The sequence below is a fragment of the Dermochelys coriacea genome, chromosome 1 (assembly GCF_009764565.3).
Source record: "Dermochelys coriacea isolate rDerCor1 chromosome 1, rDerCor1.pri.v4, whole genome shotgun sequence".
In the NCBI taxonomy this organism is placed as follows: domain Eukaryota; kingdom Metazoa; phylum Chordata; order Testudines; family Dermochelyidae; genus Dermochelys; species Dermochelys coriacea.
Window position 1 is genome coordinate 245,281,404 of NC_050068.2, and position 556,774 is coordinate 245,838,177.

A 556,774-nucleotide genomic window follows, 5' to 3' on the forward strand; every position below is an offset into this window, starting at 1 on the left:
CTAAGTAATGAGGCTGGTGGATTACTTTTGTTATTGCATTCAGAGAAGAATTGCCATTCCCTCTCTTGTTGAAACCACTTGGATCATTAAACAATGCCATCCAGGCATCTGCTATAACAGTAGCAGATCTTTGTCCAGCAATAGAAGCTACATTTGGATTAATCAGAGAGCTATCCATTGAAAAAGTACATTGGAAGAGAAAAGTCTTCAGTCCAGAAGTTGACTAATGAAGGCATTTATATTGAATCCTTAAGTGAAGAGGACAAGAAGTGTTTGTTAAGACAACTGAAAAAGTACACAGACTTGATTCTTAAAAATCTACAAAGCGACTTCTAGATTCTACTCAACCTCTACGTAGCTTTTACAGATCACTGTCTTATAAAACATTGACAGTTGAGTGGAATGAGGCACTACCAGCAATGGGGTTGCCATGTGCTCAGGACAGAATAGAGAATTTGAACACAGAGTGGAATATCATATGACGAATGAATGAAAATTTGACTTCAACTTCTTTTTTTATCATCACTAGTGGCTGGACCCAATCTTTATGCTATGTTTCCCGGGCTGAAAGCAGTAGGAATTCATCTCTTGCTACTCCCAGTCACAACAGCTACAGTTGAGTGTTCTTTTTCATCATTGAATAGAATTTTGTGTTTTGAAAGAAGTCACCTTCTGCCTCATCATGTGAATGAACTAATGAGCATATCAATTGAAGGAATGGAAGAATTGGACACACGAGAAGCTACCAAAGATGAATGCATTGCATTCAAGAAGTTCATTAACAGAGTTGTGCAAAATTATAACAAGAAACCAAGAAGGATGTAGATGTAGTGCTTCATAGAAGGCTTGAGTAGCCAACTTTAATTTGTGTGATGATTTTAAAATCTAATAAAATGGTCATGAAACATTTTTCAGTTTTTACTGTGATGCCATACAGCCCAACTTCACCCTCACGGTCTCAGCCCTCATTGGCCCTGACCCCGCCCTGTACATTTGAAGACCCCTCCCCCACATCAATTCCTGGGGAAAACACTGATTCTGCAGCACTTTGAGAAACCTCTCCCCCTTGATGGGAGGGAAAGACAACTCATGAGGCTTTCACCTTCTAGAAGTTACCAGTTAACTCTGTTCCCTTCTCATGGGTTTCACATAAGACAAGGAGCTCAGGCCCACTGGTAGTATCGGGTTCAGCCTTTTTAGGGAGAAAAAAAACATATTGTTGTTGTTTCCCTGCTAGATGCATTTAGTTAGGACTTACGAAGCTATCACAGTGACACAAGTCTTTCTACACTTGCTCATAGTGGCCTTCTTGTTTTAAAATAGTCTCCTTCCCAAATCCATCCATTCCTTTCCATGATAGTCTAAGCATTCAGTCAAATGCTCTGAACTATAAACCTTGTGCTGCCAAATCTTGTGCTTTTGATCATAAATCTCATGATGTTGTTTTACTTAAAGTCCTAGATCCTGGAGATAAGTGATTGTGAGATTTTCTGCTTTCATTGAAAAGAAGTAAGTGTTTAGACCTCATGGTTGCAGGGAAAAGCTTGAAATTGTGACCTAGGTGTATCCTGAAGGCTCAAAAACAAGAAGACAAATTAAAACAACCCAAAATGTATTAGTTTGGCTAAACATCATGAACAAAATGTAATCTCCTGATATTATGGGGTCTGATTTTTTTATCCTCGGGGGTTGACAGAAATTGAAACCACATGAAATAGGTTTATGAAATATAGGTTTCATCTTTCTGGGCTCTTTCTATGAGTGTTGAATAATGTTGTTCATTGTTCATTTACCGTTGTTGTGTAAACCAGAGTTCAAAGTAAAAAAAATAAACAAATCTGCCAGGTTTGTGATTCTCTGCAGTATATTAGATCATCCGTTAGGCCCCAGTCCTGCAAAGACTCGGGCATGTGCTTAACTCTGACACTTGACTTCCATGGGACTACTCATGTATGTAAAGTTAACCACTTGTGTCAGTCTTTGCAAGATTGGGGTCATAATCTTCCAAAGGGGTCAGTGGCATCCTTCTTTACTGAGGAAAATATGTGCTATATGGGCCCACATGCTTTCCGTGTAAGCCCTCATGTTGTTTTGTAAATATCGAAACAAACACCACAAGTTTTGTACTGAATGTTAGGACAAAAATCGAACAAGCCAGAAGTTTAAGGGATAATACCCATAAATCTTGCACCTGTCCTAAACACTAAATTCACTTAATTTAAACATAATATAATTTTCTTTATTATGTGTGTCCTGCATCCATTATAATAATGTTTGTTTAGCAGGCTGCATTTGAAAGAATCCTACAATTAAGCTAGATGCTTATGTTAGCTTATTTCTGTCTAAAAAAATCAGCTACAATTGTGCCTCATTTATTAACCAAATTAGTTTCTTGTGAAAATCTCCATTTTTCTCTATCACTAATTGCTGCCTTTAAAGGTTTTAAAAATACAGATGTTTAATTTATAATTGTGATAACTGTTAGTCAAGCAAATACTAAATTATATAGAAAAATAATGTTTTGATGTAGGCATGCTACAGATTCTGGATTTTTGGCTTAGACTTAAAGAAACTGATTAAACGCCAATCCAAATTTTTCAATAAGTAGTTATTAAAAGGTGGGGAGAGGAGGCTGATAAATTGAAGAAGGTAATGCTCCTTTTGAAGGGATATTAAATGCAATTTATTTTCTCTTTCTTAGATTCATAGATCTTTAAGGCCAGAAGGGAGCTATTAGCTCATCTAATCATGCTTCTTTTCCTGGTCATGTGTAGCAATGCAAGAAGTAGTAAATGTTCTGTCCTGCAAATGAATTCTGTATGTCTGCTTGCTCCAAAGACATTGACTGGCTAAAAGCTAAGTACTGGATGCTGAATTTATTGGTCTGCAATAAATGTCATCCCTCTCACCTCTTCCTGATGGTAAACCAGTTCAGGAAAAGTGGGTCCATGCTAACGTTCTAAAAGTTTTAGATGAAATGGTTTAAAAACTTTAAAAAATTAGAAATTAGTTAGAAAATTTCTCCCACGAAGACAGGCCCTAAGACTTTAAAATAGTAATGAATATTTAAGAATCCTTTCTGATCCTCTTTGCTGCCTTGGGCTCTTCCTGTATTCTAGGGTTCTTTGTAGAACATGGAAGTTGTTCCTAGCCAAGGGCCTGATCTTTTGACCACTGAAGTCAATGAAAAGACTTCAGCTGACTTCAGAGGATCTGTGTCTGGCCTCATGAGCACAAAGCTTGTGGAAAACAACGTTTAAAACTGAGGCATTAGTTTAGTTAAATGTTAAATATCTGTCAGATTCTTTATTATTATTATTATTATTATATATTTTTTCCTACATCAGGCATCACCTTTATTCTTGCTGCTTTTTGTCTGTAATTATCACTGTACTATTTTTTGCCTTGCAATTTTTTTCTTAAAATAATGTGTGACAGAGTCAGGCCAGATGGCTATAGGAGAGTAATAGAAGGCAGATATATAAACCCCAGGCTAAGTAGGACCCTTTTCCCTGGGTAAGGTTACAGGCAAGGTTCCACAACAATCAGGAACCTTCTGGAGACAATTAAGACAGGCTGATTAGAACACCTGCAGCCAATCAAGAAGCTGCTAGAATCAATTAAGGCAGGCTAATGGGGCACCTGGGTTTTAAAAAGGAAATCACTTCAGTTTGTGGTGTGCGTGTGAGGAGCTGGGAGCAAGAGGCATTAGGGGCTGAGAGTGAGAACGCATGTTGGAGGACTGAGGTGGACAAGCATTATCAGACACCAGGAGGAAGGTCCAATGGTGAGGATAAAGAAGGTGTTGGGAGGAGGCCATGGGGAAGTAGCTCAGGGAGTTGTAGCTGTCGCACAACTTTTCCAGGCAACACTCTAGACAGCTGCATTCCACAGGGCCCTGGGCTGGAACCCGGAGTAGAGGGCAGGCCCGGGTTCCCCCCAAATCCTCCCAACTCCTGGTCAGGAGGAGTCGACCTGGACTGTGAATTCAGAAAAACGGCCAAGCTGAGGGCTGCCGTGAAGCTCCAAGGTGAGCAAATCCACCAATAAGCGCAAGACCCACCAAGGTAGAGCAGGAACTTTGTCACAAATGTTAATGATGCCCCCCCCATTACATCTGAATTTTCTTGGCTTTTCTATGTGCTCTTCTTTTCCATAGTTTCCCACTAACCTCCTCAGTTTTATCCTGTTCTTTCCTTTTTGCCATTTTATATTCTGTCACAAGAGCTATGCTCATCAGTAAATATAATTTCCCTTTTATTAATTTTTGTCTAAAGCTTCCCTTAACATTCCCTAGAAATATTTTTACTTAATGTTCTATGGCTCCTTTTACTACACGACACTTTTCAAACATGTTCTTGAATTATATTTTCTCCCCAGTGCCTGCTTTTTACATAGACTAGGAACTTAGGGCATGCTGCAAGAGCATGTTGTGTACATGTAATGCTCCAGGAAGGTGCAGGCTTGTCAACTAGGGAGTATGAAGTCACTTGTTTATTCACTTGTTTAGCACAGGCCATGGTAGTGGCTGTTTCCTCCATTGGCCTGCAGCCTGTTTCAATTTCGATCTGCAGGGAACCACATCTCTTGGTGAGAGGACTGTTTAGTCCCCATACCTAGTCATTCTTTGGCCAATATGCTGAGCCTGCTACAAAGGATGCCCAATAGCAGATGTGGCCCTGATCCTCCAAGAGGTTCTATACAGACCCCTGTACCTGGCAAACGAATGGGACTCAATGCAGGCACACAGATGTGCCCATCTGGAACAGTTTGCAGAATCGGGGCCTTTATGACTTGCCTACACTGCAATGACCACTAAGATGTGGACTAAAACTGATTGCTCATTTCACACAGGCCACTGAGTACCCTCTGGATGGTAATGACTTTTGATAGTACTGACCTGAGCTGGATTTGAATTATATCCTATTACCAGTCCTTGAATGCTTGGCTGCCTCAAAAATCTGCACTTCATTGCATGATCTATTGTTTCTAGCACAGAAAGTAACAGTGCCATTTTCAAGGCATCTAAAGAGCAACTTCTGTATATAAAATGGATATGATAATACTTGCCTCATGGGAGGTTATTTAATATCAATAAAGTGCTTTGAGATCCTCCTATAAGAGGTAATATTCAACCCACTATTAGTACTAACTATTACTGTTCAAGCCTTCTACAGGGTGACTGGCTGAAATCATTACACAAGAGGAAACTAACTCTAAAGAATAAAAGTGAAGAAGAAATAATAACACAGTTAAATCAGATCTGCCAACTCTTAATAAGATGCAGGCACACGGGTTCTGAGCTGTCAAAGACAGAAAGCATAAAGAGAGATCTGGGCAGGGTATAAAAGCCCATGAGATAACTTATGTTTGTGCAATGAAATTATTTAAAATAGTCACAGTATGCTTAAGGCTGTGCACTTTGACTATTAAGTAAATACCTGATAGACCCAGAACTGTGGCCTAGAACCAGGGCTTCATTTGCACCTCCATGCAGCCGCCTTAATTTTTATTTTTCATGGGAAATAAGGATGGGGTGAGGGGGATCTCAGCCAAGGGGGATCCAGTTGAGTGGATTTCCAGAAAAGATTAGACAAATCCAGAGTGTGAGTACCTTTAGCTCACACTGCAACACCTTCTTTAATAAAGCCATCATCAGCAGAATGCCATTTATAGCATCAGGTGCCCTACTGTGATGCTTCTCATGGCAGTCAGGGCTGAGACTCCCCTTGTTACCACTTGCATCCAGTATGGAGGAGTCTTGCCTATGCCAGTTGGGTGTTAGTTCCATAATAAGTCATGCAGGCTTTCTTCGCTGGGCCATATCAGCCCTGCCTTTGCCCTGCAGATTGACAATAGATGCACCCTTGAGTCCCTTCAAATTGTCCCTCTGTGGTGTCCAGCCTCTCTGATCACTGGATACCCACATATATCCCAGATTCTCTGTTCCCAAAAAGAAAAGGAGGACTTGTGGCACCTTAGAGACTAACAAATTTATTTGAGCATAAGCTTTTGTGAGCTACAGCTCACTTCACCAGATGCATTCAGTGGAAAATACAATGGGGAGATTTATATACATAGAGAACATGAAACAATGGGTGTTACCATACACACTGTAACGAGAGTGATTACTTAAGGTGAACTATTACCAGGAGGAGAGAGGGAGGCGGGAAAAACCTTTTGTAGTGATAATCAAGGTGGCCAGTTCCAGCAGTTGACAAGAACGTCTGAGGAACAGGGTGTGTGTGTGTGTGTGGGGGGGAATAAACATGGGGAAATAGTTTTACTTTGTGTAATGACACATCCACTCCCAGTCTTTATTCAAGCCTAAATTAATTGTATCCAGTTTGCAAATTAATTCCAATTCAGCAGTCTCTCTTTGGAGTCTGTTTTTGAAGTTTTTTTGTTGAAGAATTGCAACTTTTAGGTCTGTAATCGAGTGACCAAAGAGATTGAAGTGGTCTCCGACTGGTTTTTGAATGTTATAATTCTTGACGTCTGATTTGTGTCCATTTATTCTTTTACGTAGAGACTGTCCAGTTTGACCAATGTATATGGCAGAGGGGCATTGCTGGCACATGATGGCATATATCACAGAACCACTAACCCAGGAACCTATCCTTGCAACAAAGCCCGTTGCCAACTGTGTCCATATATCTATTCAGGGGACACCATCATAGGGCCTAATCGCATCAGCCACGCTATCAGAGGCTCGTTCACCTGCACATCTACCAATGTGATATATGCCATCATGTGCCAGCAATGACCCTCTGCCATGTACATTGGTCAAACTGGACAGTCTCTATGTAAAAGAATAAATGGATACATGTTTATACTCCTCCCCCCCACTGTTCCTCAGACGTTCTTGTCTACTGCTGGAAATGGCCCACCTTGATTATCACTACAAAAGGTCCCCCCCCCCCCACACACACTCTCCTGCTGGTAATAACTCGCCTTAAGTGATCACTCTGGTTACAGTGTGTATGGTAACACCCATTGTTTCATGTTCTCTATGTATATAAATCTCTCCACTGTATTTTCCACTACATGCATCCGATGAAGTGAGCTGTAGCTCACGAAAGCTTATGCTCAAATAAATTTGTTAGTTTCTAAGGTGCCACAAGTCCTCCTTTTCTTTTTGTGAATACAGCCTAACAGGGCTGCTCCTCTGAAATCTGTTCCCAAAGGAACAGTGTATCCCAGTTTACCAGTTTTACCTCTTAGACCATCGGTCCTGTATATCACACAACATGTGAGTTCAATTATGGCAAAACAATAGGAAATTTATTTACGAAAGAATAGAGATTTAGACAGAAACAAGTGTGAGTGATGGAAACAATTGGTTTCATAAAAAACAAAATCCTAAACAAGAAGTTACCTTTCCTATTTAATAAAGTAGATTCCCATCCCTAAGTTCAGTTTTTGCAGTGCTTGCTAGCCTCACTGAGGTATTATCAGTCTTTCATGAAGTATCCCTGCTCATCAAGGTCCCTCCTCAGTGAATGGCCCCCTAGTGTCTTTCTCTATCATGTGATATACTGAATCAGTCTTTTGTCTTTATTCACAGAGAGAGCAATCCCTTGCTATCATTTCTTTTCACTCCCAAGTGGTTTTGATGTTTGTTTCTTTGACGGGTTTCCATTGACTTTTCTGGATTGGTGCAAAGGTGGACACTGAGCAATGCATTATATAATTGGCTAGCCAGAGAAGGTAGCAACTCCCTCCCATCTGAATAGGTCATCACCAGAAATATGATTCCCTAGTGCAGTGGTTCCCAAACTTGTTCTGCCGCTTGTGCAGGGAAAGCCCCTGGTGGGCCGGGCCAGTTTGTTTACCTGCCGTGTTTGCTGGTTTGGCCGAGCGCGGCTCCCCGTGGCTGCGGTTCGCTGCTCTAGGCCAATGGGAGCTGCTGGATGCGACGGCGAGTACATCCCTTGGCCTGCGCCTTTCTCACTGCTTAGATAAATTTTACTTCAGCAGATTTCACTTCAAAGGACTATAAAAGAAAGGAGTAGAGAATCATAGACTATCAGGGGTGGTAGGGCTCTCAGGAGGTCATTTAGTCCAACCCCCTGCTCAAAGCAGGACCAATCCCTAGTTTTTGCCCTAGATCTCTAAATGGCCCCTTCAAGGATTGAGCTCACAACCTTGGGTTTAGCAGGCCAATGCTCAAACCACTGAGCTATCCCTCCCCCCTAGAACCACAAGTGATCTGCTTCACCAAAGGAGACAAAGGACCCAGCATCTTTACGTCTCTGGGAGAGATCCTGACTGAGGTGAGGGTCAGTCGTCTTGCTGGAAAACTGTAGTTGAGAAAGACCATCTAGAATAAAGCCTTGAACCAAAACTTGCTAGATTAAGTTTTCGATTTGTAGATGTGTGTTTTCACTTTTATTTTCTGGGAACTATTTTCTAACTTTCATTCTTATACTGGAATTCACTTAAAAGCCTATCTTCTTTTGTTAATAAACTTGTTTTATTTTTAATCTAAACCAAGCCTGTGCTGAGTTTGAACGGAACTGTTTGGTATCGTGAGTTAAAATAATAAACTGTTGAATATTGACTCCTTAAAGAGCCAATGAATCTTAATATCCCTCTGATTGTTCCAGGACAGGGCTAGACATTTCAGAACTCACATTTTGGGGAAAACTCAGGGCTGGGGAGAGTGTGAAGTCACCATTCCAGTTGTTAACCAAGGCTGATGGAAACCAGTGGAAATCTGTGGTATTGCACACAGGGTCCAAGCACTGGACCAGGGCTGCCCAATACATACACAGAGTGCATGCTTGTTGCTGACTTTATGTCCCAGACAGAGAGCCACAGGGACAAGGCATTGTGTGGGTTACAGGGTAAGAGGTGACACAACTCTTCATGGGTCTGGATTGCACCCCAGAATGGGACACTATGCTGCAACTGCTAGGAAACACGGGAGGCACAGCCCAGGAGAGTGAAGAGATAATGGTGGCAAATGATGGGCAATAAGGGGAGGGCATGGAATAGCCCCCAGCATAATTAGAGCTGCCGTAGGAGTTATTCTCCGTTAGGACAACTTTCCCCCAACTGCCAGGGCGCTGCTCCACAGTCCAGAACAGCTGGAGTTCACTCCATCTCCCACTCGTGGCTTCACTGTATTCTCCCAACTCCGCTTCCAAAAATCAAGGACCCTGTGGGGAAGGGGCAGCGTAAGTCTCCCTACTTTGCCTCTGTCAACCCTGTGCTAGGAATCTCAGTTAAAAAAAAAATTCTCACTTGCCTACTGTGTGGAAATATGGCAGCAAGATGCCAAAATGTAATCAGTCAGGCCCCTCATCTTTTCCTGTGCCCAGACTGGGTTTGTGCATGTGGCGAGGCGAGGCGGTGCTTGCGTATGAGACAATGAGCAAACTGATTTCAGTGGAGTTAGACCAAGGCTGGAGTAGCCCTGTACATCCAGTTGCATCCATCGATTTCCATACAGATCTTTGTCATGAGCAACCATGTATTTTTTAGCTCTGAACTTAAACAGTTTGTTTTTCAATCTATTGTTGAACAATTATTCATGTAAGCTTTGCTTCTAAAGTAGCATGAGTAGAAAGTTCGAGAGAACAGCAACCCAGCACTTTCAAACCCTATCAAGTCAAGGAAAATACATGCTCCCTTCCCTCCCCCAACCCATTTTATTGTTGGTTTCTTGTATCTTTCATCCTGTTTTAGGAAAAAATGTTGCTGGATGAAGCAAGCATGGAGTAACTGGCTTTTTGGCCTTGTTTTGACGTTTAATCACTTGCAGAAGCCTGTCACTGCTTTGTCTGCTTTGCTGTGAATATTCACTTTTATTTCTCAACTACGCTTTGTTAGAAGCTTCCATATTTGCTTAAAAGCTACTCTCCAACTACAACTAGAATAATGTAGCAAAGTTTGTTTGGTGTTTTAAAAAAATAATTGCTTTCTTTCTTTATCTCATTTTTGTCTTCAAGGCAGCAGGAAAGAAACACAATTTTAGTATTTTAAGCAGATGGACCATGTTGGAATAATAACATTGAACTCTAATATGTCTAGTAACAAATCTCAAAGTACCTTACACAAGAAAAAAAGTATCATTATCTCTTTTTACAAATGGAGAAACTGAGGCACAGAGATGACATAACTTGTCCAAAGTCACACAGCAGGTCAGTGGCAGCGCTGTGATTAGAATGCAACTCTCCTGACTCCTAGTACAGTGCTCTGTCCACTGGACTATATTATCCCTCGTTTTAAAGACATCATTTAAATTATAATTAGTCTTTCTCAGACAAATCACATTCTAGTTAGTAAATCTAATTTTCCTAATATTTTGAAAACAGAAGATTTTCAGGAAAACCTGATGAAATAGGGTTTAGTAAGGATTAGGACTCCGTTCTTAGTTTTCAACATTGACTTTATATGAAAATTAGAGCCACAATCCAAATTCTGTTCCATGTACGTGTTTCCCCAGTGAAGGACCCGTCAGTGATTCCATAACAAGCCTGTGAAAGCTACAGGCTGTGCTCTTGTCCATGTAATGGACTGGAGTGAATCTCAGCTTCTATTTTTAACAGCACAGTCAGTATTGTGACCATCAGAGAAACATGCTCAAAAAGCAAAAGGGCTAGTCCTTAAGAGATTTAATGAATATGTACAGGCAAGACTTCAGAACTACAGTGGCTGATCTTACTAAACATGCAGCATCTTAGAAATACAAACACAGGACTTAGTCCTCTAAGACTGCATGTATGATGTGCACAACACACAGGTCAGTTTGTATCCATAATACACTCTGTGTGTATTATAATAATCTCCCTGATTTTTCAATTTATTAGACAATGAAGTGGAGAATTCCAAACCTTGGGGCAGCACTGTCACAAGATCGGGATTGTGTAGGCAGGGTGGCAGGCTCTGTTCCTTTCTTGCAAGGAAGAGGAAGAGAAAAAGGGCGCTTTCTTCTCAGTGGCTAAATTATTCAGACTAATGAGTGTTTCCATTCACATAAACGCACTTCCCAAGGTTCAGTATGCTTAGGACAGAGTTGTATTGAGGCAGCATGGGGAGATTGACATCTCCCATAGGATATAGGATTTGCCATACTGACTCATACCCAAAGTCCAACTAGTCCGGTATAATATCTCTGACAGTGGCCAACACTAGATTCCTCAAAGGAAGGTATAAGAATCCTAGGTTTCAGAGTAGCAGCCGTGTTAGTCTGTATTCGCAAAAAGAAAAGGAGTACTTGTGGCACCTTAGAGACTAACAAATTTATTAGAGCATAAGCTTTCGTGAGCTACAGCTCACTTCATCGGATGCATTTGGTGGAAAAAACAGAGGAGAGATTTATATACACAGCAGCCTGGATTTCTACATAGACTGCTTCCGCCGACGTGCATGAGCTGAAATTGTGGAAAAGCAGCATCGCTTACCCCATAACCTCAGCCATGCAGAACACAGTGCCATCCACAGCCTCAGGAACAACTCTGACATCATAATCAAAAAGGCTGACAAAGGAGGTGCTGTCGTCATCATGAATAGGTCGGAGTATGAACAAGAGGCTACTAGGCAGCTCTCCAACACCTCTTTCTACAAGCCATTACCCTCTGATCCCACTGAGAGTTACCAAAAGAAACTACAGCATTTGCTCAAGAAACTCCCTGAAAAAACACAAGAACAAATCCGCACAGACACACCCCTGGAGCCCCGACCTGGGGTATTCTATCTGCTACCCAAGATCCATAAACCTGGAAATCCTGGACGCCCCATCATCTCAGGCATTGGCACCCTGACAGCAGGATTGTCTGGCTATGTAGACTCCCTCCTCAGGCCCTTCGTTACCAGCACTCCCAGCTATCTTCAAGACACCACCGATTTCCTGAGGAAACTACAGTCCATTGGTGATCTTCCTAAAAACACCATCCTAGCCACTATGGATGTAGAAGCCCTCTACACCAACATTCCACACAAAGATGGACTACAAGCCGTCAGGAACAGTATCCCCGATACTGTCACGGCTAACCTGGTGGCAGAACTTTGTGACTTTGTCCTGACCCATAACTATTTCACATTTGGTGACAATGTATACCTTCAAATCAGCGGCACTGCGATGGGTACCCGCATGGCCCCACAGTATGCCAACATTTTTATGGCTGACTTAGAACAACGCTTCCTCAGCTCTCGTCCCCTAATGCCCCTACTCTACTTGCGCTACATTGATGACATCTTCATCATCTGGACCCATGGAAAAGAAGCTCTTGAGGAATTCCACCATGATTTCAACAATTTCCATCCCACCATCAACCTCAGCCTGGACCAGTCCACACAAGAGATCCACTTCCTGGACACTACGGTGCTAATAAGCGATGGTCACATAAACACCACCCTATATCGGAAACCTACTGACCGCTATTCCTACCTACATGCCTCTAGCTTTCATCCAGATCATACCACTCGATCCATTGTCTACAGCCAAGCGCTACGATATAACCGCATTTGCTCCAACCCTTCAGACAGAGACAAACACCTACAAGATCTCTATCATGCATTCCTACAACTACAATACCCACCTGCTGAAGTGAAGAAACAGATTGATAGAGCCAGAAGAGTACCCAGAAGTCACCTACTACAGGACAGGCCCAACAAAGAAAATAACAGAACGCCACTAGCCATCACCTTCAGCCCCCAACTAAAACCTCTCCAACGCATCATCAAGGATCTACAACCTATCCTGAAGGACGAGCCATCGCTCTCTCAGATCTTGGGAGACAGACCAGTCCTTGCTTACAGACAGCCCCCCAATCTGAAGCAAATACTCACCAGCAACCACACACCACACAACAGAACCACTAACCCAGGAACCTATCCTTGCAACAAAGCCCGTTGCCAACTCTGTCCACGTATCTATTCAGGGGATACCATCATAGGGCCTAATCACATCAGCCACACTATCAGAGGCTCGTTCACCTGCGCATCTACCAATGTGATATATGCCATCATGTGCCAGCAATGCCCCTCTGCCATGTACATTGGCCAAACTGGACAGTCTCTACGGAAAAGAATGAATGGACACAAATCAGACGTCAAGAATTATAACATTCAAAAACCAGTTGGAGAACACTTCAATCTCTCTGGTCACTCGATCACAGACCTAAGAGTCGCTATACTTCAACAAAAAAGCTTCAAAAACAGACTCCAACGAGAGACTGCTGAATTGGAATTAATTTGCAAACTGGATACAATTAACTTAGGCTTGAATAGAGACTGGGAATGGATGAGTCATTACACAAAGTAAAACTATTTCCCCATGGTATTTCTCCCTCCCACCCCACCCCCCACTGTTCCTCTGATATTCTTGTTAACTGCTGGAATTAGCCTACCTGCTTGTCACCATGAAAGGTTTTCCTCCTTTCCCCCCCCTGCTGCTGGTGATGGCTTATCTTAAGTGATCACTCTCCTTACAGTGTGTATGATAAACCCATTGTTTCATGTTCTCTGTGTGTGTGTATATAAATCTCTCCTCTGTTTTTTCCACCAAATGCATCCGATGAAGTGAGCTGTAGCTCACGAAAGCTTATGCTCTAATAAATTTGTTAGTCTCTAAGGTGCCACAAGTACTCCTTTTCTTTATAAGAATCCTGGCTTCCATGAAGATTTCAGCCTAATCCCAGTGAGGGTGGGAGCTGGGATGTGTTTGTGTGTTCTAGGGGAGGAGGATGAATGGCTTTGGGGTACAGACTTTGGGTATGTGTGTACTGAGGGGGGGGGTGTTGCCTTAGAGTGAGTTTTTAGGGGGTCTGAGCTGTCCCCCCTCTGATATCCTCTTTGCAACGCTCTGTTTGCAAGAGTGGAGATGCATTGACAGGAAGTAGATGAGGATTGTTTCCTGCTCTTCTCCTTTTGCAAACCTACCAGAGAATAACCTGGTGGGCGACTGGGTGGGATTTCTGGGCTGGGGGTGGGAGGGAGAGAGAGAGAGAGAGAGAGAGAGATTTATACATCTGAACAAACCTCTGTGGAGGCAGCCACAAACCCTCCTGCCCTCGGGCCGGGGCGGGAGAGAGGCGACATCACTGCTGCTTTCCCATCTCTCCTCCTTTCCTTCTTCCTTTCTGCCTCTCCTTCCTCCTGGCCGCTGGGGGAGAGGTGGCTGGCTGGGGAGGTGGCCACAGTCTCTCTCTTGCTGTGCTATGGTAATAATTGTCCCTTCCCGCCCCCCCGCCCAGCCTTCCTCCCCATCTGCTTTCTCCTCCTCCCGTTTGGTTCCAGGCCGGCAGCAGACCGACTGCATCATTTTTTGCACAGGCTGCCGCAGCAGCACCAGCAGCGGGGAGAGCGGGAGCAGGGGGAGAGTCCAGAGCCTGCAGTGAAGCTGCCCTCGAGACATGGCGGATCGGTGCCTCTGAGGAAGCAAAAAACTCCCCAAGCCGCCTCCGCTCCCAGCCCCGGTTCGCCGGGCTGCGGCTGACCGGGCCAAGGAGAAGGAGCGGAGCGGCCCGAGGACAAATGGTGCTGCAGCCTTTGCTTTGATTTCCTCCCCTTCTTCTCCATGTTGCGCCTCTCTTCGGCGCTTCAGGCCGCGTAGCCGCTGCTGCTAGCAGGAGCATCCAGGGACAGTGCCAGGCAGCCCTCCCTGCCCCCCCCCCACCCCCTCTCCATCTGTCTGTCCGGCCAGCCGGCCACAGGGGCTATGGCTGCGGAAGAGGTATTGCAGGCAGTGGATCACTACCAGACCGAGATCGAAAGGCTGACTAAGGAGCTCACCGAAACAACCCGCGAAAAGATCCAGGCCGCTGAATATGGGCTGGTGGTGCTGGAGGAAAAACTCACCCTGAAGCAGCAGTATGACGAGCTGGAGGCTGACTACGATTGCCTTAAACAGGAGCTGGAGCAGCTGAGGGAGGTGAGTTAGCCGATGCTCTTCTCTCCCCTTCCTCTTCTCCCTCCCGAATAAACCCCATGCACTAAACAAAACGAAATAAGGAAAGGTGCCCAAGGAGCTCTTCTTACTGATGCCCTCTGATAATCTACCTGAGCCCCTTGATCAGACATGGAAGCAAAAATGGCCTTGTGGAGAATGTGTGTAAAGAACCCTAGAGGCATGAATTGATGAGATGGGGAGGAGTGATTTATTTCGGGGCCCAAGAGTCAGCAATGACTGTAGAGTTTAAGAGTGGATTATATGACGTTTGAAACTACTTAAGATGCCAGTGATACGTAGGCATTGCCCTAACCTGTGTGGCAAGATAACAATTGGGAACCACAACTTCTAATAGCAGACATTTGCAGCACTGGGAAATACTTCAGCCACACATGAATGTTTGGCCCTTATTTAAAGAGAAACACTTGATGAAACCTGGACAATCTCAGTATATAATATTTTGGGTGTTATGTGTACAGAATATTGTAATATGTGGAAAGAGAGACACCTTCTCGGGGTTACTTATATACATTTAGGGGGCAGCCTCTCATTCAGCAGGGGCAAAGCAGCCAGAAGATAGTTATGAGATCACGCTAATCAGTGAAAGTTAAACTTCTAGCTCATCCTTAAAGGATGAAGTATTTGATCTGACACATATTTTTGGAGTGTCTTTCAGCTGAGTTTGTATAACATGGAGAGTATAATTATGAGTGTTACACATAACCTTTTATCATGTAACCTTTTATTTATTCCTCACCTTTGGATGTCATCCTGCAACCAATATTTATCATTAAGAGAAGTAACAAAGATTCATACAATGAGCATACAGTCCATCCACGGTAGCATGTGTTTGCATATCCAGTATTATCCTACCTAATCTCTAAATTTTAAAATGGTCTCATCTTTGTTTATAAAGACAGAGCAAATTAATTCACACACAAAAATTACATTGATGTAATTAAGTAAACCTTTGGAGAAGAGGAGGAAACGTATAAGAATGATCTTTTCTGAACATTTAAAGTAATGTTTTTCTTCTATAAAATTATATTGCCATTTATAATCAAATATAGGGAAGATCTATTCAGGGAGAAACAATGAACTAAATATTTCTCATTGAGAACAGTAATTTGTTGACCATGCTTATAAATAACATATCTACATATGTGTTCAGACACTAAGCTGTATGCACTTTTAGAAATATTTGTTTATACATGCAAAGGTTTTGTTTTACCTCCTGATAAATGTGATATGTTAAATACTTTGTTCCAGTGACCAGGATAGTTTTTAGAAATAATATTTTTGTAACAGAGTTATCTGATTTGCTGTGCTGCTCACACTCACGCTTTTATCAAGCTCATAAATAAAAGGTAGAGCTGAGGTTTTCCTCCAAAACTCGCTGGTCCAGTGCAGTGGGCTCAGGATTTGAAACCAATGACCTCAGCTTCCTGGATGGGGATGGGTAATTTGTACTGTCATGAGGGCTGAACTGGTAAAAGTGGTCCAGTAGTAAAAGGGAACTATAATGAAGGTGCAATTATAAAATGTAATTGATAGGGAAAAAGGAGATATAAGTAACAGCATCTGGCTGTGATCTTCTCAAAGCAGTCTACATCAGTGCTGATCAGGAACTACTGAGGACACAGGGTTGGCTGTTACCACAGGGGCAATGATTAATGCAAGAAATTAAATTAAATGTGAAAAAATTAAGCTTGAACAATTATTCAGCATCTGATGTCTGTGTTGACAAGATTTGCAGACATTAGAAAACCTATAGGTATAAATTCTGTTCTGATTTATACCCCACTTAAGTCTATGGGATTGCACGGGGTGCCTTTTAGCACAGAATTGAGCCCACAGAATCAAATTCTTGTCTCTGGACCCACAGGCTGTGCATAGGAAATAACCATTGAGGGAGGAAGGGGAAGAATCCTTTTGCTCCCTGGACATGAAATGGCAGTGAAACCATTCCACAGCTGCTAATTGAGTTCCAGGATCCTGGCCCTCTCTGGCCTATATATCAATTCTGGAGAGGAGGGCAACTCCCCTGAGCTGTACATCGTGGTGTACAGGGCATTTAAACCCTCTCAACAGGCTCCCAGAATTCTGTTCTTCCTCCCGCTCCATGCAGAAGAGCCATTGATTCTGTTACATATAAGTAGAGCCTTGCATGGATACAAAATTTATATTCACATCTGATCCGCGATCTACAAACATGGTCCATGGATATCCGCATATGCAGAAGTAAAGCGGGTATCCACATCCACAGAAGTAAAGCGGGTATCCCATCCGCAGAAATAAAGCGAGTCTCCATAGTGAATAGAATTGTTGAGGAACTGGCTGGAACCTGCTGAAAGCGATTCCATATCAATGCAGAATCGCAACGAGACAATAGAAATCCCCAATGACTTAAACATTGACATCTAGGAAACCACAACCAAGTCCCCAACTCAGGAACAAAAACTGAGATGTGACCTGCAGAGGATAGAGTGTGGGCTTCTGGTTCTGGGGGGAGCGTGGCTGCTCTTTCCTGTAACTGACTAAGGTGGTCAGAGAGAGAAAGAGGCTGAAATGGAGTTCTCTACAGCTTGGCTGGTGAATTGCTCTGGCTTGACCAGAATGGACTGTGTTTTAACCTTTCTATTTCTCTACACTGACCTAAGGACTTCCAGTGCTGTGTTCCAGTGGGCTAACAAATTCCACTGTGTTTTGACAATGCTGCTTGGCTGTCCCTGCAAATACTTGCCTTAGTCTCTGAAGAGTGTTTAAGTCTTTAGCAGAAGGCTACCTCAGTTGGATTTCCACCAGCACTGGGCAGAGGACAGCAGATGCTCAGTCTAGGATGTGGTGAGGCTGTGTGGCCTGCCCTGGCCTGAAGGAAGAGTAGGACTCCTTGGGGGTCTGCCACACTAAAGGGATTCCTCTAAGAGACTGATTAAAAACTGGAGCATAGCACAGATCCTGTGGATCTGTAACACATGCAATGGAAACAAGTCAGTAAAACTGAAAGAAGAATGCTGTCAGACTTGCATTAGGTGCATCCTGATTGTGGCCCAGAATGTGAACCCTTATTTCATTAGTGATCAGTTACTGACGTGTACAATACAATGAAAACTTAAAAAGGAGGAAGGTGTCCCATACTGTTGTGTTAAACCAGTCTGTTCCTATGCAGCAATATGCACAGACAGGATAGTGTTGGGGAGCTAAAGTCAGTTGCCCCAATTCAGGCTCCCTCCAAAACCTATGAAAAACGGCCTCTGTGTGTTTTCTGAAATATGCACTGCAGAGGGTATTCTGGGGTGTGGGCTGCACATGTAGGCAACTAAGACCTTTGACTAAGCAATGGTAGAAGGCAGTGGCAGATTTAGAGTTAGTGGGGCCCTGTGTGCAGTTTCATTTTCAGGCCTCCCCCCCCGGGGACCCAGCCAAGAAAAGGAACATTTTCTCTTTTCTCCTCCCCATTTTTCATTCTTTTTTTTTCATCCTCCTCCTATATTATAAGTAATGCGAAGTAAATGAAAATAAAGTGAGGTACCTTGATTGGGGCAGGGGGTTGGGATGCAGAAGCGGGTGTGGGGGCTGGACTCTGTGAGGGAGTTTGGGTGCGGGGTGCGGGCTCTGGGCTGGGGGTTGGGATACGGGAGGGGGGGAGGAGGTGGTGCTTACCTTGGGCAACGTGGCTCCTAAAGCGACCGGCACACACACCCCTCTGGCAGCAGCTCGTAGGTGGGGGTGGGGTCAGGGGGTCTCCGTGTGCTTCTGCCCTCAGGTGCTGCCCCTGCAGCTCCCATTGGCCTGCCAGTGGGAGCTGTGGAGTCAGTGCTCAGGGCGGGGCAGCACGTGGAGACATGCTGGCCACTTCTGGGAGCATCGTGGCACGGAGGGAGGGAGGCAGAGCGGGCAGGAAGCCGCCTTAGCCCTGCAGCTGTCATGTTTCTGCGCCCCCCCCCCCTTGGGGGGAGTGGGGCAGCAGGTTTCCATGTTTGTTTCATGGTAAATCCACTCCTGGTAGAGGTGGAACTCCCAAGACAGATTATTTTGCTTCTACAAGAGTTATCTGTGTGTGTATGTGTGTGGTTTGTGCATGGGGGAAAGGGCTGGTTTCAAGCTATTTTCACTGTATATTTGCCACGTTCTGAAGTCATTTGCACACTGGGATAGAAGTTGGGTCTAGATTTGTACTGAAACAAGTATTCATTCAATTAATGAATTATTTCATTATTATACCTTTACATTCTGCTATTAGCAACTCTTTGCACGTTATCACTGATCAGACAGACCTGTCACTTTAACCTTTGCCTCCCTAGTGGATGTGCCCCATTGGATGCAAGAAACATACCATGAAGCTCAATTCCTACCGTCCTTACACTTTCAAAACTCCCATCACTTCAAAGGGACTTTTCTATAAGGACTGCAGTAGGAAGCCTCAAATTTGAAAGAATGAAATATTTTTCAGTATTATGGGTCAGTGAGATGGGAAAGTAAATCCACTGTAGGGAGTAGCAGTGTAATCACTTGTAATGCATTGCATTAAATATTAATTTCTGTACATATGATTTATGCTGTGCCACCATTAAAATACAAATTGCTGTGGTGGCCCATGAAATTTCTTGTACCGGCCATATTTTAAACAAAGAGTTTGGTGTTTTGAGGTGTCATGATGTTACATGATACAAAAGATGTGAGGCTGTAATCAATGAGCTAATAACAAACTTGACTTCCAGTAAGTGAAGTAGTTATTACATTAAGTCTGCCGTCCAGGTTTAAGAGCATTTAGTGGGAAGAAATGAGGAATCAATCAGCTATTATCTTTGTTTTCGAAGAGTTGAAGCAATTAGTAGGAAGGTGAAAAGAGAGATGCTGCTTTGCTGAGTTTACCGCTTTCAAGGTTGTAACATGGAGTTCTAATAGCTGTAGGTTTTAAGGGAGGACTGGCAGAATAGTGTAACAGTATGCCAAATGTCCATGAATTTTATCATTTTAAAAGCTCTTTTAGTTCTGTTGATTTTTTTCTCCCATCTTATAAATAAGGTTTCTGTTCATCACTAAAAAGAAAAGGAGTACTTGTGGCACCTTAGAGACTAACAAATTTCATCACTAGTTTACATTTCAAGTATAAAAACTGAATTTTAGGCTTGTAGTGGCAATGTCTTGCTTTTAGGCACCAAGTCAGCAAGGTACTTAAGCACATGTGTACCTGTAATCACATGAGTAGGGATTCAGTAGGACTATTTAAATGCTTAAAGTTATGCATGTGCTTAAAATATCTTGTTAAACTGGGGGCTTAACTGCCTACATTTAATTGTTTTCTGGAAGCTATTCTGTTTTTTTTTATAGAGTTTGTGTTTTTTGCATTTCACATATTAGCACTTGCAGTGCAAATTCCTGCAATAAGAATAATTTTTGCAATTACTTTTTCACTAAAATCACTTTTTCACTAAAAAGTTAACGGGCACTAGAGACCTTAGTTAAAACACCAGGTTGCAGCTAGAGAGTGGGCCAGGCCCAACGGAAGAAGAAGCCCAGCTGTGGGAGGAGCTCAGGTGATAAGCCTGACGGGAGGGAGCTGCAGGAAGATAGCTAGGGAAAGATCTCTGCAATACCTCTGTGGTTGCTAGAGAGTGAAAGAAGGGCTAGAGAGAGGCAGAGGTACAGTAAGACCGGGGACTGGGAGGGTCATGGAAAAGGGCCTGAAGGAAGGCCAAGGTAGGAGGAAGTCTCCTACAGGGTTCCTAGACTGGAACCCAGAATGGAGGGAGGGTCTGGGTTTCCCTTCCAGTCTGCCAGAAAATGCAAAGGGGACAAGAACTATTGAGTTCGGACCTTACCACCAAGGAGGGAGAAAGCCCTGAGAGGCGTTGCTCTGCACAAGAGTGGGAGGACAACTTTACAGAGGCTGGAAACGGGTGAGGAGTCTGGAGGAATGACCCCAGGTAGGAGTGAAGCAATCAATGCCCTGAGAGAGGGGCTGTGAATGGGAGACATTTCCCCTTAACGCCTAGTGCCAGGGACAAGAAGAGCAAGGGAGGGAAGGGGCAGCTTCAAACAAGAAGGGAGAATGTGGGGCACTAATAAAAGTTGTTGTCTAAGCGTGTGCCAGCCCTTCAATAGCTGGGCCAGAGTCCCCATCCTGTAACTTCCCAAACCCCACATCCCTTCACTGCTCCAATCTTCCCCGCTCCCAACATTCCCTCTTCTGATACAAAGCACAGCTTTGCCAGTGATAGTAAAACCACGTCCCTGCGAGTGAAGCGTGTTATACCAGTAAAAGCACAGCTTTGCCTGTATAGCTGCATCTACACGAGGGACTTCTGCTGGCACAGTAATGTTGGTCAGGGATCACACATAATTTGTGGCCCAGGTGTGCTCAGAAAAAGGTAGAAGTAGGTGATTTTGTAAACAGCTGATTTTAGGGGGACCTCCTGCTCAAATCTGAACCATTAGCTCTACCCCATGAGCCACAGCAAATTTCAAAACAAGCCAAATAAACATGTGTATTTTAACACTTACAATAGTGGACCTTTAAACAGAAAGCAGCGACGCTTAGCCTGATAGTGGAGATGCACTCTGCTGTACTAAATCCAGCTGGAGTATGACTTGTTTCCCTTTTCCTTAATTAAGCCATTTTTGCCTTTCTCCGTTCCCTCTGAGAAATACTGTTAATTTAGGGGATCCTGACGACACAAATGGTCAGATTTTAACTCCTAAACTATTAAGAATGGGAACTTGTGCCATATGTTATTTGAAGGTTAATTTTCCATAGATTTTCAATAAAATCTTTTATTAGTACAAAATCTGAAATGATTGATAAAGGTGTTAATGGGTGAAACATGCATTATTATTGTTAAGTTAAATATTTCCTGTTTAAATTTGGGAATTAAGGTTACGGATGACAGAATAGTTTTAAGTCTAAGGGTCTTAATCTGTGTGGAATTAGGCCCTTGGTATTAGAGTTGTTTTATATAATTTGGCTGCCGTCCTTTCTTTGAGTCTGTTATGAAAAAATAATCTTCTGCCTCACAGCTTTTCAGCAGTTTTGCCCTCTTGAGGGCATGGCATGTGCAATCTGGATATTTGTTGGACTTGGTGCTGAACATGGAGCTCTCTTGCAAGTGTGATTGGGGCGAGACCGTGGTGGGGAAAAGGAAGTTCTGGCCGATGGTAACCATTTGTGTAAATTATCAGAGTAAGATTAGGAAAATTCTCAAAGTCAGATATACAGGTTAAATCAGCACCTGGGTAGCTTTTATTTACACTGTGCCACTGGCATTTGAAGGAAAATATTTTCAAGGTCACATTGGGTATGTCTACACTGCAGTTAGACACCCACAGCTGACCTGTGCCAGCTGAGTCGGGTTTGCGAGGCTCAGGCTAAGAGGTAGTTTAGTTGTGGAGTAGACACTTGGGCTCGGGCTGCAGCCTGAGCTCCAGGGCTGTCCCACCACGAGGCCCTAAAGGCCTTGAAACAGACTAGGCTTGTGTTTTTCCATATTGTGCGCAGATACAACGATGACTGGAGTGGGGACTCTAAGTGCTAGATATGTTCTCGATTCTTTCAGTTGGCCTGCCAGAGGCTGAGAGTAAACCTATGTAGGTTTTTGGCTGCTTCGTTCTGTGGCAGTATCACCATCATGATCCTCCTTTGTGGGATAGTCCCTTATGGCAGTGGTTCTCAAAGCCGGTCTGCCGCTTTTCAGGGAAAGCCTCTGGCATGCAGGATAGGTTTGTTTACCTGCTGCGTCCGCAGGTTCGGCCTATCACGGCTCCCACTGGCCACGGTTTGCTGCTCCAGGCCAATGGGAGCTGCGGGAAGGGCGGCCAGCACGTCCCTTGGCCCGCTCCGCTTCCCGCAGCCCCCATTGGCCTGGAGCGGTGAACCGCGGCCAGTGGGAGCCACAATCGGCTGAACCTGTGGACGCGGCAGGTAAACAAACCGGTCCGGTGCACCAGGGGCTTTCCCTGAACAAGCGGTGGACCGGCTTTGAGAACCACTGCCTTACGGGATTTGTAAAATTCGGTTGGATGAGGGGGAGAGCACAGGGAAAATACATTTAGCCACATTTTCCTATTAAACAGGCAAGTTTTATTACCCTTTTTTACATATGGAGAAACTGAGGCAGAAAGCGGTTAAGTAACATAGGGCTTCTCTACATGAACAATTTAATTTGTGAGAAACTGGGATGTGAATGTGCCCTGAACTAGCCTGCTGCAGACTAATTGTTTGTGTAGACCCTGTTGACCTGTGATAACAATTTAATGGGTTTTCCTCCCTCCCCCCCCGCTGCTGGTGATGGCTCATCTTAAGTGATCACTCTCCTTACAGTACTTGTGGCACCTTAGAGACTAACAAATTTATTAGAGCATAAGCTTTCGTGAGTTACAGCTCACTTCATTGTAACTCACGAAAGCTTATGCTCTAATAAATTTGTTAGTCTCTAAGGTGCCACAAGTACTCCTTTTCTTTTTGCGAATACAGACTAACACGGCTGCTACTCTGAAACCTCTCCTTACAGTGTGTATGATAAAACCCATTGTTTCATGTTCTCTGTGTGTGTATATCAATCTCCCCTCTGTATTTTCCACCAAATGCATCCGATGAAGTGAGCTGTAGCTCACGAAAGCTTATGCTTGGATAAATTTGTTAGTCTCTAAGGTGCCACAAGTACTCCTTTTCTTTTTGCGAATACAGACTAACACGGCTGCTACTCTGAAACAATTTAATATGCGTTGATCTACTCCTGTTTCAAAGAAGACTAGATCAAAGCTCATTAACAAACTGTTAATGCACACATCAGGTTCCACATGGACTGTCTGCAGCAGGCTACATTCACACCCCAGCTTCCCCAAAACTAATTGATTGTGTAGACAAGCCCCATGTCACTTAACCTCTCTTGCATTCACACTTCAGCTTGCCTCCAAGTAATGGTTATAGATAAACCTCAGGTGAAAGCTTTGTAGTAATTCGCTGGCTGATCTGGGAATAGAACCCAGTGAACTCTGGCTCCCAGTCTCATGCTTAATCTGGGATGCTTAAATCTCATGCCCAGTTTGAGCCCTGTGACTTGTTTTATTCATTTATTAAAAATTCAAAGTAGTCACTGAATTATAATTTGTATCATTGATATCTTGGATAAATAAAGACAAGAATTTTTCTTTTGCACATTGAAGGTTTCTCAGTGTTTTACAAAGCAGTAAAGAATTATATTGTTCTGAGTAAACCTGAAAGGTTTGTGCCCTGAGCAATAACAGGTGTACACAGTTTTGGATTTAAACCTTGATGTTGAGAGAACATATGGGTCAGGAATTTGGGTTATCTTTTAATCTTTCTGAAGATGTAGTGGGATAGAGACATACAGAAAAGATTTCATTTTAACACCTCACCTGAAGAATGGCCTCTCTAACAATGTACCATCCTTTCAGTACTGCACATAAGATGTGGGATGAAATCCTGAACCCATTGAAAGTCAATGGCAAAACACCTATTGACTTCAATGGGGCCAGGATTCTTACCGCAGTGGCTGAACTTGTGACCAGCACCCTACTGGCTGAAAGCACTCTCAGCAGAACATGACTGCTATACATTGTGACTTTTGGTTCCTTCCCACCAAAAAACAAACAAAGAAAAAAACAGAGTAGGGGTAACAAAGATCCCACGGTTGAGCACCTCACTGTCATGGGTAACAAAGATATGGCTCCAGTCTTCCTGACTCTTTGTATAATATATAATAAGGACAGTTATTTCACACAGGAATAGTCTGATGGGTTAGTCCTCAAACAGCACTGACTGCCTTTAGGACTGATGCTGCCAAGTGCTGAGGGCCCTCTAATTTCACTGACTTCCTGGGGAGGTGAAAGCACTGTGCAACTCTTGGGAGGAGTTCAGCGCTTTGAAGGTTTGCATTCATCAGGGGTTAGATAATTTCTTATCTTCTCTAAAATTTAGAGGCTGGTGGTTGTCCATTTGGTTAAAAAAATCATAATTTTAAAACTTTTCCTTTGCTTCACTCAATACAGAGCCAAATACTATTCTCAGTTGCATACTGTAGGTGTAAATCTGGAGTAACATCACTTAGGATGTTGGTATTACTCCAGATGTACACCTGTGCAACTGAAACTGGCTGGATTTGATGTTAAATGGTGATCTTTGGAATTTCCAGAACATACAATGAAGTCCCTGTTAAAGTTTTAGGCCAAAAATGTTCAAATTTTGGTGCCTAAAAGTGAGGTACATAAAATCTGTCTTTAATCATCTACACAGAAGCTGCTGTTTTTGTTTTGTTAGAGGTGCTGAGCAATCCCAGCTCCCATTGACATCAATGTGACCTTCATTTGCTCACCCACTTTGGAATATAGGTCACTTCTATGTGGATGCCTAGAAGTAGGTTTAAGAGCACAACTTTAAGGCACCTAAATAACACTGCATCTGAAGAAGTGGGTTTTTTACCCACGAAAGATTATGCCCAAATAAATCTGTTAGTCTTTAACGTGCCACTGGACTCCTTGTTCTTTTTCTAAATAACACTGTTTTTCATGAAAGGATACAGTGGGTATGTGTAGTACTGAATAGAATTTGTGGTGTAGTACTGTAGATCAGTGGCTATCAATCGTTCCAGACTACTGTACCCCTTTCAGGACTTTGATTTGTCTTGCGTACCCCGCAAGTCACCCCTCACTTAAAATCTACTTGCTTACAAAATCAGACATAAAAATACCAAATTTTCATAGCACACTATTACTGAAAAATTGCTTACATTATCATTTTTACCATATCATTATAAAATAAATCAATTGGAATATAAATATTGTACTTACATGTCAGTGTACAGTATATAGAGCCATATAAACAAGTCATTGTATGAAAGTTTAGTTTGTACTGACTTGGCTAGTGCTTTTTATATAGCCTGTTGTAAAACTAGGCAAATATCTAGATGAGTTGATACACCCCCTGGAAGACCTCTGCGTATCCCCAGGGGTACACGTATCCACTGCTGTAGATCATGACAGGTTCAAAGTACTCATAACTTTTATTCCTTTCTTCTCTGCAGTAGAGTGGCTCAATATACAAAAGGGCAGAAATGAAATGCCATCCATAACAGACCATTGGCACTCAGTGTTTGAAAAATACTTTTCAATCATACTCTGGGCTATGACTGGTTAGCTTTACAGCCATTCCTATACTTTGTTGCTTTTTTGATGTGCATTTGTAGTAGATATTAACCTCAGGTGAACCTCCTGCCCCCAATCTCTTAGCAAGTAAAACGAGGAGGTGGGCCTTGCTGGGGAGTTGGTGCATCATTTATCTATGTTTAACAGGAAAAGCTAATGTTGCATGACTTTTTGTGTGTGAAGCCCTCACTGAAGGGATCATAGGGATTGCAGTGGACAAGATGGACCTTGGCAGTAAGACATCCCTCTGGAATTGAAATGCCAGGAGAATAAGGTGTCCCAGAGCAAGCACAGGGCATACCTTCCGATGACATTTGCTTTTTTGCTGCTTCCCTGGGATCTGCTTGTTTTCCTGCTCAATCCACTCAGAAGTTGTTGTGGGGGGGAGGCGGTCCGGGGGGCGGGAGGGGGAAGTGGGACGGTCCCTGCACCCTCCCCCAAAATGATTTATGGGAAATCCACAAGGAGATCTTTTGTGGGGATTTTCTCCCCCTGGCCTTTACTCTGGTATTTCCGTGGAGTATTGTCTTATTCAAAATAAGAAATGTCTACTTCAAGTGGTTTATCAGCCTTCCTTAGTGGAAAGTAATCACATTTTTATCTGTAATTACTTGGAAAACAGTCAGAAATCTGATACATAGAACCTTTAAGAAACTGCAATTCAATTTGTGCCCTCTGTAAAGAATGGAATTGCAGCTTTGAAGTGACAGGAAGATTATGAATACCCAAGTGTCTAGGGTAGGAGGGGCCTTGGATGCAGAGGAAAAGCCAGAGGGAGTGAGTCAGCATGACCTTGGTTGCTGCCAGAGCAATGGTTAATGCACACAGCCTGAACAATGGTTGCCATTGGTAGGGTGCTTTAGCAGGAAGTGCCTGCTGTGATATAAAACACACTGGACTAAGCCCTGATGAAAAAGCATGCTATGTATATGACCGGTGAAAGGGACAAAGAGGACTACACTGGTAGTGAGAAACTACCTCAGCATAATACTGAAGTCTGTCATTTGTAACACTGTCTTTTACTTGTAGTAGCTACAATGATTTCACTGTTTTAAAAACCAAGCCAAAGTACTGTATGGATCGCCAAATTTCATTCCACCTTCTGAGCTGTCAGCAATGTCGGCTGTACTTATTGTGTATTCATATTTACTTGTATTAAAATAGAACCTAGAGGCACTGACAGTCTACAGTGCCTAGCATAATATGTCCCAAACAAATGAGAGACAGTCCCTGCCCCAATGAGGTTTCAATCTAAATTGACAAGACAGGCAAAGGAAATAGTATTATCCCCATTTTACAGATGGGGAACGGAGGCACAGGGAAGTCAAACAGTTTAGCCAAGGTCACACAGGAAGTGTGTGCAGGAGTCAGGAATTGAACACTCTTGACCCCTAGTCCAGTGCCTTAATCACAAGACCCACCCCCTCCATTCCTCCACTGTAAAAACTTAATGAAGTATCAGGGTGAAAAAACCGGCTGAACGAAAATTTCCCTTGCAAAAGAAGATTTTTAGTTTCTTGATCCATTGTCTCAACATTTGTGTGTTAGAACTGTCAGCGCAGTCATGAAAAACTTTCATTGATTCGCCATCTATGTCTATAGCTACTGTAGAATTACTTTCCTCTTCCAAAAGGCCTTTTGTTGTCATTCACCCATCTCCCTTTGTGATCTCATCTCTCTCTTCCCCCATTTGCACCTTCTGCTCTGCCACTTCTGCTCTTCATTCTGTCTTCTTTTTTCCATTAGAGGTTGACCCTTTCCTGCTGCCATTCCAGGCTTTTGTAGCATCTCCTTCCTTCTTACATTCTCTGGATCTCTTTCCAAAACAGAGCTCCAAACCCTCCTCCTCTTTGCTATGAATGGTAACCTCACATTGGCATTTGCTATTAATTAGGGCTGGGTGCAGTTTTTCCACTGAAATTGGTTTTCAATGGAAAATTGAGGGTGGGGGGAGCCGTCTAATTTTTTTATGTATTTTTTTTTTATTTTTATTTTTTATTTTGCAGAAACTGTGTGCTTTCTACAGAAAAATTGGACTTTTGGCCAAAAAACATTTGGGCCAAAATCTTTAGGTGGTGTGTTTGTTTTTTTTTTTTTTTTGACAAACTCTATGTTATTCCGTGGGGGAAAATATATTCCAACCAACTCTCCTATTGACAAGGCTTCATGCCTCTCCTCGTCTGCTGTCGCCATCTAATATCATACTCACTCCCACAACAAAGTTTTCATTATTGTAACACTGTGTGTTTAAAAAAGTTAGCTTGCAATTGTTTATTGTGTGGAGTTCTGAAATGTGGGATGCTCTTTGTAGTTGTGGTATTTGAGAAATGTACATTTAATCTCCGATCCCGCAAGATGCGAGCCTCTGCAGTTCCAATATCTCACAAGAGGCTTTCAACACCATCCAGGATCGGGTCCTTGTTGTGGAGCTGTTCACAATGGTTAGGGTTACAGTGGAACATGGAAGAGAGCCTTTGAGAAGCAGTGGATAGGGCATTGGGCTGGGAATCAGGAGCTCTGTCACTGACCTGCTGTTTGACCTTGGGCAAGTCACTTCCTCTATTTGGTTATGTCTGTACTGCAATGACAGGGTGTGATTGCTGTTTGTGTAGACATGCCAGAGCTAGCTTTAATGGAGCTAGCTCAGGTACTGAAGCAGTGATGCTGCAGCAGCACACACTTGAGCACTGGCTAACTGCTTAAGTATCCAGATTTCCAGGTGGGTGCAGACAACCCATGCTGAAGCCTTTGCTGTAGTGTGCTTCATCCTCCCCCCCCCCCCGCCCCAGGATTGCAACAGACCTTAACCTGAGAGCAGTATACCCATACCATTTGACCTCCCACCCTTTGTATGTCTTGTCTATTTAAATGGTAAAGTCTTTGGGACACAGGACTGTCCATTACTAAATATTTGTACTAAAGCTAGCACAGGGAGGCTGCCACCATGATTGGGACCTTTAGGCACTATTGCAAAGATTTTGACAATCAGGGGTTGGGAATATTGAACACATTAAATTGCTACTCAGAAGGAACAATTACATTTTTGATTGCTTCATATCTGTGAGGTTTTATGAGATGACAATTGATGTATGTTAAAACCTTTTAAACATAATGCAAAATATTGATTCTAATCTCTTCATATTTGTATTGCACGGCTGCATGTAATGGTCTGGAGAGGCATAGATTCTAAGGACAGAAGAGATCATTGTGATCATCTAATCTAATTGTTTAACACAGTACATAGAACTTCCCTGAATTAATTCCTGTATGAACTAGAGCATATCTTTTAGAAAAATAATCTAATTTTGATTTAAAAATGGCAAGTGATGGGGAATATATCACCACCCCTGGTAAACTGTTCTAATGAATAATTTACCTTCACAATTAAAAATTTGCACCTTATTTATAGCCTGAATTTGTCTAGCTTCAGCTTTCAGCCACTAGATCTTATGATACCTTTTTGTCTGCTAGATTCTATTATCAAATAGTTGTTCCCCATGTAAACAGTTGTTAACTGTGATCAAGTCACCTCTTAACCTTTTCTTAAGCTAAAGAGAGTGAGTTCCTGGAGTCTGTTCCTGTAAGGCAAGTTTTCCAATCCTTTAATCATTCTCGAGGCTTTTCTCTGAACCCTCTCCAATTTATCACTATCCTTCTTGAATTGTGGACACCAGAACTGGACACAGTATCCCAGTAGTGGTTGCACCAGTGCCAAACCCAGAGGTATCTATACATAGGATCACATTAGTCCTTTTGGCCACTGCGTTGCACTGGAAGAGATGTTCAACTGATTATCCACCACAACCTCCAAATCTTTTTCAGTTACTGCTTCCCAGGACAGAATCCCCCATCCTGTAAGTATGGCCTACATTATTCATTCCTAGATACTGTATATACTCGTTCATAAGCCAAATTTTTTTAGTAAAAAAGGGAAGCATCAGAGAACGGGGTTGGCTTATGAATGGGTATAGAGATGGGGGGAGGTGAGACACAGCCTCCTCCCCACTCCCAACAGAGGGGGCAAGGAGAGGCAGCACAGCCAGCAGAGCCAGAAGGGAAGAGGTGGGGCCAGAATCTCTCCGCTTCTGGCCATGCTCCTCTCCCCCCAACCTCTGAAGCAGCTGCAGCTCCGGGGCTGGCAGGCTGCAGCTGCGCCACCCAGCCTGCCAGAGCAGCTCTGGCCAGGCCAGAGACATCTAACCCTGGCCCGCCCCAGGTAAGGTGGGAAGGGATGGGATGGGGAGATGTGGGGGTCCGGGCTAAGGGTAGGGTCATGTGGGGGGTGGTCACAGGGGTTATTCCCCTGACCCCCGGCTTCTCCTCCCCCCAAAAATTTCCCCACCACTTGCTATCCTGGCCCGTCAGGGTAAGGAGCTGGCAGGCTGGGACACTTTGTTTAATTAGGTTTACCTCTGCGCCTGCAGATGCTCGAGGTAAACAAACCGTCTTGGCCTGCCAGCAGCTTATCCTGATGGCCCGGGAGCCAAAGTTTGCCAACCCCTGAATTATAGCGTCAGCTTATGAATGAGTCATACAAATTTTCCATTTTTACTTATCCATCTTGGGGGGGTTGGCTTATAATCGAGTATATATGGTAAATACATTTACATTTAGTCGTATTAAAATGCATATTGCTTGCTTGCACCCAGTTTATCAAGTGATCCAGATTGCTGATCCAGATTAATGATTTTTAAAAAATCAGATTTTTGTAAAAAAAAAAAAAAAAAAAAATTCTAATTTAAATTAAATACCGGTTTATTGTTTAAAAATAAAACTATTCAAAATTAAATTTTATAAAGAAACTCAAAACACCAAACTGGTGGAAGTCACTGGCCAAGCACCTGGAACCAGAGTCTGTTGATGTGCTAACCCAGCTTTTGGCAGCTTCTTCTGCAGGTTCAGACAGAATTTTTTTTTCCATTTAACTGATTCAGCTCAGTGACCACTTCATTCAAAGTTAAGATACTTAATGGAAGTTGAAAAAGCAGGAAAGCTTGCTTTTCCCCTTGCCATTCTATAATAAAATCTAGGTGTGGGAGGATGGGATCTACTAAAATCTTGAAGGCCATGTTGACCAGAAACAGTCAGTTCAATGCATTAACTATAGATTGTGCTTCCTTTGTTTTATTAATCAGTTCATTTTAAAAGCAAAATATATTTTGATCACTTTTTTTTTTAGGTATCTAGCACATTTAAGGTAACTTAATTAAAAATGCTTGGTTTTGCACTTTTAATTGATTTTGAATTTGTATCCAAATAGAGCTGGAGACAAATTACAAGTAAAAAAATTAATCGTCACCTATCAGTAACCATTTTCTAACAGAATCAAAATTTTAAAAATTAAGAATCTGAATAAATGTTAAGCTGCATAACTCCCTAAATAAATGGGTATAGATCCAGTGTCAGCAAAAAGAAACACCAAATTTAGTGTAAAGGCTATATTTAGTTGCAACTCAACATGTTAATAGTTGCCAGTCTTTCTTTAAGAAAATAACTAAAAAGTACAAATGCAAAACACAATTAAAATCTATTGTTTTAATCAAAGTTTCTAGCTTGCTGATTTAAATGACGATTAAAATCTATGATTAAAATTGCTTTGATTTAAATCAATCCTCTCTCGATCGCTCTGAATCAGTGACTTGTCCTCTTCATTATTTATCACTCCTGCAGTCTTTGTCATGGGTGGCACATGATTCCTGTATTTGGGGAGGCTGGGTGTGCACCAAAGGGAGGTGCGTTACATCCTGTTTGGGGAAGCTTAGCCTCCCCTGCCCTCTTTTGTACCCGCTGCCCATGGTCTTTGTCATCTGTGAACTTTAACTGTGATGACTTTGTTTTCTTCCAAGTTATTGATAAAAGTATGAAATAACATTGCACCAAGAACCAATCCCTGTGCGATCCCACCCATTTGATGATGATTCCTCACTTACAATTACATTTTGAGACCTGTCAGTGAGCCAGTTTTTAATCCACTTGATGTGTGTGCTGTTAATTTTGTATAGTTCTACTTCTTTAATCAAAATGTCATGCAGTACCAAGTTGTATGTCTTACAGAAGTCTAAATATATTACATCAACATTATTAATTTAATCAATCAAACTTGTAATCTCTTCAAAAAAAGATAGAAGGATACTTTGACAGGATCTATTTTCCATAAAAGCATGTTGATTGGCCTTAATTATATTACCTTCTCTTAATCATTTTTTGCTTTACAAAAAATACAGTAGACTGCAGTGGACATGGGATTGCAGCATTACTTTTACTAACGCAGTTATTCCCAGACTTTATTGGTTCATGTACCGCTTTCTTAGAATATTGATGTATGAAGTACCACATGCTAATTTCTCCTTGTTGAAAAATGCTGATTTGTAGAAACTGAAACTTTTCATGGAAAAGTACTAGTTTCAGCTGAACTTTCATCGGGAAATGTTTCCGAGGTCTAGACTGGAATTTCTGGTCAAAACCAGAGCGAGACCCACCCCAGAATAACCTGATGGTCAGGACACTCACTTGGGCTGTGGGAGACACAGGTTCAAGTTCCTGCACCAGTTAATATTTAACTTGTTCAAAGTGGAACAGCTTCAACAGGAAATATTAAGAGAGACATCCTAGAATAGCCAGTTGCCTCTGGTCAGGGCATTCACCTGGGATTTGGGATACATTAGTTCATGTCCCCACTTGTCTGATTCAGAGCAGGTACTTGAACCTGGGTCTTCCACATCCCTAGGGAATGTCCTAACCACCATACTATTGGCTATTCTGAGTTGGGTAGGTTTCTCTTAGTTTTTTTTGTGAAAAACTTCAAAAGGTCTCCGTTTTGCCCTGATGTAGAATGGGGCAATTTTTCAAATCACAAAATTTCACAAACCTGGGAAACCTGTTTTCTGCCCAGCTCTAATAAGATTAGACTGAGGAAAGGAGTTTGAGCTGGAGCATGTGGGGGCTGTGTGTGTGTAAAAGGTTGGGAAGGGGTAAAGAGGTGGGGGAGTCTTGGCTTCAAGTGTGTGTGTGGGGGGGGGGGGAGGTTATCAGGGCAACAGGCAGCCTCAGTTTCAGTTCACCCAGTTTCCCGGTTCCCACTGCAGCTCCTGTCCTCTCTGGTGAGTCTGTCTCTCAGGTCTCCTACTGCTCTGGTCTCACAACTCCTTCCACTTGATTAAGGAATTCCACACCTCTCCTTCCTGGGGCCGTACCATGACCAAGGTTAAGATTTTGTCATAGTTATTTTCATAGGTGACTGGTAGGTCACTGATAAGTCAGGTTGGCGGCACAGCAGGGGCCCGGGGCCAAGGCCCCTAGCGCTGCACAGCTCTCAGAAGTGGCCACCAGGTCCCTGAAGTCCCTAAGCGCATGAGCAGCTAGGGAGGCTCTGTGCGCTGCCCCCTCCCGAGTGCTTGCTCCGCAGCTCCCATTGGCCAGGAACCGCGACCAATGGGAGCTGCGGGGGCGGCACCTGCGGGTGTGAGGGCAGCGTGCAGAGCCACCTGGCCACACCTCCGCTCGGGGCTGTAGGGACCTGGTGGCCACTTCCTGGGAGCCGCAGTAAGCGCTGCTGGGACCCCACATCCCCTCCTGCACTCCAACCCCCTGTCGCAGCCCGGAGTCCCCTCCTGAACCCAAACTTCCTCCTGGAGCCCACACTCCCTACCCTCTCTACACCCCAACCCTATGTCCCAGGCCTAAGCCTGCTCCTGCATCCCAAACAGCTCATCCCTGTCCCCACCTCAGAGCCCACACCTCCAGCCAGAGCCCGCACTCCCTTCCACACCCCTAACCCCCTGCCCTAGCCCTGAGCCCGCACCTGCACCCCAAACCCCTCATCTCTGGCCCTACCCCAGAGCCCAACCCCCAGCCAGAACCCTCATTGTCCTGCACCCCAACCCCCTGCTCCAGCTCATTGTCCCCTCCTGCACCCAAATTCCCTCCCAGTGCCTGCATCCTGAATCTCCCAACCTCCTTCCCAGCCTGAAGCCCCCCCTAAACCCTCATACCTGGCCCCACCCCACCTCTCCTGCACCACAACCCCCTGTCCCAGTCAGGTGAAATTGAATGAGGGTGGGGGAGAGCAAGCGACAGAGGGAGGGGAGATGGAGCGAGCAGGGGGTGGGGCCTCAAGAAGGGATGGGGCGGGGCAAAGCCTCAGTTTTCTGTTTTGTGTGATTAGAAAGTTGGCAACCCTATGCAGCTGCCAGCCACCAAGGAAGGGATGCGACTCAGCGGGCTTTAGGGTGACCAGATAGCAAATGTGAAAAATTGGGACAGGGGTCGGGGGGGGTAATAGGAGCCCATATATTAAAAAAAAAAGCCCCAAATATTGGGACTGTCCCGATAAAATCGGGACATCTGGTCACCCTAGCAGGCTTCTCCATGCCCTCTCTGGCAGAGAGCTGTGCTGCCAGCTGCATCTCGCTTCCCTGCTCCGGGCGCCACCTAGTGGGGCTCAGCAGGAGTGCTTGCTGCTGGTGCCTTTCCCAGGCACATCCCTTCAGCTGCGCTCAGCCCGACTCCCAAGCTGGCCGAAATTGTAGGGGAGCACGTCGTTGGGATGGTGCTGAATTATTCTGAATTACTGTGGTTGATGAGAGTCTGGTAAAGCTTGGTAGGTCTGAATTTGCTAGAGGATTCTGGGAGCACGGTTCTCTGAGCATCAGACAGGTTGTATGGAAATTTAAGGAGAGTGCTGAAATTGCACTTGGACGCTGACACTGCACTGTGAACATTTAACCGGGGCTCTGTGTGTATTTGTGCTAATCTGGAAGAACCATGGTCATGGTCAGTCAGGTTCACCAATAAAACATGCAGAAAACATGTAAAAAGAAAAGGAGGACTTGCGGCACCTTAGAGATTGACAAATTTGTTAGTCTCTAAGGTGCCACAAGTCCTCCTTTTCTTTTTGCGAATACAGACTAACATGGCTGCTACTCTGAAAGAAAACATATAGGTGCTGAACTTGGAACTAACTGACCTAACTTACCTGACCCTTTAAGACAGTACAACAGTGAGAGCTCAGGTGAATGATTAATGAGAAAGTAAATGTCAGCTGGCCTTCGGTCTGTCTCTGTTGTCCCTTCCAAAAATGGTAATCAGGAAAACAAGTTATGAAACGCCAGCAGGGCATATTTTGGGGACATGTGACTCCTTTGCGAAAAGGGTATAAGTACTGCAGAACATCATGTGCTCTGGCTTCACCCCACTTAACATCTAAAGAGGCTTGTATTGCCGTCAGACAAAAAGCCCAGGGTAGCCAACCCCCTGCGACGAGGGATTTTTGAGCCCAAAGGTTGCAGGGTAGCCAACCCTCTGCCCCAGGAAATATTTGACAGACCAAGTGCTCGAGAAGAAGAAAAAGAAATAGAAGCCTTCATCTAGGACTGGTAGCTATATCTGCTTTGTTTGCCAATCAGGATACTGTGTAGGGCCAACATAGTTACGGAGGGTTTATGCCTGAGGAACTGGGGCTTGTTAGGAAGAAGTGTCGTTTCACCTTTTGCCGCCTGTCTCTGATTCTTGCAAATAAATAGCGGTGCATTGAAATAAACAGAGTCTGGGTTTTAACTGGTACTAATACTGTAAATTCTTCCCAGCAGTGGGCCAATAAAGGACCCAGCTCTTCACATGTGACCCTGTGTCATGTCCCCTCCACCCCCCCCCCCCCAATGCATCGGCTATGGTTATTTTTAGTAAAAGTCAGGGACGGATCTTGGACAATAAACAAAAATTTAGGGAGCTCTGACCTGTCCTGACTTTTACTAAAAATAATGGGGGGCAGCGGAGAGGGCTGGGGAGGGAGTAATGCTGGAACTCCTTGGGGAGGACCGACAGCCTAAGACCCACGACCATGGGAGGGGGGCACAGGCCTGGCTCCAGCCCTAGCTGAAGCCGCGGGGTGGTAGCACAAAGCAGCAGCTCTGGCACCCGTCGAAGTTGCAGGGTATGGGGTGGGAGGGAGGGACACACAGTCCCGGCTCTGGCTGCAGCTACGGGGGACGGCAGGGAGTAGCACAGCCCTGGCTCTGGCCCCGACTGAAGGTGTGTGTGCACACAGCTCAGGCTCCTGCTGCAGGTGCGAGAGGGGTGCATAGCCTGGCGCTGGCTGAAACTGCAGGTCAGGAGTGCACAACGCCAGCTCCAGCCCTGGCCATGGGAGTTGTGGGGGCACCACAGCTCCAGCTCCTGCTGCAGCTGCAAGGAGGGCACACAGCCCTGGCTCTGGCCAAAGCCATAGATCAGGGACGCACAGTCCCGGCTCCACCCTTGCTGACAGCTGAAGTCACGGAGTTCTGGTAAAGTCCTGGAATCCATGACTAAATTGTATCCTGAGGTATGACTAAAGATTCCCCAGGCCACCGGTAGCTCTGTCAACACTGTGGGTTAGGTTGGTTTAACTACACCACTCTGGGCTGTGAATTTGTCACACCCCTGAGCGGTGTAGTTAAGCCAACTTAATTTTCTAGTGTAGACCAGGCCTACCTCACTTTGGTACAGTAAGTCCAGATCCTCAGCTTTAATGGAGCTATGACAATTGACAACAGCTGAGGATCTGGTCTTACATGGTTTGGCACTTTGGGCAATGGAACAAAAATCAGCTTGTTAATTCTTCTCCAGCATAGCAGTTTCCAACATGTGATGTAGCTGTGCCGCTGTAGCATTTCAAGTGTAGAGAAACCCGTGGTCTTTAAGTGTACACTACAATTAGACACCCGTGGCTGGCCTGTGCCATCTGATTTCAGCTCACGGGGTTCAGGCTAAGGGGCTGTTTAACTGCACTGTAGACATTTGGGCTCAGACTGCAGCCTGAACTCTGGGATCCTCCTGCCTCACAAGGTCCTAAAGCCTAGGCTCTAGGTCTACAGTGCAATTAAACAGCCCCTTAGCTTGAGCCCCAGGAGCCTGAGCCATCTGACACAGGCCAGCTGTGGGTATTTAATTGCAGTATAGACACATCCTAACTGGCCCTCTCTTAATCAGAGATCTGAAAAAATAAATTGCAGTAAGAAGTAACTTGTATTTACATTGCACATTTCATCCTGGATGGAGCCCAAAGTGTTTTAAAAACTTTATTTATTGGGGGAGTGGGACGTTATCTGATAAGAATATAACCAGATAGATCATTGTTGCAACCACTGTTATATATTTTCAGCAAATATTGTAGAAAGGTGAGTGTGTGCCTATGAAAAGGTTATGATTTGCTGGTTATGATTATGCTATATGTATGCATGTATCATTTTTGTATATGAAGTTATAAGTGTTGGCTCTATACTTGGATTTCAAATGTTTGCTCCTGGGGTAACGCACACAAAGTAATTAGCCACCACATCTTGGAGGGACTATTCAAATGGAGTGGCCCATCAAAAGAACATTTAATGGACAATGGACCATGGGAGATGCCCATCTACACTGAATGGAATTTCCTGCTGTGACTAGGCGAAATGCATGGACATGGGACTTGCCCATGTGACTCCAAACTCCATCTTGTTGCTGTAATTTTTCTCAGGAAGAACAATGGGATGCCCTTCACATGGCAAAAGCTATAAAAGGCCCCGGAAACACCTCCATTTTGTCTTCACTCCTGCTTCTTACCTCGGGAGGAATTTTTGCTACAAACTGAAGCTCTAAACAATGGACTGAATGACCCATAAAAGCTGTGGATGTACCCCAGAGACTTGACTTAGGTCAGCAATTATTCCATCACTGCCACAAGCTGAACCAAGAATTTTGCCATTACTGTATATAATTGATTCCTTTAACCAATTTTAACTCCCACCTTTTTTTCTTTTTATAAATAAACCTTTAGATTTTAAATACTAAAGGATTGGCATCAGTGTGATTTTTGGTTAAGATCTAAGTTATATATTGACTTGGGTGTGTGGCTGGTCCTTTGGGATCAGAAGAACCTATTATTTGATAAGACTGGCTGTAAAGAACTACTCATCTCTGAATCCAATGTTTTTGGTGGTGATATAAGAACTGGAATGCCTGAGGAAACTACCTTTATATTTTCAATGTGGTGAAACAGGAGTTGTGTTTGCCCTGTTTCTCAGCAGTTTGTCCTGAATTTGGCACCCTCAGTTGTGACCCACTAAGGCACAGTTACAGGGAGTATTTCAAAGCTCATATAAAAGATTCCAGATTGAATTAGTGCCTCCTATGTCCCCTCCCAAACATATTTCCAGTATCTTGTTCAGATCCTTGTGATGTGTTCATTTGTAGGTTTGATGTTTTATCTATTTCTTTTGTTAAGTGGCTGAGATTATATTCCAACTTTTTCCCTCTCTGAAGCCTTTATATTTCCTCCTGATAATGATTTACTGCAGTGTTGCCACCTCTCCTGGCTTCATTGCCACAAACAGGATCAGTACTCTACCCTATGCCTTTGGTTGACCTCACTTAGTTTACTTTGGGATAAAACTAAAGTGCTCTGCCTCTACTGTGAGGCAATATCTTTTATTGGATCAACTTCTGTTGGTGAGAGAGACAAGCTTTTGAGTTTACACAGATCTCGTCTTCAAGTATGGGAAACATAATGTACTCAGTCACAGCTAGATATAAGGTGGAACAGGTTGTTTAGCATAAGTATTTAACACATATTTCAAGGTGAAGTGGCCTGTTAATACCCCTCCAGTTATAGAAGACACCTCTTTTTGGCTGAATACAGTGTGTAGGCTATTTCCTTTGGGAGTGGATTCTTTTAAAAACTTTGCTCATCAGCTGCTGCCTGTGGTGGTGTTGTCATCTCTGAGGTGTTCATCAGCTACTGGCAGGTGCTGAGCAGTTTGATCAGGAGTCACTTTCCCCAGAACAGGTTTTGGAGTAGCAGCCGTGTTAGTCTGTATTCGCAAAAAAGAAAAGGAGGACTCGTGGCACCTTAGAGACTAACAAATTTATTTGAGCATAAGCTTTCATGAGCGACAGCTCACTTCATCGAATGATTCCGATGAAGTGAACTGTAGCTCACTAAAGCTTATGCTCAAATAAATTTGTTAGTCTCTAAGGTGCCACGAGTACTCCTTTTCTTTTTTCCCCAGAACTGATCACATCACCACTCAATGTGTTTGACTGCTCACTGGAGTGGATGACATAGTTGCTCTGACCAGTACATTGACTGACTGTAAGGGCAGCATAGCCAATTTTCCTGCATCTCCATGACTGAGCATTTTATTGCTCTAATATGTGTAATTACCTCCTGAAATAGAGACCATAGGAACGGCATATCGAGTGGGGTCCCGCAGGGATCAGTTCTGGGGCTGGTTCTGTTCAATATCTTCATCAATGATTTAGATAATGGCATAGAGAGTACTCGTACAAAGTTTGCGGATGATACCAAGCTGGGAGGGGTTGCGAGTGCTTTGGCCGAGAGGATTAAAATTCAAAATGACCTGGACAAATTGGAGAAATGGTCTGAATTAAATAGGATGAAATTCAATAAGGACAAATGCAAAATACTCCACTTAGGAAGGAACAATCAGTTGCATACATACATAATGGAAAATGACTGCCTAGGAAGAAGTACTGCAGAAAGGGATCTGGGGGTCAGAGTGGATCACAAGCTAAATATGAGTCAATTGTTGCAAAAAAAGCAAACATCATTCTGGGATGTATTAGCAGGATGTTTGTAAGCAAGACACAAGAAGTAAATCTTCTGCTCTACTCTGTGCTGATTAGGCCTCAACTGGAATATTGTGGCTAGTTTTGAGTGCCATATTTCAGGAAAGATGTGGACAAATTGGAGAAAGTCCAGAGAAGAGCAACAAAGATGATTAAAGGTCTAAAATACATGACCTATGAAGGAAGATTTGAAAAAATTGGTTTTGTTTAGTTTGGAGAAGTTTTCAAGTACATAAAAGGTTGTTACAAGGAGGAGGGAGAAAAAGTTGTTTTCCTTAACCTCTGAGGATAGGACAAGAAACAATGGGCTTAAATTGCAGCAAGAGTGGTTTAAGCTGGACATTACGAAAACTTGCTAACTGTCAAGGTGGTTAAGAACTGGAATAAATTGCTGAGGGAGGTTGTGGAATCTGCATCACTGGAGATTTTTAAGAGTAGGTTAGAGAAACACCTGTGGGATGGTCTAGATAATACTTAGTCCTGCCATGAGTGCAGGGGACTGGACTAGATGACCTCTCAAGGTTCCCTTCCAGTCTTATGATTGAATGGGTAGGTTTAATTTTCACAGTGATTTTTTCATAAATTCTACTTGTCGCTGGCCATAAGGAACCTCCATATCTTGACATTCCCTAGGCAGCTGCAGGTCACAGTTGTAGTTTGCTGCCCCAAAATGCATCTTCATCCTGTCAAAGAGGCACTTGACTCTGTGGGGGGGTGTGTGTGTGTGTGTGTGTGTGTTAGATTTCAAAACTTTTCCAATTTTGCATCAAGATGAAATGGAGACCTTTCAAAGTTTTTCAGTGAAAGAGAGAAAAAGACCCTCCTACATTGCTCCCCAGAATAGTCAATAGCTATGGTCTGTTGTAGGCCTGGCTTGACATGAGTAATTAAACATAGGAGAACCTCATTTCTTGGAAGACAGGATTAGGGAGGTAAACAGATCATTAGGCTGAAAACAGAATGTGGGTGCTAACTAAGATAGGTAAATGGGTCAGTGAGCTGAGATTCAGAATGTCTGAACTGGCTAAGATAAGGGGAGGGAACACTCAGAGAACCATTTACAGCGAACAAAAAACAATGGACAAGATAAGTTGAGAATGTAAAGATGAGGTAAAGAGTAGATCAAACATGGACAACCTATGAGGAATGTGGATTGGTTCCTGCAAAGTAACCAAGCCAATCCCAAAATGTGTGATTCAATGTTTATAATAAATGCAATGAGGTGTGTAAATGTATATAAAGAGAGAGGAGTTCTTCTGTGTAACTTTGTGTCTGTGATGTACCCTGCTCAACTCAGTATAGCATTGCTGTATGCCATGTAAAGATACCTGAGTGACAAAGTCTGGAGTTGAATTTAGTTCTTGGGAAGCAGAGGGGAAAAAGGTCTTGGAGGGAATTCTAAACAGTGGTCAGGGCACTCATGAGAGACACCCAGGTTCAAGCCCATGCCGTGCTTAATTCAGACCTTGATTTGAACTTGTATCTCCCACATCCCAGTGAGAGCCCAAACCAGCCGGCTAGTCTCTCTCAAGGCTCCTATGAGAACTGTTCCAAGTTGTATAAATAATTAAATATTTACTGTAGCAAGAATTTGAACGCAGGTCTTCCACATCCCCAGTGAATGTCATAACCTCTGGGATAGAGTCAGTCTCTATCTTTCTCTCTGGCTCGATGAATAATTAATTACTTTTACAGAGTGGAACTGCTCCAACAAGAGAGACTTAGGCTTGGTCTATAGTAGCAAGTTGTGTCTATATAACTGCTTCCCTCGGGGTGTGAAAACCCACATCCCTCAGCAACACACTTATATTGACTTAACCCCTGGTGTAGACAGTTTCTCCTGTCAACATAGCTACTGCCTCTTGGGGAGGTGGATTACCTATGCCAACAGGAGAAGCCCCCCGTCCGTACAGGTAGCACCTTCACTGAAGTGTTACAGTGGTGCAGCTGAGCACTTTACTTTTAAGTGTAAACAAGCCCTGTCTCTATACCAGTGGTTCCCGAACTTGTTCCGCCACTAGTGCAGGGAAAGCCCCTGCTGGGCCGGGCCAGTTTGTTTACCTGCCACGTTGGCAGGTTCAGCCGATCGCGGCTCCCACTGCCTGCGGTTCGCTGTTCCAGGCCAATGGGAACTGCTGGAAATGGCAGCCAGTACGTCCCTCAGCCTGTGCCACTTCCAGCAAATCCCATTGGCCTGGAGCAGCGAACCAAGGCCAGTGGGAGCCGCAATCGGCTGAACCTGCCGATGCGGCAGATAAACAAACTGGCCCGGCCCGGCAGGGGCTTTCCCCACACAAGCGGCAGAACAAGTTTGGGAACCACTGATCTATACGTTAGTGACTAGGTCAGTCACCTGGGTTGTGGTGGACCCATGTTCAAGTCCCTGCTCTGGATCAGGGACTTTAATATGGGTCTCCCATATTCTAGGTGAGTGCCTGGCTGCTCTTACGGGGAGCTGTGTGTATTGTGGGTTCTTGCTGACCAGAAATTCCATCCTGGATCTGAGAAACCTTTCCTCTTGAAAACTATTGCACATTCCTGTGAAATGTTTGGATTTTGACAAATGTGCAATTTCCAACAAAAAAATTTCATCAAATATTTCCCAAACAGCTCCAAGAATTATTTGTCTAGATAGAAGGTGAGTTTTGAAGCATGCTCTGAAGATGAGCAGGCTTTTTGGTTGAATCTTACCTCCTCTGGTATTTAGGTGCCTTTAACTAAGAAGAGTGCTTTAGCTCCATCCCTCCAGCTAAGGAGAACGGTACAGAATTTATTGGTCAGTGCCATTTCTTAATTAACTGCGGTGATAACGGTAGTGCTGCATGAGGAAATTCCTCTCCCCAGGGACTGCATTGCCCTCAGTGATTCCACACCTTGCTGAGCCTGCAGTAATCTGATTTCACTTTCCAATGATAACTGGCCTGGTGTACCTATATGAAGTAGGAAGGCTAAAGCTTCAGTTTTAACTGATCCCTTTATTGGCCTAAGATAGATCAATTGAGTTCCATGGAGTTTAATGTCACTCAAATGAGACCTTAATATTGAGGTCCTGTCAGATCTGCACAGATATCAAAAATTCATTGATACTCTATAAGAATTGGGGCATACACCAGTGTCCTTGATTAAAATTAACATCGTGACCTCACTTGGTATGTCTAATATTCGTATACTCTTTGTTTACGTGGAAAAATAGTTATTTTTTAAGCATACAGAGCCTTGTCCCCCAGGCCTTGCCCATTCCCATTAGCTTCAGTGGCTGTTTTGCCTGAGTGAGGAATGTATCAGTTCAATACTTACTGATTAAAAGCGGCAAAGAGTCCTGTGGCACCGAGGTGTGAACACCAAGGGAGGAGAAACTGCTTTTGTCATTGGCTAGCCATTCACAGTCTGTTTAATTCTGAGCTGATGGTGTTAAATTTGCCTCATCCTCCCTGATTGAACTAGCCTGATTCTTGCTTGCATATAAATAAATAAATAAATAAATATATATATATATATACACCTGCCTCTGGAAATTTCCACTACATGCATCCGACGAAGTGGGTATTCACCCACGAAATGCTCCAATACGTCTGTTAGTCTATAAGGTGCCACAGGACACTCTGCTGCTTTTACAGATCCAGACTAACATGGCTACCCCTCTGATACTTGATACTTACTGATGATCTCCTCCATCCCGTAATGCTGCAGAAGGGATGAGTAACCACTTCTTCAGTGTAAGATAAATCACAAGGGCAAATGCACCAAAGTGGACTGGAAGATCTGGCCTAAATTCATGATACAGAGAAATAAATCTGCATATTGATATATAGTATGAATGGGATGAAAGCTGCCAAGAGCTTTGCCAGTGCACCATGGCCGCTGAAAGATTTATGCTGGTTGGGGGAGGGCAAAGGAGCCGTGCCAGCAGAGAATGATTTTTAGGCTGTCTATTTCCATAGATCCCCAGTTTCCTTGCTATTGGGAGGTTTCTCTCTTTACCTATCACTCGAGAAGCTCACCTGGAAACTTTGCCTAGTTAGCCTCCCAGAGCCTTCAGCCCCCGTCTCTGTCTAGTGGAGGGGCCCTATGTGACTAAGGCCATGTCTACACTACAGAGTTTAATTGACTTAAGTTGACAATCATAAGATGCTTTAAATTACATTGGTTGTGCATGTCCACACAACGCTCCTTGTGTCAGCAGAGCGCATCCACTGTCATTGCTCTTCCATCGACAAAGAGAGCATTGCATTGTGGGTAGCTAACCCACATTGCAACTCGCCACTCTGTCACCCTCTGCTGCTGGAAGCTCTGGGAACAGATCTTGGTGCATCATGGGGATGTGCTTGCCATCCCATGATGCAGTTCTTTCTGTCCCATCATTCCATGGGCTATCGACTTTGTTTTGCACTGCTATTTTTCAACAGCTCTTGTAAACTGTGCGCCCACCTTCTCTGCCTGACAGCATGGATTCTGAACTGCTGACCAGTCTGGTGTTGAGCGTTATGAACACAACGTGGCTGGTCCTGCAGTACTTCATGAGCTGCAAAACAGAGTGAATTGGTGGTGCCTGCCCTGCGATTGCTGTGTGGAAGCTGGCAACTCCAGTCTGCTACTGGTCAGTTGCAAATCCGTTTGGAGTTGGACAGTCCACTGTGGGGGTTGCGGTGATGCAAGTGTGTAGAGCCATTAATTGCCTCCTGCTGCTGCTACTTAGCGTATGCGCAATGTGCCTGTTACCAGGATTCATCACTGAATTTGGTCTGCTGGTTGGATCATTAGCTTCCCTGGCTTGGGCTGGGTACTGACAGGGAGTGTGACATGAACACTGAAGAACTGTGACTCTTAGTAATGTGCTGCATACAAGGAGGAATGCAGAAATAATCTTGTTGTTTCTAGCACAGACAAAATATATTTTATATGTAGCCAGACATTTAGGCTATTTAGGAACAATCTGATGAGAATGAACATTTGAAAGAGTGATGATTAATTTAGGCTAACCACATTGCCCATCTGAAAATTGCTGTTTAGTGCACTTAAATGTCAATATTATCTGCTTGAAATGTTTAGCATTTTCTCCTCTTAACAATGCAGCATTTCTAGAATACCAGTAAGGCAGCTCCAGGGAGAGGGCAGAGGGCATTTGAAAATCTCAGCTGCAGCTTGTGTTTTGTTTTTCACCTAGTGTGATTTATTCCATAACCGTTGTCATGGAAAATTACAATGTGTTCACGTCTTTGGTGCTTGTTTCCCTAGTTTTGGGTTGCTATGTTGTTTTTTTTACTATTTAAAGTGTCTTTAAACTACAGAAGCAGAGAGAAGAATCTTTGAAATTTAAAAACGTCTCGGATGATCCGATTTGTAACACTTTCATTTGTTGGAAAAGGACATTTATATTCAATACTAAGAGTATATAATTAAATACGGTATCTCGACTGCACTTACAGTAGATGTGTTCATTTAATTAAATCTTTTCCAAGTTCTCACTGAAATATTAACACTAATTTTATTTTACATTTTAAAATTATGAAACAAAGATATTAACATGCAGCTATTTTCAGAAACATGATTGCCTAAAGGTCTATTTGCACCTGCAAGCAACTGTAATTCTGAGCACACAGAGCCAGATTCTTAAAAGTATTTAGATGCCTAAAGATGCAGACAGGGACTTAGTGGGATTTGAAAAATAACCTAGGTTCTTCTTTAAAACCCAATAAGGGCCTTTCTGCATCTTTAGCCACCTAAACACTTTGAAAATCTGCCCTCAAATAATTAGTGCTTGGCCTCAAAATTATGTTCAAATGGATGAAAATAAGAATGCATGTTTAAAACTATCCAGTGTCACTTTGAAATGAGCAATATCTGTTTGATTGTAATGACCCAGTTCAATTTTAGTCTGACAGGAGTCCGTATCACCTGCTGAAGAGTGACATCTGAGGAGGAGCAAAGATTTAAAATCTGAAATGTTTCCATACAGATTTCTCTTGTTGTGAAGGTGCAAGCTTAATGTTCCTGTCTTTTCCCCAACTACATTAAAATAGATATTAACACCTGGTATGGTGTGACAGGGTACACTGCTGTATCAGGGGAATCTGGGCTCACCCAGGCAGAGGTAACCTATAGCACCTCGTCTTTGCTCTGTGGAAGTGCAGGGAGGAAAGGGTGAAGAAACTAAGAGGCAAGAACACCTAGAGCCCATCAGGTATTTGGGGTCAGTTGCCTTACAATGCCAGAAAAAGAGGCAGTGGGGTTGAGGAGAAGGTGGCTTTGAACTTAGAGGGAGAATGCTCTGTACTGTTTTACAGCACAGATCTTGCTGTATGAATAAACCTGTTTCTGACTGTGAAGGCAAAGCTTTATTTTTGGTCTCCTGTTTTTACCCCAGATGGGAAAGATGCATTTGGATGGGCTTTGTGCGCAAGAAGGAAGAGTGCTTATAAGTGGGCTGGAGCCTACCCTGTGACACAAGTCGATATGGGACCATGCTGGCCCTGAGGAGGGATGATCCTTTGTTTTTGTTAGGTCCTGTTGGGCAAAAAGCATGACCAATGCCCATTATTAAGCTTAATCAATTTTAAAGCGTTACTGAGAAAAATGTAGGACAATATATCACAAGCGTAATCAAACATAAAAGAGAGCTGGGTAGGCTAGTGATCAGTTCCCCAGGCCTGAGGCACAGGTAGGATGTTTAGGTCCGTCATGGTTTGGCTGTGTAGATCCTGCAGTGCTTCCCCGCACATGGTTAATAACTAGCGCTCTGTCACAGGGGAGCTGAGCCTAGTTCTATTCACAGAGACCAGCTCTCCTGTGTCAGAGCAGATGAGCCCTAGCCAGCCAATTAAAGGGGACTGGGCTACACCTGGGCCTGTAAAGGGCTGCCAGAGGGCAGGAAATGAGGAGGTGGAAGAGAGAATGATTGGGCCAGGCTGTGCCTGGGGAAGAATGTGACTGTGGAGTGGAGTTATCTCCTGTGTGGAGTCCCTAGAGCAAGGGGCCAGGTGCTCAGGGAAGCAGCCCTGGGGCTAAAGTTGATTGAAATGGGGAGCAAGAGTGCTAGAGACCTTGAAGTGTAAGAGAAAGGAGTGAGTTAAAATTGTTTTCTGTTTATTTACCTGCCTGTGTTAAGAGAATTAACCTTCTTAAAGGGGCCTGGATACGGCAGCGAGTGTTTGGAAGCTGTGGAGCAATGCTGCCCTGTGACACTCTCCTTCTCTGCCTGATACATGTACCTAACCCGTACATTACGTGTGCACCATCCTTGCTCTTGCCAGTGTTGCCTAACTGATAACTTATCACCCTTATCTGAATATTCCATACTATACATATGCTGCATTTTCACACAATACTCTTTTCCTGATTGGGACACATCTTCTTAGCATGCCTTGGTCATACATCCCGCCACTCATATTGTTATCTATATGGCTTACTTCTTTGGCCTTTGTTTGTAGTGTAGTTGTAGCTGTGTTGCCCCCAGGATACTAGAGAGATGGGTGGCCTAAGCATTTTCCTGTTTTTGTTGTGTTTTTAAAAAAATTGTCTTTGTAGGCTTATTCATTCGACTGTCACCCTGACTCACTTGTTCTTTCCCATACTGTTTGTGACATTACCCGATTAAAATATGACCACATAGATCATTGTTGCAACCACTGTTATATATTTGCAAAAAATATTGTACAAAATGTGGCTTGTAAGATGTCTGTGAAAAGGTTATGGTTTGCTCGTTATGTTCATGCTATTTATGCATGTATCATATTTGTATTTGAAGTTGAATCTTGTCTCTATACCTGGATTTCAAATGTTTGCTCCTGGGGTAACGCACACAAAGTAGTTAGCCAGCATATCTTGGAGGGACTATTCAAATTGAGTGGCCCATCAAAAGGACACTTACCTCACAATGGACCATGGGAGATGCCCATCTACACTGAATGGACATTTCTGTGAACCTTCCATCTAAAGGTAATGGCTTTCTGCAATGACTGAGCAAAATCGGGCATGGACATGTGACTTGCCCATGTGACTCTGAACTCCCATCTTTTACCTTTAATTTTCCACTAGCTGAGCTGAGGGCTTTGTTTGAAACAATGGATTTTGATTCACATAGCAGAAGCCCTGGAAGCAACCTCCATTTTGCCTCTATCCTGCTCCAGCCTCTTTCCTGCTCAAACCTCTGGACTATGGATTTATACTAATGGGAGCATTCTAACCAACGGACTGAGGTCCTTCCAATGATTTGGAAGCAACCAGAGACTTGACTTAAGCCAGCCGTTTATTCCATCACTGCTATAAGCCTGATCCAAGAACTTTGCATTTATTGTATGTATTTGATTCCTTTAACCAATTTTAACTCTCACCTTTTTCTTTCTTTTTATAAATAAATATTTAGATTTTAGATACTAAAGGATTGGCAACAATGCGATTTTTAGGTAAGATCTGAGTTTTTTTTATTGACCTGGGTGTGTGGCTGGTCCTTTGGGATCAGATGAGCCTGGTTTTAAAGAACCACTCACCTAATAAGTTCTGTTAGCCCTCTGGCTGTCCCCTTACATTGTGAGCCTGAACTGTCCCATTCAGCTGGTAATAAAGAATGAGCACTTACAAAAAAATCCAGTGTTTTTCGTGGTGATGCAAGGATTGGAATATCTAAGGAAACTGATTACCTGACTTATTTTTAGCCAGTATGGTGAGACAGAAGTTTACTTGTGTTGCTGGTTTCGTATATCTTATGGAGGAATAACCACCAGTATGGGGGTGTCTGCCCTATTTCTCAGCAGTTTGTCCAGAATTTGGTATTCTAAGTTGTGACTCACTGGGCACGATTACACTGTTACCTATACTTAGCAGGTTACTCGCACAACTTCTGCTTACCTGGTTTCTTACATGACCCTCTGATACTTGGTTTCTCTCAGACTGTGTGAGTGCCTGTTATTATATTAAACTGATTGGGGAATGAATTTCTGGAGCTCATTCCTGCTTGCTCATTTTCTGGTGGAGACTGATTGACCCCATTTTGCTGGGCATGGAGGAAGAATGCTGCATTGGTAGTTGTCTCTGTGTAGCTGGCTGCACAAATTGTTGATCAAAACCATTGACCGGTAGTGGTCATAGGACAGGGTGTAATGATTCCAAACCCTCCCTTATGTCAGAGATTGCCTTACTATCTGGTGTTTTTGGAGGCATAATTCCTGGTAATTAACTTTTAGTAGGGGAGGAGAATTGGAGAAAGTGATTAACCATTAAGAATTTATCTCCTCCACAAAAAAACCCATAATCCTAGATATTTAGAATCCCAGCTAGATTATAAGAGGTTTTAAGGCAAATCTAATTCTGAGACTAGGTGCCAATTATCTCTGCCTGTACTGACTGTTCCTTGTGTGTCTATTAGCCTGACATCTGGGTCCAAATAGACATTTAGACATCTAAGTGCCCTTGATTTTTCCTATAGCGGGATTTTTTTTTATAAGCAAGGAAAAAATTGTCCATCTGAAGGTTGAGTTGAAAATTTGGCCCTAAATCTACCTGACAGTGTCTTTAAATAGAGCTTCCTGGAACTGTTTACCAGAATCATTAGCTCTGGTGAAAGAGGCTGGAAAGACTTGTTAAGCTTCTGGTCCTCTGCCTAATAAGTTCTGTTAGCCCTCTGGCTGTCCCCTTACATTGTGAGCCTGAACTGTCCCATTCAGCTGGTAATAAAGAATGAGCACTTACAAATAAATAAACAACCAGAGCAAATCCTTACAACCTGTTCTCTAAAACTTTGTAGACAGTGTCTCTGCTGACTCACAAGGGCATTTTCCGAACACTCTGCATCATGATCTCATTCTGAATAGGGGTTTTGTGTGTACACAGTATGTGAGGTGAACCTGAGGCCAGAGAGTGCTGGGTGACTAATCACAGATGTGTAGTGGTGAGGAGATGGTGAAATGTAGATTGAGACCCCAAAGAGCATTTTAATTGCATTGTTCTAATTTGCATGTCAATCTCCATTGCTAGGAGGCAGACTGTCAACTGGAAGAGTACTCTCATGTCTGAGCAACAAAAATACACTGTACAGCCACTGCAGAAACTCGCTGTGCAGATACACGTAGCAGTTCCAAAACTTAGCGTTTTCTTCTGCATTGTTTTGCAGTTAGGATTGGGGAAAGTTTTGCTGCTTGCAGCTTTAGTACCGTCGTTGGTTTGTAACTACAGTCAAGAAACTGAAAGGATGGAGAAAAGAGGGTGAAAGGGTTCTTTTTATGGATTGATGGGTGATTTTTAGTGAATTAGAGAACAAAATTCCAATAGGAACTTTATCATGGAATTAACTGGCAGTGAAACCTCCAATAGGCAGGGCCCTACCAAATTTATGGCCATGAAAAATGCATCACAGACCGTGAAATCTGGTTTCCTGCCATGAAATCTGGTCTTCTGTGTGCTTTTACACTATATTACACAGATTTCAAGGGAGAGATGAAGGTTTCTCAAATTGGGAGTCCTGACCAAAAAGGGAGTTTCAGGGGGGTCGCAAGATTATTTTAGGGGGCTCGTGCTATTGCTTCTTACTTCTGTGCTGCCTTCAGAGTTGGGCAGCCAGAGAGCGGCAGCTGTTTGGCGAGCATCCAGCTCTGAAGGCAGCCCCCCACCAGCAGCAGTAAGGGTGGCAATACCACATAATGCCATGCTTGCTTCTGTGCTGCTGCCTTCAGAGCTGGGTGACCAGAGAGTGGCGGCTGCTGACTTGAAGGCCCAGCTCTGCAGGCAGCAGCGTAGAAGTAAGGGTGGCAATACCACACCATGCCATCCTTCCTTCTGTGCTGCTGCAGGAGGTGGCTCTGCCTTCATAGGTGCTCTCCAGCTGCATAGTTCTGAAGGCAGCACCTCTGCCAGCAGCAGCGCAGAAGTAAGGGTAGCAGTACTGCAACCCTCCACCCCCCACACACACTAATAACCTTGCAAAACCCCCACCCTCCCCCTCCAACTCCTTTTTGGGGCAGGACCCCTACAATTACAACACTGACATTTCAGATTTAAGAGTAGCCGCCGTGTTAGTCTGTATTCACAAAAAGAAAAGGAGGACTTGTGGCACCTTAGAGACTAACAAATTTATCCAAGCATAAGCTTTCGTGAGCTACAGATCACTTCATCGGATGCATTCAGTGGAAAATACAGTGGGGAGATTTATATACATAGAGAACATGAAACAATAGGTGTTACCATACACACTGTAACCAGAGTGATCATTTAAGGTGAACTATTACCAGCAGGAGAGCGGGGGGAGGGGCAGCAATACCCCTCTGTCATGTACATTGGTCAAACTGGACAGTCTCTACGTAAAAGAATAAATGGACACATTCAAAAACCAGTTGGAGAACACTTCAATCTCTCTGGTCACTCGATTACAGATCTAAAAGTTGCAATTCTTCAACAAAAAAACTTCAGAAACAGACTCCAGTGAGAGACTGCTGAATTGGAATTAATTTGCAAACTGGATACAATTAATTTAGGCTTGAATAGAGATTGGGAGCGGATGGGTCATTACACAAAGTAAAACTATTTGCCCATGTTTATTCCCCGCCCCCTTCCTCAGACGTTCTTGTCAACTGCTGGAAATGGCCCACCTTGATTATCACTACAAAAGGTTTCCCCCACTTCCCCCCTGCCCCGCTCTCCTGCTGGTAATAGCTCATCTTAAATGATCACTCTGGTTACAGTGTGTATGGTAACACCCATTGTTTCATGTTCTCTATGTATATAAATCTCCTCACTGTATTTTCCACTGAATGAATCCGATGAAGTGAGCTGTAGCTCACGAAAGCTTATGCTCAAATAAATTTGTTAGTCTCTAAGGTGCCACAAGTACTCCTTTTCTTATTTCAGATTTAAATAGCTGAAATCATGAAACTTATGATTTTTAAAATCCTATGACTGTGAAATTGACCAAAATGGACCGTGAATTTGGTAGGACCCTACCAAATTCATGATCTCTTCTCTAAGTAACAACTTGAAAATAGCTCCAACGTCTTCAGTACAATTTTGTTCTACATTTAGTTAAACATCAACCTCTGCTAGACAACCATTTATGCTTACCCCCTTGTGGACAAGGTGGGTGAGGCAATTTTTTTTATGGGACCAACTTCTGTTGGGATGTGTAAATGGCCCTGTCAGGGTTCCCTCCCTACTCTGAACTCTAGGGTACAGATGTGGGGAGCCGCATGAAAGACCCCCTAAACTTATTTCTACCAGCTTAGGTTAAAACTTCCCCAAGGCACAAATTCTTTGCCCTTGGAGGTACGCTGCCACCACCAAGTGATTTAACAAAGAATCAGGGAAAGGACCACTTAGAGTTCCTTTACCCCCAAAATATCCCTCCAAGCCTTTACACCCCCTTTCCTGGGGAGGCTTGAGAATAATATCCTAACCAATTGGTTACAAAGTGATCACAGACCCAAACTCCTGGGTCTTAGGACAATAGAGAAATCACTCAGGTTCTTAAAAGAAGGATTTTATTTAAAAAAAAAAAGGTAAAAATCACCTTTGTAAAATCAGGATGGAAAATAACTTTACAGGATAACAAAAGATTCAAAAACACAGCAGAACTTCCTCTAGGCTTAGTTTCAAAGTTACAAAAACCCAGGAATAAACCTCCCTCCAGCAAAGGAAAAATTCACAAGCAGAACAAAAGATAATCTAACGTGCCTTGCCTGGATTACTTGCCTTACTTACAAATTTTGTAATATGAGAGACTTTTAGGATGGTTTATAGGAGAAGGAGTTTTCTGACCTGATGCTTCTCTGCTTCCCAAGAGAACCTACACAACAAAGCCTCCCCCAACCCAGATCTGAAAGTATCTTCTTTCCCCATTGGTCCTTTTGGTCAGGTGCCAACCAGGTTATTTGAGCTACTTAACCCCTTACAGGTAAGGAGGAATTCTAGGCTACCCTTAGCTGTATGGTTATGACAGGCCAACTCCACTTTATATATGTTAACTACTGATGCTAAGCTATCTGTTCCACCCTGTGTTTTAGCTGTGACACTCTGATTAAGGCCTTGTCTTCACTATAGAGTTTTGTTGACAAAAGTCATGTTGACACTCAAAAAGCGCTATAATAAAAATAGGTATTGCATGTTCACACTCGCTCCCTCTGTTGGCAGAGCACATCCACAGTTGGGGCACTATCATCGATCATGTGAGCAATGCACTGTAGGTACCTATCCCACAGTCCAGCTTGACACCTTTTGCTGCTAGTTGTAGTGGGAAGGTGGAGTGGATTGCGGTGCATCTTGGGACCGGGCTTAATGTCCAATGATGCACTGTTTTTGGTCCCAGCATTCCATGGGCTTCCGGCTTTCTTTTGTGGCATTTTTTAATGGCCCTTGTTTGCTGTGCACCCCAGCTTCTTTGTGAGAAGGGATGGATCCCACACTGGTCTCCTATGCTCTGATAACTGTCATTAAGACATTGCGGATGGCAGTACAGTTAATCATGAAGTTCCTAACTGAAGAATCACAGGTTTCAGAGTAGCAGCCGTGTTAGTCTGTATTCGCAAAAAGAAAAGGAGTACTTGTGGCATCTTAGAGACTAACAAATTTATTAGAGCATAAGCTTTCGTGAGCTACAGTGAGCTGTAGCTCACGAAAGCTTATGCTCTAATAAATTTGTTAGTCTCTAAGGTGCCACAAGTACTCCTTTTCTTCTAACTGAAGACTTCCAGTTGCCTGACATGCTGTAGGATATGGATAGGAGCAACTTTAAATTGCTTTTGGCATTCTCGGAACAGCTGAAGAGGGTGTTGCTTTTGGGCTCAGGGAAACAAGCACTGAATGGTGGGATCGTATCATCATGCAGGTCTGCGATGATGAGCAGTGGCTACAGAACATTTGGATGCGGAAAGCCACCTTCCTGGAACTGTGTGTGGAGTTTGCCTCAGCATTGTGGCGCAAGGGCACTAGAATGAGAGCTGCCCTATCGGTAGAGAAGCGTGTGGAAGCTGGCAAGTCCAGGCTACTGGTTGGTCACGAATCAATTTGGAATCAGGAAGTCGACCATGGGGCTACGTTAATGCAAGTGTGCATGCCAATTATTTGCATCATGCTATGAAGGACTGTGACTCTGGGAAGTGTGTGTGTGTGTGTGTGTGTGTGTGATGAAATATTGGATGTCTTTGTAGAAATGGGTTTCCCTGACGGTGGAGGGGCGATAGATGGCACACATTCCAATTTTGGCACCAGACCACTTTGGAATGGAGTACATCAATAGGAAGGGATACTTATCCATGGTGTTACAGGCACTTGTGGATCACTGTGGGAGTTTCAGTAACATCAACGTGGGGTGGTCTGGGAAGATGCCTGATGTGCGCATCTTCAGGAACACTGGCCTGTATAGAAAGCTACAAGCGGGGACTTTCTTTCCAGACCAGAAGATTACAGTGGGGGATACTGAAATGCCCACAGTGATCCTGGAAAACCCCGTGTACCCCTTACAGCCATGGCTCGTGAAACCTTACATGGGAAACCTGGATAGCAGTGAGGAGTAGTTCAACAACAGGCTGAGTAGGTGCCCGATGACAGTGGAATGTGTCTTTGGCAGATTAAAGGTGCGCTGGTGATGCCTTTGTAGCTGGTTAGACCTCAATGAGAATAATATTCCCATGGTCATAGACACGTGCTGTATGTTACATAATCTCTGTGAAGCTAAGGGTGAAAGGTTTGCTCAGGAGTGGAGTGCTGAGGCAGGCTGCTTGGCTGCTGATTTTGAGCAGGGCAGTGGAGTTCAAACTGCTGACCAGAGCGGTCAGGATGGGTGCTGTGGGATACCTTCTGGAGGCCAATAAAAGTGATATTAAAATCAAGCATGGTGTCTACACTGGCAGTTTATCAACAAATTTTGTGCAAAAAGCCTTATGTTTCTCGCCGGGGTGGTTTTATTTTGTCACCAAAACAGGGCATTTTTGCTGCCAAAAGTTGCATTGCAGTATATATGCATTCACTTTTGTTGACAAAAGCTGCCTTTTGTTGACAAAACTCTGTAGTGTAGACAAGGCGTGTGTTTCCCAGACCTGAAGAAGAGCTCCATGTAAGCTCAAAGGCTTGTGTCTCTCTTACCAACAGAAGGTAGCTCAATAAAAGATATTTACATCGCCCATCTTCTCTCTCTAATATCCTGGGACGTACAACAACACTGGATAGCCCTTTAGGTGGTCACTTAAAACATACTCCTCTGTTTCTCAGTAAATGCTGCTCATTCAGGTCAGGAACTGGCATATGTACTAACTTTATGCAGTGTTGTTGTAGCTGAGTTGGTCCCAGGATGTGAGAGACAAGACGGGTGGTGTAATATCTTTTATTGGACCAACTTCTGCTGGTGAGAGAGACAAGAGTTACGCAGAGCTCTTCTTGAGGTCCGGGAAAGCTACTCAGGGCTTGTCTACACACAAACCAGTACAGCGGCGCAATGGCACCACTGCAGCTATGCTGCTGTAGCTCTTTAGTGAAGATGTTACCTACACAGATGGGAGGGGTTCTTCCATTGGCGTAGGTAATCTACCTCCCCAAGAGACAGTAGCTAGGTCCACAGGAGAATTCTTCCATCGACCTAGTGCTGAATACACAGGTGGTTAGGTCAGTTTAACTGCCTTGCTCAGAGGTGTGGTTTTTTCACGCCCCAAAGTGACGTAGTTATACTGACCTAATTTCCTAGTGTTCACCAGGCCTCAGAGGGTACATCTACACTGCAATTAAAAATCCACAGCTGGCCCATGCCAGCAGACTGGAGCTTGCAGGTCTTGGGCTAAGGGGCTGTTTAACTGTGGCGTAGACATTAGGGGCCCAGTCTGCAACCCAGACTCTAGGACTCTCCCATCTTGCATGGCCCTAGCAAGGGTACTGGAGCAATTTTTAAATGGGGTGCTGAGAGCTGTAAACCCTGTATATGGTGGAAACCACTTCAAGCCAGAGGGTGTGGCAGCACCCCTAGTTCCAGCACCTATGGGTCCTGGATGTGGTACAGCACATGTAGTTTTAGGCATGTATAGGACTCTGGGTCTTGAAAGGTGTGTTGTGGGGGGTATAGATCATTGTAGCAGTGAATATGTCTGCAGGTTTTGCATCTGTTATGGCAGAGTCTGGTGCCACTTTGAATTTGTGGGTCCTGGTATGTGGGGAGCGTGCTTCTGATGATGAGTTTGAGGGCCCCAATAACAACTGGATGAAACCAGACCAATCACTAAGCTCTCAGATGAACTCTCACTGAAAAATAACAGATAAAACCACTAAAACTCATAGTCTGTATTAAGATACTGGATTTATGGTTTATTATGACAATCTGTAACGCAATTAAACCCCTACCCCGCCCCAGTATTTTTTGGCCCCGTGACTGCAGAGATGTTAACAAGCCGCTGAAAACATATTGTGAAATTTAACTACTTATGCTTAACTGTCTGTCCCACCTTGTATTTAGCTGTGACACTTTGCAGTTTAGACAGTAAGCCTAGGGTTCTAACTCATTCTCAAGCATAACCCCATTTTCATTCACACATTGTGCTAACACAAGGCTTGAACCCAGAGTCCCAGAACCAACCAGGGTGGAGGGTCTGAGTCAAGCCAGGACCTAGGGTCCAAGCCCTGTTGCTTTGCGGGTATGTACAGCCCCACAGGACTTGTGCTCTGGGAGTCCACCAAAAGTATCCCACAATCCCCCCGACTGACTTTCTTTGTCTGCTGGTCAGTCAAGTTTGGTGGACAGTCAAGTTTTCCCACCCTGCATACGAACAAAGGACTAGAGTGGCCGTATTTTGGGAGGGCTCGAGGAAGTTTGGGATATGGGTGGTTGGACTCAGGCCTGCATAATGCAGTGTAAATGCTAGAGCCCTAGGTTGGGACCCAGGATTCAACAGTTCCTAACCTGCAGTTACAAATGAATGTAAATGCTCGAGCTGTAAATTAACAAACCCAGAGTTTTGTTAACTCGAGTTCTACTAGCCCTGGGCTTACATTGCAGTATAGACATGCCCTCTGAGTTCCTTTTCAAGATCTGAAGAAGAGCTCTGTGTAGCTCAAAAGCTTCTCTCTTTTAGCAACAGAAGCTTGTCCAGTAAAAAGAATTTACCTCACCCACCTTGTGTCTCTAACATGTACTAACTATACACTTTTATAATAAACAGACATACGGGTGTAAGTTATGACTGAACATAAATGTTAGTATTGGTTGAACAGAGAAGATTAAAAATAGGGCTTGGTGATCTTGACTGGGCAAAATAAAACCTTCTCCAACCTTCATATAAAAAGTTGTCCTAGATCTGCTCTGAACAGTTTTAGCACATTTAAAAAAATTCTCCCTGCTACTTTATTTTTCATCTTCACATACCTTTGCTTCTCTTGTTTCCTGCTGGGGCTGTAAGATGAAGTGTTGAAACGTTATGGGCTACAGAACAGCCTTTCTTGTGGAGTTTCAGATAGTTTGGATAAGCATTTGAACTCTTGGTTGCTTATCTGAAATGAACCTTTTGATGCTCACGCTTTTCTAGAAGAGGTAGAGCCCTGTTGCTAGGCCTGTGGAATCAAGGTTTGGGTCTGAATGTGTTCAACTTTTGGAAGTGTACGTATGGTTTTGGTTCAGATGCACTACTTTTAAAAAATGCACAAAAATTTGCATGGAATTGAGAGGAAACAGTGTAACTAACTTAAATCTAAAAAAGAAAAGGAGGACTTGTGACATCTTAGAGACTAACAAATTTATTTTAGCATAAGCTTTCGTGAGCTACAGCTGCTTTAATGTAACAAAATCACTAAGAGCTTTTGCTTTTAGGTCAATTTAAGAACACTATTAAGAAAACAACAAACTAGGTCCTATCTAATACACATTTGTCTGTCTTTATCACTGACTATTGTAAGTGAAATAAACTGTCTTTTTAGGTGAAATAACGTGCAGATACCAAAAAACCCAACAACTTCTGTTGGAAAACTTCTTTGCACTTAATCTTGTCTCCCCCTCCTCTTTTTGCTCTTCTTCAATAAACCTCATGTCCGCTGACTTTGGATTTCTTTGCCATTGCCTCAATCTAAACTAGGGGTTTTGGTTTTCATTCAGTCCAATTTATTCAGGGTCCTGTTTGGCAGTGGACCTTTACTGATTTACACTAGCTGAGGATCTGGTCCTTTTGTCTCCCCTGTAGTTTACTTATTTGCAAAAATTGCATTCCATTTCATGAAATGCTGCAACTTGTTTCAGAGAACATCAGCAGATAAGGTATCCTGTTACATTATATGTAGGCAATATATTCAGTACACTCTTTAAAAACAAAATGGCTGTGCAAATATTACTGAACATGGATGTTGCCTCATAATGGAAGTCACTACCCCTCCCATTTAAGTCTGTGGCCTCTTTGCAGCCAACCATCATGGAGTCTGCAGTAGCTATGTCTACTTTTTTGAAAAGAGCTTCACTGAGGAAGCCACTTATAGCAACAACTCTTACTATTCCTACAAAACCTAGGAACAATGCTATGTATACCTGAGTGCTGTTGGCTGGCACTTCGTCCATTAAATAGCTATTTACTAGAGCTGGTCAAAAATTATCTGACAGAACAGTTTTCTCAAACTTTTCAGGGGAAATTATGAAAAAGTTTCATTGAGCCTTTCTCAGTTTTATAAATTATGATTATGATAAATTATATTATAAAATCGTAAACTTGAAACAAAACATTTTGACCTTGTCTAAACAAAATGTTTCAATAAGATTAAACAAAATATTTTAGGGATGTTTTGTTTTGCAAAACACAGGGAATCATGAGGGCTTGGTTGATTCTGTATCACATGTCCACAGATCAACCTGCCCAGGGAAATGTCATAGGCTTGTCTTATCACAAGTTGTATCAGTTAAACTAAAATAGTTTTTAAATCAATTTTTGTTAAATTGGTGCAAAACCCTGGGTGGAGACTCTCCATTCAATTTAACCCTGCCTTGTATTGCATTGGCAAGGAATTGATTTAAGCTAAACGGCTATAAACCAGATTTAAATATAATTGACAGCCCACTCTGGGTTTTACACCAGTTTAGTAATATCAATTAAAAAAACACATTACTTAAAATGGTGCAATCTTGCGTGTAGATTGGGCCACAGTCTATCCTAGATGAGCACGTTCCCTGTGGCAAAGAGCCTGAGGAACACCTCAAACTCTTCCTGTTCCCAGTTAGTTTAAAAGATGCAGGTGTTTTCTTAATCTAAAGAGCACAGTCCTCCTCCATAGTAGCACTAGGACTAACTCCCTCACTTTTTCAGTTGAATTGAGGGCCAGATCCTGCAAATCCTGACTTACATCAGTATCCCATTGACTTCAGTGAGACTCCCACTTGAGTAAGGGTTTGCTAGATGTGCCGTCATTGTTGATGAGATGAGTTGGGCCAACAGGCCAGGAGAAATAAGTCCATTATTTTCCCAGTGATGGCATGCACAGTGGCAGTGCAGTCTTTCTCACACCGCCCTCCCAGGTTTCATCAAATCTGCAGTGGTAGGCCCACCTCTGTGGGTAATATGGTCATTTGATTTCCATGATTACTCAGTCTTTGGCACCTCTGCTCAAACTGCCAGTGAGGATTCTACATAGTGACCTCCCTGTGACTGTGCCCCTGCCATAAGGCTTTATTGAAATATGCTTATGAATGTATATATGATATAACTAGAATATATTTTATATTACTTATGCCATATAACCTATCTCTGTAAAGGTTATGATCTACTGAATCTATTAATCTTATTTGTATGCATTGTGACAAAGCTCTGTCCTTGCCTCCGTGAGTCCCGCGTTTCCTGGCGGATTTCGCTAGCCTCAGAGGCTCACTGTGACCCTCCACGTAACCCTTCTTTCTCTAGAGACAGGGGTCACAGTCTACCCAGGGCCTCCTTCCTTGTACCTGATATGGTGTGTACTACTCAGCCTCTCCAACGGCACAACTTCTTCCCACAGCTCTTGACATGCACATCCACCTGACTAACTGGGAGGCTTTTAACTAGTTTCAGCCAGCCCCTGATTGGCTTCAGGTGTCCCAATCAACCTAGCCTTCTCCCTGCCTTCTGGAAAGTTCTTAATTGGCCCCAGGTGTCAATTAATTGACCTGGAGCAGCTGCCATTTCACTGATCCTGGTACCAGGGATTTGTTTAGCGTGGAGCGAATCTCTCTCTTTCTCTCCTCCCCACTGCTCTTCCATAGCCTTCTAGCTTGCAGGGAGGTGGGAAGCTACTACTCCTGCTGCTGGGCCCTGATCTCTCCCTGCTGCTCCAGCTGCTCCCCTGGCTGGGCCAGATACCCACCACCCCTGTTCTCTGCTACCTGGTTGCTGGACCCCCCCACTCTGTGGGCTGCCACTGCTGCAACTGCAGCCCCGGGGGGGGGGCTGCTAGCCCACTCCCCAGAGAAGAGGAGTGAGGGACCCCAGCCACTGCTGTTGTGGATACCACCACCACCACCACCACCTGAGAGGGGTCCTTTCTGTCTGCCTGGACTACCACCTGGAGTTCCTGGAGCTGCTGCTGCTGCAGAGGCCACTGCCTGGAGCTGCTGAAGCCCGAAGAGGAGAAGAAGAGGATCATCTACCAGTGGGGAACACCTAGAGACTTTGCAGACCACTGTGGAGGGGGCCCTAAGACTGAGTAATTTTCAAACTGTGCTCTTGTGGTGGGGGTCTTGACTGTGTTTCCAGGGACACAGGGGGTGTGGCGTGGAGCTGCCCCCCAATCCATCTGTGTGTCCTCCCAACCCCCACCACTACTACCACCCCCACTGTCCCCTTCACCACCCCCACTGGCTGTATACCATCTGCCTCAGCTCCTGCTTCTGGACTCAGCTGCTTGCTTGGCTTGCCATGCCCTATTTATACCTTTTGGGCCAGAAGCAGCAGCCAGCTTAAAAAGACTTGTGCAAGCGCACGTGGGTGCACGTGCCCCCCCCCGGACTGTCTACCCCCCAGCTTGCCCTTTACTACCTGCCCCATTTGCCACTTGTAGCTTTGCCCCCCCTTTTGTCCCAGCCCGCCGTACTAGCTTCAGTTTGTTTGCCTGCCCCGCCCATTTCCTTCTGCAGCCTTTGTTTGTTTGCCCCGCCCCAGCCTTTGAAGCTAGCCCCTTGGTTTCCCTGCCCTAACTCCAGACCGCTTAGCCCCTTGCTCCGTGTGCCCATGCCCCCTTCCCATGTGCTTGTGCAATTCTCCATTTCAGTTACAACCCTCTTCACTGCACCCCCAATGTTGTTGTATCCCCCCCTCCCCTAGTGCACCAAGAGGAGCCGGAATTCCACTTTGTGTCGGTGACTGATCCCTAACTCCAGATTGCCCCCCATCCAGCCCACCCCTTTTGGCGCCCTCCTCCCCTGCCTGCAGCCTAGCGGGGAGGAGTGGTCGACCTGCTTCCTCTCTCCCCTCCTCCTTTTGGTGTCCCCCCTTTTCCTCCTTGCTCATGATGGCGGGGGATGAGATGGGTGAGACCTCTCCAGTAGCCCGAGCTCCCCCTCCCCCGCCTACCCCTCCATCACCCCCCCAAGCTTCTACCTCCGCTGCCGAGCCATCTGCCACTGCCCCCGCTGGGACACCAGCAGTGACGGGCACCGGGGTGACCTCCACTGCTGCCATGTCTCTCCCCCCCTCAGATTCGGGGGGAGTCCCCCCAGCCGGTGGGAAGAGCCAGGGGAAGAAGAAGGGGAAGGGCCCCACTAAAAAGACCAGGCCCTCCATGGCAGGGGCTGCCCCCTATGCCCCGGCCCCATCTCCAGCTGGGGCGCCCCTCCCTGCTGTTCCCTCCACCAGCTCTGCAGGTGTTCCTCCCCAGGCCCCCAGAGCATACGCCCAGGTGGCGGCAGCCCCTTCGCCTGCCGCTATGTCATTTCTCCAGCCCACCGCCTCTGCTACCATCTATAGGGGCCGGGGCCCCTTTCCCACCATGACCAGGAAGCATGGCATCCGTTGCCTCCTGGTGCCCGTCGCACCCCACGTGGAAACCTATGTGCAGGCGTTGGCGAGGGTGGTGGGGCCCACGGCCATTGTGGCGGCCTCCAAAATGTATGGCAAGGTCGTCTTCTTCTTAACATCGGAGGCCGCCGCCCAGGAGGCGGTGGAGAAGGGCCTGGCAGTAGGGGGCGTCTTTGTCCCTGCTAGAGGACCTGGGCGTCCGCCTGGTCCTGACCTCCGTCCCTCCATTTCTCCCCAATGCCGCCCTGTTACCCACCCTTTCAACCTTGGGAAAGCCCATCTCTGTCATCAGCCCTCTCCCGTTGGGCTGCAAAGACCCCGCCCTCCGTCACGTCCTCTCGTTCCGCCGGCAAGTGCAGCTTCAACTGCCGGTGGCGGCGCGCGACAGAGAGGCACTCGAGGGGTCCTTCCTAGTCCCCTACCAGGGGACCCATTACAGGGTGCATTATTCCATGGGGGAGGCCCGGTGCTACCTCTGCCGGGCGATGGGGCACGTCCGGAGGAACTGCCCCCTGGCCCTGGAAGGAGGGGAATCCAGGACCCCTGAGCCCCGGCAGGGCACCGGCCCCGTCATCGCCGACGCCCCTGGCTGCCCGGCGCCTGAAACCACCCCTCCTCCTTCCCAGTCCACCATTGCTCCCGCTCGGGCCCAAGGGGCACCTCCCCAACTATGCCCAGACGAGCGGGAGAACCCCGCCCCCGCTGTTTGCAATCTGGCGAGGCCTGTGGAGGAGCGTGCGGCAGGGACACCGCCAGGCATGGGAGAGGGCCCGCCCCAAGGAGAATCTTCCCTCCCTTGTGCTGCCCCACCGTTACCCCCTCGAGTCCCTGAGCCATCGCCTCTGCCCCCTGACACAACCCCTGCTAGCCAGCCCGCAGATGATGCCATGGAGGGCTGGGCCCTAGTCCAGGGGAAGCGGGGCAAGCGGAAGGCTCGAGCTCCGCTCCTCCCATGTGACGCGGAGGCCCCCCGGAAGACCAGGAAGGGGGGCACCGATGCCGAGCCTTCCGCTCTACCCACGGGTGTGTTCCATCCACCAGAGCCGGCTGGGGAAGACGTGGCAGCACTGGAAGGCGGTATCTCCCCTCCACGGGAGTCCCTCCCCTCCAAGACCCCCGAGGCACCATCTGAAACCCCAGTGTGCCCCGAAGTAACCATCACGTCAGGTGCCGGCGGGGAGAATCCCGGGGTAGCGGAAAACAATTTCCCCTCTATATATGAGGAAATCGAGGCCCTGGGTCTGACCCCGGTCACCCGGGGGAGGACGATCCTATGCCAGCGGGCCTCGATCTGGGCGACATCACTCCAGCCCCCCTTTCCCCATGTTCCCTCCCCCTAACCGTTGCTTCTGCTCCCACCTCCGAGGAGCCCCTGGACTCTTCCATCAACCCGGCTGCAGAGGGCACCCCGCTGAGAGCCGCCAAGCCAGTTGAGGCGACGGCCAGTGCCACACGGCTGGAACCTGAGCCACCAGGGGCATCCCTCGCTGGTGAGGAGCATTCGACCTCCTTTCCGGGAGAGGACCCTACAGAAGAAAGTCCACCTGCTGATGCCGTGGCTGCCAAATCCACCAGAGAGCTTGCACCCGGCATCAGTGAGAGCCCTCTCCCGACCCAGACTCTCACCTCTACCCTGCCCCTGCCCTTATCCCGCCCACCTCCCGAGATATTATTGCCACCCCTGGGACCGTCTCCCTCCCCTTTCCAACAGATGACTCCCAGGGAATGGCCTTTGTGTTTGCCCGTCCCGACCCACCAGGGGCTGCTATCCTCCCTCCGCCGCCCCCTATCGCCCCAGCATTCAGGTCAACCCATCAGGAGCCCCGTCGGGGGTCCGCACCCTGTCTGCCCGTCTCGCTGGGCCAGGGGGCTGTACCAAGGGCCCCATCGGGGAGCAACCAGACCATAACCCCAGCCCCCCATGCGCTGCGAGAGGAGTTGCGGGAGTTCCTAGAAGACGTCCGTGGCTCCCGCAACAAAGTCCAGCTTGCCCTCCAGCGATGGGGGGGACTTTAATCAAATCCTCCGGGCCGCAAGGGCCCTCATGGGGGAGGGAAAAAGGACCGGGAGACAGGGCGCCGCGGCCTACCAGCGGGTCCGCCACTTCCGTGACTCCTTACTCACCTACGGGGTGGGTCACGGACTGCTGCGCGGCCCGCCGGGAGCCACGAGCATCCCTGCCGGCGAGGATCCCCCCTAGCCCTCCTCATGGCACCCTTTACCATCGCAACATTGAACACCCGTGGCTGTAGGATGGGTCTCCGCAGGTCCCAGGTGCTCTCCTTCCTTCGAGAGTGAGGTACTCTGTGGTTTTCCTGCAGGAGACCCATACGGATCCGACCGCCGAAGACAGCTGGCGGCTGGATTGGGGGGACAGGGTCTACTTTAGCCACCTCACAGTTCATACGGGTGGAGTGGCGACCCTGTTCTCCCCCAACCTACGGCCCGAGGTGCTGGGGGTCACTGAGGCTGTGCCGGGTCGCCTGCTGTACCTCCGGGTCCGCATGGAGGGGCTCGTAGTCAACCTTGTCAACATCTATGCCCCAGCAGCGAGCCCGGAGCGGCTGCAATTCTATCAGCAGGCATCCGCCTTCCTCAGCACCTTGGATCCTCAGGAGTGCCTGGTCCTGGGAGGGGATTTTAACATCACCCTTGAGGAACGGGACCGCTCGGGGACCGAGCAGAGCCCGGCCGCTGTCGCCGTCCTCCAGGAGATAGTCGAACACCACTCCCTGGTGGACGTCTGGCGCGACCACCACCCGGATGACACTTCCACGTTCACCTTTGTCCGGGTGGAGGCCTATCGGTCGCGCCACTCCCGGTTGGACCGCATTTATTTATCACGCTTTCATCTTTCACGAGCCCACTCCTCCAGCATCCGGCCGGCCCCATTTTCTGACCATCATATAGCCACCGTGACAGCCTCCCTCTGCGCGGAGAGGCCGGGGCTGGCCTATTGGCATTTTAACAACAGCTTGCTGGAGGATGCGGGCTTCGTGGCGTCCTTCCAGGAGTTCTGGCTGGCCTGGCGAGGGCAGCGGCGTGCCTTTCCCTCGGCGCGGCGGTGGTGGGACCTAGGGAAGGTGCGCGCCCTTCTCTTCTGCCGTGACTACACCCGGGGCGCCAGCCGACGGAGGGATGCAGTGATAGAGCAGTTGGAACGGGAGGTCTTAGAGCTGGAGAGGCGTCTGGCCGCCAGCCCCGAGGATCCACCCCTCTGCGGAGCGTGCCGGGAGAAGCGGGAGGAGCTCTGGACCCTCGAGGACCATCGGGCCCGGGGTGCCTTTGTTCGATCCCGCATCCGTCTCCTTCGGGAGATGGATTGCGGCTCCCGCTTCTTCTACGCCCTGGAGAAAAAGAGGGGGGCTAAGAAACACGTCATCTGCCTACTGGCAGAAGATGGCACCCCCGTCACGGATCCGGTGGAGATGTGCGGGAGGGCGAGAGCCTTCTACGCAAGCCTTTTCTCCCCGGATCCGACTGATCCTAACGCTTGCAGAGTGCTTTGGGAGGAGCTCCCGAAGGTCAGCACGGGCGACCGAGACCGGCTAGAGTTGCCTCTCACTCTGGCCGAGTTCTCGGAAGCCCTCCGTCGCATGCCCACCAATAAATCTCCGGGCATGGACGAGCTGACCGTGGAGTTCTACCACGTGTTCTGGGACATCCTGGGCCCAGACCTAGTCACCGTCTGGGCCGAGTCTTTGCAGAGCGGAGTCCTCCCTCTTTCATGCAGGCGAGCCGGACTGGCCTTATTGCCGAAGAAGGGGGACCTCCGCGATTTACGAAATTGGCGTCCCGTCTCGCTCCTCAGCACGGACTACAAAGTCGTGGCAAAAGCCATCTCGCTGCGGCTAGGGTCCGTGCTGGCGGACGTGGTCCACCCAGACCAGACCTATGCCGTCCCGGGCCGCAGCATCTTTGACAACCTATATCTGGTCCGGGACCTATTGGAACTTGGGTGTAGGGATGGTCTGTCGTTCGCCCTCCTGTCCTTAGATCAGGAGAAGGCGTTCGACAGGGTGGATCCTGGGTATCTCCTGAGCACTCTGCAGGCGTTTGGCTTCGGACCCAGGTTTGTGAATTTTCTCCGGGTGCTGTACGCTTCCGCAGAGTGTCTGGTCAGGCTCAACTGGACCCTGACCGAACCGGTCAGCTTGGGGCGAGGAGTACGGCAGGGATGCCCCCTCTCAGGCCAGCTGTATGCTCTGGCGATCGAGCCCTTCCTCTGTCTCCTCCGAAGGAGGTTGACAGGGTTGGTGCTGCGGGAGCCAGAGCTGCGGCTGGTCCTGTCGGCATACGCTGATGACGTGCTCCTCGTGGTCCAGGACTCGGGCGACTTGGTGCGGGTGGAGGCTTGCCAGGCCATCTATTCGGCAGCCTCCTCTGCGCGGGTCAACTGGGTCAAGAGCTCTGGCTTGGTGTTAGGGGACTGGCGGCAGGCGAGCTCCCTCCCACCCGCGCTTCAGGCCATCCGGTGGAGCACGGGTCCGCTGCTCTATCTGGGCGTTTACCTTTCTGCCATGCATCCCTCTCCGCCGGAGAACTGGCAGAATTTAGAGGGCGGGGTGATAGAGCGGCTCCGGAAATGGACAGGACTACTCCGGTGCCTCTCCCTTCGAGGGAGAGTGCTAGTGCTTAATGAACTAGTCCTGTCCATGCTCTGGTACCGGCTCAACACCCTGGTCCCGGCCCCGGGTTTCCTGGCCAACCTCCGGACATCGATTCTGGAGTTCTTTTGGTCAGGACTGCACTGGGTCCCTGCAGGGGTTCTCCATCTACCTCTGGAGGAGGGAGGGCAGGGCCTAAAATGTCTGCTTACTCAGGTCCATGTGTTCCACCTCCAGACCCTGCAGAGGCTCCTTTATGATGCAGGTAATCCGGCGTGGAGCATACTGGCGCATGCCTTCCTGCGCCGCTTCCGAGGGCTTTGATACAACCAGCAGCTCCTTTATCTCCATCCGAGAGGTCTTCCGTGAGACCTCTCCAAGCTTCCGGTCTTCTACCAGGACCTCCTCCGGACCTGAAAACTCTTTACAACGACCAGGTCCGTGGTGGCCACCGAGGGGGCAGATCTCCTCGCGGAGCCCCTGCTACACATTTGCAGCTCCAGCTCCATTTGCAGGTGGCGGAGACCCGCTTGGTGCGCCAGAGTTTGGTCCTGGCAGAGGTCACAAGAGTCGGAGACCTCGTGGACTATGACCGGGGAGACTGGCTGGATCCCCTAACCTTCGCTCAGCGCATGGGGCTTTCCAGACCTTGTACTCCCCGGCGCATACTTCAGGAGGTGAAGGCCGCTTTGCCGCCCGCTGCTCGGGTTTATCTCGACCGGGTCCTGCACGAGGGCACGCCCCGCCCACCCGCTACCCCAGGCCCGCCAGACCTTTTAATTGGACCCCTGCCCCGTGGACCCAACCGACCCCTTCACTAGAAGCCGGCTGCACGAGATACAGCCGGTCTGCTTTCAAACCGCGCCAAGAAAACATCTCTACACGCTCGTGCTCCACACCCTTCACGCCCGCACCCTCGTGTCCCGCCCCAATACAAAAGGGCGGGACCTCCTGCCACCTTTAGAGGGTGAGGAGCCCCGGTGGGCCAGCCTATATTCCACCTTAGTCCCAAGGCCCACGGGGATGTCAGTTGGCGGCTCCTTCACGGAGCTGTGAGCACGGGCATGTACTTGGCGCGGTTCACTTCAATCCCAGACACCTGCCCCTTTTGCGGCATGAGGGATACCCTGGCACATGTATACCTGGAGTGTGCCAGTCTGCAGCCCCTATTCCGGCTCCTCACCAATATTTTATTATGTTTTTGCTTGCACTTCTCTCCTCACCTTCTCATTTATGCACTCCCTATCCGTGGCCCCACAAAGTCATGGGATCTCCTGGTCAACCTCCTCCTGGCCCTAGCTAAAATGGCCATCTACAAAACCAGAGTGAGGAGGTTGGCCGATGGAGTCTCCTGTGACTGTGGGGCCTATTTCCAATTCTCGGTCCGTTCACGTATCCGGGCAGAGTTCCTCTGGGCGGCGTCCTCTGACTCCCTTGACGCCTTTGAGGAGCAGTGGGCGCTGTCCGGGGTTCTCTGCTCAGTGTCCCCGTCCGGTTCCCTTCGTTTAACCCTTTGACCGCACTCCTATCCCTGTTATTTTATTAGTTGTCCCCCGGAATTTTTTGGGCATCTAGGTCCTGTGGATCCCCCTTTTAGGCTGGGGGGGATCCTTTAGCAGTGGACGGGCTTTGCCCGCCCACTTCCCGGATCCCAATAAGACTACTTTTCCATAGCCATCTGGCCTTGCCCCTTCACAGCATGTATCATTTTTGTGTTCGAAGTTATGAATCTTGGGTGTGTAGTGGCTTGATTTTTAAGCAGCCTTTGTGAACATTTGGTCAGCTTCTTGAGAAACGAATGTGGAAGTTAAATGCCCAATCAAGAAGCACGTAATGGACAATGGATCTTGAAGACGCCAGTCCACATCTGAGCTTTCCCATGAATGTCGCTTGGTTGGTAAGAAACTCAGTCATACATGTGACTTGCCCATGTGATTCCAAAACTCCATTTTGTAGCTGGATTCTACACAGGGGGAGGGGGCGGGCTGTTCACCCACAGGAAAAAGTCTATTTAAACCCCTGGGAGACCCCTCCATTTTGTCTTCAGCTTGCTCAAGAGAGAGCCTCTCCACCCCAAGGGTACATGAAAGAAAATGGAACAAAGGACAGTAACTACAGAGGGTGTGAGTGATTGCTGGACCCAGACTAGAAGGAGACTAGTCTGTAAAAGGAAGCTTACTGGGTGAGGGTTTTTATCTGTATTCAGTTTTCTTAGACATAGACTTGCGTGTTCTATTTTATTTTGCTTGGAAATTCACTTTGTTCTGACTAAAAGAAAAGGAGTACTTGTGGCACCTTAGAGACTAACAAATTTATTAGAGCATAAGCTTTCGTGAGCTACAGCTCACTTCATCGGATGCATTTGGTGGAAAAAACAGAGGAGAGATTTATATACACACACACAGAGAACATGAAACAATGGGTTTATCATACACACTGTAAGGAGAGTGATCACTTAAGATAAGCCATCACCAACAGCAGGGGGGGGAAGGAGGAAAACCTTTCATGGTGACAAGCAGGTAGGCTAATTCCAGCAGTTAACAAGAATATCAGAGGAACAGTGGGGGGTGGGGTGGGAGGGAGAAATACCATGGGGAAATAGTTTTACTTTGTGTAATGACTCATCCATTCCCAGTCTCTATTCAAGCCTAAGTTAATTGTATCCAGTTTCCAAATTAATTCCAATTCAGCAGTCTCTCGTTGGAGTCTGTTTTTGAAGCTTTTTTGTTGAAGTATAGCCACTCTTAGGTCTGTGATCGAGTGACCAGAGAGATTGAAGTGTTCTCCAACTGGTTTTTGAATGTTATAATTCTTGACGTCTGATTTGTGTCCAATCATTCTTTTACGTAGAGACTGTCCAGTTTGGCCAATGTACATGGCAGAGGGGCATTGCTGGCACATGATGGCATATATCACATTGGTAGATGCGCAGGTGAACGAGCCTCTGATAGTGTGGCTGATGTGATTAGGCCCTATGATGGTATCCCCTGAATAGATATGTGGACAGAGTTGGCAACGGGCTTTGTTGCAAGGATAGGTTCCTGGGTTAGTGGTTCTGTTGTGTGGTTGCTGGTGAGTATTTGCTTCAGATTGGGGGGCTGTCTGTAAGCAAGGACTGGTCTGTCTCCCAAGATCTGAGAGAGCGATGGCTCGTCCTTCAGGATAGGTTGTAGATCCTTGATGATGCGTTAGAGAGGTTTTAGTTGGGGGCTGAAGGTGATGGCTAGTGGCGTTCTGTTGTTTTCTTTGTTGGGCCTGTCCTGTAGTTGGTGACTTCTGGGTACTCTTCTGGCTCTGTCAATCTGTTTCTTCACTTCAGCAGGTGGGTATTGTAGTTGTAGGAATGCATGATAGAGATCTTGTAGGTGTTTGTCTCTGTCTGAGGGGTTGGAGCAAATGCGGTTATATCGTAGCGCTTGGCTGTAGACAATGGATCGAGTGGTATGATCTGGATGAAAGCTAGAGGCATGTAGGTAGGAATAGCGGTCAGTAGGTTTCCGATATAGGGTGGTGTTTATGTGACCATCGCTTATTAGCACCGTAGTGTCCAGGAAGTGGATCTCTTGTGTGGACTGGTCCAGGCTGAGGTTGATGGTGGGATGGAAATTGTTGAAATCATGGTGGAATTAGCACTACAGTGCTAATAAGCGATGGTCACGTAAACACCACCCTATATCGGAAACCTACTGACCGCTATTCCTACCTACATGCCTCTAGCTTTCATCCAGGTCATACCACTCGATCCATATAACCGCATTTGCTCCAACCCCTCAGACAGAGACAAACACCTACAAGATCTCTATCATGCATTCCTACAACTACAATACCCACCTGCTGAAGTGAAGAAACAGATTGACAGAGCCAGAAGAGTACCCAGAAGTCACCTACTACAGGACAGGCCCAACAAAGAAAACAACAGAACGCCACTAGCCATCACCTTCAGCCCCCAACTAAAACCCCTCCAACGCATCATCAAGGATCTACAACCTATCCTGAAGGACGAGCCATCGCTCTCTCAGATCTTGGGAGACAGACCAGTCCTTGCTTACAGACAGCCCCCCAATCTGAAGCAAATACTCACCAGCAACCACACAACAGAACCACTAACCCAGGAACCTATCCTTGCAACAAAGCCCGTTGCCAACTCTGTCCACATATCTATTCAGGGGATACCATCATAGGGCCTAATCACATCAGCCACACTATCAGAGGCTCGTTCACCTGCACATCTATCAATGTGATATATGCCATCATGTGCCAGCAATGCCCCTCTGCCATGTACATTGGCCAAACTGGACAGTCTCTACGTAAAAGAATGAATGGACACAAATCAGACGTCAAGAATTATAACATTCAAAAACCAGTTGGAGAACACTTCAATCTCTCTGGTCACTCGATCACAGACCTAAGAGTGGCTATACTTCAACAAAAAAGCTTCAAAAACAGACTCCAACGAGAGACTGCTGAATTGGAATTAATTTGCAAACTGGATACAATTAACTTAGGCTTGAATAGAGACTGGGAATGGATGAGTCATTACACAAAGTAAAACTATTTCCCCATGGTATTTCTCCCTCCCACCCCACCCCCCACTGTTCCTCTGATATTCTTGTTAACTGCTGGAATTAGCCTACCTGCTTGTCACCATGAAAGGTTTTCCTCCTTTCCCCCCCCTGCTGTTGGTGATGGCTTATCTTAAGTGATCACTCTCCTTACAGTGTGTATGATAAACCCATTGTTTCATGTTCTCTGTGTGTGTGTATATAAATCTCTCCTCTGTTTTTTCCACCAAATGCATCCGATGAAGTGAGCTGTAGCTCACGAAAGCTTATGCTCTAATAAATTTGTTAGTCTCTAAGGTGCCACAAGTACTCCTTTTCTTTTTGCGAATACAGACTAACACGGCTGCTACTGTGAAACCTTTGTTCTGACTGTTACTACTTCAAACCACTTACATCCTACTTTCTGTATTTAATAAAATCACTTCTTACTTATTAACTCAGAGTATGTATTAATACCTTGGGGGGGGAGGGACAGCTGTATAAGCTTTATACAGGGTAAAACGGATTTATTTGGGGTTTGGATCCCATTGGGATTTGAACATCTGAGTGTTAAAAGACAGGAGCACTTCTTCAGTTGCTTTCAGTTAAGTCTGCAGCTTTGGGGCACGTGGTTCATACCCTGGGTCTGTGTTGGAGCAGACTGGTGTGTCTGGCTCAAAAAGACAGGGTGCTGGAGTCCCAAGCTGGCAGGGAAAGCAGGGGTAGAAGTAGTCTTGGAACATCAGTTGGCAGCCCCAAGGGGGTTTCTGTGATCCAACCCGTCACACTCCCTGCACGCTAGGTGGAATTGAGGGAGGGCTGGAGGTTGTGGTACTATGCCTGTCTTCCCTCATGATTTCCACAGAGCGGGCGGCCTCTTAAAAACACACCTGGCCTCTGGCAGGGTTGGCCCCTGGAAAAACCCCAAACTCTCCGGCCCGGGGCACTGGCCAGGAGGAGCTGAGCCCAGCATGTGCCAAAGCCCTGCACAGCACTGGCATGGGGCAGCCTCTCTGCTCCTCAGCTAAGTTCTAGAGTGGCGGGGCGGGGGAAAGGCGATTTCCAGCCTGTTCCTGCCCTGACCTTGCAGGCTCCACAGCAGCCCCCTGGGTGGGGCTTGGCACCCTCTTCACCTGCCCCCCCGCCCTTCCCCTAGGGAGCGCGGGGCTGCTCTGTGCCCTAAGCACCCTCCTTTGCTGAGCCAGGTCTCTGGCCAGGTTCGCTGAAGCCCCTGCTGTCAGGTTTCCTGGGCCCTGGTGCACAATGCAGCCTTAGGGCTTAACCCCTTCCTGGGGACAGGAGGCAGCTGGGTTATGTCATTGGCCCTCAGCAGCCAGGAGGTGTTAGCTGCCTTTTGACACTGTGTGGGCAGGAAGGGACAAGCTTCTTCTGGGCACATGGGAGAAGGGAGGGGGAAGAGGTGAGCTCTGCAAAGACACAGGCCAGGTCATCCTGTCCCATTATGGCTAGAAGCAGCTCCAGTCCCTTCCCTCTCACACAGTGCCAAAAGGCTGCTGCTGACCACATTATGGGGTGAACCCTGGCAGAAATATGGGGAGGAGGGAGCATGTGACCCTGCATACCCCCCACCACGTGTTGCCTTGGGAATATGTGGCACCTGGTATCAGGAGAGGCTGGTCCATCCTGGGGGCCCAGCCAGGCATGGAGCATGGACAGTGCTGGGCTGGGAGGGTCAGGTCAGTCAGTCGCCTCATTCTGTATGAGAGAGGTATACAGGAGCGTTTGAGTGTCACCTCTTCCCCGTGTGAACCTTAAAGATAAGAAGGTAAATGAAAAGAATCCAACTACACAATATTTCTTTTTGACGGACTCAGTCAACTTGATGTTAATTTGAAAATTTGTGCTGCATAGTTCTGATTGATTGTCATTGAACTCACCTGAATATGAGTAATTTTACCAGGTGTCCTGTATTCAGCATAGGGAAATATGATCAACCCAACAAAGGCTGATGTGTGCAGTAAAGCATGTCAAAATATAGGTGGTGCTGTACAACAGTTCAGATGTACCAAACAAGTTTCCTTTAGAGTTGCCAACTATAGCTTTTTGAAACTCTGAATTACTTAATGAATTAAGAGACTCCCAGGATTTATGATATGTTGAATATTAACTGCTAAGCATTGTGTAAAACTGAATTTGAGCCATAAAAAACAGATTCCTGTGAAACTTTAAGCAGCCAGATTTTGAGTGGCTGCAAATGTTCCTAAACCTGAGAGAGTGTTTATATTTGAAAATAAAAATAGTTGATGTAGCATCTCTGATTTCCATGTGAAAAATGGAGGCACTTTTCCTGAGTTCATAGTGCATGGTTTTAATGGGGTCAGGGACGTGTGCATCGGAATGTTTGGCAGCTTGCTCCTTTTTCTCCTTTCCCTTGTTTTAATCTTCTTCCTCCTTTCATCTTCCTTGCCTAGCCTTTTACTCTCCTTCCCTTTCTCTATCTGCTATAGATACTCCTCCACACCAGTCTTGTCCTTCATCTCTCTTTCTCTCTCTCTCTGTACTTTTGTTCCCGTCTTCACCCTCAATATGCTGCCACAATCTAGTGTTCTTCTGTGGTGGCAGGGGAGGACACTGGCCCCCACTCTGAGTTAGTAACTGTCTGCATATGGTGGCATTGCAGCTCAATTGTTTGTAGGTTTGTGGCTTGCAGCGATGCCCAGGGTTTCGTCTATGTGGATTTGAATTCTGTGTAGGTGGCCTGAGAAGATGTGCTCCCTGGAAGGGTTCATGGAGGGCAAAGTGGTAATATTATTGTATAACAGGCATGGGGGTGGTCTCTGAAGTTCATACATGCTCATTCATCTTGATCTCAGTTTCACCAGCTCATGTGACTGGTGGTTGGAGTTTACAAAATCAGGGAAAAACATGGTTTTCTGCACAACAGGCAATGACATGCCCTAAAAATTGAGACATTGATTTCCTTATTTATTTGTAAAAACTGTGATTGTGTTATTCACTCATGTTAATGCAAGAGGCTATAGGCATGGTGGACTAGGTGGTGAATGGGTCAGGAATTTAACTCTTTTTTTGCGGGGGGAGTGGGAGAGGAGAGTAATGGAGAGTCAGTGTGCAGTGGGGAAGATTTAGTAGCAAATGTTTTACAGACTTAACAAAAAATGCTAAGACCTGCCCTGCCAGCATCCGAGTTAGATTAGGCACTTTCAGATATAGAGCCAGATCATCTGCTGTTATAAATCTGAAGTCAGTGGGAGCTGTTGAATGCTCAGCACTTTTGAAAATCAGACAATTTACATTGGCACCTAAATAGGATTTAGGAGCTTAATTTTAGGCAGCCATTTTTGAAAATATCATTCATATTTTTACGTGAAAGCAGTAGAAAGAATCTTTTAAAGCTGCACAGCTTACCACTGAAGTATTGTTTTAACCTGTCATCTCCTGGTCCTCTATTGCCCTGCTTTGCCATCATTGCCCTTTTCTTAGGGAATGCTTTGTGCATTCAGATGCATGGCGGATGTGTTCGGCCTGGAACAGTGAGTGAGCAGCCCTTAGAACTGGACACAACTTATTTTCCCCTGACTGTTAGTATTCCTAACATTGGTGACTGCTTTTTGAGTACAAAACTCAGAACACCTTTTTGTTGCTAAATAACTTTGACTGATATCCTGCGTGAACTGGAGCACAGCTTACTGTATAACAAATAAAGATATTCTGCTCTGAGATGGTAGCATAGAAGGACATTAGTGAAATCAATATTGCATTAGAGATGCACGATCCATTAACCATGTATCAATATGACAGATTATTTTTCACAAATGCTGACATCAGAGTTTTGTATGTATGTTTCTGCGCTTTCATAACAACGTTTCTGCGCTTTCATAACAACATTTCTGCTTACTAGGTAACTTAAAACTGTAGCCAGAGTTCTCTCTTGGGGGAGCCCTCACTGTATTTCTCCTCCAGTTCCTACTGTACCTTTGCCTCTTCTTCCCACAGTAACCTTTGAGGCTACAGGCAGCACTAGAGGCTGCTCTGAGGTTTACAGTTAAAAGTACTGCAGTGCTATGTTGGGGTGTACCCTGGCTCTGATGTCAGTGAGAAATCCTGTTAAGTCGTCAGGGTTGCAGAATTATCTGAAAAGTGAAGGTAGGTTTTGGAGTGGGTTGTAGAAGGCCCACAAGGAAGTGTGTGTGGGGGGGAGTGTGTCACATTCTGGGGTGCAACCCACACTGGTGAGGGGTTGTGTCATCGACTGCTGTGTTACCCTGGGTATTTTAAATACTCTGCTGCTTTGGTTCATAGCCTGGACACTGACAGCCAGCAGACAAGCAAGCACTGAATGTCTATGATAAGCAGCTCTGAACCAACAACTCTGATGCCAGCAGAGTTGCACTTGTTACACTGCAGCGATGCTCTGGTTACACCTGGCATGGTGAATCCAACACTCCACCATGCTGAATTTTCCCCAGACCATGTGCTTTGCAATGTTCAGCCTTTTCCTGGACCATTCAGAGGAATAATAAGGTTTGTTTGCTCCTCTGAAGAGACAAAATGCACAGCTTATCGCTTTAACTGGAGTTAGCAATCACTTCAACTGAAACATAGCACTGGGCTGGTTTAGGTTGAAAGTAAAACAAGTTTAACAAAAGGAGATAGAATTTAATGTGAGTAAAAGTATAAAGGATAGAGTTTAGAAATGGCTACAAGCAAATAAAAAGTGAAACATGCTTTCTGTTGGCTGAGAATTAACACAACAAGCTACAGCCTTTTGTTCTGGTCAGGATCTCCCATGAAGTCCAGAGTGCTCCATTCCTTCTTAAGTGAAAGATATCTTAGGCCTCTTTGCCCCTCTCTTTTATAGTAAGTTATTCATAGACTTTAAGGTTAGAAGGAACCACTGTGATCATCTAGTCTGACCTCCTGCCCATTGCAGGCCACAGACCCTCACCCACTCTAGACCCCTAATGTCTGGCTGAGATACTCATGCCCTCAAACCAGGGTTTAGAGACTTCAAATTACAGAGAATCCACTATTTACACTAGTTTAAACCTGCATGTGACCTATGCCCCATGCTGCAGGGGAAGCTGACACCCCCTCCCCAGCCCCCCTGGGTCTGTGCCAATCTGACCTAGGGGAAGATTCCTTCCAGATGCCAAATATGGTGATCAGTTAGACATTGAGCATGTGGGCAAGACCTGCCAGGCAGATATCTAGGAAAGAATTCTCTGTAGTAACTCAGATCCGTCCCCATCTAGTGTCCTGACTCCAGCAGTTGGTGATTTTTGCTACTGGCAGTCACTGATGGGCCACATGCCATCTTAGGCAGACCCATCATACATCCTCTCCACGAACTTATCAATCTCAGTCTTGAAGCCACTTAGGTTTTTTGCCCCCACTGCTCCCCTTGGAAGGTCGGTCCAGAACTTCACTCCTTTGATGAGTGAAGAAACCTTCACCTAATTTCGAGCTAAACTTGTTGATGGCCAGTTTATACACATTTGTTCTTGTGTCCACATTGGTACTTAACTTAAACAACTCCTCCCCCCCCGTTGTTTACCCCTCTGATGTATTTATAGAGAGCAAACATATCTCCCCTCAGCCTTCTTTAGGCTAAACAAGCTAAGTTCTTTGAGTCTTCTCTCATAAGGTAGGTTTTCCATTCCTTGGATCATCCTAATAGGCCTTCTCTGCACTTGTTCCAGTTTGAATTTATCTTTCTTAAACATGGGAGACCAGAAGTGCACACAGTTTTCTAGATGAGGTCTCACCAGAGCCTTGTATAATGGTACGAACACTTTCCTATCTCACTGGAAATACCTCGCCTGATGCATCCTAGGGCTGCATTTAGCCTTTTTTTCATGGCCACTTCATATTGACAGCTCATGGTTGATCACAGGATGACCAATACACCAGGTCTTTTTTCCTCCTCTGTCACTTCCAACTGATATATCCTCAGTTTACAGCAAAAATTCTTGATGTTAGTCCCTAAGTGCAAAACCTTGCACTTTGTGGTATTAAATTTCATCCCATTTCTATTATTCCAGTTTTCAAGGTCATCCAGATCTTCTTGTATGATTTCCTGTCCTCCTTCGTATTGGCAATACCTCCCAACTGTGTATCATCCGCAAATTTTATTAGTGCACTCTTACTTTTTGTGAGTAGGTCAGTAACAAAAATGTTAAATAAGATTGGTCCCAAGACTGATCCCTGAGGAACTCCACTGCTAACCTCCCTCCAGCCTGACAGTTCACCTTTCAGTTCACCTTTCATTGTAGTCTCCTCTTTAACCAGTTCCTTATCCACCTTTCAATTCTCATATTAATCCCCATCTTCTCTAATTTAACTAATTTCCTTTCTACTCTGAAACCTGCCATAAGGGACTGTATCAAATGCCTACTGAAATCCAGGTAGATTAGATCAACAGATTTTGTAGATAAAGGAACTGCAGTAATCTTCTCAAAGAAGGAGATGAGGTTGGTTTGGCATGATCTTCCTTTTGTAAAAGCATGTTGTATTTTATTCAAATTACTGTTCACTTCTGTGTCCTTAGCTACTTTCTCTTTCAAAATATGTTCCATGTTCATTCAAGATGTGGGGAAAGAGACGTGGAGTCCACTGGTGAAGGAGATGCCAAGCTGGTTTCTTCCCCACTGGTGTTTGCTAAAATGCAAATTAAATGGCCACTTGATATGTAATTGCTAATTGACTGACTCTCTGCTGACACCTGGCTGGAGGCATCAGCCTATCCTTTGTGTGGGAGTAACCTGTTTACCCACTCCCCAGATTTGTCTGCTATCACACATTAGTTCCACATTTCCTCCATATTTGTACAGTCCCTCGGGCATTTACCATACATACACCAATCAAGAATATTAATGATCCATGTGTTGTTAGTGTTCCAATGATACTTTATATGTCACTTCTGATAAAGTTTATGACAATGAATTGGGGCACACTGAGCTGGTCTGGCCAGCTGAAACTCACTACCAGATACCAGTGAGCCACTTTCTGTCTCGCATGGGAATGCTATTAAGGTTACAAGGGATGATGATGGTGCTAGAGGTTTCTATTATTTGTTTTCCTGGGCAAGTTGTTTGGTGCAATGGATAGAGCACTGGACTGGAACTCAAGAATCCTGAGTTATATTCTTTTGACTCCCTGTTTGGCTTTGGGCAAGCCACTCTGTTCTCTCCATACGTAAAATGGGAATGCTGAAGCTCGCCTACCGTTTTACAGTACTTTGAGATCTATGAGTGAGACGTGCTGAATATTAACTATTCATGGATTATTATGATTTGGTTCTTTCCCCACTCATTAACTTTTGTATGTAAATATTAGCATCTCTTGTTCTAGGAAGATTTTTCTTGTTACAACAGATGTTGTGGTTTCCTGTTTGCTTTGTTACTTTACTTTACTTTAATGACAGTTGTAATAACACTCTCCAGAAAAGGATGCATAAAAGAAAAATAGCAAAATGGTTTCAAATTCCAAAGACAGTTTTTTAAATTTTACTGTTTGCAGATAAATCAAAGTCCTGTAATGCTTTGTATCTGTAATCTTTTGTATTAAGGCTAAATCTGTGCTGTTGAATCATGGATTATGCATGACCCCTTGCTCTGACCTGCTGACCTTTAGAAAATGTGCCCAGGAAACCAAGAAAGGGAATAATTGTTTTTACAGATGTTTCTAGTTAGGTTCACTGATGCTAATGAGAACTCACAGCAATGATCAATCCTGTGGGAGAGGAGCTGAGGGACTAGGACATGCTGTGGCTTGCATCAAAGAATTTCCTTAAAAATGGCCTACAGGGCGAAGATTTGTAGAACCATGATTGGATCTGAAAATTGCACTGCATGCCCCTACTTTTTCCACAGGTCCCCCAAATCTGTAAGTTTCCATATCACAAGAATTCTATGGTGCTGCCCACCTTCTTCTACCCTGCTGCCATTGGCTTCTCTGCCAATGGCTGGACAGTCCTCCCAATCTGAAAGGGCAGTTGTCTTTCAGTAGCACCAAAAGGCCGTAACCAAGGTCATGGCCCCATTGTGCTGCATGCTGTACCAGCATATAACTAGGACAGGAACTAAGTAGACAAGACAGACAAAAGGTGGGAGGGGAGAAGGAAATGACTTGCCCAAAGTCACATAGCGGGTCCGTGAGAGAGTTGGAAATTTAATTTTTAAATTAGTTTAGCAACTTTCTATATTATTCATCTTAGCGACTTCTATGTAAATTATGGTTATATGCCTGGCTTGTCTGCAGATGTTGGGGTTTAGAAGAATGATCTGATACGCTTGGTCCAAGGCCATTTTTCATTGTGTTTTAATATGACATGCCTGACTGCAAGTCCTTTTTCCTTGCCTGAGCATTAAGCTGCCCTACTTCATTGTTTGTTTGTGAGCAGTCACCTTTCCTAACTTCCTCTACAGATTGCGAGGTTGGGGAGAGCGTGACAGTTGACTAGGGCTCAAAGCTGCAGGGGCAGAAAAATTAAGAAGAAAGCCTGATACGGGGGTTCGGGGGGAATATGTTTGCATGCTAAAATGCCCAGTTACAGCTCTGCAGATTCCACAAATTCAGGTCCAAATCTATGCCTTTCTTGTGGTCTTGCTTCATTAATAAAGTAAATAAGCTCATCTCCGGTTTGGCTGCTCCTTGTATTCCTCTTTTAGGACTGTTCAGTCCATTGCCCACATGCTAGAGACCAGTTTCCACTGCCATTATATCCTGTGAGGCCATGAGTCACTGGTTCAGTGAGAGAGCAAACTTAACACACTTAACCCTTTCCCCGGAGATGCCACACTGCTAATGGTGAGGTATTCTAGGCCAACGCTGCAACCCAGTGAATCTTGCTAATTGTTCCTCCAGCAGCAAAATAAATCCCCCAAATGGTGTTAGAGAAGCAAGTCAGACACAGGGATGCTAGAGATCATTGTTTGCCACTCTGTGAAACCAGGCCTCTGTCAGAATAGATACAGTACCGCGAATGCTTCCTTTCTTCCATGCAGGACTGCATGTAACTTCAGAAAAAAATGCACTCAGTTCTTCAGCTTGAGTTTTATTTTTTGCTTGTGGGAGTTGTTAGCTCAGTGTAAAGGTTCAATCTCAGTTAAATGCTGTAAAGAAGCCAATCAGCTAGTCATCCTTGAGATCCTCATTTAGGCTTGTTCCTGCAACCACTGAAATGAAGGGGTAAACTCCCATCGGTAGGAACAGGCCCTGATGCTCAAAATCTGCCTGGACTGATGCTTTGGTGCAATTCAATTTTCTTTTATACCCGGAAACAATAACAACTGATTTCAGTGGAGTTGTGTGAGATGTAAGTCAGGGCAGAATTTGTCCCTTAGTACAACTTTATGTGTACTGTTGTATCCAGGTTACTTTGATATAATATTTGTCTAGTGCTAAAATATGGTGAGTACCATATATACAAAATTAATGGTGGAAAAAATATTTTAGCTTATGGTCCCATACTGATAGTGTCCCAGGTTAGGTGCACATACTAGATAACCTTCATTTAGGTGTAGCTTTCTGTTCATATTTACTGGGTAATTACTGCACTTTCACCATGCAGTTTTTAATATCCCCTGCCTTATTTAGTAGCCCCAAAAGGAGATTCCCCTGCTGCTTCAAGTCCAACTCCCTCACTTTTTGCATGTGCTCTCTCCCCATTGTCAAATTCATCACCCTCTTCCCTGATAACTGTCCGTTTTACTAGGGAGTTCAGTGTTGCACATTTTAACTCAAGAATTATTTCTACTTGAAAGCAAAAAAGAATTAAAGCTGCAATGGCAAGTACTTAAATGAAATAGAAGTCATGCCTTCTAAATGAAAATATATGGTGTATGGGACCATTGTATTTAAGACATTGGTAGAATTCTCATATTTATCTTGATGGTGAAGACCTAGCCCCATTGAAGTCAATGGGGTTTTGCCACTGACTGCCATGGGGCCAGGATTCCCCCACATTTTCTGTGTCCTTTCATTTGATCAGTGAAGAAATACAAAGCACAATTTCTGTTTTCCCCCCGCGTGCCTGCCCCCCCTTCTCCAGTCCAGTGATCTTGGTCCTGATCTGGGCAAATTGTATTAAGGGGAAGACTGAGTGGGCAAACTGAGTTACATGGTTTTGAAATCTCCATTTGGGAACTGATCTTGTAAGTTTTTGAGGTGTAGAATTCCATCAACTTTAGTGACATAATTAATCCAGTTCACTGAGCTACTATTTCGTTAATGAAATCCCTCAGAAAAATGCAAGTCTTCCAGGTACTCACAAGTAAGAGCTTATGAGAGCAGAAGTTATCCCCAAATTATCCCTATCTCTGGATTTCACAGAGTTCTTTTCTGTGTCTTCAGGGGATGTAGTGTCTTTATTTTTGGGAATTATACAGCTCTGAGGACACAGTCGGCATTATGTAAATAATAAATTATTACATCCAAAAAAATCTACAATAAAAGAATTTTTAAAATTGCAAATCAAGCCTTCAGAAGTTAGGAAATTCACTAGATCTAAAATTAGATTGAAATTCCATTTCTTTGGGGACATCACAGGATCACATCTGCTCTGCGCATAAGGATCCCGTCTGTGTGGGAGGACGTGGGGCATTCTCAGGGAGATGTAAGAGATGCAGGGAACCTCCGCCACAGGGTGGAAAAAAATTCATCTGTGCGTCCCAGAGGAGTGAGACAGACAAATCCTGGGCCTGACCTATTAGCTGCTTTTCCATTATAGTGTAGCACTAACAAACATCTATCAGCTGAGGGAGTGCCGGGAGGCTGTTTCCCTGAAAGCAAAGGAGTACATATGAATGCCTGCCCGTATCATTGGAGAGTCCTCGGCAAGGCTCTTCCTCTTTTCTTCAGTTTGACCCTGTATCTCCTTAGTGCTGCCAGCCAGGTAGGTGACGTTAATGTCTTCAGGCAGTGGTTTATCTGGAATATTTCCCTGTTTGCTCAGACAGCTGGGAAATAACTTGCCCACCACATTTTACTCTACCTTCCACCCTGCTCCTTGATTGCCCAAATAAGGTATTAAGCTGAGTGAAGTAACAGAGTCTGAGTCAGATTCTAGCTACCATAAGGCTATGGTGCAAAGCAACCTTCAAGTTGCCCAGTCTGGTTAGTTGAAGAATCCCCAAATATGGAAGACTCCCCAGTTGAAATAGAGCCAGCTTCCCTCAGCCCCATGAGATATGTGGTGTGCTGGAGGTGGGAGAGGGCATGGCTGGAACATGCTGTACTTTGACAATCTCCCAGGGGTGGGGTGTTCATTGCAAGCTGATACGGGTCAGAGTGGTTTCAGAGCTGCTCTAACTTGTGATGGGAGCTGAACCAATCTTTGACAGACCTAGGTATTGGGAGAGTACATAGATGGCTAGCTTCTCTCTATGCCTTTTCGGGCGAGCCAAGCAGATGATGAGCTTGTTGGTTTTCTGTCACCAGCCAAGCAGATAGATCTAAGGCAGCCTCAGAATACCCTTTACGTGGCTCAGCAACCATTACTAAAAGGTACTTATTCCTTTGAATAGTGAGCAGCGTTGATAGCTGCATGCAGTCCAGAAAGATCTGAGGCTTCAAGAAATCTAAAGTAACAGAGCATTTGACCAAGTCATGAAATCTGGGTTCCCTCTTTGACCATCTCAATGTGAACTGTCACATCTCTTAACCTCACTATGCATTGGTGTTCACATCTGTTCAACAAGGGTGATACTTGCATGTGTCACCAAGGTGTAGTGAGACTTAAGTAATACTGTTAGGGGGCTTATTCCTTCACCCACTTACTTCCCTGGTCCTTCTCGCATGAACAGAGAGCAACAATACCCGAAGTCCAAAGGTGCAAACAATTGGATGTTTATTGGGGTGAACTACCAGCAAGCATGATTCCAGTTTCTTTCCTTAGTGTCCCCCTTCCCAGCTCTGACACCACAGAGCCTTACACCTGTGTCCCTGTTCCCATTCCTGCCCTTAGCCAAACATGATTCCAGTTTCCCCACACCCATTCCCTGTTCCCATTTCCCCCTTTAGCAAAACATGATTCCAATTTCCCCACCCCCATTCCCTGTTCCCATTTCCCCCCCCACACCCACACACCCACTTCCTGATTTACTGCAGACTATATAGTAAAACTTGAGTTCTGCTTAGCTATACCTTAACCAATCATTTTCCTGAAATTTAACTAACCAATCCTAACATATTGTAACATGATTATGTAACCAATTATATCCCACCACCTTAATTAGTTTACACCCAGCAAAATTAATTATACAGCAGACAGGAACAATTACAGAACCAGACAGAGATTATACAGACAAACAATAGCAAAATGGGAACTATAATGACAAAACAGTACAGAAGTATCCTTATAGGTGGCACAGGGTCCTGCTACTCCTCTCCTCAGTCAGTCCCTTGTGCATGTTTTCCTTCCCTTCTGGGGAGTGAGTGCAGCCTCCCTACTGGGAAGGTCTGGTGTCTTGCAAACAGCCTACTGGCAGCTTCCCTGCTCCTCTCACTCCCTCACTCTCTCCCTCCTACCACCCAGGGGAGGGTTTAAAAAGATCCCAAGTAGTTGGAGTCAGCTGAAACTAATTGATTCCCTAGCAACCCCTTTTCCAGCTGAACCTTATTGCCTCATGATTCTCTCTCCTCAGTGGATAGGGAGGGGCCTTTTAATGCCCTGGGACTAATTATTAACCCCCTTTTCTAGCTGTTTGTCCTGGGTTTACCACAATATATGTAATATATACTCTGAAAATTATGTTCTTAATGTATGCAATGGGGTCACCAGGAAAGCTGAAAAGCAGGTGTTTCTCCAGACGAGATGTTTATCTATCTGTCTGTTTACATGTAAATTGAGTATCTGGTTCACAATGGGCAACTGTTAGCATTCGAAGTTGCATGCTAACGAAGAGCTGGCCAAGACTTCAGAAGGAAACTAAGGCCATGTCTACACTAGTGAGTTTACAGCGGCATAGCTGTACCAATGAAACAGCACCACTGTAAAGTTATGTCTACAGTGTAGACCTTACAGCTTTGCCATTACAGTTGTGCTGCTGTAAGAACTCTCCTGCTGGCAAAATAAAACTACCCCCAACGAGCTGCGGTAGCTTTGTTGGCAGGGGAGCATCTCCTGCTGACAAAGCCCTGTTCACGCTGGCTCTTTTCATCCATAAAACTTTTGTCAGTCGAGGGTATATTTTTTCACACCCCTGACCAACAAAAGTGTTACCGACAAAAGTGCTGCGTAGACATAGCTTTAGTTTGCTTCGGTAGCTGCTCTATGCCGATGGGGGAAAGCTCTTCCATTGACATAAGATCACCTCAATGAGCAGCAGTAGCTATGTCGGCGGGAGAAGCTCTCCTGCCAACTTAGCACTGTGCACGCTACCACTTATGCTGGTGAAACTTTCATCACTCAGGGGGGTGTTCTTCTCAGACCTCTGAGCAATGTATGTTTTGCCGACATTGGTGGTGTAGACTTGGCCTAACAGGAAAAGGTAAACTAGGGTGGGGGATGGGACTCTATCTTGAGGTGCACATCAAAGGTTTGTTCTGCAAGAGGCAAGAGGGATCCTTTACTTAGGAACTAAATGGACGGTGAGTTTGCCTCATTCAAGTGGGGTTTCAAGCAGTCTTGGAGAGAACTTTGGGTGAGATAAGCTGCTTTAGACAGGCAGTTAACCTGTTCATTAAGTTTAGTCTCTAGAAAGCTTGCTTGTGATTTTGTTTTTTACGTAACCATTTGTTTCCAACATTCTTACTCACTATCACATGAATCTCTATTCTTTGATAATAAACTTATTCTTGTTTTCACTGTAAATATATGTAAGTGCTGTGTGCTCAGCAGAGCTATCTACTAAGGTATAACTAATAAGCTGTGGTCTACTGTTCCTTTTGGGAACAGCAGGCCTGGTAGTCTGTGAGTGTTCAGTGGATAAGGGGCTGGTTGCTACAGAGAATGCTTGGAGGATTCAGGGGTTGATTTGTGCCTATCACGAACCTGTACAGAGAGAAAAGGAGTACTTGTGGCACCTTAGAGACTAACAAATTTATTTGAGCATAAGCTTTCGTGAGCTACAGCTTATGATCAAATAAATTTGTTAGTCTCTAAGGTGCCACAAGTCCTCCTTTTCTTTTTGTGAATACAGACTAACACGGCTGCTACTCTGAAACCCGTACAGAGAGAGCGAGGCTGCGGAGGCCTAGAAGGCAGTTCTTGTGTTGCCAGAGGCTGGTGGTCTCAGAGCTGACCCATAACGGACACACATAAGATTTCCTCACAATAATAATAATAAATTCTGGTTGAACCTGGTTATTTAAAGTCCTTATTAATAATCCAAATCAAATCCTAATATAACAATGTACCAGTTCTACCCTTGGGTGCACTAACACAAACCCACTGACACAGTTGAATGCGTATAACTGAGGACAGAATTTGACTCCAAAATTAAAAATCCTCAATATAGATTTTTTTTTCTTTTGACAAGCTATAGCAGTAATACTATATAGAATATTAACTTTGTATGCCATTAATAGTAGGATAATATATTTGAATGATAGAAATTGAATACAGGGTAAAACGTACAAGAATGTTTAATATATAATAGGCTCTTCTTGGAGAGCACAGTATTTCCAAATGGTGAGGTACATGCACCTGCAGCAATTGCAAATCTCTTGTTGCTTGCTCTAAATTGTGGAAATAATTAAAGATACCAAAGCAATTTGCACATGCCTCCTTGGACATATCCAGGGACATTGATTCATTAAGAGGTTCTGCAGAGAAAGCTCTTTAGATTAGGCTACTGCTGGATGCATTAATTCATTAATTAATTTCCAAGAATATTCTTAAATTTGTATATGTCTTGCATTTTTAATAAGGAGGGGGAGGGGAAAATCTAGAGATGTACTGAACACATTACAGTTCGGTAAGACATTTCTGCCAGCTAACCAAGGGCCTGGTCCAGAGTCCATTGAATATATTTGGGGGGGGGGGGGGGAGAGGAAAAAAGCAGTTTTTGAGGCAATTGCATCTTTTGGGACCAAATTCTTCAAGTGCATTACACCCAGGGCAACCCCAATGAAATTAGTAGGTTTGCCTGGGTATAAATCAATGAGCTGTTTGGCAAAGAGTGCCGTTAGCATAATATGTGGGATAAACGTGAAAGTTAGCATCTGGATTAAATAGCGAAGAGGTATAAAAGAATGGGCTTTTAGATTGTATGCTTTTCAGAGCAAGGAAGGTATTTTTGAGTTGTATTTTATGCAGCACGTAGCACAATGGGGCCTCAATCCTTGATTAGGGTTTTTAGGTGCTACCGTACTACAAACAATAAAAATAATAATAAAGGTGGACTTAGAAAGATCATCTTACAATCCAACTGATGAGAGAAAAGGGTTTTGGTAATATTGGGATCTCTTTTTGGGTAGTGTAGTTGAGTATTATATTGATTAAAATACACATTGTAACAATCTGTTAGTAAAAACTTAGTTCGATATGTAGTTGTGTTTAGTTGCCTGCAATTTCCCCTTCAATATCTTCATATCTATTGTCTTTTCTCCCCTTTCTGTTTTAATAATTTTTGCTTCATCTTCATCCTCTGACTTCTCTGCCGCATTTAATGTGGTCCATCAAGGCTCATTTTCTTGTCCTTCCTTGGATCATGGGGTACTAACTTCTCTTGGCTTTCCTCTTACCTCTCTGACTCTTTCTTCTTTTCTTTCCCATTGTTCATTGGGGTCCCAAAGGGCCTTGTCCACTTTTCACTTTCTTCACTTTTCTCATGTCAAACTCCTTCCCCCTTCAATCCATACAAAACATAGCCACTATGATGATTTTCTCAGCTTGTTACTTTGACCATGTCACTCCCCTCTCTGAACTTCTCTAGGGTTCCTCTTCCTCACCTTTAAGACCTGAGAGAACTCTAGACCCGCTTAATTAGAATATAAGAATAGCCATAATGGGTCAGACCTATGGTCCATCTAGGCTAGTATCCTGTCTTCCAGTAGTGGTCAATGCCAGATCCTTCAGAGGGAATGAACAGAGATGGGCAATTTCATGTGATCTATCCCCTGTCATCCAGTCCCATCTTCTGACAATTGGAGGTTTAGGGACACCTGAATCATGGGGTTGTCTACCTGACCATATTGGCTAATAGTCATTGAAGAATCTATCCTCCATGAACTTAACAAATTCTTTTTTGAAATCCAGTTATACTTTTTTCCCTACACAACATCCCATGGCAATGAGTTCCACAGATTGATAGTATTGTGTGGCAAAGTACTTCCTTTTTTGTTTTGTTTTGTTTTTAAACCTACTGCCTATTTAATTTTATCAGTGACCTGTAGTTCTTGTGTAATGTGAAGAGCAAAGAAACACTTCCCTATTCATCTTCTCCACATCATTCATGGTTTTACAGACCTCTAACATATTTCTCTCCCCCACTCCCGTCATCTCTTTTCTAAGCAGAACAGTCCTAATCTTTTTAATCTCTCCTCATATGGAAACTGTTCTATACCCCTAATCATTTTTGTTGCCCTTCTCTGTGCCTTTTTCAGTTCTAATAAATCTGCTTTGAGATGGGGCAACCAGAGCAGCATGAAATATTCAAGGTGTGGGTGTACCATGGATTGATACAATGGCATTGTTGTTTTCTGTTTTCTTATATTATTTCCTAATGATTCCTAACATCCTGTTAGCTTTTTTGACTGCTTCTGCACATTGAGGGGATGTTTTCAGAGAACTATCCACAGTGATTCCAAGATCTTTTTTGAGTGGTAACTGCTTAATTTAGATCCCATCAATTTGTATGAATAGTTAGCATTATATTTTCCAATATGCATTACTTTGCACTTATCAACATAGAATTTCATCTGCTGTTTTGTTGCCTAGTCACCCAGTATTGTGAGATCCTTTCATAACTTTTTCAAGTCAGCTTTGGACTTCACTATCTTGAGTAATTTTGTATCAGCTACAAATTTATCTTATCTAATGTTTGTCTCTTTTTGTAGGTTTCAGAGTAGCAGCCGTGTTAGTCTGTATTCGCAAAAAGAAAAGGAGTACTTGTGGCACCTTAGAGACTAACAAATTTATTAGAGCATAAGCTTTCGTGAGCTACAGCTCACTTCATCGGATGCATCTCTTTTTGTATTGACACTGCTCTCCTCTGCTCCACAGGAAAGCAGCTTCCACTCTCCATTTTTCCAGTTCTCCTATTGATGTCTCCTGTGTTATCTTCCATATGACCCTTTAAGTTTAGAACTTGTATGTAGCATGTAAAGCCTGCATTTGTATGGTAGAAGTGAATTTCAAGATGGACACTGAAAACAGTAGGACATTTTAATGAAATAAATAAGTTTGTATTGACTATCTTATATTTATGATACAAGAGCTATGTTGATATGGCTTTGAAATAATAAAGAAGATATCAACTTGATATTATGCACATGGGGAATGCTAAACATAATATTTTTATGATTACAGTGTAGTTTCTGCCATTCATTCCTCTACAGAGTACTGGGTGAATTCTGCACCAAAAAACTAAAAATTCTGCACACAAGGTATTAAAAGTCTGCATATTTTGTTTGTCAAAATAACACAACATAATCACACTGATTTCAATTATTTTGGTAATTTATTTCAAAATACCTATCAGCAAGTATGTCTAATAATACAGACGACAAAAAAGATTCAGAAAATGTTTTTTTGACAAATAGATTCCTTACTAGGCATATTAATACAGAATTTGAGTAAAATTCATTTAAACTATAATACAGAAATGTATTTCTTGCACCCCTCAGAAGCAGTGCAAAGGCTTGAGGGAGCTAGGGGTAATGGAGGAGCTGAGGAAGAGGGAAGTAATTGCTGGGAAGGAGGCTGGGTGTGAACTTGGAGGGTTGTTGGATGTGGGTGTGAAGTATGGAATAGGGTTTTTTGATCGGGGTGGAGGGATTGTTTGGGAGTTGGGGAGCCTCCCGCATTCAGACCTGGCTGACCCCTCGGCTCTCGCATTCAGTCAGGCACATTTCCCTTTGTCCCTATGTGTCCCTACACCTCCCTTCCCCGTATGTCCCTGCATGCCCAACTCAACCACCACCTCTGTGTCCCCACGTGTCCCTGCACCTCCACTGAACCACCCATCCATGCCCTGCCCCCAAGTGCCTCTGCACCACTGCTCAGCTGCCCCATCCCAAGTGTCCCTGCACTCACTTCCATTTGTCCCCTTGTGGCCCCGCACCCCCCACCCCCATTTAGCCTCTAGCTCAATGCTGTCGCCCCACTAGCTCCTGGGCCCCCATCCTAGTCTGTCCTCTTCCACTAGCCCGTCTGAACCCCAGTCTGTGACTCCCCATGTGCCACAATCTGTCCACCCCATATCCCATGCCTCCTTAGCTGGTCCTGTGGGCAGGGTGCTATGAGAAACAGAATTTCTGTTCCCTCCCTATCCGTAGTTCACTGAGCCAGCTGCCCTCTTTTCTGGAGCCACAGAAGCCCCAGGTGGGAGAAAGGTGTAACTGCAGTACCTTCCCATCAGAATGCATTTTTGGGTGTGTGGGGGGGGGAGAAATCTGTGTGGGACAGGAAATCTGCACCTGTGCAGTGGTGCAGAATTCCCCTAGGAGTAATAAAGAGTGTGTCAGACACGTCAAACCCTTTGGCCGTATTGTTCCAATTTTTTATGATGATTTGTAGTATTATTTTTTTCCTCTAACAATTTAGAACATTGTGATGAGACTAAAGCAGTCCTTGTATGAATTTGAAAAAGCAAGTTGATTCATAGCTGTTCTGGCTTTTTTTATTCATGAGAAACTTGAAACAATACTACAGATGACATATGAGGTTATTATACAGCATAAATAATTAAACAGAAAAAGATTATGACAATCTGGAATTGTGCTATCCTAAATCCAAGACACACATGGCTAAATCTTCCCTGGTAGAGCCAAAAGTGGGTTAGTGAGGGTGGCATAGGGATCCTTCTTTTGCATTCTGCCAGGCAGCATCCCTCAAAAAGTGTATGTGCGGCTGAGCCTGGCTAATGTGACTAGGCGTGAACGATATCAGATAGGACAGGTGATCTGTGGGTTAAGAGATGTGTCTGCCCCTTGTCTAGAGATTACACATATACTGCCCTCCAGAGCATGCTCTACCTGTTAGACAAACAAGATTGAGTTTTTTCTATCCTAGAGAGAGATGGCAGAGAAATTTAGTAGAACCCCTATTTTACACACTAATAGAAGTTAGTAAAATCCTACATCTCAACATTATAGTAGGTACAAAAGTTGCAGTATCGTTTACTGCACAGACGGGATCGGAATGTGGAGGGTTGTTCTTCATCAACATCACTTTCATTATGCTATCTATCTATCTATCTATCTATCTATTTATTTATTTATTGGCTAGGGAAAAATTATTTATATAACTGGAAGTTTGTTGCTTGTAACACTGAGGTTCTTCTGTAACTTTACAGGAGGACTGCATCTAGGACAGTGATTCCATACGGTTGTAAATACTGGCAATACTGGAATAGCATTTGGCTGTGGTCACAATGATACAGAAGAGTTGATTGTTTGAGCAGACAGTTGAATATATTTTTATGTTCAAGATGGACTGTGTGATGGGTTATGCCCCTTAGGAAGCCACCTGATGTGCTGAGATACTACTGAGTCTACCTGTTTTGCCAGCATGGGCCCCCTTTAACCTGTCTTACTGAGCCAGGCTATTAAGGCCTCCTCTAACACACCCATGTGCAGTGCCCACCCAGGTGCAGTTCAGCTCTGGGAAGACTCCGCTTAAGGGACTTGATTCAGCACTCAGGTGTCCTCCTCCCTCAATGTGGAGGAAAGTATGCACAACTCTTGTCCCGCCAGTTAGAAATTACAGAAACTGGGTTTAATAATAAAGAAAACACATTTTATGAACTATATAAAAGGCAGATTTTAAGTGGTAAAAGGGGGTAACAAATAGAACAAAGCAGATTACTAAGCAAATGAAATCAAACACACAAACTAAGCAAGTTTCACAAAAGAAATTGGTTACAAACAGTATTTCTCACTCTAGATATTGTTGCAGGCAGTCTGAAAAGTTTCTATGGTTCAGAGTTCCAGTTATATTTCTTTTTAGACTAGGCTAGTCTGGACTCCCCCTGCATTCCCTTCAGGTGGCTTTTGCAGTCTTTCTTCTTGGGCAGACAGCCATGGAGGGAGGAGTTCCGTTTAGCTTCTTCCCCACCCTTAAATAGGATTTACATAAGGCGGGAATCCTTTGTTTCCCAAACTTGACCCCCCCCCCCCCGCATAGTGGTAAGTTACAAGACGTCCCAGGTAATGTGTAGTATCAGGTGACAAGACCACCTGACTCTGTAGTATCACAGTGAGCATGAGTCAGTGGCAGTTTGGAACATCCGCAGGAAGGCCAAGCCTTTTCACAGACAATTGTCCTCGCTGATGGGCCATCCCCCCTCTCTGGCTTTTCCATTGTTGTACCTGAAGTGTTAGCAATGGACATCACTCAAAGTAGCATAGTTGAAATACAGGTATGTAGTCAATATTCCTAATTTCAGATACAGAAATGATACAGGCATACAAATTGGATAATCACATTCAGTAAATCATAACCTTTCCAATGATATCTCACATGAGCCATCTTGCATAAAGTATATCTCAGTTATGTCATATTCCTATCATAAGCATATTTTCATAAGAAATATGGAATGACATGTCACAGGCCATTTCCAAAATGTGTCATTGTGCCTGGACAACAAAACAAGCTGTTTTTTGTTGTGTTAGGGTTTAGTTTAGATGATTGATTAATGAAACATTAGATAACTCCGCTCAATCAGTTTATTAAACATAGACACATTAGCACAAACTGAAGGCTCATACATTACCAGTCTCTGAGAAGCAGTCACGCAGTGATTACAGCTCAGATTGTCTGTCTCTTCTCCAAAGTGTGAGTTTAATTTGACTTAGATTTATAGTATATTTGTTTATGACAAGCAGAAGATTAATATACCTTACTTTTGCATACCTTGTTTCATATCTATTTGTCAAAATACAAAGACATTTATACCAATCATACATAATAACATGTCAAGTGTAAGTAAACAAAAGAATGCAAATGGCATCAGAGCACAGTGACATGAATTGTTTTGGCCTAATGGTTCCTAGTAACAATTAATATATAACATTCCTTAACAGAACACACATCTTTCTCCTGGCAGGTTCTGCACACATGAAGAACAGGGGTTATTGAGTGTTTACCTAGTAGTATATTTCCACAATATAGCTTAGCATAAATTCAGGGTATCCTGGAAATATGTTTTGGCTAGCAGTTGGGTTCAGAATGTTCAAATTAACAAATCAACTTTTTGATGCAATATAAAATAAATAAAACCAAATGAACTCAAAATGGATACTGCAGTCTTGTGGGATCATCCAGAAGTTCAGTAAGATACTATGGTGGTTGGTTATAAATAGCACTGTAGCTAGAGAAGGAACCACAAAAAACAGATAAGATTGTTTGGTGAGTGCGCTGTTCAGAATATGTTGCCACAGGATGCCAACATTTCATTGTATCTTTAAAGAAAGACATGTTGTTTGATTAACAGTTTTGCAAGATACTAGCAAAACAATGAATATATAGCTGTTTGGGATGGATTCCAGCATTTATTTATGCCAGGGGTTCTCAAACATTTTTTGCTTGAACCCCCTTTTGAAAATATTTCAGGCTCTGGTGATCCTTCCCCCAAAAAAGTGATGACACCCCCTCATACCATTCCACCATTACATCTGTGCTGCTGCTGGCGGCTGCCCTCCCTTCAGAGCTGGGTGCCTGGCCAGCAGCCTCCACTGTTGGGTCTCCCAGCTCTGAAGGCAGTACAGAAGTAAGGGTGACAATACTGTAACCCCCCCCCCCAAAATAGGCTTGTGACCCTCTTTTGGGTCGAGACCCCCCAGTTTAAGAAACACTGATTTATGCAGTATATAGTGAGTGTATGAAATAGGCATTGAATTGCCATTAGAATTGCTTGTCTCAACAGATGGAGTTGTCTAATCAGAAGGATATTTGATTTTCCTGCCTGACTGATAGCATGGTGAAATGTTAAAGCATAGATGTGAATTTAATTTTTAATTATTAAACGGAATACTAAGCTTCATTTAGGAAAACAGATCAAGATCTCATTTCAGTTTGTTCTGGGGGATATTCACTATTTATTTAAAATGTCATTTTGAAGATTGACCTTTTTTGAAAGATATAAGTTGGCAATTATTTTAATTTTAATAATCTGATTCCTTCCAAAATACTTTCTTTCCTATTGAGTTTTTAGATATTATATTTACCCTTTACTAGATGCTTTCTGTACTTCACCCCTTTATTTAAAAATTTAAAAGAGAAGATGTATGTGAGAAGATGTTGCTTTAATTAAATATTTGGGCTTTTTTGAAAACTTCTTTAAAAGAAAAATGACAGAAATCTTTACAGGTTTAAGATTTCTAAAATTCCCCAAGATTATATTTGGTTGTTAGATCTGTTCTGCTATTTTGTCCTGTAGTTGATGGCAGATATCTTAAGGTTATCTGCATGGGTGATAGACCCTAACAAACCTGAAGTGATTTGGATAGCTACAAGGAGGGGAGAGAAAAGATGATGGCCCTGATCCAGTAAAGCACTTTGTGCATCTGGTTAGTTACATTGAGCCCAATAGGACTGCTCATATGCTTAAAGTTACGCATCTACTTAAGTGTTTTGCTGAACTGGGGCCAATATTATTTCTTTGGTGAAAATCCACTTACAGAATTTCAAGATGAACCCAGTTGCTATTCTAACTCCTCGAATGGAGTCTGCTCTGCCTTGGTTTTTAATGTTTTTTTTTTTACTACTTGAAATGAATGTTTCCCCTTTCTTTTTAAATTCCTTATGGTCAGTGTAAGAGGATTCATTCTCCCTTCCTTGGAATTATTAATATTAAAAGGACAAGGGTATTCATGATAGCATCAATGAAAGTGGCCTGCCCAGTCTAAGAGGGACATATTGTACCCTATTCAGTCAGTCTTTGAATAGAAAAAGTTTAGTGTGTTTTTGTTTTTTTGTTGTTGTTTTTTTTTTAATTGGTGATACAGGTAAAACAATATTAGCAACTGAACAGCAAACGTCGTTGCCACATCTGCTGGCTACCAGATTTGTACCAAATTACTCGTGATGAGAGCAGGGCTGCACCTCAAAATGTTTACTAACAAAGGAGACTCAAGCCTCAATGTGTCTTGTCTATGTTACGTGTCCTCCTGTTAGAAATAAATTAGAGAAAACACCTTAAGCACAGTTTGCTATCCAGATCCAGTTTAAGACTGAGCTACTGTTTGGAAGGCTAAAGTCACTTGGATTGGCATCAACCAACAAAATCAAGATCCCAGATTAGACTTGTGAAACCATGAGAGATAAATGGGGGTCAGGGTCCTAGCCTAAAAAGGGTCACACTGACTTTTAGATTAGTTTAGTATGTATGCACTGTAAAAAAAAGTTTTTAGCTGCCCAAACACATGGACACTCAATAAACACAGCAATTGCCTCACTGAGAGTATTCCAAGTGCTGGCAGAGGTGCTAATGGAGATTTCAGAAGAGTGTATCTGACCAAATGCATCCGATGAAGTGAGCTGTAGCTCACGAAAGCTTATGCTCAAATAAATTTGTTAGTCTCTAAGGTGCCACAAGTACTCTTTTTCTTTTTGCGAATACAGACTAACACGGCTGCTACTCTGAAACCTGACAGTTCATGATTGGAGTCTCCAGGCCGAGTCAGTGAGATGGATCCTGCTCCAATTAAAGTCAATGGCAAAACCCGCATCAGCTGCAGTGGGAGTGAGATTAGGCACAATGTCTAATTCCACTAGAGGGTGTTTGTTTGTTTGTTTGTTTTGTTTTTTTGAGTTGTCTGCCAAATGTGGTGGGGTCTCTCTCCCCCAGAAGACATAGATTTGGACATTATACTTCACCGTGAATTTCACAGCTTAGAAAATAGCAGCCTCTGCTTCCATCTCTGAAAACAGACATCTTTAGTGAGAAGTTAGCCTAATGCATGCTTTTGCAATGAGACCCCACATCTGAAGGAAAAAAACTTTTTTTTGAGACTTTGAAAATCAGGTCATGTTTCTTCACCTTTTACCAGGAATTGATCATTGTCACGTAAGGCTAACACTTGAAAAATCACTGAGCTCCAGACGTATGCTTCCTGAGTTGTATCTTTCCTTTAGATCCTGAATGCATGTTCAGTGCTAATTGGGTTGTTTGTTCTTCAAAGATGACTCCAAAAATCTCTGGCCTCTTCGTCTAGAAGGCAATTGTTGTTCTCTTCTTCTAATTATCAATGCATAGAAGTCTAACATTATACGCCTGCCTTTATTTAATACGTGCCTTCACAGGGGACTTGTCCCTCTGGCATAGAGTGTTTGGTGAAGAATAATTGGCTTGATGTTGTAGCTTCTCAGTGTTCTACAGAGTTCCTTTTCTTTTCGTGACCCATTAATTGAAACATTAGGTTGTCTATTTGTGTCTTTTTATTTTGTTGCTTTTCATCAGTACATTTAAAAAAAAATTCTATTATGTCCTTGAAACTTTCCTCCTTCTTTGCCACAAAATGCAATTGGTCAAATGTGGTGTTGTTGCCATTACTCTCTGTAGCTGCTTTATGTTTTAATCATGGTCTATAAATACCTAAAATAGGGAATCGAAATTTAATAATGGAGGACTCGTCAATCTAGCAGACAAAGATATAACAAGAGCCATTGTCTGAAAGTTGGAGCTAGACCAATTCAAACTAGGAATAAGATGCCAGTTTTTAACAGTGAGGGTAATTAACCTCTGGAATGATTTATCAAGGGAGGAGTGTGATGGATTTTTCTATCAATGGAAATTTTTAAATCAAAATCAGATGGTTTTTCTAAAATATATACTCCTAGTTCACATTAAGAATTTATTCAGGGAAGTTCTTTGGCATGTGTGATGCAGGAAGTCAGGCTAGATGATGATGATTTTATAATCTAGGAAAGATTTCCACCATTTCTCTACTGTGTGGCTCGGTCTTTGTAACTGAGTACAAGTCCTGAACTCAAGTGTCCTACTAGTATTCCAGGACCGTTCAATGATTATACTGTTTAGTTGAAAACTATTATTTCCCCTTTTTTAAAAAAAGAAAAAAAGAAAATTAGGCCATTTGTCTCATAATTGAAAGGGAAACAAATAATTAATTATAAAATTATGCAAATTTATCTTGGTGTGTAATAGTATGAAGTCTACATATGTTTTTCTGCAGATAAGTGGTACACTTCTTCAAAAGCAGGTAAAGTAATCCATTATTTATTTATGTATTTGAATATTCTTTACTATTTCTCAGCTGCTTTGTATCACTAGCTCTGACTTGGACAAAATCCAGGAGCATAATGTGGCGTGATGTGGTGGGTTTTTTGTTGTTGTTGTAAATACCATCCCTCCACAGCTTCCTCCCCCACACGCATACAAAGCTGAAACTTTGCAACAGCTGAAGGAAAATTATTACAAGGTCTAATGTTGTTTTCTCTGTTTCCAAGAAATATTCACAGGTTGCTGTGACAGACACTGGATGGTTATCTGTTTAAAAAAAATCATCTTTGATATACTCTGGAATTATTAAAAAATATAGTACTTAACATTTAAGATTGTAGACTTCAAGAGAATGGCTTGTTGCCTATTATTATAATGGACGACTGTCTATGATACATGCAGATGGAACAAATTATATTGTGACAGAGTGCAGGGAGCAAACAGGTGAGCCTGGGCTCTGATCACTCCAATATTAATTAATTCCCCTGGAGAAAGCTGATGTGGGGGCTGTAATTAGACAATCAGGCTGGCTGACTGGATGGGATAAGGATCCAATTAGCCCATCAGCACAGGGCTGATAAAGAAGCTGGAAGGAAGTGTGAAGGGGGAGGAGAGAGAGAGATAACCAGGGCTAGTTGAGCTCAGTAACAGAGAGGCCACAAGGGAGGGAGACGTCTGTTCCCCTAAAGTCCTCGGGAGAGGGCCACAAAAAAAGTGCTGTTGGTGCTGTAAATAGGTTGTTGCATGGGGATTATTGTAGAAGTGGTAGAGGGAACTTAAAATAAAAGGGTACAGTGAAGGCACAACCACTGGAGTCCATGCAGTTTTAGGCAGAAGGGGAGCCACACCCTATGAGATATATACAGAAAAAAGATGTATAGTATTTGATACCACCTCAGGTAAAAGGGCTGAAATTCCCATGGTGCAGTTGCTCTGAATCTGTGAAATAATATATGGGAAGAGACAAATGATGGAAAGCGGTCTATCTATCCAGGAAAGTGGAGTTCCATCCAACCTCTTTATATCAAATATTTTATAATACAGGACTATAAAATGAAAAATTGTATAGAATGTGTTAGTTCAGAAGTCACTGAATAAGCAATGTGGCTAGGTGTGAACCACACATATCACAAAGTATCCAAAGAGTACAACTCGCAGGTGTCTGGATAAGAGAGTGCGGAGTGGTTGGCATACTGACAGAGCCTAAGCTGTTGAAACATAGCTTGGCAGTTAGAGTTGGGATAGACTTTGCTGGCCTGAAAAAGACAGAACATTTGTCCTCTTAAGAGAAGTAGAAGGGGGTAAAAGGTACCTGGCCTAGGACACTTATCCCTTGGCATTGGGCAAAAGACTGTCCGTCCCCAAAACATGATGCCCAGACTCTGGCTGCAAACAGTGGGAAAGTCTGGTGACCACTAAGGAATGGGGACAGCTTATGGCTGGTGCTTTGCATGTGTAAAAGTAGGATAGAGAATAGAATAAGAATGAAGACTCCTGAATATTATGCTCTGCTTTAACAGAGTCACTGGGTGACTTGGAGACGGTCTAGTGATCTATCTGTCCGTGTGCAAAGTGTTTTGCTTTCATCTCTCGAATTATATGGCTCCTATCCGCATAATAGCTGAGCACGGTATTGTCTGCTATCCATTTAAACGCAATCTTGAACTGGCTCACGTAGCTGCTTACAGGCCTAAAGTGTTGTCTGCTGTGCAGGATGAAAAAGCTGTGGTGACCTCACAAGAGAGAACTCGGTGTCCTTCATGAAAAGCACATAGGCCAGGATATTTCTTGTCTGGTCCAAGGGCCTGCCTACAGTAGGTATCACCATGACCCCAATCTGTGGAGAAGAGGACCAGCAGGCTAGGTCCACTATTTCCCCTGCATTTCACGCAGAAGCTGCTTCCCTCTGACCACCCATGCTCCTTGAGACTTACTTTCAGTATAGATCTTGGGATTCTTTGCCACAACTTCATGGGAGTTTCATGCCAGTGCAGCCCTTTCATTTAGGCTCTGTTCCTTCTCTGAGGATTGAAGTGAGAGTCTGTGGTGTTGAGGTTGTGTGGTTTTGAGATGTAGCTTTTTTGGTTTGATCTTTAACATAATAGCCAAGTAATGCTCTAGTCTAGGTTATATACCTCTGTCCTTATTGGAGCCAGTAGTGTTCCCCATCTGTAACTGAGAGTAGAATTTAAGTCACAGGTTCTAGAAATGCATCCAAATCCTTGCATAGTTTCCAATCTATCCTGATGTTCATATTTTTAAGAAGAGATGGTTCTTGAATTGCTTACAAAGATCTCTTAAGTTAAAAACCTAACCAGCCTTGAAAGCTGTTTCCCTTCAAGTTTTCTGTGTCAGCATCTCGGTAGTTCATAACAACCTTCCTATCTCATCATTTCCTGAAAAGGTGAGCATTCTTTTTATGTTGATGGATAAAGAAATACAATTTAAAATGTTTGAGCTTGTACCCTTTATTTCACTTCAGAAATTATGAGAAATCAATTCTAAATAGCATTCTGACACATTTAACATTGACTAGACTTACTTTAAATAAGTCAACAAGGACTTTTCTTATAAATACAGCTTCCAGGTTGGAAAAGATGACTTGGTTTATGAACTGATCAAGCTGTCAAAAAGAAATGTGAACATGCACCTGTATTTGTTGTGTTAGTGGATGAATTGCAATTACAGTATCATTTTCTGTGAGCTATATATGCAGTGTTCTAGTCTCATGAAATGGAAGTTAGCTGAGCTGTTAGGAAGAAAATGGGGAACGAAAATACTTTTCATTTGCAAATGCAGTGAGCCCTTTAGCATTTGGTCTGTATTCTCCAGATTTTCACTCTATCCATAATATTATTATATTTGAAATATTCCAGCATGAACAGGCTGTTTTGGGGTGGGGATTGGTGTGGGGGGATGATGCAGAAAGAAGAAATCGAATTATGTCTCACTGTAACCACACTCCCTTCCTTCTGATGGCTGCTGCCCCTCTTTCCTTCTCCTCTTGCAAATACTTTCTCTTTGCTCCCTTTCCCTCGGTGGTTATTCCCTCTTCTGCTGCTTTCCCCAGTCTCTCCTCTTTTTCTTCTCCTCGTGTCTGTAGTCATGTGGTAGAGCACACAGCTGGGATCAGAAGATGTAGGTTGGCCTAGCTACATTGCTTAGAGCTGTGAAAAATTTCATGCCTTATGCAATGTAGTTAGGTTGACCTAGTCCCCACTGTAAACACAGCTAAAGCCGCCGCAGCTGTGCCACTGTAACACTTGTAGCGTAAAAAAAAGGAGTACTTGTGGCACTTTAGAGACTAACAAATTTATCCAAGCATAAGCTTTCGTGAGCTACAGCTCACTTCCCATAGAGTCTGTTCCGAACTGTGTCACAGACTGCCTGTCACCATGGGCAAGAAATTGAGGTCCATGTTTTTAAACTTGGATGGCTAGAGTTAGGGACCTTTTAAAAGTGGGGGACACAATGACCTCTCTAGCCCCCACCTTGGTTCTGGCCCCCCCTGCCTTCATCAGTTTTCACTTCTGTAAAATAGATATTAAAACATACTTCACACAGGTGTGGTTAGGCTTAGCTAATATTTGTAACATGCTGTGAGATCCTCAGATGAGCACTAATTCAGGCCCACTGATGTCCATGGCAAAGCTCCATAGTCACTGTTGGGCTTATGAAGGACAAGTCCAGAGCAGTATTGTTGTTTTTCCTGTAATCCATTTTCCTGGTGGTTACCTGCTCCCCCTCCCTTTCTCCTCCTCTAGCAGCTGACTCCAATAACACAAGAGGCTTTGGGAAATCTTGCTGATTTCACACGGTACTGTAAACCTTCAATTTTGGTTCAAAACATGACTGACTTTTAGGCCATCATTGTCATCTAAGACTGCAGTGGTCATTGTAAAATACTTTGATTGTACTAATAGGTATTTGTTCTTATAGGTACAGTTTTATCCTTAAATGTACTGTTATTATCTTAATGGCTTTTTTTTTCCTGCTTCAGTGGAATTAATGAGTCAATTAGCTAGGCCATCACCCCTGTGAGTGTTTAGCAGCTCAAAATCTAATGAGTTTATCTCAAAACTGCTGTTTATAATGAGGATTTCCCAATTTAACTTCTATGTAAAGAAACACATTAACCTTTGTGGTCTGAGTAATATTCACAGTTGACCGCACCAGTACCTGCTGTAAAGAACATAATTATTTTCTAAATCAGTAGGTTATTTCAGCAATATTAAAAATGGATGCAGTAATCAGAGTTCTGTGGTTTAATATATTGGAACATAATGCTTTCATTTCAGGGATGTGGTTGCATTTTTGGTGTCTCTGTGTTGGGAATTGCCCTAAAATACCCTTTGGTTATTTATGTAAATTTTTCTGAAGCAATCTCTGACTAGCTAATATAAATGCAGAACTGAAACTACCTGACATACACACTGTCCTACCTCAAAGCTTTTGCTGCTAAGTAGAATTACATTTTAAAATAACAGTTTTAAAAAAGTTTCAGAGTAGCAGCCGTGTTAGTCTGTATTCGCAAAAAGAAAAGGAGTACTTGTGGCACCTTAGAGACTAACAAATTTATTAGAGCATAAGCTTTCGTGAGCTACAGCATCCGATGAAGTGAGCTGTAGCTCACGAAAGCTTATGCTCTAATAAATTTGTTAGTCTCTAAGGTGCCACAAGTACTCCTTTTAGTTTTAGAAAAGTATAGTACATTATTTATTACCAATTTTTGTAAGACAAAAGAGATAGGAAATCTGAGGTCTATGGATTGGTTTTTAAGGGTCCTGTTTTTTGTGCCATCACTTAATAAGAGCTTATTTGACAAGCATATGTGGCTCCTTTTTTTTGTAATGAATAAATTCATAACTGCCTAACCACTCAATGTAGTGAATATTGTATGAATCTGTACAGGAAAATTAACTGCATTCTTTCAGATTTTGTCACTATTAAAAAGATCCCTGGCAATTATAAAGCAATATAGGTGTATGTTGTGGAAAATTAGTGACAAGGTCATATTCAGTAAGTTAAACAACAAAATTACAGAAGGAAAATCCCCACTTATTTTGTCTTCGGGACAATCTTCATTTTAAAAAAGAATTGTTCCCTGGATGCACTGTTCTGTATACTCAAGGTCAATGTAGAAAAGACGTCAATGAAATTTTGATTATCAGAATAATCTGTTTCCAAACTTCTCACTCTTCAAATTGAAGCTTCAATAGCATTTTTTAAATTTAAAAAAAAAGTTGGACCATTTATGGCTTAGAGCTGGAATTAAGTTAGAGAAGGTCAGCTATTGCTTTAAAAAAAAATACTAATGGTAACAAACTGTTTCAGAGACTTCCAAAATTTTAAATTCTCAGACTGGAAACCTAAAATTCCTAACATAAGCAAGCTCATTTTAGGATTGGGGGGATCTGAGATGCAGGAAGAATGTGTACAGATAAAATCCCATGAGATTGTTAATGCAAATCTCATCTTTTGGAGAGGGGTGCGAACTATACAGTATAGACAGAGATTGTATGCTTGTGGAGCTCAGCAGAGGTTGATCTAGAAAGTTGTGACAACCTGGATGTAACTAGCAATTTGAAATTTTCACTCTTGGTTGGGCCATTGTCCCTACCTACAGTGTGCTCATAACAAGCCGATGTAGACATGTCCTTATTCACAATAAGGATGACCAAAGCAGTGGGTGCAATTAGAGAGATCTAGGACAGTGTAAATGAAAGGACCAATAAAGAAAATACATTAACCTTAGGAAATGTTTCCCAAAGGAAATTTAAAAATGCTTGTGGAAGTGTATGCCTGCTCGAATCCATAGTAACTAGTCTTTTATTAAAATGGTAAAACTACCTCCTCTAAATCAAACTCTGGTGGTGGTACATGGGGGGTAGGAAACGTTTGTGCCAGGGAGCAATTCCAGATCATTAACTGGGGACTGTCTCTTTACACTCCCAGTCTCAATCCAGGGTACATGCAAATACCAAAGGATTTCTTCCCTCTAAATTCAAATTCTCATGTTACCTAGAAAATGCTGTTTGGGCACCATTAAAAGCAATTAAATATCAAGGCCCCAAAATATAAGCACCTCAAAATTTGTAGCAGGAAAAAATAAACAACTGACAAGATTTTTGCAATATACAAATGTGATAGTTTGGATTTTGAGTAATAAAAATCCCCTGACAAACCTGTTTGCAGAACACAAAGGAGTCTTAACATTAAAAAAATCATAGTGTGGTCTCCAAAACCTTCCCTTCTAATAGATTGAATGTTGGAATAAGATAATATATACTGAAATAAAAATGAAGGTTTGCAAATGATAAAAGTAAAAGCTTTGATAGGTATATTTTAATAATTTGTAATTATGGACAGTGAATGAGAATAGCTAGGGTAACCCTTAGGCCAAGGCCTTGCCAGGCATGAGTGTGTTTTTGCTGATCCTCCTTCTTCGATATTATTTCTGTTAAGATAAGTAATATGTTGAATTGGAAGATGTAAATGAGAGGTACACAAACATGTAATTGATTAATAAAAATCCCTTTTTTTTTCTGGGAAGACCTAGGAACAGGGTGACACTGAACAGCATGACACAGAAATTGCAAAACAGCATGAAAAATGCAGAAGGTGGGTAATTGAAGCTTGCATGTGCGTAGTGTACGGGTTACATAAAACATCAATGGGTAATGTGTTAAAAGCTGTTTGGAGAAAAGTTGAGAAAAGAGAATGTGAAATTGTGTAAGAATCCAAGTGAACATAAGCCCAAATTGGAGAAACCCTGGACCAGAAACTGAAGCATGGGACTGAAGGACCAGAGCAGGAGATCAGAGGAGGTGATGACCATCATGGCAGGTAGAAGCACTTCTCAGTGCTCTGAACTTTGGTAACTTGGGCTCATTTACCTACACTGTCTTGTCTGTTGTTGTTTGTCTGGCATAAATGTATGTTCAGGCACCATACATGACAATAATTCTGTCTGAAATTGTACAAATAAAGGCAAAAATTGATTAAGCCTAAATCGGATTAAACCCTAAATTATTATTCAGTTTTCCACCTTGCACTCCCAACAATGCTTTTGCAGCTGTATCAGTATGGACAAATGTGACATTCAGTGGTCAGTTTACTTAAACAGAAGAGTTTGTGTACTTTGTATAACCAAACTGGTATTCTAAAACATTTTTTTTTTTTGACCAGAGCAAACCTGAACATAAATTGAATATATACGGGCAGCCTCAATCTAACACCCAGTGGACAGATATCAACATTACAATGGGTTTCCTTATTGGGAGATCTGACAGAGAGATTAGGAATTGCATGGGCAAGGAGACTGAACTCAGTTCTTGCCAGTTGAGGCAGTAGTTGAGTTTTTCAGAGGTGAATAGTAGGGACATTGGGTGCTGCCATTTTTGGGTGTCCAACTTGAAATATCTAAAAAGAAACCTGTTTTCAGAAAGTGCTGTGTTCTGGCCTTCTAAAATTCACATCCCTTTAAGATATCTCAAAGTAGGCACCCAATAGTAGAGGCATTTTAAATCACTAATCAATTCTGAAAATTGTGGCCAGGTCAGGTCAGGATTGAAGCACATTGTCAGGATGGTACGCTGAGACTTAAACTTGTATTGCCTTGTGGCACCTGTTTTGTGGATAAAGTGGGATTCAGTCTATCTCCAGCCTTCTTCCATTCAACTTCACTTCATATTCCAGGCTACTCCTTATAATATTACCTATTTGTATTGTAGTAGTGCCTTGATGTTTCAACCAGCACAAGAGCCCATTGTGCTAGGCACTGTCCAAATAAATATCATGAGTTCGTCTCTGTATAGAAGATCTTGTATTCTAAATAGATCGGTCAGAGGAAGGGAAGGGAGGTGGGATTGCAAGTTTATTTTTGGGGTTGTACTTATGTTCAGAATATTTATTTGAAATTGAGGCACAGAGAGATGAAGTGACTTGTCCAAGGTCAAATAGAAATTCTGTTGCAGAGCTAGGAATTGAAACCAGGTCTCTTGAGTCCTAATCTATTGCCTGATTGACAAGACCGTCCTTCCTCCCTTATACTAGAATGTAACCCCCCATTTCAGTTCCCTTCCTGAGACTCACTTTTTCAATGAAGCCTTATGATGATTTCTCCTTCACCTCTTGCTTGTACCATCACCTGATATGCTCTATGCCTGAGCTGTTTTATTGGTGTCTAAACTAGAATATAAGCTTCTTGAGGTAGTTACTGTCTGTCAGTATGATTACAAGGCTTTGAGCAGAGTGTCACCATTAACTATCGTAATTGTTGTCAATGCCTCATCTTCCATGATAAATTTTAGAAAGAGAAAAGATATAAATTGCCCCCCAGATGTACAGTGCTCGTTTAAAGGTAATTAGGATAAATTCATAGTTTTTTTGTTTGTTTTTTAAAATTTTTTTTTTTTGAGAACAGAAGGGGCTATTAGGTCATCAAGCCTGACCTGTATAACACTAGGCATAGAATGTCATTCAGTTACTCCTGTATTGAACCTAATAACTTGTTTTTGAATGAAGCAGTGTCTCCCAAACTTCATTGGTTCATGTAACACCTTATATTGTAATGAAGTGAACTGATGGAACGTTAAGCTCATGTACAATCACGGGTACTGTGGGACTAAAGCATTTCTTCTAGAAAGGCATTCTGTCTTGATTTGAAGACATCACTTCCTTCAGTAGTCTGTTGCAGTGATTAATCACCATAGGACTGAGTGGACTTGTAGGCTCTAAAGTTCTGCATTGATTTGTTTTTGAGTACAGTTATGTGACAAAAAAAAATGTGACATTTGTAAGTTGCATTTTCATGATAAAGAGATGGCACTATAGTACTTGTCTGAGCTGAACTGAAAAAATACTATTTCTTTTGTTTATCATTTTTGTAGTGCAAGTGTTTGTAATAAAAAATAAATATAACATAAGCAATGTACACTTTGTATTCTGTGTTGTAATTGAAATCAATATATTTGAAAATATAGAAAAACATCCAAAGTATTTAATAAATTTCAATTGGTATTTTATTGATTAACGGAGGGAATAAAACTGCGATTAATCATGATTAATTTTTGAGTTAATCATGTCAGTTAACTGCGAATAATCGACAGCCCTAATTTTTGTGTCTGATTTTGTAAGCAAATAGTTTTTAAGTGAGGTGAAACTTGGGGTTCATAAGACCAATAAGGCTCCTGAAAGGAGCACAGTAGTCTTGAAAGGTTGAGAACGACAAGTATAAAGATTTCATCAGCATGGGTTTGGGATGGGGAGATTGGAAGAAGTAAACTCCTCTGTAGTTGATTTTTCAATCCTACTCGAATATCTCCCCACCTTACACCATCCTAAATAAAACAAGGGGAAGGCAGTGTGACCCAGGGAGCCCCGAGTGCCAACTGGCGGGGACACCCCACACTGTAACTCATATCAAGCATGACACAGTCATTATCCCAGCATGGCGTTGTCACAATATACATCCCAAAGCTATCATGTAAGGTATCACATGTAAACTGGTGATACCCCAGTCCTGAAACATCACTGCATGATGTATGTATGGGTTGTGCACAATGAGTTACATATGTATGCTGGAAATATGTTCCTAAAATGTGTTTGGGAGGCAGAGCATGAAACCAGCTTGCCCTAGACAAAGGAATCTGCATTTACCTGTCTGACTGGCTTGGTTACAGGCAGAGAACAATGAAAGTACATTTACATATAAGGTAAACAAAGTCTGCAAGTTAAATAAGCAGGGGAGAAGAGCATCTAACTGAATTTAACTATAATTAAACTCAATATATTTGAAAATGTAAAAAACACCCAAAAATATTTAAATAAATGTTGTTCTATTATTGATTTGAATCACGTGATTAATCGCACGATTAATTTTTTTATCTCTTGACAGCCCTAATGAAAATACAGAAGTGTCACAGCTCATTACTGAAAAATTGCTTACTTTCTCATTTTTACCATAAGTTAAAAATTGATTTGAATATAAATTATTATACTTAAGTTTGAGTATGATACTTGAGTTTGTGAGCCTTGTCTGAAGCCCAACCTGGTGCCTGGGGCTGACACATGTAGCTTATGTTTGTGAGGTCTCAGGCAGTTGCCCTGCTTTCCACCCCCTAACGCTGATATAGATGAGTTGAGTACCACCTGGAAGCCCTATGCATACCCCCGGGATACATGTACCCCTAGTTGAGAACCACTGCTTTGTACTACACCCGCATGCAGTGGGCATAATTGGAATTTTCAAAATCACCTCAGTGACTTAGGAGGACATTGTTGATTTTAAGAGTAGCAAAGTAACCTAGGCATTTCTTACAAATCCTGCACTATCGGTACTGAGAGTCCTAAGGGAGGAATTCTGAACTGAAACCTTCTTGTGTATAGCTCCTAAAGTGGAGCAATTGGTGCATTTGATGGGCTAACTTGGAGCCTCTCCACGTGAAGGTAGCTGTGTCTTGGGTTCATAAAGATACTGTTAGGACATTTTTTCCTGTCTAATTCATCTCCCCTTGAACACTTCATAGAATCATAGACTTTAAGGTCAGAAGGGACCATTATGATCATCTAGTCTGACCTCCTGCACAACGCAGGCCATGGAATCTCACCCCCCAACTCCTGTAACAAACCCCTAACTTATGTCTGAGCTATTGAAGTCCTCAAATCATGGTTTAAAGACTTCAAGGTGCAGAGAATCCTCCAGCAAGTGACCCGTGCCCCATGCTGCAGAGGAAGGCGAAAAACCCCCAGGGCCTCTGCCAATCTACCCTGCAGGAAAATTCCTTCCCTACCCCAAATATGACGATCATCTAAACCCTGAGCATGTAGGCAAGACTCACCAACCAGACACCCAGGAAAGAATTCTCTTTAGTAACTGAGATCCCACCCCATCTAACATCCCATCACAGGCCATTGGGCATATCTACCTCTAGTAGAAGTGTGTTGTTTCCCCCACAAAAAGGTGTGGTTTTTGTTTTTTTTAAATCATCTTTTGTTTCAGTTATTTTCATATTCTTGTCAAAAGTAATTGAAGTTGTGCTACAGTTCATGAGTTCAAGATATTTTGTGTATTTGCTGGAATAAACAACTAGCAAGAGTTGTCTCAAATGTGAAGGCAATAGGGAGGTCTATGCCCACTTGTAATGTTACAAATCATTCAGTTAGCTGAGATGTGACTATAAAATGGAGTACTCAGAGACATGATGTGTGGATTTGTGCACTTTCTGGAGGACTCTGGGTCCATGAAACAATGAATGAATTATACTCAGCCATATATGGTGTTTTTTCATCTGTGTCAGATGCAGTACTGGTAATAGTTTTCATTTAATGAGTTGTCCAGGTGTGATTCAGTGTAAATTACTAATACAAATGAGAAACGATTTCCATGTAATTTAACTGCTTCAGAACTAAATGGAAATTGCTTGTAAAAATGTAAAAGTAGATTGAAACACACTTTGACTTGTAACATTTGCCTTTCACTCAGCAAAAGAACAGGCACGTTACACTCTGGTTTGCCCACTGAAGCATAACCCAGCCTAGATGGCATGAGATGAGTTTGCAATGAGCTTTTAACATCAGAGAGACATACCAGAAAAATGCTACCTCCAGAACTGGGCCGACCACGTACACTGAACATTTAGGAGAATTGTGGGGGGTTTCCTCTTTGTAAATTGTTCATGCACACAGACTGTGAGTGTTTTACAATTTTATTTATTTATTACTATTCAAAATTATTCAACACATATTTTGGGCAAAGAAACTTCAGCATATAAAAGGGCAGGAAACTGTTCACTGTGAGCATCTGCTGGAGGAACTGATATTTGCATTTTGATATTGCAGCTGTGTAAGTGGTCATCTAAGTTGCATAGGTTTGAACTAAGCTTTATAAACTGTTAGCTCTCTAAAATTCAGAGACAAGTTAGATACTTCCTTTCTGAAAGGAAGAGAGAACATGTAAGCACTGATGAGTGGCTTTGCCCCAGTGTAGACAGCATAGAACTGCTACACAAGCGATCTTACAGGGCATAGCTGCATTGGTACAGTTGTGCCGCTGTAAGTTCGCTAGTGTAGACGTGACCTTCGTGGCAGATTCAGTTTGCTAGCTAAGCATTCTCCTCTCTTGATGTTGGTTATAGTTTCTTCCTTCTCTGTATGGCTGATCCTGATTTCTCCAAAGACACTGACTTTGCTCCTCGTGATGACATGGATAAAGTGAGGAATGAATTTCTTTCATTCCTAGGGAACTGCCACTATAGAAAGAAAGAGTGTAAAGGGAACATGCTGATTACACCTAAATTGTGTGAAAGTCTCTCTGAAAATAAGACTATACTTATTGAGCTACAGTTGTCAGGATTTGTTAATTTAAAAAGCTATAGTTCCTTTAACAGCAAATACTTTCTGCTCTCTGTTTGCAGGGAGTCTATGGTCAGAAGAATACAATACATCATCCAAAAATAAATACTTAGGGTTGAAATCCTGACCCCATTAAAGTCCATAGGAATTTTGCCATTGACTTCAGTGGAGCCAGAACTTCACCCTTAGTACTTAGGTTTTCTCAGTGGAACTGAAGCAGTCATGAATGCTTGGTTTGCTTATTAGAGAGAGAGAAGATGGGTGGAAGCCACATTCACTGGACTGTGTGAGCTCGCCCCAGCTTTGCGGCACAAGGACATGAGAATGAGAGCTGCCCTGTCATTGGAGAGGCGTGTGGCGATTGCACTGTGGAAGCTGGCTACTCCAGACTGCTACTGATCAGTTGCTAACCAGTTTAGCATAGGAAAGTCGACAGTTGGACTCGTGTTGATGGAAGTGTGCAGGGCCATTAATCGCACCCTGCTCTGAAAGACTGTGACTCTGGGCAACGTGCGTGACATTGTGGATGGCTTTGCACAAATGGGCTTCCCTAACTGTGGAGGGGTGATAGATGGCACGCATATTCCAATTCTGGCACCAGACCAACTATCCACAGAGTACATTAATTGCAAGGGGTATTTCTTAATGGTTCTCCAGTTGCTTGTGGATCACTGTGGGCATTTCACAGACATTAACGCAGGCTGGTCCTGAAAGGTGCATGACACATGCATCTTTCGGAACACTCTCCTGTTCAGGAAGCTGCAAGCAGGGACTTTCTTCCCGGATCAGAAGATTACCGTACGGGAAGCCAAAATGCCCATTGTGATCCTGGGAGACCCTGCCAACCCCTTAATGTCGTGGCTCATGAAGCCATACACGGGGCACCTTGACAGCAGCAAGGAGCGGTTCAACAAGAGGCTGAGCAAGTGCAGAATGACTGGATTGTGCATTTGGCCATTTAAAGACCCACTGGCATTGCCTATATGAGAGGCTGGACCTGGCGGATGACAATATTCTTATGCTTATAGCCGCATGCTGTACGCTTCATAATATTTATGAAGGGAAGGATGAAAGCTTTAGTTAGAGCTGGACAACTGAGGCTCAGTGCCTGGAGGCTGAGTTTGAACAGCCAGAGACCAGGGTTATTAGAGGGCATAGCGCGGGACCATAAAGATCAGGGATGCCTGGAGGCAGCAATTTGAAGCTGAAAGCCACTAATATTTGTTGCTATGCTCGGGAGTGCAGTGCTTGTAATGCTAGGAGGTGATTGCATTGTCTGCACCAATCGCACTATGAAGGTTTCAGAAAACTGCCTGTTGCTTTGCAAGACTCTATTTGCTTTCAATTAATGGAATACAGATTGCTTTCAAACCAAAACAATTCTGTTGATAAAAAACAACCAGAGGAGAGAGACCAAAAAAAACCCCAAATCCAACACATCAGCACTGAGCGGGATGGGGGAAGGGAGAGTCCCAGGAAGAAGTGGGGTCCCAGGACGGTTAAAGATTTGTGTATGTCCAGATATCACATCCAACCTTCTCCTTTGGAGTACAATGCAGCAGGTACTGTATTTCAGCAGGGCTAAACTGCAGAGGGACAGGGGTTGAGTGCAGTGGGTACTGGGAGTCTGCAGGGCTGGACTGTGACGGGGCAGGAGTGGAATGTAGCGGGTACAGACTGGAGCCAGGAGGTGTGTTGACGGTATCCGGGGGGCGCATGGGAAAGAGTTTTGTGATGGCGGCTGCAGGGAGGGCGGGCGGGCGCAGAGCTGCTCGGTTTGCAGTGCTAGTAGCGCCTGGAGCGCGTCCTCTTGGTGCTCCATAACCTTTAAGAGCCACTCCATTGCTTCATTCTGGCACACTGCGTTCTCCTTTCGGTCCCTCTTCTCGCTGTCCCGCCACACCTTCAATTCTTGTTTTCGCCTGTGGAGTGCATCATGACATCACGCAGAAAGTCCCCTTTACTTCTTCGAGGGCGCTTTCTAGTTCTGCACAGCTGTTCAGCTGGCGATAACAAAGAGGGAGGCTGGGATCCCAAGGTCATATCTGTGAAGCCAAAATGCAACATTTTACAGAAGCAATATTGTTTGCAACACAGAGACCACTGATCCAGTGATTTAAAATACAGCCACTATTCACATAACTGTCCTAACTGGCTGACCCCAGGCAAGCACACATGGAGAAGTCACAAGACCCCCAAAATGGTGAGTAACTGCAGGGGCAGGGGAAATCAGAGTTCCAGGACTGTACTGTACACTGGACACATGGCTTTTGGGGAGAGCCAGCACTGAAGGGGTGGGGGTGGGGTCTTATAATCATTACTGTCCCCACATTTTCCACAGGCTATGTTCATTATGGAAGATATCTTGCTGCTGAGGGTGAGCAGGGAATCAAGGGAGGGTCTTCTTCAAGACTGCGGCTTCAGCCCTGGGCCTTATGTGGCTCGTCTGTGTGCAGCAATGGTCCCCACCCCTCAGTGACAGCAGATTGGCGTGGGAAAGTTATCCTTAATGGGGCAAGAAACAAAGCATTTCTGTCGAAGAATCTGTGGCAGTGGATTGCCCAGTATCTCCATGAGAGTTTCCTGGAGATCTCTGAGGCAGATTCCCGTGAAGTGAGGGAGTCAATCAACATCCTGTTCCGCTGCTCAGACTAGGCATGTGGTGGTACACGCATCATACAGAGACACGCCTGCTTTCTGCAACCCTCCTGCCCCCAACAACTCGCATCAGCAATTCTCAAAATCAAAGCCACTTACCAGGGGTCTCCCCTCCTGTTTGTGCTTCATCAAGCTTCGACAGCTGTGACTGGCTAGCCTCCTGCAGGGTAGAGAAGAGCTCCTGGCTGCATGCATCTCTGACCTCTGAGTTGTCTTGCCTCTGGTCCGCCTACCCCTCCACATCCTCATCCAAGATTTCCTCCCCGTCTCGGTCCACTCTCAACTGGCATGTAAGCCACCGAAGTATCCACAGTGGCCTTTGCAGTGGAGATGGGGTCACCACCAACTATCGTGTCAAGCTCTCTGTAGAACTGGCAGCTCGTGGGCGCAGCACTGGAGCGGTGGTTTGCCTCCTATGCCTTGTGGTAGGTGTTCCGCAGCTCCTTCATTTTGACCCTGCACTGCAGTGTGTGTCTCGGTCATGGCCTCTTTCTGACATGCATTGTGAAATCTGTCCTTAGGTGGTATAGTTGCTATGGCTGGAGCGCAGATGAGACTGGACAGCCTCCTCTTCCCCAATGCTGAAGAGGTCCAGCAGCTCGGCATTGCTCCAAGCGGGCGATCGCCTGGTGTGTGGAGCAGGCATTGTCACCTGGAAAGATGCGCTGAGACCACTGCCACGTGTCACCAAGCAAACAGGAAGGGGACTTTCAAAATTCCCAAAGAATTTAAGGGGTGGGGCTGACGGTTGGTCACCGGAGGGCAGGGCAGTAGAGTTCAAACCGATGACCAGAGAGAGGCGAGAAAGGCATGGTGGGACACCTCCCTGAGGCCAATCGCAGCGCTGTAATTGACCAGGGTGTCTAAACTGGCACCGCAGCACTGTAGCCCCGGTGCAGAAAGCTGTACGCCTCTCGTCGGGGTGGTATTTTTTACAGTGCTGCAACTGTGCAGTTTCTGTGCACTAAGTGTCTTGGCAGCATGTACGCCTCGGGAGTTACAGCACGGAAAGCTGCTTTACTGCGCAGAAACTTGCCCATGTAGAAAAGGCCTCAGTGGCCTCACCTCTTCATTATTTACCACTCCCCCAATTTTTGCATCATCTGCAAACCGTATGAGTAGTGATTTTATGTTTTCCAGAGTGCAGTCGGAGGGGGAAGGGAAAAATTCGTAATCCTTTTTGCTTATTCCTCCCTTCACCCACGCTCCCCAACCCTACTGGCTGGAGTGTAGGAGTGGAAGGAACAATGGTGTCTCCTCACTCCCCATTTCCTTCCCAGCCACTTCCTCATGGTGCTAAAGGGGGAGTATTCGGCATGCAGCCTCCCAGGCATGGGGGAGAAAGCATCTGGCTAGCCTTGACATCTTCATGCGGTGAGAGAGGGTCCTTCCTCCCTCCCTGTTGTTCTGCATGGCTGCACTGTAGGGCTAGAAATAATCTTGCCCTTATACAGTGACTTAATGTTTAAGGAATCAAACTTCAGCCAGACATTCTCTGCAAGCCACTTACAGGAAAACAAGTCAAAGCAACGAACAGTTAGCTTGCATATTTTGTGCATATAATGGAAAGCAGTGCATTGTTAAACTTCACTGTGCATTGTTAAACTTGGGCCTTCCCATTTATTTACAATGTTTGCAGGAGTCTGTGAAAGGTGTTTTGCGTAATAGTTCAAACAAACATTTTGTTAAGAATATCCTGGGTGAGCCATGTTCAAACAAAGCTCTCATTGGTTTTAATGGGATTTTAGGCTTAGTAAATGCTGAAGAATTTGGCCTAATAACAATCTGAATTCGTATAGTCTATAAGCAAGGAAGTATAAATCTTTTATCTCCAAATACCGGTAGATTTAATTTACTAAATTCAGCAGTGATTCAATTAGTGATTGTAAACTGGTCTGGAAATAGGTGTGAATATAGCTACCCTTTTTTTAATGATTGTTTATTAACCATGTGTGATTGACTATTTACAGGAATGATGTCTTTCAAAATGAAAATAGTCAATAATAGAATTGCTTTAAACTACCAGCATAAATCTAATTAGTAGCGTAGATAAGCAGTTTCCTTTGTTATTACCACCTGCTTTCATGTATTTTCTGTGCCTAGAGGGAATTCTCAGGAAGAGTATTTAGATCCTCTTGAATGTTGTAATGCCTTTTAGAGAAGGATTCTGATTCAACTCCCACTTTTGCTAGATTGATGATTAACAATGGAGATTATTTGCACCTTAATTGCCATGGTAGCTCTTTCTTGTCCTGGACTATAAATGTGTCCTTAGCGATATATTTAGGGATATTTTTGCTCCTCATTTATAAAAATGAAGTTGGAAATTATGTATGTTTGCCCAAGGTCCTCACACTATGCCATATTGATTGAAATCTGCACAGAATGGACTGCACAAGTGTGGCAATATCACTGGATGAGCTGAATGAAACTGCCCCTCTGTAAATTTCTGAGAGCATTTATTGACTTGCATTTGATATATGAGCTTCAACATGGATCTTAGACTCTCTAGGGGTTTATTGATAACCTGCAGAAAAAGTCAACATAACTTTATTTCCTTTTGTCCAAGTCCTCCTTTGGGGAAATACTAAGAATTGTTTACTTTTCATGCTACAGCTCAGCATTTGTAGCCTAGAAATTACCCTCATTTTCCATATACACTGAACACTTTTCTATGTGTGGTATAGATAAGACACTTGTCACATTTGTATCCATAAGAAACCAAGTTAGATACCCAATGCCAGAAGGTGTAAGTTACACTTGTGCCACTATGCCCCATATTCTTCATAGAAATATTGTTGTCGTATGATTATAGCATATCTAAGATGTATTTTATGAAAGATGGATCATGTGAGATAGTATTGGAAAGGTTATGATTTACTGAATATGATTATCCTATTTGTATGCATGTATCATTTTTGTATATAAAGTTAGGAATATTGACTATGCATCTGTACTACAAAAGTGTTTGCACCTGGGGAATGCCCACCAGACAAAATGCAATCAGTCTGGCTGCTTAGCTGGGGACAAGTCAATGAACCATTAGGGAGAACAATAGATCTTTGAAGATGCTAATCTCCCAGCTTCCTGCGATGCTACTCATGGCTGCTTTGACACTGCAGGATCATGTGATCATGTCACCTGATACTGGACTCCATGATAGAATACCAGTATTTTTCCACTGATGGGGGGAGGAACCACACTGGAAAATGAAGGATTCCCACCATATGTAAATCCTATTTAAGTCAGGGGAGTGAGATGATCAGGGTTTATTCTTCTCTGAATCCCTGCCCAGGATGACTGCTAGAAACATCTAACGGTAAATTTCTGCAGAACTCTTCTTGCGAATTTCTGTCCTGAGAATGAACTAATAAAAATAAAACAGAAACTCAGAGGGACTTCCCACAGCATCTTCCAATACCTACTACTGTTTTTAGTTGATCTTTTGCATATGTGGTGCTTTCTATCCTTGAATTAACTCACAGCTTTTTTAAAGGTTTCAGAGTAGCAGCCGTGTTAGTCTGTTTTCGCAAAAAGAAAAGGAGTACTTGTGGGCACCTTAGAGACTAACAAATTTAGTCTCTAAGGTTCCACAAGTACTCCTTTTCTTTTAGCTTTTTTAAAAGTACTGAACATGATGGGGGGGTTTGTCTCTGAATAGGCATTGTCTTTCTGATTGTTATCTGGTTATGTCGTAATATTCACAACTGTGGAATTGTTTGGATCAATCATATTTTTCTTTCACTCCTTCAGGAGCATATATCCACCTCCATATATCCCTGCATTACTTCTTGCATGCCAATTATATTTAACATGTAAAGGTTCTAAGATCTATGATGAGTGACCTTGTTTTCGTTTTTATTTCTAACTCATTTATCACACAGACTCCCCGGCCTCCACATGACTCAGAAAATTTCATACTCATGGCATCTCAATTTATGTAATTGTGATAAGCTAAAGACCTCTATCAAAAGTCCTTATCTCACAAATTATAGAAGACATCTGTAACAACATGTATTCACTTTCTTGGTTTTCTGGACATATTTCTAAAGATTAGTGGGTCAGAGGAAGACATCATACACAATCTGCCATTTGACAACATACAGAAATTTAGCCTGAATATGAAGGATTATAGTTATAAAGCATTATGGGACTTTGGTTCATCTACAAAGGATCGTGGGAGTCTGGTTTATCTGCTAACAGCATCATGCCTTGGTGATCTCACACTTGACCTCTGTCACACCAGTCGGGGATGTCTTCCACTGAAAATGTGGCATTCAGCCTTCAGAACTTTAAATCTAGCTTGAGCATCACACCCAATTTAAACTGTTGTGGCACTATACCAGGAGGCCAGTGGTTTGTCAGCCAGGACTCAAGCTATATAGGGCTTTAAATAGCAATATTAGTGTCTTGAATTGCATCAAGAAGCCAATGCAATTATCAGAAAATTCATGTAATATGTTTCCTGTAAATAAAAGTCAGCGGTGGGCCAGCAGTATCTTCTGAGTCGCTTTCTAGGGTAGTCACAACTAGAATTACTCTCAGTAATCTAATCAATCACAAAAGCGTGGGTGACTGTGGCAAAGTCCAGATCAGAGAGAAACGGCTACAGTTATGGGACCAAGTACAGCTGGAAAAAAAGCACATTCTGGCCTAGAGAAGCACCTGGAGTCCCCATACCTAGCTGTAATCCCTCCACCACCACAAACTTGCATGTATCTAATCTTTTCCTCAACCCCCATGTCCACTTAACACACCCATTTATTCCTTGTGACGGGGTCTATTGTGCCTCTCTGCCCCCTGCTGGAGGCATCAGTGCTCTGACGTTCCCCGCTCAAGGAAAATCCATTTAGACCAAATGACCAAAAAGACAGTCCTCCAGAAGCCTAAAAGGGCCAGGAAGAAACACTGACCAATCAAGAACCAGCAGGTCAGATAAGAAGGCGTAGCCTTCTTTTGTTCAGGGTGGAGCTGGGTAAGACTCGGACAGAGGAGGAATGCTTTGGGGCTGACCCAGAACCCAGGCCTAATCAGGGCCTTGCCCTAAGCATTGCAGCTAAGCATTTGCCTTTTTTCTCTTTGGTGCAGAAAGCTGAATCCTGATTTGCTATTTAGTTATTTGATGGTTTAGAGATGGATGGTAAGATCACAGCACAGGTTATCCTGCCCCAAGCAGATGGCCAAACCTTGCAGACTAAGGTGGGAAGTAACTGCACTACCACTTGTGGCCCTGAAACGGGCACTGAGAGCAGCCCCAGCTCCCACATACCTCTCCACATGACCTAAATCCCAATTACACTCCTCCATACCCTATTGTACAGCCTACCCTTCTCTACATTTGACATCCAGCTCACAAATGATGCATGCACAACTAACTCCTTTGCATCCACCAAATGCACATCCAATTCATTCCTCCTCTCAACCTGACTTGCACCAATAAGAATCTCCTTGAATCTTCATTCCTTTGAGAACCTGAACCAAGGAGGTTTCTTTTTTCAGGCTTCAGGGAAGTATTTGCCACTTTCAGTTCTTTGTTTCCGGGTGGCCTTCTAACACCTTCCCATCAGACACTGTCACTGGGTAGCTCTCTGGCCCTCGTCTCCCATCCCATTTCTCTTTTAGGGCAAGCTATCTTCTCCCTGAAGATGCAGTAGCAGAGGGAGTGGGACATCCAGTCTTCCAACTCAGAAGGCAATTCAAAATTAGGAGGAGGAGCCTGGGCTGGTAGGGAGGTGGTTCAGCAGTATGGGACAGTGAGGAGGTAAAAACAAAAGTTAGTTGAATAAGCTTTGCATAAGCATCTGAAGACTTAGGTGTTTGTTGAAATTGACCTGAGTCTTCTGATGTTCATCCATCCCTTAGTGTAATATAATGTACACTGAAAAATTAGGAAAAACAGATGTATCAGACTGAATCCATGATCAGTTGTCAATTACATCATTTGTCATTTCAACTTGTATAAATATTGTATCAGCGTAATAAATGTTCACTTCCGTATCATGTGCATTTAGGCTCTGACTGAGCAAGGTACTGCAGTATGTGCCTAACTTGAAGCATCTGAGTAGTCCAATTGAAGTCAAAGCTGTTCTGTTTGAAAACATTCAACCAGCTCTAGTTATAAACATGTCTAGGAATCCTTCCTCTTGCCCAGTATGGGGGCCAGCCACCTGGCTAATCCTGGGACAAGTGGAAGGACTGACTAATGCAGGCTGGCCTGAGAATTGATAATTACTTTATTTAAATTGGACTATATCAAGCCTGTTACAAGTTTTGTTAACCTGATTCAGAAGCAGCAAACTTTTCCTCTGAAAGGGACAGTGCTGGTGAAATAAATGGCCAGCTCACTGGAACCTCTACAGCAAGGTTACATGGTTATATAAGGAAGTACTGTTTTTTACACAAATGCCTTAGGCTCTGATCTTGAAAATATTTATGCATGTGCATAACTTTAAATGTGTGAATAGTCCCACTGAAACCTTTAAATAGTTCTGTTTGGAAAGTTTAACCATTCTATACGCAAATTGTTCTAATTGAAGTTTAAAAAGCGCAAGGAGGACAACTGCTTGCGTACACTTTGACAAAAGGATACTTTTAATATTCTCTGCTTGATGTGTGGGTTTGCATAATTTCCAACCATGCTAAGAGGAATTATGGGGAAAAAAGGGGGGGGGACGGGGGCATGGGACAGGGAATAAATTGACAGCAATTTGTGGAGTAGTTTAATGGCTTAGCTTAAAATATTTTTACAGACTATGTGTTCAAATTAGAATTCACAGGAAAAAATACGAAATTCTTTATTCCTCTCTAACTATAGCTAATTCCCCTGCTTATATTCACATCGTCCCTCTGGCTCTCATCAAGCTGCTGCAACTATAAATAGCAATGTAGCCACAGAAGGATGGGTAGTGGCAGGCGAGGCATGGATGAGCCATGCCAAGTACCTATCCACTGGTTTCAGATTTGTACTTGGCCTGGCTCTGCCATATCTCTGCTACCACTCCCCGTGCTACTGCAGTGACACCGCTCAAGCTGGTGTATGTATACATAAGCGGGGGAATCATTCCCCGGCTTTGAGTTGTAAAATATACATAAAAACTCATCAGCTCAGTTGCACCCTCATGTCAGATACCTCTGTTATATTTGGACATTTCCTAGATGTAAAATATCAATTTCTGTGAGAGGTAGGAAGGTAGGCAATGGGGTGAAGTGATTGTAAAAAGCTTAAAGCTTTTATAGTGTGAGAACTAGTTTATAGTATGTGAAGTATGGTACAGTTTTGAAGATGATTGGTAGGAGTTCCAGTTCTTAATCAGTGTAATTCATAATTTGCTGTTAGTGGTTTTGTAAAAAGTGATTCCCGATAAATGATTTACCAGCACAGTAAAAGATTAAGCAAATTGCTGGTTCCATCACTGAGCAGTTAAAATTCCATGGTTTCTGTGAAGACCTAAACGTGTACTAGAGACCCGCTATATTTTTGGCAGCTAATTGTCCTGCATTCCTTTTAGGAAAAAGCATTTATAGTTTGGATTTTGAAGGGTGGGGATGGGAGGGGAAACAATCCTTTTGTGAATGGTTGCCTCTCTTCCTCAGACTTGTATACACTCAGGAAAATGACAACTATTGTGCTTCTGTGTCCTGCAACTTGTGTTTGAAAACGTCCTTAGTTCTAGCTTAGACATCATTTCAGCTCCATTATAGAAAGTGTGTTAGATGTGATGCAGCAAATAATAATTAAATATTTGTATAACTTTTCTTATACCCGAAAACCCTGAGGGTCTAATACAGTATTTTTTTTTTAATTAAAAGTTGCTATGGCCAAAAGCTAACCAGGGGAAGGTTTTCAGGGAAGAAAAATAAAAACCCAAATCCCCTTTCAGTGCACCCCACAAACATAAAAAGACAGCACCCTGACATTATATATGAGGAAAAGGGCTCATGATGACCCACGTAGAAGCATGGAAAGGTTCATCGATGGGAGGGATAGGTCCATCGATGGTCATTAGTCAAGATGGTCAGGGACGCAACCCCATGCTTGGGGTGTCCTTAAACCTCTGACTGCCAGAAGCTGGGACTGGATGACAGCAGATGGATCACGTATTACATTGCCTTGTTCTGTTCACTCTCTCTGAAGCATCTGGCACTGGCCATTTTCAAAAGACAGGATACTGGGCTAGATGGATCATCGGTCTGACCCAGCATGGCCGTTCTTATGTTTTCAAGGATACCACTGATGCATTTTGGCATTTATCCAGAATATTCTCCTTAAGTGATATCTGACAGCATGGGAGGGATTCAGATTCCAGTAATACAGATATTTAGTAGCAAGGCTGCCCTGCCCTCCCACCTTTTCAGGGGTTGGTTGTCTTCTCTTGCTGTGCCAGCTACAGCTGCTGTGATGGTGGCATATAAATGTGTCTATCTACAAACACACATAGCTAACATAAGAATGGCCATACTGGATCAGACCAATGGCCCAGCTAGCCCAGTATCCTGTTCTCCGACAGCAGCTGGTGCCAGATGCTTCAGAGGGAATGAATAGAACAGGGCAATTATCGAGTGATTCATCCCCTGTCATGCAATCTTGGCTTCTGACAGTCAGAGGGTTAGGGACACCCAGAGCATGGGGTTGCATCCCTGGCTATCTTGGCTAATAGCCGTCAATGGACCTATCTTCTGTGAATTTATCTAATTATTTTTTGAACCCAGTTATACTTTTGGCCTTCAGAACATCCCCTGGCAATGAGTTCCACAGGATGACTCTGCATTATGTGAAGAAATACTTCCTTATGTGTGTTTTAAACTTGCTGCCTATTAATTTCTCTGCATGATCCCTAGTTCTTGTATTATGTGAAGGGGTAAGTAACACTTTCACTTTCTCCACACATTTGTGATTTTATAGACCTCTATCGTATCCCCCCTTAGTCATCTGTTTTCTAAGCTGAACAATTCCAGTCTTCTTAATGTCTCCTCATTTGAAAGCTGTTTCATACCCTTCATCGTTTTTGTTGCCCTTCTCTGCACTTTTTCCAATTGTAATATATCTTTTTTTTTTTGAGATGGGAGAACCAGAACTACATACATTATTCAAGGTGTGGGTATACCACTGATTTATATAGTGGTATTAAGATATTTTCTGTCATATTCTCTATCCCTTTCCTAAAGGTTTCTAACATTGTGTTTAACTTTTTGGACTGCTGCTGCACATTAAGCAGACATTTTCAGAGAACTGTTCACAATGATTCCAAGATCTTTCTTGAGTGATAACAGCTAATTTAGAATCCATCATTTTGTATGTTTAGGTGGGATTGTGTTTTCCAATGTTCATTACTTTGCATTTATCAACATTGAATTTCATCTGTCACTGTTGTCCAGTCACCCGGTTTTGTGAGATCATTTTGTAACTCTTTGCAGTCTGCCTGGGACTTAACAATCTTGAGTAATTTTGTACCATCTGCACACTTTCCCAACTCACTGTTCATCCCTTTTTCCAGATCTTTTATAAACAAGTTGAATAGCACTGGTCCTAGTACAGATCCTTGTGGGATTCTGCTGTTTACTTCTCTCCACTGTGAAAACTGACCATTTATTCCTACTCGTTGTTCTCTGTCTTTTAACCAGTTACTCATCCATGAGAGGACCTTCCCTCTTATCCCATGACTGTTTACTTTGCTTAAAAGTCTTTGGTGAGGGACTTTGTCAAAGACTTTCTGAAAATTCCAGTACACTATATCCACTGGATCGCCCTTGTCCACATGGTGGTTGACCCCAACAAGGAATTCTAATAGAGTGGTGAGGCATGATTTATCTTTACAAAAGCCATGTTGACTCTTTGCCAACATATTGTGTTCATCTATGTGCCTGATAATTCTGTTCTTTACTATAGTTTCAACAAATTTGCCTGGTACTGAAGTTAGGCTTATTGGCCTGTAATTGCTGGGATTGCCTCTGGAGCTTTTTAGAAAAAATCGGCGTTACATTAGCTATCTTCCAGTCATCTGGTACAGAGGCTGATTTAATTGATAGGTTACATACTACAATTAGTAGTTCTGCAATTTCATATTTGAGTTCCTTCAGAACTTGGGTGAATACCATCTGGTCCTTGTGATGTATTACCATTTAATTTATCAGTTTGTTTCAAAATCTCCTCTACTGACAACTCAATCTGGGACAGATCCTCAGGTTTGTCATCAAAAAAGGACAGCTGAGATGTAATCTCCCTTATATCGTCTGCAGTGAAGACTGATGCAACGAATTTATTTAGGTTCTCTACAATGGCCTTGTCTTCCTTGAGTGCTCCTTTAACATCTTGATTGTCCAATGGCCCACCGATTGTTTGGCAGGTTTCTTGCTTCTGGTGTTCTTAAAAAAGATTTTGCTGTTAGTTTTTGTGTCTTTTGCTAGTTGTTCTTCAAATTCTTTTTTTGGTTTGTCTAATTATACTTTTATGCTTGACTTTCCAGAGTTTATGTTCAGAGTTGACTTCCACTTTTAAAAAGATGTGTTTTTGTCTCTAGCTTTCATCACCACAGTATCTGTGTCCCTTTGCTAGACAGACACTTTATTGCTTAGGCCTTTAATCATTAATAATGAGCCACTGAATGCACCTTTTATTTCACTTGCACTTTATATGCACTTTATCAGCAGTGTTCCTAACTCACTGTTATATTAACAGGTTTATTGACTGAATCACAATTAACAGTTTCATTATTTTAAATCGAACCTCTTGTTTAAAATAACCCATCCAGTAAGTTGCTGACTCCTGCTGTTTAAGAACTTGTAGCCTTTTGAAGAGACAGCTGGATTAATATATTATTGAATATATTTAGAATCCTTTAATGCTGATTTCACAATACTATTCAAGTAAACCACACTTACAAAGTACAAAAGTATGAACAGAGTTTTGCGATGAAATTCTTACAGGTTCTTTCAGTTGTGATGCCAGTAAAATGTTGCATGTGTTCTGAGAAGGCTATAGATAACAGTAAGGCAATGAATTTAATTCAGCATGACATTTCTATTAACAAGAAGGTAAAGGAGAGCACTGTTTACAAGAAGAACAACTGTCTAGTATACTTTGGGTTTGGGGTATCAGGCTGAGAATGGAGCTATGAGTACAGCAGAAATTAAATTTTTGGGAGGGTCTCCATTAGAGGAATAGATGCTTCCACAACTTTGTCAGCCCTGAAATGGGAAGACTATCACCATCTTCCAGCAAGAATAATTTTTTGGGTTAAGAAATATGTGTGAGAGCTTTAGCTATTATTAAGATAGTGGATCTTGGTTACTTCCATTGGATTTTGAGATAGACTGTCTGTCTGGTTTTGAGCAGGTTATCCACTGTTTTGACTAACAGTAATTAAAATGAAGTGGCAGATGTTTCTTCGCTATGTACCTTTTTGTCTGTCTATCGAACTAAATTATGCTGCTGATCTCTACTGGGCCTGCTGAAGTACTGAACTAGAGCTGGACAAAGCAACCATCTCTCTCATTAACCACTGGGAAATGCTGTGCAAGAAAAGGGATCACTCAAGCCAGCAGCAGGGAAAGAGTAACTGGCAAATATCTGTCCCTTTAGAAATTTCTCTTCATCCCTAAATAATACTCTTTTCCTGAGAGGAATAGGGGATAGAAAAGAAGGGAGTGGAGAGGGGAAGATGAAGAAAGTCAATAAAAAATGGTAATGGTGTCAAACTCTCTGATTTATTTTTTTAAGAGTTTAAAAGTGGCATCCCTATTTGCTGTACAGTAATACAGATGGTCATTGCCTATATAGCCTTCTCAGCTTTTTTGTAAATTATGATCAGCCTTCACACCTTTTCTTTGCACCTGACTGCCTGAAGTTGGGTCACATCATAAGGCACTGTTGAAAATGGAAGACAATGTAGAGAGCACTACTAGCCATGTACACTCTTTTAAAAAAATCTATTCAGTAGAAATTAGAGAAAAAGAGCACTTGCAGATATCAGAATACCTAGTTCAGTGATGGCCAAATGGCTACCAATGGCATAAGCCCCATGGGCAGAGACAGTCTTTTTGTTCTGTGTTTTTTCCTGCACCTCACAATATAAGGGGTCCTAGTCCATGAATAGATCTCCTAGGTGCTATGGTAATACAAATAAGAATATTGAGCCTAGGAAGACTAAATGTCTCAGCAAGCAATGCACCATCTTGATCTCAGAGGAGACTGCCTGGAAGAAGATGAAATATTGCACGGTGGTACCTGTGCTCATTCTGAGCTACATCTATGTTACAGATAACAACAGCTTCAATGTGTTTTATTTCATGCAGATTAAATGGGGCACTCTGTGATGTTACACCCTATATTTGTCATAGAAATATTGTTATGACATGAATATGGCATAACTAAGATATGTTTTATGCAAGGTGGGTCATGTGAGGTATCATTGAAAAGGTTATGATCTACTGAATGTGCTTATCCAATTTGTATGCATATATGATTTCTGTATCTGAGGTTAGGAATACTGACTTTATAACAAGTACAACTGCGTGTGTACTTGGGGGAACACCCACCAGACAGTAGGCAATCAGCCTGAATGAGCCATTTAAGAAGGACAACAGAATTTATAGAATCATAGAATATTAGGGTTGGAAGAGACCTCAGGAGGTCATCTAGTCCAATCCCCTGCTCAAAGAAGGATCAACATTCACTAAATTATCCCAGCCAGGGCTTTGTCAAGCTGGGCCTTAAAACCCTCTAAAGATGGAGATTCCACCACCTCCCTAGGTAACCCATTCCAGTGCGTTGGAGATACTAATCTCCCACCATCCTGAGGAACTTTGATGCTTTGACACTGCAGGGTCATCTGATGATATCACCTGGTTCAGAGTACCATCTTGGACACTGCTGGTATTTTTCCACTGGAAACAAAGGGTTCTCGCCTTATGTAAATTCTATTTAAGGCTGGAGAGTAAGGCAAACAGGACTCATCTCCATTGCCTCCCAGTCCAAGAAGGAAGATTGCTAAAAACACCTGAAGGGAAAGGCAGGGGTTGAGTCCAGGCTGAGATGGTCCAGTCTGTAAAGAGAAATAACTGGAACTCTAAGCTACAGAAACTCTGCAACTTGCCTAAAACAACATTTAGGGTGAGAAATTACATTTTGTAATCTGTTTCTTGGGCGTATTAAACTTCATTTGCATGTTTTGTTTTATTTGCTCAGTAATCTGCTATGTTCTGTTTGTTATCCTTTATAATCACTTAAAATTTACCTTTTGTAGTTAATAAACTAATTTCTTGTTTATTTCAAAACCCAGTTTGTGCCATTCATACCTTGGGGGGGGGGAGCAAAAAACTGTGCATATCTCCCTCCACATTGAGCTTGCACTGTGCAGAACTTTCTATTAAGTTCAAGACAATATTACTATGGGTTTTTGCCCCAAAGGAGGTGTGCATGTGAGTGCTGGAAAATCCCCAAGCTGATTCCTCCCACACAGAGCTGATCTCAGTGTCTGTGTCCGTTTGCAGCTGCGTGTGACCCTACCTGTGTATGTGTGCTGGAGAAGGCTTGAGGGCCTGGCACACCTAGGACAGGGTGAGGAAACCCAGGCTGGTGGAACAGGCAGAACCAGTGGGACCCCAGCACATCATTTGGCATCCCGGACAGGGGGTTCAACCTGTCACACCCTCATCTCTTGGAAAGCTGCTGATATACAGTGTTTAGTTGGTCATAGCTTGGAGGCCCTAGATGTGGTCCATTCCCCATGGCAGGGTAGAGTTGCTCTCTATAGTGAGTAGATTTTTAAGGGCTTCCATTATTTTACTCTTGCAGGCATTTGGACAATCATTCTCAATCCACCGCAAAGTGGCTGAAGATGGTGAAACACGTGAAGAGACTCTCCTGCAGGAGTCTGCATCAAAGGAAGCTTATTACCTAGGGAAGATCTTGGAGATGCAAAATGAGCTGAAACAGAGCAGGGCAGTGGTTACCAAGGTTCAAGCAGAGAATGAGAGGCTTACTGCTATTGTCCACGACCTGAAAGAGGTAAATTGATGAGGGTGAGGGAGGTGGGCGGGGGATGTGACTAAGAATGGGGTTTTTTTGAGTTTGATAAATGGTATGGCTCTGAGTCACAAAAATAGTCTTGTATCTATAAATACGGGAGTATCCTACGACGCCACAACCGTGTGTGTGTATGGGGGGGTGGGCTTTTAAAAAGAAAACAGTCTCTGTTTGAAAAGCTGCATTTGAAGTAAAACCAGGTCAGCAATTTATAATTTGAAAAGCACAGCAGGGTTTTCATTGCTTACTGTTCAGGACCTGCAGAAAGATGCACTTCTCATAAATACCTGTTTTTTGTGTTCTCTTCTATTCAGATGATTTGCTGTCTTCCTCTCACTTTCTGTTTTCTCACTCAGATTATTTTCGGTTGCCTATACCTAGCCAGAACTACCACTGCTTAGTTGTTCACTCTACTGTACAGGGGTCATGAGTTTGGTCATGTTTTGAAAGTTGGGATTAGGGAGGAAACAAACTGGCTAGCTAAGGTTACAGACTCCAGTGAATACATGTCTTCAGATTTCCTACTCTTACCATTTTCTTAATAGAATAATGACACACTGAACAAAGTGTAATAATTGGAGGTAACTATGCATCTCGGGTGCTTGTAGGCCTTTGGCCTGAGGAATGCACGTATCTCACATTACCCTCATATCCAGAAGTGTCCTGTTGCTTACATAGCTGATTGCTCCTCTCTTTCCAGGCATGCACATCTCATTGAGATTAATATCATAGGTCGTATGTGTCAGTAGGGAGTCAAGAACTGAGGTGCTGCTCTATTTTAAGTGACTGTGGACTTTGTCCCGTGTTCCACTACTGACACTAAGGCTTTTCCTACACTTGCAAGTGAAAGACAAAACTTGTGTCTTTCAGAGGTGTTTAAAAAAAAGCACACATACCACAAAAGACAAAAGTTTTGCTGATGACAAGCGCCAATGTGAACAGTGCTTTGTCAGTAGGAGCACTTTCCTGCCAACAGTGCTAACGCTGCTCGTTGGGGGTGGGAGTTTTTTGTTGGCAGGAGCACTGTCTCCTGCTGACAAACAGTGGCTACGCTGCACAACTCTTAGCGGCACAGCTGTAACGGCACAACTGTGTCGCTAAAAGCTGCATAGTGTAGACATAGTCTAAATAGAGTAGACAGAATCAGATTCCAATACACAGAAACAGGTAGGAGAAATGCCTGCCACATTTTTGAGAGCTAGACAATAACAAAGAATTGATAAGTGCTAATATAGTCATTACTGGCTGCTCTTTCCTGATTGCTCAGTTTTCAGAAAGCTGTTTAGTACATACTCTCCCAATCTGTGCCATATTCAGCCAGTTATTTGCAGCATTATTGTAGCCATGTTGGTCCCAGAATATGAGGGAGACAAGATGGATGAAGTAATATCTTTTATTAAAGCAACTTCTGTTGGTGGAAGAGGCAAGGTTTCAAGCTACACAGAGCTCTTTTTCAGATCTGCGAAAGGTAATCCCTTTTTGCAAAACAGTCACTCCATATCTGGCCCCTCAGGCCTCATCCTCAAAGGAAACCTGCACAACACCTTCAAATGACAAGTTTGGAAGTTTAACTTTGCTAGACACTGAAAATCATGGATTCAGACATACTGGGGTTTATGTGGGCATGTCTACACATAAACTGCTACAGCAGTACAGTGAAGATACAAACTACGCTGATGGGAGAATCCCTCCTGTTGGTGTAGGTATTCCACCTACCTGAGATGCTAGGTTGATGGGAGAATTTTCCCATCAACCTAGTGCTGTCTACACCTGGGGTTAGGTCTGTTTAACTGCATTGCTGAGAGCTATGGATTTTTCACCCCCCTAACTGACATAATTATACCAACCTAATTTCCAAGTGTAGACCAGGCCTGTTTCTTTACAACAATCTGTAACCTACCAACCCTTATTTGTCCCATAACTGCAGAGGTGTTAATGGCCCACTTCATTTTGCATGGTGCCTTACCACATGTGTTAACTCCTATGTTTAGCAATCTGTTCTACTTTGTATTTAGCTGTGACACTGATTACCTTTCCCACACCTGAAGAAGAGCTCTGTATAGCTTGAAAGCTTGTCTCTTTCAACAACAGAAGTTGGTCCTATAAAAGATATTACCTTACCCACCTTGTGTCTCTAATATTCAACCAGTATGTTTAATAATCCATTTACAAAGAGAAATTGGAGAAGAACATGGTCTTGTGCTGTATGAGTTAGAGAAACAAGCAAATATAAGTCCAGAATCTTTTTTTTTTTAAAGAGGGGCTGTCGTTTGTTTTTTAAAATACTTAATAAAAAAATCATAAAGTACAAATTAAATTTAACCTCCCCATGTTTAAAAAAAACATTTTTAACCACTCCTCCACAATGCTGGAGATAGTAATTTTTGTGAGTGCATCAGAACCCCACAGTATTCTGGTCTGGACTCAGTTGATCTTCTCTGGTGTGGAAAACAGATTGTTGGATTTTCCCAGTGCAGGCCCTGTTATAGGTACCATGTTGCTAAATTGCTTGAGGAAAGTGTACCTCCAACCCCCATCTGTGTTGGGAACTCTCTTCTGATTGGGTTCTGCTTCTTATTCTGGTCATGTGTTTCAGAATCAGGATGCTGATCATGTACTGTAGGAGTGTCTGGTCAGCAGTTTTCCAACAGGGCAGAAATATCTGAATCCCAGCAAGGATATTTTGAACAATCAGGACATATTTGAAAGCCGATGGTTCTTATGAGCTCTGTGAATTGAGTAATCCCAGAGTTCAAAAAAAAACATGAATTATTCCAAGGATGTGCCTGTGTGTACTACAGTCTGTCAAGCCATTTGAGCAGGATTTTCCTCATTATAAAAGGTGGGTGGGGATGGGGACTGTCAGAGCTTTCTCTGTGAGGCCTATGGGACTCTGGAACTTGTCCCACCCATCCTTGTGTGTGTGTCTGTCTCTTTCATGTACACACAGAAATAGCTTCAAATTGGTGCAAAAGACACCTGTCTGAGAGGGCTGAGGGTACGTGTCCCACAACAATGAAGGGTGAAAAGGAGTGTCTGGAGGTCTCTGACTGCCTGAGTTCCTGTTGAAATTATTACATTAATGCTGCTGAGACTTCAATGTATTATTAATGATGTGTTGTGAGGTCTAGAACCTCGGCTAGGCATCCTAAAATTATTATTTTTAAATCCAAATAAATAAATAAAAAATAAATGTTTTCAAAAGTAAGCCAGTCCTTTGTCTTCCCCACCCAAGGCCTCTGACTTGTGACATTCAAAATTTGTAGTCATAGAGTTTAAGGCCAGAAGGGACCATCAGATCATCACATCTGACCTCCTGTATATCATAGGCCAGCAAGACTACCCATCACCCATACACTAAACCCAACTACCAACATTGATTAGAGCCTCTTAAAATCTTTCAGTAATCTGAACCAGAGACCATATTCCGTTTTCATTTACTAGCTTTATAGTCATGAGGAACATTTTTCAGTAATCAGTGGCAAAGTTCAGATATATTATGGGAATGGTTGCTGGCGTCTGTGTCTATAGAAATCAATATGGTTAATAGCTTATTTAACCTTTTATGTAGCTGCATATGAACTGGTGAAAGGTGAAAATAAAGCCAAAAGTGTCACAATGTAACAGGATCTTTTTACAATATAATCTTTATCTTCTGTCACTTTTGCAGTGAATTTTGCTATATTTAAAATATTTCTGGTTTTTATGGGGGAGATTTGCAAAGGCACAAGCGGCAGTTAGGAGCCCAGTTTTGCCATTTGGGCCATTGAAAATCTCCCCCTAGAATAGCATAAGGGGGCTCAGTGCTTTATAGTCCAGCAAGAAGATGAGGCCTCTGACCTGAGGAGCTTACAGCCCTACTTTAGGCTAATTCCATATAAACAATATGTGACCAGACTCAAAATCCGGACCAGGAAGCTGTTGCGAGGGGGCCAGCTGTGGAAGTACTCTACAAGTATGGGAACTGTAAATCTGATCCGAGCACAGCTGACAGAATGTAGAAAAGCATGAAGCTAAGAGTGGGAAACAGTATCGAGGGAGGCGGTTATGAGATCAAGTTGGGCATAACCAAGATCTTGAGTTGGGACGTAGGAGGAAAAGATCAGAGATATGGGCAGAGTTGGAGCTGTGCAAAGCTTAAAAGGGTAGGCTGAGGAGTTTGAACATGATGCAGGTAAATCCCTTTTTTAGTCTCGAAACATGTTCACTGATAAGTTTTAAGGGCTGCCATTCATTCCTACCTCTCTTCAACCTATGGAAGAGGAACTTCAGATGAAACCTTGCCGGCAAAGGGATGAAACCTTATTTTGTGTCACTGGAAACCTCTGCATAGCTGTTAGGACTGCAGAAAGGTACAGCCACCACAGACCATGGCTGCCTGCAATCCAGTAGATAAAATAAATTAACATCAAGGCTTCGGTGATGGGAATGTTAAGGAGCTTAACCATCAGCATAATGACAGGTTTCAGAGTAGCAGCCATGTTCGTCTGTATTCGCAAAAAGAAAAGGAGTACTTGTGGCACCTTAGAGACTAACAAATTTATTTGAGCATAAGCTTTCGTGAGCTACAGCTCACTTCATCGGATGTAGCTCACGAAAGCTTATGCTCAAATAAATTTGTTAGTCTCTAAGGTGCCACAAGTACTCCTTTTCTTTTAACCATCAGCGTACACCTGGTTTCCAGAGGGCATGGGGAAATAAGTAGCAGTGAAAGGGTGGATGGGGAGAAGAGAACAGGGCACACACTCCCCACAGGCCTCTATCTTACACTAAGATTGGGCTGAGAGAGAGTTTTAGGATCAAGTCTTGACCCTGCTGAAGCCAATAGCAAAACTCCCATTCACTTCATTGGCATCAGGATTTCTCTTTCAATACCAAAAGGATATAGTGGATGAAACTTTGGACTATTTCTATTTCAAACCCATGCCAGACTTCATTGCTTCAGCAGTTGAAATAGTTGTGCTGTGGATCCTTTCCAAGTATGAATAGCTACTACCAGGACCTTAATCACCAGCTATTATAATTCCTTTTGTTCTGGGCCATTTAATGATGGAGAAATTTAACTGTGCATGAAATGGCCTTTTTGCTTCCAAAACTTGAGCAAGTTTTGTACCCAAATTGATTTTCAATTCCAGAGACGTTGGAAAGTTTGTATTTTTATACTAAAAAAAGGACCCTTTAAAAAATAAATATGGGCTGTTTTCATTCGGAAATGGTCCTTTAATCAGTTAAAAAAGCCACAATTATTCGTGGTTTCTCCTCCAGCCCACTCCAAAAAACCCCAAACAAATGGAATATATTTGAAAATTTTAAATAAGATGTGAAATCTTCAAATATTGAGGTTTTAAAATTTTGTTTAGATTTTTTTTTTCAGTGAAAACACAAATCAGTTCAAAATTTTTATCACGTTACCCTGGTTCCTGATTTTGTTGTTTCTCTGATGCTAGCTAGTGGCCATATTTTGAACCTGCTCAATCTACTGAAAAATAACTGAGTATTCTTGCCATGAAAGAGTAATTGTATTATCTCCTTACAAACACCTGTATAGCTTGTAAGAAAGGATCCACTTCTAGAGAGGCAGGAAAGAAAGACCTGAGAAGTGGTTAGCATGGCTTTCTAAACTGGCACCCACTTCACAATGTACTGTTGATAACTCTTATTTGAAAAGAAGCATAGAAGCTGGATGTCAGAGTGGCCCACGCAGATTGCTCTGAGGGTCTAGAACTGCCGAAGAAAAGAAGAAGGCACAGGTGGCGGCTGAACTAAAATTCATCTTTTCACTTTGCAAAGAGAGCACTCTTGTCACAATGAGTGATGTGAAAACAGAAGTAGTAGCAGTGAGTAGCTCAGGCATGAGGCAGGTTGTAGGATAAGTCATGTAAAATTGGCATCCGTGGTTTCCGGTCTGGTTGTTCCTCTAGTTAGGAATACATAAATGAAAAACTTCCTAGCTGTAAAAACAGTAGGACAATGAAACAGATGCCTAAGGAGGTCGTGGAAGTACCTTCACTGGAGGTTTTCAAAAGGAGGATGGATAGTCATCTATCTTGGATGGTTTAGACACAACAAATCCTGCATCTTGGCAGAGGGTTAGACTAGATGGCCCTTGCAGTCCCTTCTAACCCTATGGTTCTATGATGATACCATTATTGTGTGTTGAAATTTAATAACAATTTCAGATTGTTAATAACAGGATCAAATGGAATTATTTAATCAGATTATCAATCAGAGATTAGTACAGTACTAAACAGACTACAGAAAGAATAGATACATTACCACCCTTGGCCTCTACCATGTACACTGGCCAAACTGGACAGTCTCGACGTAAAAGAATAAATGGACACAAATCAGATGTCAAGAATTATAACATTCAAAAACCAGGCAGAGAACACTTCAATCTCTTTGGTCACTCGATTACAGACCTAAAAGTTGCAATTCTTCAACAAAAAAAACTTCAAAAATAGACTCCAGAGAGAGACGGCTGAATTGGAATTAATTTACAAACTGGATACAATTAACGTCGGCTTGAATAAAGACTGGGAGTGGATGGGTCATTACACAAAGTAAAACTATTTCCCCATGTTTAACGATTTTGGGAGAATCATTAATATGTGAATGAATTTAATATATAAAAAGGAGAAGAGGACTAAAAGGATTAATATTTATTAACACCATGTTTTTTGTTGTCTAACACAGGCATGTGTGGGGAAACAATTCATAAGGGCTGTGATGGAGAGTATGTACCTGCACACATGGGGGAATACTGAGTTTCATTTAGGGGTAAAAGATTTGCCTTGCTGTGAAGGGAGTGTATGAGCTGTCAGTCCTGCAACAGTCTGGACAGGTGGGCCTTGTTAGGTTAAGACGGTGTTTAAAAAGGCACTATTTGTGCTATTGAACACAAGGAAGAATGCACTCTGACAGGGCTGAGGGGACCCTGCAACCTTCTGGGGCTCAGGGATTAACAGCATAGAGGGTGAGAGTCTTGGTATTTAGTCTGCTTTGGACTCATGGGACTGCTGGCATAGTATCCCAGGGACAGCCAGGGTGTGTGTGTGAGCGAGCTAGCCCCTACAGAGGATCTGAAATAGAACCCTTTGTAATACTTATTCCTGTACTTTGCATTGCTCTGTGAACCCTGAAATCAGATGGACCCCATCAACCTGAATCAAAGGGCCAGATTAATCTGGAGTCAAATGAATTATGCTAGGGATGATTTACTATTTAAACAAATAAATCAGCAGCCTAGGGTGGTTCATGGTTTAATGACTGTTAACTGGATGAATAACCTGAGAGCCTGAGATTTTTCTACTTTCTAGTTTATCTGTAGCAAAATGGAAATTGTCTCTTTGCTTCTATAGGCACATCACATAAAAGCACCTTTAAACTGTATGAGATTTTTGAGGTCATGTTGGATTTGCTATAAATAGCTAACTGCTGCAGTGGTAGGGTTTTATTATTTAGTTACTAGACATGATGGGAATATACCCAGAAGGTTGCAGGGTCCCCTTGGCCCTGTCAGAGTGCATTCTTCCTTGTGCTCAATAGCACAAATAGTGCCTTTTTAAACACCTGATAGGAGGAAACTTTAAACAGCAGATCAGGAACCTTTTCCCTCTACCGCCCAAGTCAGAGTAGTACACCTGTAAAGCCCCGGGCACTTTTTGGGGCTATATAAAAGTAACAGTAATAACAAGGCCTCCGCCATGTGTTCACTGGCCATTCTGTTAGGTCTGTGTGGAGGAGGAGTTCCTGTCTGGTGATACCATTTGGCAAATCTACTCCTCAGCAGCCCCAACCCTGCCATGGAAGATCTGCCTTTAGAAATGTATCTTTAAAAGTGCCCTGTGCAAACTCCATTGATAGCTGGTGCCTTCTTTGGAAGTCCACCAGCTGGTTCTGATGTGTCCATGAGGTGCTGTAAACTTTGATCCTGGGCACATGTTTGGAATCCAGTCACCTGACTGTCTTTTCCTTTGCACCTTGTTGTGACATTCCGGGGTACAATCCTGACCAATGAGGGACTGTGTCACAACCCTGCAGCCCTGGGTGCCTCACAATGCTTCACTGTTGTGGCTCCCAACCTGGGCTCCTCACAAACAGCCAAACAACATGCAGGTCACACCTTGCGTGTCTGTGTATAGCCACAGTCCTGATTCAGCAATTCTGACCCCAATACTCTGTCACTAAACACTGGCCTCACTCTGGTTTACAGCAGCCTTGGTTACTACATTCAGGGTGATCCCAACATATTCCTAGTCCTGAATTTCCCCTCCGAAAAATGTTTGTTCTGCACTGTTCAGCTCTCTCCTGGACAGTCCAGACATTTTAGGTCTGTTGCCCCTGTCAGGTAACAATATACAACAATGTGCTCCTTTTAAATGGAGTTACCACACAGCCCAGTTTAACCACAACCCTGGATTAATTTTGACTAAAAAACTAAAACAAGTGTATTTAACAAAAGAAGATAGGATTTTAAGTGAGTACAAGCACAGGCAGTAAAGTCACAAATAGTTACAAGAGATGGAGATAAAACACTTCCTGATACTAAAACTTTACAAACGTGGCTTGGTTCAAGATAAAATTCTTACCACATGCTCCCAACAGCATTACTGACTGATCTTCAGGTCAGGATCCCTCCCAAAGTCAAGGAGCTGGATTCTTTTGTCATCTTTGGTTCAAGAGAGATGGATAGGGAGAGAGAACTTGGGGTGTTTTTGCCCCTCACTCTTATAGTTCAGTTACCCTTTAAAATGCAAGAGGGTCCCTGAGAGGGACCCGTAGATAAAGTTCTTTCTAGCTGAAAGCCAGGAGACATGGAGTCTGGTAGGGAGGAGGCTTTTTGCTGTTGTTTGCTAAGATGCAGACCTATTTATTCCTGCCCCCTTTCCTTGCCAAAGAATGGCCACTTGATACGTTATGGCCCATCAGCTTTGATGACATCTGGCTGTGGCATCACCTTTGTCTTTAAGGAACAGGTTTACCTACTTCCCAGACTTGTCTAGTAAACACACTTCTGTCATGATTTCAGCTTATGTTAATAACTGTACATATAATGTTGTTATGTACGTTTGACCAGAATATTATTGACCAGCAAGCTATTAGTTTTCAAAGATTATTACAGTAGTGTGCAGGGTGTGAATATAAGGGCACATCTGTCACACTTGTGTAGTCACTTACATCGATGCAAAGTGAGCAAATCAAAGTAGATGTAAATCCTTCTGATTTGATAGCATTGTAGCTCGCTTAGCACTCATTTTACACTTGTGTAATGACTATATGAGATGCATGGCAAAGGAAAATTAGGCCCCAGATATCTAAAAGGATGAGATTCTGATCCATGTCTGCAAGTGATCTAGTGGGGAAAAAAGCAGCAATTAAGCAAATTGAAGAGTAATAGTAGATTTGGCTGCACAAAGCAATAGAGAGGTACAAAATTGTAGTGAGCTCATGGAATAGTGTTTGCTAGCGCTGACCCAGATTGCATGGAAATATTTTCCTGTGCCTCATTTTGAATGTAATGATCTTTATATTTATTGGGTCACTTCCTCTGTCCTTTGTATCCACTTTTCCTGTCTTCCATGTGTCTTCCAGAAAACACCTGATAGGAGGAAACTTTAGCATTCTTTGTACCACTGACCCAGAGAATTAAGTGATGTTCTCTGGGTCAGTGCTTTGGTAACCCTGCTAGGTCTTGTCTCATTCTATAAAAGGGTACTGATACGCTACAATATGACATTACCTGTCCGTCATAGGAACAGCTGTGAGTTTGGGGAAGAACTTTCCTGAGTCTGGTTATGTCAATTGGCTTGAACTTGTGCTGAATACACTTATTAAGCAGTAGATCAGTTGAAGAATTGCAAGGCAGCCATTCACCCCCACCCACTTATTATGCATCATTGTACAGTTCCCCTGCCATTCTAAATTTCCATGCTTTCTCCCAATGACTCATTCAGCCCTCATATCTGAAACCAAATGAGGACCATATTGCATTAATTTTAACATTTGTTGAAACACAGTTCATAATATTATTACTGTTCATAATCTGATCATACATTCAAAAAAGACAATCCCATTGATTAAATGTGATTTTAACATCATTTTTTTCAGAGCAATTTTCACCCATCCAATTCTTTGTTGTTGTACTCGAACAGGCATCCACATTTGAACAAAAATATTTGTTGGTTGGTCTTGTTTCCTGTTGATGAATCTGGGACTGGGATTTAGGACACAAATTTCTGATCTGACACATAAGTGACACTGTTTTCCTTTGGCAACATTCAGGCATTTAGCTCTGCCACAAATAAAAAGACTTAAACAATGGACAGAGGGGAGGTCAAGCAAGGGTTAGACAGAATGATGGATCATTGCTAAGAGGACACTGCATAATTTACAGCATGTATGTTACTTTAATCTCTCATATTTCCTGTTTTTCTTAGCAGAAAGGGTCTTTTAAGATTGTAAACGCCAAATGAAACAAGTGCACTTTCAACAGTACTTTTTACTTTCTAGGAAGTGATAAATCAAAGCAAGAGCCAGGAGCAGGATAAGTCAGTTAAGGTACCTACTGAAACTACTGGGAAATGATTAGCCTCCTAGTTTTATTCTGTATGTATCATGGTAGCATCTAGAGCCCCAGCTGACATCAGGGCTTCTTGGTGTTGGGTTCTGTACGAACATGTAATGAGAGACAGTTCCTGTCCTGAAAAGCTTACAGTCTAGATAGACAAGGTAAAGGTTGGGAAGGGAAGTAGAGACACAAAGAAGTGAAGTGACTTGGCCAAGGTCACCCAGGAGGTTAGTGCCAGAATCAGGAATAGAACCGGGGTCCCCTGAGTTCTAGTCCAGTGCTCTATTCACTGGACCATGCTGCCACTAAACCCTAAAAGTCGTCTTATGTGATCCCTATGATTAATATTATTAATTATTATTATTATTGGGAATTTTTTTTCTAATACGTAACAATTGAATGACCAGTCCTTGTTTATAGATGAGGGAGTCCCAGTGGGAAACATCTGTGCTGATTCAGTCTTATATAGTTATTGTTGGCTAAAAATAACTTAGGCTAGCCGAAGGCTTTTCAGAAAGTGATGGACTAAGTCAATTGTTGGCATTATTCGTATATGCTATTAAATCCTGAGTGCCAGTTTTACAAATCTTTGCAAAGGGATCTGGATTCTTCAGGAGCAGTGGGCCATGTTCTGTGCTGACTCTCACCCAATGACTTTAGGGGCTTGCACGGGGGTAAATCAGAAAAGAAATTTACCTCCTGTGTCTAACGGTTTGAGGCTTCAGTCTGCTTCAGTTTGTTTTGAGTTCAAGTGTTTAATAATGATATGAGATGTCAAGTTACAGGCTCAATGGACATTTATGTAAATTGAGATTATTAGTCAAAGATTAATATAGCACAGTGAAGAATACAGAAAGAAGGGTTTGATACGTTACCCACCTGAGCTGAAGACTGGAGAAGTGACTTGATTCACTCATAACTTACTCCCCAAAACACTTCTCTTGTGTACTGTTCAAGACACAGAAATTTCTTTCCTACAATTGAGCTTAGTATAGGTTTTGTCCCAGATATCTCACAATCCAAAGTTACCCATAGTGCTGTATGGGGGAATCATTATGTAGTGAGCCTTATCAAAAGAAGCACCTTGCATGTGGAGCCAGGAAGGCAAGTCAGCAACACCAATCTTTATGGTTTTCAGCAACAAGTAAAGTGTTTACTGCTACTTAAGGTTATGCATTTAGGGATTAATAACAAGAATTTTAGTTACAAGTTGGGGACGCATCAATTAGAAGTAACAGAAGAGGAGAAGGAGCTTGGAGTATTGGTTGATCATAGGATGACTATGAGCTGCCAATGTGATATGGCTGTGAAAAAAGCTAATGCGGTTTTGGGATGCATCAGGAGAGGCATTTCCAGTAGGGATAAGGAGGTTTTAGTACCATTATACAAGGCACTGGTGAGACCTCACCTAGAATATTGTGTGCAGTTCTGGTCTCCCATGTTTAAAAAGGATGAATTCAAACTGGAGCAGCTACAGAGAAGGGCTACTAGGATGATCCGAGGAATGGAAAACTTGTCTTATGAAAGGAGACTTAAGGAGCTTGGCTTGTTTAGCCTAACTAAAAGAAGGTTGAGGGGAGATATGATTGCTCTCTATAAATATATCAGAGGGATAAATACAGGAGAGGGAGAGGAATTATTTCAGCTCAGCACCAATGTGGACACAAGAACAAATGGGTATAAACTGGCCACCAGGAAGTTTAGACTTGAAATCAGACGAAGGTTTTTAACCATCAGAGGAGTGAAGTTTTTGAATAACCTTCCAAGGGAAGCAGTGGGGGCAAAAGATCTATCTGGTTTTAAGATTCTGCTCGATAAGTTTATGGAGGAGATGGTATGATGGGATAATGTGATTTTGGTAAGTAATTGATCTTTAAATATTCAGGGTAAATAGGACTAATCCCCTGAGATGGGATATTAGATGGATGGGATCTGAGTTACCCAAAAAGAATTTTCTGTAGTATCTGGCTGGTGAATCTTGCCCATATGCTCAGGGTTTAGCTGATTGCCATATTTGGGGTCGGGAAGGAATTTTCCTCCAGGGCAGATTGGAGAGGCCCTGGAGGTTTTTCGCTTTCCTCTGTAGCATGGGGCATGGGTGACTTGAGGGAGGCTTCTCTGCTCCTTGAAGTCTTTGAACCATGATTTAAGGACTTCAATAGCTCAGACATAGGTGAGGTTTTTCATAGGAATGGGTGGGTGAGATTCTGTGGCCTGCGCTGTGCAGGAGGTTGGACTATATGATCAGAATGGTCCCTTCTGACCTTAGTATCTATGAATTTATGAATCTTTTTTTTAAAAATGTTATCATAGTAGGTTGGCAACAGTTATGACAAATTTCAGAGTAGCAGCCATGTTAGTCTGTATTCGCAAAAAGAAAAGGAGTACTTGTGGCACCTTAGAGACTAACAAATTTATTTGAGCATAAGCTTTCGTGAGCTACAGCTCAGTGAGACTAAATTTGTTAGTCTCTAAGGTGCCACAAGTACTCCTTTTCTTAGTTATGACAAATAATCTAAAGACAGCTGCAGCTGAGCCATGATTACAGAAACCATCTATGACAAAAGTGATTCTTACTGATATAAACATCAATCAATGGTTCTTTATTTCATTAATCACAAAACACATCTGATAACAAACATTCCCTGTCAATCACCAGTGGTCCCTCTCTAGATGTCTGGGGTACACCCACACTGCAACAAAAAATCCATGGCACTGGTCACAGAGCCCAGGTCAGTTGACACAGGCTTGCAGGGCTCAGGCTGTGGGGCTAAACACTGCAGTCTATACTTTGGGCTTGGGCTGGAGCCTAGGCTCTGGGACTCTCCCACATTGTGCGGTCTGGGAGCCGAGGCTCCAGCCCAAGTCTGAACGTCTACACAACAATTTTTAGCCCTGTAGCCTGAGCCCCATATGCCCGAGTCAGCTGGCCTAGGACAGCTGCAGCCATGCTGCAGAGTTTTTATTGCAGTGTAGACAAAGTTACTACAAGTCAGCGGGATCAGAGCAAGGGAGTACATGCATTCCATTATTGATTTAAATACATTCCATTATTTGGTCACCTCCTAAAATTCAATCTAAATACAGGGATGTTTTCAGTTTGTTTTCTACCTTGTGCCCTATACCTTTCACTTTGGTTTATACATTTAAAAAAAAGATTTTGGTTGATATATTAAACAATCATAGGGATTGTTGTTGTTCTAGTGTTTGATTCTCCAAAAGGAATAAAAAACTTAACCTAAAAATCAGAAATGTCTGCTGAAAGTCCTCAAAACTTGAGTGGAGAAGCAGACACCATGGAAGTCTCAGAGACTATGTCATTGATAAGAATGTCTTAAGAATAGTAAAAAGAACAAGGAAAGCAGTGATCCATATTGCTAGGTATCCTGAGCACCTTCCAGAACAAGAGAGTTCAAACAGCTTGTCAGGCTGAAGATCTTGTCAGTCATTCAGTATCAGAAGACATCTTGCATGCATCATAAGTTTTCTGCCTTGGTTGGGGTGTGTGAGAATGAGAGAGAGAGACACAACAATAGCAGAGCTCATAAAGGTGAAGTATTCCTGGTAGTCAAAAGTCATGTGCCACAGTGGAAAAACCAACATGGATCTGTCTCCTTGGAACTGCAGGTTATATTGTGGCTCTGACTTGCTTAACATTTGATTACTGACTTTCTCATGTTTACCAAGAAAGGGCATATCCATGCCCACCTTCTCAATCTACTGGCTCTGTCAGCTGCTCTTGGTTCAGTCTCTCTAGGGGTCCTAGCTTTCTCCTAAGTGGCCCCCTTCAATTCATCTACAGCAGTGGTTCTCAAGCTTATTTGATCATGCTCCACTTCTTTGTGTCTGGAATAGTTTACCCCACCCCACCCCACAAGTACATATATCGATATATGCGGCCGTGCTTCACTTCACTCAGTTTCAGCTTTTTTGTTTTTTCACTTCAGTTGGTTTTTTTTTTTCTGTTGCACGAATGAGCCAACAATCTATTGTAATAAGAAAAAAAGCAAAACTGCGATTGTGGGACATGCTTACAATTAAATGTGAGCACCACGTTGTAGCAAATGGATTATCATACAGATGGCAATGACTCTGGTATAATGCTCTGCAAGCTAACGCAAATCTGTCAAAATGCACAGCACCATATAGAGACAAATACACAGCGCCATGTGAGGACCTGATATGTCTGGAAGAATTAGCGTTGGTAGTTATTCATTGCTGTGGGTAAAATGTGGTCAGCCTGGTTGCTTGTATGTAGGGATGACTCGCCTCTTTCTTCTGTCCGTGCTCGGTATAGGGTGTATAAACCCTCTTACAGGCTCCCTAACCAATTCAGGATCATGTTCATATTGCCTTCTTTGTTGTAAGGCACACTGTGGACATTCTGATGATGAGCCAAATATGTGCAGGATTTTCTGTATGGCACTGTATGAAATGTAATATGGTTTCCTGAGGAAGACATTTTGTTGGTGGGGGGGACCACTTCACTTTTGCATTTGTAATGGCTAACAGCACAGAACTGATTTGTAACGTAAGACCTCACAGGTTTAGAGGTTCATTATGAGTTCACTTAGCAAAACCAAAAGCTTTATGATCTCTTTGAGGCAGAGACCATCTTTTCATTATGTGCCTATCACAACATAGCCCTGATTGGTGCTACCACAATACAAATAATAAATGGCAAGGAAAATATCAGTGACTCAGGTTAGAGCATTTCCGTTTCCTTATTTATTAAACAAATGCCAAATCTCATCTTATCCTTATGCATGGGGGCGGGCGGTCACACTGTGATTGCAAGCTGGATGTTAAGATCTAAGAGGAATCTCTTCAAGTGGTGAGGAGCAGCATGTTCAAGGTGTTATAAAGTTGGTTTTAGTTAATAATGTGAGATAAGCCAAACTCTAAGGTGCCACAAGTACTCCTGTTCTTTTTGCAGACTCAACCAGTTTGCTGATCCAAGATAAATCAGCACAATACAAAGAGGTTATACATTACCAACTCTGGGGACCTGTCTTGCAATGTCAGTCCTGAAATCATGGGCTTACTTCTGCTTATTTTATACTACCCTTGTTTATACACAACAAAGGGAGATGCTCCAAACTCCACTATATATGCACCAACCTTTAATCTTTTCTCAGAGCTGTGATTAGACATTTTAGCACCTGGGACGAGGAAGCCTATTTGTACCTCCTACCAGAGGCAATGCATGGAAGGGGGCACACAGGGTCACGTGTCCCCTCTCGAATTTTTTGGTTGCACCCGCCCGTCCACCCCCACAACCCAGACAGTCTTAATGGGCCATTGAGGTTAAGTGGGTTGGAGGTGGTGCTCCCTCTCTGAGCCCTGCTGTGCCGGTGCGACCGAGCCCCACTTGGCATTGCTGGCCCTTCACTATCAATCCTCACATATTGCCTCTGCCCCCTACTGTGTTTTTTTGTCATTTCTCTGCCCCATTTTTCTACCCCCATGGCTTTGCGCCCTGGGCAGCTGCCTTGCTCACCCCACCCTGGTTACAGCCCTGTCTCTTCTGATCTGGTTCCATAAATATGTTGCAAAACACAGAAACCAAGCAGACCCCAGCACAGATATCTGTACCTGGTAGTCTGCACATATTTCACAAGCTTCAACAGGGCATACGTTTTATTCTCTGACACACTTGTCAAATAAAGAACAGAGCTATACCTACACACAACAGAGATTGCAATACTTTACCTTCTTAGTAGATTTTCAAAATGCATTTCATAGCTCTACTTACAGTTCTTACTTTTACAACTTAAAATGGATACAAAGCGTTTTAAAATGTATGCTAGATCTTATTTGGTTACTATTAGCTATTTTCTTATGTAGTTGCACAACATACCTTATCCCATCACCTTTTTAGTTACAGTCATAAAACCATTTGCATACTTTAGTTAATGTTTCTATTTGTGAGAACTGGATTCACAGTTCTTAGTACACTTCCATGTCCTTAGTACAGTTCCACTCCTTGTATGGAAACCACCATTGCAACATCAGTACTATAGTTTTTCAGGCAATATTTTCCCACTTCACCTTTGGTCTAGCCCAGGGGTGGCCAACCTGTGGCTCCAAGCCACATGCGGCTTTTCCAAGGTTAATATGCAGCTCCTTACCTAGACACTGATTCTGGGGCTGGAGCGACAGGCGCTGATTGGTGGGGGCTGCTGGCAGGCTGGGGAGCAGATGCGGGGCTGCTGATGTATTACTGTGGCTCTTTGGCAATGTACATTGATAAATTCTGGCTCCTTCTCAGGCTCAGGTTGGCCACCCCTGCTCTAGCCATAGAGCATTATGGGACTCTGATTCAGTTTTGCCAACAATGGTGACATGACCCCAGCAGGAAAAACATTGTCAGATGAAACCAGATTGAGCCCAAGCCTAACTCTGACCAGACTGAAGTGCAAGACTCACTTTTTGGTAAAATCTTTTGCTAGTAATCATTTACTTACAAAAACAAAGGAGGAAGTGGAATCAAAACTCCTGATTAAGGCTATGTTTTAGTCATGGGTATTTTCAGTAAAAGTCATGGACAGGTCACGGGCAGTAAACAAAAATTCATGACTTGTTGTGACAACTAGTGGGGAGGGACACAGGGGGCTCCAGCCAAAAGGGGGCATGTGACCTCACCATGTGATGCCCCCCCATGACTTCTCCCCACCCTATCCCCAGCCCGGGACTCCCACACTCTCCCCATCTCGACCCTTCCCCATCCCCAGGTTACTTGGTGAAGAGGGGCTGTGTCCCGCTGCGCTGCGCAGCTGCACTGCGCCAGGTAGTGCCCCACCAGGCAGCATGGCCGGAAGAGGAAAGGCTCTGTTCCTGCTGGCTGCTGGTCCCTTGCCCTCCTCCTCCGCCCCGGCATTTGGGGAGGGTCATGTGACCCTCTGGGTCCCTCCCACCCATTGCCCTTGTTGGCCCGTGACTTGTCCATGACTTTTACTATGTACCCTTAGCTAAAACTTGGGCCGGGGTTGCTTGTGGGGGAGGGTTGGCCGGGGGCATCATGGGTGCTGGAAGGGGCCCAGAACCCTGCTGGTGCTCGGGGGTGTGGGAGGTGGCCCGCAGGCCAGGGGTGTGGCAGTGCATGGCCTAGGACCCCCGCTGGGGGCGGGTAGTGGGCCATGGTGGCACATGACCCAGGACACAGCTGGAGGGGGAGAGGGTTGGCAGGGCTGGTGGGCTCCCTACCTGGCTCTGATTGGCATGCCCCTGCAGCTCCTTTGGGGAGGCAAGGCCAGGGACACTCCGTGGAGTCCGTGCGCTGCTCCCGCCACAAGTGCCGGCTCCGCAGCTCCCATTGGCTAGGAACCATAGCCAACGGGAACTGCAGGGGTGGCACCTGCGGTTGCAGGTGGCGCGCAGAGCCCCCTGACCCCTCCACATAGGAGCTGTAGGAGCATGCCAGTGAGAGCTGGGGTCCACTCCCCTAGGTGATCCGTGACCTCCCTGACAGACACGCAGTCTTACTCATGATACCATTGAGAAGCAGCACAAGTGGCGGACGGGCGGGTCTAGCCATCCCCAATACACACCTAATGTCTCTGATGAGAATGCACTCAGGAGAGTCTAACTCCTCCTGCCTCTCAAACTGCTATGCCCTCATTCTGTTAGCGTACTAACTCGCTCAGAGTTAGTGCAAGTGTCTCTCCTTGAGTTGGGAATCACTTGTCCAGCTTGAAGGGTAGACCTATCCTTAAGCACATTCTTGTCCACCTTGCTGTATAGAGTCCTAAAAGTTTAAGGCATACCCTCAAGTTAATTTATCCTTTGTTTTTGTTTTTGTTTGGTGTTTTTTTGTACTCCATGTCATATACTCAGGCAGAACTCCTGATTGAATTCAATGGGACCTTCATCTCCGAAAACAAAAGGCTGCTATGCAAATCAGGAGTCATCCTTTGCATGGCAATGTGGTGCCATTGCTCAGTACCATCCTCCACAGGGTAGAGTCTTTCATGCAATTCCCTCGTCTCACTGAAAACCCGAAACTCATTACCATTTTGGCACTTCAGTGAAATTGCTAATAAGTTCTTGGCTTTCAACATGAAGTCTAATTGTGCCTTCCGTGTCATTCCCTTTTTTCAAGGAGAAAAATGCCAGAGGAAGATGGCACAAAGGTGATTAGTGTGAGAAACTCAAGGATTCCATTCCAGTGTCTTTTTTACTTTATTACTGTGTATGAGGCAAGCTGTTTATTTTTAGTTGTTCTCAATAACCAGTGCTAGTCAGCATCCAGGAAGAGGGCACCAAGTCAATCAGAGGTCAGACAGTGTTATCACCCTTTCATTGTGATGGTCAAATCCACTTTTAAGCTTCAGGATTGAGGTAAATGCACTTTTGTTGGCAAATGCTTTAGATGTGTACGTGCAGATGATCATACAAAATTACAACTTGGCAGCTTCTGTAACTAATTCTTTCAAAACACAACGTGGGTCGAACTGGGTATTAATACAGATTTTCTTTACTGTGATGTTTTCTTTATACACAGCCCCCTTTCTTTGTACAGCAGCGCTTCACCCAAATGTGTCCTGGAAAACACCACAGTAGATACCTTTTTAAATGTCAAGGGAACATACTCAGAATGCCTATGTTTTTGCTGGCTTTAGAATTGCATTTAAATAATTACCATGGAATGACAATGTCAGCATCACAGAGAGAGAGGTTTAACTACAGCCCACTTCCCAGTAGTGTTGCGGAGTTGGTGGTGAGAATGGGATATCAGAATTCTAATGCTAGCTATATTCCTGTGAGTTATGGAGTTGTGCTACACTTCTGTCTCCTGCACAATAACTCACACGCTATGTTAGCTGTCATGAGAGAGATGGTAACAAAATGAGGAACTATCCTGTAGTTTGAGCAAAATCTGTATAGCAAAATAAATGTATTTAAATTAGGGTTTTTTTGGGTTAAAATTTCAAGAGCTAAATTCTGATCAGGGCAGGAAAAGTGGTGTCACCCCTCCCAAAATTGGCGCATACATGTGCTTCAAAAGTAGTAAGAAAAACAGGAAGGTAAACATTAGAATAAATAAAAATATACAAGAGGATTGCGTGGCCCGCCTCTGGTTTTGAAGTACCCAGTGCAATTTTCTGCACTGAACTGAGGAAAAAAATTGAAGATGAGATCAGTCTTTTAGCTAACCCTGTGTGAGCACCAAGGCCCTCCCAATTCATCCCGACTTGACTCAACCTACAGAAAATGCCTAGTTAAAGGGGCAGGCTTTGCAATGTAGCCAGAAGTGAACAAACAGAAGTTACAGTCAGAGTGAAGAATCAGATGTGCAGGTCCTCTTGCAAGGGCTTAGGATATGGCTCCAGAACTGAGGTTCCAGTCAAGGACACACCTTAGCATGTGCCTAAATTTAAGCATGTGGATAATCTCACTATAGCACATAGGATGTTAGCACACAGATAGTCTCTTTAACTATACAGTTAGGGTATGTCTACACTTTTGAGCTGCATAGGTGATTCCCAGGACGAGGTGAGACACTCATGCCATCTCTCATTGTGCTAGCACACTAAAAATAAAATGAAATCCCAGCAGCATGAGCAGCAGGTGGGGCTAGCCACCCCAAATACACACTTAGTGTCTTAAGGGAGTCTAGCCCCTCCTGCCACTCAAGCTACCAGGCTACATTCTATTTTTAGTGGTTAGCTCGCTCAGAGCTAGCGTGAGTGTCTCTCCTCGAGCTGGGAATCCCTTGTCCAGCTTGAAGGATAGACATATCCTTAGTCATGTTCTTGTCCACATTACTGAATGGAGGTCTAAAAGCTTAAGGGATACCCTCAATTTGATTTCTCCTGTGTTTATTTTTGGTAATTATTATGATAAACATTTTCCTGTGCAACCATTCCAGTCAAACAGATATGGAATAAAGATTCTGACTGTTCAAAAAGGTTGATATAGATTTCCCTGATTAGCTTGAAATTGCCTTTGGTCCACACGGTATTGTAGATCTGAGAAACAACTGCAGATTGGGTTTGTCTGTTTATTTTGGGGGAAACTATAGGTAGAGCCCAGCTGTCCCCGGTCACGCTCGTGTGTTCAAGCGGCGCGCACAGCCCAGGACAGGAGTCCCTTCCAAGCAGCCATCTGTCTCCCCTGTCTGGGGCTGTGCATGCTGCTTGAACAGATAAGCGTGACCAGGGACAGCTGCTGGTGAGCTTGGTGCCAAACCAAGTGGGCAGGGCTGGAGGCGGGGCTGTGGCTGGTACAGCTGTGCCAGAGGAGTGCCGGCGCAGGGCGCTGGCTCCTGGGAATGGCTGCCCCACGTGCTGCTCCTTTCGCTGCTGCGGTTCCCGGTACATCCCTGCATCTCCACAGATACTGATTTATATCTGTGGGTATAAATTTGTATCCGCACAGGGCTCTAACTATAGGGCTCAGGTCTTTGTTCATATTCTGCCTTGTCCCCTCCCGTCCCTAAGTAAAAAAGCTATATTCCTCATAAAGCAGATTGTCTGTCCAAATCACTAGCTGCATTTCTGTCCATTCTTTTGACATGTTTGGTATACTGGTTCTTCACACCTCATTTTGCATTTTTATGCCTTATAAATATTTTAGGAAGTTCATAGGAAGGAAACTCTGATACGTAAGTGTAATTGTTTTCAAACTTAAGATTAAGTACATAAGAGCTGGCATACAGCATGGTCCATCTTGCCCAGTATCCTGTCTCCAACAGTGGCCCATATCAGAGCTTCAGGGAGAGTGTACAGAACAGGGCAATTATGGAATAATTCACCCTAGTATTGCCTGATCTATAGATTGTGCATTAATTATATTGATTACTGCAGAATTCCCAGTTAACGTTGGGTAGGTTCTTATCCCAAAATTAGGCCTAAGTATTATTAAAATTAAAGTTTAGTCGGGAACCCCAATGTGCATAGTTGCATCATTCACTCTTGGGAAAGACTGTCTATGTTTGTAATAGTTTTATTAAGCCACATAGCAACGTTACAAACACTCCAATCCAGCAAGGTAGATAGAGATAATGCAGAACATGCATCTGGGCATCCATTTGCAAAAGCACCCCAAGTGCTATTCGTCGTCCTCATTCTCACCAATCCCGTCTCCATCATCCTCAGTGGTTGTCATCCTGGCCTCTCCCAAAAATGACACGTCCCAAGGGTCGCAGGCTGGGATACAGTTTTCATAATGTGTTACACTGATGCCACTTTGCTTAATTCGTATTCAGTAGGTGCGTCATCCCCTTCTCCTTATCTGTATTTCTTCACCTTACTGATGTTGGGATGCCATTCTCCCATAGGTTCTAGGCCTTGTACCTCAAGCTTCTTGGCATATATGTCAATTAGTTACCATGGCACTCTTGTGATAGGCATCAGCTGATGTTCCTGATTTAAAATATCCCATGCTGGTATAAACTGGCATCTTGTGCTTACCTATCAGCAGGTTAGTCATTACAGCATTCTGTCTTGTGATGTCTTATGATCTCTAGGGTTACTCCTGGCTTAGCTGCTTATGCTAAGGCTTTTGGGCCATATGCCTTGTTTAGCTAAGCTGTTGTCTTGGAGGCTCATTACATTACTGCCTTAACTTATGGCTATGCCCTACCTAGGAAATACCTAGACCTATAGGCTACACCTGTCTTAATTCTTGATACTAGACCCATCATTTATAACTTTTTCGAATTTTCCATTCTTCCCTCCGTTCCCTTTTAAAAATAATGAGTTACTCTTCCTCCCAAAGCAGCTATATAATTTCTTTCTCCTCAATTTGTTATGAGAGAAGGAGTTACTCATCACAGTGGTAATTCTAGTTAAAAATAAATCATCCTATACATTTTAAATGACTGAATTTTAAATTACTGTACGAGTTTAAAAATACCATTCAATTATTCTCAGTTTGAAGTTATTTTTATTTAAGTTATTATATATATATAACTTCTTCTCCAAGGGAAAAACAAAAATGACAGTGAATGTTTCGAAGTATTAAATGTAAACGGTTTCAGACCAATGGGGAGAAAAAAAGCACCATTTAGAAACCCATTTGGATTTGGAAACATGAAATAATGAAACAACAATCGTGGTACTCCTGTTTATGAAATCCTCCTCCATTTAGAATGTTATCAATAGCAATACATTTGCCTTGTTTCCCTGTCAGATGTAATCGAGGGCAGCCACATCACCTGCCTCCTGCTGAATTCAGCTTGTGAATTGCATGAGTGCACCAAGGGCTAGACTACTGGAACTCAGTGAATACTATTACCTAGCTTCACACTGCAGCAATTAGAAGACAATAATGAACCAACTAGCAACTTTGCTTAAGAGGCATTTTTTCCTGTAGTTTGTTTAATCTGTTTTGTGTATGTGTGTGCGCACACACACACAAGCACACTTTTTTTTTCTTCCCAAAGAACAGGCAGTAAGACAGATGTATATGCTACAGATTGAAGCCCATCTGAGTTTCCCTAGTATAGCATCTATACATGAAACTAAGAAATGTAAAAGATACCAATCCTTTACCTATTCATAGTAGCCAATGATCCAGCCCTTGTAACTGGCATGTATGAAGGAGAATGTGCCTTAACCATCTCCTTAACATTTTAAAGGCAGGATGGTTAGTAAAACAACATTCTTTAACTAAAACTTCAAAGTACTTGTTTTCATGGGGAGTGAATTAATTATGATTCTGTTGTCATCAGTGGTATCATTTCAATTATAAAACATCATACTAATTTAAAATGATTTCAGGGGTGTTCTTTCCATCAGGGAATCGAAAGCGAAGATAGGATTTTCATAGTTCAAGAATTATTAAAGCTGTGTATATCAAATCATACAGCACTGACCTCTTCCCAAGGAACAGCAAGCAAGCCCCAGGGTTAATGAAAAACAGAGACGGCTCAGTCCTTATTTCTTGCTGGATCACTTTCACTTAAGATGCAGTAAAAACACAATGGTTCCTACAACACTGAATAGCCTAAACATCCAAAAAGATTTGGCGTCTGTTGAGTCTGAACTAGAAATGATCAGGCAAGCAGGAAAAAAATGAACAGATTTGCCCAGTCTTTAGGCTTAAAATCTTCCTTCACAATGTATTAGTGTTGTTTCTTTGTTCTTTTTAATCTCCAGGGTGAACATCAACCCCTTTTGTAAATATTTGCACAAAAGAGTTTGGAATATATATATATTATATATATATATCTTTTCCTTTTCTTGCAAGAGGAGTTATTGCAATAGCAAATCCTGCTGTACTTCACAGCTTGTCCCTCAGTTATGAAAATTATTTATATTACAATTTCAATGTCTGTTTTGTACATGACCTCTGGGAGACAACCATGATACTTTGAACATGATGTGGTGGTGTTACTCATGAAGATAATCACAGCAGAATTTTGCTGCAGTTGTGAACTTCACACATCCTCAGCCACTGAGACATTGTATTTAGATAGATAGATGGACTGTGTGTCAGATTGCGTGTGGATAGATAATGTGTGTATAAAGGACTGATCCAAAGCTCACTGGAATCAGTAGGAGTATTTCCACTGAGTGCAGTGAATTTTCCATCACTTCCATCCATTATATAATTATGTATATAATACGTAGGTTTTTATGACGTGACGGCAGAGGCAACTGGTTGGGGGTGGCAAACATCTTAAAATCGACCACTATGAAGTACATCCCACATGGTCACCGCAAGGCTTTCACCCCCTGCTGGACAAAAGAATCAGAGTCTCTCTTGAGGGAATATGAAAAGAGCGGCAACCCAGATAAAGCCACTGTGTTGCTTGAGTCCTTGAATTCGGTGCGCCTGGAAAAGTGGACAGAGACCACTGAAAGCCTTGATTTCACCCATTCAGGCCATAAGGCATGGGCTCTTTTGCGGCAACTTGGAGGATCCCAGCCAGTAACAAAACGCTCAGCAAAGGTGACAGCTAATGCTGTTTTCTCTCATCTTTCTAACAGCAAGACACTGACAGACAAGATTACATGCCAGGAGGTCCAGCGGGAACTCTGCAGAAACCTTCAACGATGCCTGGAGGAATTTCCTGTGATGTTGCACTCTTTTTGATTTTATAAAAATATGCTAATGAGTGTGAATATAATATAACTGGAATATGCTTCATGCAAAAGGTCTCTTGTAAGGTATCATTACAAAGCTTATAATCTACTGAGTGTGTTCATCCTATTTGTATAAATGTATCATTCTTGTATCTGAAACTAGAAATATAAAATATAACTCTGAGGTCCTATTGTAGTTATGCAAAGTGTGGGCCATTAATGGTGGTTTGGAATCTTAATGGCTCCCATTAACTAGGACAATTGACTGTAGATGGCTCCGTTTTACTTGTAAGTCTTCCTGTATACCTGTGGGCTGGCAAGTGGGTAATGAAGTCTTACAGTGATATGTGATCATGTCACCTGAACTGGAATTCATCTTTAACCTGGTGCTTTTCCATTGAGACAAGGGATGGAAACCCAGAGGGACAAAGGATTACCGCCTTATGCAAAAGATATATAAGTGGGTGGAACAGAACAAATGGGGCGGCCATCATGAGAAATCCCCTAACTATCACTTGAGCTGGAACAAGGGCTGTACCGGGGAAAGGATTGTGCCCAGACTAGGAAGGCATCCAGTCTGTGAAAGAAACTTATTGAAACATCTCTTGGCAGCAATGACTGGGGACCACGCCTTAAGGTACACCTTAATGGCCAGATCCCTGGCACAATCAAAAAACTTGGTCTTAGAGTAGCAGCCGTGTTAGTCTGTATTCGCAAAAAGAAAAGGAGTACTTGTGGCACCTTAGAGACTAACAAATTTATTTGAGCATAAGCTTTCGTGAGCTACAGCTCACTTCATCGGATGCATTTGGTGGAAAATACAGTGGGGAGATTTATATACACAAACAGAGAATATGAAACAATGGGTTTTATCATACACACTGTAAGGAGAGTGATCACTTAAGATGACCCATCACCAGCAGGGGGTGGGGGGCAGGAGGAAAACCTTTCATGGTGACAAGCAAGGTGGGCCATTTCCAGCAGTTAACAAGAATGTCTGAGGAACAGTGGGGGGGGGAAATAACATGGGGAAATAGTTTTACTTTGTGTAATGACCCATCCACTCCCAGTCTCTATTCAAGCCTAAGATAATTGTATCCAGTTTGAAAATTATATCCAATTCAGCAGTCTCTCGCTGGAGTCTGTTTTGAAGTTTTTTTGTTGAAGAATAGCCACTCTCAGGTCTGTAATCGAGTGACCGGAGAGATTGAAGTGTTCTCCGACTGGTTTTTGAATGTTATAATTCTTGATGTCTGATTTGTGTCCATTTATTCTTTTACGTAGAGACTGTCCAGTTTGACCAATGTCCATGGCAGAGGGGCATTGCTGGCACATGATGGCATATATCACATTGGTAGATGTGCAGGTGAACGAGCCTCTGATAGTGTGGCTGATGTGATTAGGCCCTATGATGGTGTCCCCTGAATAGATATGTGGACAGAGTTGGCAATGGGCTTTGTTGCAAGGATAGGTTCCTGGGTTAGAGGTTCTGTTGTGTGGTGTGTGGTTGCTGGTGAGTATTTGCTTCAGGTTAGGGGGCTGTCTATAAGCAAGGACTGGCCTGTCTCCCAAGATCTGTGAGAGTGATGGGTCGTCCTTCAGGATAGGTTGTAGATCCCTGATGATGCGTTGGAGAGGTTTTAGTTGGGGGCTGAAGGTGATGGCTAGTGGCGTTCTGTTATTTTCTTTGTTGGGCCTGTCCTGTAGTAGGTGACTTCTGGGTATTCTTCTGGCTCTGTCAATCTCTTTCTTCACTTCAGCAGGTGGGTACTGTAGTTGTAAGAATGCATGATAGAGAACTTGTAGGTGTTTGTCTCTGTCTGAGGGGTTAGAGCAAATGCGGTTATATTGTAGAGCTTGGCTGTAGATAATGGATCGTGTGGTGTGATCTGGATGAAAGCTAGAGGCATGTAGGTAGGAATAGCGGTCAGTAGGTTTCCGATATAGGGTGGTGTTTATGTGACCATCGCTTATTAGCACCGTAGTGTCCAGGAAGTGGATCTCTTATGTGGACTGGTCCAGCCTGAGGTTGATGATGGGATGGAAATTGTTGAAATCCTGGTGGAATTCCTCAAGGGCTTCTTTTCCATGGGTCCAGATGATGAAGATGTCATCAATGTAGCGCAAGTAGAGTAGGGGCATTAGGGGACGAGAGCTGAGGAAGCGTTGTTCTAAGTCAGCCATAAAAATGTTGGCAAACTTGGTCTTTTCACTGATATTTTTCACCTTTACCTCCAGCTTTCATTCACCAACAGTAGGAATCAGCTCTACACTGTAAGCTCTCAGTTTTATCCGCTTGTTGTGAATTCTTGTCCCCCCCCATCCCTGCCCCAAGTTTTTTTATACTCAAGTCTGGTATAACATGGGCTTGGGCATCAGTGTCCAATTTAAAGTCACAAGGCTTCCAGTTGTTTCTAGTGTAATAGTACAGTAATTAGATGCTGCTTCTTGCAAAATTCCTATGAAAAGTTCTTTGCTGTTGCTTGCACTGTTGTGATCCTCCTCTTTGTGCAGCAAATGTACACTTTGTGTCTTTAGGAGCGCAGTCTCACAATCAGCCTGCTCTGCTTGGCTCAACTGCCGACTATTGTAGACATCCAGCACCTCATCCCCCAACTACATTTAGGAAGCTAGCTGCCTTTTGCTTGCTTGGATTCTCAATGGCTCTACTTGCTCACATGTAAAGGCTGAACTGCTGCTCGAACCTCCTCCAGGTGTCTGTTGAATGACTGGAAAATTTAATTTCCCTTGGAGCCCTCAGTTGCTCCATTTTTACTTTTTTTTTTTAAGTGTTCACACCACGTAATCTGACCACTTATATCCAACCCCACTCCTAGTACCATGTTGTGCTCTGTGGGATGTGATGAAGGAGTCAGAAGCCAGTGTTTGAGGAAGATGCTTCTTTATTGACGTTAACACCCAGCCTGTAACAGCATTTCTAACTTGGAGGTAGAGCTGCTCCGATTTAACTGAACTCCTCAGGTTAAATCCATCAATTTATTAGAGCTGCCACGGAGAAAAGAGAGAGCAGAGTCAAAGACTAGCTCTTAAAGAGACATGATCCTCACAGGTATCTCATGACATTCTGATTAAAAAATGACCACTTTACAGTATCAACAAAGTACATGTATTAGATGGATTAAGAAAGGGCTAAATGACAGAACTCAGAAAGTAGTTGTCAATGGGGAATCTTCCTCAAATGGGGGTGTTTCTAATGCAGTTCTGCAGGGATCGGTATTAGGCTCAATATTTTCATCTATGATCTGGAAATAAATATAAAATCATTACTGAATAAAATTTGTAATTGATGATGACTGAGAAGCCACACAGGGCCATCTGAATCACTTGGTAAGCTGGGCTGATTCAAACAAAATATGTTTTAATACAGCCAGATTCTAGGAATAAGGGAGACCATGCCTACAGAATGGGGACTGTATCTTGGAATGCAGTGACTTTGAAAAGGATTTAGGAGTCATAATGAAGAAGCTGCTCAGCACGAGCTCCCAGTGTGATGCTCTGGATAATGAGTTCCTTGGATGTATAAACTGGGGAATAGCAAGGAAGAGCATAGAGATTGATACCTCTGTATTCAGCATTGATAAGACCAACACTGTAATAGTTGTACTGCAAGAGTGGATACAGTTCTGTGCCCACATTTTAAAAATTGGCGAGGGTGCAGAAAAGAGCTGCAAAAATTATATCAGTGCTGAAGAAAATGAGAGGCAGTGAGAGATGTAAGGAGCTCAATTTCTTTATCAAAAAGAAGTGTGAGAGGTGACAATATAAATCCATGGTACGCCACACCTTGAATATCGTGTGCAGTTCTGGTCACCCCATCTCAAAACAGATATATTAGAATTGGAAAAGGAAAGGAGAAGGGTAATAAAAATGATTAAGAGCATGGGACAACATTCAGAGGAGGAGAGATTAAGAAGACTGGCTCGGATTGTTCAGCTTTGAAAAGAGATGAATTAGAGGGAATAGGATAGAGGTCTATAAAACCGTGATGGGTGTGGAGAAAGTAAATAAGGAAGTGTTGTTTACCCCTTCACATAACACAAGAATCAGGGGTCACCCAATGAAATTAGTAGGCAGCAGGTTTAAAACAAACAAAAGGAAATACTGCTTCGTACAACTTCTTCAGTCAACCTGTGGGGACTCATTGCAAGGGGATGTTGTGAAGGCAAAAACTATACTAGGGTTAAAAAAAGAACTAGATAATTTCATGGAGGATAGGTCTATCAATGGCTATTAGCCAAGATGATCAAGGAGGCAGCCCCAGTCTCTGTATGTCCCTAGCCTCTGATTGCCAGAAGCTGGGAATAGTTCACAAGGGATGGATTGCTTGATGATTGCTTGTTCTGTTTATTCCCTCGGAAGCACCTGGCATTGGCGGCTGTGTGAAGACAGGATACTGGGCTAGATTGAGCATTGGTCTGACCAAGTGTGATCATTCTTCTGAATTGATTAGTACATAAGAACCTTCGGGGAAGAAAATACTGGACACTAAAGGGTTTTTAATCTCGCAGAGAAAGACATAACAAAAACCAATGGCTGGAAGGTGAAACCAGGCAGATTCCAGTTGGAAATAAGGCTCATATTTTTAACAGTGAGGCTAATTAACCATTGGAACTAAGTACCACAGCATATGGTAGATTATCCAGCTCTTGATGTCTTCAGTTCAAGACTGGATAGCTTTCTGGAAGTTATGCTTTCGTTATTCGGCTCAACACAGGGGTAACTGGGTGAAATTTAATGGTCTATGGTATACAGGTGATCAGACTAGATCTAGTGGTCCCTTCTTGCCTTAAACCAAGGGCGCAGCTACGGGTGGGCTTGGGTGGGCCGCAGCCCACCCACTTAGCATCCAGACCCATCCCTCAGCCCTGGCTTTGCTCTGGCCCCAGCACTAGCCCTGCCCAGAACCGGAGGATGCCGCACACTGGGTGCACATACCTCCAGCCCGACTGGAAGACGAGGGACAGCAGCGGCACAGCAACGGAGAGCCTGACTAGCATGCCACTCACGCTGCAGCAGGAGGAGGGTGGCCGACCTGCCTCCCCATCTGGCTGGGCGATCATCAAAAAATGTAGGCTTGCAGTCTTGGGGAGCCGGGCCCAGAGTGGGACAGTGCAACGGGGATGGGTGCCGGGAGCCATGCGAACTGGAGAGCGGCATCTTCTCCTGGAGCTGGGTGTATGTCTGGGGCTCTGGCCAGAGTGCCCATCGGTCCCCACAAGCTGGACTGGAGGGGGTAGGTGTAGGCAGGCCCCCTGACCCCTCCTGCACCCCGGTCATTGCCTGGCCACCCGAAGTCAGGGCCCACCTAAATGTCCCATGCTAGCTACACCACTGCCTTAAACTGTATGAATGAATCTATGAGAAGTGATAACTTTCCACTGGAACAAGGACAATTTAAAAATAATAAAACTGGGATCCATTACTGCACAGAGGTTGCCAGCAGTGAGAGAGTTAAGGAGGCATTAGCAAGAAGACCACAATAGCCACAGGCTAGCATGGCTTTTCATTCCATGTATTTAATCACTTCTGTTTAATGATAACTTGTTATGCCATACTCTGTAAGGTTCAAGAACACGTCCCTCTTAGTTATGCCACTGGCTTAGTAGAGGCAGAACTGATCTCCTTTCTAGTCTTTGATGACTCAAAGGATCCAGTTTTTTTAAAGCTAGCATGCAGTAGACAGAGGAACAAAGTGTATCTTCAGGCCCAACAGTGATGCCATTCCAGAGTGTGGTAATACAGGGAGTGAAAGTTGTGAAGTACAATGAATGCATGTCACTTCCTTTACCTCAGGGGTGGGGAACCTTTTTTTCTATCAGAGGCCATTGACCCACAGAAAATATCAGTCGTGGGCCACACACAATCCTGTGGCAGGGGGCGGGTGCGAAGGCTCAAGGCTTCCCCCTGCAGTGTGGTGCAAAGGCTTGGGGCTTCCTCTAGGTTCTGGAGTGGGGCCAGAAATGAGGGGTTCAGGGGCAGGAGGGAGTGATGGCTCCAGCTGGGGGTGCCGGCTCTGGGCTGGGGCTGGAGATGAGGTACAGGAGGGGGCTCCAGGCTGGGGCCAAGGGGTTTGGAGTGTGGGAGGAGGTTCAGGGCTGGGACAGGGAGTTGGGGTGCGGGGTCTGGGAGGGAGTTAGTGTGCGGGAGGGGATTCCTACTTGAGGCGTGGTGCGGGCTCCAGCTGGGCGGCACTTACCTCAGGCGGCTCCCAGTTGGCAGCACAGTGGGGCTAAGGCAGGCTCCCTGCGTTCCGTGGCTCTGTGCTGCTCCCAGAATGTTCCCTATGTGTCTGGCATGTTACCTATGCGGCGGTGCTGCCAGGCAGCTCTGCGTGGTGCGCGCTGCCCAAGCCCACAGGTGCTGCCCCTGCAGCTCCCATTGACCTCAGTTCCCAGCCAATGGGAGCTGCCGAGTTGGCGCTTGGGGTGGGGGCAGCGCATGGAGCTTCTCTGATTGCACCAGTGCCTAGGGGGACCACAGGGACATGCCAGCTGCTTCTGGGAGCTGTGCGGAGCCAACCGGACTTTTAACAGCCTGGCAACTCTAGCTTCCCGCCACAGCTGGGCAAGCTGGCAATTGTGGCTCTAGCCCTGCAGCGGGCGGGGGGCGGGGGAGGTACCAAGTCTTGGGGCTTCCAGCCTGTGGTGCGGAGACTTGCCACGGGCCGGATGAAATTAGGCAGCGGGACAGATCCGACCCACAGGCCATAGGTTCCCTACCCCTGCTTTTCCTGAAGCACATAACTTAGGGCCTGTCAAGTGCCATCACATGAAGGAATGTGCCATTTCCACCTATTAGTCTCTGCATTCAGTCTCCTTGCATTCCTTCCTCCATTAGGAATTTTTATTATTTCACTGAGATTAGCTCTAATTTTTAATAATTATTTATTGTAGCCTAGTCTACAATTACGGAGATGGAATCTGTGTTTTCAAGTTAACTGTCCTCCAGATGGATTCCAATTTTTTGTTTTTCATAATCCTGTGTTTCTATGGTGCAGTTCATGAAGAGTCGATAACCTATTATCACTCAAAACAGGGATGGAAAAAAAGTAATTTTGTGTGATTGATATTTTAGGAGTGAAATTCAGTTTGTCCTTTCAATTTATTTTAGAAACAAAACTTCCATCTTCTCCAGAACCCAGAATGATATTTTTTAAATTAAGATTTTACTGGAATTTTCATGAACAGTAAAGCTAATTTTCTTAAAAGAAAAGTAACAAGTGACATAACAAACATTGAAGCATTACCGTGGTCTTTCAGCATAGTGCAGTACTGATGGTAAAGCTGAATTCCCCAAGAAGAAGCTTTCAACTCCATTGCAGCTCCTATTGATCGGTACTAAGCTTGTTATACCTCTTCTTTCATTTGCCTGGTTAAACAGTAGGTAAGTTAGTGCAAGCATCCTTGCCTAGCTAAACAACAGCAATTAAGGTAGTGCAGGAAGCCTTCATTTTCATACACTTTTAAGTAAAAAGATCAATTTAAAAATAATCAACCTAGTTTATTTAAAGAGCTACTGACGAATTGAGCAAAATTTGAAAAATCCCACTTTGAAACAATTCTGCCTCTAGCTTAATTCATCCTTGGCAAATCATTTTTCAAGCCATATGTGTATTTCATGCTGTTCCACTATAGTTCTCAAAATGCTTTGCAGTGTAAGTATTACTAAATATTACTAGAGTAAATCTCAGAGCCCCCTGTCAGGATCAGGATTTCACTATGTTGGGTGTTTTAAACACGATGAGCATGACTTGTGCTTGTCTACGCTGGCCAGCCATTCATTGTCAACCTAGTGTTAGCTAACTTTCCTCTTCACTATTATGTTGAAAAAAGTTTTCCGTGCGGAGACAAGCTCATTAGAAGGACTGGGTAGGTTAAGCATCCTCTTGTCTGGATGTTGATTCACAGATAAGCTGGTTCCAGTAGACATTGGCTGGCGCTGAACCTGTCTGAGGAGTTCTCTTTGTGTAGCACACTAGATGGCGGAAAGGAAGGTTAGCACCCAGGCCTGTCTGAAATAGTCTGTGCTCAGGATTAAGTTCAACAGGCTTCTTGCAGTTATGTCATGTGACTTTGGGCAGAGGTGTTGTCCAAGAGAGAGTGGGTGGGGTAAGCAGGACAGCAGCAGAAAGTTGATAGAGCCCTGGTCTACACAACAAACTTATGTCGGTATAACTACATCACTCCGGGGTGTGGAAAATCCAGTGCTATAAGTGTAGACTAGCCCCGAGTAATCAAGGGTCTTCTGGCTAAAATACAATTCCCTTTATAGAGACAAGGTGGGTGATGAGGTAATATATTTTACTGTACCAGCTTCTGTTGGTGAGAGAGACAAGCTTTTGAGCATAGGGCTCCTTTATTGCTCACTAACTCGCAAGTGTAGCCAAGCCCACAGAGCTCTGCTTCAGGTCTGGGAAATGTAGTCAGAGTGTCACAGCTAAATACAGAGTGGAACAGATTGTTAAGCATAAGTAGTTAACACATATTTTAAGGGACCATTCTTGGTGAAATGGCCCATTAACACCCATCCAGTCATAGGTTTCAGAGTAGCAGCCGTGTTAGTCTGTATTCGCAAAAAGAAAAGGAGTACTTGTGGCACCTTAGAGATGCATCCGATGAAGTGAGCTGTAGCTCACGAAAGCTTATGCTCTAATAAATTTGTTAGTCTCTAAGGTGCCACAAGTACTCCTTTTCTTCATCCAGTCATAGAGAGGAAAGGTCGGTCTGGGGGGGGTGGGAGAAAGGCAACTGGGGGAGGGGAGGGCTGGGCTGTTAGTGGGGCATACACAAAGGGCCAGCCTCCTCCAGGACACAACCAACTTCATCCACAAACTCCACAACATTAACAACCTCTCTCAGAACACCATCCGTGCTACCATGGATGTCACTTCTCTATACACCAACACCCTTTACAATGACAGCATGGCTGCCTGCCTCAAATATTTACAAGACAATGGACAACCCTTAGATATCCACCCCAAACACATCACCAAACTCATCCATTTCATCCTCACCCATAACAATTTTACATTCAACAACACATACTTTGTCCAAACCCTGAGAATAGCCATGGGTACTGAGATGGCTCCCCAGTATGCCAACCTCTTCATGGGCCACCTCGAAGAAGAATTTCTGGACAACTGCACCATGAAACCAATGTTATAAATAAGATACATTGATGATATTTTCATCCTCTGCACAAACAACTTAAAAATCCCTCATAGATTTCCACCACAACTTCAGCAATCACCGTCTATCCATTAAACTCTCTCTGGAACACTACCACACTAGCATCAACTTCCTGGACACAACAATGGAACCCTACAGACAACCATATACAAGAAATCCACAGATCATCACACCTATCTTTATAGGTCCAGTAACAACCCCAACCACACTGTGAAATCTATTATCTACTGCTAGGCACTCTGATACCACAGAATATGCTCCAAAGAGAAAGTCCAGAATATACACCTTAACACAATCAAAACTGCCATCACCAAACAAGGACACTACACTCGAAATGTAGATCACATCATGGAACAGGTCACACAAATACCCCAAGAAGACCTTCTTCAATGCAGAAATAAAATCCCCTCTGACCACACACCCCTAGTTATCACCTACCACCCCACACTGAAACCCATACTGGGTATCATCAAACTACTACTACCCATACTCAGTGGGGATCCCATCCTGAAAGAAATGTTTCCTGAATCCCCTCTTCTGGCCTTCAAATATCACCCGAACCTCTCCAAGCTCACAATCAGAAGGAAGATCCCCCAAACCAGGACACACCAACTCAAAGCAGCACCAGACCCTGCTAAGAACAACAGATGCAAAACCTGCAGACACATCTCCACTGCCACAATGATCAACCCACCTTTCAAGATCCATCGGTCCTGCACATGCATATCACAACATGTGATGTACCTCATCCAGGACCGGCTCTAGGTTTTTTGCTGCCCCAAGCTCAGATGGGGCTGGGGCTTGCAGGCGACGCTGGAAGCACAGGGAGTGATGTCACCTTCTCCCAGCATCTGCAGGGGCTTTACCTCCTCCCACCTGGCCGCGCAGAGAAGCCCCGATATAAGGGGTGACACAAGGCAGCGCAGCAGCCAGTGCGCAGATGAGGTGGCACAGCCCCAGCTCCCCGGCAGGACTCACTCTCTCCTCCCCAGGTAGTGGCTGGGCCCTGGCAGCTCAGCATCCCAGGGCTGGGGCTTCCCCTTCCCGCTGCGGCTGGGGGCGTGGTGTCCTCGCCCCATCTAAGTGGCACAGCTCTGAGAGCACAACTGCCCCGAAAAAAAAGGATGGCCAGAATGCCGCCCCTGGAAATGTGCCGCCCCAAGCACATGCTTGCTTTGCTGGTGCCTAGAGCCGCTCCTAACCTCATCCAGTGCACTAAATGTTGCAATAACAACTATGTGGGTGAAACAAGACAGTCACTATGTTCTTGAATGAACTCATACAGGAAAATGATAAAAGTCAAAAACACCACATCACCTGTGGATGAACACACTTTTCACAAAGCGATCACTCCATATCTGACCTCTCAGTCCTCATCCTCAGAGGAAACCTGCACAACACTTTCAAAAGGTGAGCCTGAGATCTTAAATTCATAACTTTGCTAGACACTAAAAATCATGGACTGAATAGAAACACTGGATTTATTGTTTATTACAACAATCTATAACCCACTAACAACTCCCCTCTTCCTTTCCCCTCTATGACTAGAGGGGTGTTAACAGGCCACTTCAACTTGAATGGTCCACTGAAAGATGTATTAACTACATATGCTAAACAATCTGTTCCACTGAGTAAGTTTCCCAGACCTGAAGGAAAGCTCTGTATAAGCTCTAAAGCTTGTCTCTCTCACAAACAGACGTTGGTCCAATAAAAGCTATTAACTCATCCATCTTGTCTCTCTAACATCCTGGGACCCACACAGCTACAACAACACTGCATAATTGCCTTTATAAATAATGGGGCCATATTTGGGGTTTCTGAGAGTGGAGTTGCCTGTGTGCAGTTTCGCTGCTGTTGTTTGCTATCATTCCGGTAAAGGTAAATAGGGCTGCTTTACGTTTTGTGAATAAAAACACACAAGGAGGGAAATAGCCTGAACCTGGGTCACATATTGCTCTTCCAGTGGGATAATAACCTGCTGCAAAGCCCCCAAATCTGCTATCACTGGGCAAAGGGGCAACGGAAAATTCATTTTTCCCCCTAACATCACCAGTCACCCAAACATCCTTTGCACCCAGACAGGGGCTGGATCACTTTCCAAAAGGACAAAAGCCTTTTCCAGCCTGCTCATTCACTCTTCACCACCTGCTTTTCATGTGTAGACTTACATCCTTCTGAGCCTGACTCCTGTGTTTTAGCCATCCATAATATCTAAACAGGGTTAAAGTAGGCCCATGTATATGCTCCATCTTCTACTGAGATAGTGAATAATACTCCACAATGCCAGTATGGAAGTGTCATGACCGTTCACATTTGTGTATTTGTCATGATTCAAAGACTATAAAACTTAGTTATTGTGGAAAACAGACTAGATTTGCACAGGCATAAAGCTTTGAAATGTACAGAGCATGTTCTGTTGTTTGATCCTGCAGAAGAATCACCCTGGTGGATTTGGGAATTTTTTATAATAAGACAGATAACTGGCTACCAGAAACACCCATCCTCTCAGACCAGAGAGCTTCAGAAGCTCTTTTCCACTCTTTTGGTTTCATCTTATTTTCTAGGATTGGCAAAGTGATAGGCAAATCTTCATGAGTTTGTGTTATGGTCTCTTTGTTTTAGGGAACTGTTATTAGTCTGTTAGTATTAGTAGAACTGCTAGTATCAAGATGCATCAAACACCCCTTAGTCTACACAATATATTTGCAAATCTTGGACCAAATGAATTGCTGGTATAACTAAAGTGATTTGTTGGGTGAGAGACGAGATCCACTCCAGTTAATACAAGGGTTTCTTTTAGCTTTTATTATGTATGTTTTAAGACAATGCTATTATTACCTATAAATTACATATACATACAAAAAGCAGACAAGCTAAGAAAAGTAAATGATCAAATTACTTCCCTGGGGACAGGGTAATGCTTTTCAAATCTCTGGTCTCTGCTATCTTTGACTGTTCTTCCCTTGCTTTTTCTCCACTTTCTTATTATCAATCATTTATCTTTTATCCTCTTTTTTCTAACTTTGTGCAGACTCAATTTATCAAGTTACCTTGTTGGGTCTATATTCATGCCATTCCATTTTAAACCCTAATTAAAACATCCTCATGCATAAATCACAGTATCTAACCTAAATTAATACATTTTTACTTATCCTGATGAAAGTAACTTTCATCTGGTTGCAGGTTTCAGCGTGGTAGCCGTGTTAGTCTGTATCAGCAAAAAGAACGATGAGTCCTTGTTAGTCTCTAAGGTGCCACAAATACTCCTTGTTCTTTTTTCATCTGGTTAGTTCCCAGCTCTGCTTTTACTCCCACTGACTTTACCCACCAGTTCTTGTCTTAGAACAGATATTGTTCTAATTACTGCTCTGTTCCTGTGGCCTTGAGTAGAGCTGTCCTTAGGATTTATGGGGCTCTATGCAGTATTATTAAACTGGCACCCCTATGCCCAGCGGAAGCCTGGACTCGCATGTGAATTTTAGACAAAGGTGGTCTTTTGAAGGATTTATTTAAAAAACTATATGTCTGAAGATCCAAGTATTTAAGGCTAAAGATGAATACTCAGATTGTGCATCTAAAAATCTATGCAAGGATTTTTTAGAGATGCAATTTTTAATCTTCAGCAACACACTAATGAAATATTTTTAAAGCAAATTTTAAACTAAGGTCCTGTAAACTAACATATTCTGAGTAAATATTACAGTAATGCATAACTGTTTTTGTCAGTAAATTCAGAAACTGACAGTATATACCTGGAGATTGGCAAATGTCTGTTAAATAGCTTCATTACTGCTTGAATGGCTCTTTAACAGTTTCAGTGTTGTGCTAATAGGTCTGGCAGGCTGGAAGGCTTTTTCACTTTTAAATACTAGATCCCTCCAGAGGAAGACTCACCAGGCTGTAGCAGCCAGCTGTGGAGGGAGCCTGCAGGAGAGATCAGAACAGGGATAGGAAGAGTTGGGATGGTGGACACTAAGACCCAGGGGTGCCCCAAATTTTCAGGTGCCCCACACAGCCACGTATGCTGTGTATGCCTAAAGACAGCCCTGGCCATGAGTTTTGCTTGTTTTTGTTGGCAGGGACGTGATGTATTGCAGTATGGATTTACTCTTGGAAGTGTCAGGAAACATTATTTGGTGCTGGGTTCATAGTAGCAGCCTCACGAAAGCTTATGCTCTAATAAATTTGTTAGTCTCTAAGGTGCCACAAGTACTCCTTTTCATTATTTGGTGCTGTTGTCTAAATATCCCACAATTTTCCATTTCGGGGGGGGGGAACCCAAAATACTAGCATTTTACCATGCTAGCCACATAGAATTATAGAATCAGAGACTATCAGGGTTGGAAGGAACCTCAGGAGGTCATCTAGTCCAACCCCCTGCTCAAAGCAGGACCAATCCCCAACTAAATCACCCCAGCCAGGGATTTGTCAAGCCTGACCTTAAAAAACCTCTAAGGAAGGAGATTCCACCACCTCCCTAGGTAACCCATTCCAATGCTTCACCACCCTCCTGGTGAAAATGTTTTTCCTAATATCCAACCTAAATCTCCCGCACTGCAACTTGAGACCATGACTCCTCTTAACATTCTCTTTCACAGATGAATCACTTTCTCAACTCATACTAGTAATGCTGCAATTCCTATTGCTTCTTCAGTAGTACTGCCATATGTTCTTCTCTCCATATGCTTACAGAGATAATGTAACCAGTATGTGTTCCACAGCAAACATTAATCTGATTCATATGTGAAATAGCAGACTATGGAGAAATATTCTATCTGTGCTCAAACCTTTTTGCTTACAAAATTATATTTTTTTTTAAAAAATTGTAAATATATAGTATTTACAGCTTTTTTTGTACAGTATGATATTGTTTAGCTAATATCTGTTTGCCACTTACATACCATAGCACTTTTCACCTTCCAGGCACCGAACAAGTATTAATCCTCTCAACTTTACAGTGATGGGAGTATATTTCTACTCATTTTATTGATGGGGAAACTAAGGCACCCTGACCTCTGCTACTCAGAGTTGGATTTTTAAAGGTATTTAGGCACCTATCTGCAGCTTTAGGTGCCTAAATATTTTTTAAAAACTAGCCTTTAGTGATTTTACTGATGACATAGTGGGAATCAGTGATGCAGCTAGGACTAAAACTCAGGAGTTCCTAGCTCCCTGTCTAATGTTCAGACCACTAGACTATATTCATTCTTCCCTCTGCCTCCACTTCAAATAAAAACACATTCTTTAGTAATACAATATGATGCATACACATTGGCCCCAAGGAACTAAAGTAAACTTCAATTAATAAGGTAGGTAACCTTCATTTATTCTTCGTGTCCTCTGCATATTCCCACTCCGGGGGTGTGCCAAGAATCAATTAATGCAACTTTTTATTCATTTGCCAGTATTGGTGGAATGTTTTCTAATTGTATTGGTACCAGTCTATTATTGCTATTTCTTCTATTTCCTTCTCGGGCAGAGGATGGACTCCATGAGTTAGTAGCTTTTTTCATATCTCTAATTACTATAGTCCCAATGTAAGGAAAATACAGAACACTCGTTAGTATTTTATGGTGGCATTTTAAATTAAATTAAAGTACAGTTCCTTTTATAAACTTTACAGTCAGCAAAGCTTTGTTAATAAATTAAGTGTCCCTAATGTAATGATAGGGGTTTGAAATATAATTTATACTTTAAACAAATGTTTCATTTTAAAAATATTCTCTCCCCATCAGCTGTTTCCCATTTCCCTGTCACTTTCAAAGCTGTCTTCTGTTGCTAAATCCAAGATTCTAATTGAGATTCTAAGCAGGAAAAAATTGCATCATTGGCTTTTGTTTATCTGTGAAAGCCCATATTAATGGAGACTGTTCCATATAAAGAAGTGCACTTTCATCTGTGAGAACAAAGGATAGATCTGGTATGAAACCAGTGCTGTAGCATATCAATGTTTTCAAAGGGCCCAACAGCGCTAGTAGGTGCTCCATCCAGAAACATTAGAGCTTCCTTTAATGAGTGTGGTACACCTCTGATGAAGTGACAAACTACACTGTGCAATAAGAAGGAGCTCAGTCTCCAAATCTTTTCCCAGGGATGGAAGGGATGGGTCCTTTGAGCATCACTCACAGTCTGGAGGAGCCTTTTGTTTCAAATTCCCTGCGTGAGAGTGACCATGCTTTCGGCCATAGAAGGCTGCACACTGCTCGCTCCCCGTACACTTCCAAGGTGGCCAGAAATTTGGGATCTGATACATAGCCCAGTGAAGCCAATGGTTTTTGTTGTTTTGTTTTCTTTATTGACTTTAGTGGGTTTAGATCAGCCTCTTAGGGTTTTTCTAAATTAGAAAGAGGCTGAGATTAAATCAGCATTACCTAACAGGTATTCCCTAACCTTGGCCTAACCACAATCTTTCCCCTAGTGTTAGGTACAAGTTAACATACTTTACCTCAGCTAGTTATATTGAGGTAAAAGGTGTTAACCTGCATCTACAATAGGGAAAAGGTCAGGTTAAGCTATGACATGTTAACTGCCCCCTTGATAACCTTGACTACTTTTCCTAGTTCATACAACTTTTAGGTCATGCCCAGGCTAGGGAAAAAAGGTGTATTTTAATACACTAGCTAACGCATAGTACCATACATGCTAAAATGTTAGATTTTAAACTCTTTGGGGCAGGGGCATTTTTTTTTTGTTTTGTGTCTGTGCAGCACCTAGTACACTGGGGTCTTGGTCCATGACTGGGGCTCCTAGGCAGTATGTTAGTACCAATAAACAACATTAACAACAACTGCTGTGGACAAGACTAGTTATAATTTTAACATGTGCTAGCTGGTAGAAATACACTTGAGGTTCCCTCTTTGGGCTTTCCTTGACCTGGTAATATGATACAGTTACAGCTTGCCTTGTCCACACTAGGACTTTAATACACGCTAGTTAATATGTTAGCTAATACGTGTTAAAAAAAATTTTCCCAGCGAACAGACAGCCTAAATACCTTGATAGCATTCCTCCCAGCCCCACTCCCTTGGCAGGCCAACAGCACAGAATAACTCTCATATTTACTATTTACATTCACTTCCTTGTTTCTCTGAAGTGTTTCTGCTTCAATTCCAAATCTCTTCCCAGGCTCATGATCTTGGTGAGATTACGGAGCTTGGAAGTTTTAATCAAAAAGAAAACTTGGTTGCTGGAAGATACTAAGGTTCACAGAACATGAGGGGAAATGCCACTGCAGAGGCCAGAGCACTCATGGCTTCGGGGATTTTGGGTTGTCTCTCTCCCGCCCTCCCTCCCCCCCCTTTTTAATGATGCATAAAGAGCTAAAGTGGTTTTTTTACATTAGAAGTTAAACTACTATCTGGCATTGAAAACTGACTGAGGAATGAGTGAAATTGCATCATGCGTCAAGACCATGAGTGTTGAGCAAGTGAGAAGGAAAGATAGACAGCCACTTTACCAGACTGCTTCATCTGTTCTTATTTTACAATATATAACCAGTTACTGTTTAGAATATTAAAGCATAGAGCACAAACTAGAATACAAGTTGAAACAAGAGCATTTAGGTAATTGTTCCCTGGTATTTCATCTTAGTTGTGTTGTGGTTTGATTTAGATTATCGAGGAAACGTCAGAAAACTGAGGCTCAGTCAGCTTTATAAGTCACACAAGAGAACGCAACACAGAAAGGAAAGGGTTAATACATTACCAAACCAACCTGGGAAACAGCATCTCTCAGCATCCAATCTGTTCTGAAATTAGGGGCTCACTTTTGCTCCTTATAACCCTTGTTTACAACAAAATGGAAGATTCACAAATCCCACAGAATTCCCTAGGATTTATGCACCAGTTCTTATCAGTTTCTTATCTTGTTTTGAGCGTAGTTTTCGAGAAGTCAGCAAAATCTAAGAGACATGTTGCCCTAACCTAGCTTGGTACAGAGAGCATGTTAGCTGAGCATCAGCAAAATTGTTTGTCTTGGCATGGGCCTCTCTGATATGTCTCTTTAGCTCATGCTGAAATACAACACTTCACATCTCCTCTTGGTTAAAGAGCATCCTGGGAAGAGCTTAACATGAAGAAAATTCATAGTTATATAAATGCATTAATACATACATGTATATGAGCACTATGAATTGAATAGGATGCTGGTTAACACAGATTACAACCATCTAACGTCAGTGCAGTTCAAAGTTATTCAATTTAGCATTAATATAAAGCATTCTAAATATAATATTTATTTACTACTAGCTACTTTCTTATGTTTGTTACACAAACACCTTATGAAATCAGACTTGTAGTTACAGCAATAAAGCAATTTACATTTTTGTTAATACATATGCTGATGAGAGCTGATTTCATAATACATCTGTTTACAAGAATCAGCTTCACAGACCCCAGTACAGTTTCATTCCTTATATTCATAGATTCAAAGGCCAGAAGGGAACAGAGTGATTATCTTGTCTGACCTCCGGTATAACACAGGCCATTGGACTTCCCAAAACAATTCCTAGACCATCTCTGTTAGAAAAACATCCACTCATGATTTAAAAAGTCATCAGTAAATTTAACTTTCATAAATTGTTCCAATGGCTAATTGCTCTTGGTGTTAAAAATGTATGCCTTATTTTCAGTCTGAATTTGTCTAGCTTTAACTTCCAGCCATTGGATTGTGTTAAACCTTTTTCTGCTAAGTTGAAGAGCCCATTATTAAATATTTGTTCCTCATTTTGATACTTATGGACTCTAATCAAGTCACCCCTGAACTTTCTCTTTGTTAAACTAAATAGATTGAGCTCTTTGAGTTTATCACTATAAGGTGTGATTTCTAATCGTGTAATCATTCTCATTGCTCTTCTCAACCCCCTCCAGTTTATCAACATCCTTTTTGAATTGTGGACACCAGAACTGGACACAGTATTCCATCAGAGGTTGCACCAGTGCTCTATATAGAGATCAAATTACCTCTCTACTACTACTCGAAAATTCCCTGTTTATGCATCCCAGAGTTGCATTAGCTCTTTCTGCCACAGCATCACACTGAGCTTCAATGAATCTGCGTTTTCCCATGGAAAAAGAGTTTCATCAAAAAATTCCCAACTAGCTCTATTTGTATACTTTAAAATATTAACTATTGATTCTTTAGTGAGGGTACTATCGTGGTGTAAAGAATGAGCTGTTTTTTGACTACTGTGACAAAGCTCTGTCCTTCTCTACATGGGTCCCGTGTTTCCTGGCAGATTTTTGCTAGCCTCAGAGGCTCACTCTGACCCTCCACATAACCCTTCTCTCTCTAGAGACAAGGGCCACAGTCTACTGAGCCATTTTCATCATAAGCCAGCAATGGAGGTGAGGAGAAACTATCCTCCCTTGCACAGTTTCTGTTGTCTCCCAGTCTCAGTGATTAATCAGGAGGGGGCAAAGGGGGGAGCCCAGCCCTGCCCTCTACTCCAGGCTCCAGCCCAGGGACCCTAATAGTATCAGCTGTGGTAGCTGACCTTTTAGAAACATGACATGTACAATTCCCTGGGATACTTCCCCCACAGCAGCCCTCACTTCCTCAAGCTCCACTTCACCCTTACCTCACGGCCTCCTTCCTTGTGCCTGATATGGTGTGTACTACTCAGCCTCTCCAACCGCACAACTTCCTCCCACAGCTCCTGACATGCACACCCACCTGACTAACTGGGAGGCTTTTAACTAGTTTCAGCCAGTCCCTGATTGGCTTCAGGTGTCTCAATCAACCTAACCTTCTCCCTGCCTTCTGGAAAGTTCTTAATTGGCCCCAGGTGTCTTAACTGACCTGAAGCAGCTGCCATTTCACTTATCCTGGTTTCAGGAATTTGTTTAGCCTGGAGTTAATATATCTATCTCCCACTACTTTTCTATAGACATCTGGCCTTGCCCCGTCACAATACTTACTTCTGGGCATCCTCAGGGAAGACGTTTTGGATGAAGTATATTTAATTCTTTCCTTTTTTAAAAAAAAAACAAGATTTCACTGAGATTTTTCTCAAGAGAATTATTGCAATCAACCCAGCTTCCTAAGCAGCCCTTCAATAAGAACCCCATATAGAAGCCCAGTGGTAAGTAAAAACAAACTCCATCCTAAGGCAACAAATTTTAAATTCAAGCATTTAAAGGGTTAATACAAGCAAGAGTAATGAAAAAAAGTGGATTTAAATATGATTTTAACCCCATTCCCTCCATTTCTAATGTTATTGAGTTTCAGGCAAACCCTCAGGGCGAAGGGATATTGTTTGTTACTTGCTACTACATTCCGTGCTTATTTGACTTCGAAAACAATAATTTAATTGTAGGGTTCAGCTACCATGTATCTCATGTCTGAGTAGCTCTCAGGCTGATTATATCATGAGTAATTGGCCCTTGTATTCTTTTTTCATAGAATATATTATGTTTGGGACGTTTTCTGGTATCATGCAGCGTATCTTGATATTTCTCACTTGATCAGTCCTTTAAAGCTGAGATAGAAAATTGTCACTGTAAAAGTCACCTTTGATGACTGTAAGATGGGAAGTAAGAGTACTGGAGGTGTTATCTGTATTTTAAAATAAATAAAAGAAAGGTCAGAGCAAAATAGTCAAGACCATGTTTAAAATCAATTTATAATGAACTGGCAGAGAAAAAACACACGTCAGTTATCAAGGAATTCACATAACCTCCAATGACGGTTTGTTTTACTAAGGGCTTGTCTTACACTGGCACTTTACAGCGCTGCAACTTTCTCGCTCTGGGGTGTGAAAAAAACACGCCCCTGAGTGCTGCAAGTTTCAGTGCTGTAATGTGTCAGTATAGACAGTGCACCAGTGCTGGGAACTACGCCCCTCATGGAGGTGGGTTTTTTAGAATTCCCAGCGCTGTGCCATGACTACACAAGCCATGTTAAAGTGCTGCCACTGCTTTAACATTGCCAGTGAAGACGTGCCTACGCCTTGCATATAGCAATTAATATTAATGAATTACCACGTGTGCCAAAACCAGTACAAAGGTGGTATTTAACATTCAGCCCTGAAAGACGTAGTTTACCATCAGAGAAGAATCTCATCTTTGTTCCTAACTCATTGCTGAAGTCACTCAAACACAGTGGCAAAAGCAAAAATGCCAAATGTTCTGGGAAGAAAGAAATTAGTCACTGAAACCTTGCCATCTTCTTAACACCAACACATGTGCCTGATGTTATAGAAAAACTAAGCATGTGTGCTCTGCATGCAAGGTCAGATACGTTGCAGTGTATTAGGTTTGTCTTGCAACATGTGTGTGAGATAAAAGAATATGTAGGTTTTAAGCACTGGAATTGCATATGCACTGTGGAGAAATTCTCTTCCCTTATCAGTGACAGAATTGATCATTGAGACAACATTTGGACTTTCTGGCACAGAAGTGTTTTTTCAAGATGAACACTGCCATTTTCTCAGTGCCATTTTGGAAAAGAGTCAGAATTGCTGTCGTGCTAGCTATTCATAATTTTTCCTCTTTTCATAACAACGGGTGATATCATACCATCGATTTTGAGTAAGGAGAATTTGATATAGTTTACTGGCTTTGAGAGAGATGGCTTATGCAAATCTACAAAGAGCTTTTAAGATGCACTGGCAACTGTCAATTTATAGAACACATTTTTCTACTAAAACTATTTTAAAAGACCTACAGGTATATATAGCATGTGTCTTTTGAAGTAGGATGACTTGGTAGCTGCCCAATTTTGCAGTGCTCATAACCCGTGAAACTAAAATCCAGTTTCTCTCTAGCCTGTAGTAATTTATGCAAACTGCTTTCTAGAGCACATTCAAATTGATTTCTTCTTCTATTTCCTTCAATATACTGGCTCAATCTCAGTTTACCTTTAGGGAGCAACTCTTTATATTAGCTTGATGTTATTTCTATTTTTCTAGGAAGCAAGATCCTCTATGCCTGAGGAAGAGATGGTGAAAGCAAATTGCACAACTCTTAAGTAAATGTGTGCATTGCACACATGCATCCAACTGATTGTTCGTGCTGTGCAGGGGTTTGTGCAAACTTTTTTTGCATTTTGCTTGGCATCGGTTCATAATCCTTGAATTTCAGATTGGAACACACTCATGAACTTGATGTAAAACTTGGCCTAAGCCACCGAGTTTGGTGATGGAACCATGAGAAACAGAGGGCTTGTCTACTCAGTGCATTAGTCACAGCAGAGGGGTGTAAATCCTAGTGCGCACTAGTGGCTGGTGCGCTAACTTGCCCATGTGGATCCTGCTGGCATGCACTAAAAGTTCCCGCTTGCATATTAATGTAAATCCCATTTCAAACAGTACTACCTTAATGTGCAGTAGTGAGCTTTTAGTACCTGCCAGCAGGGCCCACATGGGCCAGTTAGCAAGCCACCCTCTAGGTCTCACTAGAATTTACACCCCTTTGTTGCAGAATAATGCACCGTATAGACAAGCCCAGAGTCTGTGAGGCTTTCTGTATTATTAGTAGAGCTGTCAAGCGATTAAAAAAATTAATCGCGATTAATTGCACTGTTAAACAATAATAGAATACCATTTATTTAAATATTTTTTGATGTTTTTTACATTTTCAAATATATTGATTTCAATTACAAAACAGAATACGAAGTGTACAGTGCTCACTTTATATTTATTTATGATTACAAGTAAAAAAACAAAATAAATAGTATTTTATCAATTCACCTAATACAAGTACTGTAGTGCAATCTCTTTATCATGAAAGTTGAATTTACAATTGTAGAATTATGTACAAAAAAATTGCATTCAAAAATCCTACAAGTCCACTCAGTACTACTTCTTGTTCAGCCAATTGCTCAGACAAACAAGTTTGTTTACATTTGCAGGAGATAATGCTGCCTGCTTCTTATTTACAATGTCACCTGAAAGTGAGAACAGGCACTGTTGTAGCTGGTGTCATAAGATATTTATGTGCCAGATGCACTAAAGATTCATATGTCCCTTCATGCTTCAACCACCATTCCAGGGGATGTGCATCCATGCTGATGACGGGTTCTGCTCGATAACAATCCAAAGCAGTGCGGACCAATGCATGTTCATTTTCATCCTCTTTTGAGTCAGATGCCACCAGCAGAAGGTTGATTTTCTTTTTTTGGTGGTTTGGGTTCTGAGGTTCTTTTAAGACTTCTGAAAGCATACTCCACACCTGGTCCCTCTTAGATGTTGGAAGGCACTTCAGATTCTTAAACCCTTGGGTCAAGTGCTGTAGCTATCTTTAGAAATCTCACATTGGTACCTTCTTTGTGTTTTGTCAAATCTGCTGTGAAAGTGTTTTTAAAATGAACAACACATGCTGGGTCCTCATTCGAGACTGCTATAACATGAAATATATGGCAAAATGTGGGTAAAACAGAGCAGGGGACATAAAATTCTCCCCCTAGGAGTTCAGTCACAGATTTAATTAACATATTATTTTTTTAATGAGCGTCATCAGCATGGAAGCATGTCCCCTGGAATGGTGGCTGAAGCATGAAGAGGCATACAAATGTTTACCATATCTAGCACCTAAATACATTGCAATGCCAGCTACAAAAGTGCCATGCAAATGCCTGTTCTCACTTTCTGGTAACATTGTTAATAAGAAGAGGGCGGAATTATCTCCTGTAAATGTAAACAAACCTGTTTGTCTTAGCGACTAGCTGAACAAGAAGTAGGACTGAGTGGACTTGTATGCTGTGAAGTTTTACATTGTTTTGGTTTTGAGTGCAGATACTGTGGCAGAGCTCCAACCTTGTCTCCGTGCTTCCAGGCGGTTTATGCTAGCCTCAGAGGCTCACTGTGACCCTCCACATAGCCCTTCTCTCTCTAGGGCCAGGGTTACAGTCTACTGAGCCCTTTTCATCATAAGCCAGCAAGGAGGTTGATGAGAGAACTCCCACAGTCTCTGTTGTCCCTATGGGCTTATTCAAGAACAGTTTAGCCTCCTGTCCTGATAGGGGCCTGTCTTCCCCTCCCAGAAGGTGTTTCTGTAGTGGTGGGTTGGGGGGAACCCAGGCCTGCCCTCTACTCCGTGTTCTGGCCCAGGGACCCTAGTGGCAGCAGCTGTTGGCAGCCAACCTTTCACCGCCAGAGCTGCTACACTTCCCTGGGCCACTTCCCCACAGCTCTCCCGGTTCTCTCTCTTAACACCTTCTTCACCCTTACCTTAGGGCTCCCTTTCCAGTGGCTTGAGGGTGTCTTCATTACCCAGCTCTTCAGTCACACTTCCTTTCCTCTGGCTCCCTTTTCCTTTTCCGACCTGACCGGAGTGAGCTCTTTTACAGTATCAGAGGGGCCTCAATAGCGTCAGGAGTTCACATTAGCTTAACAGCCTCACCTGACTCTTTGCAGGCCAATTGGAGTAATGTGTCCACCGTAGCCTGGAGCAGCCCTTGCTCTGGTCAGTCAGGGAACAGAAACTGCTTATCCAGTGGCCAGTATATCTGCCTTCTACTACTCTGCTGTACCCAACTGGCCTGGGTGTATCACAATATGTGTGCAGTTCTGGTTTAAGAAGGATGCATTCAAACTGGAACAGGTACAGAGAAGGGCTACTAGGATGATCTAACGAATGGAAAACCTGTCTTATGAAAGGAGACTCAAAGAGCTTGGCTTGTTTAGCCTAACCAAAAGAAGTCTGAGGGGAGATATGATTGCTCTCTATACATATATCAGAGGCATAAATACCAGGGAGGGAGAGGAATTATTTAAGCTCAGTACCAATGTGGACACAAGAACAAATGGATATAAACTGGCCATCAGAAAGTTTAGACTTGAAATTAGATGAATATTTCTAACCATCAGAAGAGTGAAGTTCTGGAACAGCCTTCCAAGGGGAGCAGTGGGGAAAAAAGACATATCTGGCTTCAGGACTAAGCTTGATAAGTTTATGGAGGGGATGGTATGATGGGATAGCCTAATTTTGGCAATGAATTGATCTTTCACTATTAGTGGTGAATATGCCCAATTGCTTGTAATGGGATGTTAGCTGGGGTGGGATCTGAGTTACTACAGAGAATTCTTTCCTGGGTGTCTGGCTGGTTAGTCTTGCCCACATGCTCAGGGTTTAGCTGATCACCATATTTGAGGTTGGGAAGGAATTTTCCTCCAAGGCAGATTGGCAGAGGCCCTTGGGGTTTTTCGCCTTCCTCTGCAGTGTGGGGCATGGGTCAATTGCTGGAGGATTCTCTGCACCTTGAAGTCTTTAAACCATGATTTGAAGACTTCAATAGCTCAGACATAGGTTAGGGATTTATTATAGGAGTGGGTGGGTGAGATTCTGTGGCCTGCAGGAGGTCAGACTAGGCAATCATAATGGTCCCTTCTGACTTTATAGTCTATGACTCTATACGTAACACAAAAAATCTACATTTGTAAGTTGCACTTTCACGACAAAGAGATTGCACTACAGTACTTGTTTGAGGTGAATTGAAAATTATTTCTTTTATCAGTTTTACAGTGCAAATATTTGTAATAAAAATAATATACACTTTGATTTCAATTACAACACAGAATACAATATATATGAAAATGCATAAAACATCCACAATATTAAATACATTTCAATTGGTATTCTATTGTTTAACAGTGCAATTAAAACTGCAATTAATCGTGATTCATTTTTTTTTTGCGATTCATTTTTTTGAGTTAATTGCGTGAGTTAACTGAGGTTAATCAACAGCCCTAATTATTATCATATTTGATTTTCAGTTTCTCTGAGTATCGCTATCTGTGTGTGACTCATTAGGGGACTTTGACTGCTACAGGCCTTGATCTTGCATCAGGATCCTCCAATGTAGGGTATGTCTTCACTAACAACATTAAAGCGCTCCGTGGCTGCTATAAAAAAATTACCCCCACAAGGGGAGTAGCTACCAGAGTGGGAGCGTGGCTCCCAGCACCGGTGCACTATCTACACTGCCACTTTACAGCGCTGAAACTTGCAGTGCTCAGGGGGGTGTTTTTTCACAGCCCTGAGCGAGAAAGTTGCAGTGCTGTAAAGTGGCAGTGTGGACAAGGCCTTAGACTTCTGTGCCCATGCAGAGTTCCACTTAATCAAGAGGGCTCTGCATGGACACAGGGATGGCACTAATGGATCCTGATGCAGGATCAGGACTCAGGCTTTAGTTCACTTTTAATTAGCTGTCACATGCACTTGTGGGAAACAATGGGCACTATGTACCCATCCTCACTTCTGGTCGACCTCCACATACTCTGCATAGATCCCCAGTCCCATGTGGTGCCTTCCAGGCTGGAAGGAAGAATGGTGTTGTGGCACCTTGCATGCATGGAATGGGTTTATATGGTGGATTAATGTTGTTTCGATGGACCACCCGTCACATTATTCCATTCCTGGTTTGGTGCATCCTTAATGTTTGAGTGGATTTTTTTCTTTGAAATCTGCTAACTCTTGAGGGTATCATGCTGTATAGAGCGGCTGATTCCTGGCTGTATTCCCTCTGCAGCCACCAAAATCTCCAGATTTCTAATTGTAATGTTGTCACAGAGAGGGGATCCTATAGGGCGGGAGAGGAGAGAGCATGACTTTTCCTCTCCCCCCTTGGGTTGGTTTGCTTCCTTGTAAATCATGCAAGGAGGGCAGAATATGCCCTATAGGAAGCAGAAATAGATTTACTCTTCCATTTTCTTGTTTGTTAAAACCCAAACACAAACCAATTTTTTTTAAAAGAAAAGATGTAATTGGACCATATAGCTCCTAACAGTCTACCTCAAAGGCAGTAGACTAAGGACATTTTGGCGTTTTTTTGTGAGTTTTTTTTAATTATTATTATTCTCAAGAATTTTTCATTCATTTATTTATTTATGTTTTCCTAAAGCCAAATAGAAACAAATTTAGGATGGAGAAAGAAACAAAAATTATTTATAATATGTTAAATTCTAACTCAAGATAAAATATAACTAAAAGGATGTATTAAGTATTGGTGTCTACAAAACCCACACCTTTTATTTTCACGTGTGTAGATTATAGTGAATTTGGCACCCAAATTTACAATGACAAGTGTTCCCAGACTCGAAAAAGCAGATATTAGTTTAATCATAAATTGTCTAACTGACATAATTGGCTTCAAAACATCCCACTTATTGTTAGTACGTTACAAATGTTATGTTGAAATGGGCTTTTGTATTGCATACATACAATATTCTGTTCTTAAAACCAAAGTACCTCCTTTTTCATTTTTCTTGCTCCTGAATTACTAAATTAATGTTATAAATTCACATACAGTGCAAATGGTTGTGGCTGCACTTCCCACCAGATAAGACTTAAACTTTGGTCCAGTGTAGACTAGCTTTGGTGCACATATCTGATTGTTTTCTGATTAACAGAGCTGATAAGCATTCACTGTGGAAGAAAATAGGCTTTTTATTGTGCCAAAGGCTGCAGGCATGACTTCTGCTTGACTTGGAATCCCTCCCTTGAGTTTTCTGTGAAGTAATGTGGAAAAAATGCTCATAACCTCATGTCCATATATAAGCCTAAATGAGACTCCTAACTATATACTTGTAAAGGATCAATGACACATCTGGGGAATCGGCCTAGCTCTGTTCCAGAGAATAAAAAGACATGTTAACTAAAGATGGTCTGAGAAACTTTGAGGGAACTATATTTGGTCAGAATATGCAGTCCTATAGAAATCAAAACACTTCGCAAAATTAGGTGGATTTCAGTGGAATTTCATTTTGGAAGAAAACCAGAAAAAAAGTTTTGACAATGTCAGAATGCCCCATATCTACATTTTTGCAGCAATATGTTTAGACTTTTCATTTTGAATGATAATACAAAAATAAAAGTCAAAATCAAAAAACATCTTAACCCAAAACAATATCGGGGAGGGAGGGCCTCAAGTGCATAGTTTTTCATGAACTTCAGGGGACTGGGGGACGGATTTTCCTTTGGAAGATAATTTTGAAATTTTTGGTTTGCGTTCTGATTTGGAAGGGAGCAAGATTCTGAAATCTTGAAATCCTTTGTGAAACAGAACAACAGCTTCTGCACAGCTCAAACATTAAATATTTCACATTGTTATGTATTTGTATTGCAGAAATGTCTTGAGGCCCCAATCTGGGACGAGGGGCCCGTTGTATACACATGTAATAAAAAGACAAAGTTTACATATAGTTGTTTTTAATTTCCTTTTGGTTTCATATTGCTTTGTACGTTTCATGAAAAACTATTCACTTAAATACTTGGTACTGGGCAGCGGTATAGATGACTGGATGCAGTCTGTTGTTGCTTGTAAATTTAAAAGAAAAATTTACTGGCAAAATTTAAAAATTCTTAATTACACCAAAACTGTTTTTCTCCAGATAACTCATGTTTTGACACCCTATAAGGTTTTTGCTTATGTAGGTATATCCTGTTGACAGCATCTGTCCACTTCATAATGTTTCAAGTTTTGGGAAGTAAATGAAATTTTAGTTGTGTGCTATGCAACAGCTTCTTAAAAGAATGATATAACAATAACACAGCATTTCTCTAAGAGCATCTCATATATTCCACTAAACAAAACATGTAAGCATATCTAACTCCTGTGATAGACCCAGGCCAGTTGGGTATAGCAGAAGGCAGATATACTGGCCACTGGATTAACAAATACCTGTTCCCTGACTGATCAAAGCAGGGGCTGCTCCAGGCTAATTAGAACACCTGACTCCAATTAATCTGCAAAGAGTCAGGTGAGGCCATTAAGTTAATGTGACCCCCTGGCTCTAATTAAGGCCCCTCTGATAATATAAAAGGGCTCCCTCCAGTCAGGCAGAGAGGAGAGTAAGTGTGGTTGATGGGCTAGTTAATAAAGATACCCTCAAGTCATTGGTAAGGGAGAAGCAGGAGAGCTGTGGGGAAGTGGACCAGGGAAATGTAGCAACTCTGGCAGTAAAAGGTTGGCTGCTAACAGCAGCTACCATTAGGGTTCCTGTGCCAGAACCCGGAGCAAAGGGTGGGTCTGGGTTCCCCCCAACCCACCACTACAGGAACACCTTCTGGGAGGGGAAAACAGGCCCCTGTCAGGACAGGAGGCTAAACTGTTTTGGCATGAGCCGTAGGAGTAACAGAGACTGTGGGAACTGTCTCGCCAACCTCCATTGCTGGCTTATGATGAAAAGGGCTCAGTAGACTGTATCCCTGGACCTAGAGAGAGAAGGGCTATGTGGAGGGTTGCAGTGAGCCTCTGAAGCTAGCATAAACAACCTGGAAACGCGGGACCCATGGGGACAAAGTTGGAGCTCTGCCACACTCCCAATATTAGTATTATAGTAACTAAAATCAAAACGAAAAGGAGTAGTTGTGGCACCTTAGAGACTAACAAATTTATTTGAGCATAAGCTTTCGTGAGCTACAGCTCACTTCATCGGATGAAGTGAGCTGTAGCTCACGAAAGCTTATGCTCAAATAAAGTTGTTAGTCTCTAAGGTGCCACAAGTACTCCTTTTCTTTTTGCGAATACAGACTAACACGGCTTCTACTCTGAAATAAAATCAAAACCTTACAGATGTCACAAAATGAAATTAAAAGCATTTTGATCAAGAATCTTCCATATCTAAAACTACTAAGGCAGAAGTGTTTACTTCAATTCTGTGGTAGAATTCTCCACTTAAAATAAAAAAATGAAGAGAAGGCAAAAGTACAATGAATCAGATCCTCAGCTGGCATAAGTCTGTGTAATTCTATTGCCTTCAGTAGAGCTGCACTATTTTACACCAGCTGAGGATTTGGCTTAATATCTTAAAGTTCAAAATGCTGCATTCTTCAATCCATTAACCAAATGGTTCTAAAATATATTATACTTACACTAAGATTCTGTATTAACGACAAAGGCTTATTGTTTAAAGTGCCTTTATGTTCCTTTCATGCCCAAAAGACCCCAGTCAGGATTGGGGTGCCATTGTGCTAGGCACACTGTGAACACATATGAAGACCCGGTTCCCTGAACTGAAGAGTTCATAGCCATGACCCTTAGGCATATGCCCAAACACTTGGGCATGTACTTTACTTTACATATCTGAGTAGTGCCATTGAAGACGTGTCTGATGTTTGTAGATATAAACTCTTAAGTTCCATCTTAATTGGTGCATTCAGTTTTACATTATTTGGGATTTATTCTATTCTATTTGCCCTCATTACAGTAGCATCGGAATAACTTCCAGTAGTGCATTAAGCAATATGAAAAGGAGTACTTGTGGCACCTTAGAGACTAACAAATTTATTTGAGCATAAGCTTTCGTGAGCTACAGCTCAAATAAAGTTGTTAGTCTCTAAGATGCCACAAGTACTCCTTTTCTTTTTGCGAATACAGACTAACACGGCTGCTACTCTGAAACCTGTCATTAAGCAATATGTTAACACCTACAATAATTAATGCACATGAGTCACGGTCTGATGCCATGCTGACAAGTCTGTTGTTTTCTTTAGTTTCATAGGTGTCTCTTTCTTGCTTTTTTGGCATAGATGCATTAAAATAATTGCACCAAATTCCTCTTGTGATTGGGACAGCAAATAACCTCTACATATTAAAACATTATTTGTGTACCTTTAGCTCCACCTCTTGGGTGTTTTACAGATACAGTAATATAGATAAGGGAATCTTCTCTGGAGGTGATAAAAATCTTTTGGTTAAACTCTTGCAAACATTTCTGGATCAGCAGCCATCCCTTGGAACTTTAATAGTCAGTACATGATTAAAAGTGAGGTTTAATTATGAATTATTTTGCTGATCATATAATCATTTGGGTTAGAATTGTCCCCTAGTGGTTTATCTAGAAAATTGCCCTGCTGACTGACTCATTTTACATCGTATAAAAGTATTTTGGTGCATTTCAAAAACACCTTAGAGAGGCTTGATGTGATGATCAAATGTGAAACTTGCATCATGCTCCCACCCTGGCGTATGTAGCAGGAGACTGTTGTATACTCCATAATGATGTATTGTTTGGTAAAAATATTTTTTTTTAAACTGACAAAAATATAATAAACACAATTGTTGGCAGGCATATTTCCTATGTCTTTAATCAGAACATTTGGTGGAAGTAAATATAATACTTGTGACAGGGACCAAATACAAACTCGGCGTGTTATTTGAAAAGACGAAAGAATATTTCACCAATGCAAACCACATAGAAATAGCATAACAATGAAAATGCTGTAACATTACACACTAGCCTGAAAGACCTCTTCTGGCGTTTGCTCATACTAGGTACTAATTGTTTTTAGATTAGCCTTGATAAAACATTGTGTTGTACTAGTAAAGGGTGCGGTATTGAAAATGAAGCAGTGCTTTGCAGCTGGATCTTTGCCAGCATAATGCAGGCCTTTGCAAAGTGCCAAGGGAGAGGTTGGCGTATAGAGTGCAATATTATGCCATTTTCAGCGACAAGATTTGTGTTTTACGTTAGTGAAATATTGTATCACCTTTTCAAAATAACTGGCTGAGTTGGTGTTGGTCCCTGTGACAGAGTAATAGGCTTGCTTTCACACAATGCTTTGGATATATACTTAAGGTAACTTCGCAGAGAGAACTGTTAGCAGACATAGTTTTTGGCTGGTTCTGTTGCTGTTGTTTTTTGTTTTAACCAGAGCAAATAGTGTATTGTTCTGTAGTAACATTTTCTGTGTGGACAAAAGAAGGGAGTGAGGAGAAATATTATAAGTGGTTCTGTTTATACGTCCAGGAATGTGGAGGAGAAGCAGTGGTATGTGGCAAAGGAATGAGCATTCTGTTTGTTTTAAGATGATGAATTTAAGATGGCCATTCAACCTTCCTGTACAGGTGCTGTATGTTGTATTAGGGGGTGGAAATGGTTCCATTCCTCGGTCTTAGACATTCAGTGAATCTCAGAACCGTTTCCAAAATAAAGTAGCTTGTAGTGCGTCAGTGAAATAATGCACCAGGATTTGGTAAAAAGCCTTTTTATTCAGGTCCTTTGATCTGTGGCCATTTTGTCCCCTTCCTGCTTTTTCTAAGAGCTGTTCCTTTTGATCAAAGTAGCTGATTGCTGAGCCAGTTGGGGGGGAGAGGGGGTTAAATATTTTCTGTAACCCAGAGTGTGATGGATTTTATAAAAATTAAGTATAGGATAAAATAATTGGTTGGTTTTGTATATTTGTTGTCAAAAAACTTAATTTTATGTTATCAGCTGTTCAACCTTCTTACCCTTTGCTTAATCCAGCAGTTACAAATTACTAGTTAAGATTTTGACCTCCAACATATTTTTTTGGTTGTGTGTTTTTTAAAATTTAATTTTGTATGTAAATTTGTTGTTGCTCATGAAAGACTGACATAATAGGCCTGATCCAAAGTCCATTGAAGTGAATGGGCATCTTTCCATTGACTTCACTGGGCTTTGGATCAGACTTAATGTGACCAGACATTAGCTTTCCTGTGCAACTCTGCTAGTGCACCCTAATCCTGTTCTATCTCACACCTTTCCGAAACTGCAATTGGCTAAGGGTCTGAGCCTGCTATGGACCATGTCAGCAGTCGTGAGATAGATTCCTTTAATGGATGGGGCTGTTATGGAGAAAGAGAATTCTTTAAAACACACTTGTTGCCTGGGTTGATTTTCAGCCACCCGCTCTTCATCCAGGGGCTGATCCTCTTCCAGGCATTGGTAAGGTTGTAGATAGCGCAGTTATGCTTGGCGTGAAAGAGCTGGGTGTCGTCTCCAAACTGCTATCACTTCAGTCATTTTGTCTTGCATTTCTCATGAATGTTGACTTGCATGTCTACCCAGACCCTACAGGAGCCAAAATTAAAGACATACTGTCAGAAACGGAAATCGTAGGCAGTTGTTCAGTGGTATTGGAATTATTAATAATATTAGACATTATTAATACTAATGTGGGAAATTACCAGACACTAATTTAACCACTAATTCCTTTATTTATTGTGTAGGTCAAATGGTATTTTATACAATTCTCTAAACATGCCTGACAGCCTAAATATAAGCAGTCACTACACTCAATACAGTAACAAAGTATTCATAAACATGTGATCAGTATACTTACAGTTCTGCGAGACTTAGGGAAAACTGTCTCATTCTGGTGTGCTCCAGCATGATCAGGTAGAGTATGACAAAGAATCTTCAAATTCATAATTTTTTATATCCTTTAACAAACAAATTATGTCATTGTCACATACTGATTTCAGCTAAAACCAATTTGAGACAAATCACCCTTATTTTCAGTCTTAATCCAGATAAGATTGAGGGTATGTCTAAACTGGGACTTCGTCGGCAAAACTTTTGTCGTTCAGGGGTGTTAAAAAAAACAGCCCCCTGAACGACAAAAGTTTTAATGACGAAAAGTGCTCTTCTGCCGACAAAGCCACTACCACTCGTGGGGGGTGGAAGTTTTGTATCAGCTGGAGAACTCTCTCTGCCCAACAAACAGCAAGTACACTGCTCTGCATTTAGTGGCACCGCTGTAGTGGCACAGCTGTGTCGCTAAAAGCTGCGTAGGATAGACATAGTCTTACAACCTTCTTTCTCTCCAAGGCTTTTCCTCCCTTTCTCTTCCCCTCCTTGCTCACAAGCAGTTTTTCCTTTTTGCCTAGTTTAAATAGCCCCTAGTTTTTGAGATAACACTGGTATGTGAGGTGGGAAGATTCATGACTCTTTTTAAGACAGATTCTCTTTTGCTTTCTTTAAAACCATGTGCAGTCACCCTATTGGTCTCCTTTTTAGAAACTTCTCCTTATCTCATCAGTTGTTTTTTGAACCAGATGCCCCCTGTTTCATTCCTTCTGGCCTTATAACTCACTATTTTCAGGGCCTTCCTTCTACTTGCTAGTCCGGACCTTTCTTTACCACACATATATTTCCTTAAACTTAAACTAACTCTAATTCTTTAATTTTATTTTATATTTATCCCACTGGTGGCATAAGCTGTCTTCCCCCTGAGAAATAATATACAATGCCATTCCCAGGTTTGACTCACAGGCTCAGTCAGCAGGGAATGCTGCAGGAACACATTTAAATGGCCTTTTTTCCCTGGTGCTTCATGACTCTTCTGCCACTTGGGATCTTTCAGCTGAAGTCTTGCTCCAAGTTCGAAATCTTGCAGTTTCTTTTCTTTTCTTAATTGGGTGCCAGGAGTTTTCATTAATTTTTTTGAATGAAAAGGCTTAGTCTAATAAGGTGCTTGTTTGTCATCCTTTGTAATCTTTGTTGCATCAACATATTTTTATAGTGGTTTGTAGTTCTAGGATTTTACACTTTAACCCAGATGCAAAACTAAATATCTGTGTCTTGCAAATCAACTCAGAATTGATAACACTTACCACTGCACCCTTATGTACTAGGAATTAATCTGTACATACATACAGAGCCAGATTACACTTTTGTGGGGCCCTGGGCCAGAGTAAATGGGGGTCCCTCCCCACCACTTCCACCTGCAGTCCCCTCCTACCCTCCTGCTGCTCCTGCTGGGGAAATGGGGTCGAGGCCTGAGGGCTTGCCCTGCCCCACCCCCCTGCCTGGTGCTCCTGCTGGGGAGCAGTGATTGGAGTGCGGGGGCTTACAGGAGCACTGGGCGGGCAGAGCGGGGCAAGCCCCAGCGCCCTGACACCGCTCCCCAGCAGGCGCACCAGACAGGCGGGCGGAGCGGGACAAGCCTCCATGCCCTGACCCTGCTCCGCGACAAGAGCGCCAAGCGGGCAGAGTAGGTTGGAGTGTGGGGGCACCCAATTGGCTGGGGCCCCTGGGCACAGGCCCTATTGGCCCAGTGGGTAATCTGCCACTGCATACAGAGCCAGATACACACACATCACTGAATGCGGTTTCTATAGTGCCTGTTTCTTACAGAGATGTTCAACGTTTCAGAAAGATATAATGTCTATGATTGCTCTCCTGCTGCAGAAATCATAGATTATATTATTTTCTATCTCTGCTCCTCCTGGCATCACAGCAGAGACACAGTCTATGCCATCATTATGAATGTAGCCATTCTTCTTACTATAAAATACTCCGTCGTGCCCCCCGGGTACCACCACTGCTGCTGCAGCGCTCATTGTTCCTGCAGGAGGGGGGAAGATGCAACTGATGGTCCTTACTGCCATGAATCAGGACTGAAGGGGTTCACATACATATCAGTGGTGGGAAGTCTTACCCTGAAAGGCCATATCTTTTGCTGATTCCACTTTCACCTACTCCATTATAAATAGGCTTGGCAGAATTGGATTTTTTTTTATCATTTCAACAGATAATATTGATGTTTATTTGTACACTTTTTTATTTTTTATCAATTTAAATTTTCACAGTTGCAGGATGTCAGCCAATAATTAGTTAATGAGAGTAAACTTTGAGATTCAAAAAGTTAAAGCTTTATAATTGCTAAAATACAAACTGTTGACATCATATGTCAAAATTTTACCCTTAAATCAAACTTTAATAAGTGGTCGAGCAGCATTTTTTTTACTTTGCCTATCTGTAAATTTTGATTATTATTGATGGAAATAGTTCTCATTGGTTTGTGTATGGCGAAATCAACTTCTGTTGATATTTACTGATAAAAATCAAATCATTACAAGCCTAATTATAAATCAGGAGTAACTCCATAGAAGACAGTGGGGTTACACAAGTGTACCATTACAATCAGGCCTCTGATATCTGATGATTTAGAGAGCTTAAAGGTCACTTCAGCATTTGAGTCTCCCACAAAGAATAACCTTAGCAAACCCAAGCTCGAGATGCAAAAAATTTGTCAAGCCTAGAATTAGGTGCAGTCAAATAACTTTTTGATGGCAGTTCTTGAAAACATATATGAGTGTCTAGAAAAATGGTAGGGTTATTGTTGAAATGACTTGTACCTATACCACTTAATACATATAGCAGAACCTGAAACAAGAGACTACTCTAATTAGTAACCTCTGGGCTTAAGAAGCTGCCTCATGTTATCCTGAAATACTCCAGCTTTAATAGAAGACCACATGTGTTGAACAACGGAGTTTTCCATCGTTTGAGTAGTCTCTTGCAACAGGTTTCACTGAATAATACAGCACACAAATATCTGTACTTAATTTCAAAACATGAAGTTGGTTCTTATATTACTTCATCTTGGTTAAAAGCTATCTTTGCAAGACAGACACTATTATTCATTTTTTTGCTGTATGAGTTTAGTGTATTGTCCTTTAGTGAAAAACAGTAGCCAGTTGTGTTTTGATTTAAGCCTTTCAACCAGGCTTCTAGCAAATAAAAGTAATAAGACGATAAAGCACTGGAGGGTTTGTTAATTTAAATAGAAGATTAATCTTGGAACTATTGTGGTCAAGTTTCCATACCATACATGCTCATTTGTATCCATCCAGCCATATAACAAATAACAGGAACTGTGGTGTGACACCATATAAATTGTGGTGCTGCTGTTTTGACATGTAGTGTTAAATCATTTTGTTGCCCTTGTTATACACTGGGGCCATGTTTACCATTCATGCTGCTGGAAATGAAATAGTCATTTTGGTTTTTTTCCCCTCTCCTTCAGAATAACGAAATGGCAGAGTTGCAGAGGATACGGATGAAAGATGAAATTCGAGAATACAAGTTCCGAGAGGCAAGACTTCTTCAGGATTATACTGAGCTTGAAGAAGAAAATATCACTTTGCAAAAACTGGTGTCCACACTGAAACAGAACCAAGTAAGCACAGAAGAGATTTTAGATGCTAGACTAAAAAAAATGTACAACACTGATTGCATTAAAACTGCATAATTTAACCTACCTTGAATTATTCTGGTATGAGATTCTTCATATCTTGCTGGTTATTGTTAAACAGTCATTATACAATATAATATTGGCAAACTAATACACCGAAATCTTACTAAAGTGCTGAATGCACTTGGAGGTTCCATGACAAGTTAAAACCCCACTGCCACCAGTTGTAAACGGTATCCAGGGTTGCTCTCCACTTGATACGTGTGCACAACTCTCATTGATGTTGAAGGGAAACTCAGACCCACTTATACATATATGACATTTAGAAATGTTACTCTGAAAAAATGTACATTTTCCCGTGGAAAATGTTGTTGCTGGCCAAGTAATCAAGAAAACTATTGTCTTGGACAAAAGGGATTTGTTTCTCTGTCAAAAGTGCTATCTTGTCATGATAAATCAGAAAATAAGCAATTCAGGTGATTAAACTGGCAATATTTTTCTTCTTTTAAACACATTCCATGCCAGCACTGGATTACAATTTATAAGGCAATGCCTTCATTTCTAACAGATTGTAATTGCTTCCTGCCTCCATAACATGCATTTTTTAAGTCCTAACATTCTCAGCGGGATAATTAGGGCTTGCCACAAGATTGCCACAGTTTCTAGAGGGAGTTTAACAAAACTATCTTGTTGCTGTCAGGATTTGCAGTACAATTTCATCTAACTGTTACTAATATTTTATCCATCCTGACATGGTGGTTAAAGTACTTAGAACAACAAGGTAGAACAACTGGGGACATGGAGATAATAGAAACAGATCCATACTTTCCTTATATTGAGACACCATGAGTTACAAATTTCTAAAACTAAATTTCCAGCAGATTGTCTTTATCAGAGAGGTATTATCCAGGCCACTGTATTCCTCCTTTGAGGCACAGGTATGATTCTCACTAGCTTCATGGAAATGATCTGCACAGATCTTGGGAAAACTAGTCCCCTGAATGGACTGTCGTAGTTTCCACCAGAAGAGAATCTGTACACAAGTTCTTGTATCTGTTAGAACACTTCACTCTTAATGAACCTGAATACCAGGGCCCCATAAAGAGGAAAAAAATTTGGCATATTTTGATTTAAAAAAATTACAGTATTTTTGTATCAAATATTTTTTGTTTGTTTTCATAACTCAGAAAATAGTTTTGATCTACAAGATGAAATTTCATAAGAGATTAGTCCTGTATATTCTTTCATTTATAAAATCGTGTATTACATAATCCTTGATATTTTATGATCAGATCTTTTTAGGCATTTGGAAGAAGAATCCATGAAAAAGGGGAATGTAAAAATCAGTTACTGTTCACAAACAGTGCAAATCTCCCTGCTTTTCATGAGAATTTCTGCTATACACAGATTATGTTATGTGTATAATCAAGAAAATATAGATACTGGATTTTATTAATAGGGCCTGTGTTTTCAGGATTCATTTCCCTACAAAACAACAGCAACACAGATTTGTGACCCCCGAATCCAAATCTGAAAATCTGGGGTAAACCCCAAACCTCCAGATTTTCAAAAGATTCCCAGTACAATCAGTCACTAACTTTCTTGAGCTGTTTGATATCAGGTCACTGAGCCAATCTGAAGGTTCAAATTCTACAGACTGCCTTCTCAGCCAGCTCCCAAATAAAAGTCCTCAGCTGTCTACTGAATATCCAGGATTCATTTCCCTACAAAACAACAGCAACACAGATTTGTGACCCCGAATCCAAATCTGAAAATCTGGGGTAAACCCCAAACCTCCAGATTTTCAAAAGATTCCCAGTACAATCAGTCACTAACTTTCTTGAGCTGTTTGATAGCAGGTCACTGAGCCAATCTGAAGGTTCAAATTCTACAGACTGCCTTCTCAGCCAGCTCCCAAATAAAAGTCCTCAGCTGTCTACTGAATATCCAAGCCCAAAAGGAACTTGCTATAGCAGGGACCCAGTCCTTGTATTATATTTAAATTCTGCTTTTTAAATATTTGTGTAGACACTGAATGAAACAAAGTTCTAGACCATCAACTGAAGATGCAACTAATAATGCCTGCCAACTAGTAATGTCTGCCAAATTGTTTGAATTAGAAATTGGTTTTTACTTGGGAATTTTTCAACATTTACTTGAAAACCAAATTTCTCCCTCCTCCACCAAAAGACATTATTGCACTATTTAATCTGATTTATTATTTTAAAATTCAGAATTTTACAAATTAAAAATATTAAAGGAATATCATCAAACTAAAAATCATACCACTGTCTAAGGCTACCATTTTTACAAGTAGAGCTGATTGGAAAATGGAAATGCTAATGAATCTTTATCAAAATTTTGTTTCAGTGAAAAAATGTCTGGTTCTAATTTATAATGAACACAAAGGAAATGGAAAGAAATTAGTCAAATATTTTTTCTTCCCTTTTTAAAGTTTGTGGATTTAATAGGAATTTGTGTATAGTCAGTTTGCAGTGTATGGTCAGTAAATTTCCGTTTTGTTTGTGTGGGTCTTTTGTACAGCAACAAGGAACCAGAAAAAGATTGAAAATTGGGAAATTATTTCCTATAATTTAAAGATATGAATAGGTAAAGCCACAGAAACTGTTCAAGGGATTCAGGGGCAGGTGTAGTACCACAGAAAACTTTTAACTTTTTCTCTCACCCTTCTCCAACCCTCCCCCCTCCCACCCCACCCTCTGAAACCACGTGTATGACACAAGGGTCAAATAAATGTCTTTTTTGTCCATAAAGTTTGAGAGTTACTTTTAATAATTTTTGTTCTGGGGTGAAAAGAACCAGGTATAAACCTATTTTGTTTTCATTAAACATCCTTTATTTTCGTGTCACTTTGCTTATCACTGAGGAAAGAATCAGAATGCCAGAATTGCTTGGTCACTTACATAATACTCTTGTCCAACACATTCCTGTGTCTTGACTCGTCAGATGCTTATTCTAGCATAAGAACCCTTCCCATTCCAATTCAGCAGCCAGGGCTCTCCCAGTGTAGAATTGTCTTTCTTGGAGCTAGTGAGTCCATCAAGACAAGATAAGGTGAAAAAAGGAATTGTTAGAGGTCGCAGTCCCGCAAGCTGCTCTGCATAGGCAGACTCATGAGCCAATGGGGCTGTGTGTGGAGGCATGGGGATCACACGTAGAAAGCAGTTTGCAGTAGCAGGATTAGATTTTCCACAAGGAAGGAAAGAAAATTGTAAAAATGTCAAATCTTCCTTCCCAACAAACTACAATGGAACTAAACCACTGTATTGGTAATGTCAGTTCCTAATTCTTTCGGATAATAATGGAGGTGAGGATCGGAGCAGCTGGAATGCTAATGGGAGCCAAGGAACACAGATCTTCTTCTGTCTAAATAGCTGGTCATTGTAACAGCAACAGGATTTAGAACCCAAACCTACTCCCTTTTATGTCAGTGGGAGTTTTACCATTGATTTCAGTGGGAGAAGGATTAGGTCCTTAACAAAGTGGTATCAAATGTATCTAAACGAACACTTCCACTAGCTGCTTTCTTTGGCTCTGTAGATGTGAAACTTTGAGTTTGTGTTAAACAGGTTAATTTTCTAAGTGAATTGTTCAGCACTGGAAGTAAAGTGCCTAGAACAAGGTAGTCCTCCTTTTGTCGCCTGCATTTTTGTCCATCTTGCATAGCACATATCGTCTCTATTTTCTCCACTACAGCGAGTGGCTATAGTTGTGTTGGGATGGGGCACTCTCTTCCTTTCTAAAAACATGGTAGTTACTTAGGAGAAGAAGCTGCCATTTTCCTCAGCCACGTTATCATATGTATTGGGAAAATCCAGCTCCCTGCCTGTGGAGCTGGGTGGCTGATCTGCGAGAGGTGAGAGATTTATCAGTCAGTGAAAACTGGAGTGGCTAACACCAGCTCAGCAGGGGAAGAATTTAAGTCTGGCCTGCTACAGGACCAGAAGACCAGCTGTCGGTACCCTAAAATGGCTTCTGTATTCCCTGCTTTAACACAGCTACTATTATATTTTTCGGAATGTCAAAAGTCAACCTCTATTGTAAAATTGCTGCCATTTGAGGACATCTGGCAGTTTAAACAGGGTGCATTATTAGTCTGTCCCTTCATTTTTAAAATAAAACCTTATTGAATAATTGTCATAAAACAAACCTATATCTTCCTACAGTATAAAAAACTAGACACACAGTGATTACATCGGATAAGAAGTTAGATGCCTTAGAAATACCTATGAGTGATAAGTCTAACAGTATAATTAACTTCCATCTATGCGCAATGCCATAATAGACAAACATTACTTATGATAACTAATAATAAAGCTGTACTTCCTAGTGTAGCTTCAGGTCAGTGACTGTTCTTGCATGAAAGACAGCAGAGGTTCTCAACCAGGGATCCAGGGTCCCCTAGGGGGCCTCAAGCAGGTTTCAGTGGGGCCTCCAAGCAGGGCCAGCATTAGACATGCTGGAGCCCAGGGCAGAAAGCCAAAGCCCCGCCACATGGGGCTAAAGCCCAGGTCCCTGCGCCCCGTCACCTAAGGCTGACACTGAAGTCTGAACAATGTAGCTTGGGGGGGGGGCCCCGTAGCAATGGGCCCCAGTCAATTGCCCTGCTTGCTACCTCCTAACGCTGGCCCTGGCTTTTATATGCAGAAAACCTGTTATTGTGGCATAGGTGGGCTATGGAGTTTTTATAGCATGTTGGGGGTGGGGCGGGGAGATGTACTCAGGAAGAAAAAGGTTGAGAACCTCTGAAATACAGTGTGTGTCCTAATAAATCATCCAGAGATTCTGATTCTCACCCCTTGAAAATGTGTGCAGTACAATATAAAACCGAGAACTAATAAAATGGGGTACATGCAGTACACCTTTCCTCATGAATTTTCTGAGCATGACGCTCTTTGCAGCTACTGGCAATGCCTGGTCTAAGTAATTTTTGGCTATTTAGTGCCTAGTTCAATCAGGCTAATAAATGGCAGGTTTTTAAGACCCAAGTTTTAGTGTTATGAATGTTCTTTGTCTTGTCTAATTCAGGTTGAATATGAAGGTTTAAAGCATGAGATTAAACGATTTGAGGAGGAGACAGTATTGCTTAATAGCCAGCTAGAAGATGCCATCCGACTGAAGGAGATTGCCGAACATCAGCTGGAGGAAGCCCTGGAGACTTTAAAAAATGAAAGGGAGCAAAAGAACAATCTGAGGAAAGAACTCTCCCAGTATATCAACCTCAATGATAGTATGTACAGTAACCACATTAATATATCAGTAGATGGATTAAAGTTTGCAGAGGATGGTAGCGAACCTAATAATGATGACAAAATGAATGGGCACATCCATGGGCCTCTTGTGAAACTGACTGGAGATTACCGGACTCCTGCAGTTAGGAAAGGAGAATCTCTGCACCCAGTCTCTGATCTCTTCAGTGAGCTCAACATATCAGAAATGCAGAAATTGAAGCAGCAACTTGTGCAGGTAAGAGCTCAGCTTAAAACCATAAAGACTTTCACATAATTATACCAGACTCTAATGCTAATGACTGATTTACTTGTCCATGATCCTATTCCCCACTGTGCATTTTCTCTGTTCTTAGCTTTCTGTCTAGGTGTTTTCTAATTTCCAGGTCTCTCAAAAAAAGTTCAGTTGAGAGAATGATCAGAAACAAGGGGAAATGAGGAGAAAGGGACCCAGCAGTGCTTGAAGTGTGTGTGGGGCAGGGGGCAGGAAAGGAGAGTTCACAAGGGTTTAAAGATCTAGCAAACACAATCATTTAAAAATCAAGCCAGTACACTGAAGGGCACCCTTTAAGCATTGTCTTCTGAAAGCTGCTCCTCCCAGATAATAGACTTCGAGAATTAATGGGGGACAGGCATGGGTTCCAGACCACTGGAGAAGAGTGTCATGGTTGATGGAGTGGGTCACAGCTAAGAATGCCAAACTCAGAACATGCTGTCAGAAAACAGGGCAGACACACCCAAACTGGTGGTATATTCTATAGTTAGATTTTACCAAGCCAGTAACAAAAGTGTACTTTTGTACTTTTGCCAGACAAGCTGGACTTTATGATGTAAGGTTATTAAAACCAAAACCACCAAACATTGTTTTTTTGGGGGACTGGAAGAACCTAGTCACTTGCCCCAGGTCACTGGATACTTCAAGATCTCACCAAAAACAGCACTGGAAGCCAGTCCTTAGAAAACTAAACTAAAGATTTATTAATTCAGGAAAAGAAATAAGAGTTATTAAAAGTCTAAGTGGATCAGAAACATTACAGTTGGTTCAGAATCTGTGAGACCAGTTATTAGCAGAGGTGTAATGCCTGCTAATTCTCCATAAATCTCTTAGTGTCCTTTCATAAGTTCCTCAGGGTTTTACCAAAGCAGATTTGGGGAGATCTGTCTTGCATCTGGAATAGCCCCCTGATAGCATCCAGAAAGATCAGAGCTGTTGGATGAGCCCCATGAATCTATATTTATAGCTCTCTGACATGAAGAACAGATTGACAGGTGTCTTCCTAGAAAGACAGTCCCGCCATCTAGTGTGAGGAAGAATAGATATTTGAGTCCGTGACAAGTCCTAATGGCCTTGTTTTGAAGATCGAATGCTTCAGCCCTAAGGTTTCAGTCTTGTAAACACAATGTGATAGCCACCAAGTCTTTATCAAGTAGTTTTACATCTGAATGCTAAATATGTGCTTTTTGATCTAATAACAATTGAGTATAGTTGTGTACATAATGTAAAGGCAAATGCAAAACATGAAAAGTTAATTTGATTACATTGGTACCTTCTAAGAGGATGTGGGTAAATACAGACAAATACAATTTAGTATCCACTCGATTCTTAACAACACAAGTGAACCTCTTATATTTGGTTTCAGAGGGGTAGCCATGTTAGTCTGTAACAGCAAAAACAACGAGGAGTCCTTGTGGCACCTTAGAGACTGACACATTTATTTGGGCATAAACTTTAACATTCCTTTGTTACTTAAATACAGTGAATTAGCCTGATTATCTTGCAATGCCTCTTGACATGCCTGTAAGATCACATTCAGGTGAATTGGTCTGTTAGTTTTATCCTGAGATGGTTTACCAGTGTCAAAGAGCAAATATAACCTATCTTTAAAAAGGGGAACAAAGATTCATAGGGATTCGTAGACCAGTCAGCCTAACTTTGATACCTAGAAAGATACTGGAACAAATTATTAAACAATCAGTTTGTAAGCCTCTGGAGGACAATAGGGTTATAGGAAATAGCCAGCATGGATTTGTCAAGAACAAATCATGACAAACCAATCTAATTTCCTTCTTTGACAGGATTACTGGCCTAGTGGATAAGGGGAAGCAGTAGATGTGATATAACTTGATTTTAATAAGGCTATAGACATGGTCCCATGTGACATTCTCATAAGTAAACTAGGGAAATGTGGTCTAGATGAAAGGTTGTGCATAACTTGTTGAAAGACTGTACTCACAGAGTAGTTATCAATGGTTCATTGATAGACTGGGAGAGCATATCTAATGGGGTCCTGCAAAGGTCAGTCCTTGTTCCGGTACTATTCAATATTTTCAGTAATGACTTGGATAATGGAGTGGAGAGTGTGCTTATAAAATTTGCAGATGACATCAAGCTGGAAATGGTTGCAAGCATTTTGGATGTCACGATTAGAATTCAAACAACCTTGACAAATTGGAAGTTGGTTGGAAATCAACAAGATGAAATTCAATCAAGAGAAATGAAAAGTACTTCACTTAGGAAGGAAAAATCAAATGCACAGCTATAAAATGCGGAATAACTGGCTATGTGATAGAACTGCTAAAAAGGATCCAGGAGTTATAGTGGATCACAAATTGAATATGAGTCAACTGTGGTGCAGCTGCAAAAAAAAAGGCTAATGTCATTCTGGGGTATATTAACAGGCATGTAGTATGTAAGACATGGGCGGTAATTGGCCCGCTCTACTCAGCACTGGGGAGTAGCTGGAGTCCTGTTTCAAGTTCTGGGCACCACACTTTAGGAAAGATGTGGATAAATTGGAGAGAGTCCAAAGGAAAGCAACAAATATGATAAAAGGTTTAGAAAACTTGACCTATGATGAAAGGTTCAGAAAAATGCGCGTGTTTAGTCTTGAGAAAAGAAGACTGGGGAGGGACCCTGATAACAGTCTTCAAATATGTTAAGGGCTGTTATAAAGAGGACAGTGATCTATTGTTCTCCATGTCCTTTAAAGTAGGACAAGAAGTAATGGGCTTAATCTGCAACAAGGGATTTAGGTTAGTGTGAGAGAGCAGAGGGAGTGAGGGAGCTGCATTCACAGTCTGGAGCAGGCTTGTTATGAGGGGGGAGAGAACCTCAAGCAGCTGGTTCCTTATAAGAGAGCTGACAGTTGTTTGAGAGGGCTGACTCTGGGAAGTTTACAGGAGAGTCAGCTCTGTGCAGGACTGCTGCAAGCTAAACCCCAGGGCAGGTCACCCCATAAGAACTCATTAACAAAGAACTCGTAAGAAGGAAACTTTTGGTCCCCCAGGCTCTGAGGTAAGAGCCGTGCCCCAGGACAGATTTTTGGGACTCTTAAGTTTTACTTTTGAGTTTTGTCTGAATAAACCCAGGCCCCAATAAGAGTGGTGATTAGATGAGCAAGTGTGGAGTGTCTCTAAAAGGGAGAATAAAGGGCAGGGCAGAGGCACAAGGCCACAAGAGGGCACACAGGGCAGCCAACTCGTTTATAGTTAGATATTAGTAAAAACTTTCTAACTATAAGAGTAGTTAAGCACTGGAATAGCTTCCAAGGGAGGTTGTGGAATCCCAGTTGTTGGAGGTTTTTAAGAACAGGTGGGACAAACACCTGTTAGATGATGGTCTAGGTTTACTTGGTCCTGCCTCAGCACAGGGGGTGGGACTTGATGACCTCTAGAGGTCCCTTCCAGCCCTACATTTCTATGATTCTGACTCTCGCTTTTTCCAGACCACTTTTTATAGTAGGATCCAGTTCCTCTTGCTGAATAAATTAGGGCCACATTCTGATACCATTACACTGGTTCAGTAGCACCTTACTCCCATTTACTTCAGTGAGGCTATCTATGGACTAAGTGCTATTCAGTGTGAGTAAGGGTATCTGAATTAGTCCTTAGTGTATGTAGACTCAGTTCTGCTTCAGTTCCAGTCTGTTGGAGTTTTTGCCATTAACTTACGTTGGAAAAAGATTTGGCATTCAATCAAGAAAGAACAAAAGGGGAGAAGAGTTTCTCTTTAAGAATACTTACCATAAGAGCTCGTGGTGTTTGAGACATAACACATTGTTGTATTCCACATTAGCATCCCCTGCTGATGCATCCTGTATAGAGTACCACTGGCAAACATAATACCAGCAGTTTGTTTTCCATTCCTCCATGCCTTATCAGAGTCATTATCAGAACTGGGAAGGGATCCAGTGTATATATACTTAAAAAGGGGGGGAAAAAAAAACAGAAGAAGCTGCCAACATCTGTTATCATCCCAGAAAGAAATAATACAAAGCCACACAGCCTAAAGGTCCAACCATGCAAGCTGTTAAGCAATTCCTTTGGGGTGCACAGCATGTCAGCTCAGTGCAAACTCAGCGTTCTTGGCACCTTCCAGGATTAGGCCCACCATTATATCTCTCTACTAAAGGGTGAAAAAAGTGAAAATATCTGAAAAAAGGTGAGAGATGCACAGAAGTAAAATTGAGAATATAATGAACCTTACTTTATTGTGTTCAATGGGGGAAAAAGTGCCCCAAATGTTAAGTGACATTTTGCTGGAGTACTTATTGTTTTACCTGTTTCATTACCAAATCTTGGTTATGACATAAGAAAGCAGTGATGATATGGTACCTCGAATTTTGTGTATGCTTTTCCTCACAAAACTAATTGTACAAACGTGTTAACAGTATTCAGTTGGTAACTATTCTCAGCAACGTTGTCAGTCTACTGGCAATGACCCGCCTAATATTGTTCTTCACATTTTAATAAGTGTATTCCATACAGTATACATACACGGGCAGGTTTTGTAGTTGAGTCCACAGTGGATATGCCTGGCCATAGCAACTTGATACTTGTGATACAGACAGCAACTGCCCTTACTAGGCATCCTAAGCGTGTTAAGAATTTTTTTAAAAAATAGACACAGCAAGAAAACTGACATGCTTTCTATAGATCAGCATGGCGGGGCTGGTCCAGCCCCCATGAGGGGCGGGGAGGGAGTACCACCCAGCCCTGCTCGGATCCCAGCCCTGCCCTCCAGCCTCAACTCCTGACCACAGCCCGGCCAACACTTTGCTCCTGGCTCTAGCTTTGACCCCCTTACACTTGTCTGAATCCTCCCTTCGAGGAGCTGCGGCCTGGCTCTGAGGGGGTGCAGACAGGGATAAGGAGGGGTGCGATCCTGAAAAGTTTGGGGACAACAGCTATAGATACTTAAAGGTTTACTGTAGAATGCTGGTGTGTGCTGTGTTTTGTTTTTGTTTTTGTTTTAATTAAGTAAACTATCCTTTCTATTTGGAGCCACATTAGCTCACCTATGGTCTCACAAATTAAATGTGAGGAATTCCTCCAGGAAGTTTCTTGATGTTGGACATGGGGATTCAATTAGATATTCTTGCTGTTAATGCTTCAGCAAAACATGAATTGCTATTTTCAGCAGTGTCTTTGTGGTGTTCTGTTCATGAAGGCATGTATCAAAGGTTAGTTAGCACTCCCACTTCCACCAAACGGTGTGTATTTTAGCTATTTGAAATTTCTGTACACAACAGCAATTTATTTGCCCTATTATCAAACTATAAGCCTATTGTTGCACATGCATCAAAATATTGGTTAAGGCAGGTAGAATTCCTCCTGCAGCTCTGGGGCTGAACTCCTTCATGCCTCTTGACAGGCCAGCTCCTGGCTGGTGCCGAGGAGACCTTACTGTCACGCTTCATATTTCAATAGTGCAAACAAGACCCACCGTCTAAACAAGGTGAGTAACATGACCCACCAATTCCCAGCAAAGATCCATGCCTCGATCAAAATTCCAATGGTTATTAATGGCAAAGATGTCTTCTCTGTTTTGGGAGGGAGAAATTATCCACATCCTTTTCAGAACCCTGTGATTCCTTCCACCACTTTATTCTCCTTATTCTTGAGGCCCACCTCATAGCCACCTTTCTTCTGAGTGGAGAAGATTAGACAAATCTTTCTTCAGACCTGCTGACCCTTCATCATCCAATGCTGTGTCTGTTGAACAATGTTCAGTATTCTCCCTCTCTGACCTCCTCCTTCAGTTTCCTTAGCGCTTCTAGTGCTTTTCTGTCCAGAGAACCAAGAAAATTAGACTAGACATCAGGTTCCATAATGGAAGTTTCCTGTTCAGAAGTTCTTCACGGTTCCCACCATCAGTTCATTGCTAACTTCTCTTGTTAACAAATTAAATAATAATGATAAATGTGGTTCCCATAGTTCAAAGCAAACTGCTGACACACATTGGGGGGAAAATATCCCAAAACTGAAATCCTTGTAGAGAACTATGCAGCATGAAACACGTACAGCTCATTTGGGTGGTTTTTTAGTTTGTTTTAGATAATGATAAAGTTAGTTCGTGAAACTACTAATTTAGTTGTCCAAAAAACCCAGATGACACTGAAATATAACACCATGTTCCTAGAAGATTGCTGTGGGTGGAAATAAAAATACAGCAGATTATAGAAAGTGAAATACTTAGGAACAGCAGAAAGTCATTATTATTCGGGAGTTTGCTCTTGCTTTGTTTTTAAGGCAGAAGCATATATTAGTCACTGAAACACACACTAACATCCTAGTGTCGCCTAGTATTGTGCTGCTTGTTAGAATACATTGATACTGATTCCATAATATCTTTAAATGTCTCACCTCGTATTCCAGTTAGCATATGGGTTCCAGATACACTACTTCTAACACTATGTTCTTTGTATCTGCAAGCAGATAATCGTTTCCATGCAGGCTCTCTATTTCTTTTGCCAGTCTGAAATTTTGCAAGAGAAGCAATTTTTCCAAATCTGGTTTGTTTATTAAAGATATCATAAACATTCCCGTTAATGTCCTTCTCCATAGTAGATGTCTGCATTGAACAATAATGTAGTAAGAGTCAATTCTTTCTAACTAATTTAAGCAGTCATGGACATTGGAATACAGTGGCTCTGTATGGCCAACTTCCTGCAACAAATGGTAAAACATTATTTGACAATGAGCCCCATGCAATCATCTTTATTTCTGTATCAGTAGAATCCACTGTTAGCTGCCAAATTTGAGGACTTCTCCAAATGTTCATGGTGTGGCACCACTTACCTTTAAGGGCCAGCGCTTCTTGTGACAATATCTTTTCAGTATATTGTTATTGTCACAGGAAGAACTGGCATTTTAAGATAGTTGATACTCAGCCTCATCTGTGCCAGGTGTTGCCCTCCTTGCCAGATGAATGGAATGAGTAGTATGGATCTTGTGGTGGGGACCATGCAACTAAGAACCAGGCCTGCTAGGAGACATGATGGCAGCCTCAATTCAGTCAGGAGAGAGATTCCAGGGAGAGCAGACCTGGGAAGTCTGTATAGCCTGATCTATAAATTATGAATAAAAATTCCCAGTTATCACTTTCAGGGTAGACAGGTTCTTGTCCCAAGATTAGGCCCATATTAAAATTATTATATAGTTGGGAACCCCGATGTGCACAGGTGCAACACTCACACTATAGTAACTCTTCTATGTTTACAAATAATTTATGAATTCATTTAGCAAAGTCACACACACTCTAACTCAGTAAAGTAGATAGAGATAATACAAAAGTACATACTTACACCATCCCTTGCAGAACAAGCTGAAATGTTAGCTATTATCTTCCTCATCACCGTCACCTTCCTCATCTTCACCGGTGGCTATCATTCTGGCCTCTCCCAAGGGCTACATCTCTCTCCCTCCTACTGCCATGGAATACCACTTTTATAATATGTTCCGCTGATGTTACCATGTCTCATGCATATTCAGTAGGGGTTTCTCCCCTCTTCCTTATTTGTATTTCCTCCCCTTATCAATGTTAAGGTATCTTTTTTCTATAGCTTAATATATTTATGATTTCACCCCATTATAATATACGTCAATTTGTTGCCATGGCAGTCTTGTGGTTGGATGTTCCGTCCAAAACATTCCAGAAGCTGGTGTGTGTTCATGTTGCTATGGTTGGCTGACGTCATTATAGACAAAATTCCCCCTTACATTCTACTTGCAGTTCCCCAAAACGTATGGGTTACCTAAGTTTATCTGTGCTAAAGTTCGTAGGCCTCAAGCCTCATGCTAACTCCTGAAGCCAGTGTCTTACAGGATACAAGCCTGTAGGTTCCTTGTATTACTGCTGAATATAATAAAGCAGAATATAATGCAAAGCAGAGAATATAATAGAGGTAAGCTAGGCCACTGGGCTACGCCAGGGTTCCATTAAAGAGTGGAGGGTCAGTGAAAACTAGGCTGAGGAGAGAGACTTGCAGGGAGCAGAAGCCTGCTAGGCCTGGGAAGCCGGTATAATAGGTCAGGGGAGGCTCTGCCTCCCCTGGCACTGCCGTGGCCACCAGACCCCTGGTTGCAGGGTGTGGCGGGTGAAGGTTTTGCTTTATTATGCCCCATGCAGGTTTCCGGGGTGGCTGAGGAGATGGTGATTCACAGGTGCTATTCAGCTTCCTGGGTTCATCAGTAATCTCCCTGGACTCCAGAGAGATTACTGATGAACCCAGGAAGCTGAGTAGCAAATACCATCTCCTTGGCGACCCTGGAACCTGCATGGGGCATATCAAAAGCATCTTCGGGAAGAGCTGCTTTTCTCCAGGGGGCTCTAGAGTCTGGGGAGGGGATGCCCAACTGCGGCTGGCCGGGGGTTCCTCTGGGCAGTTGTGGGGGAGCTCGGGTCACCTCCGGGCAGGGTTCGGGGCTACGGCCAGTTTGGGGCTGCTCTGGTGGGGGTGGAAGGGGCAGAGCTAGGGGCTCACCTCCCCGACGTGGGGCTCCACCCACCGCCCATGCTGCTAGAAAGAAAGTCTCAGCAGCCAATGAACTAGGAACCCTGAACCGAGGGTGTGAGCCAGCTAAGAAGGCTAATTGGAAGATCTGTGTTATTGTAAACTGTTTTTTTTAATAAACCAGACAGTCAAAAAAGGGAGGGCTAAAGCAAAAACACTCACAACATGAAGTCTGAGTAACAGGGGAAACTGACAGAGTGGCAGAGCCCAAGACTGGACTGAAGAAGGCCCTGCTACAGCCATGGAATTAGACTAACCTCTTCAGTAGCCTTAGATTCCAATGGGGACTAAATGCTGACAGAAATGCAGCTCTGTATGTCTGAGGAGGTGGATGTGCTATTTGTGTTGTAACACAAATATGAAGAAAAACGGTAATACAGTTTGGCCCCAATTTTTCTGCTTAAGTGGGTTAAAGGAAGAGCCATCTTCTCTCATCCACCTGCACACAAAAGAATTAAGGCCAGATTTTTAAAGAGGCTTTAAAATGGCTTCTATTTTTCCACCTACAATTTTGTCTGCTGCTGACTACAGGTGCAAAAATAGAGGCCAGGTTTTAAAAGCAGCCATATAAACTATCTATCATGCACTTAGCCCTTTACATTGGGAAATGCAAAATTCCTAGCTATAGGATAATAGGAGTCTGAACTGCACTTTAGAACACTGAATGAACATTAATGGTATTAATATTCTTTTTTTATAAAGTCTTTAAAAGCCTTTTTTCCCCCATATAAGTTTTGCAGAGACTGATTTGACTCTCCCAAATATTGGCTGGGGAGATACCTATGGGGGGAAATGCTTTTTAAAAGCTTTTAGAAACAGGCAGCTCTGATTTCTCTGAATTAGTAATTCTGTTTCCCATAAAATGAAGATGGAACTGGCATTTTTCTCCAAATATATAAACAGAGCTGGGAAGATGCAACAGTGGCTACCAAAGAGCACACTGAGTCATTCTCAATTAAATATAACCTGCTCACAACCCACACTTTAATCTTGCGCTTATTGAAATTACTGTCAAAACACCCATGGGGAGCAGGGGTAGACCCACAGTCTTTTACCTTCCATTGCATCACCAGTTCTGATCTGGACAAAGACACATGGGAAACTTTAAATTTTCTGTTTTTTTTATGTATGACAATGTGAATCTGAACAGACCAAACTACTAATAATTAACCTGGTTCCCTTGCTTTGAGGTGTTCTGTATTAAAACCACTGGGGGAATGGCCATTCTCCATGGCACCATCTCCTTTTTAACCTCCAGATTTCTCTGTGGAAACCTAAGACAGAATTAATATAGCTCAGAGGCAATGGCAGCTCAATACCTGCTTTCGTTCCCCCAGGCGGGAGAAGATGTAGTCCCAAAACTTTATAGCACACGTGCAGATTGCTGGCTTTTTATTGACACCATCTGTGTCTACCTCCAGGTTTGTAACAGAGCCAGTTTGTTAGTCCCGAGAGTGTGCTGCACGGACCACGTTTTCTCCCTTGTCTTTGAGGAGATGAGTGCCGGGTGGGGGTACATAGTGGTGGAATGGACTTCTGGGGATTGTGTGTGCTGTAATTTCTGTTTCTATTTATGTCATTGCTGCATTACTTCATTTGAGCTGGAGGAATTTATGCATCTGTTTAATGTATTTTTTAAAGATTGTCAGGGATACCCAGGAGCACTGATAGGGTGCTTTTTATAATTGTGGGTAAAAATCCAAATAAATAAATAATGATGGTGAAAGAATGGCAGAGTTTTTCACAGAAACTCCTAAATTAATTCATACGCTTAGGGGAGAAATGTATATGTATCATTATGATGAATTATATCGTGACGTAGTCTGAATAATTATGGTGGCTGTTTAAAATTCAGAGAACATATTTTGGGATAAATCTGATATTTAATGAGAAACCAGTCACTGTCAATTTAAATGGCTAAGCAGAATTGCTTGGGAAGTAGGTAGCGCTTGATGAAGTAAGCACTAATAAGAAATAATTACCACCTGTCATTATGCTACTGCAAATGGGAGTGGGAGTTGAGATTTTCAGACACTCTAGGAGATTTTTATGTACACCTACAATTTAATTTTAAAATGAATGGTTGGTGTGTCTAAATTTCCTCGAGTGCTTTGAAACCTCAACTAGGTTACATAGTTAGGAGTAAAAATGCTATTGGCAATGTTTGGTGACAAGCACACAAGCACATGAAGATTGAGAACTGGCCTATACTGGGGCTGCAGAGCACCATTTAAAGTGTGTGTGGGGAGCACATAGATCCCTGCCCCCTGCCTGACCCTTCTCTTCTCCTCTTTGGCACCCACCATCAACCTGACCCTCCCGTCTACCCATCCCCTCCAAATTTGAGCAAATGGCATTGCAATCTGGGTTGCAGTGCCACTCAAGTTTGTCCCTGAAGCCCCTCCGGTATGACAGAGAGGAGGCCAGGACATATTTGAGCGAGTGCCATTGTGACTTGGCACACTGTCACAGCACCACTCAGGTTTGGCCTAGCCAAAAAGTCAGGCTATGGCATAGGCTTCACGGCCTCTGGGTCTAGGTTTCTTAGTTTAATTCCCTTCTCAAATGTTAATATTCTTTATTATACCATACCAGGTGGAGAGAGAAAAAGCTATTCTCCTGGCCAACCTTCAGGAGTCCCAGACGCAGCTAGAACACACAAAGGGAGCCCTGACAGAGCAACACGAGCGAGTCCACAGGCTCACAGAGCATGTCAACGCCATGAGGGGACTGCAGAGCAACAAGGAGCTGAAAGTAGAGCTGGACTGTGAGAAGGGCCGAGACTCCGGCGAGGAAACACATGACTATGAAGTAGACATCAATGGCCTAGAGATCCTAGAATGTAAATACAAAGTGGCCGTGACAGAAGTGATCGACCTTAAAGCTGAGATAAAGGCCTTAAAGGAGAAATACAATAAATGTGTAGAAAACTACACTGAAGAAAAGACAAAGTATGAGACCAGGATCCAGAGGTATGATGAGCAGGTGACGAACCTGGAAAAATCAACGAAGGAAAGTTATGAGAAAATGGTTCACATGGAAAAAGAGTTGCAAAGGATGACGAGCGTAGCAAATGAAAACCATAATACCCTCAACACAGCCCAGGATGAGCTGGTGACATTTAGTGAGGAGCTGGCTCAGCTCTATCACCATGTATGTTTGTGTAATAATGAAACTCCCAATAGGGTCATGTTGGACTATTACAGGCAAAGTAGAGTCACCCGTAGCGGGAGCCTGAAGGGACCTGATGATCCTAGGGGGCTCCTGTCTCCACGGCTCACCAGAAGAGGAACGGCTTCCCCAATAGAAGCCAGGACCCCAACTGAGCATGTTTCGAAAGAGAGCATAGAAGCCGGCAAAGAACAAAGTCCAACCAAGACACCTACGATTTCTCCTGTCATCACGGCCCCTCCTTCCTCTCCCGTCTCTGACACCAGTGACATACGCAAAGAGCCAATGAATATCTACAACCTAAATGCCATAATACGGGACCAAATCAAGCACCTGCAGAAAGCTGTAGATCGGTCACTGCAGCTGTCACGCCAGCGTGCAGCAGCACGTGAGCTGGTGCCCATGATTGATAAGGACAAGGAGGCTTTAATGGAAGAGATACTGAAACTGAAGTCCCTGCTGAGTACAAAACGGGAGCAGATAGCAACCTTGAGGGCAGTGTTGAAAGCCAACAAACAGGTAAGTGAGTAACAATGCTGTCAGTTTGTGGTGATCAGTATTTTCATAGCTGATTTATGTGCCTTTTAACAGGTATTGTGGTAGACATTTGAACAATCAGCTGTCCATCTTTCCAGTCAATCACAATGAGGCTGAGGTTTTTCTTGTTTTTCTTAACTCCCTGCAATCTTTCTGCATAGTTTTTTTCGCAGCACCCAACCTTGACCTAAAGGATGGGAAGAGTGAGTGACTTGCTGTAGAGTTTGAGACCTCAATGCCCTTACATGGATCAGCCTACAGGAGAAGGAGAAGGGCAGTAAGAAAGGCACAGCTGAAGCCGAGCTCTAACGTGGCTCCCTAGTGGGTCTCCTGGTTTGAGAAGAAACCAGGTTTTGAGGGCCACAACCAAACCTGGGTCTTCCAAATGGTAACGTGATGTGCTGTAGCCTCAAGGCCATACGGAACTCCAGGTTGCTCGGGAATAAAAATTTACATTGCATTTACACAACCGACGATCTCAAAACACTTTACAAAGGTGGGTGTTTGTACCCCATTTTACAGGTGGGGATACTGAGGCACAAAAGCTAAGTGATTCCACCAAAGACATGAGGTGAGTCAGGATTAGAATCCAGGTCTCCTGACTCTCATTCCCTACCTGTACCCACTAGACTACAATGCCTTCGTGCTATCCTATCAATGGTGGGCGCTCTCCGCTAAACAAATTCAGTGACTGATCCCTTTATAGTCAACAGTAATTAAATGGCAGCAATAATCCATGCACTCTAGGCAGGGGGAAACATTTATTTCTGCAAAGCAAAATGATCAACAAAATTCAGACCTGTCTGGTTATTGAACAATGTCTGATCATTTAATACAAATGAGTGGATCACACAACTCTCTTGAGTACGCAAATCTCTCATCCAATTTGGATACTAGTTTGTCACTGCAGTCACGTGGCCAGATATAATGGTCCTGGTTTTCTTTTCTGTACTGGTTTTACATCAGTAAAACTCTATTGACTTAAATGCAGTTACTCCTGATTTGGAACGGGTTAGAATTTTTCAAATATTTGTTTTCCAGAAATGCCATTTTATTGCCATTAAAATTTTTGTTTGTCATTTTTAAAATAAGAAATATTGAAAATTTGAAATATATATCACTTTGGGGCAAAACTGATCAAAAACATCCCACTTTTTTATTTTTATTTTGAAAATGATAAAAAAGAGATTAAAAAATTTTCAAAAATGAAATAAAGATTTTAAAATTTGTCTCAAATTTTCTTTTCATTTTTTGACAAGGTCTGTTCTTGATATTGTATAGTAAGACTAGAATAAGGCCCATTTGTATGTGAAATGCAAAAAAATCTCTGCACTCGCACACTCAGTCTGTCATCACTATGACAGGTTTCAGAGTAGCAGCCGTGTTAGTCTGTATTCGCAAAAAGAAAAGGAGTACTTGTGGCACCTTAGAGACTAACAAATTTATTTGAGCATAAGCTTTCGTGAGCTACAGCTCACTTCATCGGATGCATTTGGTGGAAAATACAGTGGGGAGATTTACATACACACACAGAGAACATGAAACAATGGGTTTTATCATACACACTGTAAGGAGAGTGATCACTTAAGATGAGCCATCACCAGCAGCAGGGGGGCGGAAAGGAGGAAAACCTTTCATGGTGACAAGCAAGGTAGGCTATTTCCAGCAGTTAACAAGAACATCTGAGGAACAGTGGGGGGTGGGGTGGGGGGGAGAAATAACATGGGGAAATAGTTTTACTTTGTGTAATGATTTATCCATTCCCAGTCTCTATTCAAGCCTAAGTTAATTGTATCCAGTTTGCAAATTAATTCCAATTCAGCAATCTCTCGTTGGAGTCTGTTTTTGAAGTTTTTTTGTTGAAGGATAGCCACCCTCAGGTCTGTAATCAAGTGACCGGAGAGATTGAAGTGTTCTCCGACTGGTTTTTGAATGTTCTAATTCTTGACATCTGATTTGTGTCCATTTATTCTTTTACGTAGAGACTTTCCAGTTTGACCAATGTATATGGCAGAGGGGCATTGCCGGCACATGTTGGCATATATCACATTGGTAGATGCGTAGGTGAACGAGTGATAGTGTGGCTGATGTGATTAGGCCCTATGATGGTGTCCCCTGAATAGATATGTGGACAGAGTTGGCAACAGGCTTTGTTGCAAGGATAGGTTCCTGGGTTAGTGGTTCTGTTGTGTGGTGTGTGGTTGCTGGTGAGTATTTGCTTCAGATTGGGGGTCTGTCTGTAAGCAAGGACTGGCCTGTCTCCCAAGATCTGTGAGAGTGATGAGTCGTTCTTCAGGATAGGTTGTAGATCCTTGATGATGCATTGGAGAGGTTTTAGTTGGGGGCTGAAGGTGATGGCTAGAGGCGTTCTGTTATTTTCTTTGTTGGGCCTGTCCTGTAGTAGGTGACTTCTGGGTACTCTTCTGGCTCTGTCAGTCTGTTTCTTCACTTCAGCAGGAGGGTATTGTAGTTGTAAGAATGCATGATAGAGATCTTGTAGGTGTTCATTTAGTTGTGTTATACCCCTATCTCCAACCCTTTGTCTGCTTTGTATCTTTAGGCTTTAGTATCTTTTTAGGCGCCAGTCTGGCAAACAATTATGCACGTTGTTATCCGCAAAAATCTAGGGCACCCGGCCTATATCCTGCCGAGGGCTCAAGGCATGACCTGGTTAATTTCGGTACCCCCTCCCTTTCCCTACCAAGGGCTCGGGCTGTAAAGCATATACCCTTACCCATGGAGCTCAGGGTAAACTTGGTCAGTTTAAGTACCCGCCCTTTCCCACAGGGTTCTGGGCTATACAGGTCTGTGTAACTTTTTCCCAGTGAAAGAGCCTTACACAGCTGTGCTCTAAACATCCATTTATTAGCAACACACACAAAATACATCTGCCAAACAAAGCTATTATGTTCACCACTCCCAATAGACAGACAAACTTCCCACGATGGCCAGTCAGGATCCACTCATCTGGGGATGCCGGTGCTGCCTCTGCATGTCACAGTCATGCAAGGGCGTCAGTTCTAGCAGTTTGATGCTGAACTGCAGGCCAGGGATGGTTCCCAAAGAGCATTTGTTTTTCATTTACATTATATAGGTAAAACTAGCTCCCTCCTTCAAATTTACTAAGCCTGTTACATTATTCAACACCCCTAGGTAACAACATTTAATCAATCATGCACTGGCACCTATGTTTCCTCCTCCCTGCTCTTTACATTTTATCTTTCATGCCAAATTGTACCTTATTTATGACCTTCTTTGTTTGTGCAGATGGTCAGCATAAATTCGCGGGTCAGAGCTTATCTTATCTATTTCACCATTTATTGGGGTTTTTCTGTATCCTCCCTAAACATCCCAGCGCCTGGGTGTCTCTACTTTACAACTTGGTGTTAGAACTCTTGTTAGGGGCATTCCTGAGGTGGGGATGCCTTAGCAACAGGAGAGCATTTTTTCTTAATTTTAGTGGTGGAATCCCTGAGTTTTACTCAAGGCTAATCCAAGCTACTTTAGTATGGGGGTGAGCTACGTCCCCCAGGCCTACACAAGGTTGGTCAAGACTAGGTTAGTATGGGGGTAAATTAAGTCCCAGGCCTACAATGTGCTTAACTTTAATCAGGTGAATAGTTCCACTGACTTCCATAGAACTACTTGTCCTCAAGCATGTGTTTAAGTGTTTGCAGGATCAGGGCCATAGTTTGTAAACTCTTGAGTGCTTTTCCATCATCTGTGTTAGTTTAGAGAACAGGACAATCGGTCCCAATCCTGATTAGGGCATTAGGTCATTACTATAATATAAATGAAAATGTAAAATCACCCAGAGGTCAGGAAATACAGCCCTAAAGGTTCCAACAGCAAAGTTAACTTGGATGTATTGTGAATTTTATGCCATATCGGTTTTTTTACGTGTATATTAACATACACACTTAACTAGAGAAGGAGGACTCGTGAATCTTACGTATATGAAATGAAGGTGTTGCAACTGTGCCCTGAAAACTTATTGTGTGAAAAAGCACCATGGGATTCTGTGTCTGTTTTTCAATGACTCCAGTCAAATGTACTCAGTTTGCAAATAAAAAGATGTCTCTTAATTGCTAACTTTGCAAACTCATCCTAATATTTGAAAGCCAATCAGCTTTGATTAGCATTGGGTAAAACTCAGGGATGCTTCATGGGATCTGCAATACAAGTATGCAAGTTTACAAGTAAACAGTCACAGCAATGAATAAATTTTCTTTTTTGGTAACATCTTCTGGTCAGGAACAGTGGGCATAATACTAAAAAAGAGAAGCATTAAATTTAATGCCAAAAAGTTAGTGTGTTTTTATGAAAACATACCTATTTAAGAAGAGCATATTACTCTCTTCTTACCATCATTCAACTCAAGGAAAGCCTCCTTAGAAACAAAATGCAGGATTATGGTTTTGGGTATTGCTTAGATAATAACATGACACAGTAAACCTAGGAAACATGGGTGCTATCTAGTGGCCACTAAGTAGCACTGTAACTTCATTCTGAAAAAGAAAACTGCATCGTGTTGCTAAAAGAAACAGTACAATGCAGTGTTTCACTAACATTTTCTGCTAAGTTGCCATTATAACCAGTAGCTCCTTGAAAAAAAATGTACAGTACTGCCTCTTAACTTGAATTGTGCTTATCTGACTGAAGGAAAACAATCAAGGAACCTACTGTCCTCTTTGCTCATATTACAGTAGCCCTCAAACGTGCCAAACAGGATTAGAGTCCCATTTTACTAAAAAATATACTAACTTGGAGGACAGTGTCTGCCCCAAAGACCTTGCAACCTAAAATATCCAGTCAAAAAACCAGCAAAAGGGTGGTGAAAATGGGATCAAGCAATTTGATCAAGGTGATAATGATGAGCATACCTTTTGTTAGTTCACTTTCTCCTTTTTATTTTATGCATACACTTATTCAGCGCTTCACTTGCTGTAACAACAGTAGTTTGGGAGCAAAACATAGAATCTTAAAAATCTAAAGCAATAGTAAAATAATAATACTAACCATAAGGCTCACATCAATAATGGTTCTGATTTTTGGTTTCAGACAACATGTAGAAAATAAAATAAACCTGCCTACAATGGGGAAACTCAACAGCCTGAGAATTTCCTTTAAATTAATTAAAAATTAATACATACATAAATAAAATACCCTACTTCAGACAAATATGGTGAACAGTAGGACTCTCTATTCCCCTCTGGTCTATTCAGTATCCATTTTACATATGTGCTGGCTGCAGCCATGATGCCTCTATCTTCAACAACTGGGGTGTCTCCTCAAGTCCTGAGACATTGCAGGAATTACTTGAGGACCTAAAATATCCCCCAAAGCCTGAGCCTTAAGCCAAAAGCCTGGAGTTAGGCAGGTATAGTAAAATGGAGATTTTGTACTTTGAGTGCAAATGATCATGATACTCAGTACTTCTCAAAGTGCTATGTACTTTCTATAACTCAAATAGCAGGCCCACTGTTTTACTTTTTTTGTGTAAAAAATGAAGTACTTACCATTTTAGTGTTTTTCATTTTTTTCAGTAACAATTATCGCTCATTTGTTTTGCTTCACACACTGTTATCATAAAGCAAGTGGCAAGTCATTTAGAAATGTGTAAAGTTGTCTTGAAACTCAAAATCATCTAAACTGAAAAAGAGTAAGAAAGCAAAGTTAGCATATGGACTATAGTTTTAAGCCCACAACTTTTGAGAGCTTGAATTTAGAATAGAAAAAGATTCCTGCTATAATATCGATAGACTGGAGGAAGAGTTGAGACAGGCAATGCAAAGATATGCATAATAATTTACCTTTTTACATTTTTTTTGCCCTATACGGTCCTAAAACTGTTTACAAATTTAAACTGAAATACAAACTAAATGTAGGGATTGCTTCAACCAGCTATGAAACACAGTCATTCTGGGGTGGAATGGTGCAGCACTGTTAGCAGCAATGTCAAAACAGGATATGACATAGAGAATGCCATATCCATGTATCTGTGATACAATTTGTTAGAACTGTGGCACCAAAGAAAAAGAGGCTTGAGAAATCACGTCAATTGTAGCAGAGGAGTACAGATTATATTTTAAGTCTGACAGTGTGTTTCCTAGAGCAGTGCTACTCAAAGTGGTGGTCCACACACCGGTGCTGGTCCGCGAGCCATCGGCTGCCGGTCTGCGTGCACATTGGAAAAAAAAATTGCCGGTCCCCCACATCAAATAGCTTGAGAAGCACTGTCCTAGAGGATGTGGAGTGGCAGTGGAAATCAGTTCAGGAATGGGAGCTAACTGCTCTTCAAAATATTCTTGTACCAGCTCAGAGGAAATTAACACAGCCTTCATTTCCAGATAGATGTTTCCTTGAAATCCACATTATCTAGTAAGGTTCTGGAGGAATGTTTATATTGTCCCTGTCAAAATAGCAATCATCTCCCATTATACTCAGTGAGATTAAGGCCCCAGATTCCCTATGGGAAGATGGTTAGTCCCTTGTGTTGTGTGGAGGCAGAGATACTCAGTACCATTGTGAACAATGAGGGAAAGAGAGAGAGAGAGAGAGAGAGAGACCCTCGTCAAAATGGCCACCAATGAGTGAGTGTTGTAGTTCCTGTCCTATTGAGAACCATAGAAGAGAGCAGACATTTTGAAAAAGGGCTTTTCTTTGTAGAGTTCTCAGTAGTACAACATTGTATTCTTCAGCTTCTGATAAAGGAGAGACTTTCAGTTATGAAGAATAGGAAAAATTATCATTAATCCAAAAATAAATTATTCAAATACACACTTTCTCAGAGGGTTAACTCTGTGGGAAGTTAATGTGTATGGGAAGTGTGTTATTCCATTACTGAGATTGCGGGTGAGGTGAGGGTGAAGTCTAGCACCACATACTAAATTACTTTATGTCCGTTTGATTCCTAAACAAATCAACAGCTTTACTTGTAAACTCGTAGAAGATTCATTCTACGCTCAAACAAGAAATGTGGTAAATTTGGGGAGGATACGCAGCATTGTTTGTACAAAGCAAAGTTTGGATTCCTGCTTTTTAGTACAAAACAGAACTCGGCCTTAACTATGGGGTCACTACTAATATCTCTGTAAGGTAGCTGTGGCATCTTGAAACAGCAGTGACTGTTGGGCTAAGTAATCTGCAGATGAGGATTCTTGACATGTGTCCAGTCTCCCTCATACCACTGAGCCACTACCGCCAAACAAGTAGATAGAACAGTCGTTAATAGTGTAATTACAACTTGATCTCTTCAAATATGGCCTATACACAAATGTCAGTTAATTTTAAGAGAGAGAGCGACTGCATTAGTCCTTTCTTAAAATCATTTGTGACAAAGAAAAAACTGATGCAGATACTACATTTCTTAAAGGATCAAATTTTAATTAGTCTTAATTCAAATTAATTAATGGATTCACTTGTAAATTCTTAGAAAATTCATGTTATACTCAGTAAGTGCTGTAAGTTGGGGAGGATACACTATACTTCATGTACAAAACAAAGATTGAATTTCTGGTTTACGTGCAAAATAGAACTCAGCTGAAGCCTCCATAGTGAACGTCCTGTCCTTTCCCTTCCCTCTCAACAACATGAATAACCCTTTCACAAATAACAGATTTTAATAATTATTGTTAAATAGGAAGTTGTCCCCTTGTTCATTATTCTGTCGCTTTTCTTTCTGAGATGGATAAGAGCAGAGTGATTGACTATTTTATTAATGACAGTTAAATACTCTTCTATGTGTAAATTTTGACTGAATGTTTTTGCCAGTGTCTGGAAACAGATGACCTTTGCTATAGCCTACCAAAGTGCAGAGTGGTACAACACTATACCAAAGCATACCTTTGCCTCTTCATGTATGTTCATGAACAATAATGAGAGTTGTGTTCATATGACTGTATCTCGGAGTGTTTTCTCACCATTTCATGCGATGACCCCCAGGTTTGGTGTAGGAAAATGACTATTTAAAATGACAAGTAGTTTCATAGTGGCTTCTTAAACCTTGGTCTGTCTTCTATGGAAACTAGTCATTAGAAGTAGGAAAAGAGTTAGACACAGTGTGCAGTAATTTGGAGACAATTTTGATGTAATGTATTTTAGTACCACAATTTATAACTAAACCACTTCCCCAGAAGCAAATGAATAGAATTTTATTTTAGTGTAGGATTCTTTTGTTCCTTTTTTAAGAGACAGTGAATTTGAAATTTAGTGAGTTTCAAAAAGATGGCTTAAAAGTACCTTCAGGTTTTACAGCCATTACCCTCTCCTCTGATGTTCTCATGCCAATTTTTGTGGTTTTACAATCATATTTTTCCTATTTATTCTTTCCCCTATTGATGTGTGAAAGACCCAAAAAAACAACAAGGGGAACTGATAGACTGTAGTGGAAACACAGCAACTGACTACACACTAACTGAAGTGCTCTCAGATGCACAAAGTAAAAATACTGGAAAAATTTAGAAGAAAAAATATTTCTTAATATATTTCAGTTGCAGTAATTTTAACTGATACTTGTAACACTGCAAAAATACAAAAATGTAATTTTCTTAGTTTTAAAATTTTTTATTTCTGTAAAATAAAAAAGTAATGAATAAAACTGACAAACAACAGCAAGCAAATAACAAGACAAAGTTAACATGAAATTTAGGTAGGTCAGGCAGGAAACAAGAAAGAAAACGAGCAGGGGGGAAAAGAAAGATATAGGCAGAATATAGAGTAGGGTAATTTCATAACTTCTTCCCTAGATTTTCAATTAAGTGAACATTATCATTTACACAACTGGTTGGTTGTTAAAATTTGCAGAAGAATGAGAAGGCATAAAATTTTGTGACATGGCAGAGTATAACTGCTGATTTGTACAGTCTTGATATTTCAGGCTTATTGAATCCAATAGTTTTTAAGTTGACTGTGTCCATTCAACAACATGGCTTCCCTCTTTCTAAGGAAAATAGTTTTTTAAAACTTTTTTTAACGCATGTGTTGCATTAAAGCTCAAGTCTGACATTTTTTCACTTGAGAGAGACAAGTGGGTGAGGTAATATCTTGTATTGGTCCAACCTCTGTTGGTAGAAGGGATAAGCTTTTGAACTCCACAGAGCTCTTCGTCAGATCTGGAGAAGGAAACTAAAATGCCAAATGTAAAATACAAGGTGGGACAGGTGGTTAAGCATAAGAGGTTCAGACATGTTGCTTGAGACCATTTAAAGTGAACTAGGCAATTGGCATATTTGCAGTGATGGGACAGTGAAGGGTTAATAGGCAGCAGAGTGTTACAAATTGTTGTAATGAGCCATAAAACAACTTTCTCTGTTAAGTACATAGTTTTTAGTGTCCAGCAATTATGATTTTAAGGTCCAAGGCATGTCTTTTGAAGTTGTAGTGTATGTTTCCTTTGAGAACAAGGACTGAAAGGTCAGAAAGTCATCAGTTGTGAAAAGTGTTTGCCCATGGGATGATATCGTGTTTTTGTCTTATCATTTTTCTGTGTGAATTCATTTGAGAGCATAGTGATTGTCCGGTTTCACCCACTTTGTTGTTGTTGGGGCATTTGACGCACTGGATGTGGTACACCACATATTGTGATAGGTATGCATAGGACCCATGGTCTTCAAAGGTGTGTTGTGGGGGTATTGATCATCATAGCAGCGGAGATATTTCTGCAGGTTTTGCATCTATTGGTCTGACAGGATTTGGTGCCACTTTGAGTTGATGTGTCCCCTAGTCTGTGGGAAGCTTGCTTGTGATGATGAACTTGGTGAGGTTGTGGAGTTGTTTTAAGGCCAGAAGAGGGGAGTTGAGAAAAAATGTCAGGATGTGGTCCCCATCAAATATGGATTATAAATGTTTGATACCTGATTCTAGTGTGAGTTTGTAGGTGTATTGAAGCAGGTTCTCCTCAGGTATTTAGGTGGCCCATTCCATGATGTGATCTACTTCTCCGGTGGAGTCTCCTTGTTTGGTGAAGGCTGTTTTAAGTGTGTATCCCAGACTTTCTCCTCAGAGCCTATTCTGAGGCATCTAAGTGCCTGGCAGTAGCTAACAGATTTCATAGTGCATTTGGGGTGGTTACTGGATCTACGAAGGTAAGTGTGGTGATCCATGGATTTCTTATATATAGTTGTCTGTAGAGTTCCATTGTTGAAGCTGATTGTGGTGTACAGGAGGTTGATGCTGGTGTGGGAATGTTCTAGAGAGATTGTGGTGGTTGTTGAAGTTGTGGTGGAAAACCGTGAAGGAGTTTAGGTTGTCTGTCCAGAGGATGAAAATATCATCAATGTATCACAGGTATATCACTGGTTTCATGGTTTATTAACTTGTGAATGAAGGTGAAAGCCAGAAATGAGATCATAACCTGACCTCTTAGCTGTTAGCAAATTCCCTTCTCAGAAGCATATATCCCTCTCTCTTTTTCAGACAGCTGAAGTGGCACTGGCCAATCTGAAGAATAAATATGAGAATGAAAAATCAATGGTGACTGAAACCATGACCAAACTGCGAAATGAATTAAAGGCTTTGAAAGAAGATGCAGCAACCTTCTCATCCTTGAGAGCAATGTTTGCAACCAGGTAAGGGAAACTGCCTCATAGGCTTCTCTCCTGCTCAATAGTTGAAAGGGCAAGCCTATGATGTGAGTGAGAGAACATTCTCACCTACATGCATTTCTTCTCATGGTCTTGATGCACTAATATGTGGATACAAAAACTACTTTCCTCAGTGAGAGAGACAAGGTGGGAGAGGCAATATCTTTTACTGTTGGTGGAAGGGACAAGCTTTTGAGCTTTCTGCAATAGCAGAGCTTTGTTGGATGAAGGACAATGAAGTTTGGAATGCAGACTCTGCAAAAATTTCAAACTTTCAAATGGCACCAAGCTGCATGCCTCTGAAAATAATGCTTTTAAGTGGCAATGCCAGTACAGCCTTGGGTAAAGTGTGATAAATAATTATATTAGAGCCCTCTATATTTGGATTTATACTCTGTTTTTTGAAATGGAAAATAAACATTAGATTTATGTGGCTTTTGTTCATACTCAGAAAAGGCACACAGTGATTCTGCCATGTAAAAACCTTCACATGGCTAAACTCCATCTTTGTCCTTGCCATCTGATTTATTATTTACCATTGGGGAAAAAAATCTATAATTCTCCATCAGTATGGCTCTGCTATAAGCCAGCACTGATAATTACCAGGTTACTGCAATTTCTCATTGCACTGTAAATTATTATTTTCTACATCTGGCAGTATTTCATTTATTATCTTCTCGTTCATAGGTTTAAAAATGTCACACACCTTCTGCAGTGAATTTTTCAGTTCTTCCCAGCAGGAGCATAATTAATCACATATTGTCTTTTTTTTTTTTTTTTTGCTAAAGGGAACTTTCATTTTTAGCTGGTTTCTTAAAGGTGACCTGCAAATAATTGTTTTTGAAAGATCCAACACCTGCAGCAATCTGTGCTGAATTCCCCCAAGTAACCAGACAAAGAGAGATATTCAGCACTTTATGGGATTAAATCATCCTATTTTTCCTCTCTATTCTGACACCACATTTATTGCAGGCTCCTGCTTCATGTAGTGCCCTATCATTTACTAATCCAGGGGTTCTCAAACTGGGGATCAAGATCTCTCAGGGGGTCGCAAACTGTCAGTCTCCACCCTAAACCCCACTTTGCCTCCAGCATTTATAATGGTGTTAAATGTATACAAAATAGGGCTGTTGATTAATTGCAGTTAACTCACACAATTAACTCAAAAAAATTAATCAGAGTCTCAATTGCACTGTTAAACAATAGAATACCAATTGAAATTTATTAAATATTTTGGATGTTTTTCTGCATTTTCATATATATTGTATTCTGTTTTGTAACTGAAACCAAAGTATATATTATTTTTTTATTACAAATATTTACATTTTAAAAATGATAAATAAAAGAAATAGTATTTTTCAATTCACCTCATACAAGTACTGGAGTGCAATCGCTTTGTCGTGGAAGTGCAACTTACAAATGTAGTTTGTTTGTTTGTTTTTTTGTTACATAACTGCACTCAAAAACAAAACAAATGTAAAACTTTAGAGCCTACAAGTCCACTCAGTCCTACTTCTTGTTCAGCCAATCCTAAGACAAACAAGTTTGTTTACATTTACAGGAGATAATGCTGCCTGCTTCTTATTTACAATGTCATCAGAAAGTGAGAACAGACCTTTGCATGGCACTTTTGTAGCCTGTGTTGCAAGGTTTTTATGTACCAGATATGCTAAACATTTGTATGCCCCTTCATGCTTTGGCCACCATTCCAGAGGACATGCTTCCATGCTCATGAGGCTCATGAAAAAAAAAAAACGTGATAATTAAATTGTGACTGAACTCCTTGGGGAAGAATGTATGCCCCCTGCTCTGTTTTACCCGCATTCTGCCATATATTTCATGTTCATAGCAGTCTTGGATGATGACCCAACACATGTTCATTTTAAGAACACTTTCACAGCAGATTTAACAAAACACAAAGAAAGTACCAAGAGATTTCTAAAGATAGCTACAGCACTTGGCCCAAGGTTTAAGAACCTGAACTGTCTTCCAAAATCTGAGAGGAATGAGGTGTGGAGCATGATTTCAGAAGTCTTAAAAGAGCAACACTCCAGTGCAGAAACTACAGAACCCGAACCACCAAAAAAGAAAATTAACCTTCTGCTGGTGGCATCTGACTCAGATAATGAAAATGAAAATGCGTCGGTCTGTACTACTTTGTATTGTTATCGAGCAGAATCTCTCATCAGCATGGACACATGTCCCCTGGAACGGTGGTTGAAGCATGAAGGAACATATGAATCTTTAGCATATCTGGCATGTAAATATCTTGTGATCCCAGCTACAATATTGCCATGAGAACGTCTTTCAGGTGACCTTGTAAACAAGAAGCAGGCAGCATTATCTTCTGCAAATGTAAACAAATTTATTTTTCTGAGCGATTGGCTGAACAAGATGTAGGACTGAGTGGACTTGCAGACTCTACAATTTTACATTGTTTTAATTTTTAAAGCAGTTGTTTTGTACATGTACATTTGTAAATTCAAGTTTCATGATAATGAGATTGCACTACAGTACTTGTATTAGGTGCATTGAAAAATACTATTTTGTTTGGTTTTTACAGTATAAATACTTGTAATTAAAAATAAATATAAAGTGAGCACTGTACACTTTGTATTCTGTGTTGTAATTGAAATCAATATATTTGAAAATGTAGAAAACATCCAAAATATTTAAATAAATAGTATTCTATTATGTTTAACAATGCAACGAATCACAATTTTTTAAATTGCTTGACAGCCCTAATAAAAAAGTGTTTTTAATTTATAAGGGGCGGGGGTCGCAGTCAGAAGGTTGCTGTGTGCAGGAGGTCACCAGTACAAAAGTTTGAGAACCATTGCACTAATCTAACCATATTACATGCAAAGTTTCATACAGGAACTTTTCTATAGCAATTAGGAGCCAGATCAACAGCTGGTTTGAGTGAGTGTAGCTTCAGTGACTTCACTCCAGAAATGCATGGTTTTGTATAAGTTTTAAAAATCTGTTTATTAATCTTTTAAAAAGCACACTTTGTGAGGTATACATAGATGTAGGCCATTCCAGTCCACAGCAGGGACCTGAGGAGGTGGTGGCATAAAGCAGACTGTTTATCATGTGGAACATGAGCCCGTAATTTGTATGTGGCTGGACTTTGGAAAGCTTGAGAAAGAAAATGTCAAGATAATGTTAGGTTGTTGGTGTACTGAATGCACCACTTTATCCCACTTGGGACACTGAGCATACATTTCTAAACTCTGCAGGATTTAGGGGATGATCCAAAGCGTATTGGAGACAATAGAAGTTTTTCTGCTAACTTCACTGGGCTTTATGTCAGGTCCTTAAAGAATATAGGTATTCTTGTAGGTCATCTTTTAAATACTAACTGAACATGAAAAATAAAATGGGAACTGACAATCAGGATATCAACAAAAATAAGAGAAAGGGCAAGTTGCAGATTCTGGGACTTTCTTCCCCTTTTAGGATATGGGTGATTAAAATTGGTAAGCCCATTTACCACTAAAGAGAGTTGCCCACTTAAATCTCCTGCTTATTGATAAGGGAATAAAGCTCTGTACTATGTTATGAATTACACCCTTTTGCATTAAGTTCATGCATGGACGTACTCTTCACACTTCTCTTGTTTTTAAGAATATCCTCTTCTCCCATTTACACCTAACATGCTAACATAGTTTTTGTGGTGCCAATTTTAGGACCCTATACTCGTAAGGTTTTCCTTGAATAGAGCACAGTATCAAGATGCATTAAGATGTGATTTAAAAGCTCCTCCATAGCTGAATGTGTGGACTATAGTTTTTTTGACATTGTCTCCACTTCACAAGTAACAATGCAGAAATATTTCAGTAGATCCAGAAATGATTAGTGGTACAACGGTTGCTACCCTATCAAGCCAGCAGAAGTTACGCAGAAAACAACTTTGTAAATTATTGCTCTCCTAGCAAGACAGCAGTAGCTCATGGTGCTCTGATTATACACCTTGGGCTGGATTCACGAAGAAACGTAGGCAGGGTGATGGTGAGGGTTGCAATGGCTAACTCTGAGGCACCTAGAAAATCGCTGGGATTCATAAAGCCTGTGTTTCATGCCTAGGTTCCCTATACAATGAATGGACAGAGATAGATGTCTCAGAATTGGATTCACCAAAGCCAGCACACTAGGCAGCTCCTTGCCTAAGCTACCCAATGGGAGATGCCAAGCCAAGGGGTGTGTACTGAGCCCAACCCTTCCTCTAAGTCTGGGCTGCAGGGCGGTGCTGCCTTCTGCTTAGGATTCTCAGCAGCAAAGCCTCTCTTGGCATTGGGTGTCCATGCTGTTTTCGTGAGCAGGAGGCCCTCCTTCATAACATTTGGCCCAGTGATTACGTTACTCACCTGGGATGTGGGAGATCCCTGGTTTAATTCCCACCTCTGCTTACACACCATTTTGTGTAAAATCACATAGAGGGGCCTGATCTAGGCAAAGTCTGAGTGCATTTACTAGATCAGGCCCTGCAGGCATGTTAGGCAGGAGAAGATCTGTTTTCTCCTGGTTTGTGCATTGCTCTGGGGTTTAGGTGACTGGACCCCTGGTGTGGGGCTGCAGTGCTCATGCACAGAGGCAGAAATATAGGCATGTAGGGAACTTCTAGAACAAAAACGTAGGAGCCGAGTGAGTTTAGGGCTCAGGGGCAGCTGAGCAGGCGTTTTGTGAATCCCAGTAGGGCCTGATTCTGGGATTTAGGTGCCTAAAGTGGCAGTTAGGCTTTTAAATCTTTTTGTGAATCTAGTCCCTTGTAGCTAAACTCAGAAACCTATGAGACATGTTGCCAAAACTTCCCAACCCTATACCCCGCTCTCCATATGAGAGCCTTTCTGAGGAACTGGGCAGTGTTTGTTTAGAATGAACAGAGCACCAGCCCTACATGGGTCATGGCAATTACATCTGTGCAGACCACAAGCTTAACAGATATCCTCATACACACACAAAGGGTAGAATTGCTTTGGTCACTCAAATAACACTGCCTAAAGTATTGCTTTGTAGGCCCTCCAAGGCACTGTGTCCTTTCTAGAATGTTTCATCCGCTTTTCTAGACCATTTCCCTTTTGTTCTTCAACAAATAGTATTCCATGTGTATATATAATATTATATGTTGTCATAAGAGTTTTTGTTAATCTTGGACCCTTCTATTCATTTTACCATGTGTGACCAGGGTCCCAGTGGGAGGCCAACTGAGGTCACTCAATTAGGGTGAACTGCAAAGAATGGGGCAGACAAACCCCATAGCTGGTGGATATTCCAATACTTAGATTTACCAAGCCAGCATAAAACAGCTTCTTAATTACCTTGCTGCTTTTCAGAAGTCAATAACACAGTCCCCTCAAAGTACCCAGCCTCAGGCCTCCATCCAGGTACACACATCAAATATGATGAAGATTTCTGAAAATCATATTTCATCATATAAAGAAAAGATTCTACCAATCCCTGAGGATGGACACATTACGTCCCACGTTATTGAATATTCTAGATCTTACCCAAATAGACACATACAGCCAATTCTAATTAACTAAACTAAAATTTATTAAAAAACAAGAGAAAGTATGGTTAAAAGATCAATATACATACAGACATGAGTTCAATTCTTGAGGTTCAAATACATAGCAGAGATGGTGAGCTTTGTAGTTGCAAAGCGTTCCTTTAGAATTTAGTTCATAGGTTATATGTCCAATATCATATTCAGGGCAGACCAGTCAGCACTGGGATCCCAGCCTTGTGTCTTAAGCTTCCCCTGCATTGAAGCATCAAGCAGATCTAAGATGAACAGGATCAGGACCAAAGGATTTTTTATACAATTTCATGTCTTCTTTGACAAGTTGGAATCCTTCGGAGAGCAAAAGGTAATTAGGATGACTTTGAAGGAGGTCCACCACCAGTACTTAGTTATACGAATTAACATAAGGCAATTTGCTTGTTCCTGCACCATTCACAGATGATTTGCTATACTTTTCAAAGAGAGATGTATTCAGAGATATCTTGTGTTTACAATTAATTTAAATGCTAGGATGTTCTTTTGATCTCTGAATTATCAGAATACAGGGACTGTTGATTACCTTGTCCACCACTACCTATATATATATATATATATATATATATATATATATATATATATATAGTAAATGCACAAAAACACAAACATTCTCTCCCCACATGTCTTTAAGGGTTGAATCTAAGTCATTTATTTTGCAGGATGTTTAACCCTTTCAGGCCATGCATCACACCATGGAAGGGCATTGTTGTGGCCACTGTAATCAAGGGATGGTTTATCAAAATCAAATGCCTTTTACTGGCATATAGTTTTCCTATATGAGCCTAATTGTATAGAGTAAAAACAATAAAATATGAATGACACTATTGCAGCCTGATCTATTTGGAATTAGGCTCCATATGTCTGTTAGAGTTAACTAGAACCATGAGTAACATCACATAGAGACGAGCATCAGTGTTTAAAAATTTCACTGCATGAATTATAGAAGGCAGTGTTGGTTAAAGGCAGTGGCACTGAAGTATTCAAAAAGGTTGTGTAGTATTTTATGAGTACAGACAGTCATAAAAAGTCAGTGGTTTTTAAAATTTCACTGCAGAACATATGTATCAGTACATTTTTTTGGTTCTGCTCTGCTGAAAATGTCCCCTCTCCTCTCCCTCCCCCAAAAATCTAAGGAAATTTATATTTAAGTCGCTTTTTCCAAATGCTCAAATGATGCAGCAAGTCATTGTCCCCTGTTTTGAAGCATTGTTTGTCTAAATAAAAATTGCTACTCCAAACGATGTACTGTGGGCATCCATTCAAGAAAAAAAATCTGTCGGAAAAAATGGGAGAATGTGAGATTTTTCTAATCATGACTCTGTTAAAGCATAACCTTAAGCATGAAAATTCAGTTGTGTAGTCTTCTGTTCAAGAAAAGTAGAGTGGTCCCTATGGCAACCCTGCATCACATGATTCCTGTTTCTGAGTCCATACTGCAGGAATGGCATTTCTTGAAAGAAGAGAATATTTATATTATAAATATGGATATTAAAATGATTTCTTCTGTTTTATAGTATTTGCAAGGAGAGTATTTTTTTTCCTTTATGAAGTACACTTTTCTGTTTTGTAGGGAAACTTTTGTTTATTTGTTCTGGTGCTGCGCTGTACATAATCAGACATACCATCTTTGTGGTGATGCAGCATTTTAAATTCATGTCTTCAAGGGGGAAACAGCAGTCCTGTTCCTCACATGGATGCTAAAGGGGCAGATTCCCCCATCTGCCCCCTCTCCCCTGCCAGGAGCACATGTTCCCCACAACTCTAGATCTCCTCCCATCCACCCACAGGGGAAGATTTGATAAAAATCCATTTCCTGTTCAAAGGAGGATCCGTTTCCCATGCTCTCCTAAGACAGTTGTTGTTTTGACCTTTTCATGGATTTTTGCAAAATTTAGGGAGTCAGTTAAGGTCAGATGGACCACGTTAGCTGAGTGGGGAAATATTATGTTGTGGTGGGGAACAGGCTAGATCTCTTAACTGGTCATCTCCAGACATTCTAATGTTTGGGTTTTTTAAAGGTGAAGAAGTTTTTTAAGTGTAATCATGTTTTGCGGCACTAGCTGGACTCCATTAAAAGATGATTTCAGATGTAATTCTTTTATAATGGCATTTTTTGTTTGTGAATATTAATAGGGTATTCATGCTGAAGCTTATTCAGCAGGGGAAGTGATCTGCTGGGGCCATGGATGTAGATGGAACCCTGTTGGCAGAGTAGAATTTGAATTCCTATTTATTGCCTGGACGAGCAGAAGCTGATTTAATCCACTGCCAACTGCTACTGCCCACCTGAGCCCCCGATCTGATCCCTAACCCACCCACTCAATCCGCTGCTCCTTCCTGTATCCCTAGACCTGATACGAGACACCAGCCCTCTCTATTCCTTCTGAGTGAGTGGCAGAGGGTTTGAGCATCATTCCTGTGAAACAGTGTGACAGACAGAGTAACACACATGGAGAGAGCATAGTAATAGACTGAAGCCTTTTAAAAAACAATCTTAATTTCCACATGCCACAGCAGACGATACGGTTAGAGGAGGTGAGAAAAAGCAGTCTAGTGCTGAAGGAAGGGAGAAGAAGTCTTGGCTCCCACCCCACCTTCTTGCTGGCCATCACAGCTGAGCCTGTGTTGGGACTGGGGGGTGGTGATGGTAACTGACTGGTGGTATAGGCCAATATCTGCTTACTTCCATGCCAGAAGAAGGGTAACTAAGGAGAAAATTGTGACTCTGAGGATGGAGCACAAGTCCCACTGAAAGGTATTAGAATTTGTGCTTCTAAATCACTGAAGTGTATTTAAAACCCCCACTCTGAGCCACAATGCCTCTTGGAGCTCCGCATAACCACCACTCCAAGTTCAGGACTGTGCCTAACATCATGTTAGTGCTTAACTTCTTTCTGCCACAATATGTTGCGAGGCTTAATTAATGTGGGTAAAATATTTGGAGACTTTGTGTGAAAGGCCCTATAGATATGCATATGATTATTATTTCTTTAATCAGAAATGTTTATCTTTTTATCCCATGACTGTATGTTGTATGGAATATTTAACATCAGAGGGAAAGTACCATGGCTACAACAGATAGTTACCTTCTGTAAACGGGAATAGCTTCCACCACTGTGGACTTCAAGGAGACTTATAGCACTTTGATGCAGCAGCCTCAAAAGTCAATCAGAGTCTTTGATTTGACTGTTTTGTTGAAGTGCTTAAACTTTAGAACACTGGTTCTCAACAAAACATAGAAACAATGGGCTGTACGTTTCTGAGAGATTATAGCATGCTTTGAGTAGTGGTGTAGTTCAAGTGACTTTAATTGCCCTGCAATGAATTGTCAAGAATTGCTGTTATGAAAATAAGTTTATGATGTATAGAAAATTAAGGATAACAGTCAGAAAACTGCTTTTATTAGGTCATCGGTGATATTCATGTGAGGTCACAAACAACCACTAAAAAAACCTCCTTGTACGTCCAAACTTCTAAAGCCAATTTATGATGATTTCCTATATGGCAGTGAGAAGTGTGTTTGTCTAAATAGGTTTTAATAACCTACATCTTCATTAAACCTTATGTTTAAATAATAACTGCAAAGTTACACTGTTTTACAGGACAGTTGTGCAGTTGCAGAGCATGTATTCTCTGAGGTCTAAGGTCAACTAATTTTAACCCAACAAGGAAACTGCATCATTGGCATATGAAAGCAAAGCATTCAGTTCTGTTGTGAGTGTTATCCTGCAAGTGTTTGTGGTGTTGAATCTAGTAGTTACATTTTTTTTGTAAATTTCCCAATGGGGATGTAGTTAGAAGTCAAAGTTTCTTTATCTCTTCTTGGGTAAACTGAAGAGGAAAACTGGAGAAGGGAGATACAAGATCTGTCGGATCCCAGTGAGTAAGAATTTAAATCTGAGATATTGTGGGTTTTACAGCCATTTGTATTTCAAATTGATTTAATTTCCAGGATGCTGACATCATTCTCGTGACCCTGTCAAATAGATTTATTGAAACATCCATAAACATCAAACAGCTTCTGTCAGTGAGAGGTGTCAGAGATGACTGTAAGCCAGCCAACATTGCGGCAAAATCTGTTTTTCCCCATAGCTTTAACAATCAAATGCAGTCCTGCTTGTTAAAGCTCTGTAGAAAGCAGATATATACTGAAGCTGTGGCTGGCTTACAGTGATTTTGTTTGCAATTAAAATTGCTAAAATCACTTGAAAGAAGAACACAATGTATATATAGATTGAGTAAGAATTTTCCAAACACAGTGTTCCTGCTTTCTAACTGAAGGATACAATTCATAGACTAAATGGTTTCATCGTTCAGTTAGCGAGAATTCAGAGGTTTATTGTGAGTCAGACATTTTGAGAGAGAAAATAAAATGGTGGACTGGGTGTTTATTTCCTGTTGATAGTGCTATTAGGGCTAAATTCGTCTCTGTTACACTGTTGTAAATCCATAGTAACTCCATACACTTCAGCAGAGTTACTATAGGTGACACTTAAATAGGATTTTGTCCTTAGGACAGAAATGGTAGGATTTTATTATTTAAATCTTTTTTTATTTTGTGGTGAATTCAAACAATTTTTGTAATGAAATTTCTAACATAGTGGGTGCATATTTTAGTATTTTTTTTTAAAAAGCATGTAGGAAGCATTGATGCTACTGAAAATGAGTGATACTATACCATTCTAGTTATCCATAGAGCAGGACAATTGGACTGCATCTAGTAAGAGTTCTGACTGGAAAAGAGGCTCTTCATTTAATAGAATTAAAGCTGTTTCACTCCAGCAACTGACTAATGCCATGACATAATGTCTTGGCCCACTATTAAGTCAGACTCATTTTTAATTTTCAAAGCATTTTATAAACATTAACTATATCACCTGGGCGATATAGTCAGACCTCAAAACCTGCCAAAGACTAAATATGAGATGCAACATGGGTCAAAGTCCCCAAATGAGTGTGACCAGGAGAACTGTGGGGTAGAAACTCAAACTGTTGAGTGATTGATTTCTTTGACATTTCTGTACAGTTTCATGATTCAACCATTCCGATGTAAATAGTATACAATTAGAATAGTGAGAGAATGTCAGGTTGTTGTAAGACTAAAACTTAGATGTAAAATAAGTAAGGGATAGATAAGGGGTACAATCAGATGCAAATTATTCTTTAGCTCCAACACTGAAGTGATGGGAGAAGTAGGTGGATCAGGAGAATGGTAATGGGAAACAAAGCTTTTATTTACAGTTCACCATTTCAAATTCTGCTAAGGGTGTGAGCTAGAGGGTCTGAAAGTTACCACCTTCAGCTTTTGTGTAAAACGAGCAAGTGTCCACATCAAAAAACCCTACTCACTACAATTTGCCTCACTGGCTCCCTTATTGGAAGTCTGGTCAAGGACTGAATGGGCCTAAACACCGAACAACGTCCTGATCCCTAAAAGTGGCGTATACCTTTTGAACAATTAGCACTGGCTAATAATTGATAGCATCTCATCACACAATCTATGCAATATTGGGTATTGAATGAAGATATTCCTGCTCTTGTCATATTGTTTTGTGTAATACTTTGCTTTAGATAGAATTTATTATTTATGACCCCTTTCATGTTATGTAAATTATCAGTTTAATTTGCCCACATAACAATTGTGCTCAAAATTAGGGATGGTCCTAAACCAAAACCCTAGAACTGAACTCATAAGCTGGATCTGAAATCTGAAAAGTTTTCATGGGCTGCACCAGTACTCTGGATCCAAATTCTCCTGTTGAACTTGAGAGTTTGAAATCCAGATCTGAATCTCAGAGTAGTGGGTGGGCAAGGTTGACATTAGGCCTAGAAATGAGTTTGAGCCGTGAACTTGATACAAATTGTGGTCTATGGTTTAGATTTGGGGTGTTGGTTCAGGCCCATCTCTGCTTTGCTCTGTTTGGTTCTTAGATTACTTCACTAGGCTTCTATTCCATTTGTTTCTCCAGGTGTGATGAGTACGTCACACAGCTGGACGAGATGCAAAGGCAGTTGGCAGCTGCAGAGGATGAGAAGAAGACCTTAAACTCTCTATTGCGGATGGCTATCCAGCAAAAACTTGCCCTCACCCAGCGACTGGAGGATTTAGAGTTCGATCACGAGCAGTCCCGACGCAGCAAAGGCAAGCTTGGAAAGAGCAAGGACAGCCGCTCTAAAGTAAGTGAGGAAGCATCAGCCACCGTGCCAACCGTAGACACTTTCCTCCTGCATAGTCAGGGCCCACAGCAACCAAACTTACTGGTCAGCAGTGGCACTCAGAGGAAAAGGTATGCATGCAGTGATCTTTATAGTACAGTGCAGTGGCCAGACTTTAGTTAAAGTCATTATCTTAATTGTAAATAGATTATTATTTATTATTATTATTATTATTTTGGTTGGGGAGAAGGGAGAGGGGAGGATAAAAATAGTGGCTGATCAAAACTCAAAGCCTGGCTAAGTGTGTTTTTGATTCCATCTACCCATAATGTTATCTCCTCCTTTTTACTGTAGTTGTAGACTATATTCTGTCAGTGTTTCAGTGCACCTTGTATGTCCTTTTAAAATGAGTTAAGGTTTTGCATACAGCAAAATAATCTCCAGAATTTTTTAAAAACCTATGCTCTGTGAGCATGTCAATGCTTTTTTCAAACCAAACAAACAAAATCTTTCTGATATGCTATAGTGCAAGGATTCCAAACGTGTTCTGCCACTTGTGCAGGGAAAGCCCCTGGAGGGCCGGGCCGGTTTGTTTACCTGCCGCATCCACAGGTTTGGCCGATCGTGGCTCCCAGTGGCCGCGGTTCGCTGCTCCAGGCCAATGGGAGCTGCTAGAAGCAGCGCGGGCCGAGGGACATACTGGCTGCCGCTTCCAGCAGCTCCCATTGGCCTGGAGCAGCGAACCGCGGCCACTGGGAGCCGCGATCAGCCGAACCTGCGGACGCGGCAGGTAAACAAACCGGCCCTGCCTGCCAGGGGCTTTTCTGCCCAAGCGGCGGAACAAGTTTGGGAACCACTTGCCTCTGTCTCCTCGTGAGTGGGAGAAAGATATGGATGTGTTCACTTGGATGAACTTTTCTGCATATTCAAAGGGAATGACTGCTGTTTATAACCTAAAGCAGATGTTCTGGTTGTTCAAGCAGTGAATTCTCATGTTGTCTTCTGACTGTCATGCCAAAGCTGTGTGGTTGTGGAATTGTCAATGGTTCTGACACTGAAAAGGACTCCGTTAGTGAAGTGTCCTGGGTGTTCATACCCTTTCCCTGTACTTTCTGGTCACAATGTAAAGGATAAGAAAACGTTCAGGGAGCCCACTAAATGCAGAATATAATGATCAGGGGGTGGGAAGGAGGGTGGAAAGTAAATAAATAAACCTCATCTCCTCCTCAACTATGAAAAAGAATTTCCGATACAGGCAACATGCCGTGTTGTGGAAATGATAGGAGGTGGCAACACTAGCTGGTTTTACCTGTTAAACAAATTAGCATGCTGTTGTCATTCATGAGGCATTTAAAGATAATTAAAGTAAAACTCTTTTGTTTCCATATGTATTTTTCTTGGATCTCCTGCAAGACTATTCTCACCTTCCCCTTGTGATCAGAGCCATCCCAGGACTTCAGGGACCTACCTACAGAATATATTAAGAGCCCCCTTTGATCCCACCTCCAAAGAATCATTTCTTCTGAGGGGCCCCCCTTCCATGAGTGAACTCATCCATGAGTACCGTCTCAGCAAGGAAAAAAGGTTAACCATGGCCATACCAGGTAAACATTTTTTCCTTGGGTGCATGTGGTGCAAAGTGATTAGCAGAATAGGGGACCCCAAAACTGCACACACGATGTAATTTGGGCACCTTCTGTCAACTTTAAAATCAAAATGTCCTCTCCTATGTAATCTGTTGCAACTGCTGGCAGAACATCAGCTCCCACATGTACAAAAACTGGTTCTAGATGGTGTGGGACAAGTTAATCTATTGTGTAAGTGGACACAACTCCCATTGGCATCCACAGGAGTTGCACCCAGTTACACCAGGGCTGAATTTGGTCCAGTGCCTCTTTTCTTAGCCAGTGATGAAAATACAAAATGAAAGTGAGAAAGGAATTAGGAGTTCAAAATCACTCACTAGAACATATAATGGCTGGAAATAGGCAACGGCCAACAGTAGTATCTGTGTCCTGCTTGTGCTTGGCTACTTGATGGAGTTTTTTAAAGGTAATATTAAGCTCACAAAAGATTTATTTTATGTCAATTGATTCATGGGGTCCATCTTGCCAGGAAGCTTTCCTGGTTCTTAAGGTCATGCCATCTTTCTCTTCGTGGTGGGCAAACTAATCATTGCTATTTTTTCCTTAGAAATCAGAAAGCAGTAAGGGGTCTGTGACTGAGCAGTGCTTTTAGCCTGTTTACATCAATACTTTTGATTGTCAATAGATATATTTAACTGTTTGCTTTGAAGCTTGCCAGGCAGAAGAAGCCCAAACAGAAAATGTAAGAGGTAAAAACCAGACTGGTGGCATCCTCTGAAATAAATAAAATACCTGCTATAAGAAAATGGCATAATATATCAGAATAGGCTATCTCTCCCTTAGTGAAAGCAATACCACAGCAAGCTTAAAGTAGTGTGATTCAAGTGACACCGGCTCATATATACCAGAAGCAGAACTGTAGGAAGCCTGAACAAAGCAGACAGCCATAGGATTCTACCGTCAAAAAATCGAGTGGCTGACTGATGAAGGCAGCAGCTAAGAAATGACAACCTGGCACAGCAAATCATATCTGTCTATCATCAGGAATTCCTTTCAAATATTCCCGTTGCATTGCTCTAGCAGCACCATAGGGGGTTACTTAGAATAAACCATCAGTCCTTACCTGTTAGGACTGATTATTTCAATAGGAGCATATGGGAGCAGTTGTGTCAATATTTTTCATAATTTGGAGGAAAGGGTAGTGTGCCAAGAAAGAGGAGATCATGTGTGTCTATAATTATCCTCTAGACAGGAATCTTAATTAAACACTGATGGTATCTGTTGTTTCTTCCTCCTCTTAGAATGGGGTCATGATCACTATTTCTGGGGGCCACTTACACTCCCCTAAAGAAACTGATCTTGCATTATTTGCATAACCAGAACTCCCAATTGCATAAGTAAAGGAGTTTCTTTCTTTTGTTAATGTAGAATTTACAAGATTCATAGATTTTTAAGGCCAGAAGGAGCCATTACAATAATCTCATCTGACCTTCTGTATAGCAGAGGCCAAATAACTTGCTGGTACTTGAAAAGCAGAAGTGTTCCATTGATAATAAATTCTTATAATTAAATAGTGCACTGTAGGTGCACCAGCATATCCTCAAAGACTATTAGGTTCTTAAGACAGTGTTATATATAAATGTATTCCTTTTCCTTCTCAAGGTAAAATACCCCTAAAATGGTTTTGTGGGTGGTGTTTATTGGCCTTTTATGCTTTCATACGGCCTACATCTCAAGTAAACCTATTATAGTGGTTTGTTCAAATGAATGTGCTACTGAGCAGTTAATCGTGATGAAGGCAGATAGTTTTTTCCTTCCTCGTTTTACTTTCCATTTTCTCATTTTAGTTTACAGTTGAGTATGGTCATCAAAGCTTTATATCAGCTTCAGGTTTTAAAATTACCCTGGGCCTATTTTAGAATAGGAATTGTGAATGACAGTGGGAAATTGACTAACCTTGTTCCTATTGCAGCAGGCTTAGTTGTATTTTCTTGTTCCACAAAGCAGAAAGCATAAACACCTTAGTCCATTGTCCATTTTTACGGGAATTTTATAAGCTCTTTGTGTCAGGAACTGGGTATTTCTCCATGCATTGTACTGGGTTGGGCATAACATTTGGTGCTCAACAAATAACAATCCCTCTTCATCATGTGGACTGTCAGATAGCAACAGCATCCAAACCCAATCTACACAACAGGATGAAATACAAAGATTCTAGCAGCCATTTTCATTTAAATGAGCAATCATAAGTAGAATTAGCAATAGAATTCAAGAATGATGACACAGAATTAATTAAAACATCCACAACCACCCCAAAGAAGTTTGCAACCTTTCTTCAGCAAACTTTTCCTGTGCTCTTCTTACCCAACTCCTATGACATAGTCCCAAGAAGACTCCATAACCCGTTGCTCCCACTTCTACTCCTTTAGCATTTTATACATTTCTTCTTTGAATCTCCACTTCAAAGAAATGAGCCTTCTGGCCCAGTAAGACTGTCTGGCAGTCACTTTTTTGCCCATCAAGTTCACTATTTTTTTTAACAAGTGTCCATGTTGATATGGTTTGTTCTCTTCATCTACAGTTTAAACCCACCATATTTAATCTTATAAATGAACGTCCTTCTACTTATTATAGTGCTCACAGGTAGTGAACACGAAGGTAAGGTTGAAATGTGCCTCCCACTCTAACCCCTCCATAACCCCATCACTTCCTCAAACATATGGCCCTTGGGCTGAAGTCATCCATACTTGCTCTGAGTTCTGAGATGGATTTTTCACTGAAGTTTGAGAAAAATTGGTCCAGGTATCTTCAAGTTATGCAAGAGTGGGAAAAAAATGGCTAAAGGTAGGAACTTCAAACTTGTATTGTTTTAATGTTCTCAGTCAGGAAAGAAAAACACTATTGGTTCCATAATTTTTTTAAGTTATGGATATTTAAAATCAGTATTTCCTTCATAAGACAATTTCATCATATGACTTCTCTAGTCATTCTTTAATCTCCAGTGTGTTGGAATTAGAGATGTATTTAATAATGAAGACTAAGGACTAAAATAAGTGAACTTGGTGTGGAAAGATATCAGTTATGCCTCCCTATCTGTGATCAGCTTCCTGTGCACCCGTTTTTACATTCCCATCTGTGTTGTTCATTTGTTCCTTGATGCTGCCCTTCTTTTAGATCTCCTGCTTGGCACATCCCCTGGTTACCTTAGCCATGCCACATTCCTGGACACTGCTCCCTACTTTTAGGGAAGTGCTGGCACTACTGGCCTTTTGGTAGAGAAGTTGGGTTGGTATCTGCAATAAGGGGCTCTCGTGGTGAAGATGACTGAGTGGATCCACTCCACACCAATAAAGAATTGCTGAGTTAAAGAACTCTCAGGAAGTAATTCTTGATTCCTTCTTGATCCCAGTTGACTATGTGCAACTAAATCAACATGTATAGACCATTCTGATTTCAGATTATTGCAGTATGATCCACCTGGGCTCCTTTATTGTACTAAAGGTTTCTAATCACAATTGTTGATAAACACCCATCAGTTCACTTACAAAGCATCTTGTTTGACTTCCTCAGAGTAATATGTGTTTAGCTGTACTGTGGTCTTGCTGCACACTATACTGGGATCTCTTTTCCTATTTACATGAGAAAATTAGAGCAAAAAGGAAGCAAAAGGCCCCATAACATCTTTGATTCCTTCTAAAGGAGTCTCAGTAATGAACTTGATGCTGAATTGGACAGCATCATAGTATGCAATATTGTATCACCAATGACCTTTTAATTTCAATTGTATCTGAACTCCTTCCTCTCTAATTTTCATGCACAGACCCTGTAGATGATGTGATGAGATGGTTTTTAATATTCCATTACTGCAAATTTGACAGAGGCCATGTTTCTGTTGTCCTTTTTTGACTTTGTCAATGAAGGGAAGGGGAAAAGGTCCAAGGTTGGTCCTCAGCTCTTTTTCTTTGTCACATCTGTTATTTTGACATAAAACTTCTTTGTTATTTGTAGCAATTTGAGTTTAAAATGATACATTTCACTCCATTTTGATTCTTGGAGTTGGAGAAAAAAGCTTTAGATAATGGTTTCATGGGAGGCTTTTGAGCATGCTGTAGAAAAACAAATGCCTGCAATTTATTCTCCATAAAATGTTTGACCCACCATACAGTAGTGGGTACTAAATTGCTCTGTATTACTCTTTGATGTTCAACCTTACTGCTTTTAAGAGGTCACTCACAATATTTTTTGGTACATACAGATCTCTGTCCTTCTTTTGCATGCTACTGAATCAAACTATTGCAGGTTTCACATTTGTGCATCGTTATATTTATATTTACCAACAGTAGACTTTAAATATGTAAAAATACCATACAGGAATACGTGTTGAAGTGTTTCAGATTTGTCAAGAGGAGAAACCACCATTTTTTTCTAATGGAAAAGTACTTTAGAATGTAATGGATAATTATGTTTGTGCTATAGAAATCTATATAATCGGTTTGAAAAACAAACACAAAACAAATCCTGTAGAAATGACATTGCTCTCTGAAATTCAGAGACCAGCTGAGGCCAGATCCCCAGCTTATGTAAATCAGTGTAGTTCCATTGGAGCTATGCTCATTTACCCAAGCTGAGGATTTGGCTCTGTAGGTTTTAGATTTCATTACTATTAATGACTAATTAATTTATTAATTACTATACAGCCTTTGCATAAAGAATACCATAGTGACCTGGAAAGGGTTTTTTGTTTAAATAAAAACCAGTTTAAAGGGTTTTAAATCACAAAGAGGTTCAATCTTCCAAGGTACTCAGTGTCTTCAAGGGGCTCAGCATGTTCAAATCTCATTAGCATCAGGGGACATGGAGGGCACTGAGCATCTGTCAGGAGGTGCTTAGTAACATGCTAGATCAGCTCACAAGTAATGAAAAATTCATGTGGCCTTTATTTTTTTCATTTCCAGTTTGATGATGATGATGATGATGTTGTTGTTGTTTTAAAGAATTGTTTCCTGTAGCACCACTGCGTAACTACTGAATATTTAATTTAATAATTTTTCTCCAAAGTATTTTATACAATTTTTATTCTGTTTTTTTTATTTATATTTCACCTTATCTCTTTGTTAATAAGTGTGTGTGTGTCTGTGTGTGTGTGTTTAATTATAATGAAAATGTTATACGTGTGTATTTAACACATGGGGCCAGATCCTTGGTTTCTGTTCCAGCCTGTTTGCACTGCTCAGGCTGCTGGAAAGTGGCAGCCAGTGGATTCCCTTGGTGTATGGGAACCCCCCACAGCACATAAATCTGTCTCTACACCACCTATTCCCTTCCCTTCTGCACCGGGGTCACCTGATGGTGGGGAGAGGTTACAAAAGTGTCTATAAGGGGTGGGGCTATAGTTCATCCTTCTGGCCAATCCTCAACCAGTAGAAAGAAAAGGAGTACCCGTGGCACCTTAGAGACTAACAAATTTATTAGAGCATAAGCTTTCGTGAGCTACAGCTCACTTCATCGGATGCATTTGGTGGAAAAAAACTCAACCAGTAGAGTAATCCTTATGGGACAATTATTACTCCTGAGGGAATTCTGCACCAAAAAATAAAAAAGTAAAAATTCTGCACACAATATTTTAAAATTCTTCAAATTTTATTTGTCAATAACTAAATGCAGAGGCTCCAGCATGGCAGTGGGGAGCACAGGCCGTTGGCTGCATGGAGGTGGGAGATCACTCTGCAGCATCTCCCAGGACAGGAATTCAGCAGTGAGGCTGCACCCGATCCTGACATAACGCAAGGGCTGGGACTGCCCCAGAAGCACCCCAGGCCCTGCCCCTCCCTCTGCGCCAGGTACACCCGGTGTTGGCAGACAGCCTCAGCCCAGCAGGATCTAAGTGTGGAGGGCTTAGTCTGGGGGGGATCCAGATGTGGGGTAAGAGGGTTCTGTGTGGAAAAATCTGGGTGCAGGCAGCTCAGTGGGGGATCTGGATGCACAGGGGTTTGTTGGGCGGTTCCGGGTACTGCGGCAATGGGACTCTGCAGGGGGGTCCAGGTGAAGGTGGTTGGGGCTCATCAGGGGAGCCTGGGGTAGGGATAGGGCTCATCGGGGGGTCTGGGTTTGGGAGGATGGGGCTTGGCATGCGGGGCTCTTCAGGGTGGTCCAGATGCAGGATGCCTGGGGATTTGATAGGCCTGCTTAACAGGGGAGCCCCAGCTGCAACTGCTGCCAAGGGGACGCTGCATGATGGATTCCCACTGCACCCCCCAATTCCCCTATCTCCTTCCCTTTCCCATTCCATCCCCCTTCCCCACTGCCCCTGCCTCTATCCCCTCCTCCTTCCTCTCCCCTCTGTCTTATCTCCCTCCTCTCACTCCCACATCCACTTCCCCTGCCCTGTCTCACCCCCTTCCATTCCCACTGCCTCTTCCTCTCACCACCCTGTCCCCATTTCTCCCTCCACCCTTGCCCTGCCTAGCATGGGCACTCACTGTTGTACAGATAATAGGCACCCTCCTGCAGCCAGGCAGCTCTGTGCTCACTGAAATGCAGGGGGCAGTGGCATGTGACCCCATGTGCCCCTCCACGCTTCACCTCTGGTTGGCAGGGGGCAATGCCCCCTCAAACTATGCCCATGGGCATCTATGACACCCCCCCCACACCCCCAGCACGGCTTCCCTTTGCTTCCCCATTACTTTGTGCCGGGAAGCAAAGAATTTGCGGGGGAGACATGTTTTCTGCATGCATGAAGTGGCACAAAATTTCCCCAGGAGTAAATAATTATAGCTAGGGCTGTCAAATGATTAAAAAAATTAATCATGATTAATCTTGAGATTAAAAAATTAATCACAGTTTTAATTGCACTGTTAAACAATAATAGAATACCATATATTTAAATATTTTTGATATTTTCTACATTTTCAAATGTATTGATTCAATTATAACACTGAATACAACATGTACAGTGCTCACTTTATATATTTTTTATTATAAATATTTGCACTATAAAAATGATAAACAAAAGAAATAGTATTTTTCAGTTCACCTCATAGAAGTACTGTAGAGCAATCTCTTTATCGTGAAAGTGAAACTTACAAATGTAGAATTATTTTTTTCCATAACTGCACTCAAAAATAAAACCATGTGAAACTTGAGCCTACAAGTCCACTCAATCCTGCTTCTTATTCAGCCTATCGCTCAGACAAACAAGTTTGTTTACATTTATGGGAGATAATGCTGCCCGCTTGTTCACAATGTTACCTGAAAGTGAGAACAGGTGTTTGCATGGCACTCTTGTAGCCGGCGTTGCAAGGTATTTATGTGCCAGATATGCTAAACATTCATATTCGCCTTCATGCTTCGACCACCACTGGACATGCTTCCAAGTTGATGATGGGTTCTGCTTGATAATGATCCAAAGCAGTCCGGACTGATGCACATTAATTTTCATCAACTGAGTCAGGTATCATCTTTTTTTGGTGGTTTGGGTTCTGTAGTTTCCGAATCAGAGTGTTGCTCTTTCAGTACTTCTGACAGCATGTTCCACACCTTGTCCCTCTCAGATTTTGGAAGGCACTTCAGATTCTTAAACCTTGGGTTGAGTGCTGTAGCTATCTTGAGAAATCTCATATTAGTACCTTCTTTGCATTTTGTCAGATCTGCAATGAAAGTGTTCTTAAATTGAACAATATATGCATGGTGGTCATCTGAAACTGCCATAACAACAAATATATGGCAGAATGTGGGTAAAACCACAGAGCAGGAGACATACAATTCTCCCCCAAGGAGTTCAGTCACATATTTAAGTAACGCATTCTTTTTTTAACGCATATCATCAGCATGGAAGCATGTCCTCTGGAATAGTGGCCGAAGCATGAAGGGGTATATGAATGATTAGCATATCTGGCATGTAAATACCTTGCAACGCCAGCTACAAAAGTGTTTTGGTTTTGAGTGCAGTTATGTAACAAAAAAAAATCTACATTTGTAAGTTGCACTTTAACGATAAAGAGATTGCACTACGGTATTTGCATGAGGTGAATTATTTAATTATTTATTGTTTTTTTTACTGTGCACATATTTTTAATAAAAATAATATAATGTGAGCACTGTACTCTTTGTATTCTGTGTTGTAATTTAAATCAATATATTTGAAAAAGTAGAAAAACATCCAAAAATATTTATAATAAATTTAAATTGATATTCTATTATTGTTTAACAGTGCGATTAAAACTGCAATTAATCACTATTAATTTTTTAAATCGAGTTAATTTGTTTTGAGTTAATCGCTTAAGTTAACTGTGATTATTTGACAGCCCTAATTATAGTCAGTGTAACGTACACCCTTGAAAGAAAAGAAAAAGTTGTGGATTTTTTTTATCTGTTTGGTTTCTATCTTCTTTTTTCTGATGCTATTAATCTTCAAGCTTTGGAGTTATACAGGTTACAACTTCTAATTTTAGCGGCTAATAAGCACTTCAGCTTTGCTTTGCATTTAAGAACCAAATCCACAAAACTGTTCCTAACTTTATAAACTCCCATACCATAAGTATCCCGTAAATTCCTAAACCTTGATTTCTTCTAATATCTCTTTCTTTTGGGACAGCAGGACAGTTAGAAACCTATACAGCTAAGAAAGCGTAATTTCTTAAAAAAAAAAAAAAACAAGGTGATCCAAGGCTATTGATGAAAGTTTTTAGCTCAGGTACTAATTTTGCAGTTAGCCTGCTTTTCAAAAGTATACCATCAGCCTATTCAACTAAGCCATAATAATGCCTCACTTGTCTCCTAGAACGAGGTTGATTGTAGACTTGGACAGTTTAAAAAAAAAAAAACTTTTCTTCTCCTGCTCTTAAATTAAATGTTTTCGGTCAATGGAACACATTCAGAAAAGAAAAGCCATATGGACAGAAAATTGACAATTCCTTCTGTGCTAGTTAACTGTTGACTAAGCGTTTGATTCTGTAACAGGGCTTCTGGACTCAAAATTTTGTTGAGTGTAAGATCCAATTTTATGTATACATCGTGATAAATAATTAACTTTTTTGTTTCACTTAGCCACAAATATATAGCTAAAAATGCAACAGTATAACATAACCCTGCTTTTCAAAGAAATCTTTCAAAATTAATTCATTCAAAATTTTAACATACCTTAAAAATACTGGGCTAGATTCACCAGTAGGGCCTCTGGTTGCTTTTTACGGTGATGAAAAGCAGCCATAAACTTGGCTTAACCAGCCAGATCAGATCAGTTTGTGGCTGCTCTAGAGTGTTGTAGCTCGAGCAACTAATTAGAGCAACACAAAGCAGCTGGACCATGCTGATGAATCTGGTCAAACATTTTAAAAAAATTGTCCTGACTCTGGAAATCCTCCAAATTCACAAAACTGAGGTCAACTACGTAGATCAAATACAAATTACTCTCTTGGGTGTGTCATGGGCAAGAAGGTCTTGGTCTGAGTTTCTCTGTGATCCCCTGAATATGCATAAAATATATTTCTATGCACAGTGAATGCGTTCATGTTTATGTTCTGAATTCATATGCGCAAGTTGTCTTATCTATTTTCGTATGCAGACAGGCTATTGACATTTACAGGATTCCTGCAACATTAGTTTAATGTGTCTAGCACTGTTTATGGAAATTATTTTAATCAATTTTTTCAGGGTTATGAACTGTAACTAAACCAGGTACTACATACAAAAAGGATAATTTATATATCTTTAATTTAATGTTATTACCTGTGTCCATTTTTTGTTCTGTTTCTGTTTTCTATTATTTTTGTAATGAACCATTTGTGTGTATGTAATTTGTTTTCATTGTTTAATGTGTGGGGTTAGAGCATACATATAGAAATATCTATATATCCTTGCTATTAAGGTCTACATGTTCTACATCTGATATGCTCACTTAACTAAGCTTTATGAGCACTATGCATTTACATCACTCCTACTGTGGTACATTTGTCCTTGTGAAAGCTACTTCAAAACTGAAGAGAAGTATCATTGCCAAGGACTTTAGCTGGCTGTAACTGATCAAGAAATCAGCTGGCTAAATGTACTTTTACCTCTTGGTGCCACTGTGAATAGGACCACTTTGCTTTATGCTTTTTCTCTGTTATGTTTAGCTTCCTAATTACCACAGACAAGACCAATGGCATACATTTCATGCTGATCAATATCATTTAACTATTATAATTACATGAATTTACTGCTGTGCCACTGGTTGTATTCGCTTCTATTTGTATTTTCTCATTACATTTTTAAAGTGGATTTAAAAAAACCCTCCTAATGAAGATATGTTGCCAGCTACAAAACAAAATTAAATAAAGAAATAAAGGATTGCAGTGAAGTCCATGTCTTAAGGCTGAATATTATCAAGAGGTTATTGACTTTTTTCCATGTGCATAAAAATTTTTACCTGGTTCTTAGATTGAATTTGTCTCATTTAAATAACAAATTTTAGCAACTTTCGTTGGAAGTTCTTGATTAGAATCCATTAGACTTTAGGCTGTTTCCAACCAAGTATATAGGCAGGTAACACATCACACCTTTTAAAAAATGTATTACCAGTATTCTTGTTACTTTCCATAAAAAGATTGTGTTCCTGAATCTACCACCCTCAATTATCTGAAACAATTATTAACACTTCTTCAAAATTCCTTTAACAAATACTGTCTGTCTTTATGTTCTGTGAAAAGGTTTAATGCGGTTTCATGAGTTACTGATTTTGATCACCAACAATACCTGACTATCAATTATTGTGCTACTCATCTGAAAACATAAGATGGTGCAGAAGTGAGTCTCTGCTTGTTTAAGTTAGTGAAGCAAGGATTTTTTTATCTCTGTTGTAGAGCTGTTCCTTGAGAGGTCATCGTCTAATCTCACCAGTAACTTCTGTCATCAAAATGGACATATTCATTATTGTAGATGTATTGCTGTTTAGGGCTGTGACGGTTGCCAACTGTGCCTTTAGAGCCTGTTCCAAAGCCTACCAAAATCCCATTCCCCTTGATTTCAGCAGGTCTTGGATCAGGCTCTTACTTGTACCCTGACATGGTACAAATTGTACCATGTCCTTGGCCATGTTTGCAAGCCAGAATGACCTTTGAAATGTATCCACCAATCTTAAACTGATAATTTAGACAACAGTATCTCAAGTGATATGTTTATAAGCCTTTTCCTTTTTGTTTTTGAAGCCTCTAAATGATATATCACATTTTTAATATAAGTGTGTACACGGTAGATGGTTGGATCTGTAGAAATGCTATTTCTGTGAACTGTGTAACACCCTTAACGTAATATCTTTTTAAGCATCTGTCCATTCCCATTTCTGCTAATTTACTAACCCACTATTTAGCTTGTCATTAGATTTAGTGAGGAATGATTTAAAACATATCACACAAATTATATTCAGTATAAAAATGCAAAAGCATGATATACAATAAAAAAGTTTCAAATGGTCAAGAAATTTCTTAATATTGTTTTTTGTATCTGGAGAAAAAAAAATGCATGTTACAATAAGCCATTGTAACATACAAATGCATGTTACAATAAGCCACAACGAGTCAAAGATGAAGGTTAAAATTGACATACAGCTTTGCTTGCATTACTTTGATCTGATTGTCATTCACGTGACCAGTGGAGTCCATAGAAAGACCAGGGGACACTTTAATTGGGGCTGGCAGGTAATTCAGGTGTCAGAAGAAAGTACTGAATAAAGCTAACTAAAAAATTATGAAAAATCAGCTGTCTGGTCTCCTGATATGGGACAGCATGTTAAAAGGTGGGGAGGGAAGACAGAGAAAGGTATAGTGAATTGAGAACTGGAACAGACTGGGGTGGACCAGTGTGGCTTTTTAAAAAAGATTATTTTGAATGATGCTTTCAGATAGGTGAAAATGTTTCTACAGTGTTGGGCAATGGGTACAAGATTTTGATAAAATACAGTTATAAAAAATATAAGAACATATGGCTGGTAGGGACCATCTGGGTTATTGATCCAGTCCCCTGCTATCACAGGCAATCCAAGGCAGGAAATATAATTAAAGAATTTAAATTTCACACTGTTTAAAAGAGGCCAGTGCAGATAAGACAGCATCAGCATCTCCTGCACTAGCATATCTCTGTCTTCCTTTGATGATATGATCATTCTCAGGGTTAGATTTTCAGATGATGTAAAATCATCTGGCCCTTAATCTTGTATAGCTGGTATAGGGTTTGGCTCCCAACTTCTGGTTTACTTAATCTTTGTTTCCCCCGAGCCTTTCTTTACTAAATGCTGGCTTAGCAAAGAGAAGCCTGCACCTTCTCACCTTCATTCCTAAATCTTGGGTGAAAACCTTGTCCTTCTGTGCCACTTCTGCTGCCTGCCCGACCTCTGACTTTTTCTATTGCTTTAATTTCTGTTCCCTACATAAAGAGCTCTAATGCAACTTGTCCCTCTCTTTGAACATTACTTGTACATTAAGTTTCAAAACCTGCCCCAGCCTACACTGAGAGAGGGAGCAGTGACTGTTCAGTGAGTCATTTGCTAAAGGAATCTAGTTTTCTGGAGCAGGATTCAAAGCAGTGGGGCACATTTCATTTCTGCTCAGAGCAGGAGCACTAAGAACGTAAGAACAGCCATACTGGGTCAGACCAAAGGTTCATGTAGCCCAGTATCCTGTCTTCCGACAGTGGCCAGTGCCAGGTGCTTCAGAGGGAATGAACAGAACAGGTAATCATCACGTGAAATTAATAGGCAGCAGGTTTAAAACAAGCAAAAGGAAATATTTCTTCACAAACACACAGTCAACCTGTGGAACTCCTTGCCAGAGGATGCTGTGAAGGTCAAGACTATAACAGCGTTCAAAAATGAACTAGATAAATTCATGGAAGATAGGTCCGTCAATGGCTATTAGCCAGGATGGGCAGGGATGGTGTCCCTACCTCTGTTTGCCAGAAGCTGGGAATGGATGACAGGGGATGGATCATTTGTTGATTACCTGTTCTGTTCATTCCCTGTGGGGCACCTGGCATTGGCCACTGTCGGAAGATTTCTTTCTTGAGTGGTAACACCTAATTTAGACCCCATCATTTCATATGTATAGTTGGGATGATATTTTCCAATGTGAGTTACTTTGCATTTATCAACATTTAATTTCATCTGCCTTTTTATTGGCCAGTCATGCAATTTTGTGAGATCCCTTTGTAACTCTTCATAGCCTGCTTTACACTTAACTATCTTGAGTAGTTTTGTATCATCTTCAAATTTTGCCCCCTCATCCCTTTTTCCAGATCATTTATGAATATGTTGGACAGTAACTGGTCCCAGTACAGACTCCTGGGGGACACCGCTATTTACCTCTCTTTATTCTGAAAACTGACCATTTATTCCTGCCCATTGTTTCCTATCTTTTAACCAGTTATTGATCCATGAGGGGACCTTTCCTCTTATCCCATGACAGCTTACTTTGCTTAAGAGCCTTTGGTGAGGGACCTTGTCAAAGACTTTCTGAAAATCTAAGTATGCTATATCCACTGGATCACCCTCGTCTGCATGCTTGTTGACCCCCTTAAAGAATTCCAGTAGATTGTTGAGGCATGATTTCCCTTTACAAAAACCATGTTGACTCTTCCCAACAAATCGTATTCATCTATGTGTCTGATAATTCTGTTTTTTACTATAGTTTCAACCAATTTGCTTAGTACTGAAGTTAGGCTTACCAGCCTGTAATTGCCAGGATTGCCTCTGGAGCCTTTTTTAAAAAAATGACGTCACATTAGCTATCCTCCAGTCATCTGGCACAGAAGCTGATTTAAATGATAGGTTACATACCACAGTTAGTACTTCTGCAATTTCACATTTTAGTTCCTTCAGAACTCTTGGGTGAATACCATCTGGTCCTGGTGACTTATTACTGTTTAATTTATCAATTATCACTAATGCATCTGGATAATGGTTACTGCTGATAGGATAATGCTTGCTAGCTGGATGGCTGCATCTCTTAACCTATAAACCATGCCACCACCGGAACATGTCTTCTGGTGCTCTTGTGTGGGTTAAAGCATCTTTGCTTGTTTCTTATACAATGGGGGGGGAAAGAGGAAATGTCCCCACCGCTTGTGCATGAATTCAGTAGAGGTCAGGATTTAGCAAAATCTACATGATTTCATAAAGTTTTCTATGCATTGCAGGGCTAACATATCTGGAATTCTATGTTTGCTAAAATCTCAGTTGCACTGGGAAATTATCTGGCTAAATGCTAAGAGGAAGAAAAAAACTGTAGTTGTATTGTTGCGTAGATGAAAGAGATCAGTAATAGTGGAGCCAGGGAAGCCTGAGATATTCCAGGAAGCAATTTAAACAAACTGATCCATAAAGCCATATATAGTATAGCACTAAATTATTGTTGTTAACAGTGCTTTATCACATTGTTCTGTGGTAGTCAGTAATACAGATGGCATCTTTCTAAATGCTTTTCTTTATCCCAGTAATGACATATTCTAGCCAGTCCAATAAACCAGTCACCAGTTCTTGCTGATAAGAAGCCTTTAGTTTATCTAATGCTTTCCTTCCATGCTTGTTATGAGGCTGCATCTTTTGTACATACTTCAGCAATAAACACATATTGAAACAGACATTGGAGGGTGATGAGATTTACACCTTTGGAAATTTCCCTGTATTGCTGATCTTAACCCAATCAGTACTATGTGTGTTTCTAAACCTTTGCTATAATAGAGAATTAAAAATATTTGATCAGAGCTGGCCCAAACATGCCCAGGAGCTGGGCAGGGGCATGTGAATATCTGTTCAGAGGTCAGTTTTGCAATCCCTGGGTCAATGTCACCTGGGTGAACTGCAGAAGCAGGATGTTCAGTTCTGCAGAATAAAGAAATGTGTCTTGTCACCCCCATATTCCTTTCCACCTGTCCCTAGAATCATTCTTTCTTCTACTATCCCCTGCACTCACTTAGTCCCAGCCTGCACAAGGCTATTCACAAATCCTCATTCTTGAAAATGAAACAATGGGATAGGGTGGAATATGTTGGTCCGAAATCTCTGTCATGAGCTCATCCCCCAGAGATGCTTTACCTGGAATATTGAGGAGTGAGCAGGTCTACTGGCCAGCCCCCCCACAAAGAACTGTGGAGGCAATCAGCCTAGCCAGCCAGCCAAACAATGGGTGGGTGGGCAAAACAGGCAGATGAGCCTCTTCCCCAAGAAAAATGCAGCACATGGGAGGCACAAAGCTATGTGTGGTAGAGACTTGTGTGTCCTGGAAGTGGAGAGATGACTGGACTTCCCCAAGCTCCCCCCTCCAGGAAGAAAAACTGGAGGCAGCAGGATGTGCCCACCCACATCTTAATTTTCTAAGCTCTCCCTTCTTCTTTTCCCCTCTTGCTTAAGAAAAATAAAGTTAAGTTCAGATTCTAGTATAAGTGAACTTTTGGTGGGCGAGGAGCACTTATTTTATCTGATATGGTTAATTTATCTGTACACTGTAATATCATCTTGGTTCATTAACTTTTACCTGTGAAGGCATAAAATGCTGCCCATACAGAAGGTGCTCCTCCTCCATGTTTTGGAGGGTGTGAAATCTCTGAGCTGGAGGATCTGGGGAGGAGGGAAATGGCCAAGTACTGAAGAATTTAGGTCATCACCTTCTTCAGTTTTTCATTCAGCACATTGTAAATAGAAAGGCTTCTTCTGAGATTTTTTTTAAGGTTAGGTCCAGTGCTTGTGAAGGCATCAGATTGATATTCCTTGAAACTAGAGACTGTCCATCTAAAGAACAGGTACAGTATGCACAATGGTAATGCAAATTTTTGCACACACTGCCCTAGCAACAGGCCTCTATCTTGACCAGGAAGGGGCACCTATGGGGTTGAGAGAGTATATTAATTTCCATGTCTGTTCAGTTTCTTGTCCTCTGGAATGCCCAGCAAAGATGGCTGCTACGATGTAGACATCCTTCCAGTAGGAAATGGACTGAGATAGTCAACTCCTACACAGACCACAAACGGCCATCAGATGGTAGCTACTTTTGGTTACTATTGACCTGCATCAGATTCAGACCATTAGACCCAAGTTGAAAGGTCCCCTCTCCCATTACCAGTCCACTGAGCCATCCCATTGCCATCTTAGCTCCTCTTGATGCAATGTGCAGATATTGCTTATGTCATCATCTGTATGTTTAAATGGGAGTTCAGCAGCTTGTTCACATCTATTAACAATTTAATCCCTTCTTCAAATCAGCTTTGGGAAGAGACAAAATAAACTATGAAATAATCATTCTTTTTGTTGAAAAAGTCCATTCTATATAAGAAAACTAGGGGAAAACTAGAAACTCGTGTAAAAAATGTTGAAGGGTGATTTTCTGCAGGTAACTTATTTAACGTAAGTGTAATCTACAGCATTGACACAATGTTAATGAAGGATCATTGCAAGACTTGCCACACAATATCACAGTCAACCTTACTGCATTAAATCAAATAGTAGATTTGGTGCTATCTAGTGCTTATCAACCTTGTACCTGGAAGAAATACTATAGACACTGGTGTGATTCTACTGTACCATAGTCACTGCTTCCACTAAGTTACTGATCAGCAAGCCCTGGCCCATGCCTCTGTTTGTTAACATGTTTGTAATAAGGTCTGGCACCTATCAATTATTCTGCTCTCCTCTGTGACCATACTGGCTGGTTTCCTTGGAGCATTGTTTGAGGACCATTACCAGCAGATCAACCAAAGTGATTATTCCCCTCTATTCGGCGCTGGTGAGGCCACATCTGGAGTATTGCATCCAGTTTTGGGCCCCCCACTACAGAAAGGATTTGGACAAGTTGAAGAGAGTCCAGTGGAGGGCAACAAAAATTATTAGGGAGCTGGGGCAGATGACTAATGAGGAGAGGATGAGGGAACTGGTCTTATTTAGTCTGCAGAAGAGAAGACTGAGGAGGGATTTGATAGCAGCCTTCAACAACCTGAAGGGGGGTTCCAGAGAGGATGGAGCTTGGCTGTTCTCAGTGGTGGCAGACGACAGAACAAGGAGCAATGGTCCCAAGTTGCAGTACGGGAGGTCTAGGTTGGATATTAGGATACACTATTTCACTAGGAGGGTGATGAAGCATTGGAATGGGTTACCTAGGGAGGTGGTGAAATCTCCTTCCTTAGAGATTTTTAAGGCCCAGCTTGACAAAGCCCTAGCTGGGATGATTTAGTTGGGGATTGGTCCTGCTTTGAGCAGGGGGTTGGACTAGATGACCTCCTGAGGTCTCTTCCAACCCTAATCTTCTTTGATTCTATGAGTGAGTAGGCAATTCTCATCCTTGAACTGTTACTTTTCTCATGCTGCCTTCTCTCTGAGGTAGCCAACAGCAATCATCCCAATTGAAATCACCACATCAAATTCCATTCGTTTTAATAAAAGTACTGTTTCTTTGGCATAAATTAGGAAATCACGAGAAAAATCACAAATTTAACCGATGGTAGGAAATAAACTCAAATTGTCACATTCCGAGACAAAAGCAGCACTAAGCTGTCCCAAACCTCGTGTTACAAAGTATGGAAATATTACCTATAACATACATGGAAAAGTTTCAGAGTAGCAGCCGTGTTAGTCTGTATTCGCAAAAAGAAAAGCAGTGCTTGTGGCACCTTAGAGACTAACAAATTTATTAGAGCATAAGCTTTCGTGAGCTACAGCTCACTTCAATGCATCCGATGAAGTGAGCTGTAGCTCACGAAAGCTTATGCTCTGATACATGGAAAAAACAGTTTTCTCATCTTAAAGGCTGTTAAGATTTCTCCCACCTTTTCAGCTTAGAGTTTCAGAATGTCTTGGGAGTTTGTCTCATATCAGCAAGGTGAGTGTTCTGCCTTCCAAGCTGCTGCTGTTCTTGACATATCACACTGGCCTTTGACTTTGGAAATGAAGTATTTAGGCAGACCAGTCACTTAGAGCAGAGGGAACAAATTGTTTCAGTAGATTTTGCAACGTAATACACTGCATTTCTGCCTATTGCACAGCTAGGTTCCAGTGTTCAGAAGAAAGCGGGGGCGGGGGGTGTTTTTAAGAAAAGGTTTTCTTGCTCACTACTCCTGATTAATTCTGTTAACCGGGAGTTACATTAAATCAATTTAGTTGTGGGTTTTGATATCCCAGGAAAGAGAATAATTCATTCTCAGGTAAATGGAGACTGCTCCTGTGTTCAGGTAAACTGTCAACAGCATGTCTCCGCAGAACACATTGTCAAGTTCCCACAAGATTTATGCAGCAAGTGCAATTGACATTGCGGGGCATGATAGTGGGTACTATGAAAATCTAAACTAGGAAGCAAGACTTTTCTGCAAGTTCTGTCAACATCAAGGGATCCTTTGGTCTCCAGTGTGAGTTTTACGTAAAACACCAAAACGTCCACTTCACATTTTGCAATAAGAAATTCATTTTCTTCTTTTCAGGAGTTGATCCTGCAAATCTTTATTTGCACATTTGGCTTTTCTGATGTGAATAGTCCCTTTAAAATATTTTTTATATTTAGTGTTTGGCTCTTAATTTTTACCTATAAGATTTTATAGAAACATTTCATGAATTTTTAGTTACTATAATCAGAAGACAGCAAAAGATGTATACAATACACCAGTCACTCATTTGCAGCACCACTCATGCTCTTGATGCTTTTCTTGGTCTTGGATCCTTTGCTATTCTTGTTCCTTGATACTATCAAATCACTCTTTTATCGACAGCTTGTTTATTATATCCAATGACAGAATTTACAAAGGGAGTTCCATTATGCTGATTCTATAGTCATGTAAAATTTTCACTGAGGATATTGCTGACAGCAATAGACATTAAAAACACAGTCACACATGATAATATTGATTGGATTCACCTATTTTATGGTCCAAAGAGCTGAACACACCTGTGACACTAGGTGTGGTTCTTAGCCAGAGGAAGACAGAGCAGAAAAAGATTTAGAAGAGTGTCAGGGATCCACAGGGTCCGGTCTATGCCCCAGCCTGCCACTAGTCCCTTGGGAGTGACCCCTTTAACATGCCAGGCCCTGAAGATCCAAACAGTTCACAGGGGCAGGCCGGCAGCCTCCGAGACTCCAAAACTGGACCTTTGGGTGCCAATGATCCCTGTTTCCTCTGGGGTTCCCGCTTCTCGCAGCAAGTCCTGCGGAGCTTGGCTCCTGTGGGAGGCTTGTCCTTTACTCCTTCAGGATGCAATGCTCTCAGTTAGTGTTTGCAGCAACGCCAAGCACTCTTTTCAAAGCAAGATAATCTATTAGTCACCTGGCATTCAGAATGTGAAAGTCCTGAGGTTAGCGTAGAGCAGGGGTTCCCAAACTTGGTTTGCAGCTTGTTCAGGATAAGCCCCTAGCAGGCCGCGAGACACTTTGTTTACCTCAGCATCCGCAGGTACATCTGCTCGCAGCTCCCAGTGGTTGCAGTTCGCTATTCCCGGTCAATGGGAGCTATGGGAAGCAGTAGCCAGGCCCGCGCCACTTCCCGCAGCTCCCATTGGCCAGAAACGGTGAACCACAGCCACTGGGAGCTGCGAGCAGCCACACTTGTGGACGCTCAGGTAAACAAAGCGTCTTGTGACCTGCCAGGGGCTTACCCTGACCAAGCCGCAAATGAAGTTTGGGAATTATTGGTGTAGAGAAGCAAAGGTTAAGACAGAGTTCAATCTAGCCAATGTAAGGGCTCTATCCAGCCAAGCTGCTGTAGAATCCACTTTGGCCCTGTCTCTGTCCCTTTGTCTTTGGTTCTGGGGGGTGGGGTTTATGCTGGATCTCTGTGAGCAGAGCTTTTGTCACAGCTACCAAGCAACTTTCCCCTTTGTTCTACTGCTTGAGGCCTTTGCTCTGCTTCCTTGCAGAGAGTTGTGGGCGGGGGGGGAGGGGGAATCTCCTTCCTCTTGGCCGTTGGTCACTAGTTGTGTTGGTCCCTGGCCATTGGGGTTTCCACTGTCTCTCTGGATCCTCCATTCACATGTGTAGACTTTTATTCATTTGTTAATGACGCTGGCTTCCAACTAGGCTGCTGAGTCACCACCTTATCCCTTCCCTTTACCCTCAGTACATAGCTATGCAAAGCCCTGAGGGAAACTGAGGCATGCCCAGGAATCATAAAAATATTACCAAAATTCCCACATTTTTCACAAAGAGTTTCTTGGTTCAACAGTATTTATAGGGCCAGTGTCAGTCCTGATGTAAGCGGGTGCAACTTCATTGAATTAACAGAATTTAAAGCTGTTCCACCAGGACTAAATTTGGCCCATAGCTAGCACTGGGCCTTAGATTTGAAAGGAGAAACTAGCTCTGGCCAGTCCAACAGCGAAGGAGAGTTGCTAGAATGATGAGAAGTTGTAGGGCTGACGAGGATGAGTGGTGATGGGAGTTGTGCCCTTAGAGTTTAAAAGAATGCTATTCTGAACCATGCTGAACCTTTTATATATTGCCTGTCACTAGTGTAGGGCTTTATCCTGATGTCAATGGGAGTACTCCCACTGACTTCAGTATGAATTGGATTGGGGGATTCTCATGCAAAATAGTCATTCTGTCCCTATAGTGGTTAAAATCAACACTGCATTTGGCTTTCCTGACAACAGAGACTTTAGGAATAAACCAGTCTGACACTTGCATCAATCAGTTCATTGATGCTCTTTTTAGGAGGCTTATCATAAAGTAAAAATCTTTACTGCACCAGCACTAAGCAGTGCCTGCATTTTATGGTTTAACTAATATTTCATCAGTCCTGGCAGCTAGAGAGACAACACACTGATAGCCAATCAGGCATCACCCAATGTAAAAAGGTTTTCCACCAGTAGAACAGCCATCTTGCTGCATAAGACACCCCCCCTACCAAGCTATAGGTTGATTTACCAAGACTAGACAGCTTTGGGTCTAAGACCAGCACTTCAATAGAGTACTCTGTAAACTGCAACAAAAGAGCAGCTCTGTCAACTCAAGTCATATGACACATTTTGATGTGTTGAATAATAATTCCTTACACTCTTTCCTTCTCTTCCTGCCAAAGGTCATGGTCAGGGTCCAAAATCTATGATCTTTACTGAGGTGAGAAGGTAGACACCAAATGTGATTTGTCCACACCCGCTTAGACCACTAGAGGGCTGCACAGATCACCTTAGGAGACAGACCCCTAAATGATGGCTGATAAATGGATTTGTATGAGAAGAGGTGACTGTGGTACTAGAATGACCCCCAGTATTGTCAGGCAAGTACCCTGCCCTGTGTGAAAGAAGAACAGTACCAATACTGTCAGCTACATGTGGGGAGTCTTTGTATATATTACCAGCAACTTCTTCCATCTGAGTGAGACAGCAGAATTGAATTCCAAGAGAACAATCTTCCTCTACACCAGAGCAGAGACTGTGACATTATTTGTACCTCCTTCAAAAGGAGTTTTGTGCTTTGAGTGACAGCCAGTGAGAAAAAGAAGAAAAGACTCATGATTCCTAAAAAAGATTCTGAATGACTATGATGTCTAGTCACTTTTGTTTTTAAAATTCACGTTAGAATAACTTCCCTTTTCCTGAACAGTTGCTTTAGAGAAAGAAACTAGGAGAATCAAAAGCTGGGATCTAGAGAATCAAGATACAATATTCACAGCAGACAAGAGATGCACAGACCCCACTGAAGTCAATGGCAAAACTCCATCGATTTCAATGGAGTCTGGGTTTCACTCACAGATTTTAAGGCCAGAAAAGACCATGATGATCATCAGTCTGACTATGTGTATAACACAGGCCACAGAATGTTTGGACTGGTTCCATTATAAAGAGTCAGATTGTGCTAGTTTCTTATGTAGGTGTGCAGGGATGGGGTTTGCTCAGACTTGGAAATTGGTAAGAGGCTAGCAGTTCAGGGTTTGTTTTGTTGTTGTTTGATTTGGATTTTAAATCAAGAAAACAGAGAATGTTGTTAGTGGATTTAAAATCTGTTTCCTCATTCCAATATAAACACAGTCATAGGAATTACAGTGGCTCGACATTTATTTCACAGACACAATCTCACTGCCACTACTTGCAGGTTATAATGTCTGGTTTAAATCTTTTTGAAAAAACTATGTTTTGATGGCACTGGAACTGCCACAGGATTTTTTTTTACTCTGCAAGTTCACAGGGGATTTTTTTTTGTAATAGGCATAACATACCTTGATAATTTTAAAGTAGCTGTTACTGACATTTTATATTACTAGTAAGCAAACCAGTTGCATTCATACCCTATGATAAAATAATGGTTAATATTGCCTGATTCAGACCCCATTGAAGTCAGTGAAAAGACTACCATCAGGCCCATATTGCAAAAGGTCCATCAGTATGTGCTCATTAAATATGGTTGGTCTAAAGCTCCCATCTAATAATATCTTGCCATTGTGGGAAAAAAATAAGCTCAAATGTTTCCATTAGTGTTTGTGAAAGAAACTGTTACTTAGCTAACAAGAACTGAACATACATTCCTCACTAAATCTCTCCATCAGATGCATAGTCTGTTTACTATTGTTACTAACCCCTTGCTTTGTCATCTCTTTGTATATATGTCTAATTTATCAGTTTCTTATAGATTATCAGCAGCCTGCTGCCTCCATACCACTACGCAGCTCACAACTAGCCAGTGGGCCAGACTGCCAGACTGTCAGGTAACTTTAGCTAACTCTTTTCTCTTTGCACATAGCTGCATGCCATAGCAAGTCTGCATCTACTCTTGCCTTTCCTATATAAATAGCCTTTCCTGTTTATTCAGGAAATGGCTACACTGAAAACTTCAAAGTGCTGTCATGGGAGCGCTCGAAAGTGCAAGTGTGGTCGCGCATAAGCGCTGGGAGAGAGCTGGGAGAGAGCTCTCCCAGCGCTCCTGGTAACCCACCTCCATGAGGGGATTAGCTCCAGGCGCTGGGAGCCCAGCTCCCAGTGCTCGGAGCCTATCTACACTAGCGCTTTAAAGCGCTCAGACTTGCTGTGCTCAGGGGGGGTGATTTTTACACCCCATAGCCAGCAAGTTAGAGCACTATAAAATGTAAGTGTAGCCAAGCCCAAAGTTCTGAACTGTGTGTGGGGGATGGGGCAGGCTTGCTTGCTTTTTAAGCAAAGTATTGATTTGAGTTACTCTGATACTTTCTGTAATTACAGCATAGGAGATTTTTTTCCCCTACGTGTATTAGGGAAGCTGTTACTTTACATATATCAAAAATAAGGAAAATAATTGAGAGCTCAATCTTGCACTCCTTACCCCAGACAATTTCCCAGTGACATCAAAATTAATATATTTTGGGTGAAATTCTTGAGACTTTTGCCTGAGTAAAGACAGCAGAATCAACAGTGGCAGGTGACTCTACATTAAAAAACAAACTAGGCTTTCATTTTTCTTAGTCAGTGGGAGACAGTGTTCTCATGCAATTAGAACAGAGGACTGAGAGTCAGGAGACCTCCAATCTTAGTTCTGCCACTGACTCCGTGTCTGAGCTTGAGTGAGTCACTTCACCTCTTGGTGAGTCTCAATTTTCCCATCTGTAAAATGGAGATAATGAAACTTTAAACACCTTTAAAATGTTTAGGATAAAAAATCCTATATAAGTTCTAAGTAGTATTATTAAAAAACTAATCAAAACATTTGGTTTGAAAGAGGAAACATCTCCACACAAGAGTTTTTAAAGTGCGAAAATTATGTTTCAACTATGTTGTACTGACCTGCCACTGAAAAATGTAACAGAAAGGTCATCTTAAAGCAGTTGGTACTTGAAAAGTTTTTTTGCCACATAAACTGTAATCTACATAAAATAAATACACTTGTTTTAGGGCGAGGTGAAGGTTCCAATATATGCTTTGTGCAAGATATTCAGCCATATTTTGACCTGCTCATATGGAGTATGCTAAGTTATTTTTCATATCTGCCTCTAACTTATAAAACCTCTTATTTATTTATTTACCCACACTCCAAAGATGAACTTCATCACAATACATATAGAAGGTCCCTTTAATCAGGTTAGAGAACAGGTGAGATATGAGTAATAGACTAGAAGCTAGGGAATTCTAATCCCTGCTATGTCACTGTGACTCCTTCTATGGCCTTGGGGAAGTCCCTTAAACTCTTTGTGTCTCTGCTTTCCAGAAAACAAAAAACAACAAAATTTGCTCTTGCTAATTGAGTAGAACTTTGCAAGGCTCTCCAATTCCTATCAGGGAAATGACATGCTCCAAATGATCTAATATTACTTAGCACAGAACTGCTCATCAGTTCTTCTGCAAGCATGAAATACAGTAATGCCAGCTGTGAAATGTATCTGTCATATCGCCAATGTGTTTATACTCCTGATGAACAAACAGCAATGCATCTCGTAGAACAGTCTTCCCAGTTGTGTTTTATGTTTAGAGCCTAAATTGAATCTAATCTAGTCAGTCAGATCTTGCAGGTCTGATTCTGCCAGAATGGAAGAACCACACCACGTTTGCTACTATTGCAAATCCACTTGGGTATATTATTTGTACTGCAAACAAAAGTGTGGAGAGAGGCAAGTCCAATGGAAAGTCCCAGGGTCCTTTGAATTGTCCCTTTTGCTCCTTGCACTTCCCAGTGCAGAGAACAGGGGAAGAATCCACAAAGAGGCCCAGAGCATCCATGCAGAGCCTGTCCCTCCTTCCCCTCCTGCCACCTTTCTTCCACACCCTGCCTCAGGACCTCTGCTCCCATGTTTTCTCACTGGCTGCCCTGATTTCTTCCTTGAGGAAAGATCAGCTTGCAGAGGAGGGATACCGCATAAGCCAGTGACAACAGGGTCAGCATTTATTTACATGAGTAAACTATGAATGTAGAGTGAGTAGATGTCACTTCATGTAGTTGTTTACTTTCTCCTCTTCCTCGTGGTGCGCAAAACCCAGTCCTGTGCTATGACAGTGAAGGGGTTTCCATAGGCTTTGGGGAAGTAGAGAGCCTGTTGCAGAGCCATTGTTCCCTCCCCTACTTTGCACATGCAGGGATTTGATTTAGATCCCCTTCACATGCTATGGGAGAAAGGAAAATAAGGTCATTTGTAAAGTGCTGAGATATCCAGACTATGTAAACATGGATTAGGTCTCTCCCCAATTAGAAAGATCAGTCATTTATTTTGTTAGTTTGTTTACGTATTTGCTTTCTTCCACATACTTCAGCTAGAACCAGATTTGGAAACTTTGCGTGAGAAGCTTTTCTTGCAGTGTCCACCTAACTCAAAACCAGGGTACAGGGGAAATTAGAGTTTTGTAGTTAATAATTTTCAGAAATCCAGACCAGTCATTCCACAAGAAACCAGTAGACCTATATCCAGCCTATCTGTTGGCTTTGAAAAGATTGTCAGTTTCATCACCAGTTTGATGCTCTTCTTGATATACATGTGCTGTAGTAAATAAATATTCATGAATATGTCTGGCATGCCTAGGCCACATAGCTGCATATCCCTGGACTGTGTCCTGTACAGTGAGAAAACACAGCAAGAGCTCTGTTACTGGCACAACAGCATGATGGCATGATGTTTTACTGCTTTGAGTACCATAATTGGGATTTGGAATAAAAACTGAAGGCATTTGAGGGAACAGCACATTGCCTATCCAGTTGTAACGGAGAGATATGTGCATGGGTTTACAAATTCCTGCTACCATGTCTGCAGGGATGTGACCTCCCGAGGCCTCTAACCTGGAACTACACAGTGTCTTGTTATGACTGAAATTCACATGAATGTTTCTGCCTCCCACGATATGTCAAGTCTAGTCATCTTCAAAATAGTTTACCGTAACACAAATACAAAGTGTGGCATGAGCCCTTTACTCAAATGGGGCTGCACAAGCTCTTTTACTTAAATGGCACCTATGTAAGGCTTTACTTTATCCTATAGATACTCTGAAACTCACACTGTAATTACATATCCCCAGAGATATGTTGTTTTCATTCCAGTGTAATTCTAATTTACGAATATTTTTTGTAAATAGCTTCTGGTGAACTTCCTATGATAAATTTTAAGAGAAGATTCAAACCAAATTGAACCTGAAACTTTAAGGTTTAGAAATATTTGGTCAATTTATTTTTTTGTTTTATGTTTACAGTTTTGCTTGCCTCTGCATATTTCAGCTAGAACCTGATTTGGAAACACTATAAAAGATTATTTTCTTGCTGTGTTTCCAACTAAACCAAAGACAGCTTGAAAATTTGCATGACAGTCCATCTGAATTTCTAAGCCCAAAAGATCTGGATAAGCAGCCAAATTTTTAGATGTTTACCAAATTGTTGGATTTCTTCTTCGAGTGCTGGTCCCTAAGTGTAATCCACTGTGGATATGCATGCATTCCATGCAGTGGCACCAGAATGGGGGGTGGGGATGGAGGGAGGGCACCAGGGCCCTCCCACTTTTTGAAATGACCTTGGCTCTCCTCATGCCTCCAGTCAAGGAGATACAGAGCGGAATGGGCTGACTGCCTTTCCTGTTCCTTCCAGTGTTCAGGGCTCTCCATCAAAGTCTTTGTTCTGTAAATATTCAACATTGCCATAATGCTTTTTGTATGTAGATATTTCTATAGTTAGTAGTTGTAAAAATTTTTAAATCTTTTAATCAAAATTTTATAGTTAGATAGATTCCCTACCTTGGGGAGCCACCCTTCTGGCTTCAAGAATTGTGTGTCCTGCCCCCAGGCCCGCCGACAGCAATTCCAGGCCCCAGGGCAGAACACTTCAATGGGCCCCCTAGAAAGAGATGGCTGCGGTTTGATTTGTGCAGGGTGGGCTGGAGCCGGGCCCCATCCTGCTGCTGGCCCAGCGTGGCATCACCACATGGGCGCAGAGCTGGACCACATGCGGCAGCTGGTGCATGCACGCACAAACCGTGCCCGCATGGATGCCGTCTGCCTGACATTTGGGCGGCGCTGAGCCTGCGCTGCTGGGTGCGCTCTTCTGGCACAGCCGGCATAGGCGCCGATTCCATGGGTGCTTTGAGGCTGGAGCACCTATGGGGAAAAAATGGGGCTGAGCACCCACGGCAGCTCCCTACCAGAATCTCCCCCTCCCCCCAGCATCTCCTGCCCGTCCGTGGGCCCCACTGATCAGTGCCTCCCCCTCCCTCCCAGCAACTACTGCGGATCAGCTGTTTCATGGCATCTGCAGGCGCTGGGGGGCAAAGGGGAGGAGGAAGGACGCAGCGTGCTCGGGGGACAGGACGGAACTGGGTGGGGAAGGGGTGGGGTAGGAAGAGGCGGGGCAGGGGCGGAGTGAGAGTGGGAAGAAGCAGGGGGGGGATAGGGCCGTAGGGGAAGGGGTGGCATGGGGACAGGCCTTGGGCGGAGCCAGGGGAGAGCATCCCCTGACAGATTAGAAACTCAGTGCCTATGATGGCCAGGGCTTTCACATGCCCACCCATCAGCCTTCACTGCCAGTATCACCCCGCATGCACCTAGCAGGCCTGCAGCCAGCCCGGGTGATTTAAAAGGGTCTGGGGTTCCCGGCTGCCGCCACTGCCCCGGGCCCTTTTAAATCGCCCAGAGCCCTGGGCAAATGTCCCCTTTGTTCCCCCCCACCTCCACCCCCCTTGGCGGGCCTGCCTGCACTCAATTCCTTCTTGGCGAATGATGACTATCTGCACTGTTTGTACTGTCCCAGGGTTGCACATGTTGCAGGTAGGTGTAATATCTGCTGCCCTTTCCCTAGCCATGCCCATGAGACACAGAAACTTCAGCTTAGAAAACACCTCATGGAGAAGGTCATGAGGCCACAGCTGGACCCAGGTCAAGGGACCCCCCTGTACATCCACCTGCATCCATATGGAATGCACCTCCCACCACGAGGTCTGACTGCTACAGTTATAAAATCATCTGACACAATTGTGCATAAGTCAAGCAAACCTACTCTGTCAAACTCTAAGGATTTAGGATGTTCTAAGTCCCAGGGCTAGGACTCTAAAGCCCATAAAGCCAGGGCTTCTTTGATACTGGACTTGTTCTGGCAACACCCATTCCACCAGTACCATCCAAGTCAAAATCTCAGGAACCATCTGTTTAGGTGCGGTCTGAGATACCTCCACTGGTGGTGGTAGCAATACAAAGGCCAGGTCTGCACTCAGAAGTTAAGTTGTACCTAACTATGTCATTCAGGGATGTGAAAACTCCATGACTCCTGAGTGACATAGTTAAGCTGGCCTAATCCCCAGTGCAGACAGCACTAGGTCAAGAGAAGAATTCTTCTGTTGACCCAGCTACCGCCTCTTGGACAGGTGAATTACCTGTGTGGATAGGAGAACCCCTCCCATCACTGTAGTGCATGTCTACGCTGCAGTGTTGCAGCTGTACCATTGTAGTGTTTCAAGTGTAGACAAGCCCAATGTCTGCCTCTTCTGACCTCTTTGGCATGTGTGCATCAGACCCCTTGCACTCCAAAAAGGTCAGAGACCTATATCACACTGGAGAATTTCTTTGCTCTTCCCCCATCATCAGGACTTTCCCTAATGAGGAAGATTGTGACTCCACCAGGAGTTGTTACCATGGACAGAAGTCTGTCCCCTCTTCCAGCTATGCTTTTTCTCTACCAGAACCGTCAGTGGATACGGACTCTTTCTTCTCCTCCTTAGGGGAATCTGAGTCATCAGAACAGCCACTATCTCCTCCTCTCAGAGCAATTAGTCCAGACAGGAAATCCAGAGCTTCCTGGTACCAACCTTCACCTTGACACTCACCTTGGGATCACTGGTACCGCATGCCTTGGCGACCTCCACAACCTCCTCCAGACCCAGCATACTCGGGAACATGGTATCCTTGCAATCTGCCAGGGATTCTGTTCACCATTCCCCTCTGAGAGAACAGTCAGCGCTTCCCCCAACCCTAATGAAGACAAGGACTATGAACCAGTTCTGTCATTTCTACCAGTACCGACAAGATTTTCTTCTTTGTCGCCCAACAAAGCAACCACCCCAGCATCTCCATCCCCTCTGGATGACCATAAACAGTTTCAGTCATTATTGTGCAGGGTGGCAGAAGCATTCTAGACCTCCCTGGAAGAGGTTCAGGATCCCCAACACAAGCTCCCGGATATTCTGCAAACCACTGGATCCAGCCAAATAGTCCAGTCAATAAAGCTATTCTGGAACCTACCAGAGGAGTCAGGCATACACCAGCCACTCCAATGAAGGCATACACCAGCTTCTACACCATACACCAGCTCCTACCCCAATGAAGGCAGAGAAACATCAAGGGAACTGAATTCCTTTTTACTCACCCTGCGCCAAACTCTGTGGTTGTCCAGGCTGCCACTGAGAGATCTAGACAACAAAACATTAAATCTGCATCTCCTGACAAGGAGGCTAATTATCTAGACTTGTTGGGAAGAAAGGTATTCACATTTACTAGTCTTCAGTCCTGCATAGTGAACTATCAGGTGCTGTTGGGTAAATACAACTATCTCAACTATTCAACATTCACAGCCTTTGTAGACAAACTACCACAAGACATTAGCTCACTTCCAGGCTTGTATTGATGAGGGCAAGCTGGTGGCCAGAACTGCACTTCAATCAGTAACTGATACAACTGACACATCACCTAGGTCAATGGCAATGGCCACTGTAATGTGCCATGAGTCATGGTTATCCACCTTGTGATTTCCCAGGGCGGTCCAAAATACTATAGAGGATCTGCCCTTTGATGAAGCCCACCTTTTAAATGAAAAGAGAGAGGAGTTCTTACAAACTTTAAAGGACTTTAAAGGCCACCCTCCGCTCCCTGGGAATATATACACCTGCCCCAAAAAGGAATTATCACAAGCAACCTCACAGACCTAGACTGGCATCTTAACAGTTTTATCACCAGTGATCTTACGACCCTCCTCGTAAGATGCAGAGAGTACAGATGTCTCATCTGCACCCTCCACATATGCAGCACCCTCTCAACCCCACTCTCCAGCAAAAAGATATATTTGAGTTCAAGAGCTGCAAGCCCTTAACAATACCACCACTACACGATTAGGGGTCATTTAGCACTCTGTTTCCACAACTGGAGTGCCATAACAACAGACAAGTGAATACTAGATGTCACCCAATCCCATTATACAATCGAGTTTACTTCCCTACCTCCTCCAAAACTCCAATCCCTGTCCCTCTTCAGAGACCACTCTCACAAGGGGATTCTCAAACAGGAAGGGGAGTCTCTCCTCTAGTGAGGAGCAATAGAATATGTACCTACCCAGCACCCAGGGAAAAGTTTTTATTCCACGTACTTACTAAGCCCCAAAAAAGAAGGGAGGGAGGAGATTTATCCTTGATCTTCCTAACCTCAGCAGATTTATTTGGAAGCTGAAATTTCTCACAGTCACTCTGGCATCAATAACCCATCCCTGGGAAAAGACATATGGTTTGCAACTCTTGATATAAAGGACGCTTACTGTGCCTCAGTGGGTCACAACTGAGAGTACCAAATTTGGGACAAGCTGCTGAGAAATAGGGCAGACACGCCCCAAAATTGGTGGTTATTCTCCCATAAGATATACCAAACCAGCAACAAAAGTAAACTTCTGTCTCACCACACTGGCTAACAAGAAGTCAGAAATGCAGCCTCCTTAGGTATTCCAGTCCTGGATTCAACACCCATACACTAGACTTAATGATGAGCGGTTATTTAAAACCAATTTATTCAAACAAAGGGTACTTCTGATCCCAAAGGACCAGCCACAAACCCAGGTCAATATATCACTCAGATATTACCCAATAATCACGCTGTTGCCAATCCTTTAGTATCTAATATCTAAAGGTTTGATTATAAAAAGAAAGAAAGGAGAATGTTAAAAATTGGTTAAAGGAATCAAATACATACAATGATTTTAAAGTTCTTGAATCAGGTTTGTAGCAGGGATGAAATAAACTGCTGGCTTGTTAAATCTCTGGTTGCTTCCACATGATTTGGAAGGTCCTCTGTCCTTGGGTTAGAATGCTCAGATTAGTATAAGTCCATAGTGCAGAAATCAGAGCAGGAAAGAGGCAAAATGGAGATGTTTCAAGGGCCTTTTATAGCTTCTTCTGTATGGAGGGAAACTCATTGCCCCAAACAAAGCCCTCAGCACAGTTTGTGGAAAATTACAGCCACTCAAGATGAAGTTCACTACCACGTGACCTAGTCACATGCCTTGCATGCTCTGATGAGTCAAGGCAGCCGTTACCCATATTCTAGCTAGAACATCCACATGAAAGTCCATTGGGTATGGATAATCTTCTTCCATGGCCCATTGTGTTCATTGATGGGCCATCACTTGAATACTTCATTCACAATGTGCTGGCTACACAGGATGTAAACTGCCTTCTGGGTGTTACCACAGGAGCAAACACATTTGAAATATAGGCACATAGTCACTATTCATAACTTCAGATACAAAAATGATGCATCATGCAAATAGGATAATCACATTTAGCAAATCATAACTTTTCCTTTGACACCTTACATGGCATACTTTGTATAAGATTTGTTGCAGTTATATAACAGTGGTAGCAACAATGATCTATATGATCACATTTTAATCAGATAACGTCACACATGGATATTCACCCTGCACGCAGATGTTTTCTCAGATTCATGGTGGGCCCCATCCACCTCCAATACAGAGTTCTCCCATTTGGCGTTGCTACAGCCCCCCGAATTTTTATCAATGTCTTCCTGGTAATAGCAGCTTATTTCAGATGGAATTACTTCACAGTCTGCTCCTATCTTGATGATTGGCTTCTCATTGCTGAGACATATCAGGAGGCCCACAAGTCGACCTCAATGCTTATTTTCTTCCCTAAGAGTCGGGGTCAACTTGGAAAAGTCTGTTCTCACTCTGACACAGACTACAGACTTCATAAGGGCCACCTTCGATTCAGCAAAGTGAGAGCTTATCTGCCAAAGGGCAGGTTTCACACCATGAGCAACCTGATAGATCGGGCCATATACAACTCTTGAGCTTCAATCAGAACTTTCCTTTCCTTTCTTATAAGGAACATGGCTTCATGCACTTACGTTACCCCATTCACCAGACTCTGCTTACATTGCCTTCAGGCATGGCTCCACACTATGAATTCACCAACCAAACACAACATGAACACCATGGTAACAATTTCTGCTAGAGTAACAGCTTCTCTAATGTGGTGGAAGGATCTTCATCAGGAGTGTGTGGAGGTCCTCTTCCTACCATACTACCAGATAAGATGATCATTAAAGATTCTCTCTCTCAGACTGGGACGCCCATGTGGAAAGCCATACGGTTCAGGGCACTTGGATGGACCAAAAGGCCAGGATGCACATCAACCTTCTGGAACTCTGGCAGTTTGAGATGCTTTCAAAGTCTTTTTGCAATTCATATTGTCCTACCATGTCCCCACAATGTCAGACAATATGACAGGGAGGGGTGAGATCAATCCCTCTGCGTAGAATCAGTCACCCTATGAAATTGGTATCAAGAATCCAATCACAATGTCATTTCTCCATCAATCAGGAGTGGGAATTCAGTAGTAAACAACATTTCTGCTCAGTGGGGGACTCCCAACTGGGGTCTGTTCGCCTCCCAAATGAACAGGAAATACAACACATATTGTTCCAGGGGTGCTGTAAGATTACAATCTCAGGGTAATGCTCTCCTTCTTTCCTGGTCGGGTCATCTGAGCTATGCCTTTCCTCCTTTACTGTTCCTACCTTGAGTCTTGCAGAAAATCTGTCAAGACAGGGCATGAGTCATCCTCTTTATCCCCTACTGCCCCAGGCAGTTTTGGTTTCTGAACCTTATGTGCCTGTCATCCTGCTCTCTAATCAGCATCCAGTTGTTTCCTGTTCTCTTCATCCTGGAGAGGGACCGGATCAAGCATCCCAATCCTGAGATGCTTCATCTCATGGCTTAGTTTTTGGATGGGCATCAACACTAGAACTTTCCTGTTCAGAAGCCATACAAACCATTCTTAAAACAGCAGAAAGAGCTCCACTAGGAAATCCTATTCAGCCAAGCGAAGGCGTTTCTCCATCTGGGTGCATCAAATGTGCATATCTCCCAAGTCAGCAGATGTTCCCTTTGTTTTGGACTGTCTTATTTCTGTCAAAATGGCTGGCTTTTCCCTCCGCTCTATACAAGTCTATCTAGCAGTAATCATTGTGCGCCATCCACTAGCAGATGGTTATTCAATTTTCACTCAGATTCTTAAAGGGCCTAATTAGACCTTTCCACCAGTAAGGAAGCCTTCCCCTCATTGGGACTTGAAACTTGTGCTGTCAGCTCCCACTAAGCATACCTTCAAGCTGTTAGGTGAGACATGGAACATGCAGCTATCTATGACAGTTGCATTCCTTGTGGCCAGCATCTCAGCCAGGAGGGTAGGTGAGTTGAGAATCCTAATGGCAGATCCACCATATACTTTATTCTATAAAGACAAAGTCAGTTTATGGCTACATCTGAAATTCCTTCCCAAGGTTGGTTTGGAGTTTCACATAAACAAACCAATCAACTTACTTGTTTTTTTCTAAAACTGCATCTGTGGAGAGAAGGCTTCATTCCCTTGACATATGACGTGCTCTCACCTTCTACCTACAAAGGACAAAATTGATTAGAAAATTTCACAGACTGTTTATTGCTATACCAGAAAGAGTCCAAGGTCACACTATCTCCTTTCAGAGGATCTCAGGTTGTATCTTATTCTGCTAGCAGTTGTCTCACCTTCCTCCCCCATAGTGGGTGAGGACTCATTCTACAAGACCACAAGCGATATCTGTAGCATCACTACAAGAAGTGCCTTTGGTTGAGGCAAATATGTGAACTTCCATCCATACATTCACAAGACATTATGGTCTCCACAGGGCTTCACCACTGACACATCCTTTGGGACAGTGGTCCTTCAAACAGCTCTGATGCTGCATCCATGCACCCTCCTCTTTCTTGGCTACTGCTTGTGGAATACACATCGGGACCAGAACTCAAAGAAGAAGAAGAGGTTACTTACCTTATAGTAACTGGACATTCATCAAGATGCGCTGTCCCTTTCTATAGTCCACTACCCGTCCTCTTTCCCCGCTGCTTTGGACCATATTTGGATTCGCAGTAGAAGGAGAACTGAAGACACAGTTGGCCCTGCCCTGCCCTTTATCTCTTCAGTGGGAGGCATGAGGAGACCCAGGATGCATGTGCGGGCCAGCTAGGGTGACCAGATAGCAAGTGTGAAAAATCGGGACACTTTCTTTTTCGCAGGAGCTTGGGGGGGGGGGGGTGATATAGTTGCATATATAAGACAAAGCCCCTAATATCAGGATAGTCCTGATAATATCAGGAGGTCTGATCATCCTAGGGCCAGCAGACACTGCTTTCAAAATTCTCTACTCCAGGCACATGCAGCACATGCGTATCCACGGTGGAACACAGATACAGACCACACGTTCGACGAACCTCCAGTTATTATAAGGTAAATAAGTCTTCTAATGCCTCTAATCATAGAAGATTAAGGTTGGAAGAGACCTCAGGAGGTCATCTAGTCCAACCCCCTGCTCAAAGCAGGATCAACCCCAAGTAAATCATCCCAGCCAGGGCTTTGTCAAGCCAGGCCTTAAAAATCTCTAAGGATGGAGATTCCACCACCTCCCTAGGTAACCCATTCCAGTGCTTCACCACCCTCCTAGTGAGATAGTTTTTCCTAATATCCAACCTAGACTTCCCCTACTGCAACTTGAGAACATTGCTTCTTGTTCTGTCATCTGCCACCACTGAGAACAGCCAAGCTCCATCCTCTTTGGAACCCCCCTTCAGGTTGTTGAAGGCTGCTATCAAATCCCCCCTCATTCTTCTCTTCTGCAGACTAAATAAGACCAGTTCCCTCAGCTTCTCCTCATAAGTTATGTGCCCCCACCCCTTGATCATTTTTGTTGCCCTCTGCTGGACTCTCTCCAATTTGTCCACATACTTTCTGTAGTGGGGGGGGGGCCCAAAACTGGACACAATACTCCAGATGTGGACTCACCAGTGCCGAATAAAGGAGAATAATCATTTCCCTCAATCTGCTGGCAATGCTCCTACTAATGCAGCCAAATATGCCATTAGCCATCCTGGCAACAAGGGCGCACTGTTGGCTCATATCCAGCTTCTCATCCACTGTAATCCCCAGTTTTCTGCAGAACTGCCGCTTAGCCAGTTGGTCCCCAGCCTGTAGCAGTGGATGGGATTCTTCTGTCCTAAGTGCAGGAGTCTGCACTTGTCCTTGCTGAACCTCATCAGATTTCTTTTGGCCCAATCCTCCAATTTGTCTAGATCACTCTGGACTCTATCCCTACCCTGCAGCATATCTACCTCTCCCCCCAGTTTAGTGTCATCCGCGAACTTGCTGAGGGTGCAATCCATCCCATCATCCAGATCATTAATGAAGATGTTGAACAAAACCAGCCCCAGGACAGACCCCTGGGGCATTCCACTTGATACTGGCTGCCAATTAGACATGGAGCCATTGATCACTACCTATTGAGCCCGACGATCTAGCCAGCTTTCTATCCACCATATAGTCCATTCATCCAATCCATACCTTTTTAACTTGCTGGCAAGAATACTGTGGGAGACCATATCAAAAGCTTTGCTAAAGTCAAGATATATCACGTCCACCATTTTCCCCATATCCACAGAGCCAATTATCTCATCATTATTTATTATTAATTAATGTTATTAGTCATTAAGAGGTTGGTGAGATAGAATTGTTTCATATTTCTTTATGCATAAAATGCTTTTATATATTAAGATGATCTCCAATTTAGCAGTACCATGAATAGAAAAATGAACACATGCTTAATGTCCTGAGTACTGGGATATTTTTGTATTACAATAACTGCAACCATGTCCTCCTCCTAATGTGTATCACCTAATGTTATTTGTTTTTAAAGGTAGGAAGGTAGCATTTGGATAGATCTCTTTATAAACAAGAAAAAATTGCATGAGTCTTTCCGTTCTACTCTACCATTGTCAACCAATCACAGGAATCATAGAAAAAATGGGACCTTTCTAGGATTATGGGGCCACCTCGTAGTAAATCCTTATCACCTGCTACTTTAAGGGTAAATTTCACTCCTTCACTGAGGGGGAAAACAAGATCTGTGCCTGAGCTAAGTCCCACTTAAGCCCTATTTTGAAGACTTAAGAGGAGCAGGTCTTGTGCTGCTCTCAGTAAATGGATGAATTTCACCCTAAATGTTACCCTTTTCTGTGTCTCCTCCCCCTCCCCTCCCTTTATTGGGGATGACCAGAATAGGCAAAGAGCTAATTCAGACCCCTCCCTTAATGCCAGCTGTATATTTACATGTTGTTGCATCTCACTAATAGCAATACAAAGGAAAGTACCATCATAGTAAATTACATTGAATTTTTTAATGTAAAACAAATCCAGTTAGGCAAATATTTGGGCCAAAATATACAAGCCCAGGTTCCTAGAGTTAAGTTTCTAACTCTATATGTTATGAGGCTTGATCTTACAAGGTGCTGAGCATTCTGGCACTGACCCAGCTAGTGGGTCTACTCATGTGCTTAAGTGTTTGGCTGAATCAGTGCTCGGCCTATTGCAGGATAGAGCCCCAAAAGAGAAGTGGATTGATTTAAAAAGTACTGAATCCTGCTTCCCCTGGTGAGTCTCAAAGAACCTCATTCTTTGAGGTGCTGGACACCTTCAACAGTGACTGAAGCCAGTGGGGATTGAAGGTACCCAGCACCTTGCAGGTTTCATTCCATAATCATGCGTCTTCTATTTAAAGGCCTAAATGTGGAATTAAGAGCCTAACTTTAGGCATGCTAGATAGGGATTTTCAGAAGAGTCTAAAGGGGAGTTAGGTGCCTAATTGAATTCCAATGGGAGGGAAGCACCAAACTCTCTTAGACTCCTCAAATTTGAAAACGGTGGCCTGCCACAATAAAATCACAGTGGTGATGATGTACCACATTCTTTTTTGCCTTTGAACAAATGGAACTTCTTTTTTTCTCCTAATTAAATCCTGTATGTGCATATTTATGCATTTTCAACATGCTATAAATACCTTTGGCATTTCCAATTGATCCATTCCCAACAGCAGACTAATTGCAGTCCCTCAGCCAATATCTGCAATGCACCAAAATTCTGTACTGGAGGGACAATATATACGTGAGACAGTGCAGTTTCTAAAGGAAGGAAAATAGAAAAGCCCTGGAAGAACAAGTACAAGGGCAACTGTGTTTCACTTTGCTTGCCAGACAGACTATAATACATACTGAGTCAAAAAAAAAAGAAAAAAGAAAAAAAAAGAAAGACATTTCCCAGACAGACTGAAAAACTGCAGGTGTTTATGGGTTGATTTTATTCACATACTGTATCTGAAGCTTGATGTGCCTGATGCTACACTTGAAAAATTAAGGACCGTAACTCAAGCAGGCCTCAGATGTAAAAGCTTACTGGCAGTGCAATTCACCCCGGCAAAGACAGCCTGGCAAAATGAGATGCTGTAAGAGGTGAAGTTTACCCTGGGTGAATATTGTTTCTAGACTAGTATTTAAAACAACAGGCAATGAAACCTGTCTTAAGCGACAAACCAAAGTTGGTTAGAAACCAAACAAAGCATTACTGGAAATCTTGGGGATGTTTTAAAGTGGTTGCTAGCATTAAAGCAGCGGTTCTTAAACTGTGAGTTGGGACCCCAAAGTGGATCGCAACTGCATTTTAAAATGGTCACCGGGACTGGCTTAGACTTGCTGAGGCCCAGGGTCTGAAGCCAAACCCTGAACCCCACTGTCTGGGGTCAAAGCGGAAGCCCGGGTCCGGAACCAAAGTCCAAGGGCTTCAGCCCTGGGTGGCAGGGCTCAGGTTACAGGGCCCTGCCTTGGACTGAATCCCTTGGGCTTTGGCGCCTCCAACCAAGGTGGTGGGGCTCGGGCAGGCTCAAGATTCAGTCCCCCTGTTGGGTCATGTAGTAATTTTTGTTGTCAGAAGGGGGTCGCGGTGCAATGAAGTTTGAGAATCCCTGCATTAGAGGGTACTTATCAGTGATGCTGCCCCTAAAGGCAGGTTTCAGTGGGTTTGAACTAATGCATTGGTTGGTTCATTGTATTCAAAGGGGATGAAACCTCGCTTCTGAACTGGCACCTTTAGTTTAGTATGGATCATCATTTGAACATATAAAATCCCTAGTGTGCAAATCAAATGGCACTTGTGAATTGCTGTTTAAATTTGATCCATTTTGCTCATACATTCATTTCCCCTCACAACATTCCTCATCTAAGCATGCAAACAGAAGTTGTGTGTCACAGTTTAGGGCAACTGCACTTGTCTTCCCCTCTATGGTCCAGCAGGGGCACCCACTCTCAGGCTTCCATGTCCCCAGCCATTACCTCTGTTTGGTAGAGTCAGAATGCCTAAGCAGGCCTGCTTTGCTTTTCTCCTCAGAGACTATAAACAGCATAATTACCCATAGTTATAAGCAGGGATCCTAGTTTTCCACAATAAAAAAACAAAAATTCTCCAATTAAAAAAAACATTAAAATCTGTATTTTTCCACGATTAATATGAAATGCTGAATTTTTGTTTTCCTAGCCACAATATAGATAGGTATCAGCTGAACACAATGTTTTATTGATAGATTTACAATTTTTAAGCAAGTTTGAATCCTACCAGTGCCATCAATCATTATAATAAAATAAAATTAATAGAATTGCAATTTGTAATCTACAGCCTTGCTGCATACAAGTACAGAACAGCACCTTACCATCAATGTGAAATTTGTCCTTGCCAAACTCAGTGACATGGTCTTTAGGGGTGTTTTTTTAAAGTTTTCAGCATCTTTTTCTAACTTTAATTACTCACAGCTAGAGGCTGAAGTGAAATTTGAGATGCATTAAAACACAAACCGCTATCCGTCATTGAGTAACCACTATATTCCAGAAGCAGTTTATTGGAGTATGTTTAGCTATGTAAATTTAAAGCTCATTGAAAAATCAACCGCAAGAGGGGGAGATTGCACACACTGAATAAGTGATACTGGTACTTTCAGTAAAAGCTAGTTAATAGTTAATATATGTTTTTTATTTTTTCCCAGAATGTAAAAATTAAAGAGTCCCTGTAAAAACACAAATTCCATGTTTTTCTGCAGCAAACAGATTTTTAGGATACCTAGTTATAAAGTACCACACTGCTTTTTCTAAGCAAGCACATTTTTTCTTAAGGTAAAAGCTTTACAGAAAAAACATATTAAAGCAATAAATGAATTTACACACATGCTACTAAGTTTACCAGAGATCACCCCAACTCAAAAGGGCTCTGGTAGGAGTTAGTTCTTCAAACCCCAACAGGGGTTTTTCTCTGGTTACAAGTTCATAACCGCATTGGCTCAGAACAAGCACTGTTCATACAGTTTGGGTTTTCAGTGTGCAGAAACAGTGAATAGATAATCAGACAGAAGATGGGTCCCCTTCTTGTGGCGAAGCTTCCGAAGGTTGGGTCTTTGAATAACAGAAGGTGGTAATTTGCATTCACCTCCACCCAGGTATTTCCTAGGAACCCCACTTAACTTTGTGGCTAGATGGACCATTAGTCTGACCCAGTATTGCCGTTCTTATGTTTGTCTGGCATATTGTTTAATATAGTGATAACACTTCCCAAGGTTTATACTGGCCATGTCTCTCCACTAGAGAAGTCATGTACAACCCCACAATTATATATAAACTTTGCATTTTTAATACAATAGGCACCAAAGATACTTAAACTTAATTCAGTAAGGTTTATCCAGGATATTACTAGAAACTGCTATCTCTGTGCCAGTGTGGTGCTAATTGGACACCAGGCCATCTTCAGCATCTGATTTACATGTGCAAGGGCCATTTTGTATGTGCACATTAGGGATGCTACATATGCAGATCACTGCCTGAATTAAATGGAGGGTGTAAATTTGCAAGCTGGGTTTCATCCCCTTTGAAAATCTGTGCCCACACCTGTTTTGTTTACGTTTGTGTAAAGATCTGGTCATGTGTTTTAAGCACTTTTTCTCTTCTTTTAATTTTCAGTCCTAATGTAGCCCTTTCAGAAGAGCAGCCACATTCCAGCTCTCAGTGTGCCCCTCTCAACTGTCTCTCCAAACCTCCTCCTTATCCCTAATCTTCAGATGCAACATAAGTGAAAAAACAAACACACAAACTGAGTGGAGCTCACACAACAAAGGTATAAGTTGCTCCCAAGGACCCAGTAGGCAATCCTGCCTTGTTGCTGCATTGACAAGTCTGGATTCATATCCAACATTTTGGCAACCGAGTGTTGGCTGAGAAGAAGAACACAAAGCACAGAGCCCTGCCTTTCAAAAAGACTTTTTATGGTTCCTCTAATTATATTCAAACTTTGCTGTCACACCTGAAGTTTAGTGAAATTTAACAGTGTGAGAAAATGTTCCTCCCAGCTGCTTGGCTTTACCTCTGAAATATTGAGAGACTTAAGCCAATATTTTAAAAAATTATGTTACAAAACCCTACTTTCACATCCTCCATGTTCAGCTATAGGAACTAGTTCAGATTTTCTTTTCTGTTGTTAAGGGTGTGATATTTATTTTTACTTTATTTGCACCATAATTTTGTGTTTATAAAATGTGGTCCTTGTTCTTTGGGTTTTGTTTTGTTTTGTTTTGTTTCTCTTTTTGGTGAGAGTTGTATTTAATTCATTTTATTTTTAAAAAACAACCAGAAATAGCTTAAGTTAAGAATGACTGAGTTAGTATTTAAAAAAAATGATGATTGTTATCTTGGCCAGAGAATATGGCCTATTTTTTTTATTGCACAAAAATATTGAAAATGGGGTGAATTGGAATGTTAACAGCGACTTTGTATTTTGCTGGTGCACTGATATTGTTTATGCACTTGTTTTCTAATTTCTATTACACTAGCTGCTGGTTTTGTTCTAGGTCTTCACTGGAAGCTGATTATTAAACCTAAAAAGGAGATTAAAGAATGATGCTTTGATTTTCATTCAGTTATTTGCTTGCATTTTAAGTATATTTTTGCATTTCAGACAAGTAGATGAATTGGTGCTTTTTCTGGGGGCGGTGGGGAGGGTTGTGTTTGGCGTCTGAGAAAGAAAAGCTAAAGCAACTTGAAGTAAAATGTTGTGTGTTAATTAAAAATTTCAGTTTTTTCTCCTGCTCCCAAATTGAGGGTACTAGTTTGAGGCCTTACCAGTGAAAGTATAAAGAGTAAGAATGGTGAGGTTATATACATTTAGCGTGAGATATTCTATAGTGAAATATCTCATGCATGTAGGGTTAATGGCTTGGAATGAAATTGGCAGGATTTTACTGTAGTGCATTTTTTCCCTTGCCAAATATTAACAAATACAGAACCTTAGCTCATTGTCAGTTTATGACAAATACTCAGGTGACCTATGGTGCACAGTGTTCCAAGTTAAAGATTCTCTCCTCTAAATGCTGAATAAAGCTGTATTGCAGAGTAGTGGATTTTCATAGCAAAATGAAGGATAGCTGAATTTATTTTGCACAGAATCTGACAGCAAGGCAAGTAGCTAAATAAGCTGTGGTGTCTTAGCACCTTTGGGCTTCTTATCTGATCATCAAGATGGAAAAATACAAGTACTGCCCGTTTGTTGCTAATTAGCATACTCCTTGCTCTTGGTCAGTGGCCTTAATTTATATAAAGAAGACGGGCGTTGACATTTCCATGTTTCTGTCTGTTTCTTCTCTGCGGTGTTAATATGATCCACAAGATGGAATACAAATACAGCTTACTATTTGCAGCAATTAAAAAAGAAAAATTGTTGCAGATATAGTTGGAATAATTCAATATAACTGAATTTGAGGAAATGAACACTGTCCTCCAATACTAAAAATGCTTACCAAATGTAATAACGTACAGTACATAAGTGGAGGAAAGAATCAGTGGCCAATCAGTGTGCCTAACAATCATTACCATAGTACCAGTAATGAAGGTGCTGTAAATAGAAGTATCCTAATGTAATCAACAATGTACACTATATAACCTTGTCAGAGCCATTGAGTTAATGTAATAAAACGTGTAGAATCGGAGGTGGAGAAAAACAGAAACAAATTCATGTAAAAGTCTGATCATACCAACCTAACAACTCTTTGCACTGTTTCTATATACGTTTCCAAGACGTTCACATGATCCTTCTTGTACAGCATTCACATAACTATTTAGTGCCATACTTAACCTACTCTTCTTATAGAAAAGTCAGATAAAACTTGTTTAGCTTTATCATGCTGTTTGGCACTAAGATTAGCTGCTATGTAGATTTTTATTAAAGAACTGTTTTGTCTGGGCAAATGTTGCCTTTAAAAAGCACCTCAGAATACCTGATGATGTTAGATCAGTATGTTACTATTCCTCAGTTGTAGCATCTTTGTCCAACAAAGATAGCTACTGCATATCAGTTAAGTGAGAAAAGAATTAGCATTGCCACACTGCATACAGTTGCTGAAAACTGTATTTAGAACATTATCTCCTGTTTTCATATCTAAACCAAACATCTGTTGAAAGAACACTTCTTGCCCCTAATTTAAATATATGTTTTAGCTTTTTTTATATAGATATGAATCTGTGGAGAAAATACTTGTTTTGAAATATTCATTCAATAGTATATTCATTTTTAATTGTGATTTTCAAAGTAAAATTAGCAACTCTGAAATACTGTACTGGTATGGCCGTTTGGATCAAGAGTTATAGAAGAGTGTTCCATGGATTAAAATTTTGGTCATGTTTTACAGAAATAAGTGTTTTTTTTTTAAAGTTTTGATTCTCTTGTGATGCTTTAATTTAATTCCTAATCAATTTATAATTTTTAAAATATAATAAAGCAAGAATATGTGCTTGAAATTTAAGAGATCTAGGAAAGAACCAACTTAAATGTAAAAATGACTGGTTATTGCATTGTAAGAAATAAAGCTTTGTAGGCCCCAGAGCAGTCTTGCCTCTTTTGTCAGTTCACTGGGGAAAAAAGGTATCTTAAACTTCAGAAAACATAAAGCCTTCTTGGTTAGATGATAATTAGTGATGTAAAGTTTTACCAAATGTCTGGTAGGAATTGTTTCTGAACCTCCTCCAGAAAAAAAAAAGTTGTTTTTAATGTTGGCAAAATGTTGAATGTAGAAAATCATTCCTAACACATTGCCATCTATCTTGATTTTAAAACAAAGGAAAAAAAAGAATACACATATTCTTAAAGGCTGGGTATACTTAGAAATACTGATGCGTATCCGTCACAGCAAAGAAGCGCCTTTCAAAAGCTTGTCCAGACTTTCATGTTTGAAATGCAGCTATTGTTCATAAAGAGGGCCTTGGAGTCTCTCTGGTTGTCAGGTAGCTTATAAATTGCATGTCTGTTTTGTCCTTTTTTCTGATCTTGGGAGAGTTGTTTCCTGGTAGAAACAAATGATCCACATCTGAACAGCCAGTTACTGGAAATTTGTGGAAGGAAAACAAAATAAACAGTTTTCAGAGTAGCAGCCGTGTTAGTCTGTATTCGCAAAAAGAAAAGGAGTACTTGTGGCACCTTAGAGACTAACAAATTTATTAGAGCATAAGCTTTCGTGAGCTACAGCTCACTTCATCAGATGCTAAATCAAATTAAAATATAAGGAAAGAAGAAAGTGAATTAATGAAAAATTGTAAAACAGGGGAGCAGGGAAGAATCTATTTTCTACCAGTGTCAGAAGGTAACCTTGAAACTTTTATAGAAAGAGAAAATATTGGTAATTTTCCATCTCAAATCATGTATGGGTCTTTGCCTTCTAGATAGAGGCAGTAGGGAGATCCTTTTTAATTGATCTCTGAGAGGTTGGCATCTCCATGCTTATTCAACCCAAGTAGAATTAATGTAATTATAACTATACAGTAGGATTAGTAGACTGAAACTGTTTATTATTAAGATAAGGCGGAAAGTTTTAATACGAAGATTATGCTTCAGTTTTTTCCTGTTCAAAAATATGGAGTGGTTTTAATCATTTGCCATACATATCTGTAAACAAAAGGAGGAGGATGTTTTAAAAGATGATAAAGACATTGCCAATGAAGGCTGCTAACCTGGAATCATATTAGTATCAGTGTTTACATAGAGCAGCTAGTTACCTGGGGCCCAATCCTGCTTACATTGGCTGTGTGCAAGCAGAACTGGGCCCATATTATGCTAGTTACTTTAGAACTTGACCTTGCAGCACTGGAGGAATTTTGCCATCAACTTCAGTAGAAATGGTCAGGGTGCATAATGAGGTTATATATTACACAAGCTCTTCAGAGGTCTTTTCCCTTTCTCAAGTGATAGACGTACATCTGTTGGAGTTGCAGTACGTTTGTTTCTTTCTGTACTAAAGAAGTCTTTATTTGAAAATTGCAGGCACTGATGTTTTACATTTGAAGCATGATCATTGCTATATTTACCTCTTTAAAACTGATAGCCGTCAATTTACTTCCATTTTTCTCCTGCTGTACATGCAGTATGTCTCAAGGAGATGTACAGTATTCAGAACTTTTTTCACCATTGATGAATGTTGGGGTTTTTTAATTTTTAAATATTCTGTCAAAAAGAAATACACAAAAAAGCAATTAATTGCCTTTAGCCTTAAGGCACAAATGCACCTAAATATGCAATATAAAACGTGTGCATGAGATTCTTTAAATCATGTAGTCTTTTCCATAAGCATGATGATGAAGCTAGAGAATTCTTATTTCTTGTATGAACCATTACTCCCCGTGTCAGAAATGCAAGACAGCTGTTACATGGAGTCTGTACATAACATCCTAAGAAGCATGGTTTAAATCCTCCTTGCATTTTAATCTCTTTCCTGTGGAGTTCTTGAAAATCCCCCTCTATTAAATCTAAAGTTAACAAAGTGACAAACTGACATGAGATAAAAGAAAATTCCCATATTCTATAAATGTAGTTAATTTGTTGTCAGACTCCGGGTGATAGGGCCTGGGGTTTCAATTACTGTCTTTATTTGGAGGTGTTTGTTCTGCTCATCATTATTATGCTGTAATAGAAACAGTGGAGATTATTGTATGGTTTTTCTCATCATTAGTAAACATGGTTAAACAAATGTTTTTTTATTAAAACTTGTTTTTGATTTAAAAGGTGTGCTGGAGATTAATGAACAAAAGAGGCTGACACAAATGAACTGGTTTGCTAGCTGGTTCATTTAATCAGCTGTGAAGAAGAAATAAGAAAAATCTATCTTTTTAAATGGTTACTATTATTATTATAATATTATAATATTATTATTATTTATTATTATTATTATTAATTATTTATTATTCACAGGTATGGCTTTGTGCACCATGCCAGTGGGTAAATTAAGTGCATCTCATTAGTTATTGCCCTACTAATTTCGAGCCCTATGGTTTGACTGTTAAAGGGTTAATTAATTTGATCCTTTGTAAAAAAAAAAAACAATAAAATCTGATGTTTTGTGACTTTTGTAATTTATTGAACATTTCCATTTGCATGATGATCTGTATCTAACAAACCATACCAACTGCTGTGTTCATTTCCAAACAGTTTTAACATTGGTGATGTTTGTGACAAACACAAATTTGTGTACTGTATGTTTACTGCTGTTATAACTTGGTTACTCCTATGTTGAATTGAAATTATGTTGTAATGCCTTCCTGGGCTTAAATGATGGAGTGTTTCTGGATGGTGAAGAATACAAAAGTATATGTGCTCATTGACTATAATATTGAACATGAGAAACTCTTCTTGTTGGTACCTTTTGTTTAAAAGCAAAAAATGTTGAATAATTCTTGGTTCCAAAAATGCATCATTTGTATTTCAAGTTAAAATAATCCCCATGTTAACCCTTCCCTGCCATGTTTCTTATACCTATAGATAATCCTCGGTGAATGCCTTGTGTGGGATTCATAAAGTATGTGCTTGTAAATGTGTAATATGATCATGCAGTCAAATGGTTGAGAAAAACAATCCAGTGCTGAAGAAATCAATCAAATATACATATAATTATGTTGCCATTAAAATTACAGTGTAATGTATTACTGTCCCAGTAAATAAACTGGCCTTTTTTTTTTTCATTTAATGCTATGCGCTCTCTCTCTCTTTTCTACCTTACTGTCTCTGTAAGTAGTTTGCGGTATGCTTTTTTTTTTTCCGTTACTTTTAAAAGTATCAGAATTAATAGAAACAGTACCTGTGGTGCTGGGTCCACACTTTCGGTTCCCCTGTTGCCGGGTGTCCAGTTTTTTTTCTGGAAAGTCTGGTCGAAAAGTGGACGTCGCAATACACTAAAAGTCCAGTTAGAGGAGAAAGCGCAATCAGCTTCCCCGCCAGGAGGGTGGGAAGAGCAGCTGCTGCTTCCTGGAGCAGCTGCAGCTCAGCTCGAGAGAGAGAACTGGCTCCCAAGGACCTGGCTCTGGCGGAGAGAGGTAGGTACCAGCTCCGTGCTGCGCCCTGGAGGATCCTGTCCCCACACCCATCCTGCTGTGCTCTTGTCCCTGGACCCTGGCCTTGCTCCAGCGACCGACCCACCCTACTCCGCTGTGCTCTTGCCCTTGGACTCTGCCTTGCTCGAGAACCGACTCCCTTCCCCCTCACACTGTGCTTTTATCTCTGGCCCCTGCCTTGCTCTGTGGACTGACACCCCTATTGTGCTTGTCCCTGGCTCCTGCCTCATTGCAGGGACCGACCCTGTTGGCCTAGCCCTGGGCTCCCCCACAGCTCTGCCAGTACCCCTCACTCCCAATGTGCAGCCTTCTGCCAACACAGCCCTGGGCTCTGTCCCAGAAATTAAGGAATAGTGATATATGAAGGCAAAAAATAAACCACACCATCTTCAGCGCAGTGAAAAGAGCATTAGACATGACTTTTCTATTGTTGTTACTGGAAGTTGTGCATTTTATCCTCTGTGCAAATATTGAAATCTCAAGGATTTTAATTCTAATCCTGCTCTGGTATATATATAATATATTTATTTTATAATTTTACTATTCTGTAGAGTTTACCACCATGTCCAGAAGTCTTTGATTTTTGGATGCCAAAGAAATTAAACATTACTCTTATTTATCAGATTAAGATATTATTTAGTAATAAATGTAATTAAGATCTGGGTTTAGAAGGTGGCATGCACGGAGTAGTCAAAAATTGTATGGGGTTATGAAGGACCAAACTAGGCTTATTTATGGGGGAAAGTTTCATGCGTGTTTATGCCTGCATTTCCTGGAAGTGGATAGCTGGTCCATGTGATTAAGATTTCTTGTTTGTCAGAAAGGAAGTATATGGCCATATAAAGGCAAAGCATACAGTGACTTCATTCACTTTGCTTAAACCTCTGGGAGAGATGGGAGGGAGGTGGAGTGGATGGAGCGATGGGGGCGGAGGGAGAGCAGGGAGCGGCAGGGCCGGGGGGGGGGAGGGGGAGGGAAGAAGTGGGGCAGGGGGAAGTTCTGGCGCTCCTGCTTAGTGTCCCATGGGGGCCCACAAATATATTTGGCTCTGGGCCCACAAAAGTTTAGTCTGGCCCTGAATAGAAATGGTTTGCTGTTTCCTTTTACTGAAATTGAGGCAGACATTGGAGTAAGGATTAAATCAACTTATAATGTTTCCACAAATTCGTATAATCTCTGAATTACACCAATATCTGCAGAAGGTCTTCTTCCTGTGGAGCTCTGTAAAATGCAAATCTCTGGCCTCAAGCGATGTGCAAGCAAAGGAAGAGTTGAAATCAGCAGAAAATTGGGTTAGGAATGCTGTGCCTAGTGCAGCAAATCATACCTGTACATCAAGCAAGAAACATCTTGCAAAGCAAGAAACATTTTTCCCTTGAGGAAGTCTGAGTAGGATCCGGCAGCAAGGGGCGTCAAAATCCTTCCCAAACAGCCAAACACTCTGTATTCTGCTGATTGGAAGATGTTCCCCACTTCAATGCTGATGAGCTTCATTGGCAGTCGGATGAGAAAGAAACTGTAGAAGGGATTTGCCTACCAGGCTTGGCCTACATGACAGCTGAAAGAAAAGGAGTACTTGTGGCACCTTAGAGACTAACAAATTTATTAGAGCATAAGCTTTCGTGAGCTACAACTCACTTCATCGGATGCATAGCTTATGCTCTAATAAATTTGTTAGTCTCTAAGGTGCCACAAGTACTCCTTTTCTTTTTGCGAATACAGACTAACACGGCTGCTACTCTGAAACCTATGACAGCTGAAGTTACCCTTTTCTCCCTGGCACTTTGGGGACAGGTGGAAATAAGGCTGTATTTGTTTTGACCAGAGTGGCAGGGTCCTTTCTACAGTAAAAGGATTTGTCTGTATCTGTGAAGATAAATGCAGCCAGCAGCCTGAGAACTGTTGCTTGTCTGATATCTTTCCCACTTATCTGTCCTCTTTCTTTGCCCTGCTGGGTAAAGGTAGAGAGGTCAACACCACGAACCCTTCTGTTTTCATTACAGCCAGTGCTGCTGCTGCCTTTATTTAAGGTTGCCTAAGAGTAACTTTGCATTATAATAACTTCCAAATCTATACCAGTTGGGCTGAAACGTTCCATGATGGCTGTCAGCCTCAGGAGGATGAATTTTTATTTTAGTTTACTTTTAAGTTTCAGCTACTGTGGCTTACCTGTTTACAAGGTTAAGAGAAAAATACCCTTTTTGACTTTTTTGTTTTTTAAATCCTTACCATTTCATTGAGAAGCCCTAGTGCTTCCACGATGTGGAACAGGGACTTGAAGTTTGGCAGGCTGGGTCCATGCCTGGTGTGAGGATTAGAACTTTTTGCTTTCCCCATAAAAATCTGCCTTCACGTTTCTAATATTTATAAGCCTCGGGGGGGGGGTGTGGGGGAGAAACGAAAAGCCACTGTTTGCACATGCGTAGCAGAGTCTGTCTCCACTGACCCTTCCTCACAGCTTCTCTGTGCTCACCAGACTGAGCATCTTCCCAGGGCCACACAAGGACAGCAGGATTTTCCCTGCAATCACTCATCCTGACTCCCATTGTGACACCAGCCACACAACAGAGCAGAGACAATTCCTCTTGGGCTCTCAATAACCCTACTGCTGGCACCCACAGACGTAGAGGAAACAACCTGTCTTGGAACACAGAGGAGTGTGAAGCAGGCAGAGGATAGTAGGGCTATTGAGCAGACAAAGGGAAATAGGTGGCAGGGAACAGAAATGGGCTGAGAATTATCAGAATGGGCTGAGAATGGAAGAGCAAGGTTGCCCTCATGGTAAGGTATCTGAATGCCACGCTGAAGAACTGGATTCTATCTCTGCCTCTCTCAGAGTTCCTGGGTGAATTCTGGGCAAGTCACGTAAGCCCAGATCGTTGCGCGGGGGAGGGGCACTAATTGCGTGTTCCTTATTTTTTGGACACCTGATTTGAGATACATGCAGCCAGATTTACAGAAGTGCTGAGCACTCCCAGCTGCAACGGAAGTCAAAGGGAACCATGCTTTGAACATGTAGACCAGGGATTCTCAAACTGGGCTCGGGACCCCTCAGGGGGTCGTGTGCTGTGAGTCTCCACCCCAAACCCTGCTTTGCCTCCAGCATTTATAATGGTGTTAAATATTTTTAAAAATTATTTTTAATTTATAAGGGGGGGGGTCGCACTCAGAGACTTGCTATGTGAAAGGGGTCACCAGTACAAAAGTTTGAGAATCGCTGATGTAAACTATGATAAAAATGTTAAGTATTCTGAAAAATCAGGCCCCAGGCCTCTCAAGTTGAGCACGCAAAATCGCAGATAGTTTTGACAATGCTGACCTTAACTTCTCTGAAGGTATCCTCATTCAACTTCTTTTATGTGTGTTGTCATAAATATAAAGGGAAGGGTAACCACTTTTCTGTATACAGTGCTATAAAAATCCCTCCTGGCCAGAGACAAAATCCTTTCACCTGTAAAGGGTTAAGGAGCTAAGGTAACCTTGCTGGCACCTGACCAAAATGGCCAATGAGGGGACAAGATTCTTTCAAATCTGGAGGGGAGGGAACAAAAGAGTTTGGTCTGTCTGTGTGATGCTTTTGCTGGGAACAGATCAGGAATGCAGCCTCACAACTTCTATTAAGATAAAAGAAAAGGAGTACTTGTGGCACCTTAGAGACTAACAAAATTATTAGAGCATAAGCTTTCGTGAGCTACAGCTCACTTCATCGGATGCATATGGTGGAAAAAACAGAAGGGAGATTGATATACACACACAGAGAACATGAAACAATGGGTTTATCATACACACTGTAAGGAGAGTGATCACTTAAGATAAGCCATCACCAGCAGCAGGGGGGGAAAGGAGGAAAACCTTTCATGGTGACAAGCAAGGTAGACTATTTCTAGCAGTTAACAAGAATATCTGAGGAACAGTGGGGGGTGGGGTGAGGTGGGGTGGGGGGGAGAAATACCATGGGGAAATAGTTTTACTTTGTGTAATGACTCATCCATTCCCAGTCTCTATTCAAGCCTAAATTAATAGTATCCAGTTTGCAAATTAATTCCAATTCAGCAGTCTCTCGTTGGAGTCTCTTTTTGAAGCTTTTTTGTTGAAGGATAGCCACTCTTAGGTCTGTAATCGAGTGACCATAGAGATTGAAGTGTTCTCCAACTGGTTTTTGAATGTTATAATTCTTGACGTCTGATTTGTGTCCATTTATTCTTTTACGTAGAGACTGTCCAGTTTGACCAATGTACATGGCAGAGGGGCATTGCTGGCACATGATGGCATATATCACATTGGTAGATGCGCAGGTGAACGAGCCTCTGATAGTGTGGCTGATGTGATTAGGCCCTATGATGGTGTCCCCTGAATAGATATGTGGACAGAGTTGGCAACGGGCTTTGTTGCAAGGATAGGTTCCTGGGTTAGTGGTTCTGTTGTGTGGTGTGTGGTTGCTGGTGAGTATTTGCTTCAGATTGGGGGGCTGTCTGTAAGCAAGGACTGGCCTGTCTCCCAAGATCTGAGAGAGCGATGGCTCGTCCTTCAGGATAGGTTGTAGATCCTTGATGATGCGTTGGAGAGGTTTTAGTTGGGGGCTGAAGGTGATGGCTAGTGGCGTTCTGTTATTTTCTTTGTTGGGCTTGTCCTGTAGTAGGTGACTTCTGGGTACTCTTCTGGCTCTGTCAATCTTTTTCTTCACTTCAGCAGGTGGGTACTGTAGTTGTAGGAATGCATGATAGAGATCTTGTAGGTGTTTGTCTCTGTCTGAGGGGTTGGAGCAAATGCGGTTGTATCGAACTATTTCCCCATGTTATTTCTCCCCCCCACCCCACCCCACCCCCCATTGTTCCTCAGATATTCTTGTTAACTGCTGGAAATAGCCTACCTTGCTTGTCACCATGAAAGGTTTTCCTCCTTCCCCCCCCCCCGCTGCTGGTGATGGCTTATCTTAAGTGATCACTCTCCTTACAGTGTGTATGATAAACCCATTGTTTCATGTTCTCTGTGTGTGTATATCAATCTCCCCTCTGTTTTTTCCACCAAATGCATCCGATGAAGTGAGCTGTAGCTCACGAAAGCTTATGCTCTAATAAATTTGTTAGTCTCTAAGGTGCCACAAGTACTCCTTTTCTTTTTGCGAATACAGACTAACACGGCTGCTACTCTGAAACCTCTATTAAGATAGTAAGTAATCTAGCTAGAAATGCGTTAGATTTCCTTTTGTTTAATGGCTGGTAAAATAAGCTGTGCTGGATGAAATATATATTCCTGTTTTTGTGTCTTTTTGTAACTTAAGGTTTTGCCTAGAGGGATTCTTTATATCTTGAATCTGATTACCCTGTAAGGTATTTACCATCCTGATTTTACAGAGATGATTCTTTTACCTTTTCTTTAATTAAAATTCTTCTTTTAAGAACCTGATTGATTTTTCATTGTTCTTAAGATCCAAGGGTTTGGGTCTGTGTTCACCTGTACAAATTGGTGAGGATTTTTTCAAGCCCTCCCCAGGAAAGGGGGTGTAGGTCTTGGGGGGTATTTTGGGGGAAGACATCTCCAAGTGGGCTCTTTCCCTGTTCTTTGTTTAAAAGCTTGGTGGTGGCAGCATACGCTTCAAGGACAAGGCAAAGTTTGTACCTTGGGGAAGTTTTTAACCTAGCTGGTAAGAATAAGCTTAGGGGGCCTTTCATGCAGGTCCCCACATCTGAACCCTCAAGTTCAGAGTGGGGAAGGAACCTTGACATGTGTCCTCCTCCACCACCACCTCTTTGAGTCATCTCAAAGTTACCAGCCATTCCTTTTCTTGAGGAGAAGGCTGGCACTGAAAGCCCTGTTTATCTACCTAACCTGTCCATCACAGGCAGCATCAGGAAAGCTTCCCCAAATGTGTGATGAGAGATATTGGCAAGATCACGTAAAGAGACGGCTTTAAGCAATGACAAATTAATTCTATCTCCAGCCACATTCAGTCCTTAGCCTCTCTGCTGAAACATGGCCATGCATTTTTTGATGTAAATGTGCACTAAATACTGTCACATGCAGTCTGTGCCAATAATGTCAAGGTAACCCTTTTCTCTCCCTGCTTACACCCTTCAGAAACAATCCAGAATTTTAACCAGGGTTATATAATCAATATATAATATATGTGAGGAAAGAAGAGTATAACCACTGCCCAACCATTCTGTAAGGATAGCATTATGGAAACATACTGTTACAGGGAATATTAATAGACCAGTTTTGGCTTATTTGCAACTAAAGTATTATATCAAATCCCATGTGGAAAGATAAGGTGTCAGGAGACCATTAATAAGGATAGAAACACTAAATACAGGAAAAGTCACCTAAAGGACCTGATCTCCACATCACATAATAGTTATTGCTGGATCTGGAAGATAAAACTACCTTGATGGAAAAATGGGAAAAGGATCTAAAACCAAACATCACTTTGAAACACAGGAAAATAGCCAGAGGAAGGCCAAAACGACATTTGCTTGAGTAACCATTAACAAAAATAAAAAATGTCTGTTAATGGGAGGTGTGGTGTCCATAAAAGCCCTCAATTCACAAAAATTCCCCTTTGAAAACTTATCTGGCTCACCAACAGAAGTCAGTCCAATAAAAGATATTACCTCACCCACCTTGTCTGTCAGAACAAGCATGTGTAACAAATGTTGACACCTCAGTGATGAACTTCTAATAACCTGGCAAAAAATCTTGATGTGTTGAAGTTCTCATAGTCTCTTTATGGCTATCAAAATAAATTAGTAACTCATACTTCACTAGTTATTCTTTATAAATCTCTTCATGAGTTCACCTATATCCCAGCCAAAGTATCTAAGTCCAACAATAAGATATAGGATCTGATAATAAAAATGCACAAATAATTTTCAAATTAGATTGTTACAATCATGCCATATTAAGAATGTTATTCATATTGTAAAAGACTTTTATTGTTGAGGGGAAAACCCTTGAAGTTAGATTCTATAAAACAGGATTAAAAAGAAACCCACAAGGGAAAAAAAACTTTAACTCCCATGCTTGCTTTATCACAAAAGCAGACTTTAAGAATAAAGAGACATTTAAGCATATTTAAATTAATTCTTATGATTCTACCCCCGAGGGGTTAGCTGTTGCTGAGTGTTGCTTATATCCATCAGGAATGTTGTGATAAATGAAGATGAGGGGAGAACTCCCTTTTATGGATACTCAGCCAGCCAGTTAGCTATAAAACCCCTGTTAGTAGCTGTTCTCTACTTGCTTTACCTGTAAAGGGTTAAAAGGTCCATAGGTAAAAGGAAGGGAGTGGGCACCTGATCAAATGAGCCAATGGGAAGGCTAGAACATTTTAAAATTGGGAAAAAACTTCCCTTTTGTCTGCCTGTGTTGTTCTCCCGGAGAGCAGAGACAGGGCTGGAGCTATGGTGTAAAAGCTTGGACCAGGTACGAAAATCATCAGAACATACCTAGAAACTACTCATTTGAAACCCCAGATATGTAAGTAGGTCAGGAAATGTCTAGGAAGACACAAATAGGTTTCTCTCTTTTATTTCTTTATGGCTTGAGGACTTCTCTGTGCTAACCCCAGGTGCTTTTGTTTTGCTTGTAACCTTTAAGCTGGACGTCAAGAAGCTATCTTGATGCTTAATCCTTGTAATTATTTTTTTTTAAGCCTAGCAAAAAGTCTAAGTTCCAGATGTATTTTCTTTCTTTTTGTTTTTAATAAAATTTACCTTTTTTAAGAACAGGATTGGATTTTTGTGTTCCTAAGAGGTTTGTGCATATGTTGTTTAATTAGCTGGTGGCAACAGCTGATTTCCTTTGTTTTCTTTCTCAGCTCTTTCCCAGGTGGAGTGAACGGGCTTGAGGGACGCCCACAGGAAGGAATTCCCAAGTGTGCTTTCCTGGGTTATCAAAGGGGTTTTTGCACCTGGGTGGTGGCAGCATCTACCCATACAAGGTCAGAAAAAGGTGTAATCTTGGGATTACAGCCCGTAGTGGCCAGTTTTAATTTTTAGAATCCTTGCGGGCCCCCACCTTCTGCACTCAAAGTGCCAGAGTGTGGAATCAGCCTTAACAAATGTTGACTCCTGGTGCTAAGTGTTGCCACACTAGCTGATGAATTTAAAAAATGAGTCAAATTACCAGCGTAAGACTGCAAGCCCTGTATGCCCAAAACTCCCATGAAGTTCAATGGGATTCTGAATGCAGAGTGTTTTGGCTCTATATCATGTTCTCCTACTCTCACGAAGAGGTGAAAAGAATATGATTATGGGAGAAAAGGTGACCATTATGTTCCTAGAAGGTACAAGGCTCCTCCGCACAGCAAGGCACCTCCATCTGTCCAAACAAAATGGACTGAGCAGTCTTGCTCTAGAGTTAGTCAAATACTACATGTTCAAAGGGGTCACTTTCCCCATAGACACACCTTTCTAATGCTTCCAACTCCTGCTTGCCCCAGGAGAAAAAGACCAAAGGAGCTCAGCTCTCTTACATGGCTGCCACGAGGCCACCCAACCAGCATGGTATTACATTATAAGTTGGATAATTTGTGACAGCTCTCATGCTTAGGGTCTGATCAAAAGCATTCAGTGGGCTTCAGATCGGGCTCCTAGACCATGATTGTGCAATCTGATCAACATAGGTCCCTGTGTTGTTGCAAAGCCCCATTAACTTCAGTATGGGTGCAGAGGTCCACCTGTGCAGATCAGATTGCAGCATTGGGGTCAGACTGTTGAACATCTAATACATTTCAAAAAGCAGTTGATGAATGATTCAAAGATTAATGTAAATAACTGAGTTGTCACAAACTGCAGTCATACAACCTATGGAGCTGGAAGGTACATCAATCCATTGCACACAAATATCAGCAATCTCAGTGAAGCCTGATGTCACTGAAAAGGAAAAGCTTTAATAAGTACCACTCCTACTTTAAAAAGTGGCTTATATCTAAGCAAAATGCCAATTAATAACATATTTCTCTTATCTTCTAACACTCTACACACATGAATTTATCATCGCAACATCCCTAGAAGCAGGTATTATCTCTTTCTTACAGATGGAAAAACTGAGGCTGAGAGGTTGAAGAGACACCATCAACTTGAAAAATAAATCAGAAAAATTAGCTAAAATTAAGTTAAGGTACCACACTTTCTCCCTGAATCCCATTATCTATATTGGAGGTTCTACCAGCATTTTTCTATTTTAATTGTTTTCTCTTCCCTGTTACTGTGTGAAAGACATACAAATTACAAGGGAAACTGACTGACTGGGCAGGAGATTCTCAAAAAGAGAGCACACTGCAAAAACAGAGGAAAAGATTTCTCCCCCTCCAATGTCAGTCACAGTAAACTTGGTACTTGTAACAACAGTAAGTTTAAAAACAAATTCAGTCAGAAGTGTGATTTTTTTAAAAAAAATATTCAAATGTCCCTTTAAGCATTTTGTCCACAGCCCCAGAAGTAAATCTGTATCAGAGGTGGGATTGGAATTTTGGAGTTCTTGTACCCCAGTTCTAGGCTCAGACCAGATCATCTTACACTGCGAGGCTTATGCATGTGCATGCTTGCATATAAAAGTTTTCATCATGCCACATTTCCATATGATAAAGGCATACCCATTTGCAATGTATAAAGCTTTGAAATAATCAGATACATACCATTTCCAGAAAGTACAGTTTCCAAAATTAGAGAGAGAGTCAGGCATATAGGGGAAAAAATCTGGCTGTCAGTGACCTATGTTTCTCCTAAAATAAGTAAATAAATAAAGTAAAAATAATCATGCTATTTTTAAATGCTGAATGCAAGTAATAAAGCAGGGATAGGAGCAGCTCTTGCAGTTTCCTCACAACTTCTGCTCCGAATAATCAAATCTCAGTTCATACACATCTGTCAATCCATGGAACATGGGTGAGAATGAAAGGAACAAAAACAAGGATGGATGAGATTCCATAAGAAGAATTTTGCAAACACTGCAGCTGCCTTAAAATCACTATATTAAGTCACTATCAATTATTAATACCCATGTCAAACTTTATGCAAAGGTACCATGCACCTCATTAAGAGAGATGCTAGATATCTGACAGCTCTGTCGTACAGAGAATGAACAAGGGTGCGTAAGGGTTTCTGTGTCAGAAAGAGAACTGCCAGCAGAACAAAGAAATAAAGTTACAACAGGGTTGTGACCAGGACATTTCTTCCAGAATTACTGTCTAATTAATGATGGTTTTTCTTTTACAAATAATTTGATCAGCTTGATGCTCTTTTAGTAACTTAGAGGAGAAGGAGATAAAAACCTCCACCCTGGTATTTGTAAAGTACAAATTCAAAACATTTTGTTCTATTATTTAGTTAGGTTTCTATGCATACACCATATTTATTACATTATGTATATAGCACCACAGATGTGCATGGCCCTTTAAACACAGTACCTGCCCCAGGGAGTTTATTCATGCTCTCTGTAGGTATTGGACTGTAAAGACAAACTAGGGTAGAGGATGGGATTAGTTAGAGGACAAAACAAGGGAAAAGAGCAAGAGAGAAAGCATTTAGTTTTTATAGTTACACGTTTCCATAAGGTTTTTTCTCCTCCCCCTACCCCGCAATATGGTGTCAACAGAAAATTGTTGGAAAGTTATGGGAGCATTCTTTTCTCTTTCCCCCTTCCCTCCACCTAGGGGGCCTTATTGAAAGTCCATTGAACTCAAAGTAATTAATCCCAATGTAATAAATAACTTCAAGAGGACATTGGCACAGGACAATAGGGTCCAACCATGGGACGAGAAAATGGATCCTTATATAATAACTTGTAATATCTATGAGACATAGGCTGTCTTATGATGTATAAACCTAGCTCTTAGTGTTGTTGTGGGAGTACCACGTCCATATTCAAAGACAGAATTCAACCCTAGTATTATATAGAATAGTATACTATTAACTAGGGCTGTCAAGTGATTAAAAATATTAATCATGATTAATCACGTGGTTAAAAAAATTGCACTGTTAAACAATAATAGAATACCATTTATTTAAATATTTTGGATGTTTTCTACATTTTCAAATATATTGATTTCAATTACAACACAAAATACAAAGCGTACAGTGCTCACTTTATTTTTTATTACAAATATTTGCACTGAAAAAAACAAAAGAAATAGTATTTTTCAATTCACCTAATACAAATACTATAGTGAAATCTCTTTATCATGAAAGTTGAACTTACAAATGTAGAATTATGTACAAAAATAACTGCATTCAAAAATAAAACAATGTAAAACTGTAGAACCTACAAATCCACTCAGTCCTACTTCAGCCAATTGCTCAGACAAACAAGTTTGGTTACAGTTTGAAGGAGATAATACTGCCCACTTCTTGTTTACAATGTCACCTGAAAGTGAGAACAGGCGTTCGCATGGCATTGTTGTAGCCGGCATCACAAGATATTTATGTGCCAGATTCGCTAAAGATTCATATGTCCCTTTATGCTTCAACCACCATTCCAGAAGACATGCGTCCGCACTGATAATGGATTCTGCCTGATCACGATCCAAAGCAGAGCCGACCGATGCATGTTCATTTTCATCATCGAATCAGATGCCACCAGCAAAAGGTTGATTTTCTTTTGTGGTGGTTCAAGTTCTGTAGTTTCCGCATCAGAGTGTTGCTCCTTTAAGACTTCTGAAAGCATTCTCCACACCTTGTCCCTCTCAGACTTTGAATGGCACTTCAGATGCTTAAAACTTGGGTGGAGTGCTGTAGCTATTTTTAGAAATCTCACATTTGTATCTTCTTTGCATTTTGTCAAATCTGTTGTGAAAGTGTTCTGAAAATGAACATATGCTGGGTCATCATTCGAGACTGCTGTAACATGAAATATGTTGCAGAATGTGGGTAAAACAGAACAGAAGACATACAGTTCTCCCCCAAGGAGTTCAGTCACAAATTTAATTAATGCATTTTTTTAACAAGCATCATCAGCATGGCAGCATGTCCTCTGGAATGGTGGCCGAAGCATGAAGGGGCATATGAATGTTTAGCATATCTGGCACGCAAATACCTTGCAATGCCAGCTACAAAAGTACCATGTGAATGCTTGTTCTCACTTTCAGGTGACATTGTAAATAAGAAGCAGGCAGCATTATCTCCTGTAAATGTAAATAAACTAGTTTGTCTTAGCAACTGGCTGAACAAGAAGTAGGACTGAGTTGACTTGTAGGCTCTAAAGTTTTACATTGTTATATTCCAAAAAAAAAAAAATCTACATTTGTAAGTTACACTTTCACGATAAAGAGACTGCACTACAGTACTTGTATGAGGTGAATTGAAAAATACTATTTCTTTTGTTTATCATTTTTACAGTGCAAATATTTGCAATAAATAATAATAATATAAAATGAGCTCTGTACACTTTGTATTCTGTGTTGTAATAGAAATCAATATATTTGAAAATGTAGAAAAACATCCAAAATATTTAATAAATTTCAATTGGTATTCTATTGTTTAACAATGCAATTAATCGCGATTAATTTTTTTAATCAGTTAGTTTTTTTGAGTTAATCACATGAGTTAACTGATTAATCAACAGCCCTAGTATTAACACAAGCTTTCTAATAGTGAAGTCCCCCTGATTCCAGGCTATGATCTGACATAAAGCTAAAGATTTGGCCATAATTATGAAAAGTGGCTAGTGATTTTAGGTGTTTAACTTGAGATCCCACTAACGGGCCCTAATTTTCATAATGTGCCGAGCACCTACTATCTGAAAATCAGACCCCTTTGTCTCAAATTGTTCACCCAAAATCACTAATCATTTTAAAAAACCTTTGCTTTGGGAGTTGCTGCTAGCTCTCGTTACAAGAGGAGCAGAAAGGGGGCTGGGGGATGACATTTTCCCTAATTTAGGATTCTCTCCTTCTGTTCCAATTTATGAACATGACTCTGTGAAAGTTTCCCTTCACCTGAAGTTAATCTGTATCAAAGACAAATGCATTGATGGTATCTACATGTCAGACTTAATTGGGGATGGGACTTCATTAAACTGGGAGTGATGATGAAGAATATTCGGAGACTTTTAAAACGAATATGGAACTTTGAGAAATGAGAGTGCCATCCTGCAAGTCTTACCTAGTCAAATTGATTAGCAGTAATTCCTTCCTCCAAGCAGAAATCTTTCAATAACAATATGGAATAATCAGTATAGTCTTTCTCAACACGATTTCAGTAAAGCATAAGCATATGCACAGAATGGACCAGATGCGACTCTCTGGAAGAAAAATGTGTTTAAGATGAAAATAGCAGCAGAGACCAATGTGCTATGAGGGCAGGAATGCTTCATCAAGATGATGTGCTTCAATTGTGTGCATACATGTAGTAGAAAAACAAGCACAGCATTGCAACAGTCAGCATTCAACCTGTAGTCTTCCTTGTGGTAAAGAAGAGAGGAATTGGTTGTGATGAATATAATGATGATTCTTTGTTAAGATTGCTGGACTCTGACTAGACCCTATAGTTCTCCAGGTCCCTAACAGCCACTTCTTTTTAATGTCATCACGCAGGATCTAGCTAATTCCTGGCCTGGAATTCCAAGTCCAGTCATGGCAAGGACTGCTAACTATACTGCAAACCAAGCCACATCCCTGGGGCTGTATTCAAACTTTTATCCTCCATCATTCAAGGAGTCTCATTCCACCTTCAAACCATAACTGCACTTGCTAATTATTCTTTTATATACCTGACAGTGTATACGGTTCTGAATTTGGCAATATGTAAACCACATTTCTGTTGATGTTGAGTCCTTTCAGTGAGGAGACTAACAAATTTATTTATTTATTTATCACGCTCAAATAAATTTGTTAGTCGCTAAGGTGCCACAAGTACTCCTTTTCTTTTTGCGAATACAGACTAACACGGCTGCTACTCTGAAACCTGTCAATATTACATAAATAGTATACTTTTAAACAGTGGATTATGTGGTTTGACATGACAGTTATGTGTGGCAATATTATGCTGTTGGGGTTGCAGTACTGTGTGGTACTTGTCAAAGAAGAGAGAAGCATGGTGCGCCTATGATTTTTGACTCATGATTCATACCACAGATGCTACAACCCTTTTTCACACTTAGATTAAGTTATTTTCATCCTCTTACATTTACTTACACATGGTGGTGTAATTAGTTCAACTCTCAAGTCAGCATAGCTCCATTAGTGCTGTCCCCCACTTGTTCCCCTGCTTTTAACTACACTGGGCCACCCTAGCCCCTGTCCAGTCCCAGGATCAGGGAGCTGCAACTTCTCCCCTCCTGAACTGAGCCCATCTGCCACTAAGTGGCGTTGAGGATTGAGGTCACTGTCACTGTAGGCTATTCACTAATTCGAGAACCTGAAGTCCACCAGCATGTCTCAGTTTCACACACCATCCTCAACTGCTAGATTTTGCATTTGCTTTCTGATTTAACTGATGTGTATACAAAATATCTTTCTACTTGCATGGCTCTCAAAGGCCCACCCTGCAGATACTCTGTGTGGAGGACTTTCTGCTGCCATCAGAGGTTTTTCATATGGAATGTGCAACAGTGCATGAGATCAAAGATGTTTGGTCTGATCAGTAAATCTAGTCCAGCAGTTCTCAAACTGTGAGTTGAGATGCCAAAGTGGGTCGCAACACTGTTTTAATGGGGTCGCCAGGGCTGGCTTAGACTTGCTGGGTCTTGGGACCAAAGCCCAAGCCCGAGGGTTTTAGCCCTGGGTGGCAGGGCTCAGGTTACAGGCCCCCTGCCCGGGGCTGAAGGCTTTGGCCCCCAAGCCTGGGGAGGTGGGTCTTTGGCTTTGCGACCCCCCGCCCCTGCCCCTTCTGGGGTCCTGTGGTAATTTTTGTTCTCAGAAGGGGATCGCAGTGCAATGAAGTTTGAGAAACCCTGATCTAGTCTATTTTTTGATATATCTACTTTTACTCTGTATATTTCCCCTTGGCTGGTCAGATTGTTGGTTCCACAGTATTCTGTGGAAAAAGGTCAGAATATATGATCAATGTGGCACCCAAATCTCTCAGCAGGATTTTGCTTGGCTGGCTACATATTTTACTATGAATTTTGGATACGGAGGATTCCATTTTGGTTTTACTATATATTGTTTGGGATTGTCAGTCCCCAGAAATAAATATTCATGAAATAATTTTTTTTTAAATAAGAGACACCCAATAGGCCTGATATTAAGTTGTAGGAAACTCACTGGCCTGCCAGCCAAACAAATGCTCTGACATAATGATTAGCCTACAAATCTGCAGTCCCCACAGGGTGAAGGAAAAGGCTCTTTGTGCTGTAAGAATTTGTAAAACTTGATATTAAAGATTTACAAGTATTATCCTCTTTGGTACTGCTGCAACATAAGGATTTAAACATTGAAAAGTGGCCAGTGATTTGGGGTATCTCAGTTTTTGGGCCACAAGTTGTTCCATGCTCCACAGTGAGATTTCTTAAACAAACTGCAACCCTTATAGTGGTCATTTTTATTTTAGTTCCTGAATCGTTGGATGTGGTTTTGTTTTTTTAACTGGGACAAGCTTTGATTTGTTTTTTTCTAACTTCAAGATACCTTAATGGGGGTTGATTTTCAGAAAGAGCTGAGCACTTATCTGGCTCTTAAAAATCACACCCCTGTAAAGTACTAAGCTGGGATCCAAACAAATCACCAGTTGCTTTGGAAAATTTAGGGTAGAGCAATGACTGGCTTATACACAGTGAGGTACTTAATCATAGAATATCAGGGTTGGAAGGGACCTCAGGAGATCATCTAGTCCAACCCCCTGCTCAAAGCAGGCACAATCCCCAATTTTTGCCCCAGATCCCTAAATGGCCCCCTCAAGGATTGAACTCACAACCCTAGGTTTTGCAGGCCAATGCTCAAACCGGTGTTCGATGGGCCCTCAGGATCCCTTATTAAAATTGTACCTATAGCTAGACCAGGGACGCTAGGGTTACTTCCCTTATTCCAATAGAGGCACGCCCTCTCTGGATACTGCTGAGTCATCCCTGACAGAGATTACAGTCTAGATTTTTATGTGGCTGCTATTATAGTGTTACCTGAGCATGTGAGGGTCTCACACACACCTCATTTCAAATTACTCCAATTGAACACTCTGTTCTATCAGCACTATGCTCTGCATATTTTCCATAAGCAAACATACACATTTCCAGCAAAGAGTGCTAATGTATATTTGCATAGTTGTTTAAATGGGAATGTATAGGGGCCAACATGCAGCTTTGGTCAATAAAAAAATAATTCTGCAAAAATGGAAAAGTCAATCCCCACCAAATACTGATGCCTGGCTCAGTGATACAGCTGACCCAGATGGGCTCTCCACAGAAAGGGAATGCCTGAAACATTCAAAGCAATTTGGGGTGACTTTTGAGAGATCTATGATGAATGTAGACCCTGACGATAGATATGTCACGTCCCCTTCCTTCCCTTTATCCTAACTGTCTTCATTTACTTTGAATATTATGATGAATCTGGCAGTTTGGTTGTTGTATTTGGACAGATTAATACAAATTATAAACAAATATATAAAAATAATTGGTGGGGTGACCGGCTGGCATGTGACAAGGTAAGGCTCATTTCTAATAGACCTGGAGAAATCTTTGAGGAAGTGGCATCAGAAATAAATGGCGAGGGTAGTTTGTGGGGAAAGCAGAGTCTGCCTGGTGAGAAGGATCTGTTTGGGGATGGAAAGGTGGGAAGGGGATTGGAATCCTTGGGCAGGGGAGAACTCCTCCATTTGCCTCTCCCTGCTGCCTAAAGGGTTTGCTGGAGCAACTTGGTCATTATTTCTTCTCACTTGCCCAGGGCTTCTTTGAGCTCCCCCAGGCAGGGATCTGTCCGTTCTCGCCAGGAAGCTGGATTACCCGGGCTCTCAATATCGGGCAGGTTTCACACGGTCTGGGAGCTTCCCAATCCACTGAATGCTAGCGTGTGGGTACAGGCATGTTCATGCATGCTTATTCTGTGCTCTCTAGCGAAGCCAGCGTATCAGCAGAGAGCGAGCGAGCGAGAGAGAGGAACAGGCAAGTCCAGAAAGCAGAAGATAAATCAGGAGGAACGAAAGCCGATACAAGCTCATGCCCCTGCTTCTCCGTCCTGCGGGTGGGAGCTTTGCGGAGTTGTAGCCAGGAGGAAGGAGGCATTGGTCTTTTTGTCTCTTGGTGCGCTAGTGGAGGGGCGCTTTGGAGACCAGGGGAGTCTGGAAGTTAGCTGACAGCAAATCCAGGGCAGTTGTGTTTACCAGCCGGAGGATCAAAGCTTTGACCTGGGCAGGGTGCGTGCCGGGTATGGGGGCAGGTGGCACTGCAGCTGCAGAAACACTGGGCTAGTGCTGCGGGAAAGGAGCCGGAGGCGGAGAGTTCAAGGCAGGGGCTGAGAGCCTGGCAGTTGCCCGAGTGCCTGAGAAAGCTGGGGGTGGGGAGGCTCCGACGTGCGGGGTGTGTCGGACGGGGGAGGGGGCAAGCGGGGCTGCCGAGAAGTTGCGGGCGGAGCCGCAGAGTTCCCGGCGCGGCTGGAAGCGGGTTGATTCCCGCCCAGGGGGAGGGCGCTGAGCGCCGGCAGGACTCACCTGACAGGTGCCGGCGGGAGGAGTCGCCGCAAAGCCAGGGCCGTGCGGCGCTAGCTGGGCTGCTGCGGGGGGGGGGCGCCTGGGGTCCAAGGCCAGCGGGAGCTGCAGTGCAGGGCCGGGGCGCGCTTCGCTGGGGTCCCGGCGCCGCGGGCTTCCTTCCAGGCCGGCCTGCGCGGCGCTCCGGGGCTGCTGAGCCGCAGCTTGGCGGCTCTTGTCGGCACCGCGCCAGCCGCCGCCGCCCCTCTGCGCTAGCCCAAGCGCGGGCAGGTGCGATGCGAGCCCTGCTGTGGCCGGAGCGCTGAGCAGCGAGGGCGCGCTCGCTGCCGCCTCCTGGCCCCGGCGGGATGAGCGGAGCGGAGGGCGCTAACTTCAGGCGGGTGGCGATCCGCAGGAAATCCAGCCAGACCCTGCACAGCTCGGCCCTGGTCTTTGCCGTCCCCGCGGGAGGAGGCAGCTTCTGCCCGCCGCCGGGAGAGGCGGCTCGGAAGGAAGCAGCAGGTAACACCCCGCGGGCGCCTCCCCGGCTTCTCCCCCGGCGCTGAGCCCGGCTCGCCCGCCCTCGCCTCCTCTCTCCTGCCCGGGGTCTCCCTCCGCGCTGGCTGGCTGAGCGCGGGAGAGCCTGTCAAACTGCGGACGCTTGGGCGGGCAGCGCGGGGCCCAGGGTCCGAGACAAGGGGGGGGGGGAGTGAGGTAACCTCTTCTACGGGACCAGCTGCCGGGGGTGAGCGACACAAGCTTTCCAGTTTACACGGAGCTCTTCAGGTCTGGCTCCGAAGCTTGCCCCTCTCCTCTGTGTGGCCCAGGAAAAGATATTCCCTCCCCCCCCCTCCTTTTCTCAGGTTTGGAATGTCTCCTTGACGGCAAGCAGTCTGGGGCAGAGCCTTTGTATTCTGCTTTGTACAGTGCCTTGCACAAGGGGGTTCAAGGCTAGCACCCGGAAGGGCGAGGCTAGGGCTTCTCAAACTGGGGCTTGTGAGGTTAGTAGAGAGGGGCTCGAGGGCGGTCAGCTTGCACCCCAAACCCCTGCTTTGCATCCAGAATTTATCATGGTGTAAAATATATTAAAAAGCGCCTTTAGTTCATGAGGTGAGGGGGCCACACTCGAAGTCTTGCTATGCGGAAGGGGTCACCAGTACAAAAGTTTGAGAACCACTGGGCTAGGGCAGTGCCAGTAACTAATAAAAATGGAAACGCACAAGCAAAAGCATCCTTCACCCAATGGCAAGACTTCAAAATGGCTCTGACATTACATGGACTAACGAATCCCTCCTGGTGAACCTGGAATTTTGGCCCTTGGGTCAATAACATAATACAATAATACCTTTTTAAAATGTTTCTACCCGGTCACAACTAACGCTGTTGGGTGGTGTTAACTTTTTACTCTAGTTTTGGTGGTGGTTTGCTCTGTTTGGGCAATGAAAGTAGATTAGGTGTTTTCTCTCTGGACGTCTCAATCGTTAGCATAAGGATGTTTTGGTTGCTTTTAAAATTCTCTTTGGGGTAAAAAAAAGTCTTAAAGGTTTCTCCCCTTTCACCTCCCCCCGCCCCCAAAAAAGTTCTTGTTTCTACAAGAACTAACTTCTGAGGCTCAAAATTGAGTTGTCTGAGCCTTTTAATCCCCAGTGGGGGAGACTTGGCAGGTCCGGGTTAGTGAGTCTGTGCAAAAGTGTCTGGTTTGGAACTGAGAAAAGACTATGGAAAAAATAGCACCATCATACTACGCAGATATGCTCCATGTGTGCATTCAGTGTTGTCTGACTTTCTAATGACAATTTTTTATTGGATTCTCTGTTATCTCTGCAGAGCCAACATAGCTATAACAAAATGATCTGGGGATTCTATTTCATCTCATGCCTCCTGAATAGGCTTGTTTATTAAATTTCCATCAGTCACACCTGTGCAGTTAAGGGATGGGGGGGGGGTGTTACACAGGTGTCAATTAAGCCTGCAGAACCTTTATTACTGGTGGTGATTTGGGGGATAGAAGGGAGCCAACTTGGCTCTGAGAGCCCAGTCTGAATGGGCTGGGCTTGCAGGTTGAAAAAAGATTCTTGTATATTGAGCACATCTGACATGGAAACTGTAGAAGCAGTAAATGTGAGACTCCATCTTTGGCGATACTTTTGCTATGTCTCACTTTTCAGAGCACTACTCCTTAGAAGGAAAAAAACTCACCTGTTGTGGATAAGCAACAAACTCTGTGTGTTAATTTGCTGTTTGACACAGATTCAGGCTTGAAATGCCAACTGCCACCCCCTAAATTTTAAAGCACAGTGTTAAAGGGAAACTGTCAACTCAGATTTGCCTGCACATGTGGACCTCATACGAACAAACATTTTATAAAACTCATGATCAGTGATGGTGCCTGCACTGGAATTTTAAGAAATAGTTTATGAGTAGGTTGATATGATATGCTAGTGCTCTTGCTACTGGTCCCAGAGAAGGATATTGTTGGTTGTTTTTTTTTTTTTAAAGCCTTTAACCCTCCTCTTTCTATTTACTTGAAGGATTTTGTGTAGGGTTTCTGTAGTGGGAGGGGAATTTTCATATTATATAGTTTAGTGTAGAGGACTTGAGTAGTAACTCTTCTGCTCCTCCAAATGAGCAGCTCACTCTCAGTCCCAGTGGCTGTAGTTTCCTTTGCAGTTTCACTAACCCTCTGCAGTTACCCCCTTTCTCACTACACTCTTGGATTAGTATCTCATCCTCCCCACCAGTTGTTCCTTACACAACATGCATAGTATGAAGGAAACAGTCAACATGATTACTGTGTTCACGTGACTATATACATGCAAGGCCTTGCTATACATTCACACACCACCGCTCTGGTGGCTTCTGAAACATAAAGGACCACGAGAGCCACTAGGAAGATCAAACTAGTTGAGAATTAAAATGAGGAGTACTTGCAGCACTTTAGAGACTAACAAATTTATGTGGGCATAAGCTTTCATGGGCTAAAATCCACTTCACTGGCTGCACTGATTATCACTACAAAAGGTTTTTTTTTTTTTCCTCCTGCTGATAATAGCCCACCTTAATTAATTGGTCTCATTACAGTTGGTGTGGCAACACCCATTTTTTCATGTTCTGTGTGTGTGTGTGTGTGTCTAGATCTATATATAATCTTCCTACTGTATTTTCCACTACATGCATGCAGTGAAGTGGGTTTTAGCCCACAAAAGTTTATGTCCAAATACATTGGTTAGTCTCTAAGGTGCCACAAGTACTCCTTGTTTTTTGTTTTTTGCTGATACAGACTAACACGGCTACCACTCAAACCTATTTAAGAATTACTGCTTGATTCCTATACATGGTAATGTTATACATAACTTTCATTTCTTCTTAATTTCTTGTAATGGTCTACGATTATGGGGATGTTTGTTTAAAAGGGCTGTATGTTACATCTAAAATGACCAAATAGTAAGGTCCCTACCCAAAGGAGGTATTCTCCAAATAGACATGGAGAAGTCAAGAGATGGGGGATGGGAATCAAGAAAAATGTGACTAAGTAGTGGTGGTCAGCATTCCTCTTGTAGTCTGTGGGTCTTTCATTTTCACTTATTACAACATTTCAGCGGGGAGAGGTGGGTTAAGAAGCCTTGTGTTAGAAGCAAGTTTTTACTGGGAGAAATTTGAAGCAGAAGAGGACAGAGACAAGGTGAATGTGGTCGGAAAGGGAATTGCAGGTGTAGGGAACCATACAACTGCTACTCTAACCTACTGCCTCAGTCTGCACCTTATGAGTGATGCTGTTAAGGTGAATTCATTATACCTTTTCCATGGTGACACTGTATTGCAGTCATAGGACATTGTTCACTGCAGCACTGAGTAAATGGAGAAACTGAATAGTGAGTGGGGGCTAACTTGAGCAAGAATAATATCAAAAGTTCAAGGAGAGAATAATAATGCATCAAATATATATAGCGCTTCCAATTCAGGTTACTTCCCAAATGCAGTCCACACAACATCCTTGTATTAAGGACATCTTCATTTACAGGTAGGGAAATAGAGACAGACAGGTTACATTGACATACCCAAGGCAACAAAAGGTGTTAGACGCTATCTTGCAGTTAGCCACCTATGCAACCACACCAGTGTAAGCCCCTAGATGAAGTCTGTTCTTCCTATGACTGTATCACAAGACCACACCAACTAAATGAACAGCCAGTTTGATTTATTTTCATTATCACTTGGGAAATTTTCTCCTTTTAATCTTGCCCAGGGAAAGATGTGACTCGGACTAGCTCCTGTTCTGTAAACATACACTTAATGCATTGTAAAGCTGGGCGTTGGCGTAATGGGAAGGGTGCTAGCTCTTGTGCAGTTTATATTTCATAAAGTGCTAGCTGGACCTTGAGGAAGCCTCCCAACCTAACTGCACCCAGGTATTGTGTGCATTGAATCAAAAAATATTGAAATATTTGTCTCGTACCAGGCATTTGAAAATATGTCAGCTATTTAGGTTACTGCAAGGGGCCGGGAGCATTCTCACAACATTTGTAGCATCAGAAGTACTGTGTCTGGGTGTCAGACAAATGGAAAAGCTACCATTGTGCCATAGGCTTGTATGGAAGACTATGAAGAAATTAGAGCAGATTTCAGACTTTTTGTATACAGCTGGTATTTAAAAGCTCTTCATAAACTATAAGTTTTTTGTGTGTGGTTAGTGAGCAGACTTGGGAACTGAAGTAACCACTGTGCACTTAATGTCTCTTGCACAGACCTGGATGTCAGAATTGGTTCATGTAGGGAACATTGTAGGTTATATCTAGTTTTTGGGAGACATACCATAGACTTTCTAATTATTCCAGTTCAGTGTTGTGCATGGAAAAACAGCACCTCTAATAGTCAAGCTCTCCTCCCCCCTGCCCCTGTAAGGATTGTACTGCACATCCAGCATTTGGTGCAAGGTGAAATCCAGATGTGGGCTTTTAATACAAGACCTTCCAGCTTCTAGACAAATGTGCTACTAACTAAGCCACAGTAACTCATAGTGATACGTTCAATGCCAATCTGATCATATTAAAACTAAAGTGAAACCTGGCTTAAGTGAATACCCAAAGGACCAGTACAAATGATTTGCCTATTAGAAGTTGACCTTTAATTAAAAGCTGAATAAAATGGTACTGGAAACTTAGGAGAGATTTTAAAGGGGTGGCTGCAAATTGCAGGGCATATGATCTGCAGCAGTGGTTCTCAATATTTTTGGGCTCAAAACCCATTTGTAAATGTTGATGGCCTGTCAGGACCCAGTAAACAGACCCTGGGATGGGGAGTCGGGTCCTGCTCCCGGTATGGTGGCAGGCCCTAGGGGGTGTTTGCAGAGCCCAGTCCACACTCGCCCTGCAGTGGTGGCTTCTGTGGTTCCAGTCCCACATAGCTGGCTGGTCTTGACTCCTTGCTCTGGATGTTGCAACCTGATAACGTATGGTTTGCAGCGTCACTCACTCAAATTAGGCCCAGCTGGCCCCCTGATGCCAATCCCAGCCAGCCCCACTGGACTGGAGCCATGGGACCCTTTGACATGTTCTGGGGACCTAATTTTGGTTCACAGACTATATGTTGAGAAACCCTGGCCTGTAGAAATCTGGTTAATCGCAGATTATGAAGAGCATAGCTAAGGGCTTGTCTTCGCTGCAGAGTTAACTTGAGCTAGAACTCTAGTGTTGCTCCTAACTTGAGTCCCAACCACACAAGCAAACATTTAAGTGAAGTGGTGCTTTTGATTTGAGTTGGCTGGCCTATCAGAGGAAATAAGAGTTCAGAGTCATCCGCTTCTAATCCAGTCACTCTGTGCAGTCTGAGTGTAATATTGCGGTGTGGCTACTCTCAGTCAAGGTAGGCTAACTTGAGAGGATTCATTTGAGTGTAGATAAGTCAAGACATTACTCAAAGCACACAGATCAGTGATTGTTTACTGTCATCAATGGCTTTTTTTCCCTGTCATACTTATAAATGTGAACTTTCCTCTTAAAAATTGAATGCAGTGGTGGTTTTGTTTTGTTTTGTCCCCCCCCCCGACCCCAAGATCTGGTGGGGAGAAGGGCCAATTATGTGCTTATCTTGGTTCTCTTCCTCTGAATAAAAAAATACTGGATCACCTCTGCCCCACTTACCTCCCCATGGTATAGGATTGCCTGCCCAGGCTCTTGCATGTTAGCAGTGTTAGATACTGCAGTATCGTGTTGTATCCCTGTCTTGCTCTTTCAGAGAACTGAGGTGACCTGCATTCCATACAGTATTGCTGCAGAAGGTATTTGCAAAGTCTAGCAGAAAAGATTGATTTCCCTCTACTGCTGCTGTACCTTGGCTTGTCAAATGGATATGATCTCATGGGATTATTCAGATATTTTATGGGCTTTTTTTATGTTTGTTACTTTTTGCAGGGGATGAAATAAAGGAGACTTTAGTAACATGCTGTGCAGTGCTTTAAGGGATGTCTGTGTTAAAACAGTGAATCTAATAGAGGCTGAGAGTTCTGAACAAAATAAACAGTGCCCTGATTCTCTTTTCTGCCTCTGGAAATGAATAATTACCTTTGGGCATCCGCTCTCCTTGCTCCTGGGTGTAAGTCACCCACTGCATTACGGTTGATTGGACTGTAGTGATTGAATATCTGATTGCTATATGATGTGTTCAGGGAAAACAAAAATGAGCATTAGTTAATGCAGACAGCAATTACAGTACTGTATCTAGACACAATGGAGACCATTGTGACCTAAAGCTTTCCATATATTGGACTTCCTTGGTATGCACAGGATTTTTCTTTTTTGGTTCTATATGAATTGTCCAACAAATTCTGACAGGTGTAATATCCGGAAAGAAGCTGGGGAGAACAGGGGGAGGGTCTCTTCAAAATATTTTCTCTCTTCAAAAAATTTGAAGAATATACAAGCAATTGTTTTATGGGAAATCATGTTAGAAACTTGGCTATACAATTTCCCAGTCTGCAGTTATTTTACAGATTATTACACCATGGATTAAATTCTGCTTGCAGATATATGTGCACATACCTCCCATTGAAGCAACGCAGGGTGTGAAGTTGCGTGAAAATAACAAAAATGCAGAATTTGGTATCCTAAGTCTTGGTGGTCCTGTCAGCACTACAGGCATCCAACTTTACTTAAAAACATGGACGCTATTGGAATCGCACCCTGACTGAATTTGATATGTAGTCTGTCATTGGTATATTTGATACAGACGACTTTTCTCAAACATTGAGTGCATATTTGTTTCCTGTTCGTTTTTTGTTTTTCAGCATTTAGGACTTAAATAACCAGAAGCTAATAGCAAAACACTCTTTGGTTGACTAGGTTGTTTGTTTTTTTTCCCAAAAAAAAAAAAAGCCAAATGTGTCCATTATGATCATCTAATCTGACCTATTGCTTAACACAGGCTGTAGAATTTCTCCTCTCCAACCCATAACACCAACTTTTAGGAGAAAAAGGATTTTGCCCTTAATGAAGTCATTATCAATAAATCAATGACTGGTTAGTAAGAGAGGGAGGTTTGCATCATGTCAAAATAATAAAAATATGCCCATTTAGCCACTTCCTTTAGAATGTTTGGTAGAAGGCAGGAAATAGAGGCAATGGTAGTAGTAGTTCCTGGACTAGCTGCATGCCTACAATGTTGAAACTGGATCATGCATGTAAAACCCTGTTACTCTTAACTAATCCAATGTGCAGGCAACATGAGAAGTTTGGATGTTGCCAAAAAAAAAAAGTGTATGGTTTGGAAAAATAAAAGGAACCTGCTCAGGAAGCATGTTGCTTTTGTGCTGTTACTACTACAGCACAAGTTCCCCAGGTCACTTGGAAAAGGCAAGCTATTGATGCAAAAGGAATGACTAATTTAGTCTCTAGTCAGTGATGTCCTTTTTCACATGTCTGTTAACATGAGGTTGACAACACCAGTTTTGAACAACTTATTCATATTGTGGACCTCTTCTTAACAGTGCCTTGTGGAACACCTACCTCTCATTCCTGATCATGGACCACCTCCCCCCTAGCTTCTCAATCAAAATTCCATTTACGATTAGGTAACATTTGTATGCCAAATAGGTGCAGGTAAACTTTTGCTGTATCTGTTCCTCCTGGTTAACAACCATTGGTATAATCATTAATTAATGGTTGACCATTTTACTCACTGGACTCACCATATAACCTAAAACATGCACACAGCTAATTGAGGGATTTGGAAGAGGGAGGGGAAAATGCAGTTCAGCCAAACTTCAAAACCAAAATGAATGGCTCATTTTCCTTGTTTCAGTTTATCTAGAGTTCTAGATATCTCAACCTTTAAGAATGCTAGAAAATTTGAACAATTGATAGTATAATACTTGCATCAAATTATCAATTAGAAATTTTGCAATTAAGACTTTTTTTCCATGAAGGACATTAGACTTCCTATTTCACCCATTAGAGATATGGCCATACTCCCAATGGTGGAAGTCTGTGGTCTGTTCTGCAGTATGTCGGACTAGATGATCATAAATGGTCCCTTCTGCTCTTTAAAATATATGAATCATTCTTTGTCTCCAGAGGGCACATATCGGGGATTTTTCTTGATCATATTTATAGCTGTTCATATCTGTCTAAATTCAAGCACTTATGTACAAAGTGGCATACTTCTGACACCTGAAGACAGGAATACTGTTCAGAGTAGGCATGTGTAAAGTTACACTTTGTCAGCATTTCTAGGGAAATGGAGATAACATGCAAGTAAGCAGAAGAAATTCGAAGAGACTGTAATGTCCTCTTGAACTAGTTGTAGGCAAATGGTGTCCGTCTGAGGGCGTGTCTGTTAGTGTTTGGCAATCTGGGTGTAAATCCACAGCACTGTAGCATGCCGCATATTAACTGGCCACGTGGACCCTGCTACTATGCGGTAAATATGTCAGTGTGCTATGGAACTTTTAGTGTGTGGTAGCAAGGACTGTACAGCAGGCTAAAGTGCTATCAATTTTCACTTCAGCTTCCACTCACTAACTCTCTCTGCAGACATGCCCTATCAGAGGAAGTAGGTGGCTTTGGCAGCATAAACTACTGTTATGTTGCTCTACAATACACACCCGTATTCCACTGGGGCCGGGCTAATCCCTTGTTGATGGCCCTATTTCAGGTACTCTGACTTGGTCTGCCTTCTGCTATAAAATGGGTGTTTTAATCCCATCCAAAGGTTATAGTCAGAAATAGAGTTCATAAACCAAATGGGGCAATCCATATATATAAAATTTATTAATTCCAAGTGTCAGTTTGTTAAAACAAAAACACTACTTGGAAGCCAAGTTTAGCTTAAAAAGTCTGGCTTCATGTTGCATGAAAAGGGCACATTAGAAGGTTATTCCACCACAAAACATCCTAATCTTTTTTGTCTGAGCTCAAAATGCCAGAGTTCTCTGTGCAGTATGTGACACTTCAGCAGGACCCAAGTAAATGACTATGAAGCCAAAAATAGTTCATTAAAGATTGGTTTAATATGAGAAGGAAATGGATCATTGTGGCTAATGACATTAGTGTCATTATTCCTTTTTCTTATTAGCATAACTGGCATTTGTGGGCCAGTACGCCACTGTTACAGAAAGCTAAACTGTTGTAGATTTAACCGAAAGTTCTCTTGAGGTTTAAGGGTAACTGTATTAGGTAGGTTTTATTTCCCTCTCTTTCCCCCCCCCCCCCAGCCCAGTGACACTTTTCAGTTGGGTCCATCTATACCACTTTTATTTTCAAATGGATATGCTTTACATTTCCTTTACTGTTTCATTATACAGCCAGCCACAGAGATATTTCAGGTCCATTTAGAAGTGCAGAGTCCTCTTCAGCTCTAACCAGTGTGCCACAGGATCAGTGGTATTGCAGCCTTCAAAAATCATGAGTGGGACACCAAAATACTGTGAGACTGAATTAAAAAGTTAAGTGTGGGATTCTTTTTATTTTGTGTTGTACTATCTGAACTTCTAGGAGTCACATTTCCTAGATCATCTCTGCAGCCATGAGGGCTAGAAGTGATCACTTTTAAAATAAGTAACTGAGATTTTCATGTAATAACCACAATAGTAAACAAAGTACTTCCCTGGGCTTTTTGTGAGCTGGGGCTTTAAGAGAAACACTGAAGAGCATGAGACTTGCAATAAAACCATAAATTGGCACCAGTGGGTGAGATCATTCCAAGTTTGAATTTTAGTTATGATGCCTATTTAAATATACTGCTACATTAATTTTATTAAAAATGCATTTTGACTTTCTCACTTAATTGCAGCCTTACCTACTTGTATTACATTGACCAGTGTAGTCTTAAGAGTTGAAAATGTGTCCACTTAGCTGGTGATAACTAGCAGCTATTAATACAAGAATATTTTAATAAAATAAAGCTTTACAAAGCCTTACCAGTGGTTTGAATCAACAGTTAACCTTGTAATTGTTCTTGCTTCCGTCTACTCCAGATTTGTAAGGGATAATGCAATAACCATTGTTCCCTATAATTTGATTCCATTCAGAGTACTGCCTATCTACTCGGGCTCCAGTCCTGCAAACACCTGCATACTTAATTTTGAAGTTAATGGGACTGCACACAAGAGTAAAGTTGAACACAAATGTGGATGTTTGCAGGATCAGAACTGGGTATGGAAAAAGTGTATAAGGAAAGAGTCCAGTGCTAATGTGACAGCCTGAGAACACTGGTGCTCTGTCCAAATAACTAGTATCCACTGCTATTTGCCACTTTTAGGGGCTTCATTGTTACTATTTCTGCAAGAATAGCTCTAATTCTAAATTTCCTGAAAGAGATGATCCCTGTCTCATACTGAACATGGGTGGTATCTTTAAAATAAAACTGCAGGAGCACAATAAGAAATATATTTTTAAAATCTGCCTCTCAGTGTATTTTGTTGGCTCTTTGGCACAAATAAGATCCGAAGGGCCTAATTTTGCCCTTAATTTGCATCTGTGTAACCAAAGATAGTCACTTATGTGACTAGATCAGAAAGTGGCCCTAAACTTAAAGCTTCTCAAGTGGCATGTAATCAAAGTACTTCCCTGGGCTTTTCTCAAGGCTGACATTGTAACATGATGTATGGGAAATGTTGAAAGGTAGCCTATTATTCATGGAGCTGAGAACAACTGTGTGTGTATCGGAGAGAGAGGGAAGGAATCTGGAAATAACTTCAAAACCAAACGAGCTCTTTTGAAGGTTCTCTAGTTAGCTGCTTGTTTCCGAGGTTTTTTTATACATTTTTTTTCCTCCCCTAAAATTAACTATTATAACTTGACTTGCTCAGATTTCTGCTCCCCTTCTCCTAAATAGTTATGGAGATCTACTTTGCTCCTGGTTTAACAGCTGGAGCAAATCTATCAGCAGGTGATTTTTGACAGTAATAACTAAATTGTTGCTGCTTTTCTTAATTACCCTCTACTAATTGTGTAACTAATTAGCCCATTGTCGGTTTTTCCTTATCTCTTGTACGATTTGTAGCCAGAAATCCTAGCATAAATCAAGCCATTATTTAAACTCTGAGCCTCAGCTAAAGGCTGAGCTGCTACATTTGGCAGCTACAGATAGCAAATGAATCCTATTGTAATTAATATTTTACCTCTTCAGTATTTCCTGTATGCCACTAATCAGAACCCAGCTTCAGTGAGACTGTTTAGTTTAAAAAAAAAAAAAAATTTTTGAAAGTCTGGTACTACAAAATACAGAAGGTTTAAATGACACAGCGAGGTTTTCAGGTCTTAAGTTTTAAAGTCAGTGATATTCATTTTCCAAAAGAAGTGACTCTAGAAAACACCTAGTGAAAGAAGTTATACAGAGAAACCTCCTTAGACAATCTCCTCTTCTAAGAGTGTCTCAAATGTTTCAAAGGCAATTCTGCTTTCCCTTTATTAAGCCAACTCTGTTAAACAGGCTTTTGCTGATCCCTCTCCTCATTGTTCTAATACAGATCTCACCAGATCAGGTTTTTAACAATACAGATAAAACACTTGGTCTTCAGCATACACATAGAGCAGCATGCAGTACGTGACAACGGAGAGAAGGAGCATTGATCCTCTACTTTTTTTTAAAAAATCTTTAATGCCTCATACAATCTTTCAGAATTTCTTTGGCAAAATAATCCAGGAGCATGTTCAGTTATGTAAGAATATCAAAATAGACAGGCTTCTATCTGAGGTACTCATTTGGCTCCCATTATTGTAATATCTAAGCACCTTGGAGTTTTTTGTGTATTTATCCTCTCAGCACATCTGTGAGGTAGAAGTGCTATTATCCCCATTTTATAGATGAGGAACTGAGGCACAGAGGTCACAAGATTATCCAAAGTCACACAGGAAGTTGTCGGTGAGCAGGACGTGAACCCAGGGCTTCCCAGTCCTAGCCCAACTTTTGGAACAGTCTTCCAATAAAGCAGAATGGAAAGTGTCTTTAAAATTGATTCTGGGAGTATCCTGAGTCACTGGCTTTAGTAGCTTGACACCTGCCATTGCAAGGTCCAGAATATTAATTAATTTACTTTTCCCTTTCTAGTTTACCATAATTTCTTTCAAATCCAATTCAGATTGGAGACCGTGAGAAGTGTTAATCCATTTGACATGGTGCATTTGACAAAATAGGCAAATTATCTTTGAAACATGCTATAATCTAGGATCCTCAAATCCTTCTCAAGGCACAATAGGGTGTGTGAATAGGTACAGTGAAAACACAATTTGAAAACCCACTGTAAAGAGACAGACCTAACAAGCACTACTGTAAATTCGAATTATGCTGGTCAATTGAGTATTCTCCTCAGGTCTATCATGCATGCTAGATGCTTTTTCATCACACTTCTTGACGGTTGTCCTTTGTCAGTCTCGACATGTTTAAGTGATGCACTACAGGTCAGCAGAAGTCAGAGGTGCTCAATTGCTATAGCATTTTACAAAGAACTGGCTGCAGAGGAAAATTCAGTTTTCAACTGTTGTCCTTCAGTATGTGAAATGTATTTGTTTTTGTTGGACCAACACCAGCAAAACATTTCCCTCTGTGTCCCATCTCTTTCCTTACCTACTCACTAAGGAAGGAGAGAAGAAAACTGGGCAGAAATAATGGCTACTCTTGTTTGTTTGTTTGTTTGTTTGTTTTGCAATAGGTATTATGTAGAACATAAAGCTTGAATGGGGTAGGCTACCAAAGTGTATACATGCATATTTTTGGTAGTCCACTATGCGATATACAATGCAATTTGTTCAACTCTGTTCACTAGTTTGAAAACGCATATGTGACAGAAGAAAACTTAGGTAGGGGTGTGTGTGTGTGTGTGTACAAATGCTCAAGGAATTCTTCCCTTCTATCCCCCCACCTTCCATATACCACACTTGTCTAGCTTCTTTAGGTAGGGGTGGGAATGAAGGGAACCACAATGTCACTGTGTGTAAATTTCCTTTTAAAGACCCAGCTGTTAAAATACATTTTAAAATTATTTATCTATAAACTTGGTGTCTTTTAATAATAATCTGGTGGATTATTAATTTATATATTCAAAGCCCAACTTTGCCACCTTCACTCATACTGACTAGTGTCTTACTCTGCCCTGTTTAAATCAGTTTTGCTACTTGTGAAGTAAGGTATGAGTAAGGGTAGCAAAACTGGGCCTTGAACAAACAAATATATTAAATGTGGAAAAACCTGGAAAACATTTGAATAGTTATTGGACTAGTTCTAGTATCAATACTTTGTGTGTTTTGGGGGGGTTGGTACTGTAGTTTGAACAGACTTATTTTTTGCAGTGCAGGAGAGCAATGTGTGTGGAGCCAAAGAAGTTTCAGCTGCACTATTGTTTGCATTGGCTTGTGTGTGTCTGCCTCTGTAGAGCTAGGATCAGATTTCTGATAAGTGTTCTTTCCAAATAAGGTGAACAGGTGGTGGTGGTGGTTAGAAAAGAAGAAGCAGGTTAATGATTTGAAGTGAGCCACAGACTGCATTCTAGTTGCTTGATGCCAGAAGAGCTGCTCAACTGGAGGGAATTTTTCCTACATACGCCTCACACGGAAAGGTCCCTCTCTGAGAGGAGGCTGGTAACCTCTGAAAGCTGGTAAGTACAGCAGACTCATAAATGTATGTTTCTGGAGCTGGTTCATGGCAGATGGTAACAAACTGGCAGTGGCGTGTAGAGTACATGTAGCTACATGCCACATGAGAACCAGACTGTGTCCTCACTGTGGTGTATAGCTACATGTGTCAGTGAAAGGCTCTGGCAGGGGGAACCAGCAGGGAAAGACTCTGGTAGCAGGGAGCTGCTGAAGTCTTTCCCTGCTGCCTTCCCTTTGCCAGGGCCTTTCCCTGCTGCCAGAGTCTTCCCCTAGGGTGGTGGGGAAAGACACTGGTGGCAACTCCCTGCAACAGGGAAAGGCTTCAGCACTGGGACACTACACAACTAAAAATCAGGGTAGACTGGGGATGCACAGCTTAGGTGTGTCTTTACTTGCCTAAGCAGTGCCTCACCATCTCTTTGTTTATACCCGTTCTAGGCGGCATGCAGTGTATGTACTCTACATGCTGCTGGAAGTAGTGTGCAGTGTAGATTAACTCTAAAACAAAACTGGCTAAGTAGTGCTTATTCTGAGGAACCTCTGTTGCTCTCTATCCTAGTGAGCACTATATCATGTGATTTTAGTACGTTAGCAAACCATGTGTGTGTATCTGACTGGGTATAGTCCCAACGTATATACTAACTTTTTTTTATATTTCTTGACTGCACTTTTACATGGGGTTTACTGAGGACCATCATTAAACAGTAAATCATAGGCTAAGGCAGTGGTTCTCCACCAGGAGTCTGGGGCCCCCTGGAGGGCCGCAAGAAGGTTTCAGAGGGTCCACCAAGCAGGGCTGGCATTAGACTTCCTGGGGTTCAGGGCAAAAAGCCAAAGACCCACCATATAGGGCTGAACTCCAGGGCCCTGAACCTCACCCCCGGGGCTAAAACCAAAGCCTGAGCAACTTAGATTTGTAGGACCTGGACAGTTGCCGTGCTTGCTACCCTGTAATGCTGGTCCTGGCTTTTATATGCAGAAAAACAGTTGTTGTGGGACATGTGGGCCATGAGGTTTTTATAGCATGTTGGGGGAGGCCTCAGGAAGAAAAAGTTTGAGAACCTCTGGGCTAAGGTATTTCAGGAGTAATATACTTAACTGAATGAACACATTTCTTTTGTTTTGCAAGCTGATAAGTTTTTTCTTTATCATGTACAGTAATACCTGAAGCAAGGTTCCTAAAAGAACATGGTGTGAGTGATGGGGTTTGTGGGGGTTTTTTTTGTGCAAATAAGTAGTAAAGCTGCTGTGAAACAGTTATCTTTGCAGGAATATACCCGTGTAGGTTAAAACAAAACTTGTGATTTGGGTTCTTATAAGTGAGTAAGGAAAACCTTGTGTTTTAATTAAAACACATTGCTGCAATGAATGAGATTTGACCACATATTAGTGTTTCTTCTAACTATTATGTATATACATTTCTTTGTACACTTCATAAAAGGAGATTTGGTGCTTTTTCTCCCCACCCTAGAGACTATAGGAGGCTTGCTGAAACTACAGTAGAAAATCTCTGTATTTGACAGAAGTGAGTCGGTCTTTCTTTCTCCAGCAGTTGAATACAAGCACAAAGGAAGTGTATGTTGTACACAGGCTCTCTTCCCATGACTGTAACAAGAGATGCACACAGATCTTATCTATTGAATGTTCCTGAAAAATAAAGAATCCCTCACTTTTTTTTTTTAAAAGGAGGGGTGAGACTTGAGAGCAGATGAATTAGCTATAAATTTGCTGAGTAAACACTTCTAGTATTAAGATGTCAGGCAGCTTCCAGTTTCTCACCACAAAGGCTGCTTAAATGAGTTGCTGTGCAGCATTTATGGCAGCAGATGGGAATGACTTTTTTCAGTGTATTGGCTCTCAAGCAGAGGCAATTCAATAAAACAGCTTTAATGGTAATCTAAAAAATTCATGTATAAAACAACAATGGGTCAAACTAATTGCTTGTGTAACTCCACAGACTGAACTTGACCCAATGTGTTTAGCATTTCAATATGGTTAATACCTTCAGCTGTACAATATGTGATTTATAGACCTTAATCATGGACTATTGTTCTTCATGTCAACAAATAAAGGTCAAGCACAATGTCTCTTTACCATTACTAGCTAGTTTTAAACACATCCTTGCCCCCACACACCAAAATGGGAAAAACTCCTATACTGTAAGCCAGCAAGAAGGGAGATAATCTTGTTCCTTAATCTTGGTGGTGATATTCACATAATATGGTGAAGGGTACCTGTACAAGACCCTAGAGAACATCCAGACCGCATCACGTGATCCATTGTCTACAGCCAAGCCCTAAGATACAACCAGATTTGTTCCAATCCCTCAGATAGAGACAAACACCTACAAGATCTTTATCAAGCATTCTTAAAACTACAATACCCACCTGGGGAAGTGAGGAAACGGATTGACAGAGCAAGATGGGTACCCAGAAATCACCACCTACAGGACTGGCCCCACAAGAAAAATAACACCACTGGCCATCGCATACAGCCCCAGCTCAAACCTCTCCAGCACATTGACTGTTTACAACCTATCTTGGAAAACGATCCCTTACTCTCCCAGACCTTGGGAGACAGGCCAGTCCTCACAGACAGCCCCCCAATCTGAAGCAAATACTCACCAGCAACTACTCACCATACCACAGGAACACTAACCCAGGAACCAATCCCTGTAGCAAACCTAGTTGCCTACTCTGTCCCCATATCTACTCTAACATCATCAGAGGACCCAACCACATCAGCCACACCATCAGAGGCTCATTACCTGCACATCTACTAATGTTTATATGTGCCAGCAATGCCCCTCTGCCATGTACATTGGTCAAACCAGACAGTCCCTATGTAAAAGAATAAATGGACACAAATCGGATATCAGGAATGGGAACATACAAAAGCCAGTGGGAGAACACTTCAAATCTTCCTGGACATTCTATAACAGATTTGAAAGTAGCTATACTTGAACAAAAAAAAACTTCTGAAACAGACTTCAGAGAGACAGCAGAACTAAAATTAATTTGCAAATTTAACACCATTCATTTGGGCTTGAATAGGGATGGAGTGGCTGCCTCATTACAGAAGCAGCTTTGCCTCTCCTGGAATTGACACCTTCCCATCTATTGTTGGGAGTGGACTACCTCCATCCTGATTGAATTGGCCCTGTCAACACTGGTTCTCCACTTTTGAGAATTCCCTTCTCTTCATGTGTCAGTACATTTGTCTGCATCTGTAATTTTCACTCCATGCATCTGAAGAAGTGGGGGTTTTACCCACGAAAGCTTATGCTCAAATAAATCTGTTCGTCTTTAAGGTGCCACCGGACTCCTTGTTTTAGAGAACACGAAATTTTTTTAAGCTTGAGTCATTAATATCTTTGTAGAAATAGGCATTCTTTGACCTAGTTGTCAATATCTAAAGCAGAGACTACTGAACTCTGTGGACCACTGGTGTCTGGCAGAGAATAAACTGATTAAGTGGGTTGGCTGTGCCTCCTTCATTTCTAGCTGCTAAACTGCATTCAAAGGAGTTACATATATGTGGCACTTACTTTATTTTCTCCATGCTGTAGTTGTAACAGGGATATTTATTTGTCCCCTGGACCACTTCTCCCTCTACTCAGGATCAATCTCTCTAAAACATGGGCCACACTATGGGAAATGTTTGAGAACCTCTGGCTCTGAGTTGGGGGGGCTGTTACTCAGAAAACAGTAAAGGCAGTTTTCATGTCAATCTGAGAATAATGCAGCATAAAGAAGAGTAAGATTCTCTCAGGTCTCTGTTAACTACTGGGTAATACAGCAGTTTGGTAGATCAGCAAGTGGGTTGGATGGAAAAGGAAACTAGGAAAGGTGAACTTGGCAACCTTGTGAAATGATTAGATGAAACCTTTGCAAAATATGGTATGGAAATCAGTGCAGAGAAAACCAAGCTGATGACAGACAAACATGATAGGATCAGCTCAATATCGCTGTCAGTGGACAAGAGCTGGAGACAATGGAAACAGTTCAAGTATTTGGGGGCAATCATCACGGATCATAGAATCATAGAATATCAGGGTTGGAAGGGACCTCAGGAGATCATCTAGTCCAACCCCCTGCTCAAAGCAGGACCAATCCCCAATTTTTGCCCCAAATCCCTAAATGGCCCCCTCAAGGATTGAACTCACAACCCTGGGTTTAGCAAGCTAATGCTCAAGGATCAAAGGCAGAAATTCTAGCAAGAACTGCACAAACAGCAACAGTGGCAAAGCTAAAGCCATTTGGAGGAACAAACATTTCCCTGGAATCCAAATCAAAACTGCTGCTCACGCTGGTCATCTCCATTTTTCTGTCTGCATGCGAGACATGGACCCTTATGGCAGAACTTGAATGGAAAATACAGGTGGTAGAGATGAGATACTTCCGTGAAATCCTGGCCATCCCCTCCCCCCCCTTCGACCCCATCACTAATGAAGCGGTCCGCAACGTTATCATCCAATGCGCTGGGTCATATGAAGACACCCCTGACAACTGTAAAGAAGCTTACGCTGAAGTGGTACAGCCATGTAACCAGATCATCTGGCCTATCCAAGATCATCATTCAAGGGACCGTTCAGGGGAAGACATGAAGAGGTAGACAGAAGAAGAGATGGATTGGTAACGTAAGTGTGGACCAGAATGGACTTTGTGGATACTCAACCACTGACACACAATCGTCAGGGGTGGGGACAATTGGTTGGTTGCTTTATCAATGATGGTGCCCCAATGATCAGTGCGGTTATGGGAGGAGTGGTGGTGGTGATCTGACAAACTAATCAAAACATGGATTATAGAGCACTTTGAATTTTGAGTCTATATTTAGCTACTTAAATGATATTTGTCTGGGATCCTTCATCAAAGTACAGTTCCTCTGTTAATTACCTATAGCTTTGAATTTAGTTAGTAACATTAAGGCTTTGTCTAAACCACACTTTCATTGTTAACTTTTGTCGCTCGGGATGTGGGGGGGAAAAAACCATCATCCTCCAAAAGACAAAAGTTTTAATGATATGTGCCTGTATTGATAGTGCTTCATCGGCGGGAGAGCTACCACCCCTCATTGGGGATGGTTTTATTTTTGTTAGGAGAGCGCGCGCGCGCTCTCTCTCTCTCTCTCTCTCGCCTGTCGACAGAGTGGCTACACTGCATGCTTTACAATAGCAAGGCTTTAGTGGCACGGCTGTGCCACTCGAAGGTGTGAAGTGTAGACAAAGCCTAAAGCTCTGGGAAGGAATACTTAAATGATTTTCTCTGTCCCAAGTTTGTCCTCTTGCCCAATTTCCTACTCCAGTCACTTAGTGGATGGTTGATCCTTCCCAAATCAAACTAAGTAAAAGTATTGGCTCCAGTTGTATGGACTGGCCAGAAATAAACTGTCTCAGTAGTATGGCTCTCATCCTGAAGAGGACTTGGAACTGTTCGTAATGTGCTATATTTTTGATTGAAGAAGGTTTTGTAGACTGAAATTCATTATTCATCAACAGCCAGAGACCGTTAGTGCTTCTTACACTGGTGATTTTAATTAAGACTGGAGATGGTGCAACAGATGGCTTCTTAGATGCTATATGGACTAATAGCAATGCAGTTTGTTCAGCAAAGGTCAGAATCCGGTTTCATATATACTGGGAATATTTCACATACGCAGCTATATGAAAGGTATCAAATATATGTAAACATGAGTTCATAGGTATATAATAAGAGTTTGTAATGTGTAAATAAGTCTCCTATTTTAATAGTATACCCTTTCCATGTGCTGCTCTGAAAGCTTACCTCTGAATATGAAAACAAATTACAAAAACCAAAGGCCAGATACTTTAGGCAAATGCAGAAACCTTTCTGGAACAGTCAGGAACTGTTTTTCAGACTTTTTTTTTTTCCTGTGACAGCAAAATTGCTTTATTGTACTGTACATACAATGAAGTTAGGACAAACACAACCAAAACAGGAGGAACTCCACAAACTAGAGTGAATCAGAAATAACCTGAAAAGGAAGGCCTCATGAAACTCGAGTTTTTTATTTAAAATTTCTCCCTCATGTACACTGGAAAATTAGGTGGCATGAGTGATCCTATATGAGATCATCTGACAGAAGTTGTTTGGCCTAATGGCTAGGTTTTTCAAAGGAGCCTAAAGGAGGTAGGTGCCCAAATATCATTGAATTCCAGGATGAGACAATTTTGAGGGGGGGGGAACCAAATGACTGAGTGCTGTGGGAGATTTTGGGGGAGAGTTTGGAGGGATACAACTGCTTTAAGGAGTCTAAATATCTCTGGGTCCATAAATCCTTATAGCTGTCTGTTTCTTAGCCGTGGTGGTGGTATGGTGCAATCTCACAGGTGCTTAAGGGGAAGGGAGTATTTTGAGAATCTTTCATGGTTTGGCGGGCACTAGTGAGGTGGGAGAAGAAAATATTTTTGGAGAAGACATCTTATGCACATGGCGTCTACGAGAGTGACCTCCCATCCTGGCTGCAGAAAGCCCTTCTAAGTGTCATGTGGAGAATCTGAGCCTCTTGCTTCTTTGAATAAACAATCTTTCGAGCATGTTACCCGTTTTTTAAAGCATAAAAGGAACAAAATAGAGACAGACCCCTGTGACTTCCCCTGGTGTTATCTGGACTGGTGATCTGCTAGGTCACCCCAATCCTTGACTCTGGGAGCCAGCCTTACCCTGTTCTGGTATGAGAACCCCCACTCCTGGGCTGTTCACGCACAGTCTCTGGCACGTAAGCATTCACCAGGCTTTAAGTCATGTTCGTGTACCTGGCCATTGCCCATTAGTGACCCCAACAATAGCTGTTTGAAGTGTCTGGGGGGAATCACACAGAAAAGACAAGTACAGGATCTGTAAATACTTTTGCCTTTGAACTCGAAAGGAGTAGGATATCCACTGGAAGGCCCTCCTCATGGAGGCTGCGCTTTGTCTTGCCTCAGAGCCCTTCCAATCGCTCTCCATGCCTAGTACTTTGGCATCTGCACACAGTGCACTGCTGGCACCAGAACCTACCCGGCACGGTTCCCCCTCGCCAGCGCCCAAGAAGCAGGCTGTCCCAGGAGATGCAGACTACCCTTCAGCATCTTCTCAGAGCTGACCAATGCACAGTTCCACAGCCTTAAAGACTCCCATACCACCCTCCAGTTCTTGGGCCTGTACACCCTTCAACAGGCTAGAAAGCCATTCCGTCCTCTGCCTCCGTCAAGGTCGTGGAGTGTCCCCCAGTCCTGCTCCTACAGAAAGGAGACAGACGAGGGGTTTAAGTGACAGAGACTAGGGCAGCCAGAAACAGGTATTTTGAGGATGTGCCCGAGGACGGCGCCACAGCCACTGCCCAGAATCCTGCTTTTTCCTCGACTCTCTATGTTCTGTCCGGTCAGCCTGGTTGCAGCTGATCTCAGACCGTTGGAAGCTCGACACAATTTTTTTTGGGGGGGGAGGGGCGGCTACACCCTGCAATTTGTGGCTGACCCTCCCTCCCACCCCTCTTCCCTGTCCCTCTTCAGGGACCCTTCTCACAAGTAACCACTAGTGCAAGAGGTCAAGAACCTTCTGTGCCTGGGGGCAGTGGAGGAGGTCCCTCCAGACATGAGGGAAAGGGTTCTTTTGCTTTTGGAATTAGGATATAACAGGAATAGGAGGCCTCAGACCCATTCTAGACCTGCAATGCTTCAACAAATCCCTCAAGAAGTTAAAGTTCTGCATGGTCTCCCTAGCTTCCATTATCCCCTCCCTGGATCCTGGGAACTGGTACGCTGCTCTTGACTTAAAGGACACATTTTTCCCGGGGCACAGGTGTTTATATATAATTGAGCCACCACCACTTTCAATTCACAGCGCTATCCTTCAGCCTCTTGTCGGCTCAGAGTGTTTACAAAGTGTAAAGTGCCAATGGTCGCTTACCTGAGGCGCAAAGGTATCCGTACCTTGAGGACTGGTTAATAAAAGACCGATCTCGGGATCAGGTAGAGTCATCTCGACCTGGTTTGCTCCACCTGTCGCGACCTGGGGCTGTTAATAAATGAGGCTAAGTCAACCTTAGTCTTGATGCAGTGCATGGAGTTCATTGGAGCAGTACTCGACTCTACTCAGGCCAGGGCTTTCCTCCCCAAGGCCTGGTTCCTGGCCGTGGCAGACCTGATCTCATGTATACAAGATCACCCTCTCACCACTGCTCAGATCTGCCTGTGGTTGTTGGGCCACCTGGCAACCTGTACTTAAGTGGTTCGGCATGCGTGACTCCACGTCAAGCTGCTGCAGGCATGGCTGGCATTGGTCTACATTCCCAACAGACACAGCATGGACTGTGTAGACAAGGTCCCAGACCACATCCTGTCACTTTTTAATGGTGGCAAAATCCTGCATCAGTGTTAGTCCACACACTATTGGTTACCCTAGTCTCCAGTGCTTCAGACCTGGGATAGGGAGCCCACCTGGGCAATCTCAGCACACAAGGTTGTTAGTCCCACCTTGATTATTCACTACACATCAATGTCAGGGAGCCCAGAGCAGTCCACTTGGCCTGCCATGCCTTCCTACCTCACCTAAAAAGCAAGATGGTCCAGGTCCTGATGGATAATGCAGCCGCTATGTTCTATATCAACAAGCAAGCCTGGGCCAGATTGTCTGCCCTTTGCCAAGAAGCCCACAGGCTATGGGACTTCTGTGTACAACACAACATGCACCTCCCCAGCGCCAGGAATACCTCGGAAGATCTCCTCAGCAGGATCTCCTCATCTCACCAGGTGGTCTCTCCATCAGGAGGTGGTCAGCATAATCTTCCACAGGTGGGGGAACTCTCCGGGTGGAGCTGTTTGTTTGCATCCAGGCACAACAGGAAATACCATGTTTTCTGCTCCTTTCTGGGGTCTGACGGAGGCTCTGTCGGACACTTTTCTGCTCCCGTGATCAGGGGCTCTAATGTACGCCATTCCCCCAGTTCTGTTGATCCACAGAGAGTCCTTATGAATTTTAACAGAACAAGGCTGAGGTGATCCTCGTAGTGCTGGTTTGGCCACGCCAGCACTGGTTTGGCACAACACTGGATCTCATGTCCATTCCGTTACCTGCCCTCCTGCCCCTTTGTCGGAGTTGCTGGCAAGAAAGAACTGAAAAAGCATAGTCAGTGGTGCCTGATATACTGACGCATGAGTGCGGCACTCCAGGGGGCATTGCAGCCGACCCTATGGATACTGCTAAGGCAAAAGTCTCCGACTGTGTGCACGGGCACACATACATCTAGACTGGAATGGACATGAGTAACACATCTCAAAGAACAACAGTTACGAAAGGTCCGTAACCATTGGGGTTTTTTTTCATTATAGTTGAAGTCTAAGCTGTTCAACATTCTTCAAATGAAAAGTTTCACCGAAAGTGGCCTCTTTCAATTTAAAAAAAAAAAAAATTCACAAAATAGGTTTTGGCATTGTCAGCAATTTCATCATTTATGAAAAACTCTGCATGTTAAATTGTTGAAAATATCAAATGTTTGCAAATAAAAATAAATTTGCAAAACTTCTTCAATCCAATAAATGGGTCCACTTTAAACAACTGGAATTGAAAACAATTTTGAAATTTGGAAACTTATTTTGTGACAGTAGATTATCTTCAACCAGCTCTGCATAACAACCTATGGAAATTGGAACCAATTTTAGACACCTTTAAAAAATTTCTTGTAAAAATACTTATTTTAAATGTTCCTTTCTGAGGCAGAACTTCAGCATTCCAAATCTTCTTTTGAATGTTTGTATTTTGTCCCTCTTTGCGCCCCCGCCCCCCAAAAATGGTGCTTGTGACCTACTTACTATAGTTTATTGTGCTAAGGTTTTGTTTACCTCATGACCTAACTTTGGGTGTATTTTCATGTAGCAATTGTTCATCAAACTTCCTGCTAATCAGGTGTGACATTACCCAGGGTACAATCTGGAGTGATGAAAAGCAGTATTCCTGTCAATTCCCAACCTGGCTTGCCTTTTTACCTTGCTTTGCTGTCAGAGCAACCACTCCTGGTCTGTGCGCACACAGCCTCCAGAATGTAAATCACTCCCAGCTATACTGCTTGAGTGTAGTCCAGCCACTCATAAATTTTATATTACAGGGCAACACTAGCAAACTCCCAGTCCCACACTTCTCCCAGAAATGTGCATCTTGTACTACCAAGCACCTTTCTGGCCAATACAAGCTCATATGAAATTCATCATTTATTAATAGAAAATGGTATGCACAAATCTTGTTATGCCGAATGGAGTTTCCCAAACACTTCAATCCAAACACACTGGTTTAGATAAATCCACAGAACAAATGTGTTAATTACAGAAAGATTTATAAGTGACTACAAGTAATGAGGCATATAAGTCAGAATTGGTTACAAAGAAATGAACAATAAACTGCAATAACACCCAAGCAAATACAAAGCACAGGTCTCTCACCGCATGTTCTATCAGTCTTACAAGCTGAGCCTCTTTCGGTCAAAAAAGAAAAGGAGTACTTGTGGCACCTTAGAGACTAACAAATTTATTTGAGCATGAGCTACAGCTCACTTCTCTAAGGTGTCACAAGTACTCCTTTTTCTTTTTGCGAATACAGACTAACACGGCTGCTACTCTGAAACTCTTTCGGTCAGATCTTTTCCCCCAGTCCAATGCTGCTTCCTTTGTTCTTTAGATGTTTGATGCAGTTGTGGGTAGAGAGCAAGGAAGAGATGATTTGGGGGCTGTGCCTTCTTCTTTTACCGCCCTTTCTCTTGTGCAAGAATCCTCTCCAGCTGATGGTCAGGAGAGAGACTGGCAGTGTGACCAGAAACCTTAAGCTGCTTCTTTGTAAAAATGTAGATCTTTTGCCCACACCCTCTCTCCTGCTGAAGAGTAGCCACTTAATCAGGTGATGGTCCCTCCCATTGATACCTGGCTGAGGCATTGGCTAGCCTTTTGTCTGTGGGGAACTTGTTTGTAACTGCCCTCTGGAACATGTCTTGGTAACATTATAGAATCTTATATCCATTTTACCAGGACAATAATCGGCAAATCATGAGTTTTCAAATGATACTTTGTACAGTATTGTGTAATATGCCCAGAAGTGTGGGTCTATGTACAGGGCTGGGGTGGCTGCAAGGAGGTGCTGCTGCTTTATATAAAAGGCTATGCTGAAAGCTTCCATTTGGGGACATGATCCCCTTATATAATCTGTAAATTGAGAGTGCAAGTTGTTGCAAACCAGGATGTTTTTTGTTTTTACATAAAATTTATAATACTCGTTCCCACACCCTCACAAACAATTGGGAAGATTAGAGCATGTTTACAGCTGTACAAAACTGAAATTGCTTGTTCAGTATGAATTTGTATTGCTTCACCCAATTTGTGCCCTTCCCTCATCCAGAAAATTTTTTACTTTTTGTAAAATTATAGCAAACTGGTTATAGGCCTTGAAGTTTTGAAGAAAAAATGCAAACTTTTGTGTAAACTTTGAGCAAAGAGATTTGCATTGAATCTTGCCCATTGTTGCTTTGTAAAGAAAAGCAGCCTTTGTGTATCTTGGTGAAACTTTTCTTAGAATTAGCACTATTTTCAATTCTTTGAAAAAATGCCAACAAACAAGAAAACAAGTTTTTGTTTTTTTGGTTTTGTTTTGCTTCACGTTACTGATGTTTTATGCACCTGTATGTTGTTGCTGCTTTAGAAATGGTCACTTGTTTTTAAAGCAACCATCAGCTGTCAGGGATGGTTTATTGATGATGATATTCACTGTTTCCCACAGAAATATTAAGCAACCTATAAATACTAAGTAACCAAATGACTGCATATTAATGAAGTACAGTCCAATGATGTAGCTGCTAAATAAATGCATTTAACAAAAGAATACGCTTTCCATTCATCCAAATGTATGCTGAAATAAGTCCAGTTAAGTAGAATACTAGATAAAAGCACAGATCAGTTCAACATGTATACCGTGCAATGAGAAGAGTATAACAAGTGTTCTTAGAAAATTTATATGGTATATGGATATGTTTTACTGTATAACTTGTCTTTGTTGAATGTATACCTGTCAAAAGCAAATTCTTAGCAGACTACTAGTACTGACATGTTAAAGGGAAGCTGAAAATTCTTAGATATTTCAGTTTCCAGATTTGACCTATGAAATCAGGATCACAATTAGAGTGCATAGGTCAGGTGTTTTACGTGTGATGCATCCCTTTTAATATGTAAATTGCCCACTTGAGAGGGCAGCTGTATGTTAGTAACATTACTGATTTTTTAACCTTTAGGATTTGAAGAGAAATTCTGAAAGGTTAATAGACACCCTTTTATTTGTGTCTGACAATCTTATGACATGATACACTTGAAGTAGAAAGGATTGTTATTTCCCTACACAAAGACCAAAATACGTATTTTAGATTAAGGGAAACAAAAAATAAACCAGTTAGTGTGTGCATCTGTCTCTCAGATGCTTTTTTTGAATCCCCTTGCAACCTTGCCCTCTAGCAGAGAGGACAGGCACTTACATTTAAAGACACCGGACAGTGAAAAGTTTGAGTAGCAGTGAAAAGAGAATCAAAGCTATAGATACTATAAGTAAGTGAAGAGGCTCCCACCTTCCTATTTTGTCTTTACTCAAATGTGTATGTTCAAAGGGTTTTATTAGTGCGGTGACTTTTTTTTCTGAAAAGTGCAATGATCTTCCAGTGGCAAGACTGTTTTAGTCTTGATCTTGGAAGCCACAAAGGAAATGAGACTGCTAGTCCTGTCAGTATGTAGTTGTATGTATGTCCTGCTTTGGGTGTCTCAATATTCAGTGTGAACAGGAAATGAGCTGAGCTAAGTTTAAAAAAGAGCCATATTTGAGGTTAAACAGCATAAATGAATCCAGCTGTTTCTTAGCAAATGTTCTGACTGTCTTCACTGGTAAGTTAATCTATTGTTTTGGCAGGATGAAGGTGCTTCAGAATTATAAGAACTATTGATCATTTTTTCTGAAGGAATATTTGTCCTACTATGGTTCTGCAGATGTTTAAGTTAGAAAGTTTTTTAACACAATATAAAAGAAATGCTATATGTATTAACCAAAGTGTGACTAATACTGAGAGTAATTTACTATAAAGTCATTATGGGGGTGACTGCTTTCAGAGTGCCGTGGCCAGTATTTTTAATTTGAATAACAAAGCCATATTTAGGCACAGAATTAAGTGGCCTGATTTGCAGAGGAGCTGAGTGCTCTGAGCTCTTCTGAAAATCTCAGTTCCTCTGAAAATCAGGCTATTTAATGATGTGCATAAATACAGATTTGTGTGTTCAGGCATATTCTTCTTTTGTTAGATGGCTGGCAATAATCGATCTTCTAGTCTTTTATGGCTGCAGATGCATGACTTCAGAGCACAGGCCAAATACTGTACAGTTTTCTTCTTCCATCATGTCTGGAGCATTACTTTTATATTAAGACAGGCAAAATTCACTTCCAGGGCAGTAACATCTGAAGGCTGTTCACTTTAATGATCCATTGAAATTGGGAGGTCATAGTAGAGCAGACATTCAATACCAGTAAGAAAAAACAATGCTTGTGATCTGTCTTTTTAAGTGAAAACAAATCAACACTGCAATTACTGTGATGCCTTTTATTATTGACTCATGACAGCAGCTGCTGTCCAGTTACATAGCTCATCCACCAAGTCACTGGCACACTTGTTGTAGGAGTAAATAATCTATTTTCCAAAAGCATGGGAGATAATCCAAAATAATTCAAAGCCTTCCATTGCCATAGGGAGTCTTTCATAATACAAGTGCAGCACCCATGTAATTGGAATACAGATCCTGCTTGAAATCCATATCTAGATGAGAGATTTTAAACTATATTTAAATAAACTGCATTTTAAAAATCGTGCCATGTTTATAGGTCATGACTAGTATCAAAAGGAAAAAACCCTTATAATGTTCCTTTTTGAGTCCTCTATTAAATTCAAATCTGGCTTTATACCTGAAGAGAATCTGAGGGAGGAGAGATCTTGATCCCAGTTTCTGCTAGAAAATGAGTATATGCATAGTGTGTGTGTTAAGGTGCTGCTTCTAAATACTGTTTAAAGAAAGGGTTGTGTAATGCTGTTGAGGCCTTTGTGGATGTCATTCCACTCGTGAATTTTTCTTTAATTGTGGAATTGTTTAAGAATGTGAAAGAACACTTTGCAAGATATTTATGGAGGGCTGACACTGCCCAGGGTCTTTCATTCCTGCTGGGCTGGGCTGGGCTCACTGTGAGGCTGCAGCCCACACATCACCTCATTCCTTCAGGAGCTGCCAGGAATCCTCTGGCTCCCCATCTCCCTGCACCTGGGAGTGTCCTCTATTTGTGAGGAAGTTGGGTACTGCCAGGTCCAGCAGCCCTCAGTGGCAACCAACAGCCCATTTCTGCGGGGAGGGGAGGGGAACGAAATTCTGCACAAAACACTAATTCTGTGCAAATTCTGCATTGTGCAGTAGCATAGAATTACTCCAGGAGTAGCAATTGCACTTTAAAAGAAAAAGATTCAACGTCTGCTGGATCCTGGGCCTTTTCATCTGAACCCTTACTGACTGTCTCGGCATTTGCAAGCCTAAATTTGTCTTTATTGCTCCAGGTTTCTCTCTTAGAAACGGCTTTATTTATTAAAACTAAAATCTTATGAGTCAGCACTATAGACCATTGCCACTAAAAATCTTTATATTTTGTTGGAAATGACTTCTGCCATGTTTATGCTGTTTCAGCAGTTGTGAGGTAGGGCACTGATAGGTCACCAAACTTCCTTTTATCAGTGGGTCTCTGGTATTACCATGGGGATTGAGAGTCTAACCCTGCCAGCGCTTGCTGCTGTGAATACACTTACCCTTGGTAGTCCTCATGTTCAACTCAGCAGCGCTGCTTGTCAGAGCATATTCACGATTTGACCCAACAAGAAATAAAAGCATTCAGGGAAATGTAAGAGAGGAACTACAAAAACGATTTCTGGGGTTAAGCAACCGTCTAATCGCTCATCTCCACCCACTCAGTAGAACAGAATTTTCTGCCAATACAGACATCATTCCATTGATTTCTATGCCACTGAAGTAGGGGACATTAAAAAGATGAGAGGTAGTAATTTGGACTTTCTATCTCTAGGAAGCTATAATAAATTTGTGTTTATTAATAGTAGAGAGGGGTCCAACTCTAATGTTGTATCCAAACACGATTGAATCCAAACCAGAATTGAATTTGGTAGCTCAGGCCTATGTCACCTTGTAAAACTCTTGCTTTTTTCTGGGAAGAATACTCCCAGTATTTAATTTGAAATGAGACTCAGGCTGTGAAGGTTCAGTGTGAAAACACCAGTCTTGCATGGCTAAAGAATGAGCTACATAGGATCTATGTGCTTGTGTAGTGTCAGGCAGATAAAAAGCCTTGTTAAATTTTAGATGCTCTCCCTGTGTTCATACAAGTCAACAGAAGCATTTTCATCTTCTCCTTAGAAGTGACTAAAGAGGGGTGAAGAAAGGGAAATGACCTTTAAACAAGACACTTGTGCTACATTAAGGCCCTGTCTACACTGGCAAGTTTCTGTGCTGTGACTCTTGAGGTGTACATGCTGCCAAGTCACTCAGTGTGCAGAAACCACACAGATGCAGCGCTGTAAAAAAAACCCACCCCGACGAGGCATACAGCTTCCTGTGCCGGGGTACAGTGCTGCGGTGCCAGTGTAGATACCCTGGTCGATTAACAGCGCTGCGACTGGCCTCCAGGAGGTGTCCCACCATACCTGTTCTCGCCTCTCTGGTCATTGGTTTGAACTCTACTGCCCTGCCCTCAAGTGACCAACAGTCATCCCCACCCCGTACATTCCTTCGCAAATTTGAAAGTCCCCTTCCTGTTTGCTTGGTGATGCATGCAGTGGTCTCAGCGCATCTTTCCAGGTGGCCACGCCTGCTCCATGCACCAGGCGATCCCCTGCTTGGAGCAATGCCGAGCTGCTGGACCTCTTCAGCATTTGGGGAGAGGAGGCTGTGCAGTCCCAGCTGCGTTCCAGCCATAGGAATTGATACCTACAGACAGATTTCTAGATGCATGATAGAAAGGGGCCATGACCGGGACACACTGCAGTGCAGGGTCAAAGTGAAGGAGCTGCAGAACGGCTACCACAAGGCATGGGAGGCAAACCATTGCTCTGGTACTGTTCCCACGAGCTGCCGGTTCTATAAAGAGCTGGAGGCAATACTCTGCAGTGACCCCACCTTGACTGCGAAGGCCACTGTGGATACTTTGGTCACTCCTGTTCCAGTCAAGAGTGGACTGAGCCAGGAGGAGGAAAGCTTGGACTAGGACAGGGAGGGGAAGGGGGACCCAGAGGCAGAGGATAACTCGGAGGCCAGAGATGCATGCAGCCAGGAGCTCTCTCCTATCCTGGAGGAGGCTAGCCAGTCACAGCAGTCTGAGATTGGCGAAGCACAAACAGGACAGGAGACCCCTGTTAAGTGGATCTGATTTTTGGGAGTAGCTGAAGTGAGGATGTTGGGGGCAGGAGGGTTGCAGAAAGCAGGCTTGTCTTCCATGCATAGTCTGAATGGCAGAATATGCTGTTGATTCCCTCACTTCATGGGAATCTCCCTCGGAGATCTCCAGGCAACTTTTATGGAGATACTTGGCAATCCGCTGCTTTGTTTCTTGCCCCACTTACTGTAACTTTCCCACACCACTGTGCTGTCACTGGGGAGGGGGGACCATTGCTGCGTACAGGCTAGCCGCATAGGACCAGGGCGGAAGCCGCAGTCTTGGAGAAAGACCCTCCTTTGATTCCCTGCTCACCCACGTCAGCAAGATATCTTCCATAATCACCTCGTGTGGAAAGTGTGGGGACAAGAATGATTATCAGGCCCACCCTAAAGTGCTGGCTCTCCCCAAGAGCCACATGCCCAGTGTACAGCAAGGTCCAGAAATGGTGATTTACCCTGTCCCTGTGGCTACTCACCATTTTGGGGGTCTTGTGGCTTGTGTGCTTGCCTGGGGTCAGCCAGTTAGTGACTGGGGTGTGAGTACTGGCTGTGTTTTAAAGTACTAAAGTGTTGTTTGTGTTGCTAACAATACTGCTTCTATAAAATGTTGCATTTAAACTTCACAGAGCACAGCCTCCCTCTTTGTTAGCAGCAGCAGAATGGTTGCAAAGAATTAGGAAACGTCCAAGAAAAACTAAGGAGGACTTTATGCTTAAATTTATGATGCACTCTGCCACGGTGAAAAAGGAATTGAAGGAGTGGCGGGACAACAAGAAGCACCACAAGGAAAATGCAGCACACAACAAGGAAGCCACAGCGCGGCTCTCAACCGTTATGGAGCACCAAGCAGACATGCTCCAGGTGATATGAGCTCTCCAAACCGAGCAGCTCTGCGTCTGCCCTCCCCTGCTGTTGCAAAACTCTTTCCTGTGCACCCCCCCTACTCCCCACATACACAAACACCGCCAACACAGTCTTATCAACCTTCTGAGTCCACTTTCTACCCACAGCATTCCACTCCTCACAGACCAGCAGTGTGGACTCCCAGTACCTACTGCACTCAACACCCATTCATCTGCAGTTTGGCCCTGCTGAAGTACAGCACCCTCTGCACCATACTCCAAAGAAGAAGCTTCAGAATGATCCCTGGACATACACAAATCTGTAGCTGCCCCGGGACGACGACTCCTCTTGAGACCTTCCATTTCTTCCATTCTCCCATCCCCCGTATCCCTACCTCTGATGAATTTTTTCATGGACTTGCACACTCCTTTGACTCTCTCGTTTGGTGGTTGTCTTTCAATAAAAGAATTTTGTTTGAAAGCAATCTTTATTCTATTAAGTGAAAGCAAAAAGAGCACATAAAGCAACATACAATTTATGTTTAAACCCCCTTATTGCATCATGTGCACCAATCACCTCCTAGCATTACAAGCATTGCAATCCCAAGCATAGCAACAAATATTTAGAGGCAGCAATTTGAAGCTGAAAGCCACAAGGCATCCCTGATACTTATGGCACCATGCTGCGCCCCTCTCATAGCCCTGGTCTCTGGCTGTTCAAACTCGACCTCCATGCCTGAGCCTCAGCAGTCCAGCCTTGAGTGAAGCTTTCACCCTTCCCTTCATAAATATTATGGAGCATATAGCACATGGCTAAAAGCATAGGAATATTGTCATCGACCAGGTCCAGCTTGCCATAGAGGCAGCGCCAGTGGGCCTTGAAACGGTCAAAAGCACACTCAACTGTCATTCTGCACTTGCTCAGCCATGATATTAAGGGGTAGGCGGGGTCTTCCAGGATCACAATGGGCATTTCGACTTCCCCTACGGTGATCTTCTGGTCTGGGAAGAGAGTCTCTACTTACAGCTTCCTGAACAGGCCAGTGTTCCAAAAGATGCATGTGTCATGCACCTTTCTGGACCAGCCTGCGTTAATGTCTGTGACATGCCCACGATGATCCACAAGTACCTGGAGAACCATTGAGAAATACCTCTTCTGATTGATGTACTTTGTGGCTAGGTAGTCTGGTGCCGGAATTGGAATATACATGCCATCTATTGCCCCTCCACAGTTAGGGAAGCCCATTTGTGCTAAACCATCCACAATGTCACGCACGTTGCCTAGAGTCATGGCCTTTTGGAGCAGGATGCGATTAATGGCCTTGCACACTTCCATCAACATGAGTCCAATGGTTGACTTTCCCACTCCGAACTGGTTAGCAACCAATCGGTAGCAGTCTGGAGTAGCCAGCTTCCACAGTGCAATCACCACATGCTTCTCCAACGACAGGGCAGCTCATTCTTGTGTCCTTGCGCTGCAGGGCTGAGGTGAGCTCATCACGCAGTCCCATGAGTGTGGCTTGTCTCATGCAAAAGTTCTGCAGCCACAGCTCATCATTCTAGACGTGCATGACGATGTGATCCCATCACTAAGTGCTTGTTTCCTGAGCCCAAAAGCGGCGTTCCACTCTGGTCAGCACCTCCATGAATGCCACAAGCAATCTCATGTCGTAGCTACTACACGTGGTGAGATCAACATTGCAATCCTCTTGCCTTTGTGGTTTAAGGAATAACTCCACTGCGACTTGTGATGTGTTAGTCAGAGCGAGCAGCATACTGGTCTGCAGTTCGGGATCCATTCCTGCAGCCCGAAGAGACAGGGTGTGCAGTACACAAACTGTTGAAAGATGGCACTAAATGTGGAGGGAAGCACAGAGATTCTGGGATATGAAGCAATGCATCACAGGGCATTGGGAAAGGACCCAGGGTGGCTGGCAAGCCCCTCCACCTTCCCACAAGTCTTAGCAGCAGAAGAGAAAGAGGTGCTCTGTGGGATAGCTGCCCAGAGTGCACCGCTCCAAATACTGCTGCAACTGTGAACACGCTATTGCGTAGGTAGCTGACAGTGTGAACACACAATAGCGGTTTTCCTTCAGCACTCTGAGTGGCGCAGTAACTGCCAGTGCTGTAACTTTGCCAGCATAGACGTGCCATAAGAAATTATTTTTACCATAAAGCGCAAGATGAGTCAATTCTGAACAGGAAATATCCATGGGTGCAGTGGTGGTGGTGGGAAGATTTGTTGTTTGGTTTACTGTTTACCCTCCACCAGAAAAACAATTGCTTAGCAAGAATATGCCATTTTTTTTGTTGTGCTTACTCCAGTTTCTGTAAACTACAAAGGACAGAGCCAGGCCAAAATTTGTTTCACTTGTGTAAGTACAGAGTAACAGAGGAAAAAACTTTAGCTGACTGCAGAGGACGAGTTTAATCATAGACTCTTCAAAAAATGTTGGCTTATGTCGCTTCCCCTCTCCCTCACCTTCTACTTGCGTGTCAAATATTAAATGGCTTGTTGTAGTCTGGATCCACAGGCATGTTGAAATGCTCACACCACGTCTGTACCACATTGATTTACATATCTTTAAAAGTCAGTTTAGTTCCTAGTGAAAAAAGTAGCTACTATTTGGGGATTATTTTGAGGACAGTAGGTGGAAAGAGGGAAAAATAAATATTCAGCTTTTGAATTATTCAGTTGTGACCCAGAAGACACTAATAATCTGGGGTCAAATTTGTAAATCACTCAGGCATTAACTATAATTTGCAGCAAAATGGGTTGTTAAAGGGAAAGAGGAATAAAAGGAGAAAGCAGAGTTCTCTACTAAACATAAAGAATGAGGAGTCTTTGTGGCACCTTTAGAGACTAACAAATTTATTTGGGCATACTGTGAAGGTCCCTGCATCTATAAGGGCCCAGTGGTGCATTCACCGCAATACCATTCAGGGGCCACCCTTCTGCAATTGTGTGCCTGGTAAGGAAGGGAGTGAAAATGAGCTATCTCATGTGCCACTCCCTCTCTCATGAGGAAATGAGAAGGGTAAAATGGGGAAACTCAGATCACCCCACAGGAAACAAGGGAAGAGAAGAATCTGCTGAGCAAAGACCTTTAAAGGATGCTCTAAGCTTCCTCTCCCCACACAGAAACTTGTTGTAAACCCAGTGGAGCAGAGGTGTGGACAAGGTCAGAGATGTAGGAAGGGGGGAGCAGAATGTGAATCGATGTGTTGACTGGCGATCCAGGAAGTTCGAGTGGGTATATGGGCAGGACAGTCAGTAAATGAGGGCATACCAAAGGGGGAGAGCCTGGGAGGAAAGAAGAGTAGAAAAGAGAGGGCTGAAACTGACTCAGGGCGTGGCTACACTTGCGGATGTAGAGCACAGAGAGTTAAACCCACCTTCGTAGAGCACAGTAGGGAAAGCGCTGCAGTCTGTCCGCACTGGTGTGGCCACATTTGTGGCACTTGCAGCGGCATTGGGAGCAGTGCATTATGGGCAGCTATCCCAGCATGCAAGTGACTGCAACGTGCTTTTCAAATGGGGGGGTGTATGTGCAGGGGGGAAGAGAGTGGGTTTTTTTGGAGTACTGAGAGTGAGTCAGCATGCTGTCTTGTAAGTTCAGACCCCATTTCCTCCCCCCCACCTCTCTCTCACTCAAAGCAAACAGTAAATGTTTGCTTTTTTTCTGAACTGATAAACAGCCGGCTTCTCTGAAACTTTGAAAGGGCATTTCTGCATACCTACACCTGATTCCAAACAATGACAAGAGTGATCACTTGACTTAAGGGGAGTATGGGAGGCTGATCAGAGTGTGGTAAAGCAACACCTTGTTCACATCGGCGCCGTGGTGCTCCAGCGGGGGCGCAGCAAACGTTATTCCACTGTCCGAGGTGGAGTCCCAGCAGCGCTGTAGCCGCGGAGCCAGAGTGCTCTACGTGCCTTGCCAGTGTGGACAGGTCATGAGCTAGGGCATCCAGGGCTCCTTTTATTGTGCAGTAACTTGCAAGTGTAGCCAAGCCCTGAGGTGATGGGGAGAGGTGGAAGGAGGAAGAGTGGGATGACCAGAGAGACTGAAAATAATGTTTAGGGAGGAGTGAGATGATGAAAGATGGAGGAAACCATTATCATTTCAGGGAAATATTTTTAATGGAAAAACAGGAGGAGGAAAAGTTATACAGAAGATGGAGAGGGGAAAGGAGTTGGCTTTGTGGTGTTTTTTTTTTTTAACCAGGCAAATAACACAAGTTTTAAAATACATGGTTCTGTTGAGAGCGGGGGGCATAGTTTGTGTCCTGAAATTCACTTGGGATAGTAAAATGTCTGTCCTGTTTCCACTGGAGTCAATGGGAAGATCCATTTGTAGAGAACTTCCAGGCCCTGTCTGGCTCCCATATAGTTTGAGTTCAAGTTTCTAGATACTCTCAGCATAATAAACTGAGTAGTAAAACTGAATAAATTGAATCTAATTGCATGAAAAAAACACCCTGTAACTTAATACAGTTTTTGTGTTCTGTTTTATTTAACATGTATATTTTTAAATCATCCTGAATTATTTTTAAAGGATTCTTTTTGTTTGTTTACATATGACCCAGCTTCAGCCAAGCTGTGGTCAGTGTTTGACCTGGTCAGGATGAAAGCCACTCTTTTTCACTCCCTCGATACTCTGTTTGATGGGGCCGATACTAGCTCCTAGCATAACCTAGAGCACTCTTCAAACAGCTTTGTGTGCTGGTGCCTCAGGACTATTCTGGTGGATCACTTCTCTCTGGTTATGCCCCTCGACACACTCCCTACCCATCCAGGAGTGTTCCTACATTTCTCTTTCCCCCACCCCCAAAATCACTTCACGCCACAAAGATTCCTTTCTGTCAGGGTAATCTCCAACTGCTGTGTTAGAGAGCACTTCGTCCTGTATTAGCCTCTGATGCATCCTTCCCCACCCCCAGTCTGCTCCCCCATTGCCCCTTTCTTCTCACAGCAGAGAAGCAGCTGACCGCGGTTGCCTTGCCTTCCCTTCCTTCTCTACTGCAACTAGGGTTGCTAACTTTTTAATCACACACAACTGAACATCCTTGCCCTACCCCTTCCCCCAGGCCATACCCTACTTGCTCCCCTCCCCCACATCACTCACCCTCCCTGACCCTTGCTCACTTTCACCAGGCTGGGGCAGGGGGTTGGGGTCTAGGGGCAGGGGCTGAGGCCTCTGGCTGGGGATCAAGTCTCTGGGGTGGGGCTGGGGATGAGGGTCTTGATGCAGGAAAGGGTGCTCCAGGCTGGGGCCAAGGAGTTCAGAGTGCAGGAGGGGGTTCCAGGCAGGGGATCGGGGTGCAGGAGGGGGTTTGCGATGCAGGCTCTGGGAGGGAGTTTTTATGGGAGGGGGCTCAGGGCTGGGGCAGGGGTGTGGGAGGGGGTTCAGGGGTGCAGGCTCTAGACAGCACTTACCTCAGGCAGCTCCCGGAAGCAGCCAGTATGTCTGGCTCCTAGGCACAGGGGCCAGGGGACTCCGCCACAACCACTGCCCCTACAGCTGCTATTTGCCATGGTTCCCAGCTAATGGGAGCTGTGGAGGGGATGCAGTGCATGGAGCCTCCCTACACCCCCCTGCCCGCCAACCCTCCACTGCACCTAAGAGCCAGATATGCCAGTTGCTTCCATGCAGAGCCAGGGAAAGCGGGGAGCCTGCCTTAACCCCTCTGCACTGCTGACTGGACTTTTAGCGGCCTGGTCCGCAGTGCTGACTGGAGCCACCAGGGCTCAAAACTGGATGCCTGGCAACCCTAACTGTAGAGAGTTGGGGGGACAGTAGGGGACCAGAGCATCCAGACAGCCACCTGCCACCATATACAGGATTTGATTGCCCAGGAGGTATAATCAGTCCCTACCACCTTGCAAGATGTGCGAGATTCCAGCAGGGCTGTTGCAGTGTGTTGGGTGGATGGGAAACATACCGTCATGACTGTCTGCCAGACCCGATGTGTAACGCTTGGCAGGCCTGATGGTAAGCATGAAGCCAAAGACTTTGGGCAAGTTTATGCTTTTTTGTTTAATTCCGTTCCTGAAATGAAGCAGAAACCCCAGAGAGGGATTTTTGTTTAAACCTGAGCCTCTTGCCACTCGACCTTGGACCTGCACAGAATCCACTCTCTGTATCTCTCTGTCGGAGGCTGCATGTGGCCTCAAAATGGCTGCCGCTGATGTGGTGAGGTTGGCGGGCTGGAGGAGACTGCTTTGCATGTAAAGAAGCGGTAAACTTGAATATGTTAAAGAGGTGTAACATAGACCAAAATCTGTCTTTATAAAGAAAAATACTTGTCAGCAAAGTATGCCTTTGGGTGTACGCTGGACTGGAGGTTTTCAGTCACCCCAAACAGCCATCAGAGGAGAGAATTTAGTCATTAGCTTGCTTTCTTTTTCTTTGTCTCATTGCATACCAAAAAATAATTTAAAAAGTGCCACATTTTATCTTATCTCCCTGTTCCTGTCAAATTAAAAAGATTCCATTGAAAGGATGTGCTATTAAGTTTTTTAAAATGTACCAGTTTCTTTAGTGTATTCCAAATGTCTTCAATAAAAGATAATTTTGGCCTAAGTTTGAAAATGCACAGCAAGCATTTACACTTTCAAGAGAGACCTTCAAACTTGATCTCCTTTTTTTGGTTTCTATCAGCCTTGACATATCCCTCTACTTCATAGCTTGTACGTTTGTGCACATGTTAGTCTTTGATATCTTCAGTAAGTGCATATGTGTATAGTAAAGGAAAGAAATGCCTGGTAAACACTTTTAATAACAATAAAAAAAAAAAGCCTATACTTGCTTTTGTACTGTGTGGATGTCCAAGGCTTTGCTAACTACCTCCTACTGTAGTCTGACCACCTAGCAATGCAGAAAATAGTAATTACAAACCTCATTTATTTCTATTTGATCTCTTCAGAATAGCTTCATTCATGGCTGTCCCTAGATTTATGCTGTCTCCAAATCATAATTCTTGGGGATCAAATGAGTTGCATATTCTGCAATGCTAGGAGTTCAGGTAGATGAAAAAGCAAACCACTAGCAGCTCATTAATTTCAAGAAAGGTTACCTTGGTATCTCTTTTTCGGAAGAAAGTGTACACAACCTGTAGGCTTTTGTCTGACCACCAATGAATAGTATCGGCCAGCCTGATCTCTATAATAGAGTTACGATGAAGTTCTTATGTTTTGATCATGTCTACTATATTTCTTAGTGGCTGAGAGAGGTGCTGTAAAATAATTGTAATAACCATCAACAGCAAAGATCTAGGACCTTGTATGGGCAAAGTCAAATGGGGATTTAAGTATTTTTTTTCTTCAACCACTGATAAAACGTGTTATATTGACATTAGCATTTCATAGCAACATTTGATGCTAGTGGTCTTGAATTTCTAATGTGGCAAGTGGTGTCATTCAGTGAGATATTTATTTTTTTTTTCCCCTGCCACTCACTCCTATGCATGCACGTGTTCTAGTGGAGGCAATAGAATAGAAAGACTCTTTCAGAACTATTAACCTATAGACAGTTCAGTTGCTTTTAATTAAGAATATAACCAATTGGATGCCTGCTAAAAGTTCATAGGCTGAACTAAGCATTTCGTAAACACATTTTAAAAATTTAAAATAAAGGACAATGTAGCCATTAGTTTCAAGGGTGTGACTAGACGAAATGTTGCCCACTGTATGCGTGGATCTGATGTTCTTCCTTGTTTTCATTACACTGCTCTTCACCCATAAGATGTTCAAGGCAATGCATTTGAAATTCATTATTGCAGGAATCAGGTGTCAGTCATTTGGTCTTGGATTTTAACATCTTTAGGTGACTCCTTCCTTCTACACTTTCTGGATGCATATGTCAAGTTCTCGGAAATAGTGACTCTTTTTTGTCTCATCTTTTTTTTTAAAGCAGCCATATGACTCGTAGGCAAAATTTCTACAATGGATTCCTAAAAGGCAACTTACAGTTTTGAGTGTGTGTGTGTGTGTGTGTGTGTGTGTGTGTGTGTGTGTGTGTGTGTGTGTGTGTGTGTAATCTGCTAATAAACAAATAACTATATTTTATAGGAAATAATTCATCATGCTGTCTTGCAATTTAGTCTCAAATATAGATTTGACTTTACTGTAGTCCGAAAATGGTACCAGAGCCACCGCCTATTGCCAACTCTTTCTTATTATTCAGTGGGCTGTCCTGTTCTCATTTATGTCTGTGGGCTCTTTACTTCAACAGGTGTACTATCAGGCCTTACAAGAGTTGGGGTACATTTACACTTACAGCTGTGCTGCTGTAGCATTGTATCACTGCAGCCCTTGAGTGTAGACACTATCTACGCCACCGGGAGAGATTCTCCTGTCAATGTAGGTAATCCACCTTCCTGAGAGGTAGTAGGTAGGTTGACAGAAGAATTCTTCAATCAGCTTACACTGTCTGCACCAGGGTTTAGATTGGTCTAACTATGGCTGTCAGAGGGGTGGATATTTCACATCCCTGAGCGACGTAAGGAAGCCAACTTTAATTTTCTTGTATAGACCAAGCATAGGCCTGTGCTAGACTCCTTTGTTAAAATTTCCCACAATTGCCATCACCAGTGCAGCTCCAATGGTGATATCAGTGGAGAGAACTCCAGTTGATAGGTGCTGGCAGATGCTAGTTTGTGAGAGGTTAGATGACACAATAGTTTAAACATCAGCCATCAGTGTACATTAGAACTTTCTAATAGGAATATCACCAGCAAACTGTTGCTAACAACTTAAAACTTTTGAACTATTTATAGGGATATATCTGGGATTTGGGTATAAGAACTGTAGAAACGTAAAGACTTTTTTTTTCCATTCAACTTTTTTTCTTTTAGCAGCAAAGACATTGAGTCATATCCTGCTTGCTTTACTTGCTTAAGTAACTCCAGTGACTTCTGTTGATTTCAATTGGAATCCTTCCTTGAAAAAGAATAGGACTGTGAGCCTTTTATGTGCTGCCGCCTGATGCAAAAGCTTTTCAGAGCATGCACAATAAATAACTGTAAATCATCTGACTTGTGTTTTCAGTTTGGGGTAGGACTTTCAAGATGCTGCAGGAGTGAAATTGGATGCATGAGCTGATGTTTAGAGAGTCCATGGTATATGTATTGTTGGAGCCTCCAGATTCATGTTTGTGGAATACTCTGCTCTTTTTTGTTAATCTCTATGTGAAAAGTAACTATTGAACTAGAAGAAGAATATTTCAAAGGTCCAGTAGGCCAGTGCAAGTATTTTTGCGCATTATGGAAACATCAAGCTTTTTATGTTCAGGACAGACAATATATAAATTACTTAGAAATGATATTGGTCTTCCTACCATGCTAATTCCCTGCCTAGAGAGTAGTAAATCAACTGTTACTATTGTGTTTGCAATAAATGAGTCTGATTTTAATAGGGAAATTTAAAAAGTGCCATCTTTATGGCAATTTCCAACTTTGCTCAATAGGAATAGGTAGTTTGGGGATGTGGTGGTACAAACTGAAAGGTATCAGTTGATACCAAATTACATCTCTGTTTTAAACACTGAGATCTAAACCTGGCAAACTTCTGGATGACTTTCAACCAGATGCCTTGTCCTCAATGAAGAGGGAATTCAACCCCTGCCCTTTTATTACAAGCTCACTTCTGAAACTCCCCTGTGTCATTTTTTCCAGTGAAGTTTTGGAATAGCTGGCCCTTTAAATTTGGCAGAGACAATCAGCTGCAAGCTTAAAGTGATAATTTGGCAACTGGCAGCTGCTTTCTACATCTTTCCTCTTCCACTTGGTGAGTTATCCTATTAAGTTTTCCTCTTCTCTTATTATTTAGGAGATGACACGCACACTCTGTGTTCCTCAGTCAAGAGGAAACAAGCTTCCTCAATCTTTTTATTTCTTCCATCCCACAGTAGGATGTAAATTTTGTAACTCTGTTTGATTTTTTTTTGGGGGGGGGGGGGACATATTACTATATTCTGATATGGCTAGGGTTCTAAATACCACCTAAACATGTGTATGGTCTTCTCTTTCTTTATAGCTATATGGCTCCCATCACTGCTGCCTCTGAGTAACTCAAAATTATTAAGGAACCTGTCCTTGAAACGCCTCTATGGGACAGGGAATCATTACCCCCATTTTACAGATTTGGAAATGAGACACACAAAACTAAGTGACTAGCCTGAGACCACATAAGAAGTCTGTGGTACAGGCAGGAATTGAACACAGGCCTCCTGATTAGCAGTCTAGTGGCTTGATTGCAAGACCACCATCATTCTTTCGTGCAATTAACCCAGGTTAAATCTTCATCCTAGGAAATAATAGCCCTTCAATAGCTCACTTAATAGTTTGGCATTTCCGTCTATTGTGCAATATCTTTGCTCTCTTGGGAAGAGTTTTCTACTCTTACACAAGGAAAGGAGGTTTCAGTCCTTCAAATTCTTGTTTTAGCATTGCTCTCTTCCCAATTTAGAAGCATCTGCTCGTCCAGATTTTGAGACCCATTTATTCTGTTACATTAAACAGAAGAACACTACTTTGAAAAGCTTGTTTCATTCTGCACTCCACTAAATTTTGTAACTCCTCTTTAGTGAGATCTATTTAATGGAGTAGCAATTTCAGAGAAATTGGGGATAAACCTCCTGAAATACCAATACCTAACAATACCTATTGTTAAAAAAACCTTCTCTTCTATGACTTCTTTAGTTTAGGTTTCATCTTTCCCTTGCCCAAAAAGAATCAAATATGCTATTTGTGTCTCTAACCAAAAGAACATATATATTGGTTAATAGTTAGACCTGAGGTTAGGAATTTTTGTTGTAGGTGCCCCAGTTTTCCTAAGTCTTGATAGAGATCACCATGTCAAGGCATGCAGCACAGTATCTTATGAGATCTTGCAGCAGATAGCAGATGACTTTTGGAAATTTCCAAACTGGTGCCACAAATGCGGTCTTAAATTGAATTGGTGGATCCCACACGATTTGCCAGGAACCTTTGCTTAGGTCTAAGGTTGAAATGTGTTTCACCCATAAAACTGGTCCAGCATCTCATCTACTCTTGATATCAGCAAATTTAGAGACATCATTAGCCACCTCAGTGAAACTTCCTTCTTTTTCAGGGTTACCAGTATAGTGAAATGCAGGGAAGCGGTAGATGTGTGGTATGTCTTGTTTTTTAGTAAGGCTTTTGACACAGTCCTACACGACATTCTCATAAGCAAATTAGGGAAATGTCATCTAGATGGAAGTCTGATAAGATGTGTGCACAGCTGGCTAACATACTGTACTCAGAGAAGTTAGCAATGGTTTGCTATTGAACCGGGAGGCCATATCTATTGGGGTCCCACACAGTGAGTACTAGATCCAGTACTAGTCAATGTTTTCATTAATGACTTGGATAATAGAGTGGAGAGTTTGCTTATAAAATTTGCAGATGACACCAAGTTGCAATGACAGCATTAGAATTTTAAAACAACATTAATAAACTGGAGAATTGGTCTGAATTTAACCAGATGAAATTCAATAAAGATAAGCGTGAAGTACTTCACATAGGACGGAAACATCAATGCATAGCTACAAAATGGGGAATAACTGGTTAGATGATAGTACTGCTGAAAAGAATCTGGGGTTATAGTGGATCACAAGAAGAATGGTTTCAGAGTAGCATCCGTGTTAGTCTGTATTCGCAAAAAGAAAAGGAGTATTTGTGGTACTGTAGCTCACGAAAGCTTATGCTCAAATTTGTTAGTCTCTAAGGTGCCACAAGTACTCCTTTTCTTTTCACAAGAAGAATGAGAGTTAAGAATGTGATGGAGTTGTGAAAAAGGCTGCTATGCCGGGGTGTATTAACAGGAATGTCATATGTATAAGACATGAGAGATTGTCCCGCTCCACTCAGCACTGATGAGGCTCAGCTAGAGTACTTATTAGGGGGCTTATTCCTTCACCCACTTACTTCCCTGGTCCTTCTCACATGAACAGAGAGCAACAATACCCGATGTCCAAAAGTGCAACAATTTGATGTTTACTGGGGTGAACTTCCAGCAAGCATGATTCCAGTTTCCTTCCTTAGTGTCCCCCTTCCCAGCTCTGACACCACAGAGCCTTACCTGTGTCCCTGTTCCCATTCCCCTCCTTAGCAAAACATGATTCCAATTCCCCACCCCCATTCCCATTCCCCCCCACCCACTCACTTCCTGATTGACTGCAGACTATATCGTAAAACTTGAGTTCTGCTTGGCTATACCTTAAATTTCAGTAAAATGATAGGTTAACTAATAGCACCTTATTTCAATGTGACTATGTTGGAATGTGAGGATGTGACTGGTCGCTTCCCAGCTTATGGCTGCCTCTGCTGCTTAGCCAAAGGCCTTTGCCTAAGAACAGGGCCTCAGACTGTCACAGTCAGAGAAGGCCCTAGCACTGGCAGACAGTGATTTTGATTCTTTCTTTTACACCTCTGTAACTAGCTAAGTGATAAGAATACGCTTAAATTCTTAGAGTACAGGCCTTTACAGACAGCCCTGAATATCTGTATCCTAACAGTACTGTGTCCAATTCTGGGCGCCATGCTTTAGAAAAGATGTGGATAAATTGGAGAGAGTCCAGAGGAGAGCAACAGAAATGATAAAAGGTTTAGAAAACCTGACCTATGAAGAAAGTTTTAAAAAAAAAAAAACAAAAAAAACTGAGCATATTTAGTCTTGAGAAAGGAAGACTGCAGGGAGACCTAAGAACAGCCTTCATATGTTAAGGGCTATTATAAAGAAGATGGGGGGCCTAATTGTTCTGTGTCCACCGAAGGTAGGATAAGAAGTAATAGGCTTAGTCTTTAGCAAGGGAGATTTAGGTTAGGTATTAGGAAAGAAAGCTTTCTAACTATAAGAGTAGTTAAGCACTGGAACATTCCCGTCATTGGAGGTTTTTAAGAACAGGTGGGACAAATACCTGTCAGGAATGGTCAAGAATTACAGAGGGGTCTGGACTTGATGACCTCTTGATGTTCCTTCCAGCTCTACACTTCTATGATTAGTTTGTTTTTGTTTTTTAAGAAAAAAAAAAAGACAAAAAATCCTGTGCAGAATCTAATTCACTGTGTGATAATTGATCACTAATTACTGTGGAACACCAGGGGCATATGGAGTGTCAATAAGTTATCTTGAATATGTTTTATATTTTTCTTTACTAGAAAGTGCCATACTTCCAGCTTTCTAAACTTTCGTACAAAGGCCTCTGCTTCTGTGAGTTCATGACCCTTGTAATTTACTGTAGCAGGCCACAAAGAATTCCTGAAGTCACCTGCACATTAGTAAAACTATTAAACTTGGACACTCTACCTTCTTTTAAGTCACTTTTGAGGAAAATTTTATAATATTGACTCTTGATCTACCCGCTTTCTTCCCTCTTATTCTCATCAACAAATAAGAAAAAAAAAAAAAAAACGCTCTTCCCCCACTGTAAAAAAAAAAAAAAATCAGGAAGTTCACACATTTACAAATCTGGTCTTGACCTTCTGACGAGAATAATTCTTCCTCTTTTTGCACTTTTTCCCTCAACTATCCCAGAGACTGTCATATTATTTGCCTAACTTAAATTGTTAGATCATTCTGGCATGGATGGCATATTCCGATTGTACTTGTATTTGTAAAAGACTATTATTAGTATAGAGCAATGATACAGGAAAGATTTGTATTACAGTAGATTCCAAACTGAGATCTAGCTCCCATTGAGACAGTGTCTGTCCCAAATTTGCTTACAAGTAATATAGGCCAGACAGTTAAAGGAAGTAGTATCTCCATTTTACAGATGGGGAATTGAGGCAGAGAGTGACTTGACTTGCCCAAAGTCACATAGGAAGTGTCAGAGAGGTGGGAACTGAACTCAACGCCTGAGTCCCAATCCTGTCACGAAAGCTTATGCTCAAATAAATTTGTTAGTCTCTAAGGTGCCACAAGTACTCCTTTTCTTCTTAACCAGAAGAACATCTTTCTTCTCTAGGAATGGTGTTCTCTAACAAGTTAATTGACCTGAGAAACAAAGATGTTTCTCTGATCCTATTTCAAGCCTGCAGTTCCCAGTCCCCACTTTGGTGTCAGTGCCTCTCAAGCTGGTGACCAAAGATGGAGTTTTTTCATTGTTGGATAAATGTTTGTTTTTTCTTTTTTCTGTATAATTAAGTATCCAGGTGCCAAATGAAATGCAACATAGTAAAATATTGACATGTACATAGTGAGGCCAAAATTTACAAAAGCCGGTATCTTTCAATGGAAGCTGCAGGTTCTCATTTCTGGAAATTGGGCCACTGAGGTGCCTAAATAGGGATTTAGTTGCCTAACTTTGACAACAGAGTACTACTGCACAGACAATTTTTATTTCTTACAGTTGTAGAAAAGGTATGTGGCTTTTTTTTTTAAAGGTCCCTCCGTCCCCCCTTCAACAATTAAATCTCACTGACAAGTGGTAGACAGATTTAGGAGGCAGCAACACATAAAAAAGGTGAATTCCATGGAGAATAAAATAAAAAATTATTGGAAACGGGCAAAATATTCTTTATTTCTGTGCCATTTGTAGTTGGTATTTCTTTGATGTAGAGTACAAAAACTTAGCAGTAAATAGAGTGGTGAGGAAATCGGAGACCTTTTAGTTTGTAATAGGTTTTTAATATTCTCCACATGCAACTTTCTTCAAATGAAAGAATAAGATGCAGTTGTAAACCATGAAATCTGTAAAAAGCTGCCAAAAAGGAGAGGGAAAAGTAATGTTTGTCCTATAAAATTATGAGTCAGAGTCATGAGTATATGTAGCTGTGAGCATGGCAACAACAGGGCCAGCTGTTCCAGGACTTGCTGTAATGGAAAAAACAGGTGACCAAATGGCAGAATTATAATTTCTCTTGCACTGTCCATCTGTAGTACTACTCAAGGGATAGGATCAGAGTCTAGGCCTGGCTCTACACACATTGTCATAGTAAGGATTGTTTAGAAGGATCAACCTTTTAGCTAGCAAGCTGATGCCTTTTGAAATTTTTATCCATTGTAACATAGAAAACGAAGTCCTATTAAAAGTTAATGAGTGACATTTTCAAAAGTGCCTGTTATTTCAGAAGGCTCTTCTGAAATTTTTGCCCTGTATGTGTTTAGCTAAATAGAACTTTTAAATAGGGAACCGGACACTTGGCCTGGATTGACATTGAACTTTTTTAGTGAAGGGTTATTATACTTGTTTGGCTCTATAAGCTATTTTCTTGCTTACATGGCTGTCAGGACCTTATTAAAAAGTTCTTGGTGTGCTATTATTGCTGATTTACTTACTTATTTTAATGCACTTCCCTGACATTCTTCTTACTGCACAGTAGTGCTTATTGGTGCTTTTTCTCTAGGTTTCCAGCATTTCCCCTTTGGCAACCATCTCCCCACAACTAGCAGATGATAAATCAAAAAAAATTTTTTTAAACTAAGAAGTACAAGTGCTTCAGTTTTTCTGAGCCATCTGTGGTACGCTTGTTCTATTAGGGTACCTACACCATTGCTAGAATGCCACCAGGGCGTGACTGCACATGGTTGGTAATACAAATGGAAGGGGCTTTCTTTAAAATCTCAACTTTAAAACCAAAGCAAGCTTCCTATAGTTAAGTTCTTGTCGTTGCTCCAGCTTCGACACGTGGATTCCTCTTCTTGCTGCTTTGGTCCAGCTTTATCAAAGCTTCACTTTCTTTCTGAACACTTGCTGTTGCTTTTTCTTCCTCTTCACTTGGTTTTCTCACTTCTAATTGCCCTGTTACAAAGTAGACAAAGGGAGTTAAATTTCGGAGCCACTTCTGGTGGATTCAATGCATTTATATTATTTGAAATCTTGTGTGTAATCCACTAATACTGTATTCTTACAAGTTCACATTTCTCTTACCTATAATGCTTTTCTTACCTATGATAGTTAAAGTTGAATGATGGGGCAATGGCATACAACTAATATATATATATATATATATATATATATATATATATATATATATATATATATATATATATATATATATATATATATATATATATATATAAATGCTGTTTCCTAAAATGCACTGAACTCTGGCTCTTAGCATGTACAGTTTAAGTAGCAGAAACAATTTGACTGTCTTCAGAGAAGAAGCACTTCTACTGTGAAGATAAAAAGGCAAATAGTACAGAAGTCAAACCTCAACATTTTACAGGATGTTTTGCAAAGTGGTTTATAAGATAAACCTAAATGTATGGGTTTTTTTCTTCCTTCAGGAGAAAAACTTTGAGCATGAGAACCTCTGGCAATTCCCATTTTTTAATTTCCCTCAACCTTATGCCACAGACATTGGTAAATTCTGGCAAAGTATGGCTGTTTAACGTGGAGTTTTTAGTTTTATTAAATATTGCCTTTATTGAAGGGGGAGAAAAGGCAATTGTGTTCATCATTTCTAGATGTATTTTATCATATGTGGAGATCCTGGAAGATTTCCCCTCTTCTGCTCACTTCCCCCCCAACTCCCCTCCCCCCCCCAAAAGAAAACCAACCAACCCACTTAGTCTGTCACCTCTTCTAGCTAATGTGCATGAGAGGCTGCTGAAGAAGATAGCAAGGCATTCCGAGTTCTGGTGTCATTGTCCAGGTAATATGTAGCAGTGTTTCATTTCCATCAGATTGCGTTCATCTTGCCTGACCACGGCTGGGGTGTCGATGAGAACAAATGAGTTGAAGTTTCCTCCAGAAAAGATTGAGGTGATGTGGACTGGAGGAGAGATGCTGATTAAATAGCTAAGGTGGTTCCAGCTGCCATTATTGAGGAGGTTTCTTCACATTTCACACATTGGGGATGTTTTGGGATGCCTGACTGTTCCTGGAAACTCAAGTGGAATTAGTAGCCAGAAATTGTGGCTTACTATTTGCTCTCATGTGCAAATCAAGGTGGAGTCTTAGATTTATAAAGGCCTGAATGGCTTGGGACCTGGATACCTAAGAGGCCATCTCTGTCCCCATGTTCCACTGTGGCAGGTGAGAGCAGTTTAGATACTTCAACAAAATGATATAGATAAAATATCTGGTGTGGTGTTTGCAGTACAGCGAAAGCCCGCTGGCCCTGTGCCAGCAAGGGAAGCAATTTTCAATCAGTCTGGTATTTAGGATATGGTGTTGAGCCTGTCTCTTATTAGACTTTAATTGGAAGGGATGTGTGGGCGTTTTTAGGATGGTATTGACCTTGTTTTGAGCAGGCCTGTTACATTTTTCTTAATTAGGTCCTATAAAATTCAAAAGGAAATTATTTATACACCGTATTATTTGTATTGCAGTAGAACCTTGGAGTCCCAATCATGAACCAGAGCCCCATTATGCAAGGTACCCTTCAGTTTATATTGGGTATATTTTATATAATAAAATAAATGAGTACTCTAGAATATGTTCTGGAGAAATACTGGCAAATGGAAACTCTCTTAGGATGAATTCTAACACTGGTGTGAGTTGAGTTCCCCTGCCCCCTACTGGATGGCATATTGTTTTATAGATTTCTATTCTGGTTCACCTGTTGGACCAAACTCATTTGTTAAAAACGTATTTTGTTGGCACTCCATTGGTCAGGTGCTTTAAACGCTAAAATGCGGTCCATTATTTAGTCTTGTCTTTCAATGCTAGAGATATCTAGGTACACTGTTGTAGTAATGTTCATATCCACTTACATGTAAGGCTAAGATCTCAATGCTTGATCTATGTATTGGATCTGTAATGCTATGTAAATAATTGCATTTAAAAGTAAAATTTATGTAAATGTTGAATAACCTAAACCAAAAGACACCATCCTCGTCCATAGTATGTATTTTGAACTCGGCTACATTTGAGGTTAAATTTTTGCTTTATGTGTTGATGAACATTTTGCATGATGGTGGAGGACCCTGTTGGTGTCATGAAAGACACTGTATTAAATTCAGCCTGGAAAATGGAGGCCAGAACATTCAAACTTGGGTGCCTTAACTTGCCCAGCTACATGAGTCTTACATTTTAAAGATGCTGAAACCCCCCCCCCCGCGTGGGGCTGTGGTGGGGACATAACATCCATGTGGGGGGTCAAGGGGGGGATTAGTTTCTGTATTTAATCATGTGTGACTGAGTTTTTTTTTTAAACAGATGGAGGGATGATATGGTAAAAAAGTAACCAAAATCTTATACAGTTCAATAATGGAAGTGACACAATAACAGGGAAGGGGCAGGAGGAAATTTGAAAGTGGGAAGGGAGTACATTCCAGATAATTAACATTAGCATAAAATATAGGAGAGAGAGAGAAGCAAGATATACTTGCTCCCCATCTCTCTCTAACTGGTCCCTGTTGTGCAGTCAAGGTATGACAATAAGAATCAGATGAAAATAAAGAGGAAATTTAAATAAAAGAAATTGACCTGGAAGGACAGCAGAAAGTGCTCTTGAACAGGTACTGCACAGCAGCCCATTTAAACCACAGGTGTTGTAGCTGGCAAGTTCTATTGAACACCCAACACATGCTTCAGAGTAGCAGCCGTGTTAGTCTGTGTTCGCAAAAAGAAAAGGAGTACTTGTGGCACCTTAGAGACTAACAAATTTATTTGAGCATAAGCTTTCGTGAGCTACAGCTCACTTAATTGGATGCATTTGGTCTGTTTTTTCCACCAAATGCATCCGATGAAGTGAGCTGTAGCTCACGAAAGCTTATGCTCCAACACATGCTGGCTCAGTGCCTCATTTACAGAACAACTGGGACAAAGAACAAGACTGTGGTAGCCAGCTTCAATATGAGGCTAAGGTTGCTTAGTCGTCAAGGCATCACTCTGACAATCTAACTGAAATGAAGCTTCACTGGGAATCTTCAAGTATCAAAACTTGAAATACTTCTGCAGTGGGTAAGCCAACCCTTTCAGTCCCCATCCCCGCCATAAACCAGTTTTCTTTGTTTGTTTTTGTTTTTTTTTTAAGATAAAGTGAAAAGGACTTTTTCCAATAGATTAAGCAGTCTGTGTAAAAGGAGATTCCAGATGCAAGAACTTCTTTAACAGAGAAGTGGGAAACACATCTGGGTGAAATGAAATTAATTCCATGCTTACAAATAAAAGGTAGCAATGAAACCAAATGTAAAGAGGACTCTTCAAAAGTAAGTTGAAGGGGAGTTGGAGGAAGAAGACCTAATAGCTGTGGGAATGTATAACTGACATAAGAATGGACTCATCACCACAGAGAACCTGAAATAGGAAAAGAGACATTTCTGGTAATCCATGTGAAACCTTTACAAAGGACTTGCTTGTCTATATAAATGTTAAAGCTACCATGGCAGACTCGTGTGTAGAAAAACTGGCTTGATCAAAGTCAATTGTGGACTGGTGGAAGGGACAGTCTTTGGTTAAGTTACTGGACTGGGAACCTGGGGTCAATTAATAGCTCTGTTTCAGGATTCTGTGTGACCTCAGGCAAGTTATTTAATCTCTGCCTCAGTCTTCTCATTTTTAAAATAGAGACTATATTTCTTTTATCTCTTTTGCTTACTTAGATTGTAAGATTTTTAGGACAAGGGACTGCTAGTATATAAGTGTACAGCACGTAACACAATTAGGCCCCCATCTTGACTGGGGCCTACAGTTACTACCACAATAAACAGCCTCATTGAAGAATAGGTCTAAAATGTAGATCTCAGATTCTGTTCTCCTTAGGTTATATCGTGTCAGTCATTGTAATATATGAGCATTTTAAGACCCAATTAATGTAAATTGGTGCCATGAAAATGGATTAGGGAGGGTGCCAAAAATGGATATTGTCTCACAGTACAACCTTAGTTATTTGAATGTCATGGGTAACCTAAAATAAATATAATATTAATATAAAGAGTACTATCTGTATGGTCGATGTTGAAGCATTATTTTGTTTGATAATTGTGATATAGCACTGATATTGCTCTGCATGCATTCAGATGGAATCACTCCTCCCTGTTCTTCATGTGAGCAATAATTCTAGCAATGACCGTGAAAACCAAATTTAACTCGGACAAAAAAGTGTAACGAAAAGGGTATTTTTAGTGGTTTTATTATTTATTGTGCCAGACACACTATTGCTCCTTTCATAATGTAAAATTACCAGGGTGGGATGAAGAAGAATTTACTGTCCATGCTTTAAAAGGCAAAGGGAAGTTGTAGATCTAAAATGTTGTTTGAAAAAGCATTATGTATACTGTTTCTTTAAATATGTGTCATGAAGCCTAGAAGAAAGGGACTGAAGGAGTGTTCTGGATCAAGATTCTCATCAGGGATGAGAGAAAGTAGTTTAGTTTTGGGGAATAATAATGTTTTGCTTATTCTGACAAATTCCTTGTTGTGTTAGAAGTGACTCATTATTTTATTCTTTACTATTGTCACATGAGATGCTAGCTAGTAGGAGTTGCAGAAAAACCAGGAATGCTAATAAATGTCCTGTAATAGGCATTCTGTGCAAGCAGATTTCTTGGTGAAGGCACAGAGAAAAATAATTAGATTGTGAATCCATTGTTGACTGACTGGGTTCTTTAGATATAGTACATATTCTTTTTTTGGCATGATGTGTACAAAGGGTAACATGGTCCAGCTATGCTTTCAGGGACAACTCTTGTTGATCATGGAATAAGTTCTTGGATTTCAGGAAAGCCTCCTGTTTCATAGACCAGTAACCCAACAGGAATCTGCTTAGCTGAGAGAATATGGGAATACTGTCTTCGTTCCTGTTACTTCCTGCTTCCATCCTTTTGAGATGGAGGCAACTATTGGGCATCACCATATGGAACCACTGCAAATCGTCTTCCTAGTTCTGATTTATCTGAATATACTAGCAGTAAGTTCTTGGAGAACTGCTTATCAGCTAGTTTGCAGTTTTTAGAGACGCAGGGTTTCATAAAATCTGTTCACTACTTTAATCTCTTGATCTATCTCGGTATTGCCAACCCAAAAAAATAATGTCCGGTCCTAAAAATATAATCTCGAAATTGTTTAAAAATCAACCCCTCAGACAGAGACAAACACCTACAAGATCTCTATCAAGCATTCTTACAACTACAATACCCACTTGCTGAAGTGAACAAACCGATTGACAGAGCCAGAAGAGTACCCAGAAGTTACCTACTACAGGACAGGCCCAACAAAGAAAATAACAGAACGCCACTAGCCATCAGCTTCAGCCCCCAACTAAAACCTCTTCAACGCATCATCAGGGATCTACAACCTATCCTGAAGGACGACCCATCACTCACAGATCTTGAGAGACAGGCTAGTCCTTGCTTACAGACAGCCCCACAGACAGACTGTGACCCTTGTCTCTAGAGAAAGAAGGGTTACATGGAGGGTCACAGTGAGCCTCTGAAGCTAGCGAAATCTGCCAGGAAGCGCGGGATCTACGGAGGAAGGACAGAGCTTTGTCACACTACGTAAAAGAATAAATGGACACAAATCAGACGTTAAGAATTATCAGAGGGCCAGTGTTCCTTGGAATGACTGTTTAATGATGGGATACCAGCGGAATAGATAATGCAGGGAATTAGGCAGGAAGCAACTCAGACATGTGGACAGAATAGACCCAGGGGGTTAATAAAATTTCACTTGTTCAACTTTAAGCTCCATTCAGCTTCATACTTTTGTGAATGGAAAAAACCAGGAACTGAGGCTTTGAGAAGAATGGCAAACATTGTGAGAGCTGGCAACATTCTGTCTGTTCAACAAGTTCCTTACCTATGGCTGTTGCCTGTGTAGGTTATACTCATGAAAGCAAATGTTAGAGTATCAATGTTTCGCAGTGGGGCTTTAAGGAAAGAGCAAGACTGTGTCTGACAGAAGTAGTATGTTACACTGAGTGTTCACTACAGTACGTTAGGTACAATATACAGTTTGCACATACGGAAATCTGTTGACATGGACGTCCCTTTCCTTATGTAACGTGCCTGAACAAATTCTATAAATTATAGATTTTTAGACGTTCTATAGAAAGGATAGTCATTTAGAACAATTTCTTTAGAAATCTATTGGTTTCATCTACGCATAATTCTATAGGATTATTCTATAAGGGTTGGCTACTTGGGTGTGTTGGAAGCCTGTGACCTTTGAGGGAATGTTAAGTTGAAAACATGGCTTGCTGTAGAAGCATTTTAGGCCAGCAGATCATTAAATCTTCTGAAAACAATGTTGCAATAACAGTACAGCTTTAGTAGAATACTTGGCGTTCAAAAGAAGAAAAGAATTGAGAGGTCGCATCAGTGACTGATTTGTTTCTGTGTTAGCTTTTTGCAGGAATGAAATACATAATAGAGGATTCAAATACTATTGATTTAGTACAAATTACATAAAAAAAGACGCAAGAATGAAACAGTTGAAAATATAGGGCTGTCCTATTTACTGGTCGCAGCTAGTTGCTGAAGGGTAATTCAGCTAGAGTAGACACTGCACCTATTTCTTGGATATAAATTCAATATTTAAAATATAATGTGAGCCTGGAAATGGAAGTAACAAGAGAATAAGCTAATACCCTAACTCAAATCATCCAAAGAGCCCAAATTGCTTTATAAACTGAAATACGACTTCTTGTGTATTATATAGTCATTCTTCACAAGCAACACTGCATACCAGGCTTTTAAGAAAGGGCAGTATAATCTGTATAGCTGTAATTGGACAGAACTTGTAAGTCAAACAGAATGTAGTTACCAAGATAAATTTGCCCAGGACACTGAGTTGAACTTGTATGAGATCTTCTGTGATGTCTAATAGACAGCTCTTAAGTTGTGTGTGTGTGTGTGTGTGTGTGTGTTTGTTTTTTTTAAACAAATCCTTAAAGTATAACTTTTTTTATTATAATTCTGCTCCAGTTCCCACCCCCGGATGCTCTTACTGTGTTTTGAAATTTGTAATATTGCGTATTTCCTGAGTCACATCAGTGTTGGTAATGGTTATGAAATTCAGAACTTCCTTTTTTTTTTTTTTAAATGCGTCGTTTGTAACTCTTTCTGTTTCCAGTTTATAGGCTAAATCCAAAATGTGTAGACTCATTAACAGGTAAATATTTGCGATTAATGAGAAGTCCAGTTCACATCGCTGGTTGGTTGTAGTTTTTTGATGAAAGGCATGGGAGGCTGTAAGTACACTATTTTTAATCAATGCATCTTAAGTATAGTATAGTTCCCTTGTTATATTTAGCTAGCTAAATTTATAGCCTGTATCGCCATAGTATCTGAGCATCCCCCAAGAATTTGAAACGAGAAATATTTCCTCCTTTCCAGCCTTTAGAAAGGCTTGATTAATTTATAGATCTGATTTGTGAGAGTGAGGGAGGGAATTTAAAAAATAATTTGAGGGGAAACATAAGTCAAATAGATATCTTCTGTATTTATTGCTAGATGTGATAAAACCTATGTGGTCATTTTTGCCTTTGGAGAAGTCCATGGCATTATCTAGGTCCCTCTCCTGTGAGACTTGTCTCCCATGCTCACATGTAGCTGTTGAGGAGGGAGAGTTCATCTCTCAGGTAAATAAAGCTGCTCCCCCCTCATTCGTTGAGGGCTTTGAACATCAGGTCAGACACACTGAGTTGGATTCTGTGCTCACTGGAGAGTCAGTGCAGTAAGCAGAAAGTTGGTGTGTTGTGCAAGTGTGTCTCTTCATAGCAAAGGCAAAATGTTGTAGATATGCTTTGTGCTCAAGTCTTATATTAAACTGTTTTCTGCTACCAACATTTGAATAAAGAAAAGGAGTACTTGTGGCACCTTAGAGACTAACAAATTTATTTGAGCATAAGCTTTCGTGAGCTACAGCTCACTTCATCGGATGCATTCAGTGGAAAATACAGGGGGGAGATTTATATACACACACAGAGAACATGAAACAATGGGTTTTATCATACGCACTGTAAGAAGAGCTATTACCAGCAGGAAGAGGGGGTGAGGGGAAGGAGGAAAACCTTTTGTGGTGATAATCAAGGTGGGCCATTTTCAACAGTTAACAAGAACGTCTGAGGAACAGTGGGGGGGAGGGTGGGAAATAACATGGGGAAATAGTTTTACTTTATGTAATAACCCATCCACTCCCAGTCTCTATTCAAGCCTAAGTTAATTGTATCCAGTTTGCAAATTAATTCCAATTAGCAGTCTCTCATTGGAATCTGTTTTTGAAGTTTTTTTGTTGAAGAATAGCCACCTCTCAGGTCTGTAATCGAGTGACCGGAGAGATTGAAGTGTTCTCCAACTGGTTTTTGAATGTTATAATTCTTGACGTTTGATTTGTGTCCATTTATTCTTTTATGTAGAGACTGTCCAGTTTGACCAATGTACATGGCAGAGGGGCATTGCTGGCACATGATGGCATATATCACATTGGTAGATGCGCAGGTGAACGAGCCTCTGATAGTGTGGCTGATGTGATTAGGCCCTATGATGGTGTCCCCTGAATAGATATGTGGACAGAGTTGGCAACGGGCTTTGTTGCAAGGATAGGTTCCTGGGTTAGTGGTTCTGTTATGTGGTGTGTGGTTGCTGGTGAGTATTTGCTTCAGATTGGGGGGCTGTCTGTAAGCAAGGACTGGCCTGTCTCCCAAAATCTGTGAGAGTGATGGGTCGTCCTTCAGGATAGGTTGTAAATCCTTGATGATGCGTTGGAGAGGTTTTAGATGGGGGCTGAAGGTGATGGCTAGTGGCGTTCTGTTATTTTCTTTGTTGGGCCTGTCCTGTAGTAGGTGACTTCTGGGTACTCTTCTGGCTCTGTCAATCTTTTTCTTCACTTCTTCAGCAGGTGGGTATTGTAGTTGTAAGAATGCATGATGTTCTCTTTCTGCTTCTTCTGTTGCTGGTCGATCTGTGTGGATCACAGGATGGGAAATGGTACTTGGTATTACTGCCTATATCTGTAGTTAGGGAATGGTTGTAGTGCCTCATTTAAGTCTTCTGTTGGCTTCCTTAACAGTGAAGCCTTGTCTGCACTTCAGAGCTTTGCCATTATAGCTATACTGGCAAACCCTCCTACTGCAGACACAGCTAATACTGGCAAAAAAAATGCTTTTGCTAATATAGCTTATAACTGTTCCCCAAACAAAACAAGCTATATCTGCACAAGCTCCTTTTATGCCAATATAACTACATTTGCATTTGGGCTTTTGCTAGCATAGCTAAATTTTTAAAAATAAAAATAAAAAAATCACATCCTTAATGGAATAGCTAGGCTGGCAAAATTTTACATGTAGCCCTACCTGGTCCGAGAAAATGTGACATAGCAGGCTGTCAGGTGATGGTAGAACTTAAACTTACATTATAGTAATTAAAGCATTTGACAACGTAGCAAATTATACAGCTGCCTCCACACACAGATGGGTAAAAATACTTTGTTTTCCTTGACTGGGATAGTGCTTCACTACTGAAGTCAAGAGACTATTGACAATGCTGAAAATGTCTTTCTGAAAAATTATTTCTTACTAGCAAAAATATTTCTTCAGTTTATAATGCACTTCATTTTGTTCTGTGCAATCATTGGAAATGCAAGTAATGCTACTCTTTTATGGTTATTTTTTTTTTCATGTGACCACCCCTCTCCTCCCCCGCCATCCATACACATGAGAACTACTACAGGTTACTTAATAGGTTAATGGACAAATTATGAAAAATGTAAATTCCCATTTGCCAGTTCTGCAAATGCTACTATGCCAATATCTGATTCTTACATGTTTGATGGAAAGAAAGGTATTGCAGATCCTCTGGTTCTCACGCTATTGTTGCTGAAATACATATTCATAATGTTGTAAAGCTCCATGTAAACAACATTTTTTTGATGTATTCAAATCAGCAGAGGGAAATTATTCTTTTAAACACAAAAGTAAATAGGGAGATTATTTTTAATGACCTTGTATCTTCGATGTTATAGTTTCCTAAAGCTATTTTTAATATCATGGCAGCATCCAGAGGCCACACTCAGGATCAAGACCCCATTGTGTATGCATAACACCTAGCACACAGAGAGATGTGCTACTAAAATGTCTTTTTGCAATCCGAGAACTGTGTGTTCTTCCTTTTTCTATAGGGAGATTGTATAGGGAAATATGGAGCCACAGTAGTAACTAAAACTTTGAAATGAGGAAAAATGCTTTGATTGCCTTTCTAGTAACACACAGTCTCTGTTATCAGTTAGAGAGTGCATGAGCAGTACTATACATGGGCTCTCTGAAAGTGAACACTGTGGTGCTGGCAGACCAGGTGCCAGCTTATGCCAGTGCTCCAGGCCTCAGTGAACACACTGACTAATGCATAGTTGGTCTGGCCAGTCTGGCTTATCTGTGGGTTAGTATAGTTAAAATAGATATAAGAATGTGTTCAGTGTTTAGACTTTATGGAATTGCTTGTAGGATCCTGCATGTATTAATCCTACTTTTATAATATCTGTATCCCATAGTATAAAGTTGTATTCAGTTTGCATTGTAAACCTCTGCAATTCTGTAATTTATCAAACAGAAGAAGCATTAATTAAAGTAAAGTGTTTGTCCAGCACACAAGATGACCCATTGAAGGCAAATGAGACATTATGTAGCATCAAAGGAGAGGAAATCTTGTTGATTGTATTCCTCACTCCCTCCAGAAGGGGAGGCCTGGGGATAAACTCATCCCATCAGCTTGGATTCTGGGGTGAAGGGGGTAAAAATCCCTGAAAAGGAGAAACTGAGTCTCTTTATGCTGTCTGGACTCTGAGGGGCAAAAATTTGTAAACATAAGTAACAGATCCTCATGCTGCTTGTTATGGCTCCGCCTTAAAGGACATCTACAGCTGCTTATTATAGAAGCTTATATTAGCTTTTTTAAATCTATGACTGTAACTCATTGGTGTATGTATATTTCCTGTTTTAACCTTGTAAAACTCTAATTTCTTTTGTTAGTTAATAAATCTTTAGTTTAGTTTATTACAGGATTGGCTACAGGCATGGTCATTGGTTTGAGATCTGAGTACAACTGACCTGCAGGAAGTGACTGGTGTTTTGGGACTGGTTGTAACCTGAATATTGTGATTTTTGGGGTGAAGTGACCATCTATCACATAGTCCAGCCTGCCTGGATGGCAAGATAAACTGGAATGCCCAAGGGGACTGTCTGTGACTCCATGGTAAGACTGTTGGAGAGCTTTAGGAGTTAACACTTGTTACTGGTTTGGTGAAATCTTTTTATAGAACATACAACTAGTTTGGTGTGTCTTCCCTGCTTTTTGACAGTTTGCCCTGAGGTTGGCACTCATGGTTGTGAGCCACTCCAGATAGCATGACAAACACGAGTTGTGAAAATTGACACACACACGTACATGGAATTTTGAGCATTCATTCATTGGCACAGCTTCTGCTGCTATTAGCAAAACTTAAGATGTTGCTGTTCTTTTCCCCTTTGCCCCTGCCTCCCTTCTCTTGCTCGCTTGGCATTAGAGTCGACAGCTGTGGTCACAGATAGGGAACACTCTGTAGTTGCATGATTAAATACCAGAACCTGGTTTCCTGGGTAATAGTACTACTAACTAAGCCAGCACCCACTGAAGGAGCTTCAGGCTAGAGAGTAGCAAGATGGCTTGCAAAATAGTCATGTGCCAATTTGTAAGAAAATTGCAGTGCAAGACCTTCATATTCTGCAGCAGCACAAAAAGACTTTGTTGGATGTTCATGCACAAAGGTAGTTTAAGGCCTAGCAACTGGTGGCAAAGAATTGCATCACTTTCCTCCTATGACGGTTGGAATTTAGGATGCACCAAACTATTCTCTTGATGCATCAGCTAAACAGATGGGAAATACTGTTATAGGGTCTCTGAGTAATGCATTAGCCACCTGTACTGGGATAAAGAGAGAAAGATGAGTAATATTACATGTAACTCTAATATACTCCCCTTAGCCTGAGGTGCAGGATCTCTCTCTGTTGGAAACACAGGCCAGAGCTCTCTCTCTTCAAGACTTAAAAGATATTATACAGAGTTAGGCCATTGTATGACAGTCTCTAAGGTTTAATGAATGAAGATTTTATATATATATATATATGTGTATATATATATATATGTATATATATATATATATATGTGTGTGTGTGTGTGTGTGTGTGTGTGTATATAATCATATACAACCAGCACTGGAAATACTTACCACATAAAAACAAAATTATTAATAACTATATTGGTGTTTTCCACATAAGATTCACCATTCTGTTGTAATTAAATAATTTTTATTATGGGATGTATCTTAGTACAGTGGTTTTCAAACTCTCTTTCTGGGGACCCAGTTGAAGAAAATTATTGATGACCGTGACTCAATGGACCTGGGGATGAGGGGTTTGCGGTATGGGAGGGGCTCAAGGCTAGGGCAGAGAGTTGGGGTGAGGGCTGCAGGGTGGGGCCAGGAATGAGGATTCAAGGTGTGGGAGGGGGCTCTGAGCTGGGGTAGGGAGTTGGAGTGCGGAAGGGGGTCAGGGCTCTGGGGTGGGGCTGGCATATGGGGTGCGGAAGGGAGTCAGGGTTCTGGGGTGGGGCTGGGGATGAGGGGTTTGAGGTGCTGAAAGGGGTTTCATGTTCAGGGGCGGGGTTCAGAGCTGGGGCAGGGGATTGGGGCATGGGGTTTGGGGTATGGACTTAGCTCCGGTGGCTCCTAGTCAGGCTTCCTACCTGTCCTGGCGCCGTAGATTGTGTTGCGCCCTGGCAGTGGCCAGCAGCAGGTCCAGATCCTTGGTGGAGGCGTGCAATATCCCCCTCCGCCCAGTTGGAGTGTGGAGCCGGTGTTCAGGATGGGGGCAGCTCACGGAGTCCTGTGGCCCCCCTGCCTAGAAGCCAAACCCGCTGCTGGCCACTTCCGGGGCACAGCACAGTGTCAGAGTAGGTAGGCAGTAGCCTGCCTTAGCTGGGCTGCACCGCCAACAGGACTTTTAATGTCCCGGTTGGCAGTGCTGACCAGAACGACCCAGTGCCTGACATGCCATAACCCAGTACTGGGTTATGACCCGAACTTTGAAAAACACTTCCTTAGGACATATACCTACACATTACTTCTGATCTTCTTAAGGTGATGACTTCACAGTCTCTCTTCAGCAGTGTCACCAACCGGTAGATCACAATCGACTGGTCGATCCTAGAGCCTCTGACAGTCAATCATGGTCTCTGGCCACTAACAATCCAGCAGCAAGGGGGGTTAAGACAGGCTCCCTGGCCCCGTGCCACTCCTGGACCTGGAAGTGGCCAGCATGTCCCTGTGGTGACGTGGCCCCGGGGGGCAGGATGTCTCCCTGCACTGCTAGTGTCTGCAAGCACCGCCCCTGTAGCTCCCATGTCCAGGAACAGGAAACAGAGGCCAAAGGGAGCTATTGGAGAGGGGTACTGTACAGAGCCACATGCCCCCACCCCCAAGGAGCCGCAGGGACATGCCAGCCGCTTCTGGTAGCGGCGCAGGGCCGGGGTAGGCAGGGAGCCTGCCTTTTGCCCCGCTGACCAGGAGCCACCCAAGGTAAGCACTGCCCAGCGGGACCCCACACCCAAATCCTCTGCCCCAGCTCTGATCCCCCTCCTGTACCCTGCATCCCGACTCTCTGCCCCAGCCTGGAGCCCTCTCCTGCACCCAAACTCCCTCCCAGAGCTTGGACCTCTCGCCCGCTCCTGCACCCCACCCCGTGCCCTGCCAGGTTCAGCCTGGAGCCCACTCCCACACTCCAAAGTCCTTGGCCCCAGCCCAGAGCTCGAACCCCAGCCCAGTGAAAGTGAGTGAGGATGGGGGAGAGTGAGTGATGGATGGAGTGAGCAGGGTGGGGCCTCGGGAAAGGGGCGGGGTAGATCCTGGGTTGCACTTAAATTCAGATAGTTATCTTGTGTGTAAAAAGGTTAGAGACCACAGCTCTACAGCGTGGCATAAGTGTGTGTGTGTGTGAGAGAGAGACACTTGAACTCCTTAGAGCCAGAGAAGAATGGCAGCCCCACAGTTCCCATCCACACTTCTCACTCTCCTCAGCAAAACACTCCAAAAATCCTCAAGGACAGCAGCAATTCCTGTGCATTAATCAGCTGTTACCAATCTCCTCAGCTTTCAGTCAGGGAATCTTTAGCCATTATCCAAGGTGGCACATGTACTGGAGTTGGAGTGGAAAGATGGTCTAGTGATTATGGCACTAGGCTAAGTCTTGGGAGATCTGAGTGCAGTTACCTGCTCTGTCACAGTCTTCTGTGGGAACTTGGGCAAGTCACTTAGCCTCTCGGTGCCTCAGTTCCCTGTCTAAAATGGTGGTGATAGTACCCTAACTCACAGGGGTGTTGGGAGGATAAATGCATTAAAGATTGAGGTGTTCAGATAATACAGACCTATATTAGTCTGCCATATCTTCTTTGCCTCTGCTTTGCCCCATTAGTTGGGATCAGTGGTCCTTCTTTTTCATCTCCAAAGATTCCTGTTGAGTGAGTCTTCCAAGCTGACACTGACCTTCTTTGTGTCCTCCTTCAGTGTCTCAAGTCACCTTTTTCTGGGTCTTCCTTTTAGTCTTTTTCCTGGGATTACTAGATCTTGTACTCTGACCAGCATATCCCATGTTTTGTCTCACATTACCCAGCCATCTCAGTCGATGTTCCCTCAGCTTTTCCGTGATGGGATCTGTGAGGGGTGTGGGCCCTTTGGGGTATCACCTGATGTGCTGGGGTTTAATTGAGCCTCCCCCTACCCAGCCTCGTCTGCCAGCCTGGGTCCCCTTTACCTGACCTTGCTGGGTTAGGATCACAAGCCTCTTCCAGACAAGCACATAAGCAGAGCCACACCCCACTGCAGACACAGCCTGAAATCAGCTCTGTGAGAGAGGTCTCCCCCAGCACTCACATTCCCACTCCCTTTAAGGGGGTACAAACAAAAAGATTTTATGAAATTTGTCCCCTCCCTCAACGTGGAGGGAGATATGCACAACTTCTTCCCCCCCCCCCCATTAGAAATTACATAAACTGGGTTCTATTATAAACAAGCAACAAGTTTATTAACAACAAAAGGTGAGTTTTAAGTCAATATAAGAGATAAGACAGAACAGAGCAGATTATTGAGCAAATAAAACAAAGTACGCAAGCTAAACTCAATATACTAAAGAAACAGATTCCAAAATTTAATTTCTTACCCTAAATGTTACTTTTTAGGCAGGTTGCAAAGTTTCTGTGGTTCAGAATTCCAGTTATATTTCTTTTCAGATTGGACCCCCGTCTCAGTCAGGACTCTTTCCTCCTCCGCCCCGCCCCCCACACTTTTTCCCTTCAGGTGGCTTTAGCAATCTTTCTTCTTGGGCAGACAAGCCATGGAGAGGTGGAGTCTGGTTTGCCTTCCTCCCCACCCTTAAATAGGATTTACACAAGATGGGAATCCTTTGTTTTCCACAGTATCACAGCGTTTGAGTCAGTGGCAGTATGGAGCATCCACAGGAAGGCCAGACCTTTTCACAGTCCATTGTCCTAGCAGTGGGCGTCACCCAAAGTAGCATAGTTGAAATACAGATACATAGTCAATATTCCTAACTTCAGACACAGAAATGATATAGAGTACTTGTGGCACCTTAGAGACTAACAAATTTATTTGAGCATAAGCTTTCGTGAGCTACAGCTCACTTCATCGGATGCATTTGGTGGAAATGCATTTGCATCCGATGAAGTGAGCTGTAGCTCACGAAAGCTTATGCTCAAATAAATTTGTTAGTCTCTAAGGTGCCACAAGTACTCCTTTTCTTTTTGTGAATACAGACTAACACGGCTGCTACTCTGAAACCTGTCAGAAATGATATAGGCATACAAATAGGATAATTATGTTCAGTAAATTATAACCTTTCCAATTATATCTTACAAGACTCCTCTTGCCTAAAGTATATCTGTTATATCATATTCATATCATAAGCATATTTTTATAAAGAATATGGAGTGAAGCATCACAGGGACTACTTGCGTCACAGCTTGTACCATTTCATTGTCACCTATCAATTCTCCTCTTACCCAGTTCCACCTGAGTATTCTCATTTCGGCAGTGTGAGGTGGTAGTTTCTCTGTTCCTTGCTGGCCAGCATTCTAACCTGCGCGTCGTGGCTTTGGAACGGGAATGGATAGGAATTTGCAGAGAGAATTGTCTAAGGTCTACACAGACATGAGGGAAAATATCAGGTCTAGTTTTGGGCTTCTGAAGCCCAATGTCACTTGTAAAGCATTTCAGACATCAGTTAACATTGGGAGGCAGTGTGGCCTAATGAACAGGGTACTGCCTGGGTTTTAGTCCTAGCTCTGCCACGGATTGACACCACGGGTAAGCCACTTAGCCTGCCTGTGCCTCTTTCTCCTCCTACCCTTTGTCTATTTCATCTATTTAGACTGTAATCTCTTTGGGGCAGGGATTCTTATTACATGTTTGTACAGTAGCTACAACAATGGGGCTCCAATCTCTCCAGCAGTCTCTAGGTACTAATAAAACAAATTATTAGCAATAGTTTGGTTTATTTTAATTTATAACTATAGTTTTTTTTGTTCTCTTTTTTTAATATCAGCTTAGTTCTTTTATATCAATTTATATAGCTCAGCAGTGCAGTGAGGATGAAAGGAATTGAGGATCCAGGAATGAAGGGCAGCATTGAGTGGTCTCACGGTGTGTAGCATCATCTGCAGGGAAATTGTAAGATTTATCACAGTGGGTTCCAATAGAGGGCTTCTCATCCTCCTATAGGAATTGCTAATAGGCCTGCAGGATCAGGGCTAGTTAGCGGAATATAAGAGCAGTATTGTCGGAGAAGGAGGGGAAAAGGTTGGTTGGTTGTTTTTTTTTCTTTCGCTCCCCCCCACCCCATAGTAAGTCTGTTGAATTGGAAATTCCCCATGCTTAAGCTGGATCCAGATACTGGGTGATTTGGCATCAGTTTACAAAAAATCCTCTTCCATTTTCCAAAGCACTGTAAAGTATGAATGACAGAGTTTTGGAGGGCAAGGCAGTGGTGAAAGGCTGAACTTGTAAACCAATCCCACCCACAAAATATTGGTAAACTGATAGGCATGCTCTGTTACTAAATAGGGCTCTTATTATTTTGAATGAGAATGACATGCAATTAAAGCCTTAATGTATGCCTTCAAGGCTCTTTCTTCTCTGCAGGCAAGACTGCTATCAATTACCCTTGAAAAGCCACTTCCCTGCTCTTCCTGTCCTCAAAATAATGTCACTGAGGATTGTGCTAGGAGTGCTCCATTGGGCCGCAACATGTGTCAATGCAGGTTTCTTGCTAGATGGGTATGGTCAGGTGAGATGAGTAGCTTGTTACTACAGTCCAAAGTGCATTTTCTAGACTCTTCTCTCTGTTTCATATTCAGACTGCCTGTGGAGAACAGAAAGAAAAGGAGTACTTGTGGCACCTTAGAGACTAACAAATTTATTTGAGCATAAGCTTTCATGAGCTACAGCTCAGCTTTTGGCTGCTGAATCAGCTTTAGTCTTACTGGATGCAGAGACGGAGAACCCAGCAGAGGCTCTAACAACAAAAGCAAGGAATTGCAATATTCTTGTGGAATAAAACCCTAAATTAGGAAATTAGAACATTTTTAGGTGAGGCAAAGCATAGTAGCTCCAGAAAATGCAGCAAGTGTTCCAACAGAGTAGGTATGAAACCTTTTCCGGTGGAAATAAACCATCCTTTGGAAAATTGTTCTGCCAATTATTTTTGTTCCATACTAGCATTGACTTAGTTTACCTAACACTCCAACATTCTTGTATTGTTTTATTAATAAGATTTAAATTATTAACAGCTGTTTTGTTTGCTTATGACATAATATAAATCTCAATCTATCCAGTGTGGTTTGGAAATTAATTCATTAGAAAAAAAAAGACTGAATGAGTGCACTCAACCCTTCTGGAAATTATTTAGGTGAAGAATAAATCTAGAAGATAATTGTGTCCATAACTGTTGAGAGCTACTTTAATAGACTTTAAGTTGAGCTTTGTGTGATCTTATTCTTCAGCATTAAACCTGCCCAAAATATTAGGCGTAGACCCCATCAAGGTTAAATCCAGATGAAAGCTTTTGTTGTGGTGCAGTGCCTTGTTTAAATGGCAAAACACCTGCTTAGGCATGCCCAGTAAGTGCTAGAAGCTTATATGTCCCTTTTATTAAGGATTTGCAAGGCTGAAGCACAAAGAGTGATTGTTACCCAATAAGTGGTAGTCACACACTCTACCAATAGCCTTAGGAGAATTGGTTACCATGGAATCCACCATCTGGAATGTGATTATCCTTACTGTGTTGGGGACTGGCAAAAGCAGGGGAGCGTGTGCTGTCTGCAATTATCTGCAATGGAGTGTGTTAATGGAAGCTTTGAATTAGTAAACTGGAAGAGCACATAAAGGGATTTTACCAAAACTATTAATGATCTCTAGTCAAGAGGAGTAAATGCAGCTTTTATAAGGTTAGTACTAAATGCACAATATATATAAATTTTTTGTAATATTGATGCAATATATGGTTTCGTGATCTAGAGATGAATAACTATTAGTCATTCAGTCTAACAATTTTTATCAGTAAAGATTGGAAATATTAAAGTTCTAAAGATTCTTTTGTCTCATTTTAAGTAGTTGATTTTGGATCTCTGAAGTAGGAAATGAGAATAATAACTAGCCGAATTGGGGCAATTCGTACCTCTTTTCTATGTGGAAATACTGTTCATTGGTCCCATTACACATTGAACTAATTGACTGACTGATTTACACACCTTTTAATGTTAATTGCTTTTTCTTTGAGTGGCTTGTGGTAAGCTTCACATTTGTTTTTGTTTTTGGAAGGGGGGATTGGGATGGGGGTGAGGGGGCATTCAAATGGAGGTACCAGTATAATAGATACATGGTTGTGACTTAGAACATGAAATGGTAGTCGAATGCAAGATCAATTCCCCCCCCCCCCACCTTCACTGCCACCCTGAATTCACTGACCGATTAAACATTTAGAATCTTTATTTTGTAACAATATGCAGTTCAATTATGCAGTGACTTTGCACGAGTTCTCAGGGTGCTGGTGCTGTGCGTGTGGAAACAATATGACAGTGCTTTCATTGCAGGGTTTCAGTAAAAGCAAGTGTAAAATTAGGGAGACGCACTTTCATTTATAAGGCTCCTTTCTTCTGTACCCATGGAGTCCTTTTTAAACAATGTTTTGGTTGTGCTGTAGGAGGTAGGTATAACAAATGCTTGATTTAACATTATTTATATACAATTAAAATTACTGTTGCCTTTATGCAAGGGGCTTCTAAAAATATGTCTTAAATCGCTATTGTACCAAAAATAGTCATTTAAGATAGTGTCTCTTCTGCAAGGATTTCTGGCCATGTTTTGGGATTTTCTTTTGAAATAAAGTGCTTATGCTGCATGCATTTTACCAAGACTGCCATTTTTATTTTGTATGGGGGAGGGCAGCACTAAAGCCTTTTAATTATGCCATGTCAGTCTTCCTCATTCCACTGATCTGCTGTCTGTGCTCTTAAAATGTCAGTAGGTTGAAAATGACATGGTTAATAAGATCAACAGTGTGCAAAATAACAGTTAAAAATGGTGAATTTTTAATCTGGCAGTGTTGTGCATTTTTTGTAAAGTCTTGTAGAACTGAACACGTAGTTCTTCTCCCTGGAGCAGTTATGGAGGCAGTGCTACAGTATATGTCATGTAGAACACACAGTAGCATGATTGCATATGTGCTCTGGAGGTAGATAGATAGGCTTAAAGTCCTTTTAATTGTATAAAGGAACAATGCTGTGCTTATACATGGTGAAAGTGGGAGAGTAGTTTTGGTAGGGACTGTAATACCTTTTGTAATACTTAAATGGTTTTGCTTTTGGACAGATCCCTTCCTCCTTCATAATTAAGTGTTCTCCAATTGAACAGTGTCATTTATCTAGAGCTTGTTTTATTGGACTTAAAGTTGTGGTGCACTTGTTCATGTGTACCACTTTATTTGTACTACTATTATTATTATTATATTTGGGTGCTATTTAAAAGAGAGACTGGCTCACGTAGTTGGAAAGACATGAGACTTTCACCATTAGGACATTATGGACTTGAACTGGGTCAAAACTAATGATCAAAAGTTATGTCAAGGTAATTTTGTGGCTTATGTGAAATGAGTTGTTGGTCCCAGTTCATTTCCTACTGGACGGTGTCAGTCATAGAATTCACCATCACCGTTGCCAATGAGGAGATAACGGTGTAAGTGTAGACAGAGAGGCCAACGATGGAATGGAATGGACTTAAAAGTGGCTTATTGTGTGATTTTTTTGCTATATGATTTGTATGGAATTTGTACTGCCACTGCCTGTGTTCTAACTGTTTCCAGAGTAAATAGAGGACTTCACAACTGACATTCTCTCAGATGCGTCTCTGAATTTTAAATGACAGCGATGAATATGGTGTAAATGTCTAAATATACTTCCAATTTTTTAAAAAATATTTTATTGAAATTTATATAAGAGATTGCAAAATATGTGAATTTTTTTTAACTTTGGTCACTGTGTCAGTCTTGATCTGCAGACAGACTGATTTAAAGACCAGTCAGTAATTAATCCATTAAAGCTTTCTGGCCATTCATAAGAGATGGAGTTTTTTTTCCATCTTCTGGATGCTACGAATAATGTTGAAATACGTGGACATTGATTCTTATGGAATCAGTTACTTTAATGTATTGTGGACAACACATGTAAATGTCCCTGACCTTCTTACTTGATTCAGTGACAAATGAGGGCTACAGCAATGCTTTTATCCAATGCACAGTCATAAGGGAGACCTATCCTGGAATGCTGGCTGTCTTGGTCAGCAGAGTGAATAGGTTGCACTGAGCCCCTCTGAGGAGGAGTTCCCTAAAGAAGGACTCTGTCGCCCCTTGGAATTCCTCCCTAAAAACTATCCCAGAGCAACACTGCTACCTTTATTGGAGATCTACATGAGGGAAAGATCACCTTTACTGCATCTTGCCACAATTTCCTTCCCCTCCTCACCCAAAACCACCAACAAAAACTACTCCAGGATGCATTTAATTAGTGAACAAAAAAGACATAACCAACATACTATGGCCAGAAATGTATGTATAGTGTAGGTACTTGAGACATTTCTTAAGTCTCATTTGCAATATCTCTGTATATTAAACTATAAAGGAAGCCTGGCATTGAATAATGGGTTTGATTCAATGTAAAGGAGTCTAAAGGGCTTGCCAGCAAACTGACCCAATTGTTTCCCACAAACAGACAAGTCTTTCTGCTTTTTGTTTGATGCATTATTCTGGAATGCTGTCTGACATGACTTGGATTTATGCATTGCATCCAGGCTGTTAGCTTGCAGAGTTTGTAAACAAGTTTAGTTTTGATACATTTTTCTACTGTTTAACTGATATGTTTTGAATTAAAAAAACAAAACAAAACCCAGCTTGTGGGATGCTCCTTGGGGATGCTCCTTAGCTTCAAGGTTAAAGCTGGCAATCCTCTTTCAATAGTCACTGTTTGGGAAAGTCATGGTGTCTGTTTACAAGCCACTCTCTTTGCAACTTGTGTGAGATAATGGAAGTCTAGGGATGTTGGATGTGGGAAGAAAAACCTGCTGACATGATTGTTGCTACTGTTGGTCAATTTGTAAATCCTCTATATGAAATTACTTCTACCTTCCATGCCTTTTTTTTTTATTTAAAAATACTGCTGATGTCTGCATTTTCTCCCCTCTCAAATTAGAAATTGCTATACAGGGATTTAGGAAATTTGTGAAATAGCTTAATTTGGTTGAAAGCAAATCGGTGCTCTTGGTGTGATGAGATTTTGCCTAACTACAGCTAAATATAAGAGCCTCAGAGAGTGGCAGTGAAGGATTAAAAATACACCTATACATTTATAATAGAATTTTTGGTGTTTTACAAGGGATTTGTATTGAGTAGGGAAGAATATAATGCTTTTTTACCCTCCATTAGCAACATCTAACTGAAGATTTGGAGGACCAAAATTGCTTTATAAACCAGAGTAAATTCTCACAATTTACTTGTGAGGTAAGTAGCCTTCTTCCCATTTTGCACATAGGGAAACAATACAGAGGGTAAGTGGGTTGGTAAAAGAGTCAGGAATAGAATATTAAAGTGAGATTATAAAAATAATGTTGCTTTTTATCAACCAGTTGCTCTGCTATATATAATTAACCAGTAGTTAAATGCAAGATGATGATACTTAGAATGCCATGAACATGGAACAAAATAGTGTGTTTATTGTATGTAAGAAATGACTGCGCAAACTGGCTACTTGAGTATTTAAATCACACAGTCCTAAAACCTAACCTTGGAAACGCTTATGCATGATGGTAATATGAGTAATCCCTCTTGAGTTCCAAAGGGCTATTCATGTGTGTAAATACTCTCATGCTTAGGATCAGACTGCTAGTTAGTAAAATGTTTTTAGATTGATTGATTGATTGAGAAACACATTCATAAATCACAAGCACATCAAATAAAGTTGTTGATACAGGTGTGTTCAGGCCGGGTCAAGAATTGCATACGCAATGAAAAATAGTTGCCTGGCTTTTGGTTGGAGCTGGTCAAATTGCATTCTCTCAACTGAAAATTCAATTTAATTTGGGTTTTTTTGGCTTTAAGAATAGAGACTGATCTCATTAGTACTCTGTATATTTCAGACAAATTGGTTTTCAGACTGTGGGTCATTTGTGAATAGCTTATGAATATTTCATTTTGACTCTTCCCTATTCATGGCATGTATTTGGTTCATGATACTTCTTCCTGATTGGCCAGCTAAAACTTAGCTGAAGAATGCCAAGTACATTATCAATTTGTGAAACTTCAGGGATTCATGACCATTTTTATGAATTTCTGATGGTTATCTTAATACTTGTAAGTAATAATATGACTCCACAAGTAGCAGCAAATCTAAACTGAGCTGTTTGTTCACAAATCTGTGGTTCATTATTAGACCAGCTTTACTTTTTACACAATTGTCGGGGGAGCTTAACTTTATTACCAAAGGCAAAAACGTGCAAGACGGAAATTTTCATTTCAGATACGATGACTGATGCCATCATATTATAAGCTGCCTTTTAATGACTAGAATTGTGGAAATAATTGAGCTGCAGTAATTGCTGTGCTGGCTATTTTTGCTTCATGCTAGGAGCCTATTCCTGCAAAGGGATGCTACAACATCATACCATAGGGATCATCCTTAAATGAAAATAATTTTTCCACAGTTGTTTCTATTAGGAGCCTTTGCTGTAATTTTTAACCTGTTCTCAGCAGTCTATTTAGAGACTTTTCTATACAGTCACTGACGGGCTTTGGACCATGGTTTTTACTGATACCTGTTGTGTTTAAGAAAACAGCACTACACACTGTTAAAGATTTCATGTAGCAAGTGGACAATCTCTGTTTAAACCACATTCTGGATCGCCAAATTCATTTATACTAGTAAGAGTTATGGACAATATGTTTAAACTTGGATGCTGATTAGACATCCAAATCCATATTTAATTGCCTAAATGAAAGGCCTGTTTTTTTTGTTTTTTTTTAAAGTAGTGCTGAGTACCCACAGTGCTCTCTGACTTCAGTGGAAGTTGTGGATGCACCACAACTCTGATGATCTGGCTCTTTGGGGTCGTAAGTATGGATTTGAATGCTGAGTTTGAAAATGCTGATTGTTGTACTTCTATACAGAAGTTTCCATCCACAGCTGTTACACAAACATCAGTTGCAAAACACCCCGTTTGAAGTAGGTATGCAATCTTTTCTCTGTTACAGAAGGGAAAATAAGGCACAGTTTGATTTGCCCAAGGTCACAAGTCGAACAGTCGGCACTAGACTTCAAACACCTGAATCCCAGTCCTGTGCTTGAAGCACTGTATCCTCCTCTGTATATTGAGGTTTTTCATTTTGGTTGATTGGCTTGGCTTTTAGCAACATGAAGTCCATGTACTATCCACTGGAGAACTGTAGGCCATCTTTACTGTTACCAGGTTCTCCATATATTTGTGGGCAGCAGGGTTATCTAAAGAGTTTCTTCAGATGAGTAATAGAAAAGACTAGTCATCCTCCTACAGACTGTTGTTAATCACTTTGTAGTAACCTTATCTTCCAGGGCAGTAATTCCAGATTTGGGGTTTCCCTTGTTAATGTCTCGCCCCCCTTGCACTCTAATTCTAAATGCGCTTTGTGTGATATTCAAAATCAGGTCAGGCTTCTGTGCTGGAGGATCTTTTTTCAGTGATACTAAACTTCATAAGCTGCCTACGCTTGCTTTTATATGAAAGTGCAAGTCTGATGGTCCTTAATCTGCATTCCAATACTTGTATACTAAATATTTTCATAACAGAATAGTAGACTAGCAGTAAGTTTCCCAGTTGCTCAGACTGAGAATGTCTCCAAGCAGAATACCTTATACTGGCTTTCCTTTTTTATTGTTATCATTAATAAATAATTGTGCCTAGTGGACGAAGCTGGGATGGGACCCCATTGTGTTAGGTACCTATACAAACACATAGTGACAGTCCCTTGCCCCGAAGAATTTACAAAGTAGACAAGAAGGGAAAGGGTTCGAGGGGAAAGTGCGGACAGACAGATGAAGAGACTTGCCCAAGATACTTCAGCATGTTAGTGGCAGAAGGAGATTTAGAACCTGAATCTCTAATTTCTGTCCTGTGTCCTAAGCATGCAATCTCTTTTATTGCATCTATTACAGTAGAACTTCAGGTTTCAGAGTAGCAGCTGTGTTAGTCTGTATTCGAAAAAAGAAAAGGAGTACTTGTGGCACCTTAGAGACTAACAAATTTATTAAAGCATAAGCTTTCGTGAGCTACAGCTCACTTCATCGGATGCATTTGGTGGAATGCATCCGATGAAGTGAGCTGTAGCTCACGAAAGCTTATGCTTTAATAAATTTGTTAGTCTCTTAGTAGAACTTCAGAGTTACGAGCACCTCGGGAATGGAGGTTGTTTGTAACTCTGAACGTTATGGTTGTTCTTTCAGAAGTTTACAACTGAACACTGACTTTACTATGCAGAAGAAAAATGCTGCTTTTTACCATCTTAATTTAAATGAAACAAGCACAGAAAGTTTCCTTACCTTGTCAAAACTTTTTTTAAATTTCCTTTTATTTTTTAGCAGTTTATATTTAACACAATACTCTTCTGTATTTGCTCTTTTTTGTTGTTTTTGGTTTTGTTTTGTTTTTTGTCTCTGCTGCTGATTGTGTACTTCCGCTTCCAAATGTGGTGTGTGGTTGACCGGTCAGTTCGTAACTCTAGTGTTTGTAACTCTAAAGCTCTACTGTATTCCTTCTTTTAATAAAGAAACTTCTGATGCTCCTGAAGATGAATAATAATTCAACAAATTTATATGTTTATAAGTAAAATTGCTTGGTGATAGCTGCCTGTCTGGTATTTGATCAGTTTTTAGTATGGAGATTGCCTTGGTTAGGCCTCCATACTGGTGAGCTTTCTGAGAGGGGTGTCTTGACATGGTAGTGTGTGTTCAGTACCCTGAATAATAATGCTGAAGTATAGGGGCTTGCTGAGCTATCAAAGGGCTTCATCTAGATGATCTAATACCACCCTTACTTTCTCAAAAGTCCTGTTTTATTACTTCAGACTAATGTAATTGCTCCTTGGAAATTGCATGTTTTAGGTTCTTATGCACCAGTTCTCTTCAATAGCTACTGTATGTGCCATTGCTTGGGGCCATATTCTGGTGTTATGATTGGACATTTACTATAATCCACATGACCCATTTTTGCCCTTTGGTCCTGTTGTGACAATTTTCTGCTCTGTCTATAAATGACTAAATTTTAATCTACTGCAGAGAAACTTCTCTCTAGCTATGAATGGGTGGTTTATTATAAAATGTGTCTGGGTAGAGATCTGAGGTTCTCTTAAGAACAGACGTTTGATAATAACGTGGAGTCACGTTTAATTCTCTTTTATCTAAAAATGTATTGCTTCATAAATCCTAACACATGAAAATTGTGGTGGTCTGTTAAGGATAAAACATTCACTTTCCTTAGTAGATGCAGGGATCATTGTCTGTCAGTGCTTACTAACAAAAGAAGTTTGTATTACTGCAGTGGTCTTTCTGCCAGCATCCTGATTTTGCTAAATGCTCTTTTTCACCTGGTTCAGAATACTGTAGCTGGTTTCCAACATGCTGCAATGATTCTTGCTTGAGTTTTGATTTTTGCATTAAGCTTTTTGTATAAGATAGCACCAATACCTCAAACGTGTCTTCAAAGCAGGGGTGGGCAAACTTTTTGGCGCGAGGGCCACATCTGGGTGGGGAAATTACATGCACGGCTATGAATGTAGGGCTGGGGCAGGGGGTTGGGGTGCAGGAGGGGGCGCACAGTGCGGGAGAGGGCTCAGGGCAGTGGTGCAGGGAGGGGTGTGGGGTACAGCAGGGAGCTGGGGTGCGGGGTACAGGAGAGGTTCGGGGTGCAGGCTCCAGCCTGGCGTGGCTCCGGGGTGGCAGCGATATGCACCGGGATCAGGGCAGGCGCCTTGCCAGCCCCGGCCCTGCGCCGCTCTGGGAAGTGGCGGGCGCCACATCCGTACAGCCCCTGGGGGTGGGGCGCAGAGGGCTCTGCACACTGCTCTTGCCTGTGGGTACCTACCCCAAAGCTACCATTGGCTGTAGTTCCCTGTTCCTGTCCAATGAGAGCTTTGAGGGAGGTACCCCAAGAAAGAGCAGTTCACAGAGCCCTCTGTCTGCCCTCCCCGAGGAGCCGCAGGGACATGGTTCTCGCCGCTTCTGGGAGTGGCGTGGGGCCCATAGTGCCACGGGGTGGCAGTCCTGCAGGCGGGATCCAAAGCCCTGATGAGCCGGATTCAACCCATTAGCCATAGTTTGCTCACCCCTGCTTCAAAGCCTGCTGACCTTGTTTTACTTTTAGCTTTGCTGGTAAGCACCAGGTCATTAACAGAATATTTGACATTTTCACAAGTTGCAGGGATGCTCTTTCTCAGTACTTTGTAGAGCTAAAACTTTAGCTAGTAGGCCACTTAATCTTTATTTCCCTTTTGTTTTCTTTTTATTGTAAAATGCCTTCTCATGCTTTGGGTAAATTATTCTATACAAATTGGAAGATGTTGCTGCAATCTGCTAATGCTGACTAATGCACTTGCATCTTGAGTATGGATGTTAGAGTAGAGCAGTCTATAACCAGTTATGTAGTGGACTGAGGTAAAGATAAAGAGGAGAGAGGCAAGCAATTTGTGAAAATCCACTTGATCTAACTAGGTTTTTCAATAAGATACAGTAGTATGTTAGTCTGCTGATCATGTTTCGGTTTATTCATATTCTTCCCATATATTTCAATGCAAATATTGCAAAACCAGTTTGTTTAAAATCTATCTAGACAGATTTGATCCAGCTCGGTTTCAGAAGAGAGTAAAACTTGTATCTTTGATTTTGGTAAGAAAGCAGAAAATGAAATTTAAATAAGCTTGTAGCTTATAGGAAATATATTTTGTTCTTCAAGTTCCACAGAGCAGGGCCGGCTCTACAGTTTTTGCCACCCCAAGCAGTGAAAAAAAAACTGCCGTCGCGGACAGCAAAAGGAAGAAGCTGCCGTCGATTTGCCGCCATGGCCGGAGGAACTGCCACCCCTTTCTAACTGCCGCCCCAAACGCCGTCTTGGAACGCTGGTGCCTGGAGCCGGCCCTGCCACAGAGCTCGTCAAATAGATGGCAGCAGAGCAAATGTGAGAAAAGATCATTGATTGCTCTTTTGTTAAAATAAATGATAAGCCATTATTGAATGGCTGATGTAGGCTTAGATGTAGACAGTAGTCATTTCAAAGAAATTTGTGTAATTACTGCTGAAGCAATTTCTGAAAACTATTTGTGTTTACTTGATTCTTTCCTATATAAAACAAAAAGCAGGGTGGCCCTGGAAATGTGGTCTTGTATCTTCATCACCACAAGAACTACAAATATAAATGATGTAACAATATTTAGTTGTTAGTTTCACATAAAAGTGTTATCTTCTTTCTTTAGATGGATTTTCTCCTGGACTGTGTCTTATTAACTTCGTCTCAACCATTTTTAACTAGATATTTAAATTCAACTGGGGTAGATGGGATGACAGTTGTAGCAATTGTATATGTTAGGATGGCAGATTCTAGGTAGAAATGTGTAGAAATTCTGCTGTTTTACTCACTGACTCTGATGCCAGATTATGTGGGTTCTAATAGAGCCAAGCCAGACAAACAAAACAATTTGTACATCTGAGAGAGAAGGCAATAAGGGTGTGGACAGGCAATAAGTATCTTTAGATATAAGCCCCCTTAAGAACAGTTGAGCTCAGGAAAAACTTAAGATGAGGGTTTGTTTTTTTGTTTTTTTGTTTTTTTTAGATTTATTTTTATGGAGGGTAGGGGAGGAGAGCATTGTGCAGGGTGCTAAGGAAATTGATAGTAAGAGAACATCCTTATCGCAAGGAGTTTAGTTTAATTTAAGACAAAATATTATATGTGGGCATAAAATTGTTTTATGATGTTTACATGGATAGCTATATGCAAGCCTGTTTGTTTTTGAGTTGTTCATACACTTTGCTTACCTTATGTTTTGTTTAAGTTAACTCCAGACAACCACTATATTTGGATCAAAAAGAAAAGGAGTACTTGTGGCACCTTAGAGACTAACAAATTTATTAGAGCATAAGCTTTCGTGAGCTACAGCTCACTTCATCGGATGCATTTGGTGGAAAAAACAGAGGAGAGATTTATATACACACACACACACACACACACACACACACACACAGAGAACATGAAACAATGGGTTTATCATACACACTGTAAGGAGAGTGATCACTTAAGATAAGCCATCACCCACAGCAGGGGGGGGAAAGGAGGAAAACCTTCCATGGTGACAAGCAGGTAGGCTAATTCCAGCAGTTAACAAGAATATCAGAAAAAGAAAAGGAGTACTTGTGGCACCTTAGAGACTAACAAATTTATTAGAGCATAAGCTTTCGTGAGCTACAGCTCACTTCATCGGATGCATTTGGTGGAAAAAACAGAGTAGAGATTTATATACACACACACAGAGAACATGAAACAATGGGTTTATCATACACACTGTAAGGAGAGTGATCACTTAAGATAAGCCATCACCAACAGCAGGGGGGGGAAGGAGGAAAACCTTTCATGGTGACAAGCAGGTAGGCTAATTCCAGCAGTTAACAAGAATATCAGAGGAACAGTGGGGGGTGGGGTGGGAGGGAGAAATACCATGGGGAAATAGTTTAGAGTATAGTATAGAGTGGAAATCTGTCAACTTCATGAAAAAACTCGCACAGATACAGACAGACATCATCTTCCTCTCCAAATGCAAACAGATGGACATCATACCGAAAGGACTGAAGGTAAAAAATCCATTACAATCTACATACCACACAGACTATGCTGACAGCTTGTGCCACACACTCTCAAGGAAACTGCGGAACCACCTGATCAACATCCTCTACAGCAAACAGGGAAAGATTAAGAATGAGCTCTCAAAACTGGATACTCTCATAAAGAACCAACCTTCCACACAAACTTCCTCGTGGCTGGACTTTACAAAAACTAGACAAGCCATTTACAAAACACACTTTGATTCTCTACAAAAGAAAAAGGACACTAAGCTATCTAAACTACTATATGCCACAAGGGGCCACAACAATGGTTCCCGTAACCCACCCAGCAATATTGTTAATCTATCCAACTATACTCTTAGCCCAGCGGAAGAATCTGTCCTATCTCGGGGCCTCTCCTTTTGCCCCTCCACCCCCACGAACATGATACAGTTCTGTGGTGACCTAGAATCCTATTTTCGACGTCTCAGACTCAAGGAATATTTCCAACACACCTCTGACCAACATATTAACCCACAGAGACCTTCCTGCCAACACTACAAAAAGAAGGATTCTAGGTGGACTCCTCCTGAAGGTCGAAACAGCAGCCTGGATTTCTACATAGACTGCTTCCGCCGACGTGCACGAGCTGAAATTGTGGAAAAGCAGCATCGCTTACCCCATAACCTCAGCCATGCAGAACACAGTGCCATCCACAGCCTCAGAAACAACTCTGACATCATAATCAAAAAGGCTGACAAAGGAGGTGCTGTCGTCATCATGAATAGGTCAGAGTATGAACAAGAGGCTACTAGGCAGCTCTCCAACACCACTTTCTACAAGCCATTACCCTCTGATCCCAGTGAGAGTTAGCAAAAGAAACTACAGCCTTTGCTCAAGAAACTCCCTGAAAAAGCACAAGAACAAATCCGCACAGACACACCCCTGGAGCCAGGACCTGGGGTATTCTATCTGCTACCCAAGATCCATAAACCTGGAAATCCTGGACGCCCCATCATCTCAGGCATTGGCACCCTGACAGCAGGATTGTCTGGCTATGTAGACTCCCTCCTCAGGCCCTTCGTTACCAGCACTCCCAGCTATCTTCGAGACACCACCGATTTCCTGAGGAAACTACAGTCCATTGGTGATCTTCCTAAAAACACCATCCTAGCCACTATGGATGTAGAAGCCCTCTACACCAATATTCCACACAAAGATGGACTACAAGCCGTCAGGAACAGTATCCCCGATACTGTCACGGCTAACCTGGTGGCAGAACTTTGTGACTTTGTCCTGACCCATAACTATTTCACATTTGGTGACAATGTATACCTTCAAATCAGCGGCACTGCGATGGGTACCCGCATGGCCCCACAGTATGCCAACATTTTTATGGCTGACTTAGAACAACGCTTCCTCAGCTCTCGTTCCCTAATGCCCCTACTCTACTTGCGCTACATTGATGACATCTTCATCATCTGGACCCATGGAAAAGAAGCTCTTGAGGAATTCCACCATGATTTCAACAATTTCCATCCCACCATCAACCTCAGCCTGGACCAGTCCACACAAGAGATCCACTTCCTGGACACTACGGTGCTAATAAGCGATGGTCACATAAACACCACCCTATATCGGAAACCTACTGACCGCTATTCCTACCTACATGCCTCTAGCTTTCATCCAGATCATACCACTCGATCCATTGTCTACAGCCAAGCGCTACGATATAACCGCATTTGCTCCAACCCCTCAGACAGAGACAAACACCTACAAGATCTCTATCATGCATTCCTACAACTACAGTACCCACCTGCTGAAGTGAAGAAACAGATTGACAGAGCCAGAAGAGTACCCAGAAGTCACCTACTACAGGACAGGCCCAACAAAGAAAACAACAGAACGCCACTAGCCATCACCTTCAGCCCCCAACTAAAACCCCTCCAACGCATCATCAAGGATCTACAACCTATCCTGAAGGACGAGCCATCGCTCTCTCAGATCTTGGGAGATAGACCAGTCCTTGCTTACAGACAGCCCCCCAATCTGAAGCAAATACTCACCAGCAACCACACACCACACAACAGAACCACTAACCCAGGAACCTATCCTTGCAACAAAGCCCGTTGCCAACTCTGTCCACATATCTATTCAGGGGATACCATCATAGGGCCTAATCACATCAGCCACACTATCAGAGGCTCCTTCACCTGCGCATCTACCAATGTGATATATGCCATCATGTGCCAGCAATGCCCCTCTGCCATGTACATTGGCCAAACTGGACAGTCTCTACGTAAAAGAATGAATGGACACAAATCAGACGTCAAGAATTATAACATTCAAAAACCAGTTGGAGAACACTTCAATCTCTCTAGTCACTCGATCACAGACCTAAGAGTGGCTATACTTCAACAAAAAAGCTTCAAAAACAGACTCCAACGAGAGACTGCTGAATTGGAATTAATTTGCAAACTGGATACAATTAACTTAGGCTTGAATAGAGACTGGGAATGGATGAGTCATTACACAAAGTAAAACTATTTCCCCATGGTATTTCTCCCTCCCACCCCACCCCCCACTGTTCCTCTGATATTCTTGTTAACTGCTGGAATTAGCCTACCTGCTTGTCACCATGAAAGGTTTTCCTCCTTCCCCCCCCTGCTGTTGGTGATGGCTTATCTTAAGTGATCACTCTCCTTACAGTGTGTATGATAAACCCATTGTTTCATGTTCTCTGTGTGTGTATATATAAATCTCTACTCTGTTTTTTCCACCAAATGCATCCGATGAAGTGAGCTGTAGCTCACGAAAGCTTATGCTCTAATAAATTTGTTAGTCTCTAAGGTGCCACAAGTACTCCTTTTCTTTTTGAGAATACAGACTAACACGGCTGCTACTCTGAAACCTAAGAATATCAGAGGAACAGTGGGGGGTGGGGTGGGGGGGAGAAATACCATGGGGAAATAGTTTTACTTTGTGTAATGACTCATCCATTCCCAGTCTCTATTCAAGCCTAAGTTAATTGTATCCAGTTTGCAAATTAATTCCAATTCAGCAGTCTCTCGTTGGAGTCTGTTTTTGAAGCTTTTTTGTTGAAGGATAGCCACTCTTAGGTCTGTGATCGAGTGACCAGAGAGATTGAAGTGTTCTCCAACTGGTTTTTGAATGTTATAATTCTTGACGTGTGATTTGTGTCCATTCATTCTTTTACGTAGAGACTGTCCAGTTTGGCCAATGTACATGGCAGAGTCATTACACAAAGTAAAACTATTTCCCCATGGTATTTCTCCCCCCCCACCCCACCCCCCACTGTTCCTCTGATATTCTTGTTAACTGCTGGAATTAGCCTACCTGCTTGTCACCATGGAAGGTTTTCCTCCTTTCCCCCCCCTGCTGTGGGTGATGGCTTATCTTAAGTGATCACTCTCCTTACAGTGTGTATGATAAACCCATTGTTTCATGTTCTCTGTGTGTGTGTGTGTGTGTATATAAATCTCTCCTCTGTTTTTTCCACCAAATGCATCCGATGAAGTGAGCTGTAGCTCACGAAAGCTTATGCTCTAATAAATTTGTTAGTCTCTAAGGTGCCACAAGTACTCCTTTTCTTTTTGCGAATACAGACTAACACGGCTGCTACTCTGAAACCTATATTTGGATCAGACTCAGTGTGTACACTGTGTACTCCTGGGTGAATTCTGCACTACTGTGCAAGCGCAGACTTGATGTCCTCTGCAAATTTTACTCTTTTCCTGCAAAACAATTGATTCATGCACCCCTCTTGGGCAGCAGTCCCAAACGGGCATGTTTGGTTTGGGCGCAGGGGAGACATAAATCACCACCTCGGGGGGCAGGGCTGGGCTGGGCTGGGCTGGGCACGTATGTAAGACTTTGTCCCTTTTGCTTGCTATTGCGGCACACCTGGTGCAGAGGGGCAGGGCCCTGGGGTGTGTTTGGGGCAGGTCCGTCCATTGTACTCTGTCAGGGTCTGGTGCATCCTTCCTCAGAGTCCCTGTTCCAGGGTGGTTGGGGGCTGCAGGGTGATCACCAACCTCCATGCAGGTAGTGGCCTGTGTTCCCCATTGCCAAGCTGGAGCCTCACTTCCATTGCCCTTCTAATATATTGTCTGCAACAATTTAAATTCTAGACCAGTGACTGAGTAGTGGTATGCTGAGTATTATTTAGCCATGCCATTCACTAACCTCTAGCTTTAGGGCATTCCTTAAATGTCTCACCTGTTCTGGAGGTAGGCTTTCCCCACTCATCTTCTCAGGGACTTTTTTTTTTTATTAAGAGAAAACATTGCATACTCAAATGAAGCAAATCTAGTGAGCAGATTCATTGTGGTATTATAGTAATACATGGATGCACATTGGATAAATGTCAATATTTGCAATTGTGTCCCAATACTTAGGGCTTGTCTATATTAGAAAAGTTGTACAGTCTTAACTAAATTAATTAGAAATATGTGTAGTTAAATAGGTGATACCCCCTAATGTAGATGCACTTAAACCCATTTAATCCTTGTTTAGCAAATACTAGTAAATTACTAAATTAAACTAAACTGATTTAAGTGAGGATTAAACAGGTGTAAGTGAATCTACATTAAGTGAGAAGTACCACAACCATTAATATCCAAAACCAAAGTTTAAAAATCTTCCTGTAACTTGGCTTGTATTTAATCAATATGCACTAGTGCTACTAAAATAGAATGGACAAGCATTGTAAATAATAGCTACCTTTTTGGCAAATCGGAAATAAAAACACATAAGAGCATAAGAATGGCCATGCTGGATCTAGCCCAGTATCCTGTCTTCCAACAGTGGCCAATGCCAGGTGCTCCAGAGGGAATGAACAGAACAGGTTAATCAAGTGATCCATCCCCTGTTGCCCATTCCCAGCTTCTGGCAAACCGAGGCAACAGACACCATTCCTGCCCATTCTTGCTAATAGCCATTGATGGACCTATCCTCCATGAATTTATCTAGCTCTGTTATATTCTTGGCCTTTCACAACATCCTCTGGCAAAGAATTCCACAGGTTGACTGTGGGTTGTGTGAAGAAATACTTCCTTTTGTTTGTTTTTAAACCTGCTGCCTATTAATTTCATTTGGTGATCCCCAGTTTTTGTGTTATGAGAAAGGAGTAAATAACACTTCATTTACTTTCTCCACACCAGTCATGATTTTATCATATCTCCCCTTAGTTGTCTCTTTTCCAAGCTGAAAACTCCCAGTCTTATTTATCTCCCATCATATGAAAGCTGTTCCATACCCCTAATCATTTTTGTTGCCCTTTTCTGTACCTTTTTCAATTACAATATATCTTTTTTTTAAGATGGGGCGACAAAATTTGCGTGCAGTATTCAAGATGGGCATAGCATGGATTTATATAGAGGCAATATGATATTTTCTGTCATCTTATATCAAAACAGTTTTCACAAGTCTCTGAAATCAAACTTAGGTTAATGAGGAAGCCTAAGAAATGTTGAGCTATTAACTTCATTAACAAGCAGAAACCACTAATTGTAAAGTCTGCAAGTTAGATAACATTTTAAACCCAAGCTGACAAAGGCGAAGTCTGTCTTTGTTGGAGAGAATTGGCAAATGAACCACAAGTTTCCATTTTTTGTAGAGGATGCGAAAATGTTAAAGTAGTGGAAAACACTTTTTGTAGTAATAATAAAAGCAGTAAAGATAGTGAACATAATAAAATTATCACTACTAAAGGTTTTCTTCCTCCCCCCGCCCCTCCTGCTGGTAATAGCTCATCGTACGTGTTTTGTTCTTTGACCTTGCTTTCAATCCCTTTCATTTTTGTCAGTCAGAGAGGCTGTCTCATCTGTGCGAACACTAGGACAATTTTTCCAGTGCAGTTCTCCCTCTTCAGGGAAGGTTCTTGTCACCCTTAATATTGTGTCTTTCAGTTGTGTGACCTGGCAGCAGTTTGCAAAATAAAAATATCTTGTACTATCTCTGTGAATGTACCTGATGTTAGTCAAGAGATGAGCATGACCACTGAGATCTGTTGATTCATTAAATTGCAGTGTAAACCTTCTGCTTGATTTGACCTTTTTCTTGGAGCAATCTGAATGTCAGCTGACATATCGATATGGTAACTTATTGTATTATCTGAAAGGGGAACTTTTGCGATTTCATTGACTGCATTTACACCTAACATTACTTTCACATTTTCTTTTCTGTGATTGTATGCAGCTTTTTTGCCTTTACCACAAGCTCAGCAACCAAGTAACTTGCATCCAGCGCTTAATCAGAAACAGTTACGGTCTTTGGTCATTTGTACTTGTTTATCATTATGGTCCTTCAAACACTCAAATTATTCTTGTTGGCAAGGGACGGATGTTTGCTTGTAAGATGGTGTTTTAACTTATTTGGCCCCATGGCATGGCTTGAGAATTTCTTCCCACATACAAGACATTGTGGAAGAGGGCAAGATGGTTCACCTGTAAATAAAAATCCAAATAGCAAATAACTCCCACAGTAACGTCGGCTCACCACTTTGACTTTGCTGTGTTCACGTTCCATTTCGTCACTGAAAGTAGATGTGGAGGTGCTGGGCCAGAATCTTTCTTCAAACATTTCTCCATTTTTAAGTCTTCAATTCAAAATTCACCACTGAAACTCAACAGTTGATAAGAAAACACGGCTACCTGTGATACCATGCAAGCAGCAAGTTCATTTGAGTGTAGCATGATGCAATGTCTGTCTAACGCATGTACACATGAAGAGCAACAACTCAAAACACAATTTGGGTCAGACGCTAATTAAAATAAATGAGATTATTTTTTCCACAAGTGACGATTCCAAAATTCTGTTTGTGCCTGACAGCACAATAGCGTGCCATGGCACACAAGTTGGGAAACACTGCACTAGAGTATAGCAGGTCTGCCAAGGACCTACTGGCCCTGGAGACAGGCTCTCGTATGAGGATCCAGCCATTAGAGAGAGAGCAGAAGTAGTGAACTAAAGCCTTTGTGAGGGGTGCAATGACACCCAAGTTATATGAGCTGACTACACAAGAATGGTAGGTGATCTGAAGGAACAGGAGACCCGAGCTTACAGAGATCATCAGAATGGAGTAACGGAGAACCATTGAGAGGCAAACTCCACAGGGAGGAAGGAGAGTTTGCTAGACTTAGAGACGGGTGACAGGAAGAGAGAAGTCTTTCCCATGTTGGTTGCCTGCTGAGGAGTTCAAACTATCTCAAAGACTCAGTGACCTGCTAGGTCTGTGGTAAATGCACGATTCCATCTTGACTATATGCTAGTAGCCTGGGGCCAAAGGGACACAGGGTGAAGTCCTGGGTGTCAATTATTTGTTTTTAATGTTAGTTTTAAAATGTTCCTAAAATAAGGAAAATGTATCCTAATCAGTGGAAGTGGAGTCAGAGGGCCCATGTTTCCTGAAGGGACTCTTACTGACATGTCACCAGTGGAACAGGAAATGTGGGGAATTAGGCTAAAAGCAACTCAGGCACATAAACAGAGCGGGCCATGGTATTTAATATAGTTTTATTTAAACTGCAGTTATCGTCACACTGAAACAAAATAGACCACTCAGGCACAATGGCCATGGAATGTATATCTCCTCACTTGTGTGCTGCTTAAAAAAAATCATCATATGTATGTGTCTTCATATTCATACAGATAAGTGCTACAATCTAATATATGTAATTAAAATGTGAAACTCAATATGAAGCAGGAGAACCATGGTCTAGTCATTAAAAGCATAGGACTTGGCATCAGGAGATTTGGGTTCTGTTCCTTGATCTAGCACTGACTTTGTCACTTAACCTCTCTCTTCCTCGGTTTCATCACTTGTAGAAGAGCAGAATACAGAACGGAGTCACAGGGTGTTGGGGAAGCTTAATTATGGCTTGAAGACTGCTTTGAGATGGAAGGCAAGACAGAAGTGCCAAGTATTTTATCAAGATGTGTTTGCATTAACTCTTCCAATTCCTGGAGTGCTGAGGCAGGGTGCATTTTATTTAGCCAGTGGCTTCAATTTTTAGTGGTAAACTAATTCCTGTGGAATTCAACTATGTACTGTGCGTGTCCTTGAACCAACAATATGCTGTTTTATTGGATGTATATTTTATATTTTGAACAATTTCATATGGATAAAATTATCCATTTTAGAAACATTCTCTCTTAGTTAACCAGTAATGAAAACATTTATTTGAACCAGAGTTACTGAGATTTCATTTCATGACACTGTTTTCTATGTAGGTAGAGAACTTTAATCACATTGGTATTACTCTTCAATTCTTTACAGTTCTATAGTGACAATTTTGGGAAAATTTATTTCCCAGTAGCATGATGATTTTGGGGAAAATATTTCCTAGTACCATGACAGTTCTGTGTGATCTTAGCATTGCTAACAAGGAAACCCTGTAGGAAATTTAACTGATGATGCACGGTCCTAAGAAATAGCTTTCTAACCATCAGAGGAGTGAAGTTTTGGAATAGCCTTCCAAGGGAAGCAGTGGGGGCAAAAGATCTATTTGATAAGTTTATGGAGGAGATGGTATGATGGGATAATGTGATTTTGGTAATTAATTGATCTTTAAATATTCAAGGTAAATAGGCCTAATCCCCTGAGATGGGATATTAGATGGATGGGATCTGGGTTACCCAGGAAAGAATTTTTCTGTAGTATCTGGCTGGTGAGTCTTGCCCATATGCTCAGGGTTTAGCTGATCGCCATATTTGGGGTTGGGAAGGAATTTTCCTCCAGGGCAGATTGGAAGAGGCCCTGGAGGTTTTTCGCCTTCCTCTGTAGCATGGGGCACGGGTCACTTGAGGGAGGCTTCTCTGCTCCTTGAAGTCTTTTTAAACCACGATTTGAGGACTTCAATAGCTCAGACATAGGTGAGGTTTTTCGTAGGAGTGGGTGGGTGAGATTCTGTTGCCTGCGTTGTGCAGGAGGTCCGACTAGATGATCAGAATGGTCCCTTCTGACCTTAGTATCTATGAATCTATGAAATAGTGTTGTTATCCCAGATGCTTGGTAGGCACATTACTTTGAAGACATTAATGATATAGTTGCATTTATTGCCAATATGCTTCTAGTAAAGTTGCACCAATATTTTACTATGTTGATTTTCAGTAGCACCATGGTCCAGTTTTATAGTTTGTACCATCCCTGCCTAGAATAAGGAATGCTGAATGTAACCTCAGTTGGAAGACCTGTGAAATAACTTAATGAGTCTATTTTGTAGCTGTCTTAAATCCCTTTATCTGCTGTTTAATCGTATAGGATAAAACAATTGATCTTTTACTATGTTTTTAAGGCCTGCCATGTATTTTGAAAGTTTTATAAAACCATAATTCAGGCTCAGTTCACTCTTTCAGCAAAATCAGGGCTAATATCAGGCTGCTACTGAAAGTAAAATAATATCTGCATATAATTTTTTAACGTCTAATTATCCCTTGGTTTTGCAAAGCTCTTGACTTTCCATGTGCTATAGAAAATGCTGTTCTGATAGTGGGGAAATTTCTTAATTTTACTAGCTATAGAGTACTCCTGGGCAGGGTTATCCCAGGCTTGTGCATTCTTTGTCATCCATTGCCTTTTGAAGGTCAGACTACCCTAAAGAGATTTTCTAGGAAAGTAAATTCTCATTGACTCTGAGTAGGGCTGGATTAATCATGCGATTAATCGTACTGTTAAACAATAGTACAATACCATTTATTTAAATATTTTTGGATGTTTTTTACATTTTCAAATATTGATTTCAATTACAACACAGAATACAAAGTGTACAGTGCTCATTTTATATTTAATTTTATTACAAGTATATGCATTGTAAAAAAAACAAAAACAAAAACCCAAAATTAAATATTTTTTTCAATTAACCTAATACAAGTACTATAGTGCAATCTCTTTATCATGAAAGTTAAATTTACAAATGAACAATTAGGTTAAAAAAAAACTGCATTCAAAAATAAAATAAGGTCCACTCAGTCCCATGTCTTGTTCCGCCAATTGCTCAGACAAACAAGTTTTTGTTTACATTTGAGGGGGATAATGTAAACAAGAAGTGGGCAGCGTCACCTGAAAATGAGAACAGACATTCTCATGGCACTGTTGTAGCCAGCGTCGCAAGATATTTACCTGCCAGAAGCGCTAAAGATTCATATGTCACTTCATGCTTCAACCACCATGCCAGGGGACATAGATCCATACTGATGACGGGTTCTGCTCGATAACAATCCAAAGCAATGCGGATCGACACATGTTCGTTTTCATTATCTGAGTCAGATTCCATCAGCAAAAGGTTGATTTTTCTTTTTTGGTGGCTCAGGTTCTGTAGTTTCCAATTCGGAGTGTCCTCTTAAGATTTCTGAAAGCATGCTCTACACCTCATCCCTCTAGGATTTTGGAAGGCACTTCAGAGTCCTTAACCTTGGGTTGAGTGCTGTAGCTATCTCTAGAAATCTCACATTGGTACCTTCTTTGCATGTTGTGAAATCTGCAGTGATAGTGTTCTCAAAATTAACATGTGCTGGGTCATCATCTGAGACTGCTATAACGTGATATATGGCAGAATGTGGGTAAAAAAGAACAGGGGAAATGGAATCGCCCCCCCCCCCCGGAGTTCAGTCACAAATTAATTAATGCATTTTTAATGAGCATCATCAGCATGGAAGCATATCCTCTGGAATGGTGGCTGAAGCGTGAAGGGGCATACGCATGTTTAGCATATCTGGCATGTAAATACCTTGCAATGCCAGCTACAAAAGTGCCATGCAAATGCCTGTTTTCACTTTCTGGTGACATTGCAAATAAGAAGGCAGCATTATCTCCTGTAAATGTAAACAAATGTGTTTGTCTTAGCGATCGGCTGAACAAGAAGTAGGACTGAGTGGACTATAGGCTCTAAAGTTTTACGTTGTTTTGTTTTTGACTGCAGTTATGTAACAAAAATCTACATTTGTAAGTTGCACTTTCACGACAGAGATTGTATTAAAGTACTTGTGTGAGGTGAATTGAAAAATACTATTTCTTTTGTTTTGGTTTTATTACAAATATTTGCACTGTAAAAATGATAGATGCACTTAGATTTCAATTATAACACAGAATGTAATATATATGAAAATGTAGAAAAACATCCAAAATATTTAATAAATTTCAATTGTAATTCTGTTTAATAGTGCGATTAAAACTGCGATTAATTTTTTTGTGTTGATCACATGAGTTAACTGGGATTAATCGACAGCTCTAGCTCTGAGATTATTCAGCTGTCTTCCCCCGCCCCCCAGGTTAGTGTCTTTGACAGTCATGTTCTATACCTTATCTAATAGGCAGACTGCTAATCTGTTTTCTTTTCTGACTGTTTAACTGAGCAGATGTCTATATTCTGCAACCCTTTCTCATACTGAATAGTAGTTTACTACATAGATATATGGCTTATAATGTGCAGGAGTTCAGACTATACTGATGATGGTATCTTTGTCTTTAAAATCAATCACTGTGTATAGTACTTATGACACCATTATGATATTATCTGAGCACCTTGCCATTTTTAATGTATTTATCCTCAAAACACCACTTTGAGGTAGGGAAGGGCTATTACCCCTATTTTTGAGATGAGGAGCTGAGTCACAGCTGAGCCCAAGATCCAGCCTGAGCTGCAAGGTCAAAGCACTGTTTATACAGCTATTTTTAGAGTGCTAGTGCAAGCTCCACTAGCCTGAGTCTGTTGATCCAGGCTGGGAGGTTCATTCCCATGGGCTGATACCCTGAGTCATGGTCACACAGGAAGTCTCCAGTGGAACAGATACTGACCCTGGGACTTGCTCAGTCTCATATGTGCGTGCGTGCGCGCGTGCGCACACACAGAGAGCGGGGAAGGGGTCGAGACCACCAGAGCCGGGATGTTGTGGGGCGGGCTTGGGTCACATGGACCATTCAGGGGTGAGCAAGGAGCTCTCCTTTCCTTTGTCTCGACCACTCCCACACACGGTGGGGAGGGAAAGTGGAACAGAGCCGCCTTTTAGAAAGATTTTTTTTTTCCCCTTGTTTCATGAGTCTCTGAAAACAAAGCTGAATGTTTGTTTGTTTTCCTATGGAAGGGGCGGAAGGAGGACAGTCAGGCCAAGCAAGGAGTGTGAAGAAGCTTGGACACAGGAGGTGTTTTACATACATGAAATGGAAAAGAAATTGTATTATACTTACAGCAAATTGCTTTTGTGGTGTTTGTTTTTCTTACATCTCTTTTGTCCGCTAAAGGATAGTCCCTTTGCGGGCAGGGGACTGTATTCTATTGTGTGTTTGTAGGGTCTACCACAATGGGTTCCTGACCCTGGCTGGGGCCTTCAGTCACTATTGAAATCCAGATGAAAAATATGAAGAAATGAACACAGGTTTCCCAGGCCAGCAACCTAACCACTGATCCACCTTTCTTCTCTGAATGTGACACTAAATTTGCGGTACATACGTGGTAGTATTTGAATTACCTTTTAATTTAATTTCCAGTGGTATTTGTCTGTCTGTTTGGGAGGACTTGAGCATCTCATTTAGAGCCTAGGGGAATCACAGCTTCTCCTCTTTGCAGTTATTCTAATTTTTAAATTTTACCCAGTGCTCACTCCAAGCGTTCATCAATATATTGATATTCTCTAAGATATTTGTAATAGGTTCTAAACCGGCTGGAGTGGGCAGACCTCCATTTGATAGCACAGGGGTGGTCAACCTGTGGCTCTGGAGTCATGCGGCTCTTCAGAAGTTAATATGTAGCTCCTTGTATAGGCACCAACTCCAGGGCTGGAGCTACAGGTGCCAACTTTCCAGTGTGCTGGAGGGTGCTCACTGCTCAACCTCTTATTCTGCCACAGGCCCTGCCCCCACTCCACCCCATCCCGCCCCCTCCCCTGACCCTGCTATGCCCTCGCTCCTCCCCCTCCATGCCTCCGGCACACCACAAAACAGCTAGTGGGGAGGTGCTGATTGGCGGGGCTGCCAGTGAGTGGGAGGTGTGGGGTGGAGGAGAGCTGATGGGGGGACTGCTGACTGCTGTGGCTCTTTGGCAATGTACATTGGTAAATTCTGGCTCCTTCTCAGGCTCAGGTTGGCCACCCCGTGATAGTATGTCTTTCTATCCTGCTGTCACTTGCCCTTAGAGAAAACAATTTTTGGGGAGGTTTAAATTTCAAAACAAAGAAACGGTGCAATTTAAATTATTTTTTGAAGGAAACATGGACTCCTATTGTTTGCTGAAATTCAGTTTTCCTGTTTGTTCACCTCGGTGAGAGAAAAGGAGTACTTGTGGCACCTTAGAGACTAACAAATTTAAGTGGGATCATCCCTAAACTTTTTGAATTAAAGGAAAACTAGGATTTGAATGGTGAAATCTCAAGGCTGTATTCTGGTTTCAGATGTATACGAATGGGACTTGCATTTGTGCATTCAAAGTCAAAATATGTGCCAAAGATTTTAAAATAACTGAAGCAAAATTGTTATAAACTTTACTGTGTGTTTTGGCAAAACTGTCTGCTGACATGACTCAACATCTGTACCAGAAAGGAAATAATTAGTGGCCCAGTTCCAGAGAACTGACTATTCAATGCAAAGATAGTAAGCCAATTATTAATAACTTAATGATGATTGCTTATTATGCATATATATGCATATATATATGCATATATATTAGCACCAAGCAAGGCTGTGGGGAATACAAGTTTTTAGGTACTTGCTTCCTTAAAAATGGTGAAAATGTTACTTGTTGGGGATTAGTTACTCTTGGGGTTTTTGGATGTTCAAAATACTAGTTTTTGAAGCGGGTTCCATATCCTTTTGGGATCTAATATTGCATCTGTTATGGAGGCAAAACACCATTTGGACTGGCTTTTAAGTAGTTTCCCTACTAAAATTGCCTATATGTGGTAATAGGAAATGTTTTTGTAATAAACTGATATTGTAGTGGACCGTGCCTTTTAAATACACACTTTCATTACGAAGTAGTCCTATCTCTCAAAGCTTGGAGGTGGTAGACAGACAAATTTAGATTCAGATTTGGGAAGCGCAGTTCAACCCCACAGTCTGCTTCATAACACATCCAGATGTGAGGAGAAGATGGGGACTAAAACATATTTCAGAGTGGGGAAAGGGAAATTCACACCAGGATGTACAAGTGAGGATAACTAGTCAGTAAGAAAGGCACTTACCTCTTGTAATGCTGCTACTTCAGGTCTCAGATGCTGGCAAAATTCTTGAGCATGAACTGGGTATTAGATGAAATATGTGGTGGTGGTTTTTTAAATCTCTAACAGTATATTTGCCATGGTACTGAATGAACAAAGCACACGCACAGTGAACTGCATGACCCAAATGGTTCTGTATTAAAGTGTAGCAGGATTTCTATGATAAATGAGTAAGGCCTGGTCTACAGTACGTGGTTATTTCAGAATTAGCCGAGTTATTTTGAAATAAAACTGATTCCGTCCACATGACCAAACCAGTTTTTTTCGATTTAAAGGGCTCTTTAATCCGATTTCTGTATTCCACCTCGGCAAGTGGAGTAGTGCTAAAATCGAGATGGCAGTTCCGGGTTACAGATACTGTGGATGCAATTCAATGTTGTTGGCCTCCGGGAACTATCCCAGAATGCTCCCTTGTGACCACACTGGACAACACTCTCAACTCCGATGCACTAGGCAGGTAGGGAGTAAAAGCCCCGGGAACTTTTGAATTTCCTGTTTGGTCACCATCAGCACAGGTGACCATCAGCACAGTCCACCATCACAGGCAACCATGCGGAGTCCACTGTCACAAGAGACCACACAGTCCCGGATTCGCAGACAAGCTCCAGCATGGTCTGAATGGGAGGTAATGGATCTCAATGGATGTTGGGGAGACTAATCTGTTATGGCAGAACTACGTTCCAAAAAAGAAATGCAAATACGTATGCTAAAGTCTCCAGAGTCGTGACGGAAAGAGGCTACTCCAGGGTCACAGAACAGTGTCGTACAAAAATCAAGGAGCTCAGGCAAGCGTACCAAAAAGCCAAGGGAGGCGAATGGGCGCTCTGGGTCACAGCCCCATATATGCTGCTTCTACCGTGAGCTGCATGCAATTATGGGGGGTGACGCCACCATTACCCCACCTCTGTCAGTTGACACCTGGCAAGGGGGGAGTTGCACGGAGCGAGGAGGACGAGTTTTTGGAGGACGAGGAGGACAGTGCACAGGTGGCAAGTGCGGAATCAGTTTCCCCCCAGCCAGGAACTATTCTTAACGCTGGAGCCAATAGCCTCCCCCCACCCCCAGGCGGGCTCCCGGACCATGACCCTGGAGAAGGCATTCTGGTGAGTGAGAGCCTGATCGGAGCCACGCGGTGGGGGGAAACCCAGCCACACTGGGCTGTTCGTGTTTAGTTTAAAGGGCTCATCTCTGTTCAGAGCCTCATCGGAGCCACGCGGTGAGTGGGGTGGGGGAGGGGCGGGAACAGTGTTGTATGAAGCGATCATCCCAGAGAGCCCGCGGGACCTCCTTTTATATGGCAAGCCCATAAGGCATTGCTTGCTATTGGAAAGGGGGCCCAGCAGTTTGAAAGCATTGAAATGAATGCGGAAGAAGCAGAACCCCACGTGCCTCTTAGGGTTTACCAGGGCTGCCTGCAAGCTGAATTCTGTTGCCCAGCCACATGTGATGACTTACTCGCTTTTCAACTGTGAGGGCTGCTCTCATTTTGGTGTCTTCGTGCTTCAGGGCCGCGGACAGCAAGTCACAAAGTTCCATGAAAGTGGCCCTACGCATACGAAAGTTTCTCACCCACTGGGAATCATCCCATATCCACAAAACTATGCGGTCCCACCAGTCTGTGCTTGTTTCCCAGGCCCAGAATCGGCGTTCCACGGCATGAACCTGGCCCAACACCACCATGATCTCCCAGTCACTACATGCCATGCTTCTAGGAACATCTGTGTCCATGTCCTCATCACTATTGTAATCGTGCTGTTGTCGCGTCCTCGCTCAGTTTTGCAGGTACTGCACCTACTGCTGGATAATGCGCGAGGTATTTACAATGGTCAAAACTGCAGCGGAGATCTGAGTGGGCTCCATGGCTATGGTGCCTGCATGGGTAATCCTGGAAAAAAGGTGCGAAACGTAGGAGAGCAGAGTGGCAGCAGAAAAGGTGCTGTTCGGTTCACGATAGCCAAAAAAAAGGCAGGAAATGGTTGTCTTCTGTAGCTTTCACGGAGGCGGGAGCCCAGGACAGACAACATGGAGAAGCTCGGTAGCACAGCAAGAGCGGAAGAGCAGAGTTGGCAGCGGAAGCTGTGCTGCTTGGTTCCTGATGGCTGAGCAGAGTTGGCAGCGGAAGCATTCGATGAGGAAGAGAGAGAGTAGATAGTAGAGATTACATAGGAAGATGAGAGGAAATGTGAGGTGCATTCATAGCAGGAGAGCAACAGTGCACCGTCTGCTGAAAGCAGTATGGCGTCTGCACTTTAAAAAGGCTCAATACGATTGTCCGCTGTAGCTTTCATGAAGGGAGGAGCGACTGACAACACATACCCAGAAATACCTGCGAGAAGGTTTTTGCCTCCTCATGCACTGGGAGCTTAACCCAGAATTCCAATGGGCGGCGGGGACTGCAGGAACTATGGGCTAGCTATCCACAGTGCAGCGCTCCGACCTTTGATGCTAGCTTTGGTACTGTGGATGCCCTCTGCCGAATTCACATGCTTTAGTGGGGACACAGAAGACCGAATGTATAAAATCGCTTCTGAAAATTCAAATAGAATAATTTTGAAACAACTTTGTACTGTAGACATACCCTAAATGTAGGCGGCTTTGACTGGTGAGCTCATGGAGGAAAGGAATTTGAATGGAGGTGGTGATACCTTGCATCTTTAGGGTGAAAGATTTCCCAGGTACAGCAAGAAAGCATTAAAGAAAATCTAGAAGAAAGCAGTAAGTCAGGAGTGGGATAAGGATACAAAGGGAGTGGTGAAATAAGGGATTTGGACAGGGAATAATAAAAAAAAATGAGAGCAAAGCTGAACATGATGCAAGTCTAAGATGCTATAATTTCTGTGCTCAGGTACTGAAAGAGGAGCTGAGTTAAAGTATTAACTTTAACTAATTTAACCTACAACAGAGGTGGAACAATTTGTATAGTGGGGGTGTTGAGAGCCATTGGATCAAACTGTAAACCCCGTATATAATGGAAACCACTTTAAGCCAGGGGGTATGGCAGATCCCCCAGAACCCATAGTTCCAGCATCTATGACCTACGCTGTTCTGTCAGTATATTAGGAAAAGAAATTTATTTCTTCTGTTCACTTGGTGTGCAAGTTGCACCAATTTATATTTACTTGCACCATCTTGCATATCATCTTTCAATCTTCCTGTAGACAGAGGCAGAGTTGTGCCATGTGAAAAAATTCAGAGCAAAGCAAATATATGATCTGAACAGCTATTGAAAAGATTACTTTAGCTCTGTGAATTAAATGAAAGCTGCCATGTTCTGGTTCACATTATCCAAATTTACCAAGAACAGGCAGTCTGATTTAATCCATTTTGTTCCTCCTGCCCCAGAATGAAATTCATTCAGGGCTTTTAAGCTTTTTGTTTTTTCAAGTCTGGGAAGCATTTGTTCCATCTATTTGGGTGAGGAGGAAACAGGGTAAGTTGCATTTATGTATTTTATTTTGCTGACCACTTTTAGTTGTGGATACTGTTTGATACGGTCTAAGCAAAATTACACCCTGCAACAGGGTAATTGTCCTACAAGGCCAATGGGGCATGAAGGAAAAGGGGAGAGGTTCTTAGCAAACTAGACTTAGGAATCTTCAACAGTTTGTATGTAAATAGTAATATTACTCTTTCCAGTTCATCTCTCATATCTGTACTTTTCTAAGATGATTTGCATTTACACAATACAAAATTGACTCTGATTTATCTCTTTACTTGTCATAAATATAAAGGGAAGGGTAAACACCTTTAAATCCCTCCTGGCCAGAGGAAAAACCCTTTCACCTGTAAAGGGTTAAGAAGCTAGGATAACCTCACTGGCACCTGACCAAAATGACCAAAGACAAGATACTTTCAAAGCTGGAGGAAGGGGAGAAACAAAGGCTCTCTCTGTCTGTGTGATGCTTCTGCTGGGAACAGAAAAGGAATGGAGTCTTAGAACTTAGTAAGTAATCTAGCTAGATATGCGTTAGATTCTGTTTTCTTTAAATGGCTGAGAAAATAAGCTGAGCTGAATGGAATGTAGATTCCTGTTTTTGTGTCTTTTTGTAACTTAAGGTTTTGCCTAGAGGGATTCTCTGTGTTTTGAATCTGATTACCCTGTAATCCTGATTTTACAGAGGTGATTCTTTTACTTTTTTTTCTTCAATTAAAGTTCTTCTTCTAAGAACCTGATTGCTTTTTCATTGTTCTTAAGATCCAAGGGTTTGGGTCTGTTCACCTATGCAAATTGGTGAGGATTTTCATCAAGTCTTCCCCAGGAAAGGGGGTGTAGGGTTTGGGGAGGATTTCTGGGGGAAAGATGTTTCCAAGCGGGCTCTTTCCCTATTGTATATTTGTTAGACGCTTGGTGGTGGCAGCAATAAAGTCCAGGGGCAAAAGGTAAAATAGTTTGTACCTTGGGGAAGTTTTAACCTAAGCTGGTAAAAATAACCTTAGGGGGTTTTTCATGCAGGTCCCCACATCTGTACCCTAGAGTTCAGAGTGGGGAAGGAACCTTGACACTTTTATATTTACCTGCAAGCAGAGTCAGAGGCTGAAGAGAGAGGTGGTTGAGACAGAGGAGAGCGAAGAGGAAAGCACAGTAGGCCTCTAGTGCTAACAGTGTACTGGCTTCATTCTCTGACCCTCTGTCTTCCTTCAGTATTTGTGGCAAGGACTGTTACTCAAAAATTGAACTTTTTAGCCACTCACAATGCTCCAGCATGATACAAGTTTTTTGAGATGCCATCAAAATATGTACCAGGGCACTGCCAAGCACATGGTGCAAGAGCCTTACTATTTTAAAACTGTATTCATTCCAATGACCCCATTCTATTACCAGTCTACACCAAAAAGGCCAGCATTTTATGAATACATTATAGAATCTTTTTTGGTTATACCTCTACTCTGGAGTTCTAATCTTCACATTTACTGTAGTTCAAAGAAGCAGTTCAAACACATTCTGTTTGCACAATGAAAAGGATATTGGAAACAAAAGTGACTTAGTAACAATGAGAATGCAAGTACCAACCAGAGGAAAGGGCAACTGATTTTATCATTTAACGTTGTTGGTTTTTATACAGTGGTGAAATTAAAACAGTTGTAGAAACTTCCAAAATAGCTGAGGCATTAGATGAAAACCACTTACTGTGTTCCCCTGCACTTTGCTCCTGCGGTTTGAAGGTTACATAAGTTGATTCCCTTGTTTTTCTATTTACCAGGAATAAAACGGCCTCCAACTGACTCTGTCTGTCTCCTCACTAGTTTAGTTTTGCTTGCTGAGTGCGCGCTCGCTCTCTCTCTCTCTCTCTCTCTCTCTCTCTCTCTCCTATACAAAACAGACATGCTGTCAAAGAGGTGGGGCTTATTACATGATATGTCTTTGAACTGTAAACTTTCAGTATATACCGAGCATCTGATTAGAACTCCTCCTCAATGGTCTGCAAAACTTGTAAATGGGGTATATGTGAACCTGTCATATGATCATCACCATTGTGAAATTGATTACTGGTGCATACAGCAGCATTAGAGTGAATTTGGTATCAGCATAAATGAAAACCATGTCCTTTGATCTAGGTAAGGCTGGCTTGTTTGGACTTTTGAATTGTTTTTATTGATTGTTATTCTTTTATTTTGAGTTGTTGCCTGCAGAATGTGTAATAGTGTTTTTAGGCCAAAGGCAAATGAAAAGCAAAGTTTTATATCTGGTGCCTTAGAAGTACATACATATTATAAATTCAGCTGCTTGATTGTGTAATACATTTGGAACATATTTGTTCAACTGACTAATCAGTTTGTAGATTTTTTTTTTCTTGGAGTGTTTGCTTAGTTCATCGTGCAAAAATACTTTTTTTTTCTGCTCATCTTGCTACTTTTACCTCAACTCTCAAACAATTGAGTTTGCAGATATTTAAGTGCTTTCTATTTCTGTTTTGCTATTGAGCTGACAGCAACAATTCTGTTTACAGTTGAAAGGTCCCTAGACTATGTTGCTATAAATCAGTATTGTGTCTGAAATGTTTATTTTCTCAGTAGTTCATGAATTAAGTACACATGGTTAATTTTGGGAGAGACAGGTTTGCTTTGCCAATTAATACTGTATATGTGGTCTTGCAATGGCCACTTTCACTTACTCTATGCTTATTTTTCGAACTTGCTTTGCAGTAAGGAATAGGGTTTTTTTTGTTTGTTTGTTTGTTTGTTTTTTTAAGTTGCATTGTAATTTCAGCCGTGATAAGTGCTTACTGTGCAAGACACACAATGTAAACATTCTCTGACCCTAAGAGCAAACTATAATATTTTTTGAAAATGGAATCTAATCCAAAATTAGAGATGAAATAGATTTGTGAGGGGGTACGTTGTAAAGCCCATCACCCCTGGTGGTTCTGAAAAGCACAGAACCAGTTGGCAGGGGACAGGAGAAGTGAGAACTTCTGTGTGCTTGGGTTTGGGATTTGATCTGGGGTTTTGATAGCAGTCTGCTGAGGAAGCTTGGGGTGAACTATGCAGCTAACTTTGCAGGACTCCATTCTCTGCAGGTCTATCCTCTCCAAGCGCAGTTCTCCCGACTTCAGCTTTTGCTGGTGCCAAACTTCTCACAGGTATGCTGGGTGACATGTCACCCATATCAAGCAACTCCGTTGGCTCCTCATTCATTTCATGTACCAATGCATGGGCCCGGAGGATTTTAAAACCATTCTGATTTTGTGTCTTAGCTCAAAGAACTGGTCTCTCATTCCTCTCCTAACTCCCTTAATTTGTGTACTATCTTCTGTGCATCTTTGCACAATCTCACCATGATGGATGCAAGAATTTTTCTGTACATTTTTCCCCCCTCTCTGCTTTTGTATTATTTTTTATTTCAACTTTGTAACACCCTGTTTTGGGGACACAATGTATGTGGAAGAATATGCTTCATAAAGTTGTATTGTAAAACGTTACTGCAGAAAGGAAGTTGGCAGGATGTGCACAGCTGTGCATTGGAAGTAAATGATAATGCATACGGTCCTTGTACATAGTATTCATACATTTTTTTTTTTTTTTTTTTGCTTTTTGAGGGGAAAAAATGTCTAGGGTGGTTATTGTGGTCAAATTCTTTTCACATGGTATTAAAAGTACAATTCTTTGTTAGTTGCCATCAGACTGATGTGCGATAGAACAGAGGTTCTCAAACTGTAGTCCATGGACCACTGGTTCAGGTGGTCCGTGGATAGTTCTCTCTAAGGTGTGCACCTGGGTGGCCGCACACGAGAGAATGAAGGGCCATCCACCTAATTAGTGGAGTCACGCAGGTGTGGCTCCACTAATGAAGTGCCTGGACCCTGGAGAAGATGCACATGTACAGTGAGGGGGTAGCCTTGGGGGACATAACGGGTAGGTTGGAGGGGGAAGTGGGGTGAAAAGAGGGAGTGGGGGGAATTTGGGACGTGCAGGGCTGTGGCGGCCAGAGAGGGAGGTGACTTTCCCCAGCTCCAGGGCTGCAGCTGCCAGGGAGCTCCTTCCCAGCCCCAGCTCAGGGGCTGCTGCAGTGGGGGAGAGAGGGCACATCCATCACATTAGAAAGATAAGACTATCAATATAAAAATATGAGTTGTGTGCTTTTATTTGTAGAACAAAAAAAGTTAATTAGATTATTTTTTTTATGTAGTGCTTTTATCCAAAGAGCTTTACAATAGTTAGCTAATGGTTCAAACTACATTTGGAAAGATCATTAAGTAGTCCACCGAGACCCTCAGCAATTTTCAAGTGGCCCGTGAAAAAAGAAGTTTGAGAACCATTGTGATAGAACAATTGGTGATGGGCAGCGCTTGCCTTTTAGTTTATGGAAACTGATCAATATTGGGTGATGAGGCAATTTCACTCAGGTTGTAACCCCTCCAGAAAAGTACTGCTACCTGCAGAGGCTTGCATATACTAGTTCAAACTGGTTTGAGTAGCAGCTGTGTTAGTCTGTATTTGAAAAAGAAAAGGAGCACTTGTGGCACCTTAGAGACTAACAAATTTATTTGAGCATAAGCTTTCATGAGCTACAGCTCACTTCTTCATCGGATGCATTCGTTGGAAAATACAGTAGGGAGATTTATATATACACACACAGAGAACATGAAACAATGGGTTTTATCATGCACACTGTAAGGAGAGCGATCACTTAAGATGAGCCATCACCAGCAGCAAAAGGAGGAAAACCTTTAATGGTGACAAGCAAGGTAGGCTATTTCCAGCAGTTAACAAGAACATCTGAGGAACAGTGGAGGGTGGGGTGGGGGGAGAAATAACATGAGGAAATAGTTTTACTTTGTGTAATGACCCATCCACTCCCAATAACTATTCAAGCCTAAGTTAATTGTATCCACTTTGCAAATTAATTCCAATTCAGCAGTCTCTCGTTGGAGTCTGTTTTTTGAAGCTTTTTTGTTGAAGGATAGCCACTCTCAGGTCTGTAATAGAGTGACCGGAGAGATTGAAGTGTTCTCCGACTGGTTTTTGAATGTTATAATTCTTGACGTCTGATTTGTGTCCATTTATTCTTTTATGTAGAGACTGTCCAGTTTGACCAATGTACATGGCAGAGGGGCATTGCTGGCACACGATGGCATATATCACATTGGTAGATGCGCAGATGAACGAGCCTCTGATAGTGTGGCTGATGTGATTAGGCCCTATGATGGTGTCCCCTGAATAGATATGTGGACACAGTTGGCAATTGGCTTTGTTGCAAGGATAGGTTACTGGATTAGTGGTTCTGGTGTGTGGTTGCTGGTAAGTATTTGGTTCAGGTTGGGGGGCTGTCTATAAGCAAGGACTGGCCTGTCTCCCAAGATCTGTGAGAGTGATGGGTCGTCCTTCAGGATAGGTTGTAGATCCTTGATGATGCGTTGGAGAGGTTTTAGTTGGGGGCTGAAGGTGATGGCTAGTGGCGTTCTGTTATTTTCTTTGTTGGGCCTGTCCTGTAGTAGGTGACTTCTGGGTACTCTTCTGGCTCTGTCAATCTCTTTCTTCACTTCAGTAGGTGGGTATTGTAGTTGTAGGAATGCATGATGGAGATCTTGTAGGTGTTTGTCTCTGTCTGAGGGGTTGGAGCAAATGCGGTTATATCATAGAGCTTGGCTGTAGACAATGGATTGTGTGGTGTGATCTGGATGAAAGCTGGAGGCATGTAGGTAGGAATAGCGGTCAGTAGGTTTCCGATATAGAGTGGTGTTTATGTGACCATCGCTTATTAGCACTGTAGTGTCCAGGAAGTGGATCTCTTGTGTGGACTGGTCCAGCCTGAGGTTGACGGTGGAATGGAAATTGTTGAAATCCTGGTGGATTTCCTCAAGGGCTTCTTTTCCATGGGTCCAGATGATGAAGATGTCATCAATGTAGCGCAAGTAGAGTAGGGGCATTAGGGGACGAGAGCTGAGGAAGCGTTGTTCTAAGTCAGCCATAAAAATGTTGGCATACTGTGGGGCCATGCGGGTACCCATCGCAGTGCCGCTGATTTGAAGGTATACATTGTCCCCAAATGTGAAATAATTATGGGTGAGGACAATGGTCACAAAGTTCAGCCACCAGGTTAGCCGTGACAGTATCGGGGATACTGTTCCTGACGGCTTGTAGACCATCTTTGTGTGGAATGTTGGTGCAGAGGGCTTCTACATCCATAGTGGCTAGGATGGTGTTTTTAGGAAGATCACCGATGGATTGAAGTTTCCTTAGGAAGTCAATGGTGTCTCAAAGATAGCTGGGAGTGCTGGTAACGTAGGGGCTGAGGAGGGAGTCTACATAGCCAGACAATCCTGCTGTAAGGGTGCCAATGCCTGAGATGATGGGGCATCCAGGATTTCCAGGTTTATGGATCTTGGGTAGCAGATAAACATGCCCCTGGAATCCCGACCTGGGGTATTCTGTGTGGATTTGTTCTTGTGCTTTTTCAGTGAGTTTCTTGAGCAAATGCTGTAGTTTCTTTTGGTAACCCTGAGTTGAATCAGAGGGTAATGGCTTGTAGAAAGTGGTATTGGAGAGCTGCCTAGTAGCCTCTTGTTCATATTCCGACCTATTCATGATGACGACAGCACCTCCTTTGTCAGCCTTTTTGATTATGATGTCAGAGTTGTTTCTGAGGCTGTGGATGGCATTGTGTTCTGCACGGCTGAGGTTATGGGGCAAGTGATGCTGCTTTTCTACAATTTCAGCCCGTGCACATCGGCGGAAGCACTCTATGTAGAAGTCCAGTCTGTTGTTTCGACCTTCAGGAGGAGTCCACCCAGAATCCTTCTTTTTGTAGTGTTGGTAAGAAGGTCTCTGTGGGTTAATATGTTGGTCAGAGGTGTGTTGGAAATATTCCTTGAGTCGGAGACGTCAAAAATAGGATTCTAGGTCACCACAGAACTGTATCATGTTCGTGGGGGTGGAGGGGCAAAAGGAGAAGCCCCGAGATAGGACAGATTCTTCTGCTGGGCTAAGAGTATAGTTGGATAGATTAACAATATTGCTGGGTGGGTTAAGGGAACCACTGTTGTGGCATGTAGTAGTTTAGATAGTTCTCCAGCAACCGACAGACAAAGAAGGGACTTTTGGATAAAAAGCCTGAGTTTAAACTGACTCAGGGTCTTCTTTCTTACCCAGCAAACAGACAGGGCCTTCTGTTCAAGGTCTCCCCCCCCCCCCCCCCCCAATCCTTTCAGGGAGGCGTTGGAAGGACTTAATCTAGTGAGGCTATATAAGACGGGTGACCTCTAGTAAGCTTTTAGCATGCATATATTTACTATTTTTAATGTTTTCTCTGTAATGCTTTTACCTTAAGAATAAATCTGCTTGCTTATAAAGAGCTGTGGGGTAACTTGTGACTGCTGGCCATTACAGCTGCTCATAACCTTCAAGGAGAAAGCAAAGTGCAGGTGCTGGCCTGTTGGGGATATAACAATGTAGGCAGGCAGAACTGTGCAGCCTGGAAAATCCCTGGTCAGGAGGGGGAGAGAGAGAGAGAGAGATGCGGGTCTCTTCCTAAGAGAGGTGATGTCTGAGAAACTGTGAACCTAGAATGAGTGCCTTTTTGAGGGACCATTAAATGGTACTGGAGCTTCCAGAACAACACCAAATATTATGAGTTGGTAACAATCTGTTGGTTTTAAGTTGCCTTTTTTACCTGGCCAAAGGTTTAGAACCTTTAATTTGATAATTAATTTAATTTGAAGTAGGGTATTTGCAGAAAGAAGGACTTGGGAGATTGAGGGCCTTTCCCAGACAGGCCACAGTGGATACTGCATGGGCTCTGGCAAACCCCAAACAAAGACACTTGCCTTCATGAAACACTGGTAACTTTACAAGGAGGCTTATTTCAGCATTTTTTTTCAGTAGCATGTGATTTTGTGGAAAGTTCCTATTCTTTTTTTATTTTAGGAATACTATAAATGCCAGGACAGGAAAGTGATTTAAATCGTCATATGACGCTTCAGCTGTTTTCAGTGTGCAGTGCTTCCAATAAGCAATTAGTCTTTTTGCATCAAAAAAACTTAAAAATATTCCCAGTTTGGGAATTAATCAAGTGATGTGTGCTAATACTATCTGATGTAATGAAATAACTACTTTTTTTTTGAGTGGGGGGGCAGGGAGAGGGATGAAGGGTTAGGACAATGTAAAAACATTAAACTGTTAACCTTTGTCTTTCTGGATTTCTATTATTACTATCAACCTGATCGTTTAGTAACATTTTAAGAAGAGTAAATTAGCATTTAATTACACAGAGTAGTTGAAAGAATTGATGCAAATCTGTTCAACCTTCAGTCTGAAGTGAGTATTTGAACAGCAAAACAATGTTCTCTGGCAGATGAGATTGTTTTCATTTTTCTTTTGAATCCAAACCTTACCTATGTGACTATGACTGACTTCCTAAATGATGGTCATTATGCTCTGATGATATATGGAGGTCTAAGTCTTCATAGGCAATGTCCACATAAAAACTTGCACCATTGTGGCAAGTTTAGTATAGGAGAATGACAGGAGACTGCAGGAGGGGTTCCAACTGAATGGTTTCACAGGAAGCCCTAAATTTGCTTAAATCAGCCATTTGAGGCTATTCTTATGGTATTTCCAACCAGGTCAAAAGCAGGAAGTATTGGAATTCTTGTTAAGTTTGCAGCTTGAGTTCTTTATATTTGAGTTGGTGCTGCAGACGTTCCCAGGGAGCTGCTGTTTGTTCTGTTGTGTGGATGTTGGCTGTTAATTACTTGGCAGCAAGCTGGGAGTACTTAAGTAGCCTGAAAAATGGGCTGTGTGCCCCAGAGATGAGAAGAAGCATGCTAAACAGAGCAGCTGTAGTGCGGCAGAGAGGCAATGCTGGTATTACCTATGTCAGGGGACAGCGAGCACAGGACTCACAGCCTGCTTCAGTCTGCTCTAACAACCGGGATGATTTTCTAAGGTATACTTCCCTTTTTACATGATTTTTGGGGGAGGGGGCGGGGGGGGGTGTCTTTCAGCAGTAAATGTTAGTGTCTGGCCTTTGTTATGGAGTTAGCCCCAGGGCATGGCATCCTAGAATTAAGGCACTGCTTTTAAAACTTCTTTTCATATTTGAATCCACAGGTCTTAGTCATGGTGTTCTTTTTGTGCTTGAGTTAGTGGGGCTACAAGTGGTTATGCCATACACGTTATCCACTTCTGCAATTTGCAAGAAGAATTTAGAAATAAAAGATGGTTCACACTGTTAACAGCAGTTTTGGTCAAGTGTTGATATTTGTTTTCTTTTATGGCTATTTTGTGTGTCTTCTATATTTCGGGCAGATTTTATAATGCATGTTTTTATATCATATAAAATAAACAGATAATTTTCAAGACTTGAAATTTGTATTTAAATTAATCAAAGGAATAGTCAGTTTTAAAACTTCTTTAATTAGTTTGTTTTTCTCTTCTTGGGGCTAGGTATTTTCTTGCAGCATCCTGTTTCTAAAAATATTACCTAGTAGCACAGAGCCTTCAATCAGTGAGGGATATCTGCATTCATCTTTTAAAATGTATGTAACCATTTTTAAAATAAAACTACTCTTAAGCAACTTGCTTAACTGCACAGATCAACAGCCAGTAAGACTCGCGGACCAGAAGGTTACAAAAGACATTAGACAGACACATTAAAAATGTGTTCTAATGCAGCATTTTCATATGATGAGTAATGAAGGAATTTGAGTTTATATTTAGCTGTTGTTCTTTTTTAGAAAGCCTGTTGCCCAGGGTTGAAAATCTAAAAATACCATTATTCTATATTACCTTAAAAAAGGGAATACAAATACAGTAACATTTTCACTGTATTTTAGAACCTCAACTACAATTATAACTACAGCTATTTATATTTCTGTGACATTAAGAACTTTTTTTTTAAACTAGTGCTTCTCCAATAGCATTTGGGTGGCCATGTTAGATTTTACTCTGTTACAGAGCATAATTCCATGATAGGTGTCTTGTATATTACTGGTATCTAGGGTTGCCAACTTTCTAACTGTAAAAAAAACGAACACCCTTGCCCTGCCCCGCCCCTTCCTTGAGTCCTTGTCCCCCACTCATTCCATTCCTCCTCCCTCCGTCGCTTGATCTCCCCCACCCTTGCTCATTTTCACTGGTCTGGGGCAGAGGGTTGGGGTGCAGGAGGGGGTGAGGGCTCCAGCTGGGGGTGTGGGCTCTGGGGATGAGGAGTTTGGGGTGCAGGAGGGGGCTCCAGGCTGGGGCAGGAGTTTGGGGGGAGGGAGAGCTTTGAATGGGGGTGTGGTCTCTGGGGTGGGGCCAGGGTTGAGGGGTTTGAGGTGCAGGAGAGGGCTCTGGGCTGGGGCTGAGGGGTTCAGAGTGCTGGAGGGGGTTCTGAGCTGGGGCAGGGGGTTGTGGTATGGGACGGGGTTCAGGGTGCGGGCTCCAGACGGTGCTGACCTCAGGTGGCCCTGACATTTCCTGGGGATGGTAGAAGTCCATGTGGCTCCCAGGAAGTGGTGGCCTGTCCCTCCAGCTCCTAGGCAGCCCCCCTGCTTGCAGGTGCTACCCCTGAAGCCACATTGGCCGTGGTTCCCGGTCAGTGGGAGCTGCGGAGGTGGCGCTCAGGGTGGTGCCTGTGTTATGCTTATAAGAAGTGCACAGAATCTTTTTAAAGGGGATAAGGCAATATGCCGCATTTATTGAGTACAATTTAAGTACTGAAATCAGCACATGCTTCTATTTGCATGCATGTGCACACACACACACACACGGTTCTGCAGCTGGATCTTATAGTTACCAGTCCTTAGTATTGCTCGGTCAGTTCCAGTGGCCAGCTGAAACTGCACATGAGGGAGGGGAGCTGGGCCTCTGTCGAATGAATCCAAAGTCCCATTGCAATACACCCTTCTTTTATAGTAATAAATTCCCATACAGGTCTATGTCACACCAGAGCTGTTAATCATGAGGTAGTCAAGGTTGTTCTTAATTAGCATTATTTTGAGTTGTTACTGGGAGGATCCACAGCTGTTTATCTGTCCCTTTGACTCAACTCCTTATCTTGTCCTGTATGCCTTTGCTTTAAGGTAGTCAATCTGTCAGCCGGGTTATTGATGATAAAGTTGGTGCCTCATGACTCCTCCATTCCTTTCTTGACCATCCAGCCCAATTGTCCTTTCTCAGTTAATTTTCATACATTCTTCACTCACACCAAACAATAAATAAGGCAATTACAGCCATAAAACTTCTGTCCTTCTAAGAACAAATGTTAACACAATCGGCAAAAAATAAACTCAGAACAATGTCTTCTTACTAATTCAAGGCTACAGTTTCTTTTTACTAATTCAAAGCTAGCAAAATGGAGTATGGGGCAAAATAAGAAAAATGGAGTACAATTTTACTTGAGACAATTTCTTCCCATTAGGCTTTTGGCCTACACCTGTAGGTGGGGGCAGCATGCAGAGTCCCCTGGCTACCCCTCCGCCTAGGAGCCAGAGAGACATGCCCGCTGCTTCCCAGGAGCTGCACGGAGCTAGCCACGGAGCCTGCCTGCCCTGCTGCGGCCAACTGGACTTTTAGCAGCCCAGTCAGCTGTGCTGACCAGGGCTGCCAGGGTCCCTTTGAAAACCAGACACTTGGCAACCCTACTGGTACCCTGAAGAAAATGAACGAAATGAAAGATACATTTAGGGCCTGATTTTGCAGCCCATATTAATGCAAGTAATCCTACTGAGTGTAATGAGTCTGTGTGTGAGAGTAAGGATTCTCTATGTTAAGGATTGCAGAATTGGGCTCTTTAGAAAATGATAAATCAGAACATTTGAGGCATGATCCAAAGCATATTGAAGTCAGTGGAAAGATTCCCCTTGACTTCACTGGGATCCTGGCTATAAGCATTAAGCAGAATGTGTATGTTTCCAGTGGGAAAAGTGATGTAGAAAGAAGACATTTGCAGAGTTATTCACATTCCAGAGTAATACCATGAGGATAAAGGGAAAAATCCACTGGGTATCATTACAGAAATACTTCCTGTTTAATGCCTTCCAGCAGAGGTATATTTTATATTACCATTGATGTAGGGAGAGACTTACAAAAGCAACTGAAACTTGACTGGTTTCCTCTTTTCTCCAGTCAAAGGTGCAGGAAGCTGTAAAAGCCAACAGAGAGATGGGGGGAGGGGGAGGAGGAAGAAGAAAAACAGCCCTCAGACACAATACCCCAGTGACTCTCAACCTTTCTGGACCACTGTACTCCTTTCGAGAGTCTGATATGTCTTGTGTACCCCAACTACTAGAAAATTACTTGCTTACAAAATCAGACATAAAAATACAAATGTCACAGCATGCTATTACTGAAAAATTGCTTACTTTCTCATTTTTACCATAATATTATAAAATTAATTGGAATATAAACATTGTACTTACATTTCAGTATATAGTATGTAGAACAATATAAACCAGTGATGTAACTAAGAGTGGAAATTTGGGTGGGCCCCGACTTTCAGGCAGACTGACAATGACAGACTATGCTAGCTCAGCTTCTCCCCTAATGCCACACCCTCTTCCTAGCCGCAGTGCATCCAGACGCAGGGCTACGGTGACCAGGTGTCCAGTTTTTTGACCAGGTGTTCTGGGTGAAAAGTGAACCTGGCAGCTCTGTTTGCACCACCAACCAGGCCGTTAAAAGTCCAGTTGGCAGTCCTGTAGAGCTACGGTCCTGGCTCCGCTCTGTGCCTGGGAAGTGGCCAGCAGGACCGGCTCCTAAGTGAGGGGGCCACTGGGCTCCATGCACTGCCTCCGCCCTGAACGCCGGCTCTGCACTCCCGTTGGCCAGAAACTGCGGCCAATGTGAGCTGCGGGGGCAGTGCCTGTGGGTGAGAGTAACACGCACAACTGCCTTCCTCGCCTCTGCCTAGGAGCTGGACCTGCTGGCCGCTTCCGGGGTGCAGCTCGGAGTCAGGACAGGCAGGGAACCTGTCTTAGCCCTCCCACTGCGCTGCTGACCGGGAGCTGCTGGAGGTAAGCCGGAGCCCCAACCCACTGCCCCAGCCCTGAGGCCCCTCCTACACCGCAAACCCCTCATTCCTGGCCCCACCCCAGATCCCACACCCCCAGCTGGAGCCCAGAGCCCCCTCCTGCACCTCAACCCCCTGCCCCAGCCCCTTCCTATACCCCAGCCCAGTGAAAGTGAGTGAAGGTGGGGAAGAGCGAGCCACTGGGGGAGGAGGAATGTAGTGAGGAGGACCCAGGGCCTCGGGGCAGGAGACGATCAGATTCAGTACTTTCCATTTGGTCCATGCTGGAGCTTTTTTGCGATTCTGGGACTGCATTATCACCTGTGCTGATGAGCTGACCACTCTCTAGCCAAACAGGAAATGAAATTCAAAAGTTCTCAGGGCTTTTCCTATGTACATGGTTAGTGCATCTAAGCTGAAAGCGCTGTCCAGAGCGGTCACAATGGAGCACTCTGGATAGTTCCTGGAGGCCAAAACCATCGAATTGCATCCACACTATCCCAGATTTGACCCTGCGATGTCGATTTCAGTGCTAATCCCCTCATCGGGGAGGAGAAATAGATTTTAAGAGCCCTTTAAGTCGACAAAAATAGCTTCGTAGTGTGGATAGGTGCAGGGTTAAATAGATCTAACGCTGCTAAATATGACCTAAACTCATAGTGTAGACCAGGGCTAAAAGTTTGCATGATGTACAGTACATCAAGATTCCAGGTTGGGATCCAAACACCTTTTGCTGTAAATCTTGATCATGTTGTTGATGCTTCACTCTATCCTTAAAGCTTAATCCTACAGTTCTCAGGAAGGCAAAACTCTTATTGACCTCTCTGAGAATTTGTCTGTGTCAAAACTGAAGTATTAGACATGTGATTATGATCAAGAAAACATGTTGATTAAATAAGGACATAAGCAATTGATTAATATAGAAAAATACTAGACAGCTCAACTATTTTAAATTCCTCAGCTCAACCTCTTTCTGTGTTTGTGTTTTTAAGTACAAAATGGGCTGATTTGGTTTGGCAGCCTTCTTTGTATATCTGGGTGACTTCTGCGGAAGAAATAATCTTCTGCATATATTGACTCAAATAGTTTTATTAAGTTAAATTCCTCTAGGTTTGTGTGGGGTTCAGGGTTGGTTTTTTGAGGGGAAGGGTGTTTGTGTGGGTATTTTTGTTTTTTGATTGAAGTCCCAAAACTGATTTAAGCCCTTTTGGGGGTTTTCCTCATGATAATGAGGAGGGAATTTTTTTGCTTTTTCCTACATTTACGGAAAAGTATATAAGAGATTAGTAAGGATATTTTGTATTGTTTGAAAGTATTCTATAGAATTTGAGAACTTTATCAGTATTATATAATTTTGTAGAATACTTAAAAAAAAAAAGTGACATTTTCTTACATTTTTAAATAAAATTTTAAGGGTAATTTTTATTAACTTCTATAGTCTTTTCTCCATAAAGCTATAATGAAGGCTGCAAAATCAAGAAGATATTGAAAATTCAACTTAATTAACTGTCATCACAGAGTTGCCACAGATACCTATTATTTGAAGTATGGGACAAAATACAGCGACACCCATATGTGTTAACTGTTGGCAAAAGTTTACATTTTAATAGCAACCTCTGTAAATAAAATCTCAGCGTTTCAGCTGTTATCTTCCAGCATGAGTTCTACAACAGGTTGTGAGCGCAACATGCATGTATGCACAATCTCCCTTATCCTCCTTTCTGCATCAAACTTGTGAGCAGGAAGGGTAGTGAAGCTGACTGATCATAAAACACCCTGCCTGATATCAAGAATTGACTGTCCTTGAAACGGAAAGGTAGTTTGTGGATGTTTGTGTCTCATTCACACCCTTAAACCAAAGCAATGCTCTGGTATCTAATTTTAGGCTTACCAGCTTTAAGTATGCTATTAAAATCCGATATTCCTGTTTGTTACATATATATGTTGTACAACCTCTATTAAAACTGAATACTTAGTACCCTTCTGTTGATGATGCACCAACTGGTCATGCTTGGGTAACTGGGGGAGTAAAGCACCAGATAATTATTTCTAGATTAAGTGGGCTGACTTGTGTACCCACTTGTTAAACATTTTGTCTCTCCCAGAAAATATTGGGTAGTAAGTATTCCACATCCAGCTCAGGCTTCGGCTTGAATATTGTTGGTGTGAAACTGAACCTCAGATTAAAGAAAACAGTATTTTGGAAATGCACTATTAACGTTATCAATATAGGCGCTAAATATGGTTAGTAAGGAAGAAGCAGTGTAAATGCCTTGTTGCTTCCTCTAAGATGATATATAACAAACCTGGTGAGGATTGATTTATTCCCTGCAGCAAATGATACAGCAAAAGAAGAGGGAATTAATGTAGCCCAGAGAACATTAGCAGGATGTATAACATACACTTAACCATTGAAAATAATGGTGGGGGAGGGATGGAGGAAGGGAGTGTACTTCTACTTCTACTGCAACGTACGAAATCTCTTTGCTTGTGTCTAGAGAATAGCGTAGTAAAAACTACCAATTTTCACATATCAGAACTAATATTTACTTGAATTTGCTCTTTGGCATATGTTTTGCAAATAAATATCTGTTCCATGCCTCAATTCAACCCTTCAAACATAATCCCAGATATTTGCCCCACTGGAAATTTACACAATGCTTTTAGCAAACTAGGTTTTTGCAGAGAAGCAAAACTAGTTTGTTTCCTCCTGAATATTCCACCCACTAGTCCTCTGATAGAGGACCTGGGTCTATGCTTAAAAATCAGGTGAACCTAGCTATGTCCCTTAGAACTGTGAAAAATGTCACGCCCTGAGCACTGTAATTAGGTTGACCTAACACCTGGTGTAGACCCAAGTAGGTTGATGGAAGAATTCTTTGGTCGACGTAGCTACCATCTCTGAGAGGTGGATTACCTGCATCAACAGAAACTCTCCTTCCATCGGTGGAGGAACTGTTACACTACATTGTTACCCCCGATAGTTGTGCCACTGTAGTGTAGACCTACCCAGAGAGTTGCTTTTCTCTTATTAACAACATCATTGACCGCGTACAGCATTTCATCAGTTGCTTACCACTGCAAGCACCACCTTAAGTTAACCTCAGAACTCTGTGCAGAACAGAGTAACAGAGTGAGCAGACTTTTTAAAGCATTTACTGTTTTTGTAACTGACAATTGCTTCAAAATACAAATGTAATAAATTTGAGGGCAAGTCAGCAGTTGTTTTCCTCCCCATCACAGCTGTTGAATGTGTAGATTCCCTGCCTCTCCCCCTGAGTTTTAGTTAGTTTCAGGTTCAGTTAAACCTAAAAAATCCCTGTTTGGTTCTAACCATTACTGTTCATGAGCTGGGACTGGCTCTTTCTGGTTTTGTATCAAAAATACTTGAAACTTCTGGCTTTCCATGGTTTCATTCCAAAACCAGTGGAAATCCTGCAGTTTCCATTGAATTGTGTCCTTGCTTTGTGGGCTTATTTGAACCCCAAATGTGGATATAGGATCAAATCTATGCATATCAAAGTTGGAGCAAATATACACACCCCAAAAGATCCAGAAGCAACCTCCTTTCTTGCATGTACAATTTAGCAGATGCAGCTGATGGGATTTACATGTCTACCTTATTGTGCTAGTAAATCAGCGACTGTAGTTAGGTGTGTAAATTATATCAAGTAACCCCATGCTTCTTTTGTATTCACAAAACTGCACTTACCAGATGTGAGAGTCAACTGAGGGATCTTCATAGATCAGCCTCGTAAAGTTTTGGGAAACGTGCATCCCTGTTAATTGATTAAATAGAATAAAATGTTCATACCTCTTTTTCATCCATATTTCTCTTACGTCACTTTACAAAGTTGGGTAAGCAATGTTAATTAACTCCATCTGGCAGATGAGATGTCAGGCTGAAATTTTCAAAAGTGCCCACTGATTTTTGGGAGCTTTGCTTTTGGAGTGTCCACTGTGATACATGCATCATTTTTTTAGGGAAGCTAAGCAGGTAGCCAGGGGTAGAATCTAGGTGTTCTGAGTCCCATTCCCTTTTGGGTCACGCTTTCTCACTTAAAAGTATTCAGAATTACCACACGCTTGCATTATGTGCTGTGGCTTGTTCTGGGTTATTGGATTTTCTTACCACAGATCTCACTCTACCAAATGATACCTTTGGGGAAAGACTTGTACCTTTATGGAGCAAATCCTTCACCCCTTACTGCAGTCTCTGGTAGTCATAAAACTGGTGCAGTTTTCTTACATTAAGTTTAAGGCAGGATGCTGATGCCTTCTGTGTGCTTAATGACCTCATCTCCGTGGAAGCTCTGTATGTCTGTGTGGATCAGAAATTAATCCACTGGATTTCCTTTCCCATACTGTACTTTCGATTTCCAAAAGCAAATCCAGGGTTGCTGGTTGGAAAGCTTTCGCAATATTATCATCTTTTGGGAAGTCACCTGCCTTTTTTATTGTAAATGATAGCCCTCAAAACTGCAGGAGATCCAAGAAATCAAGATAGTAGTGTAATAAGAATATTCAACTCTGACAGCAAGTGCTTTGAAAACAATTTGACAAACACCATTTTATTCCTAAATTGTTGGCCTTTCAGGATATCTGCAGTTTGTTCTCTTGTTTTATCTGTTGGACTAGCGTTCTCTCAGGTTTCAGCCTTACTAAAACTGCTCTGCAAAGCAGAAAAGAGCATTTAATTAAGGGCTTGGATAGTCAGATAATTAGATCGTCTTTCTCATTTTGTGAAGTGTGGAAAAATATTAGTTAAGACTTGTGTGGAATATATCGCTTGAATTAGTTTAATTTAGCACCACAACAGTGAGAGAGTCTATTTACTGTAGACAGTGTGCATGGGAATGTACATGTTGTGAATTCAGTAATCATTAATGTGACTTTTAAAAAATCTGTACTCTTAAAGTGACTTTGAGACTAATAGTTTTGCCTCCTGAAAACACTTGGCTTTTTCTTTCATTTGTGACAGAATAAGTCTATGTATCCCTGTGACTTAGTCCAGAGGTTCTCAACCTTTTTCTTTCGGAGGCCACACAACATGCATTAAAAATTCCATGCCCCCCCTGTACCACAATAACTGGTATTTTGCATATAGAAGCCAGGGCAGGTGTTAGAGGGGTAGCGGGCAGGGCAGTTGCTTGGGGCCCCATGTCACAGGGACCTCCGCGACACTACATTGCTCAGGCTTCAGGCCTGGGTGGTAGGGGTCAGAGCACTGGGCTTCAGCCCCATGCGGTGGGGCTTTGGCTTTCTACCCTGGGCCCCAGCAAGTCTAATGCTGGCCCTGCTTGGCAGCCCCAGAGGGCCCCAGACCTCTAGTTGAGAACCACTGACTTAGACTACACCCTAAAACATTGCATGCTGTTGGAGACACATAGGTGTCTTGAACAGGATTGAAGGTAAAAAAAATCTGACCTAAAACGTAATCTTGTTTCATCTTCCTATGTCCTGCCCTACAGAACCACAGATTGAGGATCTGCACCTTGCCAAAATATTTTTTCACTTTCTACAAATGCAAATCAGCCCTTTTTTTTGTTGGTGGTTGTTGGCTTTTCTAACTGTGACAGATGAAATATGGCTAGATGCTCCTAATTAAAATATTTGGAAAATTAGATTTTGCATCTCCCAGCCTAGAACAGATGGAGGATTCTTTCTAACCTCACTGCAGGTGATAGGCAAAAGTGATTAATAAAATACTTATCAAATTTATGATGCCTAACCCTCCTTCCCGGTAATGAGATGTATAGATTGTAGAGAGATAAATAAAGATTGGAAAATCCCACTGGGTTATGAAGAATGAGTGTGTGTGAAATATATATATTTCACACACTCTCGTTCTTGCATATCCTGGTGGGATTTTCCAATCTTTTTCTCTTCCTTTGCCCTCCCCCAATGTATTTAGTTTTACCATCCCCAAAGTTATTAGTGTATTAACACTGTACAAGTAACTAGCTAGCATTATGTTGGTACACAACTGAAATTCTGGGAGTTTCATTCAAGATTTGTAAATATTTGATGCAGAGAACAAATTTGCAGGTGTAAACAAATGTTTCGTTTTTCTCCGATTGAAAGCAATTGCAATACAAACCTATTGCAGTCCACTAAAATCTGCAGCCTTTTGCAGTATGTTTTATTTCTTGCATGCTTAATAGGATTGTAAGTAGCACTTCCGTTGCCTCGAGGCTAAATTAAGTTTGTTTTAAGACACTGGTTTGAAGCCAAAGCTGACAGTACCTGAGAGTTAATATACATTTAGATGTCCCCAGGGTATGACTACTAAACATTATATAAGGATATCTTATAGCAAGATTTCCTTGCACTACTTCAGTTTAAGTTCTGGTACCCTTCATGAAAACAAAGCATAATCTATTAACCATGCCACAATAAACTACATGTGCTTTTGAAGAAAATAGCACCATAAGCACACCCTCTTGTCAACTGTTTGTTTGAAATTGGCCATCCTGATTATCACTACAAAAGGTTTTTCTTTTTTTTCCCTCCTGCTGATAATAGCCCACCTTAATTAATTGGTTTAATTACAGTTGGTATGGCAACACCCATTTTTTCATGTTCTTTTTGTGTGTGTGTGTGTGTGTGTACCTTCCTACTGTAATTTCCACTGCATGCATCCAATGAAGTGGGTTTTAGCCCATGAAAGCTTATGCCCAAATAAATTTATTAGTCTCTAAGGCGCCACAAGTACTCCTCGTGGTTTTTTTGTTAAATTTCTAAATAACTTTTAAAACTCCAACAAATATTGTGTTGTAAACAGGACAAATGTTTCTTTATTTTGAATAAAAGATTGTTCATTTGACAGGAATCTCGAACGTAGTCTAGCCCATTCATAAAACCAGCCCCTTGATGGGATGTTTTTTCTGTATGTATGTGTGTGTGGTGTATATGTTTTAAATCTTAAATAATTTATTAACCATCAACTTTACAGTGGAAATGATTCTGGAAACCTTTTATGCTAAACTTTTTGTCTTTTATTACTTGGCAGCTAGGGTTTAAGAAACCATGATCAAAATTTTCAAACATAAAAGCCTATAATTAAGACCCCCTAAAGCTGTATTTAGACCACCTGCCTGCCTTTCAAAAATGCTGCACACCTAACAACTCCTACTGACCTCACTAAAGGCTCTTACTTTTGAAAAATTTGACTCAAGGTCTTAAATATCTGATCTAATTTGTCTATTATTAGATTAGTGGAATTGTAGAAGTAGTTGGTCATGAAATGCTTACTGAGAATTAAATATTAATTGAATGTGAGATTGAAAAGGGTGAATAATACTGCTAGCCCATTTGTAATCTCCAATGTGTTTTTGAAAAATGATCTCAACTCTGGTGTTGCATCAAGCTGTCTTTAGGCAAAGAAGATAACATACCTTTTCACGTGTTGGCATATCTTACTGGGAGAATCATAGCAGGTTTCTTTTCAGATGCCTATAACAGAATGCTTGGAAAATGAAATAACAAATACAGTTAGATGAGATAAAAGGCAATTTTAACATTCCTTTATGTACATAACCCATTATCATCAGCATGGGTGATCATATAGGAAAGTTGTTACCTTTTCGTCAGTAAAATGTCCACTACAGTAGTCTTTATTGAAGTATCTATTTGCCAATCCAGGTAGCTCAGTGTGCTATCTTGGCAAAATCAATATAGAGAAAAGCAAAATAGTAGTTCGGTCATTCTATTTGCATATCTAAATCAGTTCACAAAATATTGCTAGATATGAAAGCATTTGGAACGCTGTCCTTATGTGGCAACAAGTTTTTTAAAACTAGACAATTTCTTTCATCTTACCAAGAAAGAACACACCTCAAGAGTGATACTATTTATAGACATTTAAATGGAACAATAACTGGAAATGTGAAACCCAATACCCAGGGCTGCCACAATATCATTCATAACTTTCTATGTGGAAGTAAAATGATAAAACATACTGTGTAGAACATTATATCCCGGCTATACTAAGCATTATTCATGCTTGCTTTTTTCTTTTTTTTTTTTTTTCTACAGACAGCAGCACCTGTCCAAAGACTCTCCTAACTAAATCTTGCTCAGCAAATAGCACAACCTGGCTAGTCAAGCAGAACATATGCAATGAAGCGGCTCAGGGAATAAATGGAAACGTACCAGTTAAACAATCCCCACGTTCAACTTCCAGTCCAAAGCCACAAGGTAAGTACAGATGCAAATGCTCGGTTTGCATAAGTTATTCTGTGGCTAATTGACCCTGTTTCAAGAGGCAGGCAGCCAGGCTCCCTGGAAAGTGCAGCCTCCATTCCCCTTTGAGATTATTAAGTGGTCATCTTGCTCACCTTCGTTTACCTTGCAAGTAAATGTCCTTTTCATTGTCTTTGGTTTCACCTTCCTTAATTTACATTGGAGACGCAGTCAAGCCAGCAAAACAATGGTTTTAGGGTTTAGGCACAGTATATTACCAGTTTGCATATGACACTTCACACAACACCTTTTAGCTACAGATTATGACAAAGGTGAGTTGGGGCAATGAGTGGGTCAGGCCTGATGAGTTATGGTTTGGTGTACCATCTGCCAATTGGCATTGAGGGGCTCCCTGAGTCTTACGCTAGTTTCCAAAAAGAAGTCCTACATCCTGAGCTGGAAGGATATGAGCCTATATTTAAGCTAGATGGTGAGCAAAACAGCCCAGCTGAGTAGGAGGAGTTAAGGGGGAATTTCAGGTTCTAGCAGAAATGGGAACCCCTAGGTAGTAAGGTGGATAGTTGGGTGGGAGAAGAACACTTTATATTGAAGGTATTATTCTTTATTCTTTATTCTTATGTAAATGTACACATTGAATGGAGGAGGTATATTTTCCTCACTCCCACCACTGAATTACATATTCACTTTGATTTGCCTTCTAAAGATAGCTAAAGAGTAACAAGTAAACATTTTACAAATACGTGTGAAGCAAGAGGAAGACCAAGGATAGTGTGGGTCCATTACTTAATGAGGAGGGAAAGACAGTAACAGAAAATGCAGCAGCATCTGAAGTGTTAAATGCCTTTTTGGTTTCATTTTTCACCGGAAAGGTTAGCAGTGATCAGATGACTACTAAAGAGAACATTAGTGTAAATGGGATAGGATCTGAGGCTTAAAATAAGAGAACAAGTTAAGAATTACTTAGACAAGTTGGCAGGGCCTGAGGAGATACTGAAGGAACTGGCTGAGGAGATTTCTGAGCCATTTTCTTTGAGAAGTCATGGAGAACAGGAGAGATTCCAGAGGACTGGAAAAAGATACTGTATTTACCCATCTATAAAAAAGAGAATAAGGACAACCCAGAGAATTATAGCCCAGTCATAAAGGTGATGGAGCAAATAATCAATTAGTTTGTAAGCACTTAGAAGATCTTAAAAAGATAAGAAACAGTCAACATGGATTTATCAAGAACAACTCGTGTCAAACCAACCTAATATCCTCCTTTTAATAGGGTAACAAGCCTTGTGAAGCAGAGGGTGGGGTGGGGAGGGGAAGCAGTACATGTGATATAATCTTGGTTTTAATAAGATGTTTGATGCTATCTCACATGATATTCTCATAAGCAAACTTGGGAAATGTAGCCTAAACACACCTACTATAAAATGAGTGCACAACTGATTGATAACTACTTTCCGAGTACAGTTTCCCAATGATTAACAGTCAAGCTGGAAGGTCCCTCAGGAATCTGTCCTGGGTACGATTCTATTCAATATCTCCAAGAATGATTTGGATAATTGCATAGAGAGTACACTTATGAGGTTTGTGGACAATACCAAGCTGGAAGGGGTTGCAAGCACTTTGGAGGACAAGATTAGAATTCAAAATGATCTTGACAAACTGGAGAAATAGTTTGAAATAATGAAAATGAAATGTAATAAGGACAAGTGCAAAGTACTACAATTAAGAAAGAATATTTAATTGCACAAATACAAAATCAGAAATGATTGCCTAGAAAGGAGTATTGCAGGAAAGGATCTGAGTGTTATAACAAATCACAAACTAAATATGAACCAACCATATAATACTGTGGCAAAAAAGTGAACATTCTGGGATGTATTAGCAGGAACATTGTAAGCAAGATGCAAAAAATAATTTTTGCCCTCTATGCAACACTGATATGACCTCAATGGAATTACTGTGTCCAGATCTGGGCTCCACACTTCAGGAAAGATGTGGACAAATTGGAGAAGATCCAGAGGAGAGCAACCAGAATGATTAAAGGTCTAGAAAACATGACCTGTGAGAAAAGATTGAAAAAATTTGGGTTTGTTTAATCTGCAGAAGAGAAGACTGGGAACATAAGTCTTCAAGTACATAAAAGGTTGTTCTAAAGAGGAGGGTAATTCATTGTTCTCCTTAACTGCTGAGAACAGGCCAAGAAGCAATGGAAGGGAGATTTACGTTAGACATTTGGAAAAACCTCCTGTTAGGGTAGCTAAGCATTGGAACAAATTAGCTAGGGAAGTTGTGGAATCTGTTTGTTGGAGGTTTTTAAGCACAGGTCAGACAAACACCTGTTAGGGGTGATCTAGATCATACTTAGTCTTGCCTCAGTGCAGGGGACTGGACTAGATGACCTATCAACGTCCTGTCCAGTCCTACATTTCTATGATTTCATAGCTACAAGTTGAGTTAGAATATATAAAACACAAACCATGTTTTTGTGTGCTTTATACATTCCGGTATACAAAAATGTCAGCGCTAAGAATGCTGGTAGTGGGATGTAGAGTTTTTCACCTTGAAGTCACTGGTTAACATTTAGCCCAGGTTGATAGTGACCAAAAGTCATTGCAATCTAAAAATTTTGTCCTCTAAGAAATAAACTGATCTCAATTTATTTCCAAATGGACACATCCACAGTGCTGGTTGTGACAGCAATTTCTGTGATGATTAGTAACCTTTATCTCGGTCACATGAAGGGCATATATAAACATTGCTCTGCTTAATAGCCTTTCTGTATTGCCTTAACGTCCTGTTGTAACTTATTCTCTGAAACCAAGCTAAAAAAATGTGTGTTTTTTAAGTTATTTTCCCCAAGAACAAAAACACTTAACAAATTAATGGATGAAAAGAAGTAGGAAATCCATAAAAATAGACTGATTTTTTTAAACACCAATTTGTAGTAACTTATTATAGATTACAAGGCCACCTGTCTATTGGATAACTGTGAACATGATTAATTCAGGTAGTTTTGCAGTTGATAATGCTCCCTCCTAGCTAGCAGTCCAATGTGTTTATCTCAGAAGAACCTCCTCCAGATAGGGCCACTTCCAGCAACATTGTTGCAAGATGAGGAGTACAGATTTGCAGCTAAAAAGCAATAAAGCTATTGCAAATAATTTTGAGCCTGGTATGTTCAGGACCGGCTGTGTGTGTGTCCCTCTCTCTGCTCCTCTAAATGCATTCAGGGTCTCAAAATTATCTTAAAGCATTTTGTATTGGGCTTGTCTGTTCATAAAAAGCAAACAGGCAGAAATGAGAGATGGAATGAGGTGTACACTCATGAACCAAAACAATCCAAGTGCCTTAAACTGTTTTGGTTGCTCTGTTGAGTAGCTGAATTTTTAACAGAGTTCTAACTAGTTTACAGGTACGGTATGCTGTTTTTTCCAATACTAGCAGGAAATGATTTTCAAAAACTGTTTTTTGGGAGATTGCTTTAGTCTTGCCAACCTTAAATGTCTGTCTTTGATTAAAGGAAATAAGATCTCAGAACTGAATTGCAATTCCAGTTTCTTTGCTGCTGTTAGATTAATCACTAAGTGACATTGAGCTAACCTACCAAAGTTTACGAGAGAGAGGTAACAAGAAGTAAAGATAAAGGCGTGTGTGTGTGTGTGTGTGTGTTTGTGTGTTTAATTCATCAGCACTGTTTTGGAAATAAAGCGTAGAATGTCCAGGGTCCTACATATTACCCAAGATTTGGATTTGAAACTGATCCTGGATCCTGAACCTGTCTTTAAGTGTATTTACTTGGTGTCTGTCTGAAAAATCTTTGGAAACAATCACTCATTACATACCAGTCCTGATGCAGCCAGAGCAAGTGAATAAATTGCTGAACAGAATCCAACATAAAATTCTTTCCCCTCAATTTTGGTTATATTATTTCCTGGCATTTTAAGCAGAACACAAGTTAGTTTGTCTAAGATAATGAAGGTAAAAAGCAGGGTGGATTTGATTTAAATCACTAGTCAGGAAGACTCGATTTAATCATGGTTTTCTACATAAAAGTGCATTCTTGCTGGTTGTTATAACCTTAATATATGTTCTTCACAACTCAGAGATAGATGTAGGCTTCATTTTTAGAAGGTACAAACTATACATTTTTAAACAGTGATTTATTTTGAAAACTTTTCTGATTAGTTTTACAGCTATATCAGAAAATGAATGATTGTTTGGTTATTTCATTTACCAAAGGTAATTGAAGCAGATGTTTATGAAGTCATTGAGAGGAGAACTATCTCCAATTCAACAGGTTAATCATTAATATTTGGAGGATTTTCTTGCCATGCTGTATTAAGATGAGAACATCACCAGATTTTTAAATTGTTTTATTTAACTAAAACAACAACGTTAAGTATTCTGGATTTTTTTCTTCAACACCAAATATATAATATTTTAACAAGAATGCATATGTCCCTCGATTCTTACATTTATCTCCAGACTACTTCTTCTTGTCCAAATCTATTCCACCCCCAACAATCTTCTATTCATTGAACTTTTTGAAACGTTGCATTTTTAGAGAGAGGTAAGGGATTGCCTCTGTGTACACAAATTTGCAGAGGTACAATAGAGTTGAGGTCTGTTGTTTCTCACCTCTATATATTTATTTAAAAACATTTTTGCTGTTAACAGGCATGTTACCACTGGAGAGACAAATCCACAGTTTGAGAACGGCAAACCTAAGCATCTCTTATGGTATCTTCTAGACTGAGCACTGAGACCCAGTAGATAGATTGGGTAGATCAGATTGTTTAGGTTAATCTTTCTATACAGAAGTCTGTGGAACCCCATAAGATTGGGTCCCTTATCTATGAACTATTGGAACTCATTTACAAAACTTTTTTCTTAAACCTTACATAAATATATTGTCTCATGCTATAGAATTAGAATTTATAATCCCTATTCCATGATGAGATATCTTTGAGCTATAATGTATCTTAATTAAAACTGTCTTTAGATCAGTTTTTCCCTCAAAAAGCATTTTATAAAAAAAAATCCTATTTAAATTTAAAAAATCCGATTTTTCTTTTTAAATCATTTTTATCCACCCTGGTAAAAGGATAGTTCTTGCTGAAAGGAGTCCTTAGGAAACACACAAATTCAGCAATTTATAGATCAAAATTCAGTCTTTAATGTTGTTGGGCTTTGATTTATTAATTGCTTTGAAAAATTATGAAAAAAGCCCTAAACTGGCTTCTGAAACAGACTGGAAGCCAGTGAAGGGACTTAAGCATGGTCCTGATGTGCTCAAGGCAGCCTCCACCATAAAGGAAAGCAGGCAGGCCCATTCTGTACCATCTGGAGCGTGCACATAGTCTTCAAATTCAGTTTAAAATAGAGTGAATTACAATAACCCGGCCTGGTGGTGACATGTGCATGGATCACTGTGGTCCTCGCAGTCCACAGCGTTCTCGAACCATCCAGAGGTGAAACATGATGATCTAGGTCACTGGGGCAGAGTGCTGTAAGTAGTTCGGAATTTGCTCCCACTACAGATATGTCTGAGCCCTAGCCTGGGCTCGGCTTCACCATAATCACACACAATGTTACAAACAGGACAGATGGTCTGTCTCCTGGATGCTAGTGTTCCTCCGATTGCGTGATCTATCTGACATAAGTTCTTATTTCATACCTAATGAAATTTAAGTCCTGTTATGTGGCAAATCAAAAAAAAAAAAAAAAAAAAGTTGATTTACTGCATCTCTAATAAGCTGCCTTACAAAGACATGTCAGTACATCTATAGCTCTGGAGGATGTTCTAACTACAGTTTAGTAGTGGTTTTGGATTCCTCGCTGTCACTGAGTTCTCACATAGCAGCAACTGTGAGTAATGCTTTCTACCATCTCAAGGTAGTGAGGAGACTCTGTCCTTCCCTGGTGGCCAAAGACGTGGCTTCAGTTATACATGGTCTCAGCTGGACTACAATACTGCAGTATACCGCAGCATGAAGACTTCAGTGCTTAGGAAACTCCAGCTAGTGCCAAATGCTTCAGCATATCTCCTCAGCTATGCAGACTACTGTGAGCCATGTCAAACCTGTCCTCTACTCTATACACTGGTTTCCCATAGAACTTCAAATAAAGTTCCAGGTCTCTGTCCTTATCTTCAAGATGCTAAATGACTTGGACCCAGGAGATCTAAAAGATCTCCTAAAACTCCAGTGTGGATACCATGGCACTCCTCTGGCAAAACGGAATGTTCCCCAGTAAAGCCAAAACTCATCTTTGCAGGAGACAATACTCTCTTGAGAGCCCATCCAAGACTGTGGAATAATTCAGTCATGCAGTGAACTCTGAGAGGTTGGGGTATAGCTGGCCTTTCAACACCCCGCTGGGACTTAGATGTCATAGGCATTCTTGAGCAAAGTGACCCTGCTGGCTGCATATGGCACACCACATTTCCCTGCCCATCCCAGGGCTTCTGGGAGATGGTTTCCCTCCCTGCTGGGTGTGGTCTCTGCTTGGGTTCAATCCCTGTCTTTTGATCCCATTCTATCCCTGTTATGTTTTCTCTCAAAACCAGGATGACTATCCATATCCTGGCCTGCCAGTTTTCTTGCCATCATAACATCTCTAGGATGTTAGGGTAGTGATCAACGGCTCAATGTCTACTTGACAGCCGGTATCAAGTGGAGTGCCCCCCGGGTCAGTCCTGGGGCTGGTTTTGTTCAACATCTTTATTAACATCTGGATAATTGGATAGATTGCACCCTCCACAAGTTTGCGGATGACACTAAGATGGTGGGAGAGGCAGATATGCTGGAGGGTAGGGATAGGGTCTAGAGTAACCTAGACAAATTGGAGGATTGGGCCAAAAGAAATCTGATGAGGTTCAACAAGGACAAGTGCAGAGTCTTGCACTTAGGAAGGAAGAATCCCATGTACCACTACAGGCTGGGGATCGACTGGCTAAGCAGCAGTTCTGCAGAAAAGGACCTGGGAATTACATTGGATGAGAAGCTGGATCTGAGTCAGCAATGTGCCCTTGTTGCCAAGAAGGCTAATGACATAGTGGGCTGTATTAGTAGGAGCATTGCCAACAGATCGAGGGAAGTGATTATTCCCCTCTATTCGGCACTGGTGAGGCCACATCTGGAGTATTGCATCCAGTTATGGGCCCTCCACTACAGAAAGGATGTGGACAAATTGGAGAGAGTCCAGCAGAGGTCCACCAAAATGATCGGGGGCACATGACTTACGAGGAGAGGCTGAGGGAACTGGGCTTGTTTAGACGGGCCACGGGTAATAACCAGGGTTTTGCCTTGACATTATTGCTACCAGCTAGAAAGATGTCTGACCACCTCTGGCTGTGGTCTGTTTAGGAAGGATCTAGAAACTGATTTTGCCCCAAAATGGATGTAGGGTTCAATGAGGGGAGGAAAAAAAAACTTTCTGCTCCAAACATGCACCATTTGTATTTGTTAAACATAAACTCCATCAACACCAGCAATATTTATGAATTCTCACAATAGTATTAATTACTTATCAAACTGATTGATTTTTTTTCTACAATTGTACAAAACCCATTACAGTTACTCAATGAAATGCATCACAGGAAGAATTGCTGTACATCATTTTAATTGTGGTCTTAAATCCACCCAAACTCCTCTTCTCCTTCCATCTCTTCCCCAGGGAAACTGGAATGCCCATACTCAGTTATCAGAAGGCTAGCTGTGTTAGTCTGGATCTGTAAAAGCGGCAAAGAGTCCTGTTGCACCTTATAGACTAACCGACGTATTGGAGCACAAGCTTTCATGGGTGAATATCCACATGCATCTGACGAAGTGGATAGTCATCCACGAAAGCTCATACTCAGTTGTGTCCTGCTTCTTCCCAGCCAGTCTGATTGGTGTTTTTTTTTAGTTCTCATCACTTTTTTTTTTTTTGAGTTCCGCTAGCTATCTAACTATTCATCTCTGACAATTATCTGATGCTCGCTGGCCTAGATCTGCCAGTCCTCCTGAGAACTGCATGAGAGAGGGGAGAACAGTAAGGAGAAAAGAGTGCTTCACAGCAGCAAGCAGGCAGATGGAACAAACGTATTTAATTTCTCTGCAAAGCATCTCATTGTACAAAATGCTGGTGAGAAAATCGTGTTTCACTTGTTCAGTGATTATAATGCAATCCATTTAAAAATATGGCATGTTGAGTTACCCTTCCAGCGCTCATCTCCTCTCCACCATTCTTAGTCTAGTCTATATTCTGGACCATAGACATACATATTAATTAATAAATATAAATATTAAGAGCCAAGAACAGTTGCATACCTAAGAAAAGTCTCATTTCTTACTGTGACCCTCATCCTTCTCCATTGTTCTTTCATACTATTGTTGTTTCATTTATCATCCTTTGATGTTGGTATGATTGAACTTATAAACTCTTTGGGAAAGGGTTCTGGCTATTTAAATAGATTAAAGTAACATGTACACTCCTATTTGTACTGAAGCTGTCACTAAAGCTACTCCTTGGTAGAAAGTTCTCTATTGGTAGTAGAATTCACTGTTTCCTCTTGTACACTAATGCAAGGTAGAGATGGAAAAGCTGCTAGGTCAATTCCATCTTTCTGCCAGGGCATGGTTGTTCTTGACAGTACGGTATGTATGCAACTATTACTCCTGGGGGAATTCTGCACTACTGTGCATGCACAGAATTTATATACTCACGGATTTCTTTGCTTCCCCGTAGAAAAATGAGCTTCCGACGGGGAAGCAAAGGGAAGCCACAAGATCAGTCATGCAGCCCTCCCAAGCAGTATGTATCAGGTGTCTGCGTCAACCAGCAGAGGTAAATCACTGTGGGGCAGGAGGTAGCGCTGGGGAAGACCGGGCTGGTGGCTCATACCCTGCGCCGGGCTCAGCTGCTAGTTCCAGCTGGGCTTGGGAGGACGGGACGCCTAGTGAGGTAAATAGAAAGGAGCATAAACACTGCCAAATTAAATGTAAAAATGTAATAAGAAAAGCCAAAAAGGAGTTTGAAGAACAGCTAGCCAAAAACTCAAAGGGTAATAATAAAATGCTTAAGTACATCAGAAGCAGGAAGCTTGGTAAACAATCACTGGGGCCCCAGATGGCCGAGATAAAAAAGGAGCACTTAAAGATGAGAAAGTCATCGCAGAGCAACTAAATTAATTCTTTGTTTCAATCTTCATGGCTGAGAATTTTAGGGAGATTCCCAAACCTGAGCCATCTTTTGTAGGTAACAAATCTGAGGAATTGTCACAGATTGAAGTGTCACTAGAGGAGGTTTTGAAACTAATTGAGAATCTTAACAATAACAAGTCACCAGGACCCGATGGCATTCACCCAAGAGTTCTGAAAGAACTCCAATGTGAAATTGCGGAACTATTAACTATGGTTTATAACCTGTCCTTTAAATCAGCTTCTGTACCCAAGGACTGGAAGATAGTTAATGTAACACCACTATTTAAGAAGGGTTCTAGAGGTAACCCTGGCAATTACAGACCAGTAAGTCTAACATCAATATTGGGCAAATTAGTTGAAACAATAGTAAAGAATAAAACTGTCGGACACATAGAAGAACATAAATTGTTGGGCAAAAGTCAACATGGTTTCTGTAAAGGGAGATCATGTCTTACTAATCAGAGTTCTTTGAAGGGGTCAACAAACATGTGGACAAGGGGGATCCAGTGGTCATAGTGTACTTAGATTTCCAGAAAACCTTTGACACGGTCCCTCACCAAAGGCTCTTATGTAAATTAAGTTGTCTTGGGATAAGAGGGAAGATCCTTTCATGGATTGAGAACTGGTTAAAAGACAGGGAACAAAGGGTAGGAATAAATGGTAAATTTTCAGAATGGAGAGGGGTAATTAGTTGTGTTCCCCAAGGGTCAGTCTTAGGACCAATCCTATTCAATTTATTCATAAATGATCTGGAGACAGGTGTAAACAGTGAGGTGGCAAAGTTTGCAGACGATACTAAACTGCTCAAGATAGTTAAGCAGATTGTGAAGAAATTCAAAAAGATCTCTCAAAACTAAGTGATTGGGCAACAAAATGGCAAATGAAATTTAATGTGAATAAATGTAAAGGTAATGCACATTGGAAAAAATAACCCCAACTATATACACCTCTACCCCAATATAACGCGGTCCTTGGGAGACAAAAAATCTTATTGCATTATAGGTGAGACCGCGTTATATCGAACTTGCTTTGGCCCCCCCGTTCCTTGTTCCCTGACTGCCTAATCCCTAATCACCCCCAGGACCTCACCTCCTATCCAACCCCCCTGGTCCTTGTCCCCTGACTGCTCCGACTCCTATCCACACCCCCCACCCCTGACAGACACTCACCAGCAGTGGCAGGAAGCGAAGCAATGCGGCCCCAGCCCGCTCCACTCCACCACCTCCCAGCCGCGGTGCTCCTCAGTGGAGGTTGGGGAAAGGACACCCCCCGCACTCACCTGCGGCTGGAAGTGGAGTGCCGCGGCTAGGAGCTGGGGCAGTGGAGCAGGGTGGGACCGGCCTGTTCCGCTTCCACCACCGCTGGTGAGTGCGGGGGAATGGGGGTATCCCTTACCCCAAGACCCCTCCCCCGAGCGACACAGCTGGGGCCGGGGCGAGGGAAGCGGAGCGGGCTGCTCCCAGCCCACTGCTAATCCCCCGAGCCACTCTGGGACTGCAGAGCCCCCAAAAGTGCCCCCCCACATCTCCTGCCTCCCAGACCCTGGGGGGGTGAGCCCCTGACCGCCCCCGAGACTCTCTGCCCCTTATCCAACCCCTCGGCTTTAGCCCCTGTCCAGCACCCTTAACTCACTGCTCAGAGCAGCGTGTCGGAGCTTTACTGCGTTTTATGCGAACCCGCGTTATATCGGGGTAGAGGTGTACATACAATATGATGGGGGCTAATTTAGCTACAACTAATCAGGAGAAAGATCTTGGAGTCATCGTGGATAGTTCTCTGAAGACGTCCATGTAGTGTGCAGTGGCAGTCAAAAAAGCAAACGGGATGTTAGGAATCATTAAAAAAGGGATAGAAAATAAGACGGAGGATATCTTACTGCCCTTCTATAAATCCATGGTACTCCCAATTCTTGTATACTGCCGGGATGGGTAAGGAATGGTGTCCCTAGCCTCTGTTTGCCAGAGGGTGGAGATGGATGGCAGGAGACAGATCACTTGACCATTGTCTGTTAGGTTCGCTCCCTCTGGGGCACCTGGCATTGGCTGCTGACGGTAGGGACCTTTGGTCTGACCCAGTATGGCCATTCTTGTGTTCTTATGACTTCCTCTTCCCCTGCATGGCATTTGGGGCTGTGTCAGACCCACCCCCAGATTTCTGTCTGTCGGAAGCTCTGCAAACCCCCCGCCCCGCCCCGCATCCCCCATGCTTCCTGCACCTATCGCTTCTCAGCTGCAGAGGGAGGGGTCACTGTATAAGGAGTTGCTCCCCCATCTGCCCAACTCCCATGCATCTACACCCCCCTTCATATCCAGACCCCCTTGCCAAGCCTCACACATCCCCACGCCCAGAACCCCCACAAAGAGCCCCACTTCCCCTGCACCTGGACCAGCCCAATGAGCCACCCACACCTCGATCCCCATCCTGCCAACCCCGAACCAACTGCACATGGATTCCCCCCCACTGATCCCCACTACTCCAGCATCTGGACCCCCCACACACACCCAGACCCCCTGCTGAGCCCCAATCACCTTCACCTGGACCCCCCTGCAGAGTTCCATTACCATTGTACTCACAACCCCCCAACAAGCCCCTGTGCATCTAGATCCTCCACTGAGCTGCCCGCACCTAGATTGCCCCACACACAACCATCTCAACCATACCTGGATCCCCTCCACACTAAGCCCCTTCACACTTGGATCCTGCCTGCCCATAATTGGTGCACGTGTCATAGAGGAGTAGGGCCCTGGGGTGTTTCGGGTAGTCCTGGTCCTTGTGTTGTGTCAGGGTTCAGTGCAGCTTCACCTCTGAGTCTGTGTCCCTGTGGGAGCTGCACAATGATCTCCCACCTCTGTGCAGCCAGTTGTCTGTGCTCCCCAATGCTATGCTGGAACCTCCACGTTTATTTGACAAATAAAATTCTCAGAATTTTGCAGAATTTTTAATTTTTTGGCACAGAATTTTTAATTTTTTGGCACAGAATGCCCTCAGGAGTATAACTGTTTTCTTCAACCCAGTCTTTAAATCTTGGGTGATAGGACTTAAACTGTTTTCCATGAGGAACTGCCTCAGGATCTAGCAGTAAGCTTTTATTGATAAGGGGGGGAGGAGGGGACACTTGATCTTCCTGTCCTGGTTGCCCACCTGTGTCTCGTAAACTGCCTTAAATAATTGCCCTCTTCTTGATGTTTCCATCATTTAAATAGCTGTGCATACTGATTGTCCTCCAATCTGAGTTGTCCTTCAGCCAAACTATCATTATTTATGACCTAACTCTTCAATCTTTCCTAAGAATGGAGTCCCTCTCCCTCTTTAATAACTATGTGAATAATTACAATTTGAAAGTCTGATATTCAAGCATAATATATGGAAAATCAATAGAATCACAGGGAAAGGAGCTGCTAGGGAACTGTGTGGCTTTTACCATGTATAGTACCATACATCAGTAGCTTCTAGAATGCTTGCTCTTCTTAGTCACAGGTAACACATAGCCCATACTAGTGCCATCTCCTGTCCCCTCTTGGTGGGAGTCTTGTTTTATTGGCTGGATACAGGCTTTCAAGAGCTGATGTGTTTTTAGTGGAAGTGTGATTCAGGAAGTAACAAAATGGCTGCTCTTTAGACTTCCAATCAGTAACTCTGTGTGTGTGTGTGTATGTATGTATATATAAACTTTCTCCTTTTCCACTTCTCATGTTGTTCCCTCTACCCACAACTAATTTTTTGGGGGTTGTTGCATGTGATTTCCCCTCCCCCTTTCCTGGCCATGCAGAAGCAGGTTTGCTGCTCTGAAATGATTGCAGGAAACAGTCAGGCCACAGTGGAAGCTCTGCCACTCAAATGTGGTGGGTGGTGGTTCTGATAGGAATAAGATTAGTTTGAAAACTACCAGCAGCTGTGACTCTGAAGGGCAGTGCTTCTCATGCAGCCTGGCCTGCTGCCTCTTGGCTACGGCTGTATAAAACCAGAGCTGATTACTAACAATTCCAGAAACACTTAGCTATTGTAGAGATGAGGGGAAGGGAATGAAAGCTTTCTGAACACAGTAAGCAAATATCACTCACTATTTTGGTGGGAGGAAGGAGGCTAAACTTCACTGTAGAGCTGGGGATGCTGGGGTGGAGACTGAAAAGCCAGGATTTGAGGCAAATTCTAGAAAGCAAAAGGATCCATGCTGGCTCATTTTAGATTAAGAAACTGTACAACAGTTGCTTTATAACTAGCAAACTATCTGTTCTTACTGTTCTCTTCTATGCCCTGCCGTACTGCTGCTGTTGGTTAGTGACCTGCAGTTCCAATGGTATAAAGAGGGGAGGTGGTAGCAGGGCATTTTCCTCTAGGGACCCATGACTTGGGAGCTCACTTACCCATCTGGGTCTGCCAATGCCTGATTCTCCCTCCCCCCCCCCCACACACACACCCAACTTTCTGGATGTGCTGCAAAGCTTATCCCTTTTTGGGTGTTATGGAAATGGGGTGATCAAAGGGAGGGACTTGCTGCCCTTTTATTCATATCCAAGTCGTTATTTCTATTTTGCTTTGTATTGTGTATTTCAAAGGCTGGGTATTTATAAAGGTTTGTATAAATCTAAATTAGTTTATATATAGGACCATATTGTCAGCCACTGCAAAAGGGCAAAGGTCCAGTGAAGTAAATGAAACTGCACCTGTTCACGCCAATAGAAGAGCTCATAGACTTTAGCCTTAGTGCTCAGGGCAATGTCTCTTGGTACCGGACAACCAAAACTGAAGCTTTCCTGAAGCAAAGCCCTTCTGATATCAATTGGTGGGGGTACGGGGGTGTGTGTGTGTGAGAGCGAGATTGAGCACCAAAGTTTTGTTCAGAGCTTTTTTTAGCCCCTGCTGGGGAAGGGTGAGTGAATAATCCCTGTGCCATCACAGCTAGATCTTGGAATTATATTAGTTCTTATTTTAGGTAAAACCACTGGTTATGAGGATCAAAACTGCCATCCTTTTGACTTCAATAGATTCTATAAAGCAACTTTATTATATTGTTAAAGTAGCACATTGGCTGGCTTCTATCCAATAACTAACTAGATGTCTGACAGTATACAGTAAATGTTGAAATCTCGTATGAATTGGTAAGAGAACTATTACATTTAGGTGAACTCAAGGAACTTTTCTTGGTGCTCCTGGTATCTGTTTCTATCGGTCGATCTATCTGTCTTACATTTAGCAATGCAAAGTAACAGTTAATGTGTGGTGGTGATTTTTTTTTTCCTTATAGTGCCTCCAAAGCCAGTGCATCTGCAGAATTCATTTTTATCCATCACACACCAAACCCCTATGCGGAAAGCTTTACCTACTGCACAACCAAGAATGGAGGAAGTCACACCTACCTCTGCTTCTTGTGTGTCAAAGGAAAAACCCCACAAGGTGTCAGATCTCATCAGTCGTTTTGAAGGAGGCAGGTAAGTCACTTTGCTTTCTTTTAAAAGTAAGGGGTAAAGGGTAATGTGTCCTAATTCTTTTAACAACACTCTGTGCAGATTAATGAATTATAACGTATTGCGTAAATGAATGGCATATGTTGTGAAAGTATAGACTCTGGTATTGCTCTCACTGAAGTCAATGGCAGTCTTGCTACTGATTTAAATAGGAGCAGAGTAATGCCTGTGACAACTATTTGATATCTCCCTAGGATTAGCTGCAACACAGTGCTTCTTGCTTTGCAATATATTGTCTAATTGCAGTATTTCATTAAAAGAAAAAATGTGTTTAAACAAACCTAACTTGTGGTGGTCTGCCTAATACTTGTAATACTTGTTGATTTAGAATATTAATAATTAATAATAGAAACTTAACTTTTTTTTTTTAGTCCTTGGAATACACACTTTGTACAAGGTTAGTTTCTCAAGCACAATCTGAAGTGAAATAAATAATTTGCATGATTAAAATATCCTGAAAAATGTTCATAGTTTGGAATAAATATTTAAAATGAAATTGTTCAGGGAACCTTAATTCCTTTTGTGTTTGTTAATACATCTCATGTTATAAAAAGTAGAATCATTTGAAATCTTAATTTTTTTTTTTGCCTTTTCATGCTGGTTTGCCCTTTCTTGCATCATTCCACATACACAGGAAAACTAAATGGGTCACTTTCACTTACCTATTTATGGTCCATTTCACTTTCTGGTTGAAGTGAACTAGAACATTGCTGCTGTTCTTCATTTTACAAAACGGCAGAGTGCAGGCAAATATTTAGAACACTGAAAAATGTCAGCTGTGATGACATTTACTGTCACTAAAACATTCTGTTCACATACGGTTTTTTTTTTTAATCAAAATGTACATGAAGGGACTAAATGCTCTAAAAGCACACTTTGAAGCAGTGAGAAGAAACTTATTTCTAATACTGTAACAAACTTTTTATATTCATGTCCCAAGAGGTTTCCATGCTCCTGTATACACATGAAAGGTCAGTTCCTCTACTCAAGATATATGTGTGAACATAAGTTTAAAAGCCGGTTCGGTGGGATGGAATAACTACCATCAGAAGAAGGAGTAAATTTTAAGTGAACGTAATCTCAGGTGTTATCTTCATCTTAAAAGGAGATGTTTCAAATGAAAACAAACCCCAGGAAGCTCTTTGTTTAAACAATTGGATAAATGGTCATAAATATTATATGGTGACCTTTCAGAAAGCAGTAAAACCTCAGACTGGGCCAATTCTTGGAGCAGTGAGAGTTGTCTAGTGGGTATATATGGGATTGGCCTTCCAGTACTTCAAGGACATCAGGATTCTGAAGGAACATTTCCTACATGAATGTATGATTTATTATGCATCGCCAGTCCACTAATTTAGGGCCAATGTGCACACATGCATCAGAGGGCTGAATTTGGCCTTCAGGAGGTGAAATGCATCCTAAGATATGAGTAGACCAGTGCTGCAAGAGGAGACTTTATTTACTAGAAGACCAAGACTATCACAGGGATGACGAGCTTGATCTGTGAAAGGAAAAGGAGCCTCTAACCTATTTGAGATCTCACCTGACTGCTACACTGCCATGACAGCTGCGAATAGGGAAAGGGGAAATGTAGTGTTGGAGGATTTGCAGGAACTCTCTGTTTAAGCCCCGCCCTCAGTCTGTTTTGTTTTCCTTTTTATAATTCTCCTGAAGTATCAGTCTCAGAATTCTTTTAACAGTCTGGTATCCTTAGGAAAACTACTCTTACTCTTCCATCTGCTTTAATAGTTATCCAGTTTGGCAGGGACCTACTATGAGGCCTGTTTAACAAAAGAAAGGAAATGTATCATGCAGCTCCATCGTGGCAGGATGGGTTAACTGACTCTTGTTACCCCACATGATGAATTTTCATCCATCCTTCAAACTGAACTGCTTCATTTTTCGTTAAGGAGGGAAATAAAAGAAATTAAAACATAGCCACTAGGTCTTCCACCCCTCCCAGCTTCTTCCAAGGTTTTATCTTTTAGAGAAAGAGCTAAGATGATATCATGCATCTCCTTGATGCTGGAAAAAAAGCCAGGGAACCTTCTAACCACCCTCTAATATCAGGGTCTCCTGACTGGGAATTACACAGATAGCATGCTTTGATATCTGTCATCCTCAGGAGGAGGTATGTTGGTTCCATCTTTTGGGAATGTCTGAATGGTTTTGAGAAGTCTGTACTATTTTGGGACCAAAGGGAACTATAAATATTATTATGCTAAAGCCCTGTTATTCCCTATTTACAATGTTTGTTCATTTTTATTTATAAACATGGGAATTGCCTGACATGAAGAGATAATTGATCCATCTATCTAGTGTTTAATCCCACACACTAACCTGTACCTGACTTCTAGAGCAAGGCTAATCCTCCTTTGAGAAAAAGCCTCCATAACACACCTGCCCAGTTCTGTTATATTGTGGGCTGGGGAAAGAGAATTTTTTTTCATATCCTCAGTTGGCAGTGTGCTGCTGCTTTAAAGCAGGAAGACTGACGCCCTCTGCCAATCTTTTGTCTTTGTATACCCAAACTGTGCAGTAGTAAATTGTGATTGTGAATTACAGTAATAGGTTTTTGTTCGCTTGCACAGCCCAAAAGCTAATAGAAATGGGGAAGAATTAGAATTATTCTTAACTATATGCAGCAATGTAATATATAGGCATAAAAAAGCCAAAATGAATTTACAGGAAGTTAACTATTTTTATAAATGAATGTAGTATAATATGCATTTCACTGACTTTTTAAAAGGGTATAATTTTCACAAAACAAATTGCACTGTGATTTTAATTTGTGTACATTTGGATGTTGATTTTCTGTGAGTTGGGTTTTTTTTTTTCCAGCATGAAGTGCATTCTTCAAACCACCAATAAACCTGTTGAGTCTGGAATGTGGTTGTAATATTTATTTTAAGGAAGAGTTATTTGGTAGTAAACCTGCTGTTTCTAACCCTTCTAAATTAATCTTATAATGGTATTAATGGTCTTCACATATTATGAACAATGCAGTAGGAAGACTGCATCATTTATCACTTTATGCAAAATAGTTTTGTCACCACAGTTCTTTTTAAAAAAAAAAAAAAAAAAAAGGGAGGGGGGTAAATATGAATTTCAAGTAAAACAGCAATATGCAAGTATTCCTTTTCATCCCAGTGATTTTACACTAATGCAATAAAACCTTTATTTTATAGAGTATCTTTAATGTTAACAGTAGCCCAGAGTAGGAACCCTGAAAGAATACCACAGAAAGATGAAGTTCGGGGTACATGCCAGGGACAGATGCATGTTTGGGACTGACTTGAACTGATGAGGCATGAACAGAAAGGCGGCTTTCCTCTTGATAGCGACAAGGATCTGAAAGGGTGGCACTAAATAAGTTGACTGACTTGGGACTGGACCATAAAGATAAGCATGTAGAGCTATATTAAGAATATAAAGCTTTTACTATATTCTGATATAGTAAGGAAAATGGAAAAATTAAAATAATGTTTCTTGCACACTTAAGTGTAGCCATGGGAACAGAGGGGTCTATGGACAGAGCATTGGACTGGGATTTAGGAGATGTGGATTCTATTTCCAGCTCTGCTGCTGGCCTGCTGAGTGACCTTGGACAAGTCACTTTACCTATGTTCCTCCATTTCCCTGTCTGTACAATGGGGATAATAATACTGATCACCTTTGTAATGTTCTTTGAGTTCTACTAGTGAGGAGTGTCATATAAGTTGTTTAACAGGCAGACAATGGACACCATTTTAATTTCTAGGAAGATGTATACTCTTGCCCGTGTGATTTGTTGAATTAAATATGACTTTACACCATGGAAGGTCTATATTAGACATGTTCTGCATAACTGAACATTTCTAATATTAGCAAATAAAAATAGCTTTGCAGAAGTTTAAAGTTGTGCAATATAAATGACCTCTTGAAATTAAACACTTTTCTAATGTTGCCCTGAACTCTTTTTTTTTTTCTTTTCTTTTTTTAGTCCCTCAAGTCCTAGTGATTTGAAGAAAGAATCCTCTGTTGTAAAGGTTACTAAAACTCAAGGAAGATATGGGTCAGCATCACCTCAGCCAAAACTCCTCTCCCAACACCCACTACAAAAGCAGGGAAATAATACAGATCAAACTCAGGTTGTACAGAAACACACGGCCAATGGAATAGTAGCACAAGGCCTGATGGAATGCAAGGACAATAAATTACTGGAACATAGCACCAATACATCCATTCCAGCTTCAGATACTGCAGTCAACAGTAACTTAGTAAATGGGGAGCAAGAAAGCACTACTACAGACTCACTCCAAGCTACAACGGTCTGCACAGGGCAAACTCTTGACTGCTGCAGGACTCCAAGCAGGGACACACTGTTCCCATCTGAAAATGAAACTGTAGAAACTAATGCTAATGTAGAGGAAAAACAGAATGAGGAACTCAATAAGGAAGAGGAGCATGTAGAAGCAAAGGTAAAATTACATTCTGTATTTTTTCCTTGCATACAACAGTGCCTTGTTTTTCCAGGTGCTTTGTATAAAAAAATAAGTTTTTATAGACCCATTCAGAAAGGAAGATATTTTTGATTCTCCCCCCCCCATTTATTCTTTTAAACTTTTGAAAAAATGTGACCAGCTCTGCAAATAAATAAAATCAACCAGAAACCTTTCAACAATAGATTAGCCTTTTAATGAGGCACTTCTGAAAAGGCTGAATACTTTTAACCTGTGGAAATAGACCCAGATTATGTGCTGTGCAGTGACATTATTATGTCCCAGTGCACCAAAACTGGGACTTGTCATAGATCTTGAATATGCAAAATTTGACAACCCTTCCAAATTGTTCGGTGAAGGAGGTAAGAGAGGGTATTTTTAGAAAAGAACTGTAACTGACCTAAACTTGCATGTCTAGTCATGTTTGTGCTATGAGAGAAGGTGGAGGAACATATGGTTGGAGTGGCAAAAAAACACACACTAACAAAACAACATCAAGACATCTGGAGACAGAACTGGCTTGTGAGAGTTTAGCTCGAGTATAACCCATTGAATGGATCTAGCAAGACAATGGGAAGCCACTGGGATGTCCGAGTTAGACACCAGGGATGAAGAGAGACATTTATCCCTTGTTGAAATCCCATTGAAGTCAGTGGAATTACACGGGATAAATCTGAGATTTCCTAGTAGGGACTTCTTTTGTTGTTAAGAGGAAATGAGTGGGTGAAAGTGAATTGGTCTTGGAAAATGTAACTGCAAAAAAATCACATCCTGTTTCCAAATGCAGATGATTTTTTAGTTCATGAGTCACTGTATTGTAACAAGACCATGGCCAGCTAGATTTGTGTGATTGCCACTTTGCTGCACACCAGGGTCACTTGAAATTTCAGGGGGAAGAGAGGGAGAGAACCAAACTCCTGGTCTTGAAACCACAGCCCACTAATACTTGAGGTAAAAGACAATCTCTAGGGTCTGTCAGACAGAATTAGACATACATGCTTGAGTGTTGCTATCTCTCTCTCGCGCGCGCGCGCCCTCTGAGTGTGTGTGTGTGTGTCTCTCTCTCTCTCTCCCTACCTGTCAGTTTGCAATAGGATTATGTATTTTAGCAGTTTGTGGGTAGAGGCTTTCATGATTTTGTACTGCTTTTTTTTTTCCCCTGATGTGTATTTTGTTTCGTGTATTTTCTTTTGGGTTTTCAGTTATGGAAGAAACAGCATATCAGTGGGCATTTAATTTTGCATAGGTGGTGATCCTGTGTGTGTGCAGAATAAACAGTGCATGGGAAAGGTAGGTCTCAAATTTTCACGTGTACTGTTGAATATCTTAGCCAATGAATGGGAGGTTATACTTGTTGCCGATGAAGAGTGTTAGGATCCCATCTGTGCATAGGTCTGATAGGAATCCAAGGTACCTTTGCCCTGCCACACCTTCTATTATATTTCTTTGCTTCCTGTTCTGTGATGCCTGTTTCTTTTTATGTGCATGTCTAGGGCAGTACAATACACTGGACGCTTCTAAGGCAATACAGAATGGGAATCGAAATTATGCAACAGGAAAAGGCAGAAATATGAGGCTGCTGGAATCTAAAATACAGGAAGGAAGTGGGCAAATGCCTGGAGAAAATGCTAACGAGAGCAATCCCGTCTGTGCCTGGTCTTGGCCTCGTGGATAGCCAACAGATGTTGTTTGACCTAACTGACCAAAAAGAATAGGTGTACTATTTGAACCAGTTATGGCTAGATGCTTTACCTTTTGATGCTAGAAGAATAAAGAAGCAGACACACAAAGTCAGAATGGTTAAAATCTAGAACAGTAATACCAGGCCTGGAACATTCAACACCCAGTATATTACATTAGAGATGACAGCTGTTTCTGAACTATATATTCATTTGCAAAACAAACAAGACCTTCATTCAGTCCTGGGTGCAGACTTTTGTTACCATCTTCAAGCAATTGCAGAAGCAGATTGTTGTGAAAAAGAGAACGGTAAACAAAGCATGTGCAATTTTATTTTTGCCTAACATCCCAACTCAACAGCAAAAAAAAAAAAAAAAAAAATAACAGGACGGTGTAAATGCAATCTAACAATTAGCAATAGCAGTAGATATAAATTGTGGTTCCCAAATTGTGAACTGTGGTTTCTTTGGGGAGCCATGAAGGGCTCATGAGCAAGCCACAAGTGTTTGGGAACAAATTTTAATCTATATGCCTGTTTTTTTGTTTGTTCCTAATTAGGACACCATTAAATTGGACTCGCAATTAAATTGGACCCCTATCTATGGGGTCTGTGTCTTATGCTGCTGTTGGGGCTGGGGCAGCATCTGTGTCCTCCACTCCTAGGGTGGGCTCTCAGCAGAGAGACTTCCTGCTGGGGGGAAGCAGTCAGTAAGAAATCTCTCAGCTTAGAGCCCCCTGCTGGAGTCAAGGGCACAGAGCATGTGTCTGTAGTGCCCATGGACCCCCCCATCGAAGCAAGCGCCTCCTCCCCGCCCCCACCCCACCCCAGCCCAGGGCTAGAGACTTGGAGTAATGGGCCTTATGCTAGCACTCTAAAAATAGCTACGTAGACAGTGCTTTGAAGTTGTGGCTTGGGCTGGAGCTCCAGGCCCTGAAGGTCCCTCCTCCCCCTACCCTTCAAAGCCCGAATCACTGCCCATGGCAATGAACCTCCCAGCCCAACCCACAATGTTTACACAGCTGTTTTTAGCACAGTAGCGTAAGTCCTGCTAGCTAGGGTTGCCAACCCTCCAGGACTATCCTGGAGTCTCCAGGAATTAAAGATTAATCTTCAATTAAAGATTGTCATGATGAAACCTCCAGGAATACATCCAACCACAACTGGCAACCCAATCACCAGCCAAGTCTGTCTACTCGGACTGGGGTGTTGCTGTGAGAAGTGTAAACATATCAAGAGAGGCTCCCAGTACTGGCAGCAGTACCAGTGCCAGCAGATAGGGCAAGGAGACTGAGGTGGAGACAGGTGTGTCTTGTCTTGATAATGGAATGATTTTTGCCAAGTGCTAAGCCTACATGCAAAATATCTTTTACCAAAGAAGGTGATTTTAATAAAGTTCAACAGCAGAGGAAGAAAAGTAGATAACACGATGATAGTTCTATTATATCTGGATATTCATGTCACAGTGTGACTGTAGAATGTCCACAGCTACAACATGTCCTTTATTTTCAAGTGTTAGTAACTCAAAGCATGACGCCAAGAGCATTTAGAAACCAACACCTGGAATTCATGAGCAAAAGCCATGATTTTTCCTTCAGAAACAAGAATTAAAGCATTCCCCCCTCCCCCCACCCAAAGTCATGTCTAAAGAGGCAACTCCTCAGAGGCATCTTATGTGGCCATGCAAATTACAAAAAGCAAACAAGCACATACCATTGGCAGGACCCGTCTCATTCCAGCAGTAATAGACGTGTAGAATTCTAATTTGGGAAACAAGCAGCCATGACACGGAAAAACCATTCCTTTGTCACATAACACCTTCCATTGGTGCATTGATGACCTTGTAGAAAACATCCAGGACCAGCTGATGGAACAAATTTAAGAAGAGTCAATATTTGCATTGTAGCTTGATCAACCACAGATGTAGCTAACGTGGCTCAACTTGTGTTATCTGAGATTTGTAAAAGCAAGTGCAATCGTTGAAGGACTTATTTTGCAAAGAAACCCCGACCTGAACAACCAGTGAGGAAATACTCATGATCCTCAGTAAATTCATAGTGGATGAAGGTCTTAACTGGGCTATGTCTGAGGGTGGCTGTGGATGGATGGGGCAGCTGCTATAACTGGAGAGACCATTGGGGTTGCAGCCATGAGTAAAGAAAGTGGCAACAGCAGCAATGTGGAAACTGAATGATTCCTCGCCAGGCTTTGGCATCAAAGAAGTTGCACCCTGAAATACATGAGGCCCTCAACATTATTGTTAAAATAATATAAAATCCTGGGCAGTGAACATGTTGTTTTAGTATAATGTGCAGAGATGGGTTCTGACTACATTCCTTTCACAGTAAAGTCAGGTGGTTGTCATGTGGGAAAGTGTTACAACACATCTTTAAATTGCTTGAAAAAATGAGAATTTTCCCCTGGGAAAACAGACCTTGCAGATTATGTTTGTAAGGAGGGCTTCTTGAGCGCATTTGATTGATTTACCTGATGGACATACTGGGCAAATTGAATGCACAGAACCTAACATTTAAAATTAGGAATACAGATATGCTAGATATGAAAGAGAGAATCAGGGGATTTATAAAAAAGCTTTGTCTTTGGAGATGCTGCATAGAAAAGAGAGTTACTGAGATGTTTCCAAACTTAGAGATGCTATCAGACTTTTTATCTTTTTTAACAGGTTTCAGAGTAGCAGCCGTGTTAGTCTGTATTCGCAAAAAGAAAAGGAGTACTTGTGGCACCTTAGAGACTAACAAATTTATTAGAGCATAAGCTTTCGTGAGCTACAGCTCACTTCATCGGATGCATTAGGTGGAAAAAACAGAGGGGAGATTTATATACACACACAGAACATGAAACAATGGGTTTATCATACACACTGTAAGGAGAGTGATCACTTAAGATAAGCCATCACTAGCAGCAGGGGGGGGAAAGGAGGAAAACCTTTCATGGTGACAAGCAAGGTAGGCTAATTCCAGCAGTTAACAAGAATATCTGAGGAACAGTGGGGGGTGGGGTAGGGGGGGAGAAATACCATGGGGAAATAGTTTTACTTTGTGTAATGACTCGTCCATTCCCAGTCTCTATTCAAGCCTAAGTTAATTGTATCCAGTTTGCAAATTAATTCCAATTCAGCAGTCTCTCGTTGGAGTCTGTTTTTGAAGCTTTTTTGTTGAAGGATAGCCACTCTTAGGTCTGTAATCGAGTGACCAGAGAGATTGAAGTGTTCTCCAACTGGTTTTTGGATGTTATAATTCTTGACGTCTGATTTGTGTCCATTCATTCTTTTACGTAGAGACTGTCCAGTTTGGCCAATGTACATGGCAGAGGGGCATTGCTGGCACATGATGGCATATATCACATTGGTAGATGCGCAGGTGAAGGAGCCTCTGATAGTGTGGCTGATGTGATTAGGCCCTATGATGCTATCCCCTGAATAGATATGTGGACAGAGTTGGCAACGGGCTTTGTTGCAAGGATAGGTTCCTGGGTTAGTGGTTCTGTTGTGTGGTTGCTGGTGAGTATTTGCTTCAGATTGGGGGGCTGTCTGTAAGCAAGGACTGGTCTGTCTCCCAAGATCTGTGAGAGTGATGGGTCGTTCTTGAGGATAGGTTGTAGATCTTTGATGATGCGTTGGAGAGGTTTTAGTTGGGGGCTGAAGGTGATGGCTAGTGGCGTTCTGTTATTTTCTTTGTTGGGCCTGTCCTGTAGTAGGTGACTTCTGGGTACTCTTCTGGCTCTGTCAATCTGTTTCTTCACTTCAGCAGGTGGGTATTGTAGTTGTAGGACTGCATGATAGAGATCTTGTAGGTGTTTGTCTCTGAGGGGTTGGAGCAAATGCGGTTATATCATAGAGCTTGGCTGTAGACAATGGATCGTGTGGTATGATCTGGATGAAAGCTAGAGGTATGTAGGTAGGAATAGCGGTCAGTAGGTTTCCGATATAGGGTGGTGTTTATGTGACCATCGCTTATTAGCACCGTACTGTCCAGGAAGTGGATCTCTTGTGTGGACTGGTCCAGGCTGAGGTTGATGGTGGGATGGAAATTGTTGAAATCATGGTGGAATTCCTCAAGGGCTTCTTTTCCATGGGTCCAGATGATGATGATGTCATCAGTGTAGCACAAGTAGAGTAGGGGCATTAGGGGACGAGAGCTGAGGAAGTGTTGTTCTAAGTCAGCCATAAAAATGTTGGCATACTGTGGGACCATGCGGGTACCCATCGCAGTGCCGCTGATTTGAAGGTATACATTGTCCCCAAATGTGAAATAGTTATGGGTGAGGACAAAGTCACGAAGTTCAGCCACCAGGTTAGCCGTGACAGTATCGGGGATACTGTTCCTGACGGCTTGTAGTCCATCTTTGTGTGGAATGTTGGTGTAGAGGGCTTCTACATCCATAGTGGCTAAGATGGTGTTTTTAGGAAGATCACCAATGGACTGTAGTTTCCTCAGGAAGTCAGTGGTGTCTCGAAGATAGCTGGGAGTGCTGGTAACGAAGGGCCTGAGGGAGTCTACGTAGCCAGACAATCCTGCTGTCAGGGTGCCAATGCCTGAGATGATGGGGCGTCCAGGATTTCCAGGTTTATGGATCTTGGGTAGCAGATAGAATACCCCAGGTTGGGGTTCTAGGGGTGTGTCTGTGCGGATTTGTTCTTGTGCTTTTTCAGGGAGTTTCTTGAGCAAATGCTGTAGTTTCTTTTGGTAACTCTCAGTGGGATCAGAGGGTAATGGCTTGTAGAAAGTGGTGTTGGAGAGCTGCCTAGTAGCCTTTTGTTCATACTCCGACCTATTCATGATGACGACAGCACCTCCTTTGTCAGCCTTTTTGATTATGATGTCAGAGTTGTTTCTGAGGCTGTGGATGGCACTGTGTTCTGCATGGCTGAGGTTATGGGGTAAGCGATGCTGCTTTTCCACAATTTCAGCTCGTGCACGTCGGCGGAAGCAGTCTATGTAGAAATCCAGGCTGCTGTTTCGACCTTCAGGAGGAGTCCACCCAGAATCCTTCTTTTTGTGGTGTTGGTAGGAAGGTCTCTGTGGGTTAATGTGTTGGTTAGAGGTGTGTTGGAAATATTCCTTGAGTCTGAGACATCGAAAATAGGATTCTAGGTCACCACAGAACTGTCATGTTCGTGGGGGTGGAGGGGCAAAAGGAGAGGCCCCGAGATCTGACTAAGGCATTGAGGAATTACAGGTTGTAAAGGGGTCCAGACAAAATGGTCACTCGACTTGGCAGAGTTGTTCTATTATTGCTGCAAAAATAATCCTGTATGGAACTTGTTGAGTTTTAAATACTTTACATGATGTAAGAAAAAATCAAGAACTGCAAATAACACATGGCAAAAGACCTTTAAAGAGAAGATCTTAAGAAAATTGCCAGTCTTTTGTAATGGGATGTGTTTTTTCTAACATAAAGGCTGAATAGTACAAAAATGCCACAGCTGTATGAGAGAACACTCTGGGAGAAGTGTTCCATTAGAACTAACTGAAGACACTCCTCCTCCCCCCCCAAAAAAGAGAAAAGTCTGACTACCCCTTTTGAATGTAATGGAAAATCAGAATATAGATTATTGTGTTCTAGAGAGATTAAAATCAATTGTGTATTTTCAGTAAACAAAGCATTTGTTTGACGTGCTTTTAGTGGCAGTGCTGCAGGCTGCAATATTGTAGACACACTTAAGTATCCCAAAGTTCATGCACGCTGCAGATGTGATGTGGTGTGCTTTTGGTCTGTGAAGAGGAAGGGACAGTTTCTTGTATGATGAACTTTCTGCCTGAAAAAGATACGCCTCACGCTTGTGAGACAGAGAAAACAGCTCTCCTTTATACCCCAGGTTCAGTAGCTTTGTCTTCCCTGAAGGGACAGAAGTCAGAGTGTGAACATTGCTACATTTCCCTAGGGAAGAATATTCAAAAGGTCATCCCTTTAGCATTGTGTATAGGGGTGACAGCAGTGTCTAAACTAGTGCAGTCACATCTTCAGGGGTAATGAATTCTGTATACTCTTTCTTGAAGGTGGGTAGATATACAATAAATTTATATTTGTAATATTTGGCAGCTTGAAGGGAAGCTGAAGAGAGGGATGTACTTAGTAAATAAGATGACATAATAATGTTGCCAGCTCTCATGATTTTATCGCAAGACTCATAATATATGGAGTTTGCCTTAAAGCACCAGCTGCTGGAACCAAGAGATTGCATGAGAACGTCAGTCTTCATTTAAATTACATTTCTAGCTCACTTGGTTGCAGAGAAAAGCTTGAAAATGTAGAAAAGGAGTACTTGTGGCACCTTGGAGACTAACCAATTTATTTGAGCATAAGCTCAATCCATAAGCTTCATCCGATGAAGTGAGCTGTAGCTCACGAAAGCTTATGCTCAAATAAATGTGTTAGTCTCTAAGGTGCCACAAGTACTCCTTTTCTTTTTGCGAATACAGACTAACACGGCTGCTACTCTGAAACCTGAAAATGTAGAGTCCGTGTGACTTAAATGCTCAAACAGAAGTCAAATAAAAAGGAACTTCAAATGAATTATATTTTTAAATCTCATTGCTTTTAGGCCACTTGTTATTTCTGGGGCCCAACTAATGATTTTTGAACACATAAGTTTGGCAGTAGTGATGATGTATAAAAATTATACATACTTTGTATTTTTCTCCCCACCCTTCATACGTCATTTGTTGTATTAGATTGTAAATTCTTTGAGGCAAAGACTCAGTCTGGAAAGGAAAGAATCATATTCTTTATTCCCATACCCTCTTCATGTTTGCTGGCAGAATTGGAAAAGCTTCGTTGGTAAGGGATTGATATTAGTTTACTTCGATCTGCATATTTCAGTGGAAACTGCCTCAAATATATTGGGATGTAGTTCATAGAAAAAGTTTGACGTAAATTTGCAGGATTTGTAAATCTATTGCAGGATTATGAAAAATGTCTACATACTGCTAATATTTTAAGTATGGAAGTGTAATATGTTTTTAATCTCTGCAGGCTTTTTTCAGATCACAGCTTCGTGTCTCAGTTCACGCAATAACTTAAACGCAAACTATTTATTTTTTTTATTTGTATCACTGTAAAATGATTCTAAGGGAGAGAAACACTCATAACTTTGTAGTAAGAGGTGTGTACCCAGACCATAGAATGCATAATTTTAGGCTTCATCTGTAAACTGATTAGTTATTTGCAGTCCTGTCTGATGCATGGATTTTGCCAATTGAGCTGGGTGAAACAGGAAAGATGTTCTGGTCTGGGTGGCTAAATATTTTGAAAAAGCCAGCTGTTAAAAGACTGAACACAAAAGTTATCTATTCCAAGTTACTGACTGGAATAGATAACTCATAGCAACATAGGGTTGCCAGTTGTCTGGTTTTCCACTGGAACTGCCGATCAAAAAGCTACCCTGGTGGCTCCAGTTGGCACCATCAACCAGGCCATTAAAAGTCCAGTTGGTGGCACAGCAGGGGCATAGGGCTAAGGCAGGCTCCCTGCTTGCCCTGGCTCTGTGTGGCTCCTGGAAGCGGCTGCCAGGTCCCTGCAGCCCCTAGATGAATGGGCAGCCAGGGAGGCTCTATGCGCTGCCCCCGCCCCAAGGGACAGCTATGCAGTTTCATATTGGCTGGGAACAGCAACCAATGGGAGCTGCGGGGGCGGCGCCTGTGGGTGTGAGGGCAGCACGTGGAGCCTCCCTGTCCCCCCCATGCATTTAGGGACTGCAGGGATCTGGTGGCCTCTTCCCAGGAGCTGCAGTAAGTGCCACCAGGACCTTGCACGTTAAACCCTCTCCTGCACCCCTGCCCCAGCCCAGAGTCCCCTCCCACACCCAAACTCCTTCCCAGAGCCCACACCCACTACCCCGATACCTTGTTAATCAACATTTTAGAATCTTGTAGTTTTCATTTAATATTAATCTTTTGTGTGTAATAGAGAATACTTCTCTTTCTTATGTTCCTTTGTGATATTTCATGTAATAGATGATTTCCTGGAGCTATATCAAGCCATCAGTTTTTTTAAATAGACCTCTTTACTGAGGTCAGTAGAAAGTTCTGCTTAACCAAGAAGGCATGCTGTGGCCCTAGTACATTATCTATCTTGCTATTCTTATTTGTATGTTCCATTTTTGTTATTTGAAATGTTAGTAGTTTGTATACAACTAAAAGAAATCTAATTATAAGTCATTAGTAGTTTGGCACAATACTGATCATAGTTAGAAAAATGTGGTTTTTTTGTTGTTTTGTTTGGCAAAATATGCCTTATCTAGAGTATGCAAAACTTGCATGAAATATACAAAATTGTTTATACATTTTCTTGAAAAATTCAGTATTTTTTCCCACTTTCACTATCTGTTTAACAATATTCCTAGTTGTGAAGAGAGACGCATGTTCTGTGCATATACATGTACATATCATACTATGAAGACATTGTTATACCTCTATCATTAAGGCTGAGACTTGAATGTAAAGCAGGTCTAAAATCCGTCTTTCATCCCTTTAATTAAAGATTTTAGTCATCAGATTCAATACCCTAATTCTTCAGAGCAAAGCTGAATTTCTCATAATTTTTGAGCTAAGTCTTTGACATGGGAAACAATTTAAAATAGGCTCCTTCTAAAATTTCCCCTGAGATTCTAAGTTTTTTCCAGGCTCCTGTAACTAAACAACCACAAGTTTCATAGTAAAGGAGTACTTGTGGCACCTTAGAGACTAACAAATTTATTTGAGCATAACTGATGAAGTGAGCTGTAGCTCACGAAAGCTTATGCTCAGATAAATTTGTTAGTCTCTAAGGTGCCACAAGGACTTCTCGTTCTTTTTGCTGATACAGACTAACACGGCTACCACTATGAAACCTTTCATAGTGGTAGCCGTGTTAGTCTGTATCAGCAAAAAGAACGAGAAGTCCTTGTGGCACCGTAGAGACTAACTAATTTATTTGAGCATAAGCTTTCGTGGGCTAAAACCTACTTCATCAGATGCATACAGTGGAAAATACAGTAGGAAGATTATATCTATCTATTTATCAAGATAGATAGATACACATACATAGAGAACATGAAAAAATGGGTGTTGCCATACCCACTATAACAAGAGTGATCAGTTAAGGTGAGCTATTAGCAGCAGGAGAAAAAAAAACCTTTTGTAATGATAATCAGGATAGCCTATTGCCAACAGTTGACAAGAAGGTGTGAGTAACAGTAGGGGGAAAAATAAGCACGGGGCCTGTCCTGTAGTAGGTGACTTTGGGGTACTCTTCTGGCTCCGTCAATCTGTTTCTTCACTTCAGCAGTTGGGTATTGTAGTTGTAAGAACACTTGATAGAGATCTTGTAGGTGTTTGTCTCTGTCTGAGGGGTTGGAGCAAATGCTGTTGTAGCAGTGCTGATAAGCAGTGGTCACATAAACACCACTCTATACAGGAAACCTACTGACCACTATGCCTACCTACATGCCTCCAGCTTTCATCCAGACCACACCACACGATCCATTGTCTACAGCCAAGCTCTACGATATAACCTCATTTGCTCCAACCCCTCAGTTACCTACTACAGGACAGGCCCAACAAAGAAAATAACAGAACGCCACTAGCCATCACCTTCAGCCCCCAACTAAAACCTCTCCAGCGCATCATCTACAACCTATCCTGAAGGACAATCCCTGGCTCTCACAGATCTTGGGAGATGGGCCAGTCCTTGCTTACAGACAGCCCCCCAACCTGAAGCAAATACTCAACAGCAACCACACAACAGAACCACTAACCCAGAAACCTATCCTTGCAACAAAGCCCAATGCCAACTCTGTCCACATACTTATTCAGGGGACACCATCATAGGACCTAATCACATCAGCCACACTATCAGAGGCTCGTTCACCTGCGCATCTACCAATGTGATATATGCCATCATGTGCCAGCAGTGCCCCTCTGCCACATTGTACATTGGCCAAACCGGACAGTCTCTACGTAAAAGAATAAATGGACACAAATCAGACGTCAAGAATTATAACATCCAAAAACCAGTTGGAGAACACTTCAGTCTCCCTGGTCATTTGATTACAGACCTAAAAGTGGCAATACTAAAACAAAAAAACTTCAGAAACAGATTCAAATGAGAAACTGCTGAACTGATATTAATTTGCAAACTGGACACCATTAAGTGAGGCTTGAATAAAGACTGGGAGTGGATGGGTCATTATACAAAGTAAAACTATTTTCACATGCTTATTTTTCCCGCTTACTTTTACCCACACCTTCTTGTCAATTGTTGGAAATAGGCCATCCTGATTATTGCTACAAAAGGTTGTTTTTGTTTTTTTTTCCTCCTGCTGATAATAGCTCACCTTAACTGATCACTCTAGTTATAGTGGGTATGGCAACATCCATTTTTTCATGTTCTTTGTGTATCTATATATATATCTGCCTACTGTATTTTGCACTGCATGCATCCGATGAAGTGGGTGTTAGCCCACGAAAGCTTATACTCAAATAAATTTGTTAGTCTCTAAGGTGCCACAAGTACTCCTCGTTTTTAAACAACCACAGTAACTAGAAACTCAACTTCACATTGCTTCATTTTCATTACATACCCACATTAGGAACATGTTAAAAATATAACCTAAAAGTTATTTCCACTGATTCGTAATAACCAATATTAGATCTGCAAAGAAGACTCACTTCCCCTCTCCTACATTGCCCCATCTAAAAACTTACCTTCACTCATCTCACATGCCCTAAAATAGAGTCTGAGACTGGGAACCCATTTCCTGTGAGCCAAGGCATTGGTATTTCAGGTGTTCTCATTATGCCATGGTGCATAGAAACTGGGCCAAGCACATCAGGTCTTCCAACACAGAGGTTCTCTACCTGGGGTATGCAGAGGTCTTCCAGGGGGTACATCGACTCATCTAGATATTTGCCTAGTTTTAAAACAGGCTACATAAAAAGCATTAGCCAAGTCAGTACAAACTACATACAGATAATGGCTTGTTTAGATGGCTCTATATACTATATGCTGAAATGCAAGTACAATATTTATATTCCAATTAATTTTTTATAATTTATATAGTAAAAATGAAAAATTAAGCAATTTTTCACTAATAGCGTGCTGTGACCCTTTTCTGTTTTTATGCCTGATTTTTGTAAGCAGGTAGTTTTTAAGTGAGGTGTAACTTGGGGATACACAAGACCAATCAAACTCCTTGAAGGGATACAGAAGTTTGGAGAGGTTGGGAGTCCCTCCCCTACAGTGTCCATATAAGAAAGTGAGGCTGCCCTACTAAATCAGCCACCACTTCCCACTATTTTAATGAGAGTGAAACCAGGCTGACCTTATGGAAATAGCTGTTGTTTTATGGTTGGGGGACTAGTCAGGATACCACAAGGAGAAGGAGAATCTGGGGAGTAGAGGAGAGTGAGGACACACATGGGGATGGCAGTGGCAGCAGAAGGTGAGAATAGCTGAATTGGGGTGTAGAGTGGGAGACTAGAAGAAGGCATGGCTGGCGTTTGAGGGCTTGTCTACGTGAGCAAATTTACCAACATAATTCTGGTGAATTTTACTGCTATAGTTACACCAGTATAATTCCACACTTGGACACTCCCATTCTGGAATAAGAGCGCCTTTGTCTAGTTTACCTTATACCATTTCCAAAGCAACATAAAAGCAAATGATATAATTAGGATGGTAAATTTCCCCATGTAGACCATCCCTGAATGGGGCACAGAGAGAAAGGGGGGCAGCAGGAGACCGAGGAGGTATAGGATTCAGGAGCATATTGAGTGGAGATGGTGCAATGTGGGAGCAGGAGAAGTTGAGGGGAGGAGAAAATTGGGTGTCCATCTACCATACAGTCCAGAGAAGGTTTTGGAGAGGAGAATGTGGGGTGCAAGAGGGAGGCTGAGGTGGTTCAGAGGAACATAAGAGGTAGGAGAAGACTAAAGAGATGGGAAGATGAAAAGGTTCAGGAAGAGACTAATAGGGATGCAGAGGAAAAGAAGGCAACTGTGGGGGAAATATAAAGGGAAAAGGAGGGAAAATATGGGGGCAGGAGACAAAAGTCAGTGGGATAGTGAAGGAAATGGGACAGGAGGAGAGACCAGGGTGATGATCCAGCAGAGGACCAGAGAGGATAGAATGACAGCTTCTCCACCCCAGGGGTTAGGAGATGGCCCAGAGTGGAAATTCATACACGTGTTTGTGTGCGTTTCAGGTAAAATTTTGGACCTGAAATGCTTTCACCCTTTGGTTGTGGGAAGCTTCCCCTTAAAAGGGGAAAAAGCAGATGGCAAACTTTTTTTAAACGTATTTGGCTTAAAAATGGTAGGTTTTTTTTTTAATCTCCCGCATTTGAGGTCCCTAACTCGTGATGATTTTAATGCTTTGCGTTGGCAATATCACAGTTACATTATTTTAACAAGTCTGGTCCCTGCTTGCTTTTTCCTTTAACTGGGTTCTGTAATGCATGCAAATAATGTGGACCCTGAAAATGTGTAGTGAAATGGTTCTTCCCGCAGCTTTGAGGAAACTGCTGGGATTTTGGCGGGCGGGAGGGGAGGGGCAAATAATTTTTGCAGAAAAACCAAGAATTTTTGTAGCCTCTAAAGTCCAAATGTAAGACTTTATCTGTAAATTATCATACTAACCTACAGCGTCCTATAGTTGTTTAAACTTTTCTGGTCTCTGCGGTGCTTCTGAGTGCATGAAGACAGTAGGAGTGCTATTTTATAAGCTCCAATAATACAGTGCTCATTATATGGTTAAGCAGATTTAATGGAGACTATCTTGTGAAAGCATCTACTTAAGTCTGAAGAGAGAAGTTTTGGCATGCAGCAATATGACTGGTGGCAGCCCTGAAACTTAGGACCAAAGGGTGTTTCAGTTGCTTGCAGATACTAACATTTACAAGGATGGTAATAGCATTAAAGCTTGGGTGAATACTACAAAAAATAAGCCGCTAACAGACTATCACATAAAAGTGATGTACTTCAGTGTTCTGCAAACGTTTGCAAAGATGTCTGGAGCATGTGTGAGTCGTAGTCGTAAAAATGTGTTTGCTGGGAAGATTCGCACCACAAATTACTTATTCAATTCCTCTTCTTAATAAAAGATTTACTCTTACAGACAGGTAGTGGAAACAATATCTTGGATGAAATCCTAGCCCCGTGAAAGCCAATTGACTTCATTGGGCCAGGATTTCACTCCATGTGAATAAGGTGAACAGCCACACAAGTGAATAGTAGAGCTGTTCCAAAATTTTTCCATGGAACATTTTTCCATTAGAGAATGCCATTTCATCAACATTTCCACACAACATTTTGATTTCATTTTTTTTCCCCCTGAGGTTGAAATGTTTTGTTTCAAGGTTTTTGTAATGGAGCATTTCAGTTTTTCTGTTTAAGAATTGACTCCATTGCAATTCTTTTCTGGTTTTAAATATATCATATTTTTTAAAAATTGAAATTGGAACAAAATGATCTGGAATAATATTTTTTGGAATTTCAGTATGGGGGGGAAATTCAGAACTGTGGAATTTCCCATGAAACAGAAAATCCATTTCCTGCACAGCTCTGGTGAATACTCTTACTACAGCTAACCTTTTATCTGGAATCCATAGCCTGATTGTCTACATAAAATGTTTGTGCAATAATTTTGATTAACTAACAGTCATGCAAAGAACAGTCAGTTTAAACTATATTGGAAACAAAAAAAAAAGGGCTGAATTCATCTGGCAAAAAATAAGAATTAATTCATCCAGCTCTGAAATGTTAATGGTAATTATCAGGGCACTAGTTGTTCAACTGTGTAGGAACCTGGGGATGGAGAGTGTGGAAGCGTTTGGCAAATACCTAGTAATAATACAAAGCCATCTGCACAAACAGGAAAACTGTTACATGTTTTGTGTTTGTTCTGCACTGCTCCTGATTTTTACTTCCCGGTAAATCCTTTGGGAATTTTATGTCATTTTGGATTACTTTGTGTTGGGGGGGGGAGTTACTAATTAAATGTAGACCTTGAATTGAATTACCCTGAACTATTCAGAAAAAGAATCTTGCGTTTTTTCAGGAGACAGATGAGGAGAAACGTCACAAAATTGCCGATGAGCTTTTGCATACAGAAAGAGCCTATGTCAGCCGACTTGACCTCTTAGACAAGGTGAATTTTGCTTTAAGAAGTGCTTCATTCTTTTACTTACTTATACTGCAGTTCATGTGAGCCTTATCTGTTTGTAAAAACCACATTAAGGGATTGTGGGTTTTTGCCTTCTGCTAATCCTCTGAACTAAGCAGTCATTTGCAACAACTACTTCATTTTGTTTTTAAATAATTTCAATGTTTGCAAAACATACCAGTCCCTGATGGACATAGAAACTGAATTCTTGTGTTTAGACCACAGTGTGAGCAATAGAAGTGCAAGCTTCCATACCAGTGGGACAGCCTAGAAAGAGGAGAGGCTAATTTCATCTCTCTGCTTATTCATTTCTTGACCTTTGCTGAAACTGCCAACAAGAATGCCAATGTATAGTGGTATGTGTTTGATGTAATCACCTGCGCACTAAGCCATTGAACATTGAATTTTGGTGACTACTGATGTTAGCCAGCTTTCAAACAGTGACCTAGAAGAGAAGCATCCCATCTTAAACCTTCTCTTCTCTATTCTTCCATCACATGGTCTGCCTAATTCCTGTTAAAGTAAATGGAAGTTACTCATATTCTCTGATGGAAGAATTGAGCGCTTGCACTTTTCACAGCTTCAACCTATATTTGTCATTTCTTAAATGTCAAACTTTCTGCAGTTCTCTAATTTTCTTTGAGCCTGCCTACTTTCTCATATATGTCCACTATACCTAGATATCTCTGATCATGCATTGCTTTGTCAGCTAATCATGTTTTTCATCTTCATTTCATGTTGATGTTTCCTTGGTCTAGCACATGGGCTTGTAAATCAAGATCAGGTCTGAAAAGTCCTAATTGCTATATTAAACAGCTGGTAGCTGTCAGACTGCTTAGGCATATCAGTTTTGGCTCTCATGAATATGAGAGAAATGATTAACATAGCTGTCTTGCATGAATACGTGTTGAAAATAGACCTTTCTTGCAAATAAGAGCATTGTTTTAGGGCATAAAGGCATAAGTCACAGTAAAATATTCAAATTTGCTTTTAGTCTCTTTTGACAGACATTGTAAAAGTATTTTCACAATCCCAATTAAAGATGAATTTCTCCATGCAAGTTTTTCCAAAATATCAGGCAAAATTCAGAGAAAAGTTTACAGATTACACCTAAAACTACCAGCATCATGGGAAAAAAAAGGAGAATGGTGGAGGCCGTGTTTATATCCCTAAATGTAATTAAAATAATACTTATGTAATGTTTATAATCCCTTCCATGCCTACATTTCTATGATTCTGTAGGTGGGTTTTTTTAATTGTACTGCTATAGTATCAAAAGGCATAGATTCAGAATCATAGCCCTCTTGTGCTAGATGTCTTAAAACACACATGAAGGCACAGCCCCTGTCTCCAAAGCGCTCAAGGGGATCCAATTTGTACAAGCAAAGTGCTCAGGGTGATGGCTGCAAAACATCATGCTGAGCTCAGTGTTTTATGAGACACAGTGTGGGGCAACAAGGGAGCATCCAAGGAGATGAATTAACAAGATAACTTTTCAGCTTGGAAAAGAGGAAACTAAGGGGGGGATATGATAGAGGTCTATAAATCATGAGTGGTGTGGAGAAAGTGAATAAGGAAAAGTTATTTACTTGTTCCCATAATATAAGAACTAGGGGCCACCAAATGAAATTAATGGGTAGTAGGTTTAAAACTAATAAAAGGAAGTTCTTCACACAATGCACAGTCAACCTGTGGAACTCCTTGCCTGAGGAGGTTGTGAAGGCTAGAATTATAACTGTTTAAAAGAGAACTGGATAAATTCATGGAGGTTAAGTCCATTAATGGCTATTAGCCAGGATGGGCAAGGAATGGTGTCCCTAGCCTCTGTTTGTCAGAGGGTGGAGAAGGATGGCAGGAGAGAGATCACTTGATCATTACCTGTTCGGTTCACTCCCTCTGGGGCACGTGGCATTGGCCACTGTCGGTAGACAGGATACTGGGCTGGATGGACCTTTGATCTGACCCAATATGGCCATTCTTAAGAATATGGAAGTAGGAAGGGAAAGGGGATGTTGAGGGAGAAGCAAAGAAAAGAAGATAGGATGGAGGACTAGAAAGGAGGCCAGAAAGAAAGGCCAGTCAGCTGATAGAAAGAATGCCTGTAGTCCAAACTGAAAGAAAGCAAAGTATGATGACATCACTTGCACCCAATGTGTTCTGGAAGTGCCTTATTCCCCAGGGCTTCACTGCTGCTCTAGCTCCTGGAGGGCACATTGGAGTGGGGAGTTCCACTGATATCTGAAGGAGATGAGAAGTGTGGGGACGATACTTCAATAATTTTGGATACTCCCACAGTTTAGCAACAACAGTAACCATCTTGAAATGCTTGGGGGGGGCCAGGGGGGTGTTTGTCTGCTATGTACCACTTAAAGATAACAGAAATGCACATTGGCCTGTCAACTTTTAAGTCCTCCTCCTCTATTGCAGGTATTCTATGGCAGACTATTGGAGGAAGCTAACAGGGGTTCATTTCCAGCTGAGGTGGTCAATAAAATCTTTTCTAATATTTCATCGATCAATGCCTTCCACAGTAAATTCTTGCTTCCAGAGCTTGAGAAAAGAATGCAAGAATGGTAAGAATTGTTTTGAAAGATACTAAGCCTTTTAATAATGGGTCTGAGCTAGCATAGAAATTGTTACATGACTGAGACAGAAGACACTTTACCGTTAAAATGCTCCAAGGAAGTTCTGCTGCTGCGAAAAAGTGTTTGCTGCTCTACTACTCATCAGGGTTCGTTTAATAGAGGAATTAAGCATGTCCTTAGCTTAAGCACCTGCGTTGTCTCAGTGAAGTCAATGGGATTACTTGCCTGTGAAACCTTTAGTTGAATGGAAGCGGTAGCCCTTTAAGATTACATGCTACTGGGTGAGTCTGTTGCCTGAAATACAAGAATTGGTACAAATGAATGTTTATACAGTTATTGTGCAGTAACCTGATGGTGCATTAATTTTTATCGTTGCTTTCTACTCTATAATAAAGTAGAATTCCTTTTATTATTACATGTTTTAACTTTATCATTTAGTAATTAACACCTGGTTCTAAATTATTTTTAGGATGATGATGTCATGGCATTTTTTCAAAGGAAAGTCATGTTAAAAGAGCAAGCCAGGGTGGTATATGTGTTAAAATATTGTGTAATAAGCTTTTTATTTTCCCTCCTGAGTGAAAATAACTAGAAGTGTGCCTGTGCTGTGATAACACTAGACATAGTGGTTGTCAGCACACACTCAATTTATTTAATCCAACCTAATTCTTCAAAAAAAAGTAACATTTTCTATAAAGCAAGGAAATATCATAATTAGATAACAACTAGACAGCATAAAATAAAGTAATGCTTAACATTAAGCTTGCATTCTTTACAATATTAAATACTTTATTATAATGGTGTATATGAGAAATTCATCTTTTTGTATTCATCAAATAAAAAAAATCTGATACTAAATGTGAACCCAAATATTAAACTGCTCAATTTTGGGGGAGGGGAAGTACGATTTACTTCAGTAATGCTTTAAAAGCTATAGCATACATAAACTGTTCTGCCTTAGAGCACAAATTATAGGAGACAGACTGTATTATGTGTCGTATTAGTAAAATACTGTGACAGGATTCCGGAGTACAATCTGGAACTGTGGGACAACTGTTCCCCCTTAACTCTCCAACCTGGGCTGTCTCTCACAAAGCTATGCCAGTGACAAACAGCAAACCCTTCTAGGCACTATGATCACTTAGCCATCATCATGTAGAGCCCCGCACACAGCAAAATTGTATGAATGCTCTCAGCCACCCATGAATAAGGCTATGATTTAGTCACGGGTATTTTTAGTAAAAGTCACGTACAGGTCAGGAGCAATAAACAGACCTGGCCATGACTTTTACGAAAAATACCCCTAACTAAATCTTAGGTGCTAAGGAATGTGGAAGAGGAGGGAGCACTCCAGCGTGTGGGGAAGGTGCTCCAGCAGTCGCTGCTGTTCCTGGGGGCAGGTGGACAGCCTGGGGCCTCCCTGCTGCCGCTGCTGCTCCTCTGGGTTAGGGATGGCCCCAACTGCTGCCACTGCCGCTACTGCTCCTCCAGGTGGGGGGGGGGTGGCCCAGGGCTAGCAGGCACAGCTGAGGGTATAGCTTGAGGTAGAGTTTCATTGCAGCCTGGTCTGGCAACCTGCCTGCTTTGCTGTGAGAATGCAGGCTAATCAAGCCCAGGTTCTGTTAGGCCTCCAGTGCTAACCCACAATTCTACCTAGGCTGTGATTTCTTCTCTACCTCCTTCCTTCTGCATTGAAGTCACCTACACTGGCTCAGTACTTTAACCCCACATTTTCTCACTCCATTTTTGCTGTGCTTCCAAAGAATTTGAGCAGAGCTAGTCCATGAACGTGTGCTAAGAATCACTTTGTGGCTTGCAGACTGAATTCCTTAGTGATGATCTCATTAGAAGTTCTTGATGCCGAATGCTGTTTGGTTTTGTGTACAAAACAGTCCGTGTTAATAATGAGGAGCTCCGCTTGGAAGTTACATAGATAAAGTGTTCTTATGTCACTGACACAGGCAGCAGCTCCATGCTAAGTGAGAGAGAGCATCCTGCAAACGAATTCACGGAACAGCCCAGGTTAATTCATACCAAGAACCATGGGATATCCCATCAGAAGTCCCATCCCAGTTCATTGACTAGTGCAGCACCACGGGGGATACTATTGCACAAGGAGAACTTTGCGGTGGGGATGCACCAGGCTAGGTTAGTCTGGGCTAACTACAGTGAAGCCATATACACTAAATGGCACTAGAATTATAAGCTCTACGGACTTTGCTGGGTTGTGTTCGGTGGATTAACTACGACTGTTTTGAACAAAAGGCATTGAGAACCTGTTTATATTACAGCAGGCATTTAATCATGAGTAAATGGTGTTCCAGTTGGTCATGACATCTTGAGACTAGGGTTGTTGAATAATCGCAGCTAACTTATGCAATTAACTCAAAAAAATTAATTGTGATTAAAGAAATTAATCATGATTAATTGCACTGTTAAACAATAGAATACCAATTGAAATTTATTAAATATTTTGGATGTTTCTACATTTTCAAATATATTGATTTCTATTATAACACAAAATACAAAGTGTATAGTGCTCACTTTATATAATTTTTATTACAAATGTTTGCACTGTAAAAATGATAAACAAAAGAAATAGCATTTTTCAGTTCTCCTCATACAAATATTGTAGTGCAATCTCTTTATTGTCAAAGTGTAACTTACAAATGTAGATTTTTGTTGTTGTTACATAACTGCACTCAAAAACGAAACAATGTAAAGCACAAGAGACTACAAGTCCACTCAGTCCTATTTCTTGTTCAGCCAATCGCTAAGACAAACAAGTTTGTTTACATTTACGTGAGAGAATGCTGCCTGCTTCTTATTTACAATGTCACCTGAAACTGAAACAGGCATTTGCATGGCACTTTTATAGCTGGTGTATCAAGGTATTTATTTGCCAGATATGCTAAACATTCGTATGCCCCTTCATGCTTTGACCACCATTCCAGAGGACATGCTTCCATGCTGACGATGCTCTTCAAAAAACAAAAAATGTTAATTAAATTTGTGACTGAACTCCTTGGGGGAGAATTGCATGTCTCCAGCTCTGAGTTTTACCCACATTCTGCCATATAGTTCATGTTCTATCAGTCTCGGATGATGACCCAAGCACATGTTCGTTTTAAGAACACTTTCGCTGCAGATGTGACAAATGCAAAGAAGGTACCAATGTGAGATTTCTAAAGATAGCTACAGCACTCGACCCAAGTTTTAAGCATCTGAAGTGCCTTCCAAAATCTGAGAGAGATGAGGTCTGGAGAATGCTTTCAGAAGTATTGAAAGAGCAACAATCAGATGCAGAAACTACTGAACCTGAACTACCAAAAAAAGAAAATCAACCTTCTGCTGATGTCATCTGGCTCAGATGATCAAAATGAACATGCAACTGTCTGCTCTGCTTTGGATAGTTGTTGAGCAGAACCCGTCATCAGCATGGATGCATGTCCTCTGGAATGGTGGTTAAAGCATGAAGGGACATATGAATCTTTAGTGCATCTGGCACGTAAATATCTTGCAACACCGGTGTCAAGGTTCCTTCCCCACTCTGAACTCTAGGGTACAGATGTGGGGACCTGCATGAAAAACCCCCTAAGCTTATTTTTACCAGCTTGGGTTAAAACTTCCCCAAGGTACAAACTATTTTACCTTTTTGCCCCTAGACTTTATTGCTGCTACCACCAAGTGTCTAAAAAATGTATAACAGGGAAAGAGCCCTCTTGGAAACATCTTCCCCCCCCTCCCCAAAAATCCTCCCAAATCTTACACCCCCTTTCTTGGGGAAGGCTTGATAAAAATCCTCACCAATTTGCATAGGTGAACACAGACCCAAACCCTTGGATCTTAAGAACAATGAAAAAGCAATCAGGTTCTTAAAAGAAGAATTTTTTAATTGAAGAAATAAAGTCAAAGAATCACCTCTGTAAAATCAGGATAGTAAATACCTTACAGGGTAATCAGATTCAAAACATAGAGAATCCCTCTAGGCAAAACCTTAAGTTACAAAAAGACACAAAAACAAGAATATACATTCCATTCAGCACAACTTATTTTATCAGCCATTTAAACAAAACAGAATCTAACGCATATCTAAGTAGATGGCTTATTAGCCCTTTACAGGAGTTCTGACCTACATTCCTGCTCTGGTCCCGGCAAAAGCAACACACAGACCAAGAGAGCCTTTGTTTCTTCCCCCCCTCCAGCTTTGAGAGTATCTTATCTCCTCATTGGTCATTTTGGTCAGGTGCCAGCAAGGTTATCCTAGCTTCTTAACCCTTTACAGGTGAAAGGGTTTTTCCTCTGGCCAGGAGGGATTTAAAGGTGTTTACCCTTCCCTTTATATTTATGACAGCCGGCTACAACAGTGCCATGCAAACTCACTTTCAGGTGACATTGTAAACAAGAAGCGGGCAGCATTATCTCCTGCAAATTGTAACCAAACCTGTTTGTCTGAGTGATTGGCTGAAATAGGACTGAGTGGAATTGTAGGCTTTAAAGTTTTACATTGTTTTATTTTTGAATGCAGGGTTTTTTTGTACATAATTCTACATTTACAACTTTAACTTTCATGATAAAGAGATTGCACTACAGTACTTGTATTAAGTGAATTTAAAAATACTATTTTTTTTTTGTTTTTTACAGTGCAAAGATTTGTACTCAAAAATAAGTATAAAGTGAGTAGTGTACACTTTGTATTCTGTGTTGTAATTGAAATCCGTATATTTGAAAATGTAGAGAACATCCAAAAATATTTAAATAAATGATATTGTATTATTAATAACACAATTAATCATGATTGATTTTTTTAATTGCTTGACACCCCTATTTGAGACATTACAGTCAGACCTAAGTACCTCTTGTATGCTGTGCAGCTTGGAGATGACAAAAGAGGCATTTGAGAAATGACCAACCAGGCTTGACTCACTGCAATTATAAGTTCCCCATAGAAGGTTGGTCAGATAATGCAGAAATATGACATGTCCCTGGGCTTACATAACTATGAAAAGTTTTTATTACATTAACCCTGTTGACTTGGAACATCATGAGAATGTTATCTCTGGTGTCTGGAAGTGCCTCTGAAATTTCTATTCCTTGGAGTTTTAACTGTTCTTATGGGAACTGTTGCCTGTCTGCTGTGGGTGCTCTTAGCCCACTGAAAATGGGTATGGCTTTGAGTCTATGGTAAATGGGTAGCATTGTCGCAAGTAATCAAACATTTTCAAACGGGCATATATTGAGGATAACGTTATGGTTTGGTGACTGGTAACAAGGTTCCGGTAGTTTTGATGAGCCAGCCAATGCACAAATTGTTTGAATCTGTTATGGATTGGTTATCTACAGCCATCAGTTCATCGATGGCACTATGCGTTCTCTCATCAGAAGATTCTTCTTTCCAAGCTGCCACTGCGCTGCATGTTCTTCCAGAGTACCTTGTGCTGTGCCTTACGGATAAGTCCCTGCATTTTCCATTTAAACTGATTTTTTTACCACACACACAAAAATCCTGGGTTTTACAAAAAGTATTATTCATTTTCCCCCCCACCACCAATTTTCACTCTACTTTTATATATTCAGGTATATAAAAAAATAGCTTGTTTTATTAGGAAAATACAATACATTGCGAGAGATATAGATATTACAATAATACGTTAATCTGTATATATATGCCACGCTGTCTGTTGAAGTAAGGCTATGTATTAGTCTAGAAGATGCACACAATAAACAGCCACACGCAAGCTCTGAAGTATGTGCACATCTGAACGTACTGATGAATCTCACACCCACCACGTACATTTTTCAAACTGTTAGCAGATAACAGTTTAAAGATCTGACACACTGAATGGGACAAAAATGAAAATGTGTATCGGAATACATTTCAGAACACGGGAAGTATTCACAAGTTTTAAAAAAACAAAAACAGGAGAAAAGGATGAAGTTGAGTGTATGTGCTGCTAATGGTGTGGCCCAATTATTAAATGTAAATATTTGTAGGCTAATAGTTCTGAGTCCACAATAATAAACTTTATTCAAATGGAAAGTTTTATTTGGGGATCAGAGATGTATTGTTTTCTTAAACTCAGAGGTGGCATTGTGTTTTGAGTTCTGTTCTAGTTCTGCAGCAAACCACATTGAATTTCATTAATCAAAGTATTAATCTGCTGTACTTTTTCCCCTTTTTTCCATCCACCCTCCCCCGCCCCACATTTACCCAGAAAAATTAATTTTTTCCACCAATTTTCACCTTTGTTTTTGTTGTAATAAACACCAATACATTCCTGGGAAACATTAAATAAAATAAAAAATGAAAACGAAGGGCCCTACTTATGGAGGGGTTCTGAAGTCATTGTAGACTTTTATTCTTGTCAAGACTTAATGTGCTTGACTTTTTTGGACATATCTGATATGGCCTAGTGCCCAAGCTTGTAAAAATTGGATACCTTCAGGTCTGGCATTAGAGACAGCCTTGAAAATTTAGTTTCTCTGGAGGGAAAGTGAAATCAGATCACCTTTGGTAAACTAGCAGCTATAGATAAGTAGCCCATTTCATTTGTAGGGTATTTCTTGTTTGGCTGGCTCATAAAACTATTGGAACCTTGTTGCAAACTCTGTATGTTTGTGAAAAGGTCAGCACGAAGTGATTTTTCAAATTTTGAAAAGCTGCTAAATGCTGCCTGTTTACTTGGACCTAAAGCAACACTACATTCTTTACTACTTTAAGCTTCTAAGTGACTTAATTTTTTTTCACAGTATGAAATTTATCATAATATAACTTAAAACTGTCTTATTTTTTCAATAGTTTCTAGCAATACTGGAATATTCTCAGTTCTGCATTAATTGGCCTCCTGAGTTTTCACCTCCAGCTGAGAAGTGCAGTGTTGTATCACTTATAATGGCAGTTCAGAGAAATGCCATTCACTAAATGGAAATAATGAAAGAAGAATTAACGTTTTATATAGCACTTTATTCCTTACTTAAGGCCTTTATACTTGATCAAGTTAGGGCACAAAGATTGTTTTCACTTTTACAGGTCTCCTTTGAAGGTCAGACTGGGATCCTTTATGTAGTAGTATTGAACTTGGAGGATTCATTACTTTAGATTTTTAAATAATATTTTTCCCTCATTCTGTCAACTAGTTAATACCTTGTCGGCTTTTACTTATTTGCTGTGAAGTTGAGACTCAATCCTCTTGCTCTGCAGGACTGCGACCCCCAGAATTGGAGATATTCTGCAGAAGTTGGCTCCTTTCCTCAAGATGTATGGAGAGTATGTGAAAAACTTTGATAATGCAATGGAACTGGTGAAAATGTGGACTGAGCGGTCACCTCTATTCAAATCCATTATTCAGGACATTCAGGTAATGTAGGAGACTATTTCTTGAAAAGCTACAAAGTAGTATGTATGTGTCATTTTCTATATTTCTGAAAGACAGTTTTAAATAATTTTAAATATCCAGTCCCTTAGAAAGACAAGATAGGTAAGGTAATAGTATCTTTTATTCGACCAACTTCTGTTGGTGGAAGGAACAAACTTTCAAGCTACACAGAGCTCTTCCTCAGGTCTGGAGAAGGTAACCAGCATGTCTGAGCTAAATACAAGGTGGGACAAGTCTAAGGGGTACACACTGTAGAAGACAACTTCCCACTTCATTTTAAGTAAAGGGTGAGCAGGCAGTAGGGTGTGTTACAAATTGGTTTTATGGCTCATTACAACAGTCTCGGTGTCAAGTCCATGGTTTTCACTGTCCAACAGGGTTATGAATTTAAGTTCCCAGGCTTGTCTTTTGAAGCAGTTGTGTAGGTTTCCTATGAGGATGAGCACTGAGAGGTCAGATATGGAGTGATTGCTTTGCTTTGTGAAAAATATACAACCATGGGTGATAGGTTATTTTTGTCTGTTATCATTTTTCTATGTGAGTTCATTCGAGAGTGTAGTGATTGTCTGGTTTCACCCATGTAGTTGCTGTTGGGGTCTTCGATGCACTGGATGAGGTATACCACATGTTGCGATGGGAATGTATAGGACCCATGGATTTTGAAAAGTCTGTTGTGGGGAGTATTGATCATTGTAGCAGTGGAGTTATGTCTGCAGGTTTTGCATCTGCTGTTCTCACAGGGTCGGGTCTGCTGCTTTGAATTGATGTTTCCTGGTCTGTGGGAAGCTTTCTTCTGATGATGAGCTTGGATAGGCTCGGGGATTGTTTGAAGCCCAGAAGAGAGGGTTGGGAAAGATTTGTTTCAGGATGTGGTTCCCATCAAGTATGCATTGTAATTGTTTGTTTGATACCCCTTATGAGTTCCAGTGTGGAGTGTTAGGTGACAAATAGGGCTACGCAGTCGGCGGGATTTTTGTTTTTGTAATGAAATAGGTTCTCATGGGGTATTTGGGTGGACCATTCCATAACACAATCTATTTTTCTGATCCCTTAGAAGCAAGTCAGGGTTCCATTTTGTCCATTTAATTTTGTCCTAGTTTTCCCTTTTTGTTTTTCCTCCCCATATCCTTCCTCTCCAGTGAAACGCATCATCGATCAAAGCATAAATGTTAAAACACGAGGACCAATGAATTTGCTTTGTCAGTCATAGATACTAAAAAGTAAATAACTTTTTTTTTTTTTTTTTTTACAGTTACATACTTGCCCATCTCTAAATACCTAACTTGTCATGTTGGCTGACATGACCTGCAGTTTTCCAAAACACCTGAGTTAGGAAGTACATTTACAATCCTAAAAATTGAGTAACTGAAGGGTGAAGGAGCAGTCAGTCATGGAAATGTATCTCTTTGGAAAAGTCTGTAACTTCACCTCTCCAGGGCCCCTTCTTGATTTTTCTGTTTAATTAATATGGATATCATTTCCAGCCTACAGACCTACCAACTAGAAAGTTTAGGAAAGGAATCAGACATTCCTGCAGTGTGGTGTAATTTAAGCAGAACGTGTGGTCCTCCAGTAAGGGACTTCTTTTGTGTACTTTAGTCTAATCTACAGTTTACTCCTTTCTAAGGAAATGGAAGTAAACAGACATCACTATTTTTCTCAAAATAACTACCCTTGTTTTTGCATCATGTATTGAAAGACAGCATTTGTCAGACATGTGTGCCATATTAGAGTCCAGAAGAATATGCCCTGATCTTATGACTTGTCATGGTAAATTCAGTTTATCCCTTATTAACGGAATTAGATGTTTAAAATCAGTTATTACAGATATTATTTGAAAAATTAAGTTCAAATGCAATATCATTTGTGGTCCTATTTATGAAATTCTGCTGGATACAAAGAAAATAAATATAGTGATTCTCCCTGCTTTACAATAATTAACTTTACTTGCTTTTAAAGTCATTGGAAAGGATGTTAATTATTTGATTAGGATTTAGGTAAGTCACACCTTTATATTGTGTTATCACAAAGTAAGTTTATGGAAAAATATTGTCTGAACTGTGGTATCTAAATATATTTACATTTTCCTAGACACACAAAGTCTGTGGGAGTTTGACATTGCAACATCATATGCTAGAACCAGTACAACGCATTCCACGCTATGAGATGCTACTAAAGGACTACCTAAGGAAACTGCCTCAAGATTCCCTAGACTGGAAGGATGCTGAAAGTAAATATTTTATGGAATGTGTGATAACTTAATATAGCAATAAGAAAACAGTAATAAAAGAACTCTGTAAATTAAAGCTATGCCAGTAAAAATGAGGTAAAGGAACACTGTTGCAGGGAAAATGTTATTGTAGAGTTGTAAGAGTCTCTGAAAAATGACCCATTTTTAAGTTGATTTCTAGGCTAGCATTAGAGCAGTGAAACTTAGAATTTGTCCTTCCTGGCATGGAGCACAAAAATTCTACTTTTGTTTCAAATGATTTTGCACCCTTTTCTGAAACCATGCCATATGCACAATCCTTAGGAGAAGGCTAGTTTGGCATTTAAGCCCACTTTTGTGTGGCTTTTTATATAGAAATGGTCTTTGCTGAAAAAAAATTTGAAAATGAGATTCATGTTTTGTTTATTTAAAATACATATTTCAGCAATTTTTTTTGTGAAAATAAATTTCTTTCAAGTTTTATCATTTTTCATGTATAAATTATGCAAAACAGATCATATTTTTTCTTATTATTCAGAATTGTTTATCAAATAGCTTCTGCAAATAATTATTGGCCTGGAGCAGTTTCTTAAAAGTATTTTAAATTGGAGCTGTTTTGGTTGGCTCTGTAGATCACACTGCAAGTTTCTGCTCCCTGATTGAAGGAGCCATGATTCTCAGAATCATATTTTGGGTACAAGTACTCAAGTTCATGAATTTTGAAATTCATGCCACAAACACCCTACAATAATTGATTAAAACTGGCAAGGATTCCTGCTAAGCTTTTCCAGCATCTAATCCGTTAGCTCTAATTTTTATTATATTTTACATTTAATTAAGGCAAAAGTACCCTGTTCGACTAAACACTTGTACCTTACTTTATTGACAGTTTTGGGGCTTGAGAAGGCTGACTTTCATATGCAATTTACAAGTATGCCATTAGACCTAGTAGTCTGTGTACTGTAGTAAATAACAATGTATTTTCATTTGTTTTTCATTTTCGGTGCCATCTAGAATCCCTGGAAATTATTTCTACAGCAGCCAGTCACTGCAATAGTGCTATACGAAAAATGGTAAGTGGCTTTTGTGGGGTTTTTGCTTTTTTAATCTTCTGTTTTTAGTCTTGTGTATTAAGTAGCATGTACAGCTTGGAAATTCTGTGAATTTTACCAGGTATTTGAAATGCAGATTTTTTCAAACAGTGTAACTTGTAAACTTTGGTTTCTTTGCTCCAAAATGTTGCTATTTATATTGTCCCTTTTACTGTCAGCTGGAATCCTTGATAAAATATGATATTGTAACTAAAACTCGGGAGTGGGAATTGGGATTTCTGTGTATTATTCCTGGCTGCCAGTAAGAGGTTATACTGGTCACTTAACTTTTCTGTGTTTGTTTCTAAACCTGTAAAATGGAGAAAATACTTATCTCCCTCACAGGGATGTTGTGGTCCATAAACCATTAAATATTTGTAAAATATTTTGGACATGAAATAGCACTCTATATAAGTACATTTTAAAATACTGATTAGATAAATTAGATTACTAGAAACAGTTTATGCCCAAATACAAGATGGCTCTGGCAATTTATACGATCGGCTCATATATATTCTTTTAAACTAGCATTTTTCAGACTCTTACATAAGCTTCAGGTAAACCACTTTACATTGGCAAAATCACTTATTCATAAATGTAATTTTATTTTAATTGAAAAGGAGAATCTAAAGAAGTTGTTGGAGGTGTATGAGATGTTGGGTGAAGAGGAAGATATTGTCAACCCCTCAAATGAGCTGATAAAAGAAGGACAGATCCTTAAACTTGCTGCTCGTAATACATCAGCCCAAGAACGATACCTTTTCTTAGTAAGTATCAAAACCTGTGTTTGTGTGAGTGATGTTAGGCTTGTTTCAAATTTCAAGGAGCTGCCTGAAAGCAAGGGTGAAATCTTCTCTCTATTTAACTCAATGGGGAAATTTTGCCATTAACTTGACCTGAAGCAGAGATTTTACCCACAGTGCTTGCTGAAAAATGACAAAAATCATTTAGAAAAGAATACGTTTCAAATAGAATTAAACCAAGGTCCAGTAACATATCTCAAAGTAAATGCAATATTGGTCTTTCTTAGTTGCTATGGCTATCATGGAGGCTATTCATTTCTATTGATAGAATGTACTACTGTATTTGGGGTGCTTATATTTTGGAAACAAAAGTATTTAAGATTCTATGCTAATTAGATTAGTATTTTATAGCAATAGATTTAGCTAATCAAGTGGTCTGATTGAACATGCATGTGTGTTACAGGTATAGTAATTATTAGATGTCCTTCAAAATCCTTGACTTTGATGTGACCAAATGAGTCACATAGCCTTGTAAGAAACTAGTACCCCTGGAAAGTTCAGACCCTCTTTTCAAAAGCTCTCATTGCTTTACCTAATCCCATTTCCTTGGTTCACATACTCAGTGCTATCGTTATTTTAGCACTGTTGGACTCCATCAGTGATTCTTCATTAATTCTGTTGTGGAATGTTTGATATAACTCACTGCTGTCAATATATTAAAATGCCAAATTCAAGCCCTGATTTGTGCCATTTGCTGTATGGGCCACTGGATGCTTCATGCTCTCTGGCTAGTAAAGTATGTAGTTTCTGAGGGACAGATTTCCGCTCACCCATGTTTCTAGCAGAGGAATAAATGATTAGTAAAAGTCTCTGAATGGGGCTAGACATGATATTAAAATGAGGGACATAAAAAGTTCAGATGTGCCATATCTGTGATATAGACTTCAGTTAACATGAATGTGGCTTATTCTTTCAAAGGAATCATATTGAATCCTTCACCAGCCACTGTATGAAATCATAATGATGCTTTTCGTGAGAGTGGTTTTAAAGTGTGCTCCAGAGATGAGCAAGCCCCTAGTCAACAGGACTTCTGAAGCACTAAGAAATATTAAAAAGGGCTTAAATCATCTTAATCTGGTAGACTATGCTTCTATGAAATATCATTTAAAAATGTGAGTTTCTGGTTTTAATAATTAATAAGAAAAAACTGTTAACCATTATGGATCTGATTTAAATCTTCAAAAGCACAAACTCATAGTAGTGGATACCCTCCCTAGGCTGAAATTCTAGGCTGTTAAACAATGATTATGTAAAAGCTACAAATTATAAATGATACTAATAATACCTAGCTCTTATATAGTGCTTTTCTTCAGTAGAAACCAAAGCACTTGACAAAGAAGGTCAATGTCCTCAGCTAGTCCACCTTGGCCTCATATAATTTTTCCCTTCCTTTTGTGGATTTACATATTCTCAATGTAACTTTGATTTAAAAAAAAAAGTACTGTGAAGAAAAGACAGAAATCTACCATTATATGAGTGGACACAATAGACTGGAAATTCCTTCAGGGTCAATTTGCTGCTCTTATAGTATAAAGATTTTTTTAAAAAAATCTATTTACCCAGTTGTTCAGTGTATTGAAATCAGCTTGGAAAACTCTCAGCAAAAGGCTTACAGTGTTGCTAAACATCACATCCACTCAGTGTATTTGATTATAAACATTATGAAAATTACTGCACATATGCAGTAGCTGGCTTTTAAATGTATCAATAGTTGGCTTTTAATTTTATTTCAAAATCCTATCCATATTATCAGTTCTTTCCATTTTTATTTTGTCTGATATTAACGAACCTAATCAGTCTCCCTCAAGTTGTTTTTGTAAGGTGATAATGCGATTCATCTCTTAATATATTGTACTTGCCTTTCTTTGTTGTTATTGATGTGTCCTTTTTCTTTTCTTTTTTCTAATAGTTCAACAACATGTTGCTGTATTGTGTACCCAAATTCAGTTTGGTGGGATCAAAGTACTCAGTGCGAACAAGAGTTGGTATTGATGGTATGAAGATTGTAGAAACACACAACGAAGAGTATCCATGCACTTTCCAGGTGTCTGGAAAAGAGCGAACATTGGAGTTGCAGGCCAGGTAAGAGATGTGTGGTCTACTTTTGAAGCATTAAAAATATATAAAAATAGTGGAGAATTGTGGGACTGGTTGATTTGTAGAACTGGTAAGGTGATATGGAGCCTTTTATTTGTAAATCTTTAATTTAAAAATGGCCCAGGTTGGTGGACCTAGAAATTGTCCTCACTGATGTTTGGCCTTTTTGAATAAATTGGTGGCCTAGTTCTGTTTTAGTGGATAAGTTTCCTTTTTTTAGAAATCACTGCTACATTTAGTCCTTATTTACAGCCTCTGCAGAAAGACTAAGGATTAAACAGGTGTGCAGAAGTGACCTTTCATCCTCAACAGTGGTATTTGCAGTTCATGACAGAAGCATACTGTCAGGCACTGTAGAAAAGTTTTTGTGGTCTTTTTTGTGCACATTGTGTATGTAGTTAAAAATGTAGCCAATCTGTATAAATTACCTTTAAAAGCTTTAAAATTTAATTGAAAATTATAATCTTGATACAGATTTTTAACTTTCCAATATAATTCGATGGCAGGGATAAACAATTGTCAATTCTGTAGGATGATTCAAAACCCATAGAAAAGTTATTTTGTATTAAATTGTATTACGACTTTTCCATGAAGGTAAATTTGTCTTTTAATGTTTTGAGTCAATAATAAATTATTTTTTATTACATATCCTACTGGTCAGAAATTGTTGTGTGATGGCAGAAGTAACACCATACAACATGTCAACTGTATTCCACCTGGAGGCAGCTGCATTTCACATGTGCAAAGCATTTTGTGACTGTGAACAAAATGTAGTTATCAACTATTTTTATTTTGTTCAACTTCCAGGGTTGTTAGTACTTTCATTAGCACTAAAGTTATTTAGTTTAGGGGGGAAATTTTTCTAGTTTTTGTGAACATTTTAGGGCATGTTTCATAAAGTTGATTCAAAATTGTGAAGTAATATGTACAAAAATGCCACCCTAAAACTAGATCAGTGAGACTAAAATAATCTTAGTTGATGCATACTTTATTCTTAATGTATCCTATGCATAAATCTCATCCTATAAACTTGTCATAGCTCTGATGAAATGTTTAGTTTGCCCCAGGAATACCATTTTCCAGATAATTTTATTTATTTTCAGATTACTGCTTGAGTGCATTTTAGTGTTTGTCACTTTTTTTAAATAGATAGTAGATCACTTCCTACATGGAGAGATTGCTTGTCTGATAAAGGGATTACATACTACTTTTAAAAGTTAGTTGAGTTGTTGATTTAGGGAGAATTATTTTATCTAATTAGAAGATTCATTTTTCCAATATTTACAGATGGTAAAGAATGAGGAACGGGACTCTGTCCTTCTATTTTAGGATTCTAGTTTTATTGCTAGTTGCAGTAATATTACAAAATATATGTCACTGGAGGCATTCCCACCATAGATGGGTATGTGATCTCACCTGCACATCCCATCTAGCAGTAAGAAAAATCAAAAGGATTGTGTGAATGTGAGTGAGTGAGAATTCTTTGTATGCACCTTACTTCACCAAAGTGAGGGGAGGAAGTGTTAAATGAGTAGCAGAACAAAAAATACTATGGTGCTATTGTAATGCTGACAGACCCTGGTGGTCGGTGGGCAGGATTGAACCTGGGACCTCTGGAATTTAGTGCATGAGCCTCTACTGCATAAGCTAACAGACAATTTGCTGTTAGCTAAGACTGTAGAGCAAATTCATTTTATCTCTTTAAGTGGTCTCGGTGCACTAGATGGGACAGAACACCACACCCAGAAGGTGTGTGGGTTACACTATTTCAAGTCTTTTTTTCCTGATTCAAAATTCATGGGAAATTGGGTTTGCATTTACCCCATCACTAGATTACGGTAGTGCATTTACTTGGGGTGCAAGGCATGTTTTCATAGGATTTGACTTTAGAGGCCTTATTGAGATGCTTTGAAAACAATTAATATACAAGACACTGGGTGGAAAATGCTTGGCCCTGTTGTCTTCGAAAGACCACCTACGCCAGTGAATAAAAGGGAACATATGGATGCCTGGTTTATGGTGTTAAAACAAAACTTTCCTTTGTTTCTGTTAGATAGTATCACCCTATTATATCAACCCTCTTTATTTCTGCTCTCAATTTACTTAACTTTAATTTGAGGAAGGGAGCTGCAGGGAAAAGTTGATACACTGATGCAGTTTCTCCCATTTTGGTTCATTTACAGCTATTTACGCTGAAATGTGTATGCTGTTTCTTTTATACATTGTGCTTTAAGAAAGCTTAATACTGGAAATGCCATTATTATATATGTTTAAAGAGTGCATTTAAGATGATCTTTCACATAGAACTTAATTCTAGTCCATTAAACTTACCAGACTTCAAACCACGATTCTGATCCATTTTTAACTAGACAGTTTCATGAATATTACTGTTTTTATAAATGTTGGAATCATTTCAAAGTCTCTGCTTCTTTTGTAGCTTCATTCACCAACTACCATGAGCTAATGTTTCCTAAGCTAGTTTTATACTAATATGTCAATGTTTGTTTTAGTTCTGAACAAGATAAGGAAGAATGGATAAAGGTAAACACATCTACATTTTGACTTTCTTTAATTAAAAAAAAAACAAAAAAAACCCTTTATTTTTGGGCTGTGCCTGTGGTATTTAAGTTGAAATATTAACTTCTGATGTAATCAAATGCTGATCATAATTAATTCACATTTCTGGTAGTTTTGTTGTTCGTCATTAAGTAGTCTAATTTCAAAGAGTCTATTAAATGTGTATGTTTGAGACTTTTATCCATTGTATTTATAATAGGCTCTTCAGAATACCATAGAAGCTTTTCATCAGAGGAATGAAACCTTCAGAAATGCCATTGCAAAAGAATATGAGGACACGCCCACTGAAGTTTCTGTAAGTTGGGTTACTGTAGCTTTGTACAACTGGTGCCCTTTTTGTCCTTTTCCAGTTACAAATGGCATAATTGCTGGAGGGTGTCAGATGCTGCATATTCAGGGTTAGGATTCTTTTAGAATTGGAATTACAAAGTAATCATTTTGCTGGTCAACCATTTCCCTTTATGAGCCAGACCATGCCTTATAAACAATCCTGTTCTTTCTAAAATGAATGATGGAATGTCCTTTCAGCAATGTGTTACAATCTTTGACTGGATTCTTTGTTAGCTATCTCTCGCATAGATTTCAAAACATAGCTTGAGCTGTGCTTTGCCATTTCCTTTCCAGAGGAAGAGAATAATTATTTTCTCTACTAAAAATACTGTACAATTGTCCTTCTTTTTCCTCTTCAGAAGGCTGAGCTTGGGAAGAGAGCACCAAGATGGATCCGAGACAACGAAGTAACAATGTGCATGAAATGCAAAGAGCCCTTCAATGCACTGACAAGGAGAAGGCATCATTGTCGAGCATGTGGACATGTAAGTGCACAGCTATATCTGCTAGCTGGGTGACCAGACACTAGAACAGATCTAAACTGTTGTTTAGAGTCCCCATCTGGTGGCTGGTGGTGGTTCATGTTACTGCAGTAGAGACTTCAGCTGTGACCTTTGTGGTTTGTAAGTAGCAGCTCTATTAGGTGAGCCAAAAAAAGGAGCAAAAGCTGGGAAAAATTTCTTGTATATTATTCTTAGCAGAGCTAGGTATCTAAATGTGTAAGATATGCAAAATGCCTGAAAAATCAGTCCAGATCAGATCAACTGACCTATGCATTCATCTTGGGATGCACTATAAATAGAGCAAAACTACCATGCTTCTTCCCTCATCTCCCAGGAAGTTTTTTCTTTCTCCAGTAAGTGATGGTGCAACCTCTGATTTTAATCTTAGTCTCAGAGTTCATCCTGGGTGATTTTGCTTAATGTACATTTACACGCCTTTACTGCATTCATAACTTTGCTTTTGTGCTTTGCGCTATGCTTCAGGCATTGTCATTAGCTCTTTCTGATTAGCACTAACTCTTTTAGTAGTTTTTTGGATTGCTTCCTCCAACTTAGAGGTGCCCAGTTTAACTTGTGATAATTCCTTTTCCTTCCGCATGATTGGTGATTCCGGAAATTCTTAATTGACTTCTTTTTGTATTCTCTCTAATGCATGTCCTTCCATCTCATTTTAAAATGTTGTTTCATGGGAATATAAATATATTTTTAAAGGCTAATTCAGGTTGCTGCCAGAAGTCTTTTCTAGAAAAGATACTTAATATTGCTCGCTCACTTTTCATTAGGGATTTTGGTTGAAGACCTTGTGATCTAGATTAGTATCAGTTGGTCCCAACGAAAAACATTTGTTTTGGTGGTGTATCAGAGTTCAGAATACATAGTACCGCTCATGTACTATTCCAGTTAGCTACTACAACCATTTAAAAAAAAGTTATTTTCACTCTCTTCTGTTTTTCATGCTGGGCTTCTTTTTCTCCTCAGAGGAATATTTGCTGCTGAAAAATATTTACAATAAAAACTTTCCTCCTACACCTTTTAGGAATCTAGCTTTCTTATTTTAGTCTATTTAAAAGAAAAAAGTTCACTGTCAGGGTACAACATGGAACTATTTCAGTTGTTCTTCCCTTGGTAGGTGTTTGTCGTTGTTGTTTTATAACAAACTATGAAGCTGTATGCTTAGATTTCATAAGAGTTAAAAGATGTTTGTTTCTGACAAAAGCAACAATTTCTTTTACAAAAAACATGGTATCATTTTATATGTATTGGAGTGTATAGATTATAGAGTGTATAGTGGTTCTCAACCTGTGACCAAATCAGCACACAGCTGCGGCCCATGCTGTGCGATACAGGTAGTATATATATTGTGTGGATGTGGGCCACACAACAGAGAGAGCTGCATGTGCCGCCTATATGGTAAATGGGTTGAGAACCACTGGTATAGAGAATGAAATAGTAAGCGTACCCCTTGAGTGTTTCCTGCAGAAAAAGGACCACAAGACTAAACTGACTGGGGGGGTTTCTGCAGGAGAATTTATCTTTAATATTGATGTGAAGATATAAATTTAAAAGCTCTGATTGACTTCAGTGAGATTTAAACGTGTGCTTAAGGTCAAGCTCATTGTGTAAGCACCCATCCTGAATGTGGGTGATTTCCTGAATCAGGACCTAAATTATGGAACAGTTATCAGAATCCTAGTATGCATTTTATTCAGTCCAGCAATTTGAAAGGTAAAAAGCACTCACTTATTCAAGAAATAGTGAAATATAGTTAAAAATTAAGTTTTCCTTTTAAATTACAATTGGTATGATAGATAGTATTGCCAGTGTCAGAAGACAGCACTTACACCCCACTTGATCAACATTTTAGGAGTTTTTTAATTGATCATTAGATTTTGCTGATAATTTTTCTTGCTTAATCTTTTATTTCTTTTTCCAAAGGTGGTTTGCTGGAAATGTTCTGATTATAAAGCTCATCTTGAATATGATGGCAATAAATTGAACAAAGTTTGTAAGGACTGCTATCAGATTATAATGGGCTGTACAGACAGTGAAGAAAAGAAGAAGAAAGGCATCTTGGAGGTATGATGTTTAAAGAATGAAATACTTGAATCTGTAAAATTTCTGCATGGGCATGTATTGCTACATACAATAAGAATCTGTCAGCTCATCACTACCTGAAAAGTCCTATGAGCCAGTAAAATTCTGTTTTTTTACCACTTCACAAATAAACAATATTGAAGTTTGGAGCAAGGCCACCCAATCAGATTGTATTGCCAATTAGGTAAATCATCGTAGCTGACTGCAGTGGAACTCAGTGAAAGTTACTCTTTATCTCTGAGCCAATCAGATTGAATATGTATCCTCAAAGTTGAATATTTTTTTTACTGGACTTCCCCATAAATATCTTCAGTATGCTAGTTCAAAAAAACCCCCAAAATATGCTATATCTTTGAAATTTGTGGCCAGAATGGAGAGAATTTCAGATATTTCTGATGACATTCAAAATACCCGTAACAAGACTTTTTGTTTTAATTTATGTAACCGTAAATCTCTCAATATTAGCAAAAACATATCATGCTGAGAGAGATTTCTATTGGGGTGAACATCAAGAGAAATTAACCTAAGACTGATTTGTCTGAAAAATTGACTGAAAAATGGTTGCATTCCAATATGACCTTTGAAAATACATTTCTGTTGGATGCTTTCATAAAATTTTGAATGCCAAAAGAGGAGCGTAATTGTGATAGGTTGCTGGTAACATTTGGATGCTTTCATAGTAGACATGCTAGAAATCAGAAAGATTGTTTCAGATATTAAAGAATCTAGCAATTATCCATTGGTGGAGGTAGATTAAGAGTTACGGGTGATTCTGCCACCTGCACTTTAAAAATTCTGGAGGGAGCAAGACAGTTTGGGCATATTTAAGGGCGGGAGGTTGAATATATATCTAGATACATTTTTATTTTTCATACACCCTGAGGCCCTTATTCAGTTTTTAATTGGGCAAACTCCCATCATCTTCAGCAGACGTTTGCCAGGATTTGGCTCCTCATTAGCACTTTAGAACATCTCTGAGAAACTTCCACAAATTGTTATAAATCGTGTCGTATTTAATTGTTCTGTTTTATGCATTCTTGTCAACATCATGAAAACTTGAATTTTTCTGATGGAAAATATTTTTCTTCTGACACTTGGTACTATCTCCCCACAGATTGAATCAGCTGAAGTCTCTGGAAACAGTGTCATATGTAGCTTTCTTCAATATATGGAAAAATCAAAGCCTTGGCAGAAAGCTTGGTGTGTTATTCCTAAACATGAAGCTCTCGTGCTATACATGTATGGTGCTCCACAGGTATGTAGCACGGAAACAGAGTGAAACCAAATAGGAAATCCTTCCCATCCCCTCGCTCCTTTGCCCCATTGTGGCATCTGGGGGAAAAGACATGTAATGTGAGAATAAGGGGAAATCTGTGTCGGAAGTGGTGTTGTAGCAGTGTCAGTCCCAGGATATATAGAGAAGGTGGGTGAGGTATATTTTATTGGACCAACTTCTGTCAGTGAGAGAGACAAACTTTTGAGCTTACACAGAGCCATTTATCAGGTCTGGGAATAGTCAAGGAGTTGTTTTCAGCCTGTATTGTGAACCAAAGCAGGTTTTTATCAGGATTTATTTCTTTTTCCTAGGATGTTAAAGCTTTGGCTACAATTCCACTGCTGGGCTATGCAGTAGATGACACTCCGAGAAGTGCTGACCTCCCGCATAGCTTTAAACTGACCCAGTCCAAATCTGTACACAGCTTTGCAGCAGACAGCGAGGAACTGAAACAAAAATGGTTGAAAGTCATCCATTTAGCTGTCAAAGGTGAGACACCGGAATGTCAAAATGAATTGCAGATGAGTTTAGAGGAGCAGCCTGAATCTTCTAAAAAATCCGAATGCTGAAGCTCAAGACCACGTTCTGTTTTAAAATCCAGTCAGATTCTTAGTTAATTTTTCTTTGTTCAAGCAAAAGAAGCAAATTCTCCTAACTACTACATGATCTCTTAGCACTTTATGTTGAAAAGATACTGATCTATTTAGAGATCACTTTCTTATATTTATGTTCTGTCAATAAAGGTAATGTACAGACCCATTCCACAGAATTTTTTAAAAAAAAAACATAAATGCCATTAAAAGAACAAAATCTATTAACTTTAGTGTACTTCTTGTTTGTCTCAAAGTAAATTGCATTGTATGATTCTCTTGCTATTGGGTTAAAGTTTGCTACTTTAATAAAGAATGTGGATATTTGATGCATCCTTTACATGTTAGGACTTTATCAGTATAAAAGATATACCTCCACATTGCCAAAATAGATCTGTAGTTAAATATCCTGGGACAGTTTGGTTTATTGTATCTAGTTTATAGAATTACTTACACAATGCTGTACATATGTTCTATTCACTTTTTTTAATGCAAATTGCTTTTATAATAATGGCTTTTGTCAGTTTATCAGGAAAAGAATCTAATTGTTTCAGTTTAGAAATTCATTGCTAAAATAAAAGTACAATATATGTACAGGATTAGAAAAAATTGTACTTGATTTTGCTTCATGACAATACATAGGTTCTTATTAGTCTATAATTTATTTAAAATAAAGCATGTCTTCTGTTGCAAATTAAGCAGAGGGTTCTGAATTGAAAAAATCACTCTAGTGATTTAACTAATTTACACCTACTGATCTTATTTTTATACATTACAAATTTTTAAAAAATAGCAGTAATTTAAGTGGCATGTAATGGATTTGTGAATTCCAGCTGTGTTTTTAAAAAAGTGTAGTCTCTTTTTTTTTTTTTTTTTTTTTTTTTTTTTTTGGTTCTGTGCCTGTTGTCTTTTCAAGGTGCCGGTGCTACCTTTCTAAAATACAGTATGTGCTTTAGCAATTAACATCCTGATCTTAAATGATCTTCTGGGATCATATATTTTTTGCCTTTATGATCATTGGAACACTTGTACATGTTTAAAGTGTTTTAACTTTCACAAATACACATATTGCATCAGCTAGTGATAACGAAAAACTATCTGCAAGGATTATACATCATACTGTATGTTAGAGCCTTTTTGTATGAATTCAGATATAAAGTCTGATCCTGCAATTCTTGACTTGCATGAGTAGTCCTTACTCCTATTGAGTTCAGTAGGACTGCTCTTGGGAGTCGAGACTTATCTGTGTGAGTCAGGCTTTGACTATTGGGCCCGTGATGAATCTTCATTTCTAATAGTCTTTTATGTGGGGACAAATGACTCTGCTATAAGAGGATTCCTCTGTAACATTTTAGATGGACTATAAGTCTTTATAATGCATATGCAATGACTGGCTCTCTAATAGAACAAGTTAATCAATTTCTGATTTAAAAAAAAAAACAAATAAAATCTTTTATTTTCTAAAATACAGCAATTAGTTAAGATGGTCCCAAGTCACAAAATTCAGATTTAGATAGTCTTCTCAAAAACTCTGGGGGATAGGCGCAATCAAAACTCTGGATCCATCTTTACAATTAGATAAAAATCAGTAACTTGAATCAAGATTTACTTACACCCAGAATTTATTTTGTCACTCTGACAGACCTTACTTTTTTTTCTTTTCTTTTTTTTTATTATTGAGGGTGAAAGATTATCCTTCAGTCAACTGTTGTACTTGGGTATAGTCATTCACCTAATGTCATTTACTTCTATGCATCCCAAATCTGTCTGTAATTGCCCAGTACTTAGGGAGACCAGGGTGAGTAAAAGGCAGTCACAGCAAATTCTGTGCTAAGTCTTATGCAACCTCACGGAACTCAGTGGGCCAGATTCTCATCTCAATTGTACTAGTGTAAATCTGGTGTAACCCTCAGACTTCAGCAGAGTTAGTCCAGATTTTTACCCAAGCAAGATCAGAATCTATCCTCAAAGTTGCCCAGGATGTATGTCATTGCAGTGTTTGTCCCTTGGTCTTCACTTAGTTTAGGCTGCTCTGCATGTAATCCTGTTCACTGCTTTATTTTAATGCAGTATATAATGTACAACTTATTTTATTTAAAAAAAATCCTTTGGAAATGTAAAGAAATTCAAACCACTTCTACAGTTCATAGTATTTCCCTTAAAGTTGGGCCCACTCAGACGCTTAGATTCATGCTGGTGTACAGGGGCAAACTAACGCATGGATCTGCTCATCTCACGCAGAAAGTGCAGGGTGACTTGGCCTTCTCTGTAGTAGCATTGCCTTCTTTCCCCAAATGGTACTGTCTCCTGGGAACATCCAGGCTTAGGGCATGGAAATACATAGGCTGAGTTCTGGCCAGAAAGAACTACCTGGGGGTCAGTATTATATCTTTCCAAGACCATTCTCCTCAGTGGAGATCTCCTTTCAAAAGGAGTTCCCAAGGCAACTGCTGATTCTGGGAGCCTTGTCAGTTCATCTTGAGTGGGGATATCATTGCCAATACCCTGGAAATCATGTAGATTCTGCATGGTCCATGAGGTTTCAGGACCTGTTCCATGAATGGACAACTCCCTCACCCACCCAATAGAAAGGAATCATGTGAGGAAAACCTCAGGTTTATTCTCCTTTGCTGCCTCCAACAGGCAGGGATGATCTGGACCGAAAATAATAATATATAGCACTAATAAAGTGCTTCATATTTTCAAAGCACTTCCCAAACATTAACTCAGTCTTCCTTAGAGACTAAAAGAAAAGGAGTACTTGTGGCACCTTAGAGACTAACAAATTTATTAGAGCATAAGTTTTCGTGAGCTACAGCTCACTTCATCGGATGCATTTGGTGGGGGGGAGGGGAATTTTCCACCAAATGCATCAGATGAAGTGAACTGTAGCTCACGAAAGCTTATGCTCTAAAAAATTTGTTAGTCTCTAAGGTGCCACAAGTACTCCTTTTCTTTTTGCGAATACAGACTAACACGGCTGCTACTCTGAAACCTGTCAGTCTTCCTTGTGAGGCATATAAGTAGGCAATATTTTCCCCATTTTCCTAGATAGGGAAAAATGAGAAGCAAAGAGATTAGGGTCTGACTGTTTTGAGAGATGCTAAGTACCTGCAACCGCTTCAGCTGGAGTTGTGGACAGTAGTCAGCACCTCTGAAAGACCAAGCCCTAAATGACTTCTTCCAAAATCAGATTATGAATTAGGGATTAAGCTAGAATCAGAAGTCGGGTGTTCCAGTACCTCGTCCCTTTCTCATTCCTGGTACATGTTAGCTCATTTTGAGCCATTAAAGTTTGTGTAATTAGGTTTTTGACCCAATAATTTATTTCATTTTATTATCATAAAACAGTCTGCTCAAAGACTATTCCCTTCTCAGTCAGCACATAATGGGAGACTCTGAAAAGCAAAAATTATTTGATTGTTGTGTGTGCATTCTACAAGTATAAACACGGGCCAACCATTCTGGACAAAAAGATATAGAGAGTGAAGGAGAGAGGTTGCTTTTCTGGACCCAGTGACAACTCCTCCAAGTATTTTACCCAGTACCTCACAGGCTAATCCACATAACCGAATGTGAAAGCTTCTGTTTAATTTTAATTGTATATGTTCTGACTGCAAAGACACAAACTGAAAGTGCTAACTGCTATGTTTTAATTCCCATGATGTTAGAACATCTGAATTATGGAGGAAAAAAATTGTCTTTCCAACCCAACCCAACAGTTTAGATTGTGTCCAAATTTCAGCCCTGACTGAGTTTTTTAAACCAAGTTCCCTAAAGAAAACATTGACAAATGTTTAATTTTAGTAGCATGAAGAGATGCTACATATGTGTAAGTGACAAATGGGCATTCATTTATTATGTATGTGAATGCCTTAGCTACAGTATTTAAGCTTTGTGACCCCTATATTCGAGAAGTGCTCATTTTAAAATGTTTTATGTGATGGAGGATATTTTTGTGCAATTTAGAGCTTATCAGATATTTGACTAATTACTGTTTTTGTCAGATTTAAGGGTTTTTTCTGTATTCCACCAGAACTATGACGAATAAAAAAGCTTTAGTCACATTTATTTGGCAAATAATGGTAAAATTTACATTATTTTTTCAACATTTTTTTCCTTATGTCTACAAGCACAGAATCTCATTTGGGTAACCCTTTGCATTATTTTTAATGTGTCTTAAACATTTCTGTACTACTGTTCCTATCTATTTTATTATGCCTTCATGTACTTACACTTGAACGATTAAAGGCTGTTAAAGCCTGTAGCATCTTGCAGCTTCAACTCTATTGACTTTGACAGGAGTATTTTTTGTATTTAAATACCCCAGTTTGACAGGAAAATATTTTTTGCAAAAAGCAAGCACTGAAAAAGGAAAACATTCTCTTCCCATTGGAGTGGAATGTTGAAAATATGTAAAGTATGTGTAATTCATATAATTGCAGCTTTTTACAAAGAGGATCTCAAAGCTCTTTACTAACCTTTAATAAGCCTCATAATACCCTTGTGGGGTTAGAGGTGTATTATTCCTTCCATTTGAATATACGGGGTAAATTGAGGCAGAGAAACTAAATATAAAACACATACCCCAAGCATGTATAGGTTTTAGAAGAGGTTACAGACAAGGATTCAAACAGGGTCTAAGTAGAGTGCTCAAAACTTTGAAACTTGAAAAGATGGGGAAAACTTCAAAAACTTTTATTAAATCTTTTCCCCATTTTTACTATGGCTGTAGTTGGTCAAATTTTTAATTTCAAAAGGAAAACATAGACTTCCAAAAAAAGTTGCCATTTTTTCACATTTTTTTTAAACGAGTTCTAGTTTTAAGAACACCTGTTTTCTTACAGGAAGTTTTAAAAATGTTAACTCTGGAAATAATTCTAAATAATAAATGGAGACCCGTCCATGAAAGTATATAGGGACAGATCCTGAGCTGGTGTCAATTGGCATAGCTCCAATGGAGCCTAAACAGCTATGATGTTTTACATTAGCTCTATATCTGGCTTATATTCTCTGAAGGCATGCTCATGAAAACCAGGATCGCTCCATCTTTAGATGTGCTGCTGCTACTGCCATTCACCTGGACTCATAGGACCAGAGCCAACTCAAAATTGATTTCACTGGGAGCTGGATCAAGTTCATAATCCTCTATCACACTATTGCAATCTCCAAAACAACTAACAATGGCGTAGGTGAGAATAAGCAGGTGGAAGTCCTTGAGAACAAATGATTTGTTTTCAGGCAGATAATTCAAATAATAAAGAATGGGGGTGGGCAATACCAACAATTGTATGTGCAATCTTCTAATGCTTAAAAAAAATTGGTGAGGTGTGTACGGGTCTAACTCTGTAGTGTACTGTTTGTGATGAGCTTAAAATGAACTATTTAAAAAGGAGACCTTGTTTTATCCCAGCTGTTATCTACTTTATGGCCATATTGGTAGGAGGTAGTTAACTTACCAATATGATTCTGACCCATTGGACTGTAGTAAAATATATTCTTTGGATGGAAATTTACATATGCCAATCAGATTGCTTTTTTTAGTCCTCTCTCCTTTTTATAAAACAATAGGGAGGCTTAATTAACATATATTTTTAAGACAATTATAATAGACTGATCTGATTCAGACAGCATTTTACAATCAAAAGTACACTGTGATTTAAAAATATAAGTAGTCTTTTGACAAAATTGTATATACCTTAAGGGGATAAAAATCAATACATAAGTAGATCTACTTTAGTTGCCTGTTTACTGTTTCCAACTGATTTACAAGCTGAAATTCAGTCTAAATATTCAGCTAAATATTCAATGTAGTTTTTGTACTGACTCTTCATTTAAATTATTCTCACATTTATTCATGGCATTGTCATCCCCATCCCTGCAAATAAATGTAGATTTTATTTCTCAACTAAACGGTAAAAGCAGATGATTTCCATGAATAAAACATGTTGTTTCTGTCAATGTATGATACTAACCTACTTCAATTTATAATTTATCCTTGTGGATTCATTAACTGTTTATGGTGGCAATGTTCAAGAAAGAGGAGGGAACTGTGTCAAAGCCTCTTTTACATAGAGGTGCCATAATGTTTAGAGGAAGGAGAGCAAGTTTGTTATATATGGGGAACAATTTGCAATAGAAGAAGGATATTTTACATACAGTAAGATATCTCCTGCTACCACTTAAGCTAATGGGAGTTAGACTGTTTACTTCAGTGGGAGCTGGATTAGCCCTACTGTGTAATGTCAGATATACATGCAGTGCATTAGAACCTCTCAATTATGAAAACACTGTTTTCAGTTTAATTTGGAAGAAACTGATTTTTTTAATTTAAAAAACCCAACCCTAATGTTTCGAAGAGGTGTAAATTTTGCTCTGATTTTACACTGAATTGCAAAATTTCAAAAAGGCAAAATTTAAGTTGTGCAAATATAAGTGGCAATTTTTCTGGTCAAGAAATATATGAATGTAAAATATTTGCAGATATTGTACATATTTTGTGTAACATATGTATATTTGATCATAAAGATGGGAGCTGGTGTATTGTAAAATTAAGCACTTTAATTCCTGTTGAATACTTAGTTTGTATGCTGTAAAATAAAAGCATCATTAAGTACTGTTGACAATCTTTCCATGATTTATTGCTGTGCTGATAAATGATTTAAAATACAATGCCTAGCATATAGATGACTGTGGAGAATAAGGGTTTGTCTATATAAGAAAGTTGTAATGGCTTAACTTAATATGCGATCTTAAACCAATGCAAAACATCATGTGGATGTTTATTTTAGTTTAAACTGGGCTTATTTCGATTTTGGAAGCTGTACAAACATAAATTCTGGTTGATATTTTGAAGTATTACTTCAATACGGGTAAACAGTGAGGTGGCAAAATTTGCCAATGATACAAAATTGCTCAAGATAGTTAAGTTGCAGGCAGGGATAGATAATAAGACAGAAAATACTATATTGCCTCTATATAAATCCATGGTACGCCCACATCTTGAATACTGAGTGAAGATGTGGTCGTCCCTTCTCAAAAAAGATGTATTGGAATTGGAAAAGGTTCAGAAAAGGGCAACAAAAATGATTAGGGGTATGCAACAGCTGCCATATGAGGAGAGATTAATAAGACTGGGACTTTTCAGCTTGGAAAAGAGATGACTAAGGGGGGGGCATATGCTAGAGGTCTATAACATCATGACTAGTGTGGAGAAAGTAAACAAGGAAGTGTTATTTACTTCTTCTCATAACACAAAAACTAGGGGTCATCAAATGAAATTAATAGGCAGCAGGTTTAAAATAAACAAAAGGAAGTTGTTTTTTTCCACAAAGCACACAGTCAACCTGTGGAACTCCTTGCCATAGGATGTTGTGAAGGTCAAGACTATAACGGTTCAAAAAAGAACTAGATACATACATGGAGGATAGGTCCATCAATGTCTGTTAGCCAGGATAGGCAGGAATGGTGTCTCTAGCCTCTGTTTGACAAAAGCTGGGAATGGGCGACGGGCTGGATCACTTGATGATTACATGTTCTGTTCATTCTCTCTAGGGCATCTGGCAGTGGCTAATTTTGGAAGACAGGATACTGGGCTAGAAGGACCTTCGGTCTGACCCAGTATGGCCATTCTTATGTTATTTCTACAAAAACTGTTATATCGTGAATGCCATTCCAAAGTGTGGTGGCAAAAGAATAAAAGAGTCATCGACTTAATATGTTCAAGCATTGAAATGTAATTTCTCTAGATAATATCACCTACCTAAGCATGGGTATGTCAGGTCAGAGGTCACCTTGGCAATGAAGTCATCTAACAGAAAGGTTCAGGTCCTTTAATGGAATTGGCATATTTTGGGTATTTTTACTGTAAAAAATAAAGTAGAATTCTGCAGAATTCCACGTGGTCCCTCTAGACCTGGAGGAGGTCTCCTGCATGAGACCACTTATCTCAAGCAAAAGACACTAAAAAATTAAAATAAAATAAAAAATTAAACATGCAAAACTCAGTTTAACACCCTGTTGTCATAAAAATCACTTTCTCCCATTAATAAATATTTTTCTACATATTTGGATTGTGCAAACTATTACAGTGAACATGGAGAACAATTGATCCCCATCTTCTTTATAACAACCCTTAACATGTTTGAAAACTTACCAGGGAACCCCTCAGTCTTCTTTCTCAGGACAAAACATGCCCAGTTTTTTAAAATACTTCTTGAACCTTTCCTTATAGGTCAGGTTTTCTAAACCTTTTATCATTTTTGTGGATCTCCCCTGCACTCTTTCCAGTTTGTCTACATCTTTCCTAAAGGGTGGTACCCAGAAGTGGACACAGTACTCCAGCTTTTGATTGTCCCCATAATTTACAACTTTGCAATAACCAGGAGGAAATTTCTTCCCAACCCCAAGCAGTTAATGCTTGATTTACATCTAGAAGATAGAGGGTTTCTTCGTAAATAGTGTAACTGCAGATGGTATTTTTAATAGTCATATAAACAGGTGGGGTTTTACCATTGGGGTATGCAAAGGGAAGTTTGAATACCCCACTCAATCACAACTTGCCACCATGTGAGGAAAAAAAACTGGCAGAAGTTAGGGTTGCCAATTTTGGTTGGATGTATTCCTGGAGGTTTCATTACATGACATAATCTTTAATTCCTAGACACTCCCAGGACAATCCTGGATGATTGGAATCCCTACCATATTCACTAAAACTCAAGAGAGCCAGGGGACAAGAACAGAGGAACAACTTCCTCTCTTCCCATCATCAATCTGCTGTTGATCCATCTTCAAGCTGAACTACAGTGGAGGTCTCACTCTTTTCTCCCTCCACTCTCATAGTTCTCAGTTTTGGGGCAAGATAAGCAGAGCTTCTGAAGGCTGTGGGGCTAATCTAAAGGAGCTCCACCTCAGAACTGAGGGATAGGGCAAAGAGAAGCACCTCCTGCAACTAGCAACCTCTAGCCCATTGTTTCAACCTAGCCCCTGCAACTCCCCTCAGCCCCCACTCAACATCCCCACTAGCCCCAAACTAATTACTCAGTATTTGTTCAAACTAAATTTAATCTGCTATTCTGCTACCCAATGACCAAGCTTTAAGTCTTTCACAATTCTCAGACCTCTGTTCAAGGGTTTATAGGCTCCCTTTGCTGAGCATGCAGTGTACTTTTGGAACTTAGTCATGAGGATTTTCAATTTCCAATTGCTCTGACTCCATGTCAAATGGGGCATCTTTACAAATATGTAGAGCCGAAAGCTTATGCTCAAATAAATTTGTTAGTCCCTAAGGTGCCACAAGTACTCCTTTTCTTTTTTGCGAATACAGACTAACACGGCTGCTACTCTGAAACCTGTTATTTTACAAATATGTGACCATGACTTGGAACAACAGACACTGATTACAGTTGTCGTTATTTTTGAGACTCTTGGCAGCTTGACAATTTTCACAATCAACATTTTAAAATACAGAGCACTCATTGCTGTGATACTGATACAAATGCAGTGATCTGAAGTTGACTAAAGTCAAAATTATGGTTGGCATATTACAATATTCGACAGATTCCTTCTGTAAGTGGTGGCTGTAATTCAAGATCCCAGTAGAAGTTAAACGAATTGTTTGTGGAGAAGGTGGTGGAATATTTTCTACAAAGGAAAATCATGCCTGCTTAATTTGTTGAATTCTTGGAATGTGTCAGTAAACTAGTACATCTTTGACAAAGTCCCTCATAAGAGGCTACTAAAGAAGCTAAGTAGTCATGGGCTGAGGCAGAGTATTACTGCAGATCAAAAACTGCTAGGAGACCCCCCAGAAAGTAGGATTAAGCAGTCAATTTTCATCTGGGCAAGAGATTAACTGAATGGTGCCTCAAGATTCAGTACTAGAGTGTCATGCTGTCGGGTATGGCTTACAGCTGAAAGTGCCAGTCTCAGGTCAGACTGTTCAAAAAATAGGGCAGATGCCCCAAACTGATGGTACATTCTATAATTAGATTTCACCAAGCTGGTAATGTGTGCTCCTGGATCACTATATTAGTCTTACCATGGAGCCACAGACAGGCTCGTTAGGCTCTCCAGCTCCTCTTTACTACCTGGACAAACTGGAATTTGTGATGAAAGGATACTAAAAGAAAAATCACCTCTCATTAGATTTCTCCCAACCCTAAAGGGTTGGTCACTTACCCCAGGTCAATGGATACTCTGGATCTCAGACCAAAAACAAAGCTGACAGCCAATTTCTCTAGTAAACTAATTAAAGATTTATTGGGTAAGAAAAAGAAATGAGTTATTGAGAGGTGAAAGCTGGTAAAATACATTAACACATGAGTCAAAGTTTGTAAGTCCAAAATGAGAGTGGAGATGTAGAGTTGCCAACTTTCTAATGGCACAAAATTGAATGCCCTTGCTCCAGCCCCGACCCTTCCCCCAGGCCCTGCCCCGCCCCACCCCCTCCCTACTCTGAGGCTCTGTCCCCTAGTTCACTCCTTGTCTCCCTCTTTCCATCACTTGCTCTCTTCCACCCTCACTTTCACCGGGCTGGGATAGGGGAATGTGGTGTGGGAGAGGGTGAGAGCTCTGGCTGGGTGTGTGGGCTCTCGGGTGGGGCTGGGGTTGAGGGGTTTGGGGTGTGGGAGGGGGCTCTAGGCTGAGGCCGAGGGGGTTGGAGTGTGGGAGCGGGCTCAGGGCTGGGGCAGGGGGTGGGAGGGAGTTAGGGTGTGGGAGGGTGCTCAGGGCTGGGGCAGAGGCAGGGGGTTGGAGTGTGGGCTCTGGCCGGGCGGCACTTATCTCAGGTGGCTCCCAGAGGCAGCCGGCATGTCCAGCTCCTAGGTGCATTGGCCAGGGGGCTCTGTGCATTGCCCATACCTGCAGGCGATGCCAATGGGAGCTAGGGGTGGGGGCAACACACACAGCCCCCGTGGCCGCCCCTGCACCTAGGAGCCAGACATGCCAGCTACTTCTGGGAGCCACGTGGAGCCAGCCTTAGCCCCACTGCACCACCTACTGGACTTTCCCTTTTCAACTGGGCATTCCCGTTGAAAACCAGATGCGTGGCAACCTAACAAAGATGTTGTAATCTGCTAGTGTTCCAGAAGTCTCTCTGAGTTACCTAGAATAGCTCTAGGTATCTCTGTTCATTCACTCTGTATTCTACCCAGTCAGAATCCAGAGCTACAGATTGCTCCCTCGATCCATTCGTATAGCTGTCTTCCCTGGGAGGCAATTTGACAAGTGGCTCCAGCGTGGGCTTTTCCTCTGATTAAACGCAAACTGGGTCCGTGAATTTCTCATTGTCAAACACAATGATCCATGCTTTGAAGTTAGCATGCTTCTTCATTTACAGTTCTAAGGCTCCAGTCCTGATTGATAGGCAATCCAACTACAGATACACAATACGTTCAATTTCAACAATCCAAACAATCTTTCCTCAGTTTTCATGAAGTTTAAACATCAAGTAAATATACCTTTGATCTAGGATTAGCTAATTACAGGGTATCATAGGCGTGCACAGCACATTTCATTAGGGTGTGCATCCAGGGAATTTTATTTATTTATTAATAATAAAATCAACTCCTTGAATTAATGAAAAATGTGTATATACTGTATATGAGATTATTATATGAGAAATGAAAATGAGCTTGCTTTTGGATTTTACAAGGCACTTATATCATTTAAACACATTTGATACCCTGAGTAATGATAACACTTCTTGAAAAATCATATAAATAGGGATCTCATGGTCCCCTTCCTTCACCCCATTGCAAAGGTGCAGGTGTTATTGCTGGCTGCCTTAAGGCTGCAGCAAACCCTATGGGCAAAACACACAGAAAGAAGAAGATCAATTTATACAGAGGGCTGAAGGGGGACACCCACAGTGCATTAATTAACACTTAATAAATATATAAAAATTAAATACATTACAGAGATAAGAACCTGTAATGACAACTTTACTTCATGAGAAGCTCCAGAGAAAGAAGACCCAGAGGAAGTACCGGTAGGGGGGACACCCAGGGAGACCAAAGGAGCTGGTAGAGGGAGCCGACAGAGAACAAGGGTAGAGGCAGAGTGGCTGCAGGGTTGGCCCACTCTTCTGCATCTCCCCTGTAAGTGGAGAAACTGATCTCTATCACTTTAAGAGGGAACAATGGAATGGAATTCCCATAGGAATGAATGACTTGAGGACAATTTCCTGAGGGACCCATACCCTTGAAGAAAGGAAAGAAGTACTTGTGGCATCTTAGAGACTAACAAATTTATTTGAGCATAAGCTTTCGTGAGCTACAGCTCACTTCATTGGATGCATTTGGTGGAAAATACAGAGGGGAGATTGATATACACACACAGAGAACATGAAACAATGGGTTTTATCATACACACTGTAAGGAGAGTGATCACTTAAGATAAGCCATCACCAGCAGCGGGTGGGGGGGAAAGGAGGAAAACCTTTCATGGTGACAAGCAAGGTAGGCTATTTCCAGCAGTTAACAAGAACATCTGAGGAACAGTGGGGGGTGGGGTGGGGGGGAGAAATAACATGGGGAAATAGTTTTACTTTGTGTAATGACTCATCCATTCCCAGTCTCTATTCAAGCCTAAATTAATAGTATCCAGTTTGCAAATTAATTCCAATTCAGCAGTCTCTCGTTGGAGTCTCTTTTTGAAGCTTTTTTGTTGAAGGATAGCCACTCTTAGGTCTGTAATCGAGTGACCAGAGAGATTGAAGTGTTCTCCAACTGGTTTTTGAATGTTCTAATTCTTGACGTCTGATTTGTGTCCATTTATTCTTTTACGTAGAGACGGTCCAGTTTGACCAATGTACATGGCAGAGGGGCATTGCTGGCACATGATGGCATATATCACTTTGGAAGATGTGCAGGTGAACGAGCCTCTGATAGTGTGGCTGATGTGATTAGACCCTATGATGGTGTCCCCTGAATAGATATGTGGACAGAGTTGGCAACGAGCTTTGTTGCAAGGATAGGTTCCTGGGTTGGTGATTCTGTTGTGTGGTGTGTGGTTGCTGGTGAGTATTTGCTTCAGATTGGGGTGCTGTCTGTAAGCAAGGACCGGCCTGTCTCCCAAGATCTGTGAGAGTGATGGGTCGTTCTTCAGGATAGGTTGTAGATCCTTGATGATGCATTGGAGAGGTTTTAGTTGGGGACTGAAGGTGATGGCTAGTGGCGTTCTGTTATTTTCTTTGTTGGGCCTGTCCTGTACTAGGTGACTTCTGGGTACTCTTCTGGCTCTGTCAATCTCTTTCTTCACTTCAGTAGGTGGGTATTGTAGTTGTAGGAATGCATGATAGAGATCTTGTAGGTGTTTGTCTCTGTCTGAGGGGTTGGAGCAAATGCGGTTATATCGTAGAGCTTGGCTGTAGACAATGGATCGTGTGGTATGATCTGGATGAAAGCTAGAGGCATGTAGGTAGGAATAGCGGTCAGTAGGTTTCCGATATAGGGTGATATTTATGTGACCATCGCTTATTAGCACTGTAGTGTCCAGGAAGTGGATCTCTTGTGTGGACTGGTCCAGGCTGAGGTTGATGGTGAGATGGAAATTGTTGAAATCATGGTGGAATTCCTCAAGGGCTTCTTTTCCATGGGTCCAGATGATGAAGATGTCATCAATGTAGCGCAAGTAGAGTAGGGGCATTAGGAGACGAGAGCTGAGGAAGCGTTGTTCTAAGTCAGCCATAAAAATGTTGGCATACTGTGGGGCCATGCGGGTACCCATCGCAGTGCCGCTGATTTGAAGGTATACATTGCCCCAAATGTGAAATAGTTATGGATGAGGACAAAGTCACAAAGTTCAGCCACCAGGTTTGCCGTGACATTATCGGGGATATTGTTCCTGATGGCTTGTAGTCCATCTTTGTGTGGAATGTTGGTGTAGAGGGCTTCTACATCCATTCTAGCTCTGACATTTACATTTCTACTTGGTTTGGCCCACAGAAATAAAAATCTGCACATCTTCCATGTGTTTTTGGACCAATGGAAAAAACCAGTTACAATTCAAATGACTTTTAAAATTCCCTATGAAACTGAGTTAACAAAATAAATGAGCTTATGAACAACCAGAAAATATACTTCTCAAGTGAAAAACTGTAACTCAACTTCTTTGCAAAGAAATTGTAAGTTTTCTTACAAGAAAAGCCACAAACTGTCTGGAAAGGAAGAGTAGATTAAATTACTTGCCTCAGTGACATTAAATACCCAGAGAATTGCTGTGCGGGTGATGATGATGACCGAGGTTTGCTCACCTGTGGCTCCCCCGCCCCATGCTGTGGAGGCACAGCTGGGCAGGTCTGCATCTGCAAGCAGGCCCCCTGCCTCAGGTGCAGTTCCCATTGGCCTGGTGGTCAACAGTCTGGGAGCTTCCTGGCCAATGAGCTGGGGGCGGGAGGGGGAAGGCAAAGAGGGAGATTGTAGGGAGCTTGGGAGCAGGGGGGGGAGGGGAGTGGCATAGGGGCTGGTGGGGATCTTTCAGGGGGGCAGAGGGTTGTGTGGGTCTCGGGGTGGAGAGGGGGAGTGATGGACAGAGCCAGCTGCAGCCCGGGTCTGGTCTGTGGGGGAAGGGAGTGTTGTTATTCCCCCCCAAAGGAAGCCCCCTCTGTACTGTGTATTTTATGTCAGCCCCGGAGTACCCATCGCTGTTCCTTTCTCCTGCCCCCAGGTCCATCTGTTTGTCTGCCCCCACAATGCCCCCCCATCTGTGTCTGACAGTGTCAGACTCCTGCTGCTCTCTCTGCCTGCAGCTCCCTACCTGCACTACCCCCCTGCCCTCACAGCTGGGAACTGGGTAAGCTCTGGGGGGAGACAGAGGTATCGAGCGGAGCTGCCCTGCCTCTGCCGAGACTCTCCGCAGCGCGCAGGGTAGCCAGGGATGGGGGAGCTGCCCCCGAGGGAAGAGCGCCCCACGTTGCCGAACTGTGGAGTATGGGCACCACGGCCCATCTCGCCTCCTATGTATCCAACCCACCCTGCTCCCTGTCCCCTGAGTGCCCCTGCCCCTTATCCAACGCCCTGGCCCTCCCTAACCATGAGGCTCCTAGCAGCGTTTGGCTCAGCGCGGAGCCAGACATGCAGCCCCCTCCCCCCCCCAGCTCTGCCCTGCATTAGGGTGTGCCTGGGCACACCCTGTGCGCACGCCTATGCAGGGTATACACAATGGAACTACATGTAATGAGATAAAAAGAAAAGGAGTACTTGTGGCACCTTAAAGACTAACAAAATTTTTGTGGATACAGACTAACACGGCTGCTACTCTGAAACTTGTAATGAGGTAGCAGACAACAGAATGCAGGAAGGCAAAAACGATACAATCAAGATCTCCTTTTAATCTGTTCTAACAAGTGGATTGGCTTGAACACACTATGACTTTTTAGCATTTCTTTGGTATTTGCATGCAAGTGAATTGCCCTATTGCTCTAGCCTGAGCTAGCAATCTGGGATTTATATATTTATTAAAGATCTGTAAAAACGGTGTGAGGGTGACTAGAGAAGGTAGCAAAATTTGCAGCTGACCCAAAGTTATTAGATTAATCAGAATTTAAAGAGGACTGAGGAATTTCAGAGACCTGAACAAGCCAACTAGGAGCAGCATGATGGCAAGTTAAGTTCTGTGTTGACATGCAAAGTAATGCATGCTGGAGGGAAAAATTTGAACTATTCATATACCTTGCAAGATTCTGAGGAAAGGAACTGAGTGACTTTGTAAACAGGTCAATTCAGACTTCTGCTCAATGTGCAGCTGCAGTCAAAAACCAACAAGATGTAAGGATGCCTAAGGAATGGGATAGAGAATAATATGGAAAATACGATCACGCCATTATATAACTTAGTGATGCAGTCTCCAGAATGCTGTGTGTTGTACAGGTCACTCTGTCTCAGAAAGGGGATTGCATAACTAAAGAAATTTAAAAAAAGGGTGACAAGAATCTCAAGGTCATGGAAAAAATCATATGGAAGAGAGATTGAAAATACTGTTTTCTTTAGAAAGGAAATGAATGAGAGGGGACATGATAAAAGTATATAAAACAACGCATGGTTTGAGAAGATAAATTGGGAATTTATGTTCTCTCTGACTCCTAACATGAGAACAAAGGAACATTTAATGAAATTAAAAGGTGGCAAAATCAAAACCGATGAAAGGAAATACTTTTTCACACAATGCGCAATTAGACACTGGACCACAATGTTACGGGAAGTCATTAAGGACCAGAACTTGGCAACATTAAAACAAAGACTGGACATTTAGATGGAAAACAGGAATATCCAGTTATAATTAATTATGATAAAATGTTGGAAAGGGATGTTAAACCTCCAACTCCTGGGAGCAGCAGGGGGTCCCAGACCCTTGTAGGGCCATCTGTGCCCGAAGTGGGCCAGGCAACCAAAGATCAAGTAGGCTGGCCAGCACCCCAGATATCAAGCCAGACAAGACCCGGCTAAGGCCCCGGCATCTAAGGGCAAGCTAGTTATGGGCCCATCCTCTAAAGCAGAGAGCATGCCCGGTCCCTGGACTGCTGACATCGATCCCCATCACCATGGCCTAGGACCTCAGCACCGCAGCCTCGGTTCTTGATTAGAAGATCCCAGTCCCTGACACCAGGTCCCCACCTGCAAGGCATGGGACACCTAAATCACAATGCCAATCCCTGTACCCACTGCACTGTCGGTCTCCCACCGAAGATCACCACGGTGCAGATCACTATCACTAAGCGGTCTCCCAGGCGTCGATCCCTCCCGGTGTGGGATCATTCCCGGTCGCAGCACCAGTCTCTGGCTCCCCAATACTGCTCTTCGGGCAGGCACTGATCCTCCCACTCTCCTTACCTGTTGCCGACAAGGGTCAGTCGGCAGACTCAGGCATCTACAGCACCGCCCTAGTCACTGGAAGGGCAATGGTCTGAGTCGGAGGGGAAGTTCAGCCCCCTCACCTATAAAAGGCAAATGGCCACTGGCCCGCGAAACCTGTGCGGCCCCTGCAGTGGCGGCATGGAGACAGGGACAGTGGCCTCCTCAATAGCAGTATTGGAACCCATGGGGTGTACCTGTTATGTCGGTCCCATACTTCCACATTTCCTTCAAGGCCACATCGGACAAACTGCCCCCAGCACAGCTGGCACCACAGTGCCGAATCCGACGTGGTGGTGACACCAATGCCCAAGGAGCCATCCCCAGACAAACAAGGGAAAGCCGCCTTTCCCCCTGCAGTGCAGTCATCTTCGTCATCTCCAGATGAAGCAGTGGTGGGCCCCTGGTAAACGAGCAGCCCTCCCCAACGACTTCAAGGAGCACCAGGGCCTGCTTACAATGGGGGCTGCCAAGCCGAACTTGGAGGTCAAGAAGCTAGCAGAGGAGTCCGATGACCTCTTTAATATCATACCCTCCTCCACCCTGGCCCAGGTCATGTTGCCCGTCCACCCAGGGGGCCAAAAAATTGCTAAGTCTGTGTGGCAGACCCCCTCTTCCATTCCATCTACCTCCAAGAAGGCGGAAAAGAAGGACTACGTCCACGCAAAGAGATTTGAATACCTGTATACCATCCTCCTGCAGGATCCCTGGTCATGTCTGTTGTTAACGAAATGGACAGGCCAGTAGCACACTGAAAAATGAAGACACCAAGAGGCTGGACTTGTTTGGCAGGAAAATTTATTTTGACAGCCAGCCTGCAATTTCAGGTGTCTAACCATCAGGCCCTGCTAGGCAAGTACAATTTCAACCTGTGGGACTCCATCAGAAAGTTCAAGGAGGGCCTTCCACAGGACCGAGCCCAGGAGTTTGCCACCTTGGTGGACGAGGGCAAAACAGTGGCGAGAGGCACCCTCTAGATGGCCTGGGATGCTATGGACTCTGTAGCCAGGGCAGTCGCTTCTGCGGTGGTCATGAGGCGCAGCTCTTGGGTGCAGTCCTCCAGGCTCTCCCAGGAGATGCAGGATCTCCCATTTGAGGGATCAGGGTTCTTCTTGAAACTGACCAATGCCGCATTCTGTCCCTTGGCCCTACACACACTTAAGCAGGCTAGGAAGCCATTCTGTTCCCCACCTCTGTTGTCCCCTGGTCCAGCTCCTACAGGAAGAAGGACAGAGACAAGGGGTTTAAGCAGCAGCTCCTTTCATCTTCCTGTTCCTCTGCCCAGCCTGGCCAAGGCTTCCAGAGGCCAAGGAAGCCAGAAGCAGGCATTTTGAGGATGCACTCAGGGATGGTGCCGCAGTCACTTCCCAGAATCCAGCATTCACAGGTTCTATACCTCAGTCATGGGTGGTGCATGAACCGCCCGTTTGGGGCAGGGCCGGCTCTAGGCACCAGCAAAACAAGCAGGTGCTTGGGGCGGCACATTTCTAGGGGCGGCATTCTGGTGCCGGCCATGCTGCCCCTAGAGATGTGCCCCAGCTCGCCTCCGCTCCGCCCCCGGGCAGCTCCCCTGAGCGCGCCGCCGCCGCTCCGCTTCTCCCCCTTCCCGCCCAGGCTTGCCGCGCGCCAAACAGCTGTTTCTCCTGGCAAGCCTGGGAGGAGAAGCCAAGCGGTGGCGCGCTCGGGGGAGGCGGCGGCGGTGGAGCGGAGGCGAGCTGGGGCGGGGAGCGGTTCCTCTACCCCCCCCCGCCCTTAACCTCCGCTCCGCCTGCTCCCCTGAATGCGCTGCCTCTCCCTCCCCTGAGAGGGAGGGGGGAGAAGCGCAGCAGCGGCGCGTTCAAGGGAGCAGGTGGAGCGGAGGTGAGCTAGGGCAGGGGATTGCGGGGGAGCCGCAGGATGCAATAGGGGTGGGGAAATGCGGCACGCCGGGGGGAGGAGGCAGGGCCGGGGATTTGGGGAAGGGGTTGGGAAGGGGCGGAGCTAGGGCGGAGCCAGGGGCAGCCAACATTTTTTTTTTGCTTGGGGCTGCAAAAATCCTAGAGCCGGCCTTGGGTAGCGGAGGCTAGCCCCAGCCCCACCCCTTCTGCCCAAGCCTCCCCCCAGCCGTGGCCACTTGCCCAGTCCCGCCCCAAGCTAGTCCCCCAGCCCCGGAGCGCCACGAGGGTGAGCGGCATGCGGCCCCAATCCCCCCAGCTCCAGAGCATAGGAGGGCGTACTGCAGTTCCCCCAGCCCCGGAGCACTGGGAAGGCAGGAGTCGTGCAGCTGCAGCCTCCCCAGCTCCGGAGCATGAGGGGGGCAGCGGCATGTGGCTGCAGTTCCCTCAGCTCTGGAGCACAGGGGATGGCAGGCGGCCACAACCTCCCCACCTCGAGAGGGCGAGCGGTGCACGGCCCCAGGCCCGGAGTGCTGGGAAGGTGGGTGGCGCGCAGCCTCCCCAGCCCCAAACGGAGCACTGGGGGGCTGGAGTAGGAGCAGGATTGGGGCTGCCGCTTGCAGCGAGCCAGGGCCATGCCTGGCTGTTTGGGGAGGCACAGCCTCCCCCAGCCTATGCCACCTGCTGCTGGCCATGACATCAGTGTTCCTGCCTGACAGGAATACGTGAGCATTAGCATTCTAAGGGTTAATGGATGCCACTGTAGGACAATCACAATGGATTACTGTGTCATTATTAAAAAGAAAAGGAGTACTTGTGGCACCTTAGAGACTAACAAATGTATTAGAGCATAAGCTTTCGTGAGCTACAGCTCACGAAAGCTTATGCTCTAATACATTTGTTAGTCTCTAAGGTGCCACAAGTACTCCTTTTCTTTTTGCGAATACAGACTAACACGGCTGCTACTCTGAAATGTGTCATTATTGGGAATAATACATTCCACTGGGACTTTTCCCTACCAGGTACAGTCATTCAAGCACAATTTTCTGCACTTTACCTTGCATGAGCCTTAACTGCTTCTCTCTTTCATTAATATATTAATTTATGAATAGTTAATTTGTTATTTAAACTTTTGTCGTGAAATATTAGTCATTCCAGCAGCACTGAGATTCCATGTGCTATGGACGTCTCACTTGTGAAAACATAAATGGATAATAATTCCATATACAGCTGGAAAATACATCTGACTGACTGGGAATAAGAATTGTGCAGAGAAGATCCCATGCTGATTGAGAAGAGGTGACTTACTTTGTTTTCTTTCCCCTTTTCTGCCTTTACCTTTCTGTCGCCCCTCCATGGTTGGAGGAAATGGGACAGGACTGACCAATTTATCCATAGGATGAATACAAAGCATGATGTCATCCAGCACTTAATTATCTCAAACTCAGACAAGTGCTGGGGTGTCAGTACTAGAGCTGGCTGAAAAGTGGGGTAAAAGTTAACAACATTCAAAATTCAATTCCATTATTTTCATAACACTTTCATTTGCTAGTTCTTGAGTGAACACTTGTATTCATGCCATAAAGTCTCAACAAACCAACGTATATATCTTCTATAAAACTGTTTTGGAGTGAGGATGTTACAGATAGAAAGAGGACAGGTGAAAAACCCAGTAATTTTAAAATAAGCAACCAAGCTGCATAAATATAATGGAGTGATCACTTAGCATGAACATCAGTGAGCCTAGGGAATAGGAGTGGGGATGCTCAAGCAACAGAAAGATCCCTTGCCTAGAGACACTTTGAACATGGTCCAGTGCCAGAACATCAAGCCAGTTGGTTTCAGTGTACTGTAAATATTTAGGCAGAGGTGCTCAGCACTTGGGGACAGTTTCCCTATGGAAGCATTTCTGTGTATAACATAAGGTCATATGAGCTCCTGCTGGCAGGGATAAAGCCCATCAGATGTGATTTGATCATCAAGGTGAAATGCAAAAGTGAGCTAGCAGAAGCCAGTTTTGGATGTGATTTGCCAGTAATTACATGCTATGGCCATGACAAAAGAACATTTAATGCAAAGTCTGTTAGCCAATAAATCTGGCTGTTAGCTTTCTTCTTCCCTCATCCATCTGATTTTAAATCTTGGATCCATCTCATTGCCAAATATTGTTGATGCCTTACATAGATTCTGCTTATCGCTTGTAGTCTTTCTCTCCCCCTATAAATTTCCCCAGTCCTTTCCTTCATGGTTTCCAGAAGTCTCCGTTTAGCCAGTCCAAAACTAAGTTTTTAAAAATGTTCCAAACCAAGGTGCTATGTGTCAGGACAGCAAAGTAGAGAGATTCCCTCCCTTTTATAGGGTTATTGTGCAAGCGGACAAAAGGCAGCTATGATGTGGTGTTGAGGGGCCATCAGGAAATTTGGTTGCAGAGCAGGGTTTATTTTTGGAAGTGGGGTGGAGGGAGACTTTTTTTTGAGGGGGATTAGTGGAAAGGAATTTTGACAATAGGGAACACCTACTGGATACTAGGGATAAACAAAGGACATACAGGATTGTGTGTGTGTGTGTGTTGGGGAGACTAAGGGACGGAGGAAACCATAAAATTCCCTAACTCCCAGGAGAGAGACAAAAAAGGGGAGAAATCAGGAGCCCCCATTTCCCAACAAAAAGCATATAGGAGATGCTCTCTGAAAATGCTGGTGAGTGGGGTAATGACCTGCTGCTCTTCCCTGAAGCCAAAAAGATAACTGCAAGTACAGGGAGACATCTCTTAGGAGAGAGTAGGTTTGTAACTCACTCAATTGCAGGGTGTCACTGTGAGTGCTAATGGTACACCGGTCCCCTATAACTCAAAACACATTTTGAGGAATATAGGACTCTTCTGTTAGGGCTGCCAGAAACGAAACTCTGCAAATACCCCCATTCTCAATTACTATAAGTTACAATAGAAGATCAACACCCCATTTCTAATCCAGTCCGCAATGAAAGCCCAGTACAGGAGGGTAAAAGTAGAAGACTCTCATTGTGGTCTTCTCCACATCATCCCCTTGCTGTGCATGTCCAGTTGACCTCATAACTCCTGGTAAAATGGATCTGAGCTGAAGTACTAGATCAGCTTCGCTTCTCCTTCGGTGAAGTTTTGGATCTGGATCTGAATGTGGGAGTTTGGACCCATCACCGCTTTATAAAATGTGGCAAGTTATGAAAATTAATGCTATTAATTTTGTTTCTGTCCATTTATGGTAATTTCATATCCCTTTGGCTACCCTTTTCTCCTGTTTGGATGACCTTGCAGGGCCAACGTCACTGAGCAAGTGCACCAATTTGCCCTCAGGAAAGTTGCTTAGGAGGTAATGCCGATGCACTAATTTTTAATGACTTGTGTTAACAGAGCTCTAGCAAACTTCAGAGTTGTAATTCAACACCTGTGCAGCTGCATCATTGGTAGCAATGGAAATTATGGTATAGACAGGGCACTTGTGCTTTTACAACAACCAGGTTGTCTCCCATGATTGCATTTCAGAGACATTGTGTACATATTTCTCCAGCATATCTGACTGCGAGGGTTGGCACTCATCAGTCCCCAGGTTGTGTCCTATGCTAATTTGCCATCTCCTCACAGTGACTGCTGAAAATTACTTACAACAATAAATGTAAATGAAAATGCATGCTGCCGAATTGACAGACAGAGTTAAGTTGCACATGCGCAAGGCAGGAGTCCCGCAGCATTTTGAGGAATACTTTTTTGGGGGTCTCTCCTGTGGGCTTTTTTTCACCCATTAATCTCTACATCTGCACCTTGGTGGGGCCAAGGGGGAGCTTTGGGAGTATTGTGAGGAGCCTTTCACGGAGGGAGTGGGGAAGTTGTGTGTAAACCTGGGGGTAGTAAATACACACTGTACAGCTGGGGATGGCCTGGTGGTTTGGTTATTCTTTGGTTACCTAGTGCAGGGACTTTGGTATTAGTACAACAGTGGTGCTGGAACAATTTTTATAGCAGGGGTGCTGAGGGCAGAAACCCTGTATTGGGGCTGTTACTACTTCCAAGCCGGGGGGTGCAGCAGCCTCCCCAGTTCCAGCACCTCCGTGGCACAGTATCTGTTGTTCTATTAGGCACAATAACTGATGACAATTCAGGGCTGAGGTTCGTTTACTCCGGGGTTGGGGGATGCGGGGGGGGGGAGGGGAGAGCGGGCGCTGTGGCTTCTGCGGCACCATTTCCCCCTGGGCCAGGGGTGAGGCTTGGCAGCCTGCTCCACTCCAGTCTGCCGCCGCTTCTGGGAGCCACTGGAGGGCGCTGCGGGGCACCCGGCACTACAACTCCCGTCGGGCCTTGCGGCTGCCACCGCCCCGCGAGGGGCGCGCACAGCCTGCTGGGGCTGGCGCCCATGGTGGGTAGTGGCCGGGGGGAGGGGTGGGGAGAACCGTTGGCGGCCGGGTCCATTCATCGCCGCCGCGTCCCCGCTGTGCCCGGCCGGGCGCCCCGCCGCCATGGAGGCGCTGATCCCCGTGATCAACAAGCTGCAGGACGTGTTCAACGCCGTGGGGGCCGACATCATCCAGCTGCCGCAGATCGTGGTGGTGGGGACGCAGGTGAGCGAGGCCGGGGCGCTGCGGGGCCGGGAGGGAGGCGCCCGGGGTGGCAGCCGCCCCTTTGTGAAGGGCACCGGAGGACGCGGGCCTGGGAGGGGCGCTGGCTTCGCGCGGGGCCGGGCCCCGCTCCCGCTCCCGCCTGGTGCCCGAGGGCTCTGCGGGGCACCTCCGGGGCCTGCCAGCCGGCGGGGGGGGCCCTTAGGGAGACCCGTCAGCGGGTGTCCCGCATTGCTGCGCCCGGCGCCCGCCGGTGACTGACTGCGCCTCAGGCGGGGCAGGCTCCTTCCCTCTTCGGCAGGTGGCCTGAGCGAGGGGGAGGCGTGAAGTGACCCTGTCCCGCTGAAGGTGACTGCGCTGCCCACGCCAGCATCCTGCCGTGTCGGGTCACCAGCAGGCCCCCGTTTTATTCTGGGCTTGACCTTCCTTACGGTGCTTGCCTTGCACAACGTGGGAAAGGGGGTGTAGTAAGAGAAGGCTGGTAAGGTAACTCCTAACACCGCCTCTCTGTGACACTGGCCCTCTGCTCTCATGTCCCGTCACTTAACATTGAGTTCTGTTAAATGGCAATTTGGTGCAGCTGCTTAAGAACCACAGACCTGTGTTGGTTCAAAATAATTGCAGCAAATGACGGGTTTAGTCTAGCCGTGCTAGTCGGTTTTAAAAACCAAATTGATACCATATTGTTGTTTAAAGGGATGCTCTCAACTTAAATGGTTTCCGAGTAGCAGCCCTGTTATTCTGTATCCACTGAATGCACCGGATGAAGTGAGCTGTAGCTCACGAAGGCTTATGCTCAAATAAATTCATTAGTCTCTAAGGTGCCACGAGTCCTCCTTTTCTTTTTTCTCAACTTAAATGTGACCCATAATTTTTTTTTTAAACCAAGTTATAAATCCATAAAACGGTTTTCCCTATCAGACTGAAAATAGTTCTTGGACAAAGGTGCCTGTGCAGAGTTTGAAACCCAAACATTGAGCACTAGGAAACTGAAAGTAAAATGAATTAAAAGTAGTAGAACTGAATTTTTTTCTGTTGTCTACACTTGAAGAAATGTAGAAAGTAAAGCACATAAGTAATTACCAACTAAATTAGTTTTTTAAAATTCTTTCGTTTGTAGTAGTGTAAGGCAGTGTTGTTCTTGTAGGTAAAAAAAAAGTTTACCATAGCTTCTTAAGGCGACCATATCCCTATGACAATAGCAACTCAAATGGAAATGAGGCAGAGCCTATATATTTTGGCTGCACTTCTGCAGATGGATCTACATGAACAGACTCTTGAGTCCCCATTGACTTCAGTGGAGCTTTCTGAGGGTACATCGGTCTGTCCACATGGATCCAGCTGCATGACTGGTACATCTCTGTAGCAAGCAGGATCCCATGACAGCAAGTCTGAGCCTGTGTCTATAGACTTGGGCTTGAGCTACAGCATTAAAAATAACTGTGTAGACGTTCAGGTTCAGGCTGGATCTCTGGCTTTGAAGCCTGCTCCCCTCCCTAGGCTTCAGAGCTCGAGTTCCAGCCCAAGTCCTAATGTTTACAGCTATTTTTAGTGTCATATCATGAGCCTGTTGATCTGGGCTCTGAGATTCACTACTGCAACATTCTGTGTAGAAGTACCCTTTGTTAAAAATTTTGGAAGAAAAAATTTGCTTAATTTTTAGGGTTGATGGGTTTTTTTTTTTTTTTTTGTAAGTTATACCAAATCCAACACAATTTCTGGGTACTTGAGGATCAGTTATATTTATATATGGGGCAGATGGGAAATAGAATATCAGTAACTCAGAAAATGATTTATTCAAGAGAGCGCTATACATTTTGAACTTCGAAATACTTGTACTACAAAAGCAGCTGTATTGCTGAAGCACATAATAGGTCTACTCTCTAAGCCAGTTAGAATGTAGTGGTCAAGAGAAGTACAGGAAGCAGCTGTCATTCTATTTTACCAACATTCAGAGATTCATAGATACTAAGGTCAGAAGGGACCACTCTGATCATCTAGTCCGACCTCCTGCACAGCGCAGGCCACAGAATGTCACCCACCACTCCTATGAAAAACCTCACCCATGTCTGAGCTATTGAAGTCCTCAAATCATGGTTCAAAACTTCAAGGAGCAGAGAAGCCTCCCTCCAGTCAACCATGCCCCATGCTACAGAGGAAGGCGAAAAACCTCCAGGGCCTCTCCAATCTGCCCTGGAGGAAAATTCCTTCCCGACCCCAAATATGGCAATCAGCTAAACCCTGAGCATATGGGCAAGATTCACCAGCCAGATACCCAGGAAAGAATTTTCTATAGTAACTCAGATCCCATCCATCTAATATCCCATCTCAGGGGATTTGGCCTATTTACCCTGAATATTTAAAGATCAGTTACTTACCAAAATCCCATTATCCCATCATACCACCTCCTCTATTCATACCAGATAGAATAATTATTCATCAGTCATTTAGTATAATAGACATAAAATACTTGTAATAGAACACTGTCAAGGGCATATTTCCTGCTTTTAGGGAAAAAAATCTATTTTGCATTTACAGTTAAGTGCCTTACTATTTTTGTAGCAGAAAGGACACCATTATCCTCTGAAAACATTTAATCTCTTCCACTGATATGCTTATTCTTAATGTAAAAGAAATGTCAAACAATAGTTACAGTATTTTTCAGGGTAATTCACTTCCCAAAACAGGTGTAATTGTGGCATTCTTCCACCTGACCCTATGTTTGAAACTTTCCTTGCCTAACTTTGTGCAGTTTATCGACATGACAGTGTGGGGGCAAGAATCTCAAAGGATTAACAATTTTTCCTAGTTTACCATTCATAAATGCATAGAGCAAATAATGGTCCTAATATCCTTCATTACAATGCATGTAATTTGAATAGTCCACTCTTATAAATATTCTGTTTTTATATTCATAATAGCTCTGTAGTCAATAATTTCATAATTGTCCTACTTACCTTGTAGATGGGGGTCTCATGACACTGTATTAAAGAGCTTTGTAAAGTCCGAATAAATTGCATCCTTCCTAATATTTTAACAGTGCAAATAATCATATTTGTTAGCCCTGATTGCTGTGATGTGAATCTGTGTTGTTTGCCCTAAGTGAAATTATAGCCTTTTGGGTGTGTTCTTGTTTTGTTCCTTTATTAAGGTTGGTTTATGGTTCTACAGATTTCTGGACACACCTTAAATTTCTTCTTAAATTGTTACATTAGCTTCATTACCTTATTTTAAGTAAATTTTGAAATGAACCTCCTTAAGATTCTTTGTGTAGGCCAGTTACTTCAGAATTTTGTGGTTAAATGCCATATGGCCCTGGAATTCTTTTAAGATGTCTAATTTCCTAGTAGTTTGCTGTCAGATGAAGACTTTCTTTAATATTTTGCCTTTCTTCCTTTTGACTTTTCAAACCTGTTTCTGTATTCTTGACCTGCCTCATTCTTTGTGGAAAACGGACACTGTCAAATGGAAGAGAATTTCTCTATCCGTCTACTGTCAGTGAATTGTTCTCATTCTTTTCTTGTCTGTTTCTCTCATTAAATTCCCTTTATTTTTTTTATATACATTCTATGTGGACGGGAATATTGTTTTAATCTTCTGTAATTTTAATTTCACGCTCATCACTTTTGTTATCCTTCTATATTATAATGGTTCCACTCTTTCTCTGTATATAATATTTCATACCTTGCTTATTATGCCTTCTCTTATCCATGATATATTTTGTTTTTCTGCATGCTGCGTGGATTCTGTTTTATTTCTACAATATTTTTAGCTAGAAATTGCCCATATCCCGCGGGCATGCATTTAATTTATCTTTGAATGCTTTCTATTTCCCCAATGTGTTCCTTTCCTCCATTGCTTTGTGATTCAACATTTCCTGCATTCCTTGAAAACATGCTCTGCTAAACTTCAATGTCCTAATTTTTCCCTTTTGTAAACACATTTTAGTCCTAATTATAAAATATTTCCTAACTGGGCTTTGGGCACTATTATTCAGATACCTCTGCCTCTCTAGTCATGTTCTGTGTTACTCCAAACAGCGTGAGAATTGTTCATTTTCCAGTTTTGTCTAGGTATTGCCCAGAGCAGCAATTCTGTGTCATAGTATAGATATTTTGCTAGCATTCTTGCCCGCCTTAGCAAAAGGAGTTGAGAGTTTTTACTACTGGTTTCTGCCCTTTGAACCCTTCCCATTACACTAATCTTGTGTCACTAATTCTGGTTATTCTGTCATTCCTAGCAGTGAGTATGTGGTTTTATTTCCCTTTGGTTCTATATGTTATCTTTCTGCATTATCAAATTTTATGAAAAGGCACAAGCTGGGAATACTGTATAAGCAACACACACAATACAATAGTGCAATAGCATCCAACTACTTTGATGTCTTCATCTTATATCTGTGGTTAAGACTTGTTACTTACAAAGCTTTATGGAATGGCCTCAACCTAATAGCACAAAACACTACAATAAAAAGAAAGAAGGCATAATATTGATTGTTCCCAAAACAATGAGTCTGTTTGAATGTATATACATACAAAATACATGTGTGATAGTTTTTGCTGTGGTTAATTCCCTACACTACAAAATCAGGTCTGGATTCAAGAAGAGGTCAAACATGCAGCTCATTATACACAATGAGAATATTATCATATTTGGCCATCTCAATAGGGCATTAATCCAAATGGCTATGAATGAGGTAGCTTTACTCTTCCAGGTTATTGTTTGCCTTCTGCAGGGGGTTCCTAGAAATCATTGCCTCTCCCATTGATTTAAATAATGACTAGCTTAGTAGTAAACACCATTACACCATTACAGAAATGCGTTATGGGCAACCTATGCTATGTGTAAAATTGTGACCTTACCTGTGCATCCCAGGTATGACTTTGGGATGGTATTTTAGGTGAGGTATTGTAATACTTAGCTGCCTCTCAGACTTATGTTTGTCTTCTGACTTATTAACTATTGTTTTGTTGCTATTTTGGGGCTTCCTATGGGAAAGTGCCTAAATGTACTTCCCACTATTTAACATACAGCCTTCTTGCATGGATCTTTCAAAGAGAACAGCTGTTTTATTCTATTAATGGCTGTGAGTGTCACACAGATTTGGGATTGCCTTAAATTTATTTTACTTTCTATTGATTTTCTAATCTTGCTGAGTGGATGTGGTGTGCTTAGTACCCCAATGATAGAACCACTCTGAATGTCATAATGTGGTATGTCAGGTTCTGCATAACAGCTATCCTGCACATCCACTGTATTCTGTTAGATAAAGTTAAGATTATAATTCTCACAGCAAGATACTGTTGGGGGAAAAAATGTTTGTGAAGCCAGGTGTACGCTGTCAACTACTGGGATTCAGGGGCAATGTTATATCGGGATATCCTCCTGGAGAGTTGGTACTTGTACTAGCCATGGTTTAGTTTGTTAAATTTGAGTTCTCCTGCTTAGCTGCTAAGGCCTTGTCTCGACTGGGGATTTGTCCCAATTTCAGCTCTCAATTATAAAACAATGGTGTGCTTGCACTGTGTTGGTGTAAACCCCTGCTTTAGATAGGGCAACCTGCAATTTGTCATTTACCCGGGTTTCAAGCAGGGGTATGCTCCACTTGGGAAAGCTCTGGTTTTCATGTCTGTAGAAGGGGTTTGCACCTGTGCATCTACACCAGTGGCTGGCCACTGATGGGATAGAACTGCAAATGCATAATGCAGACAACAGTTGGCAAGGAGTGTGTGTTTGTCTCCCCAACTCCTCCCAGACCCATTGTTTTTTATCTGCTGTTCACTGTGTCTGGTTTTGTGTGTAGTTGTCTTTCTTCCTCTCAAGTGTCTCCTCCCCATGGTTCATACCCTGGCTGTTCTGGTGCCTGCTTTGAGCAGGAGCAGTTATGTGAAATTGACGTTAATTAGCTGTTTATTTTACACTTTAAAGACACTCTGTAATCTACTTCTGATGTAGGTCGGATTGAGTAGTACTTGATGGTATGCTGTACTTGTGCCTCTCTTTCCCTATCATTAGTTTCCGCAGAATTTTTTTAGGGCCTTTAGGTTTGTGAAGAAAACCTTCAAAATGTGATCAATGCCTCACTGTCTCTCACAGAGTCTGCAGATGGATGAATGAAAGGATAGTTGTAACAGAAGCATAACATGAACTGTGTCCCCTTCATCTAAAGCAGTGCTACTCAAAGTGGTGGTCCGCGGACTGGTGCCGGTCTGCGAGCCATGGGCTGCCGGTCTGCGCACACATTGGAAAAAAAAAATTGCTGGTCCCCCACATCAGATAGCTTGAGAAGCACTGATCTAAAGGATTTTAATATTGAAGCCAATAACAGTGTTAACTATTTTACTGCTGATCAGTTTAGTGGATACATGTAGCTAGTTAGAGTGTGTGGGTAGAGCTGAGTATAGACAGACTTGGAAGGATTAGATTTTGATTGGTAAAAGTCAGCAAACATCAATTTCCCCACAAATGAATGAAAGGATATTTCCATTGATGATGATTACAAACCTGTGAATAGGTAAGAGAGAGAAATGGTGTTGAGAAGTTATTAGAATTGGCTTTAAGGCAGGGTGGATAAAAATCAATGATTTAAAAAAAAACAGATTTTTTTATTTAAATCCGTTTTTTTGATAAAAGGGTTTTTCCTCAAAAAGCTTATCTAAAGATAGTTTTAATTAAGATACATTATAGCTCAAAGATATCTCATCATGGAATAGGAATTATAAATTCTAATTCTATAGTATGAGACAATATATTCATGTAATGTTTAAGAAAAGTTTTGTAAATGACTTCCAATAGTTCATGGATTAGGGACCCAATCTTATGGGGTTCCACAGGCTTCTGTATAGATTATTTAGGTTAATCTTTCTATCTACACAATGGGATTCAGTGCTCAGTCAAGAACAGGGATCGGAAACTTTTCAGAAGTGGTGTGCTGAGTCTTCATTTATTCACTCCAATTTAAGGTTTCGCATGCCAGTAATACATTTTAAAATTTTAGAAGGTCTCTTTCTATAAGTCTATAATTAAACTATGTTGTATATAAAGTAAATAAGGGTTTTAAAATGTTTAAGAAGCTTCATCTAAAATTAAATTAAAATGCAGAGCCCCCCAGTGGCCAGGATCCGGGCAGTGTGAGTGCCACTGAAAATGGTGGAAGTCACTTAAGCACTTGGATTCAGAGACTTGAAGTGATAATCTCACTTTTAACAGCAGTAGCTGCTTCTGCCGGTGTAGAAAGAATATTTTCTTCCTTTGGACTACTTCATTCCAAATTGAGAAATTGTATGGGTCCTGAAAAAGCAGGAAAGCGTGTTTTTCTTTTCCAGATTATGAACAAACAGGAAAATGAAGGTGAAGACAACTGAGTTAGCTGCAGAAGCCAATATTTTAAGTTTCTCATATTGACCTGGCTGACAGTCGATTGATTTTTTTTTTGTTAAATATTTCATTTAACTATTTGAGTTAAAAACAATTTTAACAAAAACTTGATTAAAAAAAAACTTGAATGTTTAACTAAATTCAAAAATTCATATGCTTGTTTAGTTAAAATATTACATTTGCTGTTGAAGAAAAAAATCCAGAATACACAACGTTGTTGCTTTAGTTAAATAAAACAATTTAAATGTCTGTCTGGTGATGTTCTCCCCCTAATACAACATGGCAAGAAAATCCTCCAAATATTAATGATAAACCTGTTGAATTGGAGATAGTTCACCTCCCAATGACTTCATAAATATCTGCTTCAATTACCTTTGGCCAGTGAAATAACCAAACAATCATTCATTTTCTGATATAGCTGTAAAACTAATCAGAAAAGTTTTCAAAATAAATCACTTAAAAATGTATAGTGTGTACTTTTTAAGAATGAAACCTACATCTATCTCTGAGTTGAGAAGGATATGTGTTAAGTTATAACAATCAACAAGAATGCACTTTTTTGTAGAAATCCATGATTAAATTGAGTCTTCCTGACTAGTGATTTAAATCAAATCCACCCTGCTTTAAGGATATTTACTTTTACTCCTTAGGGCATTCTGCACCAAAAAAAATAAAAAATCTGTACACAGTATTTCAAAATTCTGCAGATTTTATTTGTCAAATAAATGTGGAGGCTCCAGCATGGCATTGGGGAGCACAGGCCACTGGCTGCACAGAGGAGGGAGATCGCTGTGCATCTCTCCCCACCGGGGACACGGACTCAGTGGTGAGGCTGCACCCAACCCTGACATAGCGTAAGGACCGGGCCTGCCCCAGAAACAACCCAGGTCCCTGCCTTTCCGGGCCAGGTGCACCAGCTGTGGGCAGGCAGGCTGAGCAAGGCAGGATCCAAGTATGGGGGGGATCTAGGTATGGATTGAGAGGGTTCTGTGTAGGGTAATCTGGGTGCGGGTGGCTCACTGGAGGATCTAGGTGTGGAGGGGATGTGGATGCACAGGGGCTTTTTAAGGGGGAGAAGGGTTCTGGGTGCAACGGTAATGGGACTGCAGGGGGGGTCCAGGGTAAAGGTGGTTGGGGCTCAGCTCGGGGGAGGGTGTCTGGGTGTCGGGGAGATAGAACTTTGCAAGGGGGTCTGGGTGTGGGGGGTCAGTGTGGGGTCCAGATGCTGGGGAAGTGAGGCTCGATGGGGTGGGGATCCAGGTGCAGTGGGGTGGGGCTTGTCGGGGTGGTCCAGGTTCAGGGAGAGTGGGACTCAGCAGGAGGGTCTAGGTATGAGGGGGTCTGGGTGCATGGGGGTTGGGCAGATGGGGGAGCAGCTCCCTGTACAGGGATCCTTCACCCTACAGTTGAGGAACGATGGGTTCAGGGAGCAGGAAGCGGAGGTGGAGGGGGGTTGCAGAGCTTCCCGCAGCTGTGGGGGCAATCTGGAGGTGGGTCTGACCTGGCCCCAGATGCCGTGCAGGGGAAGAGGAAGTCCCATCCTCCCTAGCCCAGCCAGGACTAGCAGCCGAGCCTGATGCAGGGTAGGAGCCACCAGCCCGGTCTTCCCCAGTCCTGCCTCCTGCCCCAGTGATTTACCTCTGCCGGCTGCCCTGGGCACCCAAAACATACTACTGGGGAGGGTCGCATGACCACTCTTGTGGCTTCCTTTTGTTTCCTTTAAGAAAGTCATTTTTCTTCAGGGAAGCAAAGAAAACTGCAGGGGCCGTAAATTCTGTGTATATGCAGTAACACAGAATTCCTCCACGCATACTTTGTATATGTTGACATAGATGTGGACAATTTGTGTTTTAACAGTTATGAAGATTTAACTTTTTGAACTGCAACATGTCATTAAATAATTCTGCCCCCCAATTTCCTGCAATTTATGAAAATTTAAATAGATAAAAATAAAAGCTTAAAACCCATAATTTTGCACAACTGTGAAAGTTTAAAATCAATAAAAAGTAAAATACTTAAACATTGATATTTTCTGTTGAAATTATTTAAAAAAAAAAAGTTCTGCCAAGCCTAAGTTTAAAGTACTGCCATTTTTTCATAAGAACGGCCATACTGAATCAGGGTTACTGGATCCATACTGGATCAGGTCCATCTAGTCCAGTATCCTGTCTTCTGACATTGCCAATGCCAGGTGCCCCAGAGGGAATTAACAGAACAGGTAATCATAAAGTCACCCATTCTCAGCTTCTGGCAAACAGAAGCTGGGGACACCATCTCTGCCCATCCTGACTAATAGCCATTGATGGCCTATCCTCCATGAATGTATCTAGTTCTTTTTTGAACCCTGTTATAGCCTTGGCCTTCAAAACATCCTCTGGCAAAGAGTTCCACAGATTGACTATGCGTTGTGTGAAGAAATATTTCCTTTTGTATGTTTTAAAGATATTGTAAAAGCATTTTTTTTGTAGTTTTTCAAAACTGGAATTGTCATCTGTGAAGCTAACAAACCGAAAAGGATTATCACAATGGACTGCTCCACTAAGGATCTTCATGCTGTACCAAAAGCATTGTTAAGATTTCCAAATGCACTAAGAGGCTGTCAAGTTTACCTGTCTTGAATGCCTTGCATCAGTTGCGCAAAACTTTTGATTCAAGGTCAGTATCAGATACACAATACTTGTAACTAACTGGCATCATACCTGGCAGACAGAGGTATGGGATGCCATCCCTTCCCATCCTGGCTAATAGCCATTGATGGACCTATCCTACATGAATTTATCTAGTTCTTTTTTGAACCTTGTTGTAGTCTTGGCCTTCATAGCATCCTCTTGCAAGGAGTTCCACAGGTTGGCTGCTTTGTGTGAAGAAATACTTCCTTTTGTTTGATTTAAACCTTCTGTCTGTTAATTTCATTTGGTGACCCCTAGTTCTTGTGTTATGAGAAGGAGTAAATAACACTTCCTTATTTACTTTCTCCACACCGTGGAGAAAGTCATGGTTTTATAGACCTCTATCATATCCCTTCTTGGTCATCTCTTTTCCAAACTGAAAAGTCCCAATCTTACTAATCTCTCCTCAGATGGAAGCCATTCCATACCCCTAATTATTTTTTGCCCTTTCTGAACCTTTTCCAGTTCCAATACATCTTTTTTGACCACATCTGTTCGCAGTATTCAATATGTGGGCGTGCCATGGATTTGTATGCAGGCAATATATTTTCTGTCGTCTTATCTATATCTTTCTTAACAATTCCCAACATTCTGTTTGCTTTTTGAACTTCCGCTGCAAATTGAGTGGATGTTTTCAGAGACCTATCCACAATGACTCCAAGATCTTTCTTGAGTGGTAACAGCTAATTTAGACCCCATCATTTTATGTATAGTTGGGATTATGTTTTCCAATATGCATTACTTTGAATATATCAACATTGAATTTCATCTGCCATTTTGTTGTCCAGTCACCCAGTTTTGAGAGATCCTTTTGTTGCTCTTCGCAGTCTGCTTGTCGCTTAACTATCTTGAGTAGTTTCTGCAAATTTTGTCTCCTCACTGTTTACCCCTTTTTCCAGATAATTTATGAATATGTTGAATAGGACTGGTCCTAGAATGGACCCCTAGGGGACACCCTATTTACCTCTCCATTCTGAAAACTATTTATTCCTACCCTTTGTTTCCTATCTTTTAACCAGTTATCAATCCATGAGAGGACCTTCCCTCTTTTCCACTGACTCCTGCTTGCTGCCAGGGCTCTGTTCACTTTTTGAGTGGCAGAGTGCTTTTTCCAAATACTTGATGATGTTTTTTTGGTTAATCTGTTTTACCCTGGTGCCTTAATCCTGCCCACACTTAAAAAAAATTGTTTCCAAAATAGCTGAGGGGGGAAAAAAATCAATTTGACAACCACAAACATACTCTTGAAATCTAGAGAAATCTGTAATGTATGTTAGAAGCTGTTGGAGAAGATTCCTACACATGATGATCACAAGGCACAGGCTTTATGTTGTCAAATGTCTGAATAATAAATCTCTAGCAATGAGTTTTCTTGTTTGGAATTTAGAATCAGTTTGAGACTACAGTAGAACCTCGGAGTTACAAGCATTTTGGGAATGGAGGTTGTTCATAACTCTGAAATGTTCATAACACTGAACAAAACGTTATGGTTCTTTCAAAAGTTTACAACTGAACTGTGAATTTAATATAGCTTTGAAACTTTATTATGTAGAAAAAAAGGCTGCTTTCCCTTTATTTTTTTTAATAGTTTACTTCTAACAGAGTACTCTACTGTATTTGCTTTGTTTTGGTCTCTGCTGCTGCCTCATTGTGTGCTTCCAGTTCCAAATGAGGTGTGTGGTTGACTGGTCAGTTCACAACTCTGGTGTTTGCAACTCTGAGGTTCTTCTTTAACTACTTTTAAGATACAAGATGGCTTGGGTTTTTTTTCTATATTGCAAAGTGGAATTTTATTGTTTTAAAAAGGTTGAGCACAACTATTGTAGTATGTTTGTATAGTACTACTTATGAGTATGGAAAGGCAGAGCCATACGTTCCACTGGAACTTGTTTGAATGGTCAATATCCAACATCATTGTTTCATGACGCGACTTGGATTGCAGTCAGCTGTAGTACTGAGTTGAAACTCCAGCAAAGCAGAAGAGTATACTGGCTCAATCTGTTGTTATAGAATGTATTTATTGATGAAGGATTTGCAGTTGATACCTTTTTGCTGTATCTCTCCTTTCTGCCAAAAATCAGAGGGCTGTGTGTGCCTATGCACGGGTGATATAGATATGGGCTACCCCTTCTGAAGCCTGCTTGGAGTGCAGTTCTGCTCTTAAAAAGGAACTATATGAAAACTCATGAGTCCAGCTTCCTATGTTTTTAAGAGTCCACTCTGCTGCCTTTACTAAATATGCTTTACTCTTGTTAGCCCTGTAGACCCAATGCAACTTAGGCTTGTGTACGCAGCAAATTGACTGGGATAGCTATTGTGTAGTTAGCTATTCTGCAATACCTATTCCATAATATTTTCCCATGTGCATACTTTATTCCAGAAAAATGAGTGCACTTCCAAAGCCAAGTAATTATTCTGGAATAACATCCATGTGGGGAGCTGTTCCAGAATAGCTATTGTGTAGCTATTTACTCTACAGTAGCTACCCCAGTCAGTTTCCCTATGTAGACAAGTCCTTAGAAAAAGTGAACTAGATTCTATTCCTCCCTATACATCAGCTATAGAATTGCTTACTAAATTCGGAATATGGGGACAAATAGTTACAACTGTGCAAACTGCTGAAGATTATGGGTTTACACAGGTGTTACAGAGAGCATAATCTGGCCAGTTGGACTTTTACTACTGTATTTGTGATTGTATGCAAGAAGGAAAGAATGCAGCTTTGCAAATCCCACATGGAATTTCAAAGCAGGGCTGGTAGGTAGTTTTAAGAAAATGTTGAGGAGATGATTCTGTCCTATAGTGAAAGCTTTTGCTATTTCCGAGTTCTCATTGCAGTTATCTCATATTGTAGGGAAAACTCTGATATTGCCATCATTGCTTTGCTAACTCAGGGCTATAATGCCTCTGCTTCCTCTGTGGTCCTACTTTAAGCCTAAGTTATCTCATGCATCAATTCTGTACCTTTTCCCACTACTGCAGTTGTGTGTAACTCTGCAAAAGATGATGCATTTACAAATTATACTTATTGAGGATTTGAAATTCCTCAATTGTTGCATTTGACAACTTATCCCTTACTGGAAACACTTTTTAAAATGAGAAACTTTATCTTGGAAGCTACAAAAGGACCTAATGATAAATTTAAAGAGCAACAATAAATTTAAACTGTTTGACAATATCTGCAGCTAGTACAAGTCCATTAGTGTTAACGTCTGAAGTGAAATTAGATGAGGGTGCAGTTCTTGTCTGAAAATGTCTGTAAACTGGTATTGTAGGGTTTGTTTTTATGTATCATTAGTTATTGATTGAGAATGTTTCAGTCTGAGAAAAAAGAGGTCTTTCTCAGTCCTGCAAACTCATAATGGAAGCTGAGTAAATCTGAGTTTATTCCTTCTCATTTAGTCTCATTCATAATAAAGATTCTGCAGAAGAAATTCTTCTGAACCACTGCAACCCATCTGTATTGTACAAGTGTGATTTAGGAAAGAATTTGGTCCTCATTTGGAACTTATGGTATGGGTACACCTACACAGCAACTGGGAGATGTGATTCCCAGCGTGGATAGACGTATGTCCACTAACGCTGCTTGAGTTAATGCGTAAAAATAGCAGTATGGCCATAGTGGTGGTGTCAGTTGTTGGCTGCATATGTTCTCTCTGCGTGCTGTAATGGGTCTGACCAGATGGCCTGTACCTCAGACTTTGATGGAATTGTCCAAGAAGACTACAAACTTGGTTCAGTGGCAAAGGCGCTCCGCCAGATTTATTGTTAAGGAAGCACAGTCCTAATTCCCTGGCTCAATGGTTATAAGTACAATAATTAAGGCTACTTTTTTTCATGGATATTTTTAGTAAAAGTCACGGACAAGTCATGGGCAATAATGAAAAAATCACGGATGCCCATGACCTGTCCTTGACTTTTACTAAAAATATCCCTCACAAAAATGGGTAGCCTGGGCAAGGGTGGTGGGGGCTGGGAGCTCTAGGGTCCCCCTCTGCTGGAGGCTCCAAGCTGTTGGGGAACCCCCTGCCACCCACAGCATCCGGAAGCTCTGGGGGTCCCTCTTGCCGCCGGGTCCCCCCTGCTGTCTGCTGTAGATGGGTGGGGAGCAATGGGGTCCCCTTTGCTGGCTGGGAGCAGCAGATTCCCCTGTCTCCCGTGGTGGCCAGGAGCGGTGGCAACGTGGAGCTGTGGGGGTCCCCCCTGCCACTCCACAGGTGGCAGGGGATCCTGCAGCTGGCGCTGGCTGAAGTCATGGAGGTCTTTGGAAGTCGCAGAATCCATGACTTCTGTGACCTCCATGACTAAATCACAGCCTTAACAATAATACATGCATGTTTGTTACTATGAACCAGACCAGTAAGCGATGTTACTTTCTGCTCCCCCCTCGGCCAAAGACGACACCTCTGTGACTACTCTTGTATACATTGATACAAACAAGTTACATATTGCCCCTCTGATGTGGTTAGTTACCACCCTTTACCTTGTACGTGTTGGTTCAATCAAAACATCTTTATCCATCATCTTGTAATCTTTAGGAGGGGTCATTGTGTCCCCATATCATCTTCGGGGAGTGTATTTACACTGTAACTTTGTATCGGGGTGTTCTGGCATGATCTTCTGGAATGTGTTTATGCAAGTGTCCAGCGCCTAGCACTTTTTAGGAGTGTTTTTGCAACACCAGCCGTGTTCTTGCCAAGTTCGTGTTCCGGACAGTGAACCTGCAAGCGGGCATGTTTTGTTACAGAGCCCAACTTTTACTCATAGCCTGACTCTTGCTAACTTTGCATTATATAAGCAGGGCCTTAGGCTTTAAAGCAGGTCTTATGTCTCCGGGCTCTCTTTTTCTACTACAAATGCTATGGGTGGCAGTTTGGGCTAGCAGCCTGAGTACAGGCCGTTCTGATCCCCAGCTACATACTTGGGCGGCTTGTGTGAGGTGTCATCCATGCCAGCTTAGCCACACTGCTGCTCGTAGGCACTAATGTGAGCAGAACTTTGTGTGCGCGTGTGTATAGGTGTAGCCTATATCTTTACCGCACAGTTAATGTAAATTATCTATGCTCAAATTAACTCCTCTTCAGTTAACCTGGTTTGAGTGAGAGCATTCATCCTGCAATATAACACTTTTCAGAGTAGCAGCCGTGTTGGTCTGTATTTGCAAAAAAGAAAAGGAGTACTTGTGGCACCTTAGAGACTAACAAATTTATTTGAGCATAAGCTTTTGTGAGCTACAGCTCACTTCATCGGATGCATTCGGTGGAAAAAACAGTGGGGAGAAATCACGGAAGCTTATGCTCAAATAAATTTGTTAGTCTCTAAGGTGCCACAAGTACTCCTTTTCTTTTTTGCAAAATAACACTGGAGCTACACAGAGTGCGGGATGTGAGCTGCTGATGAGTTCTGCTAACTCCAGCTGTGTTTTCTTATCTCCTGGTCAGCCAGCCAACTTGAGTTAAAAACATCGTCAGACTCAAGTTAAGGATTTTTGTGTGTGGATAGACTTAAGCCAAGAGTTCCCTGTAACTGTTTAGCTGTGAAGACATCAGTTGTGGATGGACGAAGAGAAATAGAATCAAGTCCCATTTTCTAACTGTTGGCTCTGTAGAGTTGCGTGGGTAGAAAGTAGTTAAAATGTACAAATCGGAAGATATGTCCAAAATTCACATAGGGAACAGATCTGTGGAATGAGAGCCATATTTATGTAGTCATTTTTCAGAGTGGTTCCACATTCCAATTCAGGTTATTTAGGTGTGATTATTTTGGACTTTTTTTCATCATAATGTAACTCCAACTGTGGTTTGCAAATCTGACAACAACAGCATAACTTTTAGTGTGATTTTTAAGTCTTTCTCAATTTGTTGGTAAAATAGCTATCTCCCAGAGCATGAAACTCTTTTTTAATTAAAGTTTAGGCTGTTGAAATTCTGAGTAACGATTGAAGGTTTTAGCTCTTTATACTTGAGGAGGAGATACATTCTAAGGTAGAAGTTGTATTCATAAATATTCTCTTTAATGCTCTCTTGCTGTCTGTGTTTTCTTTAGTGGGGCAGGTAGTGATTTGGTTCTCTTGTCCTGTCACATCAATAAAAATCTGTTACTACTTTGCACTTTATAATTTAACCCATGAGCAAGTCACTTTTTAATCCCATTCTCTTATCCTCCTTTCACTGTGTCCATCTCTCACTGTGGCACCTTAATCTGCCTTTGTAAACAATAATATGGTTAGGTTCATGACCTCTATATCAGTTCTTGACTTTAAACTATTGTTAAAGAAACAGCTTCCTACGCTGAAGATAATGAAGGGTAGCAGCAGTTTATTTTGGGAATAAGATAGTTGTTATCAAATTTTATTTACTATTTTGATTTAAATAGTACCCCCTTGACAGTGTACAAACCCTGCACTGGAAAGGAAGGGGGTAAGCAGCTACTCTGGGCCAAGGCAGCCCTGTCCCACCTCACCTGCAAAGCATGCATGGGCTGGAGGAGGAACTTAAAAGGGGAGCAGATCAGCTCAGTAGCTGGCTGGTGGAGGTGGAGAACTGACCTACACGTTGATCTCTTGGGAAGGAGCACTGCAGGAGCAGCTACTGGTTGTACCACCTTTGCCAAACCCACAGAGAAGGGACTTGCAGCTCTCAGAAGATCTGAGACTTTTTGATTTCAGTTATTTCATATTTTTACTTATCCATTGGGAAAAGAGGGATTTTGTAGGAAGTGATCCAGGGAGGCGAGACAGCAGTCTAGCACTTTGAGCAGCGGGACTTAGCTTCTTACTATTGGGCCTTGGATTGGAACCCAGTGGAGAGGGTTCCGTAGAGCTAGTGTGTAGCAGGTAGACTTGTCAATATGCTCAATGATTATTAAATAACTACCATGATGGTGGGTGATAATTTGGGGACTCAATAATTCACTGATTGCCAAAGATCTTTTTAGCTCCCTGTCCTCTATTCTTATCTCTTCAACTGCAAACTGAATTTGAATAGTGAGAAATTGAATAGTGTAGTATGGTTCTATTAAAACAAAACAACTCCCAAAACCAAACCCGTCAATCCAGAATTGTAGTGAATTGAGGTGATGTACCCAGGCATAGTAAATCTTAGATGTTTAACAAGGTATTTCCTTGAACCTCTGTATATATTTGGGGTCGGGAAGGAATTTTCCTCCAGGCAGATTGGAAGAGGCCCTGGAGGTTTTTCGTCTTCCTCTGTAGCTTGGGACACTGGTCACTTGCTGGAGGATTCTCTGCTCCTTGAAGTCTTTAAACCACGATTTGAGGACTTCAATCGCTCAGACATAGGTGAGAGGTTTTTCGCAGGAGTGGGTGGGTGAGATTCTGTTGCCTGTGTTGTGCAGGAGGTCGGACTAGATGATCATAATGGTCCCTTCTGACCTTAATATCTATGAACATGATTTTATTGCTGATCTAAGCAGAACTCCTTTGTTACACTTCTACCAACCTCATACACAAGTTCTGCAGAGGGAAATGCCACTCAGAGGGAATATAGGACTGTGCAGTCTTAGTGAAAGTATTTCTTAACTGCTGTGTTTTTTCAGCTGCTGCTGGTTGCTTGTCCTATAGACAAGATGCATCAGGTTTGCAGTCGGTGGAGTAATCTGCCAAAAAGTGTACGAATAGCCTTGCAAAATTCTACTTGGGATACTCATTTTCATGTGCAAGATCCTAGTATATCGATGTAGAAAGGATAAGTACCCAGATGCAAACATCTTTTTTGGTGGCACTTGTATGTTTCCATCATGGTGTAGCCAGGAAAATTAACCTTCTACTATACTGTTACTCATTGTAGTGTTACTGTGAGATGTTACAAAATAGTCACCTCAAAAGATACAGAGTTGCTTTATAGAAGTTAAAGTACAATTAAGCAACTTTTCAGTTCTTTCCAAAAGGTTGTTGTGAAGATTAACATTCTTAAAGTGCTTTGAGATCTATGGATGGAAAGGGCTAAAAAAGTGCAAAATGTTTTCTTAAACCCAGTAAGTTTCCCAGGGCTGACTCTAGGATTTTTGCCGCCCCAATCAAAAATATTTTTGGCCACACCCGCTTTCCTTCCCAACCCCTTTCCCAAATCCCTGGCCCCGCCTCCTGCCCTGGGCATGCCGCATTCCTCCCCCCCATTGCTTCCTGCAGCTCCCCGCAATCCCCCGCCCTCGCTCACCTCCGCTCTGCCTGCTCCCCTGAATGCGCCACTGCTCCGCTTCTCCCCACTCCTTCTCAGGTGAGGGAGAGGCAGCGCATTCAGGGGAGCAAGTGGAGTGGAGGTGAGCAAGGGCGGGACAGAGGAACTGCTCCCTGCCCCAGCTCACCTCCACTTCGTCACCGCCGCCTCCTCCGAGCACGCCACAGCTTGGCTTCTCCCCCCTCCCTTCCAGGCTTGCTGGTCGAAACAGCTGTTTGGCGTGCGGCAAGCCTGGGAGGGAGGGGGGAGAAGCAGAGCGGCGGCAGCGCGCTCAAGGGAGTAGTCGGAGGCGAGCTGGGGCGGTGGGAGCCGGAATGCTGCCCCAAGAAATGTGCCGCCCCAAGCACCTACTTGTTTTGCTGGTGCCTAGAGCTGGCCCTGTAAGTTACTACTTCAAGGTTGGTGAAATAAATGAATACAATCTGTGGAGGCATTTGTTTTGCTTTAAATAAAATATAAAAGATTAATATTAGAGCATTGCAATAATGGGTATATAAGAAAGTCATGGATGTGTTTCAATTTTCAGAGCAGTGGAAAGAGTTCAGTGCTGGAAAGTCTTGTGGGGAGGGATCTGCTCCCAAGAGGTACTGGAATAGTCACCCGGAGACCCCTTATCCTGCAGCTGGTGCATGTTTCACCAGAGGATCGTCAGAAAACATCTGGAGATGAAAATGGTAAGAGTGATCCAAATGGGATTTTAATCTTCATGTGTTTATGTAGTTGTCCTTAAAAGGAAACACCTCGTGATATTTCTGTCCTTTTTGTGCATTCAAACCAAGTGGGGAAAAAAAATCACTTTAACTTTAAAATGTATTTGCACATTTTTTCTTATTCCTTTGCGGCTTATTTTATACATACATTGTGTTGGAAAAAACATAGCCACTGTAACCCCTTTTCTACCCATACAACAGAAGCTGCAAAAACTCTGGCAATTAGGAGAATTGGTTCTTTCAATAGCTTTTCTTCTTTAACAGTTTCATATTTGTAGTCTTACCTCTGTTCTCTCCCTTGTATTCAGTGAGCACCTTTGAGAAGAGAGTATAACAGTATCTGACCGGTAGCGATTGCATAGGGTGTGCAGAGCATTTTTGCTTATGTTCTCCGTTTGTGATGATAAATAAAACCACCCCAACAAGTGCATGACTGTGGAGAGGAGTTAAAGAATGTATGTACACTGGAAAAAATAGTGGGCTGGGGAGAACGAAAACAAGCCTTTATTGGTTTAAACCTTAATTGGAACCTCCAGTGGCTTATTGATATCATTTTGCTAGGCTGTATTGAGAAATTCTAAGCCATGTGAAAGTAGGATGATTTAGATTATTCTAAATCTTGTCTAGTCTAAAGCTTTAGTCTCTTTTAGCAACTCCTTGTTATCCCTTGGCAGATCAAGCATGTTACCTCAATTCCGTTGGGAATTGGAACAGTTTCACTTTGCATTAAGTAATACCCTTAGTCTATGTGAGAGTGAGACCACTAGAATTGATCAGTCATAGCAAAAAATCTTTTCATTTGACAGTGGAACCACATACACTTCTGATAGCGTGATAAACTTAAATATAAATACTAGAATTGTTTGTTTTCCCTGAATTTAAATAAAGCTCCTTTAAAAACCTTTAGTTCAAAACAGATTACTGAAAATATTAAATCAAGGCTCTAGAAGCCTGTTACTTGTTGTAACACGCAGCACAAGAAACTACTCCACAAACATGGGCTCTGATGTGGATATTAAAATAGAACCACAGAACACATTTGGTTTCTTTAAAGTATCCATAAAATTTAATTTCACGTTATTTGTGTTTTATCTGCACCTAATGTTTTGGTACCCTTTCAACTGCTTTGACCTCATGCACTGTAGAATGAGATACTTGATAATTTTACTAGTTTGTTTGTCGTAGTCTGCAAGTTTAAGGGTAGAAAAGATGGTTTTTTAGACTAGGACAGATTATTAGGAGTTTGTAGGCATCTCTTCTGTTCTCAACTCTGTTAGAAGTTTCCTGTGACCTTGGGCTTCAGTCTTTTCAACTATAAAATGAGGATAATGGCATCTACTGCACAGAGATGGTAACTTAAATAAATATTTATAAAGCCCATTGAGATCTTTGAATGAAAGCCGCTACATATGTGCAAAGTGTTATATCTACATTTTTAATTTTCAGAGTAAGGTAGGCTCTTCTGATCGGAATGGACAGAGCTTTATGGCTTCTATCAACAAAGTTAGAATTTCTTTACTGAGGTGCAAATAAACTGAACGGATGCTCCAAGAAGCTGGGACAAACTCTAAAGCAAAATACACAGATGCTTTTCAATAGATATCTTTATGTGTAGGGCCCTGCCAAATTCATGGTCCATTTTGGTCAATTTCAAGGTCATAGGATTTTAAAAATAGTAAATTTCATGATTTCAGATATTTAAATCTGAAATTTCACAGTGTTGTAATTGTAGGATCCTGACTCAAAAAGGAGTTGTGGGGAGGTCGTTGTACTGCTACTCTTACTTATGTGCTGCTGCTGACGGCGGCACTCCCTTCAGAGCTGGGCGGCTGGAGAGCGGTGGCTGCTGGCCAGGAACCCAGCTCTGAAGGCCGAGCTGCCACCGCCAGCAGCAGTGCAGAAGTATGGATGGCATCGTATGGTTTTGCCACTCTCACTTCTGCGCTGCTGCCTTCAGAGCTGGGCCCTCAGTCAGCAGCTCCCTCTCTGGCCGCCCAGCTCTGAAGGCAGCAGCACAGAAGTGAGGGTGGCATGGTATGGTATGGTATTGCTGGCAGGGCACTGCCTTCAGAGCTGAGTGCCCAGCCAACAGCTGCTGCTCTCTGGCCACCCAGTTCTGAATGCAGAGCAAAAAAGTAAGGGTGGCAATACCATCCCCCCGCCTCTCCAATAACCTTGCAACCCCCCTGCAACTTTCTTTTGGGTGAGAACCCCCAGTTTGAGAAATGCTGGTCTCCCCCATAAAATTTGGTCTTTTGTGTGCTTTTACTCTATACTATACAGATTTCATGAAGGGGAGACCAGTTTTCATGGTCCATGACACATTTTTCATGGGCGTGAATTTGGTAGGGCCCTATTTGTGTGTTGGATATAATTACACAAACAACTGTCTATATATAAACCTATATGTAGCTAATTATGATGATCAGATGTGTCTTTTTTCATTCCAACTTCAAGGACTAAAATGACATGAAATAAAGAATAACCATATGAACTTTGTCCTTCCATAGTAGCTGATGTGACGCATAGTTGTCCTACGATAATTTTAGGGATTTAGAGAATTTTCTTGTTTGGAAAAAATAACTCATTTTGCTTTCTTTTGAGTATTAACAAAATTATATACTGCTGAGTTCGGCTGCAGTATTCGACTGTTTCTTAAATGAGTCGGCATGGTCTGTTTCTCATACAATGTCAAAGCCGCCTGCTGTGAGAGGGTCTGTTTTGTTGATATTATAAAGCAAACACTGTTAAGGAGATGAAGTCCAGAATTTGACCTACGTTTAAAAAACAAAAACAAAACACTTTGGCCGGTAAATACCCTCTGGAATTGAATTTTATGTGTAATTTTGTCACCAAACTGAGATTGAGGAGTGCTTAATCTATTGGACCTCTAGTACTGTTCCCTAACAAATGCTATTCTCAGAATTAAATATGTTCCTGCTGACATCATTGTGCTAGTGCATATGCAGAATTATAAAAACCATTTTAGCTTTGAAATGTAGTGTGAAAGTTTTGCCAGATGAACTAGGAAAACTTGGTAGTTCATTATTAAGATTCCAAAAATAGTGCAAATAATGGATTATTTTCAAAATAATTAGAATTATATTCCACTTGCTAATAAGATGAAAGTATATATTTCTAAAACTGACATATAGTAGTTGCATATGATGGCCATACAATACAGTTTGTAAGTAAATCTAAGGACAGTTGCATATCTGAACTCTACACATCTAACTCTGAAGTGCATTTCATGGAACTAACCCTGTGGTACGTGACTGTAGTTGATTAAGTTGATTACTAGTTAGAGTGCCAGGTAATGTCATAGGCTAGCTACCAATTTTACTAAAGTTGTTAGAGGCAAGTTACTAGGAGATTTGTGAAATCTTATAATATTTTTAAGTCTGGCCCATAATATCACAATCCGCAGACAGGGCACTGGATAGCAACATAAGATATTTTTGCAAGAATGCTGGATAATCAGGAATGCTAGACATTTATAGTATAATAAAGAAGAATTTCATATTATCCGCAATGTTATAGCTGCTCCGGTTATTCCAGTTTAGTAAACTTGGTTTCTGTTTCAGAGCTCTTGTGAAAATCTGTTCTCTCAAGCATATTTTAGCATCTGGTCATTAAATAAATGGACATATTTGCTTTTACTTCCGTTTTTAAAAAAATACACTAAACTTGCAAAATCTCCAATAAAAATTACTAGCTTGGGCAAAAAATATTATGATGCACACCTAATTAGAATGAATTAGAATTTGGAAAACAAACTTAATATTTGCCCGTCAAAATGACAGTGTCCTAAGTGAGGGGAGATTTTTCTGCTAGTTGAATCTTATAAAGAAGTCTTCAGTTTCTGCACCATTCTGAACATACTATTCTGAACATATTGTTAATGAACTCTTCATGCTCGTAAACGTAAGAACACATAATGGTTCCTTGTGCTTTCATTTGAATGCCTCCTTGTATTGTGCTGATATTGACTTACCATTTTAACACCAGCTTTAGCTTGTCTATAAGACATACACATCTTGGTTCCAAAAGCGAGGCTTTATACATAATGTTTTTATAAATAGAAATTTATCTTCAGCATGGGTATATTCACCCAGAAAATTCCTCCCTTGTTTTGTAGTTTAAAGACTTCAGAATTGTCACCTATTGTACTTGATTTCAGATCTTAATATTGTTGTGCAGAATAATTCTTTTTCAAAAACAGTTGAAGGTAAATACATTGATATAACGACTGTGCAGGCAGTTGGAAGTAACCTCTACTTTCCAGTGATGCTAATTTCATTTTGATATCCTTTGACAAGAGTCAGTGTGATTTACCTGAGGAATGAGCCTATATAATTTTTCTCTGGAAGAAGCCTACCTATGTGTTTGAGTTTGATCCTTAGCACTCTGGTAGGGAGGATAAGTCTAAGGACCATGTAACTGACAATGTTTCTGATTTTCTTTTGTGCCAGACCAAAGAGCAAACATTTTTTTGAGTCACTTTTGAACCTTCCCTGACATGATAAAATCATACCGCTTCACTGAAATGAAGGGATAGTAAATACGATTGCTATTCAGTAGAACAGAATTTGAAGCTTCCAAAGAGCTTCTAACCCAAAATACAGAAAATATATTAACACAAAGAGAATAGTCTACTCCATTAGAAGTGAGGGATTAAGCACTGCATTTTCACATCACCATATCTGACCGAGAGAGACAGTCTCCGTAACTCTCATTTACACTGAGGTCTGAGAGAGATTCTTGGTTTGGTCAGAGCAAATACCCTCATAATAGTTCTGTTGGTTGATAGCCATATGACTGTTTGTGGCAATAGCACACTGCATTGTTTTCTATTGAATTATAGGACAAAGAAAGCAATTGAGAGAGCTCTGTGAAATCTCTGCTCCCCCTTAATTATTAAATTGGTTTTGCAGCTAAGAATCATTTTTACAATTAAACTTCATCCATTTTGTGGGAGGATGGGATGGGGGAGAGGACGTATGACAGATCAGTTTAGTAACCTTTACTGTTTTAGTATCTGAGGTGGGAAGTTAAGTGTTGCAGTCTTACTGAACAGTTAATATGGAGCCAGAAGATAGGAGCCAGAGTCTGGATCTAGAATCTGAAGTTTACTTAAGCAACATTATTTTATCAGCTTTGCACATGAATACCTCCAAACATAGGACCTTGTGATATCTGAAGCAAGTGCCATTTGTCTCAGTAGCAGGCAGAAGCCCCAGTCAGGTTTTGGGGCCACCTGATGTGCTTGGTGTTGTACAAGCACAAAGGAAGACAGTTGCTGCTGCAAAGAGCTTACCATCTTAAAAGACGAAGGATGGAGTAACTGGCACATCATCATCAGAGTGGGACTGGGCATGTGTCTCTTCAGTTTCATTTCTTTATTTTTATTTGTTATAGGGTGGAATGAAGGGATGAGTAAACAGGAACAATAATGTCTAGATTTCAGATCGTAAGAATTGATCTACTGGTGTTGAGGGATTGTAAAGTACTGGAGAGGGAGAGTGGGGAGACCAGCTGGATCTCTTCATGCACCAGTGGTGCTGTTCCTGACTGTTTTGGGAAGTCCTTGCTGTCCCTGTCTCAACCTAGAACATCGTGGGGTTCTGATGGTAGCCTTTTATGACCCTAGTGGGCTTCCTCCACTCCCAGTAGAGGGTGGCGTGAGGAAATAGCCTTCTTAGTGTAAAGGGAGATTGTAGGGTCTGGATAAAGTTTGTTTTTTAAAGCTACATTTTTAAAGTCTAAATTACCTGGCAGTCTCTTCTTAAATATTCTCAGATTTCTGGCCATTGTATCCTGCTTATTTTCATTTTCATGAGTTTCTCACTGATGTGCAGGAAAAAGTTAATGATCTCTCTACAGCCCATTAGCCATCTCCAGCAATACTCTTAAAAAAATGCACCTATATTAAAACCTTGTTTTCAAATAGGTTTTATAGCTTATCCAGAGTGAGAAATGCCCCTCATCAAGGGAAGTTCTAGATTGCTCTGTTGAACCAAAAGGCATTGTTCTATGTGTTTGAAATCAAAGTACTTCAAAATAATAATTCTGAGGTGAACAGCTATAATAAAGACATGACATTACAATATATTTGGTTAATGTGTATCATTTAGTGATCAAGATCTGTTTGTGGTGTATTGTGATAATGCATTAAGCATTTTCATTAATAATTGAATAGCATGCATGTCTGTATGCATGCTTTTATAATCCCTCTAAGTCTGGTACAGAAAGGTAAAGAGAGTGCTATGTAAAACTTAATGGCAAATACTAAACTTTATTCAATGCTGTTTCTGTTTAACTGCAGACCCTGCTACATGGAAAAATCCAAGACACCTTACTAAAGGTTTCTTTTGGCCACTTGCTTGTTGTCCCTACACATTATCTGCATGTTTATGTATTCTAACTACCTGCATTTCATGCCACTTCATTGCTAACTGCACTTTTACTTTGACACACTGGCTCCTATATTGACTGATGGTTATTTTGGTCGGTCTTGTGGCTTTTTTTTCAATTTCAGTAATTTCTGTTTTTGCCTGCATTAGCATCTAAGGGATGAATTTAACTTTTCTTTTGTGATGTGTTGCTTTATCATATATTTTTCATAACTTTTTAATTTACAAAATGTGTTTTTAATATGTATTGGTGATGTCTTTTGGGACTCCTACCAGAATGAAATAGTTGAATGGTACTTACTTTTAGATGAGCAGTATTTGGATGAGCAGATAGTAAGCAGAGTTCTTGTTGGTTCCTTTCTAGAACTGATTTCTGTATAGAGAAACTGGGAATTTGAAATGCCACATGACTTAAAAAATGGAGATATAGTTGAGGGAATAGAGATGTCTACAGATATGACTAAAACTTACTTTTTTTTAGTAGGAGTTTATCAAGTACACTCAATAACAGAAATGGCCACTTCTATATCTCCTTTTCTGTTTTGGGGTCTGATCCTAAGAAGCACAGAGTATTGTCAGCCAACATGGAAGACTTTGTGGCTAAGGATGCTTGGCCGCTGGGAGAATTGGGTTTTATAAGACTTATGCCCCAAAGTTTCATTGTTAAACAATGCATAAGTGTTCTGTTTGGTTTTTTTGCTTGAGCAGATTTTTCCAATGATTTTTCAGCTGTAATCTGATCTCGCCTCTTATGAAAAGACTCTGTGCGCACTGTATGTATACTTAATTGTATGTAAAAAAAGGATGTTGTGAAAACTGTTTTGTTTTTGTTTTTTTGGTCACAAACTGATCTTTAAATAGGCAAGGCATTTCTGGGGACTGCTAGGGTAGGGAAATGAGTCATTCTTTTAATCAAATCCATTATTCAGAGACTGGAAATTAGGCAACAGATCTACAAATTAAAATTTGGAATGAGATAAAGAATGTTAAATATATGTATTTAGAGCCATTTAATTTCTTACAGTAGGAAGTAAATTAACGTTTGCATTTCTGCTGCTACTTTAAAAGAAAATGTATCTTGGTTTTCAACAAACTGTTCAAGTGAAAAAGTCACCAGGATACTTAGGCTCTTAGTAGGGTGTCCTTGAAAATGAAACTTTTTTTTTCTCTCTAACTCAGGTAATGGTTTTGTTTTCAGGAATTGATGCTGAAGAATGGGGTAAATTTCTTCACACCAAAAATAAGGTATGTTTATTGTGGAGTGACTGTAGCTCATTCATAGTTAAAGTGAGCTACCTTTCCATTATAAGCCTGAAGTTCAGTCCCAACCCTTTCTTCTCCACCAGCTTCCCCTAAAAGGGATGAACTCCACATGCTACATTTCATGCCAAGGTAGAATTTTTTTCTTGGGAAGTTTGTGGGGTTTTTAAGTTCAGAAAAGGAAGTTTAAAGTTATGGTGTCTCTGGGTTGTTTTTCTTCTACAATGCTTGTCCTCGCTATATTGGCTTGTATCGCCTGAATGTCTAGGCTTTAAAAATTCCAAATTCGTATGTATTGTTGGCTTTGCTTTTAGTGTTTTTTGGGGAAGCATTGAGTGGAAATGGCAAAAATAAGTACATATACCATCACAAATTGTTTTTATTACTCCACCTTAAGATAGTCAGGGAAGGAGTTAACTAGAGACTTATGTGAGTAGAAATACGAGAGGAAAGTATTCAGAATAGCAGCCGTATTAGTCTGTATTCGCAAAAAGAAAAGGAGTACTTGTGGCACCTTAGAGACTAACAAATTTATTAGAGCATAAGCTTTCGTGAGCTACAGCTCACTTCATCGGATGCATTTGGTCCACCATTTATGGACTAAGAACATCATTATGGTGGCAAGAAGAACATTTTGGTGATATATATAAATCTTTCTCTTTCATAGATATATAGAGTAAGTACATTGCTGTCTGAATTTCAATTACTTTTGCTTCTGTATTTCAGCTCTATACAGACTTTGAGGAAATTCGACAAGAAATAGAAAATGAAACGGAGAGGATTTCAGGAAATAATAAGGTTGGTACAAGATGAACTAAACTCTAGTTCAAAGAATATCATAGTTTTAAAAATTCCTTACTGTCATGGGGTCCTCACTGTTGGTGGCACCTGTTCCTGGCTCTTCTGGGGATTAGCTCTCGTCCAGATCTGACACCTCTCTTTATGGGGTCTTAGCCTGTTGTCTTCTCTCTCGCTCTGCTACCTCCCCTCGCTCCAGGGACTTCAGCTTCCTCTTTGTGACTCAGCCCTCCTGCCAGGTCACTATGTTGTTTCCCTTTCTGGGGTATAGAGTCACAGGCAATGCCACTCCATCAGTACCTGGTAGGGGAACCTGGGCCCTCTCACAACTTTGGATTCCAGCCCAGGGACTTTACAACATGCAGCCAACTTCTGCTCAGTCCCTTCTCTCCCTGGGCTGCTTCCTACTCATCTCCAACAGGCTTTCTTCTCTGCCCGTCTCTCTGCTAGGAACACCCTTCTCTCAGGGCCAGGACCACAGGATCCTACTCTTTCCTTAGATTCCCTCCTTTCCTCTCTAAAGCAGTGGGCTCCAAACTGGGGGTGCACTGTTTTTTTTTTCTTCAGCGGCAGCTCTGCATGTCCACGGCTGGTGTTCCCATCCGGTGGTACGCCTGCAGCAGGTCTTCCAGTCCTGTTCCGTCGGTGGCAGGTCTTCCGGTCTTCGCCTTGCAGGTGTGCGAGCCAGAAAGTTTGGAGACCACTGCTCTAAAGCACAGAGGGTCGCTGCAGCCATTTTCTGCTCAGCTGAATGCCGTCTTCCAATCAGGGATTGCTTTGCCAGCCTAAACCTCTCGTGTAGCCACTAATTGGCCCTTTCTCAGCTTCCTTGGCCCTTTTGGGGCTGATGTGGAGCAAACACCCCATCCAACTTGCAGAAAATCGGGGACTAAACGTTGGGAAAGCCTCATACCACTCCAGTGTACAGTAAATAATGTAGTGGATCCACTAGCACATGTAGTTCACGTAGTTCTGAGGTGACACTAGCACTGCTATGAAATGACTATGCTGGCAGAATTCTGGGTATCAGACTTCTCTTCAAAACTTGTTTATGTAGTAATTCCACAAGAAGTAGCCTCCACCTCCCTAGGTTAAACCCATATGGTGTCTTATATATACAGCTTTATGTGTATGTATGACACTTTGTTTAGCTTGTAAAATCAGCAGCCATGTTTATGTGCATATGTGCAGTTGCTGAAATTTAGTTTTATCCATCAAATAGGAGAAGGCAGGATTGCACGCACAAAGAAATTGGTTGGTAAACTGATGACTTTATTTCTGGACAAATTCTTGTGTAGAGGTCTGTGGTTCAGGAGTTTAATTTTAATAAAGAATTGGCTTTCTGAGGGGTATGTCTAGGTAAACAAATCTTCTAACTCTAATTCTTGGTGATATTAATTTATTTCTAGGGTATCAGTCCTGAACCTATCCACCTTAAAATTTTTTCACCGAATGTTGTCAATCTGACTCTTGTGGATTTGCCAGGAATGACAAAGGTAAGTGACTGAATTTTACCTTTTGATTTGCTGCTGGTAGGTTATTTCTGAGAGGGACAAAATGACGTTTGTTTTGACCATTTTGTACCATTTGATAAATCATCTAAGGTTCCCTTTAAAAACAGAAAATATTGTTGTTCCTCGAGTTGACCAGCAATTCTGTATGGCTTTGAAATTAAGTGTCCCCACCTTGTGATTAGAATTTGGATCTTTGGTAGCGCTGTACACTGATGAGGGGACAGGGTTTTCTTATAAAGGTTATGTCTACACTGCAGAAAACAAACAGCAGCAGCGAATCTTAGAGCCTGGGTCTGCACACTTGGGTTTGCACTACGGCTCTAAAGATAACCATGTAGACATTCTGCTTGGGCTGGAGATTGGGCTCTGAAGACTGGGGAGGGAGTTGGGCTTTAGAGGCCGAGCCAGAATGTCTACATGGCTATTTTTAGTATTGTAGTACAAGCTCCGTGAGCTCGTGTGTAGATCTGGGCTCTGAGACGCGCTGCTGTGGGATTTTTTTTTTTTTTTTTTTTTTTTTTTTTTTTTTTTTTTTTTTTTTTTTTTTTTTTTTTGCAGAGTAGATGTACACTAAGAGGCTTAAATGACGAGGACTCCTTGTGGCACCTTAGAGACTTCAAATTTATTTGGGCATAAACTTTCATGGGCTAGAACCCACTTCATCAAATGCATGGAGTGGAAAATACAGGAGCAGGTATAAGAGGCTTGGAAATGTTGTGGAGGTAGCATGCTTGGCTAATAGGAGAGGTAGCACTTTAGTGTCAGCAGTAATGCCTGTAGCTAATTTTGGTAAGTATTGACCAGAATCAAAATGACACCTTCCCCTCTTACGGAAGTGGCAATGCTTGAAGAATTGCATAAAGCAAAGAAACAATGGAGGAAATCTGTTTTGAGCTCTGAAGGACACAAAGGGTGCCCTGAAGGGGAGGAAATATTCAGGTCCCACATGAAAGTTTTTTTTTTTTTATTGAACAGTAACTTTTTCTACAGGAAGGGGGCTATTTTCTGGGTCCCCAATGGCAGTTAAATGCCTAACTTCCCCAGACTTGCAGTGCAAGTTAGGGGCAGAACTGCCATTTGTTCTTTTGAAAATCTCCTCAAAATTAACATGGTAAGTTGGAGTATTTGGTTTGGTTCTCATTGTGCACTGTTTTCATGTTTTTGTACCTTTCTTATAGTATCTTGATTAACCTGGTTTCAAACTTGATTTTTAGTCCAGAGAAATTTGATTTTATATTATGTATTTTAATAGAGAGAAGTGTGTGATTTGGATTTGCATGATTCACTCCCCCGTTAGTTCTATATTGTTTGTTTCCCTTCAGGTACCTGTGGGTGATCAGCCTAAGGACATTGAACTTCAAATCAGAGAACTAATCCTTCGATTCATTAGTAACCCAAATTCAATTATTCTGGCAGTCACAGCTGCCAACACAGACATGGCTACATCAGAGGCACTTAAAATTGCACGGGAGGTAGATCCAGATGGTAAGCAGCAAGACATACTGGCGTCTGCATTTTAGTATTTCTCTTAAAATGGATTTTCCAAGGAAAAAATAAGAATCAAATTAAAGTTTTGGAGAAAATGGTATTTGTTTTTCATACTAGTGCATTTTCTCTGGAAACAGTTGTATTTTAACAAATAACATTTTCCAGTTGTAGCTTGTGCGATTTGGAAGCTGTTAACAATGCTGAGATGAATTAGTATCTAATTAAGGGCCTGCTGGCTGCCAGGCAAGGCCAGTCCAGATCCTGTTACTCTTCTAATATGGTACTGTAATCCTCTGCTGTTTCCAAAGCAATATAATTGCATTGAAGAAGGCTGCTTTCACGAGAGTTGTTATTGAGTACGGCCTGCTTATATGTTTACGCTTTTTGTTCCTCCAAAATTGTGTCTTGTAGCAAGGAAAATGCATACTTCTATCGTTAGTAATTGGCTGTTGCATGTAGTTCTGTTCTAGTCTCAAAAGGGGAGAAAATGCATTTGGAAGCATTTGGAGTTCAGATATTGCCCACTTCAGTGTCCTGTATTTGTCTGGCAAATCTGCTGATTTGAACTTTTTTCTGAGCAGTGGATATATACTAATTTTATATTTATGTAGTGACTGATCCAAATGAGTCCAAAAGCATTCTACATACTTGCTGTGACTGTATTTATGTGAGAATCATTTTCACAACTGCTGAAATAGCTAAAAGTATTTTATTTATTTGAAACTACAGAAGAAATATTTAGACAGTGAATGTAGTTACTCAAGTTAAAATTATCCCAAGACACCGGGATTACCTGCCTTGGTTTTCCCCTCTTCTTCGGGGCCCAACTCAAAGTCCCCAAACAGAGTTGAAGTTCAAAACAAAATTCTTCTCCCCTCTCCCTTCCCAGTTCTGGGGTTTCATTTATTATTAAACAAAATATATTCAATGCTTCACCCTTCTAATGTGGCTTCCCAAGTATTTTTCTCCTTGGTGCATGGGATTTTTTCCTCTCCATTGTGTCAGGCACAGGATCACAGTCTCTGCTTGGGCCTCTTCAGGCAAAGCCACTCAAGGTATGTCTACATTGTGATTAAAAACCCCCATCTGGCCTGTGGCAGCTGACTTGGGTTTGTGGGGGTTGGGCTAAAGGGCTGCTTAATTGAGGTATAGACATTTGGGCTCTAGGACCCTGCAAGTTGGAAAGGTCCCAGAGCTTGTGCTGCAGCCCAAGCCTGAACTTCTACACTGCAGTAAAACAGCCCCTTAGCCTGAGCCCTGCGAGCCTGAGTCAGTTGACATGGGCCAGATGCAAATGTCTAATTGCACTGTAGACGTACCCTAAGGGGCTCCATTTCCAGGCTCCACCTTCTTAACCCCTATGGAGAACCTCCTCCTATGTCTTTCCTCAAACCAGGGCTGTCTGATGGGGCAACAGATTCTGCTTTTTATTTATTGCCTTGTTCATATGATCAGGCATATAACCCTAGGACTACTTTCCATAATTCCCAGCCTTAAAGGTCTGAGGCCTGTAACACGTGTGCTGGTCTGCAGCTATTATTATATTTGCATATTATTATATTTGCAAAAAGTTCTATAGGATTTTTTTAATGCCTACTGGTGGTCAGGATCTCTGATCTGCGTCCATTTGAAAGCTGGCACTTTCAATAACAGCTCAGCGACAGCTAATGCAGGGCTGAGTTTCTGGTTCAGTATAGATTTGGGGAGAGTACTGAATACTGAATTATCTCTTCCTGCAGCACCTGGTTTGTCTACAGTAGCCTCCTATCCCAATACTTATCCAGTCAAACTCTGTTTAGTTTACCAGTTGCTGTTTAAGATGTTAAGGCTCCAAGATAATCTAAGTTTTATTTGTTTCTGAAGCATTTCACGAAGGAAGCAAATGCAGTATACCTACACAGGTTTCTTTCCACATTTGGGTCTAGAGATGTTCGTATCTAAGTATAAAGTTCTTATTTTCTTTGAGATACATCTGATCGTATACTTTAGAAACTGGTTAAATTGGTTTCATTGTGTACAGAAGAAAAATAATAGGTTTTTTTCCCCTAGCCATTGATATAGTGGTGGTATTGCAAGTGTAGCCTTTGTACAACTGCAAACAAGTACAAACCGCTACAGACTAGGGACCGAATGGCTCGGCAGCAGTTCTGCGGAAAAGGACCTAGGGGTGACAGTGGACGAGAAGCTGGATATGAGTCAGCAGTGTGCCCTTGTTGCCAAGAAGGCCAATGGCATTTTGGGTTGTATAAGTAGGGGCATAGCGAGCAGATCGAGGGACGTGATCGTTCCCCTCTATTCGACACTGGTGAGGCCTCATCTGGAGTACTGTGTCCAGTTTTGGGCCCCACACTACAGGAAGGATGTGGATAAATTGGAAAGAGTACAACGAAGGGCAACGAAAATGATTAGGGGTCTAGAGCACATGACTTATGAGGAGAGGCTGAGGGAGCTGGGATTGTTTAGTCTGCAGAAGAGAAGAATGAGGGGGGATTTGATAGCTGCTTTCAACTACCTGAAAGGGGGTTTCAAAGAGGATGGCTCTAGACTGTTCTCAATGGTAGCAGATGACAGAACGAGGAGTAATGGTCTCAAGTTGCAATGGGGGAGGTTTAGATTGGATATTAGGAAAAACTTTTTCACTAAGAGGGTGGTGAAACACTGGAATGCGTTACCTAGGGAGGTGGTAGAATCTCCTTCCTTAGAGGTTTTTAAGGTCAGGCTTGACAAAGCCCTAGCTGGGATGATTTAACTGGGACTTGGTCCTGCTTTGAGCAGGGGGTTGGACTAGATGACCTTCTGGGGTCCCTTCCAACCCTGATATTCTATGATTCTATGATTCTATGATTCTAAGTCTGGGCTAGCCCTAGATATATGCCAGGGCTCTCTTCTTTCAGCTCACACTTAAAACCTATAAGCTTGTGAGCCTAGTACTTCCTCATATCTCTCACTCTAACCCCATCTCAGCTGACACAGAGCTCCTGTCACTGCTGTCAATTATCTGAATTTCCAGCCAACCCAGCAGTCAATCCTTTTTTCTCCGTAGAGCCTAGAACCTTGCTCATCAAAGTTCTAGTCATCTTGTTCTGACCATTGCATTCAGCTAAGGATCTTCTTGAATACTCTAAGGCCTTACTAAACTGCTTAAGGCTGACAAACATCTTGTAAATGATGTTCTACCAATTTTCCTGCTGTTTTGATAGGGCGAAGAACGCTTGCTGTTATCACAAAGCTGGATCTCATGGATGCTGGCACTGATGCTATGGATGTACTTATGGGAAGAGTGATTCCAGTTAAACTTGGCATAATTGGGGTAGTGAACAGGTGAGTGTAGGGCAGTGGTCTCCAACCCTTTTAAGAACAAGATCACTTTTTGAATGCAAGTGCCACCCAGAATCTACCTCAAAGAAACTGCAGAAATAACAGTAATCACACAAACCCAAACACCCTTGCCCCACCCCTTTTCAGAGGCCCTGTCTTGCTCACAGAAGGGTTGGGAGTGTGTGAGGGGCTCTGGGCTGAGCCTGGGGTAGGAGGTTGGGGTGGAGGAGGGGTGCGGGAGGGGGTTCAGGGCTGGGATTGGGGTGCAGGAAGGGTACAGGGTGCAGGCTCCAGCTAGGCGCCACTTACCTCAGGTGAAGCATGACTAAAGCAGGCTCCCTGCCTTCCCTGGCCCTGTGCCACTTCCGGAAGTGACCAGTTCCCCATTCCAGGTCAATGGGAGCTGCAGGGGTGGTGCCTGCAGGTGAGGGCAGTGTGCGAAGACCTCCTCTTCCCCATCCCCACCAGGAGCTGCTGCTGGACATGCCAGCCGCTTCCAGAAGCAGTGGGGGCCAGGACAGGCAGGGAGCCTGCCTTAGCCCCGCTGCGCTGCCGGGCTCTTAGCGGCTGATCTCCAGGTTTGGCTTCAGGAGGGTTGGCAACCCTATCGCTATCGATTGCAGAGCCTCTGACAGTGGTTCTCAGTCTCAGTGAGGCTCCACGATCGAACAATCGGTGACCACTGTAGGGGATGGCAATTAATATGTTCTTTTGAAAGCTGGATCTTTCCTTAATACGAAGGAATGCTTTGGTTTCTTAAGCATATGGGTGTGGGATTTAGAATAAGGAATTTGGAGACGATAATAGCACCTGTATTTAATTACTGAAAGAAATAAGCAGTGGATGGCCTAGTTTCAAAATGTTGGCTGCTGTGTGGGTACCTGATTCAGGAGCTTACTCTTCTTCCCATCTGCTTTACCCCTCACATCTTCCATGTGAGAGCTGATACCATTTTGATGTGAAGGCTGCATGCTTAGTCTACTGGGGATGGCTACTGCCCATACTGCTTTCCTACTTACTGTACAACACCAACCAGTCAGTCCATGGAGTAATGTTTCTAGTACCTTCAAAAGAGATGACATGTTTTCATCCCCAGCACCGAACCACCATCTTTTTTATTGTCAGAGGGAAATGTTGACCAAACTTTGGGTTAACGTGGTTAGTGAAAGAGAGAAAATGGTTGGGGAAATGGGTTAAGAATGAAGGCAAAAATGGCAGATGTTCTGATGACTTAAGGATGACACTGTCAAGAAAAGTGGAAGCATGAATAAAATAATTGCACCTTACATTTATTAACTAATAGTTCTCTTTTTTACTCTAGGAGTCAATTAGATATTAACAATAAGAAGAATGTAGCTGATTCTATCCGTGATGAATATGCTTTTCTTCAAAAGAAGTATCCATCTCTAGCCAACCGAAATGGAACCAAGTATCTCGCTAGGACACTTAACAGGTACCACAGATTAGAATCATAGAATATCAGGGTTGGAAGGGACCTCAGGAGGTCATCTAGTCCAACCCCCTGCTCAAAGCAGGACCAATCCCCAGTTTTTGCCCCAGATCCCTAAATGGCCCTCTCAAGGATTGAACTCACTACTCTGGGTTTAGCAGGCCAATGCTCAAACCACTGAGCTATCTCTCCCCCACAGTGATTAATTGTCATGCAAAAAGTAAATGACAAATAAAAAGATTTAAAAAATAAGTGTGCTGGTAACACACAATGAATGTTTTAAAAATTATTTGCAAAAAGAAAAGGAATACAGACTAACACGGCTGCTACTCTGAAACCTGTCATTAAAAATTATTTTTATCTTTAGCATCCCTTAAGTACTACTGCTGTACAGTGAAACATTAGGAAGTCTCCCTTTGAAATTTTAAACAAAATTTAGTATCTGTGGTTACTGTACTTTCTTAGCAAACATCATCTTTTTGTTCTACAAGAATATATTTGTTTGATCATAATTGTTTATATTTTAAGTTGTGCTGGAGATAATGAAGTTTGAAGAAGATTTCTTCCCTTTTCTAACAGAAGAATTTATACTTTCTCTATTTTTAGGTTACTAATGCATCATATCAGAGATTGCTTGCCAGAACTGAAAACCAGAATAAATGTGTTAGCTGCTCAATATCAGTCTCTGTTGAACAGCTACGGGGAACCCGTAGAGGACAAGAGTGCCACTTTATTGCAGCTGATTACCAAGTTTGCCACTGAATATTGCAACACCATTGAAGGAACTGCAAAATATATAGAAACTTCTGAGCTGTAAGTATAATTGTTTATTTATAGAATCTAGATTGTGATAATTGGCATGAAACACTGGATCACATTACTTTAAAACGACAGTAGTAGTAGTAAAAGCAAATCATAATATATTTAAAAATTTTACACTCTAATAATGTTAACTTTAAAATATTCAGTGTGTTTAGGCACAGAAAAACCTTTCAGTTAATATTTTCTCCTCTTCCTCATTTGTAACCTCAATCTTAATTTTGTTTTTTTAGATGTGGTGGAGCTAGAATCTGCTACATTTTTCATGAGACATTTGGACGAACCTTAGAATCTGTTGATCCACTAGGTGGCCTTAATACTATAGATATTTTGACTGCTATTCGAAATGCTACAGTGAGTATTATCTTAGGTTTCTTAAGGTTTTTGCTTGTTGGATCTGAAATGGGATTTTAAAAAATCTTGTCTGGATTCATGTCTGTTGTATTATGAAATTAAGGTTTTGCTTAAAGCAGGAATTCTTTATTTTGTGTGAAGAAAACAATATATCCTCCCCACATTTTCTGAGACCATACAAGTTAAATTAATTTTTACTGAAGTTAATTAAAACCAGGTCCTTCAAGAAATGTAAAGGTGTCAGTCTTTTCTTGGTCTCAAGTAATCTTAACAGTGGAATAACGCATGTACTTCAAACTTCCCTAATAGTTATAAAAATAATCAGTCTTGTGCATACTTTATAAAGCAAAGAATCTAGACTGGAATTAAGATAAGATTGATTGGTTCTCTCATGACTATGATTATTTAGGCTACAGACAGGCTCAGGTCAACAACTCAGGCAACTCTTGAGTGGGGCCATTGTGGCATCAGAGGTAACTCAACCACTCACCACCTTTACTCTACAGCTAATTTGCATGCAGCAATTCTATGGGGAAGACTGGACGACATCAGTCGAGTTCTCACTGATAGAATATTTGATACAACGGACACTGGTCTTTAAAGGTTCAATGGTCACATAATAGCTTTGACATCCCCAAATACTTGAAAGGTGCCCCGTAGCAACTCCTTTACCAGAGGAACTGAGGTATGAGTGCAGGGAAGAGACCTTAAAGCACAGAGGTGTTGGGAGTTGGGGACTGGGTTCTCTCTGTTTCCCCCTTCATAGTACAATTCTCACTAATCTACCCTCTGAACCTATAAATCAACTGCAGATTGAGGGCTAGATTCATCATTGGATGTTTTTTGTGCAGCGTTTGTGTACTAGTGAGCTTCTCCTTTAAAGTGAAAATGGGTTTATATTGCTTTGGATACTTATAACATCTTCCCTGTGCTGTTTTGGGGTGGTTCTGTGGTTTTTTTTTTTAACCCTTAGGTTACTGGTGCATACTCTCAACCTTACCTTCATCTGAATATAATATTTTGGTGTGGGAATAACATGATTTAATTTTGGGATTCATCAGCTAATGCCCCTTTAGGGTTCATTCAGCACCTAGCACACTTTGGATGCTATTATCATACAAAAAAGATCTGTCCTTTTCTTCCCTTTTTCGACTAGGGTCCCCGACCTGCCTTGTTCGTGCCTGAGGTTTCATTTGAATTGTTGGTGAAGAGGCAAATCAAACGTTTAGAGGAACCCAGCTTGCGCTGTGTGGAGTTGGTTCATGAGGAAATGCAGAGGATTATCCAACATTGTAGCAATTACAGTACACAGGTAAAAGCAGAAGTTGACTACTAAGTTTAGAAATGTGTACAGGTATTTTTTAGAAATATCATTAACTCTTAAGATCTGGCTTCAGTGCATTGCGACTTGTCTAACAGTATTGAGCAACCTCTTTTATGGTAAAAATTCAGTATCCACATTATATACCCCCCCCCCTCCAAAAAAAAAGTCAGTTACTCTGTCAGTGTACATAAAAATCATTCGTGAACTTGTGTAAACAGCCTTGTGAAAGTGTGTTCTGTGGGAAATGTGCAAAGCATCTTATTCATAAAGTCAGACTGTCATGGTGGTAAGTATTCATTGTTGGCCTAATAAGGCAGTAATGGATTTTGGCATAAAGTTCAGATGCTCTAGTTTTGATAGAAGAGATGCACATATGGTACTATTATTGAATGCCAAAAGTTAATATAATGGTTGAGATTGTTTAGACTGTGATTTTAAATGCGGTAGTCTGAAAATTCAGAGTTGTCATTCCCCACACTAGACATAATTCTATATTCTTGTAGCCCTGCAAACATTGATTCTCAGGCTTTGCAGTCCTTGTGAAAATGCCGTTTTCATCTCACTGATAGCTCAGAATGAGCATAGCTTTTATCTTCTTGCCCTCCACATATATCTATGCTGAATGTGTTGAAGAAACTTTATTGGAAAACTTTACAGTGTTGCTTTCAAAGACTCTCTTATTCCCTTAGAAAAAAGTTTAAATGGTTAGCAATGTGTAAGACACTTCCTGTTTTCAGTATTTTGTAATCTGTTAATGAAGTAAGTTAAGTACACTTTTAAATAATTTATTAAGCAACAAATTGCTGATCACTAGAAACTCATGCTGTTGTGGCTTCAGAAAAATCTCCTGCTTACTAGGTCTCTTAACCTTGATAGGTTAGTCGATGTGTTGAAATTTCTCATATTCTGAATTAACACAACACCAAGGAAGGACTGAGACTTGCAGAAAAGTGCCTAATTAAGAATAACTATTCTTCCTCCCTCTTTTATTGCGGCTTATGAGAGAAGGCACAGCAGATTTGTATGGGAGATAGGAAGGAACTTGGAGGCACAATCAGTTCAGTGGTAGGAATCAGTGTATTATTTTTGGATGAGACATAAGCAAGGTCCAAACTACTGTGCATGTGGCTATAAAATCTCCTCACAGCGCTATTCATTAATGGAAGTGTTAACCCCAGCATCTTGGTATGTCCCGGTTGGGTGCTTTATTCTGCCTGTCTACATTTCTCACCAATTTTAATTGGATACTGTAAACTCTGGTAACTTCAACATCCTAAATTGTCTGCATATAACACTGGTTTTAATTTATATTGGGGGAGACTTTCAAACGCACAAATTGTAGTTAGGTGACTGCCATTTTTGTCTTTGAAAGTCTCCCCCAAATGTGCCTAGTGGGACAACAAAATCAAGCTGTAGCTACAAAAATTATAAATGATAATAGTTCATTCCCTGCTGTTAACTCTTATTGCTCACTGACTCAGTATTAACCTTGCTTTTGATTGAAATCAACAAGAACTGTAATCGCAATTCCAACTTTAAGGGCAATTTAAGTTGTTGGGTTTAGTGTATGGGTGCTGGGTGGTGTTGGTGGCCATTAATATAAAGGGGGTCAGACTAGATGGTCTGGTGGTCACTTCTGGCATTAGACTTTGACTCTATTACATTGCTTTTCCTCCTTGTATTCTAGGAATTGCTAAGGTTTCCCAAACTACATGATGCCATAGTTGAAGTAGTGACCTGTCTTCTGCGTAAGAGGCTACCTGTTACAAATGAAATGGTAATTAGTGTTGTTGTTACTTACCACCTTGTATTCCATTCCTGCTTGCTAGCAAACCATTGTTTCTATTGGTGGTGTCCTTTCTTAGTGCTTTTGTTTACCATATAATCTTAGTTTCAAAAACATTAGACTAAACCAAAATATTCAAAAATAGAAGCTAAAGCCATATTTAGGCACCTAACTTTAAGTTCCTGATTTTGAATACCTTGGCCTAATTTAAAAAAAAATAAAATAAAATCCCTCTCCCCTCCAAAAAAGTTTTACCTAGAATTCATATTTTAAACCTCTTAGCCTTCTCTTATATTTTCTTGCTAACATGGAAGCTGTGTTTTATCAGACTCAGAGATGCACAAAAATACGTTAACTAAACTTACTCACTTCACTTTAGTATGCAGACACGCTGCTGCTGTGGAGTGCTAATATAGCAATTACCACCATACATCTGATTAGAGAAATGAAAATTCATTTTCTAACTTCAAACTAGTCAAAGCTTGGAGAATGTTAATGTTAAAGACTGGTTTCTTTTTGAGATTTTAAAGCAGTTCTTTGTCTAAGAGGAGGGTATTTAAGTCAGTGTAGTTAGCTATGTATGTCTAATGGCATCAGGGTCTCTTTCTCTTCCTTGCTGCTTTTTTTGTAATTTTTTCTGAAGAAATATCAAGAAGTATAGCTTGAGGTAGGAAGGAGAACGGAGAAGCAGAATCAAATCAATTGAATGAGAAATTGAAGTAGTAATTGCTGTCTGAGTTGGTATACTGTTTGACCAATACAAAGCTCCAACTTCTAAACTTCTTTTCTCTTCATAGAATCAGAGACTATCAGGGTTGGAAGGGACCTCAGGAGGTCATCTAGTCCAACCCCCTGCTCAAAGCAGGACCAATCCCCAACTAAATCATCCCAGCCAGGGCTTTGTCAACCCTGACCTTAAAAACCTCAAAGGAAGGAGATTTCACCACCTCCCTAGGTAACGCATTCCAGTGCTTCGCCACCCTCCTAGTGAGATAGTTTTTCCTAATATCCAACCTAAACCTCCCCCACTTCAACTTGAGACCATTACTCCTTGTTCTGTCATCTGCTGCCACTGAGAACAGTGTAGATCCATCCTCTTTGGAACCCCCTTTCAGGTAGTTGAAAGCAGCTATCATATCCCCCCCTCATTCTTCTCTTCGGCAGACTAAGCAATCCCAGTTCCCTCAGCCTCTCCTCATAAGTCATGTGCTCCAGCCCCCTAATTATTTTTGTTGCCCTCCCCTGGATGCTTTCCAATTTTTCCATATCCTTCTTGTAGTGTGGGGCCCAAAACTGGACACATTACTCCAGATGAGGCCTCACCAATGTTGAATAGAGGGGAACGATCATGTCCCTCGATCTGCTGGCAGTGCCCCTACTTATACAGCCCAAAATGCTGTTAGCCTTCTTGGACTCTGCACTCCTCCTTGTTGAACCTCATCAGATTTCTTTTGGCACAATCCTCCAATTTGTCTAGGTCCCTCTATATCCTATCCTGACCCTCCAGTGTATCTACCACTCCTCCCAGTTCAGTGTCATCTGCAAACTTGCTGAGGGTGCAGTCCATGCCATCCTCCAGATCATTAATGAAGATGTTCAACAAAACCAGCTCCAGGACAGACCCTTGGGGCACTCCGCTTGATACCGGCTGCCAACTAGACATGAAGCCCTTGATGACTACCCGTTGAGCCCGACGATCTAGCCAGCTTTCTATCCACCTTATAGTCCATTCATCCAGCCCATACTTCTTTAACTTTCTGGCAAGAATACTGTGGGAGACCGTATCAAAAGCTTTGCTAAAGTCAAGGAATAACACATCCACCACTTTCCCCTCATCCACAGAGCCAGTTATCTCATCATAGAAGGCAATTAGATTAGACAGGCATGACTTGCCCTTCGTGAATCCATGCTGACTGTTCCTGTTCACTTTCCTCTCCTCGAAGTGCTTCCAAATTGATTCCTTGAGGACCTGCTCCATGATTTTTCCGGGTCTGAGGTGAGGCTGACTAGCCTATAGTTCCCCGGATCCTCCTCCTTCCCTTTTTTAAAGATGAGCACTACATTAGCCTCTTTTCAGTCGTCCAGGACCTCCCCCGATTGCCATGAGTTTTCGAAGAGAATGGCCAATGGCTCTGCAATCACAACCGCCAACTCCTTTAGCCCTCAGATGCAGTGCATCCGGCCCCATGGACTTGTGCTCGTCCAGTTTTTCTAAATAGTCCTGAACCACTTCTTTCCCCACAGAGGGCTGGTCACCTCCTCCCCATGCTGTGCTGCTCATTGTAGTAGTCTGGGAGCTGACCTTGTTCGTGAAGACAGGCAAAAAAAGCATTGAGTACATTAGCTTTTTCCACATCCTCTGTCACTAGGTTGCCTCCGTCATTCAGTAAGGGGCCCACACTTTCCTTGACTTTCTTCTTGTTGCTAACATACCTGAAGAAACCCTTCTTGTTACTCTTAACATCTCTTGCTAGCTGCAACTCCAAGTGTGATTTGGCCTTCCTGATTTCACTCCTGCATGCCTGAGCAATATTTTTATATTCCTCCCTGGTCATTTGTCCAATCTTCTAGTTCTTGTAAGCTTCTTTTTTGCTCTTGACATAGCCACAGCAGTTGCCTTATTTTCCTGTTCCTAAAAGTGAGCAGAAATATGTCCGTTCTGCAGGGAGTGATCTCCTTTACTGAATTATAGTGCCAAAGCTAAATGTGGTACTGTGCTGTTACAAATAACTGTTTTATCATTTATACAAATCTAAACAGGTGTTTGGGTAATTCAGCTCTAAATAAATGTTAGGAATTGACAGACATTTTTGTGCTAAAGACAGCCTGTTTAATCTTATTCTCTTGTACAACTGTGTGTTCCCTCTTCTTGATTTACAGAATTGTATAAATATTTATTAATAATTGGAATTATTAATATTGATATGGGAAATCACCAAACACAAATTTAATCATAAATTCCTTTATTAATTCCACAGGCCAAATAATATTTATGCAGTTGCTCTAAACATGTCTAACAGCCTAACAATAAGCAGTTACTACATCCAATACAGTAACAATATTTATAAACTTGTGATCAGTATACTTACAAATAGGCTACACCTAGGGATGACCATCACACTCTGGTATGCTCCAGCATGATCAGGTAGGGTCTGACAAAGAACTCCCAGATTCATGGCCGCCTTTATATTCTCCAGCTAATTTGCTAGCTTTAGCAAAAACCTAGTTTGAAGCAGTTTCTCCTTGCTACTTTCCATCCTTCAAGGCCTTTTCTCTTCCCTTCCCCCCCATCCTTTCTTGCACAGCAGAACAGTGGGAAGGTGCGGGTTTGTTTCTTTTGAGACAATTTCCCTTTGTCTTGTTACTGCAGCACTTTTATTCTATTTGTTACTTTTCAAACCATACATCCTTTCCTAACACTACTACTTATTCTCACGGCCTTCACTTACTTGCTGATTAGGGCCCATTCCCTACTGGCACAAACTAAAATGAATGGTATTTTGTTAACCAAACTTAGGCTAACTAATTGTGTTTTTATTATCCTACGATAAATGTAAAAGATAATGCTTGGGTTGGCTTGGATTCGATTTTGTAATTTCATTTCATTGCTTAAACTTAAATATAATGGCAGTTTTGACTGATCAAGCTTCACAATAAAGAGTGATGTAGTCAGTGCTAATGTACAAAACCCTGTTGGGCTGTTGCACCACTGAATGGCATCAGCAACTCTGGGACAGTCTCTCAGATTACTGATTCAAATGTGGCGCAGATTGCATGTGATTGAAAGTTCCTATATGGCAGCTGTTAGGTGGACAGTATGAAATGAGCTGGGACTTAGTCCAATTCCTAGTGGGCAGATGTCTGCCTGAAAGTGCCATCAAGAGTGCCAGTTTGTGGGGAGCGGGGGATTCGTTACAGGGAAAAGATTAAATATGTCATGATCCGTGTTCCCTCTAATTTTTCCCACCCATATGCGGAATGAATTTTATTACGTGCAGCAATATGGAAGTGATGTGTGGGAAGTGGCTCAGGGCTGGGGGGTATGGGCTCCGTCTGGGGGGTGAGGCCAGGGATGAGGGGCTCAGGGCTTGGGGCAGAGGGTTGGGGTACAGGGATGTGAGGGCTCTGGCTAGGGGTGTGGGCTCTGGGGTGGGGCCAGGGATGAGGGGCTTAGGGCTGGGGCAGAGGATTGGGGTGAGAGCTCTAGGGTGGGGCTGGGAATGAGAGGTTTGGGGTGCAGGAGGGTGCTCAGGGGTTATGGTGGGAGAGAGGACTCCCCCCAGCTCTTTCCTCGCTGCAGCAACTCTGGGGTTGGGGCTGCAGGATAGGCGCCCTGACCCCAGCAGGCCTGGGCTAGGGGAGGGCTGCCCCGGCCATGCCAGGGACCGGGATGCCCGGGCCACACTGCAGCAGAGCTGGGTCCCGGGGAGGGGCACCGTGGCAGGTTGGGGGCCAGGCTAGGTGGGAGCCGGGAGGGGGCACCCCTCCCCCGACTGCGGCAAGTCCCCAGGAGGGTTCCTTGAGCACCTGTGTGGCGCTAAATACGCTGCTGCACGGCCGCGCTGCTTACAGGGAACTTGGGTTACGATGGATGAATTACCTTCTTGCCCTAAGAATTTGTCCTTTTGGGTCAGAAATGAAATGCAACCGCAGGGCAGCGTGGGCAAAACCTGTGCTGTGGGTGTTTATACAGTACTGTGGATAATTAGACTGCAGTTTCTAGGGTTGCCAGTCCAACATGGTTTCCTAGCAATAAATAAAACTCATAAAATCTTAACTATGAATGACTTTTCTCCCTGTAGGTTCATAATTTGGTGGCCATTGAGTTAGCTTATATCAACACTAAACACCCAGACTTTGCTGATGCCTGTGGGCTAATAAACAACAACATAGAGGTAAGGAAAACAGCCTTTTTAGCAATGCTCTGATTATTTAGAAGGGATTTTAAGTTGAATCTTTTTTTTTTTTTTTTTTTTTTTTTTTAAATCTGAGCATAAACTGACCTGTGCCTTTATATACTTGATGTGAAAACCTTTATGATTACAGCCCATAAATATAAACTTAAGATCATTGCTTATATGTTCCTCTGGAGCATGTTTGTCAAAGCATCGCATATTCTTTCTTAAAATAGTATGTTTTTAAAATACGCAAAGCAAAATAAACTCTGATAATACATTGTAAATACTAATTCCATGCATTTCAAAACAAAACTAATTGACAAGACGCAAACTGCACAGAACAAAGACCAATGCTAACTAATGTACATTGTTTAGCACAAGTGATTGGCATTTTTCTCCCCTAAATATCACTCTTTCTGAGAGAGAAAATAGCCTTATAGATGTTGAGAACTGACCACTTCTCCCTACCCTAACATTCATTTCTTCTCTTACTTCTCCAACCACATCTCTCACTGACCATTGACTTCTTATAGTCTCATCTTGTCTCTTACGTTTTGATGCTCTTTATTATTTATTTTGTGTTATATAAATGGTAAGCTGGTTTGGGGGCAAGTCTTTTACCTATGGCCCCAATTCTGCCATCAGATTTGCGCAGGTGGACTCCCATTGACTTAGTGTGGGAACAAAGTCTGTCTGTGATGATCCAATTGCAGGGATGAGGACTTGTAAGTGCATGTAAACTTCTGTGGCATCTTATACAAATTCTGAATAGCATACAATACCCCCTTTTCTAACATTTTCCTAAAAGAAATACTGGGTCTGAAATCTTTTTTCTTTTAAGTTTGTAATGTTTTGTCCTTACTAGTGAGAAATCTATTCTTAATCACCAGAAAAGTCCAATCTTTCCCCTTATTCACCTTGACTTGCTTCAACTGCTACTTTGTTCTATAGCTAGTGCAAGTTCTCTCCTTTTCCCCCTGTCTTTTGGATCAGTAATTATCAACCTGACCATGCTGCTAAAGAAGTAGTCAGTTCTTTATGGATATTATTTCATAAACACACTTCTTAATGAAGACTATAGGGAATCCATCCTGATCCAAGCTGTATCTTGATTTTTAAGGGCTGTGGCTTAGAAGCTCAATTTCTTGAGTGTACTGCAAAGATCTGTGCCTTGAATACTTTGTTCAGTTCACGTTTTATATTCCACATTAGATCTGGCCGCCTAATCCTTCAAAACTGTCTTGTTCACCTAACAGGTTTTGATTTAAAACATCATAGTGTGGGATACAAGCTACTTAGCGATAAATATGAGACATGTTGCTAGCATCAATCTCTACAATTTATGTGCTTATCCCTGAAGCAATAAAGCTTGACACAGAGTGATTCATAATCAAGGTTTTTGCTGGCTTTTTTTAAAGGAGCAAAGGCGTAACAGGTTAGCCCGAGAATTGCCTTCTTCTGTGCCACGAGACAAGGTGAGTGAATATTGATTTAAAAAAAAAATTGTTAAATGCACCATTTTTGATCCAAAGCGTGAGAACTGTATCATACACTTATGGTGCATGAGCATCTTGGTAAGTAGGTGAGATTTAATGTATTTGCAAGTGTTAAAGAAAAAGTGGGTCATAACTTGTATGCTTAAATGTGACTTGAGAGACAATCTGGAGATTTTAATCCATCCCTATAGTGTAGTGGTGGTGGTTTTTTTTTTTTTTTAAAAGAGATCTGAAAGCCAACATGATGATTCAAACTCTTAGAGCCACTTTTAGAGCTACAGTTGAGAATGCAGCATTTTATTCTCTGGAAGAAGAAAATTTAAGCTGTAGCATGAGTTTATTCTTGGGTTTAGACATAGATCCTATCTATTCAGTTTCAACTTTTTGACCAGTACTTTTACGTTCTGCTCTTTCAACTGTATCCATCAGCTCGTTCAGGTTTGCAAGGTTCTAAGAATAAGTTGAGTAATTGGTACACATGAGGCAGCACTAAGTGACATAGAAAAGTGCACTTAGTTGTTCAAATGGGCAGTCTGTCATTATTTTAGAGTATTTCATGCACTCTGTTGTTTGAAATTATTATAAGCCCAGATTGGTGCAAAACATCTTTTTCATGAGTCTCCAAAATACCGTTTAAGCTTTGCATGAGTTGTTGCAATTTGTAATGTAAAAAACAGTTAATGAACCAAACTTTAAAAAAAGTGAGAGAAGCTTTCAAAATATATCCAGTATTAGTTTATAGGATCAACCTAAGATCTGTGTGAACCAGTTGAGGATGTTAAGCAGCAGTACAGAGCTTGTTTTGAATGCTGTTTGATCATGCCCATTACATCATGCTTTTCTCCGATTTCATTGCACAGTCAAATTTAAATCTGCAACATGGGAATTGGCGGTGGTTTTGAGGCCAAACAAGCCAGAGATGTTTAATTTTTAATTGGCTGCTTTTTAAGGCCTTTGGGATTCTTCTCCTGTTCATGCAGGGCTGCTTGTAAATCTACAAGTTAAAAATGTCTTTCTGGATAGCTAAAGGTGTTAGTAGAGAACAATGCATGAATGTATTAGGCACATTCAGTGTCTGCCCTTAGTTGATTTTTTTTTCTGCATTTCTTACCTTCTTTAGTCTACTAAACCTGCAGGTGCATTGACACCTGCCTCCCAGGAGACCTCTACTGCTGCTTCTGCTGAGGCTGATGGCAAGGTCTGTCCTGATTCTTCCTATTAGCACTGCATGCTCATTCCTGTTGTGGTGCACCTTGGACAGTACAAAAAGTAGCTCACATGCATTGTGTTTTGTCATTGACGCAGTGTCCTGTGTCTCAGATCATGTGTCCTGTAGTGCTGAGGTTGCCTAGCATTAGTCACATTCATTAGATTGTACAGGGCAGGTAATGTGTGAGCTACACTTGGAGAGAAATTTCATTGCTTTCAGTATCTGCGTATTTGTTTGCAGTGAATTGTGGTGCGAATGTGCAGAGCCATAATTTGCAGGAAATTGTTTCATCAAAATAGTCTATTCAACTTCCATACTGTAAGCCAACATTTTAAGCGTGTTTGTCAAATTACGTGTTTTAATAAGTCTTAAGGTTTAATGGAAGAAAGCAGAAGATAAAATAAAAATGTGAGTCTCCTGCTGCCTTCAGGGAATCTCTCTAGGCTCTGTTCTAACTGAACCCCCTTTTTGTCATCTTAAAAATAATCCCTGCTAACCAACTTATTTGTATCTGTACAATACATCCTGCAATGGCTCTTTAACATTTCAGCTCCAGTGTACTGCCTGTTTTGTTAAATTCACTGCACACTTGTGTGAAAAGCCTTTTTTTTCTAGTCATTTTTATTTTACAGGCAGAAACATTTGCTGTTGAATATTTATATCACAGGAGCACCTAGAGGCTTCATGCCCCATTGTGCTAGGTGATGCATGTATATATGCAAAGACATTGTCGTGTCTTGTCCTCCTCCTCTCCCACCCCCACCGATTAAGGAGTTAGAACCTAAAATAAATGCTAGTTGAAACTGGAGTTTTATCTGTACACTGTAGCAAGTGATTTAGGGGATCTAATCCACTCAAGTCACCTAAACAAAAGCTGAAAACTGCTCTTCTTACACTAGGCTTTGTGTACTAGTGATGGTGTGTTCCTTAGGCATTATGACAGCAGGATTGGTTGCAGGGGAACTGCTGAATTCTAGTATGTTCCTGTTCACTGTATAAAATTTGTATTTGTAAGTTTGATAAGGCTATGTGCTAATCTTAATACTCTTTCTCAGTTTGTTTAACAGAATGTAGTCTTTGAAATTGTTTCTGGAATATTTTGGACAGTGATATGTGACTGATTCTGTGCTGAACGGGTATGGGGTGCGTTTAGAGATCACTATTATGGAGCAGTATTCTGTGGCTTAGCACCTAACCTGATAGGAAAGTCATTTTTGGCAGAAATCCTACCACTAGCAGAAAATGTAATGAGCCACCTTAAGTCTTGTTCTGTCTTAATGTCTCCTGTTTTGTTAGCAGTTAAGATTACAACTGTAAAAATTCAAATCAGTGTGTTTTATGTACATTAACAGTTGTGTTTAAAAAAAATCCCCCAAACACATGTTTGAATCAGACAGCTGAGTTGGTCAGATATAAAATTGGGTTGTCTTTTGATTAGATTGATTCATCATTAACTCATTAACTTGTTGAGTATATATGCCATCTTTATTTTTTTTCCTTGTAGTTCCCTTTTGATCCATGGCAAGCTTTGGTAATTAATTTTTTTTAATCATGAGCACAGTAGGTGGGATTTGGCTTGTTTTCCATATGCACTTGAAACAAGATATAAGAAGTATTTCAAGGTTGTCAGTGATTCAGCTATGAGATTTAAATTTATATCTCTTCGCAGACAGTAATCGCTTTGTCAAAGGTATATGAGCAGAATAAAATTGATGGTAGGGTTATAGAGTGGTGCAGGATGGATGATCAGGTTCTGTGAATACGGGAGCATCTAGCAATGTAGACTTCCAACTAACAGCCTTCAAAGTAATATAACAGTATCACCTACTAATACTTTTTCATCCAGCATCCCTAATGTGCACCCCAGAGTGGGTGTTACATTCTTTCACTGGGAGATGAAGAAGAACAGCGTGCTGTCCTTTCTCTGTAAGGGAAGCTGTGCTTGCTGAGAGTGCCAGTTCTTTCCTGTCTCCCAGTGGATGGAGATTTCCTTTTGTTTTACTGATCTGGATTATTTAATTTTGTCTCGTGTCACATTGTATGCCAGCTCTTGCACAAGGAAGGGCTGGGCAGTTGGTCCCTTGGAGACAGATCCCTAAAGCTTTGTGGCACACATACAAGCTTTTAATACCTGGGAACCTGAATGCATGGGGTTTTACAGCTGTTATTGTAAGGGACTGTTCTTGCTTCTACTTGAATTGAGGCACTAGAGAAAATCTGTTCGATAGTTTCAAGCCCTTCAGAGTTGTTGCATAGAAATATACTTAACGAACCAAATGTGTTCAACAAAAGCGCTCCTTTGAGTTTTCATAGGTGCCTACTACTACAAGATAGAGGGTAACATTTTCCAAACTGCCTGAATGATTTAGGAGCCTAATTCCCATTTTCAAAATGAACTAGGTACTTAAGAGCCTAAGGCTGATCTACATGGGAAATCTTAGGCCTTGGCTACACTTGCGAATTACAGCACAATAAAGCCGCCCAGAGCGCTGTCTCTCACTCCCTGTCCACGCTAGCAAGGCATGTAGAGTGCTCTGACTCCATGGCTACAGCGCTGCTGGTACTCCACCTCGGCGAGTGAAATAATGTTTGCTGTGTCCCGCTGGAGCACCGCCATACCAGGGTGGATGCCCTGGCCTTGTATTGCGCTCTGATTGGCCTCCAGAAGGGACCCACAATGCCTGTTCTAGCCACTCTGGTCATCACTTTGAACTCTACTGCCCTGCCCTCAGGTGACCAACCTTCAGACCCGCCCTTTAAATTCTCTGGGAATTTTGAAAATCCCCTTCCTGTTTGCTCAGCCAGGCATGGAGTGCTCTCAGCGAATCTTTCCAGGTGACCATGCCTCGATGTGCCGGGGGATCCCCAGTATGGAGCAATGGTGAGGTGCTGGACCTCATCGGTGTTTGGGGGAAGGAAGCTGTCCAGTCCCAGCTGAGCTCTAGCCGTAGGAATTACGATACCTTTGGGCAGATATCAAGGGACATGATGGAAAGAGGCCATGAGCAGGACGCACTGCAGTGCAGGATAAAAGTGAAGGAGCTGCAGAATGCCTACCAGAAAGCCCATGAGGCAAACTGGCATTCCAGTGGTGCCCCCGTAACCTGCTGTTTTACAAAGAGCTGGAAGCGATACTTGAGGGCGACCCCACCTCCACTCCGAGCACCACCATGGACACCTCAGAGGCCAGTGCAACAAGGCAGGAGGAGGAGGAGTAGCAAAGTGGGAGCGAGGGTGCTCAGGCAGAGGAAGACACCCCAGAATCCCTAGATGCATGCAGCCAGGAACTGTTCTCAAGCCAGGAGAAAGCTAGCCAGTCGCAGTGGCCGGTGCTTGGGGAAGGACAATCACCAGAGGAGGTTCCCGGTAAGCAGCTTTTATTTTGGGAAGGAAGTTATTCGGTGTGGGCTCTTGGGGCAAGGAGGATTAGGACCGCATGCATGCCTAGATGTGGAATAGGGCGTTGATGTGCTCTCTCACATCGCGGTAATCTGCCTCAGTGATCTCTTCAAAGGTCTCAGCCAGAACTTGGGCAATGCGCTTGTGCAGGTTTCTTGGGAGAGCCACTGTGGACCTCGTCCCAGTAAGGATAACGTGTCCGCGCCACTGTGCTGTGAGGGGCGGGGGGACCACTGCTGCACACAAGCAAGCTGCATATGGGCCAGGGCAGAAGCCGCATTGCAGTAGAAGACCCTCCCTTGCTTCCCAGGTCACCCTCAGCAGCAAGATATCTTCCAGGACGAACTTCTGTGGAAAATGTGGGGACAGTGTTCAATGTAGGGGCCCCCTGCTGCTGTTGGCTCTCCCCAAGACACGGAAACCCAGAGGACAGTACAGCCATGAAACAATCAGTCACGCTCAACCCCGTGCTTACTCACCATTTTGGGGCTCCCGTGGGTTATGTGCACTCGCTTTGGGACAAGCAAATTATGCTATTGTGTAGACTATGCTTGCCCTTAAGTACAGAGGAAGCATTGCTCTGTCTGATGTGAACAATGCTGCCTCTGTTAAGTGTTGCATTTTTCCTTTACAGATGCAACCTTGAGATCTCAGTTGTCTGTGTTATCACCGGCCAAAAGACTCCAAAATATCAGAAAGAGGCCACATAAAAGCAAGGAAGACATGTTGCATGAAGTAATGCAGCATTCAAGTAATGAAAATCGAAAAGTGCAGGAGTGGCGGGACCGTGAAAGGAGGATCTGCCAGCAGAATGTGGATTGCCGGCACCAAAGCACAGAGCGGCTGATAAACATAATGGAGCACCAAGCGGACTCTATCCAGGCACTCATAACCATGCAAGCTGAGCACTACCGCGCCTGCCTTTCCCCCCCCCCCCCCCCGGCAGCCCTTGTTCCAAAACTCTTTCCCTTGTGCCCCCATGTCACCTCCAACCCACTTTCCCCAACATCCAGGTTCTTACCGCCACCAGCTGCTTCCAACATCTGTAGCTTCACCACCCAATCCTGAAAACTACAACCCTTACCCACTGCACTCAACCCCCATCACCATGCAGTATAGCCATCCTGAAGTGCAGCACTCATTGCACAGCACTCCAGATGGACATACGCAAATCTGTGATTTTACCATTCACCACCCCACCCCCTTGCCCTTTCTGTTTCCCAAGCAGTTGTGTTTCTTTTCAATAAATGAATTTTCTTTTCAATAAATGGATTTTTTGGCTTTGAAAAGATTCTTTATTATTGCATAAAGTAAAAGATTCCTTAGCCCAGGAAAGAAACAGGCACTGCAAGTCAGCTTAGCAAACACAGATTCCTACTAACATTGGAACCACTGCGCTTCACTCCCATGCAGGGCACCAGACATTACTGGTGGCTTCAGCCTCAAATTGCTGCCTCAAGGCATCCCTAATTCTTGCAGCCCCGCACTGGGCCCCGCTAATATTCCTGGTCTCTGGCTGCTCAAATTCAGCCTCCAGGTGTTGAACCTCCGAGTTCCATGCCTGAGTGAATCGTTCACCCTTCCCTTCATAAATGTTATGGAGGGTACAGCATGCGGATATAACTGCGGGGATGCTGTCAGTGGCCAGGTCGAGCTTCCTATACAGAGCGCGCCAGTGGCCCTTTAAACAGCCAAAAGCACACTCCACAGTCATTCTGCACCGACTCAGCCTGTAGTTGAACCGCTCCTTGCCGCTGTCAAGGCTCCCTGTGTAGGGTTTCATGAGCCACAGCATCAAAGGATAAGGGGGGTCTCCAAGGATCACAATGGGCATTTTGACTTCCCCTACTGTGATCTTCTGGTCTGGGGGAAAAAAGTCCCAGCTTGCAGCTTCCTGAACAGGCCAGTGTTCTGAAAGGTGCATGTGTCATGCACCTTTCCGGGCCAGCCTGTGTTAATGTCTGTGAAACGCCGACGGTGATCCACAAGCGCCTGGAGAACCATAGAGAAATAGCCCTTCCAATTAACATACTCGGAGGCTAGATGGTCTGGTGCCAGAATTGGAATATGCATGTCATCTATCGCCCCTCCGCACTTAGGGAAACCCATTTGTGCAAAGCCATCCACAATGTCCTGCATGTTACCCAGAGTCACAGTTCTTCTGAGCAGGATGCGATTAATGACCCTGCAAACTTGCATCAACACGATTCCAGCGTTCGACTTCCCCACTCCAAACTGGCTAGCGACTGATCGGTAGCTGTCTGGAGCTGCCAGTTTCCTGATTGCAATAGCCACCCACTTCTCCACCATCAGGGCAGCTCTCAATCTCGTGTCTTTGTGCTGCCGGGTGGGGGCAAGCTCCTCACACGGTCCTATGAAAGTGGCTTTTCTCATCTGACAGTTCTGCAGCCACTGCTAGTCATCTCAGACCTGCATGACGATGTGATCCCACCACTCGGTGCTTGTTTCCCGAGCCCAAAAGTGGCATTCCACGGTGGTGAGCATGTCCTTGAATGCCCCAACCAACTCGTGTCGTTTGTGTTACTTTCATCAATATCATCGTTAGAGTCAAAAAGAAAAGGAGTATTTGTGGCACCTCAGAGACTAACAAATTTATTTGAGCATAAGCTTTTGTGAGCTACAGCTCACTTCATCGGATGCATTCGGTGGAAAATACAGTGGGGAGATTTATATACACACCTTACACATCGTTAGAGTCCTCACTGTCACTTTGGATCTTAAGGAGTAACTTGACTGCCAAACGTGATGCGCTGGCGAGAATTCTCAGCATATTCCTTAGCAGTTTGGGCTCCATTCCCGCAGACCAAAAGGGAAGACGGAGTGTGCAGTACAAAAAACATTGAAAGATGGCGCCAAATGTGGACGGAATGCTGGGATTCAAACCGATGGATCACGGAGTGTTGGGACAGGACCCAGAATGCCCCGCACCCCCTGTCCCCTTCCCATAAGCCACGGTGCCAGAATGGGGAGAGGTGCTCTGTGGGATAGCTGCCCATAATGCATCACTCCCAATGCTGCTGCAAATGTGGCCACTCCAGTGCGCTGTCAGCTGTCAGTGTGGACACACTGCAGCTTCCCCTGCTGTGCTGTCCAAAGGCGGGTTTAACTCGCAGCACTCTACATCTGCAAGTGTAGCCATGCCCTTAAAGTGCTATAAGAGAGAATGTGAGTTTAAGGCTCGATAGCTATACTAGTGTAACTCCCCCATGGACACTCCTATTCAGAATTCTGGGGTCGCTTATGTTACTGAGAGTAGTTTAAGCTAAAACCAAAGAAGAATATCCAGGCAGGGTAATTATACCAGTATAACTATGGTTCTTCAACTATAATAATACCTTAATATATTGGAAAAACTCCTATGTACACAAGCCCAAGTCTCGGAGCCTTTTTTTGTGGGATTTAGGCTCTGAAGTGCCTAATTCACTTTTAAAATTCGGATGTAGACTATTATGCATATTTGAAAAATTGTACTCCGTTTGTTTACTCTGACACTACTCAATATTGTCACATTGAATTGAACGTGTCCCCCGTAATCCATCATCCAAGATGAAACTTGGAGGGAGTGAAAAGTTGTTGGAAGCAAAGAATGAAATGAAGGAAGGGGCTGTACACTCAAAGTTGCAACTATTGCCAGTGAGCCACATGTGATCGTTCGTTGGTGATAGTAGTAAGCTTCACAGGAGACTGCTTTGCAGTGCCTGACTTTTGGCTGACCAATATTTCTTTGCATTGTCTTGTTTCTGCAGGCTGCTCCTGGGGTGGGAGATGTGACTCAAGAACCCGGAACAGGCAATTGGAGAGGAATGCTGAAACCCTCAAAAGCTGAAGAGCTATTAATGGAGGAAAAATCTAAACCAGTTACAGTCCTACCTGCCAGTCCACAAAAAGGCCATGCTGTAAACCTGTTGGATGTGGTGAGTTGTGAAAGAGATGATACAGCAGCACCTCTCCTGATTAGCTCCGGCACAGGAAACAGGATTTTAATCTGTATTAATTCTGTACCTGTAGAATATGAATATTATTGGTATATGGACAGGTAGGTACTTTCTGAGGTCCTCTTCCATTAACACTTCCTTTCCCTGTAGTTCATGTAACAGAACTGGGGGAACCTGACTTACTTTCACACCCATCTAAATGAAGGGATTATTTGCCTACTTCATTAATGCTATAAAAAGATTAATCTCTTGTCAGAGTAGCAAAATTGCCCTAGACTTCAGCAGGATCAAGTGGACAGTCACTTTCACTGTCAGTAACCATGAGTAAAACCTAAAGTCACTTGATTAAATTAAATCACTGCTGCCTTTTTCTCTGAGAGGTTGTTTTCTTGAGAATTTCCTGTCCTTTGTACTACCTCTCAGCTCAGTTTCAGAGCTCACGTTTTTGACTTGTCAAAATAGCTGTAGTTCTGTTTTGGGGAGAGTAAACACTTGTTGCAAGACCAGTTAGAATCAAGCTGAAAGATGAATGGAGTATCCACTCTGCCATCCAAAGTAGATAGTGTTTTAAGTAAAATCAACCTGTAAACATTTAAATAAGTTTGTCTTTATTTTTTCCTGTAGCCTGTACCTGTTGCACGCAGACTCTCTGCCCGTGAGCAACGAGACTGCGAAGTGATTGAACGACTTATCAAATCCTACTTCCTTATTGTCAGGAAGAACATTCAGGACAGGTAATAGCTTGTGAAACTTTGCGTGATATTGCCATGTCATTTGTTGCTGAATATAACCGTGCGTTTATATTGCTTTATCTCTCTAGGCAGAGTTTAGTAGCTCTACAAGGAGGAGCTATGAAATTTGATTCCTTATAAAATTGAAGTCCACTTGATAGGCAAAAAGAGCACACTTTTTCAAAGCCTCCAATAATAGTTCTTCTTTTTGAGTACTCTGTTGTATTGCACTTTAAACTTCATTTATTTTTAAAGAGAATGTCTGCTTTTGTATAGGATACTGCAATCTGTATTCATGGATTGGGGCAAATAATTGGCATGCATCCAAGGTCCAGTCAAGCAGTCAAAGGACTTAGCTTTGCAGCCACCAGCCTTCCTTCTGAGGAGGCTCGTATAGAATTCTTTTGACTAGTGTGTTCCAATTCTCAGCCATAAGGCTGGAGGTAGTAAAGCCAAAGCATGCTGCCTCTGCTGCGTAGACTGTCTTTAAAGTTGCTGTGGCCCAGTTTTGTGGTGGTTTTTGCTAAGAAGAATGAAGCAAAGAAGAGACTAATGGTTTTATTACTGAAGGCTTTACAGAAAAGTCAGCAATTTATCCCTTTTTTTAATAGGCAAAGTAAAAGAATTCTATAAGTTGGAGCTTAGATCAGGTTGTCTAACCCACACAATGATAATTGCAAGAGTGTTCTCCAGTATTTAATTTTAAATGACTCAAATGGTGTTTCCCTCATTTTCCATTGCAGTGCTACCCAAAAGTCCTTTTACTTCAGATGTTCAACCTTAATTTACCTCTACTTCACTTTCTCCTAGTACTCCAAGTTATATACCCTCTTATGCTCCCCTAAATAATTTTTCTCTCTTCTTCATGCACTTTTTTCCCCCCATAGGCTCACATACTGTGTGTGTCCTGGCTGTTTACTTTTGCACTGTGTAACTTTACAACACTTAAGAGCTTCTATGTGTTCCCATGCAAAGATGTCTTAGGAATTGGCCATTGAAAAGAGCACTGTATGCCTTGCATCTCAAGTGTAGTTGCAGAGTTAACTCAGGCTCTTATTGGATGTTTCCCCAACCCCCTATCGTCCACCAATTCGCACAACCATGTGACCTGAGTTTAGTGGTGCTTTCAACTTAGGTTAGCTATCTCATCTGTGGTTGTAGGCTTAAAACCTGTTTTCACTCAGGCTGCCCACTTTGCAATGAGGACGCAGACTAAATCACTTGGTTTTTCACAGTTCTACAGTGTCTTCCCACGTGCCCAGAAGGACAGACAAGTTCTCCCACAATTCACTGGGAAAGAATCAGAGTAGCTTGGCTTACTGCAGCACAAAAAACTATGGGATATGCCCCCAGAAAGTCCTAGTGACAGATACAGTATAGCGCCAGTGAGGACACATTAACTTGGGTATGGCTTTCAGTGTAGCTACTTACATCCAGGTTAGGTTATCCCAAGTGCTCCTACCTGGATGCTGATTACCTGAGTTAGGATATTTTTTCACTGCACTTATCGCTCTACAAGAAGTGCATGGTTTTTATTTTGCCAATTCCTGTCTATATTGATTTTTCCACTTTGTCAGAAGAGCTCTGCTGTTCTGTGATCCTGTCAGATTCCATAAGCAAGGCAGGGACAGTACTTTGAATTTACTGCAGGAAGTTCAGGGGCACATGTAACTATGGAAATCCATATTAAACCAATGTTCCTTCTTGGTATTTCAAGTGACACACAAAACGGAAATCTTGACCACTTGTGATCATTAAAGATTTAATGGCTTCCTTTTCATGACTAGAAGTCTTGTTGCTGGGTCATGGCCAAACTATGTTTTGGGTAATTATATTATGCTTGTCTAAACTCTCCTTGCATTTTGAAATTCTCATCACTTCTTGCTGTGTGGTGCCTTAGAAGCAGCATCGTCCAATGTATAGGATACTGGCAGGGAATTGGTAGACCTGTGTTCTGTTCCCAGCTCTTTCGCTGACCTGGTGTGTGACCATGGACAAGTCACTGCCCTGTGCCTCCATTTCCCTTTTCATCCTTTGTATAGTCTATTTAGCTATTCAGAGACAGACCTTGCTGTGAAGAGCTTAGTGTTTTTACAGTGCCTAGCACAATGGGGCCTGATCTTGATTAGGGCTTCTAGGTGCTACTGTAATAGAAATAATTTAGACCTAACAGTTGGTATAGAACCTTTCAGGGTTGTACATATGGGATTCAGTTGTTCACTTTGAAGTGCGGCCATCTTACAGGCAATAAACTCAGCAGCTGTTGGACTACACACAGTCACTTCACAGCTATTTAAGACACATTGATGTAAGGTTCCTGTCAAGATTCTATATAATTGCTTACATTAGAACATACAGATTTACTCAAATTGCGTGTTGACTATAGAATAGCTAATGCCCTAGCTTTATGTGGCTTGTTTGATATTTTATTTTTTGCTTGCAGTGTACCAAAGGCGGTGATGCATTTTCTGGTGAACCATGTGAAAGACACTCTTCAGAGCGAGCTTGTTGGACAGCTGTACAAATCCTTGTTGTTAGATGACCTTCTGACAGAATCTGAGGACATGGCACAGCGCAGAAAGGAGGCAGCTGACATGTTAAAGGTACTGAAAATCAAAACGCCCAATGAACAGTTAATTAAACTGAAGCATATTAAATCTGCTGAGATTTCAGGTATATAACAGTCTTCAGGTTTTTGCATGCTTTTTGGATTCAGGTCAGTTTTGTTTTGATTTAGTTCATTCTCTTATAGAAGCCCTGTGTGAGCAAGAAAGCAATAATGAAATACTAGTAATGTTCACTATACGTCATTAATCTAGGTTCTGGAGTAAACCCCAAACACAGCTTTGTTAGATTGGTATTTATCTTTCTTTTATAAGGAATTTTAGAATAATGAACTTTGTTAGGTTTTCCAGCATACTCTTTTAAAGCTCTGTTAACCCTCCCTTGACAGAATTTCCTTTTGACGGTGGGATTGAGTTGTCCCCATCATTCCGCCCCCGCTTCCCCTCCCCAATTCCGTGCTTATTTCTGTGAGTAGTACCAAACTATTCTGTCCTAAAGTATCCTGTCCTAAAGGTTTTGATTAGGGACCTACTGCTGTGGATTTGGCTGTTACTGCAGATGCTGCACCTGTTTTTCTTGTACTGCAGTGAATTTGAACTAGTCATGAAAACAGTGAAATGGTTTTTTCCAAAGTTCTAATTTTGGGATGTACCAAATATTGCCAGTTGCATTCCTCTGCACTGAATTGGCATAGAGAAATACGCTTTCTAAAAGATCAAATCAGCACAGTGAGGGAGAAATAGCGTGGGTCAGTTCTCTCATAGAATGCTGCAGGCATTGACTCTGGATGTTTGAGATACCAGACCCCTTAACCTGTCACTGTTCCAGGACTGGATCTAGCAAGTGTAATTTTAAATCTCTGCTCTTTCCTAACCCACATGTTTGAGTCGGAGAGAGAATCTTGTAGAGGGTAAACTCTTTGGGGAATTAGTGATCTGTCTTGTACAGTCCTGAGTGCATTGTTGGTACTTATCATAAACTGGTTTATTTGTTAAGTTTGTTTCAAATGACAGCTGTTTTAAAGCTGCCAGGATTTGGACATAGCCAGTGGTGCATGAATTAGGCAGAATGTAAGTGAAGAGGTTTAAAGGTACAATGTAAGTGCAATTTATACTTTAGTTGCAGAAAGAAACTATTTTATTCTTTATTATGATATGTGGTGGCAAATATCTTTGTAGCTTACCTAAAGATTTATTTATCCACATGGAGTGTTAATACAAATGTATTGGGGCCTTTGGGTAGGTGAGAACATCTTCAAACCAAACGAAAAGTCTCAAAAAGTTATGACTGGAACAGAAATTTTTGTTTTAAACTGAGATCTGTTTTGCATGAATTTCTAACACTTTCAGTTCTTGGATGAGAGGCTGGTGGGGTGATGTGGCCCAACAACTGTGGGTTACAATCTTGACAATACCTTTGTGTTTTTGCCATATTTTGCACTTGTGTAGTATGCTCCATCTGGGGATCTGAGGCCTCGACAAATGTTAGTGAATTAAGCCTTCCAACACTGTCACAATGATCTTGTTTTGTAAAACATTGCTGAATTAACATTGTCTTCCATAGAATGATCTCCTGGTTGTCATATGAGAAGCAAATAGGGAAAAATTTAATATTTCTTCTTGTGTTTTTCCCTTCTGTGCAGGCATTGCAGCGAGCCAGTCAGATTATTGCTGAGATTCGAGAGACGCACCTTTGGTGAAGGTTATCTCTACCAGCCACACTGTTTATATGGGTGGAGAATCCTGATGACTTGAAAATTTGCTAAGCATTGTATACTTGGTGGAATTTTATTTATGAACTCTTATCTGTGTACTGCAACTATGTGTAAATTTGCTCATGTAAAGACAGTTGGTTTAGCTTACGGACAGAAAAGTATGCTGTACTTTGCAAAACAAGTCATATTTAATCCACATAATAAATGGCTCTAAATGTCTCCTTACCAGTTTTCTGGTGCAAATAAAACAGACCAAGTTTACTGTCCTGTGACAGCCTCATTTAAACTTAGGCAAAACCATTAAAGTTCCAGTGCCTGGCTTGCTAAACAAGTTGCCTGTGGGTTAGATGAACAGTGTAGTCGTCTTGCATAGTTTTAGCTGCTTTTACAATAGAGGTTTAAATACCATGAAGAGGAGAAAGCACCAGGTATTCTTTCATGAGTATACTGCATGCACCATGGCAAAGGGAGATCTGAATTTGATAACTGGCACAGTAAAAATGTTTTCTATATAAGTATGTGTGCACCATTTTTTCAGAATTTTTAAAGAAAGCTGCATTATAAAATAAATTTTTGAACTAGATAAATGAATTTCACTTTAGGCGAGTTAGCCTGGAACTTTAAAAAACAAACAGGAGGACTTACTAAAGAATTGGTGCAAACCAATGAATGTGCACCAGAGTTTGCATTTCATTGCTGGAGATGATAATCAAGTGCAAGAACCCCTTCTGGGACCAAACCTCTGGACCATCCACTAGCAAAATTGTTCTCATAGAATTTAAAAATAAAATGAATTTCAAACTGTTGTGGGATAATAAGTGTTTCTTTTAAAATTAAGTTGGACAGAAAGGTGGAATTTTTTTTTTTAGTTCTTTTGAAATAATTTTGGGATGTATGAAGGCTAAGAGTATTTGTGGAAGAGACAGCAGGACTAGAATGTTTATACCAGAGTCTACTTTAAGTACTGCTGTCTGGGGAAACAAATTTTACTGTGCTCTGAGGAATTTTTCTAAGACAACCCAATTTGTTTTAAGATAAACATAAGATTGGGAATGAAGTTGATGGTTATTTTCTTCTGGCTATAGCCAACACAGTGCACACTGATCACACTAGCCTCTTAAAAGTTAAAATCTTGTTATACATTATAGCTTCCTACAATTTGAATTTAAACTCCAGCACACTTGCATGTATTTTTTTCACACAGATTTATTTATTTGATAAAGTAGAAATGTTCACAATGCTGTTCCTGATGTTGTTTCTCTCACATGCACATTTAATTGCAGAAGAATTAAATAATGTCACTGTCCACATTTTTATGGCTCTTCTCTGTGCATCGGGCGTATAGTAAAACCGGTTTCTTCTCCCAAAAACACAGTTCCTTCACTATTTCATCACTTAACAGAAACTAAATTCCTGTTTGAGCTGCTAAAATTTTAAATGTACAAACCTGATCATTTGCAAACATTTAAGGGATTAGTTTACAATAATGGCTAATTCCCAGTTTTCATTTATCACTGATACAGTCACACTGAATTAAGATCAACAGATCGAAATAACATTATTTGGCTTAAGAATCCTGTCTCCCTAATATGGCACATTAAATTCCACATTTGTAAGCAGTCTAGAACTTCACATGTTAAATATCCTATTTAATCAACATATAGAAACCAATTTAGCATTCTTAATTACCAGGGAAAAATGCTTCCTGTGATTCTGGAAACATGAGGCCAAAAGAGAAAGGGTGTCAGACTTAGTTTTCCTACTAATTTAACCAACAGTTATTTTAAATGCCTTAAACTTCTTTTAATTGGAATCCAATTTTAATACAGTTCAGCTCTCTGCAAATGTGTTTCTTTCTTGCCTGTGTCTCTCATCCACCCACATATATACCCTCTTGCTTCAGAAATGCTACTTTTCAACGTGTTAGTGGCTGACAGAGGTTATCAGTGATTAATTGGCAAATATAATTTAGTCTCACATTAATCGTGAACTTTCAGAAGGTTGCACAAAGCGAATGAGTTCAGCTTACTCAAGAAATTCTCACAAGTGAAAGGTAAACTTCACAAGAAATGATACAGTTGACTAAGTGTTAATTAGCATTGGTGACCTGAATTCTTTTTGGTAATGCTGTGGTAATATTTTGGTATCACTGTAACTTGTAAATAAGCTGAGGATATATAATGATTTGAAAGAAATGAACTTGGTCTGCCATAATCACTGCATATTTAAAAAAAAATCAGTCCACGCTTTAACATTACTTCATCCTTTGATTAAATAAGCTATAGTGCAGTGGTTCTCAAACTATGGGTCAGGACCCCAAAGTGGGTTGCGATCCCATTTTAATGGGATTGACAGGGTTGGCTTAGACTTGCTGGGGCCTGGGGCCAAAACCCAAGCCTCACCACCTGGGGCTTCAGCCCCGGGTGGTGAGGCTTAGGTTACAGGCCCCCTGCCTCAGGCTGAAGCCTTTGGGCTTTGGCTTTGGCCCTCTCACCCAGGGTGGTGGGACTTGGGCGGGCTCAGGCTTTGGTCCCCCCCGGGTCGTGTAGTAATTTTTGTTGTCAAAAGAGGGTTGCAATGCAATGAAGTTTGAGAACCCCTGCTATAGTGTATTGATTGATTATATCAGATATGCAACTGTGAATTTTGAGGAACTAGGTCATATACCCATCACTGTCTGAACTTTAGGTTTCTAATGTAGCTATACTTGTACAGCTTTTTCTATATTGGGATTTGCTCTCCCAGAATTTCCCATCACTAGTTCTAGTACAGCAGTAGGAGTTTGTGTCAACAGGACTCGGGTGGTTGCTTATGTTTTAAGCAGTCTACAACTAGTTTAAGCAGTGCTAGATAATAGGATGGTTAAAATGCCAGTAATCACTGGCACTTTGTCTATGCTAGCACTCTGGTTATTACTTATATCGATGGAAGAAATGGCATGGAAATTTTAGGGAAAGAAACCTAGTGTAGGCCAGGCTGTAGTTCTTTTGGTTTTATTTGGTGGGGAATAGGGAGGGAGTTTGACTTCATTTCCAACTGTTTCTATTTTTTGCTTTGTGCACACAAACTGTTGTAAGTTTTCTTCCATAGAAACCTAAATCTGTGGAAATGAAAGTCTAACACCTCTTGAGAAATGTAATTTAACATTTGTTAATCAAGAACAGCTATTATTTTTGCACACCTTGAACAAATCCAGTATCCAATGAAATTACAGTACTGGCATAAGCAAGTAATCAAGGGAGAAAAGTTAGAGAAATAGAAATTTGACGTTTAATACTTGATGTATGTATGTTACTACTGTAAATAAAACTGATAGTGTGAAAGACTTGCACATAGCTTTCATATCAATAAATTACTTTTTTTTAAGTGGTCAGTTTTAAATTTTACTTATGTGGGGGTAAGTGGGAGTGGGATGTGTGTGTATACTTAAGGGCATTATTCCCAATCAAATGGATTTTTAAAATACATGTGGTAAACACATCTCAAATTCTACTTACATTTATGAGAGCTTTTGCTTTTAAAATGAGGTGCCAGTTGGGCACCACTGGAAACTGAAGTCCCTGATAGACACTTACAGCCATATTAAAAGCAGCTTACCTGTCAATATTTGTCTCCATTTTAATTTAGAGGGACCAGCTCTAGAGGCTGTTGTTTCTGTGCCTAGTAAATCCTTGGTATTTGTTGAGACGAGTGCTAACTGGTGGCTTTTATAAGGTGGATAATAACACTTTTTCAAACTGGGTTGAGACCAGCTCATATCACATAAACTACTGTAACTAGATGTTACCAATCAAGGTCAGGTCACTTTGAGAGGGAAGGGTTGGGATGAATTAAATTCTGAAGTCTTATAAGCCAACCTAAGAATTTCCAAATCTGTACTTCATGTTCAAATAGTTTTGCCATCATCTTACTTCCTATTGCTCCTCCATTGCAATACCTATACGAAGTTGAGCACTACAGCAGTTGTAAAGGTTAAGTTGGAATTTCATGTTTTGGATAGCTTAAAAATATGCAGAAGATAAATGATTTTTCCAAATATTGAGGCTGTATTACAGGCCAAGAGAACCTTCCTTTTATTGGGGCTGTCAAATGCCACTCCAAGGAGTTATCCAGGGTGGTCAACTGCTTAATTAGTCCTGAATGCCTACAGTGTGCATCAGAGCTGAGCACCAAGTACTGTGAAGAGTAAGGCTATGTTTATGTCACAGAGGTCATGGAAGTCACAGAATCCATGACTTCAAGAGACCTCTGTGACACTTCCTGCTTCAGTCCCAGGGGGAAGGACTGGAGCCGTAAGTCAATGCGGGGACTATGTCAGGGTTCCAGTGACTCCCTCCTGAGAAGGCCCTTGCAGGGTTCCGGTGACAGGCAACAGTCTTGTGTCGGGGGAGAAGAGTGCTCAGGCAAGTGACTGGGGTGTCCCATTTTCTCTTTGGGAAATATGGTCACTCTGCAGTTCCCAGCCACCTGGGGTGCAGGGGGAACCCTGCAGCTCCCTGCCACCACGATGGTGAGGGAAACCATGGAGTCGCAGCAGCCTTGTGTGCTGGATTCTCCCACTTCCCATTCTGTCGTTATTTTTAGTAAAAGTCACGGACAGTTCACAGCTTCCGTGAATTTTTGTGCATTGCCCATGACATGTCTGTGACTTTTACTAAAAATAACTATGACAAAGCTCTTCACTAAGGCTAAGATTATCATCCTACTTTGCTGAGAAGACCATGAACATTTGGGAAGGCTTCTCAAATAGAAAGGACCTGCTTCGCCTCCCTCAACCAACAGCCCACCTGCATTCACAGAATTCAGTACAGTAACACATCAAGAAGTTCTGGACACCCTAAACGAGTCTCAACCCAAGACTTGTGAATCCAACCCATGTCTGTCTTGTCTTGTGAAACAATCATGAACAACTGACACCACTCCTGACCAAAATAGTCAACACCTTTTTCAGAGAATCTTCTCTTCCTCCTTCAAACACTCACTGATCCAACCAACACTGAAGAAACCCACCCTGGATACTTTAGTCTGAGCCAGCTGCCACCCAGTGTCAAACCTCCCATTCCCGAGCAAGCTCGTTTAATAAATAAATAAATAAATAAATAATCTAGCAAAAGGCAAACTACAGGCTTGTGTAACTGAAGTTAACATTCTAGACCCAGCACATTCTGGATTCAGGCCAGGACATGGAACTGAAACTGCTTTAGTGGCACTGATGTATGATCTCTGGTCAATGGGACAGACATTCATTTTCCTCTTGCTGGACCTCTAAAGCATTCAGCACTGTTAAGCATGAGATGCTGCTGTCTCGCCTGAGACAGATGGCAGGGGTCCAGGGTAATATGCTAAAATTGTTTGAATTCTTCTTAGAAGAACAGTCCCAGGAAGTACTGATGGGTAACTGCACTTCTACCACTACACCCTATTTGTGGAGTTCTACAAGGATATATTCTCTGTTCAGTCCTTTTCAACATCTACATGCAACTACAAGGTGAACTGGTCAGATGAGACTAACTCAAGTGCAAGCAATATGTAGATGATGCACAGCTCTACGTGTCTTTCAGCACATTTCACTATATTACTCCCAGTGCTTGGATGAGCTCAGCTAGTGGATAATGAACATTTGCCTGAAGCTGAACTGGAGCAAGACAAAGGTGATGCTGGTGATTAGAGGAAAGTATTTTCAAGAGCTCATAGCCATCATGCAGTCTCTGTTAGTTGAAGATTTATACCCACTATTGGTCGGTTCAGTCTGTAGTCTAGGAGTACTCCTGGATTCCTTGCTGATGCTGAACTCTCACATAGCAGCATCTGCAAGTAACACTTTCTGCTATCTCCACTTGGCTAGGAAATTGTCCCATCTTGGCAGTTGAAGACCTAATCTCAGTTATTAGTACCTTTGTCACCTCTCGACTGAATTATAGGAATGCAATATACTTGGGCATAAAGCCTTCAGCATTTAGGAAACTCCAACTAGTACACAAATCTTGTAGCATGTCTCCCCAGCAATACAGGCTTCCAGGAACACATCAATGATGTCCTATGCTCCCTATGATGGTTTCCCATAGAATCTCAAATCAAGTTCAAAATCTCAGTCCTTATCTGCAAAGTATTCCATGACCTGGGCCAGGACATATCTAAAGCTCCAGGAGGAAGACTGTGGTCTACAACTATGTTCCTTTGGCACAATGGAACTTTGTGTAATAAGAGTAAAGCTCATCTGTGAAAGAGACAGTTTTCTCCAGGGGTGGTGTGAGACTGTAGAATGAACTTGCCCAGGAACAAATGTCGCTTTCCGCTCCAAGTGCAAGGTGCATTTCTTTGACCATGCCTTCTTGAATATAAACACACAACAGATACATTTTATATATAAAAAGACATCCACTACTAAACTAAACCACTATTCTACACACATGTCTCTCTCTAAGAAGGCAATGAGAGAACAAACCTGTGACAGAGAGAGAGCTCAGAGACAATAGCAATGTGTTATAAAAACCTATATTGAATATAGAGGTCAAGGTAAGAGAGAACTTTTTTTTTAATTATGGCTCTCATTATAGCAGCAAGTGAGTTCAATTGTATTAAAGACTAGAGAAAAATTAGAGAGAAACTGGTAATGGAAGACTCAGCAAACATCATCACTCTAGTACTAGACAAAGGAACACTAAGGAACCTGCCCCAGCCACCAGAAGACACAGTCTCTCCACAAAATTGAAGGAATTATTCAAACCCTGCAACCTCATTTTTTTTCCGTAGCTATACCAAGTACAAACTTCTTGTTACCTGATTTCGAGGACTGACCTTTTCCCCTATCTTGACTATTTGTGCTTCCTCTGTGCAGGTACTGAAGGCAGTTCCAACCTGGGATGGCAGCCATCATTATTATATTAACATTTATATTGTGGTAGCAGCTAGAGGCCAACCATACCATGGCCTTATAATCCTAGGCACTGTACAAACAAAAAAACCTGCCCCCCCCCCGTGTTTACTGTAGCTTCTGCCCTTTCAAAGAGTGTTTCTAAAGCTATATTAAACACTGAATTAGTAGTAGAACAATTTCATTTTTTAAAAATTTATCTATGAATTATATACATAGATCAATTAACCAAATTCTGAGCTAAGAAGAATATAGTCAGGATGAGATGAGTCCCAGAAAGGAAATTAGATTTCCATTATATTACATTCTGACTTTTCCACCAATCCATGCCAAACCAATCAATGAGAATTTAGATGAAGGAAACAGTGAAGGTGATTTCCTGAATTGGTCTATTTTAGAGTTCTTCATTGCCCTCAAGTCTGGTGCTATTTGCTTTCTGATGTGTCAAAATGACAGTAGTATGACTCCCATTTTGAGGCGTGAAGAGATGTGTTGATTTTGTGTAGGAATGCAATATGCAGTAGGGTAAAGGTCTCAGACTCTCCTTGCTGTTATGCTAACTACGCAAGCGAACATTGACTTACAGAGTTGAAGAAAAATAGACTTGCATCGACTCCATGGGGTAAGCTGTGGAGTACTTTGTAGTATCAAGGGCAAATCACAGGTGTGGGAAAGGTCTGATTAATGATTTGGCTAGGACTGCTCCAGGAACCTCACAGGTAGGGAGCAGACAATTAGTAATTTATAATGCTGAAATCTGAAATGATGGTGTGGACTTTAATACCAAAGTCCAGACTATCCTAAAGAAAACAGAACTAGAATGTCTGCTTTCTTAGCATTATTGATTTATGTAATACACATGGGAATACTGGAAAACTTTTTTGTTCCATGTTTATAGAACATCTAGCACAATGGACCCTTGGACCATGTCTGGGGCTCCTAGGTGATACAATAATAAATGAGTTCAGATTTTTATATAGATAATGCAGGTGGATGACCTGTGACACGCTAGAATATCATGATGTACCCTATCTCGGTTAGAAGTTGCCTACTAATTATCAGGTTCAGGTAGAGTGGGGGTATAAGAGGATCTCTTTATCACTGCATCCAGGCTGCTTGCGATATGTACTGTGCTCTTTGAGGGCTCCATATTAGCAGAAACCCATCTCCTCTTTGCCTGTTTGGACTCAGAATACCACAAAATTCACTATTTTTGCTACAGCTATTCTTTGCTGCAAGTAGGTGACTGACTTTTTGTCTCTTATCCTGTTGCAGTTTGCCAGTAACTGCTTCTTACACTCAAGCTTTCCCTATTAGTGGGAACAAATTAGATTACCATACATGTTTCCTATACTTTTCCATGGTTGCATGGGTTCTGGAAGACAAGAATCCAGTTTATAACTATGGAATGGGGAACCGAAATCATGGGCTGGGTTGTTGGTCCGTCTAGAAAACAATGCAATAGCTGCTACTCTAGGAGATGAACTGCTGAATCTGACAATGTCCTTGGTGGGAAAGAAGATGCTAAACTAGGCCACCTGCAGCACATGGTAGGGAGGGAGCAGGCAGTCTTGAGAATACAGCAAAAATCTTTCAACAAGTTTTGTCAATCATGGACTGCATTCAAAACTACTCAGAAGAAACTTCACCATGATTATGTTCAAGGTTTTGTTGTTCTCTACGCAGCCTAGCTATACATATCTTGGTTACTGCTATGTTGTTCAACTCTAATTCTTATGTGCCAGGGTAGGGGGAAGCTTGATGTTGGCTTCAGTGGCTAGAGAAAGCCCTGCATGGGACTATTTTTTAAATCCCCCTCCTGCTCCTGTCCTACAATCTGCTCCTGCATTGTT

At 41.8% G+C, this 556,774-nt stretch overlaps 3 protein-coding genes and 1 long non-coding RNA gene across 24 annotated transcripts; 3 read left to right on the top strand and 1 right to left on the bottom strand.

Annotated features, from left to right (window-relative positions):
- Positions 1-13,999: 13,999 nt before the first annotated feature.
- BICD1 (BICD cargo adaptor 1) lies at positions 14,000-270,111 on the top strand. 8 transcript variants are annotated; one of them, XM_038376917.2, is made up of 10 exons: positions 14,000-14,881; positions 124,862-125,074; positions 185,400-185,552; positions 190,617-191,054; positions 202,207-203,301; positions 213,736-213,887; positions 225,435-225,752; positions 227,035-227,225; positions 249,770-249,845; positions 267,203-270,111. In XM_038376917.2, the coding sequence occupies exons 1-10, from the start codon at positions 14,669-14,671 to the stop codon at positions 267,291-267,293; spliced, it is 2,940 nt and encodes a 979-aa protein (XP_038232845.1). In that variant the 5' UTR covers positions 14,000-14,668; the 3' UTR covers positions 267,294-270,111. The 8 variants fall into 8 exon arrangements, with proteins under 8 accessions (XP_038232845.1, XP_038232852.1, XP_043374291.1 ...); XM_038376924.2 differs by lacking the exon at positions 249,770-249,845; XM_038376943.2 differs by lacking the exon at positions 227,035-227,225 and having other exon boundaries at positions 14,002-14,881.
- A 21,142-nt stretch (positions 270,112-291,253) lies between these two features.
- On the top strand, positions 291,254-465,514 carry FGD4 (FYVE, RhoGEF and PH domain containing 4). Of its 6 annotated transcripts, none has more exons than XM_038406892.2 (17): positions 291,254-291,681; positions 406,619-406,780; positions 421,214-421,397; positions 425,416-425,893; positions 441,651-441,740; positions 444,183-444,328; positions 451,542-451,698; positions 453,808-453,946; positions 454,940-454,998; positions 455,637-455,783; positions 457,729-457,901; positions 460,427-460,457; positions 460,693-460,788; positions 461,183-461,308; positions 463,262-463,402; positions 464,535-464,675; positions 465,008-465,514. In XM_038406892.2, the coding sequence occupies exons 1-17, from the start codon at positions 291,528-291,530 to the stop codon at positions 465,263-465,265; spliced, it is 2,682 nt and encodes an 893-aa protein (XP_038262820.1). In that variant the 5' UTR covers positions 291,254-291,527; the 3' UTR covers positions 465,266-465,514. The 6 variants fall into 6 exon arrangements, with proteins under 6 accessions (XP_038262820.1, XP_038262865.1, XP_038262849.1 ...); XM_038406937.2 differs by lacking the exon at positions 291,254-291,681 and adding an exon at positions 318,092-318,150; XM_038406921.2 differs by lacking the exon at positions 291,254-291,681 and adding an exon at positions 345,547-345,692.
- Positions 465,515-482,917: 17,403 nt separating this feature from the next.
- Positions 482,918-483,813, bottom strand: LOC119848461. Its single transcript, XR_005290262.1, has 2 exons — positions 483,533-483,813; positions 482,918-483,351 (listed from the first exon to the last, which is right to left on the bottom strand). It is a non-coding gene; the product is annotated as an uncharacterized LOC119848461 (long non-coding RNA).
- Positions 483,814-488,260: 4,447 nt separating this feature from the next.
- On the top strand, positions 488,261-551,416 carry DNM1L (dynamin 1 like). 9 transcript variants are annotated; one of them, XM_043518449.1, is made up of 20 exons: positions 488,359-488,603; positions 507,371-507,518; positions 513,880-513,918; positions 515,166-515,212; positions 515,954-516,025; positions 517,435-517,521; positions 518,862-519,024; positions 522,228-522,348; positions 523,667-523,798; positions 524,402-524,608; positions 524,848-524,968; positions 526,125-526,280; positions 527,980-528,069; positions 532,881-532,973; positions 534,395-534,451; positions 535,593-535,670; positions 542,846-543,016; positions 543,662-543,771; positions 546,212-546,371; positions 547,976-551,416. In XM_043518449.1, the coding sequence occupies exons 1-20, from the start codon at positions 488,502-488,504 to the stop codon at positions 548,030-548,032; spliced, it is 2,211 nt and encodes a 736-aa protein (XP_043374384.1). In that variant the 5' UTR covers positions 488,359-488,501; the 3' UTR covers positions 548,033-551,416. The 9 variants fall into 9 exon arrangements, with proteins under 9 accessions (XP_038239552.1, XP_038239572.1, XP_043374384.1 ...); XM_038383616.2 differs by having other exon boundaries at positions 542,849-543,016; XM_038383624.2 differs by lacking the exon at positions 513,880-513,918 and having other exon boundaries at positions 488,261-488,603; positions 542,849-543,016.
- Positions 551,417-556,774: the final 5,358 nt, after the last annotated feature.

Coding starts and splice junctions, on each gene's coding strand:
- BICD1 (XM_038376917.2), top strand. CDS start 14,669: ATGGCTGCGGAAGAGGTATTGCAGGCAGTGGATCACTACCAGACCGAG. Junction 191,055..202,206: donor TGAAGCAGCAACTTGTGCAG/GTAAGAGCTCAG, acceptor ATACCATACCAG/GTGGAGAGAGAAAAAGCTAT. Junction 227,226..249,769: donor GTTAACCATGGCCATACCAG/GTAAACATTTTT, acceptor AGTTTCTTATAG/ATTATCAGCAGCCTGCTGCC.
- FGD4 (XM_038406892.2), top strand. CDS start 291,528: ATGAGCGGAGCGGAGGGCGCTAACTTCAGGCGGGTGGCGATCCGCAGG. Junction 444,329..451,541: donor GAGAAAAGAATGCAAGAATG/GTAAGAATTGTT, acceptor CTTGCTCTGCAG/GACTGCGACCCCCAGAATTG. Junction 464,676..465,007: donor ACATGTATGGTGCTCCACAG/GTATGTAGCACG, acceptor TCTTTTTCCTAG/GATGTTAAAGCTTTGGCTAC.
- DNM1L (XM_043518449.1), top strand. CDS start 488,502: ATGGAGGCGCTGATCCCCGTGATCAACAAGCTGCAGGACGTGTTCAAC. Junction 516,026..517,434: donor GGATTTCAGGAAATAATAAG/GTTGGTACAAGA, acceptor ATTTATTTCTAG/GGTATCAGTCCTGAACCTAT. Junction 524,969..526,124: donor CTGCTATTCGAAATGCTACA/GTGAGTATTATC, acceptor TTTTTCGACTAG/GGTCCCCGACCTGCCTTGTT.